A 567,222-nucleotide genomic window follows, 5' to 3' on the forward strand; every position below is an offset into this window, starting at 1 on the left:
CTGACCAGGACACCCCAAGGAGAATGGAGGAGGAGTAAAAACCCAAAGGGATATGGGGGGGGGCACTGGATTCCTCCCCACCGACCTTGAGAAGGTCAGACGCCTAGGTGGGGGGGGGGGAACATGAATCGCATCAACCCAGCTATGCCCACCCCAAAAAAATAATCATAATTTTATTATTTATATACCATCCGACTAGGTTGTCCATGACATTCTTGGGGAGGAGGCCAAATGGGAACATCCTCAACCTTGTTTTTTTTGGGGGGGGTGTTTTTCTGGCGTAGAGAGAAACACATGCATGGAGGGGGGGCTCTCTATTGTCCCGCCCTCCCTCCCCAAACTCCACACCTCCTTGCATAGATGAGGAACAGGGCCACGTCCAAAGTGCTAAACCAGAAATTTTAGGGGGTGAGAGAGGAGAGGGAAAGGGGTTTGCTTAGGCCTCTACCTGGGGGGTGGGATGGGGAGGGAAAAGAATCTAGGAAACCGTATTTTCTGATAACCATTATTGAGGTAAAAACTCGACCACTTCCCCCTACAAGCTTAGCATTCCCCAAATACCTTAGAAACCATTTTTTTCTTTTTTCTTTTTAAAAAAGCGCCCCAACTTTGGGGGTGAGGGGGCTGTCGGCGGGAGGTTACAGTGCCCCTCCCCACATTCTCTAAAATAAAGTCTGTTGCGGGAATCCTCTTTGGGGTCGGGAGCTGCGCCCCAAAAGCCCCCCGCTCGGCCCCTCACAAGCACTGTTTGTCTCCGTGGGGCAAAGGGAAGACCTCTCCCCAAAAGCCTGCAAAGCTCAGAGGTGGGCAGGGGGGGCTGCGCAGGAGACCCACAGCAAAGAGGGGGCTGCCCCCCCAAACACAGTACCATGCCTTTAAAACCCGCATCCCTTCCCCCCGTCGAGGGAGGGGCAAGGAGGTGCTCCCCCAAAGGTAAACTGCCCCCCAACAGCCCTGGAGTGTGTCTGGGAGATCTGGCCAGAAAGCGACCCCTCCCATGTCCCGAACCCCTAAAAATCCATCCGTGGAGGAAGCGAACATCACCTCACTTGGGGGGCTCTTCTGGAGGCGGTGGGGGTGTGTGGGGGCAGGCGTGTCAGGGGGGGAGAGAGGCAGCTGATGGGATGGCCGTTGTCATGGCGAAGAGAGAGGCGAGTGAGGGGCACCCAGTCCAGCCCCTGCCGCGATCCCCACAAAAGCGCCCCCTTTCTTTCTGTCGGCAGGAGTGACTTGGGGGGAGGAGGAGGAGGGCGGTCAGGACATCTGGTGGGGGGCTTCCAGCATCTCCATGAGGAAGGTGTCGATGGGGGTGTCCCCAATCAGCTTGAAGAAGAAGAGGTGCTCCAGGCACTTCAGCCCGATGGATCGCAGCGCAGGAAGACGCAGGAGAAGCTTGGCAAACCTGGAACAAGCGGGGAGAGGTGTCAAAGTTCCCGACTGGCAACGGCGGAACTCCCTGCCACAGGACGCAAGGGGAGCCTCGCTCGGCGGCCGCCCTGCCCTCCGCAAAGGCCGGTTTCCGGACCTTTCCACAGGAGGGGAGCGAGAATATCCCGGGGGGGGGGGGGGAGAAGTTATGGAACTGGGATTTAAAATTTACGGCATGTTACACGCCGAAAGAAAACTATGTGAAAATGATGTGCCGCTGGTATTTAACTCCCAGTAAATTAGCAAAAATGCATAAAACAGGGTCAAACGTACGTTGAAAATGTAGGGAAAAAAGAAGGCAACTTTTATCATGCGTGGTGGACATGTAGGGTATGTGAAAATGATGTACCGTTGGTATTTAACTCCCAGTAAATACCTGCCCACCTAGCAGTTGAAAAGCACATCAAAGTGCAAGTAGATAAATAGGTACCACTCTGGCAGGAAGGTAAACGGCATTTCCGTGCGCTGCTCTGGTTCGCCAGAAGCGGCTTAGTCATGCTGGCCACATGACCCAGAAAACTTTGGACAAACACCAGCTCCCTCGGCCTATAGAGCGAGATGAGCGCCGCAACCCCAGAGTCGTCCGCAACTGGACTTAACGGTCAGGGGTACCTTTACCGTTATTTTGCCTTTAAATTAGCAAAAATGCTTAAAACGGGGTCAAATGTATGTTGGAAATGTAAGGAAAAAGAAGGCAACTTTTATCACATGTGGTGGACATGTAAGGTAGTAAAATAATTTTGGAAAATGATATATAATGAATTGAAAAAAAATGTTTAAAATAACTTTTTCTAAAAACCCCCGAAGCTTTTCTTTTAGGAATCCTAGGTGCTGAAATGACAAAGGAGCATAAAAGACTATTTATGTATGTGACCACAGCTGCACGGATGTTATTGGCCCAGAGATGGAAAGAAGATAAAGTTGCTACCAGAGAAGAATGGCAGGTGAAGTTGATGGATTATGCCAAATTGGCAAAAAAATGACCGGAAGAATAAGAAATCAGGAAGGCCAAATTTTCAAACAAGGAATGGGAGGAAATTTATAATTTATCTCAAAAACCATTGTAATCAACACTGTTAGCAGGACTGGAATAACACGTGCGGCATAATGGTGAACTTTGGACATAATGGAGATGTAAAATATTTGCTGTTTAGTCGTGTCCGACTCTTTATGATCCCATGGACTAGAGCACGCCAGAATATTTGGATTATAATAAAAAATACAAGAGGGAATTATTAACAATAGGACCCACTAAGGGAGGAAGGAAGTCCAGGAGATTACCTGGAATTTTGTTTTTTTGTATTGGGTTAAGGTAAAGGGACCCCTGACCATTAGGTCCAGTCGTGGCCGACTCTGGGGTTGCAGTGCTCATCTCGCTTTATTGGCCGAGGGAGCCGGCGTGCAGCTTCTGGGTCATATGGCCAGCATGACTAAGCCGCTTCTGGCGAACCAGAGCAGCACACAGAAACGCCGTTTACCTTCCCGCCAGAGCAGTACCTATTTATCTACTTGCACTTTGACGTGCTTTTGAACTGACGTGCTTTTTGGCAGAAGCAGGGACCAAGCAATGAAAGCTCACCCCGTCGTGGGGATTCGAATCGCCGACCTTCTGATCGGCAAGTCCTAGGCTCTGTGGTTTAATCCACAGTGCCACCTGCATCCCTAAAATATTGGGTATGTGATTGTAAAATTTGATGTGAAAACCGAATAATAAATATCCCAGGGAAATTTGCCACAGGCGCTGTCTGCGGGGCCTTCCCAGCGCAGCCCCTCACCCCAAATCCCCCCTGCCCGTACCTGCCCTGTTGCTCAGGATACTTCTGTTTGCAGTAGGACTCGAGGGAGGCGTAGACCTTCTCCCGCAACAGCTCCACCTCTCCGGGGTTGGAGAGACCCTTCGCATCTACCGGAGAGGGAGACGGAGGCACTCAGGAAGGGAGAGGGACTCAAGACCCTTCCCAGGCACAGGCCTCTTGCAACCCCCCCCCCAAGGATGAGGGGAAGGAAGGGGGCCGCACAGCCCCCTCCCTGCTGCCCCAGGTGCCCCCAGGCCCCTCCTCTGCCGCTCACCTGGATTGAAGAGGATGATGGCCCTCAGGCAGCCCAGCTCCGTCTTGTCCATGCGCATGTCTCGCATCTTGGACACCAGCTCTGTCAGAACCCTGGCGGGACGGAGGGAGGGCAAGGGGGGTCAGCAGCAGGAGAGAAAAGCCCCACCTACCCACCCCCATCGAGGGCGGCCGCCACCCCCCTCCCGCCTGGGCGGGCACCTGTCAAAGATGGCCCCCACGCCGGCGCTGTGGGCGCTGTTGCGATGGACGTGGAGGCCGGTGGCCAGAAGGATGCCGTCTTTGACGGAAATTGAGCGGTGGGAGAAGGAGGCAATGAGAAGCTCGTTCCAGCCTGGAGAAAGGAAGGAGGGGTTTAGTAATAATAATAATGATAATAATAATTTTTATTTATACCCCGTCCTCCCCAGCCAAGACCGGGCTCAGGGCGGCTAACAACCGATAAAAACAAGATTAAAATACAGCATTAAAACATTAAAAACATTGAAATGCATTAAAACGCAACCTCATTTCAAGGGAAAATCACGCCAAAAACGTTTTTTAGGGGATGAAAATGTCAAGTCTTCACCAAGGCTAACTATCCAGACTGGTCCTACATGGGCCAGAAAAAAAGCCAGGGAATGGCAGGGGATTCGCCTAATTCAGGGGTGTCCAACCGGTTGACTGCGACCAGCAGGTCGATCCCCAGGTGACCGTGGTTGATCGTGGGATCCTGATCGCTCACATTGTTTAGAATCATGTCTCTGCCCCCTCACTCTTTCCCAGAGTGGCGTTTAGTGGGCGTTCCTTTCTTCCCTTCTGTAGCATTGTCTTCGCCTGTTAGCGGCGATTTATTGCAATTCTTCACACTTACTGTTAAAAAAAACCCTCAACAAATTTTGGGACCCCCCCCCAAAATGTCAATAACTTTGGGAAGCCACCCCCTAAGAAAAGGTCAACAACTCTGACCTGCTCCCCTGAAAAAGCTTGACAACTCTGAACTCCCCCCAAAATAATGCCTTTTTTTCTGGGAGTAGATGGCAGTCTCTTGGGAGTTGGACATCCCTGGCCTAACTCAAAGCATTCCAAGACGGTGGCCATCCCCGTCTCCAGTGGGAGGGAGTTCCATAAGGCCATAAGTTGAGACTTAATACAACAGAAAATACTATTTAGCATCTACTGGACTCCCCATCTAATGCAGCTCTTTGCTGGAGACGCAATACGGACAGTGCTTGTTGGATATAAGATGCTTTTACTGTGCCCCACACTTAGTAAGTTTGGGGAGAAAGTGCTGGAATATATCAACAAGACGGAAAAAGATTTTCAATATTATTTTGAACTATACAGTGGAACCTCGGCTTTTGAACGTAATCCATTCCAGAAGACTGTTCGACTTTCGAAACATCTGACAACCGAGGCGCAATTGCAGGTCGGCAAAATCCACTGGAAAAAGCGGAGAAACGAAGCCGTTCAACTTCGGAGGCGGCTTGGAAAACGGAAGCGTTCACTTCTGGGTTGTTGGCATTTGAAAGCCAAAAAGTTCTGACTTCCAAAGTATTTGACAACCGAGGTTCCACTGTATACCCACTGTATGGAAACTGACAATGTGGGGAAGAAAAAAGGGGTTCTCCGTGCCCTAATATGCAGCGTTTATCAACCACGAGCCATAGGGCCCCCAGTATATTCCAAAGGGGCCACAGGTGAAATTATATAATAAGAAAGATTAAAAATAAAACATGTTCTGTTTACAAAGAGAATAGCTCCCTTTTTAACAGTAGGATGGGGGGGGGGGGTAACAGGAAGGAAACACGGTCAGGAAAAGGTTGAGAAACACTGCCCTTATGGTGGCAAGAGAGACTGAAAGGGATGAAGGGGGAGAACAGGAATGTCATAGCTTGGCAGCTTACGGAGGAAGACTCTATTTGGATAAAATGCAGTGGTATTTGGCACGGTCGTCCACAGAGGGTTCCCGGCGACTCCCCCACTCACCCGCCCGCAGCAGGATGACCTGGTCGTCGAGGGGCAGCTCCGAGAAGTGGGGGATGCGCTTGGCCCACTCCACCAGCGTGAAGAGCTGCTTGTCGGCCGCCTGGCAGATGTTGGTGACGGGGTCGTTGGGCTGCAGGAGCAGAGAGAGGGAGGAGGCCGGGACGGTGGGTGGGCAGGTTTCCGTCAGGAGAAACGCCACTCCCCCCCCAAAAAGACACCCCTGCTGTGCAAGAGACCAGCACCCCCAACCCACTCCTGCTCGGCCCCTCATACACCCACTCCCCAACCCAGCTGGGCGCCCCTCAATACCCTTCCCGGAATGGGACCCAGCCCCCTAGTCCAGCACCCTATTGCTGTGGATATTCATTAGATTTAAACACGGCCCTTCACCACAAGAGCTCCAGAGGCCAGCCTGAAAGCAGCACTCGAACCCATGACCAGCGTCCTCCTGTGGCTTCCAGCAGGCGGGTTCCGGGCGCGTTTGTGCCGCCGACGGTAGAGGCTGAGCATGGCCTTTGGGGGCCCCTCCAAAGTGAACCCAAATCTGGCAGCAGGCACCCCTCTCCCGCTGCAGCAAGGAGTTCCGCAGCTGAACAATGCACTGCCAAAGTATTCCCGGGGGACCAGCTCCCCTCCACCGCCCTGGGGCACCGCAGCCGCCACCCCCCCTGCCCCCCCCACGCGCCTCATTTCCCTCTCCCCCCGGCGGGTATTTACCTCGTTGACGTCAAACGTCCGGGGCGAGCGTTCTGATCCCGCAGCACCACCACCCCAACTCACCGAGCTGCCCCCCGTGGCGCCGCTTCCCTCGACCCCCTGGTCCGACTTCTGCTCCACGGCCAGCTCCGCCTCCAGGATCTTCTCCACCGGCATGTCCTCGTTGGCCCCGCCCCCGGCCAGGTCCCCCTCCCCGTCCTTGTCCTTCCCACGCTGGCGCTCCTCCTGCACCGCTGTGGGGGACCCCGGGAGAGCGGGGGGAGAGAGAGAGAGAGAGAGAGGCGGGGGTGAGGGACGAGACGAGGGCAGGTCCCAATCCACCCACCCCCCCAGGAAAGCAGAGAGAGAAGGGAGAGGGAAAAGTCAAGGAATCAACCCAAGCAGAAACTTCATCCCTCTCTCTCTCTCTGCCTCTGGGTCAAACCCGTCGGCTGAGAGAGAGAAGGGGATTCTGGGTAGGCGGGACGGGAGGAGCCACCACCAAGGAGGCCCGGTGGGGCGAGGCAACGCGACCCCCGCCACTGCTCCCCCCGAACCCAAAGGGAGCACGGGCGGGGGCCCCTGCCGGGGAGGGGGAAGGGGTGGAGGACGAACACAGAGATCAACCGCTGCCGCCACTGGGCTGTTGGAACACTACCCCTGGGCTGCCTGGACCTCTCCCCCCCCAGTACCCCCCCCAGTACCCTGCAGGGGTTTGGTTCTACGGCTCCCGCCAACCGCTGGGTTGTGCTGGCCAGAGTTCGAGTTCAACCAAATCTGGATGACGCTGATTTGAAGGACGGAAGGCTCTCTCCCCAGCTACCTGCGCTATTCTGCTATGCCCCGGAGCCCATCGCTGCCTCAGATAGGGGGGTGCAGCTCCCTGGGGGCTCCCACACCGGCCCTCCTTCTCCTTAACCTTCTGCTGGCACGAAACAGGAGTAGGAGCAGCGAGAGAAAGGAGGGTGGGCAACCGGTTCACTGCATAAGCCCTCACTTGAGGAAGCTACCCTCTGGCTAAGAGTCGTCAGCAAGCGCTATGATCTGGCAGGCATCGATCGCAGAACAGGAAGGGACCCCGGGGGCCATCGAGCCCAACCCTCCACAATGCCAGAATCACAGCTGAAACAACACGGCAGAAGAGTCAACTCATGAGAGGGCGGTGCTGAGACAGCCAGTAATGGGCATGGCCCTTCTGGTCAGTTCGATGTCCAGTTGTGGGCACCCCAGTTAAAGAAGTGAGGAGGCAGATAAGCCGCAGAGGACAGAACTGGGATTCAAAATGACCTTAACAGATTGGAGAATTGGGCCCAAGCTAACAGAATGCATTTCAACAGGGACAAACGTCAGGCTGTGCACTTAGGAAGGGGGAAGCAGACGCACAAATATAGGATGGGGGACACCTGGCTTACTAGTAGTGCATGTGAGAAGGATCTAGGGGTCTTGGTGGACCACAAGCTGAACTTGAGTCCACAGGGTGATGCAGCAGCAAAAAAAGCTAATGCGATTCTAGGCTGCATCAAGTCTAGTGTCCAGATCAAGGGAAGTGATAGTCCCACTCTATCCTGCTTTGGTCAGAGCACACTAGGAATACTGCGTCCAATTCTGGGCACCACAATTCAAGAAGGATGTTGACAAGCTGGAAGGTGTGCAGAGGAGGGAGACCAAGAGGATCAAGGATCTAAAAACTAAGCCTTATGAGGAAGGGTTGAAGGAGCTGGGAATGTTGAGCCTGGAGAAGGGGAGACTGAGAGGAGACATGAGAGCTTTCTTCAAATATCTTAAGGGCTGCCACATAGAGGAGGGAGTGTGCTTGTTTTCTCCTGCTCTGGAGGGGAGGACTCGAACCCGTGGCTTCAAGGAGATTCTGACTAAACGTCAGGAAGAATATTCTGAGAAAAGGAGCTGTTGTACTGCGGGACGGCCTCCCTCGGGAGATGGGAGGTTCTTCAGGAGAGGCTGGGTAGCCATCTTTCAAGCTGCGATTCCGGCAAGGCAGCGGGTTGGTCTAGATGATCCCCTGGGGTCCCTTTCCCACTCCACGAATCTACGAGGAAACCGACTCCCTCCCTGCGGCCCTGACTCTCTCCCCTTGCAGCCCCCCTGCCTGCCTGCCCCTGGGAGGCCCCTCCCTCTGCTGCAGCCCCCCCTGCCGCCCCCTCCCTCCCTCCCACTACCTTCGCGCTTCATGCCGGTGGCCAGGCATTTCTGGTAGCGGCAGTACTGGCAGCGGTTGCGCTGGCGCTTGTCCACGATGCAGTCCTTGTTGTCGCGGCAGGTGTAGCTGAGGTCCTTCCGGATGGTCCGCTTGAAGAAACCTTTGCAGCCCTCGCAGCTGTAGACCCCGTAGTGCTTCCCTGGAGGGAGGGCGCCGGACGGACGGGGTGAGCGGGGGCAGCAAGGGGGCCGGGCGGGGCGGGGGGTGGAAGAGGAGGAGGAAGGGCCAGCTCCTCGCCCACCCACCCACCCACCCTCCCCACCCCCAGGACACCTCCAACGCCCTTCGCCTCCCCACCCAAGCCAGAACCCAGGCTCAGCCCATTTTGCAGGGTCACAGAACTGTATACAGGGGGGAGGCACCTAGGCCCTTGCCATAAGATGCAGGAATTTCCTTGCCCTCAAAATCTCCCCAACCTTATCCCCCCCCCCCCGTTTCCCAAAGCATCACCCCCCAAGCAGCCCTTGGCCAACCCTTCCTTCTTCCTTAAATGCGCCACGAATCCAAGACTGTATTAAAGGTAAAGGTAAAGGGACCCCTGACCATTAGGTCCAGTCGTGGCCGACTCTGGGGTTGCGGCGCTCATCTCGCTTTATTGGCCAAGGGAGTCGGCATACTGCTTCCGGGTCATGTGGCCAGCAGGACTAAGCCACTTCTGGCGAACCAGAGAAGCGCACGGAAACGCCGTTTACCTTCCCGGAGGAGCGGTACCTATTTATCCACTTGCACTTTGACGTGCTTTTGAACTGCTAGGTTGGCAGGAGCAGGGACTGAGCAACGGGAGCTCACCCCGATGCGGGGATTCGAACTGCTGACCTTCTGATCGGCAAGTCCTAGGCTCTGTGGTTTAACCCACAGCGCCACCCGTGTCCCTAAGACTGTATTGCCCCCCCTAAAAAACCAGCTTTGCCCAATTTGGAGACCGGGAATCCCATGCGAGGGAGGCAGCAGGGCCAGAATACACCCAACCCTCCTTGTCTTCCTCTGGCAGGACCTCACCCGGATCCAGTCTCTGTGCAGAGCCCAGAGTGACAAAATATCTCCCTCCATGACTGTGGAGAGAGACCAGCCCCTTGCCTGCCACCCCAACCCCTAAGGCCTCTTTGGATTATTATTGTTATCCTTTTGCTAGCCCTCAAAGCGGCTAGGATGATAATGTAACAATATTATTTAAATCCCACTAATAATAATAATAATAATAATAATAATATGGGAATGCAGGGGCTGCTCCTGCCCTCTCTCGACTTCCCAGCTGCCTCCAGCCCTGCCCCCCCCACGCCAGAACTGACTGACCGCCCTGCCCCAAGCGCCTGCCCACCCCCCCGAGACACCGACTCCGCCGACCGGGGCTCCCGCGAGGTCCGCACGCACACCTGACGACCGGTCGCCGCAGATGGCGCAGAGCCTCTTCCCGGGCATGATGGCTCCGTGAGGGTGGCCGGCCACCACCCGCATGCCCAGCGGGGGCTTCACGTCGTCAGAGCTGCTGACCGAGTGGAGTCCCGACAGGTTGACCGTGGAGTTGATCTGCGGAAGGGCCAGAGAGGGGGCTCAGTGGTGCAGCCTGAAGACTGGCCTGACAGTTCGCTCAAGGAGCAGCAATCGGGATGTAAAGCGCTGAACAACTTAGGTCTCATTACCCGCCGAATCGCCTCCCCCAATGCGCCTTAGTTCTTAGTCTATAATAATTTATAATAATAATTTGTTATTTATACCCCGCCCATCCGGCTGGGTTTCCCCAGCTACTCTGGGCGGCTTCCAACAGAACACTAAAATATTAAACATTAAAAGCTTCCCTAAAGAGGGCTGCCTTCAGATGTCTTCTAATTGTCAGGTAGTTGTTTTTCTCTTTGACATCTGGTGGGAGGGCGTTCAACAGGGCGGGCGCCACCACCGAGAAGGCCCTCTGCCTGGTTCCCTGTAACTTGTTATTCTAGTTTATTGACAGTCTGAAAGTATTGCTGTCAATTTCTCTTAGCGTCTTTCTTGTAAGTCGCTTTGAGGCTCGCTTGGGTTTTTTTCTTACAATCAAGCAGGGCATATGAACGAGAGGAAATGAAATAATTTTTCATTTTATTACTGGCATATTAAATTCCTTGCTTGCGTTTTCTGCCATGGCTACCCAAAGCAACTTACAACCCCACAGTACATGCATACTTTAGATGTTTTGTGGGGGGTGATACAATGCAAAATACAAAAATAAAAGCCAAAGGCCTGGTTGGAGAGGAATGTCCGTCCCCCCGGGAGCCTGAAAATGTGTAACGAAAGTGCCAGGTGAGCCTCCCTGGGAAGAGTGTAATGCAATGGGAAGCCACCACTGAAAAGGCCCTGTTCTCACACTACCACCCTCCTGCCTGCATTTAATTCTATTAACATTGTTTTTTATGACAGTTTTCCTTTTTCCTAGGCTGTTAGCTGTTCCTACTTTATCCGTAAGCTGCCTTGATTCCCATCAGGGGAAAAGGCACGGTTTAAATAAATATTTTAATAACAACAGCAATGCTTTGTAGGTCAAAAACAGCACTTTGACTTGGGCCCGGGAACTAAGTGGTCGCCAGGTTTATTTACTTGCTCTTCTGTTTATTTATTTTCCATTAGAATTTGTATACTGCCCTCCATCTGTAGCACTCAGGGAAGCCCACAACATACAATTGCAATATAAAACACACACAAATAATAATAAAAACAATCTCCTTTAAAAGGGCAACAGATGTCAATCAGCCAAAGGCCTGGTGAAAAAAGGAAAGTTATTGCCTGGCGCCAGAAGGTGTCTAATAAAGGCATCAGCTGAACCTCCCTGGGAAGAGCATCCCGCAAATGAGGGGCCACTGTAGAAAAGGCCTGTTCTTGTGTGGCCGCCACCTGGACCTCTCATGGAAGAGGAACACGAAGAAAGACCTCAGAGTTGGGTCCCGGGAGGTTCATAAGGCCTGATCAACCTACACAGACAGACCCACCCCATGCCCAACCATATCTGCCTAATAATAATAATAATAATAATAATAATAATAATAATTTATTATTTATACCCCGCCCATTTTGCTGGGGAAACCCAGCCACTCTGAGTGGCTTCAAATAAAGATTAAAAATACAATAAAACATCAGTCATTAAAAGCTTCCCTAAACAGGGCCGCCTTCAGATGTCTTCTAAAAGTCTGGCAGTTGTTTATGTCTTTGACATCTGATGGGAGAGCGTTCCACAGGGCGGGCGCCACTACCAAGAAGGCCCTCTGCCTGGTTCCCTGTAACTTGGCTTCTCGCAGTGAGCGAACTGCCAGAAGGCCCTTGGCGCTGGACCTCAGTGTCCGGACAGAACGATGGAGGTGGAGACACTCCCTCAGGTCTACTGGGCTGAGGCCGTTTAGGGCTTTAAAGGTCAGCACCAACACTTTGAATTGTGCTCAGAAATGTACTGGGAGCCAATCATGGCGCAGAAGGCACAGATCTTGACTCCCAGCCCCTTCGCTCCCCTTCACCCAGCTCCCGGAGGGCGGTGGTGGTGAGCAGTATTACCTGGGGGCTGCTGACAGGTCCGTAGCCGATGGAGGGTGTCGCCGGGAGTCCCGGGGACCCCATGGAGGAGCTGATGACAGGGAAGGGAGAGCCCAGGCCGCTGATGGAGGTGGTCATGGCGGAGCCGATCATGGAAGGGTGCAGGGGAGCCGAGGGCTCTGGCAGAGGGGAGGCTCCAGTGCCTCGCAGCGGTGGGGAAGAACTGAGAGAAGAGCTATCCGGACTCCGGCAGCCTGGAAGGAGGGGGGAGAGAGCGTTAAAGGTGACTCTCGCCCCTCTGTGCTCATAAAGACACACACCGGGGAGAGACCCAAGTCTGAAATGAGCCCCCGCAGCCTCCACCCCTTCCGCCGTTTCCCCAGAACTGCTCACTCCGGATATTTTGCAACCCTGCAAGAGGCGCCACGAGACTCTAGGGCTTCCTGGCCGCCCGCCTCTGGTGGGGAAGGAACCCAGGAGACCGGCGCCCAGGCGCCTTCCCTCCCTCCCTCCCTCCTGTGCGCAGTCAGAAGCTGGAGCTCAGAGAGAGCCAAGGAAGCCAAACGCTGGGAAGTTTAGAACAGATTGATTCTTTTTATGGAACCTCCAGTCCCAGAGGCAGCCTATCTTGATTCCTAGCTTCTCAACGCCCCCCTTGGCCTGATCCTGCAGCAGACTCCTCTTACATTCTTATGTTCTACTCTCTTCACCATCAAGCGAGAGGTGAGCAAATCCTGCGGGGATAAAAGCCCCCACGTTGGGCACAAGACTCCTGCATTGCAGCAGGTTGGACCAAATGACACCCCAGGGTCCCTTCTCACTCCGCAATTCTATTGTTCTCTGCTTCTTCACATGGCCTGCTCTGAGTAACCGCAGAAGCTCGGTGGGAGAGGGAGCTGGTGGATTGAGCAACTGCCACTTCCTCCTTCCTTCAAAACAAGCTGCCACTTTGGGATCGTTCCCACACAACTTGCGCACCCCCACGCAGCTTCCTCCCCGCGGCAGGGCCCGTCTGCCCCGGACTCTGCCCCCTTCTCGTTCCTAGTAGTGCGACTCACGCAACACGTTGGCGATTAATATACACAGAACAATAATTATACATACTTTATCAACCTTCTGAGAAAAATACAAAACATTACACAAAGCCACAAAGACTTGCGAACTACCCAGCCTAAAATGCACTTGTAATGTCAGGTTTCAATAGATTTTTCAAATGCTTAACTCAGACTTCTAGATACGTTCATGAAGAGACCAACAAAAGGTAAATTCGGTGATATCCACAATACCGAGAGATGCTAGTAGAGTTGTAAATAGAGACAGGCCGCTGTTCTGTACTACAGAAATTTTGATTTTATGTATAATGAATATGTATTTTTGATTTAATTGATCATTTAGAAGTGCATTAAGCTATTTCTAATAAGATTTGGTTTGAATTATTATCAGTGAATATCAATACAGTGGTACCTCGCAAGACGAATGCCTCGCAAGACGAAAGAGTTTTTCGTTTTTTGAGTTGCTTCGCAAGACGAATTTCCCTATGGGCTTGCTTCGCAAGACGAAAACGTCTTGCAAGTTTGTTTCCTTTATCTTAAAACTGCATTCCTATGGGAAACCGTGCTTCGCAAGACGAAAAAATCGCAAGACGAAAAAATCGCAAGACGAAAAAACTCGCAGAATGAATTAATTTCGTCTTGCGAAGCACCACTGTATACGTATCACGACTTTGAGATTAGACCACTGAAGAAGCCCAGAAAACTATCTTGGGAGTGGGCTACCTGCAAGCCCCAGTTAAAGGGCCCCATTGGGGGCAAACAGCAGACTTTTGATTACCTGGGCTGCCAGGGCGAAACAGCTGCAAAGCCCTTCTTGTTCCTGGCAGAAGGGCACACAAACCCCAGCCCTTCTGCCAGGAGCCACCTGCGCAGCAGACAGTCTCCAAGCGTCCTGTGGTGGTGAGTTCCAGGGGGCCCAGGATCTCCCGCCCCTCACAGGGATCGGCACAAAGTTATTCAGAGCAAGGTGTGCGTGCCTCTTTTGAAAGCCCTCCATGCTTTGGGGAGCATGGGTGGAAGGAAATGGGGCTGGGCTGCTTTGAGGCAGCCCAGGTCCTGAGACGGGGAACTGGGGTCTGGCCGGGCAGAGCAGCCATTGGGACCGTCTATGGAGGCCACACAGACCAGAAGGACATTAGCAGAGCCTCGCTGCTAGACCAGGCCAAAGGGGGCCATCTATCTTGCCCACAATGGCTGATCAAATGCCCCAGTGGGGAACCAGCAAGCACCTCTCCCCTCCTGAGGTTTCCAGCAATCAGTATTGGATCACAATGTTCACAACTCACAGATATATAATCTAATCGCCAAATGGCACCTTAAAGCTAGGTTATGGTTGCCACAATGGAATGTCCAGGCATCTTTTATTTTTCCCCAGTGAGGTTTGTTGTTTTTATTATTCATTTCATTTCTTTACATTCTAAAGAACAAATCTCAAAGGCGGCTTGAAGCACGTTCACACATCAAACAAAACCATCCAGGATAAAACTAATTCAATCTTCCAAGAGAAATGTTTCAGATCCTTCTCTAAGCGACATTTGACTTTCTTAATATTTATTTATTTACCTACTTAATTTACATAGCTGCTCCACAGCAGAAGGACTCTAGGAAGCCAGTGGGGGGGACGACGGTGAGAGTGTCAGGCGAGGGCCTGGCTTGCGGGGTGAACTTGGGCCAGTCACAACCTCTTTCCCCACCTCGCAGGGTCGTTGTAGGGAATAAGGGTGTACCATGTACTCCGTGGAGAAAAGGGCGGGATATAAATGTGGTAACTACACCCCACTGTCTTCCCAGAATACTTTAAAATATAAACTGATATAGAAATGAAATGAAAGATAATACATTTCATTGGGGGGAAACAGCGCCTAGACAATCCCTTGTGTGGCAACCAAAATATAAGTTTCAAGGTGCCATTTGGGTGATCACCTTATACACCTGAGCTTCTAACACTGGTGTTAGGAAGACTGAACTCTCCCCCCACCTTCTACGTACACATCCCTCCCCTCACAATCTCAGTTTGGGTTTTGTTGCTTCTCTGGTGGCAGAAAGGACCTTGGGCTGCAGTTAAATCTTGCCTCAGGGCCCCTGTGCGTCTATGTTGGTGCAACATCTAACTGCCTGGGAGAGCTCAAGGGGTGCAGAGGCCCACCATGGCCAGATCCTGCTCCTCCAGCATCTTCCGCAGCCCAAAAGGAGGGGCAGGGCGAGGGGGCTGCTCTGAGAGAGCTTCCCTAATCCCACTTGCAAAGGGGTTGGGCTAGATGACCCTCTGGGTCCCTTCCAAGGCTGCAATTCTAGGATTCTTCTTTTTAAGCAAGGGAAGTGAGGAGGAGGAGGGGGAAAACTGCACCATTTGGGTCTCTGCCTGCTGCTGCTGCTGCTTCTCTTACTTGCGGCTGCAGGAGTCTTAGAAGACATCTGAAGGCAGCCTTCTTTAGGGAAGCTTTTAATGCTTAATATTTTAGTATTCTGTTGGAAGCTGCCCAGAGTGGCTGGGGTATAAATAATAATATATTATTATTATTATTATTGTTGTTGTTGTTGTTGTTGTTGTTGCCAGGAGCAGCAGCAGCAGCAGCACTTCCCAAGTCATTACTATTACTGTTATTAATTAGATCTGGCGCTTCACCCGGAGATCAAAGGCAAACAACGGAAAGGCAAAATGCACAATAATACAGGGAAACAGAATCAAAGCAAAGCCTTATTCTTCTCTGCACACGCGAACACGGCGCCCAAATCACAGCATCCATCCCGACACACCACCAGGCAGATGCCCCCGGTCCCTAATCTCCTTTTGTGGTGCGAAGGGGGGGTGAGAGGCCCCTTCTGTTTGGGGGGCTAATCACGTGCCCGTGCGGGGGAGGGGCGGGCCCCCCTTTACCTGCTCCGGCCCGTCCCGGGTCTGCCATGGCTGCTCCGCGGGCGGATCCCGAGGGAGGCCGCGACCCCGACCCCGCCGCCGCCGCCGCCAGGGGCTCCGGGCCTCGTCCCGACGCCCACGACGCGGCCTCCCCCCTCCCTCCTGGGCCTACCCACAATGCCCCTGGCGCGCAGGCCCCGGCGCCCCCGCCGCCCCTGCCTCGGCCTCCGCTGGGCCTCTCCGCCGGGCGCTGCCCTCCCCGCGGCCGCCTCCTCACCCACCATGCACCGCGGGGCCGCCGCCGCCACCGCCTCTTCCTCCTCCTCCTCCTCCCGGGCGAAGGGGCCTCGGGGACAGGGCCAGACTCCCAGCAGGCACCGCGCGGGGCCAGGAGAGCGGGTCGCCGATTGGACGAGGGCGAGGGGGTTACCCGGCAGGCACCGCGCGAGGGGCCGAGAGAGAGGGGGGCCGCGCTCCGCCCGCCCGACAGGCGCAGGGCCAGCCTCCCACAATGCACCGGGGCCTCCCGGATGCGAGGCGTTTCCCGGCAGGCGCCGCGCTCACCGAAAGGGGGCGGGGGCGGGAGGGGAGAAGGGGCGGGGCCTCTCACATTATAATACAATCTCATCATATATAGAAACATTTGAGTTATGTCATATTATTTTATATGTAGGCACATGTATGCATATTATATAATGCACTTATGCATATATATACATATATCTAGATATAGATATAGATAATACGTGCAAAAGTGTAATATGATACGTATATAGCATTATAAATACAGGCACGTATATAATAATCTATTTGAAGCGACGCCTCACTCTGCCCTTAACAAACATGGCGCCGCTCGTCCGCGGAAACGGCCGTTAAACCCTAAGCGGTCGCCATCTTTGTTGAGGGCAGGGTCCGTCGCCACCGGCGGCCGCCATTTCCCCCGTTCCTACAGTTCTCGCGGGAGGGAGGAAAGAAGGTGCTCGGCCGCCATTTTTGTCGCGGGCAGTGAAGCTCCGTAGGCGCCATCACAGGGATGGGCAAAGGGGGTGATTATTACCACTTTTTTTGAATGGAGGAAAGAGGCGGGGGGAGGGGGAGTTCCCGCGATGTTTGGGGCTTGGTGGGCGGGGCTCTGCTGCCACGTCAGGCTTCAGGCAGGAGATAGCGGATCCGGAGAGAGCCGGGTGAGAATCCTGCTCGCGGGGGGAGGGATTACCGGGGGGAGGGTTCCTCGTGGCCCATAGGGGGTGGGGGGCCTGGGATGGGTGGGGGTCCCTCGGGGAAGCTCCCCCCCGTTTGGGGGTGGGTGGGGCAGCCTCCGTGTCTGCAGAGGGACCCCCCCCCTCCGTGGACCCCCGCGAGGGGGTGGACTAGATGCCCCCTGGGGTCCCTCCCCACTCTCAGCCTTTCCCTTCCTGAACGAGGCCCACCCCCCATCTCCCTGCGCTTGGGGGTCCCCTTTCTTTGCTGCCCCTCCCCCTCGTGCCCTCCGTCTCCCAACACGTCTTTCCCCCTCTCCTTCCTGAAAAGCCAGCCCTGGGGCGGAAAACGCACCCGCCCCCTCCCTGGGGGGCAGGAAAGGGGGGCTGGGCTGGGGGTCCCAAGCCAGGGCATGGCTGCAGGACAGGCATCCTTCGCAGGCTCTTCTGCGCCTGGGTCTGATCCTGCAAAGCATCTTGAAAAGGGGCCCAGGTGATAAATCTGAGTTTCTGACATGCGGGTCGACCGGCTGCTTGAGCCCCCCCCCCCCTGTGTGGGTCAGTGTCGTTCCTTAAAATAAGTTGCCCCAACAGAAAGTCTAGTTGCCCTTTGGGGGGCAAGGGGCTCTAAACTCTTGTTTTTCAAATGACGAACTGTGATTGAATCTCAGTTAAATACCTGGCTAGTTTAGACGACAACCTGAAGATCTTTGAGAACTTAAAGGAGGAAAGTCTCTCAAGCCCTAATGGTGACACGAGTCATTCACAACATAGAAATATTATTCCCAACAGTGAGTGGGGGGTGGTGGTAAGAGAAGACTAGCGACAACAATTAGCTATGACGTCCTTCGCTCCTCCTCCTGCACAGAAAAAGCCATTTGGTTCCAGAAATCCATTCAGATTGTACAGATAAAGTATAATGGATGGAATTCTACAGGTTGGGGTCTGAGTGCGAGAAAACAGACCAGATCCAAGAATCCCCAAATGCTGGATATGCTAGGTAGCATCCTGGCACCCGGGCATCTTCACTTGATTGCCGGCAGTCGAAAGCCAGGGGCAAAATGCGCCTGGCCCCTGGCTAATTTCGAAGGCTGGTGTGGTTGTGCAGCTCTTGACCTTCCTTCTCCCCACAGATCCGGCGCCATGGCTGCTAGCAGGTTGTTCGTGAGCCCCCAGCCCACGGACGTGGCCACCGCCGTGGTGCTCTGCTTGGTGCTGCTGTGGGGCACCTCCGCGCAGCACGAGGGCTTTCACGGCCACGCTCACGAGGACTTCCACCACGGCCACAGCCACGCTCACGGCCATGGCCACACACACGAGGATATCTGGCATGGCCAAGCACATGACGACGGGCACACGCACGAGCATATCTGGCACGGCCACGATGACGGCCACGGGCACACGCACGAGGGTATCCGGCACGGCCATGCTCACGAGGACCACCACGGACACAGCCACTCGCACGGGGGCCACTCGCATGAAGGCTTGCACCATGGGCACTCGCACGAGGATTTTCACCACGGACACAGCCATGGGCATGAGGGCCACCACCATGGTCATGGCCATTTCCACGACGGTCCTCACCACCACAGCAACTCGCACGAGTCTCCTGCTGGCGGCCCCAGCAAGGCCCAATCCTTCCCTGGGAACGAGAAGCCTTTGCCAAGGAGGGGGAAATTGGAGCCGCTGCAGTTGTGGACTTACGTGAGTGGTTTCCAGCAAGAGGAGACAAAGGGTCTTCCTGGATCCCTTTCCCCGGGCTCTGGGTGGGACGGGGGTCTTTTGCTCTTTCTGGGGACGGGAGACACCAGCAGCGCTTTCCCATCTGCGTTGTCTTGGAGGCAAGTTCCACATACCCAGTGGGGTTTCTTTCCTCATAAGTGCCTTTAGCAGGGCGGCCGTACAGAGAGCCACCATCTTGTTGATGGTGAATTCTGCGCCATCCCTTTTGCCCATTTTTTTATTATCCAACGTTATCTCCTGGTCTGCCCCACGGAGGACCTTAAGGTCCATAAACAGCAACACCCTAGTGGTCCCAGGCCCTAAGGAAGTCAGCTTAGCCTCAACCAGAGCCAGGGCCTTTTCAACACTGGCTCCGGCCTGGTGGAACGCTCTGTCTCATGAGACCAGGGCCCTGCAGGATATGATTTCTTTCCGCAGGACCTGTAAGACAGTTGTTCCGCCTGGCCTTTGGCTTGGAGCCAATTTGATTCCCTCCCTCTCTTTCTTTTTTCCTTTCTCCTTCTGTGATGGAACTCCTATTTGGGGACTTCCCTGGCTTTCTTCTGGCCCACGTAGGACCAGTCTGGATAGTTAGCCTTGGTGAAGACCTGATGTTTTCATCCCAAAAAAATTTCCACTGAAATGAGGTTGCATTTTAATGTTTTAGTGTTGTATTTTAATCTTGTTTTTTAAGTTGTATTTCAATCATTTGTTTTTATATTGGGTGTTAGCTGCCCTGAGCCCGGTCTTGGCTGGGGAGGGCGGGGTGTAAATAAAATTTAATATCATTATTATCTGTTTTCAGTCTGCAAAAGAGGGGCCCTCACGAGTCCCGCATTGTAGCGGCCTGGGCTGGCTGGCTCAGGAACTCTGGGGTTGGGCCAAGGGGCCCCTGCTGGCTGTGGGGGTGACCCTCTCTTTCTCTCCCCCCACCTGCAGGCCATTGGCGCCACTCTCCTCATCAGCGCTGCCCCGTACTTCATCCTCTTCCTCATCCCGGTGGAGTCCAACACCTCCCAGCACCAAGCCCTCCTCAAACTGCTGCTCAGCTTCGCCTCGGGGGGGCTTCTGGGAGACGCCTTTCTGCACCTCATCCCTCACGCGCTGGGTGAGTTGAAGGGCAGCCCCCTGGTCCTGCTCCCTCCGCCCTGCCTCTTGTTTGGGCTGGATGGCCTCTTCCCTCCCCTCCTCTCATCCGAGTGAGCTGCGATCCTGGGGGTTGGACTACATGGCCTTCAGGGGTCCCTTTTACTCACCCGTTTCTTCTCCCCTCCAGAGCCGCACTCCCACCACGGGGAAGGCGCAGGACACAGCCACGTGAAGCCGGAATCCCACGGGCATTCTCACCAGGGTAAGAACTCGGCACTGTGGGGGGAGAGGTTTTTGCACTACAATTCCCAGAATCCCTAGGGAGCCCCAAGCAGCGGCCATGGATGATGGGTGTTGTAGCCCAATGACATCTGGGGAGCTCAGGTGGAGAAAGGCTGAGTCATTGCAGGAGAGAGCAAACATTTATTCATTTATGATACGATAAAATAATCTTTATTGTCATTGTCCCATACAGAACAACAAAACTGAAAAAATCTACATCGGACATTCAAAAACTGACAAGCCTGCTATCCCACCCCTAAAAACTCTGATACCCCGTAGTTAAATACAATATACTCCCATAGAGACTACCTTACACTACCAAAATCGCATTTGGATAGAAACTGTTTCTCCGGCAGCTAGTCCTAGTCTTTATAACCCTTTACCTTCTTCCAGAAGGCAGAAGCTGAAAGAGATCATTTCCGGGGTGTGCACTATCCTGCGCTATCTCTGCAGGTAGTTTAGTAGTTTACCTGGACAATTTGCACTCCACCCTTGCTTCAAAACGTGCCACACCTGAGCTCAATTGAAACAAGACAGTCTTACAATTTAAAGGATGGATGGTGGTCAATAGATTGAGGTTGAATCCTGACAAGACAGATGTACTGTTCTTGGGGGACAGGAGGTGGGCGGGTGTGGAGGACTCCCTGGTCCTGAATGGGGCAACTGTGCCCCTGAAGGACCAGGTGCGCAGCCTGGGAGTCATTTTGGACTCACAGCTGTCCATGGAGGCGCAGGTCAATTCTGTGTCCAGGGCAGCTGTTTATCTGGTACGCAGGATGAGTCCCTACCTGCCCACGGACTGTCTTGCCAGAGTGGTGCATGCTCTGGTTATCTTCCGCTTGGACTACTGCAATGTGCTCTACGTGGGGCTACCTTTGAAGGTGACCCAGAAACTACAACTAACCCAGAATGCAGCAGCTGGACAGGTGACTGGGAGCAGCCTCCGAGACCACATAACACCGGTCTTGAAAAACCTACATTGGCTCCGAGTAGGTTTCCAAGCACAATTCAAAGTGTTGGTGCTGACCTTTCAAGCCCTAAACAGCCAGTATACCTGAAGGAGCGTCTCCACCCTCATGCTTCAGCCCTGATGCTGAGGTCCAGCGCCGAGGGCCTTCTGGCGGTTCCCTCCCTGCGAGAAGCAAGGTTACAGGGAAGCAAGCAGAGGGCCTTCTCGGTGGTGGCGCCTGCCCTGTGGAATGCCCTCCCAGTAGATATCCATGAAATCAACTTTCCTTTTCAACTGTATTTTTATTGCTGTGTATCAGTAACAACAATCATTAAATAATTATTTCTACCCCACCCATCTGGCCTGGTTTCCCCAGCCACTCTGGGCGGCTTCCAGTACATATAAGAACATAAGAAAACATAAGAAACATTAAAAACCTCCCTATCCAGGGCTGCCTTCGGATGTCTTCCAAAGGTTGTGAAGTTATTTACACCTTTCAACATAAGATGTAATAAAAACTGGAGAAGAAAGATCAGAAACAAACCAAGAGAAAAGGGAAAAAATACTTTTCAAAGATGTTTGAAGGCAGCACTATTTATGGAGGTTTTTAAGGTTTGAGCTTTCATGGTGTTTTTATAAAAATTTTGCTGTAAGCTGCCCAGAGCGGCTGGGGCAGCCCGTTCAGATGGGTGGGATATACCGTATTTTTCGCACCATAGGACGCACCGGACAATAGGACGCACCTTGTTTTAGAGGGGGGAGAACAAGGGAAAAAAATTCTTCCGCTCTCTGCCCACACCCCTTCAGGTGTGTGGGGTGCGCACCGACCCCTCTCGCTCTCCAGGCTTCAGGTTCCTTTCGACCTGCTCTTTGGGGCTGGCGGGGGGAAGCCCACCACCAGCCCCAAAGAGCAGGTCAGGGAGCAGCGGAAAGGCGCAGCGGAGAGGCTGCTGCCATAGTCACGCGTCACTTCTCCAGCTGGGAGAGGGTCCCGGGGCTATGGCTTCTTTAGCCCCGCGCACGCTCTCCCGGCTGGAGAGGTAACGCGCGCCTATGGAGGCTCCTGCCATAGGCGCGCGTCACCTGGGAGAGGGTCGCGGGGGGCTTCTTTAGCCCCACGCGCACTCTCCCGGCTGGAGAGGTGACACGCAGCTATAGAGGCTCCTGCCATAGGCGCGCGTCACCTCTCCAGCCGGGAGAGGGTCGCGGGGGGCTGCTTTAGCCCCGCGCGCGCTCTCCCGGCTGGAGAGGTGACACGCGGCTATAGAGGCTCCTGCCATAGCCCCGCGTTACCTCTCCAGCCGGGAGAGGGTCGCAGGGCTATGGCGTCTTCGCTCCATAGGACGCACACACATTTCCCCTTCATTTTTGAAGGGGAAAAAGTGCGTCCTATAGAGCGAAAAATACGGTAAGTAATACAATTATTGTCATTATTATTAAAATAGAAACCACCAGGGGCAAGGGTCTGATCCGTCTGCAGTCTCTTCTTTCTCATCATCTTCTGCTCATCTCCCCCCCCCCCCCCGGCCTCCTTCCAGGTTCTGAGCACCAGCACATGATGTCGGTGGGCCTCTGGGTGCTGGGGGGTATCGTGGCCTTCCTGGTGGTGGAGAAGTTCGTCCGGCACGTCAAAGGAGGCCACGGACACCACAGTCACAGCCACGGTGGGTGCGGCCAAAGCCCCGGGGCCAAATCTGCCCCCTGCGCAAGTTCCTCGTTTATTCGGTTCTTTGTTCGATTTATACACAGCCCTTTGGCCAAAGATCTCAGGGCGACGGGCAAGATAAACTTGCAAAAGGATGAAGGAATTTGGGGAAATGATCTACAACGAGCTAAAAAAAACCGTTTTAATTAACCTTTCCCCCAAAACCGGCAGCCTTTCTCCTGGGGATTATGGGCGTGGAGATACCGAAAGATTCAAGGAGATTATTTATGTATGGCAGCGAGAATGTTGTTAGCCCATTGTTGGAAAGGAGAGAAGATACTGACAAAATTGGAAGGGCAGACGAAACTGTTAGAATATGCCGAGATGGAACCGTGTAGATCAAAAATTCAACAGAGAATGGGATAATTATATCTAAAAGATCACTGTAAATATCTAAAAGGTCATGGTAAACATGTAAAATCGTTGGCAGGCTTTGAATGATTCCTGCAACGTGTCCTAATCCTTGGATGCATTGGATAATTGTAAAATAGATTATGTTTAATATGCAGCCAGTATAAAAACAGGTTGAGGAGGAGGGAAGTTTCAATATGGGAACAATTTACCATATTTCCAGCTTTTCTGTTCTACTTTGTTTATCTACATTATCAATGGAGAGTTGCAGCTGTGATTCATTGCATGAAATTAATAAAGATTAATTGAAGTGGGGGAAGATAAACTTGTTGCCGTGGCTTTATCTTTCTTCCTCCCCAGTTCCCAAAGCCAAGAGCAGCGACGACGAGGCAGAGAAAGAGCCTTTGCGGGGAAAGACGTCGGAGAAAACCGCAGCCCCCTCCCAGGGGAAGCAGAAGCCCCCCGACTCTGGTGAGGTGGTGCATTTGGGCGAGCCCTGGATTTTTTGGGGGGGAGCGATTGGGCTTTTCTAAAATGGGGGTTCCAGGGACACAGCCCCGCGACTCACTTTCTCTCCTCTCTCCCGCCCCCAGCCATGCGCGTGTCTGGCTACCTGAACCTGGCCGCTGACTTTGCCCACAACTTCACGGACGGGCTGGCGCTGGGGGCGTCCTTCCTGGCGGGGGGCACAGTGGGGGCCGTCACCACCCTGACGGTCCTGCTCCACGAGGTGCCCCACGAGGTGGGCGACTTCGCCATCCTCGTCCAGTCCGGCTGCAGCAAGAAGAAGGTAACGGATCTCCCTGGCGGGGATGGGTCGAAATACGTATATAACAATAATAATAATTTATTATTTATACCCCGCCCACCTGGCTGGGCTTCCCCAGCCACTCTGGGTGGCTTCCAACAAAATATTAAAATGCAAACATTAAAAGCTTCCCTAAACAGGGCTGCCTTCAGATGTCGTCTAAAAGTCTGGTAGTTGTTGTTCTCTTTGACATCTGCTGGGAGGACGTTCCACAGGGCGGGTGCCACCACCGAGAAGGCCTTCTGCCTGCTTCCTTGTAACTTGGCTTCTCGCAGTGAGGGAGAACCGCCAGAAATCCCTCAGCGCTGGGCAGATAGGGTCTCAGCCTACGTACCAGATGGAGCTGGTAGACAGCTGCCCTGGACACAGGATTGACCTCCACCTCCATGGACAGCTATGAGTCCAAAATGACTCCCAGGCTGCGCACCTGGTCCTTCAGGGGCACAGTTACCCCATTCAGGACCAGGGAGTCCCCCCCACACACCCGCCCCCTGTCCCCCAAAAACGGTACTTCTGTCTTGTCAGGATTCAACCTCAATCCGTTAGCCGCCATCCATCCTCCAAGCGCCTCCAGACACTCACACAGGGCTTTCACCACCTTCACTGGTTCTGATTTGAAAGAGAGGTAGAGAGGTTGAGCCTCCTTAGAGAGGGGCAGTCTACCTCTGAGCACGAGGCACTGGGCAAGAAGAGCCTTAGGGGGGTTTCCCATCTGGCATTTCCGGCCGCCCTGAGTGAGACTGTCCTCCTCTTTTCCCCTCTGCCAGGCGATGAAGCTTCAGCTGGTGACGGCGCTGGGCGCCCTGGCGGGCACGGTCTGCTCGCTGCTGGCGGAAGGCGTGGGCGAGGCGGCCACGGCCTGGATCCTGCCCTTTACGGCCGGCGGCTTCATCTACGTGGCCACCGTCTCGGTCATCCCCGAGCTGCTGCAGGACTCGGGGCCGGTGCAATCGCTGCTGGAGGTGCTGGGACTGGTCGGCGGAGTCGCCATGATGGTCTTCATCGCCCAGTACGAATAGAGTGGAGGGGGGGACAGGGAGGGGGCCAGGCGCCCGTTTGGGGCAGCGGAGGCGGGACCAAGGCGAAACGGACAGCCCGGCCCCCCACTCCCTCTCCAGCTCCATCTGGGGTCCAGACATTTCAGCCACTGCAGCACACCTCCCTTCCTCCAGGGGGCGCTGTGTTGGTGCTGCAGGAAGAGGAAGTGGAGAAAAAACGACCAGTCTGGGACTTCCCGGGAGGCCAGCTCTTCTGCTCTGCTTGGAGATAGCAAAATGCCCTTTTCTATAGGGCAGGGGTGGGGGGTAGGAAGAGAATTTTAGGGTTCTCATGTGTGTGTGTTTGCGTGTCTGTCCTCTTGGCCCCGAATTGTTGGGGTTGGAGGCTCGGAAGCAAGGACCAGGAACATGGGGGACCAGGGTGTGGGGTATGGGGGAGCCATGATTTGGGGAGGTTGGGGGTCAGAAGAAATCATGCTTTTTTTGCAGGAGGAGCATAGTTGCTGGCAGCCAATAATGGAATATTTGGGCGCAGCTCTGAAGGGGGGAGCTGAGGGCGTCACAGTGGGGACCCCCCTCTGCCCCCCCAAAGGGAACCAAACTGCGCCCCATAGGAGAATTTCCCAAGGGGATCTTTAGAAAAGCTTTTCTGCTACTGTAAAATTCGACTCCTGGAGGTCTGTTCTTGCTGCCGAAGCCAGGGCAGAAATCCTGATTTATACTCCGAGGAAACGGTGTGGGGGGTTTAGGAACGGACTTTCCGTGTACATATATATTTCTTTTTGTCTCTTTTTTTTGCAATTTCTTTTGTAGGGTGGAGGGATCTTACTTTGGGGCGACGGTTGTACCAGGGAGAAATGTGTAAAGGACAGGAATAGTGGCATCTGCAATTAAAACTGACTTCTGCCCTGGAAAAAAAGGGGAAAAGGTGTTGTGTGTAGTTCCTGGACTTGGTCATCAGGGGGCGGTGGAGGTGGAGGTTCCCCAAGGCCACTGGGTGAGCCTTGGCCGCCCTCCTGGGGAAGCCCAGGCGCTGTGAACTACAACTCCCATCATCCTGCTCGGGCTAATCTTGCTCAGGCCGACAGAACACGATTGCTCTCCTGCTTTGCAGCGGGTTGGGCTAGATGACCCACAGGGTCCCTCCCTTTCCTACCACCCTGTCATTCCTCACCAGCCCCTGAACATCTCGACCAGGAAGCCGTCGAGCTTGGATTTTATTTTTAAAAATCGAAATGCCCTTTTTAGGGGGGGGGAGCAGGAACACACCTTGGCAGCGGAGTAAACACAGAGGTAAAGGAATATTTTGGGGGGAGGGAAGCAAGGAATGACGCCAAGCACCTAACCACTGAGCTCTAACCACTGAGCAAGATGACCCTTTCCCAAAAGTTGGGGGCTGGCTGACCATTAAGCAGGTAGGGCGTCTTGGATGCCCAGGAAAGACACAGGAGACTGGAGCGGTCATCAATTGGCAGTCCATCACCTGCTTTGCCAGGGCCCAGGTTCGATTTCTGCAAGGCATTTCCAGGTAGGAACTGCAAGTCTGACACCTCAGGGTCCCAAGAGTCATCCAGCCTGACCCCCTTTTCCCTCTGTCCCCCCTCCAGTTTGAAACCATCCCAGTCCCTGCTTAGCTTTGCAAGCGTCTCTCATTGCCGCAGCGCTGGGGGAGCAGCCGTCTGGCGTGCAGAAGGGCCCAGGTTCAATCCCCAATGGCAGGGCTGGGCAGAGATCTCAGGCCGCTAGTCCTTGTGGTGCAGAGCCACTGCTGCAGCAATGGATGGAGCAACGGCCTGTCTCAGGTGTGCATATCGCAGGTGTTTCTGTTGTCGCTCAAACCGCCCAAAAGCTTAGATCTGAAAACCCAGCCTGATTGCATCCCTGTCTGGTGAGAGAAGAAGCCTCTGGCTTGAGATGCCCACCCAGAAGGCAGAAATTCAACAGGGGAAGGTTTGAATGCTGAATGCCTGTTAAAAGGTGGAGGAAGGGACACCTATGTTCCTGGTAAAGCTTGCAAAAGACGCTGGCTGAGTCTCCTGCAACTTGAGCACTTGAGAGGCAGTGGGGTGCAGTGGTTAGAGTGCCGGACCAGGACTTTGGAGACCAGGGTTCAAATGCCATACTGGGCTGTGAAGCTGCCTCTCTCAGCTTAGCCTCCTTCACAGGGTGGTTGTGGGGGTTCAAGGAGAAGCATGCGCCCCACATTAGCCAGTGGGATAGACAGGTAGTAAATAACTAGTACTAATAATAATAATAATTTTTACTATTTATATCCTGCCCCTCTGACTGGCTTTCCCCGGCCACTGTGGGCCTTTTACGGTACATACAAAACGTATTATTAAATATGTCTCTTAAAAAAATTAGCGCTTGGGTGGAAGTTCAACAGGTGCAGCCCTGCAAGAGCAGCACCTGTTGGATCCCCTCTCCTGCTGCTGCAAAGGATGGAGGGGGGGGGACACACATCCGCTGTCCCTCCCCAAGGACCCAGGAGTCCTGGCTCCTCCCCCACCCTGGAGGACTGCAGCCATAGAGACGGCGGCCCAGAAGGGCCTCCGCGCCTGAACTTCCGGCGCGGGGGCGGAGCTTCTTCGCTTCCGGTCCTTCCCCCACAGAGCGATGGCCGCCCACCTGCGGCTGCGAGGGACCCTGGCCCTGGTGACAGGTCCCTTCTCCTGGGGGGGGGGAGGCAGGCAGGAGTTCAACAGGGGCAGCGGGAGGGGGGTATTTGGGGGTGGGGTCTGCCAATGGGGAAAGGCAGCATATTTCAGGCATCAGTTCAACGGGTCGAGCTCACGCCTTGGCTGCCTTTCTGCTCCCCACCTTTCTCTCCACCCCCCCATCTAACCACAACAACCTGTCAGGAGTGACCTGCCAAAGGCCAAAGCCTGGACTTGAACCCAGGCCCCAGCCCCACAAGCACAGTTGATGATGGAGAGCAAAGGGGGGGCTCTACCTGTTGGATTTCCACCTCTCGGGTCCTCCTAGGAGCCCTGACCTGTCAGCCGTCAGCTCAAGCCGCTTGGGGGTGACAAGCCCTGAATGTAACTTCTTTATTTAGAAGAACTGCACCCGTTCCATTTCCGCCTGACGTGGAGCAGTTGAAGGCAGAGGGGTTGCCGGGGAAGAAGCCGGTCCGGGGAGGGTGACCCAGGCTCCTCTTCCTTCTTCCTCAGGGGGCGGCAGCGGCATCGGCCGCGCCATCTGTGCCCGCTTTGCCCGCGAAGGGGCCCAGGTGGCCATAGCGGACTGCGATGAGGCCGGTGCAGCCCAGACGCTCCGGGGGCTCCAGGCGGGCGACCACCAGGCCCTGCGCGTCGACGTGGGGTGCGCCAAGAGCGTGGCCGACCTCGTGGCCCAGATCCAGGTGGGCATCCGCGGGGGGTTGGACTAGATGAGCTCTGGGGGTCCCTGCTCTGCCAAGCCTTGCCCTGAGTCAGCATTCGGCCTCGGCACCCTGCGTTTATTAGCTGCCTTCGTATCCCGCCTTCCTTCTCCTCCGCTCCCGTTCCGTCCTCACAAGGGCTCTGCGAGGTAGGCCAGCCTAAGGACCTTCAGGGAGCTTATCATGGAATGCTAGAATTGTAGGGTCAGGAGGCACCCCGGGGGTCATCCATCCCAACCCCCTGCGTTGCGATGTTAAGGCCGAAATCCTTTTTACCTCCTGGGGTCGCGACAGAGCTTCTGGTGCTGATTTCCTCCCTCTGGCCTCCAGGCCCGCTTCTCCCGCCCGGCCAACGTCTGCGTCAACTGCGCCGGGATCACCATGGACGAGTTCCTGCTGAAGCAGACGGAGGAGGCCTTTGACACCGTCCTCAGGGTCAACCTCAAGGTACTTGGCCGGCAAGGAAGGCGTCCCCGGGAGACCCCCCTCCCTTGGTTTCCAGGCCCTCGATTGCCTTGCTTATAGGCTCATGACGGAACCCAGTGGTCATCCATCCCAACCCCGTCCCTGCTCAGTCTCTTCCTTCTCCGCAGGGGACCTTCCTGGTGACGCAGGCCGTGGCGAAGGCGCTGGTGGCAAGTGGGGCTTCGGGGGGCTCCATCATCAACCTGGGGAGCATCGTGGGCAAGGTGCAGTGACCCCCCCCTCCTAATGACCTCCTTGCCCTCTGCCCCCCACCGCCAATAATTCAACGCAAAATCCGTTGCCCAACTCCTGTACGCTGCAAGTGTCTGGCCTAATGGGGACCTGCCAAAGCTAGATGGCTTTCAGGCAAAAAATTCTACGATCTCTGCTGCAGGCACCCAACTGCGTCCCCAACTCCATACTTCTGTTAGAAGCTGGCGAATCCCCAATTTCAACTGCCCTAAAACATTGGCTCAGGATTTCGGTCTTTGGTCTAGGGAAGGGTTTGTACCTGACCAATGAGGAGTTTGTCAGCAAATGGCAGAAAACCATGGCTAGAAAAGCCACCTCTATTGGTCCGTCACCCCCCAAAAAAAGCTTTATTACCTGGGTTATTTATTATTTTTAAATAATGTTATTAAATATTTAAACAAAACACATTATCCAAAAACATGTCATCCTTAATTCCCCCCCCCCATTTTCCTCCCTCCCACACAACCCCCCCCCTTCCCTCAGTTCCAGTCTTTGGTTTCGCTCAGAATGCAGTTTTCTGCATCTTACAAAGTTGTATAGATCCTTAAATTGTTTAGCTGATTATTGTCAATAAAAAAAATTGTGAATGTTTATTCAAAACTGCCAAGGAGTCCAGTTCGCTTTGTTGCATCTTCAGATACTTTGTAAAGGGTTCCCATTCATCTTTAAAGTCACAGTTATCTTTGTCCCGTAGCTTATATGTCAGTTTTGCCAGTTCTGCATAGTCCATTAATTTTTCTTGCCATGATTCTTTAGTTGGAATTTCCTCAGTCTTCCATCCTTGTGCTGTTATGACTCTCGCGGCAGTTGTCGCATACATGAAGATGTTTTTCAATTTTTTTTCGCAGGTCTTTCCCTACAATCCCTAACAAAAATGCTTCAGGTTTTTTAACAAATGTTAAGTGGAACATTTTCTTCAATTCATTGTATATCATTTCTCAAAAATTTTTAATTACATTACAGTCCCACCACATATGATAAAACGTCCCCTCCTTTTCCTTTTATTACCTGGGTTATGAAGGCGCCCTAAAGACCTTAAAGCAAAGATTATGGGATAATGCACACAGTGACTTGCGATCTCGATCACACGCAGTCTGTAGTCCGCTGGCAGTAGGGGTACAATATGGGCATGTCTTTAAGTTAACATCTTACATTAAAAACCTGACAGTACCAAACTATCGAAGGCTTTTCACCAAAGCCAGACTAAACGTCTTTCCTTCTGCAGTGTTGGATGGCAGGTTGAGAGGAGTTCCCTACCAGGACAGACTTTGCTCGTGTGCTCAAGACATTGATTCTATAGAACATATTTTGCTACACTTTGCGAAATACGAGCAAGCCAGGGCTGAACTGATACTACCCTTGCTGGTCCCTTTCCTGGGAAAATCAGAGGCTCACTATGTCAGGTTCCTATTGGAAGACCAGACAAACGCTAGAACATTAGCAGTGGTGAAGTTTTTATGGGTGGTTGCAAGAACCAACAATCCCTATCTTTAAGTCTGAACAAAATGCTTGTGGGTTTTTTTTCCAATTCCCCCCCCCAAATTTTCCACATTTATAACAAATATATCATCGTCATTTTTCATTTGTATACCGTCTTTCTATCTTACAATACTCAAGGCGGTTTACAAGCTGAAGAAACAAAAAATGTACATCTTATAACAATCTAATGCAATACAAAAATGTGATAATAAAACATAACTTTAAAATAGGCAACCTCCATCAAAAAAGTAACATTCAACAATCATTAGAATAGTATAAAATAATAATATCAACGTATTAATGTTAAACAGAAATCCACTTAACAGTTACAATAATATCTGAACTATAACTGATAAAACAACGGCAAGCCACAGCACATAAAACAATGCAATACACATTGAGAAGCAGAATATAACATATAAAAGGCACAAAACAAAACATTACAATACTAAAAGAAAAAAACAGAATAAAAACACTTATTACTTCTAAAATCCAAAACGCTTGTTTAACCTGGAGGCAGGCTGTCTGAATTGTGCATTGCTTTGTAACGATTTGTTGGGTCTCCGGACCGTAATAAAGACTGATTGATTGATTGATAGATTATTCAGTCCCTGTGCCTCTGCCCTTCTTCTCTTCTTCCTGCCCAGGTGGGGAATCTGGGGCAGGTGAACTATTCAGCCTCCAAGGCCGGGGTAGAGGCCCTCTCCAAGACAGCAGCCAAGGAGCTGGCCAGGTAAGCCAGGCTGGGGGGCAGAGGGAGAGATAGCGGTGGGGTGGGAAGGAGCCCCCATTTGCCTGCCCTCGTTCCACCCCCACAACGACCCTGCGAGGTCGTCTGTGCCGAATAGTCTGCTGCCAGCAGGCGTTGCGGATTTGAACCCTGCCCTGTCCCCGGTCCAACCACTAAGTGACGCTTCCTCTGCAGGTACGGGATCCGCTGCAACACGGTTCTGCCAGGGTTCATCCGCTCCCCCATGACGGACAAGGTCCCCCAGAAAGTGCTGGACAAGGTGGGTGTTTTTCAGGGTGCACCATCACCCTCCCCACAATTTCTCTGGGGTGAAGAAGTCACCTGCCCCGATCCTTCCCTGACCCCTGTCCCTTCTTCTCCCCAGTTTGCCGCCATGGTGCCGCTGGGACGCCTCGGGGAGCCCGAAGGTCAGGTGACGCAGTCCAGCGATATATTTGCACTTCCTTTGAAGGGTGGGGAGGGTGCTTCTGAGGGCCTGCAGAGTGCCCTCCCTCCTCCTGCCGGGTGGGGAGTGCCCAGACGTCATAGAACGGAGGAATCGTGGCGTTGGAAGGGACGCCAACGAAAAATTCGAAAAATATCTGGGGGTTTTTAGCGATGCCTCTCAGCTGCTGCCTGTCAGGGATTTCTTACGGTGTTTTTATGTTGTGAAGCGCCCTCAGATCTGTGGATGAAGGGCAGTACAGGATGCAAATTTAATAAATAATAATAATAATAATGGGGAATAATAATAATGATAATGATAATGGGGAATAATAATAATAATAATAATAATAATAATAATAATAATAATGGGGAATAATAATGATAATGATAATTTTTTTTAAAAAAATTAACAACCATCAAAACACAAACAGTGAAACCCCCCAGGCAGCTGATACATTGGGTATACATAATCAATAACTGTTGGGATACTGCCCCCAAGCCGGCTGCCGGACGATCCATCGACCTCCCGTAGACAGGCAGTATCAGCAATTAGCAACACGAAGCCTCAGAAATAGTATTCCACATTCTTAGGCTGGTGCACACTCTATCAGCAGAATTCACACAGCGAAAGATGCACAGCAGGAGAGCATTTTTCCAAGTTTATTCAGCGTTGGTCAGAACAAAGAAAAAACATGACTGCCTGCTTCGGTCTGCTCAGGCAACAAGAAGGAAACAAAAGCAAAGACACAACAGAAACATCCTGTGAAACAGGAAATACGCAGGCTGTGACACAAACATCCTGCTCCCTTTTAAGGTGGAACGGAAATATCCTAACATCCTCCCCCTTTCCGTATAACCTGTAGTACCTGTGGTTCAACCTAATTGCAACCTTTGTACGTAAACCTTAAGTTGTTCTCTGTTAACAACCTTAGACAACAGATCAGCAGGAATTTCATTTCCTGGCATGTAGGACACCTGAATGAGTCCTTTCTGAATACACTCTCTTGCACGATGTAGCTTAATCTGCAAGTACTTGGTTCTTTGCTTGCAACTCTCTGAGTTCAGCAAAGCCAAACACGATCTATTGTCTTGATACACTTGTATAGGACATTTCACAGAAACTCTGATGTCCTTAAACAGTTGCATCAACCATTCACAATCCATGAGTGAAAATGACAGAGCATTGAGTTCTGCTTCACAGGAACTTAGGCTCACTGTCGTCTGCTTTTTGCACAACCAGTCAAACAGACAGTGGTTGTACATGTAGCATACTCCAGAAGTGCTTGTACCATCTGTGGTGTCACTTCCAAAACTAGCATCTGCAAAGATTTCAAGACCTCCAGTCTTCTGACTGGTGAACCTCAGCCTGTAGTGCAAAGTCCCTTTCAAATAGCGGGCTATGCGCTTCAGAGCTTTCCAATCCTGAACAGTAGGATTGTTAGCATGCCTGCTAAGCAGGTTAGTGCTTACAGCTATGTCAGGTCTTGAGCATCTAGCAATAAAATTCAACTTGCCTAGAATGCATCTGTACAGTGTAGTGTCAGAAAACGCTTCAGCAGCACTATCTACCTGGTAACCTGTCACCATCGGTGTGTCTGCTGGGTTTGCATCAACCAAATTCAACCTGGTTAATACATCATCAACAAAACATAAACAATACAGTTTGTTTTGCCCCTCCTCCTTGACAAACACACATGGATCAGCCTTGCCCTGGTGAAAACCTAGAGAAAGCAACGTCTCAGTGAGTTTTGTGTTCCAACACCTGGCACTCTGCTTGAGACCATATAAGGATTTCTGCAGTTTACAGACCATTCCCTTCTGTATCTGCATTCCATCAGGTGGAAGCATAAACAGCTCCTCGTCCAAAATCCCATACAAAAAAGGTGTATTAATGTCATGATGGGAAACATGCAGTTTCTCCTCCGCAGCAATCTTGAGCATCAGCCGAATGCTCTCATATTTGACGGTGGGTGAGTAGGTCTCGTGGTAATCCTGTCCTGGTACCTGTGAAAAACCTCTGGCAACCAATCTGGCTTTGTGTCTGACAACCTTGCCATTCTGGTCTGTCTTGGCCTTGAAGACCCATTTGCTGCCAACCAGTCTCATCCCTGGGACTACTGGTACCAGTTCCCAAGTTTGGTTCCTGTTCAAGGAATCAACTTCAGCCTTCATGGCATTAAGCCAAGGCTCAGCATCTTTAGAGGTTAACTCCTGAACCTCTTTGAAGCTTGAAGGTTCCCACACCTTCTCTGAGCTACTAAGAACAGCAGTTGCCGTCTTAGCAAACTCATCAGCAAATCTCTTTGGAGGTCTGCCCTTTGTGGCTCTCTCAGACCTGCGTACTAGACGCAAGTCTTCTGGACTCATCTCCTCTTTCTTAGGAGAAAAATGACCAATGGTGAACAGTGGTTCTTCCAGTTCATTGTCAGACGCATCAGATGGTCTGACTGAGGCCTTTGCGCTCTTGTAGTCTCCTGTGTCATCACTGTCACCGACATCAGCAGCAGCGCCGCCCACGGAACTGGAATCCGAACTCTGATCATCATCATCATCATCCTCAGCTTCCTCAGCATGATCTGCTTTTTTCACATCACCTTCATCTTCCTCTGGGTAACTCTGGAAAATTCCCACATTTTCCCCCCACTTAGGGTTGTACTCAACACTCCTTGTGAACTTAATGGACTTAGAGTCAGTCATCCATACCCTGTATGCACCTTTTTCGTACCCCATGAACAAACCATGTGCCCCACGCTTCCCAAGCTTGTTGCTCTGTGGGGTGTGTACCCACATGTCAGAACCAAAGATTCTCATGTGATTGACGTTAGGTTTCTTACCAAACATCTTCTCATAGGGAGTACAACCAATAGGTGATGACAATCTCCGATTAAAAGTGTAAACAAAATTCGACAGAGCCTCCCCCCAAAACTTATCAGGGAGATTGGCATTATGCAACAAGGTTTTCAGTCCTTGCAGCAACGTTTGATTTGCTCACTCCGCAAGCCCATTCATCCATGGCGATCTAGGCGTTGACAAGTCATGCTGGATTCCCTTCTCAGTCAGGAAAGCTTCAAACTGCTGAGAAGTGAACTCCCCGCCCCGATCAGTAAAGAGACAGCCAATACGTTTACCGTGAACATTCTCCAACCAAGCACAGAATGCCTTGAACCTAGGAAATGCTTGTGATTTCTGCTCGAGCATAAACACATGAATGTACCTGGAAAAAGAATCAATTAGAACCATGAAGTACCTTGCTCCTCCCAGAGAGGGCGCAAGTGGACCAACCAGGTCTGCGTGAACTAGCTGGTAGGGTTTGGAAGCCTGCCTGCTAGACTCCTTGCCTTTTGGAGCAACCTTCACCTTGTTCTCTGCACAAGATACACATTTCATGTGAAACTTACAGGGTTTGATGTTCAAAACCACCTCTGGCATCTTAGCCAGTGCCTTCCAAGAGAGGTGACAAAATCTTCGATGTGCATCGTGAATGCATCCTGCATGAAGAACTTTGTTAGTTTGTGCAACACAACAAGAACATTAGACACAGCAACAGCACTGTTGTCATAAGTTATACAGAACAAGCCATCCATAAACTTTGCATGCAAAATGTCCTCTTTGCCTTTCCTGATGACACAGACGCTCCTCTTGAAGGAAATCTCAAAGCCACGCCCAGTCAGCTGTGGGACACTGAGCAAGTTGTCTGCAGCACCTGGAACAAAAAGTACATCTCTGATGGTAGTGTGCAGACTTGCCAGTTTCACAGTCCCTTCTCCTGCGATTCGCAACGTCTTTCCGTCAGCCAGGTGGATCTCACCTTCTTGAGGTTTGAAGGAGATGAAGAGATGGCGGTCCTTTGAGACATGGCGGGTACACCCCGAATCAATAACAAACCTGGCCTTAGCCTTTGGAGCAGACTTTCCAGCAAGCAAAACCTTGTTTTCCACCGGCGTGGGCTTTTGCAGCTTGCCCCCCTGCTCCTGGCCATCAGACTTGCCTTTAGCCTTTGGTGAAGCTGTGCCAGCAAACAAAGCCTTGTTTTCCACTGGCGTGGGCTCTTCACCCTCCCTCTGCTTCAGGCCATCTGCAGGCATCTGTCTCTGTTTACTTCTGACCTTCCGGTATCTGTGAGGATGACCTTGGCTCCCATGAGAAACAGAGCTCTCAGCTGCCGACTCCTTGGCTCCCCCTGGAGGCTGGAATGCTGCCTGGGATGACATCACAGTCAACTCCCCCTGCAGCTTGCAACCGGTGCCCTCGGCATCCCTGCATTCACTCGCATTCTGGGAAACAGCCAGGACCTCCGATGCAGTCAAACTCTGGGCTGGGATGATTGGCAGATGGGTTTTTTTCAAAGCATTCCACATCTTACGTGCCGTCGTGTTGCCAGCTAGCGTGGCAATTTCCTCCAGAGAGACGGACAAGACTATTATGTCTACGGCTTTCAAGTCCTGAGCCTTCCATTTCTCTGTCAGAGGAACTGGAGGGGCTTCACACACAGTATGCCAGACTCCAAACTGACGCAGCAAACTCTCACACCATTTTGCCCAGGTCTGATAATTGTGCCGATTTAACTTTGGGCACTCAGTGGCCTCAGAAGCTTGGAAAAACTCCATTCCAGCTTTTTGCTTTAGCCGTGAGCCTTTTATGCCTTCAAAGACGTCTTATCTTGGCTCCTCATAAATCATAAAGAGACTTTGCCCGTGGCAACGGAAAGCCTCAGAAATAGTATTCCACATTCTTAGGCTGGTGCACACTCTATCAGCAGAATTCACACAGCGAAAGATGCACAGCAGGAGAGCATTTTTCCAAGTTTATTCAGCGTTGGTCAGAACAATGAAAAAACATGACTGCCTGCTTCGGTCTGCTCAGGCAACAAGAAGGAAACGAAAGCAAAGACACAACAGAAACATCCTGTGAAACAGGAAATACGCAGGCTGTGACACAAACATCCTGCTCCCTTTTAAGGTGGAACGGAAATATCCTAAAAATAACAACATATTCAAATCAACCATATGTACACTTCTATATACCTTAACACTCCTCCTTCCACAAGGTTTATTTAACTTTTAACATTTTAATTGCCCCAAATTACCCAAATAATTCAATATCTTCTCAAACCAATCCTCCTCCTCCTCCTCACTGACCTTAAACACTTTCATTATATGTATCTTCATAGTTAGATATTCTAAAATTATAATATTTTTTTCAGTTTTTTCCTCCATTGGTTCACCCCTTCCTCTTCTGCATTTTTCCAATTACTCACTATAGCCTGTCTGGCTGCAATGACCATCAATTTTACCCATTTGCATTCCTCTTTTGTTTCTAACTCGGTGCTACTTGGGATAATAAGAGCCATTAATTTAGATATTTCCTCCTTCCTACCCGCAATTCCTGATATTTCTATACCAATAATATAGCCTAAGGGCGTTTGGGGGAGGAATGTAGCTTTGCTACCTTGCAGGGGGTTGGGCTGGATGACCTCAGGGGGACCCTTTCCAGCTGTACAATGCTGTATAGATTGTACAGGAAATAATAATAATAATGCTATGAGAAGGTCCCTGGATCCGTCCTCCCCACCGGCAGCAGGGAAAAGACCCGCCGTTGCTTCTGGCCAGTGCCGACAAGACTGGCTTCACTGGCCTAAATCTCTCTGAGGCTGCAGAAGAGAAAGGGGCAGGTTTCTTTGCCTGGGAGGGGGCTGGTGGCGTCTGGGGGGCTGCAGGTGTTGGGAGGAGGGGGCTTCACAGTCTCCTCCATCTCCCGCCAGATGTTGCCGAGGTTTGTGCTTTCCTGGCCTCCGACGACAGCCGCTACATCACCGGCGCCAGCCTGGAGGTGACCGGTAAGTGGGGCGAAGGGGGGCTGATTTGGGGACCCTTTGGGGTGGGGGCTCCCATTGGATGCCGGCGCTGGTGGTGGGGAGCAGTGAGAAGGGACCCCAAAAGGTCTCCCGTATTTGTGATACCTTGGATCTTTCCACGTGGACTTCGGAACTCCCTGCCACTTGAAAGGCCAGGCGCCTTCGCTGCACTCCTTCCAGCGCCCACAGAAAACATTCCCATTTTAGACAACCCTACCCACCCAAAGGAAAAAACACAGAATGTTTGTTCTTTAACGAGTTTGCATAGCTGTTTCCCACCCTGTATAAATTTCATGAAATAGATAAATTCTCCCGTCAGACATGTAGAATAGCTGGTGCATGTTTGGATCTCCCTTTATAGCTCATGGTTTTTATCATCTGAACATTTTTGCAGAGAGTTTGATTGTTTTATCCCCTCTGGGAATGCGTGTAAAGGTTATGGAACAAAATTAAGTGAATTGTTGTTATTATTATATTTTATTTTTTAATACCCTGCTTATCTGCATGGGTTACCCTGGGCAGCTTCCAACCATCTCCTCAGGGTCAGCCGCTGACCCCTTTTCTTTCTCTTCCTCCAGGGGGTCTTTTCATCTGATGCCTTTTCCTGCCTCTGGAGAAACCCGCCCCCCACCCACAAGGAAACCACACTCCCTGATGCCCCCCCCCCACTTTCAAAGGAAGGACTTGAGGGGCAGGTTCCTCCTTCACTGTGGAGAGGACCCTGTCTAGGAGAAGCTCCCGGCTAACATCTTTGAATGCAAGATTTGGGGAGGGGGCTTAGAGGCAGGGGGGCCTCTCCCCCCCCCCAGAAGAGAGGGGGGTCTTTTGCACAAGAGCGAGGCTAAGATCTCGCCGGACAGAGACCCCAGACTTCCACTCCGAGGATTTTTGTGCCTTGTTTGGGGATATATATTGCTCAGTTAAATCAACAGCTTCTACAAATACGCAGGCGATCAAAGTGCCTCTTTGAGAAACACTTTAATGCTGTGAGCCACCTTGAAATAGGGAAAATTAAGGGAAATTTAAGGGAAATGCAGAAATTGTTGCTTGAGGACTGCGGGAAGAGACACTTTTTCAACCCGAACAAACACCGGCAGGCTTACACAGCCTCAAATATATGTGAATGGGAACAAGATATATAAGAGTCGTTTTACAATCGACTCTCTCCCATGTATTCTGCCGTGTTGTCCCTCCCCCCCAGGAAATATCCCTGGGGGTGACTCTTCCTGCATCCATGAAAACGTCTTCCATAATATGATGGTCTGATTCTATGATAATAAATATGCTCAGTTTTCTTATACATTTATTGCATTTATCAGCTCAGGAGTGGTATATCTGGTTATCCCGTCGCACATGCCCCCCAGTTTAATCCTCACCCCAACCCTGCAAGGACTGGCCCCGTCACCCAGCTTCATGGTGGCTTGCGATTGTGTAAGAAGCGCCCCAGGAAATCGCACACCCACAAACACACACACTCACCTCTCCCAGCCTGGAGTGGTCCAGTCCAGCACGATCTGTACCACGTGAGCCGTTGGGGTCTCACAACACGCCCCCCAAAATGTAAGCAGCCCTTCGTCTCAAAGCACCCAGGCTCAACTTTAAAACCGGAGGGACTAGTGCGCCTTTATCATGCGCAGAGTGCCTTTCCTACAGCAGCTGCAATGATCCTGATTTAACGTGACTCTCAAAAAATATTTTGGTCCAGGTTTGCCCATCTCATGGGCAGCAAGGGGGGGCGGTTGTGATCCCGGACGCCTGGGTCTCCTTTTGCCTGCTAATCCCGGGGGGGTTATGGGTGACTGCCCAGTTGTGAGCCTGCACTAATGAATGTTTGCCCAAGGGATTATTGGGGTGTTCTGGGAAGGCAGCCCTGATTCCTCTGGGGGAGAAAGAGGATTAGCCGCCGAGCGGGTTGGGGGCCCCTGTCTGCACCCCCTGACCCAAAGGCGGCCCTGCTGGGCCTTCCCACCCTGTCCGGAGAAGGAAGGGTCAGCGGACGATGCAGAGGAGACCCAGCAGACCCTTCTCATGCCTGGGATTTCAATGCAGGATCTGGCCCACAAACTCCCACCAGAGGTGCTCATGAAACACCCGTGCACAGAGGAACTAGGAAGTGCCGCCTTTGGGGAGGCCCAAAGGACTCCTGGTAGACTGCCTCTGGACGTGGAGGTTCTAGAAAAACCCGCAATCAGGATTCGAACACAAGCCCTCTCCGCTCCTATGGGGTCCAGCAGCTGGGATTCAGAGCCGAACCATCCTGCCTAGCAGCCACCTTCCTCCCTGAATTTGTCTCACCCTCTTCGCTGCCTCTTGTGGCAGGGAGTTCCAAAGTTTAAAAGCAAGTCCTTTCATCTGCCCCAAATCTTCATGGGATGGGCCCGAGTTCGAGTCTTACGAAAGAGGGAGGACATCTCTGTCTGCCTTCTTGCCATGCACAGTTCCACAAAATTCTATTGTGTCTCCTGTTTCCCTGCCTTTTCTCTTAAGCTAAAAAGCCGCCCCAAAAAACACATTTCTTCTTCAAAGCGGAGTCACTCCACTCCCTTGATCATTTGGGTGATTCTTTTCCAAACACTTTTTCCAGCTCTACAATATCCTTCTGTAGATGGGGCAACCAGAACTGCAGCTTGGGCTGATTAATATTCTGTTATTTTTTTATTCTGAATAAATTTCACTAGGTTTTATGGAGAACAATACAAAAGTGAATATCCAACATATTTTTCCTTTGGGGGGTTGTTTCCAAACCAATACTTTGAATATTCTACAGCTTTTGAAATCTTTGTTACTCTTTCATTTTTCTTCTTACTGTTTATTTTGTGCTTTTATCCTAAATTTCTATCTTTCAAACCTTCCTGAGATCTTTGGACAAAGGGCGGTATATCAATTTAAGAATATAACGTATATGTATCATTATGTAAAGATTTCATATATGTATTACAACATTAATAATAAAAAATGAATAAATGGAATAAAAATAAATTTAATACATAAGATGCTGTTGCACCAAACTCTCCTTCTTGGGAGGTTTTGAAGCAGAGCTTGGACGGCCCTCTGCCATGGATGCTTGCGCCGAGAGCCCTGCATCGCAGCGGGTCAGACTAGACCACCCTCAGGGGTCCCCCTCCAAACCTGCCATTCTATGATTCTGCTCTGTCAGTTTGCAGAGGTCCCTGCCAGGGGTGCTGATCTGGAGCCAGGGGTGCCAACTTGAATAAATATTGTTGGGTTGGGGAGGCGGCGGAATAAGCGACGCCCTGCTCATCCATCCCACGACGCGCGCTATTTGAATGGCAAATCCTATCTACTTTTGGGGGGGGCGGCACCTTGAAATATTTCCTTGGGGGGCGAGCAAAGGGACATCAGCCCCTCGGAATTGGCTGCTATGACTGGAGCTAATGAAACGCGTTTGTGTCGGACAGGAATGGAAGTTTTTTTTTTGGGGGGGGTCCTCAACATTGCCTGATCCTGCGCGCGAATTCCTTCTGCGGAGACGCAGAGACGCGTTTTGCAGAGGTAGAAATTGCCCACCCCCCGGGCAGCCGCAGCAGGATCAGGCCAAAGGGGGGGGTGTCCCATCATCACGCGAGTAGCAGCGGCAGCAAGAGGCCCCCCCCCCCGCGTGACACCCCCCCAACAACTGGAATTATTCAGGGGCTCCTGACTCAGCCAGAGGAGTGGGAAAGGTGGGAGGGGTATATTCACAACCTCTCCCCCCTCCTCCGTCCAAAGCGATTTGATCTTGCCGGGCAGCAAAGCCCCTCCGCTGACCCCCCCCATCGGAAAGGGGTTTGCGCGGGGTGGGGGGTCTTCCCTGACGCTTCTTTCTGCGCGCGAATCTCTCCTCTGGGGAAGATTTATAATTTAGGGGGGGGGGGAAGGACGTTACACAAGAACCTTGAATGAATAGATCTCCCTTTCCTCCTGGGCCATTTTATTTCCATCCTGGGGGGGGGGGGAAACACCTTCATCTAGTGGTCCAAGGCAGGAATCGCTGCTGTGGGGGCGATTCTTCCGCTGCCTTGCGGTGGGTTGGGATGGATGACCCGCGGCTCCCTTTCCAGCGCGACAGTTTCTGTGATTCTGCCCAAGGCGCAAAAGCCTTTTTGGTGGGAACTTTTCCCCCAAACTTTGTGTGTGTTGCGTGACGCCGGTTCCTAGCAAGCTTCGCTGAGGGAAGAGCTGTTCAGAGGCGCGGGGGGGGGGGAGATCTTGCCCCCACCCCGGTGAGAGCCTGCCCTGGTTTTTGCCCATCGCGCTGCCATGTGGTATCTGGGAGAGGTTCCGAAGGCGACTTACTGAGGCTCACCCCACCCCACCCCACGAGCTTGGCTCTTCATTCCCTTTGAGGCCGAGGTGGGGAGTGGGCTTCTTCCTCCCCCCCCCCCACTCCCCATATTTTCTCCCCCTTAGACGGGCCTGTGTGCGAGAGAGACAACCGCTTTCTTCTGTCGCCTGAATTGAATTGGGGATGGAGGAGGGGGGATTAGGGTTAAGGGGAGAGGGGGAGGCAGGAGGGAGGGGGATTAGCCGGGGGTCTCACTCTCCACCCCCCAGCCCAGCCCAGCCCCTATTCTCCGGCCTCTGTTTGAAGCCTCCGGCTCCTGCTACCTCCCATTGAAAAGCGCATCACCCCGGGCAACGGAATGGGGCGGGGGAGCGCAGGCGAGGATGGAGAGACCAGAGGCCGCCAGGGACCCCCGCCCCACACCCACCCGACCCCCCACCCCCAGCTGCAACGCGGGCTGGGTGCTCCCTGACCCGCTGGGGGGTCCTCGGCCTTCCTCGCCCTCCTGCCCCCCACCTCGGCCTTTCCTCGGCATCCTTCGGCGTCTCCGTGGCAACTTCATCCGCCCCCCATCCTGGCCACGGTGACCCCCATCGCCCTGGGTGGCTCTCCAGCCCACCCCCCTTTTTTCTACCCTGCACATGGAGGGAGGGGAGGGGGCTTTCCCCCATTGAGGCGGCCGCCCCCTATTCAACCTCCTTCTCTCTCTTCCCCCACCCCACATAACTGGGGCCTATTGTGGGTCCAGCTGCACAGACAGGGAGAGGGCGAGGCCGGGACGCTTCGCCCCCCAAAGGCCGGCCGAGGGGGCCGGGGAGCCGGGCAGGCGGCTGGGCCGGGCAGCGGGACCCCCGAGAGGAGGAACTGGGGGCGCCGAAGTGGGGCATGGGGAAGGCAGGGCTGTCAGTAGGTCTTAATCTCACCCCAAAATCTCGCTTCTGGGTTGCCTAGAATAACTCTTGCCCAGCGAGAAGGGGAAAGTTAGGGTGAGTTTAGGGGACGGTTGTGGAGCAGGATTGGGGTCCCGGGTGGGGCCCAGCGCGGGTTGGGGGGACGGGAATGGGGGGCAGATCCTCAGCAGAGGGACCCCAGAGAATCGGGGCCCACGAGGTTGGGGGAGAAGAGAGACAGAGTTGGGGGTGCGCTTTGCTTTCTCAGGAGTTCCCGAGACTTCAGAGATGGCGCCAGATGGGACCGGGCGGTGGGGAGGGAGGGGAGGGAGGGAGGCCGGACCCCGAGCGCCATCTGGGACACCGGACCAGCCCCCCCAAGTCTGTCCTGGGGGCGGGAGGGCAGGGAGACCCCCCTGGGGTGACGCAGCAGCCCCTCCGAAGCATCAGAAAGAGATGGAAGAAGAAGGCGGAGGACGAGAAATAGAAGCGCCTGGACCGAGGGAAGGAACGAAGGATGGATAGATTGGGGTGAGTGGAGCCGGGGGGGCCTCTTGCATTTCGGGTTGCAGGGGGGCAGAGAGAGAGACCACCCCGTTCCTCTGACGGGAATCTGGTTTCTAACGGGATTAAATTCCGAATGGTTGTAGCCCGCCCTGGGAGCCGCCGGCGAAGGGCGGGTGATTAGCGATTATTTTAAAACAATTAATAGCTAGTTCAGTAACTAAATAATAATAAACTAACGATTAGAGAATCAATTTAATGATTGAAAATGAATTGGAAAAGTGGCCCGGTATTTTTTTTAGAAAAATAGCCTGTTCATAATTAATTAACTATTAATCAATCAATTGATTGATTGATAATTAAATGAAAAGTGGCCTTATTAGAACTCCCGGTGTTTCAAAAAGTAAATAGCTAGCTCATAACTAATAATTAGTTGTTAATGAACGATTATTCAATCAATTAATGATTCGTTGATTGATAATTAAATGAAAAGTGACCTTATTGGAACTCCCGGGTTTTCCCACCTATCGCCGCGTCTCTAAATAAATATCCCCGCTCCCTCTTTCTGGCGCTAAGGGCGAGGAAGCAGCGATCTCGACGGTGCCTAGATGGGGGGGGGCTGGGAACGCCCTTTGCAAGATGCACCCCCCTGGATAAAGTCGGCCTCATTGCACCGGAGAGGCGGGAAGGGGGATAGAGGGGGCGTCTAAAGCCCCTCGCCAGACAAATGTCCCAAGGAGGTTTTTATGGCGGGGGGGGGAGGGTTGAGTTCCCTAAAATTGGGTGTGAAGCGGGGGACCCCTCACCGCCCTCCATGAGCTTTGAGAGGGTTTCCCCCGAGAAAGCCATAGAGTCCGAAAGGGGTCCCAGGGTCATCCAGCCCACCCCGTGCGTGGGGGGGGGCGGGGAAGGAGGACCCCCCCCAAACAGCTCCCACCAGCGAGAGGATTTCTGACCCGAGGAGAAATGGGGTTGGGATGCTTTGCATTCAAGAAAAGCCCCATTTTTAATTTTTTTTTTGCAAAGTGGTGGGGGGGCAGCCTCTGGGAGGGGCGCTTCTCCTCCCCACACTTTCCCTTTTAACCAATTCTTTGGAGAAAGGAAGTTTATTCATCGGCTGAACCGGCCTTTCATTCCCAGCAGGGTCTCCCTCCCGCTTTGATCGCTCTTCCAGGCAAAGTCGGATCCATCGGGCGCGTAACCGGTTTTTTGAGGGGGCGGTTTGCGCAGGAAGCGGGGGGTCCTATCCCCGCCGCGTGGGGGAACCCCAGGCCGCAGGGAAAGTGTGAGACCCGCCCCCCCAGCAAAAGTAGGAACTCCCTAGATCGGGGGGGGGGCGGCGAAGGCCAGCCAGATGCGCGAGGAGGGGGCGCACTCAGTCCGCGCCCACCCCTGGCGTTGCGCCTCAGTAGCTGAGACTCAGAGGTAGACTGCCCGTGGACGGGGAGGCCCCACAGGACTCGCCGGGGGGGGGCGGGATTGCACAGCCCCCCAAAACCACCGCCACAACTAGGAGTACGGAGTTCCAGAGTCTTACGACAGCTGTGGCTCTCATCCCTGGTGGCTCTCATCTTGTGGCAGAGAGTTCCAAAGTTCCACGGGAAGAAGGGAATTATTTTATCCGTCCTGAATCTTCCAGCGTTCTGGATTCCGTGATTCTAGATCCCCCAAGTGACCTTTAAGGACCAGTCGCTGCCTCCTCGCAGAGCTGCGGTGAGGAGGGAAGGAAGAGGTGGGGAGTAACAGGACTCGAACCCAGAACTTTCTGAGGGTAAGAGCTGCTTGACTAAGGAAGTGATGGACTCTCCTTCCTTGGAGGTTTTTAAGCAGAGTTTGCGTGGCCCTCTGTTCCCGATGCTTTAGCTGAGATTCCTGAACTGAAGGGGGTTAGTCTAGATGACCGCCAGGGGTCCCCGCCTACTCAATTTCTCCACAATTCTACGTGAACCTTCTTGAGCTCCTTGCGGAGAAAATGTTGGTATATGCAATAAATGCAACAAACGAATAAATATATAACCCCTTGCTCCCTTCCCAGGGGCAGATTGAATTAATGGGATTTCCCATTTGGGAGGGAGGTCAGAGGTCAGCCCTCAGAGCAGCCTCTGCGGATGGGATTTCCCGAGACCAAAAGCGGATCCATTTACTTCTCACACTCTGTCTATAGATCTCCTGCTTTTCCAGATTAAAAACTTCCTTGTTTTATCTGATTACCCAGTTTATATCCCTCCCTTCCTCCTACGGAGCCCAGGGCGGCAAAGAACAAGGGCCACATGGAATAATGGAACCGTGGAATCAACAGTCGGGTGGGACCCTGCGGGTCATCTAGTCCAACCCCCTGAATTTCAACTAAAGCGTCCAGGACAGATCTGGGCAACCTTCCCTCGGCCACAGGTTGGGGACAGACTGTCCTTTGCTGGAGGTTTTTCAGCGGGGGGGGGGGACCTGCTTTGAATTATTCAGCTGTGATTCCTGTCCTTCAGGGGGGTTGGGCTAGATGACCTTGGGGTGCCCTCCCAACTCCACAATTATTTTTATTCTGCAATGTTCCTCCATCCTCCAGCAAATGACACCTGCCTGCCCTCTGCCCTTCACCCTCCCTGGCTAGTGATGGATGGAAAGAAACGATGCCTGGGTCTCCCGCCCAGTGACAAGACTCCCACAGAGCATGTGCAAAAGTCACGAAGGCTGCACCCTCGATCTCACTACTAGGCCAGCTTGTCTCAGGGATGATGTGTATGTGGTGGGGGCTGCATTGATGAGACACTCCCCCCCACCTCCCAGGGGCTGACTGACTTACATTTCCCTTTCCCTTTTTGTTTTTATATATATATATACCTTTTCTTCCTAATGTCTCAACAAATGAAACTTATTTGTAAAAATGTTACATGGGGGGGGGAATACGAGAGAGGGACATTGCACACACACTTGTAAATCAAGAAAATCTTCTATATATATATATATATATATATATATATATATTATATACAATTATATACTATATTATATATTATATAGTATATATATACTATACTACATTATATTATATTATATGTTATATATACTATACTATATTATATACTATATACAATTATATGTGATGTACAATTATATATATCTATATCTATATTATCTATCTATATATATCATTAACATTTTTCAACGTGTAACACTGTGTCTAAAGAGAAATAATTAGAAGAGACAATAGAAGAAAAAAGGAAGAAAAAGATGTAAGAGGAAAAGGAAAGAGGGAGGGAGAGAAAAAGAAAAGGAAGGAAATAGAATAGCAGAATTCTAGGAAATAATAAATTATTATTATGTATTAGTAGTAGCAGTGATGATGATGATAAATTACAACATTATATATGGATAGCCCTCTGCTGCCATTATATCCTAATTTTAAACCCACCCACCACCTGAGAAAGGCCCCTCCGGCCGGCTGATCTCTCTCCCGGGGTCTTTCCTCTTCCCACCCAACTCTTCCTCTTCTGCGTCTTTTTATCCCAAATACAGTATAAGCCTTCAGAAAACACAACATTCCTACCTGCTGGGGTTTGTACCTTGGGGTTCCCTTCCAGCTCTACAGTTCTGGGGGTCCTATGATGCTATGACATGAATAAAACGAAGAGCGGCTTCTCAAAAATTAAAAATCCCCAAAGAACAAAATTGGGCCCCCCAAAAAGCACCTTCCTCTTCTCTGCCACATATGCATATAACAATGATTCAAAAGACTTAAATTGTCCAGAGCAGCTCTTAGCTGTCATTAATATCCAGCTCTCCCCCCCCCCATCTTGCTAAATGGCGTTTTCCCAAATTTCCCTCCCAGGGACCCAGAATTCACCTTTAAGTCCAATATAGCTCTTCTTATAGCCTTTAAAATATTCCCCCCCCCATTTCCTTGAGCTGAGTTTCTCCCCAGTGTTTCTCTCTTGGATGTGGGTCGGGGGGGGCATGTATGGACGAGACACCCCCATAATAATAATAATTTATATAATAATAATTTATTATTTATACCCCGCCCATCTGGCTGGGCTTCCCCAGCCACTCTGGGTGGCCTCTAACAAAATATTAAAATAGTAATAATAATTTATTATTTATTATTTATACCCCGCCCATCCGGCTGGGTTTCCCCAGCCACCAAACATTAAAAGCTCCCCATGTGCACGAGGCAGCCAACCAAAATGTCCCTTTTCAAATGGCATCCCTGGCATGGTCTTTGCCTTGTCTGCAGCTGCAGCACCATCTGGGCTGACGTCTTCCCAGAGTTGCTCAAGGCCGACTGCACTGTCCTCCTGTTCCTCCCGTTATCCTTGCGACAACCCTACGAGGCGGGCTATAGGCTGACTGGCCCCCAAGGTCATCCCCAGACAGCTTCATGGCCCAAGGGGATTCGAACCCTGGTCCTAGCCCAATGCTCCAACCACTATGCCGCACACCCTGGGAGCAGAAAGAGCCCCATCAGAAACATCCCCACAGAGGCAGATCTGCGAAGCGTCCTTCTGAATAGCCTTGCATCCGTCCACAGGGCACTTTTGGAGCACGCAGCTGCCCCTGGGAGAACCCTGGGAACTGTAGTTCATCGCTCGCAAAACTATAACTCCCAGCACCCGCAACAAACTGCAGTTCCCAGGGATCTTTGGGTGGGTGAGAAGGTGCCTTTAAAAGTAGGGTGCAGAAGAGGGGCAGCCAAGGCCAGCTCAGAGGCAGAACCAAAGAATCGTGGAATCATAGAATTGGGAGAGGCTCCAAGTGGCCATCTAGTCCAGCCCCCTAGAAATAATCCCTAATAGTTGGTGACCCAAAAAGAAATGGGTTGAGAAGGAAGATCTTTGCTGTCCTGCCCGCTGACAAATACCCCTGCTGCTGTCCCAAAAACCCTGCAGGAGAAGCACAGATGTGAACTGGATTATTTATTTCCTTGTATTTATTATTATTATTATTATTATACCACCGTATACCCGCAGGACTATTTATTCCAGGTATTTATGCTTTGCTGAATAGTCATCATATTCTAAGTTTAAAAAAGAGAATTGCAGAGCTGTCGATTTGCAAAAGACCCCAAGAATCATCTAGCCCAATGCAGAAATCTCCGAGCAAAAAAGTTTGCAAAGATCCCCAGAGGTCATCCATCCCAGCCCCGCCCGCGCTCAATGCAAGATGCAGCCACAGCGCCCCCAATGGCTCCTGTCTGTCCTGCAGCCCCTTCCTTTAACTGCCTCCAGAAAAAAGGGGAGCCTCCCCACCTCCTTTCCTCTCCCAGGACCTTCCCCCCTTCCCCTCCGCTGCCCCACCAGAGACTCCAGCTCCCCCCGCCCCCGCCCCCCGACGCTCCTGAGCCCCGGGCCGTGATTGTCCAAACGCAATTCTTGTCTCTCCGCCTGAGAGTTGAGTCTGGACATCGCGAGCCGGAGGTTTGATGCCGACAAGGTCATGGAAGGACAGAATCGCAGAGCTGGAGGGGGACCCCGCGAGGGCACCCATCCCAACCCACTGAATTGCGCGGGTCTCAGTGGCAGAGAATGCCGGTTTTGCAAGCGGAAGGTGGGGGGGGGGCAGCGTCCTTTTGTTGGATTAACAGTTTTAATTGGATTTTGAATAAACGTGCAAGCAATCGTTCCTTCTCTGGGTTTGGTCGTGTTGTTATTTTGCTGAGCGGAATGTGCAAAACGATGTTTCCGAAAATGTTAATAAAAATAAAAGGATTACAAAAACAAACCAACATGCAATCTCTCTCTCTCTCTCTCTTTAGGCTGGGGGGCACTAGCTATGAACCGCTCAGAGGGGCTGGAGGAACCCGGTCTGATAGGAGGAGAAGAAATAATAAAATTAAAAATGAGTATGATTATTGCGGAACCCAAGCGGCGATGGCCCCCCCAAATTTAGGGGACTCCCCTAAGTTGTCCTAACTCGTGTTTAGCCCCGCGTCAAACTTGCTTTGGGGCCCGAGAGCGTTCAAGATGGGGAAGCAACGGACGGCCTCTGAGCATGCACAGAGTTCTTTCCCCGCAGGGCTGAGGAGCCCCCACCGGCCAGACCCAAAGCGGAGAGAGGGAGCCAAGTCCTTTGCAAAAATGCCGTCCCAAATAGGGCTTTGCTTTCCCCCGGCCCAACTCTGCGCCCCCCTGAGCAGAGAGGGGGCTGGGACCTTTGGAGGGTGGTGGGATAGCGGCTGCTGGAGGAGCCGCACAAGGCAGCGGACCCCCCCTTCCCGCCCCCTATAATCCCTGCCCAGGCCCCTTTCAGTGGGGACAATGGGGCAGGCAGAGTCTGGGTGGTCTCCCCGGCCCCTTTCAAACTAGCTGTCAGTGTTGGCCAAAGACGCCCTGCCAAGCCTGTCAGACCCTCCCCTCTCGGGGGCTGCCGCTTCCTTCCCCACAGATCTTTCTCTGGGGTCGGTGGGGGGGGGCGCCTGTCTGTCTTCCTCCCCACAACCCGCCACTTGCGCTCTTTCTGGGAGCGATGATTTGCCGCAGGCGGTTTCTGTTCTTGCCGCGGAATAAGGCGCACGGAAATGGGCAAGCCTCCGGGTGCCACAGGTCTCTTCTTCAGCCAGAGAGAGAGAGGATTTCTGACCAGACAGAGGCCGGCCCATGCCTGCGCCACGCACCCACCACACAATTATGGGAACCCTGGTTCATTAAGGGCACTGAGAATGGCAGCTCCTCATGAGGAACTACAGTTCCCAAGATTCGTGGGGTGTAGCTTTCCAACAGGACGCCGCGGGGCTTGTGTTCAGATTGGCCAGGCCAAATCTCCCCAAACCCCGCCTGCCGTTTAACCAAGGCCTGCTGGACTACAACTCCCGACAACCGGAGCCAGCGATGATGGGAATTGTAGTATGGGATCATCGCCAGTCCGGCGCCCAGCATTTCACAGAGGGCAACCAGGCGCCAGGACTGGGAAGAAGGAGCAGCCACAAGCACAGCTCTTGCCTCCCCCTCCTCCAAAATGGGACCCCCCCCCAGCCCTTATCCGGTTCCATCAGAATGAGAGACGCGCACAAATCTGCGAGCTTTCGGATGCCACAAGTCTCTTCTTTAGCCGGGATATTCCGGAACTGGAATACTAATAGCTAATGTGTGAAACGTGCGGGGATAAGCAAGGAAGTAATGAAAGAATCAATTGAATAATGATTAAACTACAGCAACACAACAAGAAGATGGAAGAAATTGAAAAAAATATATTGAGATCACACACGGGTGAAGGGGAGTGGGGAATTTATAAAAATGTCTAATATAATATTTCTAATTGCGTTGCATTTAAAGGGAAGTCTATAGCAATTAGGTATATTTTAATCTAGTCAGCTATGTAATAGGCTTATGTTACAAAAGGAATGTGGATTTTGAATCTGATGTTTGTAATTCTTTTTCGGTTTTGGAATAAAGTTTTAATAATAATAATAATAATAATAATAATAATAATAATAGCTGCTCTGGGCGGCTTCCAACAAGGATTAAAAATGCATCAAAATGTCACACATCAAAAACTTCCCTGAACAGGGTTCCTTGAGAGACGGCCGTCCAAATTCAGGCAAAAATTCAGGCAAGCCTGCCCAGATATTTAAAAAGGAGGTATTATTATTATTAGTTGCAGGTGGGCAGCCGCGTTGGTCTGCCGTAGTCGAAACAAAATAAAAAATATATCTTTCCAGTAGCACCTTAGAGACCAACTAAAGTTTGTTATTGGTACCTGCAGGTATCAGGGCAGTTCAGAGGATAAAATTACCAAATAATCAAAATAAAAACAGAAACAACCCAAAAACCCGCCCCCGCCCCAAATAAGTCTTACATCTGTTTTTGGTCGACTGTTATTTCAACTTTTCAAAACTGCCAACTTGTCACAGTTGATTAACTTCGTTGATCATCTCATTAACCTTATTGATAAATTTTTTTCCTTCTTTTTTTGTGTCTGATCTGACTCTGTGCAAGATTGTAATTACGTGCTTTTTATTTTTCCAATAAAGAATACGTGTTTTAAAATTGATAATCTTATGGTCTTTTCCTGTAAGCCGCTTTGAGGTTTTCCGCAGTCTAGCGGTTTGTGGGTTTTCCTAAATAAATCGCAAGCACATCAGTAATTAAGTAAAAATAAGTCAAAGCACATCTCTTCTGCTTCTGATTATGCTCAAGGCTTCTCCATCCTTTTCGCCGGTCCTGTAAATATTTCCGGCGAGCCGCCCGGAGGCTGAGTCACAAATCGAGCGGAAAAGGAAGCAGGAGGAGGCAGGGGGAGATCGGGTCGCGGGGGGTTGGGATGGATGACCCCTAGGGGTCCCACGCAACTCCACGATTCTGCGATCCAATGAAAAGCGTCGCTTTAAATCTGCCCCAAGTGACCCGGGACGGATCCATCACCGGCGCAGGCTGCTGTCCACCCGGGGAAGCTGTCTTGGGGGTGGGGGGTCCGCCCCATTGAAGTGGGGGGCGGGCTGTGTGCCCTCCTTCCTCTCTTCTGGCCCCTTTCTGCCCCCAGCCAGCCACCCAACCGGTGCAGCTCCCGGGCTGCACCGGACGAGCAGCCGCCTGCCTGCCTGCCCCGCGCGCGGGCGGGGGAGGCGGGGGGTGGGGAGACCCCCTTCTCTCTTTCTGTGCTCTGTGACGTCACCGCGGGGGCGGGGAGAGGAAGTGACGCGGCCTCGGAGGTTCCCACCCTCTCCCGCCTCCGGAGGAGGAGAAGGAGGAGGAAGACGGAGAAGGAGACGGAGAGGCGCCTCCGGGGATCCCGGGGGTCCCAGCAGGTAGGGGGATCCCCCTCCCGGAGTGGGGGGGCAGAGGGAGCCCCGGAGCCCCTCCCTGGGGGGCGGGGGCGGAGGGGCCTGGGGGACGCCCCCGTCCTGCCCCAAAGGAGAGCCGAGCGCGCCTCCCTTCCAGCCCCGGAGCCCCTGGGCTGCAACGCTGCTCCGATCCGGGGCTGGTTTGGTTTCTCCACCCCCTTTGACTGGGGGTCTCTGAGCACGTGCAGAGTGCAGCTCCCAATCTTCCCGCGGAACAGCCTCCCCCAGTCCCGTCGAGGGGGTTACCCCTGAGCACGTGCAGAGCCCGAGTGCGCGCGCTTATCTCTTATATGCAGACCTATCACAAGAGTTCGTTGCCGCTTGATCTGCAGACAGAACGGCGGCAGCAGCAACCTCAGGATGCTTTGCGCAGAAATTAATAACATCATCCCAGAATCATGGAACGGTATAGCTGGAAGGGATCCTGAGGGTCATCTAGTCCAACCCCCTGTAACGCAGGGGTTTTTTTTTGTCCGACGTGGGGCTCGAACCCACAGCTCTGAGATCTGCCAAACAGAAGAATGAGCAGCGCTAATCTGAGACTTTCCAAAAGTGGGAGTAGCAAGAGATTAACACTCCTTTATAAACGAGGAGGAGCAGTGCCTCTGAGCATGTACGGAGGACCAAGGGGTTAGGGGTAAGCCCCTTTGTGGTCTGCGACTGGAGAATGCTGCTGTGCACACACACAAACACCCCAGGCTCAAACCCTGCTTGCATCTCCAGTTTAAAAAAGATCAATATTGTGGGAGCAACCCCCCCAAAGAAACCCAGAGGTGCTGCCAGACTGGCAATCCCCCCTGTGCCCGGCTTGGTACATTCCCATCCCTGTGCGCTGGTGCTGCTTTTGCACTCAGCTCCCTTCCACTTCTGGGCTTTTTCAAGTTTGGCCCCTGGGAGAATGGACGGGGCTGGGCTCTCGCAGTGCCGGGGTTGGATTGGATGACCCTCGGGACCCCTTCCGACCCGACGGTTCTCTGAGAATTTAAACAGCGCTTCTCTTTCCTGCCTCGAACCCGCAGCCCGCCATGGCGACGCCGGCCAACGTGCAGAGTGCCAGCAAGACCTGGGAGCTTAGCCTGTATGAACTTCACCGGACGCCGCAGGTGAGGAAGAGGAGCAGGCCTGACGCCAGGGGGGTGGGCCTGGGTTTGGGGCAGGGGCTGCAAGGGACCTTGAAAGAACACCCTTTCTCTTGATCTTCCCCGCCCCTCAAATATCCGGGTCTGGTGGGAAGATCTTCTAAGTCTCTCTCCAGGTCCCAGATTTAAGGGATCACAAATTAGGTAGCTGTGTTGGTGGGAGTTTTTGTAATTTATTTTTCTTAATTGCCTTCAGTTTGTTTCCTTTTAGTTATTTATTTGTACTTTGCTAGAGGAAAAAACACAATTGGAAGGGCATCTTGCGCTAATGTGCTTCCTGCTAAGAAGTTCCATTCCTTCTTACCTTTAAGAGTTTCTACATAAGTTGTATGCTGTCCTGGGCGTTTGTGTGTAGGAAATCAACCAAGACTTTCTGACTTGTCCAAGTCCTTTGTTTTTATTGATTTCTCTCCACACTGCTGTTTTTTTGTTTATTGTTTACTCATTCTCCCATGCATTTTTGTGCTCGTGCTGATCGTTTCCATGCTGTCCACTGCCTGGAGATTTTGGAAGCATTAAATCAAGCGGTTCACAAATGCTTTAGAATGAATAGATTCATAATAATAAAGATTCTCAAGCTTTTGCAGCAAAAAAACCAGGGTGGTTGCCGGTGGGCTTCTGGAATCACAGAATCGTAAGTTTGGAATCTCAGCTGAAGCATCGCTGACAGGCGGTCAAAGAATTGTAGAATTGTTGAGCTGGGAGGGGGACGCCAGCGGTCATCTAGCTCAACCCACTGCAAGGCCGGCCACGCTCCCATTTTGCTCCCTGGAAGCTCAGTGAGGAAGCGCTCTCTTTTTCAGGAGGCCGTAATGGACGGGACGGAGATTGCCGTCTCCCCACGAAGCCTCCACAGCGAGCTGATGTGCCCCATCTGCCTCGACATGCTGAAGCACACCATGACCACCAAGGAGTGCCTGCACCGGTTCTGCTCCGACTGCATCGTGACGGCCCTGCGGAGCGGGTGCGTGGGGCCCGGGGGCTGGCAGAGAGGCAGGTCCCAGAAAAGCCCGTCCCGAGTTCCCGCAAGTGAGCTGGTCCCAAGCTGTCCGGGGCTACTCGCGAATCTGTCCCGACTACAAATGGGTACCTGGTCCGAAATCCGTGACTGACAGTTGCATTTCTCTTGAAGCAACAGTTAAAAATATATATACAGTCATACCTTGGGTTACAGATACTTCAGGCTGTGTTTTTTCAGGTTACAGAAAAAACTTGGATGTACTGGAACGGGTTACTTCCAGGTTTCGGGGGTCGCACCTGCGCAGAAGCGCTAAATTGTGCTTTGCGCATGCACAGAACCCCCGAATTGCAACCCGTGCATGCGCAAGACGCGCCACTGCAGGTTGCGAACATGCATCCCGCACGGATTGCGTTCGCAACCCGAGCGTCCACTGCAAATTAAAACTTAGTCACTAACATATAAGATAAAATTATCATTTAAGGCCTTAATTATTATGATAGTACAGCTTGTTCCCCAAGTTTTATGGCAATCGCACAGAATTTGGCCACCCTTAACGTGACCTCAGGATCCTTGTCCCTTACCAGGGATTTTAGACATTGAAGTTCGGATTCATTTGGAGATTTTTGCATAAATACCAAGCGTATCTCCCCGTAGAAACAGCAGCGTAACAAGGCATGAGAGACAGTTTCTACCTCCATCCAGCCGCAGGGGCAGACTCGTTCCGCGTATTATGGTTTACCCTCGAATCTGCCCTGCAATAAGGCAGATGGCAGCACGTTGAATCTAGCGAGGGTAAATGACCGTCTGTATTTGGGTATTTGTAATTTTGACAAATAGTTTGCTGGGGTAAATCCTCTCCCATTATCTTTTATTGCCGGGTGTTTATTCATCTCACTCACGCGGCAATGGGAGCAGCAGCTCTTACTGCCAGAAAGTTTTTTCCTGATGTTGCATAATAATAATAATAGTAATTTTATTTATACCCCACTCTCCCCAGCCAAGACCGGGCTCAGGGCGGCTAACACCAAATATAAAAATAATTGATTAGAATACAGTTTAAAAAACAAAATTAAAATACAACATTAAAACATTAAAATGCAGCCGCATTTCAGTGGAACGCAATCAAAAACTTTTGGGGGGATAAAAAGGTGAAGTCTTCACCAAAGCTAACTATCCAGACTGGTCCTACATGGGCCAGAAAAAAGCCAGGGGAAGTCCCCAGGTAGGAGTTCCAACGCAGAAGGAGAAAGGAAAAAAAGAAAAGAAAAAAATCCCCTTTCTTGTAACTTGAAGCCACGGTTTGAGTCCTACCCTCCCTGAAGCAGGGAGTTTCAAGCGCTGCAGCCCCGCAACCCTTTCCTGCTGCTTCTTCGCGCTCGGCCCGCACCTTGATTTCCGTTTCCCGGTTTCCTCCGCCTCAGGAACAAGGAGTGCCCAACCTGCCGCAAGAAGCTGGTCTCCAAGCGCTCCCTGCGCCCCGACCCGAACTTTGACGCCCTCATCTCCAAGATCTACCCCAGCCGGGACGAGTACGAGGCGCACCAAGACCGCGTCCTGGCCAAGCTCAACCGCCTGCACAACCAGCAGGCCCTGCGCAGCAGCATGGAGGAGGGGCTCAAGATGCAGGCCATGAACAGGTACGGGGGCTCAGGCTGGGGGGGGGGGAGGTCTCCCGCCCTGACCCCGAGAGAGGTCCACGTCCTCTCGAGATTCGCAGCCAGATCCCTTTCGGATCTCCTCTGGGTCTTCCCAGCACAACCTTGTTATTTGGGACCACATGTCTGGAGGCGGATGGAGGATGGATGGCAGCCAACAGATTGAGGTTGAATCCTGACAAGACAGAAGTATTGTTTTTGGGGGACAGGGGGCGGGTGGTGTGGGGGATTCCCTGTTCCTGAATAGGGTAACTGTGCCCCTGAAGGACCAGGTGCGCAGCCTGGGAGTCATTTTGGACTCACAGCTGTCCATGGGGATGCAGGTCAATTCTGTGCCCAGGGCAGCTGTTTACCAGCTCTACCTGGTATGCAGGATGAGACCCTATCTGCCCGCAGACTGCCTCGCCAGAGTGGTGCATGCTCTGGTTATCTCCCGCTTGGACTACTGCCATGCACTCTATGTGGGGCTACCTTTGAAGGTGACCCGAAAACTGCAACTAATCCAGAATGTGGCAGCTAGACTGGTGAGTGGGAGCAGCCAAGACCACATAACAACACCAGTCTTGAAAGACCTACATTGGCTCCCAGTACATTTCCGAGCACAATTCAGTGTTGGTGCTGACCTTTAAAGCCCTAAACAGCCTCAGTCCAGTATACCTGAAGGAGCGTCTCCACCCCCATCGTTCTGCCCGGGCGCTGAGGTCCAGCTCCGAGGGCCTTCTGGCGGTTCCCTCCCTGCGAGAAGCCAAGTTACAGGGAACCAGGCAGAGGGCCTTCTCGGTGGTGGCGCCCGCCCTGTGGAACGCCCTCCCACCAGATGTCAAAGAGAATAACAACTGCCAGACTTTTAGAAGACATCTGAAGGCAGCCCTGCTTAGGGAAACTTTTAATGTTTAATAGGTTATTGTATTTTAGTGTTTTGTTCGAAGCCGCCCAGAGTGCGCAGGGTATGTATGTATGTATGTATAAATAAATAAAATAAAATAAATAAATAAACAAATAAAAATAATAATAATAATAATAATAATAATAATAATAATAATAATAATTCATTCTGCTTTTACAAAATCTACTGGCACATTTGGAAAGCTAAACAGGGTCCAGTTTGGTTTCAGATTGGATTGGGGGGTGGCTGTGTGTTGAGATCCCTGCTTTATAGGGGGTTGGCGTAGATGACCTTCTGGGTCCCTTCCAACTCTACAATTCCATGATTCTATAGGAATCCAAAAGCAGCTGGAAGCTCCCCCCTTTTTTTTACAGAAACGGATGGAATTTGCAAGCTCGTTTATTTATTTATTTCGTTTACCATTTATATCTTCCGAAAGGAGCTCCAGAGGGTGGGGCAGAGGGATCAGAACGGCAAAAACCATTCCGATTAAAACGCCATAAATAAACGTGTAGAAACAATTCAGCATTTCAGACATCCGGAATAATTTAAAAGCAACCCCACCTGATTTTGAGGTTGACACACTGCAGGCAGATGCTGAAGCCAGCTGCTGGCAGGATGGCAGAGTAGATGGGGGGGCATATATTTAATTTCATTTAGCAGGATCTATGTGCTGCTTAATGAATAAAAGTCTCTTCATGCAATAGTATTTTCACTAAAAATAAAAAACCAGTGGCAGGGAGTAAACCAGGTAAAGCTGACAATAATATTATGAAAAGAGAGACTAAAAGCAAAAGACACGCAAATTTCAGCAATTGCCATAGGGGATTATTTTTTTAAATGCCGTGCAGATTATTTCTTTGTTCACGTTCATAAATGCATAAGTATATCCTCCAGAGAAAACAATTCCCAGGGTGTCTGGAGTGAAGATTATTAGGTGTGTTTTCAAGAAACTCGACTTCTTCTCTTCTGACTGCAAATGGCTTGATTTTAATATTTTTCTGCTGAGGCCACTTTCCCTGGGATCTAGTGCTGAAAGGAGGTGCTTAGTAAATCTAATAATAGAGGATTTATTATTATTATTATTATTATTATTATTATTATTATTACCCAGACATGTAGAATCATGGGATGGTAGACTTAGAAGGCACACCAGGGTTCATCTAGTCTGACCCCCTTCGATACAGGAATGTCAGCTAGCAACAGCAGCAGCAGTAATAAGTATTCATAGATTTCTTTAAAGGCGTTGTAAGCCGGTAGATGTGGTGATGTTTTGATTGTAATTACCTGTGTTCTTAATCTCGTGTGTGTGTGTGTGTGTGTGTGCGCGTGTGCATTTCATAGCTTTTTCTCTACTGCCTTTTATATGTTTTTCAGCTGTTTCTATCTTATCTTTAAGCTGCCCTGAGTCCAGTCTGGGGAAGAAAAATACATATAATTAATAATAATGCAAGATTAATAATATGCAATAGAAAACCTTGTTGTCCTTTTGCCATACTTTCTTCTTCCAACCGGCTTTGGGGAATCCTATAAACCTGCGTCCTTTAATAGACCATATATTTATCTTGTTAATGCTTCATTGTTTTTTAATGGCTGCTCTCCCACCCCAATGTTTTTTTAGCGCTTTCTGCTTCAGGTTTGAGCTGCCATGAGTCCCCTGGAAGGGAAAGAGGCAGGATAGAAACGAACATAACCATAACTGTACAATGGAATCATGAGGCAGGGAGTTCCGCTGGAGCTTTTGCTAGTGTTATTCGGCTGGTGGGCTTGCCCTGCCGATCCAGGGGGTGGTGGTGACGCTCCCGCCTCTTTCCTCCCGCCTCCAGGGGGCAGCGTGCCCGGAAGCACCCCCAAGAGTCGGACAACACCACCTTCAGCGGGGCGGAGGACAACTGCGACAGCCGCTCCCACCTCAGCAACGCCTCGGCCCCCAGCCAGATCGAGGCCGGGCCCAGCTGCAAGCGCTCACGGGCCTCGGATGAGTCGTGCGCCGAGCCGGAGACCTCGCACGAGGGGGGCCGCCGGAGCCCCGAGCCAGGAGCCGAGCCCGGCAGCAGCGAGATTGAGCTGGTCTTCCAGCCTCACCCCGTCCTGGTGGAGAAGGGAGCCTATGCCCAGACCAGGTGAGCGGGGGGCAGTGGGGACCCTCTTGACCCGTCCAGGGGGGCTCACAAGCACACCCACCCCAGTGGGAGGCCACCTTGGGCGCTGGGGAAGGTTGCCGGGGGGTCGTTGGGCTGGAAGGGACCCCCGGGGGTTATCCCGGCGACTGGGGAACCCCCGCCAGATGGGTGGGGAAATCCGACGGCAAAAAACAAGGACACCAGCCGGGAATAGCAGAGCAAAAGATCAGCCAGGAGGCTTGGTCTTGATTGAAGACTGTCGCGACAGGACTCCCACCTGCCACCAGGTGGAACAAGATGGAAGCCCCCAACAAAAGAGAACCCAAACTTTTATTAGCTGCTGATCCCCATGTCTAGGGGGACACAGGTGGCGCTGTGGGTTAAACCACAGAGCCTAAGACTTGCCGATCAGAAGGTCGGCAGTTCGAATCCCCGCGACGGGGTGAGCTCTCATTGCTCGGTCCCTGCTCCTGCCAACCTAGCAGTTTGAAAGCACGTCAAAGTGCAAGTAGATAAATAGGTACCGTTCCGGCGGGAAGGTAAACGGCGTTTCCGTGCGCTGCTCTGGTTCGCCAGAAGCGGCTTAGTCATGCTGGCCACGTGACCCGGGAGCTGTACGCTGGCTCCCTCGGCCAATAAAGCGAGATGAGCGCCGCAACCCCAGAGTCGGCCACGACTGGACCTAACAGTCAGGGGTCCCTTTATCTTTTAATCCCCATGTTACCCCCCAAAAAAAACTACATCACTCATACGTCACGGTTACATCATGAAAGGGGAGGTCTGGTGGCAGGAATCAGAGCACCCTGGACCCTGCCCCATGGTTCCCCTTGCCCTCCACCAAACACCCATCCAGTGTAACAAAAAATATATTTACTTTTCCCTGTTCCCGGCCAAGTTCATCACACCCTTTTCTCTTCATCTGGGTTTGTTATTTCTGGAACGGCTACCTGTCTGGCACTCAGGTACCAGGAGGCCAGGGATTCTCCCTCAGGCAGAGGGGCTGCTGAGGAGCTGAGCTCATATGTCTAGATGAATTTCTGAAGTTTTCCCAGTGAGCCAGTACACAGATACATTTATCATCGAATTCTTAGATTTGGTATCATGCAGCAAAGGCCCTTTGAATAGATAGGAAGAAACTGTGGCAAAGTGTTTTGTGGGGACACGTCACAAAAGTCACAAAAGTGATGGTGCTGGTTTTGGTAGTGGGCTGCATGTGCATGAGATCTGCTGGAGGGGCAACCCCCCCCAACCTATACATGAATTCCTGCAACAGGTATAAATAATAAATTATTATTATTATTATTATTATTATTATTATTATTATTATTATCCAGTCCAACCCACAGCCCAGCCTCTTGTTCCAGCATCTCCAAGGAAGGGGAGCCCACCGCCGAGTCCTAAGACCCCCCCACTCCACCCCACAACTTCCTCCCCTAACTCTGCCTCTCCCTCCCTGCCAGGTACGTCAAGACCACGGCCAACGCCACGGTGGACCACCTCTCCAAATACCTGGCCCTGCGCATCGCCCTGGAAGAGGCTCCGGGGGCCGGGTCAGAAGCCCCCGCCCTGGAGGACGTCAGCGAGAAGCAGTACACCATCTACATCACCACGGCCGGGGGGGCCTTCACGGTAACAGCCGGGCGGGGGGGGGGGCGTGCCGGACATTGATGAGGAGGTAGAGGGGTTCTGGGTTCGAGACCCTGAGACGGAACCGGTTGCTGCCTGGCTGGGCTGGTTGAGCTTCCCTGGGGGAGGAGCTTTTTTTGGGGGGGGGTCTCAGGATCAGGGTTTTCCTTCTCCTAGACGGGCTACTTTATTTGATACGATGCAATAAGAGCATAGAAATATATTTCGCAGTTAATCCATATACTGTTCACCTACTGAAAGGGCTTCTAAGCTGTTTGCTGGGGTAAAGATCAAATGGCGCGTTGTTCAAACCCACGACGGGAGGACGGCTCCGTCCGAGCCTTAAAATAAACGGGGGCTGCAAAGGTCGTTTGCACTGTCAAGGGTCATCTAGCCCAACCTGCTGCCATTTGCCCAGCACGGCACTCGAACCCAGAACCCTGAGATTCAGAGTCTCTTGCTCTACCCACCGAGTTGTCCCAGGTCCACATAAAGTGTAAAAAGTAATGGGGTTAAAAGACAAAAAGGAAAAGGAAGCTGTAGGCTTATTTTATTTTTATCTTTATTTTTATCTTATTTCTATCTTTATTTTATTTTTATCATTTTCCTTTTTTCCTTTTTGTCTTTCTCTCCTCTTTCACTCCATTTATTATTATTATGATTATTAATTAGACTAATTCGGTTTTCATTGTTTCATATGAGATATACCGTATTTTTCGCTCTATAGGACGCACCTTGTTTTAGAGGGGGAGAACAGGGGGGGGGAAATCTCCTCCTCTCTGCCCAGCGCCCCTTCAGCGAAGCGAGAGGAGAAACTGAGCCCCTTCCATTTCTCCTCCCGCTTAGCTGAAGGGACGCTGCGCAGAGAGGGGGAGAATCCCCCCCTTGTTTTCCCCCTCTAAAACAAGGTGCCGTTCAAGGTGCGTTCAGCCGCCTTCAGGCGGCTACCTGGGAAGCCTGGAGAGCGAGTGTGTGAGTGCGCCGACCCCTCTCGCTCTCCAGGCTTCAGGTTCCTTTCGACCTGCTCTTTGGGGCTGGCGGGGAAGCCCAGGGCTATGGCTTCTATAGCCCCTCGCACCCTCTCCCGGCTGGAGAGGTGGCGCGCGGCTATGGCAATACCCCCACCTCCCACAAAAGCCCACAGGAGCCGCGCACCCTTTAAGGAGCGCGCGGCTCCTGTGGGCTTTTCTACGAGGAGGGAGAAGGGACTGACTAGCCATGGAAAAGCCCGCAAGAGCCGCGCGGAGCTTGTGTGCGGCTTTTGGGGGCTTTTCCTGCCTGCCTCCCCCCTGCATTCGCCCCATAGGACGCACACACATTTCCCCTTCATTTTTGGAGGGGGAAAAGTGCATCCTATAGAGCGAAAAATACGGTATATACAAGAAGCTCCAGGTGAGGCCGAACGTTTGCCTAAGCAGTTTTCTGTTCAGCCGCCGGCGGGTTGCCAGTGCAGATGGGGGAATCTCATATTTTGCCAATCTCTTTATTTTGGTGGTGGGAAATAATTTTTATTTGCAGAATTAGAACATTACAAAACACATATCCATATTTAGAGATTTCTCTGAATTCCCTGGGTCCTTTTGCCAACCTTTCTAACTGCATATTATCCCATAAAATCCATGCTTTATATCTCTCCATCTTGCCCATGATAATTACATTTCGCCAATCTCATTATGTTGCGAAACCCCACCCCCCCAGATCTGCAGGCACAGGGCAGCATGCAGAGTTAATAAAGAAAATAAAAAACAAATGTTTCTGCGGGGAAACAGCCTGCCCCACTGCAAGCTGATAGCCATAGCTGGCCGCTTTTCCCTTTCCTTGCGAGGAATCCTATTCAGTATAAAGGAATTTCCCTTTAAAAAAGAGAAACGTTGATAGCCCCCCTGCCAGTCTGTGGTGAAAGGGGGCAGAAGGGGGGGGGCTTCTCTTCTGCACTCCCAACGCCGCTGCTTCTCCTTTTTCCCGCAGACCCTGAACGGATCCGTCACTTTGGAGCTGGTGAACGAGAAGTACTGGAAGTTGAGCAAGCCCCTTGAGCTGTACTATGCCCCCACCAAGGAGCAGAAATGAGGGCCGAGACCCCCCCCACAAGACTGTTGGGCTAACAGCAAAAGAGGGGGGCACCGGCATGCCCCCCCCGCCACGGGGACTCAGACGAGGAAGACGAGGAGGAGGACGGAGATGAAAGCGCTTTGCAAGGGGTGGGGGGGTGCCGAAATGGCTGAAACTGCTCCCCCCCCCACTCCCATCGCTTCCGGCACACTTAGCCCCCCCCCAGAAAGGACTGATGCCCCCCCAAAGAAGGCTGGGGGTGGGGGAGCGCGATGGCATCCCAACCCTCTCTGTTTTGGCTTCCCCAAAGGACGGGTGCCCCCTCCCTGAGCAGGGATGATTGGGGGGGGCGCCTTGCAATGGTGGGGGGCAAGATGGGGTGCTGCTGCTGCTGCTGCTGCTTGGACCAGATATTTCTCTCTGGCCTTTTTACAGCTGTTATCTCCCTCCCCCCCTTTTTGTGGAATTTAATTCATCAAGGAGTTTTTTTAGCCTCTTTGAAAGACTGGAGCCTCTCTCTCTCTCTCTCTCTCTCTCTCTCTCTCTCTCTCTCACTCACTAGGAGGTGGGGCAGGGCCAGGTGGGCATGCAGACCCCACAATCCCAAAATTGTAGGTCTGCAAGTGAACCCCAGAGGTCCTCTAGTCCCACCCCGTGCAATGCAGGAGTATCAGCTAAAGCATCCATGCCAGGTGGCTCTAATAATACATGAAATGTAATTTAGTTAACCCGTTAAGAGAGGAGCCTGGCATTACTTCTGACCTCAGTTGTGGACCTGGAAGGGAACCCCAGAGGTCATCTAGCCCAACCCCGCGCAATGCAGGAATATGCAGCTGTTCCTTAAGGGGCTGGAACTTGCCACCTTGGTGTATCTCCCTTGAAAGCCTGCCTTACCTGGGCGGTTGGAGCCCCTGGCCCTTCCTCGTAATCCGGCAGGTATCTGCCGTGTGAGGTTTTGAGCAAAGGGCCCTCCTCACCCCTTCTCTCTCTAGGGCCTCTGGCAAACCCTGGGAAATCTCAAGTTGCTAGATCTCAAGGAACTGGATTTTTTTTTCCTTCCTGTGCTCACTACTCCAAAAAGACCAGGGGTGTTTTGTTGCCACAAACTAAGAGGTATAGCCAGATCAATAACAACAGAACACAGGTGACGAGTCCCTTTTTGTGTGTGTCCCCACATGGGTGGCGCTGTGGGTTAAACCACAGAGCCTAGGACTTGCCGATCAGAAGGTTGGCGGTTCGAATCCCCGCGATGGGGTGAGCGCCCTTTGTCTGGTCCCTGCTCCTGCCAACCTAGCAGTTCGAAAGCACGTCCAAGTGCAAGTAGATAAATAGGTACCGTTCCGGCGGGAAGGTAAACGCCGTTTCCGTGTCCTGCTCTGGTTCGCCAGAAGCGGCTTAGTCCTGCTGGCCACATGACCCAGAAGCTGTATGCCGGCTCCCTCGGCCAGTAAAGCGAGATGAGCGCCGCAACCCCAGAGTCGGTCACGACTGGACCTAATGTTCGACAGTGGAATTTGCTGCCAAGGAGTGTGGTGGAGTCTCCTTCTTTGGAGGTCTTTAAGCAGAGGCTTGACAACCGTATGTCAGGAGTGCTCTGATGGGGTTTCCTGCTTGGCAGGGGGTTGGACTCGATGGCCCTTGTGGTCTCTTCCAACTCTATGATTCTATGATTCTATTCTATGATTAATGGTCAGGGGTCCCTTTACCTTTACCCCAAATGCTGTGTTAAGGTGTGGAAAACTGCAGTTTAACTCTGCAATGATTTGTAAAGGCAGCTGTGTTGGACACCTGCTTGGAAGAGCGAAGGGTCCGGCAGGGACGCAGCCCTGTGGCTCAGGGACAGGACACCTGCTTGCACTGCAGAACGAAGGCCCCGGGTTCAAACTCTATCACAGACCTCAACACACACTCGGTGCTTGTGAGCTTAGCAGCCGCAAAGGAGCATTTCTCCCCCCCAAAAAAAGAATATTTTAAAAGCTGAGCTGCCCGTTTGGTTCCGGAAACGGCTCTGGGACTCCTTTTAAAAAAACCCCTTCTGCTTAGGAAAGGCAGCAGGATGCAGTTGGTTGAGGGTGGGGTGGAGGCCTCCGTAGCTCAGTGGTTAGAGCACTGGGAGGTTCTGGGTTCAAATCCTGCCGGTGGCATCTCCAAGCAGGGCTGCCGAAAGCACAAAACTCGCCTGGAATTCTGGAGTCAGAATCGGCTGCCGGTCAGAGTGGGCAGCCCTGGGCGGCAAGGAACCCGAAGGCAAAGAGAGAAACCACAAAGCGCGTCCGAAGGCATTTTGCCCTTTATTTTTGTGTCAACAAATTTCCTTTAAAAAATGAAGCCCGAACGCACGACGGCAGGCAGGTTAGGAAGAGGAGGGCGGAAGGTCCTTGGAGAAAGGAGGTCCTTGGAGAAAGGAGGAGGGAGAAAGGTTGTTTTCTGCTGCTCCAGAGAAGCGGACACGGAGCAATGGATACAAACTACAAGAAAGAAGATTCCACCTAAACATTAGGAAGAACTTCCTGACAGTAAGAGCTGTTCGACAGTGGAATTTGCTGCCAAGGAGTGTGGTGGAGTCTCCTTCTTTGGAGGTCTTTAAGCAGAGGCTTGACAACCATATGTCAGGAGTGCTCTGATGGTGTTTCCTGCTTGGCAGGGGGTTGGACTCGATGGCCCTTGTGGTCTCTTCCAACTCTATGATTCTATGATTCTATGATTCTATGAAAGGGGCTTGCTTTGCGAGGGTAGAGTTGGAAGGCACCCCCAGGGGCCATCTAGACGAACCCTCTGCAATGCAGGAAGCGCAGCTTAACAAAAGAAATGGTTTGAATGCAAAGTCCTCTTTTGTAGGAAGGTGAACCCGCCAAACCCGCACCCGGGACCTTAGCTTTCTCCTTAGTTTTTATTTTAAAGAAAAGTCTTAATAAAAGCATATATACAAATGTGCACACCTCTCTTTAAAAACCTGGAGAAAAGGAGCCCCACGGGTGGATTAAAAAGAGTTCCTCTCCCACAGAATCAAAGAATTGTACAGCTGGGACCCCCAGCGGTCATCTAGCCCAACCCCCTGCCTCAGCTTGATTGTAACCAATGACAGCCAAGGGGAATAGAGGAGGGGCATCTTTGCACAATGCGCTGCAGCGGGTTGGTCTAGAGAACCTCCCGGGGTCCCAGCCCCACAGTTCTGTGGTTCTAATCAGCTGCTGCAAAGGAGACAGCGGCGAATTAGACGGGTGAGAGAAATTAGCAGAGGAGGAGGCAGGGCGTGGGGAGGGTGCTGGGCTCAACAGGCCCCCTTGGGGCTTCGGGGTGGGGGTCTCTGGGGGGTCTTTGAAGCAGCAGCAGGGCCAGGGTTGGTGACATCGCTTTTGATGGTTTGCAGTCTCCCCAACAGATCCAGGATGAAATCGCCGCCGAAGGAGTTTGGGGAGAGGCGTCTTCAGAGTCAGGCTAGCGACCTGTGGAAAGGGGGGGTGTCGGAGTTTAGAAGTTCATGGCGGGGGGGGGGGAGTAAATGCTTTTTCCTGTTTGGCGACCCCCCCTTTGTGGTTCTCCCTCTGTGCCAAGCCAAGCCCCCCCTCCTATCACATCTGGGGAGCACCCTGGTATAACATCTGGCTGTATAGTCCTCCCTGATAGGGTTGGTGTGGGAGACAGGGGGGTGTAATAATAATAATAATAAATTTTTATTTATACCCCGCCCTTCCCAGTTCAAAAACCGGGCTCAGGGCAGCTAACAACAAATTTAAAACACTTAATTGGAAAAGCACCATAAAATACAGTGTAAAAACATGAATAACGATAAAATTCAAAGTTGAGAAAGTTAGGACCTGCGAGAGACCAGGGTTGGAATCCCCACTCAGCAGTGTAATTCACAGGGTGACCTGGGGGGGCCACAATCTCTTTCTCTCTCTCTGCCTACCCTACCTCGCAGGGTTGTTGTATGGGGCGCAATGAGGAGGGGGGAGACCCCTGCAAAAGGGAGCGGAGGGCAGGAGAGATTTCCCAGAGGCTTTTCACTTTCCTGACTCTGAAAGCGGGGACCCCGAGTGGACCCGATCCTTGGAATACTTGGAGGGCGGGGGACTTGAAGGCTGGCTGTGGGATCTTTGCTGGAAGGGAGACCCCTGCCCTCTCCCCCCTCCAAACAACTGCCCTAACCCTTAAAAAATTACCCCCGATGCTCAGCCAGAATTTGTCGTCCTAAGAACACGAGCGGAGCCTGCAGGATCAGGCCAAAGACCATTGCAAGGCTGCCCAAGTTGGCTTCTTGTGGCAGGTAGTTCCATAGTTTAACTAAGCAGGATGGAGGGAGCAAAGGTACTCTTACCATTTGGGTAGGTGCTGCCATCAATGGGGGCGTAGCCTTGAAGTGGAGAGAGAAAGAGGGAGTCAGCAAAAAGAACGGCCCCCACCCAGAGGAAAACCCCACCCAACCGCCCACCTGAGGGGTCACCCATCAACGGGGCCCAAGCGATGAGAGCTCAGAGGTTTCAGTGTATAAATCTTAAGGATTCAGCAAAAGGCAGTGTATAAATCTTAAGGAGTCAGCAAAAAGCGGTGTATAAATCTTAAGGAACTGGCAAAAATCGGTGTATAAATCTTAAGGAATTGGCAAAAAGCGGTGTATAAATCTTAAGGAATCGGCAAAAAGCAGTGTATAAATCTTAAGGAGTCGGCAAAAAGCAGTGTATAAATCTTAAGGAACTGGCAAAAAGCAAGACCTCATCCCCCCAGCTCATGTTCTCCTCTGGCCCATACCTTCGGGGAATCTCCTCTTCCAAAGGACGGTGCCCAGGGCAAGGAGAAGGATGCCGACCCCCAGCATGGCTGCCGAGACCCCCACTTTCCACCGGAGGTCCACAGCCAGGCCTGGCGCTGCGGGAGATACAGATAGGGCAGGGAACTGTTAAATGCGGGTCGCATTCCTCACCTTTGGGGTGGAGGTTTTCTGACACCCCCCCCCACCAACCCACCCTCTTAACCACTTGGATCTGTGGGGCTGGGGCTGCCACCTAACACCTGTCCTGACTTTGTAAGGAATCAGTATTTCAGTGTGGCAGCTCCCGAACCCTGTGGGACTCCCTGCTTCTTGATATTAGGTGCCTGCTAAAAAGCATTCTGCAGATGTGGGTGGGTGTTTCAATCTGTTTATCACTCATCACGAATTTAAAAGTTTTTAATTATTGTTCTATTTTTTCCTTCCTTAGGGTTTTTAAAGCAGAGGTTGGTTGGCCATCTGGCAGGGAAGCTTCAGCTGAGATTCTTGGGGTTGGACTAGATGACCCTCGGAGTCCCTTCCAATTCTATGATTCTTACTAACTGCTTGGAGTCGACCCCGTCCCCCCAAAAAGCGGCGTATAAATTTAATGAAATAAATAAACGAGGCCCCTGAAAACAGCAGGACGAAATGTTTCCCCTTTTGAGAAGAGGGGGTCTGGCCTGGGCTCAGTGTCAGGACACCTGCTTGGAGTGCAGAAGGAGAGGCAGTGCTGCCAGTCTGTGTGGACAAGGCTCGGCTAGATCATAGAATCCTAGGCTTGTGGGCTTGGAAGGGACCCCCAAAGGCCATCTAGGCCAGCCCCCTGCAAGGCAGGAATCGCAGCTGGACCTTTCCTCCAGATCTCAAGTTAGTTGGTGGCTCATTGTGGTCACTTGGAGGGGGGGCGGGCAAAGAGACATTCTGCACATGCACAGAGGCATTTGGGGAATCCAGTGGGAGGCTGCCATTCTCTTTCAAAGCCATCCACGTCGGTGGCAGGGAGTTCCATAGCTGAACTCTGTGCTGCGTGAAGCAGCCCAGCCCCCCCCCGCCATCACTCACCCCAGTCCTTGGTCAGGGTTTCATTCAGGCTCACGTGGGTCACCTGGCAGGTGTAGGTGCCTCCCTGCCGGGGGTCCACGGGGAGGGTGAGCAGAGTTTGGTAGGTCCAGTCCCCGTTGCTGGAGGGCACTGCCGGGGGGCCTGTCCCGTTCTTCAGGGGGGCCCCGTTCCACAGCCAGGTGACGGTCACGTCTTGCGGGTAGAAGCCCCACACGACACACGCCAACATGATGGACTCCGGGGTGTTCTGAGGGATGACAGGGAATACCCGGACCTTTGGGGGAGCTGTGGAGAGGAGGGGGGTACAGAATCAGAATCCACATTAGATCCTTCGAGGGTTGGCTCAGCTGCATGCCTCCAGGTGGGATAATCTTGCCATCACTTGCCACCCCACTTGCCATCACTTGCCACCCCACTTGCCTTCACTTGCCACATCACTTGCTGTCACTTGCCATCACTTGCCACCCCACTTGCCACCCCACTTGCCTTCACTTGCCACCCCATTTGCCATCACTTGCCACCCCACTTGCCTTCACTTGCCACCCCACTTGCCTTCACTTGCCACCCCACTTGCCATCACTTGCCACCCCACTTGCCTTCACTTGCCACCCCACTTGCCTTCACTTGCCACCCCACTTGCCTTCACTTGCCACCCCACTTGCCTTCACTTGCCACCCCACTTGCCTTCACTTGCCACCCCACTTGCCTTCACTTGCCACCCCACTTGCCATCACTTGCCACACCACTTGCCTTCACTTGCCACCCCACTTGCCATCACTTGCCACACCACTTGCCTTCACTTGCCACACCACTTGCCTTCACTTGCCACACCACTTGCCACACCACTTGCCACCCCATTTGCCTTCATTTGCCACCCCACTTGCCTTCACTTCCCACACCACTTGCCTTCACTTGCCACCCCACTTGCTGTCACTTGCCACCCCACTTGCCTTCACTTGCCACCCCACTTGGCTTCACTTGCCACCCCACTTGCCTTCACTTGCCACCCCACTTGCTGTCACTTGCCACCCCACTTGCCTTCACTTGCCACCCCACTTGGCTTCACTTGCCACCCCACTTGCCTTCGCTTGCCACCCCACTTGCTGTCACTTGCCACCCCACTTGCCTTCACTTGCCTTCACTTGCCACCCCACTTGCCACCCCACTTGCCTTCACTTGCCACATCACTTGCCTTCACTTGCCTTCACTTGCCACCCCACTTGCCACCCCACTTGCCTTCACTTGCCACCCCACTTGCCACCCCGCTTGCCATCACTTGCCATGCCACTTTCCCAACCTGGCGTCCTCCAGGTATAACCTGTTTGGGGCTGCTACTCTCTCTCTCCGCCCCCAGCGCCCCCCACTCACTCTTCCTGAGCGCTGAGGGTCCCCACAGCGAGTGGACCTGCCCCTGGCAGCGCTGGGCCTCCCCCTTCATCTGCGCCCCCAGGACGTCGTTCAGGTGGTCCGCGAAGTAGGCAGTCAGCTGGTCCCAGGGGCTGTAGGCGCCCAGGCCGCAGGGCACGAAGCTCCCGCTGGATCCCTCGAAGCAGATGAAGGGGATCTTGTTGAAGGCCACCGTCCAGTTGAGCCAGAGGGCGCGACCCCCGTCCGAGAGGAAGCAGTCCTCCTGCAGGTGGACGACGAAAGCCCCTGCGGAAAGGGTTCAGGGATCGAGCGATGGGTTATTTGCCCCCCACTTTTTTCTCAAGGCCGAGTCTCCCCTCCCTCTTCCAACCCCCCCCCCCAACAACGACCCTGCGAGGTCGGTCGGGCTGCAACTTCCGCACCCAACGAGCCCCGGATCTCTCGATCCTTTCCGCCCCCCCCCCCCCGCATCCTTACCTGTTGGCAGGTAACTCAGCGCCAGGCAGAGGCCGGCCAAAGCCGCCCCGAGAGGCCGCATCCTGACTCCGCTGGGCGAGGAGGAAGAAGAAGGATCCGCTTTGCAGGCTCCGGATCTCTCTCCGCGCTCCTAGGGATCCACTTGGCAAGGGATCCCGGGTTTCGTTTCTACGCTCTCTGGCCGGATCACCAACTCTGACCGGCCCCCGGATCCCAGCGAGAGATCTGCTCTCGCGGATCCCTTCGCTGTAGTTGTGGGGGATTTTTTTTTTTGCGTGGGGTGGCAGTGGGATCCTTTCCTCGGAGAGAAGGATCACCTCTGCTGCAACTGCTGCTCTGGCCGCGTCCAGGGGAGCCGACTCTGCCCCCCAACCTCAGCCCCACACTGGGGGAAGGGGGAAGCCAGAAATCCCCCGTGCCGCGGGGAGCCAATGGGGAGGCCGCCCGCCGCCGCGTCATCAGTCGCCGGGCAGAGGGGAGCCGTCGGGGTTTTTCAGGAGGAGTCTGTGAAGGGCAGAGCAAGGGTTGCATTTTATCCTGGGGCCACAGACAAGTTCCCTGGCGCCCCCCTCTGTGCCCCCCATCCCGGCTTCTCGGGGCCCAAAGAAGGACCGGCGAGGGGCGTGGTCTGGGGAGAAGGGGCGTGGCCTGAGCAGAGTCCCGAGGGCCGGGCAGCGAGGCCTGGAGGGCCGCAGTTGGGAGGTTTGCACACACGCCGTGCCCTAAAAAAACCCAAAACCCATAGAAATTCGCTCCACTATGAAGTTGGAAGGGACCCCCGAGGGTCATCCAGACCAACCCGCTGCGATGCAGGAATCTCAGGGCGCACAGCGGGCCTGAACCGGCCCCCGGCCTCCCAGTCCGCAGTTGCTTGAGCCAGAGCTCCTGTTTGGTCGTTGCTTTTTTGCATTTTGCAGAACCAACACCAGCCAGAGGGGATACGAAACCGCCCGGCGCCGCCAGATATAGAATCAGGCCCCCCTCCGCCTCCGCCTCCCGCTTCCCCTTTCCCTCCCCTCCCCCACTGCGCTTTGGCTCGGGTCCACTTTCACTTTCGCCCTCAAAGGAGCCGGGCGAAGCGTCAGGAAGCCGCTTCTCGGGTTCCGGGGGGGGGGGGGCTGGGCGGGGAGGGGAAGGTATTTGGAAAAGATGGGACGAGTCTCTCTCTTTTTTTTAAAAAAAATTATTTTTATTAAATTTTCCGCTTTTATCATAATCACATTTTGTTACATAATTCTATAACTTAATACATTACTCTATAAGAGCATCGACCTCCTTCCCTCCCTCTTTCTGACTTCCACACACCTTTCTTTATTCTTCGCATTTCTACAATCACATGTTTACCTTCTATCTTATTGTAATATTTCACCTTGTTAAATCAGTTCCTTATATTTACATTACAAAACATTTCAATTCAAGCTTGCAGACGTTTTCAGATGTTTACAATTTTCTTTCATATGAAGTATAAATTTGTTCCAGTCCTCCTGAAACAGTTCATCATGCTGATCACGGATCGTCAAACTTGGCCATCTCTGCGTCCTCCACCATCTTAACCTGCCAATCTTCCAATGTTGGGAGTTCCTGCTGTTTCCATTTTTGAGCCAGAAGTATCCTTGCAGCCCTTCTGGCATCATAGCTGTCAACTTACAGATTTAAAAATAAGGGGCCAGCAGCCTCAAAAATAAGGGACCAGCAGCCAAAATAGGGGATTTTGCTGATACAGAAATCCGGCAGTGATGGAGCCATGCTGCTTTTGCTGCGACTGACTGTGTTTTGCAGGGGGTTGGACTAGATCAGCCTAAGGGTCTACGACTCCCACCAAAGAAGAGGGGCAGACAAAACTGATGGCAAAGCTTCCAGGCAGAATCAGAAACCAGGAAGAGGATCTCTTTAATAAAGAATGGGGAAAGTTTATAATTTAGTTGAAAAGCTATTGTAAAGAGTGACGTACATTGGTAGGATTGACAGAAAACTTGTAAAAATTTGAACTATGGATGGACAAATGATTTATAAAAATAGAATAATGAAAGGGATGCAGAGGGGGAAATCACTACATTAAGATGTTGCACTGCTTGGAGGGGATGCTAAGCAGCACGTCGGGGCTGCCGTCGTCCTGGCGCGAGGAGTTCCATTGGCCCTTCCTCGCCTGAGATGGGGGGGGGAGAGAGAGACTCTGGCCCACGCCGCCTGTGAGCCCGGCATGAGGCAGTTGCGGCGCCGTGGCGGCCGCTGAAGCACCGCCCTTCTGCGTCCCTCCCCATCCCCTCCTCTTCCTCCTCCCTTGGGCCGCCTCCTCAGCCGCTGCCGCCTCCGGCTTCCCCTGGCAGCGCGGCAGAAGTCTCGCAAGAGAGGGGCTGCCTGCCCGCCCGCCACCACCCACCTCCTCAAGACGCGCCCCTGAGGGGTAAAAGGGAGAGACGGAGACACGGCAGCTCGTGCGCGCTCTCTCTCTCATGGCGGAGGACCCCGAGCCGCTGCTTCCCTCCCAAACCGGGCGAGCATGAAACCCGGGAAATTTAAGGGACATCATCAATCCGGGACAGTGGCGGGACACGGTGCTGGGATAAGGGAGTTTCCCGCCAAATAAGGGACGGTTGACAGCTATGTGTGGCATACATAAACATATTTACATCTCTCTTACGTATTTCTTCTCCAATTAAACCTGATAAAAATGCCTATGGCTTTTCATTACAGTTATATTTATATTTTAAAACCTTTTTCAATTCTTTACATATTGCATTGGAAAAGGTGGGGCGAGTCTCAACATCGCCTAAGGCAGACGTTTCCAACCCATGTGCCGTGGCCCCCAGGGGTGCCTTGAATGACGGCCAGGGGTGCCCCGGATGCCCCCTCGCGTCCCAGGTGCCCCCACCCTATATTTCTGCAGTTGATTCTTCCTGCCTAAGTCTAGAACCTGACATTTGCCCCTGTTGAATTTCAATTTATTAATTTCTCTACAATCCCACCTCGTAGGATAAAAAGTCCCTTCTTTTTCCTTACATTTCCAACATATATTTGAGCCGGTTTTATACATTCTTGCTATCTGTACTGGTGTTATGTACCATCTATAATGAGTTGAAGAAAATTTTCCAATTAACATTCGTAAAAAAGCCTGAAGCATTTCTGTTAGGGATTGTAGGGAAAGACCTGCCAAGGAAAATGAAGAACATATTTATGTACGCGACAACGGCAGCAAGAGTCTTCATAGCACAAGGATGGAAGAATGAAGAAACCCGACAAAAGAACAGTGGCAAGAGAAATTGATGGACTATGCGGAACTGGCAAAATTGATGCACAAACTCCGTGACAAGGACAACTGTGACTTTAAAGAAGAATGGGAACCTTTTACAAAGTACTTAAAGAAACAACAAAATGAGTTGGACTCCTTGGCAGGTTTTGAATAAACATACACAAATTTATTTGTTAACATAATAGATAGATAACTTAGAGAGTTTTACTTAGAAGAGGAACAATATCTGTTAATAAATCAGAAAGAGGAACTGAGGGAAGTCGTAGGGGGGAGGGAGGGGGGAAATATAATGGTTGGAATAATTTGTTATGTGAAAATAGTCCAAAAAAAGAAGAAGAAAAGAAGAAAAAATAAATTCATTTTATTGATCCTTCTTGCGAATACAGTATGAAGTCACTCATTAAAAAAAAAACAACAACTTGTAAAGCAGAACTCTTTAAATAATCTGAAATCAGGGCATTTAATTTTTTTGCAAAATAAACAGAAACCCCCACAAGTGAAGCTTTCCCAAATCTTCCAGCCTGGTCATGTTGTTGCATGAGAACAGCAGGGCCAGGAAAAACAAAGAAGAAAATAAAGCGCAGGTGTGTGTGGAGCTATTTTTTTGAGACAGGGGAGAGGCGTCTCCTCCCCCCCCCCGCCCCCATGCAAGAAGATCAAAGTGGAGGAGACAATCTTGCAGTCCCTTGCAAATTTGTCAAAACACCCCCCCCCCACGTACTGGGGAAAAAAGAGACACAATGCACGTACTTTGGAAAACCCAGAAAAACTTCAATAATAATAATAATTTTTTTTTTTTAATGCCATGGATTTTGTAACATAGTTGTCAACTTTCCCCTTTTTTTAAAGGGAAATTCTCTTATTCCTAATAGGATTCTTCGCAAGAAAAGGGAAAAGTTGACAGCTGTGTTTTGTAACTGCCTGCCCCCCCTCTAATCCCCAGGCCACGCCCCCTTAACCAAGCCCCGCCCCCAGCTCTGCTCTACGCTCTACCTGAGAAATTCTACCTGGCAGGGAATAGCGCACCTTCTTTGCCTGTACAAGTCCACACCCATGGACTCACTCCCCATCTTCCTGGCCCTGACCCCCCCCCCACGGATTCCCCCCACCCCAAAGCCACCCCCCCGCCTTCTGCCTCAATCCCTGCTTGCATCGCCAAGAAGGACGCGAAAGAATAGCTCCAAAATCTGTTTACTTGTTTTTCCCCCATTTTATTTTTTTGCACCCCTGGCAATAATTCCACCTGGCACCCGGCGTCAGGAACGCAAAGGAAAGGGACACATCGCTGAGCAGGAACAATTGCAGGTGCAGCGTCCGTAAGATCCGAAAACAATCCCCAAAAAAACAAACTTCCCCCCCATCTATTTTTTTTTTTTGGTCCTTCCATCTCTCCGCTCTCCCTCTTTTAAAAGTTGCAGTGCCTCTTTAGTCCTGCGTGGGCCTCCCAGTCTCTCCCCCCCCCCCCTTTTAAAACTAAGAAGATGCCCACTGCCTTTTTATCATGTTGCCGGGCAGAACCGCCCTGCAAGGTCCCGGGGAATATTCAAGCCTTCCCCATAGCTGCTTTATGAAAGGGCAGAAATTCAACTGGCGGAGACGCTCCCCCCCCCCAATCTCCTGTGCTTCCACATCCCCGATAGCTCAGTTGGTAGAACGACTAACTTAGCCAGCTAGCCCTGGGGATCATCTAATGTTTATTGGATGGATTTCCCCCCTAAATTGATTTCTGAATTCTTAATTTACTGTTATTCACGTTTTATACTGTATTTTATGCTGTTTTTTGTTGCATCAATTAAGTATTTTAAATTTGTTGCTAGCCGCCCTGAGCCCGGTTTTCTGAACCGGGAAGGGCGGGGTATAAATTAAAATGTATTATTGTTGTTATCAATCTCAGGGTCATGGGTTTGAAACCCACATTGGGCCAAATATTCTTGCCTTGCATGGGGTTGGGCTAGATGACCCTGGTGTCCCTTCTATGAGTCTATGATGCTAAAACGTAGAAAAGGGAGAGGGGTTCTGGGGAATACTTCTGCCCAGAAATACTGCAGCTGCCTTCTGCAAGCTGAAAAGGGACAAACTGCACTTCGTTGCTGTAATGGACAGCACTCTCAATATGCTCAGAGGCACCATCGTTTCACAAGTGCCTGGGCTCAGCCCTGCCACACACACAGAAGAAAAACTGCACTGCAGGGCCCAGCTGCCCCTAATGAAAAATCGGGGGGCGGGGGTACAGTCCTCTCCTGCCACAGCAATTAGCAGGTGATGATCTCTGTACCTCCACGAGAAGGTCCTGTTAAAGGGCCACTGGCAGACCAGAAAGGTCTCTCATTCCCCTGGGAGCGGCGGAAAATCTGGGTGCTGATGGGCCAGAAAATAGATCTGAGGCCAAGCCATGTCCCTGTCCTGGCGAGAAAGACTCATAGCTGGGAGGAGCAGGAGTGGTGGTGCTGGCGACGTGAGCAGTGGGGTGAGTGATGGTTGTGGGGCTAGCAATATTCAGTCTATGTAAGTTTATTGTTCTAGCTAAAGGCCATGACAAACCGGCAGCAACAGTGCCAGTGCTAGCAGTGGGGTTGGTGCGACAGTGGTGTCAGAAGTGGGATTGGTGGCGACAGCGGTGTCAGAAGTGGGATTGGTGGCGACAGCGGTGTCAGAAGTGGGATCTGAGCCAGCCCTGCTTCATCCAAACCTGGTTGGGCTCCTCTCCTCTGCTCCTTCCACCCCCTCATTTACCCCACTGCTTCTCTAGCAGCAATAACTTTAACGGCAACAGAAGAAGCTCACTCACATCACTGACCCGCCTCACCCAGGACTGCCCACACTGACTGGCAGCAGTTTCTCTCCGGGTTCACAGACTGGACTCTCTCCCACCCCTGCCGGGAGCCAGTGCCAACGGAGACACGTGACCAAAGCAGGGCGGACAGATGTTCGAGGCTCACTGAATGCAAATGGGCACACACACACACACACACACAGATTCTGGCACCGAGGGGCAGTTCCCACCGGGGGGGGGGGAGCGAGGGGTGACTTTAAAGGTGATGCTCCTTCTCCAAATCCCTCCTTCAGGTCGACTCTGGGGATTTCATTCTGGAAAAGAGAAAGGTCGTAGAATCACAGAACTGGAGGGAGGGACCCCTAAAGGTCATCTAGCCCAACCCGCCGCAATGCAGGAATCTTTGATGGTTGCCATCTTTCACGTCAAGCGGCGTACACGTTTTGCCAGCAAGGAAACAGACGAATGAAAAGGGAACCCCGCGGCCTTGCAGGGGGTTGGGATGGATGACCCTTGGAGGACCCTCTGACCCTACAAGCCTTTAGTTCCACCTTCTGTGTGCCAAGCCGGCGCTCTCTGCCCCAGAGCTGCAGCCTCCTCCTTCCCCAAGGGGCCCGGGGGCCTCCTCCAGCTCTACCTGTGCTGTTGCGCTTGCAGGATACTGCCACCAGGACCACCCCGGCGATGGCAAAGAGGACGCCAACCCCAAAAGCCAGGCCACACAGGATGTTCTCCAGGAGCTCCGAGGGGACGGGATTTTGGGGGACTGCAGGAGGGAGGGAGAGGGGACAGAGGGTTAGTCGGGGGGGGTGAGGTCACAAGGGTCATTCGGGGCAGGGGGCAGGGAGAGAGAGGGAGAGAGCAGGGCCTCACCCCAGAACGTCTGGATGCTGAAGGTGTCGCGGGGACTCTTGACGTTGCAGCTGTAGATGTCTCCTTCCTGGGGGGTCACCTCCAAATAGGAGAAGAGCTCAAACTCCAGGTCCTCCACAGGGATTGCCGGAGGGGTGGAGACCCCCTGGGTCACGGGCTGACCTTGGTACGTCCAGGTGACCTCGGCCGCCGGAGGGAAGAGGTTGGTCACTGAGCAGACGAGCGTGTTGGGCTGGCCCATCTGCAGCGGCTGCAGGAGGAAGACCTTCACCTGAGCAATACCTGGGGGGGGGCAGAGGGTGGCAACTTGAGAACGTGGCCTTTTCAGTGGTGGCTCCCCATCCTTTTACTTACATTATTATTTGCATTTTTTAATTTTACTCATTATTATTTTTATCGTAGTTGTTTTTTTTTATTGTAACATATATTCTACAATTCCTCACTGGAGGAAGTTTCTGGTGGCCCCCCTCCCTCCCCCCAAGGCAAATAACCCCCCCCCTCACCTTTCGCTTCCGGCATAATTGCGAAATAGTACGAAAAGTTGCTCAGCACGTCGTTGCAGAGCTGGTTCAGCACCCGGATGTGACTTTCGGGGGTCCGGGTCCGCACCCCCGGCTGGAAATCGGGGAGGCGGGGGTGCCAGGCGGACTCCGAGGAGTTGAACCAGAAGAGCTCCTCGTTGTCCAGCGTCTGGACCATCTCAGGGAGCAGGGAATCCTGCTGGCACAGGTAGACCTCAGAAAAGAGGTGGGCAGGATCCTCTGGACAAGAAAAAGAGGGAGACTGGTCAACCGCCACCATCAAGGTGGAGATAAGAAGCCGCCCCAAATCATAGCTCAGTCAGTAGAAAAGGAGGCTCATAATCTCAGGGACAGGGACGCGGGTGGCGCTGTGGGTAAAAGCCTCAGCGCCTAGGGCTTGCCAATCGAAAGGTCGGCGGTTCGAATCCCCGCGGCGGGGTGCGCTCCCGCTGCTCGGTCCCAGCGCCTGCCTACCTAGCAGTTCGAAAGCACCCCCAGGTGCTAGTAGATAAATAGGGACCGCTTACTGGCGGGAAGGTAAACGGCGTTTCCGTGTGCTGCGCTGGCTCGCCAGATGCAGCTTGTCACGCTGGCCACGTGACCCGGAAGTGTCTTCAGACAGCGCTGGCCCCCGGCCTCTTGAGTGAGATGGGCGCACAACCCCAGAGTCTGTCAAGACTGGCCCGAACGGGCAGGGGTACCTTTACCTTTTTAATCTCAGGGACACAGGTTCAAGTTCCACGTTAGGCAAAAATTGCAGGGGGTTGGACTAGATGGCCCTCGAACTCCACAATTATTTTGATTCTGCGATGTGCCTCCATGTGCCCGTCTTCCGCCCTCTGCCTTCTGCCCTTCACCCTCCCTGGCTAAGTCATATGTGCCAGGGATGGATGGCAAGAAAGCATGAACTTTTGATTTTAGTTTCTGCTGAAATGAGGCTGCATTTCAATGTTGCATTTTAATCTCGTTTTTAAGTTGTATTTTAATCCATTGTTTTTATACCTGGTGTCAGCCGCCCCTTGGCTGGGGAGGGCGGGTTATAAATAAAATTTATTATTATTATTATTATTATTATTATTATTATTATTATTAACTAACCTGGGGCCACCCAACCTCTGCTTGAGATGGCCTTCTGAGAAAGCTTCTTCTGCGGGCAAACAGCAATTACTGTCAGAAAGTGCTTGTGGGGTGAAACAGGGGCTATTGAGCTGGGGTTGGACTAGATGACCCTTCCAAATCTATCGTCCTACGAGTCTGTGGTTCCGCCAGAGTCCTGTTCTGACGGCGCTGCTACAAACGGGGAGAGGAAGGAAGGAAGGAACTTCCTCAACGCAAGAGCCGAGTGTTCAGTAGGGGATTTTAAAGCACATTTCCCCCCTCCAAACACCATTTGCCCCCTCCCCCTTCCTCAGCCCCCTCAGTTTCAGGGGTTTGGGATTGTTAGGGGATGGGAGAGAGAAGGGGAAACTGGGTGCCAAAATACTATTTACATAGTTGAGAGGTCCCGGGGCCCTAAGGAAGTCAGACTATCCTCCACCAGGGCCTTTTCAGTGATGGCTCCGACCTGGTGGAATGCTATGTCCCGGGAGACCAGGGCCCTTCAGGATTTAACCTCCTTCCGTCAGGCCTGTAAGACAGAGCTCTTCCGCCTGGCCTTTAATTTGAATTCAGCCTGATCTTTTATTTCCCTTTTGTTTCCTCCCCTTCCCCTTTTATGAAGATCACCCGCTCTGAGACCCCACAGCTAATTCTCCCCTGGTCTCCTCGCCTGCCCAAGTAGGACCAATTCAGCCAGCTAGCCCTGGGGATTATCTAATTGATTTTTTGAATTTTATTGTTATTCATGTTTTTATACTGTATTTTATGCTGCTTTTATAATTAAGTGTTTCAAATTGGTTGTTAGCTGCCCTGAGCCCGGTTTTTGAACCGGGAAGGGCGGGGTATAAATAAAAATTTATTATTATTATTATTTGGAAAAACGCTGTAAACAACTGTGCCTTCTCAGAGGGTTGGTCTAGATGACCCTCAGGGTCCCATCCAACTCGCCAATCCTGTGAGTCGAGAGTGTGCAAACGGGTGTCAGATCCGAGTTCAAGTCACACCAGCAGGCTGCTCGGAAGTCTTTCCCCCCTAGTTTAATTGCAAAGTGAAACTTGAAAGGGATTTAAAAATAAATAAAAAAGTACGGGGTGGCATTTCTCTAGCGAGCCAAGGTCGCCTGGAAGTCCCAGAGGAGCAGGCGTCTTCTGGGTGGGGGCTGCAGAACACCCAGCAAAGAGTTTGGGGCCGGGTGGAGGAGAGAGAGGGAGAAAGCTGCACCGGTTGAATTCCCGCCTGGCAAATGTTAGCAAGTACACGGACGCTGCCAAGGGAGGCTCGCTGCCCGCTCGTAAGAACTCGCCAGGGCTAGGGGAAAAGTACACAACCTGAAAGCCCCCCAAACCCCCCACCTTCATTTTCACACCCCACGCAGGCAGGAAACAGGGAGACGCATTTTTGTACCTCGCACTTCGGTCGCTGCAGCCGCCGCTGCCCCCCAGAGCCAGGCCAGGGCCGCCAGACCCCAGTTGCACCTCCCGGGACCCATCGTCCTCGCTGCCCCACAGCAAATCTCCGAGCCCCACAGCTGAGTTCCCCCAACTCGCAGCAGCTTCGGGGAGGGAGGATGCCTCCCCCAGGAGCCAATGGGGTTTCGTTGCGCTTCATCGTCATCAGTTGCCAGGGAGAGGCTGCCCGGTTTCGGCTCTGGAGCGCAGACGGGCTGCTTAGGCTGCGCGAGGAGAGAATCGCAGGGACCCCTGAGGGTCATCCAGCCCCACCCCTGCAAATGCAGGGACCCCAGCTAAGAAATCCCCGACGCATGGCCCGTCTGACCTCTGTTTAACAGCTTCCAGTGAATCGTAGATCACTCAGCCGATGCAGAATTTGGCGGCCAGTTTGCTGACCAGGGTAAAACGGTTTAAACGTATCGCACTGATCCTGACCCAACTGCACTGGATGCCAATTAGTTTCTGGGACCAATTCAAAGTGGTGGTTTTGCCTTATAAGGCCTTGAATGGCTCAGGATGATGATGATGATGATGATGATGATGATAATAATTCTTCACTGGAGAACAATTTTTTGTTGCATTGACACCTGCAGTTGTTCTAACCTAATTTCAACGTGCTGATTTCATATCTGAAGTTGGTTTTTGTTCTGTAAGCTCTAGGATTTTTTTTTGCAATTTTTCGCTTTTCACCATAATCTGTTTTTCACAATGCAAGTATTCAATATTTTATTAAACACATAGCCAAAGTAGTACAATATGAGTATAAATCTAAGTGACATATAGCATTGAACATGACATGTATAACATTGAAAATGACATTGAAAAGAACATATAAGAACAGTTGAAAAATCTCATGCAACAGAAAATGAAAAAAAAGTTCCCCAGTGAATAATAATAATAATTATTATTATATCCTGCCCCACCTCAAAGTCTGCCTCTCCCCCTATGAACCAACCCAGGCTCTGCAATGCTCATCTGGTCCCCTCTTTTTCTGTGCCCCCTAAATGGGCACAAGAGCAGGGCCTTTTCTGCAGTGGCTCCCCGTTTGTGGGATGCTCTCCCCAAGGAAGTTCGCTTGGCACCTTCATTAGACACCTTTAGGCACCAGGCGAAAGCGTTCCTCTTCTACCGAAGCATTGGGCTGACTAACATCCCATAAACTTTCACATGTGATTGTGGGAGGGGGTTATTGTTTCATTCTTCTTCTTATTGGTATATATTTTGTGGGGTTTTTTAATGTCACATTTTTATGCTGCAAACTGCCCTGAAATGTATGGACAAAGGGCGGCACACAAATTTAATGATAAATAAATAATAGATCAAAGAACCATGGGAGTTTTAAGGGTCACCTCAGGGTCATAGAGTTCAGCACCTGCAAATGAAGGTGTGGGTGTGTGATCTGGGGCATCACGCAGGAAAATGAAGAAGGATGAAGGAGCTCCAGGGACGACAGCTAAACAGGAAACCCCCCCTCCCTACCTGCCCTTGTTCCCCAACAACTGACATTCAGAGGTAGACTGCCTCTGACGCTGGAGGTTCTATCCTCCATGAATTACTGCAGACAAGCAAAAGGAGACCTTGCCTGGCTCCAGCAAGCTCTGACCCCCATCCCCTGCCCACTTCCCTATAGAAATCCACCACAGGGGGCTCAGGGCGGGGGGGGCAGAGTTTTGCTTTCACTTCCCCGTCCTCTTCTCGGAGTTTCCCTTTTGGTCAGGCCCTGTTTGTGTGCGCCTGTTATAAAAGACTCAATGAGTCACAAACAGGAAGTGTGCTTGGGGAAATTCCCAAGCCGCCTGCCCCGCGAACCTCCTAGCAACTTACTCCCGAGAAGCCCCATAAGGGACCTTGTTGAGAGGCGATGTAAACTTGCAAAGCCAAGTTACAGGGAACCAGGCAGAGGGCCTTCTCGGTGGTGGCACCCGCCCTGTGGAACGCCCTCCCACCAGATGTCAAACAGAAGAACAACTACCAGACTTTTAGAAGATATCTGAAGGCAGCCTTGTTCAGGGAAGTTTTTAATGTATAACATTTTAATGTATTTTTAAACTTTGTTGGAAGCCGCCCAGAGTGGCTGGGGAAACCCAGCCAGATGGGCGGGGTACAAATAAATAATAATAATAATAATAATAATAATTCCAAGAGGTAACCTGCAAGAAAACCCAAACCGGCTGCCCTTTCCTCTTCTTCTTATCTGCTCTTTGAAACCTATGTTCCTACAGGGAATTTTTGGGGAGATATGGAAATATTGGATCTGTTTTTAATTTTTTTGGTTTTGGTTTTGGTTTTGATGTATTGTGTGTTTTGTTCTTTTATTCTTTTTTTATATGTATTGACCAAAAAAAAAAAAAAAGAAATTGGGAAAGGAGTACGACAAGGCTGTATTTTATCTCCCTGCTTATTTAATTTATATGCAGAATACATCATGCGAAAGGCTGGGCTGGATGAATCCCAAACTGGAATTAAGATTGCCGGAAGAAATATCAACAACCTCAGATATGCAGATGACACAACCTTGATGGCAGAAAGTGAGGAGGAATTAAAGAACCTTTTAATGAGGGTGAAAGAGGAGAGCGCAAAATATGGTCTGAAGCTCAACATCAAAAAAACGAAGATCATGGCCACTGGTCCCATCACCTCCTGGCAAATAGAAGGGGAAGAAATGGAGGCAGTGAGAGATTTTACTTTCTTGGGCTCCATGATCACTGCAGATGGTGACAGCAGCCACGAAATTAAAAGACGCCTGCTTCTTGGGAGAAAAGCAATGACAGGCCTAGATAGCATCTTGAGAAGTAGAGACGTCACCTTGACAACAAAGGTCTGTATAGTTAAAGCCATGGTTTTCCCAGTAGTGATGTATGGAAGTGAGAGCTGGACCATAAAGAAGGCTGATCGCCGAAGAATTGATGCTTTTGAATTATGGTGCTGGAGAAGACTCTTGAGAGTCCCATGGACTGCAAGAAGATCAAACGCATCCATTCTTAAGGAAATCAGCTGAGTGCTCACTGGAAGGACAGATCGTGAAGCTGACGCTCCAGTACTTTGGCCACCTCATGAGAAGAGAAGACTCCCTGGAGAAGACCCTGATGTTGGGAAAGATGGAGGGCACAAGGAGAAGGGGGCGACAGAGGACGAGATGGTTGGATAGTGTTTTCGAGGTTACCAGCATGAGTTTGACCAAACTGCGGGAGGTAGTGGAGGACAGAGGTGCCTGGCGTGCTCTGGTCCATGGGGTCACGAAGAGTCGGACACGACTAAACGACTAAACAACAACAACATATGTATTGACTTGTATTGTTTAATTTCTTTTTTCTCTTTTTTTTCTCACTTTCTTCTGTATTCTTAAACTTTAAATATCATTTTTTTAAAAAGAGAATTTTTGGGGAGAAAGTACTGGGCTATATATCAATAATATGACTGTGCAGGGAAAAAGCTAAGATTTTAAGAAGAAAACATTCTTTTGAATTATATACCCGTCGTGTGGACGTTGACAGCGGAAATGGATTATTGTGGCCAAGAGACTGATATGGATGAATTGGAAGAATAAAAACAAGATCCTCCTTAATCAATGGATTGGCGATATGACGGAGGCGGACGGGGGGCACCCTGGGGCTCATCTAGACCAACCCCTCGCTGGCACAATTCTCCCAAAGCCTCTGTGCCCGGGTGCAGCAGGAGGACAGAGAGAAATTAAGGCAACTGCTAAGTGATGGGTGCAAATTGATTAAAAGCCGCCTTCGATTTCAGCGGGGCTGCCGTGCGCCCACCCACTCAGAGGGCTTTCAAGGGGGCGGGATGAGACGAATTTGTGGCCATGGTGGCTACGGCATAGATTTGTGGAGTTGGAAGGGACCCGAGGGTCATCTAGCCCAACCCCCTGCAACGCACAGATCGCAGTTAATAGGACATCAAAATTACAAATACCTAAATACAGACAATCGTTCACCCTTGCGAGATTCAACGTGCTGCCATCTGCCTTATTGCAGGGCAGATTCAAGGGTAAACCATAATACGCGGAAACTGTCTCTCATGCCTTGTTACGCTGCCATTTCTACGGGGATATACACTCGGTATTTATCACTGTTATACCAGAATCTCCAAATGGGTCCGAACTTCAATGTCTAAAACTCCTGGTAGAGGACAAGGATCTGGAGATCACGCTCAGGGTGGCCAAATTCTGTGCAACTGCCATAAAACTTAGGGACCGAGCTGTACTACCAAAATGATTAAGGTTTGAAATGACAATTTTAGGTTATATTTTAGTGATAAAGATTTAATACATATTTTTAACTGTATTGCCTCTGTTATACGCAATTGCAATTCAAGGCATTCCTGTTGTGTTTTATGATTTCCCTGATATTGTAAGTGAGCCGGAACTGGTCTGTGACCGTAATAATAAAGTTCAACTAGGACATCCATTGTAAGAGGCAGTCTACCCCGGAGGAGAGCAGCAGGTGGCTGCTGCTGCTGCGGGACTTCCCTCTCGGGACGTCTGCTTGGCCATTGCTGCTGTTGCTGGGCCCTCTTGGCTGGGCCCTCTAATTCCCTTCCAGGGTGATGGCCAGCGCCGCCTCTAGTGGCAGGGAGTTCCACAGTTCAACCCCGTATTTGGCGCACGGCGAGAGCAGGCACTCGTGCTGCAGTCGCGCACATGCATAAGTGCAGGAAAAGGAAAGGGCGCTCTTTATTCCTGGAACTGCGAGCTCGCGCAGGACTAAGCGGGATCCCGGGACTCGCCCTCTTGCAACAGCTGCACCAGGCAGAGAAAGGGCTGGCCTGCTCCCGCGCATGCGCCGTGCCCGGGGCTGCCCTCGCGCCATTGCGCCACCGCGCAGAAAGGGACTCGCGCCGCAGCGAAGCCCCAGCGCGCATGCGCCCCAGGCGGGAGGGGGAAGAGTCGGAGAAGGAGCGGGGCGCATGCGCAGTCGCCGTCCCCAGGCGTCGCGGGAGCCATGCTGACTTCACCCCCAAAGCGAGACCTCGGCGGGGGAGGGGGCGGCGCTCGATCCGGACCCCCCGCCAGGCGGCTTCGACGAGGCGGATTATTTTTCTCCCTCCACCGGTTTGGCGCTTTCTTCTCGGCGGACGGGCAAAATCGCCTCATAGATTGACCCCCCCCCGCCTTGAAGCATCATCCGGGCATTTTTCTGATGGAGCGGTCGCGTGACGGCGGGGAGCCAATCAGGAGGCGATGACGTGGGCGTCACTTCGGATTCCCGCCCGGCCATGGCAGCTGAAGCGACCGTTGAGAGGAATTTTTTTTTAAAAAAATGGGTGTTTTATTTCTTATTGTTTTGTCACGCCGCGGGGGCCTAAGTTTGGCCGGAATTTAATCAGGATGGGCCTCGTCGCACCTGGGCCGCCAAGGTCGCGCGCCTTCTTCCTTCTCCTGATGGCGACCAATCAGGTGAGTCCTTTCTGCCCACGTGACGCTTCTGGACGAGTGAAGGCTCGGTTGGCTGGGGGATGGGGAAGGAGAGGGATCTGCCAGTCAAGTCGCTGCTCCCGCCTCCGGTGGCGCAATCTGGCCAATCCGAGGCGGCGACGGGCGGTGGCTGTTTAAAGGGCCAGCTGCCTGAAATGAAGGGAGAAGTTGGCTGTCACGTGGCACCTGACAATGGGACCCCCATTTTTTTATGTGGGGGGAGGAGGTGCGTCTTCGGAAGAGGGGGGGAGAGGTGTCCCCCCCTCTGTCTTGTGGCTCATTCCAGGCTTCTTTAAAGCTACAATGATGCAGAAGCTTCTAGGAATTGGGGTAAATCTCAATATGACAGGTGGGGCTTTGTTTTGCAATGATGGGGGGCTTGGGGGGCGTCTCTTTGCCTTGCTTAAGTCGGGGGGGGTGTGCTTGCATCGGGGGGGATTGCTCGTCTTTCAACGCAAAAGGGGGGAGTTTGGGGGGCTGCCTTGCAAAGGAAAGTGGTGGGGCTATCTTTTGGGAAGGGGGGGACGTGAGCCCTCAGCCCCCCACGATATTGGGGGTGCCTGGGAGAGTGTCCTGGGCAGCAGAGGGTGGGCTTGACCTTGGCATCCGCCTTTGTTTGACCTTGAACTGTTTTCTCCCTCCAAGCCCCCAGCCCCCACGTGGAGGAGGCCAGGCAGTCTCCCTGAGCAGGCGATGCAAAAGAAGCAGAATCTGGGCTGAAAGGAGCCAAGAATATCAATGTGGGGCTGTTGTTTTTTAGGTGGGACTATGTGAGAGAAGGGCGCTTTCAATAATCTCAGAACCTGGAGGCGGCTGGAGGTGTGTGTGTGTGTGTGTGTGTGTGTGTGTGTCCCCTGAGCAAGCAGGGAGGTGAGTGGGAACAGTACTTGGAAGAGCGTTTCAGACATGGTGGGCGAGGGGCCGCTTTGCCTGGCGTGCTTTCCTGCGCCTCCAAAATGGCTGCGGTGAATGTGCTGTGTCATTCCTGCCTGGTGATGGAGGAGGAGGAGGAAGAGGCCTCCTCGCTGCAATGGGGCTGGGCGGGAGCGCAATGGGGCTGGCGGAGGAAAAGGAGGAAGGGGCAGGATCTGGCGCTGCCCTCCTTCGCTAACCCTCCAGTTTTCTCCCCAGTTTTCTCCTCTTTCTGGAGGCTGCCAGCTGGAAGGCTCTGGGTGCCCGTGCAAAATGGCCGCTGCGGAGAGAAGCAGGCGGAGGAGCAGGACAGGCCTCTTGAGCCCCGAGTGTGGGGCGGCTGGGGGTTAGGGGGTGCTCTCTCTCCCCCCTTTTGTTCACAGGCCAGCGGGAGGGAGAGACCTCCTTTCAGCCCAAAGTGGCGCTTGGCCTTTGCGCCAGGATGTGACTCATCTCAAAGGACCGTCCCCTGCTTCTCCTTCCAGAACAATCCAGGAAAAGGGGGGGCTGAGGAGTTTGATCCACCAGTTTGATCCCCCCCCCCAGTTCCATTGGACTCAGGAAGTCGGCTGGTGGATCCCTGCAGCTGCAACAGCCTCCTTATTTCTGTCCTTGGCTGTAGAGAGAGATCCCCGCCTGGAAAGAGAAGCACCCTGGGACCTGCCCCCTAGATCAACCAGCCCCCTTTCCACGCCCTCTGGACAAGGGAAGCCAGGCGCTCTCCCCATTGAGCGGGGAGGAGGCAGGCGCCGCGGCCAGAGAGGCTCCCAGCATGGCCCCTGCCCGGGGTGTGGGGCTGTGTGTAGGGCTCCTGCCAGCACCACCAGAGCCTGGGGAAGGCCCCGCACCCCACACCCAGGGGTGGAGGTCAAGGCCAGCCTGCCTCCCAGGAAAGGGCCTGCTGTCCTCCAGGCCAGGCAGTTGCTCCAAGGGGTCGGGGGTCTGAAATTGGCTCCCCCATTTTTTTCCAGCCGAAATGTTTCTGCGTTGGGGACACTCTGGCCCCACTTTGTCCGTGGACAGGATTTCGTGGGCGAAAGCGATAGGCTGCTGCGTTGTGGCCCCTGACTGGTGGCGGTCAGTGCAGAGGGGCTGCCCCTTCAAAGGCGGGTCTGGCCTGGGCTCCACTCTGGCACTTGACCTTCGCCCCTGGCAAGGCCAAACAGGGCCACTGCTGTGAAGCCTTGGGGCGTCTTGGGGAGCTTTTTTAAAGGAAGCTCTGCGGTTGGCTTGGCTCCTCCTCAAGGTCCCCTCTCTCTCGGCGCCTTGAACTCCTGCCTCGTTTCTCACGTGCAAACGGTGACGCGCAAGAGGGAGAAGCGGGGACTTTGGGCGGCCAGGGCGCCATTTCTCACGCGCAGGGCCCGGCGTGGCGGTGCCTTGACCCTGCTGTGGGGCGTGTGTGGGGACCCCTCTCCAGGCGGTGTTTTGGAGTGTGACTCGGGTGTTTCCGCCCCACTGTGAGGGGTTCGCCCCTCGATCCCTGGCGGCTGCGCTGAGGCGACGGGGCTTTTCTTGTGTCGCTGTGAGGGGCTCTTGTTTTGGCGGGAAGAGCAGCCTGAGGGATAACGTTTCTCTCTTTTTTTATTTAAACGCGCCCTGCTCTCACTTTCGCGGCCGCTCTGCCCGTGCGGGGAAGGAAGGGCGAGGACACTTTTCTGGGCTTGGGGGGCCGCTCGGTCCAGCCGCCGCCGCGGCTCATTGTTCGCCCTCTCCGCGCCCTGCTTTCTCTGGGCTGCCACAAAATGGCGCTGCTGCCTCTCTCCCCCTCCCTTCCCCCCGCGGTGAGCAGAGAACCACAACAACCAACGGCCGCTTCCCAACCGCCGCCCCGCCCCCACGTGACAGGGCGGCCAATCGGGAGGCAACGAATGGCAGAGCCGTCCAATACGCGAGCCGGCTGCCGGGGACGGCGGAGCAGGGAGGCACAGCAGGAGGCGGAAAGGGGGAGCGTGATGGATGGTGAAGTCGCCCAATGGGCGGCCGGCGTCGGCCTCTCCTCCGCCCAGAGGGCTCTCCCGAGCCGGCGAAGGGGCGTGGCTTGGCGGGATGGTGATGTCAGCTGCTGCGCGGGCCAATGGGAGCGCGGGGAGCGTCTCTATAAGGGCGGTCGGGGGCAGGCCGAGAGGCGCCATTTCGCTGGAGCGGAGGAAGGATCCTGGCCTGGGAGCGGAAGAGAGTGCCGGGCAGGGTGGGCGGACTCAATCCAGATCCATCCTCGCCGGGCGGCCCCTAATCGGCGGTCATCGCTGTAGGCGCCAGCTCGGCGGACCCTCCTCCCGGCTTCCGTAGCGCCCTCTTCTCCCCCCACAACATCCGCCCCCACCTACGCGGCGGAGAGCAAAGGTGGAGTGCGGCCAGTAATCCCAGTACAATCCAGTGCCATCCGCGCCTCGGACCGCGACGACTCGCCGGGGGAGCGGCGCCTCCGGACGCGGCGGCCTCCGCGGAGACGGGCCCGCCCTATATTGCCGGCGCCCCTGCGCGGTGGGTGCCCGGCGCGGGGCTGGCCGGAGGGACCCCCGCCCGCCCCGCCTCGGGGTCCTGCCGCTGCAAAGGCCGCCATTTTCCTAGCTTTTGCGCCTAGTTGTTGGCGGCGGCGGGGCGAGCGGCCCCCTCCCCGATGGGGGCCCTGCAGTAGCCGAGCTCGCCTGCCTCCGGTTCCGCGGGGGGAGGCGGCGCGGCGATGCGCCCCTGAGCCCGGCGCCGAGGGCGTTTTCTTCCCCCCGCCAGGCCGAGACCGCCGAGCAAAGTGGGGGGGTTCCCCGAGGCCACGGAGGCGCCGGCGGCTGGAGCGGGACCGTCCCGGGAGAGAGCCGGGCCCCCGGGAGGAGCTGCCGCCTCGGGCGCTGGAGCCGCTCCTGCAGGCATGTTGCAGAACGTGAACCCCAACGGCAAGTACGTAATCGGGAGTGCGCCGGGGGAGGGGGCGGGGGCGGCCGGGCCAGAGGGGATCGGGGGTCGCCGGGGGGGCAGCGAGCCCTGCGCGCGCGCGCCTGCCTGCCTTGATCGAGCATACCTGGCTGTGTTGTGTCACATGACGGGCGTCGCTTTTGAACTCGCGGTGCCACTTGCGGGAGGCTTCCCCGCCCGGGTGTGTGGAAAGGAGAAATGTTGGACATCGCCATTGCTTAGCAACATTTTACGTCGCCTGTCTTTCCTCTGGGGAGCCTTTGCAGTGCTGCAGCTCCAGTGCCATCTCCTTTTCCTCTTACTCCCCCCCCCCCCGTTACTCACTGGTGTGAACCCTGCAGCAATGAGTTGTGTGAATTATTTGGATGGCTTTAAAGGGATTTGAGTTGCCTGTGAAGGGAATGATGGCATTGGGAGCTGTCTTGTCATGAGACCCTGCAATGCCTTGGGGGCAAGCCAGGCTTTTGTGAAGCGCTCCTCTCTCCCGGGGTGGCAGGCCTGCTGCCCTTTGATGCCCTCACTCTGTTTACCAACACACTCATTTCCCAGGGCTGGTGGGGGAGCCGCAGGTGTCCTGGGTGATGGGTTGGCAGCCACTGTTGCACGCTGGGCTTGTGCACTAAGAGAGCAGCCTGTGAATCTGTGGCTCTGTATTCAGAATGTGCCACAGCTGGATCTGTGGGCCTGGAGACAGATCTGAATTCTGCAATGGCCCCCCCCTTGTTTTTCCAACTCAAAACCCACCTTGGCTTAACTGCTCCTTGCCAACTGGCTGGCCCCATTGTGTGGAGGCCTGGTCAGCCATTCATTTTGTTGTCTCCCTCGCTCTGATTGGGCAGCACCACGGCAACCAGCAATGCACTCTGTCCTTTTCATCTTATGAGCATGTTGACTGTGGAGGAAGCCTGGTGTCTCTGCTCTCTGGTTCAAAACACCAATCCTGGGCACATTTGGAACTGTTTTAAGATGTTGTCTCTGCTCTCGGGAGTGTGCCTAGTTTGCCTTGGTGGGAGTCCTGCAACGCCCTCCTGTTTACTGGGCTTCATGACAGTACTTTAAGGGGGAGTGAGTTTGTGGGCAGCAAGTGTAGTGTTGCAATCTGGAAATGCCAGTGTGCTGAGGTGCAAGGGGGCAGTGGGTGCAGATGGCTCAGCACTTAGGTTGGCCTGGTCTCTGGAGGTTCCCCTGGCTCGGGTTGGGAGCTGGCTTCGCTGCCTTGCTGCGCTTAGGGGTGTAATTTGGTGTCTCCCTTCCAAGAGGTGACAGAACGGGCATCTCATGCGCTTTTGCACAGATGGGGGGGGCAGTGCTACCCTCTTCCATGTTCTATTTGCTGGCTCATGTGAGGGAGGAGAGTGCGGCAGGTGGCGAAATCCACCGCAGAATTGGAGCAGACCCCGGCTCCTGCCTTAACAGCCCTTCTCTCCCTGTCTTGCAGGATCCTTGGGGAGGGCAATGCAGGTCTGGTGGGTCTGGCAGTCGAGTCTGCGCCCGGGAAGCGGATCCGCAAGCCGTCGCTTCTGTACGAGGGCTTCGAGAGCCCCACCATGGCCCCCGTCCCGGCCCTTCAGCTGGGCCCAGCCAACCCTCCCCCTCCGGAGGTCTCAAACCCCAAGAAGCCGGGCAGAGTCACCAACCAGCTGCAGTACCTCCACAAAGTGGTGATGAAGGCCCTCTGGAAGCACCAGTTCGCCTGGCCCTTCCGCCAGCCGGTGGATGCCCTCAAGCTGGGTCTTCCGGTAATGAGCTTCCTCCTTGCCTTGTGGGGGGCGGGCGGGTGGGTTCTGCTCTGTTAATAATGCCCTTGTTGCTATGGTTACTGGATCACTTCCTGCCTCGTTCCATGAACCAAGGTTCTTGTTTGTATCTGGTGTGCTGAGCTAGTCTTCTGGATTATTGAGCTGTGGTGCTAAAATTCAAGGTGTTTTGGGGAGCTCCTTGGGTTGCTCACCCCAGTTAGCAGCATACTGAGGGAAATGTGCCTCCTCTGCTGCCTCAGCTGCGTCTCTTCCCCAAACAATCTTAAGGCTGTTGGTTTGGCCAGGGATTTCACCTGGAGCAGCTCCCCTGATCCCCCCCCTCATGTCCCCTACAAAGGTATGGATGAGACAATACAGCCGCTTTTGCGCTCTCATGCTGCCCCAAATCTAATCTTGTGCCCTGAATGCGTTTTGCAGATTCCCATCCATGACTTTGTAGAAGACATCAAGTGACCCCCAAATTAAAGGCCAGCACCTGTGGCAACTAAGGAGTTAAAGCCCAGAGGTAAAAATCCTTCTAGGTTGATGCTTGCCTAGCTTCATTGTGCACAGTAGGGGTGCTGAGGTGGTGCTTTTTAGGCAGGGCAGGCCTCTCCAGCCTTGCTGTCCCCTGGGGAGCATCCCTTGACAGAAGGCACCCTCTCTGCACCCCAGGGAAAGAAACAAGAATCCCCTTTTGGCCTAGCAAGCTGAGAAGCATTTATTTCCTTCTCTTTGCAAGGCTGCGCAGGAGTCCCTGCCCTTTCCCCACCTGTAGCCGACATTTGGCCAGGGACCTTTGGATGTGGCGTTGACCAGGAGCCTGGGTAGCCCCGTGGTCGGTGCGGCCTGTGTGCCATGCTCTTTGGGGTGACCATGTGGCTTTGCTTGCTGTTCTCTGCCCGCAGGACTATCACAAGATCATCAAGCAGCCAATGGACATGGGCACCATCAAGCGGCGGCTGGAAAACAACTACTACTGGAGCTCAGCCGAGTGCATGCAGGACTTCAACACCATGTTCACCAATTGCTACATCTACAACAAGGTGAGGGTTTGCTGGAGTGTCAGGGAAGCGGTTGCATGGATTGTGAGGGAGGGGTTGGGGGGGAGAGACTCGCAAGCGTGTGGAGTGTCTCCAAGTGACGAGGACGCATACACAGACCGTGCAGAGCAGCCTGCTGCCAACTTCATGCCTTGATCACGGCTTCTCTTGGTGTAGCCCACAGATGACATTGTGCTGATGGCCCAAACGCTGGAGAAGATCTTCTTGCAGAAGGTGGCCCAGATGCCTCAGGAGGAGCAGGAGATTGTGATCACCGTGGCCAAGAACAGCCACAAGAAGGGGGCCTCTCGGGCTGCAGGTAATGGCGCGAGAGGGGATTGGGGGGGTGGGCTTTGGGGCAGAAGCGGCTAGGGAGCCTGCTGGCTTGCTTGGGTTCTACTCCAGTTGGGGGCCGTCTGGGGCAGGCTGCCTCCAGTTTCACAAAGAGCCACTTTCTTTATTATCCCTCCAGCACTCCTGGCAGCAGCCAACGCAGCTGCTCAGCAAGTGCCGGCCATCTCTTCCGTGTCCCACGCCCAGCTCTACCCCACAGACCTCCCTGCCACCGTCATCAACATCCCTCACCCTTCAGTCATCTCTACGCCTCTCCTCAAGCCGCTACACTCCACTGCTACCTCCCAGCCGGTGCTGGCGGTGCCTGCCCCAACGCAGCCGGTGGCCAAGGTGAGTCTCTGTGAGCTGGCAGCCAAGGGAGGCGGGTGGGGGCCTTGAGGATTTGTCTGGGGTTCCCCTCTCCCCTCCAATCTGGCTTGGGAGCCTAAGAGCTGTGCTCTTGCCCCCCAACAGAAGAAAGGAGTGAAGCGGAAAGCGGACACGACCACCCCGACCCCCACAGCCATCATCGCCACCAGCGGCGGAGAGTCCTCTCCCTCCGCAGCCGTGCTGGAGACCAAGGCAGCCAAGATCCCGGCCCGGCGGGAGAGTGGGCGCCCCATCAAGCCCCCCCGCAAAGACCTGCCTGACTCCCAGCAGCACCAGACCTCCAAGAGGGGCAAGCTCTCGGAGCAGCTCAAGTACTGCAACGGCATCCTCAAGGAGCTCGTCTCCAAGAAGCACGCGGCCTACGCCTGGCCCTTCTACAAGCCGGTCGATGCCTCCGCCTTGGGCCTCCACGACTACCATGAGATCATCAAGCATCCCATGGACCTCAGCACCATCAAGGTAGGCGGGGCCTTGGCAACCACAGAGAAGAAGGGGAGAGGAGCAGCGGGTGGGGACTGGTGGGCACAGGAGGGGGGGCTTCCAGAACATGGTTGTCTTTTGTGTGCTTTGGAATTTAGGTAAACTCTGCCTGCTGACTTCTTTCATGTTCACTATACAAGCTGCTGCTTCCACAATCGAGGTTAAATAGATTTGTTGGGGGTGTGAGTGGCCTTATTATTTTTTAAAGGGGCCACCTAGTGTGAAATGCGTGTTTCTGTCCCAGGGACAAAACGTGCCCTCTGCTAACCTTTCAGTGCCAGCCGTTGAACAGGCTCTTTATAACTGCGGCCATTTCCACCCCAGTGGGCTTTGCAGTCAGTGTTGAGGGGAGGAGGGAGGCCATGGGGACATGAGTGAGCATGGGTACGTGGCAGAGGGGAGTCATGTGACAATGCCAGGGCTTGAGTAGGGCAGGCAGCGGTGGGGAGACCCCACCCAAGTCCCACTGGTTTTTAGCGTGAACTTGCCACGTGTGTCTTAAGTGACTTTCTGCAGTCATAAGGGCAAACCAAAGAAACAAAACACCAGTCTTGGGGGGCTTGTTTGCTCCTTGTGTGTTGCAAAGCTCACGATCCTCCCCTTTTACTTACCTACCTTCTGTTCTTCTGTTTCCTTTTCTTTTTCTGTGGCTTCAGCGCAAGATGGAGAACCGGGAGTACCGTGACGCCCAGGAGTTTGCCTCTGACGTGCGGCTGATGTTCTCCAACTGCTACAAGTACAACCCCCCTGACCATGACGTGGTGGCCATGGCTCGGAAGTTGCAGGTGAGTTGGATGGGAAGAAGACGGGGGCCAGTAGCTCTCCCTCCCTCCCTTCCCCCATGACCCAGCCCCTCAGTGGCAGACCTCGAGTCTGTGCTGCTCTCCCGCAGGATGTCTTCGAGTTCAGCTATGCCAAGATGCCAGATGAACCCATAGACATCAACCCCCCCTCCACGTCACTCCCACAGCCGGGCCTCCTGATGAAGTCCTCCTCCGACGATTCCTCCAGCGACGATGACGACGACGACGAAGAGGAGGAAGAGGAGGGGGATGACGACGAGAGCAGCAGCGAGAGTTCGTCGGACAGCGAGGAGAGTTCCGACTCGGAGGAAGAGCGGGCCAACCGGCTGGCTGAGCTCCAGGAACAGGTGAGGCAGAGAGAGCGGGGCCAAAGCAACACCCCCACAGGGAAGCCTAGAACAAGAGCAACTCTCCCCCCCCCCCCCCGTGGCTTTGAGCCACTGCTGATCACGGCCATGGATTGAGGAAGGGGCCCCTGCGGTTGGTGTGGTTGGGAGCCCCCTAACCGTGTCCCTTTTGCCTCCCCAGCTGCGGGCAGTGCATGAACAGCTGGCGGCCCTCTCTCAAGGCCCGGTCTCCAAGCCCAAGAAGAAGCGGGACAAGAAGGACAAGAAGAAGAAGAAGAAGCTGGAGAAGCGCAAAGGGGGGAAGGCGGGAGGCGAGGAGGAGGCGGCCCGGCCCCACCAGGCCCAGCTCAAGAAGTCCAAGAAGGCAGCGGGCGGCAGCGGAGGTGGCAGCAGTGGTGGCAAGTGAGTGGGGCAAGCGAGTGTATGGGGTGGGGTGGGGAGAGCAGGGCGAGCAGCTGGCTGATGACTCTCTTTCCCCGGCGGATCGACCGTGGCGAACTCCTTGTAGAACAAGCCAAGATGGCTGACAGCTGCCACTGGCGGGGTCCCGCCCAGTGCGCAAGCGGTGGGGCCCCTGGCTCTAAGGCATGTCTCCCCTCCCCAGGAACTCGAAGAAGGCCAGCGCCAAGGCCCTCCCTCTGCCGGCCCCTGTGCTCTACGACTCGGAGGAGGAGGAGGAGAGCAAGCCCATGACGTACGACGAGAAGCGCCAGCTCAGCCTGGACATCAACAAGCTGCCAGGGGAGAAGCTGGGCCGGGTGGTGCACATCATCCAGTCGCGGGAGCCCTCCCTGCGCGACTCCAACCCCGAGGAGATTGAGATTGACTTCGAGACCCTCAAGCCGTCCACCTTGCGGGAGCTGGAGCGCTACGTCCTCTCCTGCCTGCGGAAGAAGCCTCGCAAGCCCTACAGCGAGAGTGAGTGGGGGCGACGGGGCTGCGCTCCGGGCACCCTGGACCTCCCACAAGGCCCCTCGGCCCACTCCAAGGGCCCCAGGGCAGCCACATCCCTTCTCTCAGAAACCAAGCGGGGTTCGGTGTTTGAATAAGCACAGCTTTGCCCCTTTGTGAGGAAAGGGGGGCACCTCCAGACTCCATGCGGTGAACTAGGAAATACAGTGGTACTTCGGGTTACAGACTCCACTAACCCATAAATAGTACCTCAGGCTAAGAACTTTGTTTCAGAATAAGAACAGAAATCGTGCTCCGGTGGCATGGCAGCAGCAGGAGGCCCCATTAGCTAAAGTGGTGCTTCAGGTTAAGAACAGTTTCAGGTTAAGAACGGATCTCCTGAATGAATTAAGTTCTTAACTTGAGGTATCACTGTATACAGTGGTGAACTAAAACAGATAAATGACAATACCATCAGTCATCACAAACTCAGTCTCGTCAGCAGGCAGGCCAAGATGCACCCCAAAAGGATTTTTGGTTTGGTGCTTGGCTACCAAATGGTGGTATTCAGGGCAGTCCAAAGTAAGACAAGGAGTCATAGTAAATACAGATGATCTGGGACAGCCAACACCCTCAGCAGGGAGGCTGGGTGATGGGGGGGGTCAGGGGTGCTGGAAGGGGAGGGGTCTCTGTCGAGGCTCCTCGTCTCTTCCTTTAACCCTTCCATGGACTCCCCCTCTCTGTTTCCCCAGCCAGGCGCCCCACAGCCCCAGGGATTCCTGCCAGGGGGAAACAGGGAGAATTGGGGTCCTCAGCTCAACCCCCAGCCCTGCTTGGTGGGCTTTCCCTGCCCGCCAAGTTCTTAACCAGAGGTACCACTGTGATGATTTTTTCAGCCATGTTCTGAAAAGGGATAATGGAGGTGTTTAGGGGTGTCAGCCAGAGGTCTGAGAAGCAGAAGCAGCTCCCCTTGTGTGGAGCTGGGTAGAGCTTGCCCTCCTGTTGTCCCAAATGAGAGCTGGATGAGGGCGCAAGGGGAAGAGGAGCTCCCCAGTAAATTCCTTCCTTCCTTCTTCCTTCCAGCCCTGAAGAAGCCGGTGGGCAAGACGAAGGAGGAGCTGGCCCTGGAGAAGAAGCGGGAGCTGGAGAAGCGCCTGCAGGACGTCAGCGGGCAGCTGAACTCTGCTAAGAAGCCCCCCAAGAAAAGTAAGCCCTGGCTTCTGATTCCTGGGCCTGGTTCTCTCCTGGCCTTGACCCTCTGGCATCCTTCACCACCTTTGCCCTCTCTCTCTCTCTCTCTCTCTCTGTGCAGCCAACGAGAAGCCGGAGTCCGCGCAGCAAGTGGCCGTCTCCCGCCTGAGCGCCAGCAGCTCCAGCTCCGACTCCAGCAGTTCCAGCTCCTCCTCCTCCTCTTCGGACACAAGTGACTCTGACTCCAGCTAGGCAGGCTGGTGGAGGTGGCAGCGGCAGCATCAGCCGCCGGGGGGTGGCTGGCCAGCGATGGCAGCCTGCTCGGAAGAGGTTCTGCAGGACCAGAACTGGCAAGAGAGCGGCGCAGGCGGACGAGCGGTCTCCCCTCCACCCCCCCTCCAGCTGGGCGCCCCGGGCGGAAGGGCTGTGGCCGGCTGGCTGGCGGCTTCCCTGTCGTCCCGCCCCCCTTGGGGCCCTGGGGCGAGAGCTGGCCCTGCTGTGTTTGCGCTGTGGCATGGGGCACCCCGACTCTGTACAGTTGGCTCCAGCAAGCGTGGGGGGCAGCAATTGGGGGGGCAGTGTTTTCCTGTTTTGGTTGAATCTTAGGAAACAAACTTGTGGTTTTTATAAAAGCATTTAGCAAGTTTTGGTTTTGTGACGCTCCGTTCCTGGATGGGCAGGTTGAGGGCGAGGAACTGCGCTGGGGTGTTTGTGCCCTGCCAGCTTGGACTTGGAGCCCTGAGGGGGAGAGAAGACTCTTGTGGGGAGAAGTTCCTCCTCTGACACTCCCCCTGGCACTCAAGAGGTTCCTTTTATTTATTTTTCTTTGTTTCCCGTCGGTGGCTTTCCCTGGGATCTGGAGTGAGTGCAACCGTTGACATCCCTGGGCAAAATCGACAGCATGTTCTTCGCCCCTCAAGGGAGGCTGGTTGGGGGGGGGGCAGCCCGCTTGAGGCATTTTTTTATGTTGACTGTATATTTTTTTTCTACTGTTCCTTTTATTCCCCTTGCCCGTGTCCACCTTCCAGGGCTTTGTTTCATCTTATTGTATGTTAAGCCTTCTGGTTCTTTAAACATGTAAATAAAAAAAAAATATTATACAGGCTGGTGTGGATTGAGTGAGGAAGAGGGCAGCGCTGGTCACAGGCAACAGGCAGCCTTCCTGTTGAGGGTCTCGCTGCCACCAGGGCTTGTCACCTCTGCTTTGAGCAGCCCCACTTCCGGGGGAATTGGAGGAGACTCTTAAGGGCCATCTAGTACTGCTCTTGTAATTACCCCTGGTTGTTGACCATCACCCTTCAGTGCGGCTTCCAAATATGCCAGGGTGAAGCTTCCGTTTTCCTGGGGGGAAACCAGAATATCACAAATGTGCGGTTTCAAATCTTCCATTTGCCTGCTGGCTGCACTGCTGTCACAGACCCACTTGAGCAGCTCAGCGTTCGCTGTGTAGGGGAGGGTCTTGAAGATGGTTGTTGCAGAAAAAGCACTGGCTTCAGGGTCAGAAAACTGGAGCAAAGGTAGGTACTTCCTCACCCATCAAGCCTTCAAGCTGCAAGTCCCTCCTGCAGGGGGCAGTGAAGGCGGGGTCTCTTGGCCTTCTGTCCTTCCTTGTTTCCCATAATAGGCCTCTGGTCAACCACTGAGAAGGGATGCTGGACTAGATCTGCCACTTGCCTGATTAGTTATGGCCTAGAGTACTTTGGTAAGCCCAGGAAGAGTCAAGAAGACAGGTGGTCTGAACAATTCTCCCCCTTGCCCACAAATTAATGGGCGGCACAGAGCAGAATTTTGAGTTCCCCGTCAGCTTGACACTAGCTACCCCTTTTTGCTGAAGGCCTAAGGTGGCTGCATTTGTAGAGAATCTCTGGACATAGGAGCTGAAAAGGCCAGCAGAACAGTGAAGAGCTCAGAGCCCCTTCCCTGGTGGTAAGGCTGAAAGCTGCAGTGGGGAACCTCTGTTTTCTGACCACCGCTGCTGCACTGACCCTGCTGCACACAGGAGGGCTTTGCCTGAAAGCAATTCTTGCTTGACTGGGGGAAGGGGCTGATCCAGCCAAGCCAAGTGGGGTCCCCCCCCCCCACGCCCATGTTGCCCAAAGACCCCTTTGCCCAGTTCCACCCTCACCAGGGGTGGAGAAGAGAATTGATTGGAAAACTGAAGATCTAGTGGTATAAAATACATGAAATCCTTTTCCTTGTTCCTTTTTCCTGGGTCTGAGGCAGGCAGTGAGAGTGGGAGGGCTTTCCTGAGAAAGGAGGGCACTGGGGGGGCTGGATTGCAGCCGGCTGTATGTGTGTCAGGGAAACCCAGGGCCCCACCCATTTCCCCCCCCCCTTTGCCCCTCTACCTGAAAGGGACTCTCCTGCCCCATGGAGTTTGCCACGGAAAAACAGCTGAGTGGTAGAAATGACACATGGAAACTGCTTTGTAAGAGACCCCACCCTCTGCATTGCCTCCCCACAGCAGCTTGCTAGGTGCCTCTGGGATGCCCCATTCTTGCACCCCTCTCTCCCCACTGATGGAAATCCAGAGGCAGGCTGGAGGTACTGGGCCACTGAGAGGATAAGGCTCTTGAAAGGGAGCTTCTCCACTGATACATCCTGCAGCCTGGATTGTTTGAAATCTGTAATCCTAGGACTTGGGGCTGTGGGTAGCAAGAGAGAGTGTCCTCCAATAAAATAAAAGGATGCGTATGAGGGCGAAAATGAAGCTCTTCACACAGCTTGGGGGATCATTCCCAACTGGAGCCCTTGCATGGTTTTCAAAATGGAATGCAAACGTTTGGAGGGTTCAAGAAAAATTCTGGAACTACCCCATTGTGGAGTGCAAATCCCAGGCAAAGGAGACTGGCAGTGCTGGGGGGTTGTGCTGTCCCCAAGGCCAAGTCTGGTGTTGTGATTCAGCAGGGCCCCTTGTGGTAGCTGAACAAGGTCCCAGCCCACCTTTTTCACAATACAGGAAGCCCATAAGTGGATAGATCAGTCAGTAGAGCATGAGCAAGAGTCTCAGGGACTGGGTTAGAGCCCCACAATGGGCAAAAGATTCCTGTCTTGCAGGGGATTGGACTAGATGGCCCCTGGGGCAGAGGGAGAGGGGGAGGACAACAAGGGGGTGTCAAGACTGAGGGAGGTGACATGGCAAAAGGGTGCCTTCCCACTCACCCTCGTCTAGTCCTTCCTCTCCCTCATGCGCCCACGCAACACACAGTTCCTATCCGATGCCCCTGCTTTTCCATGCAGGGTACATCCTCGTGCATGAAAGGAAAAGCAGCACAGGCTTTGCATCTTGTTTCCTTTAGTTGGGAAGGTGCCTGGCAGCAGACAGCAAAAGGAGCTTTCTGCAACCCTTTCCACACACCCTCCCTGCCTCGTTGCCTTAAGGGTTAAAGCCAGAGAGTGCCAGCTGCTAGAGAGAGAGAAGGGAATGCTGGAAACTGACTTGGGAAAGGGGGCGCGGCTTAAGCAGAACAGCTGTCCCGTTCCCTTTGCAGCCACAGGCTGCCCTTGTCTCCTGCAAGGAATCGGGTGCGTGCAAAGCGCCTTGGGGTGCAGCAGGATTTGGGCTGTTTGGGTGTGTGTTTGTGCAATGCAATAGTCAGCTTGGTGCTGAGAGATCCCTGCCTCTGCTCACAAACACGGTTTTAACAATGAGCCCATAGGTGACTGTGGAGGCCAATTCTGGATCCCCACGTCCTTCCTCAGTGGGGACATTGGTTTCCAGGCAAGAGTTGATCACAGTGAGGGTTTGCCAAGCGTGCCTTCCTCTTAGCACGTTTCTCCCTTGCGTCCTGAGTTCGAGTGTCTTCAAAGTCCATGACACCTTTGGCAAAGGCTGTTCTCCAACTGGAGCGCTCGCAGGCCAGTGCTTCCCAGTTTTCGGTGTTTATAGTACATTTTTTAAAAAATTGGCTTGAGACAGTCTTTAAACCTCTTTTTGTCAACCACCAGCATTACGCTTTCCATTTTAAAGTTGGGAATAGAGTAGTTGCTTTGGAAGACGATCATCAGGCATCCGCACAACATGACCAGTCCAACGAAGTTGATGTTGACAAATCATTGCTTCAACATTGGTGATCTTTGCTTCTTCCAGTACACTGGTATTAGTTCGCCTGTCTTCCCAAGTGATGTGCATAAAAATTTGGAGACACAGTTGATGAAATCTTTGGAGGAGTTGGAGATACCATTTATAAGTGGTCCAAGTTCAATTCCACCCACTTTGAAGACTTTGGCAGGTCCACTTGCTTTGTTGTTTTTCATTTGGTGAATAGCTTTTTTGGATTACGAGCAAAAAAAATTTGTAGGCCCCATTGACGAAAGAGCACCTTGGGTTAGGTTACAACCTGTTTTGGTTTACAAACGGCCCTCTGGAACAGATTATGGTTGTAAACCAAGGTACCACTGCACTGCAAACTCACCTCTAAATTGGTTCTGTGGAATTTGTGAGAGGACCTCAGCAGCTCCGGGGGAGTTCTTTCCAGTGCAGTGCAATAGCTTCCTTACCTTTTAGAAGTGTGGTACATATGCCATGATTTATTGACCCATAAATGGTCTTTGTGGCTTCAAATAAACTCAGTGCATCATGAGTTAGTTTGAGAACTAAGCTGTTCGAAAACTGAGCTGCCACTGTATTTATTTTCCCCAATTTGAACTGCGACGAATGGCGGATTCCCTCTGAGCTCCGGAGGGAATCGGCTCCGCGGGGACTGGGTCTGGCCGCTGCGGCGAAGCGGGGACCCGAAGAAATCACAGGCGGTGAAGCCTGTGAACTCGGAGACTCGGCGGGCTCCATTTGCCCCCCCCCGCTGCGAAAGAGCCTTTTTAAAGGCTCCGGAACGGAAAGGGGGTGTGCGGCGCGGGGCTGAGAGTCATTTACCCTCTTCGCAGAGTGAAGCCGCAAGCCATAGTCAGAGAGCGCTGATTTCTTTCTGGACAATTGGAAGTTAAAACAACTACCCGTGAGTAGGATCAAGCAAATATTTTGAGAATTTTTTTTAGTAAATTTGGCACTGAAACGGGAAAGGTACAAACAGGAAGTCTGCCTTTCCGGTCTTGTAAATAGATCAAAGCAAAGAGACTGTAAAGCTGCAACTTTGAAAGACGTTAATTAAAGGCTTAAAATCCAGCACCAAAAATGCGATCTCCCCCGTTTGCAGGGACAGAGGGGTGAAATTTGAGCAATATTTATCCTGCAAGAAAAGAGGAGTAAAGGTTTATCTGCTGCCTTTAAAACCTGGGAACGGACTGCCTATGACAGGGAAGCCGATTACCGGGATGAACTGTCAACACTTTAAGGGTAAAGAATTTTGACTTAACTCTGAAAGAAAGATACAGTGTCTCTAGTACTGCTATTGAAAGTAACTTTTAAGGACATTGAATTTGTGGCTTTTAAGGGTACTGGGGACCTATAAGGACCATATTTGTTTTAAAAGTTGCAAAGTGAAGTTGGAAGTGTGTCCCCCTAGAGGAGACTATGTTGCAATAATAACTAAGCCACTAAGTAACTAAGCTGTGGAAAATTCCTCTTCAAAACAAATTTTTCAGGCGTGAGACTGACCTTGGGCTGTGCATGAGAGTGTTATGGCAGATGGAAAAGGGAAGATAGAGCTGGCACAGGAAAAAATCACCAGGTCTGGCAGACAATTCAAGACAGATATTACACACCAGAGAAGGGCTTCAACATCCGGAGCAGCAGGCACAGCAGGAGCTGCTGCTTCGCAAGTAAAGCCAAAAGCTATGTCATCTGAAGACTTATTGGCTCAAGCACTTGGCAAGATTGATGCATCTTTGGAAAAATTAGCTAAACAGGTTGCAGAGACAAATAAACAAGTAGCTGAGGCCTCAGCAAAAATTGATTTGAACACTACAAGTATTAATGAACTGGGAAAGAAGGTAAACTCTAATACACAGTCCATCGAAAAACTATTGGAGGAATCGGCCTCGACTCGAAAGTTAGCAGAGGAAGCTAAGGAAATTGCAACCGTCGTTCAAGAAAAGATACCACCGGTATATAAGAAATTAGAAGAACATGACCTGACACTGTCTATGATAGAATTACAAAGAAAGGAGAGAAATTTAAGAATCAGAGGAGTACCTGAAAGTGAGAAAGACAATCTGGTAGACTTCCTTACAAAGGAACTAACAGATTTTTGGCAACAGGACCTGGGGAAAGAAGAATTCAAGATAGTGAGTGCATTTAGACTTGGCAAAAGACAAGGAAAGAATAAAGCAAGAGATTGTTTGATCACCTTAAGAACAAAAGAAGAAAGAGATAAAATTTTAAATTTGCACTACCAAAGAACTCTGGAAATTGAAGATACATTTGTGGAGATCTTTAAGGATATACCTAAACATATCTTGGATGTAAGGGCCTATTACAGAGATCTGGTTGTTCTACTGAGAAGAAATAGAATACTCTTCAGGTGGGAATTTCCCCAAGGTCTGTCTTTCAAATACAGAGGAAAGAAAATAAGAATAAGCACAGTAAATGATAAAGACAAGTTCTTGAAAGATCACGAGGAGGACCTGCAGAAGGAAGCGGAGTCTGGCGAGGAGCCATATGCATCAGGAAAAGGAATTCTAGACATAGCAAACTTATCATTTGGACTCCCTGGCCCAGGGAAAGACAAACCACTGACAGAAGAAGAACAACAACTTGGTGCAGTTGGAGGGAAAACTAAGTAATTTACCATGGCGCTGCAACTTTTAAGTTGGAATTGTAATGGACTTAACTCCCCTCGAAAGAGAAAAGGTGTTTTTCATATTTTAAGAAAAGAACAATTGGACTTGATATGTTTACAGGAAACACATGTAATGAGGCTTCACAGGAAAATACTTATCAACAAGAGATTGGGACAAGAGTTTATTTCGTCTGACAAGGTCAAAAAGAGAGGAGTGGTGATATACGCAAAGGAGAAACTTTTACCGAAATTAATTTTCAAAGATGAACAAGGAAGATATTTGGCAATTGAAATTCAACTTCAAGGAGAGAAATTTTTGATTGTAGGGGTGTATGCACCGAACGAGGGGAAATCTGAATTTTTTAAGAAGTTGCACGAGACCCTTTTGGACTATATGGACTATAATATAATCCTGATGGGGGATATGAATGGAGTTGTATCTACAAACATGGACAAGGCACAAAAACAGGTAGTCACCAAAGATGGTAGACTACCAAAAACTTTCTTTGAAATGACTGACAATATGGACTTGATTGACATCTGGAGAACTAAGAACCCCCTGGGGAGAGAGGGAACTTTTTTCTCTGAAGCCAAGATGACATGGACTAGAATTGACCAAGTTTGGATTACTAGAGGAATGGCACCAAAGATAAAAAAAGTGGAAATCTGCCCCAAAACTTGCTCTGACCATAATGCCGTAAAGATGGAGATGAAGCAAACAACAACCGGCACCTTTAGATGGAGGATGAATGACACCCTATTTAGAGATGAAGAAGTATATAAGAAGGCCCAAAAAACTTTGAAAGACTATTTTGAAATAAATATGTCAACAAATGTTGAAAAAAGAGTAATCTGGGATGCAAGTAAAGCTGTGATGAGAGGGTTCTTGATACAACAGAATGCAATAAAGAAGAGAAGTCGAAATGAGAAAAAAGATAAAATTTTGGAGAAAATAAAAGAAGGGGAGAAAAAATTGAGAGTAAAGCCAAAGTCGCAGGAGATTTTGAGAGAAATAAAACTTTATCAAGTACAATATATGGAATTGATGAATCAGGAAATAGAATGGAAAATTAAACAAATGAGACAGAAGACATTTGAATCAGCGAATAAATGTGGGAAATTATTGGCTTGGCAATTGAAAAAAAGACAAAAATTAAATACCATCACAAATTTGGAAGTAGAAGGAAAAGACATACATAATCCAAATGAGATTAGAAATTGCTTCCAGAAGTACTTCAAACAACTATATGCACAAGGGCCACAGAATGAAATGGACATTGATTGTTTCTTGAAAACAAATGGATTACAAAAAATCTCACAAGAAAGCAAAATAATGTTGAATTGCAAAATATCTGACCAGGAGATAGAAGGTGCCATTCAAAATATGCAACTAGGCAAGTCTCCAGGACCGGATGGGCTGACTTCCAGATATTATAGATCTTTGAAAGAGTGGTTATTACAACCTTTGAAGGAAGCCTGCAATGAAATTTTGGAAGGAAAAAGGGCACCAGAATCGTGGAAAGAGGCTTATATTACACTAATACCGAAAACGGAAACTGAAAAGACTCAACTTAAGAACTACCGTCCCATATCCTTACTAAATGTGGATTACAAAAATTCAGAAAAAGCTCAATATGGAGGCCAAATGGCCGAAATATTGGGAGATTTTGGAACAAGAAGGAGATAGATGGAAACTGCAGAGTTTTGAGAAACTAAAAAACAAAGTGCAAGACTGGCTTCATTACTTTCAGATAATGGAGGCTTATAATTTGGACAAGAAAATTGGCTTCCAGGTGGAAAAATCTAAATTAGAAACAGAACTGTTAGAACCGAAAACTAAGATTTTGTCAAAAATGTATAACTTGCTGTTGAAATGGAACGCTCAGGATGAGACAGTTAAATCTGCTATGATTAAATGGGCACAAGATGTTGGACATAACATTATGTTTGCTGACTGGGAACAGTTGTGGACCACTGGGATGAAATTTACGGCATGTAATGCCTTAAGAGAAAATATTATGAAAATGATATACAGGTGGTACATGACCCCAGTCAAGCTTGCAAAAATTTACCATTTGCTCAATAATAAATGTTGGAAATGTAATTTGGTGGACGTGCCCTAGGATTAAGGCTTTCTGGGAAATGATTTATAATGATTTGAAAAAGGTATTTAAATATACCTTTGTGAAGAAACCAGAGGCCTTTCTCTTGGGCATGGCCGGCCAATTGGTGTTAAAAAAGGATAGAACTTTCTTTATGTATGCTACAACAGCAGCAAGGATACTCATCGCAAAGTATTGGAAGACACAAGACATACCCACTCTGGAAGAATGGCAGATGAAGTTGATTGACTTTATGGGATTGGCAGAAATGACTGGCAGAATCCGCGACCAGGGAGAAGAGTCGGCAAAAGAAGAATGGAAGAAATTCAAGGACTATTTACAGAAATACTGCAATACTAATGAATGTTGAATGATGTTGGATTGAAATTAAGTGGTTTCTAGCTGTAATGGTATAAAAGAATATGAAAAAATTGTTTTTTTTTATATAAGTAAAAGTTTAAGCCACAATAATTTAAGATGTTGGATAGAAAATAAGGTGTTTTTTAGCTGTAACGCTATGAGATAAGGATTTGCTGGACAAATAATTTAAACTGGAATACAAGAAGGGGAGGTATGAAGAGGTCAGGGAAATATGTTACTGAAAAATAAGTTGTGAACTTTATGTGTTTTTATTATTTTTTCTTTTTACTTTTTTCTCTTTGTTTGTATAAAATGGAAAACTCTAATAAATATATTATAAAAAAAAATGAACTGTATTCATCCCCCCGCCCCCCCCCCCCCGTGGTGATTTTCTTGAGTCAAAATGAGAGTACCACTAAACATTTTTTTAGAAAGGGGGAAAAAAGCAGTTAAGCATAGAATCATAGAGTTGGAAGAGACCACAAGGGCCATCGAGTCCAACCCCCTGCCAAGCAGGAAACACCATCAGAGCACTCCTGACATATGGTTGTCAAGCCTCTGCTTAAAGACCTCCAAAGAAGGAGACTCCACCACACTCCTTGGCAGCAAATTCCACTGTCAAACAGCTCTTACTGTCAGGAAGTTCTTCCTAATGTTTAGGTGGAATCTTCTTTCTTGTAGTTTGGATCCATTGCTCCGTGTCCACTTCTCTGGAGCACCAGAAAACAACCTTTCTCCCTCCTCTATGTGACATCCTTTTATATATTTGAACATGGCTATCATATCACCCCTTAACCTCCTCTTCTCCAGGCTAAACATACCCAGCTCCCTTAGCCGTTCCTCATAAGGCATCGTTTCCAGGCCTTTGACCATTTTGGTTGCCCTCCTCTGGACACGTTCCAGTTTGTCAGTGTCCTTCTTGAACTGTGGTGCCCAGAACTGGACACAGTACTCCAGGTGAGGTTTGACCAGAGCAGAATACAGTGGCACTATTACTTCCCTTGATCTAGATGCTATACTCCTATTGATGCAGCCCAGAATTGCATTGGCTTTTTTAGCTGCCGCGTCACACTGTTGGCTCATGTCAAGTTTGTGGTCAACCAAGACTCCTAGATCCTTTTCACATGTACTGCTCTCAAGCCAGGTGTCACCCATCTTGTATTTGTGCCTCTCATTTTTTTTGCCCAAGTGCAATACTTTACATTTCTCCCTGTTAAAATTCATCTTGTTTGTTTTGGCCCAGTTCTCTAATCTGTCAAGGTCGTTTTGAAGTGTGATCCTGTCCTCTGGGGTGTTAGCCACCCCTCCCAGTTTGGCATCATCTGCAAATTTGATCAGGATGCCCTTGAGTCCATCATCCAAGTCATTGATAATAATAATAATAATAATAATAATAATAATAATAATAATAATAATAATTTATTATTTATACCCTGCCCATCTGGCTGAGTTTCCCCAGCCACTCTGGGCGGCTCCCAATCAGTGTTAAAAACAGTACAGCGTTACATATTAAAAACTTCCCTGAACAGGGCTGCCTTAAGATGTCTTCTGAATGTCAGGTAATTATTTATCTCTTTGACATCTGATGGGAGGGCGTTCCACAGGGCGGGCGCCACTACCGAGAAGGCCCTCTGTCTGGTTCCCTGTAGCCTCACTTCTCGCAATGAGGGAACCGCCAGAAGGCCCTCGGCGCTGGATCTCAGTGTCCGGGCTGAACGATGGGGGTGGAGACGCTCCTTCAGGTATACAGGACCGAGGCCGTTTAGGGCTTTAAAGGTCAGCACCAACACTTTGAATCGTGCTCGGAAACGTACTGGGAGCCAATGCAGATCTCTCAGAACCGGTGTTATGTGGTCCCGGTGGCCACTCCCAGTCACCAGTCTAGCTGCCGCATTCTGGATTAATTGCAGTTTCCGGGTCACCTTCAAAGGTAGCCCCACGCAGAGCGCGTTGCAGTAGTCCAAGCGTGAGATAACTAGAGCATGCACCACTCTGGCGAGACCGTTCGCGGGCAGGTAGGGTCTTAGACTGTGTACCAGGTGGAGCTGGTAGACAGCTGCCCTGGACACAGAGTTAACCTGCGCCTCCATGGACAGCTGTGAGTCCAAAATGACTCCCAGGCTGCGCACCTGGTCCTTCAGGGGCACAGTTACCCCATTCAAGACCAGGGAATCCCCCACACCAACCCGCTCCCTGTCCCCCAAAAACAGTACTTCTGTCTTGTCAGGATTCAACCTCAATCTGTTAGCCGCCATCCATCCTCCAACCGCCTCCAGGCACTCACACAGGACCTTCACCGCCTTCACTGGTTCTGATTTAAAGGAGAGGTAGAGCTGGGTGTCATCTGCATACTGATGAACACCCAGTCCAAACCCCCTGAAGATCTCTCCCAGCGGCTTCATATAGATATTAAAAAGCATGGGGGAGAGGACAGAACCCTGAGGCACCCCACAAGTGAGAGCCCAGGGGTCTGAACACTCATCCCCCACCACCACTTTCTGGACACGGCCCAGGAGGAAGGAGCGGAACCACTGTATGACAGTGCCCCCAGCTCCCAGCCCCTCTAGACGGTCCAGAAGGATGTTATGGTCGATGGTGTCAAAGGCCGCTGAGAGATCCAGCAGAACTAGGAAACAGCTCTCACCTTTGTCCCTAGCCCGCCGGAGATCATCAACCAGCGTGACCAAGGCAGTTTCAGTCCCATGGTGAGGCCTGAATCCTGATTGGAAGGGATCCAAATGGTCCGTTTCCTCCAGGCGTGCTTGGAGTTGTTCAGCAACCACCCGCTCAATCACCTTGCCCAAGAATAGCAGATTTGAGACTGGGCGATAGTTGGCCAAATTGGCCAGGTCTAAAGATGTTTTTTTAAGAAGCGGTTTAATGACCGCCTCTTTTAGCGGGTCTGGGAAGGCTCCCTCACAGAGGGAAGCATTCACCACCCCGCAGAGCCCATCACCCAGCCCTTCCCGGCTTGCTTTTATCAGCCAGGATGGGCAAGGATCAAGGAGACAGGTGGTCGGTTTCACTTGTCCAAGCAGCCTGTCCACATCCTCGGAGGTAACAGATTGGAATTGATCCCATGTAACAGGACCAGACAGAACTCTAGCACTCTCCCGCACTGGCCCTGCTCCCACGGTGGAGTCTACCTCCTTCTGAATCTGAGCGACTTTATCTGCAAAAAACTTTGCAAAAGCATTGCAGGAGATCTTGGGGTCCCTACCAGGCCCCGGTGGTACAGGTGGTTCCGATAGATTGATAAAGATGTTGAATAAGACCGGGCCCAAGACAGAACCCTGTGGCACCCCACTAGTCACTCTTCTCCAGGATGAAGAGGAACCATTGATGAGCACCCTTTGGGTTCAGTCAGTCAGCCAGTTACAAATCCACTGAGTGGTAGCATAGTCAAAATCGCATTTTACCAGCTTCTTTACAAGAATATCATGGGGCACCTTGTCAAATGCCTTGCTGAAATCAAGGTAGGCTACATCCACTGCGTTCCCTTCATCTACCAGGCTTGTAATTCTGTCAAAAAAACGAGATCAGGTTAGTCTGACATGACTTATTTTTCAGAAATCCATGCTGACTATTGGTGATCACAGCATTCCTTTCTAGGTGCTCACAGACTGTTTGCTTAATGATCTGCTCCAGAATCTTCCCTGGTATTGATGTCAGACTGACTGGGCGGTAATTATTTGGGTCCTCTCTTTTCCCCTTTTTGAAAATAGGGACAACATCTGCCCTCCTCCAGTCTGCCAGGACTTCGCCTGTTTTCCAGGAATTCTCAAAGATGACTGCCAGTGGTTCTGAGATCACATCTGCCAGATCTTTTAATACTCTTGGATGCAGTTCATCTGGCCCTGGAGACTTGAATACATCTAGACTAGCCAAGTATTCTTGTACTATCTCCTTAGTTATTCTGGGCTGTGTTTCCTCTGCTGAATCATTTGCTCCAAATTCTTCAGGTCGGGCATTGTTTTCTTTATCGGAGAAGACTGAGGCAAAGAAGGCATTGAGGAGTTCAGCCCTTTCTGTGTCCCCTGTTTGCATTTCACCATCTTCTCCTCTGAGTGACCCCACTGCTTCTTTGTTCTTCCTTTTGCTACGAACATACCCATAAAAGCCTTTTTTGTTGCTTTTAACCTCTCTAGCAAGCCTGAGTTCATTCTGTGCTTTAGCTTTTCTGACTTTGTGTCTACACGTGCTGGCTATTTGTTTGAATTCCTCTTTGGTGGTTTCCCCCCTTTTCCATTTTTTGTACACATCCTTTTTTAATCTTAACTCAGTTAAAAGTTCTTTAGATAGCCACCCTGGCTTCTTTAGGCACCTTCCATGTTTCCGTCTCAATGGTATTGCCTGAAGTTGTGCTTTTACTATCTCCCTCTTAACAAACTCCCAGCCATCATGAACTCCCTTTCCTTTTAGTATTACTGTCCATGGGATCTCACCCAGCACTTCCCTAAGTTTTATGAAGTCGGCTTTCTTAAAGTCGAGAAATTGAGTCTTAGTATGCTTGGCTGCTCCTTTCCGCTGTATAGTAAAGTTATACAGTTATACCATAAAATTGTATATCAATGGAAAGATAATTTAATGAAAAATGTAATGCGATAACTTTTATGAAGGATTATTTATTGCAATGGCAGTCATAAAGAAGAACCGTGAAACACACAGAAAAAAGGAGCTATACAGGTTAAAGGTAAAGGGACCCCTGACCATTAGGTCCAGTCGTGGCCGACTCTGGGGTTGCGGTGCTCATCTCGCTTTACTGGCCGAGGGAGCCGGCGTACAGCTTCCGGGTCATGTGGCCAGCATGACTAAGCCGCTTCTGGCGAACCAGAGCAGGACACGGAAACGGCGTTTACCTTCCCACCGGAACGGTACCTATTTATCTACTTGCACTTTAACGTGCTTTGAAACTGCTAGGTTGGCAGGAGCAGGGACAGAGCAGCGGGAGCTCACCCCGTCACGGGGATTCGAACCGCCAACCTTCTGATTGGCAAGTCCTAGTCTCTGTGGTTTGACCCACAGTGCCACCCGCCAGTCTTAAATTGGTTTTAAGGTTAAATTGCTGTAAATAAATAAGTGGGTTTTGGGTTGCAGTTTGGGCACTCAGTCTCTAAAAGGTTCGCCATCACTGTGCTATTCAATTACGGTAAGCGTAACAACATTTATACCCCGCCCATCTGGCTGGTTCCCCAGCCATTCGGGCCGCTCCCGACAGAGTATTTTTTTAAAAAACCAATGAAGCATCAAACATTAAAAGCTTCTCCATACTGTCCTCTAATTGTCAGATAGTTGTTTATCTCTTTGACATCTGGTGGGAGGGCATTCCACAGGGCGGGCGCCACCACCGAAAAGGCCTGGTTCCCTGTAACTTGGCTTCTCGCAGTGAGGGAACCGCCAGAAGGCCCTCGGTGCTGGACCTCAGTGTCCGGGCAGAACGATGGGGGTGGAGACGCTCCTTCAGGTATACAGGAAAGAGGCCGTTTAGGGCTTTAAAGGTCGGCACCAACACTTTGAATTGTGCTCAGAAACGTTCTGGGAGCCAGTGTATGTCTTTCAGGACCGGTGTTATATGGTCTTGGCAGCTGCTCCCAGTCACCAGTCTAGCTGCCGCATTCTGGATTAATTGCAGTTTCCCGGTTACCTTCAAAGGTAGCCCCACGTAGAGCGCATTGCAGTAGTCCAAGTGGGAGATAACTGGAGCATGCACCACTCTGACAATACAGTCTGCGGGCAGGGAGAGTCTCATCCTGCGCCTCCATGGACAGCTGTGAGTCCAAAATGACCCCCAGGCTGCGCACCTGGTCCTTCAGGGGCACAGTGACCCCATTCCGGATCAGGGAGTCCTCCACACCAGCCTGCCCCCTGTCCCCCAAGAACAGTACTTCTGTCTTGTCACAGTTCAACCTCAACCCATTAGCCACCATCCATTCTCCAACCGCCTTCATTGTGGTGGTTCCCTCATTGCGGATAAGTGAGGTTCATAGACTACCTGCAGTGCAGGAATTTTTTTGACAAGGTGGGGCTTGAACCCACAACCCTGAGAGTCTCATGCTCTACCAACTGAGCTATCCCAGGACTCAAATCAAATTCAGCTGGTAGAATTGCAAATGAAGAAAGGGGAGAATAATAATAATAATAATAATTCCACAGCCACTTTGGGCGGCTTCCAGCGAAATATAAAAACATAGTAAGACATCAAACATTAAAAAATTCCTGATCCTACTTCTTTGAGAGAAGCTGACAAATTTAGGATAGATGCTCTATCAACTCAATGACAGGGAACCAGGCAGAGGGCCTTCTCGGTGGTGGCGCCCTGTGGAACGCCCTCCCGTCAGATGTCAAGGAAATAAACATCCATCTGACTTTTAGAAGACATCTGAAGGCAGCCCTGTTGAGGGAAGTTTTTAATGTGTGACATTTGGATGTATTTTTAATCTTTGTTGGAAGCCGCCCAGAGTGGCTGGGGAAACCCGGCCAGATGGGCGGGGTACAAATAAATTATTGTTGTTGTTGTTGTTGTTGTTGTTGTTGTTATTAAGCAAAATTTTGTTAAGACGTTCTGCAACCCATCTTTGCCTTTGTAAAATTGGAGGGTAAAAAGAGAAGGGTGGCTTTTTTGTGGTGGACATGACTTTTCTGGTCAGCGGGCAGAAGGAGCTTGGGTGAATCCCTAGCTAGACATCTGCCATCCCCTTGTCTTGGTCCAGATTTGGGTCTCTGCCTCCTAGGAGTTTAGATGTGCACAGTCGCCACATGTTGACTGCAGCAGGCAATGGCTCCCTCGCATGTGTGAACAGCCATTGCGGGTCTCTCTCAAACACCACAGAGATTGGGCATTGCTTTGTCGGATGTCCTGCAACCAACCTCCCCCTGGGCCCTCTGGTCTCTCCCACCGCCAATAGAAATAAAATACTTGTTTACCTGACGCTGACACAAAAGCTCACACGCTATATAAATGAATGAAATGTTGAGGTCTCCCCCCTTTTCCTTTCCTCTCTTCCCATTTTCTCCGCCCCCCCCCGCCAACCCCATATTGCCCAGAGCAGTGCGGTCTCACTCTGAATAGGACTGACTTGTTTGAAGGATTCCGTGACTTGGATGCACCCAAGAATTTAATAAAAACAATTTTAAAAACCACAGTCTCTCTCGCCCATTAATGTTCTTCAGCTCAGCTTCGTTGAAAAGCCATAGAATGGGATCCTGCAAAGGGCCAGTCTAGGTGTTAGGGCTGCCACCTTGTTTTGTACCCAAGAGGCAGACAATATGTGGTAGGTAAATGTGACTTTTTGGGTTGTAGTTGAGGAAATTTCCTCTGCGCCAGCACAAAAGCCCCAAAACATACTTCACAAAGCACATAGCAAGCCTGTTGCATACATGCTATCCATCACCTTATAAAGGTAAAGGTAAAGGTACCCCTGCCCGTACGGGCCAGTCTTGACAGACTCTAGGGTTGTGCGCTCATCTCACTCTAGAGGCCGGGAGCCTGCGCCGTCCGCAGACACTTCCGGGTCACGTGGCCAGCGTGACGAAGCTGCTCTGGCGAACCGGCACCAGCGCAGCACACGGAACGCCGTTTACCTTCCCACTATAAAGCAGTACCTATTTATCTACTTGCACTTTTAAGGGTGCTTTCGAACTGCTAGGTGGGAAGGAGCTGGGACCGAACGACGGGAGCTCACCCCGCCGCGGGGATTCGAACCGCCAACCATACGATCGGCAAGTCCTAGGCACTGAGGTTTTACCCACAGCACCACCTGCATCCCTCCATCACCTTATAACAGGCACCAAATACCAGTTTCTGTGGAGCCTGGAACTATTTATATTTATTTAGAAGGTAACGGTAAAGGACCCCTGACAGTTAAGTCCAGTCGCAGAAGACTCTGGGGTTGCGGCGCTCATCTCGCTTTACTGGCTGAGGGAGCCAAAGGACAGCTTCCGGGTCATGTGGCCAGCATGACTAAGCCACTTCTGGTGAACCTGAGCAGCGCACGAAAACGCCCTTTACCTTCCCACCGGAGTGGTACCCATTTATCTACTTGCACTTTGACGTGCTTTAGAACTGCTAGGTTGGCAGGAGCTGGGACTGAGCAATGGGAGCTCACCCTGTCGCGGGGATTCGAACCACCGACCTTCTGATCAGCAAGTCCTAGGCTCTGTGGTTTAACCCACAGCGCCACCCGTGTCCCTTCCCTTATTTATTTAGGAGTCCCTATATTCTAATGAAATTCCACCCATTAGTAACTGTGCATTAGAGCTTAACCTGTGTTAAGTTGGAAAAGGCTTATTTGCGTATGGTCTGAGGTTCAGGGCTGCCAATGCACTACTGGATTCCCTGCTTATGGAATCGTCCGCATGCAGACAGAACTAAAGACATAGACAATAGCTGTTACAAATAAAGCCAAATTGGATTTATTCTGATGAGGTTTTGTAGAGAATGGGGGGGGGGGGGAGCAATGAACTAGCTGAAAAACTAATTTTACGGAAGTCAATCTATTTCAGGTTGCCTCACCCCCCCCCCCCGACATATTTCCCATGTCTCTTGACAGAGGTCATCATACAGGGTGACCAAAATAGTTTCTGTGCCAAAACCGGCCCTGAACCCCGATTGAAATGGATCCAGAAAATCAGTTTCTTCCAATAGCACCTAGAAAAACGACCTTTTTAGTTAATGAAGTCATACTCTCTTCAGTGGCATAGGAAGTGGGGTGCGGGCTTTCCTGGGTGTCATCACGGGGGGGGGGCGTGTTTGACAAAATGGCAAAAATATGTGTGTATAAAATAAAATAAAATAAATTTGGGCCCACAATATTTTGTGGGGGGGAAATTATTTAAAATGAGTTTAATAACTTCGTCTGACAACTGATTAACCTCAGCAAGTCAACATAATACGTATTAAAACTTTTTAGTTCAGTCAACAAACGCAACGAAACACAGCTTAACTTGATGCTGCGCAGTGGAGAGTAGATGGATAAGGAAGGGGGAGGGGGTTTTTCTTTCAGACGAAAGTGAAAGGAATTGGTTTTGATGATTTGATTTCAAAATCTGCAGAGAACAAAGTTAGGGGGGAAGGTTTTAAATGCTTACACTCGAAATGCTAAGTAAATAATAAAACAGAAATACAGGCTTGCAACTGTATCTTATTTTTACTTCTTTTAATAATTTCAATTGGGGGGGGTGACAAAAAAAATTGCACCGAGTGCCACCTGGCCTTAGTACACCCCTGCCTTGGGGTCCCTCCCAACTCCAGGTCTATGATTCTATGACAGAGAGAGGACATGGGAGAATGTATGAGATGTTAAAATACAAGAGTTCCAATTCCTGGAGGAGACTGCTATTGATGGCTAATAGCCAGTTGGAGGTGGCAAAGCTTCTGAATATCAGTTGCTGGAAACCCAGAGAGAGGAGAGGGTTCTGGCGCTCATGTTCAGCTGACTAGGTCTCCCATAATCTCCTGGTCTATTCACATAGCCTCTTGCTCTTGAGCTCAGATCCTGCTTTCTGAGGGCACCTGGCCAGCCAGGGAGAGAACTGGAGGCTGAACAAGGTGGGCCATAAGAACGTGAAGTTCTTATAGGGCCACAGGGTAGGACACAGCCGTTGTGGCTGCGCATCCTCTCCACGCTGCTGCTTGCCCCCTGCCCAGGAGGCAAAGGCCACAGCAGTTGCTTGTTTGCCCCTCCGGTTCCTCCGGCAAAACTCCTTCCCTGCTGAATGGCAACAAAGGGCAATGTGTGGAGAACCTGACAGCTGTTTGCTCCGATTCAGCTGTAAAGAGGGGAGAAGTGGGGGAGCCAAGTGTGGACGAGCCCCAAGTGCCTCACGCCAGCAGGACGTCCTCTGCGGAAAGATGATCTGCAAAAAGGATCCCATTTGTCTTCCACTGGGCCACCAGCAGATCCAAATTGATCTCGGCAGCTGGAAGATATAAGATTGCACAGCAGACTGGGCCTTGTCTGTTGGCCTCTGTGATGTTCCTGCTCAAGGCTTGGCGCCAGGAAGGACGCCTCTCCCAAACCCCACTCGGTGCTGTCATTTACCTTCTGGAGACTTGCAAAGGGGAGAGAAACAGCTGAACAACTCCTTCAACTCGCATTAGTTTATTTTAATGAGGCACAAAAATAAGGGCAAGATAGGGAGGGAAAACACCAGATCAAGATACCAGAAAAGAATGAATCCTTCCTTGAGGAGGTTAAGGCATGATCCAGGCAACACAGCCAACTCATGACTGGGTTGCACGCTGACCTTGCATGTCCTGAAACACACCCCTTCCCTGCAGGTTGTTCCCCCTGGCAGAAGACATGCAGTCATGCACACTGGATTTGGAAGGGTCTCTGCACATTTCCTCCCTCTTCCCCCCATCACTCACTCCAGTCTCAAGAAGAGCAGGTGCTTTGCTCTGGTGAGGCATTTTAGAAGAGGCGGGTGGCTGTAAAGTCTCTCCTCTGTTCCCCCAGAGTGGGGATCCATGGGTCCTGTGGGATAATGGTTTGGGGCATCACACAACCCACAGCAGGCCTTGGAGATCAGAAGAGTAGGGAAGGGCTCCCCCCGCCCCTTCATTCTGGGGATTAGTAGAGTGGGGGGAGGGACTGATCCAGGCAAGCCAGCTGCAAAGTGGGGTGTCCCACCCCCGCCCAAGTTTGCACTGCAAGATCATCTGTGAAGCAGAGATGGACCCAGCCTCTGGTGGTGGGAGCACACACACACACACACACACACACACACAAGCAAAGTTAGAGGGAACCAGGCAGATGACCTTCTTGGCAGTAGCACCCAACGTCAAGGAGATAAAGAATTACACAACTTTTAGGAGACATCAGAAGGTAGCCCTGTATCAGGTTTTTTATGCTTGATGTTTCCCCCCATGTTTTTAAGCTGTGTACAGTGAGGGCACTGGGAAACCTAGCCAGATGGGCAGGTTATATATACTACTACTGCTGCTGCTACTGCTGCTGCTGCTACTACTACTATTACCAGCCCTGCTTCCAAAGCAACACTCTCCCCCTCTCTATGTAACATTACATTAAGTCAGGCACCCTCAAACTTGGTCCTCCAGATGTTTTGGGACTGCAACTCCCATCATCCCTAGCTAACAGGCCCAGTGGTCAGGGATGATGGGAGCTGTACTTGCAAAACAGCTGGAGGGCCGAGGGTGGGGACGCCTGCACTAAGTCTTACATTACGCTTACCATTGGGAGATGCTTCCTTCATCTCAACACACGGAAGACTTAAACTTTGACAGAAATTCTTTCTATATTGCTGACATTTAATGATTTCTCTTGTCTGAGCTTATTGATGTCTTCTAGGTTTTACAATATCAGTGAACTTCTTTGCACAATGCATACATTGAAATGGTCTCTGCTCTTCGAGAGTCTATTGAGATTTTCAAAGTGTTTCACTTGGACGAAAATTCTTTCCACTCTCCATGTGAATCCGTTGATGAATTCTAAGTGTTCGACTTGCACTGAAGCTCTTTCCACACTCCAAGCATTTAAATTTCTCCCGTGTGAATCTGTTGATGAATTTTAAGTTTTGAACTGTCAGTGAAGCTCTTTCCACACTCCATACATTTAAATGGTTTCTCCCCGGTGTGAATTCGTTGATGTTTTTTAAGGTTGCTATTCATACTAAAGCTCTTTCCACACTCCATACATTTAAATGGTTTCTCCCCAGTGTGAATCCGTTGATGCTGTTTAAGTGTTCTACTTGCACTGAAGCTCTTTCCACACTCTATACATTTGAATGGTTTCTCCCCTGTGTGAATCAGCTGATGAATTCTAAGTGTTCGGCTCTCAGTGAAGCTGTTTCCACACTCCATGCATTTAAATGGTTTCTCCCCAGTGTGAATTCGTTGATGTTTTTTAAGGTTGCTATTCATACTAAAGCTCTTTCCACACTCCATACATTTAAATGGTTTCTCCCCAGTGTGAATCCGTTGATGAATTCTAAGTGTTCCACGGTAAATGAAGCTCTTTCCACACTCTATACATTTGAATGGTTTCTCCCCAGTGTGAATCCGTTGATGCTGTTTAAGTGTTCTACTTGCACTGAAGCTCTTTCCACACTCTATACATTTAAATGGTTTCTCCCCAGTGTGAATCCGTTGATGTTTTTTAAGTGTTCCACTTCCACTGAAGCTCTTTCCACAATCTATACATTTATATGGTTTCTCTCCTGTGTGAATTCGATGATGGGTTCTAAGTGATCCACGATCAATGAAGCTCTTACTGCACACCCTGCAATTAAATGGTTTCTCCCCTGTGTGAGTCCGTTGATGAATTCTAAGTGTTTCACTTTTATGGAAGCTCTTTCCACACTCTATACATTTAAATGGTTTCTCCCCAGTGTGAATCCGCTGATGAATTCTAAGGTTTCCACTAGTAGTAAAGCTCTTTCCACACTCTATACATTTAAATGGGTTCTCCCCTGTGTGAATCACCTGATGAATTTTAAGGTTTCCACTTGCACTGAAGCACTTTCCACACTCTATACATTTAAATGGGTTCTCCCCAGTGTGAGTCCACTTATGAATTCTAAGTGTTTCACTGTCAGTGAAACACTTTCCACACTCCATACATTTAAATGGTTTCTCCCCTGTGTGAGTCCGTTGATGAATTCTAAGTGTTCCTCTTGCACTGAAGCTCTTTCCATACTCCATGCATTTAAATGGTTTCTCCCCTGTATGAATCCGTTGATGAATTCTAAGTTTTGAACTTTCAGTGAAGCTCGCTCCACACTCTATACATTTAAATGGTTTCTTCCCTGTGTGAGTCCGTTGATGAACTCTAAGGGCTCCACTCTGACGGAAGCACTTTCCACACTCCATGCATTTATATGGTTTCTCCCCTGTGTGAATCCGTTGATGAATTCTAAGTTTTCCACTGTCAGTGAAGCTCGCTCCACACTCCATACATTCAAATGGTTTCTCCCCTGTATGAATCCGTTGATGAATTCTAAGTTTTGAACTTTCAGTTAAGCTCGCTCCACACTCTAGACATTTAAATGGTTTCTTCCCTGTGTGAGTCCGTTGATGAACTCTAAGGGCTCCACTCTGACGGAAGCACTTTCCACACTCCATGCATTTATATGGCTTCTCCCCTGTGTGAATCTGTTGATGTTTCTTAAGGTTTGATTTCAGACTGAAGCACTTTCCACACTCCATGCATTCAAATGGTTTCTCTCCTGTGTGAATCCGTTGATGTATCTTAAGGTTTGATTTCAGACTGAAGCACTTTCCACACTCCATACATTTAAATGGTTTCTCCCCTGTGTGAGTTCGTTCATGTGAACAAAGGTTTGTACTCTTACTGAAGCTCTTTCCACACTCCACACATGTAAATGGTTTCTCTCCTGTGTGAGTCTGTTGATGGTTTCTAAGTGTTCTGCTGCCAGTGAAGTTTGTTCCAGACTCCATACCCTGAAAAGTCTTCTGCACTGCTTGCTTTGGAGCGCGTGGAAAATAAAGTCTTGTTCGGGTTTCAAGGTAGAGAACAAAGGAATATGAAAGACAAAAAGTTCAATTAGCATATTCTCCTTTTTAAACATCTCATTCATTCTCCCATGTCCTCCCCGTGTCATAGAATAATAGAACTGGAGAGTTGGAAGGGACCCCGGGCGCCATTTAGTCCAACCCCCTGCAATGAAGAAATGTCCATGAACATGCCTTCTACTTGTGTCGTTCATAGTTTCTAATGATATATTTCATCCTCTGCATACTAATCCTCCACACCCAAAGCCCCAAGACAAAGAAGGATGTCCAGCGATACCTGGGCTTCAGCAACTTCTACAGAAGGTTTATCAAGAACTTTGCCCACTTGACAGCGCCCATAACTGATTGCCTCAGTGGGAAGAAATTTATGTGGACTGAGGAGGCACAGAGGGGATTGGATAAACTAAAGAAGGTTTTTGCATTGGAGGGGCAGCTATTGCACATGAACCCAGACAAGCCGTTGCGAATGGAAACTGACGCCTCTGATCGGGCGATCGGAGCGGTCCTGCTGCAGCAAGATGCTGGGGGAGATTGGAGGCCGTGCATATTTTTCTCCAGGAAACAACAAATCGGAGCAAAACTAAAGTATCTATGACAAAGAATTGCTGGCTATTTTTGCAGCCTTTAAGCAGTGGAGGCACTTCCTGATGGGGTGAAGCAGCAGATACAGGTGTGCACAGATCACAAGAACCTGGAGTACTGGTGGACTGCGCATGTGCTTTGCCAAAGAGAAATACGCTGGGTGGAGTTTTTTGCCAGCTTTAACTTTAGGATCCAGTACGTTCCAGGAGAGCAGAATGTGAGGGCAGATGCACTATCTCGCAAGCCCGAGAACTGGGAGGAAGAGGGACCTCCCGTGGCCAGGCTCATGTTCCCAGATGACAAATGGACTTGTGAAGGGGCACTAGTGGCATGTTCCCATGCAATGACAGCGGAGGAGACCAGCAAGTTGTTTGAGGAGCACATTTTTTGACTGCATGGGGTTCCTTCAAGGGTAATTTCTGATCGGGGAGGCAGTTCACCTTGCATTTTTGGCACAAGCTCATGAGTTTATTGCAGGTAGAGGTGAGCTAAACGGCCTCGGCCCAGTATACCTGAAGGAGCGTCTCCACCCCCATCGTTCTGCCCAGACGCTGAGGTCCAGCGCTGAGGGCCTTCTGGCAGTTCCCTCCCTGCAAGAAGCAAAGCTACAGGGAACCAGGCAGAGGGCCATCTCGGTGGTGGCGCCCGCCCTGTGGAACGCCCTCCCACCAGATGTCAAAGAGATAAACAACTACCTGACGTTCAGAAGATATCTTAAGGCAGCCCTATTCAGGGAAGTTTTTAATGTGTGACATCTTAGTGTATTTTTGGTCTTTGTGGAAGCTGCTCAGAGTTGCTGGGGAAACCCAGCCAGATGGTGGGGTACAAATAATAAATGATGATGATGATGATGATGATGAAGCAAAGGCTCACTCAGGCTGAGGTGAGCCACGACACCACTCCCAGGGAAACAGAAAGGGAGAGTGACGTGCTGCTTCCGTCGCATAGTTTTCGCCAGGGAAATAAACGTAAGGAAGAAAGGAGGAGAGGGACGTTTCCCGGGCTTTTGTGCTGGAGAGCAAACCAGAAGAAACCACTCCCGGAAGTGATTGAGGCAGATATAGATTTTGGACTTCTGCACTGTACATAGTTTTCCACTCAATAAAAGCTGTAAAAGGCAGGACGGAGTCCTGGCTGTTTACTTCGTGAGCAACCACACACATTCCTCACAGTAAGTATACAAACCACGTCTGAAAAATTACAGGAGGACCATCCTGAAATCATTTTAACTCTCCCAATGCCATAATAATAATAATAATTTATTATTTATCCCTGCCTATCTGGCTGAGTTTCCCCAGCCACTCTGGGGAATCAAGTGTTAAAAACAATACAGCATTAAATATTAACAACTTCCCTAAACAGGGCTGCCTTTAGATGCCTTTAAAAATAAGATAGCTGCTAAATTCCTTGACATCTGATGGGAGGGCATTCCACAGGGCAAGTGCCACTACCCAGAAGGCCCTCTGTCTGGTTCCCTGTAACCTCACTTCTCGCAATGAGGGAACCGCCAGAAGGCCCTCGGCGCTGGATTTCAGTGTCCAAGTTGAACGATGGAGGTGGAGACGCTCCTTCAGGTATACAGCACTGAGGCCGTTTAGGGCTTGAAAGGTCAGCACCAACACTTTGAATTGTGCCCGGAAACGTACTCAAATATTCCTCTGCAGTAAGGGAGGCAAATGGAAGCCTTCCCATTGTCTTTGTGCTTACAAATACTGCCTTAAGGAGGGATGAACAGGGTGAGCCTGTGACCTGGATTCAGGAACTAAAGTATTTACCATCACAAAAGAATGGCCAGGCTGCCCAGGTAATGCAGTTAGTGACCATTAACAGGTATCCTTGGGGACAGGTTTTCTGCTGTAGACTGCCTCCTGTGATCTATTCCTGCTGTAGACAGTCTCCTTCTGTATGATATTTGGGGGGGGGTGGTCTTGGGTGGGCAATTTGAAAAGACTATATAAGGCCTTGCACACCTCCCTCCTGGTTGTGGTGAGGGGGGGACACTGTTGCAATAAAGATCAGGCTTACTAGCCGCTTTGCTTCTCCATATACTCTGGGTGGCCTGTTATTTTCTCCTACCTAACGTATTTTTCGCACCTGATCATAAGGCGCACCTAGTTTCTAGAGGGGGAATTCAAGAAAAAAAATATTATTTAAAGGGAGCGCTGAGCAGAGCTCCCTGGTGCCCTGCGGAGGCTTTGCGCCACTAAGGCAGAAGCTAAAACAGCTAGAGGGAGCACTGCGCAGTGCTCTAGCTGTTCTGGCTTCTGGGGTAGCCAGCGAAGCCTCCGCAGGGCAGCAGCGAGCCTTCATCCCGGGCTTCCCCCGCCAGCCCCGACAAGCTCTGGGAGTATTCCCCACCTCCCGCAAAAGCCCACAGGAGCTGCGCACCCTTTAAGGAGCGTGCGGCTCCTGCGAGCTTTTTTACGAGGTGGGAGAAGGGACTGACGCAGCCAGTCAGTCCCTTCTCCCTCCTCAGGGAAAAGCCCCCAAGAGCGGCGGCTCTTTAAAGAGTGCGCGGCTTCTGCGGGAGGTGGGGGAATTCTGTAAGATTATTTGGGGAAGTTTTTCTAATGAGAAGATATTGTCACAGATGCTTGTTTTTGCCATTCTCAAAAGTGTGAATTTCTGTATGTGCAGAGATAACATGCCTTTTCTTCACAGGAAAAATGTTATAAAATAAACATACAGAGTTGAGGGAAAACCTTAATCCCATTGTTCCTTTGCAGATGTATATACACAGAATCAACCCCATAATTCTAAGTTCCAAGAGGTTCAATGAACAGATGGTTTGCAGTGGAAGAGATCTGCACAAGTAGCTAAGTGTGAAGCAGTAAAAACGAAAGTGCAACCTTGTGAGCAGAATACTCCACACATCTTGGGGTCTTTGTGTAATAATTGTGCAACTCAGACTTGAGGCAAGTGCTGAAGGCTCTTCAGGGCTGGCAACCTCTTCCCAATCCTACTGGGTTCCAACAACCGCACTAACACTTAACTGTACAGAATAGGGCTTGGCTACCAAATGGTGGTATTCAGGACAATCCAAAGTATGGAGATAAGTCGTAGTGAATACAGATGATCTGGTAGTGTCATTAGGGAAGGGGGGGGAGAAGGGGGTCAAGGGTGCTGGAAGGGGAGGGGTCTCTGTCGAGGCTCCTCCCCCTTCCATTAACCCTTCCATGGACTCCCTCTCTTCCCCAGCCAGGGGCCCCACGACCCCAGGGATTCCTGCCAGGGGGAAGCCGGGAGAATGGGGGGGCGTCAGCCCCACCCCCAGCCCTGCTTGGGGTCCTCATTCCCCTTCCCACCAAGGCGTCCAGGGGGGGCAGGGCAGCTGAGCATCTCTCGGGCCCCCAGGAAAGAGAAAGGGGAGTCTGGCGGTGCTGCTGCTGCCCAGGAGATCTTGCAAGGCCAGCCCTGCAGGTGTTGGGTCCCCCCTTCCCACCTGGGTCGGGGCCTGGATCAGGGCCCCTGTCGACGGGCCCCAGGGAGGGCGCTTTCCTTAGGGGGGGGTCTCTTTGTCCTCCCCTCTTATCCCCCCCTCTCTCCCTCTTTACCTCTTGGTCCTCCGCCTCCCTGGCTCCAGATTAGTCCTCTTTCTTTGTCTGCAATAGAAGGGGCTGGGGGGGGGTTCTCCACTGACGCCCCTCCTCCCCTTTGCTGGAAACTTCCGGCACATTTCGCATCAACACTTCCGGTTCCTTTTGGGATGCACTTGCCCCTAGAGCTACGGCCGCAGAGCAGCCCCTCCCTGTGTTGGGATGGGAAGCGGACGGGAGGCGCTGCCTCTGGGGGCTCCATGGGGGTCTGGCCCCCCTCCTTCCTCCTCCCCACAGCAGGTGTCGAGATGGCTGCGGGAGGGGCATTGTATCTGGGGGTGATCTGGGTTTGCCGGGAGAAAAGGACGTGGTTTTCAATCTGCAAACAGGGAGGTTGGGAGGGAAGAGGCTGAATGAGAAGTAGGGAAGGGCTGCCCCTCCCCCTGTGGGTCAGGAGAGTGGGGGAGGGGCTGAGCCAGGGAAGCCAAGGGGGGTCCCTCCCCTCTGTGAAGCCCAGAGATGGACCCAGCCCCTGGGGGTGGGAAGAGACATGGGGCTGCCTGAGAGAGAAGGGGCGCTTCCTTTCCTCTCCCCCCCCTCCCCACAGGCTCTGCTGCGCCCAGAGACCCCCTTGGCCCGGCTGCCCCCTCGCCAGGCAGGGAGAGGGTGGGGTCCCCTTCCGCCATGAGAGGAATGCAATGGGGTTGTGAGGGGGAGAGAGAGAGACCCCTTTCTGCTCCCCTCCCAAGAGGGTCGCCGTCGTGTCTCTGTGTGTCTCTGAGGGACAAGAGAGGAGGAGCCCCTCCCCCCGCTGCTTCTTCCCCTCAACGACTTTTCCCGCCTTTTCCCAACTTCCCGCCCTTCGAAATCTGAGCCTCGCCTCAGTTTCAGGCGCCGAGGAGGCAGATTCCCCGGGCTCCCTGCTTTATTAGTGGATTTATTCTCATTCGCCCTGATTTCTGCTCATATATCTTGCTTTTGGAGCTTCTCTCTGCTTCTTTAGAAAGAAGGCTGTATAAAAAGCCCCTCACCACTGCCTGCATCCCATACAGTATGTAAAAGTCTGATTTCTTCCCATTTGCTGTGTATAATTCTTCCCCCAGGACTGTTCTTCCTTCCTGCCAATGTCACTTCCAAACTAATAATTCTTCCCTCACGGTCCTTAAATAGCTGCTTGGGGTCTAGTTTGGGGCCTGCATAAAGAACCTCCTCTCTTTTTTCCTTTTAGCTGTAGGTATAAATTCACGGCCAAAAGCCTTATTAATACACAATTTTCCATCCGATGCCTGCTTACTCGGAAGTAAGTCCTACTCTGCTCCCATGTGCGGAGCCAGCAGTTCAGGCAGTTCTGCCAGCAGGAGGCCAAAGGACCTAGAGTGGTTTCCAAATGCTGCCCTTTTTGATACGTTTCCATTTATTCTTTTGCGTGGGGACTGGCCAGATTGAAAACCCCCCACCCCATTCAAAAGAAAGACTAGCAAAAGATTTCAAAGTCAGCATTTCCAAAAGATGGCACTTTGTCCTGAATTTAAGACAAGTCAGTCGAAAAATCATGGGCTTTTTTGGCGTTTATTTGGGGCCTTGTTTAAAAAAAAGCTCTACAGTTTTGGGGGTGTCCTGGTTTTTACTTTTTGAAATATGGCAACCCTAATTATTCTGGGCTCTGCTTGAACTGAAACTCCCTTTTAGAGCACAGCTGGTAGAGCATGAGACTCTGAATCTATGAGTTGGGAGTTTGAGCCCCACTTTGGGCAAAATATTCCTGCATTGCAGGGGGCTGGACTAGATGACCCTCGTGGCCCCTTCCAACTCTGCAATTCTAGGATTCTACCATTTGTAGAGGAAAGATCGCCCTCTTGTGGGCAGTGGAGGAATGATGTAATGTTGGTTGGTGGGAACTGTTCTTGAGTGTTGCCTTGTCACACACATGCAACACCACAACAGTCCTGTGAAAGGAAGGGGGTGCATTTCTGCAGGCTGATGTCCATCCATCCAGCTGCCCAGGCCCCAGCACCTCCCCCTAAGAGTGAAGGGTCCCAGTCTGGAAATCCTCCCTTCCTGCTGGAGATGAGGCAGTGAGGGATTCCAGACAGACAGAGGCGTCCTTGCTCTGGAATTCCCTTGCCAGCAGGGAGACTTCAAAAGCCCCCCTCCCCAATGCCTCTCCCTTCCCTCATTTAGTATGGAGACTTCTCATCTTGTGGTTTGGTCATTTCAAATCCAGTTTCTCTCTCTTTTAATACTGTTGTTGGTTTCCTTGTTTAAATTATTCTGTTCACTAGTGATATTTCACATAGCCTTTGTGAATGCAAAGCAATTCTGGCTCTTATGATCCCTGCCGGGTATTAAGTGTTGTTCTAACCTCCCTATTGCAGGAGGAAAGAGGAATGTGGGGCTTGCTTATAATATCTTAGGGTGGCAGGATTAAGATTTGGGACTGGGACTTTCAGATTCAGAGCCACTCTTCGCATGAGATTTCTTCCAACTATTGGAGGAAAGTATGTCTGAGGTTTATGACAGAAATATAATTATTACGGGTGAATTTAATGGAGTAGGATCACTGGACTATGACAGAACACTGCGGGAAAGTGTCTCAAAAGAAGGCAAAATACCAAATACTTTTTTGATATGGTTACAACTGTTACGGAAAGGGGGGGCATGTCTTCTTCACCTTCTTCTTCGCTACAATATATCCATTTATTCCCAATTGTCAATGTCAAAAGGGACTAAAATCTATAAAATCCATAGAAAATCAACGTGCCAATTTGCTCAATTTCTCTAGGACTCTATGACACCTCCCCTGTCCTCCATAATCCCTCAGGTGCTCTGCCAAGCCTTTCCTCCGGGCAATGCCAGGTGGCAGACTATGCATACATGGACCATTGTCTTCCCATCACCGGCACTCAGGAAGCGCTTATCTGCGCATATCTCCAGCTCTGCATATTCCCCCCTCCCTCCTCCATATGTTAATCCGGTGTAACCCAACCTCTCCTTAATGTATTCATGATGTAACTGGGATGTATTTTGCACTGTATTCTGGGACATGGGGGGAGTTTCAAAAGTTCATGTCACCCCTTTCTCGCTGTTCAATCTTGCCTTGAACCTGTTGCGCAATAAACTTGGATCTTCTGCAGTTTGCTCCTGTCCGGCTGAGCTCATTTTCTTCCGCAGGGACCCACAGACTTAGTCCGATGAGCTGGGTGGCAGAGTAGCCCCGCACCCAGATTTTAGCCGTAACACAACAATGGATCTACTAGATCAGGGGTCAGCAAACTTTTTCAGCAGGGGGCCAGTCCACTGTCCCTCAGACCTTGTTGGGGGCCGGACTATATTTTGGGGGGAATTGAGCAATTTTGTTGTTGTTTTTTCCAAAAAAATTTTTAGTTTTTACAATATCAACGACAAACAAAAACACAAAACAAACAAAACATAACAAACATAAATCATAACCTTATTGAAAAATAACAGTTATTTACTTTGTAAAACCCACAAGCGGCAGCTGCAGCCGTTGCAACAAACCGCCTGAACGCCATGGAGGAAAGGAGGAGGGAGGGGGTGACGAAGAAAGCGCGCGACGAAGCGGCGCGGAGAAGGGGTGCGGAGTAGGGGCTGAGGAGAAAAGCGCTGCCGTGTGAGGGAGAGGGAAAGAACGTGTCCTCTGTCAATCCACGCGGCGATTCCCGGACCGTCCGCAGGCCGGATCTATAAGGCAATTGGGCCTGATCCGGCCCACGGGCCTTAGTTTGCCAACCCAGAATCTTGGAGATTCAGACCCCCATTAGAACAAGAGTAAACATGTTCTTCCGATTCAAAGGATTCTGCGGGAAGAAGAAACTTGATCTGGATATTGAAGGAACTGCCTACAGGATTAAAGACTGTAGAGATCCAGCCAAGAACTATATCAGATCAAAACTCAACATGGATGATAATGAGGGGTGAAAAGAGTTCATTGCATAGATGGAGACTAAATAAGGGTTTATTTGAAAAACACTGAATGACAACATATTCCAATTACGTTAAAGTATCAAAAGATGTTAAAAAGCATTTGGAAATATGGGGAAGGACGAAACTTTCACTTTTATGAAGGATTTCAACCATAAAGAGAAATGTTTTACCTAAGATACTGTTTTTATTCTAAATGATACCAATAATAAATAATACAAGCTTCTTTAACAAATGGCAAAGAGATATTTCATGATTACTCTGGCAGGGGGGAAACACCAAGAATAAAGTATAAAATTTTGATAGATACTAAAAATAGAGGTGGCTTCGCACTGCTAGATTTTCTACTATGAAGCAGCCTCTTTGTGTTGGTTAAAAGAATGGATATCGTTAGACAACACACAATTGCTGGATACCCAGTGGAATCTCGGTTGTTGAACGTTTCGGAAGTTGGACGTTTGCGGCTTTCAAACGCCAACAACCGGGAAGTGATCCGGGAAGCAATTTGTAAATAAAATTATACACAGTGGTACCTCAGGTTAAGTACTTATTTCGTTCCGGAGGTCCGTTCTTAACCTGAAACCAGTTTAGCTAATGGGGCCTCCTGCTGCCGCCGCGCCGCCAGAGCACAATTTCTTTTCTCATCCTGAATCAAAGTTCTTAGCCTGAAGCACTATTTCTGGGTTAGTGGAGTCTTTAACCTGAAGCGTATGTAACCTGAAGCATATGTAACCCGAAGTACCACTGTATTAATAAAATTATCTATATATAAAGCAATTGAAACACTTCCCACACTCCTTCCATTCAATCCATTTATGATTTTCTGTTTGTGGATTGTAGGGTTTCAACTCTTAAAGCTTTTCCTCCTTGCGAGTCCATTGATGTTTTCTAAGAACATCAGGAATGAAGCTCTACGTACACTCCATATACGTAAGTGGTTTTCCCTTTTTCAGTTCGCTGATGTTTGCTAAGGTTTCCACTTCTATTGAAGCTCTTTCCACACTCCATACAATTATTTGCTTGTCCCCGATGAGTCTGTTGATGTCTTCTAACATTTCCAACATTGGTGAAGCCCTTTCCACACTCCTTACATTTAAATGGTTTCTCCCCTGTGTGAGTCCATTGATGTTGTCTAAGTGTTCCACTGTGATTGAAGCTCTTTCCGCACTCGGTGCATTTAAATGGTTTCTCCCCAGTGTGAATTTGGTGATGTACATTCAGGTTTCCACTCTGACTGAAGCTCTTTCCACACTCCATGCACTTAAAAGGTTTCTCCCCTGTGTGAGTCCATTGATGTTTTCTTAGTGTTTCACTGTGACTGAATCTCTTTACACAATCCATACATTTATATGGTTTTTCCCCTGTGTGAGTTCAATTATGGATTCTAAGTGTTCTACTAACAGTGAAGCTCTTATCACACAGCATACATTCAAATGGTTTTTTCCCAGTGTGAGTTTTATGATGAATATTCAGTCTTCTATTCGTACTGAAACTCTTTCCACACTTCAAACATTTAAATGGTTTCTCCCCTGTGTAAATCCGTTGATGGATTCTAAGGCTTCCCCTCCGACTGAAGCTCTTTACACATTCCATGCATTTGAATGGTTTCTCGCCCGTGTGTGTCTGTTGATGTTTTCTAAATGAAGGAAAGCAGCTGGAGCCTGACTGCTGGGAAGGCCAGATTGAGACACCCACCCCCATTATGATTTATAATAATTATATGCCGCCAGGTCTCGCACCTGCCTCCTGACACTGGCTTATCTTAGCGGAGATTCCCTGTCCAGGCCTCTCTCACTGTTCTTCCTCCTTTGCCCTGGGTGGCCAAGGGCTTCTGGATATTCTAGCTCAGCTGCAACTGGGAATTATTTATTAAATTCTTATACTTCTCTTAATTTGAAGATCACAAGATAAAAATATGTGTGACACTGAAAAAGGTGAATATTAAAGGTGAATAATACCCATTGTGAGAAAGAAAAGAAAGAAGATGAAACCAGCAGTGTGTCCACCTGAATAGAAGAAACCAATCTTCAAATCAGTTTCAGATTCCCTGGCTGTATTTCTCTGCCATGATTGTGACTCAGAATCTTAGCCACACTTTTTTCTAGAATATCAACTGGACATAGGAGCCAGACATCCCTGGGATTTCATCCAGACATTCCTTTAGTGTGGGCAGCAGCAGCAGCGGAGGAAGGAAGGAATTCACTTTGGGGGCAAACCATTTCCTTCAGAAGGTCTTCCCCAGCGGCCAGCAGGGTTGATAAACTGCTCAGTGTGGACACCTTGGATTTATAGTGTTAGGGTCTGGATACCAATCATAATCCCTGAAGAAATATCTCAAGAACCCTTAAAGATCCAGTTCCACCAACTTGCAAGTAGCACTGAGCCCTAGAGGAACCTTCTATGCTGAGTTGAGGCACCTCTGGCCCTCCAGATGTGGTTGGACTCAAAGTACCACCTGCCCAAGCAAGGATGGCCTATGGCCAGGGAGTATGGGAGTCTTATCTGGGGGGACACACTTTCTCCATCTTCCCCCTCCTCTGAAAACGCTTTCATTTCTCCTTTCTCCGTGATCTCCAACATCTTCCTGATACAGTCCCACCAACTGCACACATTCCCAAATCATCCTGCACCATTGACTTCCCAAGGCGGCTGCATTGTTTCTGGGACACTGGCAATGGGACAGCACCTTCCACTGGACGAGAGGATAGAGGGTTTATTCAGGGCTGGCCAAATGGGACTCAGCGCCCTCCCCTCCTTGCCCCTCCCTGCATCTGTTGCCTGAGGGGGCTGCCTCAGTTTCCCTCATGGTGGAGCAGGCCCCGAGAACAGCCTTCTCTCTTCCCCCAAAATACAGGAAACATGACAAAGAAGGCCCTGGAGTGTCACCGTGGAACATAACAACAACAACAACTGGTTGTAAGTCCCTTTGGGCTGCCCTTTGGGCAAGAGAAAGCAACTAATAGATTAAATAAATAAATAAAAATAACAATAATTGAAACTGCAGTACAGTGGTACCTCGGGTTAAGTACTTACTTCGTTCTCGTGGTCCATTCTTAACCTGAAAGTGTTCTTAACCTGAAGCCCCACTTTAGCTAATGGGGCCTCCTGCTGCCGCCGTGCCGCCGGAGCACAATGTCTGTTCTCATCCTGGGTGAGCGGAGTCTGTAACCTGAAGCGTATGTAACCCGAGGTACCACTGTAATAATAATAATAAGGCAGGCTCTTGAGGGGGGAACACGGGAACCCCACCCATTTCCATAGCAATCTTGAATCCCACAGAGTTAAGAGATCTGATATAGTGGGAATAATGGACACCAGGTGAGAAGGAGCTGGGCCCAGGTGTCTCTGGGTGGCAGCCCTTTAGATGCTTCTGCACAGAAACACAGGCATGTGGGAGAGACTGGAGTTGCCAGAGAGAAGCCTCAAGGGGGGGAACAATAAAGGGGGCTTCCTCCCTTTCCTCTTTCCCCCTGTTACGGCTAAAATCTGGGTGCGGGGCTACTCTGCCACCCAGCTCATCGGACTAAGTCCGTGGGTCCCTGCGGAAGAAAATGAGCTCAGCCGGACAGGAGCAAACTGCAGAAGATCCAAGTTTATTGCGCAACAGGTTCAAGGCAAGATTGAACAGCGAGAAAGGGGTGACATGAACTTTTGAAACTCCCCCCATGTCCCAGAATACAGTGCAAAACACATCCCAGTTACATCATGAATACATTAAGGAAAGGTTGGGTTACACAGATTACATCATGAATACATTAAGGAGAGGTTGGGTTACACCGGATTAACATATGGAGGAGGGAGGGGGGAATATGCAGAGCTGGAGATATGCGCAGATAAGCGCTTCCTGAGTGCAGGTGATGGGAAGACAATGGTCCATGTATGCATAGTCTGCCACCTGGCATTGCCCGGAGGAAAGGCTTGGCAGAGTGATTTGACAGGATTAGGGTCTTGACACCTTGCTTGAGGGATTATGGAGGGCAGGGGAGGTGTGATGGAGTCCTAGAGAAATTGAGCAAATTGGCACGTTGATTTTCTATGGATTTTATAGATTTTAGTCCCTTTTGACATTGACAATTGGGAATAAATGGATATATTGTAGCGAAGAAGAAGGTGAAGAAGACATGCCCCCCCCTTTCCGTAACAGTCCCCCATTCGGAGATAGATTTGCATTAAAGTTCTGTAAGAACTTGCAAATCTTTTCTCCGCACCCTAAATCTCGGTGAAGGTAGGGGTGCCCTGTGAGTGGGAATAGGCTTTAATGGAAAAGGAGGTGGGTTGAGCAGGGCAGCAAAGGAGGGAGCAACACGGACCAATACAATAATGTACGTGTATGTTATATAGATATGCACTAATAACTTGGTATCCACCGTACTAGATGTGTGGGTTTGTGCAAACCTGAAGGGGACTTGCAAGCCATGCCTCTTAAGGTCATTTGCAAGTATAGTAGTGCAGACAGCTGGATATAGGATATCACATAAAAGAACACCTGTTGTATTTTGTTCAATAGTGGTCTATGCTTTACATTTAGCAGGAAGGTCCGCTACTGACCGAAAAAAATGCAGTTTGGTTTTTTTTTTTTTTAGCTCCACCGTTTTTGTGTTCTCAGGTGCGAAGGTAGCTCTTCTGTGGTCTCACACCGGCCTGGTGTCACAGTAGTGGCAATCCCTGGTGAATCCACTTAGGGCTTTCATATTAACCATGTTGCCTGGCACTCACCCCAGCTGGCACAGGTTTGGGCACGTCATGAGGGAAATGTCCTTGCCTTGGCCATTCTATGGGATTTTATTATTATAGGCTCTGGTCTTGCAGTCATGGGAAGTTGCTCACTTGCACTTTAAGGACCAAAAGCTAATTGCAGCCTGGATACACTTGCCCAATTCAAAATGAGTCCAATTTGAATTTATCTTGCCCCATGGTTCCCAACTTCTCAAACCAATCTGTTAAAACAAAACCATTCTTAGAGGGCATTTGTCCAAATAAGTCAATTTAACTCTATAAGGGATTATTCCTGCTAAACCAAAGCATATGCACTTTCATGTATCTTATCAGCTTCTCTTTGGTTAAGCGAGTTTTTAGCACATTTTAAAATGGGTAGGGAAGTTGGCAGAGTGCCAGGTGAAACAACTAAATGTGGTTATAAATTTATCTAGTTCTAAACATTGGACTACATAATAGCCTGGTCTGTTAAAAGCATAAAATGTATGAGAATCCTCCACTGGGTTGTAAGGAATAAGACATTAAACATAAAAACAATTACACACAAAAATAGCCACAAAAATAGCCCCCCCCCCATTTGTGGAAATAACACACTGTCAGACGCATTTCAACATTCCTACATAATAACACATAATACAAAACAAACTAATTAAGTATCAGTTGCATATCTTGAGACAATTGTGATATTTTATGTATGTATCTTTTGAATCCTGGAGCACAGTCTTGAGGTTCAAAAGTGGGAAGATGTCCTTACAATTCTACTCCACCCCCCTTTGAAAGGAATTGCTGTGGCCACTTTGAAAACTTTGGTGTCTGTTGTTGTTGCTGCAGGTCTTGTGGTGGCGAAGCTTTTCATTGGATCTGTAGTAACACATTTGTAGAAGTGATATCCTGTAGGGGGCAGGGTTTTGGGAACTTAAAAAAGAGAACTGTAAAAAATACAAGGTTAAAATAATAATAACACACACACACACACACACACACACACAATGACCTATGAGGAACCAAAAATAAATAAATGCTAAGACACACAATTTTAAGAAACCTGAAGTAACAATGAAAATAAAAGAGTGTTTCTTGATGTGACAATATCGGCTAGGATGTTAATAGCAAAATACTGGGAAATGACTTACTACCAAGAAAAAATGAATGACAATTTAAAGTTCTGCAAGTACCTTGAAATAGCCAAAATGACAGAATCAATAAGAAATGCTCAGGCAAAAGGTAAACAAATACCATTCCACAAATAATGTTTGCTTGTGCTTCGATTAATTTCATAGACATCATGGAAAAACGGATTAAATAAATGAAAACAGATTATTTGTAACTTAAAAGTGTCAAAGCCACAAAGAGATGGAAGTCACTAATATAGCAGGGATTCAGACTTGTTTCACAGAACAGAAAGAAAGTTGCTGTGGGAGAAAAGAAGGGACAAACACTTTGTTATCGGGGTTCACATGTCCTGTTAAAAGGGAAAATTATTTCATGTGAGAAGCCTGTCAGGAAATGCTGTTCCTAAAATGCACACAAAGTCTGTGATTTAAATCCCATTGAGGGGGTAATGCTTTGATATTTACCTGTGAAAAGAATTTGGCATGTTAAGATTTGAAACTTGGCAACCTCTTGACTTTGATGGTCCAGTACTTAAGGGTACATTAAGCGTGATTTCCCTCAATGGTTCCAAGTTTTACATAAGGAAATTTGGATAAGTTTCTCCCTGCAGCCCAAGCTCTCCAAACCTCCTCTCCCCCCCTACAGTTCCCCCTCCTTCCTCTCTCTCTCTTTTTCTTTTCCTTTTTTTTTTTAGCTGATCTAGCCTCTGTGCATGTGCAGAGTTCATGTCTCAGCAAACCTTTTATACTATTGAAAATGTTGAATCTTTTGGCTAAATTACCATTTGAATAAAGGAAATGAAGGATAAGGAGTAGATTTTTAAAAATAGGGTTAGATTTAAAACAAAACAAGAAACTCCGCAATTCAAGCATTTACCAAAGCTAGAAATTTTCTAAGGGATCATGTTTCCTGCAGCCCAAGCAAGGGAGTGCTTCCTTTATTTACAGGAAAGGGCTATCATTTTGTGTGATCATTCGCGGAACAATGCCACGCCCTTATATATGGGAAAAATGGCCAGAGAGTCAGAATTCATAGGATTTTAACATTCTAAGTCATTTCAGCCTTACCATTTGCAGACAAAATTTTTTCCTGCCCTTTATTTACAGGATTGGTCAAGGCCCATATGTATTTGTATGTGCTTAAACTTTGAATTGACTTTGAAGTCTGATTTTTAAATAGTAGACAAAATGATAAACACCGTAATCACTCAAATGCTTGATATTACCAGTTGTGCTTCAAAACATCACAGCTTCACCTCTCACTTTTTAAAACTAAAGAGCAAAGCTAGGCTGAATTTCAACTCCATCACCACACCAGAATTTAAGAATTACCCTCCAATGCCCGCGGACACATGTCCCTCCACACAGCCACAAACCGGGAGAGCTGCAAGGGACCCCGGGGTCATCCAGTCCAACCCTCCAAAACATAGGGTTCACAGCAAGACCCCACAGCAAGACCTGCGCTACCAAAGAGACACACACACACCCATGCACACAGGCACCACTGGGGAAGAGAGCACAATCAATGCTCCCATCATGCACCAAGGAAGAGGAAAACAAAAGTACCCAGCCCCATACAGAACCCCTCTAGCAGATCCTGAAGCCAGCCTGAGTGAGAGTTTACTTCCTTAGACTAAAGAATGCAAGTTCCTAGTGAAATGATATTTAAAGGAAGATTGAAGTGAACAGTTTTTCTAAGATAGGGAGAGGATCTTTTATTAAGCATAATTAAAACAGCCATAGATTTGATTTAAAGGGAATACAAAAGTGAACAATTTTTCCTGAACTTGCAGAGGAGTAGTAAGCCTAATTTAGATTATTATTATTATTACTACTATTATTTTAATAACTACACATAGGAAAGTGAGATGCAGGGTACCTTTAGCAAAGAATGTGCCCCCCCCTTTCTGAAGGAAGCTTACTCGGGAGTAAATTCACTCGGCACGGAAGTAAGAAAGGGGGGGGGGACCTGAAAGAGACTGAAACAAGTGGGAGAGGCATTTTCCAATAAGAAGCCAGGAAACCCTGGCTGATCTTAGAGACTGATATCAGGACTGGACTCTATAGATAGACAATTGTTGTCTATCGAAGCTTCTACCTTTTATTAACAATTTTCTTAGAAAGAACACCTATTTTCATAGGCATGTGCTTAATGAAATACAGACACTGCATTTTAGCTTGAGAGAGCAGTTGTGCTCAACTACGCTTTTGCAGCAGAAACATTAGGTTAACTTCACATTCCAAAATAGACTGTAGACTCACAATCTCAAAAGTTGTGGCAAAGCAAGAGGTGGGGTAAACATTTGCACCCTTCACTCTCAATTTGTCTTATTTAGGACTGATAAGGTCCAGCATGCCTTCCTTAGATTTAAAATTTTGAAGCAAGCTTGCAGTTTAAACTATGCACACTTAAGAAAGGCAGTCTGTCAGAGACAGAAGGAACACACATAACAGACAACATGTAAACATACATATTCTCATATTCTCATATATGTATTAACACACAACACGCATAACAGACAACATGTAAACATATATATTCTCATATATGTATTAACAGACAACACACATAACAGACAACATGTAAACATATATATTCTCATCCTTTAGTTGGTTATTGCAAGGAGTTGGGCCGCTTCCTTTGGCTTCATTAAGTGAAATTAGTAGGAAGGTCCCACATGGTTTTAAGAGCCTCCTTGCCTCTTCAAACACCACCAGTTAACCAAACTGGCAGGGCTCACAATGCTTAGTTGACTGGGTACCCCTTTATATATGCATGCGTTGTTGTTGTTGCTTTTTTGTTGTTGTTTTTTTTTTCTGGGATAGAGAAGGGAGAAAGAGAGGGGTTGATTTGGATCTGGGTAACTTGTACAGGGGGCTATTTAGGGTTTTTTCTTTTCCTTGTTGCTTGGCAACTTCCTAACAATTTAACGAGCTTCACCCACTCGGTTCCTTTTTCTATTCCTTTCCTATTTCCTATTTAATAACCTGGGGTCCTTTTCCACTCTGCCGATCCCGCCCAATTCCTCATGGGCTATCCCTCCTGGCAACCTCCTACCTATCGTCACAATCTCAGGAAAAGGGGCCCTACTGAACGCCCGCGCCGTGCGGTGCCAGATTGGGTGATCCCTGGATAGAGTTTTGAACCGAAAATCCCCCTTGCTTTTGGAAGCGGGCTCACGCACGATACACGTGTTACGTGGCACCGACCAGTGCGGCTGGGATTGAGACAGAAAGCAAGACCCCTTCCTGCCCCCTCCGTAAGGGCGCTCGGGAAGTTCGGAAGAAGAACTCCAGCCCCTTGCTTTCAACTGGGATGCCCGTTGCGGGGAGTCGGCTGTCTTTCCAAGCCGGGTCTCTCCGTCTTACTCTCGGACTCTCAATTGGTGCGGCTGACTGGAGGGTTTGAGAGGAGAAAGAGATAGAGCTCAGAACCCCCCTTTTGGGTCGAGCAGCAGTCCACGGTCTCTCTCACCAATTGGACCAAGAGACAGGCGAGAAGGAGCGATAGAGAGGAGGGCAGAGAATTCAGTTGCCAGGAGATTCCACCCCCTTCCCACCAGTGCACTGGGTTTTTTTCCTTTTCCTTATACTCACGTGTCTTCTATGATGATCCCGGGATCAATGAATAAGCCGGCTGGATCCCTCTTTGCTCCCCAGCTGAACTCCTGGGGCTTTTGATTACCGCCCGGAGGATGGCCGAGGGTCCAAAGGATCTTCCCAGGCAAAATGGCCCGGTGCCGGCTGAAGATTTCGGGGCCCCCGGTCAGCAACGCGGGAGAACCGCATGCCCCACGTTGGGCGCCAACTGTTACGGCTAAAATCTGGGTGCGGGGCTACTCTGCCACCCAGATCATCGGACTAAGTCCGTGGGTCCCTGCGGAAGAAAATGAGCTCAGCCGGACAGGAGCAAACTGCAGAAGATCCAAGTTTATTGTGCAACAGGTTCAAGGCAAGATTGAACAGCGAGAAAGGGGTGACATGAACTTTTGAAACTCCCCCCATGTCCCAGAATACAGTGCAAAACACATCCCAGTTACATCATGAATACATTAAGGAAAGGTTGGGTTACACAGATTACATCATGAATACATTAAGGAGAGGTTGGGTTACACCGGATTAACATATGGAGGAGGGAGGGGGGAATATGCAGAGCTGGAGATATGCGCAGATAAGTGCTTCCTGAGTGCCGGTGATGGGAAGACAATGGTCCATGTATGCATAGTCTGCCACCTGGCATTGCCCGGAGGAAAGGCTTGGCAGAGTGATTTGACAGGATTAGGGTCTTGACACCTTGCTTGAGGGATTATGGAGGGCAGGGGAGGTGTGATGGAGTCCTAGAGAAATTGAGCAAATTGGCACGTTGATTTTCTATGGATTTTATAGATTTTAGTCCCTTTTGACATTGACAATTGGGAATAAATGGATATATTGTAGCGAAGAAGAAGGTGAAGAAGACATGCCCCCCCCTTTCCGTAACACCCCCATGCTTGGACTCGCTCTAACAGCCCCCAGCGCCCCCTGCAGCTCCTGACCTGGGACCTAAGGCAGGGCAAGGACCGAGCTTCAGTGGAGGAGAGGGGGGGGGATCGGGGCTCCTGCTGAGGGATCTCTCCCTGGTCTACGCGGAGTCATGCCAGGGGGAAGCCGGAACTGGGACCTGGGTTCAAGTCCCAGCCCTGGGGGGGGGCCTCCCTTGTCCTTCCGGGGGGGGCTGAGCATCTCCTCTCCCCCCTCCCCTGCTCGCTCTGCTATTCCCATTTCCTTCCCCGCAAGACAAAGCGCTGGGGGTCTCCAAGGAGGCGCCCCCTCGGGGGGAGGGGCTCCTTTCTCCTAAACCAGCCCCTCCCCCGCTCGCCGGATCCCCAGAAGGGAGGGGGGAGGGGGAGGGATCCCCCACTTTCCTTTCTCCCCCCCAAATCCTGCCCCCCCTTCCCAGCTGCCCTGTTTGCAGATTCAGGGGGAGGAAAAGCCCCTCCTCCCCCCATATATAGATATATTTCGCACCTCTTTTCCCTCCTCCTCTGCAGAGCTTCTCCTCTTCCGGGAAGGTGGATCAGGCCCCTCCCCTCCCCCTTGCCCCCCTCCCTGCCTCTCTAGGAAGCGGAGCTCACTGACCGGGGGGGGGAGGAATGAGTGGCCCCTCCCTCCCAGAAGACACAAATTCTCCTCCTTCCCAACCAGCTCCGTTTTCCTGTTTCTCTCCTGCGAAGGTCCCGGGTTCGATCCCCGGAGGCGGCAGGGAATGAGACCCCCCCCCCAAACTGGGAAAAAGTCCTCCGGGGCAGGAAGGGGACACCCCCCCTTCATCTCTTTTAATCCCTTGCCTGGAGAGGGGGGGTCCGGTCAGTTTCACCCCCATTTCCCTACGGGGGGAGGCAGGGACGGGGCGCAGGGGGTCCCCGTTACACCAGCCCTGCAAAGTAGACCGGAGTTGCTACGCCCTTTTGGGACTCGGAGCAGTAACCTACGACCCCCCCTAAATGCTGTTATCCCTTGCCATTATATATATATATATATATAGATCCGCTTATTTTGTGTGAGCTGCTCACAGGACAGCTTTGGTTCAAAGGCAAGATTGAAATGCAAAGGTTTTCCCCCTTCGTAGCAAAGAGCTCTTCCGCCGCCCCTCCTCTCCATGGGCTGGCCATCTCCAGATCCAGGGCTCCCCCCTTCTCGCCACTGCCCCTTTGAAGACAGAGCCAGAGCATCACCCCCTCTCCTGGGAGTCTCTTCCCCTGCCAAACAGCTCTTGCTGGCAAAGGTTTCGTCAGAATCGCCTTTCTTGCAACTTGAAGCCCTTGGTTCGAGTCCTACCCTACAGCCTAGAATAATCTTTCTTTGTTGCTGCATCACCCTGCGGACTCAGGTTAAGCTAGTGGTCCACCAAGACCCCTGGATCCTTCTCGCATGTACTGCTAGTCAGCCAGGTGTCCCCCATCCTCTATTTGTGCAGGTGGGTCTTCCTGCCTAAGTGCAGGACCTGACATTTGTCCCTGTTGAAATTCATTTTGTTACTCATTTTGTTATGCAAGGACGTGCCCCAGCGGAGCTGCTGTTCCTGTTATAGGAAATCTCAGGGGAGCATCAATAGCGCAAGTTGCACCCAAATTCTCGGTCCTGGTCCTCCCGAGTGGTGGATCTATGGCTGGGCAGGATCTGTCCCACCTCAGACTGCAGGGGAGGCAGCTGGCAGGATGGACTGCTCCCCAGTGCACTCCTCCCAAGGGAGGAGGGTCCTGGCTGGACATCTCCTCCCCCCTGACTTGGTCTGCTTCCCCAAGTGGTGGAATCAATGTGTCCCAGAAAAGAGGGTCTTCCTTGCAGGTTGAAGTGGTGCAGTCCAGATACAGGCTAAACCCCAGGGGGTGTGGAGGAGGCAGAGACTTTGGGCCTCTCCCTCCCTTCCCCACCCCTTTCAGAGCAGACCAGGCCTCACTTGTGAATGATGGGTTCAGCCGTTCCTGGAAAGAGCCCTGAAAACTGGCCACGCCAGGTCCATGTGCCCCTATGACCTTCAAAGGAAGCTTCCTCTTGGCTGCCTCAATGCTCAGAGGTGGCTCCTGCCTCCAGGCAGCTTGTGGATTTGTAGAAAGTTGACCCTTAAGTCTGGGACCTGCCAGACGCACACTATAGACATCCACAGGGTTTCTCCCCTAAGTGTGTTATCTTGGGGATAATGTGATGCGAGCTTCCAGTGAAGCATTTAACACACACTTAGGCCACCTCCCCATTGCATCGAGGTCTGTCTGGCACTGCCCACTCTCTGCTCTGCCACCTTCCCTCCTCATGCAAGATGTGCAGCTAGGAGGCCAGTCCTTCCTGGTTATGCCGCTAAACAGATCTGCCCCCCCCGAGATAATGTTTCATACGAACACTTCCCTCTTCACATAGCTAAGAACGAGGAGGTGTTGCGACACAATTTATTTGTAAAATATAAACAATAGCACTTCCAGTCTGGAGCCGCCATGGCAAACAGCAGATCCCATGATAGTGGACATGCAGATAATTAAGGAGGATTAGAGAGTTATTATCCTTGGAAGCCCCCCCCCCCCGGTCGAGGGGGTGAGTTCTCACTCGCAGATCGTCCAATACCTGTCGCTTCCCTCTAAGATGCGGGGCAGGGGACGCTGAGTGCATGGCACTGCACTTATCGGTAACTCTCCAACGTAGTCACCATGAGCGGCGGTTCCTCTGTTTTTTAAGATAGATATGAATTTGGACTTTAAAAACAGACATGCTCTGGAAGAAGGAGACAAGATAACCTGCTGATTGAATCAGCCACTGAGTACGAAGGTCTCGATCTGGAGAGGACTATCGTCGTAACCGGATTGGAAGGCGGGTGAAGGGAAGCCTTTGTTGGAAAACGCTCTGGGCTACCTGCAGCCCGCCCCCCCGGGATCTCCGAGCGTCCTCCTGTGAGCATAGCTCTGGAAAAGGCATCCCCTTCTTCTCCAGGGCGCTCCAGCGACATAAACCAACTTGATTGATGCACACTAGCCTTCTGGCTTAACTCAGCAAAAGAAAGAAGCATCGTCGTTCTAAACTACTATTTATTTACATAATATTTACATACATATGCATAATGGCATCCGTTCTCATCAGCTCCAAGAACAAAACAGAACGACATAAAAGTGACAGCAGTTTCACAGTCTCACAACGGAAGAGAGATAAGACAGTCTTCCTTTCTCACGCTCCACTCAGACAGGCGTGTGAAATATTGTGGGAGTCATAAAGCCATGGCAGAGGTTTGTAAATACTGCAGGGTACCTCCGGACCTCGTGACCAGCACTCTGAGCTTTACAAGGTATTGGAATGTAATGACCTTATATGGCATGGGTGCAATAAAACCTTGACCGGATGAGGTAACGTGAGACATTGGAATGCAGCCATGCGGCTGGGGAGAACAAAGGATAATAAAAAGTGACCGGAGAGGAGAAGAAGTCTGAATGAGCTGCCCTCCGTCCATGGAAATATTGCTGGCTCTCGGTGTCTTTATTTTATGCTAAACAAGCGCCATTGTGATGGCTGGCTTCGTCAAAATATATCAAACATAAAATCAGCACTGTGGAGCATGAAAGGAATGCTGTGATCACCAATAGTCAGCATGGATTTCTGAAAAATAAGTCATGTCAGACTAACCTGATCTCATTTTTTGACAGAATTACAAGCCTGGTAGATGAAGGGAACGCAGTGGATGTAGCCTACCTTGATTTCAGCAAGGCATTTGACAAGGTGCCCCATGATATTCTTGTAAAGAAGCTGGTAAAATGCGGTCTTGACTATGCAACCACTCAGTGGATTTGTAACTGGCTGACTGCCTGAACCCAAAGGGTGCTCATCAATGGTTCCTCTTCATCCTGGAGAAGAGTGACTAGTGGGGTGCCACAGGGTTCTGTCTTGGGCCCGGTCATATTCAACATCTTTATCAACGACTTGGATGATGGACTCAAGGGCATCCTGATCAAATTTGCAGATGATGCCAAACTGGGAGGGGTGGCTAACACCCCAGAGGACAGGATCACACTTCAAAACGACCTTGACAGATTAGAGAACTGGGCCAAAACAAACAAGATGAACTTTAACAGGGAGAAATGTAAAGTATTGCACTTGGGCAAAAAAAATGAGAGGCACAAATACAAGATGGGTGACACCTGGCTTGAGAGCAGTACATGTAAAAAGGATCTAGGAGTCTTGGTTGACCACAAACTTGACATGAGCCAACAGTGTGACGCGGCAGCTAAAAAAGCCAATGCAATTCTGGGCTGCATCAATAGGAGTATAGCATCTAGATCAAGGGAAGTAATAGTGCCACTGTATTCTGCTCTGGTCAGACCTCACCTGGAGTGCTGTGTCCAGTTCTGGGCACCACAGTTCAAGAAGGACACTGACAAACTGGAACGGGTCCAGAGGAGGGCAACCAAAATGGTCAAAGGCCTGGAAACGATGCCTTATGAGGAACGGCTAAGGGAGCTGGGTATGTTTAGCCTGGAGAAGAGGAGGTTAAGGGGTGATATGATAGCCATGTTCAAATATATAAAAGGACGTCACATAGAGGAGGGAGAAAGGTTGTTTTCTGCTGCTCCAGAGAAGCGGACACGGAGCAATGGATCCAAACGACAAGAAAGAAGATTCCACCTAAACATTAGGAAGAACTTCCTGACAGTAAGAGCTGTTCGACAGTGGAATTTGCTGCCAAGGAGTGTGGTGGAGTCTCCTTCTTTGGAGGTCTTTAAGCAGAGGCTTGACAACCATATGTCAGGAGTGCTCAGATGGTGTTTCCTGCTTGGCAGGGGGTTGGACTCGATGGCCCTTGTGGTCTCTTCCAACTCTATGATTCTATGATTCTATGAAATGGTTTCTCCCCTGTGTGACTCTGTTGATGAATTCTAAGGTTTCCACTAGTAGTGAAGCTCTTTCCACATTCCATGCACTTAAATGGTTTCTCCCCCGTGTGAGTCCGTTGATGAATTCTAAGTTTTCCACTCTCAGTGAAGCTCTTTCCACATTCCATGCATTTAAATGGTTTCTCCCCCGTGTGACTCCGTTGATGAATTATAAGGTGTCCACTTTGACGGAAGCTCTTTCCACACTCCATGCATTGAAATGGTTTCTCCCCCGTGTGAGTCCGTTCATGTAGTTTTAGTGCTCCACTGTCAGTGAAACTCTTTCCACACTCCATGCAATTAAATGGTTTCTCCCAAGTGTGAGTCCGTTGATGAATTCTAAGTTTTCCACTCTCAGTGAAGCTCTTTCCACATTCCATGCATTTAAATGGTTTCTCCCCCGTGTGACTCCGTTGATGAATTCTAAGTTTTCCACTTTGACTGAAGCTCTTTCCACACTCCATGCATTGAAATGGTTTCTCCCCCGTGTGAGTCCGTTCATGTAGTTTTAGTGCTCCACTGTCAGTGAAACTCTTTCCACACTCCATGCAATTAAATGGTTTCTCCCCCGTGTGACTCCGTTGATGAATTCTAAGGTTTCCACTTTGACTGAAGCTCTTTCCACACTCCATGCATTGAAATGGTTTCTCCCAAGTGTGAGTCCGTTGATGAATTCTAAGGTTTCCATTTTGACTGAAGCTCTTTCCACACTCCATGCATTTAAATGGTTTCTCCCCCGTGTGAGTCCGTTCATGTAGTTTTAGTCCTCCACTATGAGTGAAGCTCTTTCCACACTCCATGCATTGAAATGGTTTCTCCCAAGTGTGAGTCCGTTGATGAATTCTAAGGTGTCCACTCTGACTGAAGCTGTTTCCACACTCCATGCATTGAAATGGTTTCTCCCCCGTGTGACTCCGTTGATGAATTCTAAGGTGTCCACTTTGACTGAAGCTCTTTCCACACTCCATGCATTGAAATGGTTTCTCCCCTGTGTGAGTCCGTTGATGAATTCTAAGGTGTCCACTCTGACTGAAGCTGTTTCCACACTCCATGCATTGAAATGGTTTCTCCCCCGTGTGAGTCCGTTCATGTAGTTTTAGTCCTCCACTGTCAGTGAAACTCTTTCCACACTCCATGCAATTAAATGGTTTCTCCCCTGTGTGAGTCCGTTGATGAATTCTAAGGTGTCCACTTTGACTGAAGCTCTTTCCACACTCCATGCATTGAAATGGTTTCTCCCAAGTGTGAGTCCGTTGATGAATTCTAAGTTTTCCACTCTCAGTGAAGCTCTTTCCACACTCCATGCATTTAAATGGTTTCTCCCCCGTGTGAGTCCGTTCATGTAGTTTTAGTCCTCCACTATGAGTGAAGCTCTTTCCACACTCCATGCATTGAAATGGTTTCTCCCAAGTGTGAGTCCGTTGATGAATTCTAAGTTTTCCACTCTCAGTGAAGCTCTTTCCACATTCCATGCATTTAAATTGTTTCTCCCCCTTGTGACTCCGTTGATGAACTCTAAGGTGTCCACTCTTACTGAAGGTCTTTCCACACTCCATACATTTAAATGGTTTCTCCCCTGTGTGAGTCCGTTGATGAATTCTAAGGTGTCCACTCTGACTGAAGCTCCTTCCACACTCCATACTTTCAAATTGTTTATGTTTTCACACTCCAAGTATTTAAATGGTTTCTTCGTTATTCCCGATGGACATGGCCCACCAGAATTCTGATTGCCTTCTCCATTGTCTTCTTTCGATGGGGTGGGGTTGGGAGAAAATCCTATTTGTTTTCTAGGAAGAGAACAAAGGAATATTACACACATCAGTTAGCACCTGCTCTTATTTTAACATCTTGTACAATCTCTCCTGTCCTCCATATATTCCAAATTTTTAGGAAAAGCAAATGAAATAATGTAAAATAATGGTCATGCATCATCAGCCTTTTATAACCCTTAATTATTGTTAATGAAGCAGTATTATCTTAGAATACGGTTGAACTGTGGGTTTTACGTTTTATAAAAAGTGGTTTCTCACAGGAAAGGGAGCTGCTCTATGTTCCATGAACCTGGCCAATATTCATCAGGGTCCTAAATTCATCATGAAGTTCTTCATCCGCTGCACTATAATCCTCCACCCCTTGGGCCACATTTTGTCCCCTTCGACCTCTAGATCATTATTCATCACCTGCACAGTCCCTTTGGCCTTAGGAGGTGCATAGTGACCATTTTAGGAGACCCATATATAAGTCTAGTGACAAGGCTTGGTGCTTGTGGTCGGTTGAAGGAGTGCTCAGTTGGAGAATGTTCTTGGGGTGGGACCTCCATCTCTCAGCCTTGCATTCTTGAATGGAGAGAGCTGGAGATGCAGAAGGAAAGCAGCTGGAGCCTGACTGCTGGGTGGCCAAGGGCTTCTGGATATCCTAGCTCAGCTGCAACTGGGAATTATTTATTAAATTGTTATACTTCTCTTCATTTGAACATCACAAGATAAAAATATGTGTGACACTGAAAAAGGTGAATATTAAAGGTGAATAATACCCATTGTGAGAAAGAAAAGAAAGAAGATGAAACCAGCGGTGTGTCCACCTGAATAGAAGAAACCAATCTTCAAATCAGTTTCAGATTCCCTGGCTGTATTTCTCTGCCATGATTGTGACTCAGAATCTTAGCCACACTTTTTTCTAGAATATCAACTGGACATAGGAGCCAGACATCCCTGGGATTTCATCCAGACATTCCTTTAGTGTGGGCAGCAGCAGCAGCAGCGGAGGAAGGAAGGAATTAACTTTGGGGGCAAACCATTTCCTTCAGAAGGTCTTCCCCAGCGGCCAGCAGGGTTGATAAACTGCTCAGTGTGGACACCTTGGATTTATAGTGTTAGGGTCTGGATACCAATCATAATCCCTGAAGAAATATCTCAAGAACCCTTAAGATCCAGTTCCACCAACTTGCAAGTAACACTGAGCCCTAGAGGAACCTTCTATGCTGAGTTGAGGCACCTCTGGCCCTCCAGATGTGGTTGGACTCAAAGTACCACCTGCCCAAGCAAGGATGGCCCATGGCCTGGGAGTATGGGAGTCTTATCTGGGGGGACACAATTTCTCCATCTTCCCCCTCCTCTGAAAAGGCTTTCATTTCTCCTTTCTCCGTGATCTCCAACATCTTCCTGATACAGTCCCACCAACTGCACACATTCCCAAATCATCCTGCACCATTGACTTCCCAAGGCGGCTGCATTGCGTCTAGGACACTGGCAATGGGACAGCACCTTCCACTGGATGAGAGGATAGAGGGTTTATTCAGGGCTGGTCAAATGGGACTCAGCGCCCTCCCCTCCTTGCCCCTCCCTGCATCTGTTGCCTGAGGGGGCTTCCTCCCTTTCCTCTTTACCCCCCATGCTTGGACTCGCTCTAACAGCCCCCAGCGCCCCCTGCAGCTCCTGACCTGGGACCTAAGGCAGGGCAAGGACTGAGCTTCAGGGGAGGAGAGGGTGGGTGGATCGGGGCTCCTGCTCAGGGATCTCTCCCTGGTCTACGCAGAGTCCTGGCAGATTCCTGGGCAGGAGGCAGGCGCCCCCCCCCCGTCCCTCTCTCTTTCTCCAAGATGGCTTCCCTTCCTCCCCCAGGGATGCTTCCCTTCCTCCCTTCGCCCCCCCCAAGGGTCCCCTTGGCCCAGAGGCCCCCCTGGCCGGCTCAGCCTTCCTGCCAAATCTCTCCCCATCCCAGGAGGGAGACGGGGGGGGGGTCTCCATCCAGGCCTCTCTCGCCCCCATTAACCCTTCTCCCCCCAAAGGGGACCCACCAAGCCAGGATCGCGGCGCCCCAGGGATTCCTGCCGGGGGGAAGCCGGAACGGGGGCTTGGGTTCAAGTCCCAGCCCGGGGGGGCGCCTCCCATTTCCTTCCCGGGGGGGGCAGCTGAGCATCTCCTCTCCCCCCTCTGCTATTCCCATTTCCTTCCCCGCAAGACAAAGGGCTGGGGGTCTCCAAGGAGGCGCCCCCTCGGGGGGAGGGGCTCCTTTCTCCCCCCAGTGCCTAAACCAGCCCCTCCCCCGCTCGCAGGATCCCCAGATCTGCCCCAGATTTCACACCCCCGCCCCAAATCCTGCCCCCCCTTCCCAGCTGCCCTGTTTGCAGATTCAGGGGGAAGAAAAGCGCCTCCTTCTCCCCCCCATATATAGATATATTTCGCACCTCTTTTCCCTCCTCCTCTGCAGAGCTGCTCCTCTTCCGGGAAGGTGGATCAGGCCCCTCCCCTCCTCCTTGGCCCCCTCCCTCCCTGCCTCTCTAGGAAGCGGAGCTCACTGACCCGGGGGGAGGAATGAGTGGCCCCTCCCTCCCCGAAGACACAAATTCTCCTCCTTCCCAACCAGCTCCGCTTTCCTGTTTCTCTCCTGAGAAGGTCCCGGGTTCGATCCCCGGAGGCGGCAGGGAAGGAGCCCCCCCCCCAACTGGGAAAAAGTCCTCCGGGGCAGGAAGGTGATATTCCCCCCCTTTTAATCCCTTGCCCGTGGGGGGGTCCGGTCAGTTTCACGCCCATTTCCCGACGGGGGGAGGCAGGGCCGTGGTGCAGGGGGTCCCCGTTACAACAGCCCCGCAAAGTAGACCAGAGTTGCTACGCCCTTTTGGGACTCGGAGCAGTAAGTCGCGACCACCCTAAATGCTGTTCTCCCTTGCCATGATATATATAGATCCGCTTATTTTGTGTGAGCTGCTCACAGGACAGCTTTGGTTCAAAGGCAAGATTGAAATGCAAAGGTTTTCCCCCTTCGTAGCAAAGAGCTCTTCCGCCGCCCCTCCTCTCCATGGGCTGGCCATCTCCAGATCCAGGGCTCCCCCCTTCTCGCCACTGCCCCTTTGAAGACAGAGCCAGAGCATCACCCCCTCTCCTGGGAGTCTCTTCCCCTGCCAAACAGCTCTTGCTGGCAAAGGTTTCGTCAGAATCGCCTTTCTTGCAACTTGAAGCCCTTGGTTCGAGTCCTACCCTACAGCCTAGAATAATCTTTCTTTGTTGCTGCATCACCCTGCGGACTCAGGTTAAGCTAGTGGTCCACCAAGACCCCTGGATCCTTCTCGCATGTACTGCTAGTCAGCCAGGTGTCCCCCATCCTCTATTTGTGCAGGTGGGTCTTCCTGCCTAAGTGCAGGACCTGACATTTGTCCCTGTTGAAATTCATTTTGTTACTCATTTTGTTATGCAAGGACGTGCCCCAGCGGAGCTGCTGTTCCTGTTACAGGAAATCTCAGGGGAGTATGAATAGCGCAAGTTGCACCCAAATTCTCGGTCCTGGTCCTCCCGAGTGGTGGATCTATGGCTGGGCAGGATCTGTCCCGCCTCAGACTGCAGGGGAGGCAGCTGGCAGGATGGACTGCTCCCCAGTGCACTCCTTCTCCCAAGGGAGGAGGGTCCTGGCTGGACATCTCCTCCCCCCTGACTTGGTCTGCTTCCCCAAGTGGTGGAATCAATGTGTCCCAGAAAAGAGGGTCTTCCTTGCAGGCTGAAGTGGTGCAGTCCAGATACAGGCTAAACCCCTGGGGGTGTGGAGGAGGCAGAGACTTTGGGCCTCTCCCTCCCTTCCCCACCCCTTTCAGAGCAGACCAGGCCTCACTTGTGAATGATGGGTTCAGCCATTCCTGGAAAGAGCCCTGAAAACTGGCCACGCCAGGTCCACGTGCCCCTATGACCTTCAAAGGAAGCTTCCTCTTGGCGGCCTCAATGCTCAGAGGTGGCTCCTGCCTCCAGGCAGCTTGTGGATTTGTAGAAAGTTGACCCTTAAGTCTGGGACCTGCCAGACGCACACTATAGACATCCACAGGGTTTCTCCCCTAAGTGTGTTATCTTGGGGATAATGTGATGCGAGCTTTAATTTTTAACTTATTCAATTTAAATCCTGCAACCTGACCGAATTCTTGAATTAATTCTAAAACTCTTTTAGTACTAGATTCTGGCTCCTGTAATGTCAAAACTACATCATCTGCAAACGCTCTTAATTTAAACTGTTTGGCTCCGATAGAGAGAGAAAAGTTCCAGAATGAAACAGGCCTGACTGTGGTTAAGAAAGTGAAATATTTGGGGATTAATATGACAGCTAAAAATGGGAATTTGTTTAAAGATAATTATGAAAAATGTTGGGCTGAAGTGAAAAAAGATTTAGAAATTTGGTCGAATTTGAAGCTTTCCTTGTTGGGTCGAATTGCAGCTATAAAGATGAATGTACTGCCTAAAATGTTGTTTTTGTTTCAAACTTTGCAAATTTTGGACAAGATGGATTGTTTCAAGAAGTGGCAGAAAGACATTTCTAAATTTGTCTGGCAGGGCAAGAAGCCTAGAATAAAATTTAAGATATTAACTGATGTAAAGGAAAGAGGTGGATTTGCCCTGCCAGACTTTAAACTCTACTATGAATCAGCAGCATTTTGCTGGTTGAAAGACTGGCTGCTTCTTGAGAACACAGACATTTTGGATCTTGAAGGTTTTAACAATGTTTTTGGGTGGCATGCATATTTGTGATACGACAAGGTGAAAGCACACAAGGCTTTTAAAAATCATATTGTCAGGAGAGCACTGTTTAATGTTTGGACTAGATACAAAGATCTATTGGAAAATAAAACTCCAAGGTGGTTGTCACCAATGGAGGCTAAGGCTCAGAGAAAACTTAACATGGAGGCCAAATGGCCAAAATATTGGGAAATTTTGGAACAAGAAGGGGACAAACTGAAACTGCAGAGTTTTGAGAAACTGAAAGATAAAGTGCGAGATTGGCTTCACTATTATCAGATAATGGAGGTTTACAATTTGGACAAGAAAGTTGGTTTCCAGGTGGAAAAATCTAAATTGGAAACAGAATTGCTAGAATCCAAAACTAAGACTTTGTCAAAAATGTATAACTTGCTGCTGAAATGGAATACTCAGGATGAGACGGTTAAATCTGTAATGATTAAATGGGCACAAGACGTTGGACATAATATCATGTTTGCTGACTGGGAACAGTTGTGGACCACCAGGATTAAATTTACGGCATGTAATGCCTTTAGAGAGAATATTATGAAAATGATATACAGGTGGTACATGACCCCAGTCAAGCTTGCAAAAATCTACCATTTGCCCGACAACAAATGTTGGAAATGTAAGGAAAATGAAGGTACATTCTTTCACCTTTGGTGGACGTGTCCCAGGATTAAGGCTTTCTGGGAAATGATATATAACGAATTGAAAAAGGTATTTAAATATACCTTCTTGAAGAAACCAGAGGCCTTTCTCTTGGGCATGGCTGGCCAAGTGGTGCCAAAGAAGGACAGAACTTTTTTTATGTATGCTACAACAGCAGCAAGAATACTCATCGCAAAGTATTGGAAGACGCAAGATCTACCCACTCTGGAAGAATGGCAGATGAAGCTGATTGACTGTATGGGACTGGCAGAATTGACGAACAGAATCCGTGACCAGGGAGAAGAGTCGGCTGAAGAAGACTGGAAAAAATTTAAGGACTATTTACAGAAATACTGTAAAACTAAGGAAAGTTAAATGGTGTTGGATTGAAATTGAGGGGTTTCTAGCTGTAATGATATAAAGGAACATAGATGGGGAAAAAAAGGGTTTGAAAAATGAGGTAATGTTATAAGCTGTAATGCTTTAAATAAAGGATTTGCTGAACAAATAACCTTAATTGGGATACAAGGAGGAGAAGTATGAGGAGGTCTGAGAAATTTGTTATTTAAAAGTATGATTTATGAACTTCATGTCTTTTTTAATGTTTTTGTTTGTTCTGTTTTTGTTTGTTTGTTTAAAAAATTGGAAAATCTAATAAATATTCTTTAAAAAATAATAATAATGTGATGCGAGCTTCCAGTGAAGCATTTAACACACACTTAGGCCACCTCCCCATTGCATTGAGGTCTCTCTGGAACTGCCCACTCTCTGCTCTGCCACCTTCCCCCCTCATGCAAGATTTGCAGCTAGGAGGCCAGTCTTTCCTGGTTATGCCGCTAAACAGATCTGCCCCCCCCCGAGATAATGTTTCATACGAACACTTCCCTCTTCACATAGCTAAGAACGAGGAGGTGTTGCGACACAATTTATTTGTAAAATATAAACAATAGCACTTCCAGTCTGGAGCCGCCATGGCAAACAGCAGATCCCATGATAGTGGACATGCAGATAATTAAGGAGGATTAGAGAGTTATTATCCTTGGAAGCCCCCCCCCCCGGTCGAGGGGGTGAGTTCTCACTCGCAGATCGTCCAATACCTGTCGCTTCCCTCTAAGATGCGGGGCAGGGGACGCTGAGTGCATGGCACTGCACTTATCGGTAACTCTCCAACGTAGTCACCATGAGCGGCAGTTCTTCTGTTTTTTAAGATAGATATGAATTTGGACTTTAAAAGGAGACATGCTCTGGAAGAAGGAGACAAGATAACCTGCTGATTGAATCAGCCACTGAGTGCGAGGGTCTCGATCTGGAGAGGACTATCGTCGTAACCGGATTGGAAGGTGGGTGAAGGGAAGCCTTTGTTGGAAAACGCTCTGGGCTACCTGCAGCCCCCCCTCCCCCGGATCTCCGAGCGTCCTCCGGTGAGCATAGCTCTGGAAAAGGCATCCCCTTCTTCTCCAGGGCGCTCCAGCGACATAAACCAACTTGATTGATGCACACTAGCCTTCTGGCTTAACTCAGCAAAAGAAAGAAGCATCGTCGTTCTAAACTACTATTTATTTACATAATATTTACATACATATGCATAATGGCATCCGTTCTTATTAGCTCCAAGAACAAAACAGAACGACATAAAAGTGACAGCAGTTTCACAGTCTCACACCGGAAGGGAGATAAGACAGTCTTCCTTTCTCACGCCCCACTCAGACAGGCGTGTGAAATATATCAAACATAAAATCAGCACTGGGGAGCATGAAATCCTAACAGCCTTTGTTCTTTCTCTATACATGCACTACATTGTTTTATGATGTGGCAACCCTTCACTCAAGAAAAAAAAAAATTCCTAATGGAATATAATTATTAAAGGATGGTAATTAGTAATGGAAAGCTGGAAGTCAGTCCAGAGGAAGGCAAAATGCCAATGAAACATGGCGGAGTCGATTGTGCAGCAAGAATCAAGTTATCGGAGTGGGAGGGGGGAGACTGGAAATAATGGATAGAAAGTTACAAGATATAAACCCCTCTGGCAAATTGAAAGATATGAAATAGCTAAATACAAACCAAGTGGCTACGTCAGTGGCTGCCAAGATAAAGGAACAACATTGGAACTGAACTATTTGAATTAAAAAAAAATGGAAGCAGGAGAAGGAACAACAGCCTCTCCCCAAGACCACAACATGGGGAGTCATCCAAAAATGCTTAATTTGGAATGGAATAATTGGCTTTGTTCATTGTATTATGATTTGGTACTTTATTGATGTGGCTTATATTGGATTATTATTAATAAAAAATACATTGGGTATACAATATTCAATAGCATACATATTCAATAATAATCAATAATAACATATTCAACTCAATCATATGTACAATTCTATATACCTTAACGCTCCTCCCTCCACAAGGTTTATTTAACTTTTAACATTTTAATTGCCCCAAATTGTTCAAACCTACCCAAATAATTCAGTATCTTCTCAAACCAATCCTCCTCTTTCTCACTGACCTTAAGCCCTTTCAGTCTATGTATAAGATGCTTTTCGTCCTTTTGTGTCTTTGTTGTTCCATCAATGGGAGTTATGATGCTGTTCCTATAATACTAATCCCACCAACCCTGCTCCCAAACTACCACCACAACTCCTAACACCAACATTTCCAACTCTCTCCACCAAGGCCCAAAAATCAGCTGGCTCTCAGCCCATCATCACTCACCCCAGCACTCCAGATTCTCCCCCTCCCTAACATTATATTATATCTTCTATTATACTTGTGAGACATGACCTTCATTTCTTTAAAGACCTGTCTATACACTTTATATACAAATACCAGAACTTCACATACACTCCATGCATTCAAGACTGATTTCCCATTATCTGAGTTTATTGATGGGAAGGTAAGGGTGAACTCTGAGAGAAATGTGTCAAACACTCCATACATCTAAATGGTTTCTCCCTGTGAGAGTCTGTAGATGTGAAGGAATGGGTTTCCCAAACCCAAAAACTGACTGTGCGGGCAGTTTGCACCAAAATCCCTATTTTTCCTTAGCTAAAAACCATTAACTTGAGCTCTGAGCTCAATGTATAAACAAAAGCCCAGCTGCATAAACAAGTGCTCAGAGCTCTCTCCTTTATCAGTTGTGACGGCAACTATGGCCTTCAGTGTACCAGTAGTAGAACAGAACAGAGAGAAGACACCTCTGTGCTTTATCCTACGTCCTTAACACACACACAAACCCAAGTCCGGGAACAAACGCCAAAGCGTATTCCTGGAGATGATTACCTCTTCCTCCAAGATAAGAGTAAGAAAAGGAAGATCCTTTTATGGTCAGAAGTACAGGAAGGAATTCCCTTTTATGGTTAAGAATACCAGAGCAAGAACATATGTGATGACAACCTGGGTACATAGGCTGACGTGGTTGGGTTTACATGGGAAGGAGGGAGAGGGTGCCGGGAGGATATATATACTGCATGAAACTTGTTATTTCTTTGGACTTGCTGTGGACTTGATCACGCAAGTGCCTTCTGCTATCCGGAGAGCAGAATAAACTCTTTCTTCTTTGAACCAACCTCGGTGTCATTTGACTTCCTTCCTCCTGTCCCGGAGCAACGCAGACCCAATCAGTGAACTCCAATAAGGCTACAGATGTTTCGTAAGCATCCCATTCTAACTGATGCACTGCTCTGGGACTTCCAGGTTGTCGCATCAGAGTTCGGTCGCCTGCCATGATTTTATGAAACTCAAGATAAAGCACTCCAAACACACTATCAGAAAAACTTACAAATTGATGGTTAAATGATTACAATGCTAAAAGGGATACTCTCAAAATTGCTAAAGTAGAGAACTAGCTATAAGTTTCGGGCTGATACTCTCCAGAAGAATTCAATTTCCTCTAGTTGTGAATTCCCGGAAGGGAATTCTTTTTTTTTTTTTTTTTACTAATCTTTTTATTGATATTTTGGAAACGACATCAAACAATACAAAAAAGAAAAAAGACTGAGAAGAAGAAAAGCAAACAAACAAACAAACAACAACAACAAACAACGCCTATAAACATAAAACAAACAAACCAACATAACATCACTCAATTGACTTCCTTCCATCTCAGTTTAGGCAAAATAAACTCATCGCTTATCTGCAGATTGTATTATATCAGCTCTTTACATCGCAGGTTTTAGATTCCGCCCACTGTGATTTTGGTAATACCTAGATTGATTTCAATGTAACTTACAAATTTACTCCAGTCGTTCGTAAACTTAACGGTTTTTTGATGCCTAATTTTTTGTGACATTCTAGCTAATTCTATATACTCATATAATTTCATTTGCCATTCTCTAATGGTGGGGATATTGGAAGTTTTCCAGTTTTGCGCTAACAAAATCCTGGCGGCCACCATTGCATATTGAAAGAATGTTTGGTCTTCATTTTTGATCTCCTCTCCGATCATACCTAAAAGGAACGCTTCAGGTTTTTTGGGGAAGGTGTATTTCAGTATTCTTTTTAATTCATCGTAAATTTGTCCCCAAAATCTTTTCACTTCGTCACAGGTCCACCACATGTGAAAGAAATTACCCTCTTTAGTTTTACATTTCCAGCATGTGCTGTCTCTGGTCTTATACATCTTCCCCAGTTTTGCCGGGGTGATGTACCAACGATACATCATTTTCTCCATGTTTTCTCGGAGAGCAGCACATGCTGTGAACTTCATACCTTTCTTCCAAAGTTTTACCCATCTGTCAAACTCCAGATTATATCCAAGGTCTCTGGCCCATTTGACCATGACTCCTTTCACCTCTTCATCTTTAGTATCCCAGTCTAACAGTTGGTTATACATTTTGGATAAAAGTTTAGTATTACTTTCTAAGATTTCCACCTGGTACCTGGACTTTTTTTCACTCATTCCTATTTTTTTATGATCGTACCATAACGCATTAATTTGGTGAAATTGTATCCATCCAGTTAATTTATCCTTTAGCTCTTCGTACGGTCTAATTTTCCACCCTCTTTCTGATTTAACTAGGAGATCTTCGTATGTCCATCTTTCACATTCCAGATTTAACTTTTTTGTTGTTAAGATATCAATTGGTGAAAGCCACCAAGGGGTGTCTCTTTCAATCAGCTTTTTGTTTCTGTTCCAAACTTCTAATAACGAGCCTCTAATGATATGATTAGAGAAGCCTCTGTGGATCTTTCCTTTATCATGCCACAAATAAGCATGCCAGCCGAATCTAATGTTAAATCCCTCTAGATCCAACAAATCCGTGTTTTTTAAAATGGCCCATTCTTTTATCCAACAAAGGCAAGCTGCCTCATAATAAAGTTTTAAGTTCGGAACTGCAAAACCCCCTCTTTCTCTTAGATCCGTGAGGAGTTTGAATTTAATTCTTGCCCTTTTCCCTTGCCATATAAATTTAGCTAAAGTTCTTTGCCAATTCTTAAAACATGCCGTACCTCTAATTACCGGGATATTCTGGAATAAAAACAGTAGTCTCGGAAGAATGCTCATCTTAATCGTGGCCATCCTTCCTGTCCAGGACAATTTTAACCTATTCCAAGTATCTAAGTCTTTCTTAATTTCTCTCCAGACCTTAGTGTAGTTATCCTCCACTAAATTTATATTTTTCGGGGAGATCCATATTCCCAGGTATTTTACCCTTTTCACCACTTTAATACCTGTTTTTAGTTCTAGCTGGTTTTTTACATCTTCGGCCAAATTTTTTGTTAAGATCTTAGTTTTTATTTTATTTAACTTAAACCCAGACAATTTACCGAATTCCTCTAATAACTCCAGGGCATTACTGGCACTTTCTATTGGGTCCTCTAAAGACAATACCAAATCATCGGCGTAAGCCTTTAATTTATATTCTTTTTCTCCAATTCTTATACCTCTTATTTTTGGTGTTTTTCTTATTTTATTTGCGATTATTTCCAAAACCATAATAAATAAAAGGGGAGACAACGGGCACCCCTGTCTCGTGCCCTTTGCAATTGTAAAAGAATTAGTGAGATTATTGTTAATTATCAGTTTGGCCCTTTGGCTTGAGTATATTGCTTTAATACCTTCCAAAAATGGTCCTTCTATTCCTACTGTTTTCATACATTGTATTAAAAACCTCCAAGAAACATTATCGAAAGCCTTTTCGGCATCGATAAAAATCATCGCCGCAGGAATGTCGGTCCTAAGATCCAAGTACTCAATAATGTCCAGTATATGCCGAACGTTATCTTTTAATTGCCTGTTAGGGAGGAATCCCGCTTGATCTTTATGAATAGATTTTGTTAAGTATTTCCTGAGTCTGTTCGCCAAAATATCTGCGAAGATTTTGTAATCGCAGTTAAGTAACGATATCGGCCTGTAGTTACTTACGTCCATCTTTTCAGCATCCGCTTTTGGTATTAATGTGATGTGTGCCTCTCTCCATGAATCTGGAATCTTCCCTCCTTGTAGAACATCATTAATCACTTCACTAAGCACCGGAGCAAGATATTCCCTTAAAACCTTATAATACTTTGCTGACAGTCCATCCGGTCCGGGTGCTTTTCCGGGTTTCATCTTCTTAATAGCCTCATTAATCTCTTCCATTGTAATCTTCTTGTTTAAGAAGGGAATTCTTTTATGTACATAGGGAAGAAACAAAGATGGCAAGGGCCAATAAAAACAGAGGCATTCTAGAGGAAATATAAAAAAGAGCAGGGAGATACATCAATAGAAGAGCTGGAGGAGGAAGATAGCTGATATGGGGAAAGGGGACTTAAAACTGTTTAAAGGATTCAATGATAGATTTAAAATTGTTTTCATGGAAGGTGAATGGTTTGAACAAGAAAACCAAATGAAATAAAATTACACATATTTTCACAAGACAATTTTTTTTTTTTGCTTGAAGCAACCAGCAAAAATGATTATTGGTAAATAAAGGACTAGGACAGGAATTCAGATAAAACAAAGAAAAGAGGGGTGGTACTATATATGAATTCCAAACTGGACTCTAAAATCTTTAAAGGTGAAGAATTATTGCAGCGAAAGTGATGGTAGAAGGAGAGAAAAAATTATTGGTAGGAATTGATGCACCTAATGAGGAAAAAAGAACGATTTCTTCCAACTATTGGAGAAAAGTATGTCTGAGGTTTATGACGGAAATATAATTATTATGGGTGATTGTAATGGAGTAGTATCACGGAACTAAGATAGAACACTGAGGAAAGGTATCTCAAAAGAAGGCAAAGTACCAAATACTTTTTTTGTAATTATGTAATTAGGTAGAATTAATAAAGAGCTTGGGAAATGTATAAGGATTTGTTGGAACGGAAAACACCTTTGTGGCTTTCATCCATAGAAGCAATCTCACAGAAAAAGCTGAACAGAAGAGGGGGTAATGTTGAAGAAGTTAGAGGATATTAAAGATCAGGACACTCAATGGTTGCAATGCTATCCAGTGACTGAAGTCTTAAAACAAGATGAGAAGTGTGGGGTTATTAAGCAAAGTTCTCACTTTGACGAAGAGTTACTAGAGAACGAGGGGAAATCATTTCCAAGATTGTAAGATGCTCTTAGAATGGTGAACTAAAGACAAAATGGTTAAATCTATGATCCACTAGTCTAGAGATGGAGGCATGAGAAAAACTGAGGAAATCGAATGTAGAATTCACAGTGTGTTAGGCTTTGAGAGAAAATGTTATGAAAATGATTTATAGAAAGTATCCGACACTAAGTAAGCTGGAGTCAGGTATATATGTTGGAAATGTAAAGAAGCAGAAGGTACTTTCCCCCATATGTCCTGGACATGTAAAGCGGTTAGGTGCTTTTGGGAGATGAATTATAACGAGGGGGGAAATTACTTAAGGTGACGCTCCTATAGAAACCATGAAGCATTTCTTTTAGGGATAACTGGGTTAGATGTTCCAAGAAGACAGATGAACAACAACAGCGAGAGTACTTTATGCACAAAAATGGCAAAATCAAGAGATAGCTACACTTGATCAAGAGAGCGGCAGTTTAAAGTGATTGAGTATGCCTAATTGGCAAATTTAACTAAGAAAATAAGAGATCAAGGCAGATTTTAAGGAGGAGTAGAAACCTTTTATTGAATATTTAAAGAATTATTGTAAACACGTACAGACACAGGTAGGAGCTGAATGAAAAACAACAGTTGAATACTTGTTGGAGAAGAGTGTGGAAAAGGTAAGGTGTAAATATCGGAAATATGCAGCAATTTAAAAATTCTATGGGGAAACCATGGAGAGGAAGTCAAATGTGAAATGAATCTGGAAAGTATGTACCAATTTGTAAACAAAATTTATATAAAAATAAATGATATATAAAACTACATACATATAAAGTAATAGAAGAACTTCCCACACTCCTTCCATTCAAACCATTTCTGCTTTTTCAGTTTGTTGGTAGATGGTTGGGTTTCAACTCTTAAATCTTCTCCTCCTTGTGAGTCCATTGATGTTTTGTAAGAACATCAGGACTGAAGCGCTTTCTACACTCCATATAAGTAAGTGGTTTTCCCTTTTTTAGTTTGCTGGTGTTTGCTAAGGTTTCCACTTCTATTGAAGCTCTTTCCACACTCCATACATTTATTTGTGTCAGAATATGAGCTCATCGCAGCTGTAGGCATCCAGCTTGTTGACATCATGTGATTTGGCTGACTGTGGGAAACAGCGTTCCAGTCAGCTCACAGGGCAGTTCACCGGAATTTGCTCAGAGTGTAATTTGAGACCTCTTGTGATTGTACAGCAAACTCACTTGTTTGCCAATGTTTGAAGAGTGCAGACATGTTTTCTGTAATGCTGAACAGTCAGAAATAAACAATGTAAATAAACGTTTCTGACAATCTCTTTTCCCTGCCGGGGGAGGAGGAAAGAGTGGATGTGCTCTTCCCACGCTGGGAAGGGTCGCCTATAGAGACCTAGCCTGAGTTTGCTGGGGAATGCAGCCAGGGAGGTCATCGGAACTCAAGCCGGGTGCCTGGGAGTGTTGCCAGCTTCTCCCGATAGAGGCTTGAATTCCAACAATTTGCTTGTCCCCGAGTGAGTCTGTTGATGTCTTCTAAGGTTTCCACTCTGACTGAAGCTCTTTCCACACTCCACGCATTGAAATGGTTTCTCTCCTGTGTGAGTCCGTTGATGTCCTCTTAGTGTTCCACTTTGACTGAAGCTCTTTCCACACTCCATGCATTGAAATGGTTTCTCCCCCGTGTGAATCAGATGATGGTCTCTAAGGTGTCCACTCTCAGTGAAGCTCTTTCCACACTCCATACATTTAAATGGTTTCTTCCCCGTGTGAATCAGACGATGGTTTGTAAGGTGGCCACTCCGACTGAAGCTCTTTCCACACTCCATACATTTAAATGGTTTCTCTCCTGTGTGAATATGATGGTGGTTTGTAAGGACTGAACTCCGACTGAAGCTCTTCCCACACTCGATGCATTCAAATGGTTTCTCTCCTGTGTGACTCTGTTGATGTCTTCTTAGTGTTCCACTCCGACTGAAGCTCTTTCCACACTCCATGCATTGAAATGGTTTCTCTCCTGTGTGACTCTGTTGATGTCTTCTTAGTGTTCCACTCCGACTGAAGCTCTTTCCACACTCCATACATTTAAATGGTTTCTCACCTGTGTGAGTCCATTGATGAATTCTAATCATTCCACTGGTAGTGAAGCTCTTTCCACATTCCATGCAATTAAATGGTTTCTCTCCTGTGTGAATCCGTTGATGTAGTTTTAGGTTTCCACTGTCAGTGAAGCTCTTTCCACACTCCATGCAATTAAATGGTTTCTCCCCCGTGTGAGTTCGTTGATGTATTCTAAGGTTTCCACTTTGACTGAAGCTCTTTCCACACTCCATACATTTAAATGGTTTCTCCCCCGTGTGAGTCCGTAGATGAATTCTAAGGCTTCTGCTAGTAGTGAAGCTCTTTCCACACTCCATGCAATTAAATGGTTTCTCCCCCGTGTGAGTCCGTAGATGAATTCTAAGGCTTCTGCTAGTAGTAAAGCTCTTTCCACACTCCATGCAATTAAATGGTTTCTCCCCCGAGTGAGTCCATAGATGAATTCTAAGGCTTCTGCTAGTAGTGAAGCTCTTTCCACACTCCATGCAATTAAATGGTTTCTCCCCTGTGTGAGTCCGTAGATGAATTCTAAGGCTTCCGCTAGTAGTGAAGCTCTTTCCACACTCCATGCAATTAAATGGTTTCTCCCCTGTGTGACTACGTTGGTGTTTTCTAAGGTTTCCACTGTCAGTGAAGCTCCTTCCACACTCCATACTTTCAAATTGTTTATGTTCTCTGTTTTCACACTCCATGTATTTAAATGGTTTCTTTGTTATTCCCATTTCACATGGCCCACCAGAATTCTGATTGCCTTCTCTATTGTCTTCTTTCGATGGGGAGAGGTAGGGAGAAAATCCTTTTTGTTTTCTAGGAAGAGAACAAAGGACTATTACACACATCAATTAGCACCTGCTCTTATTTTAACATCTTGTACATTCTCTCCTGTCCTCCGTGTGTTCCCAATTTTTAGGAAAGGCAAATGAAATAATGTAAAATAATGGTCATGCATCATCAGCCGTTTATAACCCTTCATTATTGTTAATGAAGCATCGTTATCTTAGAATTGTTGGGATTTCAGTTCCCACCAGCTGCCAAGCTGCCAGCAAACAGCAAGAGCTGTTTACATCAGGTGATGTCTTTCAGCGTGAGAAAGGAAGTCAGAGTCAGTTCCCAAACGGTCCTGACTGTAACCGAGGCGGAGTTACAGGTACTCCTTCCACTCCTGGACTGGAGTAGTGATGAGTCAGAGAACTCTAAGCTGGAGAGCTCAGGACGTGCAGTCATGTGTGTATTTTTTGGATGCAGTTTAATACAGTAGCCTGAGTCTACAGAACTGCCTTTTCTTCTGATGGGGAAATTGGTGTGCTTTTCTCAGAAGAGACAAGTCGCCTAATGATCGGTCTCTCTGGACTGAAGGAGGATTCCGGGAAGGCAGCCAGAGGATCACCACCGGATTAATCGCCCCAGAGTGCTTCGGGAGGCTGGCAATGCTCCTGGGCGAGTGAGAATCCAACAAGAATACGGTTGGACTGTGGGGTTTACGTTTTATAAAAAGTGGTTTCTCACAGGAAAGGGAGCTGCTCTATGTTCCATGAACTTTGCCAAGATTCATCAGGGTCCTAAGTTCATCATGAAGTTCTTCATCCGCTGCACTATAATCCTCCACCCCTTGGGCCACATTTTGTCCCCTTCGACCTCTAAATCTTTATTCATCACCTGCACACTCTCTTTGGCCTCAGGAGGTGCATAGTGACCATTTTGGGAGACCCATATATAAGTCTAGTGACAAGGCTTGGTGCTTCTGGATATTCTAGCTCTGCTCCAACTGGGATTTATTTATTAAATTGTTATACCTCTCTTCATCTGAATATCACAAGATAAAAATATGTGTGACACTGAAAAAGGTGAATATTAAAGGTGAATAACACTGATTGTGGGAAGAAAAGAAGACGAAACCAGTGGTGTGTCCACCTAAATGCAAAATAATAATAATAATAATAATAATAACCAATCTTCAAATCAGTTTCATATTCCCTGGCTGTATTTCTCTGCCATGATTGTGACTCAGAATGTTAGCCACACTTTTTTCTAGAATATCAACTGGATCTCTTTGTAATAGGAGCCAGACATCCCTGGGATTTCATCCAGACATTCCTTTAGTGTGGGCAGCAGCAGCAGAGGAAGGAAGCAAGCAATTTGGGGGCAAACCATTGCCTTCTGAAGGTCTTCCCCAGCGGCCAGCAGGGTTGATAAACTGCTCAGTGGAGACACCTTGGCTTTATACTGTTAGGGTCTGGATACCAATCACAATCCCTGAACAATTGTCTCAAGAACCCTTAAGATCCAGTTCCACCAACTCCCAAGTAACACTGAGCCCTAGAGGAACCTTCTATGCTGAGGTGAGGCACCTCTGGCCCTCCAGATGTGGTTGGACTCAAAGTAACACCTGCCCAAGCAAGGATGGCCCATGGCCAGGGAGGATGGGTGTCTTATCTGGGGGGACACACTTTCCCCTTCTTCCCCCTCCTCTGAAAATGCAGAATGGGGGAGGTGGGGCACATTGACGCAAGGGGCACATTTACACACCAACAATATTTCAATATCAAGAAATGGTATTTGTGTAGCGACATCACCCAAATGTGCCTATACATGTGTGAGTAGAACAGTTGCGACTGCGCTGGCCGCCAGTTAGCCGTTGGCGTTTGAAGAGAGTAGGTGTGTTTTTAGCACGACCAACTAAAAGTTATGTGAAATGTAAAAGTGTTCCAACACTTTTTTACGTCATTTAGTTAAGATTCAAAAATACCAAAGGTAAGTTATTCCACTCAATAATCAGGATTACACGTGATTTTCAAATAAGTTCAGTGGTTTCATCAACAACTGTTAGTTTCTTGAAAATGTCCATTGGGGCACTTTGATACACTAAGACATGGGACGCACTGATATGTACCGTATTTTTCGCCCTATAGGACGCACTTTTCCCCCTCCAAAAATGAAGGGGAAATGTGTGTGCGTCCTATGGGGCGAATGCAGGCTTTCGCTGAAGCCTGGAGAGCGAGAGGGGTCGGTGCGCACCGACCCCTCTCACTCTCCAGGCTTCGCGGACCTCTCTGCAAGCAGCGGGAGTGCTAACGCTGCTTGCGGAGAGTTGCCTGCATGCCAAAGCCTGCGTGCGCTGAGATCAGCGCGTCCAGGCTTCGCGGACCTCTCCACAAGTAGCGGGAGCCAGCGCTGGGCTCCCACGGCTTGCAGAGAGCTGCCTGTTTGGGGGCTGGGGTCGGGGGAAGCTCGGGCCTCCCCCGCCCCAGCCCCGCACCTGGGGGGAAAATAATTTTTTCCCCTTTATTTCCCCCCAAAAAAACTGTTACGAAAAAGGAGCAATGCAGAAGCGAGCTCCAGATGGCTGGAATGGTAAACAGGAAGCTGATGTTATTGGATTGTACCGTGGGAACCAGGGACAGTCTGTTCAGTGCTCTGAGCGCCGGATGTTAGCTCAGAGTGGCACATGACCCTGTACTGGATGTACATGGGTGGAGTTATTCTCTCTCTGCAGTTGTGATGTGAGGGTACAGACGTGTTTTCTCTGTACTGCTGAAAGACAGGAATAAAGACATGTAGATATATTTCTGTCTGTCTCTCCCCCCCCCCTGGCTATGGGAGGGGGAGGAGTGGTGTGTTCTTTTCACGTTTGAGAAGAATCGCCGATTGGAGACCTCCCTTGATCTTGCCGGGAGTCGCAGACAGGAGGTCACAAGGATTCAAGCCGGGCACCTGGAGGGTGGCCAAATTCCTCTGGACTAAGCTGACTCTGCTGGCTTGAAATTCGACATCTGGTAGCAAAGCCGATGGTTAAACGATCCATGAGAATCTGCATGAGAGGTGAGAGGTCGATGAATCGTTGCCATCCTCTGCACCTAAGGAAATAAAGAAAGCGTCTGCCTGCAGCCAGAAGCTGAACAGAACAGACAGCTGGACACCGAAAGGCAACGGAGCCTCAAAGGTATGCTGCATTTTGGGCTTAGGAGAGTGAACGCAGAAAGGTTTAATTCTCTGGTTCACATAAAAGAGCTACGTTTGAGAAAAACAAGCTCTGAGAGCAAGCTTGCATACCAGGAATTCCTGTGGTGAGATAAGGATTCCCGTCTTTAGCAGGTTGCTAGGCAACGGCCGCACAGTACTTGTAAAGTTACTGAATGGCTGGGAAAGAGCCTGGGAAGTGTTTTGAATTCTGCGCAGCATGTGCAAGGTTTTTGAATACAGCCCAAAGGTTTGCCTGCCAGTGAAGCAGTAAACAGCCGAGAGACTTTTGGATTTTACTGGCTTGAAAGTGAAAGCTGGCCTGAGATTGAGAGCACAGACTTGAGTTCAGCATGGATTCCAAGAAGGCGGGAGGGTTGCCCTATCCGCCTCCCCTGACTAATGACAATTATTCATCTTGGTCTATAAAGATGAAGGCCCTGCTGCAGAATCAGAGGGTCTTTGACGTGATTGAGAACCCCATCCCAGCAGCACCAACCCGAGGTTGGGAGTCACAGAATCTGAAAGCCAGAACGGCTATGATTCTGTGTGTGTCAGATGACCAATTAGTGCATATTCAGGGTTTGGAATATGCACAGGAAATTTGGGAGACGCTGCGTAGAACACATCAGAGGGATGCTGGTTCTTCAGCGTTGCTGTATTTTGAGAAGCTGACCAATCTGAGGCTTGCGCCTGATGGAGATGTTCAAGTGCACCTGACGGAGATGAAATATCTGCGCCAGCAGATGGTGGAACGCAATTTCCGTCTGCAGGAGGAAGTGTTTTGCTTCATGATGATCAACAGCCTAAATCGGACTTACAAAACCGTTGCCAGTCAGCTTGGTTCCCTCCCGGCTCACGATTTGACCGCGGAAAGGGTGTCTGCCGTCGTGTTGAATGAACATGACAGACTTGCTGCACTGGAAGAAAAGGACAGGGGGAGGGAGGAACGGAGTTCTAATTCCCCCGCAGATGAAGCTACTGGAGAGAAAGCTCTAGCTTTGAACGCTGTCCGATATTACAATTGTGGACAGGCTGGGCATCTTCAGCGGAACTGCAAGAAGCCACGTCAGCCAAAAGGAGCGAAGGGCCGCTCAGCAAAGCCTGAGGCGTCAGGCAAAGGTCATACCAAGACTTCGGTGAGACCTGGAAAGGCTTTGATGGCGAAAGGAACCACGGCAGATGTTGGGAACTCGTTTGTTATTGACACGGGAGCGACGGTCCATATGTCCCCACACAGAGAACTCTTTTCAACGTTTAAGAAGCAAACGCACCTGGGGGGGAAAATAATTTTTCCCCCTTTATTTCCCCCCCAAAAAACTAGGTGCGCCTTATGGGATGGTGCGTCCTACAGGGCGAAAAATACGGTATTAAAGTGCCCTGCTTAGTGTACAATAATCTCTAAACAAGTGTCATATCTCAGGAAAAAACCAGGATCTTGTATGTTTGTCTTCCCTATTGCAAGCGTTGATTTGAAGGATGTTGTTTTGCGGTTTCCAAAAACAAATTTCCCAAAGGGCACATCTTGAACATCATCTCTATATACTTTATATACTTATATATTGACTTATGTGGATATAATGTGTAACAGAAGCTAAATGTTAAGTAATTATCTTATTTTTTATAAGCATTTTGTTTAAATTACTATTTTTTTACTACCTAATGTGCGTTCTTATACTTTTTAAAGTTCTTCCTAACTTCTGGCCCATGGGCCTTAGGGTGCCTATGCCTGGGATAGAGGGTTAAATCAGGGCTGGCCAAATGAGACTCAGCTCCGTCCCCTCCTTGCGCCTCCCTGCATCTTCTGCCTGAGGGGCTGCCTCAGTCTCCCTCACGGTGGAGCAGGCCCTGAGAACAGCCTTCTCGCTGCCTTTCAAAAGACAGTCATACCTCGGGTTACAGACGCTTCAAGTTGTGTTTTCGGGTTGGGCACCGCACGGAATCCGGAAGTACCAGAACAGGTTACTTCCGGGTTTCAACCCTTGCGCATATGCAGAACCACTAAATCACGCTTTGCGCATGTGCAGAAGCAACGAATTGCAACCCGCACATGCACAGACATGGCACTGCGGGTTGTGAATCTGCCTCCCGCACGGATTACGTTCGCAACCTGAACGTCCACTGCACAGGAAACATGGCACAGAAGACCTTGGAGTCTCACTGTGGAAAACAACAACGATTGGTTATACATCACTTTGGGCTGCCCTGGGCGGTGGCGTAGGGTGTCCCCATTACAACAGCCCTGCAAAATAGACCGGAGTTGCTACGCGCTTTTGGGACTTGGAAGAGTAACTTACGGCAACCCTAAAGGGCAGTCCAGTGCCGTCCTTACGGGGGCCTCTTTTAAATAGGGGCTGGTGTTTGAACTTGGGCTTTCCTAATGTTACGGAATTGGCAGGGGGGTACTTGTGTGAGAGCAGGTTTCTTTGGCCGTCTCCCCCTTCCTTGCTTGCCCCTTCTGCTTTCCCATGGCAAGTCCAGCCGAATTCGACTAGGGCGTGTGCTGCATATCTCCGCCTTCAGACGGAGGGAGCCAGGCAGCTTTCTGGGTCGTGTGCCAAACTTTTCATGAGCTGATATTAAATCCCAAAAGACCTACAGCTGCTTGTTACAAAGGGAGGGGGCCGATTCCGGTAGGTTTATGATATTAACTCTTTCCATGCTCATTTCTGATGCTCAGAAGCAGGTGCACCATTTCCTAGACCTTCCTGATGACATTCTCAGTCTGACACACAGTATTTACACAGAAACACGGATTAAACACGAAAAACCCTTTACATAACTCCCTTTCTAAAATACACTGAGACCATCTTATAACATATCCCCGCTATAACACACAAGTTCTAATTAAATACTAATATTTACTATACCTAAACATTGAGCACCACAGACTAATAATAATAATAATAATAATAAGTATTATTTATACCCTGCCCATCTGGCTGAGTTTCCCCAGCCACTCTGGGCGGCTCCCAATCGTGTGTTAAAAACAATACAGCATTAAATATTAAGAACTTCCCTAAACAGGGCTGCCTTCAGATGTCTTTTAAAAATGGGATAGCTGCTTAATTCCTTGACATCTGATGGGAGGTATATTCCACAGGGCAAGCGCCACTACCCAGAAGGCCTTCTGTCTGGTTCCCTGTAACCTCACTTTTTGCAATGAGGGAACCGCCAGAAGGCCCTCGGCGCTGGATTTCAGTGTCCAAGTTGAACGATGGAGGTGGAGACGCTCCTTCAGGTATACAGGACTGAGGCCGTTTAGGGCTTGAAAGGTCAGCACCAACACTTTGAATTGTGCTCAGAAATGTCCTCAAATATTCCTCTGCAGTAAAGGAGGCAAATGGAAGCCTTCCCATTGTCTTTGTGCTTACAAATACTGTCTTAAGGAGGGATGAACAGGGTGAGCCTGTGACCTGGATTCAGGAACTAAAGTATTTACCATCACAAAAGAATGGCCAGGCTGCCCAGGTAATGCAGTTAGTGACCATTAACAGGTATCCTTGGGGACAGGTTTTCTGCTGTAGACTGCCTCCTGTGATCTATTCCTGCTGTAGACAGTCTCCTTCTGTATGATATTTGGGGTGGTGGTCTTGGGTGGGCAATTTCAAAAGACTATATAAGGCCGTGCACACCTCCCTCCTGGTTGTGGTGAGGGGGGGGGGACACACTGTTGCAATAAAGATCAGGCTTACTAGCCGCTTTGCTTCTCCATATACTCTGGGTGGCCTGTTATTTTCTCCTACCTAACGTATTTTTCGCACCTGATCATAAGGCGCACCTAGTTTCTAGAGGGGGAATTCAAGAAAAAAAATATTATTTAAAGGGAGCGCTGAGCAGAGTTCCCTGGTGCCCTGCGGAGGCTTTGCGCCACTAAGGCAGAAGCTAAAACAGCTAGAGGGAGCACTGCGCAGTGCTCTCTCTAGCTGTTCTGGCTTCTGGGGTAGCCTGCGAAGCCTCCGCAGGGCAGCATCGAGCCTTCATCCCGGGCTTCCCCTGCCAGCCCTGACAAGCTCTGGGAGTATTCCCCACCTCCCGCAAAAGCCCAGAGGAGCTGCGCACCCTTTAAGGAGCGTGCGGCTTCTGCGGGAGGTGGGGTAATTCTGTAAGATTATTTGGGGAAGTTTTTCTAATGAGAAGATATTGTCACTGATGCTTATTTTTGCCATTCTCAAAAGTGTGAATTTCTGTATCTGCAGAGATAACATGCCTTTTCTTCACATGAAAAATGTTATAAAATAAACATACAGAGTTGACAGAAAACCTTAATCCCATTGTTCCTTTGCAGATTTATATACACAGAATCAACCCCTTAAATTCTAAGTTCCAAGAGGTTCAATAAACAGATGGTTTGCAGTGGAAGAGATCTGCACAAGTAGCTAAGTGTGAAGCAGTAAAAATGAAAGTGCAACCTTGTGAGCAGAATACTCCACACATCTTGCGAAATTTGTGTAATAATTGTGCAACTCAGACTTGAGGCAAGTGCTGAAGGCTCTTCAGGGCTGGCAACCTCTTCCCAATCCCACTGGGTTCCAACAACCGCACTAACACTTAACTGTACAGAATAGGCACCTGAATGCAGAAACCAGTCCAAAGGGGTGGCTGGTAGTGGAGGTGGTGAAATGCTTAAGTTCCGAGTGTTTCATGTGTACTAAAACTCAGTCTGCTTGGTTGTTTTTTTATTTAAAAAAATATTTTTAGCAACATACTATAATATTATTGTTTTAGTTAAATAAATTGTTTAAGTTGTTATTAAGGAAATGATTATTTTTCTCCTTCCAATAAATTATAGCAGAAATGTTGTCCAAATATAGACAATTAACTTATTAAACCTCAGAATGATTTCATAATTATCTGTCTATTTCTAATAGTGTAACCAAATCAAATATTTTTTATTTAAATAGAATCATACTGACTAGTGATTTACCGTAAATTGTGATTGAAATCAATTTGATTTATATCTAATCCACCGTGATTGCAATCTACCACAACGTCTGAAATAAGGCTGGAACTATACAGAGGCGAACAGGACAATGTCCTGGCAGCTGCTACTACTTGGGGGCTAAAACGGATAAATGACAATATTATCAATCCTCACACACTCAGTTTCATCAGCAGGCAAGCCAAGATGCATCCTAGCAGGACTTTTGGGTTTGGGCTTGGCTACCAAATGGTGGTATTCAGGACAATCCAAAGTATGGAGATGAGTCCTAGTGAATACAGATGATCTGGGACAGCCAACACCCTCAGCAGGGAGGCTGGGCGATGGGGGGGTCAGGGGTGCTGGAAGGGGAGGGGTCTGTGTCGAGGCTCCTCCCCCTTCCTTTAACCCTTCCATGGACTCCCTCTCTCCGTTTCCCCAGCCAGGCGCCCCACGACCCCAGGGATTCCTGGGGACAAACTGGTAAAATCAGCAATGATACACTGGGTCAGAAATATAGGTCATGATTAGAGCTGGGCGATATATTGGTATATTGCCCAAGACTGGCTTGAAGTTTACATCGTGATAACTGTTTCCTAATATTGAGCTGGCAATATATTACGAATCACAATGTGTGCAAGGGCTAGGCAACACCTGCTTTTCAACATTGCGATAACTTACCAGCTAAACGCTGCAATGTTAGTAGCAGCTAAACCTCACAATATCACCTGCTAAATATTGCAGGGCTATTAGCAGATAAAGATCGTAATGTTATCATTACCAAAACTCACAATACCACTTGTGGTTTATTACCAGCTAAACCTCACAATATCACCTGCTAAACGTTGCCATGTTATCAGCAGCTAAACATTTAAATCAGCCACAAGGCCTGAAATAGGGGTGGAACTGTACAGAGGAGAGCAGCACAATGTCCTTGCAATTGCTACTACTTAGGGGTCTAAAACGGATAAAGGACAATATTATCAATCAACATCTCAGTGGGACATTTGGGTTTGGGCTTGGCTAGCAAATGGTGGTATTCAGGACAATTCTGTATGGCAATGATGGTCTGGGACTGCCAGCAGGGAGACTGGGGAATAAGTGGTGATGGAAGGGGAGGGGTCTCTGTCGAGGCTCCTCCCCTTCCTTTAACCCTTCCCTGGACTCCCTCTCTCCGTTTCCCCAGCCAGGCGCCCCAGGACCCCAGGGATTCCTGCCAGGGGGAAGCCGGGAGAATGGGGGGGCGTCAGCCCCACCCCCAGCCCTGCTTGGGGTCCTCATTCCCCTTCCCGCCAAGGCCTCCAGGGGGGGCAGGGCAGCTGAGCATCTCTCGGCCCCCCAGGAAAGAGGAAGGGGAGTCTGGCGGTGCTGCTGCTGCCCAGGAGATCTTGCAAGGCCAGCCCTGCAGGTGTTGGGTCCCCCCTTCCCACCTGGGTCGGGGCCTGGATCGGGGCCCCTGTCGACGGGCCCCAGGGAGGGCGCTTTCCTTAGGGGGGGGTCTCTTTGTTCTCCCCTCTTATCCCCCCCCTCTCCCTCTTTACCTCTTGGTCCTCCGCCTCCCTGGCTCCAGATTAGTCCGCTTTCCTTGTCTGCAATAGAAAGGGCGGCGGCGACGGGGGGGCTCTTCAGCGACGCCCCCCTCCTTTCCCTGTCTGGAAACTTCCGGCGCATTTCGCGGCGACACTTCCGGCTCCTTTTCAGACGCCGCGTCCCTAGAGCTACGTCCGCAGAGCAGCCCCTCCCTGTGTCCGGAGGGGAAGGGAAGAGGACGGGGCGGCGCTGCCTCTGGCCTCCTGTTCTGGGGGCTCCATGGGGACGCGGCCCCCGCCCCCCAACTGGCGGCAGGGAGGGGGACTCCAGAGGGGAGGGGGGAGTTGGGCAAGTTTCATCCACCATCATTTTTTAAGGGAGGGGGGGATCTCCTTCTGGGCCTCCTTCTGCATGCCAAGCACTCAGCCGGGGTCCTTCTGCATGCAGAGCAACTGCTGCATTGCTGAGCTACGCCCCCGAACAGCCAAGCCCAGCTTCAAACACCAGCCCTCCTCCCCCCATTAAAAAACCACCCACTGGATTCAGAGGCAGTGAGGGACTCCAGACAGACAGAGGCGCCCTTGCTCTGGAATTCCCTCGCCAGCAGGGAGACTTCAAAAGCCCCCCCCCATGCCTCCCCCTTCCCTCAATTAGTGGGGAGACTTCTCATCTTGTGCTTGGGTCATTTCAAATCCAGTTTTTCTCTCTCTCCCTGCAATTTTAAACAATTCTGGCTCTTATGATCCCTGCAGGGTATTAAGTGTTGTTCTAACCTCCCTATTGCAGGAGGAAAGAGGAATGTGGGGCTTGCTTATAATATCTTAGGGTGGCAGGATTAAGATTTGGGACTGGGACTTTCAGATTCAGAGCCACTTTTTGCATGAGATTTCTTCCAACTATTGGAGGAAAGTATGTCTGAGGTTTATGACAGAAATATAATTATTATGGGTGAATTTAATGGAGTAGGATCACTGGACTATGACAGAACACTGCGGGAAAGTGTCTCAAAAGAAGGCAAAATACCAAATACTTTTTTGATATGGTTACAACAATGGATGTACTAGATCAGGGGTCAGCAAACTTTTTCAGCAGGAGGCCAGTCCACTGTCCCTCAGACCTTGTTGGGGGCCGGACTATATTTCGGGGGGAAATGAGCGATTTTGGCCCGCCCGCAAAGAGGCCTGAAGATGTTTGGCTTTACCTGTCCCAGTTGTCGTCCCAATAGCCCCAGTTGGGCTTCTCCAGCCAGGTGCCAGGGCAGGGCAGGAGGCTGCGTTGGCTGGTGAAGACAGAAGCAGCAGCCCCGGCGGAGCCAAGGACAGAGGCAGGGGAACCGGGGCGTTGCCAGAGCTTTTACCCACCAACTGCTGCTGCTTCCCAACCCGCAAGCGGCAGGTGCATCTCCTGCAACAAACCGCCTGAACGCCATGGGAGGAATGAAGGAGGGAGGGGGTGACGAAGAAAGCGCGTGAGGAAGCGGCACGGAGAAGGGGCACAGAAAAGGAAGAAAGGATGGACTGAGGGAGAGGGAGGAGGAGCAAGAGAATAAAGCAGCAGCAGCCGGGGTCCTTCTGCATGCAGAGCAACTGCTGCATTGCTGAGCTACGCCCCCGAACAGCCAAGCCCAGCTTCAAACACCAGCCCTCCTCCCCCCATTAAAAAACCACCCACTGGATTCAGAGGCAGTGAGGGACTCCAGACAGACAGAGGCGCCCTTGCTCCGGAATTCCCTTACCAGCAGGGAGACTTCAAAAGCCCCCCCCCATGCCTCCCCCTTCCCTCAATTAGTGGGGAGACTTCTCATCTTGTGGTTGGGTCATTTCAAATCCAGCTTTTCTCTCTTTTAATACTGTTATTGGTTTCCTTGTTTAAATTATTCTGTTCACTAGTGATATTTCACATAGCGTTGGTGAATGCAAAGCAATTCTGGCTCTTATGATCCCTGCAGGGTATTAAGTGTTGTTCTAACCTCCCTATTGCTGGTGGAAAGAGGAATGTGGGGCTTGCCCATAATATCTTAGGGTGGCAGGATTAAGATTTGGGACTGGGACTTTCAGATTCAGAGCCACTTTTTGCATGAGATTTCTTCCGCAAAGAGGCCTGAAGATGTTTGGCTTTACCTGTCCCAGTTGTCGTCCCAATAGCCCCAGTTGGGCTTCTCCAGCCAGGTGCCAGGGCAGGGCATGAGGCTGCGTTGGCTGGTGAAGACAGAAGCAGAAGCCCCGGGGGAGCCAAGGACAGAGGCAGGGGACCGGGGCGTTGCTGGAGCTTTTACCCACCAACTGCTGCTACTTCCCAACCCGCAAGCGGCAGCTGCAGCCACTGCAACAAACCGCCTGAACGCCATGGGAGGAATGAAGGAGGGAGGGGGTGACGAAGAAAGCGCGTGAGGAAGCGGCACGGAGAAGGGGCACAGAAAAGGGAGGGCGGACTGAGGGAGAGGGAGGAGGAGCAAGAGGAAAACGCAGCAGCAGCCGGCAGCCAGCGCCCCCTTCCCAGCGCCACCCTTCTGAGGCAGGCAGGCGGGTGAGCCGACTCCCCCCGTTGATGGCACCCGGTGTGGGACAAGATTGCTCGTCCCTGAGGAGAAAAGCGCCGCCGGGTGAGGGAGAGGGAAAGAACGTGCGTGCTGGCAATCCACGCGGCGATTCCTGGACCGTCTGCAGGCCGGATCTAGAAGGCAATTGGGCCTGATCCGGCCCACGGCCCTTAGTTTGCCAACCCAGATGCTTGGAGATTCAGACCCCCATTAGAACAAGAGTAAACATGTTCTTCTGATTCAAAGGATTCTGCGGGAAGAAGAAACATGATCTGGATATTGAAGGAACTGCCTACAGGATTAAAGACTGTAGAGATCCAGCCAAGAACTACCGTATTTTTCACTCTATAACACGCACCTGACCATAACACGCACATCGTTTTTAGAGGAGGAAAACAAGGGGGGGGGGGGGAATTCTGAATGAAACAGTGGATGTATCATTTTTGTGCTTCATGCTGTGGCCACATACATGTGATCTGATGGTGAATTTGGGGTGACCCAATGCAGAGATCCTGAGAATCCCTGTGGATTCATGCTTTGTAACCACGTTTTTGCACCATTGCAGCCCCAAGCCACAGTGGGTGCGTGATTTTGGGGGGGCAGGCTATAGCCATGGACATGCTATGTGATCTGATGGTGAATTTGGGGTGACCCAATGCAAAGATCCTGAGGATCCATGTGGATCCATGCTTTGTAACCACGTTTTTGCACCATTGCAGCCCCAAGCAACAGTGGGTGCATGATTTTTGGGGGGCAGGCTGTAGCCATGGACATGCTATGTGATCTGATGGTGAATTTGGGGTGACCCAATGCAGAGATCCTGAGGATCCATGTGGATCCATGCTTTGTAACTGCATTTTAAGTGGGGAGGGAAGGAAAAACACAGAAGGGACAAGGAGCATAAGAATGCATGAGAGAGATTTAACGGGAGGGAGGGAGGAAAGGCAAAAGTCCCCCCACCCCACCCCACCCAAGCCAGCCCTCTCTCTCCCTCTCTCCCACCTGCATGTTTTCTGGCTGCCTGCGAGGAGCAGGGAGAGGAATTAGAAGGAAGGACGCTCTGCTTTCCCCTCTGCTTGCCTGGAGGGGAGGGGATTTGCCTGCTCTTTGTTCCGTTTGAGCAAACACAGCAACGAAACACAAGCGGGTGGGCAGTAAGACCCTGAGGCAGAATGCTGGAAAGCAGCAACTTCCTCTTTTCAGGTTTCCCTTCTCCGACACGCGATTTGATTTTTGACTGATTTTTGTTGCTGTGCTTACCCTAGTCGGCTCCAGGGACCACACATTCGCTCAATAACACGCACAGACATTTCCCATTCCCTTTTAGGAGAAAAAATCTGTGTGTTATAGAGAGAAAAATACGGTATATCAGATCAAAACTCGAAGTGGATGATAATGAGGGGTGAAAAGAGTTCATTGTATAGATGGAGACTAAATAAGGGTTTATTTGCAAAACACTGAATTACAACATATTCCAATTACGTTAGAGTATCAAAAAATGTTAAAAACATTTGGAAATATAGGGGAGGATGAAACTATCACTTTTACGAAGGATTTCAACCATAAAGAGAAATGTTTTACCTAATATACTGTTTTTATTCTAAATGATACCAATAATAAATAATGCAAGCTTCTTTAACGAATGGCAAAGAGATATGATTACTCTGGCAGGGGGAAAACACCAAGAATAAAGTATAAAATTTTGATAGATACTAAAAATAGAGGTGGCTTCGCACTGCTAGATTTTCTACTACGAGGCAGCCTCTTTGTGTTGGTTAAAAGAATGGATATCGTTGGACAACACACTATTGCTGGATTCGCAGTGGAATCTCGGTTGTAGAACGCTTCGGAAGTTGAACGTTTGCGGCTTTCAAACGCCAAGAACCCAGAGGTGAATGCTTCCATTTTTGAACGCAATTTGTAAATAAAATTATATACAGTGGTGCCTCAGGTTAAGTACTTAATTCGTTCCGGAGGTCCGTTCTTAACCTGAAGCACCACTTTAGCTAATGGGGCCTCCTGCTGCTGCTCCGCCGCTGGAGCACGGTTTCTGTTCTCATCCTGAAGCAAAGTTCTTAACCTGAAGCACTATTTCTGGGTTAGCAGAGTCTGTAACCTGAAGCGTATGTAACCCGAGGTACCACTGTATTAATAAAATTATCTATATATAAAGCAATTGAAACACTTCCCACACTCCTTCCATTCAAACCACTTCAGATTTTTCAGTTTGTGGATTGTAGGGTTTCAACTCTTAAAGCTTTTCCTCCTTGCGAGTCCATTGATGGTTTCTAAGAACATCAGGACTGAAGCTCTATGTACGCTCCATGTACATAAGTGGTTTTCCTTTTTTGAGTTCGCTGATGTTTGCTAAGGTTTCCACTTCTATTGAAGCTCTTTCCACACTCCATACATTTATTTGCGTGTCCCCGAGTGAGTCTGTTGATGTCGTCTAAGTTTCCTGTGTATGGAATTAGGGTTCCACTCTGAAAGAAACTCTTAGAATCATAGAATCATAGAGTTGGAAGAGACCACAAGGGCCATCGAGTCCAACCCCCTGCCAAGCAGGAAACACCATCAGAGCACTCCTGACATATGGTTGTCAAGCCTCTGCTTAAAGACCTCCAAAGAAGGAGACTCCACCACACTCCTTGGCAGCAAATTCCACTGTCAAACAGCTCTTACTGTCAGGAAGTTCTTCCGAATGTTTAGGTGGAATCTTCTTTCTTGTAGTTTGGATCCATTGCTCCGTGTCCGCTTCTCTGGAGCAGCAGAAAACAACCTTTCTCCCTCCTCTATGTGACATCCTTTTATATATTTGAACATGGCTATCATATCACCCCTTAACCTCCTCTTCTCCAGGCTAAACATGCCCAGCTCCCTTAGCCGTTCCTCATAAGGCATCGTTTCCAGGCCTTTGACCATTTTGGTTGCCCTCCTCTGGACACGTTCCAGTTTGTCAGTGTCCTTCTTGAACTGTGGTGCCCAGAACTGGACACAGTACTCCAGGTGAGGTCTGACCAGAGCAGAATACAGTGGCACTATTACTTCCCTTGATCTAGATGCTATACTCCTATTGATGCAGCCCAGTTCTTTCAACTCTCCATACATTTACAGTGGTGCCTCGCAAGACGAAATTAATTCGTTCCGCAAGTTTTTTCTTCTTGCGAGTTTTTCGTCTTGCGAAGCACGGTTTCCCATAGGAATGCATTGAAAATCAATCAATGCGTTCCTATGGAAACCGCCTTCAGACCAGGTCCGGGGACAGTCTGTCCCCCGACCTCTTCTGAAGGCTGGGGGGGGGGGGGACAAGGGCTTTTCTTCCCACCGCCAGCCTTCAGAAGGCTGTTCTGAAGGCTGGCGGTGGGAAGAAAAGCCCTTCTCCCCACCTCCCTCCCCGCAAGCTCCGGGGACAGGAGGGCTTCACTGCCGACCCCCAGCATTTTAAAAGCCCCCGGGACAGCGGAGGTCTTCTGAAGGCAGGCGGTGGGCGAAAGTCTTTGCTCCCCCCACCTGCCTTCAAAAGCCGTCCGGGATAGCGGAGAAACGCGCTGCGCGTCCAGGACCTCTTCTGAAGGCCGGCGGTGGGCAAAAGTCTTTGCTCCCCACCACCAGCATTTTAAAAGCGGTCCGGGATAGCGGGAAAGCGCAGCGTGCTTCCCTGCTATCCCGGACCGCTTTTAAAATGCTGGCGGTGGGGAGCAAAGACTTTTGGCCCCCGCCGGCCTTCCTGCACCTCTTCTGAAGGCCGGAGGGGGGCGAAAGGCTTTGCTCCCCACTGCCAGCATTTAAAAGAGGTCCCCAGAGATTTCCCTATGGGCTTCCTTCTTGCGAAGCAAGCCCATAGGGAAATTCGTCTTGCGGAACGACTCAAAAACGGAAAACTCTTTCGTCTTGCGAGTTTTTCGTTTTGCGAGGTACCACTGTAAATGGTTTCTCCCGTGTGAGTCTGTTGATGTCTTCTAACATTTCCAACATTGGTGAAGCCCTTTCCACACTCCTTACATTTAAATGGTTTCTCCCCTGTGTGAGTTTGATGATGGATACTAAGTCCTGTACCATCAATAAAGCTCTTTCCACATTCCATGCATTTATATGGTTTCTCCCCTGTGTGAGTCCATTCTGTTCTCCCAGGACATTCTATACAAGATCTCAAAGTAGCTGTTTTACTAGAAAAGGAATTTCAGAAATAGACTGGAAAGAGAAGCTGCTGAATTGCAACTCATTACCAAACTTAAAACCATGGAGAGACCTGGTCTGAACAAAGACATTGGATTCTTATCTCATTATACATAACAAAGCCATTTTTCACCTTCTCACCCCTTGCTTTTTCCTGTAAGACCTATTGCAGTCGTTAAGAGTCGTCAACAGGCTCATCACAGCTATCTGCCAATCACCCATTCCCACCACCCTTCTGCGTAATACCCCTCCCCACCTTCTCACTATATAGAAGGATCTGGCAACTTCTGTTTCAGTGTATCTGAAGAAGTGTGCATGCACACGAAAGCTCATACCAAGAACTAACTTAGTTGGTCTTTAAGGTTGGAAGGAAAAAAATTTTTTATTTTGACTATGGCAGACCAACACGGCTACCTATCTGTAACTATAGTATACATTGCACCTGATGCGAACATCAATGAGGCAATGGGTCTTCTGCATGATGCCATTAGCAGACAACAAGGCAAGTATCCCGAGGCTGCATTTCTTGTATGCGGGTATTTCAACCAGGCAGATTTGAAAGTGGTCCTACCTAAATTCTATCAACACATAAAGTGTGCAACCAGGGGAGAAAAGACTCTGGACAGGCTGTATACAAATGTCAAACAGGCCTATAAGGCCGAACCATTGGCACATCTAGGCCAATCTGATCATGTGTCCCTGCTCCTGACCCCTGAATATATTCCATTGAGGAAACGGACTCCAGCTATAAAGAGGGATATTACAACATGGCCAGCTGAAGCATCCCAACAACTACAAGACTGTTTTCATGACACCGATTGGGAGGTATTCGCCCAACAGGATGTAGAGACTCATAGTAATAGGGTTGTCAAATTTGCAGATGACACAACCGTGATTGGGCTCATCCCTGAAAGGGAGGGTGAAACGGATTATAGAGATGAGGTGGAGCGGTTGACAGAGTGGTGCAGAGCTAACAACTTGCTCATAAATACAAGGAAGACAAAGGAGCTTGTGGTGGACTTCAGGAGACAGAAGAGCAATGTCCAGCCACTTTTGATTGATGGGGTCTGTGTGGAGAGGGTAACAACGTTCAGATTTTTGGGCATTGAATTACAAGAGGATCTGTCCTGGAGTGTCAACACAAGGGGGCTTGTGAAGAAGGCGCAGCAGAGACTGTACTTTTTGAGAATTCTAAGGAAAAACCATCTTCCGCAGAAACTGCTGCTTGCCTTCTATCACTGTGCCATTGAGAGCGTGCTCACTTATGGCTTATGTGTGTGGTACGGAAGCTGTACTACCCAGGACAGGATGGGGTTGTGCAGAGTTGTTAAGGCAGCAGAGAGCATTGTTGGCTGCCCACTCTCCACCTCAGAGCAGATTTATGCCACAAGGTGCCATAGGAAGGCACTGGACATAGTAAAAGATCCATCGCATCCTGGTCACTGTCTCTTCGAGCTTCTGCCGTCAGGACGGAGATACAGGACAATGAAGACAAGAACGAGCCGTCTTAAGAACAGCTTCTTCTCCAGAGCGATCTCGGCCCTGAATGGGAAGCCTGGACTTTGAAAGTCATCTAATATTCCTTGCTGTACTATACTGTATTGTTTTAATTAGTGTTTTTATGGAGCAGTCAAGTAATTTCGTTGTCCCCGAGAGGGGGCAATGACAATAAAGATATTATTATTATTATTATTATTATTATTATTATTATTATTATCATTATTATTCATCAGCTGCACATTCCCTTTGGCCTCAGGAGGTCCATACTGACCATTTTGGAGACCCATATATAAGTCTAGTGACAAGGCTTGGTGCTTGTGGTCGGTTGAAGGAGTGCTCAGTTGGAGAATGTTCTTGGGGTGGGACCTCCATCTCTCAGCCTTGCATTATGGAATGGAGAGAGCTGGAGATGCAGAAGGAAAGCAGCTGGAGCCTGACTGCTGGGAAGGCCAGACTGACACACCCACCCCAATTATGATTTATAATAATTATATGCCGCCATGTCTCGCACCCGCCTCCTGACACTGGCTTATCTTAGCGGAGATTCCCTGTCCAGGCCTCTCTCGCTGTTCTTCCTCCTTTGCCCTGGGTGGCCAAGGGCTTCTGGATATTCTAGCTCTGCTCCAACTGGGATTTATTTATTAAATTGTTACACCTCTCTTCATCTGAAGATCACAAGATAAAAATATGTGTGACACTGAAAAAGGTGAGTATTAAAGGTGAATAACACTGATTGTGGGAAAGAAAAGAAAGGAGATGAAATCAGTGGTGTGTCCACCTGAATGTAATAATAATAATAATAATAATAATAATAATAATAATAATAATAATAATAGGATTTATAATTTCCCAAAGGGCACATCTTGAACATCATCTCTTTATGCTTTTTCTATTGACTTATGTGGATATAATGTGTAAGAGGAGCTAAATGATAATTATCTTATTTTTTATAAGCATTTTGTTTCAATTACTATTTTTTGACTACCTAATGTGAGTTCCTATACAGTGGTACCTCGGGTTACATACGCTTCAGGTTACAGACTCCGCTAACCCAGAAATAGTGCTTCAGGTTAAGAACTTTGCTTCAGGATGAGAACAGAAATCGTGTGCCTTTGGCGCAGCGGCAGCAGGAGGCCCCATTACCTAAGTGGTGCTTCAGGTTAAGAACAGTTTCAGGTTAAGAACGGACTTCCAGAACAAATTAAGTACTTAACCCAAGGTATCACTGTTTCAATTACTATTTTTTGACTACCTAATGTGAGTTCTTATCCTTTTTAAAGTTTTTCTAAACTTCCGGCCCATGGGCCTTAAGGTGCCTATGCCTGGGATAGAGGGTTAAATCAGGGCTGGCCAAATGGGACTCAGCTCCGTCCCCTCCTTGCCCCTCCCTGCATCTGCTGCCTGAGGGGGCTGCCTCAGTTTCCCTCACGGTGGAGCAGGCCCTGAGAACAGCCTTCTCGCTGCCTTCCAAAATAGTCATAGCTCGGGTTACAGATGCTTCGAGTTGTGCGTTTTTGGGTTGCGGGTTATTTCCGGGTTTCAGCGCTCACACATGTGCAGAACCACTAAATCACGCTTTGTGCGTGTGCAGAATCACCAAATTGCAACCCACACATGCGCAGACGCAGCGCTGTAGGTTGTGAATGTGCCACCCGCACGGATCACGTTCACAACCTGAGCGTCCACTGCACAGGAAACATGACACAGAAGACCTTGGAGTCTCACTGTGGAACACAACAACAACAACAACATCATCATCATCAACAACAACAACGATTGGTTATACGTCACTTTGGGCTGCCCTGGGCGGTGGCGTAGGGTGTCCCTGTTACAACAGCCCTGCAAAATAGACCGGAGTTGCTACGCTTTTGGGACTTGGAAGAGTAACTTACGGCAACCGTAAAGGGCAGTCCAGTGTCGTCCTTACGGGGGCCTCTTTTAAATAGGGACTGGGGTTTGAACTTGGGCTTTGCTAATGTTACGGAATTGGCAGGGGGGGCACTTGTGTGAGAGCAGGTTTCTTTGGCCGCCTCCCCCTTCCTTGCTTGCCCCTTCTGCTTTCCCATGGCATGTCCAGCCAAATTCGACTAGGGCGTGTGCTGCATATCTCCGCCTTCAGACGGAGGGAGCCAGGCAGCTTTCTGGGTCGTGTGCCAAACTTTTCATGAGCTGATATTAAATCCCAAAAGACCTACAGCTGCTTGTTACAAAGGGAGGGGGCCGATTCCGGTACGTTTGTGATATTAACTCTTTCCATGCTCATTTCTGATGCTCAGAATCAGGTGCACCATTTCCTAGACCTTCCTGATGACATTCTCAGTCTGACACACAGTATTTACACAGAAACACGGATCAAACACAAAAAACCCTTTACATAACTCCCTTTCTAAAATACACTTGAGACCATCTTATAACATATCCCCGCTATAACACACAAGTTCTAATTAAATCCTAATATTTACTATGCCTAAACATTGAGCACCACAGACTAATAATAATAATAATAATAATAATAATAATATGTATTATTTCTACCCTGCCCATCTGGCTGAGTTTCCCCAGCCACTCTGGGCGGCTCCCAATCGAGTGTTAAAAACAATACAGCATTAAATATTAAGAACGTCCCTAAACAGGGCTGCCTTCAGATGTCTTTTAAAAATGGGATAGCTGCTTAATTCCTTGAGATCTGATGGGAGGGTGTTCCACAGGGCAAGCGCCACTACCCAGAAGGCCTTCTGTCTGGTTCCCTGTAACCTCACTTTTTGCAATGAGGGAACGGCCAGAAGGCCCTCGGCGCTGGATCTCAGTGTCCAGGTTAAATGATGGAGGTGGAGACGCTCCTTCAGGTATACAGGACTGAGGCCGTTTAGGGCTTGAAAGGTCAGCACCAACATTTTGAATTGTGCTCAGAAACGTACTCAAATATTCCTCTGCAGTAAAGGAGGCATATGGAAGCCTTCCCATTGTCTTTGTGCTTACAAATACTGCCTTAAGGAGGGATGAACAGGGTGAGCCTGTGACCTGGATTCAGGAACTAAAGTATTTACCATCACAAAAGAATGGCCAGGCTGCCCAGGTAATGCAGTTAGTGACCATTAACAGGTATCCTTGAGGACAGGTTTTCTGCTGTGATGTATTCCTGCTGTAGATAGTCTCCTTCTGTATGATATTTGGGGGGGGGGCCCTTGGGTGGGCAATTTCAAAAGACTATATAAGGCCTTGCACACCTCCCTCCGGGTTGCGGTGAGGGGGGGGGGACACTGTTGCAATAAAGATCAGGCTTACTAGCCGCTTTGCTTCTCCGTATAGTCTGGTTGGCCTCTGTTATTTTCTCCTACCTACCGTATTTTTCGCTCCATAAGGCGCACCTAGTTTCTAGAGGGGGAATTCAAGAAAAAAAATATTATTTTAAGGGAGCGCTGAGCAGAGCTCCCTGGTGCCCTGCGGAGGCTTTGCACCACTAAGGCAGAAGCTAAAACAGCTAGAGGGAGCGCTGCGCAGTGCTCTCTCTAGCTGTTCTGGCTTCTGGGGTAGCCTGCGAAGCCTCCACAGGGCAGCATCCAGCCTTCATCCCGGGTTTCCCCCGCCAGCCCCGACAAGCTCTGGGAGTATTCCCCACCTCCCGCAAAAGCCCACAGGAGCTGCGCACCCTTTAAGGAGCGTGAGGCTCCTGCGAGCTTTTTTACGAGGTGGGAGAAGGGACTGACGCAGCCAGTCAGTCCCTTCTCCCTCCTCAGGGAAAAGCCCCCAAGGGTGCTCTTCAAAGGGTGCGCGGCTTCTGCGGGAGGTGGGGGAATTCTGTAAGATTATTTGGGGAAGTTTTTCTAATGAAAAGATATTGTCACAGATGCTTGTTTTTGCCATTCTCAAAAGTGTGAATTTCTGTATCTGCAGAGATAACATGCCTTTTCTTCACAGGAAAAATGTTATAAAATAAACATACAGAGTTGAGGGAAAACCTTAATCCCATTGTTCCTTTGCAGATTTATATATACAGAATCAACCCCTTAAATTCTAAGTTCCAAGAGGTTCAATGAACAGATGGTTTGCAGTGGAAGAGATTTGCACAAGTAGCTAAGTGTGAAGCAGTAAAAATGAAAGTGCAACCTTGTGAGCAGAATACTCCACACATCTTGGGGTCTTTGTATAATAATTGTGCAAGTCAGACTTGAGGCAAGTGCTGAAGGCTCTTCAGGGCTGGCAACCTCTTCCCAATCCCACTGGGTTCCAACAACCGCACTAACACTTAACTGTACAGAATAGGCACCTGGATGCAGAAACCAGTCCAAAGGGGTGGCTGGTAGTGGAGGTGGTGAAATGCTTAAGTTCCGAGTTTTGAAGTTTTTGAAGCACAAGTCACTGGTTTTGAAGATTGAATCAGGAGTGGGCCAGGGGGAATCGGGAGCTGAGGAGGCCCTTGATATCGGAGGGTCTTTGAAACATGTAAAATATTTTTTGGATCGTACTGATGACTGTGGGGAGTGGGACTGGGGGGGAATGGGATGGTTTGATGAGGGGAGGTAGAGACAATTTTGGGTTGGAACCCCCCAGAGACCTACTCCTCAAGGAGAAAGTAAAGAAATTAAGAAAGAGACCAACAAAAGACAAGGGAAAGTGCAAACACAAACAAGAAGAAGAAGATTTGCAGAAGGAAGAGACTTAAGAGCCTCGGACGTAAGACTACCAGGTTGATGGACTAGATGGAATGGACAGTAAGGACTGACTTAACCCGAGACCAGGAAGAAGGGACGTTGGATGAAAATTGGATGAATGTTTATAAAGGGCAATTTCTATTTTGGGAATTAGTGTAAAATTAATGAACGTTAGGGAAAATGTTGGAATGAAACTATTTGGCTTTAGTAGAAATGATATAAGGAGTTATGTAAATAAGCATCAAGCTTTAAGTGTTAAGGTATCTATGGTAAGATAAGGTTAAATAAAGTAAGGCAAATTGAATGAATGTTAAATTTAAGGTGAAACTGCGTTAAGATAAATCAAGGAACTAAATTTGAGAAAGAGGGAAAGGACTTGCTGAAACAACTAATTGAACTAGAATACAAAAAGGGAGGTGTGAGGAAGTCAAGGAAATAAGTAAATGAAAGATAAGGTTATGAAAATAGGGTTTTTTCCCGTTTTTTTCCTGTTTCTGATATGTCTCTGTTTTTAAAATGTTTTTTTTCTTTTTTCTTTTTCTCTTTTTTACTGTATTTTAATTTTTTATTTTAATGTTTTTTTTCTTTTTCCTGTATTTGTTAAACTTTAATTAATATTTTTTTAAAAAGTTCTGAGTTTTTCATGTGCGCTAAAACTCAGTCTGCTTGGTTGTTGTTTTTTATATAAAAAAATATTTTTACCAACGTGCTATAATATTATTGTTTTAGTTAAATAAATTGTTTAAGTTGTTATTAAGGAAATGATTATTTTTCTCCTTCCAATAAATTACAGCAGAATTGTTGTCCAGTTAACTTATTAAACCTCAGAATGATTTCATAATTATCTGTCTATGTATTTCTAATAGTGTAGCCACATTAGAAATTTTTGATTTAAACAGAATCATACTGACTTTAAAAAGCAGAGACATCACCTTACCAACAAAGGTCCGTATAGTTAAAGCCATGGTTTTCCCAGTAGTGATGTATGGAAGTGAGAGCTGGACCATAAAGAAGGCTGATCGCCGAAGAATTGATGCTTTTGAATTATGGTGCTGGAGGAGACTCTTGAGAGTCCCATGGACTGCAAGAAGATCAAACCTATCCATTGTGAAGGAAATCAGCCCTGAGTGCTCACTGGAAGGACAGATTCTGAAGCTGAGGCTCCAATACTTTGGTCACCTCATGAAAGGGGAGGACTCCCTGGAAAAGACCCAGATGTTGGGAAAGATGGAGGGCACAAGGAGAAGGGGACGACAGAGGACGAGATGGTTGGACAGTGTTCTCGAAGCTACAAACATGAGCCTGACCAAACTGCGGGAGGCAGTGGAAGACAGGAGTGCCTGGCGTGCTCTGGTCCAGGGGGTCACGAAGAGGCGAACACGACTAAACAACAACATACTAACTAGTGATTTACTGTAAATTGTGATTGAAATCAATTTGATTTATATCAAATCCACCCTGATTGCAATCTACCACAATGTCTGAAATAAGGATGGAACTATACAGAGGCGAACAGGACAATGTCCTGGCAAAGGCTACTATTTAGGGGTCTAAAACGGCTAAATGACAATATTATCAATCATCACACACTCAGTTTCATCAGCAGGAAGTCAAAATGCATCCGTAGAGGACTTTGGGTTTGGGCTTGGCTACCAAATGGTGGTATTCAGTAAAATGGCAATGAGTGTAGTGAATACAGATAATCTGGGACTGCCAACACCCTCAGCAGGTAGGCTGGGTGATGGGGGTTCAGTGGTGCTGGAAGGGAGGGGTCTCTGTCGAGGCTCCTCCCCTTCCATTAACCCTTCCATGGACCCCCCTCTCCGGTTCCCCAGCCAGGCGCCCCACGACCCCAGGGATTCCTGCCAGGGGGAAGCCGGGAGAATGGGGGACCTCAGCCCCACCCCCAGCCCTGCTTGGGGTCCTCATTCCCCTTCCCGCCAAGGCCTCCAGGGGGGGCAGGGGGGCAGCTGAGCATCTCTCGGCCCCCCAGGAAAGAGGAAGGGGAGTCTGGCGGTGCTGCTGCTGCCCAGGAGATCTTGCAAGGCCAGCCCTGCAGGTGTTGGGTCCCCCCTTCCCACCTGGGTCGGGGCCTGGATCGGGGCCCCTGTCGACGGGCCCCAGGGAGGGCGCTTTCCTTAGGGGGGGGTCTCTTTGTTCTCCCCTCTTATCCCCCCCCTCTCCCTCTTTACCTCTTGGTCCTCCGCCTCCCTGGCTCCGGATTAGTCCGCTTTCCTTGTCTACAATAGAAAGGGCGGCGGCGACGGGGGCTCTTCAGCGACGCCCCCCTCCTTTCCCTGTCTGGAAACTTCCGGCGCATTTCCCAGCGACACTTCCGGCTCCTTTTCAGACGCGCGCGTCCCTAGAGCTACGTCCGCAGAGCAGCCCCTCCCTGTGTCAGGAGGGGAAGGAGACGGGGCGGCGCTGCCTCTGGCCTCCTGTTCTGGGGGCTCCATGGGGACGCGGCCCCCGCCCCCCAACTGGCGGCAGGGAGGGGGACTCCAGAGGGGAGGGGGGAGTTGGGCAAGTTTCGTCCACCATCATTTTTTAAGGGAGGGGGGGATCTCCTTCTGGGCCTCCTTCTGCATGCCAAGCACTCAGCCGGGGTCCTTCTGCATGCAGAGCAACTGCTGCATTGCTGAGCTACGCCCCCGAACAGCCAAGCCCAGCTTCAAACACCAGCCCTCCTCCCCCCATTAAAAAACCACCCACTGGATTCAGAGGCAGTGAGGGACTCCAGACAGACAGAGGCGCCCTTGCTCTGGAATTCCCTCGCCAGCAGGGAGACTTCAAAAGCCCCCCCCCATGCCTCCCCCTTCCCTCAATTAGTGGGGAGACTTCTCATCTTGTGGTTGGGTCATTTCAAATCCAGCTTTTCTCTCTTTTAATACTGTTGTTGGTTTCCTTGTTTAAATTATTCTGTTCACTAGTGATATTTCACATAGCGTTGGTGAATGCAAAGCAATTCTGGCTCTTATGATCCCTGCCGGGTATTAAGTGTTGTTCTAACCTCCCTATTGCAGGTGGAAAGAGGAATGTGGGGCTTGCTCATAATATCTTAGGGTGGCAGGATTAAGATTTGGGACTGGGACTTTCAGATTCAGAGCCACTTTTTGCATGAGATTTCTTCCGCAAAGAGGCCTGAAGATGTTTGGCTTTACCTGTCCCAGTTGTCGTCCCAATAGCCGCAGTTGGGCTTCTCCAGCCAGGTGCCAGGGCAGGGCAGGAGGCTGCGTGGGCCGGAGAAGACAGAAGCAGCAGCTGCGAACGGAGACGGGGAACCGGGGCGTTGCCAGAACTTTTACTCACCACCTGCTGCTGCTTCCCAACCCTCAAGCAGCAGCTGCGGCCGCTGCAAGAAACCGCCTGAACTCCATGGGAGGAATGAAGGAGGGAGGGGTTGATGAAAAAAGCGCGTGAGGAGAAGGGGCACAGAAAAGGAAGAAAGGATGGACTGAGGGAGAGGGAGGAGGAGCAAGATAACGCAGCAGCAGCCGGCAGCCAGCGCCCCCTTCCCAGCGCCACCCTTCTGAGGCAGGCAGGCGGGTGAGCCGACTCCCCCTGTTGATGGCGCCCAGTGTGGGACAAGATTGCTCGTCCCTGAGGAGAAAAGCGCTGCCGTGTGAGGGAGAGGGAAAGAACGTGCATGCTGGCAATCCACGCGCTCTTCCTGGACCGTCCGCAGGCTGGATCTAGAAGGCAATTGCGCCTGATCCTTAGTTTGCCAACCCAGATGCTTGGAGATTCAGACCCCCATTAGAACAAGAGTAAACATGTTCTTCCGATTCAAAGGATTCTGCGGGAAGAAGAAACATGATCTGGATATTGAAGGAACTGCCTACAGGATTGAAGACTGTAGAGATCCAGCCAAGAACTATATCAGATCAAACTCAACATGGATGATAAGAGGGGTGAAAAGAGTTCATTGTTTAGATGGAAATAAGGGTATATTTGAAAAACACTGAATTACAACATATTCCAATTACGTTAGAGTATCAAAAGATGTAAAAAAGCATTTGGAAATAGGAGGATGAAACTTTCACTTTTACGAAGGATTTCAACCATAAAGAGAAATGTTTTACCTAAGATACTGTTTTTATTCTAAATGATACCAATAATAAATAATACAAGCTTCTTTAACAAATGGCAAAGAGATATTTCATGATTACTCTGGCGGGGGGGGGGGGGACACCAAGAATACCGTATAAAATTTTGATAAGATACTAAAAATAGAGGTGGCTTCGCATTGCTAGATTTTCTACTATGAAGCAGCCTCTTTGTGTTGGTTAAAAGAATGGATATTGTTGGACAACACACAATTGCTGGATACCCAGTGGAATCTTGGTTGTTGAACGCTTTGTAAGTCGAATGTTTGGGGCTTTCAAACTCCAACAACCCGGAAGTGAATGCTTCCATTTTTGAATGCAATTTGTAAATAAAATTATATACAGTATTAATAAAATTATCTATATATAAAGCAATTGAAGCACTTCCCACACTCCTTCCATTCAAACTATGATTTTTTAGTTTGTGGATTGTCCTTCCGAGTCCATTGATGTTTTGTAGGAACATCAGGACTGAAGCTCTATGTACGCTCCATATACGTAAGTGGTTTTCCCTCTTTGAGTTTGCTGGTGTTTGCCAAGGTTTCCACTTCTATTGAAGCTCTTTCCACACTCCATACAATTATTTGCTTGTCCCCGACAAGCAAATAGTCTGTTGATGTCGTCTAAGTTTCCTGTGTGTGAAATTAGGGTTCCACTCTGAAAGAAACTCTTTCAACTCTCCATACATTTAAATGGTTTCTCCCGTGTGTGAGTCCGTTGATGTCTTCTAACATTTCCAACATTGGTGAAGCCCTTTCCACACTCCTTACATTTAAATGGTTTCTCCCCTGTGTGAGTCCATTGATGTGTTCTAACATTTCCAACATTGGTGAAGCCCTTTCCACACTCCTTACATTTAAATGGTTTCTCCCCTGTGTGAGTCCATTGATGTTTTCTAAGTGTTTCACTGCGATTGAAGCTCTTTCCGCACTCGGTGCATTTAAATGGTTTTTCCCCTGTGTGAGTTTGATGATGGATACTAAGTGCTGTACCATCAATAAAGCTCTTTCCACATTCCATGCATTTAAATGGTTTCTCTCCTGTGTGAGTCCGTTGATGTTTTCTTAGTGTTTCACTGTGACTGAATCTCTTTCCACAATCCACACATTTATATGGTTTCTCCCCTGTGTGAGTCCATTGATGTTTTCTAAGTGTTCCACTGCGATTGAAGCTCTTTCCGCACTCGGTGCATTTAAATGGTTTCTCCCCAGTGTGAGTTTGATAATGGGTTCTCAGGGATCTTTTCTCAATAAAACTCTTTCCACATTCCATGCATTTTAATGGTTTCTCCCCTGAGTGAGTCCATTGATGTCTTCTAAGGTCTCCATTAGAAGAGAAGCTCTTTCCACACTCCATACATTTATATGGTTTTTCCCCTGTGTGAGTCCGTTGATGGATTCTAAGTGTTCCACTACAAGTGAAGCTTTTTCCACAATCCATACATTCAAATGGTTTTTCCCCTGTGTGAGTTTGATGATGGATATTAAGTGCTGTACCATCAATAAAGCACTTTCCACATTCCATGCATTTAAATGGTTTCTCTCCTGTGTGAGTCCGTTGATGTTTTCTTAGTGTTTCACTGTAAGTGAAGCTCTTTCCACAATCCATACATTTATATGGTTTTTCCCCTGTGTGAGTTTGATGATGGATTCTAAGTGTTCTACTAACAGTGAAGCTCTTATCACACAGCATACATTTAAATGGTTTTTCCCCAGTGTGAGTTTTATGATGAATATTCAGTCCTCTATTTGTACTAAAACTCTTTCCACACTCCAAACATTTAAATGGTTTCTCCCCTGTGTGAATCCGTTGATGGATTCTAAGGCTTCTCCTCTGACTGAAGCTCTTTACACATTCCATGCATTTGAATGGTTTCTCGCCCGTGTGTGTCTGTTGATGTTTTCTAAATGTTCCACTATCGGTGAAGCTCTTTCCACACTCCATACATTTATATGGTTTTTCCCCTGTGTGGGTTCGTTGATGGTTTCTAAGGTGTCCAATCTGACTGAAGCTCTTTCCACACTCCTTACATTTATATGGTTTCTCCCCTGTGTGAGTGTGTTTATGTATACGAAGGTTTGAACTCCAACCAAAGCTTTTTCCACACTCCATGCATTTAAATGGTTTCTCTCCTGTGTGAGTCCGTTGATGTTTTCCAAGTGTTCCACTGTCAGTGAAACTCTTCCCACACTCCATACTTTCAAATTGTTTCTCCTCTCTCTTTTCACATTCCATGAATTTATATGGTTTCTTTGTTATTCCCATTGGACATGGCCCTCCAGAATTTTGACTGCCTTCTCCATTGTCTTCTTTCAACAGGGAGGAGCGGGGGGAAAGGAAACCTAGGAAGAGAACAAAGGAATATTACACACATCAATTAGCAACTGCTCTTATTTTAATGTCTTGTAAATTCTCTCCTGTCCTCCATATGTTCCAATTTTTTGGCATAGGCAAATGAAATAATGTTAAATAATGGTAATGCATCATCAGCCTTTCATAACCCTTAATTATTGTTAATGAATCAGCATTATCTTAGAATACGGCTGAACTGTGGGGTTTACGTTTTATAAAAAGTGGTTTCTCACAGGAAAGGGAGCTGCTCTATGTTCCATGAACCTGGCCAATATTCATCAGGGTCCTAAATTCATCATGAAGTTCTTCATCTGCTGCACTATAATCCTCCACCCCTTGGGCCACATTTTGTCCCCTTCGACCTCTAGATCTTTATTCATCACCTGCACAGTCCCTTTGGCCTCAGGAGGTCCATACTGACCATTTTGGGAGACCCATATATAAGTCTAGTGACAAGGCTTGGTGCTTGTGGTCGGTTGAAGGAGTGCTCAGTTGGAGAATGTTCTTGGGGCGGGACCTCCATCTCTCAGCCTTGCATTATGGAATGGAGAGAGCTGGAGATGCAGAAGGAAAGCAGCTGGAGCCTGACTGCTGGGAAGGCCAGATTGAGACACCCACCCGCATTATGATTTATAATAATTATATGCCACCGGGTCTCGCACCTGCCTCCTGACACTGGCTTATCTTAGTGGAGATTCCCTGTCCAGGCCTCTGTCACTGTTCTTCCTCCTTTGCCCTGGGTGGCCAAGGGCTTCTGGATATTCTAGCTCTGCTCCAATTGGGATTTATTTATTAAATTGTTATACCTCTTTTCATTTGAAGATCACAAGATAAAAATATGTGTTACACTGAAAAAGGTGAGTATTAAAGAGTATTAAAGGAAAAGAATAGAAAGAAGATGAAACCAGTGGTGTGTCCACCTGAATGTAATATAACAACAACAGCAGCAGCAGCAGCAGCAACAACAACAATAATAATAATAATAATAATAATTTATTATTTATACCCTGCCCATCTGGCTGAGTTTCCCCAGTCACTCTGGGCGGCTCCCAATCAGTGTTAAAAACAGTACAGCGTTACATATTAAAAACTTCCCTGAACAGGGCTGCCTTAAGATGTCTTCTGAATGGACTTCCGGGTTAGCGCCAACGGCTAATGGCGGATTCCCTCCGAGCTCCGGAGGGAATCGGCTCCACAGGATCAGGGTCGTACCGCTGCGGCGACGCGGAGACCCTTAAAAATCACAGGCGGAGAAGCCTGTGAACCTGGTGACTCGGCGGGCACCATTAGCGCCCCCCCGACCTGCGAAGGAGCCTTTTTAAAAGCTCCGGAACGGGGGACGGGGTGAGCGTCGCGGTGCTGTGAGTCGTCTGCTTCTCCTGCCATGGCCGGAGAGCGCGGACTTCTTGTGATTTGGACTTCAAAATAACAACCCGTGAGTAGTACGGAAATTGGATTTTTAAAGAATTTTTTTTGATGAATTAGGTACGATCGGGGGAGGTGTAAACAGGAAGTCAGCCTCCTCCTCCTGTAAATAATCTAAAGCAAGGACCTGCTAACTAAGGTCGAGAGAATTTTTTCTCTTATCATTTGGCAAAAGACATTAATTTCACGATTTGGCACTAGAAGAAATCTTACTGGAGGATAAGAGCTAATTTTGGGAGTTGAAGTGCCACCCCCACGGACCCGGGAGTGATCCGCGACAGAGCCTGTTGAAGGTATTGGAAGAGTTTGACAGCTGTCAAATTAGCTGTCAGACGGAAAAAGAGAACTTTGTTTCTGTTGTTTCTGCTGGCTATACTTGTTACAATTTGACTATATTTTGTTGAAAACAAGGAAGAACTGATACAAACTAATTTGATTTTTGGATTTGAACTGGAAAGAACACTAAGTAACCAAAATCCCTCTAGAGGGGGTTTTGGGACATTACAAGAATGGCTAAAGGAGGGGAAATTCAAGCTGAACTGGACAGTCTTTGTTCTCTTGGGAAAATTACAAGGCCAAATTGATGTTTTGGCTACAAATGTTACAACTCTGGACTTAACAGTAAACAAATTCATTGAATCTGACAAGGAACCGACTCAGGAAGCTCATGCAGCTGAACAAGAAGAAAAACTTGAGAGCTTTGAGAGTGGGAAGAAAGAGATATATGGTGTTCCTGAGAAAAAGGAAGGAGGAGCTGTAATTTTTGTTCAGTTTCTGTTAATTGATTCTCATGAAAACTTACAGATTCTGGCTTCACACAATTAACTCAAGGCAGTGTCAATTTACTCTTGGCAGAAAGCCAAGGTCAGCTTGACCTAGAAACTACTTACTCTGATTGGTTAACGACCAGCACTCAACTCTGTTATCTAGGAATGCTAGCACAGTTTGGGTTAGGTGTGTTAGGAGTTAGGAGTAGGAGTGCTGTGTATGGTTAAGAGAGAGAGAGAGAAAGAAAGGATTTATTTTGCTTTGTTTTGTATGCAGAAACTCTGCTGGTTTTTTTTTCTTTTTAATAAATCCTGTAAATAGTTATTCTGAGTCTAGCTGACTAGTCATTTCCACCTCAACTAGCTTCTTCGCTGTGCAGGAAAACTCTGTTACGTTTGGGCTAAAGCCATTAGAGCTATGCCTGACACTTCAAAGTTCCATGAATTTTACAGATGGTAAAGGAGAGCCAGAGGCCTGGCATGATGGCTGCAAAGGAAAATAAGAACTCGATGGTGAAAATTTGGTTTGAATTGGAGACTGAAGAATGGAGAGATCTTCTTGTGTGGAGATCTGAAGACCTAAGGATTACAAATCTGATTAAGGTGGAAGTTGGAGCTTTCGGGACATTTGGACTTAAAAAGAGTAAGAAACAAGACTTAGGCTCCACTTTTGAGTATGGAGGTCTGGTTGGAAGAAATATGGACTTTATTGGACTAGAGCTTCTCCGAGATTTGGTGTTTAATACTAAGGACTATCCAAAAAGCCGGCAGAGAGGAACTGAGAGAGAATTGAGAGCCTCGGACGTGAGATCCCCAGGCTGAGAGTAGATTGACTGATGGACGATTATTGGGATTGGAACCGGGAAAGGGGGGGTGGAGTTTGGGAATCCAAAGGGTGCATAATTATAATTTGTTTTGTTTTTATTTTGTTTTGTTATTTGTATGAGAATTGAGGAAATCGTGGAAGGGAATTTAGGTCGACTTTAGAAAAAGGCTTTAAGAATAAGAACAGATGTATAATTATTGATGTTTATAAGTAGATGGCGACGAAGGTAGTAGCCTAGTTAACTTTGTCCACTTTTAGATTAAGTTTTAAGTAGTTTTAAGTAGTTTTTTTCTTTAACCCCCTCTGGGCTTTTATTGTTTTATTGTTTTAGATTAAGCTTCAAGCAGTTTTAAGCAGTTTTTTAAACCCCTCTGGGCTTTTATTGCTTTATTGTTTTACCACCTGATTCGAGCTTCAGCCTTGCTGCCTTGCCGCACCCCCCGCTGTGCATTTGGTGCTGAGGAGCTGAGTAATCCCCTGAAACGAATGAGTGGGGAAGGGAAGAGGTCTGGCCTGACTCCCCTGCCGTGAAGGGATCCCCCGTCACTGGAAAGGAAAAAACTCAAGGTGGGTGATCGGAAACACCGAAAAAAGGGTTGAAGCAAGTCCCCTTCGAGTCCCGCCTGTGTGAGTAAGACCGTCTTCAGCAAAGCAGGCTGATAAAGAGGCTTGGCTTGGAAAATAATTACCATCCTTCACCTTATATCAATTAACCCCCAGCTTCTATCAGCTTTTATCAGCAAAAGGACACTGGGAGCTGACGGAAGAGCTCTCAAACCTTCCTCCCTTCCTCCCTTTTCCTGCTCCACCAAAGAAACATATTGAGAATCAGTGCTTGCTGATGAGCTAAGCACTGATCGGTCCTGCAAATTAGGTAGAAACACTTGGGGACAACTGGCTTTCTAATTGGAAGACAACTACCCAACATGGTCCTCACCAGAAAGATATGTAAGGAGTTGGGTATCTTGCCAGATACGCCACTTAGCCCCCCGGGACCCGGAAAGAGACAAAGTAAAATTATAAATTATTTCCCTAAGAGGGAGGAATGCATGAGCGAACAAATTGAACTAATTATTGACGAAGTCACCCCTCCCCCCCTTACTTATCTTGAATGGTCACATTACTTCAAAGAGCTTCAACAAAACTCTGGAAATACAAATTCCCCAAGAAGCTTGGCGCAAGAGCTAGTTCTAGCGGAGAAACTTGAGGAAAATATTTCTGTCACCTATAATCAGTGGTCCCTGGCAGAATTAACAACATGCCACCAAGACCAGGCGCCCACTTCTAAATATACTCAAACTGAACCGAGTGATGGCCATTTTCAGGCCCACCTCCAAGATATAAATACAGACCTTTTCAACATAAAAAATTACTTGACAATAACAAATGGGTTATTGCTGACCCTTGTGGAAAATTTTATTCCCCAACCAAAAGAGACAACAGCAACTGATGCACCCCAAGTGCATAAACCAGATGAACTTGTGCATAACCCAGATAAACCTGTGAAGATGAGACAAGCAGTAACAACCAAGAAATTGCAAAAAAAAAGACCAAAAGCCAGGGAAAAGAAAACTAAGAACATTAAAACAACAAGGAAAATAAAGATAAGCCGACATAAACAATGGCAGAAATTATTTAATCTACTCCCATCGGACTCAAATAAATCTGCTGTACGAGATAAAAAAGAGAAAGGCAGGAAGGGGAAAAAGAAGTCATCGCCACAGCTAATGGCCAAGGTGGCATCTCCGAACCATAGTTCAGAACTAAATGGGAGGATGGAAGCAACGTCCCAGAGCTCTGGTAACAGTTCACTCAGTGAGCTAGAATCTGGGGGAGAAGTGGTGCCTAATAATGAAGGCAGCAAACCGCTTAGCAAACCGGGAAATGGGGACGATGTAATGCCCAATCGCGATGACAACATTATACAAGATGGGCAAGCCTTTACTCAGGCAAGATGTTGGAACTTGATTTTAAATCCCCAAAAATTGGTATTTACAAACTTCCCAAAATCAAAGGGCTTCCTTTCAGGGAAAGATCGAAGAATGAGCTCCTTGAACATTCTGAATGATATATTGCCAGGAGCAGTAAAGCCATATGACATTACTTCTGTAGATTATTTGCATCATGATGGTTGTTCAATGAGAGCAATGATCACATTTAGAGACCAGAACCTGGCCAAGTTTATCTACAGATCAAGATATATATTCTCAAAGGCCCAGATAAAAATTCTCAGATTTTTTTAAAACAAGGCTCCACCGAATCCCCTTCTGGAAACTAAGCATGCAAACCCTAGTAAGGAGAAACAACCTCCCAGAACCTGGCCTGGTCTCCAGAAACAAGAGCCTCAAAAACTAAAAAGGAAAGATGCTCACCTGCAAGACCTGCAATTTCAAGAGAATGAAGATGAGGACCTTTTCTCCGTGGAAGAAAATACCTTAATTAGGCAATTTTGCCATTTTCCATCTCCAATACAAACTGAAATATTAGAAAGACTAGATTTGCTAAGAGTTAAGCTGGCTGGGAGAGATATAAATAAGGAAATTAATGTGGACGCCCACAATAAGGACCAGACTTCCTATAATTTGAACCCTATGCAAGAACAAAACCCAGCGGCCTGTCGGCCTCGTTACCTTCAGACAATGGCTGAGATTAACCTACCTCCAATCAAGGAAGCCCAGCACACTGAAGAGAACACTACACCACCTCCAACAAGGAGAACCATCCCTAAGGTGAACTCACCAGGCTCTTGGGACAAGCTGAGGTACCTAGACGAGGCAGAATTAGGCCATAATCAGGTACCGGAAGAATACTTACGGAAAGAGATAACACACTTCAAAGGCCCGGTGACCTCTAATGTCAGTATTCAACACTTAACAGCCGAAACTATAGAACACTTGGCTAGTCTGCCATGTATGGAGAGCAATGGGCCGGCTCATAAAAGAGTAATCCCTAAAAGCACCTTGGGAAATAATTGACAAAGATCAGAACAGAGGCAAACACCAGCCGGCTCCCTATCTCCGCGGAAATTCGACATCATTAGGTATAAACAGACTCAATCCTCACTCACAAATCAAGCAAAAGCAGTTCCTTCCTTTAAAGACGCATCCAATCCATCCCAGAGCCTTAAAATTGTCTCCTGGAATGTTAACGGCTGGGCGACAAAGCAAATGGATCTTGAGGTAATAAACTTCATCTCTTCTTTTGACATTGTGTGCCTTCAAGAGACCTGGTCCCAACAAAGTATCGCTCTCCCTAATTATTGCTCCTTTAGCTCCTGTGCTCGTAAACTAACCAACAGGGGTCGCCCCCAAGTTGGCCTCGCCTGTCTTATTTCAACCAACTTATCCCTCACTATTTGCGAGGAAATTAAATCTTCCCCTTACTTTCTCACTATAAAGATCCATCTTCCAAAGACCAAAAGCCCATGGTTGATAACTACAGTATATCTGCCCCCAGTAACCAATGATTTTGACCGCAATGAAAGGTGGTCTGAACTTTCGTCTTGGCTCCATGATCTTCAAACAACTAACCCAGGACTTCCCCAAATCCTCTTAGGCGACTTCAATGCAAGAATAGGTCCCAACGACGATGATATATTATCTCCCGCAGCACTCTTGGACAATCCCCTGCAGCCCCCCTGGGGAAACAGATGCTCTCTTGATCCTATAACAAATGCGTCGGGGAGGCTGATGGCCCAATTGGCCATGGAAAACGATCTTTGCATCGCGAATGGTAACATCACTCCCTTGTCTTCGCAGCAGTTAACGTGCATCACTTCCCGGGGAACCAGTGTTGTCGACTACATTTTATTGACGCCGGAGCTATTTTCAATTTCTACAAAAATGGAAGTGGCTGAATATTTTGGTGGTGACCACCTTCCATTGACTCTATTGTTAAACCTAATAGAGCCATTTTCAGCCCCCTCAAACTATAGTTCCACGGCACAAAGCCACCCTGTATACAAAACAAAGAAATGGACAAGCCTCAGTTCCTCTCTTGCCCTGGACATACAAAAATCATTCGATATGTCTGCTGTTCCTTCTGACCCAATTCTGCCCGCTGACCAATATCGGAAATTAATTGATGCTTTCTCAACAACTTACACAACCACCACCTCGCCTACCCACCAACGCCTCTTCTCTGAAGCACCTTGGTTTGACAAGGAATGTAAAGCCCTAAGAAGGCGAATTAGGAAAATGGTCAGAATCATCAAATTTTCCAACGACCCCCAAACCCGTGCAAAGCTCATAGATATTAAAAGGACATACAGAAACATGATTCATTGCAAGAAACAGCAGCACATCCTTGAGGCTTGGTCCACTCTTCGTTCGGCTGTAGAGAGGCATGACTCCCGCTCCTTCTGGCGCTTAGTTAGACCTTCGGCACCACTCAATTCAGCTACCCAGATTTCCGCTGATGAATGGATTGCCTATTATTCAACCAGTTTCGCTTCTCCAAATCATCTTACAGATCTCCTTCACCCCCCGTCGGACTTCTGTTCCTGTTCTCTTAGTCCCACTTCTTCAATAAACTTTACCTCAACTCGCATCTTCAACATCATAATGTCCATGCGAAGGAATAAGGCCCCCGGCCCAGACATGGTCCCGTTGGACCTTTTCCTGACTGATCCTCTTTGGTGGAGCGAACAGCTGACTCCTGTATTCACCGCTATCTCCTCCGCCCTAGACATCCCCGACTCCTGGAGAGAAGCTATAATAGTTCCGATCTTCAAAGGCGGCCAGCCAAACATCCCTAAGAACTATCGCCCCATTAGTTTATTATCTATTCCGGGGAAAATATTTGCCGCTGTATTACTGGAAGAACTTCTTTCATGGGTCCAGGAGAGGAACATTCTACCGCTAGAACAGATTGGCTTCCGAAAGTCAGCATCAACCATGGACCACTGTCTAACTCTTTATCACCTTGCCAGTAAATACACTGCACCAAGGCAAGGCCACCTATTTGCCGCTTTCATGGACCTGGAGGCCGCCTTTGATTCCATTCCTAGGCAGAGATTATGGTCCAAACTTGCCCATCTGGGAATTGATCCGCATCTCCTCTCCCTAATTATTTCCCTTTATTCAAACACCACAGCTTGCGTCCGAAGTGGTCCCAACGGCTCCCTTACCACTCCATTCCCAACGGCCAAGGGCGTCCGACAAGGTTGTCTCTTGGCCCCTTTACTGTTTAATCTCTATCTTCATGATGCAATTTCCCATTTGAAGCTAGCAACTAAGTATCCTCCTCACGCAGGTCACCCCGTTGCTTCCCTTTTCTATGCAGATGATGCCGTCATCTTATCCAGAACAGCTGCGGACCTAGCAAATGCAGTTAATGCATTTATCGCCTATTGTAAGGCGGAAGCTCTTAATATTAATTATAAAAAATCGAAAGTCCTTCACTTCACTCGTTCCCGCAAACTCAAGCTGGAGCCGCTTAAGATCACAGGTGGCTACTTAGAAAAGGTAAAAGCCTTTAAATATCTATGCTTAATATTCACTTATAATCTCTCCTGGACCACCCATCTACAATCTGCCTTTTTCGCCGCAACCACGACCTCCAATGCCATTGTCCGATTTTATCACCAGAAGGGCGGCAAACACCTTCCAGCAGCAATTCAAATATTTAATGCCAAAGTTGTTCCTAAATTATTATATGGCTGTGAAGTATGGACTACAGCAATATCAGGTAACTTGGATCGCCCACTTCATATGTTTCTGAGATCTCTTTCCGGTGTCCCGAGATGCGTCTCAGGTGCAGCCCTACGACTTGAGTTCGCCCAGCCCTCAATTGTAAAACGAGAATGGTGTCGAGCCATTTCCTATAGCTCCCACCTACTAGCATCAGATGCTAGAATTAGAGGTGGTTTTTCCAATCTGATCCTAAGAGATATTCATAATTCCCCTTGGAAAACTACAATGAACCTCAAACTCCGCTCTCTTTTCAATCTGAATTGCAAAACTGTTCTTAAATTAGAGTGTATCAGTCCGGCGGCCCTACCTTCAATTAAAAAGAAGCTACAGCAACTTGACTTCTCTAACACAGCTGCCGATGCAAGAGGGCCGTGTTCAGGCCTAGCCCTAGCTATTCCTCCCCCTGAAGGAATCCCTCTATACTGCTTCACAATTTCTTCGGAGGCTAAGCGAAGGGCCTTTACCTGTGCCCGTCTCAACTGTTTTCCTACAGCAGTTCTGTCGGGTTGTTATTTCAGAGTCCCCATCGCAAACAGAACATGCACCTGTAATGACACGGCTCTGGAGACTATGGAACTGTTAGGAGAGGCTCAGAACTTACAGGGTTAAGAGTTCTGAGTGATGACGCCTCACATTCTGAGGGCGGGTTTAGAACACTGAAGGGAGTGGTTTCCTGTGTTCTTTCACAGTGTGCGTGTTTGCTCCGAGAAGAGAGCAGCGATGTGCGAACTGTCGCCAGGCAGGAGATTTATAGCTGTTGTGTTTTGCTAAGGGAATAAAGACTTTAAAGATAAGGAGACTGCTGCGTTTCAGCCTGAATTATTGCCTTCACACGAAGAACGTTTCCTGCTTCTGTTCCGCTGTGTTTACGCTCTGCTGAGTCAAAGGTCCCAGGGGGGAAGACCAGAGCCGAGCAGGAAGTGTGCCGGACCCCCCGGACGCCATTGGCCTCCAAAGGAACATGTAATGATCTTCTGTCCCAACTGGACAGATGAAAGATCTCGGTTTTTAACTCCTCTCATGAACAAGCTTCATCTCCCAATCCAGCCCTGGATAGTGTCCCTTTTTTTGCAGGATTCTGATTGTTGGATTACCGAGATGACAGCTAACTTCCTGCTCAGTGTGATGAAGAGGAAAGCGGCACTAACTTCTTTTTTAACACCACAGCTGCAGTCGGTACGCTGCACAATCGAACGAAGTTCCAAGTAGCTTTATTGTACAAAGACAATGGAGCTAGGAGCTGAAGGACCCCTTTATGATCCTCCTCCAGCCTCAGCAGTTTTTTGTCTTTTTGTTTTTGTACTATCGGTCACTCGATGTTTTAAATCCCCTGTTGCTTCTGTTATCTTTTTTTTTTTTCCCCTTTAAGTATTTGCCCAGGACGATATCTACCTTTACCTCCCCACCCCCATTTTATGTTGTTATTTCTATGTATATCATGCTATGGCCACACGGCTAATGCAATAAAATCTTTTAAAAAAGATGTTTATAAGTTATAAGTTATAAATTTATAAGTTTAAAGTTTAAAAGTTAAAATTGGTTTTTCTAAAATGATTGAAATATAAAAAGGTTAAAAATTGGGGACAAGAACTTGTGGAACCAACAATTTGAATTGGAATACAAGAGGGGGAGGTGTGGGGAAGTCAGGAAAATAGGTTATTGAAAATAATGACTTTGAATTTTATGTGTTTGTAAATTTTTTTTTTTGTTTCGTTTTCTTTTTTGTTTTCTTTTTTGTTTTTTTGATAATGGAAAAATCTTAATAAATATCATTTTTTTAAAAAAAAAAGTCTTCTGAATGTCAGGTAATTATTTATCTCTTTGACATCTGATGGGAGGGCGTTCCACAGGGCAGGCGCCACTACCGAGAAGGCCCTCTGTCTGGTTCCCTGTAGCCTCACTTCTTGCAATGAGGGAACCGCCAGAAGGCCCTCGGCGCTGGACCTCAGTGTCCGGGCTGAACGATGGGGGTGGAGACGCTCCTTCAGGTATACAGGACTGAGGCCGTTTAGGGCTTTAAAGGTCAGCACCAACACTTTGAATCGTGCTCGGAAACGCACTCAAATATTCCTCTGCAGTAAAGGAGGCAAATGGAAGCCTTCCCATTGTCTTTGTGCTTACAAATACTGCCTTAAGGAGGGATGAACAGGGTGAGCCTGTGACCTGGATTCAGGAACTAAAGTATTTACCATCACAAAAGAATGGCCAGGCTGCCCAGGTAATGCAGTTAGTGACCATTAACAGGTATCCTTGAGGACAGGTTTTCTGCTGTGATGTATTCCTGCTGTAGACAGTCTCCTTCTGTATGATATTTGGGGGGGGGGTCTTGGGTGGGCAATTTGAAAAGACTATATAAGGCCTTGCACACCTCCCTGCTGGTTGTGGTGAGGGGGGGACACTGTTGCAACAGGGTAATAAAGATCAGGCTTACTAGCCGCTTTGCTTCCCATATACTCTGGTTGGCCTCTGTTATTTTCTCCTACCAATATGGAACCCACTTAAGGACTATATGGGCTCTTGGATACCCCATAAGGGAAAAGGAGCAGGTTTTGTCTTATAACAAAGGTCGTAAGAATATGTTTGGTTGGCACGCTTATTTATGGCAGGATAAAACTACAACACACAAGAGCTCTATGAATCAGGTTATTCAGAAAATCCTTTTTACAGTATGGGATAAATATAATAATCTGCTGGAAAGAAAAACGCCTCTTTGGCTTCCACCCACAAAAGCAACAGCTTTTTTAAAAAATGCAATACGGAAAAAGCAATGGGCAACTTACAGAGATCTTTTGGACTTTTTGGAAGAAGAAATAAAACTGAATAAACAGGATGAGGTGGGAGGTGTGGTGGCGGATTGGTTTCAATACCATCAAATCATCTTGTTTGGACAAGATGAAGGGAGAGGTTCACAGTTTGAAAGAGATATTATTGAGAGGAAAGAGAAAGCGTCTCCCAAATTTCAGGTAGAAAACTGTCCAATTTGAAGAAGTGTGCATGCACACGAAAGCTTCTCCCCAGAACAAACTTAGTTGGTCTCTTAGGTACTACTGAACAATTTTTTAAAAAACTTTCCAAAATGTATGAGATACTATTAGAATGGGAAACAAAATAAAACTAGTAAAATCTGCAATGATACACTGGGCCAGAAATTTAGGTCATAATTAGAGCTGGGCTTGATGTTAATGTACTAACCGTTTCCTAATATTTGAGCTGACGTTATATCGCAAATCCAAAGTGTATAAGGACTAGGAAATACATGATTTTCAATATCGTGATAACTCGTCAGCTAACAGTTGCAATGTTCTCACCAGCTAAACCTCGCAATATGACCTGCTAAACATTGCCATGTTATCAGCAGCTAAAGATTGCAATCAGGGTGGATACAATCAATGATTTTAAAAAATAAATAAATGGATTTTTTTATGTAAATCAGAATTTTTTTATTTTAATCAGAATTTAAAAAATAAATAAAATGCTTTTAGAGGAAAAAATCTATCTAAAGATAGTTTTCTACTTAATTACATTATAGTCCAAAGGCTATTCATCAGGAAATATGGATTTATTTTTAATTATCTAGCATGAGGCTTTATATGCAAAATTTAATTTTTTTGGTAAATGAATTCCATTAATCCATTCACAATGTCATGCTCTACTTGGGGGCTAAAACGGCTAAATGACAATATTATCAGTCATCACACACTCAGTTTCATCAGCAGGCAAGCCAAGATGCATCCTAGCAGGACTTTTGGGTTTGCGCTAGGCTATAATTGGTGGTATTCAGGACAATCCAAAGTATGGAAATGAGTCCTAGTGAATACAGATAATCTGGCAATGCCAACACCCTCAGCAGGGAGACTGGGCCATGGGGGGGGGGTCAGGGGTGCTGGAAGGGGAGGGGTCTCTGTCGAGGCTCCTCCCCTTCCATTAACCCTTCCATGGACTCCCTCTCTTCCCCAGCCAGGCGCCCCACGACCCCAGGGATTCCTGCCAGGGGGAAACCGGGAGAATGGGGGGCCTCAGCCCCACCCCCAGCCCTGCTTGGGGTCCTCATTCCCCTTCCCGCCAAGGCCTCCAGGGGGGGCAGGGCAGCTGAGCATCTCTCGGCCCCCCAGGAAAGAGGAAGGGGAGTCTGGCGGTGCTGCTGCTGCCCAGGAGATCTTGCAAGGCCAGCCCTGCAGGTGTTGGGTCCCCCCTTCCCACCTGGGTCGCCTGGATCGGGGCCCCTGTCGACGGGCCCCAGGGAGGGCGCTTTCCTTGGGGGGGTCTCTTTGTCCTCCCCTCTTATCCCCCCCCCTCTATTTCCCCCCCTCTCTCCCTCTTTACCTCTTGGTCCTCCGCCTCCCTGGCTCCAGATTAGTCCGCTTTCCTTATGCGGAAGGAAAGGGCGGCGGCGACGGGGGGGCTCTTCAGCGACGCCCCCCTCCTTTCCCTGTCTGGAAACTTCCGGCGCGTTTCGTGGCGACACTTCCGGCTCCTTTTCAGACGCCGCGTCCCTAGAGCTACGTCCGCAGAGCAGCCCCTCCCTGTGTCCGGAGGGGAAGGGAAGAGGACGGGGCGGCGCTGCCTCTGGCCTCCTGCTCTGGGGGCTCCATGGGGACGCGGCCCCCGCCCCCCAACTGGCGGCAGGGAGGGGGACTCCAGAGGGGAGGGGGGGAGTTGGCCAAGTTTCACCCACCATCATTTTTTAAGGGAGGGGCGGGATCTCCTTCTGGGCCTCCTTCTGCATGCCAAGCACTCAGCCGGGGTCCTTCTGCATGCAGAGCAACTGCTGCATTGCTGAGCTACGCCCCCGAACAGCCAAGCCCAGCTTCAAACACCAGCCCTCCTCCCCCCATTAAAAAACCACCCACTGGATTCAGAGGCAGTGAGGGACTCCAGACAGACAGAGGCGCCCTTGCTCTGGAATTCCCTCGCCAGCAGGGAGACTTCAAAAGCCCCCCCCCCATGCCTCCCCCTTCCCTCAATTAGTGGGGAGACTTCTCATCTTGTGGTTGGGTCATTTCAAATCCAGTTTTTCTCTCTCTCCCTGCAATTTTAAGCAATTCTGGCTCTTATGATCCCTGCAGGGTATTAAGTGTTGTTCTAACCTCCCTATTGCAGGAGGAAAGAGGAATGTGGGGCTTGCTTATAATATCTTAGGGTGGCAGGATTAAGATTTGGGACTGGGACTTTCAGATTCAGAGCCACTTTTCGCATGAGATTTCTTCCAACTATTGGAGGAAAGTATGTCTGAGGTTTATGACAGAAATATAATTATTACGGGTGAATTTAATGGAGTGGTATCACTGGACTATGACAGAACACTGAGGGAAAGTGTCTCAGAAGAAGGCAAAATACCAAATACTTTTTTGATATGGTTACAACTGTGGATCTTCTAGATCAGGGGTCAGCAAACTTTTTCAGCAGGGGGCCAGTCCACTGTCCCTCAGACCTTGTTGGGGGCCGGACTATATTTCGGGGGGAAATGAGCGATTTTGGCCCGCCCACAAAGAGGCCTGAAGATGTTTGGCTTTACCTGTCCCAGTTGTCGTCCCAATAGGCCCAGTTGGGCTTCTCCAGCCAGGTGCCAGGGCAGGTTGGAGGCTGCATTGGCCGGAGAAGACAGAAGCAGCAGCCCCAGCGGAGCCACGAACAGAGGCAGGGGAACCGGGGCGTTGCCAGAGCTTTTACCCACCAACTGCTGCTGCTTCCCAACCCGCAAGTGGCAGCTGCGGCCAGTGAAACAAACTGCCTGAACGCCATGGGAGGAATGAAGGAGGGAGGGGGTGACGAAGAAAGCGTGTGAGGAAGCGGCACGAAGAAGGGGCACAGAAAAGGAAGGAAGGGCGGACTGAGGGAGAGGGAGGAGCAGCAAGAGGAAAACTCAGCAGCAGCCGGCAGCCAGCGTCACACCCCCTTCACAGAGCCACCCTGCTGAGGCAGGCAGGCGGGTGAGCCGACTCCCCCCGTTGATGGCGCCCAGTGTGGGACAAGATAGCTCGTCCCTGAGGAGAAAAGCGCCGCCGGGTGAGGGAGAGGGAAAGAACGTGCGTGCTGGCAATCCACACAGCGATTCCCGGACCGTCCGCAGGCCGGATCTAGAAGGCAATTGCGCCTGATCCGGCCCACGGCCCTTAGTTTGCCAACCCAGATGCTTGGAGATTCAGACCCCCATTAGAACAAGAGTAAACATGTTCTTCTGATTCAAAGGATTCTGCGGGAAGAAGAAACATGATCTGGATATTGAAGGAACTGCCTACAGGATTAAAGACTGTAGAGATCCAGCCAAGAACTATATCAGATCAAAACTCAACATAGATGATAATGAGGGGTGAAAAGAGTTCATTGTATAGATGGAGACTAAATAAGGGTTTATTTGAAAAAAACTGAATTACAACATATTCCAATTACGTTAGAGTATCAAAAAATGTTAAAAACATTTGGAAATATAGGGGAGGATGAAACTTTCACTTTTATGAAGGATTTCAACCATAAAGAGAAATGTTTTACCTAAGATACTGTTTTTATTCTAAATGATACCAATAATAAATAATACAAGCTTCTTTAACGAATGGCAAAGAGATATTTCATGATTACTCTGGCAGGGGGAAAACACCAAGAATAAAGTTTAAAATTTTGATAGATACTAAAAATAGAGGTGGCTTCGCACTGCTAGATTTTCTACTACGAGGCAGCCTCTTTGTGTTGGTTAAAAGAATGGATATCGTTGGACAACACACTATTGCTGGATTCTCAGTGGAATCTCGGTTGTAGAACGCTTCGGAAGTTGAACGTTTGGGGCTTTCAAACGCCAAGAACCCAGAGGTGAATGCTTCCATTTTTGAACGCAATTTGTAAATAAAATTATATACAGTGGTGCCTCAGGTTAAGTACTTAATTCGTTCCAGAGGTCCGTTCTTAACCTGAAACACCACTGGGGCCTCCTGCCGCTGCTCCGCCGCTGGAGCACGGTTCCTGTTCTCATCCTGAAGCAAAGTTCTTAACCTGAAGCACTATTTCTGGGTTAGCAGAGTCTGTAACCTGAAGCGTATGTAACCCGAGGTACCACTGTCTTAATAAAATTATCTATATATAAAGCAATTGAAACACTTCCCACACTGTTGGGTTGAAATAAGCGACAGACGAATGGCAAGGTGTCATACGGGAGGCATCTCTCGAGCAAGTCTCGGAGAGTCCCTTTTATTGAATATTACAGCATTACATATGTGCTTGTTGCTGATTGGTTAACATGAATACAATGCAAGGGTTGAATATAGGTATTAATCATCAATAGATTAAAGGGTGGGAAAGGGAACACAGAATTGGACAGGCGTGAAACCTCCTTATTAAACTATTAACTAGTGATTGAGTATCAAGACTTAAACTATTACTAATGATTGATTTTGCATGACATGAAAGAACATAACAATCGCGTTCCGTAGATGTGGTCAACAATGCGTTAAGAACAGGTCAGGGTACTGAACTCAATGTGAACTGATCAGAACATTCCCAGACCCATGCGTAGAGGCAAAAACATCCCAGCATCCATCCCAGCACCACACTCCTTCCATTCAAACCATTTTAGATTTTTCTGTTTGTGGATTGTAGGGTTTCAACTCTTAAAGCTTTTCCTCCTTGCGAGTCCATTGATGGTTTCTAAGAACATCAGGACTGAAGCTCTATGTACGCTCCATATACGTAAGTGGTTTTCCCTTTTTGAGTTCGCTGATGTTTGCTAAGGTTTCCACTTCTATTGACGCTGCTTCCACACTCCATACATTTATTTGCTTGTCCCCGAGTGAGTCTGTTGATGTCATCTAAGTTTCCTGTGTGTGAAATTAGGGTTCCACTCTGAAAGAAACTCTTTCAACTCTCCATACATTTAAATGGTTTCTCCCGTGTGAGTCCGTTGATGTCTTCTAACATTTCCAACATTGGTGAAGCCCTTTCCACACTCCTTACATTTAAATGGTTTCTCCCCTGTGTGAGTCCATTGATGTTTTCTAAGTGTTCCACTGCGATTGAAGCTCTTTCCGCACTCGGTGCATTTAAATGGTTTCTCCCCAGTGTGAGTTCGATAATGGGCTCTCAGCTCTCTCCTCTGAATAAAACTCTTTCCACATTCCATGCATTTTAATGGTTTTTCCCCTGAGTGAGTCCACTGATGTCTTTTTACTGCACCCTTAGAAGTGAAGCCCTTTCCACACTCCTTACATTCAAATGGTTTTTCCCCTGTGTGAGTCCGTTGATGGATTCTAAGTGTTCCACGATCAAGGAAGTTCTTACCGCAATCCATGCAATTAAACGGTTTCTCCCCTGTGTGAGTCCGTTGATGGAGTCTAAGTGTTCCACTGCGATTGAAGCTTTTTCCACAATCCATACATTCAAATGGTTTCTCCCCTGTGTGAGTTTGATGATGGATACTAAGTGCTGTACCGTCAATAAAGCTCTTTCCACATTCCATGCATTTAAATGGTTTCTCTCCTGTGTGAGTCCGTTGATGTTTTCTTAGTGTTTCACTGTGCCTGAATCTCTTTCCACAATTCATACATTTATATGGTTTTTCCCCTGTGTGAGTTCGATGATGGATTCTAAGTTTTCTACTCTCAGTGAAGCTCTTATCACACAGCATACATTCAAATGGTTTTTCCCCAGTGTGAGTTTTATGATGAATATTCAGTCCTCTATTTGTACTGAAACTCTTTCCACACTCCAAACATTTAAATGGTTTCTCCCCTGTGTGAATCCGTTGATGGATTCTAAGGCTTCTCCTCTGACTGAAGCTCTTTCCACATTCCATGCATTTGAATGTTTTCTCGCCCATGTGTGTCTGTTGATGTTTTCTAAGTGTTCCACTATCGGTGAAGCTGTTTCCACACTCCATACATTTATATGGTTTTTCCCCTGTGTGGGTTCGTTGATGGTTTCTAAGGTGTCCAATCTGACTGAAGCTCTTTCCACACTCCTTACATTTATATGGTTTCTCCCCCGTGTGAGTGTGTTTATGTATACGAAGGTTTGAACTCCAACCAAAGCTTTTTCCACACTCCATGCATTTAAATGGTTTCTCCCCTGTGTGAGTCCGTTGATGTTTTCCAAGTGTTCCACTGTCAGTGAAACTCTTCCCACACTCCATACTTTCAAATTGTTTCTCCTCTCTCTTTTCACATTCCATGAATTTATATGGTTTCTTTGTTATTCCCACTGGACATGGCCCTCCAGAATTTTGACTGCCTTCTCCATTGTCTTCTTTCAACAGGGAGGAGCGGGGGAGAAAGGAAACCTAGGAAGAGAACAAAGGAGTATTACACACATCAATTAGCACCTGCTCTTATTTTGACGTCTCGTACATTCTTTCCTGTCCTCCATATGTTCCAATTGTTTAGGAAACACAGATGAAATAATGTTAAATAATGGTAATGCATCATCAGCCTTTCCTAACCCTTAATTAAGCATTAATGAATCAGCATTATCTTAGAATACGGTTGAAATGTGGGGTTTACGTTTTATAAAAAGTGGTTTCTCACAGGAACGGGAGCTGCTCTATGTTCCATGAACCTGGCCAATATTAATCAGGATCCTAAATTCATCATGAAGTTCTTCATCTGCTGCACTATAATCCTCCACCCCTTGGGCCACATTTTGTCCCCTTCGACCTCTAGATCTTTATTCATCACCTGCACAGTCCCTTTGGCCTCAGGAGGTCCATACTGACCATTTTGGGAGACCCATATATAAGTCTAGTGACAAGGCTTGGTGCTTGTGGTCGGTTGAAGGAACGCTCAGTTGGAGAATGTTCTTGGGGTTGGACCTCCATCTCTCAGCCTTGCATTCTTGAATGGAGAGAGCTGGAGATGCAGAAGGAAAGCAGCTGAAGCCTGACTGCTGGGAATGCCAGACTGAGACACCCACCCCCATTATGATTTATAATAATTATATGCCACCGGGTCTCGCACCTGCCTCCTGACACTGGCTTATCTTAGCGGAGATTCCCTGTCCAGGCCTCTCTCACTGTTCTTCCTCCTTTGCCCTGGGTGGCCAAGGGCTTCTGGATATTCTAGCTCTGTTCCAACTGGGATTTATTTATTAAATTGTTATACCTCTTTTCATATGAAGATCACAAGATAAAAATATGTGTTACACTGAAAAAGGTGAGTATTAAAGGTGAATAACACTGAGTGTGGAAAAGAATAGAAAGAAGATGAAACCAGTGGTGTGTCCACCTGAATGTAATATTATAATAATAATAATAATAATAATAATAATAATAATAATAATTAAAGAAGAAACCAATCTTCAAATCAGTTTCAGATTCCCTGGCTGTATTTCTCAGCCACGACTGTGACTCAGAATCTTAGCCACACTTTTTTCTAGAATATCAACTGGACATAGGAGCCAGACATCCCTGGGATTTCATCCAGACATTCCTTTAGTGTGGGCAGCAGCAGCGGAGGAAGGAAGGAAGCAACTTTGGGGGCAAACCATTTCCTTCTGAAGGTCTTCCCCAGCGGCCAGCAGGGTTGATAAACTTCTCAGTGTGGACACCTTGGATTTATAGTGTTAGGGTCTGGATACCAATCATAATCCCTGAAGAAATATCTCAAGAACCCTTAAGATCCAGTTCCACCAACTCCCAAGTAACACTGAGCCCTAGAGGAACCTTCTATGCTGAGTTGAGGCACCTCTGGCCCTCCAGATGTGATTGGACTCAAAGTACCACCTGCCCAAGCAAGGATGGCCTATGGCCTGGGAGTATGGGAGTCTTATCTGGGGGGACACACTTTCCCCTTCTTCCCCCTCCTCTGAAAATGCTGAATGGGGGAGGTGGGGCACATTGACGCAAGGGGCACATTTACACACCAACAATATTTCAATATCGAGAAATGGTATTTGTGTCGCGACATCACCCAAATGTGCCTATACATGTGTGAGTAGAACAGTTGCGACTGCGCTGGCCGCCAGTTAGCCCTTGGCGTTTGAAGAGAGTAGGTGTGTTTTTAGCACGACCAACTTAAAAAATATGTGAAATGTAAAAGTGTTCCAACACTTTTTTACGGCATTTAGTTAAGATTTAAAACTACCAAAGGTAAGTTATTCCACTCAATAATCAGGATTACATGTGATTTTCAAATAAGTTCAGTGGCTTTATTAACAATTGTTAGTTTTTTGAAAATGTCCATTGGGGCACTTTGATACACTAAGACATGGGACGCATTGATATGTATTAAAGTGCCCCGCTTAGTGTACAATAATCTCTAAACAAGTGTCATATCTCAGGAAAAAACCAGGATCTTGTATGTTTGCCTTCCCTATTGCAAGTGTTGATTTGAAGGATGTTGTTTTGCGGTTGCCAAAACCAAATTTCCCAAAGGGCACAACTTGAACATTATCTCTTTATATTTTATATACTTATATATTGACTTATGTAGATATAATGTGTAACAGAAGCTAAATGTTAAGTAATTATCTTATTTTTATAAGCATTTTGTTTAAATTACTATTTTTTGACTACCTAATGTGCGTTCTTATACTTTTTAAAGTTCTTCCTAACTTCTGGCCCATGGGCCTTAGGGTGCCTATGCTGGGATAGAGGGTTAAATCAGGGCAGGCCAAATGGGACTCAGCTCCGTCCCCTCCTTGCCCCTCCCTGCATCTCCTGCCTGAGGGGGCTGCCTCAGTTTCCCTCATGGTGGAGCAGGCTCTGAGAACAGCCTTCTCGCTGCCTTCCAAAAGACAGTCATACCTCGGGTTACAGATGCTTTGAGTTGTGTGTTTTCGGATTGGGCACCGCACGGAATCCGGAAGTACCAGAACAGGTTACTTCCGGGTTTCAGCCCTTGCACATGTGCAGAACCACTAAATCACGCTTTGCGCATGTGCAGAAGCACCAAATTGCGACCCACACATGCACAGACACGGCACTGCGGGTTGGGAATGTGCCTCCCGCACGGATCACGTTCGCAACCCAAGCATCCACTGCACAGGAAACATGACACAGAAGACCTTGTAGTCTCACCGTGGAAAACAACAACAACATCATCATCATCATCAACAACAACGATTGGTTATACGTCACTTTGGGCTGCCCTGGGCGGTGGCGTAGGGTGTCCCCATTACAACAGCCCTGCAAAATAGACCGGAGTTGCTGCGCGCTTTTGGGACTTGGAAGAGTAACTTACGGCAACCGTAAAGGGCAGTCCAGTGTCGTCCTTACGGGGGCCTCTTTTAAATAGGGGCTGGGGTTTGAACTTGGGCTTTGCTAAGGTTACGGAATTGGCAGGGGGGGCACTTGTGGGAGAGCAGGTTTCTTTGGCCGTCTCCCCCTTCCTTTCTTGCCCCTTCTGCTTTCCCATGGCATGTCCAGCCGAATTCGACTATGGCGTGTGGTGCATATCTCCGCCTTCGGACGGAGGGAGCCAGGCAGCTTTCCGGGTCGTGTGCCCAACTTTTCATGAGCTGAAATTAAATCCCAAAAGACCTACAGCTGCTTGTTACAAAGGGAGGGGGCCGATTCCGGTAGGTTTGTGATATTAACTCTTTCCATGCTCATTTCTGATGCTCAGAAGCAGGTGCACCCTTTCCTAGACCTTCCTGATGACATTCTCAGTCTGACGCACAGTATTTACACAGAAACACGGATCAAACACAAAAAACCCTTTACATAACTCCCTTTCTAAATTTCACTGAGACCATCTTATAACATATCCCCGCTATAACACACAAGTTCTAATTAAATCCTAATATTTACTATACCTAAACATTGAGCACCACAGACTAATAATAATAATAATAATAATAATATGTATTATTTATACCCTGCCCATCTGGCTGAGTTTCCCCAGCCACTCTGGGCGGCTCCCAATCGAGTCTTAAAAACAATACAGCATTAAATATTAAGAACTTCCCTAAACAGGGCTGCCTTCAGATGTCTTTTAAAAATAAGATAGCTGCTAAATTCCTTGACATCTGATGGGAGGGCATTCCACAGGGCAAGCGCCACTACCCAGAAGGCCCTCTGTCTGGTTCCCTGTAACCTCACTTCTCGCAGGGAGGGAACCGCCAGAAGGCCCTCGGCGCTGGATCTCAGTGTCCGGGCTGGAGCGTCCGGGTGGAGACGCTCCTTCAGGTATACAGGACTGAGGCCGTTTAGGGCTTGAAAGGTCAGCACCAACACTTTGAATTGTGCCCGGAAACGCACTCAAATATTCCTCTGCAGTAAGGGAGGCATATGGAAGCCTTCCCATTGTCTTTGTGCTTACAAATACTGCCTTAAGGAGGGATGAACAGGGTGAGCCTGTGACCTGGATTCAGGAACTAAAGTATTTACCATCACAAAAGAATGGCCAGGCTGCCCAAGTAATGCAGTTAGTGACCATTAACAGGTATCCTTGAGGACAGGTTTTCTGCTGTAGACTGCCTCCTGTGATGTATTCCTGCTGTAGACAGTCTCCTTCTGTATGATATTTGGGGGGGGGGGGTCTTGGGTGGGCAATTTGAAAAGACTATATAAGGCCTTGCACACCTCCCTGCTGGTTGTGGTGAGGGGGGGACACTGTTGCAACAGGGTAATAAAGATCAGGCTTACTAGCCGCTTTGCTTCCCATATACTCTGGTTGGCCTCTGTTATTTTCTCCTACCAATATGGAACCCACTTAAGGACTATATGGGCTCTTGGATACCCCATAAGGGAAAAGGAGCAGGTTTTGTCTTATAACAAAGGTCGTAAGAATATGTTTGGTTGGCACGCTTATTTATGGCAGGATAAAACTACAACACACAAGAGCTCTATGAATCAGGTTATTCAGAAAATCCTTTTTACAGTATGGGATAAATATAATAATCTGCTGGAAAGAAAAACGCCTCTTTGGCTTCCACCCACAAAAGCAACAGCTTTTTTTAAAATGCAATACGGAAGAAGCAATGGGCAACTTACAGAGATCTTTTGGACTTTTTGGAAGAAGAAATAAAACTGAATAAACAGGATGAGGTGGGAGGTGTGGTGGCGGATTGGTTTCAATACCATCAAATCATCTTGTTTGGACAAGATGAAGGGAGAGGTTCACAGTTTGAAAGAGATATTATTGAGAGGAAAGAGAAAGCGTCTCCCAAATTTCAGGTAGAAAATTGTCCAATCTGAAGAAGTGTGCATGCACACGAAAGCTTATCCCCAGAACAAACTTAGTTGGTCTCTTAGGTACCGCTGAACAATTTTTTAAAAAAACTTTCCAAAATGTATGAGATACTATTATAATGGGAAACAAAATAAAACTGGTAAAATCTTCAATGATACACTGGGCCAGAAATTTAGGTCATAATTAGAGCTGGGCTTGATGTTATTATATCGCAAATCCAAGGTGTATAAGGACTAGGAAATATCTGATTTTCAATATCGTGATAACTCGTCAGCTAACAGTTGCAATGTTCTCACCAGCTAAACCTCGCAATATGACCTGCTAAACATTGCCATGTTATCAGCAGCTAAAGATTGCAATCAGGGTGGATACAATCAATTATTTTTTAAAAAAATAAAAATTAGATTTTTTTATTTAAATCAGAATTTTTTTTATTTTAATCAGATTTTTTTTAAAAAAAATGCTTTTAGAGGAAAAAAATCTATCTAAAGATAGTTTTATATTTAATTACATTATAGTCCAAAGGCTATTCATTCAGGAAATAGGGATTTGTTTTTAATTATCTAGCATGAGGCTTTATATGCAGTATTTAATTTTTTGGGTAAATGAATTCCATTAACCCATTCACAATGTCATGCTCTTCCAGAGGTTTCTGTAAGATTATTTGGGGAAGTTTTTCTAATGAGAAGATATTGTCACAGATGCTTGTTTTTGCCATTCTCAAAAGTGTGAATTTGTGTGTCTGCAGAGATAACATGCCTTTTCTTCACAGGAAAAATGTTATAAAATAAACATACAGAGTTGACAGAAAACCTTAATCCCATTGTTCCTTTGCAGATTTATATACAAAAAATTAACCCCTTAAATTCTAAGTTCTAAGAGGTTCAATGAACAGATGGTTTGCAGTGGAAGAGATTTGCACAAGTAGCTAAGTGTGAAGCAGTAAAAATGAAAGTGCAACCTTGTGAGCAGAATACTCCACACATCTTGGGGTCTTTGTGTAATAATTGTGCAAGTCAGACTTGAGGCAAGTGCTGAAGGCTCTTCAGGGCTGGCAACCTCTTCCCAATCCCACTGGGTTCCAACAACCGCACTAACACTTAACTGTACAGAATAGGCACCTGAATGCAGAAACCAGTCCAAAGGGGGGGCTGGTAGTGGAGGTGGTGAAATGCTTAAGTTCCGAGTGTTTCATGTGCGCTAAAACTCAGTCTGCTTGGTTGTTGTTTTTTCTATAAAAAAAATATTTTTACCAACATGCTATAATATTATTGTTTTAGTTAAATAAATTGTTTAAGTTGTTACTAAGGAAATGATTTTTTTTCTCCTTCCAATAAATTACAGCAGAAATGTTGTCCAAATATACACAGTTAACTTATTAAACCTCAGAATGATTTCATAATTATCTGTCTATGTCGGACACGACTAAACGACTAAACAACAACATACTGACTAGTGATTTACCGTAAATTGCAATTGAAATCAATTTGATTTATATCTAATCCACCCTGATTGCAATCTACCACAATGTCTGAAATAAGGCTAATGTCTGAAATAGAACTATACAGAGGCGAACAGGACAATGTCCTGGCAGCTGCTACTACTTGGGGGCTAAAACGGCTAAATGACAATATTATCAATCCTCACACACTCAGTTTCATCAGCAGGCAAGCCAAGATGCATCCTAGCAGGACTTTTGGGTTTGGGCTTGGCTACCAAATGGTGGTATTCAGGATAATCCAAAGTATGGAAATGAGTCCTAGTGAATACAGATAATCTGGCAATGCCAACACCCTCAGCAGGGAGACTGGGCCATGGGGGGGTCAGGGGTGCTGGAGGGGGAGGGGTCTCTGTCGAGGCTCCTCCCCCTTCCATTAACCCTTCCATGGACTCCCTCTCTTCCCCAGCCAGGGGCCCCACGACCCCAGGGATTCCTGCCAGGGGGAAACCGGGAGAATGGGGGGCCTCAGCCCCACCCCCAGCCCTGCTTGGGGTCCTCATTCCCCTTCCCGCCAAGGCCTCCAGGGGGGGCAGGGCAGCTGAGCATCTCTCGGCCCCCCAGGAAAGAGGAAGGGGAGTCTGGCGGTGCTGCTGCTGCCCAGGAGATCTTGCAAGGCCAGCCCTGCAGGTGCTGGGTCCCCCCTTCCCACCTGGGTCGGGGCCTGGATCGGGGCCCCTGTCGACGGGCCCCAGGGAGGGCGCTTTCCTTAGGGGGGGGTCTCTTTGTTCTCCCCTCTTATCCCCCCCCTCTCCCTCTTTACCTCTTGGTCCTCCGCCTCCCTGGCTCCAGATTAGTCCGCTTTCCTTGTCTGCAATAGAAAGGGCGGCGGCGGCGGGGGGGCTCTTCAGCGACGCCCCCCTCCTTTCCCTGTCTGGAAACTTCCGGCGCATTTCGCGGCGACACTTCCGGCTCCTTTTCAGACGCCGCGTCCCTAGAGCTACGTCCGCAGAGCAGCCCCTCCCTGTGTCCGGAGGGGAAGGGAAGAGGACGGGGCGGCGCTGCCTCTGGCCTCCTGCTCTGGGGGCTCCATGGGGACGCGGCCCCCGCCCCCCAACTGGCGGCAGGGAGGGGGACTCCAGAGGGGAGGGGGGAGTTGGGCAAGTTTCATCCACCATCATTTTTTAAGGGAGGGGGGGATCTCCTTCTGGGCCTCCTTCTGCATGCCAAGCACTCAGCCGGGGTCCTTCTGCATGCAGAGCAACTGCTGCATTGCTGAGCTACGCCCCCGAACAGCCAAGCCCAGCTTCAAACACCAGCCCTCCTCCCCCCATTAAAAAACCACCCACTGGATTCAGAGGCAGTGAGGGACTCCAGACAGACAGAGGCGCCCTTGCTCTGGAATTCCCTCGCCAGCAGGGAGACTTCAAAAGCCCCCCCCATGCCTCCCCCTTCCCTCAATTAGTGGGGAGACTTCTCATCTTGTGGTTGGGTCATTTCAAATCCAGTTTTTCTCTCTCTCCCTGCAATTTTAAGCAATTCTGGCTCTTATGATCCCTGCAGGGTATTAAGTGTTGTTCTAACCTCCCTATTGCAGGAGGAAAGAGGAATGTGGGGCTTGCTTATAATATCTTAGGGTGGCAGGATTAAGATTTGGGACTGGGACTTTCAGATTCAGAGCCACTTTTCGCATGAGATTTCTTCCAACTATTGGAGGAAAGTATGTCTGAGGTTTATGACAGAAATATAATTATTACGGGTGAATTTAATGGAGTGGTATCACTGGACTATGACAGAACACTGAGGGAAAGTGTCTCAGAAGAAGGCAAAATACCAAATACTTTGTTGATATGGTTACAACAATGGATGTACTAGATCAGGGGTCAGCAAACTTTTTCAGCAGGAGGCCAGTCCACTGTCCCTCACACCTTGTTGGGGGCCGGACTATATTTCGGGGGGAAATGAGCGAATTTGGCCCGCCCGCAAAGAGGCCTGAAGATGTTTGGCTTTACCTGTCCCAGTTGTCATCCCAATAGCCCCAGTTGGGCTTCTCCAGCCAGGTGCCAGGGCAGGGCAGGAGGCTGCGTTGGCTGGTGAAGACAGAAGCAGCAGCCCCGGCGGAGCCAAGGACAGAGGCAGGGGAACCGGGGCGTTGCCAGAGCTTTTACCCACCAACTGCTGCTGCTTCCCAACCCGCAAGCGGCAGGTGCATCTCCTGCAACAAACTGCCTGAACGCCATGGGAGGAATAAAGGAGGGAGGGGGTGACGAAGAAAGCGCGTGAGGAAGCGGCACGGAGAAGGGGCACAGAAAAGGAAGAAAGGATGGACTGAGGGAGAGGGAGGAGGAGCAAGAGGATAACGCAGCAGCAGCCGGCAGCCAGCACCCCCTTCCCAGCGCCACCCTTCTGAGGCAGGCAGGCGGGTGAGCCGACTCCCCCCGTTGATGGCGCCCAGTGTGGGACAAGATAGCTCGTCCCTGAGGAGAAAAGCGCCGCCGGGTGAGGGAGAGGGAAAGAACGTGTGTGCTGGCAATCCACGCGGTAATTCCTGGACCGTCCGCAGGCCGGATCTAGAAGGCAATTGGGCCTGATCCGGCCCACGGGCCTTAGTTTGCCAACCCAGATGCTTGGAGATTCAGACCCCCATTAGAACAAGAGTAAACATGTTCTTCTGATTCAAAGGATTCTGCGGGAAGAAGAAACATGATCTGGATATTGAAGGAACTGCCTACAGGATTAAAGACTGTAGAGATCCAGCCAAGAACTATATCAGATCAAAACTCAAAATGGATGATAATGAGGGGTAAGAAGAGTTCATTGTATAGCTGGAGACTAAATAAGGGTTTATTTGAAAAACACTGAATTACAACATATTCCAATTACGTTAGAGTATCAAAAAATGTTAAAAACATTTGGAAATATAGGGGAGGATGAAACTATCACTTTTACGAAGGATTTCAACCATAAAGAGAAATGTTTTACCTAAGATACTGTTTTTATTCTAAATGATACCAATAATAAATAATACAAGCTTCTTTAACGAATGGCAAAGAGATATTTCATGATTACTCTGGCAGGGGGAAAACACCAAGAATAAAGTATAAAATTTTGATAGATACTAAAAATAGAGGTGGCTTCGCACTGCTAGATTTTCTACTACGAGGCAGCCTCTTTGTGTTGGTTAAAAGAATGGATATCGTTGGACAACACACTATTGCTGGATTCTCAGTGGAATCTCGGTTGTAGAACGCTTCGGAAGTTGAACGTTTGGGGCTTTCAAACGCCAAGAACCCAGAGGTGAATGCTTCCATTTTTGAATGCAATTTGTAAATAAAATTATATACAGTGGTGCCTCAGGTTAAGTACTTAATTCGTTCCAGAGGTCCGTTCTTAACCTGAAGCACCACTTTAGCTAATGGAGCCTCCTGCCGCTGCTCCGCCGCTGGAGCACGGTTCCTGTTCTCATCCTGAAGCAAAGTTCTTAACCTGAAGCACTATTTCTGGGTTAGCAGAGTCTGTAACCTGAAGCGTATGTAACCCGAGGTACCACTGTATTAATAAAATTATCTATATATAAAGCAATCGAAACACTTCCCACACTGTTGGGTTGAAATAAGCGACAGACGAATGACAAGGTGTCATACAGGAGGCATCTCTCGAGCAAGTCTCGGAGAGTCCCTTTTATTGAATATTACAGCATTACATATGTGCTTGTTGCTGATTGGTTAACATGAATACAATGCAAGGGTTGAATATAGGTATTAATCATCAATAGATTAAAGGGTGAGAAAGGGAACACAGAATTGGACAGGCGTGAAACCTCCTTATTAAACTATTAACTAGTGATTGAGTATCAAGACTTAAACTATTACTAATGATTGATTTTGCATGACATGAAAGAACATAACAATCGCGTTCCGTAGATGTGGTCAACAATGTGTTATGAACAGGTCAGGGTACTGAACTCAATGTGAACTGATCAGAACATTCCCAGACCCATGCGTAGAGGCAAAAACATCCCAGCATCCATCCCAGCACCACACTCCTTCCATTCAAACCATTTTAGATTTTTCTGTTTGTGGATTGTAGGGTTTCAATTCTTAAAGCTTTTCCTCCTTGCAAGTCCATTGATGGTTTCTAAGAACATCAGGACTGAAGCTCTATGTACGCTCCATATACGTAAGTGGTTTTCCCTTTTTGAGTTCGCTGATGTTTGCTAAGGTTTCCACTTCTATTGACGCTGCTTCCACACTCCATACATTTATTTGCTTGTCCCCGAGTGAGTCTGTTGATGTCGTCTAAGTTTCCTGTGTGTGAAATTAGGGTTCCACTCTGAAAGAAACTCTTTCAACTCTCCATACATTTAAATGGTTTCTCCCGTGTGAGTCCGTTGATGTCTTCTAACATTTCCAACATTGGTGAAGCCCTTTCCACACTCCTTACATTTAAATGGTTTCTCCCCTGTGTGAGTCCATTGATGTTTTCTAAGTGTTCCACTGCGATTGAAGCTCTTTCCGCACTCGGTGCATTTAAATGGTTTCTCCCCAGTGTGAGTTCGATAATGGGCTCTCAGCTCTCTCCTCTCAATAAAACTCTTTCCACATTCCATGCATTTTAATGGTTTTTCCCCTGAGTGAGTCCATTGATGTCTTCTTAGTGCACCACTCCGACTGAAGCCCTTTCCACACTCCACACATTTATATGGTTTTTCCCCTGTGTGAGTCCGTTGATGGATTCTAAGTGTTCCATGATCAAGGAAGTTCTTACCGCAATCCATGCAATTAAACGGTTTCTCCCCTGTGTGAGTCCGTTGATGGAGTCTAAGTGTTCCACTGCGATTGAAGCTTTTTCCACATACCATACATTCAAATGGTTTCTCCCCTGTGTGAGTTTGATGATGGATATTAAGTGCTGTACCATCAATAAAGCTCTTTCCACATTCCATGCATTTAAATGGTTTCTCTCCTGTGTGAGTCCATTGATGTTTTCTCAGTGTTTCACTGTGCCTGAATCTCTTTCCACAATTCATACATTTATATGGTTTTTCCCCTGTGTGAGTTCGATGATGGATTCTAAGTTTTCTACTCTCAGTGAAGCTCTTATCACACAGCATACATTCAAATGGTTTTTCCCCAGTGTGAGTTTTATGATGAATATTCAGTCCTCTATTTGTACTGAAACTCTTTCCACACTCCAAACATTTAAATGGTTTCTCCCCTGTGTGAATCCGTTGATGGATTCTAAGGCTTCTCCTCTGACTGAAGCTCTTTACACATTCCATGCATTTGAATGGTTTCTCGCCCGTGTGTGTCTGTTGATGTTTTCTAAATGATCCACTATCGGTGAAGCTGTTTCCACACTCCATACATTTATATGGTTTTTCCCCTGTGTGGGTTCGTTGATGGTTTCTAAGGTGTCCAATCTGACTGAAGCTCTTTCCACACTCCTTACATTTATATGGTTTCTCCCCCGTGTGAGTGTGTTTATGTATACGAAGGTTTGAACTCCAACCAAAGCTTTTTCCACACTCCATGCATTTAAATGGTTTCTCCCCTGTGTGAGTCCGTTGATGTTTTCCAAGTGTTCCACTGTCAGTGAAACTCTTCCCACACTCCATACTTTCAAATTGTTTCTCCTCTCTCTTTTCACATTCCATGAATTTATATGGTTTCTTTGTTATTCCCACTGGACATGGCCCTCCAGAATTTTGACTGCCTTCTCCATTGTCTTCTTTCAACAGGGAGGAGCGGGGGAGAAAGGAAACCTAGGAAGAGAACAAAGGAGTATTACACACATCAATTAGCACCTGCTCTTATTTTGACGTCTCGTACATTCTTTCCTGTCCTCCATATGTTCCAATTGTTTAGGAAACACAGATGAAATAATGTTAAATAATGGTAATGCATCATCAGCCTTTCCTAACCCTTAATTAAGCATTAATGAATCAGCATTATCTTAGAATACGGTTGAAATGTGGGGTTTACGTTTTATAAAAAGTGGTTTCTCACAGGAACGGGAGCTGCTCTATGTTCCATGAACCTGGCCAATATTAATCAGGATCCTAAATTCATCATGAAGTTCTTCATCTGCTGCACTATAATCCTCCACCCCTTGGGCCACATTTTGTCCCCTTCGACCTCTAGATCTTTATTCATCACCTGCACAGTCCCTTTGGCCTCAGGAGGTCCATACTGACCATTTTGGGAGACCCATATATAAGTCTAGTGACAAGGCTTGGTGCTTGTGGTCGGTTGAAGGAACGCTCAGTTGGAGAATGTTCTTGGGGTTGGACCTCCATCTCTCAGCCTTGCATTCTTGAATGGAGAGAGCTGGAGATGCAGAAGGAAAGCAGCTGAAGCCTGACTGCTGGGAATGCCAGACTGAGACACCCACCCCCATTATGATTTATAATAATTATATGCCACCGGGTCTCGCACCTGCCTCCTGACACTGGCTTATCTTAGCGGAGATTCCCTGTCCAGGCCTCTCTCACTGTTCTTCCTCCTTTGCCCTGGGTGGCCAAGGGCTTCTGGATATTCTAGCTCTGTTCCAACTGGGATTTATTTATTAAATTGTTATACCTCTTTTCATATGAAGATCACAAGATAAAAATATGTGTTACACTGAAAAAGGTGAGTATTAAAGGTGAATAACACTGAGTGTGGAAAAGAATAGAAAGAAGATGAAACCAGTGGTGTGTCCACCTGAATGTAATATTATAATAATAATAATAATAATAATAATAATAATAATAATAATAATAATTAAAGAAGAAACCAATCTTCAAATCAGTTTCAGATTCCCTGGCTGTATTTCTCAGCCACGACTGTGACTCAGAATCTTAGCCACACTTTTTTCTAGAATATCAACTGGACATAGGAGCCAGACATCCCTGGGATTTCATCCAGACATTCCTTTAGTGTGGGCAGCAGCAGCGGAGGAAGGAAGGAAGCAACTTTGGGGGCAAACCATTTCCTTCTGAAGGTCTTCCCCAGCGGCCAGCAGGGTTGATAAACTTCTCAGTGTGGACACCTTGGATTTATAGTGTTAGGGTCTGGATACCAATCATAATCCCTGAAGAAATATCTCAAGAACCCTTAAGATCCAGTTCCACCAACTCCCAAGTAACACTGAGCCCTAGAGGAACCTTCTATGCTGAGTTGAGGCACCTCTGGCCCTCCAGATGTGATTGGACTCAAAGTACCACCTGCCCAAGCAAGGATGGCCTATGGCCTGGGAGTATGGGAGTCTTATCTGGGGGGACACACTTTCCCCTTCTTCCCCCTCCTCTGAAAATGCTGAATGGGGGAGGTGGGGCACATTGACGCAAGGGGCACATTTACACACCAACAATATTTCAATATCGAGAAATGGTATTTGTGTCGCGACATCACCCAAATGTGCCTATACATGTGTGAGTAGAACAGTTGCGACTGCGCTGGCCGCCAGTTAGCCCTTGGCGTTTGAAGAGAGTAGGTGTGTTTTTAGCACGACCAACTTAAAAAATATGTGAAATGTAAAAGTGTTCCAACACTTTTTTACGGCATTTAGTTAAGATTTAAAACTACCAAAGGTAAGTTATTCCACTCAATAATCAGGATTACATGTGATTTTCAAATAAGTTCAGTGGCTTTATTAACAATTGTTAGTTTTTTGAAAATGTCCATTGGGGCACTTTGATACACTAAGACATGGGACGCATTGATATGTATTAAAGTGCCCCGCTTAGTGTACAATAATCTCTAAACAAGTGTCATATCTCAGGAAAAAACCAGGATCTTGTATGTTTGCCTTCCCTATTGCAAGTGTTGATTTGAAGGATGTTGTTTTGCGGTTGCCAAAACCAAATTTCCCAAAGGGCACAACTTGAACATTATCTCTTTATATTTTATATACTTATATATTGACTTATGTAGATATAATGTGTAACAGAAGCTAAATGTTAAGTAATTATCTTATTTTTATAAGCATTTTGTTTAAATTACTATTTTTTGACTACCTAATGTGCGTTCTTATACTTTTTAAAGTTCTTCCTAACTTCTGGCCCATGGGCCTTAGGGTGCCTATGCTGGGATAGAGGGTTAAATCAGGGCAGGCCAAATGGGACTCAGCTCCGTCCCCTCCTTGCCCCTCCCTGCATCTCCTGCCTGAGGGGGCTGCCTCAGTTTCCCTCATGGTGGAGCAGGCTCTGAGAACAGCCTTCTCGCTGCCTTCCAAAAGACAGTCATACCTCGGGTTACAGATGCTTTGAGTTGTGTGTTTTCGGATTGGGCACCGCACGGAATCCGGAAGTACCAGAACAGGTTACTTCCGGGTTTCAGCCCTTGCACATGTGCAGAACCACTAAATCACGCTTTGCGCATGTGCAGAAGCACCAAATTGCGACCCACACATGCACAGACACGGCACTGCGGGTTGGGAATGTGCCTCCCGCACGGATCACGTTCGCAACCCAAGCATCCACTGCACAGGAAACATGACACAGAAGACCTTGTAGTCTCACCGTGGAAAACAACAACAACATCATCATCATCATCAACAACAACGATTGGTTATACGTCACTTTGGGCTGCCCTGGGCGGTGGCGTAGGGTGTCCCCATTACAACAGCCCTGCAAAATAGACCGGAGTTGCTGCGCGCTTTTGGGACTTGGAAGAGTAACTTACGGCAACCGTAAAGGGCAGTCCAGTGTCGTCCTTACGGGGGCCTCTTTTAAATAGGGGCTGGGGTTTGAACTTGGGCTTTGCTAAGGTTACGGAATTGGCAGGGGGGGCACTTGTGGGAGAGCAGGTTTCTTTGGCCGTCTCCCCCTTCCTTTCTTGCCCCTTCTGCTTTCCCATGGCATGTCCAGCCGAATTCGACTATGGCGTGTGGTGCATATCTCCGCCTTCGGACGGAGGGAGCCAGGCAGCTTTCCGGGTCGTGTGCCCAACTTTTCATGAGCTGAAATTAAATCCCAAAAGACCTACAGCTGCTTGTTACAAAGGGAGGGGGCCGATTCCGGTAGGTTTGTGATATTAACTCTTTCCATGCTCATTTCTGATGCTCAGAAGCAGGTGCACCCTTTCCTAGACCTTCCTGATGACATTCTCAGTCTGACGCACAGTATTTACACAGAAACACGGATCAAACACAAAAAACCCTTTACATAACTCCCTTTCTAAATTTCACTGAGACCATCTTATAACATATCCCCGCTATAACACACAAGTTCTAATTAAATCCTAATATTTACTATACCTAAACATTGAGCACCACAGACTAATAATAATAATAATAATAATAATATGTATTATTTATACCCTGCCCATCTGGCTGAGTTTCCCCAGCCACTCTGGGCGGCTCCCAATCGAGTCTTAAAAACAATACAGCATTAAATATTAAGAACTTCCCTAAACAGGGCTGCCTTCAGATGTCTTTTAAAAATAAGATAGCTGCTAAATTCCTTGACATCTGATGGGAGGGCATTCCACAGGGCAAGCGCCACTACCCAGAAGGCCCTCTGTCTGGTTCCCTGTAACCTCACTTCTCGCAGGGAGGGAACCGCCAGAAGGCCCTCGGCGCTGGATCTCAGTGTCCGGGCTGGAGCGTCCGGGTGGAGACGCTCCTTCAGGTATACAGGACTGAGGCCGTTTAGGGCTTGAAAGGTCAGCACCAACACTTTGAATTGTGCCCGGAAACGCACTCAAATATTCCTCTGCAGTAAGGGAGGCATATGGAAGCCTTCCCATTGTCTTTGTGCTTACAAATACTGCCTTAAGGAGGGATGAACAGGGTGAGCCTGTGACCTGGATTCAGGAACTAAAGTATTTACCATCACAAAAGAATGGCCAGGCTGCCCAAGTAATGCAGTTAGTGACCATTAACAGGTATCCTTGAGGACAGGTTTTCTGCTGTAGACTGCCTCCTGTGATGTATTCCTGCTGTAGACAGTCTCCTTCTGTATGATATTTGGGGGGGGGGGTCTTGGGTGGGCAATTTGAAAAGACTATATAAGGCCTTGCACACCTCCCTGCTGGTTGTGGTGAGGGGGGGACACTGTTGCAACAGGGTAATAAAGATCAGGCTTACTAGCCGCTTTGCTTCCCATATACTCTGGTTGGCCTCTGTTATTTTCTCCTACCAATATGGAACCCACTTAAGGACTATATGGGCTCTTGGATACCCCATAAGGGAAAAGGAGCAGGTTTTGTCTTATAACAAAGGTCGTAAGAATATGTTTGGTTGGCACGCTTATTTATGGCAGGATAAAACTACAACACACAAGAGCTCTATGAATCAGGTTATTCAGAAAATCCTTTTTACAGTATGGGATAAATATAATAATCTGCTGGAAAGAAAAACGCCTCTTTGGCTTCCACCCACAAAAGCAACAGCTTTTTTTAAAATGCAATACGGAAGAAGCAATGGGCAACTTACAGAGATCTTTTGGACTTTTTGGAAGAAGAAATAAAACTGAATAAACAGGATGAGGTGGGAGGTGTGGTGGCGGATTGGTTTCAATACCATCAAATCATCTTGTTTGGACAAGATGAAGGGAGAGGTTCACAGTTTGAAAGAGATATTATTGAGAGGAAAGAGAAAGCGTCTCCCAAATTTCAGGTAGAAAATTGTCCAATCTGAAGAAGTGTGCATGCACACGAAAGCTTATCCCCAGAACAAACTTAGTTGGTCTCTTAGGTACCGCTGAACAATTTTTTAAAAAAACTTTCCAAAATGTATGAGATACTATTATAATGGGAAACAAAATAAAACTGGTAAAATCTTCAATGATACACTGGGCCAGAAATTTAGGTCATAATTAGAGCTGGGCTTGATGTTATTATATCGCAAATCCAAGGTGTATAAGGACTAGGAAATATCTGATTTTCAATATCGTGATAACTCGTCAGCTAACAGTTGCAATGTTCTCACCAGCTAAACCTCGCAATATGACCTGCTAAACATTGCCATGTTATCAGCAGCTAAAGATTGCAATCAGGGTGGATACAATCAATTATTTTTTAAAAAAATAAAAATTAGATTTTTTTATTTAAATCAGAATTTTTTTTATTTTAATCAGATTTTTTTTAAAAAAAATGCTTTTAGAGGAAAAAAATCTATCTAAAGATAGTTTTATATTTAATTACATTATAGTCCAAAGGCTATTCATTCAGGAAATAGGGATTTGTTTTTAATTATCTAGCATGAGGCTTTATATGCAGTATTTAATTTTTTGGGTAAATGAATTCCATTAACCCATTCACAATGTCATGCTCTTCCAGAGGTTTCTGTAAGATTATTTGGGGAAGTTTTTCTAATGAGAAGATATTGTCACAGATGCTTGTTTTTGCCATTCTCAAAAGTGTGAATTTGTGTGTCTGCAGAGATAACATGCCTTTTCTTCACAGGAAAAATGTTATAAAATAAACATACAGAGTTGACAGAAAACCTTAATCCCATTGTTCCTTTGCAGATTTATATACAAAAAATTAACCCCTTAAATTCTAAGTTCTAAGAGGTTCAATGAACAGATGGTTTGCAGTGGAAGAGATTTGCACAAGTAGCTAAGTGTGAAGCAGTAAAAATGAAAGTGCAACCTTGTGAGCAGAATACTCCACACATCTTGGGGTCTTTGTGTAATAATTGTGCAAGTCAGACTTGAGGCAAGTGCTGAAGGCTCTTCAGGGCTGGCAACCTCTTCCCAATCCCACTGGGTTCCAACAACCGCACTAACACTTAACTGTACAGAATAGGCACCTGAATGCAGAAACCAGTCCAAAGGGGGGGCTGGTAGTGGAGGTGGTGAAATGCTTAAGTTCCGAGTGTTTCATGTGCGCTAAAACTCAGTCTGCTTGGTTGTTGTTTTTTCTATAAAAAAAATATTTTTACCAACATGCTATAATATTATTGTTTTAGTTAAATAAATTGTTTAAGTTGTTACTAAGGAAATGATTTTTTTTCTCCTTCCAATAAATTACAGCAGAAATGTTGTCCAAATATACACAGTTAACTTATTAAACCTCAGAATGATTTCATAATTATCTGTCTATGTCGGACACGACTAAACGACTAAACAACAACATACTGACTAGTGATTTACCGTAAATTGCAATTGAAATCAATTTGATTTATATCTAATCCACCCTGATTGCAATCTACCACAATGTCTGAAATAAGGCTAATGTCTGAAATAGAACTATACAGAGGCGAACAGGACAATGTCCTGGCAGCTGCTACTACTTGGGGGCTAAAACGGCTAAATGACAATATTATCAATCCTCACACACTCAGTTTCATCAGCAGGCAAGCCAAGATGCATCCTAGCAGGACTTTTGGGTTTGGGCTTGGCTACCAAATGGTGGTATTCAGGATAATCCAAAGTATGGAAATGAGTCCTAGTGAATACAGATAATCTGGCAATGCCAACACCCTCAGCAGGGAGACTGGGCCATGGGGGGGTCAGGGGTGCTGGAGGGGGAGGGGTCTCTGTCGAGGCTCCTCCCCCTTCCATTAACCCTTCCATGGACTCCCTCTCTTCCCCAGCCAGGGGCCCCACGACCCCAGGGATTCCTGCCAGGGGGAAACCGGGAGAATGGGGGGCCTCAGCCCCACCCCCAGCCCTGCTTGGGGTCCTCATTCCCCTTCCCGCCAAGGCCTCCAGGGGGGGCAGGGCAGCTGAGCATCTCTCGGCCCCCCAGGAAAGAGGAAGGGGAGTCTGGCGGTGCTGCTGCTGCCCAGGAGATCTTGCAAGGCCAGCCCTGCAGGTGCTGGGTCCCCCCTTCCCACCTGGGTCGGGGCCTGGATCGGGGCCCCTGTCGACGGGCCCCAGGGAGGGCGCTTTCCTTAGGGGGGGGTCTCTTTGTTCTCCCCTCTTATCCCCCCCCTCTCCCTCTTTACCTCTTGGTCCTCCGCCTCCCTGGCTCCAGATTAGTCCGCTTTCCTTGTCTGCAATAGAAAGGGCGGCGGCGGCGGGGGGGCTCTTCAGCGACGCCCCCCTCCTTTCCCTGTCTGGAAACTTCCGGCGCATTTCGCGGCGACACTTCCGGCTCCTTTTCAGACGCCGCGTCCCTAGAGCTACGTCCGCAGAGCAGCCCCTCCCTGTGTCCGGAGGGGAAGGGAAGAGGACGGGGCGGCGCTGCCTCTGGCCTCCTGTTCTGGGGGCTCCATGGGGACGCGGCCCCCGCCCCCCAACTGGCGGCAGGGAGGGGGACTCCAGAGGGGAGGGGGGAGTTGGCCAAGTTTCATCCACCATCATTTTTTAAGGGAGGGGGGGATCTCCTTCTGGGCCTCCTTCTGCATGCCAAGCACTCAGCCGGGGTCCTTCTGCATGCAGAGCAACTGCTGCATTGCTGAGCTACGCCCCCGAACAGCCAAGCCCAGCTTCAAACACCAGCCCTCCTCCCCCCATTAAAAAACCACCCACTGGATTCAGAGGCAGTGAGGGACTCCAGACAGACAGAGGCGCCCTTGCTCTGGAATTCCCTCGCCAGCAGGGAGACTTCAAAAGCCCCCCCCATGCCTCCCCCTTCCCTCAATTAGTGGGGAGACTTCTCATCTTGTGCTTGGGTCATTTCAAATCCAGTTTTTCTCTCTCTCCCTGCAATTTTAAGCAATTCTGGCTCTTATGATCCCTGCAGGGTATTAAGTGTTGTTCTAACCTCCCTATTGCAGGAGGAAAGAGGAATGTGGGGCTTGCTTATAATATCTTAGGGTGGCAGGATTAAGATTTGGGACTGGGACTTTCAGATTCAGAGCCACTTTTCGCATGAGATTTCTTCCAACTATTGGAGGAAAGTATGTCTGAGGTTTATGACAGAAATATAATTATTACGGGTGAATTTAATGGAGTGGTATCACTGGACTATGACAGAACACTGAGGGAAAGTGTCTCAGAAGAAGGCAAAATACCAAATACTTTGTTGATATGGTTACAACAATGGATGTACTAGATCAGGGGTCAGCAAACTTTTTCAGCAGGAGGCCAGTCCACTGTCCCTCACACCTTGTTGGGGGCCGGACTATATTTCGGGGGGAAATGAGCGAATTTGGCCCGCCCGCAAAGAGGCCTGAAGATGTTTGGCTTTACCTGTCCCAGTTGTCATCCCAATAGCCCCAGTTGGGCTTCTCCAGCCAGGTGCCAGGGCAGGGCAGGAGGCTGTGTTGGCTGGTGAAGACAGAAGCAGCAGCCCCGGCGGAGCCAAGGACAGAGGCAGGGGAACCGGGGCGTTGCCAGAGCTTTTACCCACCAACTGCTGCTGCTTCCCAACCCGCAAGCGGCAGGTGCATCTCCTGCAACAAACTGCCTGAACGCCATGGGAGGAATAAAGGAGGGAGGGGGTGACGAAGAAAGCGCGTGAGGAAGCGGCACGGAGAAGGGGCACAGAAAAGGAAGAAAGGATGGACTGAGGGAGAGGGAGGAGGAGCAAGAGGATAACGCAGCAGCAGCCGGCAGCCAGCACCCCCTTCCCAGCGCCACCCTTCTGAGGCAGGCAGGCGGGTGAGCCGACTCCCCCCGTTGATGGCGCCCAGTGTGGGACAAGATAGCTCGTCCCTGAGGAGAAAAGCGCCGCCGGGTGAGGGAGAGGGAAAGAACGTGTGTGCTGGCAATCCACGCGGTAATTCCTGGACCGTCCGCAGGCCGGATCTAGAAGGCAATTGGGCCTGATCCGGCCCACGGGCCTTAGTTTGCCAACCCAGATGCTTGGAGATTCAGACCCCCATTAGAACAAGAGTAAACATGTTCTTCTGATTCAAAGGATTCTGCGGGAAGAAGAAACATGATCTGGATATTGAAGGAACTGCCTACAGGATTAAAGACTGTAGAGATCCAGCCAAGAACTATATCAGATCAAAACTCAAAATGGATGATAATGAGGGGTAAGAAGAGTTCATTGTATAGCTGGAGACTAAATAAGGGTTTATTTGAAAAACACTGAATTACAACATATTCCAATTACGTTAGAGTATCAAAAAATGTTAAAAACATTTGGAAATATAGGGGAGGATGAAACTATCACTTTTACGAAGGATTTCAACCATAAAGAGAAATGTTTTACCTAAGATACTGTTTTTATTCTAAATGATACCAATAATAAATAATACAAGCTTCTTTAACGAATGGCAAAGAGATATTTCATGATTACTCTGGCAGGGGGAAAACACCAAGAATAAAGTATAAAATTTTGATAGATACTAAAAATAGAGGTGGCTTCGCACTGCTAGATTTTCTACTACGAGGCAGCCTCTTTGTGTTGGTTAAAAGAATGGATATCGTTGGACAACACACTATTGCTGGATTCTCAGTGGAATCTCGGTTGTAGAACGCTTCGGAAGTTGAACGTTTGGGGCTTTCAAACGCCAAGAACCCAGAGGTGAATGCTTCCATTTTTGAATGCAATTTGTAAATAAAATTATATACAGTGGTGCCTCAGGTTAAGTACTTAATTCGTTCCAGAGGTCCGTTCTTAACCTGAAGCACCACTTTAGCTAATGGAGCCTCCTGCCGCTGCTCCGCCGCTGGAGCACGGTTCCTGTTCTCATCCTGAAGCAAAGTTCTTAACCTGAAGCACTATTTCTGGGTTAGCAGAGTCTGTAACCTGAAGCGTATGTAACCCGAGGTACCACTGTATTAATAAAATTATCTATATATAAAGCAATCGAAACACTTCCCACACTGTTGGGTTGAAATAAGCGACAGACGAATGACAAGGTGTCATACAGGAGGCATCTCTCGAGCAAGTCTCGGAGAGTCCCTTTTATTGAATATTACAGCATTACATATGTGCTTGTTGCTGATTGGTTAACATGAATACAATGCAAGGGTTGAATATAGGTATTAATCATCAATAGATTAAAGGGTGAGAAAGGGAACACAGAATTGGACAGGCGTGAAACCTCCTTATTAAACTATTAACTAGTGATTGAGTATCAAGACTTAAACTATTACTAATGATTGATTTTGCATGACATGAAAGAACATAACAATCGCGTTCCGTAGATGTGGTCAACAATGTGTTATGAACAGGTCAGGGTACTGAACTCAATGTGAACTGATCAGAACATTCCCAGACCCATGCGTAGAGGCAAAAACATCCCAGCATCCATCCCAGCACCACACTCCTTCCATTCAAACCATTTTAGATTTTTCTGTTTGTGGATTGTAGGGTTTCAATTCTTAAAGCTTTTCCTCCTTGCAAGTCCATTGATGGTTTCTAAGAACATCAGGACTGAAGCTCTATGTACGCTCCATATACGTAAGTGGTTTTCCCTTTTTGAGTTCGCTGATGTTTGCTAAGGTTTCCACTTCTATTGACGCTGCTTCCACACTCCATACATTTATTTGCTTGTCCCCGAGTGAGTCTGTTGATGTCGTCTAAGTTTCCTGTGTGTGAAATTAGGGTTCCACTCTGAAAGAAACTCTTTCAACTCTCCATACATTTAAATGGTTTCTCCCGTGTGAGTCCGTTGATGTCTTCTAACATTTCCAACATTGGTGAAGCCCTTTCCACACTCCTTACATTTAAATGGTTTCTCCCCTGTGTGAGTCCATTGATGTTTTCTAAGTGTTCCACTGCGATTGAAGCTCTTTCCGCACTCGGTGCATTTAAATGGTTTCTCCCCAGTGTGAGTTCGATAATGGGCTCTCAGCTCTCTCCTCTCAATAAAACTCTTTCCACATTCCATGCATTTTAATGGTTTTTCCCCTGAGTGAGTCCATTGATGTCTTCTTAGTGCACCACTCCGACTGAAGCCCTTTCCACACTCCACACATTTATATGGTTTTTCCCCTGTGTGAGTCCGTTGATGGATTCTAAGTGTTCCATGATCAAGGAAGTTCTTACCGCAATCCATGCAATTAAACGGTTTCTCCCCTGTGTGAGTCCGTTGATGGAGTCTAAGTGTTCCACTGCGATTGAAGCTTTTTCCACATACCATACATTCAAATGGTTTCTCCCCTGTGTGAGTTTGATGATGGATATTAAGTGCTGTACCATCAATAAAGCTCTTTCCACATTCCATGCATTTAAATGGTTTCTCTCCTGTGTGAGTCCATTGATGTTTTCTCAGTGTTTCACTGTGCCTGAATCTCTTTCCACAATTCATACATTTATATGGTTTTTCCCCTGTGTGAGTTCGATGATGGATTCTAAGTTTTCTACTCTCAGTGAAGCTCTTATCACACAGCATACATTCAAATGGTTTTTCCCCAGTGTGAGTTTTATGATGAATATTCAGTCCTCTATTTGTACTGAAACTCTTTCCACACTCCAAACATTTAAATGGTTTCTCCCCTGTGTGAATCCGTTGATGGATTCTAAGGCTTCTCCTCTGACTGAAGCTCTTTACACATTCCATGCATTTGAATGGTTTCTCGCCCGTGTGTGTCTGTTGATGTTTTCTAAATGATCCACTATCGGTGAAGCTGTTTCCACACTCCATACATTTATATGGTTTTTCCCCTGTGTGGGTTCGTTGATGGTTTCTAAGGTGTCCAATCTGACTGAAGCTCTTTCCACACTCCTTACATTTATATGGTTTCTCCCCCGTGTGAGTGTGTTTATGTATACGAAGGTTTGAACTCCAACCAAAGCTTTTTCCACACTCCATGCATTTAAATGGTTTCTCTCCTGTGTGAGTCTGTTGATGTTTTCCAAGTGTTCCACTGTCAGTGAAACTCTTCCCACACTCCATACTTTCAAATTGTTTCTCCTCTCTCTTTTCACATTCCATGAATTTATATGGTTTCTTTGTTATTCCCATTGGACATGGCCCTCCAGAATTTTGACTGCCTTCTCCATTGTCTTCTTTCAACAGGGAGGAGCGGGGGGGAAAGGAAACCTAGGAAGAGAACAAAGGAATATTGCACACAACAATTAGCACCTGCTCTTATTTTGACGTCTCGTACATTCTTTCCTGTCCTCCATATTTTCCAAATGTTTAGGAAAGACAGATGAAATAATGTTAAATAATGGTAATGCATCATCAGGCTTTCCTAACCCTTAATTAAGCATTAATGAAGCAGCATTATCTTAGAATACGGTTGAACTGTGGGGTTTACGTTTTATAAAAAGTGGTTTCTCACAGGAACGGGAGCTGCTCTATGTTCCATGAACCTGGCCAATATTAATCAGGGTCCTAAGTTCATCATGAAGTTCTTCATCTGCTGCACTATAATCCTCCACCCCTTGGGCCACATTTTGTCCCCTTCGACCTCTAGATCTTTATTCATCACCTGCACAGTCCCTTTGGCCTCAGGAGGTCCATACTGACCATTTTGGGAGACCCATATATAAGTCTAGTGACAAGGCTTGGTGCTTGTGTTCGGTTGAAGGAGTGCTCAGTTGGAGAATGTTCTTGGGGTTGGACCTCCATCTCTCAGCCTTGCATTATGGAATGGAGAGAGCTGGAGATGCAGAAGGAAAGCAGCTGGAGCCTGACTGCTGGGAAGGCCAGATTGAGACACCCACCCCCATTATGATTTATAATAATTATATGCCACCGGGTCTCGCACCTGCCTCCTGAGACTGGCTTATCTTAGCGGAGATTCCCTGTCCAGGCCTCTCTCACTGTTCTTCCTCCTTTGCCCTGGGTGGCCAAGGGCTTCTGGATATTCTAGCTCTGCTCTGCTCTGCTCCAACTGGGATTTACACTGAAAAAGGTGAGTATTAAAGGTGAATAACACTGAGTGTGGAAAAGAATAGAAAGAAGATGAAACCAGTGGTGTGTCCACCTGAATGTAATATAATAATAATAATAATAATAATAATAATAATAAGTAAAGAAGAAACCAATCTTCAAATCAGTTTCAGATTCCCTGGCTGTATTTCTCAGCCACGACTGTGACTCAGAATCTTAGCCACTTTTTTCTAGAATATCAACTGGACATAGGAGCCAGACATCCCTGGGATTTCATCCAGACATTCCTTTAGTGTGGGCAGCAGCAGCAGCGGAGGAAGGAAGGAAGCAACTTTGGGGGCAAACCATTTCCTTCTGAAGGTCTTCCCCAGCGGCCAGCAGGGTTGATAAACTTCTCAGTGTGGACACCTTGGATTTATAGTGTTAGGGTCTGGATACCAATCATAATCCCTGAAGAAATATCTCAAGAACCCTTAAGATCCAGTTCCACCAACTCCCAAGTAACACTGAGCCCTAGAGGAACCTTCTATGCTGAGTTGAGGCACCTCTGGCCTCCAGATGTGGTTGGACTCAAAGTACCACCTGCCCAAGCAAGGATGGCCTATGGCCAGGGAGTATGGGAGTCTTATCTGGTTGGACACACTTTCTCCTTCTTCCCCCTCCTCTGAAAATGCTGAATGGGGGAGGTGGGGCACATTGATGCAAGGGGCACATTTACACACCAACAATATTTCAATATCGAGAAATGGTATTTGTGTCGCGACATCACCCAAATGTGCCTATACATGTGTGAGTAGAACAGTTGCGACTGCGCTGGCCGCCAGTTAGCCCTTGGCGTTTGAAGGGAGTAGGTGTGTTTTTAGCACGACCAACTTAAAAAATATGTGAAATGTAAAAGTGTTCCAACACTTTTTTACGGCATTTAGTTAAGATTTAAAAATACCAAAGGTAAGTTATTCCACTCAGTAATCAGGATTACACGTGATTTTCAAATAAGTTCAGTGGCTTTATTAACAATTGTTAGTTTTTTGAAAATGTCCATTGGGGCACTTTGATACACTAAGACATGGGACGCATTGATATGTATTAAAGTGCCCCGCTTAGTGTACAATAATCTCTAAACAAGTGTCATATCTCAGGAAAAAACCAGGATCTTGTATGTTTGCCTTCCCTATTGCAAGTGTTGATTTGAAGGATGTTGTTTTGCGGTTGCCAAAACCAAATTTCCCAAAGGACACATCTTGAACATCATCTCTTTATACTTTATATACTTATATATTGACTTATGTAGATATGTGTAACAGAAGCTAAATGTTAAGTAATTATCTTATTTTTATAAGCATTTTGTTTAAATTACTATTTTTTGACTACCTAATGTGCGTTCTTATACTTTTTAAAGTTTTTCCAAACTTCTGGCTCATGGGCCTTAGGGTGCCTATGCCTGGGATAGAGGGTTAAATCAGGGCAGGCCAAATGGGACTCTGCTCTGTCCCCTCCTTGCGCCTGTGGAGAGAGGCTCAGAACTCACAGGGTTAAGAGTTCTGAGTGACGTCTCACATTTTGAGGCGGGGTTTTAGAACACGAGGGGAGTGGTTTCCTGTGTTCTGTCTGTGTGTGTTTGCTCCGTGGAGAGAGCAGCAAGATGTGCGCTCTGTCGCCGGGAAATTTATAGCTGTTGTGTTTTGCTAAGGAATAAAGACTTAAAACATAGATAAGGAGACTGCTGCGTTTCAGCCTGAATTATTGCCCTCACACGACGTTCCTGCTTCTGTTCCGCTGTGTTTACTTGCTGCTGGAGTCAAAGGTCTTTGGGGGAAGATCAGAGTCGCACAGAGAAGTGTGCCGGACGCCATTGGGATCCATAGGTTATGGGTGATCAGCAATTAAGATAAGCAACGTTCGTGCGTGTGGGGGAAGCCGGCTGAGGAGAAGACTGCAGCCAAAGGCCAGCTGATGAGACGCTGGGAAGAAAGACTGCAGTCAGAATCGGCTGAGGAGCAGCCAAAGGCCAGCTAAGGAGAAGCTGGTGCCAGCCAGGAGTTCGCTGGGAGGAGCTGAGATCTGCCGGACCGGGAGGCACTACCGCTACCTGTAAGTAGGCTGGGCCCCGGGGGAAGATGGCAGACAGCCAGAAGTCGTCAATCCCTTTTGATAAGGTGGATGGGAGCAAGCCCTGGGGAGACTGGCAGGCACTGAAGAAAGCAGTGGGAGCCGAGCCAGAGGGGGCTGAGAATTGCTCTGAGGAAGCACCAAGCCCAGAGGGGGCTGGAAGTCCAAGAGGGGCTGAGGGACGCCCAGAAGGCCCAGAGGGGGCTGGGACTGTGTTGGAGGGCTGCCGGAATGCCCCTACATATGAGCTGCGTGCTGGAGAGCGGCTGAGAGAAGAGGAGAGAATTGCAGTGGCTATCTCTTCCACTGAGAACTTTGCACCAAAGAGTGGGGGTGCAAGCCATTCTAAGGGTCTTGAGAGTGCCCAGGCTGTTTGGCAGGAGCTGGAGGGGGTTTGCAGAGAAACCACAGCAGAAGCCAAAGGCCATTTCCCCAACAGCAGAAAAGCTTCAAGCAGTGCTGCTGGAAAGGTTGGGGGGGCAGAGAAGACCAAAGGCAAGTTTGCAAAGTTTTCCACTCGGCGATGTTTTGTTTGTGCTTCTTCTGAACACCTGCGTCGGAGCTGCCCACAGAGAGCAAGGGAGACAGGGCAAGATGTGTCCAAGGTTGCTTCCCATGGGAACCAGCCGGGTTTCCATGGCAACCAGACCAGAACCGGAGGCAGGCATGGGAAACCACAGATTGTACGCGCTCCAGAGAGGGGAGGACACGCTTATCAGCTGACTGCGTCAATGGCAGTTTTGGAGAACACCTGCAGCGAAGGCCCCAAGGTCGGGGGCAGCAGGAAGTCGGTTGCTAAGGCAACAAAGAAGGACAACTCCGGAGGGGGGAGGGTCCTACGTTGGGTTGTGGACTCGGCTGCTAATGGCCATCTGGTAACAGCGCCACCTGATGGACAAATGTGGAACTGCAAGGCTGTTTCAACTGGGAAAACAGTTAAATTTGCTACTGGTTCACAGGGACATGTGACCCATTTTGCTAACGTGTTTGTCTCTTTCTTGCAGGCTGAATTGAAGGTTTATTTTGTACCTGAGATAAAACATTGCCTGTTATCTGTACCTTGCCTTTTACAGGAGGGATATTCAGTGAGTTTTGAGAAAAATGTTTGTACAATTTCCAGAGGGGGGAAACAGCTAATAAGTGTTGAGAAAAATCAGAACAATCTCTTTGTTCTGGAAACACCTCTGGAGGGTGAGGGGAATGCTGGGAAAGCCACTGATCACACTCATGTGTCGTGTGCTTGCGTGTGGCACAAGAGAATGTCACATGGGTCCTGTGAGGACATTCAGATGTTATCAGAGTGCACCAAAGGGTGCCGGGTAAAAGAATGTGGTCAACCTTTGAATTGCAGAGCTTGCAGAAAAGCCAGAAACAAGGGATTTAATCATCCCAGGGTGGAGAGAGTAACCACAAAGCCTTTTGAGCTTGTGCATGCAGACCTTTTTGATATGCCACAGCCAAGTCTGGGCAAGGCCAAGTGGCTGGTGGTGCTGACAGATGATTATACGCGGAACGCATGGGCATTCACGCTGAAAACTAAGGAGGAGGCAACACAACTTATCAAAGATTGGGTTGCAGAGGTGGAACTAAGGTTCTCCACCAAGGTGCAGGGGTTCAAGTGTGACCGAGGTTCAGAGGTTACTGGGTCTGCTCTAAAGGGTTTCTTTCGCCAGAGAGGGATACGTCACAAGGTGACTTCTCCTCAGGACAGTGGCGTGGCAGAGCTTAGGAGTAAAGCTCTGGTTCGAGCATCCGAGATTCTACTGGATGACTCTGGTTTGCCTCAAAGTTTTTGGGGGGAGGCGGTAAAGACAGCCAATTTCACGATGAACAGGTGCTACAATGCAGTGGTAGGTGACACCCCGTATTTCCTGCTTCATCGGCAGAAGCCGCTTGTGCATTTCTTTCGCACGTTTGGTAGCAGAGCCATGGTGCCTGTACCAAAGTTTCTGCAGCAGGAGGGTGGCCCAAGGTACCAGGAAATGATCTTCTGTGGATATGAGCCTGCGACAAAAGGATGGAGATTCGCATATCCAGAAGGTGATCAGACCAAGCTTCTGGTCAGTAAACAGGCTGAGTTCTTTGAGCAGGATGGTTGGGCAAGGCGCAAAGCGCGCTCTGACGTTCACTCAGATTGTCTATCTGACTCTGAGGAGGAAGGAGAGCCAGAGCCTGAACCTGCTGGTGGAGACCGGGTCCCTGAACAGAGTAGGGCGTCTCCACAGGTTGTTAAGAGAGTGTCCAAGAGTGAGCCCTCATCTCCTGTGCGCATAATGGAGAAAGCTCACAGACGTGTCAAGTCAGAGGGGGAGTCTTCTGATGAGGAAGACGCACATGCTGGCCCCAGTGGGTCAGAAGGAGCACCCCAGTTTGTGCCCAGGCGGTCATCTCGGGCTACAAAGGGAATTCCACCTGAGAGGTTTCAGGTCACAAATGCGTGGGTTGGTTTCGCACAGTGCGAACCTGAGGTTTGTGAGGTTCAACAGGTGCCTAACAACGATGCCAGGAAGGGGCGGAAGGCAATGGGGAAGGTGTTGAACACTCAGAAGTCCTCTCAAAATATGATTTGAGAGGGGGTGTGGAGAGAGGCTCAGAACTCACAGGGTTAAGAGTTCTGAGTGACGTCTCACATTTTGAGGCGGGGTTTTAGAACACGAGGGGAGTGGTTTCCTGTGTTCTGTCTGTGTGTGTTTGCTCCGTGGAGAGAGCAGCAAGATGTGCGCTCTGTCGCCGGGAAATTTATAGCTGTTGTGTTTTGCTAAGGAATAAAGACTTAAAACATAGATAAGGAGACTGCTGCGTTTCAGCCTGAATTATTGCCCTCACACGACGTTCCTGCTTCTGTTCCGCTGTGTTTACTTGCTGCTGGAGTCAAAGGTCTTTCGGGGAAGATCAGAGTCGCGCAGAGAAGTGTGCCGGACGCCATTGGGATCCATAGCGCCTCCCTGCATCTTCTGCCTGAGGGGCTGCCTCAGTCTCCCTCACGGTGGAGCAGGCCCTGAGAACAGCCTTCCCGCTGCCTTCCAAAAGACAGTCATACCTCGGGTTACAGACGCTTCGAGTTGTGTTTTCGGGTTGGGCACCGCACGGAATCCGGAAGTACCAGAACAGGTTACTTCCGGGTTTCAGCCCTTGCACATGTGCAGAACCACTAAATCACGCGTTGCGCATGTGCAGAAGCACCAAATTGCGACCCGCACATGCACAGACACGGCACTGCGGGTTGTGAATGTGCCTCCCGCACGGATCACGTTCACAACCTGAACGTCCACTGCACAGGAAAGATGACACAGAAGACCTTGTAGTCTCACCATGGAAAACAACAACAACAACAACGATTGGTTATACGTCACTTTGGGCTGCCCTGGGCGGTGGCGTAGGGTGTCCCTGTTACAACAGCCCTGCAAAATAGACCCGAGTTGCTGCGCGCTTTTGGGACTTGGAAGAGTAACTTACGGCAACCGTAAAGGGCAGTCCAGTGTCGTCCTTACGGGGGCCTCTTTTAAATAGGGGCTGGGGTTTGAACTTGGGCTTTGCTAAGGTTACGGAATTGGCAGGGGGGGCACTTGTGGGAGAGCAGGTTTCTTTGGTCGTCTCCCCCTTCCTTGCTTGCCCCTTCTGCTTTCCCATGTCAAGTCCAGCCGAATTTGACTATGGCGTCTGGTGCATATCTCCGCCTTCAGACGGAGGGAGCCAGGCAGCTTTCCGGGTCGTGTGCCCAACTTTTCATGAGCTGAAATTAAATCCCAAAAGACCTACAGCTGCTTGTTACAAAGGGAGGGGGCCGATTCCGGTAGGTTTGTGATATTAACTCTTTCCATGCTCATTTCTGATGCTCAGAAGCAGGTGCACCCTTTCCTAGACCTTCCTGATGACATTCTCAGACTGACACACAGTATTTACACAGAAACACGGATCAAACACAAAAAACCCTTTACATAACTCCCTTTCTAAAATACACTGAGACCATCTTATAACATATCCCCGCTATAACACACAAGTTCTAATTAAATCCTAATATTTACTATACCTAAACATTGAGCACCACAGACTAATAATAATAGTAATAATAATTTATTATTTATACCCTGCCCATCTGGCTGAGTTTCCCCAGCCACTCTGGGCGGCTCCCAATCGAGTCTTAAAAACAATACAGCATTAAATATTAAGAACTTCCCTAAACATGGCTGCCTTCAGATGTCTTTTAAAAATAAGATAGCTGCTAAATTCCTTGACATCTGATGGGAGGGCATTCCACAGGGCAAGCGCCACTACCCAGAAGGCCCTCTGTCTGGTTCCCTGTAACCTCACTTCTCGCAGGGAGGGAACCGCCAGAAGGCCCTCGGCGCTGGATCTCAGTGTCCGGGCTGAATGATGGGGGTGGAGACGCTCCTTCAGGTATACAGGACTGAGGCCGTTTAGGGCTTGAAAGGTCAGCACCAACACTTTGAATTGTGCCCGGAAACGTACTCAAATATTCCTCTGCAGTAAGGGAGGCAAATGGAAGCCTTCCCATTGTCTTTGTGCTTACAAATACTGCCTTAAGGAGGGATGAACAGGGTGAGCCTGTGACCTGGATTCAGGAACTAAGGTATTTACCATCACAAAAGAATGGCCAGGCTGCCCAGGTAATGCAGTTAGTGACCATTAACAGGTATCCTTGAGGACAGGTTTTCTGCTGTGATGTATTCCTGCTCTAGACAGTCTCCTTCTGTATGATATTTGGGGGGGGGGTGTTGGGTAGGCAATTTCAAAAGACTATATAAGGCCTTGCACACCTCCCTGCTGGTTGTGGGGGGGGGGGACACTGTTGCAACAGGGTAATAAAGATCAGGCTTACTAGCCGCTTTGCTTCTCCATATACTCTGGTTGGCCTCTGTTATTTTCTCCTACCTATATGGAACCCACTTAAGGACTATATGGGCTCTTGGATACCCCATAAGGGAAAAGGAGCAGGTTTTGTCTTATAACAAAGGTCGTAAGAATATGTTTGGTTGGCACGCTTATTTATGGCAGGATAAAACTACAACACACAAGAGCTCTATGAATCAGGTTATTCAGAAAATCCTTTTTACAGTATGGGATAAATATAATAATCTGCTGGAAATAAAAACGCCTCTTTGGCTTCCACCCACAAAAGCAACAGCTTTTTTTTAAAAATGCAATACGGAAGAAGCAATGGGCAACTTACAGAGATCTTTTGGACTTTTCAGAAGAAGAAATAAAACTGAATAAACAGGATGAGGTGGGAGGTGTGGTGGCGGATTGGTTTCAATACCATCAAATCATCTTCAAAACAAATTTTTTTTCCCCTTCCAGTAGCACCTTAAAGACCAACTAAGTTAGTTCTTGGTATGAGCTTTCGTGTGCATGCACACTTCTTCAGATACACTGAAACAGAAGTTGCCAGATCCTTCTATATAGTGAGAAGGTGGGGAGGGGTATTACTCAGAAGGGTGGTGGGAATGGGTGATTGGCAGATAGCTGTGATGAGCCTGTTGACGACTCTTAACGACTGCAATAGGTCTTACAGGAAAAAGCAAGGGGTGAGAAGGTGAAAAATGGCTTTGTCATGTATAATGAGATAAGAATCCAATGTCTTTGTTCAGACCAGGTCTCTCCATGGTTTTAAGTTTGGTGATGAGTTGCAATTCAGCAGCTTCTCTTTCCAGTCTATTTCTGAAATTCCTTTGTAGTAAAACAGCTACTTTGAGATCTTGTATAGAATGTCCTGGGAGACTGAAGTGTTCTCCTACTGGTTTCTCTGTCTTGTGATTCTTGATGTCCGATTTATGTCCGTTTATTCTTTGGCGTAAGGTTTGGCCTGTTTGTCCAACAATATTGTCAATCTCTCACAGCAAGCACTCAGCCCAGCTGAGGAATCAGTCCTTTCACGTGGACTGTCATTCTGCCCTGCCAAATCCCCACACGATTCAGTTCTGCGGGGACTTGGAAGCATTTTTCCGCCGTTTACGCCTGAAGGAGTATTTTCAACACACACAACAACAAGACAAAGCAGAACAAGCAACAACTTCACAACACCTCTCAACCCACTGGAGAACAACAACCACCCTCCCAACAGAACACTGACCACCAACTACCACCGAAAAAGTGTTACACAAAAAGGGACTCCACATGGACCCCTTCTGATGGACGCAATACCACACTGGACTTGTACATTGACTGCTTCCGCCACAGAATCCAAACAGATGTGACCAGAAAACACCATCGCTTACAACAAAATCTAAACCATGCTGAAAGGAGAGCCATAGATAATCTCAGAAACAACCCAGACATTATAATTAAAGAAGCAGACAAAGGTGGAGCTGTCGTCATCATGAACAAAACTGACTACATTCAGGAGGCTCACAGACAACTTTCCAATACCGCCTTTTACATAAAATTGGACTCAGACCCCACACAAGAATACAAAAAAGAACTGAACAAGATTGTTAAGGAGCTACCCCCACACATCCAAGAACAGATCCTCACCAACACACCAACAGAACCTCGACCAGGAACTTTCTATCTTCTACCTAAAATACACAAACCAGGAAATCCAGGACGCCCCATCATTTCAGGTATTGGCACTATTACAGTGGGTGTCTCCGATTATATGGACTCTGTTCTGAAACCATATGCCATCAGTGCTCCCAGCTATGTACGTGACACCACAGATTTTCTGAGGAAAATACAATCTTTAAATAATCTTCCCAACAATACTATACTAGCTACTATGGATGTGGAATTTCTGTATACCAACATCCCACACAACGATGGTTTACAAGCTATAAGGAACACCATTTCAGATAAAACCACAGCGGACTTTGCCACCAAACTCTGCCAATTTGCCCTTGCCCACAACAACTTCAAACTCGGTGATGACCTGTTCCTTCAGATCAGCGGCACAGCAATGGGCACCCGCATGGCCCCACAGTATGCCAACATCTTCATGGCAGATTTAGAACAACGTTTCCTAAACTCCTACCCACTCAAACCTCTCTTGTACCTGCGATACATTGACGATATTTTTATCATCTGGACACATGGTCAACAGACCCTGGACACCTTCCACCAGAAATTCAATGATTTTCACCCCACAATCAACCTAACAATGAATCAATCTATGCAAGAAATACATTTTTTGGACACTACTATAAAAATACAGGATGGGCGCATAGACACCACCTTATACCGTAAACCAACTGACCGACAAACATATCTACATGCCTCTAGCTACCATCCCAAACATACCAAACAGTCCACTGTATATAGCCAGGCACTACGTTACAGCCGTATCTGTTCCAATTCTACAGACAGAGACTCTCACCTAAGAGATCTACAGCAAACCTTTTTAGAACTAAAATACCCAGCACATGAAGTTAGACAACAGATCAACAGAGCCAGACAGATACCCAGAGAGAACTTGCAGCAAGACAGACCCAAAAAAGAAAATAACAGAACACCTCTAGTCATCGCATACAGCTCCCAAGTTAAAACAGTACAACACATCATCAGAGATCTACAACCTCTCCTGGACAATGATAGTTCTCTTTCTCAAGCTCTGGGAGGAAGACCTTTCATTGCCTACAGACAGCCACCCAATCTTAAACAACTCCTAACCCACAATAATACTACAACCAGACGTAACACGGACACTGGCACCAGAGCCTGCAATAAACCCAGATGCCAACTTTGCTGCCACATACACCCGGACAACACCATTACTGGCCCCAACAACATCACACATACCATCTCGGGACTATTTAATTGCTCATCGTCTAACATTCTATATGCCATCAAATGCCAACAGTGTCCTTCAGCTCTCTATATTGGACAAACAGGCCAAACCTTACGCCAAAGAATAAACGGACATAAATCGGACATCAAGAATCACAAGACAGAGAAACCAGTAGGAGAACACTTCAGTCTCCCAGGACATTCTATACAAGATCTCAAAGTAGCTGTTTTACTACAAAGGAATTTCAGAAATAGACTGGAAAGAGAAGCTGCTGAATTGCAACTCATCACCAAACTTAAAACCATGGAGAGACCTGGTCTGAACAAAGACATTGGATTCTTATCTCATTATACATGACAAAGCCATTTTTCACCTTCTCACCCCTTGCTTTTTCCTGTAAGACCTATTGCAGTCGTTAAGAGTCGTCAACAGGCTCATCACAGCTATCTGCCAATCACCCATTCCCACCACCCTTCTGAGTAATACCCCTCCCCACCTTCTCACTATATAGAAGGATCTGGCAACTTCTGTTTCAGTGTATCTGAAAAAGGGTGCATGCACACGAAAGCTCATACCAAGAACTAACTTAGTTGGTCTTTAAGGTGCTACTGGAAGGAAAAAAAAATTTTGTTTTGACTATGGCAGACCAACACGGCTACCTATCTGTAAATCAAATCATCTTGTTTGGACAAGATGAAGGGAGAGGTTTTTTTGACTGAAAGTTCAGTTTGAAAGAGATATTATTGAGAGGAAAGAGAAAGTGTTCCCCAAATTTCAGGTAGAAAACTGTTCAATCTGAAGAAGTGTGCATGCACACGAAAGCTTATCCCCAGAACAAACTTAGTTGGTCTCTTAGGTACTACTGAACAATTTTTTAAAAAAACTTTCCAAAATATATGAGATACTATTAGAATGGGAAACAAAATAAAACTAGTAAAATCTGCAATGATACACTGGGCCAGAAATTTAGGTCATAATTAGAGCTGGGCTTGATGTTAATGTGCTAACTGTTTCCTAATATTTGAGCTGACGTTATATCGCAAATCCAAAGTGTATAAGGACTAGGAAATATCTGATTTTCAATATCGTGATAACTCGTCAGTTAACCGTTGCAGTGTTCTCACCAGCTAAACCTCACAATATGACCTGCTAAACGTTGCCATGTTATCAGCAGCTAAAGATTGCAATCAGGGTGGATACAATCAATGATTTTTTTTAAAAAAAAATGGATTTTTTTATTTAAATCAGAATTTTTTTATTTTAATCAGAATTTAAAAAATAAATAAAATGCTTTTAGAGGAAAAAATTTATCTAAAGATAGTTTTATACTTAATTACATTATAGTCCAAAGGCTATTCATCAGGAAGTAAGGATTTATTTTTAATTATCTAGCATGAGGCTTTATATGCAAAATTTAATTTTTTTGGTAAATGAATTCCATTAATCCATTCACAATGTCATGCTCTTCCAGAGGTTTCTGTAAGATTATTTGGGGAAGTTTTTCTAATGAGAAGATATTGTCACAGATGCTTGTTTTTGCCATTCTCAAAAGTGTGAATTTATTCCCCAAAATATATTTGGGGAACCTTAATCCCATTGTTCCTTTGCAGATTTATATACAGTGGTACCTCGCAAGACGGAAAACCCGCAAGAAGAAAGAGTTTTCCGTTTTTCGAGGTGCTTCGCCAGACGAATTTCCCTATGGGCTTCCTTCGCAAGACGAAAGCCCATAGGGAAATCTCCGGGGACAGCGGGGAAGCGCAGCGCGTCTTCCCCACTGTCCTCCGACCTCCTCCGAAGGCTGGCGGTGGGGCGGAGAGACCTCCTCCCCCTGCCAGGCTTCCGAAGGCTCCTCCGAAGGCTGGCGGTGTGGCGGAGAGACCTCCTCCCCCCCGCCAGGCTTCGGAAGGCTCCTCCGAAGGCTGGCGGTGGGGCGGAGAGACCTCCTCCCCCCCGCCAGCCTTCGGAAGGCTGCTCCTAAGGCTGGCGGTGGGGCGGAGAGACCTCCTCCCGCTGCCAGCCTTCGGAAGGCTGCTCCGAAGACTGGTGGTGGGGCGGAGAGAACTCCTCCCACCGCCAGCCTTCAGAACAGGTCCAGGGACAGAGAAGCGCAACGCGCCTTCCCCTCTGTTCCCGGACCTGTCCTGAAGACTTGCGGTGGGAGGAGGGTTTTCCTTCCCACCGCCAACATTCAGAATGCTGTTCTTAATGTTGGCGGTGGGGAGGAAAAACCCTCCTCCCACCGCAAGCCCCGGGAACAGAGGAGAAGCGCTGCACGCCTTCCCCTCTGTTCCCGGACCTGTCCTGAAGACTTGCGGTGGGAGGAGGGTTTTCCTTCCCACCGCCAACATTCAGAATGCTGTTCTGAATGTAGGCGGTGGGGAGGAAAGCCCTTCTCCTCACCGCAAGCCCCGCAAGCTCCGGGAACAGAGGAGAAGCGCAGCGCGCCTTCCCCTCTGTTCCCGGACCTGTCCTGAAGGCTTGCGGTGGGGAGAAAAGCCCTTCTCCGCACTGCCAGCCCGGCAAGCGGTTTCCATAGGAACGCATTAATTCATTTTCAATGCATTCCTATGGGAAACCGTGCTTCGCAAGACAAAAAACTCGCAAGAAGAAAAAACTCGCGGAACGAATTAATTTCGTCTTGCGAGGTACCACTGTACAGAATCAACCCCTTAAATGCTGAGTTCTAAGAGGTTCAATATGCCTGTTGTCTTTGTCCATGGAGTTTTCTTGGCAGGGATACTGGAGTGGCTTGCCGGTTCCTCCTCCAGGTGGATCACATTTGGTCAAAACTCTCCACTATGACCTGTTCATCTTGGGTGCCCTGCTCGGCATAGTTCATAGCTTCTCTGAGTTCTTCAAGCCCCTTCGCCACGGCAAGGCAGTGATCCATTCTGAAGGAAATCAGCCCTGAGTGCTCACTGGAAGGACAGATTGCGAAGCTGAGGCTCCAGTACTTTGGCCACCTCATGAGAAGAGAAGACTCACTGGAGAAGACCCTGATGTTGGGAAAGATGGAGGGCACAAGGAGAAGGGGGCGACAGAGGACGAGATGGTTGGATAGTGTTTTCGAGGTTACCAGCATGAGTTTGACCAAACTGCGGGAGGCAGTGGAGGACAGAGGTGCCTGGTGTTCTCTGGTCCATGGGGTCACGAAAAGTCGGACACGACTAAACGACTAAACAACAACAAGAGGTTCAATGAACAGATGGTTTGCAGTGGAAGAGATTTGCACAAGTAGCTAAGTGTGAAGCAGTAAAAATGAAAGTGCAACCTTGTGAGCAGAATACTCCACACATCTTGGGGTCTTTGTGTAATAATTGTGCAACTCAGACTTGAGGCAAGTGCTGAAGGCTCTTCAGGGCTGGCAACCTCTTCCCAATCCCACTGGGTTCCAACAACCGCACTAACACTTAACTGTACAGAATAGGCAACTGGATGCAGAAACCAGTCCAAAGGGGTGGCTGGTAGTGGAGGTGGTGAAATGCTAAGTTCTGAGTTTTTCATGTGTGCTAAAACTCAGTCTGCTTGGTTGTTGTTTTTTCTATAAAAAAAATATTTTTACCAACATGCTATAATATTATTGGTTTAGTTAAGTAAATTGTTCAAGTTGTTACTAAGGAAATGAATATTTTTCTCCTTCCAATAAATTACAGCAGAAATGTTGTCCAAATATACAGAGTTAACTTATTAAACCTCAGAATGATTTCATAATTATCTGTCTATGTCGGACACGACTAAACGACTAAACAACAACATACTGACTAGTGATTTACCGTAAATTGCAATTGAAATCAATTTGATTTATATCTAATCCACCCTGATTGCAATCTACCACAATGTCTGAAATAAGGATGGAACTACACAGAGGCGAACAGGACAATGTCCTGGCAGCTGCTACTACTTGGGTGCTAAAACGGCTAAATGACAATATTATCAATCCTCACACACTCAGTTTCATCAGCAGGCAAGCCAAGATGCATCCTAGCAGGACTTTTGGGTTTGCGCTAGGCTATAATTGGTGGTATTCAGGATAATCCAAAGTATGGAAATGAGTCCTAGTGAATACAGATAATCTGGCAATGCCAACACCCTCAGCAGGGAGACTGGGCGATGGGGGGGGGTCAGGGGTGCTGGAAGGGGAGGGGTCTCTGTCGAGGCTCCTCCCCCTTCCATTAACCCTTCCATGGACTCCCTCTCTTCCCCAGCCAGGCGCCCCACGACCCCAGGGATTCCTGCCAGGGGGAAACCGGGAGAATGGGGGGCCTCAGCCCCACCCCCAGCCCTGCTTGGGGTCCTCATTCCCCTTCCCGCCAAGGCGTCCAGGGGGGGCAGGGCAGCTGAGCATCTCTCGGCCCCCCAGGAAAGAGGAAGGGGAGTCTGGCGGTGCTGCTGCTGCCCAGGAGATCTTGCAAGGCCAGCCCTGCAGGTGTTGGGTCCCCCCTTCCCACCTGGGTCGCCTGGATCGGGGCCCCTGTCGACGGGCCCCAGGGAGGCCTCCCCTCCCTCCCCTCTTATGCCCCCCCTATATTTCCCCCCCTCTCTCCCTCTTTACCTCTTGGTCCTCCGCCTCCCTGGCTCCAGATTAGTCCGCTTTCCTTATGCGGAAGGAAAGGGCGGCGGCGACGGGGGGGCTCTTCAGCGACGCCCCCCTCCTTTCCCTGTCTGGAAACTTCCGGCGCGTTTCGTGGCGACACTTCCGGCTCCTTTTCAGACGCCGCGTCCCTAGAGCTACGTCCGCAGAGCAGCCCCTCCCTGTGTCCGGAGGGGAAGGGAAGAGGACGGGGCGGCGCTGCCTCTGGCCTCCTGCTCTGGGGGCTCCATGGGGACGCGGCCCCCGCCCCCCAACTGGCGGCAGGGAGGGGGACTCCAGAGGGGAGGGGGGGAGTTGAGCAAGTTTCATCCACCATCATTTTTTAAGGGAGGGGGGGATCTCCTTCTGCATGCCAAGCACTCAGCCGGGGTCCTTCTGCATGCAGAGCAACTGCTGCATTGCTGAGCTACGCCCCCGAACAGCCAAGCCCAGCTTCAAACACCAGCCCTCCTCCCCCCATTAAAAAACCACCCACTGGATTCAGAGGCAGTGAGGGACTCCAGACAGACAGAGGCGCCCTTGCTCTGGAATTCCCTCGCCAGCAGGGAGACTTCAAAAGCCCCCCCCCATGCCTCCCCCTTCCCTCAATTAGTGGGGAGACTTCTCATCTTGTGGTTGGGTCATTTCAAATCCAGTTTTTCTCTCTCTCCCTGCAATTTTAAACAATTCTGGCTCTTATGATCCCTGCAGGGTATTAAGTGTTGTTCTAACCTCCCTATTGCAGGAGGAAAGAGGAATGTGGGGCTTGCTTATAATATCTTAGGGTGGCAGGATTAAGATTTGGGACTGGGACTTTCAGATTCAGAGCCATTTTTCGCATGAGATTTCTTCCGCAAAGAGGCCTGAAGATGTTTGGCTTTACCTGTCCCAGTTGTCGTCCCAATAGCCCCAGTTGGGCTTCTCCAGCCAGGTGCCAGGGCAGGGCATGAGGCTGCGTTGGCTGGTGAAGACAGAAGCAGCAGCCCCGGCGGAGCCAAGGACAGAGGCAGGGGAACCGGGGCGTTGCCAGAGCTTTTACCCACCAACTGCTGCTGCTTCCCAACCCGCAAGCGGCAGGTGCATCTCCTGCAACAAACCGCCTGAACGCCATGGGAGGAATGAAGGAGGGAGGGGGTGACGAAGAAAGCGCGTGAGGAAGCGGCACGGAGAAGGGGCACAGAAAAGGAAGAAAGGATGGACTGAGGGAGAGGGAGGAGGAGCAAGAGGATAACGCAGCAGCAGCCGGCAGCCAGCACCCCCTTCCCAGCGCCACCCTTCTGAGGCAGGCAGGCGGGTGAGCCGACTCCCCCCGTTGATGGCGCCCAGTGTGGGACAAGATTGCTCGTCCCTGAGGAGAAAAGCGCCGCCGGGTGAGGGAGAGGGAAAGAACGTGTGTGCTGGCAATCCACGCGGTAATTCCTGGACCGTCCGCAGGCCGGATCTAGAAGGCAATTGGGCCTGATCCGGCCCACGGGCCTTAGTTTGCCAACCCAGATGCTTGGAGATTCAGACCCCCATTAGAACAAGAGTAAACAAAGGATTCTGCGGGAAGAAGAAACATGATCTGGATATTGAAGGAACTGCCTACAGGATTAAAGACTGTAGAGATCCAGCCAAGAACTATATCAGATCAGACTCACCATGGATGATAATGAGGGGTGAAAAGAGTTCATTGTATAGATGGAGACTAAATAAGGGTTTATTTGAAAAACACTGAATTACAACATATTCCAATTATGTTAAGAGTATCAAAAGATGTAAAAAAGCATTTGGAAATAGGATGAAACTTTCACTTTTACGAAGGATTTCAACCATAAAGAGAAATGTTTTACCTAAGATACTGTTTGTATTCTAAATGATATCAATAATAAATAATACAAGCTTCTTTAACAAATGGCAGAGATATTTCATGATTACTCTGGCGGGGGGGGGGGACACCAAGAATACAGTATAAAATTTTGATAAGATACAAAAAAAATAGAGGTGGCTTCGCATTGCTAGATTATCTACTATGAAGCAGCCTCTTTGTGTTGGTTAAAAGAATGGATATCGTTGGACAACACACAATTGCTGGACACGCAGTGGAATCTTGGTTGTTGAACGCTTCGGAAGTCGAATGTTTGGGGCTTTCAAACAGCAACAACCCGGAAGTGAATGCTTCCATTTTTGAATGCAATTTGTAAATAAAATTATATACAGTATTAATAAAATTATCTATATATAAAGCAATTGAAGCACTTCCCACACTCCTTGCATTCAAACTATTTATGATTTTTCAGTTTGTGGATTGTCCTTGCAAGTCCATTGATGTTTTGTAGCAACATCAGGACTGAAGCTCTACGTACGCTCCATATACGTAAGTGGTTTTCCCTCTTTTGAGTTTGCTGGTGTTTGCCAAGGTTTCCACTTCTATTGAAGCTCTTTCCACACTCCATACAATTATTTGCTTGTCCCCGACAAGCAAATAGTCTGTTGATGTCGTCTAAGTTTCCTTTGTGTGAAATTAGGGTTCCACACTGAAATAAACTCTTTCAACTCTCCATACATTTAAATGGTTTCTCCCGTGTGAGTCCGTTGATGTCTTCTAACATTTCCAACATTGGTGAAGCCCTTTCCACACTCCTTACATTTAAATGGTTTCACCCCTGTGTGAGTCCATTTATGTTTTCCACTGCGATTGAAGCTCTTTCCGCACTCGGTGCATTTAAATGGTTTCTCCCCAGTGTGAGTTTGATAATGGGTTCTCAGCTCTCTACTCTCAATAAAACTCTTTCCACATTCCATGCATTTTAATGGTTTTCCCGAGTGAGTCCATTGATGTCTTCTTAGTGCACCACTCCGACTGAAGCTCTTTCCACACTCCACACATTTATATGGTTTTTCCCCTGTGTGAATTCGATGGTGGATTCTAAGTGTTTGACGATAAGTGAAGTTCTTACCGCACTCCATGCAATTAAATGGTTTCTCCCCTGTGTGAATCCTTTGATGTCTTCTTACTGCTCCATTAGAAGTGAAGCTCTTTCCACACTCCATACATTCAAATGCTTTCTCCCCTGTGTGAGTCCGTTGATGGATTCTAAGTGTTCCACTACAAGTGAAGCTTTTTCCACATACCATACATTCAAATGGTTTTTCCCCTGTGTGAGTTTGATGATGGATACTAAGTGCTGTACCATCAATAAAGCTCTTTCCACATTCCATGCATTTAAACGGTTTCTCCCCTGTGTGAGTTCGTTGATGTTTTCTTAGTGTTTCACTGTGACTGAATCTCTTTCCACAATCCATACATTTATATGGTTTTTCCCCTGTGTGAGTTTGATGATGGCTTCTAAGGCTTCGGTTATCAGTGAAGCTCCTCCCACACTCCATACATTCAAATGGTTTTTCTCCAGTGTGAGTTTTATGATGAATATTCAGTCCTCTATTCGTACTGAAACTCTTTCCACACTCCAAACATTTAAATGGTTTCTCCCCTGTGTGAATCCGTTGATGGATTCTAAGGCTTCTCCTCTGACTGAAGCTCTTTCCACATTCCATGCATTTGAATGGTTTCTCGCCCATGTGTGTCTGTTGATGTTTTCTAAATGTTCCACTATCGGTGAAGCTCTTTCCACACTCCATACATTCATATGGTTTTTCCCCTGTGTGGGTTCGTTGATGGTTTCTAAGGTGTCCAATCTGACTGAAGCTCTTTCCACACTCCATACATTTATATGGTTTCTCCCCTGTGTGAGTGTGTTTATGTATACGAAGGTTTGAACTCCAACCAAAGCTTTTTCCACACTCCATGCATTTAAATGGTTTCTCACCTGTGTGAGTCCGTTGATGTTTTCTAAGTGTTCCACTGTCAGTGAAGCTCTTCCCACACTCCATACTTTCAAATTGTTTCTCCTCTCTCTTTTCACATTCCATGAATTTATATGGTTTCTTTGTTATTCCCATTGGACATGGCCCTCCAGAATTTTGACTGCCTTCTCCATTGCCTTCTTTCAACAGGGAGGAGCAGGGGGGAAAGGAAACCTAGGAAGAGAACAAAGGAATATTACACACATCAATTAGCACCTGCTCTTATTTTAACATCCTGTAAATTCTCTCCTGTCCTCCATATGTTCCAATTTTTTAGCATAGGCAAATGAAATAATGTTAAATAATGGTAATGCATCATCAGCCTTTCATAACCCTTAATTATTGTTAATGAATCAGCATTATCTTAGAATACGGTTGAACTGTGGGGTTTACGTTTTATAAAAAGTGGTTTCTCACAGGAACGGGAGCTGCTCTATGTTCCATGAACCTGGCCAATATTCATCAGGGTCCTAAGTTCATCATGAAGTTCTTCATCCTCTGCACTATAATCCTCCACCCCTTGGGCCACATTTTGTCCCCTTCGTCCTCTAGATCTTTATTAATCACCTGCACAGTCCCTTTGGCCTCAGGAGGTGCATAGTGACCATTTTGGGAGACCCATATATGTCTAGTGACCAGGCTTGGTGCTTATGGTCGGTTGAAGGAGTGCTCAGTTGGAGAATGTTCTTGGGGTGGGACCTCCATCTCTCAGCCTTGCACTATGGAATGGAGAGAGCTGGAAATGCAGAAGGAAAGCAGCTGGAGAACTGACTGCTGGGAATGCCAGACTGAGACAACCACCCCCATTATGATTTATAATAATTATATGCCGCCGGGTCTCATATCTGCCTCCTGACACTGGCTTATCTTAGCGGAGATTCCCTGTCCAGGCCTCTCTCACTGGTCTTCCTCCTTTGCCCTGGGTGGCCAAGGGCTTCTGGATATTCTAGCTCAGCTGCAACTGGGAATTATTTATTAAATTGTTATACCTCTCTTCATGTGAAGATCACAAGATAAAAATATGTGTGACACTGAAAAAGGTGAGCATTAAAGGTGAATAATACCCATTGTGGGAAAGAAAAGAAAGAAGATGAAACCAGCGGTGTGTCCACCTGAATAGAAGAAACCAATCTTCAAATCAGTTTCAGATTCCCTGGCTGTATTTCTCTGCCATGATTGTGACTCGGAATCTTAGCCACAATTTTTTATAGAATATCAACTGGACATAGGAGCCAGACATCCCTGGGGTTTCATCCAGACATTCCTTTAGTGTGGGCAGCAGCAGCGGAGGGAGGAAGGAAGCAACTTTGGGGGCAAACCATTTCCTTCAGAAGGTCTTCCCCAGCGGCCAGCAGGGTTGATAAACTGCTCAGTGTGGACACCTTGGATTTATAGTGTTAGGGTCTGGATACCAATCATAATCCCTGAAGAAATATCTCAAGAACCCTTAAGATCCAGTTCCACCAACTCGCAAGTAGCACTGAGCCCTAGAGGAACCTTCTATGCTGAGTTGAGGCACCTCTGGCCCTCCAGATGTGGTTGGACTCAAAGTACCACCTGCCCAAGCAAGGATGGCCCATGGCCAGGGAGGATGGGAGTCTTATCTGGGGGGACACACTTTCTCCATCTTCCCCCTCCTCTGAAAACGCTTTCATTTCTCCTTTCTCCGTGATCTCCAACATCTTCCTGATACAGTCCCACCAACTGCACGCATTCCCAAATCATCCTGCACCATTGACTTCCCAAGGCGGCTGCATTGTGTCTGGGACACTGGCAATGGGACAGCACCTTCCACTGGATGAGAGGATAGAGGGTTTATTCAGGGTTGGCCAAATGGGACTCAGCACCCTCCCCTCCTTGTCCCCCCTGTATCTGCTGCTTGAGGGGGCTGCCTCAGTTTCCCTCACGGTGGAGCAGGCCCTGAGAACAGCCTTCTCTCTGCCCCCCAAAATACAGGAAACACGACAAAGAAGACCTTGGAGTGTCACCGTGGAACATAACAACAACAACTGGTTGTAAGTCCCTTTGGGCTGCCCTGGGCAAGAGAAAGCAACTAATAGATTAAATAAATAAATAAAAATAACAATTGTAGTAATAATTACACAGGCTGGGGGAGGAGGAACTCCACCCATTTCCATAACAATCTTAAATCCCACATAGTTAAGAGATCTGATATGGTGGGAATACTGGAAACCTGGCTGAAGGCAGAGGAGGAGCTGGGCCCAGGTGTCTCTGGGGAGGAACCCTTTAGATGCTTCTCCACAGAAACACAGGCATGTGGGAGAGACTGGAGTTGCCAAGAGCGAAGCCTCAAAGGGGGGAATAATAAAGGGGACTTCCTCCCTTTCCTCTTTCCCCCCCATGCTTGGACTCGCTCTAACAGCCCCCAGAGCCCCCTGCAGCTCCTGACCTGGGACCTAAGGCAGGGCAAGGACTGAGCTTCAGGGGAGGAGAGGGTGGGGTGATCGGGGCTCCTGCTCAGGGATCTCTCCCTGGTCTACGCGGAGTCCTGGCAGATTCCTGGGCAGGAGGGAGAAGTCAAGGCAGGCGCCCCCCCCCCGTCCCTCTCTCTTTCTCCAAGATGGCTTCCCTTCCTCCCTCCGCCCCCCCCAAGGGTCCGCTTGGCCCAGAGGACCCCCTGGCCGGCTCAGCCTTCCTGCCAAATCTCTCCCCATCCCAGGAGGGAGACGGGGGGGTCTCCATCCAGGCCTCTCTTGCCCCCATTAACCCTTCCATGGATTCCCCAGTCTCCACCCAAAGGGGACCCACCAATCCTTGCCTGCCGGAGCTGGGGCCTGGGTTCAAGTCCCAGCCCTGGGGGGGGGGCTCCCTTGTCCTTCCGGGGGGGGCTGAGCATCTCCTCTCCCCCCTCCCCTGCTCGCTCTGCTATTCCCATTTCCTTCCCCGCAAGACAAAGCGCTGGGGGTCTCCAAGGAGGCGCCCCCTCGGGGGGAGGGGCTCCTTTCTCCTAAACCAGCCCCTCCCCCGCTCGCCGGATCCCCAGGGGGGAGGGGGGAGGGGGCGGGATCCCCCACTTTCCTTTCTCCCCCCCAAATCCTGCCCCCCCTTCCCAGCTGCCCTGTTTGCAGATTCAGGGGGAGGAAAAGCGCCTCCTTCTCCCCCCCCCCCCATATATAGATATATTTCGCACCTCTTTCCCCTCCTCCTCCGCAGAGCTGCTCCTCTTCCGGGAAGGTGGATCAGGCCCCTCCCCTCCCCTCCCCTCCCCCTTGGCCCCCCCCGCCTCTCTAGGAAGCGGAGCTCACTGACCGGGGGGGGAGGAATGAGTGGCCCCTCCCTCCCCGAAGACACAAATTCTCCTCCTTCCCAACCAGCTCCGTTTTCCCGATTCTCTCCTGAGAAAATCCCGGGTTCGATCCCCGGAGGCGGCAGGGAAGGAGCCCCCCCCCCAACTGGGAAAAAGTCCTCCGGGGCAGGAAGGGGACACCCCCCCTTCATCTCTTTTAATCCCTTGCCGAGGTTACATAATTTTTTAGAATGATTGGGGGGGTTGCCCCTCCAGCAGGCAGTGTCCCCCCCTTCATTCACACACACAGTGTCTCCTCCGCATGACGCCCCGACACCACAAACTGTCCACCGTTGTTCTGTTCGGGAAGGAAATGGCGACCAAGGGGGGAGCTTGGGCCATGAGCGGGGGCAACCGTGATGCCTAAAGCGGGAGGCCAGGTATTCAGCAGCCCCTCTGCCTGAGTGATAATCTCTGGCATCCTGACACGGGTTTGGGGCCTGGAACAGTAACTTAAAGTGAAGGTCAAGGGACCCCTGACCATTAGGTCCAGTCGTGGCTGACTCTGGGGTTGCGGCGCTCATCTCGCTTTAAAGGCCGAGGGAGCCGGCGTACAGCCGCTTCTGACTAAGCCGCTTCTGGCGAACCAGAGCAGCGCACGGAAACACCGTTTACCTTCCCGCTGGGTAGTCCAGTGTCGTCATTATGGGGGCCTTTTTAAAATAGGGGCTGGTGTTTGAACTTGAGTTTTGCTAATGGGGGGAGCAACTCATTGGCAGAGCAGTTGTCAGCTGCCCGCTATGAGGGCGAGACCCCCTCCTGACTCGCACCCGGATCCTGCAATGCAGGTCAGGCAGCGGTGCCAGTTCTGCTTCCCAGGGAAAGACCAGCAGGTCTGGCTCCCCTGCAACACGTCCCCCCATTTCCCCCAGTGGGACATTGGCAGTGGGGAGACAGAGAGAGAGACGTGGCCTTTTGGAGAGTCGTCTCCATCCTGGTTTCCCTCTGTTATTCTCTCTGACCGATGGAGAACCTACAAAGGACTCTAGAAGGGCTCTTGTGTCCCCCATAAGGGAATAAGGGCAGATTTTAGTTTATTGCACTTGGCTTCTCCCTCCTGGCAAGGAATCTGCTACTCCTCCAAGTTCTTCGACAGAGGGGTCCCTGGATAGGGGGGCCCACTTCCCCCACCCCCTCCATGGTTCAGGTCAGCTGTTGCCTCAGAGATGCAGGACGCTGCATTATACCAAATGAAACCATTGGTCCACCTGGGAGAGGAGAGGCTCCCTCTCTCAGGCTTCCGGTTTTCGCTCTTATTTCCGCTGCGTGGCTGATCAAAGCTGACGATGATGTACAGCAACCCAGAAATAGGGGTGAAGGATGCTATAGAAATGCATACAGGGTTTATATACAGGTAAAAGGTACAGGACCCCTGGGCAGTTAAGTCCAGCTGAATTCGGCTATGGCGTGTGGTGCTTATCTCCGCTTTCAGGCCGAGGGAGCAAGGCAGCTTTCCGGGTCATGTGGACAACTTCTCATGAGCTGATATTGCGATATAAATTCCAGAAGAACTACACAAAATCTACAAGGAGACTCACAGGATAATAGTGGCGTGAGCTTTCCTCATCCAGAGTCCATATCCTCAGCCTGCAACCCACAAAACCTTAGGCACTAATACAGTGGTGCCTCGCAAGACAAAAAGAATCTGTTCCGCGATTCTCTTCTTCTAGCGGTTTTTTCGTCTTGCGAAGCAACCCCATTAGCGGATTAGCGCTATTAGCGGTTTAGCGGCTTAGCGGCTATTAAAGGCTTAGCGGCTGAGCTGCTAAAAAGCTATTAGCGGCTTAGCGGCTTAGAAAAAGGGAGGGGGAGCGAAAAAAAATGGCAAGACTCGCAAGACATTTTCGTCTTGTGAAGCAAGCCCATAGGGAAATTCATCTTGCGAAGCAAATCAAAAACGGAAAACCCTTTCGTCTAGCGGGTTTTCCGTCTTGCGAGGCATTCGTCTTGCGGGGCACCACTGTACATTTATTGGCCTTTAAAGGCCCACCAGATCCTTTGTTGTCTTTGCTTCAAAAGATGAATATTTTTGAAAACTTTTACAATGGCATATGGTGTAAATAAGGGACGCGGGTGGCGCTGTGGGTTAAACCACACAGCCTAGGACTTGCCGATCAGAAGGTCGGCGGTTCGAATCCACACGACGGGGTGAGCTCCTGTTGCTCGGTCCCTGCTCCTGCCAACCTAGCAGTTTGAAAGCCCGTCAAAGTGCAAGTAGATAAAGAGGTACCACTCCGGCGGGAAGGTAAACGGCGTTTCCATGCGCTGCTCTGGTTTGCCAGAAGCGGCTTAGTCATGCTGGCCACATGACCCGGAAGCTGTACGCTGGCTCCCTTGGCCAATAAAGCGAGATGAGCGCCGCAACCCCAGAGTCGGTCACGACTGGACCTAATGGTCAGGGGTCCCTTTACCTTTACTATGATGTAAATAACACTTCTGTTTTACTTGTTACACAGTTGGTTGGACTGTATCAAGACGATGTTAAAGATCATGCAGGAAAAACAAAATGAAATGCAGATATTTAGGATTTTCAGAGGAGGAGGAAAAGAGAGAATGTGCTTCCCACCAGACATAGATGTACTACAACTCTCATCATCCTTGCCCATTGGCCATGCCTGCTTGGGCGGATGTATTTGGAGTCCATGCACACCTGGAGGGCCAGAGGTCCGCACCTCAGCAGAGAAGGTTCCTCTTGGTGCTCAGGGTTACTTGGGAGCTCAAGGGGGATGGGGAAATCAAGGGTTACTCAGACAATTTTTCAGGGATTATATTTGATAATTATATTCCAACAACTATATAAATCCAGGGTGCCAACATGAATGGAATGTTTGGATGATATCCCAAAAGATGTCTGCCTTCTTTTGTATTAATATTTTATTGAGAAGTTTTCAATTATAAGGGGGGGGGGAGGAAAAATAAGAAGGCACCAAAATGTTTACAGTGGTACCTCAGGTTAAGAACTTAATTCGTTCCGGAGGTCTGTTCTTAACCTGAAACTGTTCTTAACCTGAAGCACCACTTTAGCTAATGGGGCCTCCTGCTGCTGCCGCGCCGCCGGAGCACGATTTCTGTTCTCGTCCTGAAGCAAAGTTCTTAACCCGAGGTAATATCTCTGGGTTAGCGGGCTCTGTAACCTGAAGCGTATGTAACCCGAGGTACCACTGCAGAAGGAAGCAATATACCAATATATACAATATATGAGAAACACGCATACCCATTGATTCTCAACCAGCGTGCTGTGGCATCCTGGGGTGACTTGAGGAATGTTCATGCGAGCCCCCAAACGGTCGTCCTTTCCTTAGCTTACGTGTGGGAATGTTCTGGGTGGCAGGAGAGGCTATATTGTTTATTAATATCCTTCCTAACTTGCACTAGGAAGTTCCTTTACTTAGCAGAGTTACGTTCCCATTTTACATGCACAGCAGATAGCTGGTTGCAGGCTTGTGTGAGCTTTTCACTACTATACAATTCAGCCTGTCTCAGAATAAACTACACATTCCTGGTAAGTGTTAGCATTTCACTACTCCCATTGCAAGGACCATCTGATTCTTGTTTCCTTTCTGTTCCGTGAGAAAGGAAGCCAGTCTGTGTGAATTCCATCTCTGGTACTATTGTACTTTTTCTTTCTGCTCTGTCTTGTGACAAGACAGGATGTCTGTATGAGGGGTGCTCCTCTCATATGTATTTGTTATGTTTTTAATCTGTAATTAGTAGAAATAAAGTAGGTATGCCCAGGTACCTCCTCAACTCCGTCTGCGCTGCTTTTACTCTGCTATACCGGGCGCTCACAAGACAGCAGCTGTGAGTCCCAGAACACAAGGACCCCTTCCTGGGAATGCTGCGTAGCTGTTCCAGTGCCGGAGGAGGCCGTGGGACCTGCAAGAGTGTTCCATTATCGGTCCTGGTCCCAGACGCTGTGGGCTGTTCGCTGTGGGAGCTGTTTGTCTGGGAGCCCTGCCAGAGAGTGATTGATGGAGGTATGTGATGTGGCTGCCAAGAGGCTTCTCTGCATGCCAAGGAGAGCTAATTAGGCCTAGTATACCGAAAGGTGCCGACAAAGGTCCATATAGTTAAAGCTATGTTTTCCCTGTAGCGATGTATAGAAGTAAGAGCTGGACCGTCAAGAAGGCTGATCGCCGAAGAATTGATGCTTTTGAATTCTGGTGCTGGAGAAGACTCTTGAGAGTCCCATGGACTGCAAGAAGATCAAACCTATCCATTCTGAAGGAAATCAGCCCTGAGTGCTCACTGGAAGGACAGATCGTGAAGCTGAGGCTCCAAGACTTTGGCCACCTCATGAGAAGAGAAGACTCCCTGGAAAAGACCCTGATGTTGGGAAAGATGGAGGGCACAAAGAGAATGGGGTGACAGAGGACGAGATGGTTGGACAGTGTTAAGTTGTGGGTGAACATATCAGACAACACAGCGATTCTTCAAACAGCTCTTGTTTATTCACAGGCCAGGACAGAACTGAACTGAAGGGTTCAATCAGCCTGCTTATATAGAGCTCCAGTACAACTGTAACAACTTTCTAAAACTATCCAATCACTGAACGTCACTTTCGATCCCTTATTTGCATAACTATCTACAGTATCCCCCTGCTGGCCCAGGGTGAGAACTTCAGTACATAGCAGACAGTGTTCTCAAAGCAACCAGCATGAGTTTGACCAAACTGCGGGAGGCAGTGGAAGACAGGAGTGCCTGGCGTGTTCTGGTCCAGGGGGTCACAAAGAGGCGGACACGACTAAACAACAACACATACCTAAAGGATCTTCACTGGCTCCCAGTATGTTTCTGAGCGTCCGTGCGCGCGCGCACACACACACACACACACACACACACAAATATATCTGCTTTACATTTTATAATATTCAACAACCTTAAAATATCAATGATTTCCTGTGGCGTTTGCCCTCCTAGGTGGGTCATAAGGAAAGGGTTAAATGAGTGTGAAGTGATTGGCCAGTGGGAACGCAAGAGGAAGAGTTAGAGTTGTGAGGAAGTTAGTTGGGACTTGGAGAAGGAAGAGGGAGGATAAGTCTGTGGGTTGGTCAATTTTTGATGTGAGAGAGTGAGAGAAACAGTTAGGAGCAGTCAGATAGACAGTTGGGAATAATCACTTAGAAGTTATTAGGAAGGAAAAGGTCAGTAAAGCAACAAAGATTAAGAAACTGACAAGAAAATTTATCTGAAACCATAACCTTGTTAATGCTTATAGAATAAACTTGCTTATTTGATTTAATGTTAACAACTGTCTGGACTCAGTGTGTACCTGAGAGAAACAGGTTGGTGGCAGCGGGGAAGCAATCATAGTGGTGGCACCGGGATCAATAGACCATCAAATGTGATCGCCACACTTCCCTTCCTCTCTTTCCATGGTTCACTTTGCACAATGCATATTTTACATGAACTAAACCATTCAGTAGTCCATTATTGCATCATCAAAACTTATTTACACTGTTGAAGTTATCTTAATGCTTCCGTTATCACCTTTATTATTTATATTGGTATTAGAAGACCTAGCGAGAAATATCAGGGCAGTTGAAAATATTAAAGGAATCATATAAATTGAAAGGCTATGCAGGCGATCTTGTAATTACGGTAGAAGAGCCTAAAGAGTCTCTTCCAAAAGTTATAGAAAAATCCAGGAGTTTGGGCAAGTAGCAGTATTCAAACTAAAGAAAAGTAAAACCAGATTATTAGTTAAAAATTTAGAAGAAGTAGACAAAAAATCATTTCTCAAGTTACAGAAATAGAAACCCACAAAAAAGTTAAATATTTAGGAATTTGTCTCACAAGCAGAAATATCAATATTTACAAAGACAATTATGAAAAATGTTGGAATGAGATAAAAAGGAATCTAGTGTTGTCGAAGCTACCAGCATGAGTTTGACCAAACTGCGGGAGGCAGTGGAAGACAGGAGTGCCTGGCGTGCTCTGGTCCAGGGGGTCACAAAGAGTCAGACACGACTAAACGACTAAACAACAACAAGAAATATGGGGAAGAATGAATCTCTCCTTATTAGGAAGAATTACAGCAGTCAAGATAAATGCTGCTTTAATTCCAAACAATACTGGTAATAAGCGATGCAGTTTCCTTTAAGAAGTGCCAAAAAGATATATCCAAATTTATCTGGAAAGGGAAGAAACCGAGAATAAAATACTAACAGACGTTAAGGATCGAGGAGGACTCTCTCTTCCAGATTTAAAATTGTATTGTGAGCAAGCTGCATAACTTGGATCCGGGATTGGATTAAATTAGATTAGATTAAATTAGAAAACCCTGATCTATTAGATTTGGGACATGATAACAGATTTGGTTGACTTGCGTGTTTATGGTACAAGAAATGGAAGATACATAAAGGATTTCATAATCATATAATTAGGAAAGCATTGATAAAAGTATGGGGAAAATATAAAGATTTATTAGAGCAAAAAACTCCTTGGTGGGTAGTCCCAACAGAGGCGATGTCAATCAAGATATACCAAAAGGTATACCAAAAGACAAGAAAAAATTATTTATTTATGCGACAACAGCGGCCAGAATTCTACTAGCACAAAGATGGAAAAGCGATGAAATACCAACAAAAGAACATGGCAAGAAAAGTTGATGGAATACTCTGAAATGGCAAAGTTAACTGAGAGGCTCAAATATAAAGATAATAATGACTTTTTAAAAGATTGGGAACCTTTTACAATGTACATACAGAAACAATGCATTGAAATGAACTCGCAGGATTTGAGTAATACACTTACAATGGACAAACATAAATAGAAAATATAAATATGAAGTAAAAATGTTAAGACCAGATAAATGATACAACTATAATTTTAGTATATAAGGTATATAAAAGTATAAGCAGAAGAAATAAATATGTTATAATCCAGGAAAAGAAGTTGGGGGAAGTCGCGGGGGTAGGGGTGGTAACTGAAATTATAATATGTAATTTGAATGTTTGACAATGCTAAAATTCTTTCAATAAACAAAAAAATTTTTTTAAAAAGAAGTTATCTTAATGCTGCCCACATTTTCAAATAAACACAATTTCCCTCCATATATTCAATAAACATTTCCCAAACTTCTTTAAACGTACAGTGTTACCTCGGGTTAAGTACTTAATTTGTTCCGGAGGTCCGTTCTTAACCTGAATCTGTGCTTAACCTGAAGCACCACTTTAGCTAATGGGGCCTCCTGCTGCTGCCGCACTGCCGAAGCACGATTTCTGTTCTCATCCTGAAGCAAAGTTCTTAACCTGAAGCACTATTTCTGGGTTAGCGGAGTCTGTAACCTGAAGCGTATGTAACCTGAAGCATATGTAACCCAAGGTACCACTGTATGTTCTTCTTGTTCTCTTATTCTATTTGTTAGGTCCACAAGCTGTGCATATTCCATCAGTTTAAGTTGCCATTCTTCTTTAATCGCGACTTAGCTCATTTTCAATTTTTGGGCTAACAAAACATAGTAGTAGTAGTAGTAGTAGTAGTAGTAGTGGCATACATAAATAGCTGTTATGTACTGACCTTGGATCCTAGAACAATAGGCAGGTAGGATCCCGGAATACAACAACCTGATTCGCCTGCAGGAGCAGCCCAATCATGCCCCAGGAGGAAGTGAATCAGCCAATCACGCATGACCCATTGTGTAAATAATGTATATAAAGCCTTCGTTTTTTTGGGGGGGGGGACTCATTCACTGTTTACGAGATGCAATAAAGAGCATGAAATCACTACACAACTCCAAGTATATTTCAATAGGTTTTTCCAACACCTGGGAATGTCCGTCTGAGTTATCCCTGACAAAAAGGACTCTGTTGTAGTTTTTTTGAAAAGTACATTTAAACATTTTTTTCCAATTCATTATGAATTATTTCCCAATACACTTTTACCCTCTTACAGATCCCCCACATATGACAGAACGATCCCTCAGTCTCATTACATCTCCAAATTGTTTCTGAGGACAATTCAAAGTGTTGGTGCTGATCTTTAAACCCTAAACGGCCTTGGCCCTGTGGACCAGAAGAAGTGTCTCCACCCGCAAGGCTGAGCTCCTCCGCCAAGGGTTTTTGCTGGTTCCCTCAAGGAGAACATCTATCTCAGGGATGTCCAACGGGTCGATCGCGATCTACTGGTAGATCCCAACGAGGTTTTGGTAGATCGTGGGTCGATCTCTGGCTCCTTTTCCTCAGCGTCCTTGAAACTGACTCCTGCCCCCCTCGCCCCCCCTCCATTGTTGTCTGATCAGTGGAAGGGAAGAAGGAGCTTTCTCTTTGTGGCTGTTTTCATCAAAGTGATATTATTGTGAGTGACTTTTTCCCTTTGACCCTTGCCTTTAACCCTGACCCCCCAAAACTGAACTTCCCTCCCAATAAAGTATTTGTATAAAAACGGGGCTTTCCTCCTCAACAACTTTGACCTGAACCCAAATAAGGGGGGGGAGATCATTGCCAGATTTTAATTCTGAAAGTAGATCACAGTGTCTCGGGAGTTGGCCACCCCTGATCTATATGAAGCGGCTGGGATAAATCATTGGGGGGGGGGATTGGGGCTGGGTGTTCATCAGTATGTAGATACCCAGCTCTGTCTCTCCTTTAAATCGGAACCAATGAAGGTGGTGAAGGTCCTGTGTGAGTGTCCGGAGGCGGTTGGGGATGGATGGTGGCTAATGGATTGAGGTGGAATCCTGACACGACAGAAGTACTGTTTATGGGGGACAGGGGGCAGGCTGGTGTGGAGGACTCCCTGGTCCTGAATGGGGTAACTGTGCCCCTGAAGGACCAGGTGTGCAGCCTGGGAGTCAGTCTTGACTCACAGCTGTCCATCAAGGAGTAGATGAATGGGAAAGATATTAGATAGGAAAGAAACCCAGAAACATAAGGGTCATAGGTTCAGGATAGTCTGCAGAACCAGGAAGCACTCCTCAGAAGGGTCAACTGAATCAAAAGAAACGGAAGCTCTGAGAGCGTCTGAGACAGATTGTTTGTTTTGCAATAAATCTTCTAGCTAATTATGACTTGCATGCTGTGTTATCAAGACGGCAGCCTGGGCTCCTGACACTGTCTATCAGCTCCATCTGGTACGCAGGCTGAGACCCTCCCTGCCCACTCCTTTATGTCTGTTAACCCCCCCTGGGGGTGAAGATTCCACCATAATCACACCCAGCTGTTACCAGCTCCACCTGGTACGCAGGCTGAGACCCTCCCTGCCCGCAGACTGTCTGCCCAGAGTGGTGCATGCTCTGGTCATCTCCCACTTGGACTACTGCAATGTGCTCTCCGTGGGGCTACCTTTGAAGGTGACCCAGAAGCAACAATTAATCCAGACTGGGGCAGCTAAACTGGAGACAAGGGGCAGCTGCCGGGACCATATAACACTGGTCCTAAAGGATCTTCACTGGCATTTCCAAGCACAATTCAAAGTGTTTGTGCTGACCTTCAAAGACCTAAACCTGAAGGAGTGTCTCTACTCCCATCATTCAGCCCGGACACTGAGTCGCCTCCGAGCGTCTGATGGTGGTTCCCTCACTGTGAGAAGCAAAGTTACAGGGAACCTCTAAGACAGGGGTCTGCAACCCATGGCTCCGGAGCCGCATGTGGCTCTTTTACACCTTTGCTGCGGCTCCGGGGCGGATACTAGCGAGGGGAGGAGGTGCATTGTACGCCCTGACACTCCCCACTGTGGCGGGCGCTGTACTGGCTGCGACGTCGCATGGGGGCGGTGTGTGCGTTAGTCACGCACCGTCCCGACGTCACCTTCCCGCCCGCCCGCTACATTGTAAGGGGCATGTACGCTGGTCACTGTTTTGAAGGGGAGTGAAGAACACACACACACAAAAAGGTAACTTGTTAATTTAATGTTTATTTCTATGAGGAGGAGTAATTCTGAGGGGTCAAACAAAGAAATAATAAAAAAAAGTGACAAAAAAGTTATTTTTATAATGACGAGTTTTGCGGCTCCCAGTTTTTTTTCCTTCGGAAACGGGTCCAAGTGGCTCTTTTTGTCTTAAAGGTTGCAGACCCCTGCTCTAAGATGTCAAGTGGATAAAGAATTACACAACTTTTAGAAGACGTCTGAAGGCAGCCCTGTATCAGGAGGTTTTAAATGTTTGATGTTTTTAAGTTGTCCAGCTAGATTGGTGGCATCATCATCATCATCATCATCATCATCATCATCATCATCATTTCAACTTTACACCTGCCCCCTCCCTTGCTGAGGGCGTCCCCTCAAAGTAGACTGGATTCTGCAGCTTTCGCTGGAGGGAAGCACATCAGTGGCGGCTCGGTTCCTTTGCATGCGGAAGAAGGAGCTGGTTTCAGTTGCCGGCAGGGAAAACTCCGGGGCGTGAAGCTTGCGCAATTTGCCACCCTCCGCTCTGGCCTCGCCTGCTCCCACCCCCCTTCCGGAGGGGCGGCTCTTCTTCATAGCTCTACGGGCAGACGCATTCGGAAAGGAAGCCGAAGACCGTCGGAAATTGCCGAGCCGAAGGGGAGGGGAAAGGAGCCCCTCCCCCCGAGGGGGCGCGTCCTTGGAGACCCCCCGAGAAAGGAAATCGGAATAGAATAGCGAGCGATGGAAGCGGAGGGACAGAGAGGACAAAGAGGTAAAGCTGTAGGGCGGGGAAGGGGGCGAAGGGCGGGGAGGGAAAGGGGGCAGGGACCCCCCCAACAACAACTCACGTCTTGGGCGCTATCTGCAGAGGCCCCGATCCATGCAATCCGGCTGGAGATCGGGGCCCCTCCATTCGCAGGGATTTCATTGCACGCCCCCCCCCCCCGAGATCAGCCTTCCTGCCTTTTACTATGGGAAATGCGGCGGCGGGGGGGCTTTCTGCAGAGGGAGCACCGGCAGGGTTTGCATTGCAAGATCTCCTTTGCAGCGCAAGGAGATGCTCAGCTCCCCTGCCCCCCCTTGGGCCCCTTTGAGGCAATAGAAATGGGAGCCCCCCCCCAGGGCTGGGACTTGAACCCCCTGGCAGGAATCCCTGGGGCGCCGCAATTCTGGCTTGGTGGGTCCCCTATGGGGGGAGAAGGGTTAATGGGGGCGAGAGAGGCCTGGATGGAGACCCCCCCGTCTCCCTCCTGGGATGGGGAGAGATTTGGCAGGAAGGCTGAGCCGGCCAGGGGGGCCTCTGGGCCAAGGGGACCCTTGGGGGGGGCGGAGGGAGGAAGGGAGCATCCCTGGGGAGGGATCGAAGCCATCTTGGAGAAAGAGAGAGGGACGGGGGGGGGCGCCTGCCTTGACTTCTCCCTCCTGCCCAGGAATCTGCCAGGACTCCGCGTAGACCAGGGAGAAATCCCTGAGCAGGAGCCCCGATCCCCCCACCCTCTCCTCCCCTGAAGCTCGGTCCTTGCCCTGCCTTAGGTCCCAGGTCAGGAGCTGCAGGGGGCGCTGGGGGCTGTTATAGGGAGTCCAAGCATGGGGGGAAAGAGGAAAGGGAGGAAGCCCCCTTTATTGTCCCCCCCCCTTGAGGCTTCTCTCTGGCAACTCCAGTCTCTCCCACATGCCTGTGTTTCTGTGGAGAAGCATCTAAAGGGCTCCCACACAGAGACACCTGGGCCCAGCTCCTTCTCACCTGGTGTCCATTATTCCCACTACATCAGATCTCTTAAATCTGTGGAATTTAAGAGATTGGGAAGATGCTATGTAAATAGGTGGGTTCCTGTGTCCCCCCCTTTATTTTTATTAAACCTATTAGTCTCTTTCTCTTGCCCAGGGCAGCCCAAAGGGACTTACAACCAGTTGTTGTTATGTTCCGCGGTGACACTCCAGGGCCTTCTTTGTCATGTTTCCTGTATTTGCGGTGGCAGAGAGAAGACTGTTCTCAGGGCCTGCTCCACCGTGAGGGAAACTGAGGCAGCCCCCTCAAGCAGCAGATACAGGGGGGACAAGGAGGGGAGGGCGCTGAGTCCCATTTGGCCAGCCCTGAATAAACCCTCTATCCTCTCATCCAGTGGAAGGTGCTGTCCCATTGCCAGTGTCCCAGACACAATGCAGCCGCCTTGGGAAGTCAATGGTGCAGGATGATTTGGGAATGTGTACAGTTGGTGGGACTGTATCAGAAAGATGTTGGAGATCACGGAGGAAGGAGAAATGAAAGCGTTTTCAGGGGAGGGGGAAGAAGGGAAAAGTTTGTCCCCCCAGATAAGACTCCCATACTCCCAGGCCATGGGCCATCCTTGCTTGGGCAGGTGGTACTTTTGAGTCCAACCACATCTGGAGGGCCAGAGGTGCCTCAACTCAGCATAGAAGGTTCCTTTAGGGCTCAGTGTTACTTGCGAGTTGGTGGAACTGGATCTTAAGGGTTCTTGAGATATTTCTTCAGGGATTATGATTGGTATCCAGACCCTAACACTATAAATCCAAGGTGTCCACACTGAGCAGTTTATCAACCCTGCTGGCCGCTGGGGAAGACCTGAAGGAAATGGTTTGCCCCCAAAGTTGCTTCCTTCCTCCCTCCGCTGCTGCTGCCCACACTAAAGGAATGTCTGGATGAAATCCCAGGGATGTCTGGCTCCTATGTCCAGTTGATATTCTAGAAAAAAGTGTGGCTAAGATTCTGAGTCACAATCGTGGCAGAGAAATACAGCCAGGGAATCTGAAACTGATTTGAGGATTGGTTTCTTCTTTACCCATTGTTGTTGTTGTTGTTGTTGTTGTTTAGTCGTTTAGTCGTGTCTGACTCTTTGTGACCCCCTGGACCAGAGCACGCCAGGCACCTCTGTCCTCCACTACCTCCCGCAGTTTGGTCAAACTCATGCTGGTAACCTCGAAAACACTATCCAACCATCTCATCCTCTGTCGCCCCCTTCTCCTTGTTGTTATTATTATTATTATTATATTACATTCAGGTGGACACACCACTGGTTTCATCTCCTTGCTTTTCTTTCCCACAATCAGTGTTATTCACCTTTAATACTCACCTATTTCAGTGTCACACATATTTTTATCTTGTGATATTCAGTTGAAGTCCCAGTTGGAGCAGAGCTAGAATATCCAGAAGCCCTTGGCCACCCAGGGCAAAAGAGGAAGAACAGTGAGAGAGGCCTGGACAGTGAGAGAGGCACTGGCTAAGATAAGCCAGTGTCAGGAGGCAGGTGTGAGACCCGGTGGCATATAATTATTATAAATCATAATTGGGGTGGGTGTCTCAATCTGGCCTTCTCAGCAGTCAGGCTCCAGCTGCTGTCCTTCTGCATCTCCAGCTCTCTCCATTCAAGAATGCAAGGCTGAGAGATGGAGGTCCAACCTCAAGAACATTCTCCAACTGAGCACTCCTTCAACCGACCACAAGCACCAAGCCTTGTCACTAGACTTATATATGTGTCTCCCAAAATGGTCAGTATGGACCTCCTGAGGCCAAAGGGACTGTGCAGGTGATGAATAAAGATCTAGAGGTCGAAGGGGACAAAATGTGGCCCAAGGGGTGGAGGATTATAGTGCAGCAGATGAAGAACTTCATGATGAACTTAGGACCCTGATTAATATTGGCCAGGTTCATGGAACATAGAGCAGCTCCCGTTCCTGTGAGAAACCACTTTTTATAAAACGTAAACCCCACAGTTCAACCGTATTCTAAGATAATGCTGCTTCATTAATGCTTAATTAAGGGTTAGGAAAGCCTGATGATGCATTACCATTATTTAACATTATTTCATCTGTCTTTCCTAAACATTTGGAAAATATGGAGGACAGGAAAGAATGTACGAGACGTCAAAATAAGAGCAGGTGCTAATTGTTGTGTGCAATATTCCTTTGTTCTCTTCCTAGGTTTCCTTTCCCCCCCGCTCCTCCCTGTTGAAAGAAGACAATGGAGAAGGCAGTCAAAATTCTGGAGGGCCATGTCCAATGGGAATAACAAAGAAACCATATAAATTCATGGAATGTGAAAAGAGAGAGGAGAAACAATTTGAGCCAAAGGGACTGTGCAGGTGATTAATAAAGATCTAGAGGTCGAAGGGGACAAAATGTGGCCCAAGGGGGGAGGATTATGTTCGATAGTTTTATTGCTTTATTGTTCAGTGCCCAGCCACACTTCCCCTGCGAGCCTCTGCAGGTCGTAAAGCAATTAGCAATTAGCAAAGTTGCACAGGGGTCGCGTGTTGAGAGAGCAGTAAATCAGTCCCAAACGTTTCTTCTGTCCTAATATCTCTTTATTGGAACAAAATAGCGTATTTACAATCTCCAATAGTCATCCGTGTTAAGCTGCATCTTCTCTCTCTGCTTGCAGCGTCGTAACAGAATGCTTTCGATTTCCACTCAGTACACAGCATTCCAAGCTGCTTTCTTCACGTCCTGGCTTACTTCCCTTGTTGTCTCCTCCTCTCAAGCTCGAGGCACAGAAGGTAAACCCTTCACTACACCCAACAGATTATTGTGCAGAGGATGAAGAACTTCATGGTGAACTTAGGACCCTGATGAATATTGGCCAAGTTCATGGACACAGAGCAGCTCCCTTTCCTGTGAGAAACCACTTTATGTAAAAAGTAAACCCCAAAAGTCTACCGTATTCTGAGATAATGCTGCTTCATTAACTATAATTAAGGGTTATGAAATGTTGATGATGCATTACTATTATTTGACATTATTTCATTTGCATTTCCGAAAAATTTGGAACATATTGAGGACAGGAGAGAATGTACAAGATGTTAAAATAAGTGGAGGTTGTAATTCATGTGTGTAATATTCCTTTGTTCTCTTCCTAGAAAACAAATAGGATTTTCTCCCTACCCCACCCCATCGAAAGAAGACAATGGAGAAGGCAATCAGAATTCTGGTGGGCGATGTCCAATAGGATTAACAAAGAAACCATTTAAATGTATGGAGTGTGAAAGGAGAGAGGAGAAATAATTTGAAAGTATGGAGTGTGGGAAGAGCTTCAGTAGCAGTGGAAAACCAAGAAAACATCAACGGACTCACACAGGGGAGAAACCATTTAAATGCATGGAGTGTGGAAAGAGCTTCACTGATAATCGAGTACTCAGAAGTCATCAACAGACTCACGTGGGGGGGAAACCATTTCAATGTATGGAGTGTGGAAGGAGCTACATTGACAGTGGAACACTAAGAAAACATCAACGGACTCACACGGGTGAGAAACCATTTAAATGTATGGAGTGCGGAAAGAGCTTCACTTATAGTGGAACGCTAAGAAGACATCAATGGATTCACAAGGAGGAGAAACCATTTAAATGCATGGAGTGTGGGAAGAGCTTCACTGAGAGTGGAAAACTTAGAATTCATCAATGGATTCACACTGGGGAGAAACCATTTAAATGCATGGAATGTGGAAAGAGCTTCACTGGAAGTGGAAAACTTATAATTCATCAACGCACTCACACTGGGGAGAAACCATTTAAATGTATGGAATGTGGAAAGAACTTCATTGATAGTGGAAACCTTAGAATTCATCAACGCACTCACACGGGGGAGAAACCATTTAAATGCATGGAATGTGGAAAGAGCTTCAGTGACAGTGGAAAATTTAGAAGACATCAACGGACTCACATGGGGGAGAAACCATTTAAATGCATGGAGTGTGGAAAGAACTTCATTGATAGTGGCACATTAAGAAAACATCAACGGACACACATGGGGGAGAAACCATTTAAATGCATGGAATGTGGAAAAAGTTTCAGTGACAATGGAAAACTTAGAATTCATCAGCGGACACACACAGGGGAGAAACCATTTAAATGCATGGAATGTGGAGAGAGCTTCCGTCACAATGGAACCCTTAGAATTCATCAACGGACTCACACGGGGGAGAAACCATTTAAATGCATGGACTGTGGTAAGAGCTTCATTAACAGTGGAACACTAAGAAAACATCAACGGACCCATACAGGGGAGAAACCATTTAAATGCATGGAGTGTGGGAAGAGCTTCACTGATAGTGGAACACTTAGAATTCATCAACGGACTCATACAGGTGAAAAACCATTTCAATGCATGGAGTGTGGAAAGAGCTTCACTGATAGGGGAACACTTAGAATTCATCAACGGACTCATACAGGTGAGAAACCATTTCAATGCATGGAGTGTGGAAAGAGCTTCAGTCGGAGTGGACTCCTTACAAACCATCATCATATTCACACGGGAGAGAAACCATTTAAATGCATGGAGTGTGGAAAGAGCTTCAGTCGGAGTGGCCACCTTACAAACCATCATCTTATTCACACGGGGGAGAAACCATTTAAATGTATGGAGTGTGGAAAGAGCTTCACTGAGAGTGGACACCTTAGAAACCATCATCTGATTCACACGGGGGAGAAACCATTTAAATGTATGGAGTGTGGAAAGAGCTTTAATCAGAGTGGACACCTTAGATACCATCAATGGACTCACAGAACGGAGAAACCATTTCAATGCTTGGAGTGTGGAAGGAGCTTCAGTACAAGTGGAGTTCTTACAAAACATCAACAAACTCATACAGGGGAGTAACAATATAAGTCCTAGGGAAGTGGACAGAGGTTCAGTTGTAGTGGAAGTCTTACAAACCATCAAAAGACTCTGAGGGATAAGAGCTCTAAGAGCGGTAACACCTACAGGCCATGAATTAACTCTAAAGAAGAGAAATGGTTTATAGAGTGTAGAACCTGGTTCTCTCCAAGTCGACACTTTCTTTCACATCAGTAACAAGAAATCAATCTGAATTGCATGCAGCGTATGTGAGCTTCTGTTGTTTGTAACGTGGTCTAGACGTTTATTTAAAGTAATGAAGGTAGAATTTCACAATAGTAAGCATAATATAATATTTAATGTGAATCTGTAGTGTTGCTTCTGAATGAGGGTGGACTGAGAGTGAGCTGGTGTTGGTGTTTGGTGGGGGGAGTTCGAAATGTCTGTATCTGGGAATGGAGAGTTGCTCAAAGTGGAGCTGAGACTGGTGGTGTTGCTTTGGAAGCAGAGTTAGACTAATATTATAGGAACAGCAGCATAACTCCCATTGTTATAGTTGCAATAGTGGAACCATGAAGACACAGAAAGATTGAAAGCACCTACTTATATGCCGAAGGTAATCTTGAAACCCTGATCTATTCTTTTGATTTATAGATGCATTATGTCAGATATAATATGTATAGATATATTTGGTGGCAGGAGAAATAAAAGGAGCATTCCCTGGCAGAACCAGGAAAGGCTCTGTTCCCAGCTGCACGTCTTGCATGAGGAGGGAAGGGGGCACAGGCAAGAAGGGGCCGTACCAGAGCATCTCAGAGCAATGTTGGGAGGGGGGCACATGGTGACGCAAGTGTGTGTAGAATGCTATCCCCAAAATGACGCAGGCGAGAAACAATATGGATGAGTATAATGTGGAAGGAGGTTCCGGTAGGTCCCAAACCCAGAGTGCTAAGGGTCAGCTTCCTCCAATTCCACCAGCTGCCCCAAGGCACGATCCACCTCTGGGCCCTGAGGGTGGAAAGCCTCCTTGCACTTTTGCAACTGGACATGATCCGAGGGAGTCCTCTTGCCAGCAGAGCACAATGCATACTATTGATGTAATTATCTTATTGTTGCTGTTGCCATCATGGACTGGCTGGATGCAGAGAAGGGGGGGAGACCCTTCTTTTTGCTCTCCTAAATCTTCCACCATTCCTGCTTCACTGGATTCCATGAGTTCTATTTTTATTGGGGTGGGGGCTTTTCTCTATCCTCTTTCTCCATTCTATCCGACATGTCCTTCCTTCCTCGTCTTCTCTCCAAACTGAAAGGTCCCAGATACTGAACTGTGCACAGTACTCCAAATGTGTTCACACAATAAAGGTAAAGGTACCCCTGCCCGTACGGGCCAGTCTTGACTGGTTGTGCGCTCATCTCACTCTACAGGCCGGGAGCCAGCGCTGTCCGCAGACACTTCTGGGTTACGTGGCCAGCGTGACAAGCTGCATCTGGCGAGCCAGCGCAGCACACGGAACGCCGTTTACCTTCCCGCTAGTAAGCGGTCCCTATTTATCTACTTGCACCCAGGGGTGCTTTCAAACTGCTAGGTTGGCAGGCGCTGGGACTGAGCAACGGGAGCGCACCCCGCCGCGGGGATTCGAACCGCCGACCTGACGATCGGCAAGTCCTAGGCGCTGAGGTTTTATCCACAGCGCCACCCGCGTTCACACCATAGATCTCCATAAATAATTTCCATTCCTCCTTAAGGAGCAGCCATGAGATTGGTATGTGTCTGTTTACATTCCAGCACAGTATGCTGGGAATTTCCGTTGTGTGTATAGCTTTTGCTTTTCTCTGTCTCTCTGAGAATACAAAGAGAGAGACGGAATGTTTCTTTGTCCTGATTTATGATTAATAAATCCGTAGTTGTAGTATGCTTCCACAAGCCTCACGCCTATTCTGTGTCCGCAGTTCGCTCTGCTGATATAGTCTGCCCTGGCTTCGAAGCCTGGGTCGCTGATTTACATCAGAGCAGAGGCTGATGGGTCTTCGCAGCGGGACGGCTGGAAGATGACCCACCTGGGACTAGCCAGCTGGCATTGTGACCCTCTGCATGCCAACAAGATCTGCACTACAACCATTAGGAGAGTGGCAGGTGTATTTTCAATCGGTTCCCTAAACATCCCCAGCGTGAGATTTGCAGTTTCCCGAGCCAGTGCACACAGGGTCAACAATTTCCCAGAGATACCTAACATGACCCCAAGGTCTCACTCCTGGTCCTTCACCTCCTCCTCATCAGCCCAACGTGCATCTGTTTAATCTTGTTGACCATGAACTGGAACCCTGCCAGAACCAATGGATGCTGCCAGCTTGGTTCTATGACAAAGGAACATGTAAAATGTCAAACATTAAGAACTTCCCTGAAGGCCTTCAGAGGTATTCCAAAAGTTACTTTCTCTCTTTGACATCTGATGATGATTATGATAATAATAATAAATAATATTAATTATTAATAAAATATGGGGGCGTGTGTTCCACAGGGAGGGCGCCACTACCAAGAAGGCCCTCTGCCTGGTTCCCTGTAATTATGAGGGAACTGCCAGAAGACCCTCGGAAGTTGACCTCAGTGTCCGGGCTAAATGATGGGGGGATTTTCTTTTCCTTGTGTTAGATGGATGTTGAAACAAGGTGTGATTGACTAGGCCATGTCTGGATCACAGATTTCTACCCAAGAGCCACAATTGCTTTGCATTCACAAACGCTATGTGAAATATCACTAGTAAACAGAATAATTTAAACAAGGAAACCAACAACAGTAATAAAATTGCAGGAAGAGAGAGAAAAACTGGATTTAAAATGACCAAACCACAAGATGAGAAGTCTCCATACTAAATGAGGGAAGGGCGAGGCATTGGGGAGGGGGGCTTTTGAAGTCTCCCTGCTGGCAAGGGAATTCCAGAGCAAGGACGCCTCTGTCTGTCTGGAATCCCTCACTGCCTCATCTCCAGCAGGAAGGGAGGATTTCCAGACTGGGACCCTTCACTCTTAGGGGGAGGTGCTAGGGCCTGGGCAGCTGGATGGATGGACATCAGCCTGCAGAAATGCCCCCCCTTCCTTTCACAGGACTGTTGTGGTGTTGCATGTGTGTGACAAGGCAACACTCAAGAACAGTTCCCACCAACCAACATTACCTCATTCCTCCACTGCCCACAAGAAGGTGATCTAGAATTGAAGAGTTGGAAGAGACCACGAGGGTCATGTAGCCCAACCCCCTGGAATTAAGGTATTTTGCCCAAAGTGGGGCTCAAACTCCCAACTCATAGAATCAGAGTCTCATGCTCTACCGACTGAGCTATAAAAGTAAAAACCATGACAAGCCCAAAATGGTAGAGCTTTTTTTTAGACAAGGCCCCAAATAAACGCCAAAAAAGCCCATGATTTTTATATTGACTTGTCTTAAATTCAGGACAAAGTGCCATCTTTTGGAAATTCCGCCTTTGAAATCTTTTGCTAGTCTTTCTTTTGAATGGGGTGGGGGGTTTTCAATCTGGCCAGTCCCCACGCAAAAGAATAAATGGAAACGTATCAAAAAGGGCAGCATTTGGAAACCACTCTAGGTCCTTTGGCCTCCTGCTGGCAGAACTGCCTGAACTGCTGGCTCCGCACATGGGAGCAGAGTAGGACTTACTTCCGAGTAAGCAGGCATCGGATGGAAAATTGTGTATCAATAAGGCTTTTGGCCGTGAATTTATACCTACAGCTAATAGGAAAAAAGAGAGGAGGTTCTTTATGCAGGCCCCAAACTAGACCCCAAGCAGCTATTTAAGGACAGTGAGGGAAGAATTATTAGTTTGGAAGTGACATTGGCAGGAAGGAAGAACAGTCCTGGTGGAAGAATTATACACAGCAAATGGGAAGAAAACAGACTTTTACATACTGTATGGGATGCAGGTAGTGGTGAGGGGCTTTTTATACAGCCTTCTTTCTAAAGAAGCAGAGAGAAGCTCCAAAAGCAAGATATATGAGCAGAAATCAGGGCGAATGAGAATAAATCCACTAATAAAGCAGGGAGCCCGGGGAATCTGCCTCCTCGGCGCCTGAAACTGAGGCGAGGCTCAGATTTCGAAGGGCGGGAAGTTGGGAAAAGGCGGGAAAAGTCGTTGAGGGGAAGAAGCAGCGGGGGGAGGGGCTCCTCCTCTCTTGTCCCTCAGAGACACAACGGGGACCCTCTTGTGAGGGGAGCAGAAAGGGGTCTCTCTCCCCCCCCCTCACAACCCCATTGCACTCCTCTCATGGCGGAAGGGGACCCCACCCTCACCCTGCCTGGCGAGGGGGCAGCCGGGCCAAGGGGGTCTCTGGGCGCAGGAGAGCCTGTGGGGAGGAGGGGGGAGAGGAAAGGAAGCGCCCCTTCTCTCTCAGGCAGCTCCATGTCTCTTCCCACCCCCAGGGGCTGGGTCCATCTCTGGGCTTCACAGAGGACCCCCCTGGGCTGGGGGGAGGGACCCTCCTTGGCTTCCCTGGCTCAGCCCCTCCCCCACTCTCCTGACCCACAGGGGGAGGGGCAGCCCTTCCCTACTTCTCATTCAGCCTCTTCCCTCCCAACCTCCCTATTTGTAGATTGAAAACCACGTCCTTCTCTCCCCGCAAACTCAGGTCACCCCCAGATATGATGCCCCCCCGCAGCCATCTCGCCCCCCTGCTGTGGGGAGGAGGAAGGAGGGGGGCCAGGTCCCCATGGAGCCCCCAGAGGCAGCGCCGTCTCGTCCTCTTCCCATCCCAACACAGGGAGAGGCTGCTCTATGGACGTAGCTCTAGGGGCAAGCGCATCCCAAAAGAAACCGGAAGTGTCGCTAAATGTGCCGGAAGTTTCCAGGAAAGGGGAGGAGGGGCGTCTGTGGAAAAAAAAAACCCCAGCCCCTTCTATTGCAGACAAGGAAAGCGGAATAATGTGGAGCCAGGGAGGCGGAGGACCAAGAGGTAAGGAGGGAGAGAAGGGGGGGAAATAGAGGGGAGGGGAGAACAAAGAGACCCCCCCCAAGAAAGCGCCCTCCCTGGGGCCCGTCGACAGGGGCCCCGATCCAAGCGACCCAGGTGGGAAGGGGGGACCCAACACCTGCAGGGCTGGCCTTGCAAGATCTCCTGGGCAGCAGCACCGCCAGACTCCCCATTCTCTTTCCTGGGGGGCCGAGAGATGCTCAGCTGCCCTGCCCCCCCTGGACGCCTTGGCGGGAAGGGGAATGAGGACCCCAAGCAGGGCTGGGGTGGGGCTGAGGCCCCCCATTCTCCCGGCTTCCCCCTGGCAGGAATCCCTGGGGTCGTGGGGCGCCTGGCTGGGAATACGGAGAGAGGGAGTCCAGGGAAGGGTTAAAGGAAGGGGGAGGAGCCTCGACAGAGACCCCCCCTTCCAGCACCCCTGACCCCCCCTTCTCTCCCCCTTCCCTGATGACACTACCAGGTTATCTTATTCACTAGGACTCATCTCCATACTTTGGATTGTCCTGAATACCACCATTTGGTAGCCAAGCCCAAACCCAAAAGTCCTGCTAGGATGCATCTTGGCTTGCCTGCTGATGAAACTGAGTGTGTGAGGATTGATAATATTGTCATTTATCCGTTTTAGACCCCTAAATAGTAGCCTTTGCCAGGACATTGTCCTGTTCGCCTCTGTATAGAAGAAGAAGAAGAAGAGTTTGGATTTGATATCCCGCCTGTCACTCCCTTTAAGGAGTCTCAAAGCGGCTAACATTCTCCTTTCCCTTCCTCCCCCACAACAAACACTCTGTGAGGTGAGTGGGGCTGAGAGACTTCAGAGAAGTGTGACTAGCCCAAGGTCACCCAGCAGCTGCATGTGGAGGAGCAGGGAATCAAACCCAGTTCCCCAGATTACAAGACTACCGCTCTTAACCACTACACCACGCTGGCTCTCAGTTCCAGCCTTATTTCAGACGTGGTAGATTGCAATCAGGGTGGGTTTGATATAAATCAAATTGATTTCAATCACAATTTACAATAAATCACTAGTCAGTATGATTCTATTTAAATCAAAAATTTCTGATTTGGTTACACTATTAGAAATAGACAGATAATTATGAAATCATGCTGAGGTTTAATAAGTTAACTGTCTATATTTGGACAACATTTCTGCTGTAATTTATTGGAAGGAGAAAAATAATCATTTCCTTAATAACAACTTAAGCAATTTATTTAACTAAAACAATAATAGCACGTTGGTAAAAATAGTTTTTTTTATAAAAAACAACCAAGCAGACTGAGTTTTAGCACACATGAAAAACTCAGAACTTAAGCATTTCACCACCTCCACTACCAGCCCCCCCTTTGGACTGGCTTCTGCATCCAGGTGCCTATTCTGTACAGTTAAGTGTTAGTGCGGTTGTTGGAACCCAGTGGGATTGGGAAGAGGTTGCCAGCCCTGAAGAGCCTTCAGCACTTGTCTCAAGTCTGAGTTGCACAATTATTACACAAAGACCCCAAGATGTGTGGAGTATTCTGCTCACAAGGTTGCACTTTCGTTTTTACTGCTTCACACTTAGCTACTTGTGCAGATCTCTTCCACTGCAAACTATCTGTTCATTGAACCTCTTGGAACTTAGAATTTAAGGGGTTGATTCTGTATATATAAATCTGCAAAGGAACAATGGGATTAAGGTTTTCCCTCAACTCTGTATGTTTATTTTATAACATTTTTCCTGTGAAGAAAAGGCATGTTATCTCTGCAGATACAGAAATTCACACTTTTGAGAATGGCAAAAACAAGCATCTGTGACAATATCTTTTCATTAGAAAAACTTCCCCAAATAATCTTACAGAATTCCCCCACCTCCCGCAGAACCCGCGCACCCTTTGAAGAGCACGCCGCTCTTGGGGGCTTTTCCCTGAGGAGGGAGAAGGGACTGATTGGCTGCGTCAGTCCCTTCTCCCAGCTCGTAAAAAAGCTCGCAGGAGCCGCACGCTCCTTAAAGGGTGCGCAGCTCCTGTGGGTTTTTGCGGGAGGTGGGGAATATTCCCAGAGCTTGTCGGGGCTGGCGGGGGAAACCCGGGATGAAGGCTGGATGCTGCCCTGTGGAGGCTTCGTGGGCTACCCCAGAAGCCAGAACAGCTAGAGAGAGCACTGCGCAGCGCTCCCTCTAGCTGTTTTAGCTTCTGCCTTAGTGGTGCAAAGCCTCCGCAGGGCACCAGGGAGCTCTGCTCAGCGCTCCCTTAAAATAATTTTTTTTTCTTGAATTCCCCCTCTAGAAACTAGGTGCGCCTTATGATCAGGTGCGAAAAATACGTTAGGTAGGAGAAAATAACAGAGGCCAACCAGAGTATACGGAGAAGCAAAGCGGCTAGTAAGCCTGATCTTTATTGCAACAGTGTCCCCCCCCCCTCACCGCAACCCGGAGGGAGGTGTGCAAGGCCTTATATAGTCTTTTGAAATTGCCCACCCAAGGGGCCCCCCCCAAATATCATACAGAAGGAGACTGTCTACAGCAGGAATACATCACAGCAGAAAACCTGTCCTCCAGGATACCTGTTAATGGTCACTAACTGCATTACCTGGGCAGCCTGGCCATTCTTTTGTGATGGTAAATACTTTAGTTCCTGAATCCAGGTCACAGGCTCACCCTGTTCATCCCTCCTTAAGGCAGTATTTGTAAGCACAAAGACAATGGGAAGGCTTCCATATGCCTCCTTTACTGCAGAGGAATATTTGAGTACGTTTCTGAGCACAATTCAAAATGTTGGTGCTGACCTTTCAAGCCCTAAACGGCCTCAGTCCTGTATACCTGAAGGAGCGTCTCCACCTCCATCATTTAACCTGGACACTGAGATCCAGCGCCGAGGGCCTTCTGGCAGTTCCCTCATTGCAAAAAGTGAGGTTACAGGGAACCAGACAGAAGGCCTTCTGGGTAGTGGCGCTTGCCCTGTGGAATGCCCTCCCATCAGATGTCAAGGAATTAAGCAGCTATCCCATTTTTAAAAGACATCTGAAGGCAGCCCTGTTTAGGGACGTTCTTAATATTTAATGCTGTATTGTTTTTAACACTCGATTGGGAGCCGCCCAGAGTGGCTGGGGAAACTCAGCCAGATGGGCAGGGTAGAAATAATACATCATATTATTATTATTATTATTATTAGTCTGTGGTGCTCAATGTTTAGGCATAGTAAATATTAGGATTTAATTAGAACTTGTGTGTTATAGCGGGGATATGTTATAAGATGGTCTCAAGTGTATTTTAGAAAGGGAGTTATGTAAAGGGTTTTTTGTGTTTGATCCATGTTTCTGTGTAAATACTGTGTGTCAGACTGAGAATGTCATCAGGAAGGTCTAGGAAATGGTGCACCTGCTTCTGAGCATCAGAAATGAGCATGGAAAGAGTTAATATCATAAACCTACTGGAATCGGCCCCCTCCCTTTGTAACAAGCAGCTGTAGGTCTTTTGGGATTTAATATCAGCTCATGAAAAGTTGGGCACACGACCCAGAAAGCTGCCTGGCTCCCTCCGTCTGAAGGCGGAGATATGCAGCACACGCCCTAGTCGAATTTGGCTGGACATGCCATGGGAAAGCAGAAGGGGCAAGCAAGGAAGGGGGAGACGGCCAAAAAAACCTGCTCTCACACAAGTGCCCCCCCTGCCAATTCCGTAACATTAGCAAAGCCCAAGTTCAAACACCAGTCCCTATTTAAAAGAGGCCCCCGTAAGGACGACACTGGACTGCCCTTTACGGTTGCCGTAAGTTACTCTTCCAAGTCCCAAAAGCGCGTAGCAACTCCGGTCTATTTTGCAGGGCTGTTGTAACAGGGACACCCTACGCCACCGCCCAGGGCAGCCCAAAGTGACGTATAACCAATCGTTGTTGTTGTTGTTGATGATGATGTTGTTGTTGTTGTTGTGTTCCACAGTGAGACTCCAAGGTCTTCTGTGTCATGTTTCCTGTGCAGTGGACGCTCAGGTTGTGAACGTGATCCGTGCGGGTGGCACATTCACAACCTACAGCGCTGCGTCTGCGCATGTGTGGGTTGCAATTTGGTGATTCTGCACACGCACAAAGCGTGATTTAGTGGTTCTGCACATGTGTGAGCACTGAAACCCGGAAATAACCCGCAACCCGAAAACGCACAACTCGAAGCATCTGTAACCCGAGGTATGACTATTTTGGAAGGCAGCAAGAAGGCTGTTCTCAGGGCCTGCTCCACCGTGAGGGAAACTGAGGCAGCCCCCTCAGGCAGCAGATGCAGGGAGGGGCAAGGAGGGGACGGAGCGGAGTCCCATTTGGCCAGCCCTGATTTAACCCTCTATCCCAGCATAGGCACCTTAAGGCCCATGGGCCGGAAGTTTAGAAAAACTTTAAAAAGGATAAGAACTCACATTAGGTAGTAAAAAAATAGTAATTGAAACAGTGATACCTTGGGTTAAGTACTTAATTTGTTCTGGAAGTCCGTTCTTAACCTGAAACTGTTCTTAACCTGAAGCACCACTTAGGTAATGGGGCCTCCTGCTGCCGCTGCGCCAACGGCACACGATTTCTGTTCTCATCCTGAAGCAAAGTTCTTAACCTGAAGCACTATTTCTGGGTTAGCGGAGTCTGTAACCTGAAGCGTATGTAACCCGAGGTACCACTGTATAGGAACTCACATTAGGTAGTCAAAAAATAGTAATTGAAACAAAATGCTTATAAAAAATAAGATAATTATCATTTAGCTCCTCTTACACATTATATCCACATAAGTCAATAGAAAAAGCATAAAGAGATGATGTTCAAGATGTGCCCTTTGGGAAATTATAAATCCTATTATTATTATTATTATTATTATTATTATTACATTCACATTTCCCACAATCAGTGTTATTCACCTTTAATACTCACCTTTTTCAGTGTCACACATATTTTTATCTTGTGATCTTCAGATGAAGAGAGGTGTAACAATTTAATAAATAAATCCCAGTTGGAGCAGAGCTAGAATATCCAGAAGCCCTTGGCCACCCAGGGCAAAGGAGGAAGAACAGTGAGAGAGGCCTGGACAGGGAATCTCCGCTAAGATAAGCCAGTGTCAGGAGGCAGGTGCGAGACCTGGCGGCATATAATTATTATAAATCATAATTGGGGTGGGTGTCTCAATCTGGCCTTCCCAGCAGTCAGGCTTCAGCTGCTTTCCTTCTGCATCTCCAGCTCTCTCCATTCCATAATGCAAAGCTGAGATATGGGTCTCCCAAAATGGTCACTATGCACCTCCTGAGGCCAAAGGGAATGTGCAGGTGATTAATAAAGATCTAGAGGTCGGAGGGGAGAAAATGTGGCCCAAGGGGTGGAGGATTATACTGCAGAGGATGAAGAACTTCATGATGAACTTAGGACCCTGATGAATATTGGCCAGGTTCATGGAACATAGAGCAGCTCCCTTTCCTGTGAGAAACCACTTTTTATAAAAATTAAACCCCACAGTTCAGCCGTATTCTAAGATAATGCTGATTCATTAACAATAATTAAGGGTTATGAAAGGCTGATGATGCATTACCATTATTTAAATTATTTCATTTGCCTATGCTAAAAAATTGGAACATATGGAGGACAGGAGAGAATTTACAAGACGTTAAAATAAGAGCAGGTGTTAATTGATGTGTGTAATATTCCTTTGTTCTCTTCCTAGAAAACAAATAGGATTTTCTCCCCACCCCATTGAAAGAAGACAATGGAGAAGGCAGTCAGAATTCTGGTGGGCCATGTCCAATGGGAATAACAAAGAAACCATTTAAATACATGGAGTGTGAAAACAGAGAACATAAACTATTTGAAAGTATGGAGTGTCGAAGGAGCTTCACTGACAGTGGAAACCTTAGAAAACATCAGTGGTCTCACTCAGGGGAGAAACCATTTAATTGCATGGAGTGTGCAAAGAGCTTCACTACTAGCGGAAGCCTTAGAATTCATCTACGGACTCACACGGGGGAGAAACCATTTAAATGTATGGAGTGTGGAAAGAGCTTCACTATTAGCGGAAGCCTTAGAATTCATCAACGGACTCACACAGGGGAGAAATCATTTAAATGCATGGAGTGTGGAAAGAGCTTCAGTCAAAGTGGACAACTTAGAGTTCATCAACGGACTCACACAGGGGAGAAACCATTTAAATGCATGGAATGTGGAAAGAGCTTCACTACTAGCGGAAGCCTTAGAATTCATCAACGGACTCACACAGGGGAGAAACCATTTAAATGCATGGAGTGTGGAAAGAGCTACAGTCAGAGTGGAGACCTTAGAATTCATCTACGGACTCACACAGGGGAGAAATCATTTAATTGCATGGAGTGTGGAAAGAGATTCACTACTAGCAGAAGCCTTAGAATTCATCTACGGACTCACACGGGGGAGAAACCATTTAATTGCATGGAGTGTGGAAAGAGCTTCACTACTAGCAAAAGCCTTAGAATTCATCTACGGACTCACACGGGGGAGAAACCATTTAATTGCATGGAGTGTAGAAAGAGCTTCACTACTAGCAGAAGCCTTAGAATTCATCTACGGACTCACACGGGGGAGAAACCATTTAAATGTATGGAGTGTGGAAAGAGCTTCAGTCAAAGTGGACAACTTAGAATTCATCAACAGACTCACACAGGGGAGAAATCATTTAAATGCATGGAGTGTGGAAAGAGCTTCAGTCAAAGTGGACAACTTAGAATTCATCAACGAACTCACACAGGGGAGAAACCATTTAAATGTATGGAGTGTGGAAAGAGCTTCACTATTAGCGGAAGCCTTAGAATTCATCAACGGACTCACACAGGGGAGAAATCATTTAAATGCATGGAGTGTGGAAAGAGCTTCAGTGAAAGTGGACAACTTAGAATTCATCAACGAACTCACACAGGGGAGAAACCATTTAAATGTATGGAGTGTGGAAAGAGCTTCAGTCAAAGTGGAAAACTTAGAATTCATCAACGGACTCACACAGGGGAGAAACCATTTAAATGCATGGAATGTGGAATGAGCTTCACTGAGAGTGGATCACTTAGAAACCATCAACGGACTCACACAGGGGAGAAACCGTTTCAATGCATGGAGTGCGGAAGGAGCTTCAGTAAGAGTGGACACCTTAGAAGACATCAACGGACTCACACAGGGGAGAAACCATTTAAATGTATGGAGTGTGGAAAGAGCTTCAGTCAGAGTGGAGACCTTAGAATTCATCAACGGACGCACATGGGGAGAAACCATTTAAATGCATGGGATGTGGAAAGAGCTTCACTGTGAGTGGAAAACTTAGAAGACATCAATGGACGCACACAGGGGAGAAACCATTTAAATGCATGGAATGTGGAAAGAGCTTCACTGAGAGTGGAAAACTTAGACTTCATCAACGGAGTCACATGGGGGAGAAATCATTTAAATGCATGGAGCGTGGAAAGAGTTTCAGTACAAGTGGAGTTCTTACAAAACATCAACAAACTCATACAGGGGAGCAACAATATAAGTCCTAGGGAAGTGGACAGAGGTTCAGTTGTAGTGGAAGTCTTACAAACCATCAAAAGACTTCGAGGGGTAAGAGCTGTAATAGTGGAAACACCTTCAGGCCATCAATTAACTCAAAGAAGAGAAAGGATTTAGACAGAAGGAGTGTTCATCCTGCTTTGGTTATTATGCAACACTTTTTAGAGTGTAGGACCTGTTTCTCTCCAAGTTGACACTTTTTTTTTTTTAATAGCTTTTATTTTTCTTAAACAGGTACATATAAATATAAACAGCCAAAAATTACAAAGGAAAATTCCTTAATAGTAATGGGGGGGGGGACTACAAAAAATATTGAAGTACATGACACAGAACACAAGCAACTATGGGAAAGATAAAAGAAAAGAAAAACAGAAAAAAATAGAAAAAGAAAAAGGAAGATGAGCCAAAGCAGGAAAGCTCATCTATTGTACACTGCCGTCAAACTCAACAGATCATTATTCTTATCAATTAACTCTATCTGCATTCCAAAGGAATCTTGGTATCAGGGAACATTTCTCTATGCGGTATCATTCTAAACATAGCCAGATCTTTCTTGCTGAGCCCTTGTCCCCTAAATAATTATTTAAACATTCCCATTCTTCTTTCACCAATTTTTTAGGTTTATCTCTTATTGCATCTGTCAGCTTTGCGAGCTCCAAGTACTCGCACAATTTGACTACCCATTCCTCTTTAGTGGGTATATTTTTATCTTTCCCGTGTTTTGCCACTATCCCTTGCTGCTGACGTTGCATACATAAATAGCCTAGTTTTGTTTTTGGGAATATTATCTGAAACCATTCCTAGTAAAAATTCTTCCAGTTTCTTGCTAAATGTAGTTTTTATCAATCTCTTTATCTCTTCATAAATCATGTTCCAAAATATTTGTATCTCTAGACAGGACCACCACATATGGTAGTATGTTCCTATCTGTTCCTTACATCGCCAGCACTTATTATTATTTGATTTATTTATTTTTGCAAGTTTTACAGGGGTCAGGTACCACCTGTAGTACGTTTTCATAAGATTTTCCCTTATAAGGAGACAAGCCGTGAATTTTATATTTTTAGTCCATAATTTGTTCCAAATATTGGGTTTGATCGTATGTCGCAGGTCCCTCTCCCATTTTACTGTAATTTCTTTGATATCTTCCTCCTTTCTATGCCAATTCAAAAGTAGTTTGTACATTTTAGAAAGTGTCTTTCGATTATTATATAAAATATCCTTCTTTAGATAGGATTTTTTTTGTCAAATCCTTTGGTTCTTTTATCCTCTTCAAGGGCGGCTTTTAATTGATAATACTCCAGCCAGGTTATTCCCTTCTGTTTCAATTCGCCTAGGTCCTTTATTTTCGGATCACTACTTGATTCCTCTACTAAATCCTTATATGTTAGCCAATCGCTGTTCATATTCAGCCTGTGGACCGACATAGATTCCATTGGTGACAGCCACCATGGTGTTTTGGTTACTACTGATTTTTTACTCCTCTCCCATACTTCATATAATGCCCTTCTCACAATATGATTTAAAAATCCTTTTTTTATATAATTATGTTTATTAAAATTTTCAAAAAAGCATACAAAGGAAAACAGAAAAGAGAAAAAGAAAAAAAGAAAAAAGAAGAGAAAAAGAAAAACGGCAGTTTAAAAAGTTTACCGTAATTACATTCCATACCCAATTTCCTTGACTTCCCCACACCTTTGTGAGATTTAACTTTGTTATAGCCTATGTAGCCATGCCACCCGTACACAATATCCCATCCCTCCAGATCTAGGACTTCCGTGTTTTTAATTAATATCCATTCCTTAATCCATGGCCAGCACACTGCCTCAAAGTACAGTTTAAGGTCAGGGACCGTGAAGCCTCCTTTTTCCTTCAACTCTCTTAGTAGCTTAAATTTTATGCGTGGTTTTTCCCCTTGCCAAATAAACTTGGCAAGGTCTTTCTGCCAATCCTTAAAACACGTTACGCCTCTAATTATAGGTATTGTTTGGAACATAAAAATCATCTTTGGCAATACCATCATTTTAACTGTGGATATTCTCCCCCACAGGGACAAATTGAATTTTCCCCAAGTCTCTAATTCTTTTTTTATTTCCTTCCACCACTTCTCATAAGTGTCCTTATATAAGTTTATATACTTTCGTTCACATCAATAACAGGAAATCAATCTTAAACGCATGCAGCGTATGTGAGCTTTTGTTGTTTGCATGTAATGTTGTCTAGACATGTATTTAAATAATGAAGGTAACATTTCACAATAGTAAGTAGAATATAATATTTAATGTGAATCTGTAGTGTTGCTTCTGAATGAGGAGTGAGCTGGTTTTGGTGTTTGGTGGAGGGAGCTGGAAATGTTTGTATCTGGGAATGGAGAGTTGCTCAAAGTGGAGCTGAGACTGGTGGTGTTGCTTTGGAAGCAGAGTTAGACTAATATTATAGGAACAGCAGCATAACTCCCATTGTTATAGTTGCAATAGTGGAACCATGAAGACACAGAAAGATTGAAAGCACCTACTTATATGCCAATGGGACACGGGTGGCGCTGTGGGTAAAAGCCTCAGCACCTAGGGCTTGCCGATCGAAAGGTCGGCGGTTCGAATCCCCGCGGCGGGGTGCGCTCCCGTTGTTCGGTCCCAGCGCCTGCCAACCTAGCAGTTCGAAAGCACCCCCGGGTGCAAGTAGATAAATAGGGACCGCTTACTAGCGGGAAGGTAAACGGCGTTTCCGTGTGCGGCTCTGGCTCGCCAGAGCAGCGATGTCACGCTGGCCACGTGACCAGGAAGTGTCTCCGGACAGCGCTGGCCCCCGGCCTCTTGAGTGAGATGGGCGCACAACCCTATAGTCTGTCAAGACTGGCCCGTACGGGCAGGGGTACCTTTACCTTTACCTTTACTTATATGCCGAAGGTAATCTTGAAACCCTGATCTATTCTTTTGATTTATACATGCATTATGTCAGATATAATGTGTATAGATATATTTGGTGGCAGGAGAAATAAAAGGGGCATTCCCTGGCAGAACCAGGAAAGGCTCTGTTCCCAGCTGCACGTCTTGCATGAGGAGGGAAGGGGGCACAGGCAAGAAGGGGCCGTACCAGAGCATCTCAGAGCAATGTTGGGAGGGGGGCACACGGTGACGCAAGTGTGTGTAGAATGCTATCCCCAAAATGACGCAGGCGAGAAATAATATGGATGAGTATAATGTGGAAGGAGGTTCCGGTAGGTCCCAAACCCAGAGTGCTAAGGGTCAGCTTCCTCCAATTCCACCAGCTGCCCCAAGGCACGATCCACCTCTGGGCCCTGAGGGTGGAAAGCCTCCTTGCACTTTTGCAACTGGACATGATCCGAGGGAGTCCTCCTGCCAGCAGAGTACAATGTATACTATTGATGTAATTATCTTATTGTTGCTGTTGCCATCATGGACTGGCTGGATGCAGAGAAGGGGGGGAGACCCTTCTTTTTGCTCTCCTAAATCTTCCACCATTCCTGCTTCACTGGATTCCATGAGTTCTATTTTTATTGGGGGGGGGGGCTTTTCTCTATCCTCTTTCTCCATTCTATCTGACATGTCCTTCCTTCCTCGTCTTCTCTCCAAACGGACAGGTCCCAGATACTGAACTGTGCACAGTACTCCAAATGTGTTCACACCATAGATCTCCATAAATAATTTCCATTCCTCCTTAAGGAGCAGATATGGGTTTGTTATGTGTCACATGTCGGTTTACATTCCAGCACAGTATGCTGGGAACTTCCGTTGTGTGTATAGCTTTTGCTTTTCTCTGTCTCTCTGAGAATACAAAGAGAGAGACGGAATGTTTCTTTGTCCTGATTTATGATTAATAAATCCGTAGTTGTAGTATGCTTCCACAAGCCTCACGCCTATTCTGTGTCCGCAGTTCGCTCTGGTGATATAGTGTGCCCTGGCTTCGAAGCCTGGGTCGCTGATTTACATCGGAGTAGAGGCTGATGGGTCTTTGCAGCGGGACGGCTGGAAGGAGATGACCCACCTGGGGCTAGCCAGCTGGCCTTGCGACCCTCTGCATGCCAACAAAATCTGCACTACAACCATTAGGAGAGTGGCAGGTGTGTTTTCAATCGGTTCCCTAAACATCCCCAGCGTGAGATTTGCAGTTTCCCGAGCCAGTGCACACAGGGTCAACAATTTCCCAGAGTTACCTAACATGACCCCAAGGTCTCACTCCTGGTCCCTCACCTCCTCCTCAAACAGATTCCTCACTGGCCTTGCAGACAACTTCATTGTCCAGAAAGTGGGAGAAGCAACAAGAGGAACAGCCATTTTAGATCTGGTCCTAACCAATGTTGATGACCTGGTTAGTGGGGTAGAAGTGGAAGGATCTTTAGGCGCGAGTGATCATGCTCTTCTGAAGTTTACTATACAGCGGAAAGGAGCAGCCAAGCATACTAGGACTCAATTTCTCGACTTTAAGAAAGCCGACTTCATAAAACTTAGGGAAGTGCTGGGTGAGATCCCATGGACAGTAATACTAAAAGGAAAGGGAGTTCATGATGGCTGGGAGTTTGTTAAGAGGGAGATAGTAAAAGCACAACTTCAGGCAATACCAATGAGACGGAAGCATGGAAGGTGCCTAAAGAAGCCAGGGTGGCTATCTAAAGAACTTTTAACTGAGTTAAGATTAAAAAAGGATGTGTACAAAAAATGGAAAAGGGGGGAAACCACCAAAGAGGAATTCAAACAAATAGCCAGCACGTGTAGACACAAAGTCAGAAAAGCTAAAGCACAGAATGAACTCAGGCTTGCTAGAGAGGTTAAAAGCAACAAAAAAGGCTTTTATGGGTATGTTCGTAGCAAAAGGAAGAACAAAGAAACAGTGGGGTCACTCAGAGGAGAAGATGGTGAAATGCAAACAGGGGACACAGAAAGGGCTGAACTCCTCAATGCCTTCTTTGCCTCAGTCTTCTCCGATAAAGAAAACAATGCCCGACCTGAAGAATTTGGAGCAAATGATTCAGCAGAGGAAACACAGCCCAGAATAACTAAGGAGATAGTACAAGAATACTTGGCTAGTCTAGATGTATTCAAGTCTCCAGGGCCAGATCTAATAGTATTAAAAGAACTGGCAGATGTGATTTCAGAACCACTGGCAGTCATCTTTGAGAATTCCTGGAAAACAGGCGAAGTCCCGGCAGACTGGAGGAGGGCAAATGTTGTCCCTATTTTCAAAAAGGGGAAAAGAGAGGACCCAAATAATTACCGCCCAGTCAGTCTGACATCAATACCAGGGAAGATTCTGGAGCAGATCATTAAGCAAACAGTCTGTGAGCACCTAGAAAGGAATGCTGTGATCACCAATAGTTAGCATGGATTTCTGAAAAATAAGTCATGTCAGACTAACCTGATCTCGTTTTTTGACAGAATTACAAGCCTGGTAGATGAAGGGAACGCAGTGGATGTAGCCTACCTTGATTTCAGCAAGGCATTTGACAAGGTGCCCCATGATATTCTTGTAAAGAAGCTGGTAAAATGCGATCTTGACTATGCAACCACTCAGTGGATTTGTAACTGGCTGACTGACCGAACCCAAAGGGTGCTCATCAATGGTTCCTCTTCATCCTGGAGAAGAGTGACTAGTGGGGTGCCACAGGGTTCTGTCTTGGGCCCGGACTTATTCAACATCTTTATCAATGACTTGGATGATGGACTCAAGGGCATCCTGATCAAATTTGCAGATGACACCAAACTGGGAGGGGTGGCTAACACCCCAGAGGACAGGATCACACTTCAAAACGACCTTGACAGATTAGAGAACTGGGCCAAAACAAACAAGATGAATTTTAACAGGGAGAAATGTAAAGTATTGCACTTGGGCAAAAAAAATGAGAGGCACAAATACAAGATGGGTGACACCTGGCTTGAGAGCAGTACATGTGAAAAGGATCTAGGAGTCTTGGTTGACCAAAAACTTGACATAAGCCAACAGTGTGACGCGGCAGCTAAAAAAGCCAATGCAATTCTGGGCTGCATCAATAGGAGTATAGCATCTAGATCAAGGGAAGTAATAGTGCCACTGTATTCTGCTCTGGTCAGACCTCACCTGGAGTACTGTGTCCAGTTCTGGGCATCACAGTTCAAGAAGGACACTGACAAAGTGGAACGTGTCCAGAGGAGGGCAACCAAAATGGTCAAAGGTCTGGAAACGATGCCTTATGAGGAACGGCTAAGGGAGCTGGGCATGTTTAGCCTGGAGAAGAGGAGGTTAAGGGGTGATATGATAGCCATGTTCAAATGTATAAAAGGATGTCACATAGAGGAGGGAGAAAGGTTGTTTTCTGCTGCTCCAGAGAAGCAGACACGGAGCAATGGATCCAAACTACAAGAAAGAAGATTCCACCTAAACATTAGGAAGAACTTCCTGACAGTAAGAGCTGTTCGACAGTGGAATTTGCTGCCAAGGAGTGTGGTGGAGTCTCCTTCTTTGGAGGTCTTTAAGCAGAGGCTTGACAACCATATGTCAGGAGTGCTCTGATGGTGTTTCCTGCTTGGCAGGGGGTTGGACTCGATGGCCCTTGTGGTCTCTTCCAACTCTATGATTCTATGATTCAATCTGGCCAGTCCCCACGCAAAAGAATAAATGGAAACGTATCAAAAAGGGCAACATTTGGAAACCACTCTGGGTCCTTTGGCCTCCTGCTGGCAGAACTGCCTGAACTGCTGGCTCCGCACATGGGAGCAGAGTAGGACTTACTTCCGAGTAAGCAGGCATCGGATGGAAAATTGTGTATCAATAAGGCTTTTGGCCGTGAATTTATACCTACAGCTAAAAGGAAAAAAGAGAGGAGGTTCTTTATGCAGGCCCCAAACTAGACCCCAAGCAGCTATTTAAGGACAGTGAGGGCAGTGATTATTAGTTTGGAAGTGACATTGGCAGGAAGGAAGAACAGTCCTGGTGGAAGAATTATACACAGCAAATGGGAAGAAAACAGACTTTTACATAATGTATGGGATGCAGGCAGTGGTGAGGGGCTTTTTATACAGCCTTCTTTCTAAAGAAGCAGAGAGAAGCTCCAAAAGCAAGATATATGAGCAGAAATCAGGGCGAATGAGAATAAATCCACTAATAAAGCAGGGAGCCCGGGGAATCTGCCTCCTCGGCGCCTGAAACTGAGGCGAGGCTCAGATTTCGAAGGGCGGGAAGTTGGGAAAAGGCGGGAAAAGTCGTTGAGGGGAAGAAGCAGCGGGGGGAGGGGCTCCTCCTCTCTTGTCCCTCAGAGACACAACGGGGACCCTCTTGTGAGGGGAGCAGAAAGGGGTCTCTCTCTCCCCCCCCTCACAACCCCATTGCACTCCTCTCATGGCGGAAGGGGACCCCACCCTCTCCCTGCCTGGCGAGGGGGCAGCCGGGCCAAGGGGGTCTCTGGGCGCAGGAGAGCCTGTGGGGAGGAGGGGGCAGAGGAAAGGAAGCGCCCCTTCTCTCTCAGGCAGCCCCATGTCTCTTCCCACCCCCAGGGGCTGGGTCCATCTCTGGGCTTCACAGAGGACCCCCCTGGGCTGGGGGGAGGGACCCTCCTTGGCTTCCCTGGCTCAGCCCCTCCCCCACTCTCCTGACCCACAGGGGGAGGGGCAGCCCTTCCCTACTTCTCATTCAGCCTCTTCCCTCCCAACCTCCCTATTTGTAGATTGAAAACCACGTCCTTCTCTCCCCGCAAACTCAGGTCACCCCCAGATATGATGCCCCCCCGCAGCCATCTCGCCCCCCTGCTGTGGGGAGGAGGAAGGAGGGGGGCCAGGTCCCCATGGAGCCCCCAGAGGCAGCGCCGTCTCGTCCTCTTCCCATCCCAACACAGGGAGAGGCTGCTCTATGGACGTAGCTCTAGGGGCAAGCGCATCCCAAAAGGAGCCGGATGTGTCGCTGGGAAATGCGCCGGAAGTTTCCAACCGGAAAAGGAGGAGGGGCGTCGCTCAAGAGCCCCCCCGTCGCCGCCGCCCTTTCTATTGCAGACAAGGAAAGCGGACTAATCCGGAGCCAGGGAGGCGGAGGACCCAGAGGTAAAGAGGTAAAGAGGGGGGGAAATAGAGGGGAGGACAAAGAGACCCCCCCGTAAGGAAAGCGCCCTCCCTGGGGCCCGTCGACAGGGGCCCCGATCCAGACGACCCAGGTGGGAAGGGGGGACCCAACACCTGCAGGGCTGGCCTTGCAAGATCTCCTGGGCAGCAGCAGCACCGCCAGACTCCCCATTCTCTTTCCTGGGGGGCCGAGAGATGCTCAGCTGCCCTGCCCCCCCTGGACGCCTTGGTGGGAAGGGGAATGAGGACCCCAAGCAGGACTGGGGGTGGGGCTGGGCCCCCATTCTCCCGGCTTCCCCCTGGCAGGAATCCCTGGGGTCGTGGGGCCCCTGGCTGGGTCCCCATGAGACCAGCTGAGTTTGTTCTGGGGGTAAGCTTTCGTGTGCATGCACACTACTTCAGATTGGACAGTTTTCTACCTGAAATTTGGGAAACACTTTCTCTTTCCTCTCAATAATATCTCTTTCAAGCTGTGAACCTCTCCCTTCATCTTGTCCAAACAAGATGATTTGATGGTATTGAAACCAATCCGCCATCACACCTCCCACCTCATCCTGTTTATTCAGTTTTATTTCTTCTTCCAAAAAGTCCAAAAGATCTCTGTAAGTTGCCCATTGCTTCTTCCGTATTGCATTTTTAAAAAAGCTGTTGCTTTTGTGGGTGGAAGCCAAAGAGGTGTTTTTCTTTCCAGCAGATTATTATATTTATCCCATACTGTAAAAGTGATTTTCTGAATAACCTGATTCATAGAGCTCTTGTGTGTTTTAGTTTTATCATGCTATAAATAAGCGTGCCAACCAAACATATTCTTACGACCTTTGTTATAAGACAAAACCTGCTCCTTTTCCCTTATGGGGTATCCAAGAGCCCATATAGTCCTTACGTGGGTTCCATATTGGTAGGAGAAAATAACAGAGGCCAACCAGAGAATATTGAGAAGCAAAGCGGCTAGTAAGCCTGATCTTTATTGCAACAGTGTTCCCCCCTCACCACAACCAGGAGGGAGGTGTGCAAGGCCTTATATAGTCTTTTGAAATTGCCCACCCAAGACCACCCCCCAAATATCGTACAGAAGGAGACTGTCTAGAGCAGGAATACATCACAGGAGGCAGTCTACAGCAGAAAACAGTCCTGTATACCTGAAGGAGCGTCTCCACCTCCATCGTTCAACCTGGACACTGAGATCCAGCGCCGAGGGCCTTCTGGCGGTTCCCTCATTGTGAGAAGTGAGGTTACAGGAACCAGACAGAGGGCCTTCTGGGTGGTGGCGCTTTCCCTGTGGAATGCCCTCCCATCAGAGGTCAAGGAAATAAGCAGCTATCTTATTTTTAAAAGACATCTGAAGGCAGCCTTGTTTAGGGAACTTTTAAATATTTAATGCTGTATTGTCTTTAACACTCAATTGGGAGCCGCCCAGAGTGGCTGGGGAAACTCAGCCAGATGGGCAGGGTATAAATAATAAATTATTATTACTATTACTATTATTATTATTATTAGTCTGTGGTGCTCAATGTTTAGGTATAGTAAATATTAGGATTTAATTAGAACTTGTGTGTTATAGCAGGGATATGTTATAAGATAGTCTCAGTGTATTTTAGAAGGTATAGGAAGGTATAGGAAAGGGTGCACCTGCTTCTGAGCATCAGAAATGAGCATGGAAAGAGTTAATATCATTAACCTACCGGAATCGGCCCCCTCCCTTTGTAACAAGCAGCTGTAGGTCTTTTGGGATTTAATATCAGCTCATGAAAAGTTGGGCACACGACCCAGAAAGCTGCCTGGCTCCCTCCGTCTGAAGGCGGAGATATGCACCACACGCCATAGTCGAATTTGGCTGGACTTGCCATGGGAACGCAGAAGGGGCAAGCAAGGAAGGGGGAGACGGCCAAAGAAACCTGCTCTCACGCAAGTGCCCCCCTGCCAATTCCGTTACATTAGCAAAGCCCAAGTTCAAACCCCAGCCCCTATTTAAAAGAGGCCCCCGTAAGGACGGCACTGGACTGCCCTTTACGGTTGCCGTAAGTTACTCTCTAGGGACGTGGGTGGCACTGCGGGTTAAACCACAGAGCCTAGGGCTTGCTGATTAGAAGGTTTTAATCCCCGTGACGGGGTGAGCTCCCGATGCTTGGTCCCTGCTCCTGCCAACCTAGCTGTTCGAAAGCAGGTCAAAGTGCAAGTAGATAAATAGGTACCACTCCAGCGGGAAGGTAAACGGCGTTTCCGTGCGCTGCTCTGGTTTGCCAGAAGCGGCTTAGTGCTGCTGGCCACATGACCCGGAAGCTGTACGCCGGCTCCCTCGGCCAATAAAGCGAGATGAGCGCCGCAACCCCAGAGTCGGCCATGAATGGACCTAATGGTCAGGGGTCCCATTAGCTTTAAGTTACTCTCTAAGTCCCAAAAGTGTGTAGCAATTCCAGGCTACTTTACAGGGCTGTTGTAACAGGGACACCCTACGCCCCGGCCCTGCCTCCCCCCCCCCCCCCCCGTCGGGAAATGGGTGTGAAACTGACCGGACCCCCCCTCTCCCAGCAAGGGATTAAAAGGGATGAAGGGGGAATGTCACCTTCCTGCCCCGGAGGGCTTTTTCGGAGGTGGGGGTGGGTCTCTTTCCCTGCTGTCTCCGGGGATTGAACCTGGGACCTTCTCAGGAAAGAATCAAGAAAACGGAGCTTGTTTGGAAGGAGAAGTTGTCTGTCCTGGGAGGGAGGGGCCACTCATTCCTCCCCTCCCCGGGTCAGTGAGCTCTGCTTCCTAGAGAGGCAGGGAGGTTTGGAGGGGGCCAAGGGGGGAGGGGAGGGGCCTGATCCACATTCCCAGAAGAGGAGCAGCTCTGCTGAGGAGGAGGGAAAAGAGGTGCGAAATATATCTATATATTGGGGGGGGGGAGACTGGGGAGTCCATGGAAGGGTTAATGGGGGCGAGAGAGGCCGGGATGGAGACCTCCCCCCCTCCAGTCTCCCTCCTGGGATGGGGAGAGATTTGGCAGGAAGCCTGAGCCGGCCAGGGGGGCCTCTGGGGAAAGGGGACCCTCGGGAGCGGAGGGAGGAAGGGGAAAAAGTGTGTCCCCCCCAGATAAGACTCCCATCATCCCTGGCCAGGGAATATGAAACTGATTTGAAGATTGGTTTCTTCTTTACACATTATTATTATTATTATTATTATTATTATTATACATTCAGGTAGACACACCACTGGTTTCATCTTCTTTCTTTTCTTTCCCACAATGGATGTGTGTTGTTGTTTAGTCGTTTAGTCGTGTCCGACTCTTCGTGACCGCCTGGACCAGAGCACGCCAGGCACTCCTGTCTTCCACTGCCTCCCGCACTTTGGTCAGACTCATGTTTGTAGCTTCGAGAACACTATCCAACCATCTCGTCCTCTGTCGTCCCCTTCTCCTTGTGCCCTCCATCTTTCCCAACATCAGGGTCTTTTCCAGGGAGTCTTCTCTTCTCATGAGGTGGCCAAAGTACTGGAGCCTCAGCTTCACAATCTGTCCTTCCAGTGAGCACTCAGGGCTGATTTCCTTCAGAATGGAGAGGTTTGATCTTCTTGCAGTCCATGGGACTCTCAAGAGTCTCCTCCAGCACCATAATTCAAAAGCATCCATTCTTCGGCGATCAGCCTTCTTTATGGTCCAGCTGTCACTTCCATACATCACTACTGGGAAAACCATAGCTTTAACTATACGGACCTTTGTTGGCAAGGTGATGTCTCTGCTTTTTAAGATGCTGTCTAGGTTTGCCATCGCCTTTCTCCCAAGGAGCAGGCATCTTTTAATTTCGTGGCTGCTGTCACCATCTGCAGTGATCATGGAGCCCAAGAAAGTAAAATCTCTCACTGCCTCCATTTCTTCCCCTTCTATTTGCCAGGAGGTGATGGGCCCAGTGGCCATGATCTTCGTTTTTTTGATGTTGAGCTTCAGACCATATTTTGCACTCTCCTCTTTCACCCTCAATAAAAGGTTCTTTAATTCCTCCTCACTTTCTGCCATCAAGGTTGTGTCATCTGCATATCTGAGGTTGTTGATATTTCTTCTGGAGATCTTAATTCCGGCTTGGGATTCATCCAGCCCACCTTTCGCATGATGAATTCTGCATATAAGTTAAATAAGCAGGGAGACAATTTACAGCCTTGCCGTACCCCTTTCCCAATTTTGAACCAATCAGTTCTTCCATATCCAGTTCTAACTGTAGCTTCTTGTCCCACGTAGAGATTTCTCAGGAGACAGATGAGGTGATCAGGCACTCCCATTTCTTTAAGAACTTGCCATAGTTTGCTGTGGTCGACACAGTCAAAGGCTTTTGCATAGTCAATGAAGCAGAAGTAGATGTCTTTCTGGAACTCTCTAGCTTTCTCCATAATCCAGCGCATGTTTGCAAGTTGGTCTCTGGTTCCTTTCCCTCTTCTAAATCCAGCTTGCACTTCTGGGAGTTCTCGATCCACATACCGCTTGAGCCTTCCTTGTAGAATTTTAAGCATAACCTTGCTAGCGTGTGAAATGAGTGCAATTGTGCGGTAGTTGGAGCATTCTTTGGCACTGCCCTTTGGGATTGGGATGTAGACTGATCTTCTCCAATCCTCTGGCCACTGCTGAGTTTTCCAAACTTGCTGCCATATTGAGTGTAGCACCTTAACAGCATCATCTTTAAAATGTTAAATAGTTCAGCTGGAATATCATCACTTCCACTGGCCTTGTTATTAGCAGTGCTTTCTAAGGCCCATTTGACTTCACTCTCCAGGATGTCTGGCTCAAGATCAGCAACCGCACTACCTGCGGTGTACGAGACATCCATATCTTTCTGGTATAATTCCTCTGTGTATTCTTGCTACCTCTTCTTGATGTCTTCTGCTTCTGTTAGGTCCTTACCACTTTTGTCCTTTATTATGGTAATCTTTGTACGAAATGTTCCTTTCATATCTCCAATTTTCTTGAAGAGATCTCTGGTTCTTCCCATTCTGTTGTTTTCCTCTATTTCTTTGCATTGCTCGTTTAAGAAGGCCTTCTTGTCTCTCTTTGCTATTTTTTGGAAATCTGCATTCAATTTCCTGTATCTTTCACTATCTCCCTCGCATTTTGCTTGCCTTCTCTCCCCCGCTATTTGTAAGGCCTCGTTGGACAGCCACTTTGCTTTCTTGCATTTCCTTTTCATTGGGATGGTTTTAGTTGCTGCCTCCTGTATAATGTTACGAGCCTCCATCCATAGTTCTTCAGGCACTCTGTCCACCAAATCTAAATCCTTAAACCTGTTCCTCACTTCCACTGTGTATTCATAAGGGATTTGATTTAGACTGTATCTTACTGGCAAAGTGGTTTTTCCTACTTTCTTCAGTTTAAGCTTGAATTTTGCTATAAGAAGCTGATGATCTGAGCCACAGTCAGCTCCAGGTCTTGTTTTTGCTGATTGTATAGAGCTTCTCCATCTTTGGCTGCAGAGAATATAATCAATCTGATTTCGATGCTGCCCACCTGGTGATGTCCATGTGTAGAATAGTCTCTTGTGTTGTTGGAAAAGAGTGTTTGTGATGACCAGCTTGTTCTCTTGACAGAACTCTATTAGCCTTTGCCCTGCTTTGTTTTGATCTCCAAGGCCAAACTTGCCAGTTGTTCCTTTTATCTGTTGCCTCCCTACTTTAGCATTCCAATCCCCTATAATGAGAAGAACATCCTTCTTTGGTGTCACTTCTATAAGGTGTTGTAAGTCTTCATAGAATTGGTCGATTTCAGTTTCTTCAGCACCCGTACTTGGTACATAAACCTGGATTACTGTGATGTTAAAAGTTCTGCCTTTGATTCATATCGAGATCATTCTATCATTTTTGAGATTGCATCCCAGTACAGCTTTCGCCACTCTTTTGTTGACTATGAAGGCCACTCCATGTCTTTTACGGGATTCTTGCCCACAGTAGTAGATATGGTGGTCATCCGAACTGAATTCGCCCTTTGCCGTCCATTTTAGTTCACTGATGCCCAGGATGTCAATATTTATTCTTGCCATCTCATTTTTGACCACATCCAACTTACCCAGGTCCATGATTCTTACATTCCAGGTTCCTATGCAGTATTTTTCTTTACAGCATTGGACTTTCCTTTCGCTTCCAGGCATATCCGCAACTGAGCGTCCTTTCGGCTTTGGCCCAGCCGCTTCATCAGCTCTGAATCTACTTGTACTTGCCTTCCGCTCTTCCTCAGTAGCATGTTGGACGCCTTCCGACCTGAGGGGCTCATCTTCCAGCATCATAACTTTTATATGCCTGTTGTCTTTGTCCATGGAGTTTTCTTAGCAGGGATACTGGAGTGGCTTGCCGGTTCCTGCTCCAGGTGGATCACGTTTGGTCAAAACTCTCCGCCATGACCTGTCCATCTTGGGTGGCCCTGCACGGCATAGTTCATAGCTTCTCTGAGTTATTCAAGCCCCTTCACCACGGCAAGGCAGTGATCCATTAAGGGGACAATGGGTATTATTCACCATTAATGCTCACCTTTTTCACGGCAAAGGAGGAAGAACAGTGAGAGAGGCCTGGACAGGCAACTAAGATAATCCAGTGTCAGGAGGCAGGTGCGAGACCTGGCGGCATATAATTATTATAAATCATAATTGAGGTGGGTGTCTCAATCTGGCCTTCCCAGCAGTCAGGCTCCATCTCCAGCTCTCTCCATTCCATAATGCAAGAACATTCTCCAACTGAGCACTCCTTCAACCGACCACAAGCACCAAGCCTTGTCACTAGACTTATATATGGGTCTCCCAAAATGGTCACTATACACCTCCTGAGGCCAAAGGGACTGTGCAGGTGATGAATAAAGATCTAGAGGTCGAAGGGGACAAGATGTGGCCCAAGGGGGGGAGGATTATAGTGCAGAGGATGAAGAACTTCATGATGAACTTAGGACCCTGATGAATATTGGCCAGGTTCATGGAACATAGAGCAGCTCCCTTTCCTGTGAGAAACCACTTTTTATAAAACGTAAACCCCCACAGTTCAACCGTATTCTAAGATAATGCTGCTTCATTAACAATAATTAAGGGTTATAAAAGGCTGATGATGCATGACCATTATTTTAAATTATTTCATTTGCCTTTCCTAAACATTTGGAACATATGGAGGACAGGAGAGATTGTACAAGACGTTAAAATAAGAGCAGGTGTTAATTGATGTGTGTAATATTCCTTTGTTCTCTTCCTAGAAAACAAATAGGATTTTCTCCCCACCCCATTGAAAGAAGACAATGGAGAAGGCAGTCAGAATTCTGGTGGGCCATGTCCAATGGGAATAACAAAGAAACCATTTAAATACATGGATTGTGAAAACAGAGAACATAAACTATTTGAAAGTATGGAGTGTGGAAGGAGCTTCACTGACAGTGGAAACCTTAGAAAACATCAGTGGTCTCACTCAGGGGAGAAACCATTTAATTGCATGGAGTGTGGAAAGAGCTTCACTACTAGCAGAAGCCTTAGAATTCATCTACGGACTCACACGGGGGAGAAACCATTTAAATACATGGAGTGTGGAAAGAGCTACAGTCGGAGTGGAAACCTTAGAATTCATCTACGGACTCACACAGGGGAGAAACCATTTAAATGTATGGAGTGTGGAAAGAGCTACAGTCGGAGTGGACACCTTAGAATTCATCTACGGACTCACACGGGGGAGAAACCATTTAAATGTATGGAGTGTGGAAAGAGCTACAGTCGGAGTGGAAACCTTAGAATTCATCAACGGAGTCACACAGGGGAGAAACCATTTAAATGCATGGAGTGTGGAAAGAGCTTCACTACTAGCGGAAGCCTTAGAATTCATCAACGGACTCACACAGGGGAGAAACCATTTAAATGCATAGAGTGTGGAAAGAACTTCACTGAGAGTCGACACCTTAGAATTCATCAACGGACTCACACTGGGGAGAAACCATTTAAATGCATGGAGTGTGGAAAGAACTTCACTAATAGCGGACACCTTAGAATTCATCAACGGTCTCACACTGGGGAGAAATTATTTCAATGCATGGAGTGTGGAAAGAGGTTTGGTCAGAGTGGAAACCTTAGAATTCATCAACGGACTCACACAGGGGATAAATTATTTCAATGCATGGAGTGTGGAAAGAGGTTCGGTCAGAGTGGAAACCTTAGAATTCATCAACGGAGTCACACAGGGGAGAAACCATTTAAATGTATGGAGTGTGGAAAGAGCTTCAGTCAAAGTGGACACCTTAGAAGACATGAACGGACTCACACAGGGGAGAAACCATTTAAATGCATGGAATGTGGAATGAGCTTCACTGAGAGTGGAAAACTTAGAATTCATCAACGGAGTCACACGGGGGAGAAACCATTTCAATGCATGGAGTGTGGAAAGCGCTTCAGTCGGAGTGGGCACCTTAGAATTCATCTACGGTCTCACACGGGGGAGAAACCATTTAAATGTATGGAGTGTGGTAAGAGCTTCAGTCGGAGTGGAAACCTTAGAATTCATCAACGGAGTCACACGGGGGAGAAACCATTTAATTGCATGGAGTGTGGAAAGAGCTTCACTGATAGTGGACACTTTAGAATTCATCAACGGACTAACACGGGCGAGAATTCATTTAAATGCGTGGAGTGTGGAAAGAGCTTCACTACTAGCGGAAGCCTTAAAATTCATCTCCGGACTCACACAGGGGAGAAACCATTTAAATGCATGGAGTGTGGAAAGAGCTTCACTACTAGTGGAAACCTTAGAATTCATCAACGGACTCACACAGGGGAGAAACCATTTAAATGCATGGAGTGTGGAAAGAGTTTCACTGATAGTGGACACCTTACGATTCATCAACGGACTCACACGGGGGAGAAACCATTTAAATGCATGGAGTGTGGAAAGAGCTTCGCTGTTAGTGGACACCTTAGAATTCATCAACGGACTCACACAGGGGAGAAACCATTTAAATGCATAGAATGTGGAAAGAGCTTCACTACTAGTGGAAACCTTAGAAAACATCAACGGACTCACACAGGGGAGAAACCATTTCAATGCATGGAATATGGAAGGAGCTTCAGTACAAGTGGAGTTCTTACAAAACATCAACAAACTCTTACAGGGGAGTAACAATATAAGTCCTAGGGAAGTGGACAGAGGTTCAGTTGTAGTGGAAGTCTTACAAACCATCAAAAGACTCTGAGGGATAAGAGTTGTAAGAGTGGAAACACCTACAGGCCATGAATTAACTCAAAGAAGAGAAAGGGTTTAAATAGAAGGAGTGTGGATCCTGCTTTGGTTATTATGGAACGCTTTTTAGAGAGTAGAACCTTTTTCTCTCCGAATTGACACTTTCTTTCACATGAATAGCAGGAAATCAGTCTTAATTGCATGCAGCGTATGTTAGCTTCTGTTGTTTGTAACGTGGTGTAGACATTTATTTAAAGTAATGAAGGTAACATTTCACAATAGTAAGCATAATATAATATTTAATGTGAATCTGTAGTGTTGCTGCTGAATGAGGGTGGACTGAGAGTGAGCTGGTGTTGGTGTTTGGTGGGGGGAGTTGGAAATGTCTGTATCTGGGAATGGAGAGTTGCTCAAAGTGGAGCTGAGACTGGTGGTCTTGCATGAGGAGGGAAGGGGGCACAGGGAAGAAGGGGCCGTACCAGAACATCTCAAAGCAATGTGCTGGGGGGGCGGGAGCCATGGTGACACAAGTGTGTGTAGAATGCTATTCCCATAATGACACAGGGGAGAAACCGTAAGGATGAGTATAATGTGGAAGGAGGTTCAGGCAGGTCTCCAACCCAGAGTGCTAAGGGTCAGCTTCCTCCAAATCCACCAGCTGCCCCAAGGCAGGAGCCACCTCTTGGCCTGAGGGTGGAAAGCTTCCCTCCACCTTTGCGACTGGACATGATCCGAGGGCAGTGATGGCGAACCTTTTAAAGATGGAGTACCCAAACTGCAACGCAAAACCCACTTATTATCACAAAGTGCCAACTACTGCAATGCGCTCTATTTGGGGCTACCTTTGAAGGTGACCCGGAAACTACAACTAATGCAGAATGCGGCAGCTGCACTGGTGACTGGGAGCGGCCGCCGAGACCACAGAACATCGGTCTTGAAAGGCCTAAATTGGCTCCCAGTACGTTTCTGAGCACAATTCAAAGCGTTGGTGCTGACCTTTAAAGCCCTAAATGGCCTCGGTCCAGTATACCTGAAGGAGCGTCTCCACCCTCATCGTTCTGTCCAGACACTGAGGTCCAGCGCCAAGGGCCTTCTGGCAGTTGTCTCCCTGCGAGAAGCCAAGTTATAGGGAACCAGGCAGAGGGCCTTCTTGGTGGTGGCACCTGCCCTGTGGAACGCCCTCCCACCAGATGTCAAAGAGAACAACTACCACCAGACTTTTAGAAGACATCTGAAAGCAGCCCTGTTTAGGGAAGCTTTTATTGTTTGATGCATTATTGTAATTTAATATTTTGTTGGAAGCCGCCCAGAGTGGCCCAGCCAGATGGACGGGGTATAAATAATAAATTATTATTATTACTATAACGCGGCAATTCTACCTGTATATTTAATTTTTTTCTGTTTGTTTCACATTTCTTCTTTATGACTACTGTTGTAATAAATAATTTCTTCTCAGAAGAAATCGGGGCTGCTGAGCTGGAGAGGGACAGGCTCCGTCACCCTTTCCGTTGAGGGGTTTGAGGCTGCACTCCCCTCAAGGGAGAATTTTAAAGAAGCCCCCACCTCCGCCTCAGATCCCCTGCAACCCTGTGAAGGCAGCCAGGCTGAATAGTTGCTGGGGTTGGGGAAGATGGAGGCAGCCCAGAAGCTGCATCTGAGAGCCCCTGCACCACTTGAAGGCAGCCAGCCGCTCCTCAGCGGATCTCTCAGCGCAAAGCCTCCACTTCTGAGAGATCTCCACCCTGTTTCAGATGTCTTCCAAAAGTAATGTAGTTCTTTCTCTCTTTAACATCTGATATTGGGGGGCGTGTGTTCCACAGGGAGGGTGCCACTACCGAGAAGGCCCTCTGCCTGGTACCCTGTAAATGTGCGGGAACTGCCAGAAGATCCTGACAGTAAGAGTTGTTTGACAGTGGAATTTGCTGCCAAGGAGTGTGGTGGAGTCTCCTTCTTTGGAGGTCTTTAAGCAGAGGCTTGACAACCATATGTCAGGAGTGCTCTGATGGTGTTTCCTGCTTGGCAGGGGGTTGGACTTGATGGCCCTTGTGGTCTATTCCAACTCTATGATTCTACGATTCTACCCTCGGAAGTGGACCTCCGTGATGATGGGGGGATATTTTCTTTTCCTTGTGTTAGATGGATGTTGAAACAAGGTGTGATTGACATGGGTGTGTCTGGAGCACAAATTTCTGCCCAACACCACTCCTCTTCCGGGACATACCTGTGATGTTTTGATGACCCACTGAGAAATGTGTTGTGGGAACTATTAAAAACCCGTGTAATCTTTGTTCTGGACATTTTCTTTTTTGCTCTCCTTAGAGATTGAGACCTTTGTTGCAACAAATAAATGATCAGGCCTTCTGGCCACTGATTTGCTTCCTCATTGCTTGCCTCCCATCTCGCATTTTCTGATCAATCCAGCATCCGCAGGGCTAGACTCCAGCAAAGTTGGAAAGCTCTGCCGGGGCTGCTGCTTCTGTCCTCTCTGGCCAACGCAGCCTCCTGCCCTGCCCTGGCACCTGGCTGGAGAAGCCCAACTGCAGCTATTGGGATGACAACTGGGACAGGTAAAGCCAAACATCTTCAGGCCTCTTTGCGGGCAGGCGAAAATCGCTCATTTCCCCCCGAAATATAGTCCAGCCCCCAACAAGGTCCGAGGGACAGTGGACTGGCCCCCTGCTGAAAAAGTTTGCTGACCCCTGATCTAGTAGATCCATTGTTGTAACCATATCAAAAAAATATTTGGTATTTTGCCTTCTTCTGAGACACTTTCCCTCAGTGTTCTGTCATAGTCCAGTGATCCTACTCCATTAAATTCACCCATAATAATTATATTTCTGTTATAAACCTCAGACATACTTTCCTCCAATAGTTGGAAGAAATCTCATGCGAAAAGTGGCTCTGAATCTGAAAGTCCCAGTCCCAAATCTTAATCCTGCCACCCTAAGATATTATAAACAGGCCCCACATTCCTCTTTCCTCCTGCAATAGGGAGGTTAGAACAACACTTAATACCCGGCAGGGATCATAAGAGCCAGAATTGTTTAAAATTGCAGGGAGAGAGAGAAAAACTGGATTTGAAATGACCCAACCACAAGATGAGAAGTCTCCCCACTAATTGAGGGAAGGGGGAGGCATGGGGGGGGGCTTTTGAAGTCTCCCTGCTGGCGAGGGAATTCCAGAGCAAGGGCGCCTCTGTCTGTCTGGAGTCCCTCACTGCCTCTGAATCCAGTGGGTGGTTTTTTAATGGGGGGAGGAGGGCTGGTGTTTGAAGCTGGGCTTGGCTGTTCGGGGGCGTAGCTCAGCAATGCAGCAGTTGCTCTGCATGCAGAAGGACCCCGGCTGAGTGCTTGGCATGCAGAAGGAGGCCCAGAAGGAGATCCCCCCCTCCCTTAAAAAATGATGGTGGACGAAACTTGCTCAACTCCCCCCCTCCCCTCTGGAGTCCCCCTCCCTGCCGCCAGTTGGGGGGCGGGGGCCGCGTCCCCATGGAGCCCCCAGAGCAGGAGGCCAGAGGCAGCGCCGCCCCGTCTCCTTCCCATCCGGACACAGGAAGGGGCTGCTCTGCGGCCGTAGCTCTAGGGACGCGGCGTCTGAAAAGGAGCCGGAAGTGTCGCCGCGAAATGCGCCGGAAGTTTCCAGACAGGGAAAGGAGGGGGGCGTCGCTCAAGAGCCCCCCCGTCGCCACCGCACTTTCTATTGCAGACAAGGAAAGCGGACTAATCTGGAGCCAGGGAGGCGGAGGACCAAGAGGTAAAGAGGGAGAGAGGGGGGGGAAATAGAGGGAGAGGGGGGAGGACAAAGAGACCCCCCCCCTAAGGAAAGCGCCCTCCCTGGGGCCCGTCGACAGGGGCCCCGATCCAGGCCCCGACCCAGGTGGGAAGGGGGGACCCAGCACCTGCAGGGCTGGCCTTGCAAGATCTCCTGGGCAGCAGCAGCACCGCCAGACTCCCCTTCCTCTTTCCTGGGGGGCCGAGAGATGCTCAGCTGCCCTGCCCCCCCTGGAGGCCTTGGCGGGAAGGGGAATGAGGACCCCAAGCAGGGCTGGGGGTGGGGCTGAGGCCCCTCATTCTCCCGGCTTCCCCCTGGCAGGAATCCCTGGGGTCGTGGGGCGCCTGGCTGGGGAACCGGAGAGAGGGAGTCCATGGAAGGGTTAATGGAAGGGGAGGAGCCTCGACAGAGACCCCTCCCCTTCCAGCACCCCTGACCCCCCCATCACCCAGCCTCCCTGCTGAGGGTGTTGGCAGTCCCAGATTATCTGTATTCACTACACTCATTGCCATTTTACTGAATACCACCATTTGGTAGCCAAGCCCAAACCCAAAGTCGTCTACGGATGCATTTTGACTTCCTGCTGATGACACTGAGTGTGTGATGATGGATCATATTGTCATTTATCCGTTTTAGACCCCTAAGTAGTAGCCTTTGCCAGGACATTGTCCTGTTCGCCTCTGTATAGTTCCATCCTTATTTCAGACATTGTGGTAGATTGCAATCACGGTGGATTAGATATAAATCAAATTGATTTCAATCACAATTTACATTAAATCACTAGTCAGTATGTTGTTGTTTAGTCGTGTCCGACTCTTCGTGACCCCCTGGACCAGAACACGCCAGGCACTCCTGTCTTCCACTGCCTCCCGCAGTTTGGTCAGGCTCATGTTTGTAGCTTCGAGAACACTATCCCACCATCTTGTCTTCTGTTGTCCCCTTCTCCTTGTGCCCTCCATCTTTCCCAACATCAGGGTCTTTTCCAGGGAGTCTTCTCTTCTCATGAGGTGACCAAAGTCTTGGAGCCTCAGCTTCACAATCTGTCCTTCCAGTGAGCACTCAGGGCTGATTTCCTTCAGAATGGATACATTTGATCTTCTTGCAGTCCATGGGACTCTCAAGAGTCTCCTCCAGCACCATAATTCAAAAGCATCAATTCTTCGGCGATCAGCCTTCTTTATGGTCCAGCTCTCACTTCCATACATCACTACTGGGAAAACCATGGCTTTAAGTATACGGACCTTTGTTGGCAAGGTGATGTCTCCGCTTTTTAAGATGCTGTCTAGGTTTGCCATCGCCTTTCTCCCAAAGAGCAGGCGTCTTTTAATTTCGTGACTGCTGTCACCACTTAGACCCCCAAGTAGTAGCAATTGCAAGGACATTGTGCTGCTCTCCTCTGTACAGTTCCACCCCTATTTCAGACCTTGTGGCTGATTTAAATTTTTAGCTGCTGATAACATGGCAACGTTTAGCAGGTGATATTGTGAGGTTTAGCTGCTACTAACATTGCAGCGTTTAGCTGGTAAGTTATCGCAATGTTGAAAAGCAGGTGTTGCCTAGCCCTTGCACACATTGTGATTCGTAATATATTGCCAGCTCAGTATTAGGAAACAGTTATCACGATGTAAACTTCAAGCCAGTCTTGGGCAATATAACAATATATCGCCCAGCTCTAATCATGACCTATATTTCTGACCCAGTGTATCATTGCTGATTTTACCAGTTTGTCCCCAGGAATCCCTGGGGTCGTGGGGTGCCTGGCTGGGTCCCCCTTTTTTTAAAATAAATTTTATTAATTTTCATCCAATTATACATTTTATCCCAAATACAACAAATTATGACTGTTTTGGACTTCCTTCAGCGTCTCTGACAATCATCCATATTTATACCTTTAATACACATTCCCTTCTTTTGTATTGCCAATGTTCCTCCTTACTCCCATTATTTCTAATAAACAATACTTATTTGTTTTTTACAGTGCCTCTTGAAATCCCACTAGCGTTGTGTTAACACCATATGTATTTTTCAGATAGTCCACAAATATTTCCCAGTCCTCGATGAACTTTTGATCTTTACTATATCTAATTTTCCCAGTTAATTTATCCAGTTCCGCATAGTCTGTCAATTTTAATCTCCATTCTTCTATCGTCGGTATCTCCTCTTGTTTCCACTTCTGGGCCAACAGGATTCTGGCTGCCGTTACAGCATATTGGAAAAGCTTACAGTCCTTTCTTCTTATGTCCTTTCCTACAATCCCTAAAAGAAAAGCTTCAGGTTTTTTCACAAAAGTATATCTTAACATTTTTTTCATCTCATTATATATCATTTCCCAAAAGCTTTTCACTTTCTTACATTCCCACCATTGATGAAAGAACGTCCCTTCTTTTTCTTTGCATTTCCAACATTTGTTATCAACCTTATACATCTTTGCTAATTTTACAGGTGTCATGTACCATCTATAAAACATTTTCATCACATTCTCTTTCAATAACGTACATGCCGTAAATTTTATATTCTCTTTCCACAATTTTTCCCATTCCTCAAATTGAATATTGTACCCAAAATCCTTTGCCCACTGTATCATTACCGATTTAACCTCTTCATCCTTTGTATACCATTCCAAATTTTTGACAGAGTTTTATACTCATTATTTATTATGTCTTTTTGGAAAATTGATTCTTTTTCAGCGTAACCTTTGTCCTTCAAATCTTTTTTGAATGTTTCATTTACTCGAAAATAATGCAGCCAATCATATATATACTCTTTAACTTGTTCATATGGCTTCAATTTCCATTTCCCTCCTTCATTGGTTACCAATTCACCATATGTACCCCATTTTTCTCTCATATTAATCTTCTTAACACTCATTACCTCTAGCGGGGACAACCCATGTGGCACTTTTGGTTCCAATATTTTTTATATCTTTCCCAGACCTCTATTAATGAACCCCTGAAGATGTGGTTTCCAAATCCTTTGTGAACCCTTTTTTTATCACACCATAAATACGCATGCCACCCAAATCTGTTATCAAAACCTTCAAGGTCTAATAACTCATTATTTTCTAACTTTATCCATTCTTTTAACCAGCATAGACATGCTGCTTCATAATACAATCTCATATCTGGCAGGGCGAAGCCTCCTCTATCTTTTACATCCGTCAGTAACTTAAATTTTATTCTCGGCTTCTTCCCCTGCCAGATATACCTTGAAATCAGATTTTACCAGTTTGTCCCCAGGAATCCCTGGGGTCGTGGGGCGCCTGGCTGGGTCCCTTTTGGCTGGGGAAACGGAGAGAGGGAGTCCATGGAAGGGTTAAAGGAAGGGGAGGAGTCTCGACACAGACCCCTCCCCTTCCAGAACCCCTGACCCCCCCATCGCCCAGCCTCCCTGCTGAGGTTGTTCGCTGTCCCAGATCATCTGTATTCACTACGACTCATCTCCATACTTTGGATTGTCCTGAATACCACCAATTATAGCCTAGCCTAAACCCAAAAGTCCTGCTAGGATGCATCTTGGCTTGCCTGCTGATGAAACTGAGTGTGTGAGGATTGATAATATTGTCATTTATCCATTTTAGACCCCTAAGTAGTAGCAGCTGCCAGGACATTGTCCTGTTCGGCTCTGTATAGTTCCAGCCTTATTTCAGACGTTGTGGTAGATTGCAATCAGGGTGGATTTGATATAAATCAAATTGATTTCAATCACAATTTACGATAAATCACTAGTCAGTATGATTCTATTTAAATCAAAAATTTCTGATTTGGTTACACTATTAGAAATACACAGACAGATAATTATGAAATCATTCTGAGGTTTAATAAGTTAACTGTCTATATTTGGACAACAGTTCTGCTGTAATTTATTGGAAGGAGAAAAATAATCATTTCCTTAATAACAACTTAAACTATTTAACTAAAACAATAATATTATAGCATGTTGGTAAACATATTTTTTTTAAATAAAAAACAACAACCAAGCAGGCTGAGTTTTAGCGCACATGAAAAACTCAGAACTTAGCATTTCACCACCTCCACTACCAGCCACCCCTTTGGACTGGCTTCTGCATTCAGGTGCCTATTCTGTACAATTAAGTGTTAGTGCGGTTGTTGGAACCCAGTGGGATTGGGAAGAGGTTGCCAGCCCTGAAGAGCCTTCAGCACTTGCCTCAAGTCTGACTTGCACAATTATTACACAAAGACCCCAAGATGTGTGGAGTATTCTGCTCACAAGGTTGCACTTTCGTTTTTACTGCTTCACACTTAGCGACTTGTGCAGATCTCTTCCACTGCAAACCATCTGTTCATTGAACCTCTTGGAACTTAGAATTATGGGGTTGATTCTGTGTATATAAATCTGCAAAGGAACAATGGGATTAAGGTTTTCCCTCAACTCTGTATATTTATTTTATAACATTTTTAATGTGAAGAAAAGGCATGTTATCTCTGCATATACAGAAATTCACACTTTTGAGAATGGCAAAAACAAGCATCTGTGACAATATCTTCTCATTAGAAAAACTTCCCCAAATAATCTTACAGAATTACCCCATCTCCCGCAAAAGCCCGCAGAAGCCGCACACCCTTTAAAGAGCACGCCGCTCTTGGGGGCTTTTCCCTGAGGAGGGAGAAGGGACTGACTGGCTGTGTCAGTCCCTTCTCCCACCTCGTAAAAAAGCTCGCAGGAGCCGCACGCTCCTTAAAGGGTGCGCAGCTCCTGTGGGCTTTTGCGGGAGGTGGGGAATACTCCCAGAGCTTGTCAGGGCTGGCGGGGGAAGCCCGGGATGAAGGCTCGCTGCTGCCCTGCGGAGGCTTTGCGGGCTACCCCAGAAGCTAGAACAGCTAGAGAGAGCGCGGCGCAGTGCTCCCTCTAGCTGTTTTAGCTTCTGCCTTAGTGGCGCAAAGCCTCCGCAGGGCACCAGGGAGCTCTGCTCAGCGCTCCCTTTAAATAATATTTTTTTTCTTGAATTCCCCCTCTAGAAACTAGGTGCACCTTATGATCAGGTGCGCCTTATGGAGCGAAAAATACGGTAGGTAGGAGAAAATAACAGAGGCCAACCAGAGTATATGGAGAAGCAAAGCGGCTAGTAAGCCTGATCTTTATTGCAACAGTGTCCCCCCCCCTCACCACAACCAGGAGGGAGGTGTGCAAGGCCTTATATAGTCTTTTGAAATTGCCCACCCAAGACCCCCCCCCAAATATCATAAAGAAGGAGACTGTCTACAGCAGGAATACACACAGGAGGCGGTCTACAGCAGAAAACCTGTCCCCAAGGATACCTGTTAATGGTCACTAACTGCATTACCTGGGCAGCCTGGCCATTCTTTTGTGATGGTAAATACTTTAGTTCCTGAATCCAGGTCACAGGCTCACCCTGTTCATCCCTCCTTAAGGCAGTATTTGTAAGCACAAAGACAATGGGAAGGCTTCCATTTGCCTCCTTTACTGCAGAGGAATATTTGAGTACGTTTCTGAGCACAATTCAAAGTGTTGGTGCTGACCTTTCAAGCCCTACACGGCTTCAGTCCTGTATACCTGAAGGAGCGTCTCCACCTCCATCGTTCAACCTGGACACTGAGATCCAGCGCCAAGGGCCTTCTGGCAGTTCCCTCATTGCAAGAAGTGAGGTTACAGGGAACCAGACAGAAGGCCTTCTGGGTAGTGGTGCTCGCCCTGTGGAATATACCTCCCATCAGATGTCAAGGAATTAAGCAGCTATCCTATTTTTAAAAGACATCTGAAGGCAGCCCTGTTTAGGGAAGTTCTTAATATTTAATGCTGTATTGTTTTTAACACTCGATTGGGAGCCGCCCAGTGGCTGGGGAAACTCAGCCAGATGGGCAGGGTAGAAATAATACATATTATTATTATTATTATTATTAGTAGTAGTAGTAGTAGTCTGTGGTGCTCAATGTTTAGGTATAGTAAATATTCAGATTTAATTAGAACTTGTGTGTTATAGCGGGGATATGTTATAAGATGGTCTCAGTGTATTTTAGAAAGGGAGTTATGTAAAGGGTTTTTTGTGTTTGATCCGTGTTTCTGTGTAAATACTGTGTGTCAGACTGAGAATGTCATCAGGAAGGTCTAGGAAAGGGTGCACCTGATTCTGAGCATCAGAAATGAGCATGGAAAGAGTTAATATCATAAACCTACCGGAATCGGCCCCCTCCCTTTGTAACAAGCAGCTGTAGGTCTTTTGGGATTTAATATCAGCTCATGAAAGTTGGGCACACGACCCGGAAAGCTGCCTGGCTCCCTCCGTCTGAAGGCGGAGATATGCACCACACACCATAGTCGAATTCGGCTGGACTTGCCATGGGAAAGCAGAAGGGGCAAGCAAGGAAGGGGGAGACGGCCAAAGAAACCTGCTCTCACACAAGTGCCCCCCCTGCCAATTCCGTAACATTAGCAAAGCCCAAGTTCAAACACCACCCCTATTTAAAAGAGGCCCCCGTAATGACGACACTGGACTGCCCTTTACGGTTGCCGTAAGTTACTCTTCCAAGTCCCAAAAGCGCGTAGCAACTCCGGTCTATTTTGCAGGGCTGTTGTAACGGGGACCCCCTACGCCACCGCCCAGGGCAGCCCAAAGTGATGTATTACCAATCGTTGTTGTTGTTGTGTTCCATGGTGAGACTCCAAGGTCTTCTGTGTCATCTTTCCTGTGCAGTGGATGCTCAGGTTGTGAACGTGATCCGTGCGGGAGACACATTCACAACCTACAGCGCTGCGTCTGCGCATGTGTGGGTTGCGATTTGGTGATTCTGCACACGCACAAAGCGTGATTTAGTGGTTCTGCACATGTGCGAGCGCTGAAACCCGGAAATAACCCGCAACCCGAAAACGCGCGACTCGAAGCATCTGTAACCCGAGGTATGACTATTTTGGAAGGCAGCGAGAAGGCTGTTCTCAGGGCCTGCTCCACCGTGAGGGAAACTGAGGCAGCCCCCTCAGGCAGCAGATGCAAGGAGGGGCAAGGAGGGGACGGAGCTGAGTCTCATTTGGCCAGCCCTGATTTAACCCTCTATCCCAGGCATACACAACCTAAGGCCCATGGGCCGGAAGTTTAGAAAAACTTTAAAAAGTATAAGAACTCACATTAGGTAGTCAAAAAATAGTAATTGAAACAGTGGTACCTTGGGTTAAGTACTTAATTTGTTCTGGAAGTCCATTCTTAACCTGAAACTGTTCTTAACCTGAAGCAGTGGCGTAGCGTGGGGGGTGCAGGGGGGGCCGGCCGCACCGGCCGCAACATCTGGGGGTTAGGGCAAATCCACGGGTTAGGGGGCGCACATCCATGGCTTAGGGGGCGCAAATTACTTGCCTTGCCCCGGGTGCTGACAACCCACGCTACGCCACTGCCCTGAAGCACCACTTAGGTAATGGCGCCTCCTGCTGCCGCTGCGCCGACGGCGCACGATTTCTGTTCTCATCCTGAAGCAAAGTTCTTAACCTGAAGCACTATTTCTGGGTTAGCGGAGTCTGTAACCTGAAGCGTATGTAACCCGAGGTACCACTGTATAAGAACTCACATTAGGTAGTCAAAAAATAGTAATTGAAACAAAATGCTTATAAAAAATAAGATAATTAACATTTAGCTCCTGTTACACATTATATCCACATAAGTCAATAGAAAAAGCATAAAGAGATGATGTTCAAGATGTGCCCTTTGGGAAATTATAAATCTTATTATTATTATTGTTGTTGTTGTTGTTGTTGTTGTTGTTACATTCAGGTGGACACACCACTGATTTCATCTCCTTTCTTTTCTTTCCCACAATCAGTGTTATTCACCTTTAATGCTCACCTTTTTCAGTGTCACACATATTTTTATCTTCTGATCTTCAAATGAAGAGAGGAATAACAATTTAATAAGTAATTCCCAGTTGGAGCAGAGCTAGAATATCCAGAAGCCCTTGGCCACCCAGGGCAAAGGAGGAAGAACAGTGAGAGAGGCCTGGACAGGGAATCTCCGCTAAGATAAGCCAGTGTCAGGAGGCGGGTGCGAGACCTGGCGGCATATAATTATTATAAATCATAATTGGGGTGAGTGTCTCAATCTGGCCTTCCCAGCGGTCAGGCTCCAGCTGCTTTCCTTCTGCATCTCCAGCTCTCTCCATTCAATAATGCAAGGCTGAGAGATGAAGGTCCAGCCCAAAGAACATTCTCCAACTGAGCACTCCTTCAACCGACCACAAGCACCAAGCCTTGTCACTAGACTTATATATGGGTCTCCCAAAATGGTCACTATGCACCTCCTGAGGCCAAAGGGACTGTGCAGGTGATGAATAAAGATCTAGAGGTTGAAGGGGACAAAATGTGGCCCAAGGGGTGGAGGATTATAGTGCAGAGGATGAAGAACTTCATGATGAACTTAGGACCCTGATGAATCTTGGCCAGGTTCATGGAACATAGAGCAGCTCCCTTTCCTGTGAGAAACCATTTTTTATAAAACTTAAACCCCCACAGTTCAACCGTATTCTAAGATAATGCTGCTTCATTAACAATAATTAAGGGTTATAAAAGGCTGATGATGCAGGACCATTATTTTAAATTATTTCATTTGCCTTTCCTAAACATTTGGAACACATGGAGGACAGGAGAGATTGTACAAGACGTTAAAATAAGAGCAGGTGTTAATTGATGTGTGTAATATTCCTTTGTTCTCTTCCTAGAAAACAAATAGGATTTTCTCCCCACCCCATTGAAAGAAGACAATGGAGAAGGCAGTCAGAATTCTGGTGGGCCATGTCCAATGGGAATAACAAAGAAACCATTTAAATACATGGAGTGTGAAAACAGAGAACATAAACTATTTGAAAGTATGGAGTGTGGAAGGAGCTTCACTGACAATGGAAACCTTAGAAAACATCAGTGGTCTCACTCAGGGGAGAAACCATTTAATTGCATGGAGTGTGGAAAGAGCTTCACTACTAGCGGAAGCCTTAGAATTCATCAACGGACTCACACAGGGGAGAAACCATTTAAATGTATGGAGTGTGGAAAGAGCTTCAGTCAGAGTGGAGACCTTAGAATTCATCTACGGTCTCACACGGGGGAGAAACCATTTAATTGCATGGAGTGTGGAAAGAGCTTCAGTCAAAGTGAACAACTTAGAATTCATCAACGGACTCACACGGGGGAGAAACCATTTAATTGCATGGAGTGTGGAAAGAGCTTCAGTCAAAGTGAACAACTTAGAATTCATCAACGGACTCACACAGGGGAGAAACCATTTAAATGTATGGAGTGTGGAAAGAGCTACAGTCAGAGTGGAGACCTTAGAATTCATCTACGGATTCACACGGGGGAGAAACCATTTAATTGCATGGAGTGTGGAAAGAGCTTCACTACTAGCAAAAGCCTTAGAATTCATCTACGGACTCACACGGGGGAGAAACCATTTAATTGCATGGAGTGTGGAAAGAGCTTCACTACTAGCAGAAGCCTTAGAATTCATCTACGGACTCACACGGGGGAGAAACCATTTAAATGTATGGAGTGTGGAAAGAGCTTCACTACTAGCGGAAGCCTTAGAATTCATCAACGGACTCACACAGGGGAGAAACCATTTAAATGTATGGAGTGTGGAAAGAGCTACAGTCAGAGTGGAGACCTTAGAATTCATCTACGGATTCACACGGGGGAGAAACCATTTAATTGCATGGAGTGTGGAAAGAGCTTCAGTCAAAGTGAACAACTTAGAATTCATCAATGGACTCACACAGGGGAGAAACCATTTAATTGCATGGAGTGTGGAAAGAGCTTCAGTCAAAGTGAACAACTTAGAATTCATCTACGGACTCACACGGGGGAGAAACCATTTAAATGTATGGAGTGTGGAAAGAGCTTCACTACTAGCGGAAGCCTTAGAATTCATCAACGGACTCACACAGGGGAGAAACCATTTAAATGTATGGAGTGTGGAAAGAGCTACAGTCAGAGTGGAGACCTTAGAATTCATCTACGGACTCACACGGGGGAGAAACCATTTAATTGCATGGAGTGTGGAAAGAGCTTCACTACTAGCAAAAGCCTTAGAATTCATCTACGGACTCACACGGGGGAGAAACCATTTAATTGCATGGAGTGTGGAAAGAGCTTCACTACTAGCAGAAGCCTTAGAATTCATCTACGGACTCACACAGGGGAGAAACCATTTAAATGTATGGAGTGTGGAAAGAGCTTCAGTCAGAGTGGAGACCTTAGAATTCATCTACGGTCTCACACGGGGGAGAAACCATTTAATTGCATGGAGTGTGGAAAGAGCTTCAGTCAAAGTGAACAACTTAGAATTCATCAACGGACTCACACGGGGGAGAAACCATTTAATTGCATGGAGTGTGGAAAGAGCTTCAGTCAAAGTGAACAACTTAGAATTCATCAACGGACTCACACAGGGGAGAAACCATTTAAATGTATGGAGTGTGGAAAGAGCTTCAGTCAGAGTGGAGACCTTAGAAGACATCAACTGACTCACACAGGCGAGAAACCATTTAAATGCATGGAGTGTGGAAAGAGCTTCAGTCAGAGTGGAGACCTTAGAAGACATCAACGGAGTCACATGGGGGAGAAATCATTTAAATGCATGGAGTGTGGAAAGAGTTTCAGTACAAGTGGAGTTCTTTCAAAACATCAACAAACTCATACAGGGGAGCAACAATATAAGTCCTAGGGAAGTGGACAGAGCTTCAGTTGTAGTGGAAGTCTTACAAACCATCAAAAGACTCCGAGGGGTAAGAGCTGTAATAGTGGAAACACCTTCAGGCCATCAATTAACTCAAAGAAGAGAAAGGATTTAGACAGAAGCAGTGTTCATCCTGCTTCGGTTATTATGCAACACTTTTTAGAGTGTAGGACCTGTTTCTCTCCAAGTTGACACTTTTTTTTAAATAGCTTTTATTTTGCTTAAACAAGTACATATAAATATAAACAGCCAAAAATTACAAAGGAAAATTCCTTAATAGTAATGAAAAAAAACTACAAAAATTACAAAAAAATATTGAAGTACATGACACAGAACATAAGCAACTATGGGAAAGATAAAAGAAAAGAAAAAAGAAAAAAAAGAAAAAGAAAAAGGAAGATGAGCCAAAGCAGGAAAGCTCATCTATTGTACACTTCCGTCAAACTCAACAGATCATTATTCTTATCAATTGACTCTATCTGCATTCCAAAGGAATCCCTCATCTTGGTATCAGGGAACATTTCTTTATGCGGTATCATTCTAAACATAGCCAGATCTTTCTTGCTGAGCCCTTGTCCCCTAAATTATTATTTAAACATTCCCATTCTTCTTTCACCAATTTTTTAGGTTTATCTCTTATTGCATCTGTCAGCTTTGCGAGCTCCAAGTACTCGCACAATTTGACTACCCATTCCTCTTTAGTGGGTATATTTTTATCTTTCCTGTGTTTTGCCACTATAACCCTTGCTGCTGACGTCGCATACATAAATAGCCTAGTTTTCTTTTTGGGAATATTATCTGAAACCATTCCTAGTAAAAATTCTTCCAGTTTCTTGCTAAATGTAGTTTTTATCAATCTCTTTATCTCTTCATAAATCATGTTCCAAAATATTTGTATCTCTAGACAGGACCACCACATATGGTAGTATGTTCCTATCTGTTCCTTACATCGCCAGCACTTATTATTATTTGATTTATTTATTTTTGCAAGTTTTACAGGGGTCAGGTACCACCTGTAGTACGTTTTCATAAGATTTTCCCTTATAAGGAGACAAGCCGTGAATTTTATATTTTTAGTCCATAATTTGTTCCAAATATTGGGTTTGATCGTATGTCGCAGGTCCCTCTCCCATTTTACTGTAATTTCTTTGATATCTTCCTCCTTTCTATGCCAATTCAAAAGTAGTTTGTACATTTTAGAAAGTGTCTTTCGATTATTATATAAAATATCCTTCTTTAGATAGGATTTTTTTTGTCAAATCCTTTGGTTCTTTTATCCTCTTCAAGGGCGGCTTTTAATTGATAATACTCCAGCCAGGTTATTCCCTTCTGTTTCAATTCGCCTAGGTCCTTTATTTTCGGATCACTACTTGATTCCTCTACTAAATCCTTATATGTTAGCCAATCGCTGTTCATATTCAGCCTGTGGACCGACATAGATTCCATTGGTGACAGCCACCATGGTGTTTTGGTTACTACTGATTTTTTACTCCTCTCCCATACTTCATATAATGCCCTTCTCACCATATGATTTAAAAATCCTTTGTGAAATTTAACCTTGTTATAACCTATGTAGCCATGCCACCCGTACACAATATCCCATCCCTCCAGATCTAGGACTTCCGTGTTTTTAATTAATATCCATTCCTTAATCCATGTCTAGCACGCTGCCTCAAAGTACAGTTTAAGGTCAGGGACCGCGAAGCCTCCTTTTTCCTTCAACTCTGTTAGTCGCTTAAATTTTATGCGTGGTTTTTCCCCTTGCCAAATAAACTTGGCAAGGTCTTTCTGCCAATCCTTAAGACACTTTACGCCTCTAATTATAGGTATTGTTTGGAACATAAAAATCATCTTTGGCAATACCATCATTTTAACTGTGGATATTCTCCCCCACAGGGACAAATTCAATTTCCCCCAAGTCTCCAATTCTTTTTTTATTTCCTTCCACTTCTTCTCATAAGTGTCCTTATATAAGTTTATATACTTTCGTTCACATCAATAACAGGAAATCAATCTTAAACGCATGCAGCGTATGTGAGCTTTTGTTGTTTGCATGTAATGTTGTCTAGACATGTATTTAAATAATGAAGGTAACATTTCACAATAGTAAGCATAATATAATATTAATGTGAATCTGTAGTGTTGCTTCTGAATGAGGGTGGACTGAGAGTGAGCTGGTGTTGGTGTTTGGTGGAGGGAGTTGGAAATGTTTGTATCTGGGAATAGAGAGTTGCTCAAAGTGGAGCTGAGACTGGTGGTCTTGCATGAGGAGGGAAGGGGGCACAGGGAAGAAGGGGCCGTACCAGAACATCTCAAAGCAATATGCTGGGGGGTGGGAGCCATGGTGACACAAGTGTGTGTAGAATGCTATCCCCAAAATGACGCAGGCGAGAAACAATATGGATGAGTATAATGGGGAATGAGGTTCAGGCAGGTCCCAAACCCAGAGTGCTAAGGGTCACCTTCCTCCAATTCCACCAGCTGCCCCAAGGCAGGAGCCACGTCTGGGCCCTGAGGGTGGAAAGTCTCCTTGCACTTTTGCAACTGGACATGATCCGAGGGAGTCCTCCTGCCAGCAGAGCACAATGCATACTATTGATGTAATTATCTTATTGTTGCTGTTGCCATCATGGACCGGCTGGATGCAGAGAAGGGGGGGAGACCCTTCTTTTCGCTCTCCTAAATCTTCCACCATTCCTGCTTCATGCTTCACTGGATTCCATGAGTTCTAGTTTTAAGGGGGAGTGGCTTTCCTCTATCCTCTTTCTCCATTCTATCTGACATGTCCTTCCTTCCTCGTCTTCTCTCCAAACTGAAAGGTCCCAGATACTGAACTGTGCACAGTACTCCAAATGTGTTCACACCATAGATCTCCATAAATAATGTCCATTCCTCCTTAAGGAGCAGATATGGGTTTGTTATGTGTCACATGTCGGTTTACAGTCTCATGCTCTACCGACTGAGCTATAAAAGTAAAAAACAGGACAACCCCAAAATTGTAGAGCTTTTTTTTAAACAAGGCCCCAAATAAACGCCAAAAAAGCCCATGAGTTTTCAACTGACTTGTCTTAAATTCAGGACAAAGTGCCATCATTTGGAAATTCCGCCTTTGAAATCTTTTGCAAGTCTTTCTTTTGAATGGGGGGGGGGTTTCAATTGGCCAGTCCTCACGCAAAAGAATAAATGGAAACGTATCAAAACGGGCAGCATTTGGAAACCACCCTGGTTGCAAACCACTCTGGGTCCCTTGGCCTCCTGCTAGCAGAACTGCCTGAACTGCTGGCTCCGCACATGGGAGCAGAGTAGGACTTACTTCCGAGTAAGCAGGCACGAGAAAAGAGAGGAGGTTCTTTATGCAGGCCCCAAACTAGACCCCAAGCAGCTATTTAAGGACAGTGAGGGAAGAATTATTAGTTTGGAAGTGACACTGGCAGGAAGGAAGAACAGTCCTGGAGGAAGAATTATACACAGCAAATGGGAAGAAATCGGACTTTTACATAATGTATGGGATGCAGGCAGTGATGAGGGGCTTTTTATACAGCCTTCTTTCTAAAGAAGCAGAGGGAAGCTCCAAAAGCAAGATATATGAGCAGAAATCAGGGCGAATGAGAATAAATCCACTAATAAAGCAGGGAGCCCGGGGAATCTGCCTCCTTGGCGCCTGAAACTGAGGCGAGGCTCAGATGTCGAAGGGCGGGAAGTTGGGAAAAGGCGGGAAAAGTCGTTTCCTTCAGAGTCGCTGAGGGAAAGAAGCAGCGGGGGGAGGGGCTCCTCCTCTCTTCTCCCTCAGAGACACAACGGGGACCCTCTTGGGAGGGGAGCAGAAAGGGGTCTCTCTCTCTCCCCCTCACAACCCCATTGCATTCCTCTCATGGCGGAAGGGGACCCCACCCTCTCCCTGCCTGGCGAGGGGGCAGCCGGGCCAAGGGGGTCTCTGGGCGCAGGAGAGCCTGTGGGGAGGAGGGGGCAGAGGAAAGGAAGCGCCCCTTCTCTCTCAGGCAGCCCCATGTCTCTTCCCACCCCCAGGGGCTGAGTCCATCTCTGAGCTTCACAGAGGACCTTGCGAGGCAAATCTGGGCGGGGGGGGGAGGGACCCCCTTGGCTTCCCTGGCTCAGCCCCTCCCCCACTCTCCTGACCCACAGGGGGAGGGGCAGCCCTTCCCTCCTTCTCATTCATCCTCTTCCCTCCCAGCCTCCCTGTTTGCAGATTGAAAAGCACGTCCCTCTCTCCCCGCAAACCCAGGTCACCCCCAGATATGATGCCCCCCCGCAGCCATCTCGACCCCCTGCTGTGGGGAGGAGGAAGGAGGGGGGCCATGTCCCCATGGAGCCCCCAGAGGCAGCGCCGTCCCGTCCACTTCCCATCTCAACACAGGGAGAGGCTGCTCTATTGACGTAGCTCTAGGGGCAAGCGAATCCCAAAAGGAACCGGAAGTGTCGCTGCTAAATGTGCCGGAAGTTTCCAGACAGGGAAAGGAGGAGGGGCGTCAGTGGAGAAACCCCGCCCCCCCGCCGCCCTTTCTGTTGCAGACAAGGAAAGTGGACTAATCTGGAGCCAGGGAGGCGGAGGACCAAGAGGTAAAGAGGGAGAGAAGGGGGGGAAATAGAGGGGAGGACAAAGAGACCCCCCCGTAAGGAAAGCGCCCTCCCTGGGGCCCGTCGACAGGGGCCCCGATCCAGGCCCCGACCCAGGTGGGAAGGGGGGACCCAACACCTGCAGGGCTGGCCTTGCAAGATCTCCTGGGCAGCAGCAGCACCGCCAGACTCCCCTTTCTCTTTCCTGGGGGGCCGAGAGATGCTCAGCTGCCCTGCCCCCCCTGGAGGCCTTGGCGGGAAGGGGAATGAGGACCCCAAGCAGGGCTGGGGGTGGGGCTGAGGCCCCCCATTCTCCCGGCTTCCCCCTGGCAGGAATCCCTGGGGTCGTGGGGCGCCTGGCTGGGGAAACGGAGAGAGGGAGTCCAGGGAAGGGTTAAAGGAAGGGGAGGAGCCTCGACAGAGACCCCTCCCCTTCCAGCACCCCTGACCCCCCTTCTCCCCCCCTTCCCTGATGACACTACCAGGTTATCTGTATTCACTAGGACTCATCTCCATACTTTGGATTGTCCTGAATACCACCATTTGGTAAAAGGTAAAGTTACCCCTGCCCGTACGGGCCAGTCTTGACAGACTCTAGGGTTGTGCGCCCATCTCACTTAAGAGGCCGGGGGCCAGCGCTGTCCGCAGACACTTCCGGGTCACGCGGTCAGCGTGACGAAGCTGCTCTGGCGAGCCAGCACCAGCGCAGCACACGGAAACGCCGTTTAACTTCCGGCTATAAAGCAGTACCTATTTATCTACTTGCACTTAAGGGTGCTTTCGAACTGCTAGGTGGGCAGCAGCTGGGACGGAAAGACGGAAGCTCACCCCGCCGCGGGGATTCGAACCGCCGACCATGCAATCAGCAAGTCCTAGGCACTGAGGTTTTACCCACAGCGCCATCCGCATCCCTTTTCCACCATTTGGTAGCCGAGAGCAAAACCAAAAGTCCTGGTGAGATGATTATTGATAATATTGTCATTTATCCATTTTATACCCCTAAGTAGTAGCAGCTGCCAGGACACTGTCCTATTTACCTCTGTAAAGTTCCATCGTTATTTCAGACATTGTGGTAGATTGCAATGTTTAGCCCAGGGGTCGGCAACGTATGGCCCACGAAGACCATTTTACTGGCCCACGAGCTTCCCGCGGACCGAACTGCCCGCTCGGCGAGTCCCCTGTGCGCTGCGCTGCACCGGTTTAGCACAGCGCACAGGGGACTTGCCAAGCGGCGCCGGAAATCGCGTTTGCGCATGCACAGATACTGGAAATTGCTTCTGTGCATGTCCAGATGCTGAAAATCACTTCGCGCCTGCACAATTTTGGGCGTCTGGGCATGCGCAGAAGCTATTTCCGTCGCCGCGGACATGCACAAACGCGTTTTCCAGCGTCGCGCTGCATTGGTCAGGCCCAGGGACAATCTCTGCAGGAGTGATAATGGCCCATGGCCATTATGTGGTAACATGACATTCACCAGGTGATATTGTGAGGTTTAGATGGTGATAACATTGCAATGTTTAGCTGGTGAGACCACGATGTTGGAAACCAGATATCGCCTAGTCCTTACACCCATTGTGTTTCGCAATATATTGTCGGCTCAAATATTAGGAAACAGTTACCACAATGTTAACTTCAAGGCAGTCTTGGACGATATATCGCCCAGCTCTAATTATGACTTATATTTCTGGCCTAGTGTATCACTGCTGATTTTACCAGTTTGTCTTTTGTTTCCCATTCCAATAGTATCTCTTACATTTTGGAAATCACTTTCTCTTTACTCTCAATGATATCTCTTTCAATGTGCAAACTTTGAGTCACAAAATCTCTTCTTTTATCTTGTATAAACAAGATAATTTGATGGTATTGTAACCAATCGATGGCTGTACCTCCCACCTCATCCTGTTTATTCAGTTTTCTTTTTTCTTCTGGAAAGTCCAAAAGATCTCTGTAAGTTGCCCATTGTTCTTCCATATTGCATCCTTTAGAAGCTATTGCTTCTGTGAGTGAAAACCAAAAAGGTGTCTTTCATTCCAGCAGATTCTCATATTTATCCCATACTCTAAATTTGTTTTTCCTAATAACATGATTCACAAAGCTCTTGTGTGTTTTAGTTTTATGATACCATGAAGAAACATGCCGACCAAAGGTGTTCTCATGACCTTCTAAATCCAGTAGCTTAGTGTCTTTCACTATCACACACTTCTTAAGCCAGCAGAGGCCTCATAGTACAAACATAAATCTGGCAGTCAGAATCCACCTCTCTCCTAAGTATCCATTATAATTTTATATTTAATTCTTGGTTTCTTTCCTGCCAGATAAACCTAAAATGTGTTCTGGAGCTTTCAAAAACTATCAGTTGGTTCTGGAAAGAATGAACACTCACTCACCCCAACAATGTTGACAGATGGAGGTCTAGATCCAAGAACATTTTCCTATCTGAGCACTCCTTCAGCTGACCGCATGCACCAAGCCTTAGAAAACATCAAGGAACTGACATGGGAGAATCCTTTTAAATGCACAAATAAAGAGCTTCAGGCAGAATACAGAGCTTGATATGCATCAAGGGACCCACACAGGAGAGAAACCGTTTAAATGGATGGCATGTGGAAAGAACTTCAGTAGAAGTGGAAAAACTGAGGAGACGTCAACAAGCTCAGGCATAGGAGAAGTCATGTAAATGTCAAGAATATAGATGGAGTTTCAGTCAAAGTTTAAATCTTTCATGTATAGACATGAAGGTAGGGTCTCACAATAGTAAGCATAATGTAAGATACAATCAAAACAAAATAAAAAAGAATTCCTTCCAGTAGCACCTTATAGACCAACTAAGTTTGGTATTGGTATGAGCTTTCGTGTGCATGCACCCTTCAGTCCCCAGAGGGGGCGCGTCCTTGGAGAGCCCCCAGCTCTTTGTATTGCAGGAAAGGAAATCGGAATAGAATAGCAAAGCGATGGCAGTGGAGGGCCAGAGAGGACAAAAAGGTAGAGCTGTAGGGTAGGGAAGGGGGCAATAGGTGGGGGGAGAAAGGGGGCAGAGACCCCCAACAACAACTGGGTGCTATATATTTTTTCTTTTTTTAAATTGGTTTCTCCCCCCATGTTTATTTCCATGCTTATTACATACCAAAAAACAAAACAAAAACCCAATACTGAAAAACGTTACAACTTAAGAGGGAAGGGAAAAGGAAAGAAAATAAAATTAACACAATCTGTTAATAAGATAAAAATTATGGCATAAATTAGTGATTGCAATTTCATGTTACAATAAAAATAAAAATCTCATTATCTTTTATACCCGACCTCCCATTTATTCCTTAATTCTTTTTACATGAATTTACTGCCATATCAAAATACTATTTTTTCTATTAATATTTTCACAATCTATAAATGTTTATATTTATATAAGCAATTATTAAAAACTGCTGGGATCACTCAAAAGCTGCTACAGATTTTAACATGGTATAATTTTGTTTAAGATACGTTCTGAAGGCCTCCCATTTTGATACAAATTCAAATCTCGCTTTATTTTTTTTCAGATAGGCTATCTAATTCAGCATATTCAGTCAATTTTTGTATCCACTCTTGTCTAGAAGGAATTATGTCGCTCTTCCACCTTGTAGCTATAAGAACTCTTGCTGCCACTGTTGCATACAAAAAAAGATCTTTACATTTTTTAGGAATATCTGAATCAGTGATGCCCAACAGATATGCCTCTGGTTTCCTAATAAATGAGATTCTTAACTTTTTCTCCAGTTCAAGGTGGATTTCCTCCCAAACTTTCTTTATTTTGCTACATTGCCACCGTATATGGTACAGTGAGCCTGTTTGGTCTCCACATCTCCAACAATTACTTTTGGTTCCTTTGTAAACAAAGGTAAAGGGACCCCTGACCATTAGGTCCAGTCTTGGCTGACTCTGGGGTTGCGGCGCTCACCTCGCTTTATTGGCCGAGGGAGCCGGCGTACAGCTTCTGGGTCATGTGGCCAGCATGACTAAGCCACTTCTGGCAAACCAGAGCAGCGCACGGAAACGCCGTTTACCTTCCCACTACAGCGGTACCTATTTATCTCCTTGCACTTTGAACATTTATCTACATGCTTTTGAACTGCTAGCTTGGCAGGAGCAGGGACTGAGCAACGGGAGCTCACCCCGTCATGGGGACACGAACCACCGACCTTCTGATTGGCAAGTCCTAGGCTCTGTGATTTAACCCACAGCGCCACCCGCGTCCCCTGCCTCCTTGGTACATTTTGGCTAATTTCCATGGAGTTCAATACCACCGGTGTTGCATTTTTAACAAGTTTTCCTTTATGGCATAGCATATAGTAAATTTCCAACTATTCTTCCACAGGTTTTCCCACTGGGACATTGTTATAGCATACCCAAAGTCTTGAGACCACTTTATCATATTCTGACATAACTTCCCATTCGAGGAGGAGGCGGTAAGCTTTAGAAAGGGTTTTACTTTTTGAATTCATTACGTCGGATTCTAATCTCAGGGTTTCTCGGCGAACCCTTTTTGTTTATCTACTTTAAATCTTTTGAATATTTGATAATATTGGAACCAATCTGCAATGACATCTCTTAATTCCTCAAAACTCATAAGTGTCCATTGGTTCTCTTCTTCTTTTAAAAGTTTTTTATAGGCACAGTAGGCCAATTTTCCAACATGTTTTTCTTCTTTACCACTGTGGCCTCTACTGGAGAGGCAAACTTCCTGGGTGCTATCTGCAGAGGCCCCGATCCATGCAATCCGGCTGCAAATTGGAGACCCTCCATTCACAGGATTCACATTGCAAGATCTCCTTTGCAACCCCTCATCCGCTTAAGAGTAGTGAAGAGATGCGCAGCTGCCCTACTCCCCACCCAACCCCGGTGCTTGTGCAAGAAGGAAATGGGAGGCCCCCCCCAAGGGCTGGGAGTTGAACCGAGACCCCGCACCTCTCTGGGAGTTCCGGGTTCTCCCTGGCAGGAATCCCTGGGGCGCCATAATCCTGGTTCCCGTGGGTGCCAAGGCGTGCAGGAGAATCGGAGAGAGGAAGTCCATGTAAGGGTTAAAGGAGGCAAGAGAGCCCCACCCTGTCTCCCTCCCCTCCCCTCCAATTTGGCACAAATGGGACCCTCGGGGTGGAGGGAGGAAGGGAGCATCCCTGGGGAGGGATCGAAGCCATCTTGGAGAAAGAGAGAGGGACTGCTTGGTGGGTCCCTTTTGTCTAGAGATGGGGAGTCCATGGAAGGGTTAATGGGGGCGAGAAACGCCTGGATGGAGACCCCCCTCTCCCTCCTATCCCCCCTCAGGGGCGGAGGGAGGAGGAGGTTGGGGGGCGGAGGGATCGAAGCCATCTTGGAGAAAGAGAGAGGGACTGGGGGGCCGCCTGCCTTGACTTCTCCCTCCTGCCCAGGAATCTGCCAGGACTCCGCGTAGACCAGGGAGAGATCCCTGAGCAGGAGCCCCGATCCAGCCACCCTCTCCTCCCCTGAAGCTCAGTCCTTGCCCTGCCTTAGGTCCCAGATCAGGAGCTGCAGGGGGCGCTGGGGGCTGTTCGAGCGAGTCCAACCATGGGGGGAAAGAGGAAAGGGAGGAAGCCCCCTTTCTTATCCCCCCCCCCTTTGAGGCTTCTTTCTGGGCAACTCCAGTCTCTCCCACATGCCTGTGTTTCTGTGCAGAAGCATCTAAAGGGCTCCCACCCAGAGACACCTGGGCCCAGCTCCTTCTCACCTGGTTTCCATTATTCCCACTATATCAGATCTCTTAAATCTGTGGGTTTAAGGGATGGGGAAGATTGTTGTGGAAATGGGTGGGTTCCCGTGTTCCCCCCTCAAGAGCCTGCATTATTATTATTTTTACAGTGGTACCTCAGGTTACATACGCTTCAGGTTACAGACTCCGCTAACCCAGGATGAGAACAGACATTGTGGTCCAGCGGCGCGGCAGCAGCAGGAGGCCCCATTATGTTAAGAACACTTTCTTAACCACCGGAAGGAATTGAGTACTTAACCCGAGGTACCACTGTACTGCAGTTTCAGTTATTGTTATTGTTATTTATTTATTTACTCTATTAGCTGCTTTTTCTTGCCCAGGGCAGCCCAAAGGGACTTACAACCAGTTGTTATTGTTGTGTTCCACGGTGACACTCCAAGGCCTTCTTTGTCGTGTTTCCTGTATTTTGGGGGGAAGAGAGAAGGCTGTTCTCGGGGCCTGCTCCACCTTGAGGGAAACCGAGGCAGCCCCCTCAGTCAGGAGATGCAGGGAGGGGCAAGGAGGGGACGGAGCTGAGTCCCATTTGGCCAGCCCTGATTTAACCCTCTATCCTCTCATCCAGTAGAAGGTGCTGTCCCATTGGGAAGTCAATGGTACAGGATGATTTGGGAATGTGTGCAGTTGGTGGGACTGTATCAGGAAGATGTTGGAGATCACGGAGGAAGGAGGAAACGAAATACAGATATTCAGTGTTTTCAGGGGAGGGGGAAGGAGGGGAAAGTGTGTCCCACCAGATAAGACTCCCATCCTCCCTGGCCATGGGCCATCCTTGCTTGGGCAGGTGGTACTTTGAGTCCAACCACATCTGGAGGGCCAGAGATGCCTCAACTCAGCATAGAAGGTTCCTCTAGGGCTCAGTGTTACTTGGGAGCTGGTGAAATTGGATCTTAAGGGTTCTTGAGACATTTCCAAGGGATTGTGATTGCTATCCAGACCCTAACACTATAAAGCCAAGGTGTCCCCACTGAGCAGTTTATCAACCCTGCTCGCCGCTGGGGAAGACCTTCTGAAGGAAATGGTTTGTCCCCAAATTGCTTCCTTCCTTCCTTCCTCCGCTGCTGCTGCCCACACTAAAGGAATGTCTGGATGAAATCCCAGGGATTGTCTGGCTCCTATTACAAAGAGATCCAGTTGATATTCTAGAATAAAGTGTGGCTAAGATTCTGAGTCACAATTGTGGCTGAAAAATACAGCCAGGGAAAATGAAACTGATTTGAAGATTGGTTTCTTCTTTACACATTATTATTATTATTATTATTATTATTATTATTATTATTATTATATTACATTCAGGAGGACACACCACTGGTTTCATCTTCTTTTCATTCTTTCCCACAATCAGTGTTATTCACCTTTAATACTCACCTATTTCAGTGTCACACATATTTTTATCTTCTGATCTTCAAATGAAGAGAGGTATACAAATTTAATAAATAATTCCCAGTTGGAGCAGAGCTAGAATATCCAGAAGCCCTTGGCCACCCAGGGCAAAGGAGGAAGAACAGTGAGAGAGGCCTGGACAGGGAATCTCCGCTAAGATAAGCCAGTGTCAGGAGGCGGGTGCGAGACCCGGTGGCATATAATTATTATAAATCATAATTGGGGTGGGTGTCTCAATCTGGCCTTCCCAGCAGTCAGGCTCCAGCTGCTTTCCTTCTGCATCTCCAGCTCTCTCCATTCAATAATGCAAGGCTGAGAGATGGAGGTCCAACCCCAAGAACATTCTCCAACTGAGCACTCCTTCAACCGACTACAAGCACCAAGCCTTGTCACTAGACTTATATATGGTTCTCCCAAAATGGTCACAATGCACCTCCTGAGGCCAAAGGGACTGTGCAGGTGATTAATAAAGATCTAGAGGTCGAAGGGGACAAAATGTGGCCCAAGGGGTGGAGGATTATAGTGCAGAGGATGAAGAACTTCATGATGAACTTAGGACCCTGATTAATATTGGCCAGGTTCATGGAACATAGAGCAGCTCCCGTTCCTGTGAGAAACCACTTTTTATAAAACGTAAACCCCACAGTTCAACCGTATTCTAAGATACTGCTGCTTCATTAATGCTTAATTAAGGGTTAGGAAAGGCTGATGATGCATTACCATTATTTAACATTATTTCATCTGTCTTTCCTAAAAATTTGGAACATATGGAGGCCAGGAAAGAATGTACGAGACATCAAAATAAGAGCAGGTGCTAATTGATGTGTGTAATAGTCCTTTGTTCTCTTCCTAGAAAACAAAAAGGATTTTCTCCCTACCCCTCCCCGTTGAAAGAAGACAATGGAGAAGGCAGTCAAAATTCTGGAGGGAATAACGAAGAAACCATATAAATTCATGGAATGTGAAAAGAGAGAGGAGAAACAATTTGAAAGTATGGGGTGTGGGAAGAGTTTCACTGACAGTGGAACACTTGGAAAACATCAACGGACTCACACAGGAGAGAAACCATTTAAATGCACGGAGTGTGGAAAAAGCTTTGGTTGGAGTTCAAACCTTCGTATACATAAACACACTCACACGGGGGAGAAACCATATAAATGTAAGGAGTGTGGAAAGAGCTTCAGTCAGATTGGACACCTTAGAAACCATCAACGAACCCACACAGGGGAAAAACCATATAAATGTATGGAGTGTGGAAAGAGCTTCACTGATAGTGGAACATTTAGAAAACATCAACAGACACACACGGGCGAGAAACCATTCAAATGCATGGAATGTGTAAAGAGCTTCAGTCAGAGTGGATACCTTAGAATCCATCAACGGATTCACACAGGGGAGAGACCATTTAAATGTTTGGAGTGTGGAAAGAGTTTCAGTACAAATAGAGGACTGAATATTCATCATAAAACTCACACTGGGGAAAAACCATTTAAATGTATGCTGTGTGATAAGAGCTTCACTGTTAGTAGAACTCTTAGAATCCATCATCGAATTCACACAGGGGAAAAACCATATAAATGTATGGATTGTGGAAAGAGCTTCACTTACAGTGAAACACTAAGAAAACATCAACGGACTCACACAGGAGAAAAACCATTTAAATGCATGGAATGTGGAAAGAGCTTTATTGATGGTACAGCACTTAGTATCCATCATCAAACTCACACAGGGGAAAAACCATTTGAATGTATGGATTGTGGAAAAAGCTTCACTTGTAGGGGAACACTTAGAATCCATCAACGGACTCACACAGGGGAGAAACCATTTAATTGCATGGATTGTGGTAAGAACTTCCCTGATCGTGGAACACTTACAGTCCACCATCGAATTCACACAGGGGAAAAACCATATAAATGTATGGAGTGTGGAAAGAGCTTCACTTATAGTGGAGCAGTAAGAAGACATCAATGGACTCACACAGGGGAGAAACCATTAAAATGCATGGAATGTGGAAGGAGTTTTATTGAGAGTAGAGCACTGAGAACCCATTATCAAACTCACACAGGGGAGAAACCATTTAAATGCATGGAATGTGAAAAGAGCTTTATTGATAGTAGAGCGCTGAGAACCCATTATCAAACTCACACAGGGGAGAAACCATTTAAATGCATGGAATGTGGAGCGAGTTTCAGTCAGAGTGCAAACCTGAATGCACATCATCAAACTCACACTGGGGAGAAACCATTTAAATGCATGGAGTGTGGAAAGAGCTTCAGTCAGAGTGGAACACTTAGAAAACATCAATGGACTCACACAGGGGAGAAACCATTTAAATGTAAGGAGTGTGGAAAGGGCTTCACCAGTGTTGGAAATGTTAGAAGACATCAACGGACTCACATGGGAGAAACCATTTAAATGTATGGAGAGTTGAAAGAGTTTCTTTCAGAGTGGAACCCTAATTTCACACACAGGAAACTTAGACGACATCAACTGACTCACTCGGGGACAAGCAAATAATTGTATGGAGTGTGGAAAGAGCTTCAATAGAAGTGGAAACCTTGGCAAACACCAGCAAACTCAAAGAGGGAAAACCACTTACGTATATGGAGCGTACATAGAGCTTCAGTCCTGATGTTCCTACAAAACATCAATGGACTCGCAAGGACAATCCACAAACTGAAAAATCATAAATAGTTTGAATGGAAGGAGTGTGGGAAGTGCTTCAATTGCTTTATATATAGATAATTTTATTAATACTGTATATAATTTTATTTACGTATTGCATTCAAAGATGGAAGCATTCACTTCCAGGTTGTTGGCGTTTGAAAGCCCCAAACGTTCGACTTCCGAAGCGTTCAACAACCAAGATTCCACTGAGAATCCAGCAATAGTGTGTTGTCCAACGATATCCATTCTTTTAACCAACACAAAGAGGCTGCCTCGTAGTAGAAAATCTAGCGGTGCGAAGCCACCTCTATTTTTAGTATCTATCAAAATTTTATACTTTATTCTTGGTGTTTTCCCCCTGCCAGAGTAATCATGAAATATCTCTTTGCCATTCGTTAAAGAAGCTTGTATTATTTTTTCTTGGTATCATTTAGAATAAAAACAGTATCTTAGGTAAAACATTTCTCTTTATGGTTGAAATCCTTTGTAAAAGTGATAGTTTCATCCTCCCGTATATTTCCAAATGTTTTAAACATTTTTTGATACTCTAACGTAATTGGAATATGTTGTAATTCAGTGTTTTTTCAAATAAACCCTTATTTAGTCTCCATCTATACAATGAACTCTTTTCACCCCTCATTATCATCTATGTTGAGTTTTGATCTGATATAGTTCTTGGCTGGATCTCTACAGTCTTTAATCCTGTAGGCAGTTCCTTCAATATCCAGATCATGTTTCTTCTTCCCGCAGAATCCTTTGAATCAGAAGAACATGTTTACTCTTGTTCTAATGGGGGTCTGAATCTCCAAGCATCTGGGTTGGCAAACTAAGGGCCGTGGGCCGGATCAGGCGCAATTGCCTTCTAGATCCGGCCTGCGGACGGTCCGGGAATCGCTGTGTGGATTGCCAGCACGCACGTTCTTTCCCTCTCCCTCACCCGGCGGCGCTTTTCTCCTCAGGGACGAGCTATCTTGTCCCACACTGGGCGCCATCAACGGGGGGAGTCGGCTCACCCGCCTGCCTGCCTCAGCAGGGTGGCTCTGTGAAGGGGGTGTGACGCTGGCTGCCGGCTGCTGCTGAGTTTTCCTCTTGCTGCTCCTCCCTCTCCCTCAGTCCGCCCTTCCTTCCTTTTCTGTGCCCCTTCTTCGTGCCGCTTCCTCACACGCTTTCTTCGTCACCCCCTCCCTCCTTCATTCCTCCCATGGCGTTCAGGCAGTTTGTTTCACTGGCCGCAGCTGCCACTTGCGGGTTGGGAAGCAGCAGCAGTTGGTGGGTAAAAGCTCTGGCAACGCCCCGGTTCCCCTGCCTCTGTTCGTGGCTCCGCTGGGGCTGCTGCTTCTGTCTTCTCCGGCCAATGCAGCCTCCAACCTGCCCTGGCACCTGGCTGGAGAAGCCCAACTGGGCCTATTGGGACGACAACTGGGACAGGTAAAGCCAAACATCTTCAGGCCTCTTTGTGGGCGGGCCAAAATAGCTCATTTCCCCCCGAAATATAGTCCGGCCCCCAACAAGGTCTGAGGGACAGTGGACTGGCCCCCTGCTGAAAAAGTTTGCTGACCCCTGATCTAGAAGATCCACAGTTGTAACCATATCAAAAAAGTATTTGGTATTTTGCCTTCTTCTGAGATACTTTCCCTCAGTGTTCTGTCATAGTCCAGTGATACTACTCCATTAAATTCACCCATAATAATTTATCATAAACCTCAGACATACTTTCCTCCAATAGTTGGAAGAAATCTCATGCGAAAAGTGGCTCTGAAAGTCCCAGTCCCAAATCTTAACCCTGCCACCCTAAGATATTATAAGCAAGCCCCACATTCCTCTTTCCACCTGCAATAGGGAGGTTAGAACAACACTTAATACCCTGCAGGGATCATAAGAGCCACATATGTGAAATATCACTAGTGAACAGAATAATTTAAACAAGGAAACCAACAACAGTATTAAAAGAGAGAAAAACTGGATCTGAAATGACCCAACCACAAGATGAAAAGTCTCCCTACTAAATGAGGGAAGGGGGAGGCATTTGGGGGGGGCTTTTGAAGTCTCCCTGCTGGCAAGGGAAATCCAGAGCAAGGACGCCTCTGTCTGTCTGGAATCCCTCACTGCCTCATCTCCAGCAGGAAGGGAGGATTTCCAGACTGGGACCCTTCACTCTTAGGGGGAGGTGCTGGGGCCTGGGCAGCTGGATGGATGGACATCAGCCTGCAGAAATGCTCCCCCCTTCCTTTCACAGGACTGTTGTGGTGTTGCATGTGTGTGACAAGGCAACACTCAAGAACAGTTCCCACCAACCAACATTACATCATTCCTCCACTGCCCACAAGAGGGCGATCTTTCCTCTACACATGGTAGAATCCTAGAACTGCAGAGTTGGAAGGGGCCACGAGGGTCATCTAGTCCAGCCCCCTGCAATGCAGGAATATTTTGCCCAAAGTGGGGCTCAAACCCCCGACCCATAGATTCAGAGTCTCATGCTCTACTGACTGAGCTCTAAAAGGGAGTTTCAGTTCAAGAAGAGACCAGAATAATTAGGGTTGCCATATTTCAAAAAGTAAAAACCAGGACACCCCCAAATTTGTATAACTTTTTCTTTTTCTTTTTTAGACAAGGCCCCAAGTAAATGCCAAAGAAGCCCATGAGTTTTCAATTGACTTGTCTTAAATCCAGGACAAAGTGCCTTCTTTTGGAAATTCTTCCCCGGACATCAATTCCACCTTTGAAATCTCAGGAAAATCCAGATAGAATCATAGAATCATAGAATCATAGAGTTGGAAGAGACCACAAGGGCCATCGAGTCCAACCCCCTGCCAAGCAGGAAACACCATCAGAGCACTCCTGACATATGGTTGTCAAGCCTCTGCTTAAAGACCTCCAAAGAAGGAGACTCCACCACACTCCTTGGCAGCAAATTCCACTGTCGAACAGCTCTTACTGTCAGGAAGTTCTTCCTAATGTTTAGGTGGAATCTTCTTTCTTGTAGTTTGGATCCATTGCTCCGTGTCCGCTTCTCTGGAGCAGCAGAAAACAACCTTTCTCCCTCCTCTATGTGACATCCTTTTATATATTTGAACATGGCTATCATATCACCCCTTAACCTCCTCTTCTCCAGGCTAAACATGCCCAGCTCCCTTAGCCGTTCCTCATAAGGCATCGTTTCCAGGCCTTTGACCATTTTGGTTGCCCTCCTCTGGACACGTTCCAGTTTGTCAATGTCCTTCTTGAACTGTGGTGCCCAGAACTGGACACAGTACTCCAGGTGAGGTCTGACCAGAGCAGAATACAGTGGCACTATTACTTCCCTTGATCTAGATGCTATACTCCTATTGATGCAGCCCAGAATTGCATTGGCTTTTTTAGCTGCCGCGTCACACTGTTGGCTCATGTCAAGTTTGTGGTCAACCAAGACTCCTAGATCCTTTTCACATGTAGTGCTCTCAAGCCAGGTGTCACCCATCTTGTATTTGTGCCTCTCATTTTTTTTGCCCAAGTGCAATACTTTACATTTCTCCCTGTTAAAATTCATCTTGTTTGTTTTGGCCCAGTTCTCTAATCTGTCAAGGTCGTTTTGAAGTGTGTTCCTGTCCTCTGGGGTGTTAGCCACCCCTCCCAGTTTGGTGTCATCTGCAAATTTGATCAGGATGCCCTTGAGTCCATCATCCAAGTCGTTGATAAAGATGTTGAATAAGACCGGGCCCAAGACAGAACCCTGTGGCACCCCACTAGTCACTCTTCTCCAGGATGAAGAGGAACCATTGATGAGCACCCTTTGGGTTCGGTCAGTCAGCCAGTTACAAATCCACTGAGTGGTAGCATAGTCAAGACCGCATTTTACCAGCTTCTTTACAAGAATATCATGGGGCACCTTGTCAAATGCCTTGCTGAAATCAAGGTAGGCTACATCCACTGCGTTCCCTTCATCTACCAGGCTTGTAATTCTGTCAAAAAACGAGATCAGGTTAGTCTGACATGACTTATTTTTCAGAAATCCATGCTGACTATTGGTGATCACAGCATTCCTTTCCAGATGCTCACAGACTGTTTGCTTAATGATCTGCTCCAGAATCTTCCCTGGTATTGATGTCAGACTGACTGGGCGGTAATTATTTGGGTCCTCTCTTTTCCCCTTTTTGAAAATAGGGACAACATTTGCCCTCCTCCAGTCTGCCGGGACTTCGCCTGTTCTCCAGGAATTCTCAAAGATGACTGCCAGTGGTTCTGAAATCACATCTGCCAGTTCTTTTAATACTCTTGGATGCAGTTCATCTGGCCCTGGAGACTTGAATACATCTAGACTAGCCAAGTATTCTTGTACTATCTCCTTAGTTATTCTGGGCTGTGTTTCCTCTGCTGAATCATTTGCTCCAAATTCTTCAGGTCGGGCATTGTTTTCTTTATCGGAGAAGACTGAGGCAAAGAAGGCATTGAGGAGTTCAGCCCTTTCTGTGTCCCCTGTTTGCATTTCACCATCTTCTCCTCTGAGTGACCCCACTGTTTCTTTGTTCTTCCTTTTGCTACGAACATACCCATAAAAGCCTTTTTTGTTGCTTTTAACCTCTCTAGCAAGCCTGAGTTCATTCTGTGCTTTAGCTTTTCTGACTTTGTGTCTACACGTGCTGGCTATTTGTTTGAATTCCTCTTTGGTGGTTTCCCCCCTTTTCCATTTTTTGTACACATCCTTTTTTAATCTTAACTCAGTTAAAAGTTCTTTAGATAGCCACCCTGGCTTCTTTAGGCACCTTCCATGTTTCCGTCTCATTGGTATTGCCTGAAGTTGTGCTTTTACTATCTCCCTCTTAACAAACTCCCAGCCATCATGAACTCCCTTTCCTTTTAGTATTACTGTCCATGGGATCTCACCCAGCACTTCCCTAAGTTTTATGAAGTCGGCTTTCTTAAAGTCGAGAAATTGAGTCCTAGTATGCTTGGCTGCTCCTTTCCGCTGTATAGTAAACTTCAGAAGAGCATGATCACTCGCGCCTAATGATCCTTCCACTTCTACCCCACTAACCAGGTCATCAACATTGGTTAGGACCAGATCTAAAATGGCTGTTCCTCTTGTAGCTTCTCCCACTTTCTGGACAATGAAGTTGTCTGCAAGGCCAGTGAGGAATCTGTTTGACCTTATGCTCTTGGCTGAGTTTGACATCCAACAAATATCCGGGTAATTGAAGTCCCCCATTACTACTATCTCCCTTCCTTTTGCATGCTTGGCCATCTGTTCCAGGAAGGCATCATCTATGTCCTCCGTTTGGCTTGGGGATCTATAGTAAACTCCCACAATGAGGTCACTGTTATTCTTCTCTCCCTTAATTTTGACCCAAATGCTCTCACTTTGGCTTTGAGGTTCTAAATCTTGGATCTCTTCACAGGTATACACATCCCTGACATATAACGCCACTCCTCCTCCTTTCTTGTCTGGTCTGTTTCTCTGAAATAGATTGTATCCCTCCATTATTACATTCCAATCGTGGGACTTATCCCACCAGGTTTCAGTGATGCCTATTATGTCATATTTAGTTTGCTGTACCAAGAGCTCAAGCTCATCTTGTTTATTTCCCATACTTTGCGCATTAGTGTACAGACATTGAAGTCCATTAATCATTCCCCCGTGTCTCTTATTTAAGGATTTTTTCCTCCCACCACTAGGTCTGCGTGCTGTTTGCTCCATTCGGTCTATGACATTTGGATGATCATCTTCATCAATTGATAGACTCCTACCTTCAGGAGCACTGTCTCCCTCCCCCACATTAGTCAGTTTAAAGCCCTCCTGATGAGGTTTCTGAGATTTTTTGCAAAAACATTCCTACCAACCGTTGTGAGGTGCAGCCCATCGCTTGCCAGAAGTCCATCTTCAAGAAACTGCATTCCGTGATCTAAGAATCCAAACCGTTCCTGTTTACACCATTTGCGAAGCCAGTTGTTCACTTCCACTATTTTTCCCTCTCTCCCTGGGCCACGTCGTTCAACTGGGAGGACAGATGAGATGACAATTTGTGCATTTAATTGCTTCAATTTCCTGCCCAGAGCCTCGTAATCTCTTTTGATCTTCTGGAGGCTATTGCTTGCAGTGTCATTGGTTCCCACATGAACCAAGAGGAAGGGGTATTTGTCAGTGGGTTTTATGATTCCTTGCAGTCGTTCAGTTACATCTTGGATCTTAGCCCCGGGGAGACAGCACACTTCCCGAGACATCTTGTCAGGCCCACAGATCACTGCTTCTGTTCCCCTCAGTAGGGAATCCCCTATCACCACTACACGCCTCCTCTTAGGTCTGGTCGGGGTTCTTCCGTGAGCTGTCCGTTCCAAGGTCGCCTGCACATTCCCTGAAGACTGCCTTTGCTGCTCGTCTTCATATACCTGATCGACTGTAATGAGGGAGAGATCCTCAAATGGAGTCTGCTCTTCGTCTTCCATGCTAGGGGAAAGGACCTCAAAGCGATTGCGTATTTCTAAACAATCAGAGCGAACCCTGGGCCTCCTACTTCTTTGAGTCACGTTTCTCCATATATCTGGCTCCTGTGTTGGTGAATGTATGTCAAACCCACAATAATATACCTAGGGGGGGAATGGTTCAGCAGGTTTTCAGGGAGGGCGAGACAGAAACTCAGTGGGCCCTGCAGGAAACCTCTGAGCCCAATTCTGTCCCTGTACCTATTTAAGCAACACAATCACAGGACCTTGTAATTTTAGATGGGGACATTCCCAGTTCTCCCTGGAGGTGCCAGGGGTGGAACATTGGGCATTCTGCATGCAAAGCGGATTTTCTTACCACTGAGCTTAGCCAAAAATATTTAAAATGTCACCAGCCAGCTTTTGCTAGTAAATGAAGACAAAGAAAGACTGAAGGCATCTTGTTCTAGGAAAATCCTTGGGCTCACTTGTACACAAATTTATGTTGCTGTTGTTGATGTTGTTGTTGTTTAGTCGTGTCCGACTCTTTGTGACCCCCTGGACCAGAGCACACCAGGCACTGCTGTCTTCCACTGCCTCCCGCAGTTTGGTCAAACTCAAGTTTGTAGCTTTGAGAACACTGTCCAACCATCTCGTCCTCCATCGTCCCCTTCTCCTTGTGCCCTCCATCTTTCCCAACGTCACGTTCTTTTCCAGGGAGTCTTCTCTTCTCATGAGGTGACCAAAGTACTGGAGCCTCAGCTTCCACTGAGCACTCAGGGCTGGTTTCCTCCAGAATGGAGAGGCTTGATCTTCTTGCAGTCCATGGGACTCTCAAGAGTCTCCTCCAGCACCATAATTCAAAAGCATCAATTCTTCGGCAATCAGCCTTCTTGATGGTCCAGCTTTCACTTCCATACATCACTACTGGGAAAACCATGGCTTTAACTATACGGACCTTTGTTGACAAGGTGATGTCTCCGCTTTTTAAGATGCTGTCTAGGTTTGTCATTGCTTTTCTCCCAATAAGCAGGCATCTTTTAATGTCGTGGCTGCTGCCACCATCTGCAGTGATCATGGAGCCCAAGAAAGTAAAATCTCTCACTGCCTCCATTTCTTCTCCTTCTATTTGCCAGGAGGTGATGGACCCTCACTAACTCAGGCTGCAGGTTGCTCAGGGCAACTGCATCCAGGCCCAGACGGGGGGGGGGGGGCCTCATATGGGCCACTTGGCCAGGGCCTCCGATTCCAAAGGGGGCCTCGGTCTGCATATTCACAATCGCAGGGGATGCTCTGTCTTTATATGCAGGAACGGTTCAAGCCTTGAAATAAAATTATTTGTCAGCATAACTTTTGTGAAAATTATTTATATACAGTGGTACCTCAGGCTAAGTACTTAATTCATTCCGGAGGTCTGTTCTTAACCTGAAACTGTTCTTAACCTGAAGCACCACTTTAGCTAATGGGGCCTCCTGCTGCAGCCACACAATTTCTGTTCTCATCCTGAAGCAAAGTTCTTATCCTGAAGCATTATTTCTGTGTTAGTGGATTGTGTAACCTGAAGCGTATGTAACCTGAAGCGTATGTAACCCGAGGTACCACTGTACTTACTTATTTATAAGTGTTACGGAAAAATCTGGGTGCGAGGCTGCTCAGCCACCCAGCTCGTCGGACTAAGTCCGCGGGTCCTTGCGGAGGAAAAATGAGCTCAGCCGGAGACAGGAGCAAGTAGCAGAAGATCCACGTTTATTGCGCAACAGGTTCAAGGCGAGATTGAACAGTGGGAAAGGGGTGACATAGACTTTTAAAACTTCCCTCCATGTCCCAGAATACAGTGTGAAATACATCATATTTGCGTCATGAATACATTACAGAGGGGTTGGATTACATGGATTACATCATGAATATTTAGGGGGAGGTAGGGTTACACAGATTAACATATGGAGGAAGGGAGGGGGAATTATGCAGAGTCAAAGATATGCGCGGATAAGCGCTTCCTGAGTACCGGTGACAGGAGGACAATGGTCCGAGTATGCAAGGTCTGCCACCTGGCAAATGCCCGGAGGAAAGGTTGGGCCGAGCGATTTGAACGGATTAGGGTCTTCCTGTGTACGTGACCTCTCGCTTGGGGGATTATGGAGGCAGAGGTAGAGGAAGTGTCGTGGAGTCCCAAAGGAACTGAGTCGATCGGCACCCGAACCAAGGAAATCGGTGTTACGGTTGATTTTATATGAATTTCTGAAGTTTTAGTCCATTTCAGTCCGTTCTGACATTGGTAATTGAAATCGGAAACAAAATAGATACATTGTTGCAAGGTTTGACACTTTCAGAGTTTTACGAGTTTCGGTTCCATTGTTCTCCTAGCGGGGAGCCGTCAGCAGCTTGTCAAGGGGTTAAATGAGGCGTGCAGGAGCTCGCTGAGCTAGCTCTGCAGGGCGAATGCATGGTTCTGATTGGTCAAAACGCGGCCATTATAGCGAATGGGAGACACATTTTGACACGGTCTACTCGTAGTCCTGACGGAGCGAGAGAAAGGCTTAAGAAATGGAAGGCTTATTCCGCCTGTATAGAGGAGAGAGAAGGGCACTTTTGGGTAGAGTGTGGTGCTTGTGTAACAGTGGAGGGCGTTGGCAAGATGGGTGCCTTGGAGGTCATCGCCTCGGACCCTCTGGTGGCCAGTAAGAAGGACAAGGGAAGATGCCCCCCCTCCTTCCGTATCAATAAGACTTCAGTTATCCCCAGGGTAAAAAAGGGGGGCACATTATCTCCCTGGCCCGGGTCTCTGCCTGGCTCTGCAAGGCCCTGACTGAATCCACACTGAAATGAAAAACAGAGTGTGCCTTTCTGCTCCCGGTGACTAACCAAATGCAGCAGGAGGGAGGGAGGAGAAGACGGCGGGGGGCGAAATCCACCCATTTCTGGATGAAATATCACTTTTACCACTAAACCCTGAGCTGGAAAGAGACAAGAGCAAAAGACCCCCATTCAGCCTCTGGACTCCTTCAGTCCCCTAGCAGGAGATTCTTCCTGAGCCTCCCCTCTGTGAAACTGGTTTCACAAGTATTGACAGCTATCGGTCTGTGCCGATGGATTCTGCAGTCCAGGAATTCCCCCTTTCAAAGGATATCTCAGCCGCGCGCGCCCCCCTGGTAAAAAGTCCTCTGGGGCACGAAGGGGGCAGAGTGTCATATTCCCCGCAAGACCTACATTGGCTCCCAGTACGTTTCTGAGCACAATTCAAAGTGTTGGTGCTGACCTTGAAAGCCCTAAATGGCCTCGGTCCAGTATACCTGAAGGAGCGTCTTCACCCCCATCATTCTGCCCGAACCCTGAGGTCCAGATCCAAGGACCTTCTGGCGGTTCCCTCCCTGCGAGAAGCAAAGCTACAGGGAAACAGGCAGAGGGCCTTCTCGGTAGTGGCGCCCTGTGGAACACCCTCCCAGCAGATGTCAAAGAACAACAACTTTCAGACTTTCAGAATACATCTGAAGGCAGCCCTGTTTAGGGAAGCTTTTAATGTTTAATAGGTTATTGTAGTTTAATATTCTGTTGGAAGCCACCCAGAGTGGCTGGGGAAACCCAGCCATATGGACAGGGTATAAATAATAAAATTATTATTATTATTATTATTATTATTATTATTATTATTATTATTATTATTCCCGTTGGGTTGGAAGGTCCGTCATTACTGCACTCATTTTACCACTGCGGGGGAATCCAGTGGGTAGTTTTTTCAACGGGGGGGGCTGGTGTTTGAAGCTGGGCTTGGCTGTTAGGGGACGTAGCTCAGCAATGCAGCAGCTGCTCTGCATGCAGAAGGACCCAGGTTGAGTGCTTGGCATGCAGAAGGAGATGCTCCCCCTCCCTTAAAAAATGATGGTGGGTGAAACTTGGCCAACTCCCCCCCTCCCCTCTGGAGTCCCCCTCCCTGCCGCCAGTTGGGGGGCGGGGGCCGCGTCCCCATGGAGCCCCCAGAGCAGGAGGCCAGAGGCAGCGCCGCCCCGTCTCCTTCCCCTCCGGACACAGGGAGGGGCTGCTCTGCGGACGTAGCTCTAGGGACGCGCGCGTCTGAAAAGGAGCCGGAAGTGTCGCCGCGAAATGCGCCGGAAGTTTCCAGACCGGGAAAGGAGGAGGGGCGTCGCTGAAGAGCCCCCGTCGTCGCCGCCCTTTCCTTGCGCATAAGGAAAGCGGACTAATCCGGAGCCAGGGAGGCGGAGGACCAAGAGGTAAACGGGGAGAGAGGGGGGGAAATAGAGGGGAGAACAAAGAGACCCCCCCGTAAGGAAAGCGCCCTCCCTGGGGCCCGTCGACAGGGGCCCCGATCCAGGCCCCGACCCAGGTGGGAAGGGGGGACCCAACACCTGCAGGGCTGGCCTTGCAAGATCTCCTGGGCAGCAGCAGCACCGCCAGACTCCCCTTTCTCTTTCCTGGGGGGCCGAGAGATGCTCAGCTGCCCTGCCCCCCCTGGAGGCCTTGGCGGGAAGGGGAATGAGGACCCCAAGCAGGGCTGGGGGTGGGGCTGAGGTCCCCCATTCTCCCGGCTTCCCCCTGGCAGGAATCCCTGGGGTCGTGGGGCGCCTGGCTGGGGAAACGGAGAGAGGGAGTCCAGGGAAGGGTTAAAGGAAGGGGAGGAGCCTCGACTGAGACCCCTCCCCTTCCAGCACCCCTGACCCCCCTTCTCCCCCCCTTCCCTGATGACACTACCAGGTTATCTGTATTCACTAGGACTCATCTCCATACTTTGGATTGTCCTGAATACCACCATTTGGTAGCCAAGCCCAAACCCAAAAGTCCTGCTAGGATGCATCTTGGCTTGCCTGCTGATGAAACTGAGTGTGTGAGGATTGATAATATTGTCATTTATCCGTTTTAGACCCCTAAATAGTAGCCTTTGCCAGGACATTGTCCTGTTCGCCTCTGTATAGTTCCAGCCTTATTTCAGACATTGTGGTAGATTGCAATCAGGGTGGATTTGATATAAATCAAATTGATTTCAATCACAATTTACGATAAATCACTAGTCAGTATGATTCTGTTTAAATCAAATTTCTGATTTGGTTACACTATTAGAAATACATAGACAGATAATTATGAAATCATTCTGAGGTTTAATAAGTTAACTGTCTATATTTGGACAACAGTTCTGCTGTAATTTATTGGAAGGAGAAAAATAATCATTTCCTTAATAACAACTTAAACTATTTAACTAAAACAATAATATTATAGCATGTTGGTAAACATATTTTTTTTAATAAAAAACAACAACCAAGCAGGCTGAGTTTTAGCACACATGAAAAACTCAGAACTTAGCATTTCGCCACCTCCACTACCAGCCACCCCTTTGGACTGGCTTCTGCATCCAGGTGCCTATTCTGTACAATTAAGTGTTAGTGCGGTTGTTGGAACCCAGTGGGATTGGGAAGAGGTTGCCAGCCCTGAAGAGCCTTCAGCACTTGCCTCAAGTCTGACTTGCACAATTATTACACAAAGACCCCAAGATGTGTGGAGTATTCTGCTCACAAGGTTGCACTTTCGTTTTTACTGCTTCACACTTAGCTACTTGTGCAGATCTCTTCCACTGCAAACCATCTGTTCATTGAACTTCTTGGAACTTAGAATTTATGGGGTTGATTCTGTGTATATAAATTTGCAAAGGAACAATGGGATTAAGGTTTCCTCTCAACTCTGTATGTTTATTTTATAACATTTTTCCTGTGAAGAAAAGGCATGTTATCTCTGCAGATACAGAAATTCACACTTTTGAGAATGGCAAAAACAAGCATCTGTGACAATATCTTCTCATTAGAAAAACTTCCCCAAATAATCTTACAGAATTCCCCCACCTCCCGCAGAAGCCGCACACTCTTTAAAGAGCCGCCGCTCTTGGGGGCTTTTCCCTGAGGAGGGAGAAGGGACTGACTGTCTGCGTCAGTCCCTTCTCCCACCTCGTAAAAAAGCTCGCAGGAGCCGCACGCTCCTTAAAGGATGCGCAGCTTCTGTGGGCTTTTGCAGGAGGTGGGGAATACTCCCAGAGCTTGTCGGGGCTGGCGGGGGAAGCCCGGGATGAAGGCTCGCTGCTGCCCTGCGGAGGCTTCGCGGGCTACCCCAGAAGCCAGAACAGTTAGAGAGAGCGCTGCGCAGTGCTCCCTCTAGCTGTTTTAGCTTCTGCCTTAGTGGTGCAAAGCCTCCGCAGGGCACCAGGGAACTCTGCTCAGCGCTCCCTTTAAATAATATTTTTTTTCTTGAATTCCCCCTCTAGAAACTAGGTGCGCCTTATGATCAGGTGCGCCTTATGGAGCAAAAAATACGGTAGGTAGGAGAAAATAACAGAGGCCAACCAGAGTATATGGAGAAGCAAAGCGGCTAGTAAGCCTGATCTTTATTGCAACAGTGTCACCCCCCCCTCACCACAACCAGGAGGGAGGTGTGCAAGGCCTTATATAGTCTTTTGAAATTGCCCACCCAAGACCCCCCCCCAAATATCATACAGAAGGAGACTGTCTACAGCAGGAATACATCACAGGAGGCGGACTACAGCAGAAAACCTGTCCTCAAGGATACCTGTTAATGGTTACTAACTGCATTACCTGGGCAGCCTGGCCATTCTTTTGTGATGGTAAATACCATATTTTTCGCTCTATAGGACGCACCGGACAATAGGACGCACATTGTTTTAGAGGAGGGAAAACAAGAAAAAAAAATTCTCCCCCTCTCTGCCCAGCGCCCCTTCAGTGAAGCGGCAGGAGGCGCTGCGCAGAGAGGGTGAGAATTTTCCCACTCTTGTTTTCCCCCTCTAAAACAAGGTGCCGTTTAAGGTGCGTTCAGTCGCCTTCAGGCGGCTACCTTGGAAGCCTGGAGAGTGAGAGGGGTCGGTGGGCACCAACCCCTCTCGCTCTCCAGGCTTCAGGTTCCTTTCGACCTGCTCTTTGGTGCTGGCAGGGGGAAGCCCACCACCAGTCCCAAAGAGCAGGTTGGGGAGTGGGGAAAGGCGCGCAGCGGAGAGGCTCCTGCCACAGTTGCGCGTCACCTCTCCAGCTGGGAGAGGGTTGCGGGGGGTTGTTTTAGCCGTGCGCGCGCTCTCCCGGCTGGAGAGGTGGTGCGCTGCTAAAGAGGCTCCTGCCGTAGTCGTGCCTCACCTCTCCAGCCGGGAGAGGGACACGGGGCTATGGCTTCTTCACTCCATAGGACGCACACACATTTCCCCTTCATTTTTGAAGGGGAAAAAGTGCACCCTATAGAGCAAAAAATACGGTACTTTAGTTCCTGAATCCAGGTCACAGGCTCACCCTGTTCATCCCTCCTTAAGGCAGCATTTGTAAGCACAAAGACAATGGGAAGGCTTCCATTTGCCTCCTTTACTGCAGAGGAATATTTGAGTACGTTTCCGAGCACAATTCAAAGTGTTGGTGCTGACCTTTTAAGCCCTAAACGGCCTCAGTCCTGTATACCTGAAGGTTACAGGGAACCAGACAGAGGGCCTTCTGGGTAGTGGCGCTTGCCCTGTGGAACGCCCTCCCATCAGATGTCAAGGAATTAAGCAGCTATCCCATTTTTAAAAGACATCTGAAGGCAGCCCTGTTTAGGGAAGTTGTTAATATTTAATGCTGTATTGTTTTTAACACTCAATTGGGAGCCGCCCAGAGTGGCTTGGGAAACTCAGCCAGATGGGCAGGGTAGAAATAATACATCATATTATTATTATTATTATTATTATTATTATTATTAGTCTGTGGTGCTCAATGTTTAGGTATAGTAAATATTAGGATTTAATTAGAACTTGTGTGTTATAGCGGGGATATGTTATAAGATGGTCTCAGTGTATTTTAGAAAGGGAGTTATGTAAAGGGTTTTTTGTGTTTGATCCGTGTTTCTGTGTAAATACTGTGTGTCAGACTGAGAATGTCATCAGGAAGGTCTAGGAAAGGGTGCACCTGCTTCTGAGCATCAGAAATGAGCATGGAAAGAGTTAATATCATTAACCTACCGGAATCGGCCCCCTCCCTTTGTAACAAGCAGCTGTAGGTCTTTTGGGATTTAATATCAGCTCATGAAAAGTTGGGCACATGACCCGGAAAGCTGCCTGGCTCCCTCCGTCTGAAGGCGGAGATATGCAGCACACGCCCTAGTCGAATTCGGCTGGACTTGCCATGGGAAAGCAGAAGGGGCAAGCAAGGAAGGGGGAGGCGGCCAAAGAAACCTGCTCTCACACAAGTGCCCCCCCTGCCAATTCCGTAACATTAGCAAAGCCCAAGTTCAAACACCAGCCCCTATTTAAAAGAGGCCCCCGTAATGACCACACTGGACTGCCCTTTACGGTTGCCGTAAGTTACTCTTCCAAGTCCCAAAAGCGCGTAGCAACTCCGGTCTATTTTGCAGGGCTGTTGTAACAGGGACACCCTACGCCACCGCCCAGGGCAGCCCAAAGTGACGTATAACCAATCGTTGTTGTTGTTGTTGTTTTCCACGGTGAGACTCCAAGGTCTTCTGTGTCATCTTTCCTGTGCAGTGGATGCTCAGGTTGTGAACGTGATCCGTGCGGGAGGCACATTCACAACCTACAGCGCTGCGTCTGTGCATGTGTGGGTTGCAATTTGGTGATTCTGCACACGCACAAAGCGTGATTTAGTGGTTCTGCACATGTGTGAGCGCTGAAACCCGGAAATAACCCACAACCCGAAAACGCACAACTCGAAGCATCTGTAACCCGAGGTATGACTATTTTGGAAGGCAGCAAGAAGGCTGTTCTCAGGGCCTGCTCCACCGTGAGGGAAACTGAGGCAGCCCCCTCAGGCAGCAGATGCAGGGAGGGGCAAGGAGGGGACGGAGCGGAGTCCCATTTGGCCAGCCCTGATTTAACCCTCTATCCCAGGCATAGGCACCCTAAGGCCCATGGGCCAGAAGTTTGGAAAAACTTTAAAAGAACTCACATTAGGTAGTCAAAAAATAGTAATTGAAACAAAATGCTTATAAAAAATAAGATAATTAACATTTAGCTCCTGTTACACATTATATCCACATAAGTCAATAGAAAAAGCATAAAGAGATGATGTTCAAGATGTGCCCTTTGGGAAATTATAAATCCTATTATTATTATTATTATTGTTGTTGTTGTTGTTGTTACTACTACTACTACTACATTCAGGTGGACACACCACTGATTTCGTCTTCTTTCTTTTCTTTCCCACAATCAGTGTTATTCACCTTTAATACTCACCTTTTTCAGTGTCTCACATATTTTTATCTTGTGATCTTCATATGAAGAGACGTATACAGATTTAGTAAATAATTCCCACTTATTCCCAAAATGGTCACTATGCACCTCCTGAGGCCAAAGGGACTGTGCAGGTGATGAATAAAGATCTAGAGGTCGAAGGGGACAAGATGTGGCCCAAGGGGGGGGAGGATTATAGTGCAGAGGATGAAGAACTTCATGATGAACTTAGGATCCTGATGAATATTGGCCAGGTTCATGGAACATAGAGCAGCTCCCTTTCCTGTGAGAAACCACTTTTTATAAAACGTAAAGCCCACAGTTCAACCGTATTCTAAGATAATGCTGCTTCATTAACAATAATTAAGGGTTATAAAAGGCTGATGATGCATGACCATTATTTTAAATTATTTCATTTGCCTTTCCTAAACATTTGGAACATATGGAGGACAGGAGAGATTGTACAAGACGTTAAAATAAGAGCAGGTGTTAATTGATGTGTGTAATATTCCTTTGTTCTCTTCCTAGAAAACAAATAGGATTTTCTCCCCACCCCATTGAAAGAAGACAATGGAGAAGGCAGTCAGAATTCTGGTGGGCCATGTCCAATGGGAATAACAAAGAAACCATTTAAATACATGGAGTGTGAAAACAGAGAACATAAACTATTTGAAAGTATGGAGTGTGGAAGGAGCTTCACTGACAGTGGAAACCTTAGAAAACATCAGTGGTCTCACTCAGGGGAGAAACCATTTAATTGCATGGAGTGTGGAAAGAGCTTCACTACTAGCGGAAGCCTTAGAATTCATCTACGGACTCACACGGGGGAGAAACCATTTAAATGTATGGAGTGTGGAAAGAGCTTCACTATTAGCGGAAGCCTTAGAATTCATCAACGGACTCACACAGGGGAGAAATCATTTAAATGCATGGAGTGTGGAAAGAGCTTCAGTCAAAGTGGACAACTTAGAGTTCATCAACGGACTCACACAGGGGAGAAACCATTTAAATGCATGGAATGTGGAAAGAGCTTCACTACTAGCGGAAGCCTTAGAATTCATCTACGGACTCACACGGGGGAGAAACCATTTAAATGCATGGAGTGTGGAAAGAGCTACAGTCAGAGTGGAGTCCTTAGAATTCATCTACGGACTCACACAGGGAAGAAATCATTTAATTGCATGGAGTGTGGAAAGAGCTTCAGTCAAAGTGGACAACTTAGAGTTCATCAACGGACTCACACAGGGGAGAAACCATTTAATTGCATGGAGTGTGGAAAGAGCTTCACTACTAGCAAAAGCCTTAGAATTCATCTACGGACTCACACGGGGGAGAAACCATTTAATTGCATGGAGTGTGGAAAGAGCTTCACTACTAGCAGAAGCCTTAGAATTCATCTACGGACTCACACGGGGGAGAAACCATTTAAATGTATGGAGTGTGGAAAGAGCTTCACTATTAGCGGAAGCCTTAGAATTCATCAACGGACTCACACAGGGGAGAAATCATTTAAATGCATGGAGTGTGGAAAGAGCTTCAGTCAAAGTGGACAACTTAGAGTTCATCAACGGACTCACACAGGGGAGAAACCATTTAAATGCATGGAATGTGGAAAGAGCTTCACTGAGAGTGGAACACTTAGAAACCATCAACGGAGTCACACAGGAGAGCAACCATTTAAATGTATGGAGTGTGGAAAGAGCTTCAGTCACAGTGGACACCTTAGAATTCATCAACGGAGTCACACAGGGGAGAAACCATTTAAATGCATGGAGTGTGGGAAGAGATTCACTGACAGTGGAACACTTAGAAACCATCAACGGAGTCACACAGGAGAGCAACCATTTAAATGTATGGAGTGTGGAAAGAGCTTCAGTCAAAGTGGACACCTTAGAAGACATCAACGGACTCACACAGGGGAGAAACCATTTAAATGCATGGAATGTGGAATGAGCTTCACTGAGAGTGGAACACTTAGAAACCATCAACGGACTCACACAGGGGAGAAACCGTTTCAATGCATGGAGTGCGGAAGGAGCTTCAGTAAGAGTGTACACCTTAGAAGACATCAACGGACTCACACAGGGGAGAAACCATTTAAATGTATGGAGTGTGGAAAGAGCTTCACTACTAGTGGAAGCCTCAAAATTCATCTACGGACTCACACGGGGGAGAAACCATTTAAATGCATGGAGTGTGGAAAGAGCTTCATTCAGAGTGGAGACCTTAGAAGACATCAGTGGACTCACACAGGCGAGAAACCATTTAAATGCATGGAGTGTGGAAAGATCTTCACCGACAGTGGAAGACTAACACTACATCAACCGACTCACACAGAGGAGAAATCATTTAAATGTATGGAGTGTGGAAAGAGCTTCAGTCAGAGTGGAGACCTTAGAAGACATCAACGGACTCACACGGGGGAGAAACCATTTAAATGCATGGAGTGTGGAAAGAGCTTCAGTCAGAGTGGAGGCCTTAGAAGACATCAACGGACTCACACGGGGGAGAAACCATTTAAATGCATGGAGTGTGGAAAGATCTTCAGTCAGAGTGGAGACCTTAGAATTCATCAACGGACGCACACGGGGAGAAACCATTTAAATGCATGGAATGTGGAAAGAGATTCACTGTGAGTGGAAAACTTAGAAGACATCAATGGATGCACACAGGGGAGAAACCATTTAAATGCATGGAATGTGGAAAGAGCTTCACTGAGAGTGGAAAACTTAGACTTCATCAACGGAGTCACATGGGGGAGAAATCATTTAAATGCATGGAGCGTGGAAAGAGTTTCAGTACAAGTGGAGTTCTTACAAAACATCAACAAACTCATACAGGGGAGCAACAATATAAGTCCTAGGGAAGTGGACAGAGGTTCAGTTGTAGTGGAAGTCTTACAAACCATCAAAAGACTTCGAGGGGTAAGAGCTGTAATAGTGGAAACACCTTCAGGCCATCAATTAACTCAAAGAAGAGAAAGGATTTAGACAGAAGGAGTGTTCATCCTGCTTTGGTTATTATGCAACACTTTTTAGAGTGTAGGACCTGTTTCTCTCCAAGTTGACACTTTTTTTTAAAATAGCTTTTATTTTGCTTAAACAGGTACATATAAATATAAACAGCCAAAAATTACAAAGGAAAATTCCTTAATAGTAATGAAAAAAAACTACAAAAACTACAAAAAATATTGAAGTACATGACACAGAACATAAGCAACTATGGGAAAGATAAAAGAAAAGAAAAAAGAAAAAATGAAGGGGAAATATGTGTGTGTCCTATGGGGCGAATGCAGGCTTTTTTTTGCGCACCGACCCCTCTTGCTCTCCAGGCGAGTCCAGGCTTCGCGGACCTCTCCGCAAGCAGCGGGAACGCTCACGCTGCTTGCGGAGAGTTGCCGGCATGCCGACGCCTGCGTGCGCTGAGATCAGTGCGTCCAGGCTTTGTGGACCTCCCCGCAAGCAGCGGGAGCGCTCACGCTGCTTGCAGAGAGTTGCCGGCATGCCGAAGCCTGCGCGCGCTGAGATCAGCGCATCCAGGCTTCACGGACCTCCCCGCAAGCAGCGGGAGCCAGCACTGGGCTGCCACGGCTTGCAGAGAGCTGCCTGTTTGGGGGCTGGGGTCAGGGGAAGCTCGGGCCTCCCCCGACCCAGCCCCACGCCTGGGGGGGAAATAATTCTAAACCTAGCCAGATCTTTCTTGCTGAGCCCTTGTCCCCTAAATAATTATTTAAACATTCCCATTCTTCTTTCACCAATTTTTTAGGTTTATCTCTTATTGCATCTGTCAGCTTTGCGAGCTCCAAGTACTCGCACAATTTGACTACCCATTCCTCTTTAGTGGGTATATTTTTATCTTTCCCGTGTTTTGCCACTATCCCTTGCTGCTGACGTTGCATACATAAATAGCCTAGTTTTGTTTTTGGGAATATTATCTGAAACCATTCCTAGTAAAAATTCTTCCAGTTTCTTGCTAAATGTAGTTTTTATCAATCTCTTTATCTCTTCATAAATCATGTTCCAAAATATTTGTATCTCTAGACAGGACCACCACATATGGTAGTATGTTCCTATCTGTTCCTTACATCGCCAGCACTTATTATTATTTGATTTATTTATTTTTGCAAGTTTTACAGGGGTCAGGTACCACCTATAGTACGTTTTCATAAGATTTTCCCTTATAAGGAGACAAGCCGTGAATTTTATATTTTTAGTCCATAATTCGTTCCAAATATTGGGTTTGATCGTATGTCCCAGGTCCCTCTCCCATTTTACTGTAATTTGTTTGATATCTTCCTCCTTTCTTTGCCAATTCAAAAGTAGTTTGTACATTTTAGAAAGTGTCTTTTGATTATTATATAAAATATCCTTCTCTAGATAGGATTTTTTTTGTCAAATCCTTTGGTTCTTTTATCCTTTTCAAGGGCGGCTTTTAATTGATAATACTCCAGCCAGGTTATTCCCTTCTGTTTCAATTCGCCTAGGTCCTTTATTTTCGGATCACTACTTGTTTCCTCTACTAAATCCTTATATGTTAGCCAATCGCTGTTCATATTCAGCCTGTGGACCGACATAGATTCCATTGGTGACAGCCACCATGGTGTTTTGGTTACTACTGATTTTTTACTCCTCTCCCATACTTCATATAATGCCCTTCTCACAATAGGATTTAAAAATCCTTTTTTTTTTTAATTATTGTCAGAGGCTCAGGAGCAGAAGAGCAGGGGAGAGAGCAAATAGAGAGCAGAGGAGAGGAATCAGAGGGGAGCGTAGGGGAATATGACAGTGGCCCGAGAGATTCCATGAGCTTCTCCAGCGAATCAGAAGATTCCCAGGAGGGGGCGCCTATGGTAAGGGCGAGGGGAGTCCCAGGGGGGAGGCTCCATAAACAAGGAACCAGAGGGGAGTCCCAAAGGAGTAGCGGAGGATCAGGACCAGTTCCCCCACCAGAGCACAGTGGGGGGGAAGAGTCACATGAGTCAGGACCAGCTTCTCCTCCAGCGGGGAGAGAAGATGAGTCAGGGGTAACCACGCCCCCATCGGGGAGTGGGGAAACGGAGGGAAGGCCAGGTCCAGCTAGCCTCCCCGAAAGAGGGAGCAGTGACACAAGTGTAACGGTCAGAAGGAAAGTGGGAGGCTGTGCGCGCGCGCCAAGTTCAAATGTGGAGGAGCGTGGGACAGCAGAAAACCCGGATTGGGAGCCAGGTCCTAAAGCCCGAAGGAGGGGGGAGAAGAGTCGGCGGACTCAGCGTCAGAAGAATCTAGGAGGGCTGAAACTCCGACTAGCAGGAGGACCCAGAGAAAGAAGGAACAGAGGAAGAGGTGGAGTAAGGCTAGAATCTTAAGCTGGTGTCAGGGGGGAGGAGATTCAGATGGGACTTCTACGGTCTAAGGCATAGACGTAGCGTTGTGCGCTGCGCGTGTGGAAATGAAACTGAACTTCAATAAATACTTTTTTACTTGAGGAAGAAGCAGCGTTGGTCTTGTGTGAGCTGGGACCTTGGGCAGCGCTGACAATTATGTTTATTAAAATTTTCAAAAAAGAATACAAAGGAAAACAGAAAAGAGAAAAAGAAAAAAAGGAAAAAGAAGAGAAAAAGAAAAACGGCAGTTTAAAAAGTTTACCGTAATTACATTCCATACCCAATTTCCTTGACTTCCCCACACCTTTGTGAGATTTAACTTTGTTATAGCCTATGTAGCCATGCCACCCGTACACAATATCCCATCCCTCCAGATCTAGGACTTCCGTGTTTTTAATTAATATCCATTCCTTAATCCATGGCCAGCACACTGCCTCAAAGTACAGTTTAAGGTCAGGGACCGTGAAGCCTCCTTTTTCCTTCAACTCTCTTAGTAGCTTAAATTTTATGCGTGGTTTTTCCCCTTGCCAAATAAACTTGGCAAGGTCTTTCTGCCAATCCTTAAAACACGTTACGCCTCTAATTATAGGTATTGTTTGGAACATAAAAATCATCTTTGGCAATACCATCATTTTAACTGTGGATATTCTCCCCCACAGGGACAAATTGAATTTTCCCCAAGTCTCTAATTCTTTTTTTATTTCCTTCCACTTCTTCTCATAAGTGTCCTTATATAAGTTTATATACTTTCGTTCACATCAATAACAGGAAATCAATCTTAAACGCATGCAGCGTATGTGAGCTTTTGTTGTTTGCATGTAATGTTGTCTAGACATGTATTTAAATAATGAAGGTAACATTTCACAATAGTAAGTAGAATATAATATTTAATGTGAATCTGTAGTGTTGCTTCTGAATGAGGAGTGAGCTGGTTTTGGTGTTTGGTGGAGGGAGCTGGAAATGTTTGTATCTGGGAATGGAGAGTTGCTCAAAGTGGAGCTGAGACTGGTGGTGTTGCTTTGGAAGCAGAGTTAGACTAATATTATAGGAACAGCAGCATAACTCCCATTGTTATAGTTGCAATAGTGGAACCATGAAGACACAGAAAGATTGAAAGCACCTACTTATATGCCAATGGGACACGGGTGGCGCTGTGGGTAAAAGCCTCAGCACCTAGGGCTTGCCGATCGAAAGGTCGGCGGTTCAAATCCCCGCGGCGGGGTGCGCTCCCGTTGTTCGGTCCCAGCGCCTGCCAACCTAGCTGTTCGAAAGCACCCCCGAGTGCAAGTAGATAAATAGGGACCGCTTACTAGCGGGAAGGTAAACGGCGTTTCCGTGTGCGGCTCTGACTCGCCAGAGCAGCGATATCACGCTAGCCACGTGACCCGGAAGTGTCTCCGGACAGCGCTGGCCCCCGGCCTCTTGAGTGAGATGGGCGCACAACCCTATGGTCTGTCAAGACTGGCCCGTACGGGCAGGGGTACCTTTACCTTTACTTATATGCCGAAGGTAATCTTGAAACCCTGATCTATTCTTTTGATTTATAGATGCATTATGTCAGATATAATGTGTATAGATATATTTGGTGGCAGGAGAAATAAAAGGGGCATTGCCTGGCAGAACCAGGAAAGGCTCTGTTCCCAGCTGCATGTCTTGCTTGAGGAGGGAAGGGGGCACAGGCAAGAAGGGGCCGTACCAGAGCATCTCAGAGCAATGTTGGGAGGGGGGCACACGGTGACGCAAGTGTGTGTAGAATGCTATCCCCAAAATGACGCAGGCGAGAAATAATATGGATGAGTATAATGTGGAAGGAGGTTCCGGTAGGTCCCAAACCCAGAGTGCTAAGGGTCAGCTTCCTCCAATTCCACCAGCTGCCCCAAGGCACGATCCACCTCTGGGCCCTGAGGGTGGAAAGCCTCCTTGCAATTTTGCAACTGGACATGATCCGAGGGAGTCCTCCTGCCAGCAGAGCACAATGCATACTATTGATGTAATTATCTTATTGTTGCTGTTGCCATCATGGACTGGCTGGATGCAGAGAAGGGGGGGGGAGACCCTTCTTTTTGCTCTCCTAAATCTTCCACCATTCCTGCTTCACTGGATTCCATGAGTTCTATTTTTATTGGGGGGGGGGCTTTTCTCTATCCTCTTTCTCCATTCTATCTGACATGTCCTTCCTTCCTCGTCTTCTCTCCAAACGGAAAGGTCCCAGATACTGAACTGTGCACAGTACTCCAAATGTGTTCACACCATAGATCTCCGTAAATAATTTCCATTCCTCCTTAAGGAGCAGATATGGGTTTGTTATGTGTCACATGTCGGTTTACATTCCAGCACAGTATGCTGGGAACTTCCGTTGTGTGTATAGCTTTTGCTTTTCTCTGTCTCTCTGAGAATACAAAGAGAGAGACGGAATGTTTCTTTGTCCTGATTTATGATTAATAAATCCATAGTTGTAGTATGCTTCCACAAGCCTCACGCCTATTCTGTGTCCGCAGTTCGCTCTGGTGATATAGTGTGCCCTGGCTTCGAAGCCTGGGTCGCTGATTTACATCGGAGTAGAGGCTGATGGGTCTTCGCAGCGGGACGGCTGGAAGGAGATGACCCACCTGGGGCTAGCCAGCTGGCCTTGCGACCCTCTGCATGCCAACAAAATCTGCACTACAACCATTAGGAGAGTGGCAGGTGTGTTTTCAATCGGTTCCCTAAACATCCCCAGCGTGAGATTTGCAGTTTCCCGAGCCAGTGCACACAGGGTCAACAATTTCCCAGAGTTACCTAACATGACCCCAAGGTCTCACTCCTGGTCCCTCACCTCCTCCTCAAACAGATTCCTCACTGGCCTTGCAGACAACTTCATTGTCCAGAAAGTGGGAGAAGCAACAAGAGGAACAGCCATTTTAGATCTGGTCCTAACCAATGTTGATGACCTGGTTAGTGGGGTAGAAGTGGAAGGATCTTTAGGCGCGAGTGATCATGCTCTTCTGAAGTTTACTATACAGCGGAAAGGAGCAGCCAAGCATACTAAGACTCAATTTCTCGACTTTAAGAAAGCCGACTTCATAAAACTTAGGAAAGTGCTGGGTGAGATCCCATGGACAGTAATACTAAAAGGAAAGGGAGTTCGTGATGGCTGGGAGTTTGTTAAAGAGGGAGATAGTAAAAGCACAACTTCAGGCAATACCAATGAGACGGAAACATGGAAGGTGCCTAAAGAAGCCAGGGTGGCTATCTAAAGAACTTTTAACTGAGTTAAGATTAAAAAAGGATGTGTACAAAAAATGGAAAAGGGGGGAAACCACCAAAGAGGAATTCAAACAAATAGCCAGCACGTGTAGACACAAAGTCAGAAAAGCTAAAGCACAGAATGAACTCAGGCTTGCTAGAGAGGTTAAAAGCAACAAAAAAGGCTTTTATGGGTATGTTCGTAGCAAAAGGAAGAACAAAGAAACAGTGGGGTCACTCAGAGGAGAAGATGGTGAAATGCAAACAGAGGACACAGAAAGGGCTGAACTCCTCAATGACTTCTTTGCCTCAGTCTTCTCCGATAAAGAAAACAATGCCCGACCTGAAGAATTTAGAGCAAATGATTCAGCAGAGGAAACACAGCCCAGAATAACTAAGGAGATAGTACAAGAATACTTGGCTAGTCTAGATGTATTCAAGTCTCCAGGGCCAGATCTAATAGTATTAAAAGAACTGGCAGATGTGATTTCAGAACCACTGGCAGTCATCTTTGAGAATTCCTGGAAAACAGGCGAAGTCCCGGCAGACTGGAGGAGGGCAAATGTTGTCCCTATTTTCAAAAAGGGGAAAAGAGAGGACCCAAATAATTACCGCCCAGTCAGTCTGACATCAATACCAGGGAAGATTCTGGAGCAGATCATTAAGCAAACAGTCTGTGAGCACCTAGAAAGGAATGCTGTGATCACCAATAGTTAGCATGGATTTCTGAAAAATAAGTCATGTCAGACTAACCTGATCTCGTTTTTTGACAGAATTACAAGCCTGGTAGATGAAGGGAATGCAGTGGATGTAGCCTACCTTGATTTCAGCAAGGCATTTGACAAGGTGCCCCATGATATTCTTGTAAAGAAGCTGGTAAAATGCGATCTTGACTATGCAACCACTCAGTGGATTTGTAACTGGCTGACTGACTGAACCCAAAGGGTGCTCATCAATGGTTCCTCTTCATCCTGGAGAAGAGTGACTAGTGGGGTGCCACAGGGTTCTGTCTTGGGCCCGGACTTATTCAACATCTTTATCAATGACTTGGATGATGGACTCAAGGGCATCCTGATCAAATTTGCAGATGACACCAAACTGGGAGGGGTGGCTAACACCCCAGAGGACAGGATCACACTTCAAAATGACCTTGACAGATTAGAGAACTGGGCCAAAACAAACAAGATGAATTTTAACAGGGAGAAATGTAAAGTATTGCACTTGGGCAAAAAAAATGAGAGGCACAAATACAAGATGGGGGACACCTGGCTTGAGAGTAGTACATGTGAAAAGGATCTAGGAGTCTTGGTTGACCACAAACTTGACATAAGCCAACAGTGTGACGCGGCAGCTAAAAAAGCCAATGCAATTCTGGGCTGCATCAATAGGAGTATAGCATCTAGATCAAGGGAAGTAATAGTGCCACTGTATTCTGCTCTGGTCAGACCTCACCTGGAGTACTGTGTCCAGTTCTGGGCATCACAGTTCAAGAAGGACACTGACAAACTGGAACGTGTCCAGAGGAGGGCAACCAAAATGGTCAAAGGTCTGGAAACGATGCCTTATGAGGAACGGCTAAGGGAGCTGGGCATGTTTAGCCTGGAGAAGAGGAGGTTAAGGGGTGATATGATAGCCATGTTCAAATGTATAAAAGGATGTCACATAGAGGAGGGAGAAAGGTTGTTTTCTGCTGCTCCAGAGAAGCGGACACGGAGCAATGGATCCAAACTACAAGAAAGAAGATTCCACCTAAACATTAGGAAGAACTTCCTGACAGTAAGAGCTGTTTGACAGTGGAATTTGCTGCCAAGGAGTGTGGTGGAGTCTCCTCCTTTGGAGGTTTTTAAGCAGAGGCTTGACAACCATATGTCAGGAGTGCTCTGATGGTGTTTCCTGCTTGGCAGGGGGTTGGACTCGATGGCCCTTGTGGTCTCTTCCAACTCTATGATTCTATGATTCAATCTGGCCAGTCCCCACGCAAAAGAATAAATGGAAACGTATCAAAAAGGGCAGCATTTGGAAACCACTCTGGGTCCTTTGGCCTCCTGCTGGCAGAACTGCCTGAACTGCTGGCTCCGCACATGGGAGCAGAGTAGGACTTACTTCCGAGTAAGCAGGCATCGGATGGAAAATTGTGTATCAATAAGGCTTTTGGCCGTGAATTTATACCTACAGCTAAAAGGAAAAAAGAGAGGAGGTTCTTTATGCAGGCCCCAAACTAGACCCCAAGCAGCTATTTAAGGGCAGTGAGGGAAGAATTATTAGTTTGGAAGTGACATTGGCAGGAAGAACAGTCCTGGTGGAAGAATTATACACAGCAAATGGGAAGAAAACAGACTTTTACATACTGTATGGGATGCAGGCAGTGGTGAGGGGCTTTTTATACAGCCTTCTTTCTAAAGAAGCAGAGAGAAGCTCCAAAAGCAAGATATATGAGCAGAAATCAGGGCGAATGAGAATAAATCCACTAATAAAGCAGGGAGCCCGGGGAATCTGCCTCCTCGGCGCCTGAAACTGAGGCGAGGCTCAGATTTCGAAGGGCGGGAAGTTGGGAAAAGGCGGGAAAAGTCGTTGAGGGGAAGAAGCAGCGGGGGGAGGGGCTCCTCCTCTCTTGTCCCTCAGAGACACACAGAGACACGACGGCGACCCTCTTGGGAGGGGAGCAGAAAGGGGTCTCTCTCTCTCCCCCTCACAACCCCATTGCACTCCTCTCATGGCGGAAGGGGACCCCACCCTCTCCCTGCCTGGCGAGGGGGCAGCCGGGCCAAGGGGGTCTCTGGGCGCAGGAGAGCCTGTGGGGAGGAGGGGGGAGAGGAAAGGAAGCGCCCCTTCTCTCTCAGGCAGCCCCATGTCTCTTCCCACCCCCAGGGGCTGGGTCCATCTCTGTGCTTCACAGAGGACACCCCCCCTGGGCTGGGGGGGGAGGGACCCCCCTTGGCTTCCCTGGCTCAGCCCCTCCCCCACTCTCCTGACCCACAGGGGGAGGGGCAGCCCTTCCCTACTTCTCATTTATCCTCTTCCCTCCCAACCTCCCTGTTTGCAGATTGAAAACCACGTCCTTCTCTCCCCGCAAACTCAGGTCACCCCCAGATATGATGCCCCCCCGCAGCCATCTCGCCCCCCTGCTGTGGGGAGGAGGAAGGAGGGGGGCCAGGTCCCCATGGAGCCCCCAGAGGCAGCGCCGTCTCGTCCTCTTCCCATCCCAACACAGGGAGAGGCTGCTCTATGGACGTAGCTCTAGGGGCAAGCGCATCACAAAAGGAGCCGGATGTGTCGCTGGGAAATGCGCCGGAAGTTTCCAGCCGGAAAAGGAGAGGGGCGTCGCTCAAGAGCCCCCGTCGCCGCCGCCCTTTCTATTGCAGACAAGGAAAGCGGACTAATCCGGAGCCAGGGAGGCGGAGGACCCAGAGGTAAAGAGGGGGGGGAAATAGAGGGGAGGACAAAGAGACCCCCCCGTAAGGAAAGCGCCCTCCCTGGGGCCCGTCGACAGGGGCCCCGATCCAGGCCCCGACCCAGGTGGGAAGGGGGGACCCAACACCTGCAGGGCTGGCCTTGCAAGATCTCCTGGGCAGCAGCAGCATCGCCAGACTCCCCTTTCTCTTTCCTGGGGGGCCGAGAGATGCTCAGCTGCCCTGCCCCCCCGGGACGCCTTGGCGGGAAGGGGAATGAGGACCCCAAGCAGGGCTGGGGGTGGGGCTGAGGTCCCCCATTCTCCCGGCTTCCCCCTGGCAGGAATCCCTGGGGTCGTGGGGCCCCTGGCTGGGTCCCCAAGAGACCAGCTGAGTTTGTTCTGGGGATAAGCTTTCGTGTGCATGCACACTACTTCAGATTGGACAGTTTTCTACCTGAAATTTGGGAAACACTTTCTCTTTCCTCTCAATAATATCTCTTTCAAACTGAACTTTCAGTCAAAAAACCTCTCCCTTCATCTTGTCCAAACAAGATGATTTGATGGTATTGAAACCAATCCGCCACCACACCTCACACCTCATCCTGTTTATTCAGTTTTATTTCTTCTTCCAAAAAGTCCAAAAGATCTCTGTAAGTTGCCCATTGCTTCTTCCGTATTGCATTTTTAAAAAAGCTGTTGCTTTTGTGGGTGGAAGCCAAAGAGGTGTTTTTCTTTCCAGCAGATTATTATATTTATCCCATACTGTAAAAAAGATTTTCTGAATAACCTGATTCATAGAGCTCTTGTTTTTGTAGTTTTATCATGCTATAAATAAGCGTGCCAACCAAACATATTCTTACGACCTTTGTTATAAGACAAAACCTGCTCCTTTTCCCTTGTGGGGTATCCAAGAGCCCATATAGTCCTTACGTGGGTTCCATATTGGTAGGAGAAAATAACAGAGGCCAACCAGATAATATTGAGAAGCAAAGCGGCTAGTAAGCCTGATCTTTATTGCAACAGTGTCCCCCCCTCACCACAACCAGGAGGGAGGTGTGCAAGGCCTTATATAGTCTTTTGAAATTGCCCACCCAAGACCACCCCCCAAATATCGTACAGAAGGAGACTGTCTAGAGCAGGAATACATCACAGGAGGCAGTCTACAGCAGAAAACAGTCCTGTATACCTGAAGGAGCGTCTCCACCTCCATCGTTCAACCTGGACACTGAGATCCAGCGCCGAGGGCCTTCTGGCGGTTCCCTCATTGTGAGAAGTGAGGTTACAGGAACCAGACAGAGGGCCTTCTGGGTGGTGGCGCTTTCCCTGTGGAATGCCCTCCCATCACAGGTCAAGGAAATAAGCAGCTATCTTATTTTTAAAAGACATCTGAAGGCAGCCTTGTTTAGGGAACTTTTAAATATTTAATGCTGTATTGTCTTTAACACTCAATTGGGAGCCGCCCAGAGTGGCTGGGGAAACTCTGCCAGATGGGCAGGGTATAAATAATAAATTATTATTACTATTACTATTATCATTATTATTAGTCTGTGGTGCTCAATGTTTAGGTATAGTAAATATTAGGATTTAATTAGAACTTGTGTGTTATAGCGGGGATATGTTATAAGATAGTCTCAGTGTATTTTAGAAGGTATAGGAAGGTATAGGAAAGGGTGCACCTGCTTCTGAGCATCAGAAATGAGCATGGAAAGAGTTGATATCATAAAACTACCGGAATCTGCCCCCACCCTCTGTAACAAGCAGCTGTAGTTCTTTTGGGATTTAATATCAGCTCATGAAAAGTTGGGCACACGACCCAGAAAGCTGCCTGGCTCCCTCCGTCTGAAGGCGGAGATATGCACCACACGCCATAGTCGAATTCGGCTGGACTTGCCATGGGAACGCAGAAGGGGCAAGCAAGGAAGGGGGAGACGGCCAAAGAAACCTGCTCTCCCACAAGTGCCCCCCCTGCCAATTCCGTAACATTAGCAAAGCCCAAGTTCAAACCCCAGCCCCTATTTAAAAGAGGCCCCCGTAAGGACGGCACTGGACTGCCCTTTACGGTTGCCGTAAGTTACTCTCTAGGGACGTGGGTGGCACTGCGGGTTAAACCACAGAGCCTAGGGCTTGCTGATTAGAAGGTTTTAATCCCCGTGACGGGGTGAGCTCCCGTTGCTCGGTCCCTGCTCCTGCCAACCTAGCTGTTCGAAAGCAGTTCAAAGTGCAAGTAGATAAATAGGTACCACTCCAGCGGGAAGGTAAACGGCGTTTCCGTGCGCTGCTCTGGTTCGCCAGAAGCACCTTAGTGCTGCTGGCCACATGACCCAGAAGCTGTACGACGGCTCCCTCGGCCAATAAAGCGAGATGAGCGCCGCAACCCCAGAGTCGGCCATGACTGGACCTAATGGTCAGGGGTCCCATTAGCTTTAACTTACTCTCTAAGTCCCAAAAGTGTGTAGCAACTCCAGTCTACTTTACAGGGCTGTTGTAACAGGGACACCCTACGCCGCGGCCCTGCCTCCCCCCCCCCCCCCGTCGGGAAATGGGTGTGAAACTGACCGGACCCCCCCTCTCCCAGCAAGGGATTAAAAGGGATGAAGGGGGAATGTCACCTTCCTGCCCCGGAGGGCTTTTTCGGAGGTGGGGGTGGGTCTCTTTCCCTGCTGTCTCCGGGGATTGAACCTGGGACCTTCTCAGGAAAGAATCAAGAAAACGGAGCTTGTTTGGAAGGAGAAGTTGTCTGTCCTGGGAGGGAGGGGCCACTCATTCCTCCCCTCCCCGGGTCAGTGAGCTCTGCTTCCTAGAGAGGCAGGGAGGTTTGGAGGGGGCCAAGGGGGGAGGGGAGGGGCCTGATCCACATTCCCAGAAGAGGAGCAGCTCTGCTGAGGAGGAGGGAAAAGAGGTGCGAAATATATCTATATATTGGGGGGGGGGAGACTGGGGAGTCCATGGAAGGGTTAATGGGGGCGAGAGAGGCCGGGATGGAGACCTCCCCCCCTCCAGTCTCCCTCCTGGGATGGGGAGAGATTTGGCAGGAAGCCTGAGCCGGCCAGGGGGGCCTCTGGGGAAAGGGGACCCTCGGGAGCGGAGGGAGGAAGGGGAAAAAGTGTGTCCCCCCCAGATAAGACTCCCATCATCCCTGGCCAGGGAATATGAAACTGATTTGAAGATTGGTTTCTTCTTTACACATTATTATTATTATTATTATTATTATTATTATTATTATTATTATTATTTTACATTCAGGTAGACACACCACTGGTTTCATCTTCTTTCTTTTCTTTCCCACAATGGATGTGTGTTGTTGTTTAGTCGTTTAGTCGTGTCCGACTCTTCGTGACCGCCTGGACCAGAGCACGCCAGGCACTCCTGTCTTCCACTGCCTCCCGCACTTTGGTCAGACTCATGTTTGTAGCTTCGAGAACACTATCCAACCATCTCGTCCTCTGTCGTCCCCTTCTCCTTGTGCCCTCCATCTTTCCCAACATCAGGGTCTTTTCCAGGGAGTCTTCTCTTCTCATGAGGTGCCAAAGTACTGGAGCCTCAGCTTCATAATCTGTCCTTCCAGTGAGCACTCAGGGCTGATTTCCTTCAGAATGGAGAGGTTTGATCTTCTTGCAGTCCATGGGACTCTCAAGAGTCTCCTCCAGCACCATAATTCAAAAGCATCCATTCTTCGGCGATCAGCCTTCTTTATGGTCCAGCTGTCACTTCCATACATCACTACTGGGAAAACCATAGCTTTAACTATACGGACCTTTGTTGGCAAGGTGATGTCTCTGCTTTTTAAGATGCTGTCTAGGTTTGCCATCGCCTTTCTCCCAAGGAGCAGGCATCTTTTAATTTCGTGGCTGCTGTCACCATCTGCAGTGATCATGGAGCCCAAGAAAGTAAAATCTCTCACTGCCTCCATTTCTTCCCCTTCTATTTGCCAGGAGGTGATGGGACCAGTGGCCATGATCTTCGTTTTTTTGATGTTGAGCTTCAGACCATATTTTGCACTCTCCTCTTTCACCCTCAATAAAAGGTTCTTTAATTCCTCCTCACTTTCTGCCATCAAGGTTGTGTCATCTGCATATCTGAGGTTGTTGATATTTCTTCTGGAGATCTTAATTCCGGCTTGGGATTCATCCAGCCCACCTTTCGCATGATGAATTCTGCATATAAGTTAAATAAGCAGGGAGACAATTTACAGCCTTGCCGTACTCCTTTCCCAATTTTGAACCAATCAGTTCTTCCATATCCAGTTCTAACTGTAGCTTCTTGTCCCACGTAGAGATTTCTCAGGAGACAGATGAGGTGATCAGGCACTCCCATTTCTTTAAGAACTTGCCATAGTTTGCTGTGGTCGACACAGTCAAAGGCTTTTGCATAGTCAATGAAGCAGAAGTAGATGTCTTTCTGGAACTCTCTAGCTTTCTCCATAATCCAGCGCATGTTTGCAAGTTGGTCTCTGGTTCCTTTGCCTCTTCTAAATCCAGCTTGCACTTCTGGGAGTTCTCGATCCACATACTGCTTGAGCCTTCCTTGTAGAATTTTAAGCATAACCTTGCTAGCGTGTGAAATGAGTGCAATTGTGCGGTAGTTGGAGCATTCTTTGGCACTGCCCTTCTTTGGGATTGGGATGTAGACTGATCTTCTCCAATCCTCTGGCCACTGCTGAGTTTTCCAAACTTGCTGCCATATTGAGTGTAGCACCTTAACAGCATCATCTTTAAAATGTTAAATAGTTCAGCTGGAATATCATCACTTCCACTGGCCTTGTTATTAGCAGTGCTTTCTAAGGCCCATTTGACTTCACTCTCCAGGATGTCTGGCTCAAGATCAGCAACCGCACTACCTGCGGTGTACGAGACATCCATATCTTTCTGGTATAATTCCTCTGTGTATTCTTGCTACCTCTTCTTGATGTCTTCTGCTTCTGTTAGGTCCTTACCACTTTTGTCCTTTATTATGGTAATCTTTGTACGAAATGTTCCTTTCATATCTCCAATTTTCTTGAAGAGATCTCTGGTTCTTCCCATTCTGTTGTTTTCCTCTATTTCTTTGCATTGCTCGTTTAAGAAGGCCTTCTTGTCTCTCCTTGCTATTTTTTGGAAATCTGCATTCAATTTCCTGTATCTTTCACTATCTCCCTCGCATTTTGCTTGCCTTCTCTCCCCCGCTATTTGTAAGGCCTCGTTGGACAGCCACTTTGCTTTCTTGCATTTCCTTTTCATTGGGATGGTTTTCGTTGCTGCCTCCTGTACAATGTTACGAGCCTCCATCCATAGTTCTTCAGGCACTCTGTCCACCAAATCTAAATCCTTAAACCTGTTCCTCACTTCCACTGTGTATTCATAAGGGATTTGATTTAGACTGTATCTTACTGGCAAAGTGGTTTTTCCTACTTTCTTCAGTTTAAGCTTGAATTTTGCTATAAGAAGCTGATGATCTGAGCCACAGTCAGCTCCAGGTCTTGTTTTTGCTGACTGTATAGAGCTTCTCCATCTTTGGCTGCAGAGAATATAATCAATCTGATTTCGATACTGCCCATCTGGTGATGTCCATGTGTAGAGACGTCTCTTGTGTTGTTGGAAAAGCGTGTTTGTGATGACCAGCTTGTTCTCTTGACAGAACTCTATTAGCCTTTGCCCTGCTTCGTTTTGATCTCCAAGGCCAAACTTGCCAGTTGTTCCTTTTATCTCTTGCCTCCCTACTTTAGCATTCCAATCCCCTATAATGAGAAGAACATCCTTCTTTGGTGTCACTTCTATAAGGTCTTGTAAGTCTTCATAGAATTGGTCGATTTCAGTTTCTTCAGCACCCGTACTTGGTGCATAAACCTGGATTACTGTGATGTTAAAAGTTCTGCCTTTGATTCATATCGAGATCATTCTATCATTTTTGAGATTGCATCCCAGTACAGCTTTCGCCACTCTTTTGTTGACTATGAAGGCCATTCCATGTCTTTTACGGGATTCTTGCCCACAGTAGTAGATATGGTGGTCATCCGAACTGAATTCGCCCATTGCCGTCCATTTTAGTTCACTGATGCCCAGGATGTCAATATTTATTCTTGCCATCTCATTTTTGACCACATCCAACTTACCCAGGTCCATGATTCTTACATTCCAGGTCCCTATGCAGTATTTTTCTTTACAGCATTGGACTTGCTTTTCGCTTCCAAGCATATCCGCAACTGAGCGTCCTTTCGGCTTTGGCCCAGCCGCTTCATCAGCTCTGAATCTACTTTTACTTGCCCTCCGCTCTTCCTCAGTAGCATGTTGGACGCCTTCCGACCTGAGGGGCTCATCTTCCAGCATCATAACATCATCATATATGCCTGTTGTCTTTGTCCATGGAGTTTTCTTAGCAGGGATACTGGAGTGGCTTGCCGGTTCCTGCTCCAGGTGGATCACGTTTGGTCAAAACTCTCCGCCATGACCTGTCCATCTTGGGTGGCCCTGCACGGCATAGTTCATAGCTTCTCTGAGTTATTCAAGCCCCTTCGCCACGGCAAGGCAGTGATCCATTAAGGGGACAATGGGTATTATTCACCTTTAATGCTCACCTTTTTCAGTGTAACACATATTTTTATCTTGTGATCTTCAAATGAAAAGAAGTATAACAATTTAATAAATAATTCCCAGTTTAAGCAGGGCTAGAATATCCAGAAGCCCTAGGTCACCCACGGCAAAGGAGGAAGAACAGTGAGAGAGGCCTGGACAGGCAACTAAGATAAGCCAGTGTCAGGAGGCAGGTGCGAGACCTGGCGGCATATAATTATTATAAATCATAATTGAGGTGGGTGTCTCAATCTGGCCTTCCCAGCAGTCAGGCTCCAGCTGCTTTCCTTCTGCATCTCCAGCTCTCTCCATTCCATAATGCAAAGCTGAGACATGGAGGTCCAGCCCCAAGAACATTCTTCAACTGAGCACTCCTTCAACCGACCACAAGCACCAAGCCTTGTCACTAGACTTATATATGGGTCTCCCAAAATGGTCACTATGCACCTCCTGAGGCCAAAGGGACTGTGCAGGTGATGAATAAAGATCTAGAGGTCGAAGGGGACAAGATGTGGCCCAAGGGGGGGGAGGATTATAGTGCAGAGGATGAAGAACTTCATGATGAACTTAGGATCCTGATGAATATTGGCCAGGTTCATGGAACATAGAGCAGCTCCCTTTCCTGTGAGAAACCACTTTTTATAATACGTAAAGCCCACAGTTCAACCGTATTCTAAGATAATGCTGCTTCATTAACAATAATTAAGGGTTATAAAAGGCTGATGATGCATGACCATTATTTTAAATTATTTCATTTGCCTTTCCTAAACATTTGGAACATATGGAGGACAGGAGAGATTGTACAAGACGTTAAAATAAGAGCAGGTGTTAATTGATGTGTGTAATATTCCTTTGTTCTCTTCCTAGAAAACAAATAGGATTTTCTCTCGACCCCACCCCATCGAAAGAAGACAATGGAGAAGGCAATCAGAATTCTGGTGGGCCATGTCCAATGGGAATAACGAAGAAACCATTTAAATACTTGGAGTGTGAAAACAAACAATTTGAAAGTATGGAGTGTGGAAGGAGCTTCAGTAAGAGTAGAAACCTTAGAATTCATCTACGGACCCACACAGGGGAGAAACCATTTAATTGCATGGAGTGTGGAAAGAGCTTCACTACTAGCGGAAGCCTTAGAATTCATCTACGGACTCACACAGGGGAGAAACCATTTAAATGCATGGAGTGTGGAAAGAGCTTCACTGAGAGTGGAAAACTTAGAATTCATCAACGGACTCACACAGGGGAGAAACCATTTAAATGCATGGAGTGTGGAAAGAGCTTCACTACTAGCGGAAACCTTAGAATTCATCAACGGAGTCACAAGGGGGAGAAACCATTTAAATGCATGGAGTGTGGAAAGAGCTTCACTACTAGCGGAAGCCTTAGAATTCATCTACGGACTCACATGGGGGAGAAACCATTTAAATGCATGGAGTGTGGAAAGAGCTTCAGTCAGAGTGGAAACCTTAGAATTCATCAACGGAGTCACACAGGGGAGAAACCATTTAAATGTATGGAGTGTGGAAAGAGCTTCAGTCGGAGTGGAGACCTTAGAATTCATCAACGGACTCACACAGGGGAGAAACCATTTAAATGCATAGAGTGTGGAAAGAACTTCACTGAGAGTGGACACCTTAGAATTCATCAACGGACTCACACTGGGGAGAAACCATTTAAATGCATGGAGTGTGGAAAGAACTTCACTAATAGTGGACACCTTAGAATTCATCAACGGACTCACACTGGGGAGAAATTATTTCAATGCATGGAGTGTGGAAAGAGGTTCGGTCAGAGTGGAAGCCTTAGAATTCATCAACGGACTCACACAGGGGATAAATTATTTCAATGCATGGAGTGTGGAAAGAGGTTCGGTCAGAGTGGAAACCTTAGAATTCATCAACGGAGTCACACAGGGGAGAAACCATTTAAATGTATGGAGTGTGGAAAGAGCTTCAGTCAAAGTGGACACCTTAGAAGACATGAACGGACTCACACGGGAGAAACCATTTAAATGCATGGAATGTGGAATGAGCTTCACTGAGAGTGGAAAACTTAGAATTCATCAACGGAGTCACACGGGGGAGAAACCATTTCAATGCATGGAGTGTGGAAAGCGCTTCAGTCGGAGTGGGCACCTTAGAATTCATCTACGGTCTCACACGGGGGAGAAACCATTTAAATGTATGGAGTGTGGTAAGAGCTTCAGTCGGAGTGGAAACCTTAGAATTCATCAACGGAGTCACAGGGGGGAGAAACCATTTAATTGCATGGAGTGTGGAAAGAGCTTCACTGATAGTGGACACTTTAGAATTCATCAACGGACTAACACGGGGGAGAATTCATTTAAATGCGTGGAGTGTGGAAAGAGCTTCACTACTAGCGGAAGCCTTAAAATTCATCTCCGGACTCACACAGGGGAGAAACCATTTAAATGCATGGAGTGTGGAAAGAGCTTCACTACTAGTGGAAACCTTAGAATTCATCAACGGACTCACACAGGGGAGAAACCATTTAAATGCATGGAGTGTGGAAAGAGTTTCACTGATAGTGGACACCTTACGATTCATCAACGGACTCACACAGGGGAGAAACCATTTAAATGCATGGAGTGTGGAAAGAGCTTCGCTGTTAGTGGACACCTTAGAATTCATCAACGGACTCACACAGGGGAGAAACCATTTAAATGCATAGAATGTGGAAAGAGCTTCACTACTAGTGGAAACCTTAGAAAACATCAACGGACTCACACAGGGGAGAAACGATTTCAATGCATGGAATATGGAAGGAGCTTCAGTACAAGTGGAGTTCTTACAAAACATCAACAAACTCTTACAGGGGAGTAACAATATAAGTCCTAGGGAAGTGGACAGAGGTTCAGTTGTAGTGGAAGTCTTACAAACCATCAAAAGACTCTGAGGGATAAGAGTTGTAAGAGTGGAAACACCTACAGGCCATGAATTAACTCAAAGAAGAGAAAGGGTTTAAATAGAAGGAGTGTGGATCTTGCTTTGGTTATTATGGAACGCTTTTTAGAGAGTAGAACCTTTTTCTCTCCGAATTGACACTTTCTTTCACATGAATAGCAGGAAATCAGTCTTAATTGCATGCAGCGTATGTTAGCTTCTGTTGTTTGTAACGCGGTGTAGACATTTATTTAAAGTAATGAAGGTAACATTTCACAATAGTAAGCATAATATAATATTTAATGTGAATCTGTAGTGTTGCTGCTGAATGCGGGTGGACTGAGAGTGAGCTGGTGTTGGTGTTTGGTGGGGGGAGTTGGAAATGTCTGTATCTGGGAATGGAGAGTTGCTCAAAGTGGAGCTGAGACTGGTGGTCTTGCATGAGGAGGGAAGGGGGCACAGGGAAGAAGGGGCCGTACCAGAACATCTCAAAGCAATGTGCTGGAGGGCGGGAGCCATGGTGACACAAGTGTGTGTAGAATGCTATTCCCATAATGACACAGGGGAGAAACCGTAAGGATGAGTATAATGTGGGAGGAGGTCCAGGCAGGTCCCCAACCCAGAGTGCTAAGGGTCAGCTTCCTCCAAATCCACCAGCTGCCCCAAGGCAGGAGCCACCTCTTGGCCTGAGGGTGGAAAGCCTCCCTCCACCTTTGCGACTGGACATGATCCGAGGGCAGTGATGGCAAACCTTTTAGAGACCGAGTACCCAAACTGCAACACAAAACCCACTTTTTCATCACAAAGTGCCAACTACTGCAATGCGCTCTATTTGGGGCTACCTTTGAAGGTGACCCGGAAACTATAACTAATGCAGAATGCGGCAGCTGCACTGGTGACTGGGAGCGGCCGCCGAGACCACAGAACATCGGTCTTGAAAGGCCTAAATTGGCTCCCAGTACGTTTCTGAGCACAATTCAAAGCGTTGGTGCTGACCTTTAAAGCCCTAAATGGCCTCGGTCCAGTATACCTGAAGGGGCGTCTCCACCCTCATCGTTCTGTCCAGACACTGAGGTCCAGCGCCAAGGGCCTTCTGGCGGTTCCCTCACTGCGAGAAGCCAAGTTACAGGGAACCAGGCAGAGGGCCTTCTTGGTGGTGGCACCTGCCCTGTGGAACGCCCTCCCACCAGATGTCAAAGAGAACAACTACCACCAGACTTTTAGAAGACATCTGAAAGCAGCCCTGTTTAGGGAAGCTTTTATTGTTTGATGCATTATTGTAATTTAATATTTTGTTGGAAGCCGCCCAGAGTGGCCCAGCCAGATGGACGGGGTATAAATAATAAATTATTATTATTACTATAACGTGGCAATTCTACCTGTATATTTAATTTTTTTCTGTTTGTTTCACATTTCTTCTTTATGACTACTGTTGTAATAAATAATTTCTTCTGAGCATTTCCACAAACCCACGCGGGGAGAGAGTTAAACTACTAAAACTAATTAAGCACAAAGAACAGAACTACAAAGAAGAGCATTTAGCAACCCCGAAGGTCATAAACAAGGAGGATGACCAGGAGGACAGCGGATCATTATCACCTTCATGTGAGATCTGTTTCCTGGCCCTAAGATTAGCATCCTAAGATTACCATATAGAAACCTACTTCAAAGAAGCTTGCACACTATTTTTATGGCCCAGGATGCCTGCCTGGCGAAGCAAGAAGCAACTGGGCTGTGTACGTGACAGGAGGAATGGGCAACAGAGGGAAAAGGGCATGAAAAGGGCACGAATGTAGAATCTTATGGGATTTAATCAGAAATTATCGTCAATATATCAGACCCAGTCAACACAATGTCTTCATCGTGGACACGGTGGCTTGATGTATATTTTATAATTCCTCATGGTAATCCCATCTGATCCCTACAGTACTCTCATTTTGACTCAAGAAAATCACCACCGGGGGAGGGGATAAATACAGTTGTAATTGGGAAAAATAAATACAGTGGTACCTCAGTTTTCAAACAGCTTAGTTCTCAAACTACTTGCAACCTGAACTCTTCAAACCCAGAAACGAGTGTTCCAGTTTGGAACTTTTTCCGGAAGCCGAACATGTTCTGTTCTGAGTATAACTTCCTTTTTGAGTGCCATACTTCTGTTTTCCTTGTGAGGGAAGGCAGGCCGGGCGGCAAGTAGGAATGGGATCGGGCTGCTCCGCTAGGCAGCATTGCTGCTTGCACGGGAAGAGGAGCTGGATCGGGGCTGCTGAGCTGGGGAGGGACAGGCTCCGTGACCCTTTCCATTAAGGGGTTTGAGGCTGCACTCTCCTCAAGGGAGAATTTTAAAGGAGCCCCCCCTCCGCCTCAGATCCCCTGCAACCCCGTGAAGGCAGCCAGGCTGAATAGTTGCTGGGGTTGGGGAAGGTGGAGGCAGCCCGGAAGCTGCATCTGAGAGCCCCTGCACCACTTGAAGGCAGCCAGCCGCTCCTCAGCGGATCTCTCAGCGCAAAGCCTTCACTTCTGAGAGATCTCCACCCTGTTTCAGATGTCTTCCAAAAGTTATGTAGTTCTTTCTCTCTTTAACATCTGATATTGGGGGGGGCGTGTGTTCCACAGGGAGGGTGCCACTACCGAGAAGGCCCTCTGCCTGGTACCCTGTAAATGTGCGGGAACTGCCAGAAGATCCTGACAGTAAGAGCTGTTCGACAGTGGAATTTGCTGCCAAGGAGTGTGGTGGAGTCTCCTTCTTTGGAGGTCTTTAAGCAGAGGCTTGACAACCATATGTCAGGAGTGCTCTGATGGTGTTTCCTGCTTGGCAGGGGGTTGGATTCGATGGCCCTTGTGGTCTATTCCAACTCTATGATTCTACGATTCTACCCTCAGAAGTGGACCTCCGTGATGATGGGGGGATATTTTCTTTTCCTTGTGTTAGATGGATGTTGAAACAAGGTGTGATTGACATGGGTGTGTCTGGAGCACAAATTTCTGCCCAACACCACTCCTCTTCCGGGACATACCTGTGATGTTTTGATGACCCACTGAGAAATGTGTTGTGGGAACTATTAAAAACCCGTGTAATCTTTGTTCTGGACATTTTCTTTTTTGCTCTCCTTAGAGATTGAGACCTTTGTTGCAACAAATAAATGATCAGGCCTTCTGGCCACTGATTTGCTTCCTCATTGCTTGCCTCCCATCTCGCATTTTCTGATCAATCCAGCATCCGCAGGGCTAGACTCCAGCAAAGTTGGAAAGCTCCGCCGGGGCTGCTGCTTCTGTCCTCTCTGGCCAACGCAGCCTCCTGCCCTGCCCTGGCACCTGGCTGGGGACGACAACTGGGACAGGTAAAGCCAAACATCTTCAGGCCTCTTTGCGGGCAGGCGAAAATCGCTCATTTCCCCCCGAAATATAGTCCGGCCCCCAACAAGGTCCGAGGGACAGTGGACTGGCCCCCTGCTGAAAAAGTTTGCTGACCCCTGATCTAATAGATCCATTGTTGTAAACATATCAAAAAAGTATTTGGTATTTTGCCTTCTTCTGAGACACTTTCCCTCAGTGTTCTGTCATAGTCCAGTGATACCACTCCATTAAATTCACCCATAATAATTATATTTCTGTCATAAACCTCACACATACTTTCCTCCAGTAGTTGGAAAAAATCTCATGCGAAAAGTGGCTCTGAATCTGAAAGTCCCAGTCCCAAATCTTAATCCTGCCACCCTAAGATATTATAAGCAAGCCCCACATTCCTCTTTCCACCTGCAATAGGGAGGTTAGAACAACACTTAATACCCTGTAGGGATCATAAGAGCCACATATGTGAAATATCACTAGTGAACAGAATAATTTAAACAAGGAAACCAACAACAGTATTAAAAGAGAGAAAAGCTGGATTTGAAATGACCCAAGCACAAGATGAGAAGTCTCCCCACTAATTGAGGGAAGGGGGAGGCATGGGGGGGGCTTTTGAAGTCTCCCTGCTGGCGAGGGAATTCCAGAGCAAGGGCGCCTCTGTCTGTCTGGAGTCCCTCACTGCCTCTGAATCCAGTGGGTGGTTTTTTAATGGGGGGAGGAGGGCTGGTGTTTGAAGCTGGGCTTGGCTGTTCGGGGGCGTAGCTCAGCAATGCAGCAGTTGCTCTGCATGCAGAAGGACCCCGGCTGAGTGCTTGGCATGCAGAAGGAGGCCCAGAAGGAGATCCCCCCCTCCCTTAAAAAATGATGGTGGACGAAACTTGCCCAACTCCCCCCTCCCCTCTGGAGTCCCCCTCCCTGCCGCCAGTTGGGGGGCGGGGGCCGCGTCCCCATGGAGCCCCCAGAGCAGGAGGCCAGAGGCAGCGCCGCCCCGTCTCCTTCCCCTCCGGACACAGGGAGGGGCTGCTCTTTAGATGTAGATCTAGGGACGCGCGCGTCTGAAAAGGAGCCGGAAGTGTCGCCGCGAAATGCGCCGGAAGTTTCCAGACAGGAAAAGGAGGGGGGGCGTCGCTGAAGAGCCCCCGTCGCCGCCGCCCTTTCTATTGCAGACAAGGAAAGCGGACTAATCTGGAGCCAGGGAGGCGGAGGACCAAGAGGTAAAGGGGGAGAGAAGGGGGGGAAATAGAGGGGAGGACAAAGAGACCCCCCCCGTAAGGAAAGCGCCCTCCCTGGGGCCCGTCGACAGGGGCCCCGATCCAGGCCCCGACCCAGGTGGGAAGGGGGGACCCAACACCTGCAGGGCTGGCCTTGCAAGATCTCCTGGGCAGCAGCAGCACCGCCAGACTCCCCTTTCTCTTTCCTGGGGGGCCGAGAGATGCTCAGCTGCCCCCCTGCCCCCCCTGGAGGCCTTGGCGGGAAGGGGAATGAGGACCCCAAGCAGGGCTGGGGGTGGGGCTGAGGCCCCCCATTCTCCCGGTTTCCCCCTGGCAGGAATCCCTGGGGTCGTGGGGCGCCTGGCTGGGGAAGAGAGGGAGTCCATGGAAGGGTTAATGGAAGGGGAGGAGCCTCGACAGAGACCCCTCCCCTTCCAGCACCCCTGACCCCCCCTTCTCCCCCCCTTCCCTGATGACACTACCAGGTTATCTTATTCACTAGGACTCATCTCCATACTTTGGATTGTCCTGAATACCACCAATTATAGCCTAGCGCAAACCCAAAAGTCCTGCTAGGATGCATCTTGGCTTCCCTGCTGATGAAACTGAGCGTGTGAGGATTGATTTCCATTTATCTGTTTTAGCCCCCAAGTAGTAGCAGCTGCCAGGACATTGTCCTGTTTGCCTCTGTATAGTGCCATCCTTATTTCAGACATTGTGGTAGATTGCAATCAGGGTGGGTTTGATATAAATCAAATTGATTTCAATCACAATTTACGGGAAATCACTAGTCAGTATGATTCTGTTTAAATCAAAATTTTCTGATTTGGTTACACTGTTAGAAATACATAGACAGATAATTATGAAATCATTCTGAGGTTTAATAAGATGACTGTCTATATTTGGACAACATTTCTGCTGTAATTTATTGGAAGGAGAAAAATAATCATTTCCTTAATTACAATTTGAACAATTTATTTAACTAAAACAATAATATAGCATGTTGGTAAAAATATTTTTTTCATATAAAAAACAACAACCAAGCAGGCTGAGTTTTAGCGCACATGAAACACTCGGAACTTAAGCATTTCACCACCTCCACTACCAGCCACCCCTTTGGACTGGCTTCTGCATTCAGGTGCCTATTCTGTACAGTTAAGTGTTAGTGCGGTTGTTGGAACCCAGTGGGATTGGGAAGAGGTTGCCAGCCCTGAAGAGCCTTCAGCACTTGCCTCAAGTCTGACTTGCACAATTATTACACAAAGACCCCAAGATGTGTGGAGTATTCTGCTCACAAGGTTGCACTTTCATTTTTACTGCTTCACACTTAGCTACTTGTGCAAATCTCTTCCACTGCAAACCATCTGTTCATTGAACCTCTTAGAACTTAGAATTTAAGGGGTTGATTCTGTAGAATCGTAGAGTTGGAATAGACCACAAGGGCCCTTGAGTCCAACCCCCTGCCAAGCAGGAAACACCATCAGAGCACTCCTGACATATGGTTGTCAAGCCTCTGCTTAAAGACCTCCAAAGAAGGAGACTCCACCACACTCCTTGGCAGCAAATTCCACTGTCGAACAGCTCTTACTGTCAGGAAGTTCCTCCTAATGTTTAGGTGGAATCTTCTTTCTTGTAGTTTGGATCCATTGCTCCGTGTCCGCTTCTCTGGAGCAGCAGAAGACAACCTTTCTCCCTTCTCTATATGACATCCTTTTATATATTTGAACATGGCTATCATATCACCCCTTAACCTCCTCTTCTCCAGGCTAAACATGCCCAGCTCCCTTAGCCGTTCCTCATAAGGCATCGTTTCCAGGCCTTTGACCATTTTGGTTGCCCTCCTCTGGACACGTTCCAGTTTGTCAGTGTCCTTCTTGAACTGTGGTGCCCAGAACTGGACACAGTACTCCAGGTGAGGTCTGACCAGAGCAGAATACAGTGGCACTATTACTTCCCTTGATCTAGATGCTATACTCCTATTGATGCAGCCCAGAATTGCATTGGCTTTTTTAGCTGCCGCGTCACACTGTTGGCTCATGTCAAGTTTGTGGTCAACCAAGACTCCTAGATCCTTTTCACATGTACTCCTCTTAAGCCAGGTGTCCCCCATCTTGTATTTGTGCCTCTCATTTTTTTTTGCCCAAGTTCAATACTTTACATTTCTCCCTGTTAAAGTTCATCTTGTTTGTTATGGCCCAGTTCTCTAATCTGTCAAGGTCGTTTTGAAGTGTGATCCTGTCCTCTGGGGTGTTAGCCACCCCTCCCAGCTTGGTGTCATCTGCAAATTTGATCAGGATGCCCTTGAGCCCATCATCCAAGTCGTTGATAAAGATGTTGAATAAGACCGGGCCCAAGACAGAACCCTGTGGCACCCCACTAGTCACTCTTCTCCAGGATGAAGAGGAACCATTGATGAGCACCCTTTGGGTTCGGTCAGTCAGCCAGTTACAAATCCACTGAGTGGTAGCATAGTCAAGACCGCATTTTACCAGCTTCTTTACAAGAATATCATGGGGCACCTTGTTGAATGCCTTGCTGAAATCAAGGTAGGCTACATCCACTGCGTTCCCTTCATCTACCAGGCTTGTAATTCTGTCAAAAAACGAGATCAGGTTAGTCTGACATGACTTATTTTTCAGAAATCCATGCTGACTATTGGTGATCACAGCTTTCCTTTCTAGGTGCTCACAGACTGTTTGCTTAATGATCTGCTCCAGAATCTTCCCTGGTATTGATGTCAGACTGACTGGGCGGTAATTATTTGGGTCCTCTCTTTTCCCCTTTTTGTAAATAGGGACAACATTTGCCCTCCTCCAGTCTGCCGGGACTTCGCCTGTTCTCTAGGAATTCTCAAAGAAGACTGCCAGTGGTTCTGAGATCACATCTGCCAGTTCTTTTAATACTCTTGGATGCAGTTCATCTGGCCCTGGAGACTTGAATACATCTAAACTAGCAAAGTATTCTTGTACTGTATCCTTAGTTATTCTGGGCTGTGTTTCCTCTGCTGAATCATTTGCTCCAAATTCTTCAGGTCGGGCATTGTTTTCTTTATCGGAGAAGACTGAGGCAAAGAAGGCATTGAGGAGTTCAGCCCTTTCTGTGTCCCCTGTTTGCATTTCACCATCTTCTCCTCTGAGTGACCCCACTGTTTCTTGGTTCTTCCTTTTGCTACGGACATACCCATAAAAGCCTTTTTTGTTGCTTTTAACCTCTCTAGCAAGCCTGAGTTCATTCTGTGCTTTAGCTTTCCTGACTTTGTGTCTACACGTGCTGGCTATTTGTTTGAATTCCTCTTTGGTGGTTTCCCCCCTTTTCCATTTTTTGTACACATCCTTTTTTAATCTTAACTCAGTTAAAAGTTCTTTAGATAGCCACCCTGGCTTCTTTAGGCACCTTCCATGTTTCCGTCTCATTGGTATTGCCTGAAGTTGTGCTTTTACTATCTCCCTCTTAACAAACTCCCAGCCATCATGAACTCCCTTTCCTTTTAGTATTACTGTCCATGGGATCTCACCCAGCACTTTCCTAAGTTTTATGAAGTCGGCTTTCTTAAAGTCAAGAAATTGAGTCCTAGTATGCTTGGCTGCTCCATTCCGCTGTATAGTAAAGTTCAGAAGAGCATGATCACTCGCGCCTAATGATCCTTCCACTTCTACCCCACTAACCAGGTCATCAACATTGGTTAGGACCATATCTAAAATGGCTATTCCTCTTGTTGCTTCTCCCACTTTCTGGACAATGAAGTTGTCTGCAAGGCCAGTGAGGAATCTGTTTGACCTTATGCTCTTGGCTGAGTTTGACATCCAACAAATATCCGGGTAATTGAAGTCCCCCATTACTACTATCTCCCTTCCTTTTGCATGCTTTGCCATCTGTTCCAGGAAGGCATCATCTATGTCCTCCGTTTGGCTTGGGGATCTATCGTAAACTCCCACAATGAGGTCACTGTTATTCTTCTCTCCCTTAATTTTGACCCAAATGCTCTCACTTTGGCTTTGAGGTTCTAAATCTTGGATCTCTTCACAGGTATACACATCCCTGACATATAACGCCACTCCTCCCCCTTTCTTGTCTGGTCTGTTTCTCTGAAATAGATTGTATCCCTCCATTATTACATTCCAATCGTGGGACTTATCCCACCAGGTTTCAGTGATGCCTATTATGTCATATTTAGTTTGCTGTACCAAGAGCTCAAGCTCATCTTGTTTATTTCTCATGCTTTGCGCATTAGTGTACAGACATTGAAGTCCATTAATCATTCCCCCATGTCTCTTATTTAAGGATTTTTTCCTCCCACCACTAGGTCTGCGTGCTGTTTGCTCCATTTGGTCTATGACATTTGGATGATCATCTTCATCAATTGATAGACTCCTACCTTCAGGAGCACTGTCTCCCTCCCCCACATTAGTCAATTTAAAGCCCTCCTGATGAGGTTTCTGAGATTTGTGGCAAAAACATTCCTCCCAACTGTTTTGAGGTGCAGCCCATCGCTTGCCAGAAGTCCATCTTCAAGAAACTGCAGTCCGTGATCTAAGAATCCAAACCGTTCCTGTTTACACCATTTGCGAAGCCAGCTGTTCACTTCCACTATTTTTCCCTCTCTCCCTGGGCCACGTCGTTCAACTGGGAGGACAGATGAGATGACAGTTTGTGCATTTAATTGCTTCAATTTCCTGCCCAGAGCCTCGTAGTCTCTTTTGATCTTCTGGAGGCTATTGCTTGCAGTGTCATTGGTTCCCACATGAACGAAGAGGAAGGGGTATTTGTCAGTGGGTTTTATGATTCCTTGCAGTCGTTCAGTTACATCTTGGATCTTAGCCCCGGGGAGACAGCACACTTCCCGAGACATCTTGTCAGGCCCACAGATCACTGCTTCTGTTCCCCTCAGTAGGGAATCCCCTATCATCACTACACGCCTCCTCTTAGGTTTGGTCGGGGTTCTTCCGTGAGCTGTTCGTTCCAAGGTCACCTGCACATTCCCTGAGGACTGACTTTGCTGCTCGTCTTCATATACCTGATCGACTGTAATGAGGGAGAGATCCTCAAATGGAGTCTGTTCTTCGTCTTCCATGCTAGGGGAGAGGACTTCAAAGTGATTGTGTATTTCTAAACAATCAGAGCGAACCCTGGGCCTCCTACTTCTTTGAGTGACGTTTCACCATATATCTTGCACCTGTGTTGGTGAACTAGTCTCCTTCTCAGGGGTGTCCCCTGTCTTCTCCTTGGTGGAGACGGTGTTCTCTGTTGCTTCCAAGAAGAGCTCCAGCTCTCTAATTCTTCGGAGCATAGCTACACGTTCCTCCAGTTGCTGGAGGGCAATCAACATACAATTGCTGCAGGTAAAGCGTCCTGCAACCTTTGGCAAGATGGCAAACATTGCGCAGGAACCGCAGGCGACTGCAGCTGTTCCCTCACCCTCCATCTTGAGAACGTGTCGTTGGGGGTGGCTACAGTGGTCCTCCATCTTAAAAAGCGTGAAGACAGGACAAATAACCCCCCCCCAAAAAAAAACCTAGGTCTCCCCCAACAAACGTTTGAGACTAGCTCCCCTAAATCTAAAAGATGGATCAAACTGTGCGCACCTCTGGGCGCGTGCCGCTGCCCTGCAAGCTCTGATAAGCTCCTACCACACCTAATCACCTGACTCAACAGAAACCCTGCCCCCTCTGACCTTTGCACAGGGAGAGCAGCTAATCAGCCACAAAGTAACACACACAAAAGAAAACCCTTTTGCTCCTCCTTCGGCTGCTGCCCTGCAAGCTGTGTATATAAATTTGCAAAGGAACAATGGGATTAAGGTTTCCCCTCAACTCTGTATGTTTATTTTATAACATTTTTCCTGTGAAGAAAAGGCATGTTATCTCTGCAGACACAAATTCACACTTTTGAGAATGGCAAAAACAAGCATCTGTGACAATATCTTCTCATTAGAAAAACTTCCCCAAATAATCTTACAGAATTCCCCCACCTCCCGCAGAAGCCGCGCACCCTTTGAAGAGCACACCGCTCTTGGGGGCTTTTCCCTGAGGAGGGAGAAGGGACTGACTGGCTGCGTCAGTCCCTTCTCCCACCTCGTAAAAAAGCTCGCAGGAGCCGCACGCTCCTTAAAGGGTGCGCAGCTCCTGTGGGCTTTTGCGGGAGGTGGGGAATACTCCCAGAGCTTGTCGGGGCTGGCGGGGGAAGCCCGGGATGAAGGCTCGCTGCTGCCCTGCGGAGGCTTCGCAGGCTACCCCAGAAACCAGAACAGCTAGCGAGAGCACTGCGCAGCGCTCCCTTTAGCTATTTTAGCTTCTACCTTGGTGGTGCAAAGCCTCCGCAGGGCACCGGGGAGCTCTGCTCAGCGCTCCCTTTAAATAATATTTTGTTCTTGAATTCCCCCTAGGTGCCCCTTATGATCAGGTGTGCCTTATGGAGCGAAAAATACGGTAGGTAGGAGAAAATAACAGAGGCCAACCAGAGTATATGGAGAAGCAAAGCGGCTAGTAAGCCTGATCTTTATTGCAACAGTGTCCCCCCCTCACCACAAGAGGTAGTCTACAGCAGAAAACCTGTCCTCAAGGATACCTGTTAATGGTCACTAACTGCATTACCTGGGCAGCCTGGCCATTCTTTTGTGATGGTAAATACTTTAGTTCCTGAATCCAGGTCACAGGCTCACCCTGTTCATCCCTCCTTAACACAGCATTCGTAAACACAAAGACAATGGGAAGGCTTCCATTTGCCTCCCTTGCTGCAGAGGAATATTTGAGGACATTTCTGAGCACAATTCAAAGTGTTGGTGCTGACCTTTTAATCCCTAAACGGCCTCAGTCCTGTATACCTGAAGGAGCGTCTCCACCTCCATCGTTCAACTTGGACACTGAACTCCAGCGCCGAGGGCCTTCTGGCGGTTCCCTCATTGCGAGAAGTGAGGTTACAGGGAACCAGACAGAGGGCCTTCTGGGTAGTGGCGCTTGCCCTATGGAATGCCCTCCCATCAGATGTCAAGGAAATAAGCAGCTATCTTATTTAAGAAAGTCGGCTTTCTTAAAGTCAAGAAATTGAGTCCTAGTATGCTTGGCTGCTCCTTTCCGCTGTATAGTAAACTTCAGAAGAGCATGATCACTCGCGCCTAATGATCCTTCCACTTCTACCCCACTAACCAGGTCATCAACATTGGTTAGGACCAGATCTAAAATGGCTGTTGCTCTTGTACATACGCTTCAGGTTACAGACTCCGCTCACCCAGGATGAGAACAGAAATTGTGGTCCAGCGGCACGGCAGCAGCAGGAGGCCCCATTATGTTAAGAGCACTTTCTTAACCACCGGAACGAATTGAGTACTTAACCCGAGGTACCACTGTACTGCAGTTTCAGTTATTGTTATTTATTTATTTACTCTATTACTTGGTTCTCTTGCCCAGGGCAGCCCAAAGTGACTTACAACCTGTTGTTGTTGTTGTTGTTATGTTCCACGGTGACACTCCAAGGCCTTCTTTGTCGTGTTTCCTGTATTTTGGGGGGCAGAGAGAAGGCTGTTCTCGGGGCCTGCTCCCCCACGAGGGAAACTGAGGCAGCCCCCTCAGGCAGGAGATGCAGGGAGGGGCAAGGAGGGGAGGGCGCTGAGTCCCATTTGGCCAGCCCTGAATAAACCCTCTATCCTCTCGTCCAGTGGAAGGTGCTGTCCCATTGCCAGTGTCCCAGACACAATGCAGCAGCCTTGGGAAGTCAATGGTGCAGGATGATTTGGGAATGTGTGCAGTTGGTGGGACTGCATCAGGAAGATGTTGGAGATCACGGAGGAAACGAAATACAGATATTCAGCGTTTTCAGGGGAGGGGGAAGAAGGGGAAAGTGTGTCTCCCCTGATAAGACTCCCATCCTCCCTGACCATGGGCCATCCTTGCTTGGGCAGGTGGTACTTTGAGTCCAACCACATCTGGAGGGCCAGAGGTGCCTCAACTCAGCATAGACGGTTCCTCTAGGGCTCAGTGTTACTTGAGAGTTGGTGGAACAGGATCTTAAGGGTTCTTGAGACATTTCCGAGGGATTGTGATTGGTATCCAGACCCTAACAGTATAAAGCCAAGGTGTCCCCACTGAGCAGTTTTATCAACCCTGCTGGCCGCTGGGGAAGACCTTCAGAAGGAAATGGTTTGCCCCCAAAGTTGCTTCCTTCCTTTCTCCGCTGCTGCTGCCCACACTAAAGGAATGTCTGGATGAAATCCCAGGGATGTCTGGCTCCTATGTCCAGTTGATATTCTAGAAAAAAGTGTGGCTAAGATTCTGAGTCACAATCATGGCTGAGAAATACAGCCAGGGAATATGAAACTGATTTGAAGATTGATTTCTTCTTTACACATTGTTGTTGTTATTATTATTATTTTACATTCAGGTGGACACACCACTGGTTTCATCATCTTTCTATTCTTTCCCACAATCAGTGTTATTCACCTTTAATACTCATCTTTTTCAGTGTCACACATATTTTTATCTTGTGATCTTCATATGAAGAGAGGTATAACAATTTAATAAATAAATCCCAGTTGGAGCAGAGCTACAATATCCAGAAGCCCTTGGCCACCCAGGGCAAAGGAGGAAGAACAGTGAGAGAGGCCTGGACAGGGAATCTCCGCTAAGAAAAGCCAGTGTCAGGAGGCAGGTGCGAGACCTGGCCGCATATAATTATTTTATATACATATACATACATATATATATATATATATATATATATATATATATAAAATAATATTTATTACTTTTCCAACAATTTAAACACTACAAAAACAATACAATACAAAAACACTACATAACATTGACACATTAAACTAGCAAAACAAAACAAAAACAATCAAATAAATCAAACAATTTCATTATCCCATCTTTCATTCACTTATTTCCATGACCTCCTCACACCTCCCTTTTTGTATTCCACTTCTGTTAATTGTTTCAGCAATTCCTTTCCATCTTCCTCTGTTTTCTATCCTATAATTATCTTAACACATTCTAACCTTATTTTTTCCTTTAATATTTTATTAATCTATTTATACTTAATTCCTTATAACATTTCTACTAAAGCCATATAACTTCATTCCAACATTTTTCTAACATTCATTAATTTTACAGTATTTCTGTAAATAGTCTTTAAACTTTTTCCAATCTTCTTCCACCGACTCTTCTCCCTGGTCTCGGATTCTGCCAGTCATTTCCGCCAGTTCCATATAGTCCATCAACTTCATCTGCCATTCTTCCCGGGTGGGTAAATCTTGTGTCTTCCAATATTTCGTGATAAGTATTCTTGCTGCTGTTGTTGCATACATAAAAAATGTTCTGTCCTTCTTTGGCACCAATTAGCCGACCATGCCCAGGAGAAAGGCCTCTGGTTTCTTCAGGAAGGTATATTTGAATACCTTTTTCATTTCATTATAAATTATCTCCCAGAATGTCTTAATCCTTGGGTATGTCCACCAAAGGTGAAAGAATGTACCTTCAGTCTCATTACATTTCCAACATTTATTGTTGGGCAAATGATAAATTTTTGCAAGCTTGAGTGGTGTCATGTACCACCTATAAATCATTTTCATTAAATTTTCTCTTAGGGCATTACATGCCGTGAATTTCATACCTGTGGTCCATAACTGTTCCCAGTCAGCCATCATTATGTTATGTCCAACATCTTGTGCCCATTTAATCATAGCTGATTTCACCGTTTCATCCTGAGTGTTCCATTTCAACAGCAAGTTATACATTCTTGACAACTTCTTAATTTTTGGATCTAATAATTCTGTTTCCAATTTTGATTTTTCCACCTGGAAACCAACTTTTTTGTCCAAATTGTATGCCTCCATTATTTGATAATAATGGAGCCAATCTCGCACTTTATTTTTCAATTTTTCAAAGCTCTGCAATTTTATTCTGTCTCCATCTTGTTCCAGAATTTCCCAATATTTCGGCCATTTGGCCTCCATATTGAGTTTTTGCTGTGCCTTCGCTTCCATTGGTGACAACCATCTTGGGGTTTTCTTTTCTAGCAAATCTTTTTATCTTGTCCAAACATTAAACAATGCTTTTCTAACAATACGATTTTTAAACGCTTTATGTACTTTTACCTTATCGTACCACAAATATGCATGCCAACCAAATGCATTATTGAAACCTTCTAGATCCAACACGTCAGTGTTTTCAAGAAGCAGCCATTCTCTCAGCCAGCAAAAAGCAGCTGATTCATAATAAAGTTTAAGGTCTGGCAGGGCAAATCCACCTCTTTCTTTAGCATCAGTTAATATCTTAAATTTTATTTGAGACTTCTTGCCCTGCCAAACAAATCTGGAAATATCTTCTGCCACTTCTTGAAACAGTCCATCTTATCCAAAATTTGTAATGTTTGAAACAAAAACAACATCCTTGGCAGCACATTCATTTTTATCACAGCAATTCGGCCTGACAATGATAACTTCAAATTTGTCCATATTTCTAAATCCTTTTTCACTTCAATCCAACATTTTTCATAATTATCCTTAAATAAATTCACATTTTTGGCAGTCATGTTAACCCCTAAATATTTCACTTTCTTAACCAGTGTTAGTCCTGTCTCCTCCTGAAACTTCTCTCTCTCATTCACAGTTAAGTTTTTCTCTAAAACCTTGGTTTTCGTCTTATTCAGCTTAAAACCTGCTACCTGTCCAAATTCTTGAATCAGTTCCAATACCCTTTTAGTACTAGATTCTGGCTCCTGTAAGGTCAATACTAAATCAATACTAAATCATCAGCAAATGCTTTCAGTTTGTACTGTTTAGCTCCCACTTGTATACCTTTAACCTCTTGGTCCTTTCTTATCATGTTTAACAAAACCTCAAGGACCGATATAAAGAGCAATGGAGAAATTGGGGAGCCTTGCCGTGTCCCTTTCTCAAGGGAGGCGGGTGCGAGACCTGGTGGCATATAATTATTATAAATCATAATTTGGGTGGGTGTCTCAATCTGGCCTTCCCAGCAGTCAGGCTCCAGCTGCTTTCCTTCTGCATCTCCAGCTCTCTCCATTCAAGAATGCAAGGCTGAGAGATGGAGGTCCAACCCCAAGAACATTCTCCAACTGAGCGCTCCTTCAACCGACCACAAGCACAAAGCCTTGTCACTAGACTTATAAATGGGTCTCCCAAAATGGTCACTATGCACCTCCTGAGGCCAAAGGGAATGTGCAGGTGATGAATAAAGATCTAGAGGTCAAAGGGGACAAAATGTGGCCCAAGGGGGGGAGGATTATAGTGCAGCGGATGAAGAACTTCATGATGAATTTAGGATCCTGATTAATATTGGCCAGGTTCATGGAACATAGAGCAGCTCCCTTTCCTATGAGAAACCACTTTTTATAAAACGTAAACCCCACAGTTCAACCGTATTCTAAGATACTGCTGCTTCATTAATGCTTAATTAAGGGTTAGGAAAGGCTGATGATGCATTACCATTATTTAACATGATTTCATCTGTCTTTCCTAAACATTTGGAACATATGGAGGACAGGAAAGAATGTACGAGACGTCAAAATAAGAGCAGGTGATGTGTGTAATATTCCTTTGTTCTCTTCCTAGGTTTCCTTTCCCCCCCGCTCCTCCCTGTTGAAAGAAGACAATGGAGAAGGCAGTCAAAATTCTGGAGGGCCATGTCCAATGGGAATAACAAAGAAACCATATAAATTCATGGAATGTGAAAAGAGAGAGGAGAAACAATTTGAAAGTATGGAGTGTGGGAAGAGCTTCACTGACAGTGGAACACTTGGAAAACATCAACGGACTCACACAGGAGAGAAACCATTTAAATGCATGGAGTGTGGAAAAAGCTTTGGTTGGAGTTCAAACCTTCGTATACATAAACACACTCACACGGGGGAGAAACCATATAAATGTAAGGATTGTGGAAAGAGCTTCAGTCAGATTGGACACCTTAGAAACCATCAACGAACCCACACAGGGGAAAAACCATATAAATGTATGGAGTGTGGAAAGAGCTTCACCGATAGTGGAACATTTAGAAAACATCAACGGACTCACACAGGAGAGAAACCATTTAAATGCATGGAATGTGTAAAGAGCTTCAGTCAGAGTAGAAACCTTAGAATCCATCAACGGATTCACACAGGGGAGAAACCATTTAAATGTTTGGAGTGTGGAAAGAGTTTCAGTACAAATAGAGGACTGAATATTCATCATAAAACTCACACTGGGGAAAAACCATTTGAATGTATGCTGTGTGATAAGAGCTTCACTGAGAGTAGAACACTTAGAATCCATCATCGAACTCACACAGGGGAAAAACCATATAAATGTATGGATTGTGGAAAGAGATTCAGTCACAGTGAAACACTGAGAAAACATCAATGGACTCACACAGGGGAAAAACCATTTGAATGTATGGATTGTGGAAAGAGCTTCACTTACAGTGAAACACTGAGAAAACATCAGTGGACTCACGCAGGGGAGAAACCATTTAAATGCATGGAATGTGGAAAGAGCTTTATTGATGGTACAGCACTTAGTATCCATCATCAAACTCACACAGGGGAGAAACCATTTGAATGTATGGAGTGTGGAAAGAGATTCACTTGTAATGGAACACTTAGAATCCATCAACGGACTCACACAGGGGAGAAACCATTTGAATGTATGGAGTGTGGAAAGAGCTTCACTTCTAATGGAGCAGTAAGAAGACACCAATGGACTCACTCAGGGGAAAAACCATTAAAATGCATGGAATGTGGAAAGAGTTTTATTGAGAGGAGAGACCTGAGAACCCATTATCAAACTCACACTGGGGAGAAACCATTTAAATGCACCGAGTGCGGAAAGAGCTTCAATCGCAGTGGAACACTTACAAAACATAAATGGACTCACACAGGGGAGAAGCCATTTAAATGTAAGGAGTGTGGAAAGGGCTTCACCAATGTTGGAAATGTTAGAAGACATCAACGGACTCACACAGGGGAGAAACCATTTAAATGCATGGAATGTGGAAAGAGCTTTATTGATGGTACAGCACTTAGTATCCATCATCAAACTCACACAGGGGAGAAACCATTTAAATGTAAGGAGTGTGGAAAGGGCTTCACCAATGTTGGAAATGTTAGAAGACATCAACGGACTCACACGGGAGAAACCATTTAAATGTATGGAGAGTTGAAAGAGTTTCTTTCAGAGTGGAACCCTAATTTCACACACAGGAAACTTAGACGACATCAACAGACTATTTGTTTGTCGGGGACAAGCAAATAATTGTATGGAGTGTGGAAAGAGCTTCAATAGAAGTGGAAACCTTAGCAAACATCAGCGAACTCAAAAAGGGAAAACCACTTACGTATATGGAGCGTACATAGAGCTTCAGTCCTGATGTTCTTAGAAACCATCAATGGACTCGCAAGGAGGAAAAGCTTTAAGAGTTGAAACCCTACAATCCACAAACAGAAAAATCTAAAATGGTTTGAATGGAAGGAGTGTGGTGCTGGGATGGATGCTGGGATGTTTTTGCCTCTACGCATGGGTCTGGGAATGTTCTGATCAGTTCACATTGAGTTCAGTACCCTGACCTGTTCTTAACGCATTGTTGACCACATCTACGGAACGCGATTGTTATGTTCTTTCATGTCATGCAAAATCAATCGTTGCTGTTGTTGTTTAGTCGTTTAGTCGTGTCCGACTCTTCGTGACCCCATGGACCAGAGCACGCCAGGCACCTCTGTCCTCCACTACCTCCCGCAGTTTGGTCAAACTCATGCTGGTAACCTCGAAAACACTATCCAACCATCTCGTCCTCTGTCGCCCCCTTCTCCTTGTGCCCTCCATCTTTCCCAACATCAGGGTCTTTTCCAGGGAGTCTTCTCTTCTCATGAGGTGGCCAAAGTACTGGAGCCTCAGCTTCACGATCTGTCCTTCCAGTGAGCACTCAGGGCTGATTTCCTTAAGAATGGATGCGTTTGATCTTCTTGCAGTCCATGGGACTCTCAAGAGTCTCCTCCAGCACCATAATTCAAAAGAATCAATTCTTCGGCGATCAGCCTTCTTTATGGTCCAGCTCTCACTTCCATCCATCACTACTGGGAAAACCATGGCTTTAACTATACGGACCTTTGTTGGCAAGGTGACGTCTCTACTTCTCAAGATGCTGTCTAGGCCTGTCCTTGCTTTTCTCCCAAGAAGCAGGCGTCTTTTAATTTCGTGGCTGCTGTCACCATCTGCAGTGATCATGGAGCCCAAGAAAGTAAAATCTCTCACTGCCTCCATTTCTTCCCCTTCTATTTGCCAGGAGGTGATGGGCCCAGTGGCCATGATCTTCGTTTTTTTGATGTTGAGCTTCAGACCATATTTTGCACTCTCCTCTTTCACCCTCATTAAAAGGTTCTTTAATTCCTCCTCACTTTCTGCCATCAAGGTTGTGTCATCTGCATATCTGAGGTTGTTGATATTTCTTCCGGCAATCTTAATTCCAGCTTGGGATTCATCCAGCCCAGCCTTTCGCATAATGTATTCTGCATATAAATTAAATAAGCAGGGAGACAAAATACAGCCTTGTTGTACTCCTTTCCCAATTTTGAACCAATCAGTTGTTCCATATCCAGTTCTAACTGTAGCTTCTTGTCCCACATAGAGATTTCTCAGGAGACAGATGAGGTGATCAGGCACTCCCATTTCTTTAAGAACTTGCCATAGTTTGCTGTGGTCAACACAGTCAAAGGCTTTTGCATAGTCAATGAAGCAGAAGTAGATGTATTTCTGGAACTCTCTAGCTTTCTCCATAATCCAGCGCAAATCAATCATTAGTAATAGTTTAAGTCTTGATACTCAATCACTAGTTAATAGTTTAATAAGGAGGTTTCACGCCTGTCCAATTCTGTGTTCCCTTTCCCACCCTTTAATCTATTGATGATTAATACCTATATTCAACCCTTGCATTGTATTCATGTTAACCAATCAGCAACAAGCACATATGTAATGCTGTAATATTCAATAAAAGGGACTCTCCGAGACTTGCTCGAGAGATGCCTCCCGTATGACACCTTGCCATTCGTCTCTCGCTTATTTCAACCCAACAGTGTGGGAAGTGTTTCAATTGCTTTATATATAGATAATTTTATTAAGACAGTGGTACCTCGGGTTACATATGCTTCAGGTTACAGACTCTGCTAACCCAGAAATAGTGCTTCAGGTTAAGAACTTTGCTTCAGGATGAGAACAGAAACCGTGCTCCAGCGGCGGAGCAGCAGCAGGAGGCCCCATTAGCTAAAGTGGTGCTTCAGGTTAAGAACGGACCTCCGGAACGAATTAAGTACTTAACCTGAGGCACCAATGTATATAATTTTATTTACAAATTGCGTTCAAAAATGGAAGCATTTACCTCTGGGTTCTTGGCGTTTGAAAGCCCCAAACGTTCAACTTCCGAAGCGTTTTACAATCGAGATTCCACTGAGAATCCAGCAATAGTGTGTTGTCCAACGATACCCATTCTTTTAACCAACACAAAGAGGCTGCCTCGTAGTAGAAAATCTAGCAGTGCGAAGCCACCTCTATTTTTAGTATCTATCAAAATTTTATACTTTATTCTTGGTGTTTTCCCCCTGCCAGAGTAATCATGAAATATCTCTTTGCCATTCGTTAAAGAAGCTTGCATTATTTATTATTGGTATCAGTTAGAATAAAAACAGTATCTTAGGTAAAACATTTCTCTTTATGGTTGAAATCCTTCGTAAAAGTGATAGTTTCATCCTCCCCTATATTTCCAAATGTTTTTAACATTTTTGGATACTCTAACGTAATTGGAATATGTTGTAATTCAGTGTTTTTCAAATAAACCCTTATTTAGTCTCCATCTATACAATGAACTCTTTTCACCCCTCATTATCATCCATTTTGAGTTTTGATCTGATATACCGTATTTTTCTCTCTATAACACGCAGATTTTTTCTCCTAAAAGGGAAGGGGAAATGTCTGTGCGTGTTATTGAGCGAATGTGTGGTCCCTGGAGCCGACTAGGGTAAGCACAGCAACAAAAATCAGTCAAAAATCAAATCGCGTGTCGGAGAAGGGAAACCTGAAAAGAGGAAGTTGCTGCTTTCCAGCATTCTGCCTCAGGGTCTTACTGCCCACCCGCTTGTGTTTCGTTGCTGTGTTTGCTCAAACGGAACAAAGAGCAGGCAAATCCCCTCCCCTCCAGGCAAGCAGAGGGGAAAGCAGAGCGTCCTTCCTTCTAATTCCTCTCCCTGCTCCTCGCAGGCAGCCAGAAAACATGCAGGTGGGAGAGAGGGCTGGCTTGGGTGGGGTGGGGTGGGGGGACTTTTGCCTTTCTTTCTTTCTTTCCTCCCTCCCATTAAATCTCTCTCCTGCATTCTTATGCTCCTTGTCCCTTCTGTGTTTTTCCTTCCCTCCCCACTTAAAATGCAGTTACAAAGCATGGATCCTCAGGATCTCTGCATTGGGTCACCCCAAATTCACCATCAGATCACATAGCATGTCCATGGCTACAGCCTGCCCCCCAAAAATCACGCACCCACTGTTGCTTGGGGCTGCAATGGTGCAAAAATGTGGTTACAAAGCATGGATCCACATGGATCCTCAGGATCTTTGCATTGGGTCACCCCAAATTCACCATCAGATCACATAGCATGTCCATGGCTATAGCCTGCCCCCCAAAAATCACGCACCCACTGTTGCTTGGGGCTGCAATGGTGCAAAAACGTGGTTACAAAGCCTGAATCCACAGGGATTCTCAGGATCTCTGCATTGGGTCACCCCAAATTCACCATCAGATCACATGTATGTGGCCACAGCATGAAGCACAAAAATGATACATCCACTGTTTCATTCAGAATTCCCCCCCCCCCCTTGTTTTCCTCCTCTAAAAACGATGTGCGTGTTATGGTCAGGTGCGTGGAGATACTTGGCTGGATCTCTACAGTCTTTAATCCTGTAGGCAGTTCCTTCAATATCCAGATCATGTTTCTTCTTCCCGCAGAATCCTTTGAATCAGAAGAACATGTTTACTCTTGTTCTAATGGGGGTCTGAATCTCCAAGCATCTGGGTTGGCAAACTAAGGCCCGTGGGCCGGATCAGGCCCAATTGCCTTCTAGATCCGGCCTGCGGACGGTCCGGGAATCGCCGCGTGGATTGCCAGCACACACGTTCTTTCCCTCTCCCTCACCCGGCGGCGCTTTTCTCCTCAGGGACGAGCAATCTTGTCCCACACTGGGCGCCATCAACGGGGGGAGTCGGCTCACCCGCCTGCCTGCCTCAGAAGGGTGGCGCTGGGAAGGGGGGGATGTGACTGCCGGCTGCTGCTGCGTTTTCCTCTTGCTCCTCCTCCCTCTCCCTCAGTCCGCCCTCCCTTTTCTGTGCCCCTTCTCCGTGCCGCTTCCTCACGCGCTTTCTTCGTCACCCCCTCCCTCCTTCATTCCTCCCATGGCGTTCAGGCGGTTTGTTGCAGTGGCTGCAGCTGCCGCTTGCGGGTTGGGAAGCAGCAGCAGTTGGTGGGTAAAAGCTCCAGCAACGCCCCGGTCCCCTGCCTCTGTCCTTGGCTCCCCCGGGGCTGCTGCTTCTGTCTTCACCAGCCAACGCAGCCTCATGCCCTGCCCTGGCACCTGGCTGGAGAAGCCCAACTGGGGCTATTGGGACGACAACTGGGACAGGTAAAGCCAAACATCTTCAGGCCTCTTTGTGGAAGAAATCTCATGCAAAAAGTGGCTCTGAATCTGAAAGTCCCAGTCCCAAATCTTAATCCTGCCACCCTAAGATATTATGGGCAAGCCCCACATTCCTCTTTCCACCAGCAATAGGGAGGTTAGAACAACACTTAATACCCGGCAGGGATCATAAGAGCCAGAATTGCTTTGCATTCACCAACGCTATGTGAAATATCACTAGTGAACAGAATAATTTAAACAAGGAAACCAACAACAGTATTAAAAGAGAGAAAAGCTGGATTTGAAATGACCCAACCACAAGATGAGAAGTCTCCCCACTAATTGAGGGAAGGGGGAGGCATGGGGGGGGGCTTTTGAAGTCTCCCTGCTGGCGAGGGAATTCCAGAGCAAGGGCGCCTCTGTCTGTCTGGAGTCCCTCACTGCCTCTGAATCCAGTGGGTGGTTTTTTAATGGGGGGAGGAGGGCTGGTGTTTGAAGCTGGGCTTGGCTGTTCGGGGGCGTAGCTCAGCAATGCAGCAGTTGCTCTGCATGCAGAAGGACCCCGGTTGAGTGCTTGGCATGCAGAAGGAGGCCCAGAAGGAGATCCCCCCCTCCCTTAAAAAATGATGGTGGACGAAACTTGCCCAACTCCCCCCTCCCCTCTGGAGTCCCCCTCCCTGCCGCCAGTTGGGGGGCGGGGGCCGCGTCCCCATGGAGCCCCCAGAGCAGGAGGCCAGAGGCAGCGCCGCCCCGTCTCCTTCCCCTCCGGACACAGGGAGGGGCTGCTCTTTAGATGTAGATCTAGGGACGCGCGCGTCTGAAAAGGAGCCGGAAGTGTCGCCGCGAAATGCGCCGGAAGTTTCCTGACAGGGAAAGGAGGGGGGCGTCGCTGAAGAGCCCCCGTCGCCGCCGCCCTTTCTATTGCAGACAAGGAAAGCGGACTAATCCGGAGCCAGGGAGGCGGAGGACCAAGAGGTAAAGGGGGAGAGAGGGGGGGAAATAGAGGGGGGGATAAGAGGGGAGGACAAAGAGACCCCCCCAAGGAAAGCGCCCTCCCTGGGGCCCGTCGACAGGGGCCCCGATCCAGGCCCCGACCCAGGTGGGAAGGGGGGACCCAACACCTGCAGGGCTGGCCTTGCAAGATCTCCTGGGCAGCAGCAGCACCGCCAGACTCCCCTTTCTCTTTCCTGGGGGGCCGAGAGATGCTCAGCTGCCCTGCCCCCCCGGGACGCCTTGGCGGGAAGGGGAATGAGGACCCCAAGCAGGGCTGGGGGTGGGGCTGAGGCCCCCCATTCTCCCGGCTTCCCCCTGGCAGGAATCCCTGGGGTCCTGGGGCGCCTGGCTGGGGAAACGGAGAGAGGGAGTCCAGGGAAGGGTTAAAGGAAGGGGAGGAGCCTCGACAGAGACCCCTCCCCTTCCATCACCACTTATTCCCCAGTCTCCCTGCTGGCAGTCCCAGACCATCATTGCCATACAGGATTGTCCTGAATACCACCATTTGCTAGCCAAGCCCAAACCCAAAAGTCCCGCTGAGATGTTGATTGATAATATTGTCATTTATCCGTTTTAGACCCCTAAATAGTAGCAATTGCAAGGACATTGTGCTGCTCTCCTCTGTACAGTTCCACCCCTATTTCAGACCTTGTGGCTGATTTAAATGTTTAGCTGCTGATAACATGGCAACGTTTAGCAGGTGATATTGTGAAGTTTAGCTGGTGATAAACCACAATTGATATTGTGAGTTTTGGTATTGATAACATTACGATCTTTATCTGCTAATAGCCCTGCAATATTTAGCAGGTGATATTGTGAGGTTTAGCTGCTACTAACATTGCAGCGTTTAGCTGGTAAGTTATCGCAATGTTGAAAAGCAGGTGTTGCCTAGCCCTTGCACACATTGTGATTCGTAATATATTGCCAGCTCAGTATTAGGAAACAGTTATCACGATGTAAACTTCAAGCCAGTCTTGGGCAATATACCAATATATCGCACAGCTCTAATAATGACCTATATTTCTGACCCAGTGTATCATTGCTGATTTTACCAGTTTGTCCCCAGGAATCCCTGGGGTCGTGGGGTGCCTGGCTGGGTCCCTTTTGGCTGGGGAAACGGAGAGAGGGAGTCCATGGAAGGGTTAAAGGAAGGGGGAGGAGCCTCGACAGAGACCCCTCCCCTTCCAGCACCCCTGCCCCCCCCCCGTCGCCCAGCCTCCCTGCTGAGGGTGTTGGCTGTCCCAGATCATCTGTATTCACTAGGACTCATCTCCATACTTTGGATTGTCCTGAATACCACCAATTATAGCCAAGCCCAAACCCAAAAGTCCTGCTAGGATGCATCTTGGCTTGCCTGCTGATGAAACTGAGCGTGTGAGGATTGATAATATTGTCATTTAGCCGTTTTAGCACCCAAGTAGTAGCAGCTGCCAGGACATTGTCCTGTTCGCCTCTGTATAGTTCCAGCCTTATTTCAGACATTGTGGTAGATTGCAATCAGGGTGGATTAGATATAAATCAAATTGATTTCAATCACAATTTACGGTAAATCACTAGTCAGTATGATTCTGTTTAAATCAAAAATTTCTGATTTGGTTACACTATTAGAAATACATAGACAGATAATTATGTAATCATTCTGAGGTTTAATAAGTTAACTGTCTATATTTGGACAACAGTTCTGCTGTAATTTATTGGAAGGAGATCCTTAGTAACAACTTAAACAATTTATTTAACTAAAACAATAATATAGCATGTTGGTAAAAAAAAATTTAAATAAAAAACAACAACCAATCAGCCTACAGATAGGTAGCCGTGTTGGTCTGCCATAGGCAAAACAAAAATTTTTTTTCCTTCCAGTAGCACCTTAAAGACCAACTAAGTTAGTTCTTGGTATGAGCTTTCGTGTGCATGCACACTTCTTCAACTTAGTTGGTCTTTAAGGTGCTACTGGAAGGAAAAAAAATTTTTGTTTAACCAATCAACCTGAGTTTTAGCGCACATGAAAAACTCAGAACTTAAGCATTTCACCACCTCCACTACCAGCCCCCCCTTTGGACTGGCTTCTGCATCCAGGTGCCTATTCTGTACAGTTAAGTGTTAGTGCGGTTGTTGGAACCCAGTGGGATTGGGAAGAGGTTGCCAGCCCTGAAGAGCCTTCAGCACTTGCCTCAAGTCTGAGTTGCACAATTATTACACAAAGACCCCAAGATGTGTGGAGTATTCTGCTCACAAGGTTGCACTTTCGTTTTTACTGCTTCACACTTAGCTACTTGTGCAGATCTCTTCCACTGCAAACCATCTGTTCATTGAACCTCTTGGAACTTAGAATTTAAGGGGTTGATTCTGTATATATAAATCTGCAAAGGAACAATGGGATTAAGGTTTTCTGTCAACTCTGTATGTTTATTTTATAACATTTTTCCTGTGAAGAAAAGGCATGTTATCTCTGCAGACACAAATTCACACTTTTGAGAATGGCAAAAACAAGCATCTGTGACAATATCTTCTCATTAGAAAAACTTCCCCAAATAATCTTACAGAATTCCCCCACCTCCCGCAGAAGCCCGCCGCTCTTGGGGGCTTTTCCCTGAGGAGGGAGAAGGGACTGACTGGCTGCGTCAGTCCCTTCTCCCAGCTCGTAAAAAAGCTCGCAGGAGCTGCATGCTCCTTAAAGGGTGCACAGCTCCTGTGGGCTTTTGCGGGAGGTGGGGAATACTCCCAGAGCTTGTCGGGGCTGGCGGGGGAAGCCCGGGATGAAGGCTCGCTGCTGCCCTGCGGAGGCTTCGCAGGCTACCCCAGAAGCCAGAACAGCTAGAGAGAGCACTGCGCAGCGCTCCCTCTAGCTGTTTTAGCTTCTGCCTTAGTGGTGCAAAGCCTCCGCAGGGCACCAGGGAGCTCTGCTCAGCGCTCCCTTTAAATAATATTTTTTTTCTTGAATTCCCCCTCTAGAAACTAGGTGCGCCTTATGATCAGGTGCGCCTTATGGAGCAAAAAATACGGTAGGTAGGAGAAAATAACAGAGGCCAACCAGTGTATATGGAGAAGCAAAGCGGCTAGTAAGCCTGATCTTTATTGCAACAGTGTCCCCCCCTCACCACAACCAGGAGGGAGGTGTGCAAGGCCTTATATAGTCTTTTGAAATTGCCCACCCAACACCCCCCCCCCAAATATCATACAGAAGGAGACTGTCTACAGCAGGAATAGATCACAGGAGGCGGACTACAGCAGAAAACCTGTCCCCAAGGATACCTGTTAATGGTCACTAACTGCATTACCTGGGCAGCCTGGCCATTCTTTTGTGATGGTAAATACCATATTTTTTGCTCTATAGGACGCACCGGACAATAGGACGCACCTTGTTTTAGAGGGGGGAAAACAAGAAAAAAAATTCTCCCCCTCTCTGCCCAGCGCCCCTTCAGTGAAGCAGCAGGAGGCGCTGCGCAGAGAGGGGGAGAATTTTCCCACTCTTGTTTTCCCCCTCTAAAACAAGGTGCCGTTTAAGGTGCGTTCAGTCGCCTTCAGGCGGCTACCTTGGAAGCCTGGAGAGCGAGAGGGGTCGGTGCCCACCGACCCCTCTCGCTCTCCAGGCTTCAGGTTCCTTTCGACCTGCTCTATGGGGGTGGCGGGGGGAAGCCCACCACCAGCCCCAAAGAGCAGGTCGGGGAGCAGGGAAAGGCGCGCAGCGGAGAGGCTCCTGCCATAGTCGCGTGTCACCTCTCCAGCTGGGAGAGGGTTGCGGGGGGTTGCTTTAGCCGCGCGCGCGCTCTCCCGGCTGGAGAGGTGGTGCGCGGCTAAAGAGGCTCCTGCCATAGCCGCCGCCACCTCTCCAGCCAGTAGAGGGTCACGGGGTGCTGCTTTAGCCGTGCACGTGCTCTCCCGGTTGGAGAGGTGGTGCGCGGCTAAAGAGGCTCCTGCCGTAGTCGCGCCTCACCTCTCCAGCCGGGAGAGGGTCACGGGGCTATGGCTTCTTCGCTCCATAGGACGCACACACATTTCCCCTTCATTTTTGAAGGCGAAAAACTGCACCCTATAGAGCGAAAAATACGGTACTTTAGTTCCTGAATCCAGGTCACAGGCTCACCCTGTTCATCCCTCCTTAAGGCAGTATTTGTAAGCACAAAGACAATGGGAAGGCTTCCATTTGCCTCCTTTACTGCAGAGGAATATTTGAGTACGTTTCCAAGCACAATTCAAAGTGTTGGTGCTGACCTTTCAAGCCCTAAATGGCCTCAGTCCTGTATACCTGAAGGTTACAGGGAACCAGACAGAGGGCCTTCTGGGTAGTGGCGCTTGCCCTGTGGAATGCCCTCCCATCAGATGTCAAGGAATTAAGCAGCTATCCCATTTTTAAAAGACATCTGAAGGCAGCCCTGTTTAGGGAAGTTGTTAATATTTAATGCTGTATTGTCAACTAGCAATTGTTAATAAAACGACTGAACTTATTTGAAAATCACGTGTAATCCTGATTACTAAGTGGAATAACTTACCTTTGGTATTTTTAAATCTTAACTAAATGACGTAAAAAAGTGTTGGAACACTTTTACATTTCACATAATTTTTAAGTTGGTCGTGCTAAAAACACACCTACTCTCTTCAAACGCCAAGGGCTAACTGGCGGCCAGCGCAGTCGCAACTGTTCTACTCACACATGTATAGACACATTTTGGTGATGTCGCAACACGAATACCATTTCTCGATATTGAAATATTGTTGGTGTGTCAATGTGCCCCGCCTCCCCCATTCAGCGATTTCAGGGGAGGGGGAAGAAGGGGAAAGTGTGTCCCCCCAGATAAGACTCCCATACTCCCTGGCCATGGGCCATCCTTGCTTGGGCAGGTGGTACTTTGAGTCCAACCACATCTGGAGGGCCAGAGATGCCTCAACTCAGCATAGAAGGTTCCTCTAGGGCTCAGTGTTACTTGGGAGTTGGTGGAACAGGATCTTAAGGGTTCTTGACAAATTTCCTAGGGATTATGATTGGTATCCAGACCCTAACATGCTAAAGCCAAGGTGTCCACACTGAGCAGCTTATTAACCCTGCTGGCCGCTGGGGAAGACCTTTTGAAGGAAATCGTTTCCCCCAAAGTTAATTCCTTCCTCCGCTGCTGCTGCTGCTGCTGTTGCTGCCCACACTAAAGGAATGTCTGGATGAAATCCCAGGGATGTCTGGCTCCTATTACAAAGAGATCCAGTTGATATTCTAGAATAAATTGTGGCTAAGATTTTGAGTCACAATCATGACTGAGAAATACAGCCAGGGAATATGAAACTGATTTGAAGATTGGTTTCTTCTTTACACATTATTATTATTATTATTATTATTATTATTATTATTATTATTATATTACATTCAGATGGACACACCACTGTTTTCATCATCTTTCTATTCTTTCCCACACTCAGTGTTAGTCACCTTTAATATTCACCTTTTTCAGTGTAACACATATTTTTATCTTGTGATCTTCAAATGAAGAGAGGTATAACAATTTAATAAATAATTCCCAGTTGGAGCAGAGCTAGAATATCCAGAAGCCCTTGGCCACCCACGACAAAGGAGGAAGAACAGTGAGAGAGGCCTGGACAGGGAATCTCCGCTAAGATAAGCCAGTGTCAGGAGGCAGGTGCGAGACCTGGTGGCATATAATTATTATAAATCATAATGGGGGTGGGTGTCTCAATCTGGCCTTCCCAGCAGTCAGGCTCCAGCTGCTTTCCTTCTGCATCTCCAGCTCTCTCCATTCAAGAATGCAAGGCTGAGAGATGGAGGTCCCACCCCAAGAACATTCTCCAACTGAGCACTCCTTCAACCGACCACAAGCACCAAGCCTTGTCACTAGACTTATATATGGGTCTCCTAAAATGGTCAGTATGGACCTCCTGAGGCCAAAGGGACTGTGCAGGTGATTAATAAAGATCTAGAGGTCGAAGGGGACAAAATGTGGCCCAAGGGGGGGAGGATTATAGTGCAGAGGATGAAGAACTTAATGATGAACTTAGGACCCTGATGAATAGTGGCCAGGTTCATGGAACATAGAGCAGCTCCCCTTTCTGTTAGAAACCACTTTTTATAAAACGTAAACCCCACATTTCAACCGTATTCTAAGATAATGCTGATTCATTAACAATAATTAAGGGTTATAAAAGGCTGGTGATGCATGACCATTATTTTACATTATTTGCTTTTCCTAAAAATTCGGAACATATGGAACCAGGAGAGATTGTACATGACGTTAAAATAAGAGCAGGTGCTAATTGATGTGTGTAATATTCCTTTGTTCTCTTCCTAGAAAACAAATAGGATTTTCTCCCTACCCCTCCCCATCGAAAGAAGACAATGGAGAAGGCAATCAGAATTCTGGTGGGCCATGTCCAATGGGAATAACGAAGAAACCATTTAAATACATGGAGTGTGAAAACAGAGAACATAAACAATTTGAAAGTATGGAGTGTGGAAAGAGCTTCACTGACAGTGGAAACCTTAGAAAACACCAACGGAGTCACACAGGGGAGAAACCATTTAATTGCATGGAGTGTGGAAAGAGCTTCACTGAGAGTGGAACACTTAGAATTCATCAACGGACTCACACAGGAGAGAAACCATTTAAATGTATGGAGTGTGGAAAGAGCTTCAGTCAGAGTGGACACCTTAGAATTCATCAACGGACTCACACAGGGGAGAAACCATTTAAATGTATGGAGTGTGGAAAGAGCTTCAGTCAGAGTGGAGACCTTAGAATACATCAACGGAGTCACACGGGGGAGAAACCATTTAAATGCATGGAGTGTGGAAAGAGCTTCACTACTAGCGGAAGCCTTAGAATTCATCAACGGAGTCACACAGGAGAGAAACCATTTAAATGCATGGAGTGTGGAAAGAGCTTCACTGAGAGTGGATGCCTGAATGCACATCATCAAACACACACAGGGGAGAAACCATTTCACTGCATGGAATGTGGAAAGAGCTTCACTGAGAGTGGAAAACTTAGAATTCATCAACGGAGGCACACAGGAGAGAAACCATTTAAATGTATGGAGTGTGGAAAGAGCTTCAGTCAGAGTGGATGCCTGAATGCACATCATCAAACTCACACTGGGGAGAAATCATTTAAATGCATGGAATGTGGAAAGAGCTTCACTACTAGCGGAAACCTTAGAATTCATCAACGGAGTCACACAGGAGAGAAACCATTTCAATGCATGGAGTGTGGAAAGCGCTACAGTCGGAGGGGATGCCTGAATGCACATCATCAAACTCACACTGGGGAGAAATCATTTAAATGCATGGAATGTGGAAAGAGCTTCACTACTAGCGGAAGCCTTAGAATTCATCAACGGAGTCACACTGGGGAGAAACCATTTAAATGCATGGAGTGTGGAAAGAGCTTCAGTCAGAGTGGAAACCTTAGAATGCATCAACGGACTCACACAGGGGAGAAACCATTTAAATGCATGGAGTGTGGAAAGAGCTTCAGTCAGAGTGGAAAATTTAGAATTCATCAACGGAGGCACACAGGAGAGAAACCATTTAAATGCATGGAGTGTGGAAAGAGCTTCACTGAGAGTGGATGCCTGAATGCACATCATCAAACACACACCAGGGAGAAACCATTTCAATGCATGGAATGTGGAAAGAGTTTCACTGAGAGTGGAAAACTTAGAATTCATCAACGGAGGCACACAGGAGAGAACTCCATTGCATGGAGTGTGGAAGGAGCTTCAGTCAGAGTGGACCCCTTAGAAGACACCAACAAACTCACTCGGGGAGAAGCAAATAAATGTATGGAGTGTGGAAAGAGCTTCAATAGAAGTGGAAACCTTAGCAAACACCAGCAAACTCAAAAAGGGAAAACCACTTACTTATATGGAGTGTAGAAAGCGCTTCAGTCCTGATGTTCTTACAAAACATCAATGGACTCACAAGGAGGAGAAGCTTTAAGAGTTGAAACCCAACAATCTACCAACAAACTGGAAAAGCAGAAATGATTTGAATGGAAGGAGTGTGCAGGAAGTGCTTCTATTACTTTATATGTAAATAATTTTACATGCACAGACCATCGGCTGTGGGGAGGCCTGCAGGGCCTGCTCCCTTCCAAGGCCTTTTCCAACTGGCCCAGTGGGCGTGGCCCATGCCCTCTCTCCCAGCTATACTCCTGCTGCGGTGAGGCCTCGGACCATCGGCTGTGGGGAGGACTGCAGGGACTGCTCCCTTCCAGGGCCTAGAATCATAGAATCATAGAATCATAGAGTTGGAAGAGACCACAAGGGCCATCGAGTCCAACCCCCTGCCAAGCAGGAAACACCATCAGAGCACTCCTGACATATGGTTGTCAAGCCTCTGCTTAAAGACCTCCAAAGAAGGAGGCTCCACCACACTCCTTGGCAGCAAATTCCACTGTCGACTTCCGGGGGCGGCGCGAACGGCAATCGCGGTCCCCTTTTACTTGTGAAGGGGAAGCTCCGCAGAAACGGGTCGTCCGCTACGGGGAAGCGGAGACCCTCGTCGGAAATCCACAGGCAGCGATAGCCTGTGGCTGTGGGACTCGGCGGGCACCATTAGCGCCCCCGGATGTTTGTTATGTCTATGTTTTGTAAAATCTTAATAAACATTTATTAAAAAAAAAACAAATTCCACTGTCGAACAGCTCTTACTGTCAGGAAGTTCTTCCTAATGTTTAGGTGGAATCTTCTTTCTTGTAGTTTGGATCCATTGCTCCGTGTCCGCTTCTCTGGAGCAGCAGAAAACAACCTTTCTCCCTCCTCTATGTGACATCCTTTTATATATTTGAACATGGCTATCATATCACCCCTTAACCTCCTCTTCTCCAGGCTAAACATGCCCAGCTCCCTTAGCCGTTCCTCATAAGGCATCGTCTCCAGGCCTTTGACCATTTTGGTTGCCCTCCTCTGGACACGTTCCAGTTTGTCAGTGTCCTTCTTGAACTGTGGTGCCCAGAACTGGACACAGTACTCCAGGTGAGGTCTGACCAGAGCAGAATACAGTGGCACTATTACTTCCCTTGATCTAGATGCTATACTCCTATTGATGCAGCCCAGAATTGCATTGGCTTTTTTAGCTGCCGCGTCACACTGTTGGCTCATGTCAAGTTTGTGGTCAACCAAGACTCCTAGATCCTTTTCACATGTAGTGCTCTCAAGCCAGGTGTCACCCATCTTGTATTTGTGCCTCTCATTTTTTTTGCCCAAGTGCAATACTTTACATTTCTCCCTGTTAAAATTCATCTTGTTTTATTTGGCCCAGTTCTCTAATCTGTCAAGGTCATTTTGAAGTGTGATCCTGTCCTCTGGGGTGTTAGCCACCCCTCCCAGTTTGGTGTCATCTGCAAATTTGATCAGGATGCCCTTGAGTCCATCATCCAAGTCGTTGATAAAGATGTTGAATAAGACCGGGCCCAAGACAGAACCCTGTGCCTTTTCCAACTGGCCCAGGGGGCGTGGCCCAGGCCCTCTCTCCCAGCTATAAAGGGACTCCTGCTGCGGTGAGGCCTCGGACCATCAGCTGTGGGGAGGACTACAGGGCCTGCTCCCTTCCAAGGCCATTTCCTAAAATGTATTTTATATAATTGACTTTTTATTTCTATTCTTTGTATATCGTATTGTTGTTTTATTACTACGGCCGATGGCTGATGCAAATAAAGATTAATTCATTCATTCTGAGTTGATGTCCCGCTTTTCCTTAGGATGTCCCTATTTTCATCGGAGAAATGTTGGAGGGTATGGAATTATGTGATGATCAAGTCAAGGAGATAAGGAACCTTTAGAAGAAATATGAAGGCAGCCCTGCATAGGGACGTTTTTTAATGCTTAATGTTTTATTATTTTATATATATATGTTGGAAGCCAACCAGAGTGGCTGGGGCAACTCAGTCAGATGGGCGGGGTATAAATAATAACATTATTTTTATTGTTATATAGGACATCCCTATTTCACAGGAGAAATGTTGGAGGGTATGCCTTTCCTACTACAACAACACATCTGGAAGAGAACAACACTATGCCATTATGTCATGCCATTTTAGCTGAGACATTGGAAGGAGGGAACACGACAGCAGGAGCGATTGTAATAGAAGGGGTGCAAACCTGCCCTCCTAACAATGGTGCTGCTACTTACCTGAATGGTGTGTCTCAAGGTGAGACTTTTGGCAGCAGCAGATTCTTCATTGGTGCTTGTGAGGTGGTGGGAAGCATTTCGGGGTGCCCCAAAGGCATCAGGCATGGTAAAGGGATGGTATCTGCAATATACAAAACGGTAAAGGGATGGTATCTGCACCAATTACATGCCCTCTTAAACAATCCAGTAGTAAAATCAGCAGCAACTAGGCCCCTGACAACCTTTGAAAACCTCCTCCTAACAACAAAGGGAAACGGTAAAGGGACGGTATCCGCAATATACAAAATACGACTCCAAAATCCCACGAACTCCCTAGACACAATCAAAAAACAATGGGAGGATGACATAGGCTATGAGTTTAACCCCACTCAATGGACCAGAATGTGCTCTAAACCCCAATTTAAATCCATATCAACGAAAAGAAAAGAACTCACTCTGAAGCTCACCTACATGTGGTACCTAACCAAGAAAACTAGCGCTAATACGCCCAGGAACCTCACCAAAATGCTGGAGAGGGTGTACCTCCACAGGCACATACCTCCACATGTGGTGGGAGTACCCAAAATCCAACTATTCTGGACAATAGCCATACAAGAAATAAGTAAAATAACCAAACAAGTATTAGAAACCACCCCAGAACTGGCCTTACTAAACATCTTCCAAGACAATAATGGCCACTTACACCACAAATAACTCATAACAGCATACAAATCAATATGGCTAACCTGATTCAAAAACACCCAACCACCCCACTCACACACGAAAACAAAGTTCACCACAGTTAATCACAAACAAGCAACCGCACCCTAGGCCAACCCCAATTTCTCTCACCACCCAAAGGAACACAAGTGAGTAGCAAAGAGAACCCACACAAACGACGCTGACGCAAAACCCCACACATTAAGCAAATTAGAAACATTGCTTCCCGAGCCCACCCCCCACTCACCTTCCCCCCCTCCACCTCTTCCTCCCCCCTTTTCTTCCTAACGTAACCCTAATGTCTCAACAAATGAAACTGACCAATGGAAAATGTAACTTGGAAAAAAAAGACATTGCACATACCTTTGTAAACCAAGAAAACTTTAATAATAATAGTAATAGTAAAAACAGCTCCTACCGTCAGAAAAATTTCCTGTGTGTCTAGTCAAAATCTCCTTCCCTGCAATTTGAAGCCACTGGTTCGAGTCCTGCCCTCAAGGGCAGGAGAAAACAAGCTTGCTCTACCATCTTCCATGTGACAGCCCTTCCGATACTTGAAGATGGCTATCATATCTCCTCTCAGTCTCCTCTTTTCCAGGCTAAACATACCCAGCTCCTTCAACCATTCCTCATCAGGCTTAGTTTCCACAACCTTGATCATCTTGGTTGCCCTCCTCTGCCCACCTTCCAGCTTGTCAACGTCCTCCTTAAATTGTGCCCAGAACTGGACACAGTATTCCAGGTGTGGTCTGACCAAGGCAGAAGAGAGTGGGACTATGACTTCCCTTGACCTAGATGTTGTATTTCTCTTGAAAAATAAAAGTAAGTATCTTGAGAGAGCTAGCATGATGTAGTGGTTAAGAGCGGTGGACTCATAATCTGGTGAACCGGGTTCGCTTCCCCGCTCCTCCACATGCAGCTGCTGGGTGACCTTGGGCCAGTCACACTTCTGTGAAGTCTCTCAGCCCCACTCACCTCACAGTGTTTGTTGTGGGGGAGGAAGGGAAAGGAGAATGTTAGCTGCTTTGAGACTCCTGTGGGTAGTGATAAAGCGGGGTATCAAGTCCAAACTCTTCTTCCTGGTTATGCCACTAAACAGCCCTTTTACTCCTGATGCCTCCAGAGATAATGTTTTATCTGAACACTTCACATAGCCAAGAATGAGGAGGCGCTGCAACACAATTTATAAAATATAAACAATATATGAGAGTTTGAATATTAACGTGTATGTATAAGATGCTGTGGCGTTTGCCCGTTCTTTTGAAAATGTCTGTAGAGGGGGAGAGAAAGGGTTAATAGGTAGACCAATAGAAAAGCCAGAGGTGGAGCCTACCTGTTTATAAAAGGGCTTAGCCCAGGTTGGTTTTAGTGGGTTGGTTGGTTGGTTGGTTAAGGCAGTTGGGAAAGCGGTTGGCAGGCAGTTGGAAACAGAGAGTTAGTGCAGTTGGTTCTTGTGTGAGGGGAGGTAGAAGAGATAGAGACAGAATCAAATAAGACTGAGAAGGTAAAGAGTAAGAGCGTTTTCAATGCATTTAAAGTTAATTTGCGCTTGCAATAAATTACAATTTTCATTGTTAACTACTACTTCTTCTTCTTCTTCTTCTTAGCATTTGCCTTTTTTGTTGTTGTTGCACCACACGGTTGACTCATGTTCAGCTTGTGGTCCTCCAAGACCTCTAGATCCTTTTCATATGTAGTACTGGCAAGCTTGTTGTTCCTTATCTTATATTTGTGCAGCTAGTTGTTCCTGTCTGTGTGGAGAACCTTACACACCTGACCTTTTTGAGATTGATTTATTGTATTCATAGAACAGCTTTTTCTCCAAGGATCTCAAGGTGGTGTTACATGGCCCCGTCCCCCCGCTCCTAATTTAATCCTGACAATAGCCCTCTGAGGTAGGTTAGGCTGTGAAGCATTGCCTGCAATAACAGGTATGTCTTAAGTTGGCGGTTGGAGGATGGATGGCGGCTAACAGATTGAGGTTGAATTCTGACAAGACAGAAGTACTGTTTTTGGGGGACAGGGTGCGGGCAGGTGTGGAAGACTCCCTGGCCCTGAATGGGGTAACTGTGCCCCTGAAGGACCAGGTGCGCAGCCTGGGAGTCATTCTGGACTCCCAGCTGTCCATGGAGGCACAGGTCAATTTTGTATCCAGGGCAACTGTCTACCGGCTCCATCTGGTACACAGGCTGAGACCCTCCCTGCCTGTGTACTGTCTCACAAGATTGGTGCATGCTCTGGTTATCTCCTGCTTGGACTACTGTGTAGCAGTCCCGCTGTTCCAAGTGGCGCAATTCAGCATAAAATAAAGACGCAGAGAGCTAGTATTTTTCCTTGTACTGATGGAGCAGCTCTTTCAGACATCTTCTCCTCTCCAGTCCGTCACTTTATTACCCTTTGTTCTCTCCAGCCGCATGGCTGCTTGCCAGTGTCTCATGTTACCTCATCTGGCCAAGGCTTAAACCCACCCACACCATATAGGGTCATCACTGCCCAGAGGAAACACAACTCCTTTTAAGGTCAATACAATCCCAATACATTGTAAGGCACAGACATGCTGGTCACTGGGTCAGCAAGACACCAGGTGGCACTACAAACCTTTGCCAGGGCTTCCTGGCTCCCACACTACTGCCATGCGCTCTATGTGGGGCTACCTTTGAAGGTGACCCGGAAACTACAACTAATCCAGAATGTGGCAGGTAGACTGGTGACTGGGAGTGGCCGCCGAGATCACATAACACCGGTCTTGAAAGACCTACATTGGCTCCCAGTACGTTTCCAAGCACAATTCAAAGTGTTGGTGCTGACCTTTAAAGCCCTAAACGGCCTTCGTCCAGTATATCTGAAGGAGCGTCTCCACCCCCATTGTTCTGCCCGGACACTGAGGTCCAGCACCAAGGGCCTTCTGGCGGTTCCCTCACTGCGAGAGGCCAAGTTACAGGGAACCAGGCAGAGGGCCTTCTCGGTAGTGGCGCCCGCCCTGTGGAACGCCCTCCCACCAGATGTCAAAGAGAACAACAGCTACCAGACTTTTAGAAGACATCTGAAGGCAGCCCTGTTTAGGGAAGCTTTTAATGTTTGATGTATTACAGGATTTTAATATTTTTTTGGAAGCCGCCCAGAGTGGCTGGGGAATAAATAAAAAAAAATTATTATTATTATTATTATTATTATTATTATTATTATTATTATTATTAAGTCCCATTGGGAAGGACTTCCCCTGTGTGAGTCTGCTGAGTGTTCCATTAACACAATGTGTTCAGCTGACTTTGGGGGAACCAACTGATGCATCCATTGTGTTGAGCTATTTCAATTTCTTTTGTTTGATTTGCTCATGGCAAACAGCTGAAAGTCTGTAAATCTTCTTAATAAACCTGATTTGCAATGGGGGTTGAATAATTTGAATGCAACTGTATGTGTTTTATGGTTTTTTTTATCTGATGCTGGTCTACTGTAAGAGAATGTGTGCCCCTTATTTCTACGGTTGTATGTATGGTTGTAGCGGCTTCTACCTTATGCTGGTCTATGATTTCAATCAGATCATAAATCCGTCATTGGTTATGTTGAAAAAGAGGTGTGGTGACAGGCAGAAATCTGAGTCGCAGTCAATCAAACATACCTTTCATACCTGCGTTCACTGTGACACTTGCTCCCTGAGTCAAGTCAAATGCACCCCTCTTGCCTGGGATCTCAGATCATGGCCTTAGAGGAAGATTCCTGTGGATTATGGCTGACCCCAGTAGAAGCTCTGAGCCTTCTCCTGTTACCCATTCCTCTAATAATAATAATAATAATAATAATAATAATAATAATAATAATAATAATAATTTATTATTTGTACCCCGCCCATCTGGCTGGGTTTCCCCAGCCACTCTGGGCGGCTTCCAACAAAGATGAAAGATACACTAAAATGTCACATATAAAAACTTCCCTGAACAGGGCTGCCTTTTGATCTGAATAAGCTCAAAACGATGAAAGTCAATGACAGGGGTGATTTTATGTGACTCTAGGTCCACACCTAGAGGAATAGGCGCAGAGAAAATCTAGGGATTACATTTGATGCAACTTGGTTGCAAGGTTGGAATTCACAATTTCGCTGGAACCCAGCGGGCATCCTCTGCTGTGAAACTTGGCTGAGCCCCGTTTGAAGAAGCAAGGCTTTGAGAGGCGCAGTACCTGCATAGCCCTTTCCTTTTTTAGTGGGCGCTGCTTCACAACTGTCAGGAGCCGAGCGCTTCTCATTGGCTAAACGGTCATAGCGGCTGTCAGAACGGAAGCTTTCGATTGGTCCGCGGTTTGGGTGCTGTCAAAATGGTGACTCCTGATTGGCTGGGCTTTTCTAAGGTGGTGGTGGGGGGGAGGTCTTGAATGGATGTGGTTTTATTTCACGTTATCCCCACCCATTGAAGGGAAGACAAAAGGGGAAACGGCGGGGAAACAGGATTCGTTGTTTGATCTTTGTGAATTCATGCGCAATGAAGAGTCCTCCTCGGTAACATGGCCTTCCCGATTTCCTTTCGTGCAATATAAGGGGGAGGGGGTTGCCCACTGTTGCCCTTCCGTCCCTTTGTGAAATCTCCCGTCTCTCGAGGGGCTCCTTTTGCCCCCCCCATTGCGTGGAAACTTCTGACACTTCAGGTTCCTTTTCGAACGTGCGCACCCCGGAGGTAAGGTTGCAGAGCATTGAAACTCCAATAAGCTCCACTTCCGAGAGAGGCAAGGAGTTTTGGAGAAGGCCCTGGTCCTTCTGCTGTGTGGAGCCCTATAAGCCTCCTGCCCCTTCCCCCAAGTCTGACCCTGACGACACCCCCACCCGAAAGCCATACAGTGGTACCTCTGGTTAAATACGCTTCAGGTTACAGACTCCGCTAACCCAGAAATAGTGCTTCAGGTTAAGAACTTTGCTTCAGGATGAGAACAGAAATCGTGCTCCGGCGGCGCGGCAGCAACAGGAGGCCCCATTAGCTAAAGTGGTGCTTCAGGTTAAGAACAGTTTCAGGTTAAGAACGGACCTCCGGAATGAATAAAGTATGTAACCAGAGGTACCACTGTACTTGGAATCCCACCAAACTGAAATCCAGAAGAAACGTTGCTCTTTGTTTAGTGACAGCCTGCAATCCTATTATCTGCGTTTGCGAGTGTGCGTGCCTTTCTGCGCCCCTTCCCAAAATCTGATCCTGGGCACGTGGGGTAGAATCTCGAGGAGGAAAGGAGCCAAACCAGGTCCTTTGTCAAGTTCATAGCTTTGGTTGGCCAGTTAAGGACTGCCATTCACAGGTCTAAATGGGTGGACCGTTTCCCACCTCAGGCGGCCTGTTTGTCAGTCAGTCTGTTTGTTTTTACCCCGCCTTTCCCCCTGACTCAAGGCTTCTTCATACCCTCTAACATTTATCCAGTGGAACAGTAACAATAGCAACAAACAAAGGTCCCTTGAAACTGGGATACATTTGCCTCAAGAAGTAACATTTGCAGTAAACGCTTACAATAACCTGTGGGGAATATTAATTGAACACAAGGTAACATGTAAAAGAATATGAAGTAACACACATGCGTGCAACTATGTTTCAACACCTCAAACGCTCCAAATAAAGTCCTTTATTAGTTACACTGCATTGAATAAGTGGCTATCTTTTCTTAATAGTGGAAAAGGGGCAGCTGTTGACCAGCTCCACGTGGTACGCAGGATGAGACCCTCCCTGCCCGCGGACTGTCTCGCCAGAGTGGTGCATGCCCTGGTTCTCTCCCGCTTGGACTACTGCCATGCGCTCTACGTGGGGCTCCCTTTGAAGGTGACCCGGAAACTACAACTAATTGAGAATGCGGCAGCCAGACTGGTGACTGGGAGTGGCCGCCGGGACCACATAACACCGGTTGTTGTTTTTTTAATGAAATATTTATTAAGGTTTTACCAAAACCATAAGTTTACAAAATAAAGTTTACAGAAAACATAAGTTTACAAAATAAAAAAGTTAAAGCAGAAATTAGCAAACTAAAAAGCACACATAAAAAAGAGGAATAAAAAAGATACAAAGTACAAAGAAAAAACTAATAACTAAAAAGAGATAAAGTTTAAAGATACATCCATTTTTTGAGATATTTAAACTCATTTCCTTATTTCCTTGACCTCCCCACACCTCCCCTTTTTGTATCCCCGTTTAGATAATCATTTCAGCAAATCCTTACCCACTGTCATTTATCTTTACTCAATATCTTAACCTATTATAACTATGTATTTTCATCCATTATCAATCCATATTTGCATATTCTTATTAAACTTATTACCAATACCGCTTATTTCCAATCCAACATCATTTAACATTCATTAATTTTACAGTATTTCTGCAAGTAATCTTTAAATTTCTTCCAATCTTCTTCCACCGACTCTTCTCCCTGGTCCTGGATTCTGCCAGTCATTTCTGCCAGTTCCATGTAGTCCATCACCTTCATCTGCCATTCTTCCAAGGTGGGTAGATCTTGCGTCTTCCAGTACTTTGCAATGAGTATTCTTGCTGCTGTTGTAGCATACATAAAAAAAGTTATATCCGTCTTTGGCACCAATTGGCTGACTATGCCCAGGAAGAAGGCCTCTGGTTTCTTCAGGAAGGTATACTTAAATACCTTTTTCATTTCATTAGAGATCATCTCCCAGAAAGCCTTAATCTTTGGGCACATCCACCAAAGGTAAAAGAATGTACCTTCGTTTTCTTTACATTTCCAACATTTATTATCGGGCAAATGGTAAATTTTTGCAAGCTTGACTGGTGTCATGTACCACCTGTAAATAATTTTCATAATATTCTCTCTTAAGGCATTACATGCCGTAAACTTCATACCTGTGGTCCACAACTGTTCCCAGTCAGCAAACATAATGTTATGTCCAAGATCCTGTGCCCATTTAATCATAGCTGATTTAACCGTCTCGTCCTGAGTGTTCCATTTTAACAGCAAGTTATACATTCTTGAAAGTATCTTAGTTTTGGGATCTAACAATTCTGTTTCCAACTTTGATTTTTCCACCTGGAAGCCAATTTTTTTGTCCAGATTATAAGCTTCTCTTATTTGATAATAGTGAAGCCAGTCTCGCACTTTATCTTTTAATTTCTCAAAACTCTGCAGTTTCAATTTGTCTCCTTCTTGCTCCAAAATTTCCCAATATTTCAGCCACTTGGCCTCCATATTGAGCTTTTTCTGAGCCTTTGCTTCCATCGGTGACAACCACCTTGGGGTTTTGTTCTCCAATAAGTCTTTATACCTTGACCAGACATTAAACAATGCTTTCCTGACAATATGGTTTTTAAATACTTTATGTGCTTTAACCTTGTCGTACCACAAGTATGCATGCCACCCAAAAACATTGTTAAAACCTTCTAGATCCAAAATGTCTGTGTTCTCAAGAAACAGCCATTCTTTCAACCAGCAAAATGCTGCTGATTCATAATAAAGTTTAAGGTCTGGCAGGGCAAATCCACCTCTTTCCTTTGCATCAGTTAGTATTTAAAATTTTATTCTGGGCTTCTTGCCCTGCCAGACAAATCTAGAAATGTCTCTCTGCCACTTCTTGAAACAGTCCATTTTGTCCAGAATTTGTAGTGATTGAAACAAAAATAACATTATTGGCAATACATTCATCTTTATAGCAGCAATTCGCCCCAACAAGGAAAGCTTCAAATTTGACCATATTTCTAGGTCCTTTTTCACTTCTAACCAACATTTTTCATAGTTGTCTTTAAATAAATTCCCATTTTTAGCTGTCATATTAATCCCCAGGTATTTCACTTTCTTAACCAATGTTAAACCTGTCTCATTCTGAAACCTCTCTTTCTCAATTGGTGTTAAATTTTTCTCAAGAACTTTAGTTTTTGACTTGTTCAACTTAAACCCTGCCACATGACCAAATTCTTGAATCATTTCTAGTACTCTTTTTGTACTAGATTCTGGCTCCTGTAATGTCAATACTAAATCATCTGCAAAAGCTTTCAGTTTATATTGTTTAGCTCCGACCTTTATACCTTTAATCAGACTATCCCTTCTAATCATATTTAGTAAAACCTCCAGGACCGAAGTGAAGAGTAATGGGGAAATTGGGCAGCCTTGTCGTGTCCCTTTCTCTATCTTAAATTCCTCTGTCACCACATTGTTGACTATTAATTTGGCCTTTTGTTCTGAATAAATTGCACTTATACCATTTTCAAACCCTTGACCAACCCCCATCCCCTGAAGATTTTTCTTCATGAAACTCCAAGAAATATTATCAAAGGCTTTCTCCGCATCCACAAAAATTAAAACTGCTTTAGTGTTAATATCCACTTGCAACTTCTCCAAAATGTTGATTATATTCCTCGTATTATCAGACAAGTGTCTGCCTGGGAGAAAGCCAGCCTGGTCTTTGTGAATCTCTTCCACTAATACTTTTTTTAATCTTTTGGCCAAAATGTCCGCAAATATTTTGTAATCCACATTAAACAGGGATATGGGGCAGTAGTTCTTAAGTTGTGTCTTCTCGGACTCAGTTTTCGGTATAAGTGTAATATATGCTTCTTTCCACAACTCTGGCGCTTTTTCCCCTTCCAAAATTTCATTACAAACCTCCTTTAGTGGTTTAATTGTCCATTCCTTCAGAGTTCTGTAGTATTTTGAGGTTAAACCATCTGGCCCTGGAGATTTACCCAACGGCATATTCTGGATGGCACCTTCTACCTCCTGTTCTGTAATTTTGTAGTTCAGCATTATCTTATTTTCTTGAGAGATTTTTTGTAATCCATTTGATTTCAAAAATTGGTCTATATCAAACTCTTTCTGAGGCCCTTGTGTATATAACTGTTTAAAATACCTCTGGAAACATTTTCTAATTTCCACTGGATTCTGAATGTTCTTTCCTTCCACTTCCAAATTAGTAATAGTGTTAAGCTTTTGTCTTTTTTTCATTTGCCAAGCTAACAATTTCCCACATTTATTAGCCGATTCAAAAGTCCTTTGTCTCATTTGTTTAATTTTCCATTCAATTTCCTGATTTATCATCTTCATATATTGCACTTGATATAACTTTATTTCTCTCAGAGTCTCTTGTGAATTTGGTTTCACTCTCAGTTTCTTCTCGCCCTCTTTTATTTTTTCCAAAATCTTTTCTTTTTTCTCATTTTGAGCTCTCTTCTTTATTGAATTCTGTTGAATCAGAAACCCCCTCATGACTGCTTTACTTGCGTCCCAGATTACTCTTTTTTCAACGGTAGTGTTCAAATTTATCTCAAAATAGTCTCTCAAGGTTTTTTGGGCCTTCTTAATAACCTCTTGATCTCTAAGCAAGGTGTCATTCATCCTCCATCTGAAGGAACGAGTCGGTGTTAATTTCATCTCCATTTTCACGGCATTATGGTCGGAGCACGTTTTAGGGCAGATCTCTGCTTTTCGAATCTTAGGTGCCAGTCCTCTAGTTATCCAAATTTGGTCAATTCTTGTCCATGTCATTTTGGCTTCAGAAAAGAAGGTTCCCTCTCTGCCCAAGGGATTCCTAGTTCTCCAAATGTCAATCAAGTCCATATTGTCAGTCAGTTCAAAGAAAGTTTTTGGTAGTCTGCCATCTTTAGTAACTACCTGTCTCTGCGACTTATCCATGTTTGTGGATACCACTCCATTCATATCTCCCATCAAAATAATGTTATAGTCCATGTAATCCAGCAAAGTCTCATGCAACTTCTTAAAGAATTCAGATTTCCCCTCATTCGGTGCATATACTCCTACTATCAAAAATTTTTCTCCTTGTGTTTGAATTTCAATTGCTACAAATCTTCCTTGATCATCTTTAAAAACAAATTTCGGTGATAGGTTCTCTTTTGCATAAATAACTACTCCTCGCTTTTTAACCTTGTCCGATGAAATAAACTCTTGACCCAGTCTTTTATTAATCAGAATTTTCCTGTGTAGCCTTATCACATGTGTTTCCTGTAAACAAATCAGGTCCAATTGTTCCTTTTTCAATAAATGAAAGACTTTCTTCCTTTTCTCCGGGGAGTTAAGTCCATGAATGTTCCAGCTTAATAGTTGCAGAGACATGATGTATTTAAGTTGCTTCTCCTCCAACTGCTCCCAATAAATCCTCTTGTTCTGACGGTGGTATCACTTTCTCTAACTTGTCCAGTCCCAAAGGTAGTGGTGCTTTGTCCAGTATTCCTGGTCTTAAGGCTCTTAGCTCTTCTTCACCTTCTTTTTGCAGGTCTTCTCCATAGTCTCTCAGAAATTTTTCTTTCTCCTCCACTGATCTTATTTTAGACTTTTTACCTTTAAAGGTAAAAGATAGTCCTTGGGGGAATTCCCACCTGAAGATGATTCTATTACCTTTCAGCAGGGTCACCAAATCTCCGTAGTTAGACCTCAGGTCCAAAAGATATTTTGGGATATCCTTAAATATCTCCACTCTTGATTCATTTATTTTCAAGGTGTTCTGGAAGTGCAGACTCAATATTTTGTCTCTTTCCTCTTTTGATCGTAGGGTAATCAAACAATCTCTCACCCTATTCTTTCTCCCTCCTCTTCCAAGTCTAAAAGCACTTACTATCTTAAAGTCTTGCTTATCATCCAATTTCCAAAAGTCTGCAAATTCCTGTGTTAAGAAGTCACTTAAGCTGTCTTTCTGAAGTTCAGGCACAGCCCGAATCCTCAGGTTGGTCTGCTTCTCCTTCAGTTCAATCATAGACAAAATTGACTGGTGAGCCTCAAGCTGTGTCTGATGGTCCCCAAGCTGTTTACATATCGGTGGTATCTTTTCTTCTACAGCCACTGCTTTTTCTTTTGCTTCCTGAGCTGTCTTTTGATTTGATGTGGATTCTTGCAGCAATCTTTCAATAGATTCTGTATTTGAGTTCACCTTCTGCCCCAAATTGTTAATACTTGTAGTGTTTTGGTCAATTTTATTTGTCGCTTCAGTAACTTGTTTAATTAATTTATCCAAAGATTCATAAATCTTGTTTAAAACTGAAGTAAATCCTTCTTCCGATGTCATACCTTTTGCCCCAGCTTGTACTGGGTCTTCCCCTTGTGGTACAGGAGGGCCAGATGCAGATGCTCTACGTTGCTGCAGTATTGCAGTAGTCTGTTGGTGTCTAACCTTGCCCGATCTTGTTGTCTTTTCTTCCATATCACTTTGTCTGACAGTCAAGGTCAATCCCACATCAGACTTGTTTTGCAGTGGAATTTCCCAGGCTGGTTAGAGATGGAAAATTCCCCAACCAGTTGTAACAATTTCAGAGAGCCTCTAGGGGGACACAGTAGCAGTCAGTAATAATGCAACAGAGTATCTTACCAGTTTTTCAAAAGCCCCCCCTTCAACAAAATAAATAACAGTTTCAAATCCAAAGTATCTCACTTGCAGAGTTAGCTGTCAAAAAGTTACATTGTCCACAAATAGTGCGACTCTCAATACAGCAGTTCTATTTAATCTTGGCAATTCGTTCCCAAGAATTGAGTGGTGGTCTTATATCCCTTTTTTGTCCTTCTCTTCTTTTCCTTTCAATTTTTATAAGCAGAAAATACTTTCCCTTCTTCCCTCCCTCTCCTTCAATTCAGGGAGGGAGCTCCTTTGATTTGACGTTTGGATTTTGAGTCTTTTCAACGCACCTCACCCGGTGTTGGCTTAAACAGTCTTTGCTTTCATCTTTATACAAAACGGAAGGTGGACTTCCTGTTTACACCTTCCCGCTTCAGTGCCAAATTACACCTTATTTTCCTTTAGCCTCGAATCTTAAAGCTTGACCTACTCACGGGTTGTTGTTTAGTAGCTGAATTGTCACAGGAAAAGAGGTCAGCGCTCTCCAGCAACAGCTGCGCGGCTTCACTCCACGGAAGTAGCGATCGACTCTCAGTGCCACGCCATTAACCCCCGTTCCGCTCCGGAGCCCCTCGCGGGTTTCCCTTGCAGGTTGGGGGGGCGCTTTAGGTGCCCGCCGAGTCCCACGGTCACAGGCTTCCCCCGCCTGTGATTTCCGATAGGGTCCCCGCTTCGCCGTAGCGGCAAGACCCGATTTCCGCGGAGCTTCTCCCTCCAGACTAGAGGGAATCTGCCATTGCCGATGGCGCCGCCTCCGGAAGTCACATAACACTGGTTTTGAAAGACCCGCATTGGCTCCCAGTACGTTTCCAGGCACAGTTCAAAGTGTTGGTGTTGTCCTTTAAAGCCCTAAACAGCCTCGGCCTAGTATACCTGAAGGAGCATTTCCATCCCCATTGTTGAGTCAGGGCGCTGAGGTCCAGCGCTGAGGGCCTTCTGGCAGTTCCCTCATTGCGAGAAGCAAAGCTACAGCGAACCAGGCAGAGGGCCTTCTTGGTAGTGGCACCCGCCCTGTGGAACACCCTCCCACCAGATGTCAAAGAGAAGAACAACGACCAGACTTTTAGAAGACATCTGAAGGCAGCCTTGTTTAGAGAAGCTTTTAATGTTTAACAGACCACTGTATTTTAATACTTTGTTGGAAGCCGCCCAGTGGCTGGGGAGACCCAGCCAGATGGGCGGGGTATAAATAATAAATTATTATTATTATTATAAAATTCTTATATCACCAGAAAGCAGCAAATCCTCCCCTGCTGCTTGCAGGGCATGTCCAGCTCATGATGGACGTTTGGCGAGTCTGACTGGGCCACATCCTGGCCTTGATGGACCTAAAATACGGCACACCCCGGTCCTCCCCTCTGCGTTGTATCCCCTGGCAGAAGACCTCCATTCATCTGCACTGGATTTGGAGGGGTCTCTCTGCACATGCTCTCTCTCTGCCCCCCATCACTCTACCCCCAGGAAGAGCGGGTGATTGATGCATTTCTGAAGGAGGGGGCTGCCAGCGTTGACCTTGCTCTTGTCTTTTGGGCGGGCTAAGTGGCTGGGGACTTTCCTGCCGTTGAACTTCAACCAGAGCCAATCACAGGCTCTGAGGCTGCCTGATCATCAGTTGCTGGGCAGGGAAGATCCAGCTGTTGCCAAACCCAACACTTCTTGTTCTCCTCTCTGACTTTTTTGGAGAGGCTGCTCTGCTCATCCCAAGGAAACCACCAAACCCCACTTAGAAGCCCCTGAGATAACTTTAGACTTTTGACACTTACTGCCCTTGGCAGACTCTCCTTCTTCTAACGGTCACATTTCTTGCTTCACTTACTTTCAAATGAGGCAAGCCATCCCTCTCACATTCACAGGACCTGCGGCTCTTTCTGCTGAGTGGGGCCCTGGCCTCCTGCCCCACAGCCTTCCCCTGGCAGCTCCCCTGGCCCCCCTCCCCACATGATACTTTGCAGAAGGTTCTCCTTTGCTTCTGCCTTGAGACCCAGGAGAATGTTTGCTCTTTTGCTGAAAGAGGATCTGCAAAAAATATCCCATTTCCCCTTCTAAAGAAACCGTGACAACAGCAAGGTATAATATTGCACAGCAGGCTGGGCCTTGTCTGCCAGTCCCTGCGATGTCCCTGCACAAGCCTTGGCCCCAGAAGGGACGCCTCTCCCAAACCCCCCTCTGGGGGTCATGTCCCTCCTGGAGCCTCTTGCCGGGGGAGGAAGAGCTGGACGACTCTTTTGACTGGCATTCATTTTTGGAAGGAGGCATTTCTACAAGGCGCACACAGAACAGGGGCAGAATGGGGAGAGGAGGGGAAACAGCAGATCAAGACCCCCAAAAGCAGTGACTCCTTCCCTGGGGATGTTGGGACATGTTCTGCGCCCCTGGTCTTCCACTGGTGGGTCACAGCCTGATCCCATGTGGGCTGAAACAGGAGCCCTGACACCTCGCAGATATAAAGACAAGTAGCAAGACAAGTATCCTGAAGCTGTGCACATCATTGCGGGAGACTTCAACCATGTAGAACTTAAAACAGTGCTCCCAACGCTCTATCAGCATGTGAAATGTCCCACAAGAGGGGACAAGACACTAGATAAAGTTTATTCGAATGTAAATCACGGCTATAGGGCTTTACAGCTGCCACACTTGGGCCAGTCCGACCATATGTCTTTGTTCCTGGTACCAGCATATATCCCACTCAGGAAACGGGCTCCCACAATATTAAAATCTGTTAAAATCTGGCCTGAAGGTGCTATTCACCAGCTGCAGGACTGTTTTGAGAGAACTAATTGGGATATTTTCGATCGTTCAGACCTGGAGGAGCACACGGCGGCAGTTCTGTGCTATATCAATCACTGCACAGACACTGTCACAGTAAACAAATCCATCCGGTTTTATCCCAATCAGAAACCCTGGATGAATAGAGAGGTCCAGGGCCTGTTGCGGGAAAGGAACAGGGCTTTCAGGTCAGGCGAGGTGCAGCTTTACAGTGTGGCAAGAGCAAACTTGAAGAGGGGTATTCGACAGGCAAAACGGGATTATAGGCTGAGGATTGAGGACAATTTAAGGAGCAACAACACAAGACAGATGTGGCAGGGGATTCAGCACATTACCAACTACAAACCTAACCTTGGTGCTGTCGACGGTGACCCTTTGCTGGCGGAGGAGCTTAACCTCTTCTTTGCTCGCTTCGAGAAGGAGCCACCTGAGACGCCGGTATTACAGCCACCAGCCCATAGGGGCCCCTCATTCACGGTAGAGGAGCATGAGGTGAGAAAGGTATTGAGGATGGTGAATCCGAGGAAGGCGGCTGGACCTGATGGCATCACTGGAAAGGTGTTGAAGGGCTGTGCGGATCAGCTGGCGAGGGTCTTTACTAAGATCTTCAACAAGTCCTTACACTAGTCTATTGTCCCACCCTGCCTGAAGTCGTCAACTATTGTCCCTCTGCCTAAAAAATCCACAATCAGTAGTTTGAACGACTACAGACCAGTTGCACTGACTCCAATCATCATGAAGTGTTTTGAGAAACTGATGCGCCGTCATATTATTTCCTGTCTTCCATCAACTTTTGACAACTACCAGTTTGCATACAGGGCAAATAGATCCACAGAGGACGCTATCACCACCACTCTCCATGCTGCTCTGTCCCATCTGGAGCAGCCGGGGAGTTATGTGAGGCTGCTGTTTGTGGACTTTAGCTCAGCTTTTAACACTATCCTCCCCCATAGACTGGTGTCCAAGCTAGAGGCGATTGGACTCTCCAACTCCACCTGTCTCTGGGTTTTGGATTTTTTGTCAGAACGTTCTCAGAGGGTTAGAGTAGGGTCACATATGTCCACAGCCCTTAGCCTTAACACCGGCTCACCACAGGGTTGTGTGTTGAGTCCCCTGCTCTATGCTCTCTATACGTATGACTGTACAGCCACCTATTCCAGCAACAAAATCATCAAGTTTGCTGATGACACTACGGTGGTAGGGCTCATTTCAGGAGGGGATGAGTCCGCCTATCGGGACGAGGTGGAGCGGCTCTGTGTTTGGTGTGGAGAGAACAATCTGGCTCTTAATACGGCTAAGACCAAGGAATTAGTGGTGGATTACAGGGAAAAAAAGGCGGACATTCAGCCCTTGCATATCAATGGGGAACGGGTGGAGAGGGTGGCGGAATTCAGGTTTTTGGGAGTAACTATCGATCAGGGCATGACTTGGAGCGCAAATACCACTGCTCTGGTGAAGAAGGCCCAGCAGAGAATTTATTTCCTCAGACTTTTAAAGAAGAACAATCTGAGTGAGAGACTGCTGGTGTCCTTCTACCGAGGCTCCATAGAGAGCATTCTTACATACTGTATTTGTGCTTGGTTCTCCAGTTGTACAGCTAGGGAGAGGAAGGTGCTCCAGAAGGTCATAACCACAGCACAAAGGATTATTGGTCAACCTCTCCCATCTTTGGAAGAATTGTACGGTTCCCGTTGTCTTAGGAAAGCAAACAACATCCTGCAGGATTCATCTCACCCGGGATACAGTCTGTTTGCACTACTGCCTTCTGGCAGGAGATATAGAAACATCAAGTCAAGGACAAATAGACTGAAAAACAGTTTTTACCCGAGAGCTGTGGCCCTTTTGAATGCTGTAACTCGATAGTGTGACCTGGGAGATTGATGGGTGTGGGTGTGGCTGGAATGTGGTTTGTTGGTTGTTGTTGTTGTTTTGCTTTTGTTGTTTTTAAGGGATGGCATCCAATTTCGTTGCACTTGTGCAATGTTGCACGTGTGTAATGACAATAAAGAATCTATCTATCTATCTATCTATCTAAAGATGGAGAAATGCATGTTTGGGTCGAAGGGGGGTCTGGGGTCTGGAAAGCTTGAAGAGACCTGTCTCTGCCCCACAGCCAACTCACGAAGGAGGTCTGGCCAGCCTGACTGGGCCACATCCTGGCCTTGGCTGACCTGAAACACAGTCCCACCCTCCCCTGTGGGTTGTGCCCCATAGCCTTGAGGACTTGGAGGGGTCTCTGCTTGTTCTCTCCTCTTCCTCCTCCCTCCTGCCTTAGGAAGAGATGACCCACTTTTCTCTCCTGACCCAAGAGGGAGGGGGCTGCTCTCCAAGGAAATCTCCCCCCACCTTGAGCCAAGGAGCCCCTATTCCTCTAGCAAGGGATGCTATGGGGCTTGCCCAGCCCCACTCCATTCAGCTCAGCCATTCCCATGGGGGTCCTTCCCTAAAATGGCAATTCCTCTTAAGCCATTGCTGCTGGGCTGAAGGGGGGGGCTGTGCTGTTGGGGGGGGCTGGAAGCTACTTCTCTGTGAGGAGGTTTTGCTGCGCTCCCGGTTGACCTCCGTCTCCTGGATCGTGGCCAGCTTCCCTCTTTCATTTCCCTGAATGCTGAGCTGTGCTCCAGGCCTCCCTGTGGGGGGAAGCGAAACTCCCCCCAGCGCCTTTCTGCAGCGTCTCCTCTGCTGCCAGAAACAAGGGGGCAGAAGGAGGGAGAGGTGGGGGAGGGAGACATGTGCTATGGGCCCAGAAGTCCTGCTTCTGTCACCAGGGAGCAGGCTGCCTGGATCCTGCCCCTCCTGTCCAGGGACCCCCTTGCCCCCTCCCCTTGGTCTGTTTCTTCCTCCAAGAGGCCTCCTTCCCAGCCTCAGGCAGGAGCTGCATGGACACCCAAATTACATTGGCACTGCCTGCAAGGAGAAATCTAGCACAGCAGGGAGAAAGTGTGCAGGCCAAGCCCTTGCCCCAGTTTCCTGCTTGCAGGGAGGTTATTCTGCTTCTCCTTCACATTGGGGAGAGGGCAGTAAAAACATGAAGCTGCAGCTACAGAGGAGCAGTCCTTTCTCCCTTTCTCCCATGGGAGCCATTGTGGAATATAGATCTGAAGTTTACAGCCTCAGTGCCTCTGGGGGTCCACAAAACCCTCATTTCTCACACCCAGTTTGTCCCCTGGCAGCCCATCCCTGAGCACCTTGTATTCCAAAGAGATCTTGACCCAGAGTTTCCTCCTCTCTCTCTCTCTCTCTCTTCTCTCTCTCTCTCTCTCTCTCTCCAGCCAAGACCCCTCTCTGTGGAAGTGACTCCTCCACTCTTAAACTGAGCCTTTGCCCTCAGGTGTTGCTGCTCTTTTGTGCCACCACCAGGAACTGGGCCAATGTGCGAATCAAGTTATGGGATTGGAAGCTCATGTACAGATAACCTGCAACCGTGGGCGTAGCCATGATTTTTTGGGGGGGACAGGCCTTTATTTAGGGGGCAGAACCTCAGTTTGCTTTGTGTTTTAATTGATTTTTATTGATTGGGGGCAGCTGTCCAACCCCCCCCCCCAGTGCTGTGCCCATTCTTACAACCTATTTGACTGGTCCTTTTTTGAAGCATTTTTTCCTTCAGAAAAACAAGATGCAGAGAATTCCCACTATGGGGGGGGGGCTGAGTGCTGGGATAAAATTGCCTCCTTCCTCTTTGAAGCAGAATGCAGAATGCAGAGGCTGTCACAAGCTCACAGATTGCAAACGTTGTTGTTGTTGTTGGAACATGAAGAGTCTGCCATTTGCAGTTTTGCATTTAAGCCCGGAAATAGAAATCAGAGTATTGGATTTCACATTTTACACGGATGATTATTGACAGTGGGGAGAAGACAGCCTCTTAACTCCCCCCCCCCCCCGTAATTCTTTGAAGCGGGTCTGAAAGCCAGAGATGCTCTAGTGATGACTTGTTTAAAAAGTTCCTGTTTCGAGGGAACCCAAATGTCACAATCTCCACTTCTGCCTTGAAGCACAAAACAGGGTTGGGGGAGGGGTAAAGCAGAGTTGCTGTTGCTGCTGCAGCTGCTTTGGGGGGGGGGTCTATAGTGTTGTCTTTCTGGGGACTTTCCTGGAGGGCAGGCTTGATGGGATCCAATCACAGGTCCTGACGCTGCCTGGTCATCAGTTGCTGGGCAGGAAACGCGTTGCTCTTGCCAAACCCCTTAGAGTGCAGCACTTGCTGGTCTCTGACTGTATCCTGGGCTGCTGAAGGGGAGAAGGAGCCTTTGATAGGCAAGAGGGAGGACGGAGGAGGAAGACAGCCTGCAAAGATCAGGCCAACTGCCCCACACTTTCCCCCTAACTCTTTCCCTCTGGATCAGCCCTTCTCCAGCTTCTGACTTTTGGGGATCAGCCCTCCTGCTGTGGAGGCCCCTGTTCACTTGCACCAGACCAGACTTATCCCAGATTTGAGGAATGTTGCCATACTGAAGGATCACTGCTCAGGGGCCCCTTCTTGCCCACTTGGGGTCTCTTGGCAATGCCAGACTCCGACTCTTACCCCCCTTACTGGTATCATGTAGCTGCTTCCAGATGTGGAGAGTCAGCCCTACAGCTTTGAGGGACCTCCTGCCGACTGGGGCCCTGGCATTCTGCTCCCAAGTCTTGCCCTGGCGGCGCTCCTGCCTTGCCCCTCTGCCAAACTCTGCCTTTGTCTTGCTGCATTAATTGACCCCCCCCCCCCAATTTGGATCCCACCACCTGAGATCCAGAAGAAGGTATGAGATTGCACAGCAAGCTGGGCCTTGTCTGTTGGCCTCTGAGATGTTCCTGCTCAAGGCTTGGCGCCAGGAAGGACGCCTCTCCCAAACCCCACTCGGTGCTGTCATTTACCTTCTGGAGACTCTTGCAAGGGGGGGGGGAAGAGCTCAACAACTCCTTGCATTAATTTATTTTAATAAGGCACACAAAAATAGGGGCAAGACAGGGAGGTACCATCAAAGAGTGCATCCTTCTCTGAGGGTTTTAAGGCATGTTCCAGCAACACAGTCAACTCATGATGGAGGTCTGGCCAGGCTGACTGGGACACATCCTGACCTTGCATGTCCTGAAACACACACCTCTCTAGAGTGTTGTTGCCCATGGAAGAAGACATGCATTCATGCACACTGAATTTGGAGGGGGTCTCTGCACATTTCCTCCCTCTCCCCCCCCCCCATCACACACTCCAGTCTCAGGAAGAGCAGGTGCTTTGATCTGGTGAGGCATTTTAGGACAGGGGGATGGGCTGTTCTGTTTCTCTCCTCTGTTCTCACAGAGTGGGGATCCATGGATCCTGTGGGATAATGGTTTGGGGCATCACACAACCCACAGCAGGCCCTGAGGATCGGAAGAGTTGGGTTATCAAACTGATAAGGGTCCTTTTGCTCCAGTTGGCTCACCTGGTCTTCTTTTATCTCCCAGAATGTGGCCATAAAAACACGAGGGGTCAATATAGAAGAGTGTGGAAGAAGAGTTTGGATTTGATATCCCGCCTTTCACTCCCTTTAAGGAGTCTCAAAGCGGCTAACATTCTCCTTTCCCTTCCTCCCCCACAACAAACACTCTGTGAGGTGAGTGGGGCTGAGAGACTTCAGAGAAGTGTGACTGGCCCAAGGTCACCCAGCAGCTGCAGGTGGAGGAGCGGAGATGCGAACCCGGTTCACCAGATCACGAGACTACCGCTCTTAACCACTACACCACACTGGCTCACCACTCTGATTCCAATGCTGCCCATTTCCTCAATGGTTCACCTTTTTGCTTTGAAATACTGTAATAAATATATCCAGAGCTTTTAGGCAGAGAAAACAGCACTAGAAACAAATAAACAAACAAAGATTTATTCATTGCTTTTGAAATATGGGCGCATGTATGAAAAACAGCAATTGGGCTACACAGAAGCCATTGGGAAAGAAGAAGGGATTGTGGAAGAAGGAGGGATATTTCCCTCTACATAGACAGATACAACCCTACTTTATGTGGACGAGAAAGGAGTTTGGCGACTCTAAGCAGCTAAACTTCCCCAAAAAGCTGGATGAATCCTCTTTGGGATCAATGAAACACCTGAGGGGTGCATTCCTGCAGTGAAATGCACAGAACTGAGTAAGGTGAATGGTTTTGGGTAAGTGGGGTGGAGATATGAATTAGTATGCCTGACCCTCTCTTGGCAGGGGGTCTCCTTGAGCCATGCAGATACAAGGCCAGGCAAAGCAGGAAGCCCCCACAAAAAACTATCCTGACTCAACCATGGAGTTTGGGGGAGGATCGGCAGTCAAACCACAAGCCCCTCTGTCAGAGATGATTTAGCTGAGATTCCAGCAATGCAGGGGGTTGGACTAGATGACCCTTAGGGTCCCTTCCAACTCTACAATTCTATGATTCTATAAAATGCACGATTACTAGCCAGCCGGAAGCAAAGGCACAAGGGAGTTTCAGAACCTGCATAGAGGGAGCTGTAAATGTTGCACCATGGCAAGACATTAAATGTGAGTAAAACATATACTTTACCAATTTAATTAAACACTCCTAGAGCAATTTCTTTGCTAAGAGGGAAACATAAAAGGGAGAAAAGTAATGTAAGTCTGCCTAAGCATCTTTGGCTATCATAATTGTTCTCGAAAGTTAAACATATGATCCGAGAAGCTTCTAAGGATAATCTGCACACGGAGGAAGCAACTCCTTCCGGCTGATTTGTAGCAGAAGAGACTCTTGGCAAAGGAGATGAGCTGAGAGGGTTGAAGGAAGAGGCTGTCAGGAAAGGAATCCCCCATTATCTGAAAAGGAAGGAGAAGGGGGCTGGTGAGCTGGGAGTATTGAGGCTGAGCACCTTCTGGGCAGGATGAGGCCCACCCCACCCCTTTGCTGTGTATTTTGGCTTCCCTTGCATTTGTCTCTGATCCCCTGAAGGGAAACGGGTTCGACTCACATGAAGCCCCTGCGATCGTTCATCCTCATGGCCTTGAAGAAAAGGATGGTGCCAGCGATGATGCCCAGGATGCCAAAGGCCAAGCCCAGGGCACACAGCACGTTCTCCATCGTCTCCGGGATGGGAGAGGGCGCCTTGGAAACTGGGATGGAGAGAGAGAGGATGAGGTAAGGAGGGACTCTGTTTCTCTGTGTGTGTTCAGCAGAAGAAAGAACCCAGAAATCCTGACGCACCCGCCCCACAGCCCTTAATATACATTTTTAAGTTAAACTGATAGAAACTACCTCAAGGAACACCTTTTTGTGTCCACAGCTAGCAAGAGCAGAATAAATTATTAAAAACTTACTCTGATCATCAGAACGTGTTTCTTATAAGCCATGAATCTGGGTTTCTGAGTTCAAGTCCCAGAGAAAAGCCCCAATCCTGCCTGGTGCTTACCCCAGATCTTCTCCATCTTTCCCTCTGGGATGCCCCAGTGCTCCACCTGGCAGACGTAGATGTCTCCCTGCTCAGGGACGAAGGGGAGGTAGGAGAACTTGCGGAAAGTGTTGTCCACGCTGGGGTAGAAGTCTGTCTCCTCCACGCCCTTGGAGACCACCTCGTTGTTCTTCAGCCAGGTGACGTTCAGCACTGGGGGGGAGAACCTGTCCACAAAGCAGATGAGGACGTTGGGGTCCCCCAGTTCCACGGCATTTTCCGGGTACACAGTGGTCGAAGGAGCAACTGAGGAAGGAGATGGAGAAAGAAATGGGATTAAAACCCATTTTAAGCAGTCTAGAAGTGGAAAGCATAGCAATTAGGTGCTGTGGGTATTTTTGCACTGGGTGTTCAGGTTTGGGAATGCCCCTGAGCTTGTACAGAGTGCAATGCTGCCCCTCCCACCAGGCTTCCCTTCCCTTTTAGCCTGTCTCAGTCAGCCAAGGACTGGCTCCCTGGAGCAGAGTTCCCTCTGGGGAGGCAGAAAGGGGTCCTGAAGGGTCTTCCGTGTCAGGAGCCAAGAGACCACCCCCTGCCTGCCCCCCAGCTCTCTCCCCTGCCCCCCTCGCATGTCTTACCATTCAGGGCACGGGTGCGGTTGCTTCGCTTCATGAGCACCTCCATGTTGTTCTTCATGACGGCGATGTTGGCCAGGGCGCCCTGCACCTCGAAGCTGGTGAAGCGCTGGAAGTCCGGCAGCCTCCAGACGTTCTGCTTCTTCTCCCAGTCCACGTGCAGGATCTCCTCGTTGTCAAACTCCAGCAGGAACTCCCCGGACTTCTTCTCCGAAGGGAAGCTCTCCTGGAAGAAGTCCAGCTCCACCAGGGTGTCCTCCACTGCAGGGGTGGGAAGGAGAGAGGGAGGCTTTAGGACCCCGCAGCAGGATGAGGGAGAACCTGCCGCATTGCTAGGAATGGGGCCACCACCAGGAAGGCTCTCTAAGAAGACGGGGGGGGGGTTTCATTTGCTCCCAAGCACACAAATATGTAAGTTTTAAAATCCCCTTGCACTTGAATGTGGGCGACTCTGGTAGAAATTTGGAATAATCATTCAAGAGAACAATCCATGTCTCCATGTGCCTAGATCTCCACTTTGCTCCCAAAGTGAAACCAGTAATAAATGCATTTCCTCTCTCAACCGTGGATCACCCACAGTCACCCCTTGAGTTACCTCATGCCACGAATTAAAGCTTTGGGCATGCTTTTAAAAGAAATAAATCTGTTGGACAAACAGACGGAGTCATTGGCCACGCGCCTCTTTCCTTTCCTAAAGCGACTTCCTTGTGGAGTTCACTCACTCACTCAAACTAAATCGCGTCTTCTCGGGAGTGAAGTCCCTTTGCGTCCGGCTGGGTTCCCTGCCAGGCAAGTGGCGATATGGGGGGCAGCCGAAGAGGGCAGGTTCTGGCCCCTTTTGTGCCAGGAGAGAGACCACTCTGTCTTCGGGGGCTATGGGGGGGCTGGTGCCTTTTGGGGGCGACCACTGGGGGCTTCCAGACCAGGCAGGTCTCTGTGGCAGCCGAGCCCACAGGGAGGAATAATAATTCTTCTTTTATTTCCCTTTCCCTCCTTGTAACAGGAAAGGCTAGGGGCACAGACTCCGATCTTTTAAGCAAGGTGTGTGTGTAGGGGGGAAATGCTGTTTCCACCCCGTTTTCCCCTCTCTCTTTTTTTAGACCACCTTACATGAGGGACCAAATCCTCCTTGCCCGTCACCCCCCCATTCCACGCACCTCCCAGCACTCTTTCGTGGGCGGGGGAACGTCCAATTCCCTTCCTCCCCCCATCCCTCTGCATTCCCGGGCGCAGCTTCTGCACCTGTCGGGGGGAGGGGGCTTCTCCTCCCGTAGCCCAAGAGACCCACAAGCAACGCCCGGGGGCGCAGTCTTTCTCCCCCAGCCCCCCTCCCCTGACATCTCCCCCTCCCTCTGCCCCCCTGACCTTTCAGGGCTCCGGCCCCCCTTGGCGGGGCGAGGAGGAGGGTCGCCCAGAGGCAGCAAAGGGCTCTTCCTCCTCCTCCTCTTCCTCCTCTGGGCTCCATCTCTGCAGCTCTTCCTGGGCCGAGGCGGGCGAGGGGCGACTCAAGCCCAAGTGTCCCTTGCCCCTTCCTCCTGGATGCTCGCCCTCCAAGTGGCTGTGGGGCGGGGGCGGCCAGGGGGCGGCTTTGGCGGAGCAGGAAAGTCCCTGCCAGCTCGGCCAATGAGAAAGCGCCCTGGCGATGACCAGCCTGTCTCCAGGTAAACCATCCCCAGGCAGGAGCCTCAGCCGGAGACGGAGCGAAAACAGCAGGAAAGGGGGAGCTAATGGGAGGGGGCGCTGGATCTCCCCAAGAGGGGAGGGGCCTCCTCCGGGGAAGGGGCTGCGGGGGCTCCTCTCTGTCTCCCCCCCGTGTGTTTCTTCATGGGGCTCCTCAGACACCAGCACCAGGGATGTTTCTTGCAAAGGGGAGCTGGGGGCTGGAGGGGGGGTTATTTGGGGGAGGGGTCTCCTTATTGGGGGGCTGCCAGGTCTCCTGGGGATGCAGGCTGGGGGGCGAAGAGGGGGAGCCCCCTCCCTCAGCAGACAGTTATTCCCCACCTGAAACTGAAATTTCCTTTTTTGCTGCCAGAGTAAACTTTTGGATGGAACTGACAGATTCCTCTTAAGCTTTATATCCCCCCCAAGGTTTTCTGGGGAAGATCTTGATTCACACGCGACGCAACGACAATGGAGACATCAGAAGCAGCTGAGGAGGCAAAGAGGAACTTGCAGATCGAGCGAGAGCAGAGAGAGCCCTGATAATGCTCTTTCCAGGAGTTCCCTGCCTGGCGACCGATGACGCTGCCTCTCCTCGGAGGCGGATTGGACGCTCGCGGGGCGGAGAGGTGGAGTGGGCGGGGCCTGCAGGAGTTTTCCCCGGGACTGAGCGGAGAAAGTCCCATTTGGGAGTCTTCGGGGGGCGAAGAAGAGAGAAGGATGGGGGGCTCCGGCGCTGCGCCTTTGGCCTTTGGGGGGCTCCTGCTGGGGATGCTGGTGGTCTCCGCTTCGGAGGGGCTGGGCGTGGAGGCGCCTCCAGGTGAGCCAAGAGTCTGCAATGGGGGGAGAAGGAAGGGAAACTCCGCTTAGCGGGACCCCCATCGGTGGGGCTCCTTTGACGATCCCTCCTAGATGGTCTTCCATGATCTTAGCAGTCAGTCCGTAAGTGACTGTGAGGCCAGTTCTGGATCCCCACGTCCTTCCACAGTGGGGACATTGGTTTCCTGGCAGGAGTTGATCCCTTGAGGGTTTGCCAGGCGTGCCTTCCTCTTAGCACGTTTCTCCCTTGCGTCCTGAGTTCGAGTGTCTTCAAAGTCCATGACGTCTTTGGTAAAGGCTGTTCTCCACTTGGAGCGCTTGCAGGACAGTGATTCCCAGTTGTCGGTGTTTATTCTACATTTTGTTAGATTTGCCTTGAGAGAATCTTTAAATCTCTTTTGTTGACCACCAGCATTTCGCTTTCCGTTTTTAAGTTAGGACTAGAGTAGTTACTTCGGAAGATGATAATCAGACATCTGAAGAACATGGTTTAGTTCAGGGAAGTTGATGTTGAAGAATCCTTGCTTCCCCACGGGGGATCTTTGCTTCTTCCAGGACACGGGGGGGGGGCAAAGGGGCAGGAGGGAAGAGGAAACACTCCCCCCACTGGAAAAGAGCAGCTCAGGCTTCTGGGATTGGGAAAGAGAGTGCATTTATTTCTTGCAATTAATCATATCCCGCCTTTCAGGATTAAAATCCTACCCCAGCAGCTTACAAGTAACATTCAATTGAATTTTAACAAAAGCACAATATTCACACATTAAATAGTCTTCCTGCAGGACAGCTGATGGCAGGCAGCCCTAGGGGACTTGGGGGGGGGCAGCTGAATTTGGCCCTGAGCGCTTCTTCACCTGCCTCTCAAAATCATCCTCATCATTATTAGTCCATTTACCTCCCATCAGTTCCAGGAGATCTCATAACCAATTACAGTATTAACTCTATAAAGGACTCCACATAACGCATAAATAAATGTACCTTTCTTCTGCTCCTAACCTAGGTCTGGGCATAGCCAGGATTTTTGTTGGCTGTGCAGGACTTGTTGGGGGGGACACACCTCAGTTTGCTATGTATTTTTATTGATGTTTATTGATTTGGGGGGGCAGCTGCTCCTCCCTGCCTACGCCCGTGACGCCGGCAGCAAAACTGGGGCAAATGGCTTCCTGCTCTGACAGGTCCCCCCTCCCAGTCCCCCCCGCCCCCCCCCGCCTTGGGGTCCTCTGGGTGCTGAAATGGGCTCCTGCGTAGACAGACGTCGCTTCCTGCTCTGTGGCAGGGAAAGCGAAAGTGAAACTGCGTCTCCCGCAGCGGGAGGTGGGGTCTCGTGGGAGGGGTCAGTGAACCCCCTTCAGAGCAGAGAAGCGTCTCCCCCCCCCCCTCGGCATCTCCCCCTTTTCCTGGTCTCTCTCCCACCCCAACATTTCCTCTTCCAGCCGGAGGGCAATAAAAGGGGGAGGGGGGAGATAAGCATGGGCGTAGCCATCAGGGGCAGGGAGCAGCTGCCCCCCAAATAAATTTATTAAACAAAGCAGATAGCTCGGTTCTGTCCCCCCCCAACATAAATCCTGGCTATGCCCGTGGGGTCTCGGGCCTTGGAGGCGATTCCTCCACACACCCCAAGGGCCTTTTGCTATCGCTCTCTCCCTTTCCTTTGGGAGGAGGTGAAGGGGGGGGAGTCTCTCTGCTCAGGCTCCCCCCCCCCCCGCCATGAGATCACGTGACACGAGAGAGAGAGAATGGGAGAGAGAGAGAATGGGAGAGAGGCAGACCGTGGGAGCTGCGCCCTTAAGGCAACCGGGAACCGGAAGTCTCCACCCCCAATTTCATTCTCACCCCTCCCCCCCCCAGAGCATTTCCTGTACCAGTCGAAGGGCGAGTGCCACTTCTCCAACGGGACGCAGAGGATCCGCTACCTAGATAGATACTTCTTCGACCGGCAGGAGCTCGCCTACTTCGACAGCGACCGAGGGAAGTTCGTGGCTGTGGCTGAACTGGGGGAGCCCGTCGCCAAGGCATGGAACCAGGACAAGGACGCCCTGCGGCGCGAGAAGGCCTACGTGGATGTCTTCTGCCGGCGCAACTACGGGATCTTGGATCCCTTCTCCCAGGCCCGGGGCGGTGAGTCCAGAATTGGAGAGGGGGGGCGTCATGGGAAACGGGCCCCCCGGAAGAACCCAAAATGGGGGGGCGTGGGGTGGACCCGGGACTTTCTCCCCTCCCGGCCCCCTCCCCTCCCGCTTTTCAGAGAGATAAAGGGGCCTTTCCTGACGCCCCACTCCAGAGGCAGGTGCTGGAGTTTATGTCCCTGGAAGCATCATAACCCATTTCGTCTACTGCAATGTGGAGGGTGTCTCTCTTAGTTTATTTATTTATTTATTATTAAATAAATTCGCATCTCACCCTATACCTGTAGGTCTCTGGGCAGCTTGCAACATAAAATTGCAGTATTTACAACAACAACAACAACAACAATTAATAAATAACAACAACAAATAACAACAACAACAATAATAGAAGTAATGATTTATTATTATTATTATTATTATTATTATTATTATTATTTATCTATTTATACCCCATCCATCTAGCTGGGTTTCCCCAGCCACTCTGGGTGGCTCCCAACAGAATTAAAAGCACAATAGAAGATAAAAAACTTCCCTAAACTTCCTTTACTGCCTGTGCTGTCTCTGGTTCTCCCTCTCCTCTCTCCACCCCCACAACGACCCTGTGAGGGAGGCCAGGCTGAGGGGAGGGGCTGGCCAGGGACACCCAGGAGACTCAAGGCCCAGGGGGGATTTGAACCCAGGACACAGTCCAACGCTGCACTACATTAGAGTGGGGGACTGCAAGGAGGACATAGCAGCCTTTCAGGGGGAACAGAGAGAGCACATTTCAAGCAGAAACCCAGACCATTTTTAAATTACAAAATGATGTTATTTCGGCGTTAGTTATTATGACACCTTAACATGTTGTTTCTTGCACACCTGACATGGATTCAGGTTGGGCTGCCATATGTCCAGGTTTCTGGGGAATCAGGATGTTTAATGGGGGGGGTTAGAAATTAACCCCACAAAATCTCAAAATCACATACTTTCAGGATTAAATAATAATTATTAGAAACATGGTCCATTTCCTTCCCACCCACTCATTACTATTTTCAGCTACCAGGCTCCCCTCCAGCCCTGCCCCCCCCCCCCGTTCTCCAGGGATCATCCCTAAATCAAAAGGATACTGTGCAGTGAATTCTGAAGATCATCCTGTTTGCCAGGAAAATAAGAAGGGCAAACTCCTGAGATTCCCAGGACTGGGAAATGAGACAGAAGGATGGAAAGTGTCCTAGGAAGGGGAGGGGCATCCCAGGACCCCCAGGGAGGAGAAGTTCCCAGTTTGTGGAATGCCCAGCCTGACCACTGGGGAAACTGGGCTGGCTTTGGGGAGATGGGGGGGTCAGAGATCCCACTGGTGGGAGTGGGAAGTTGGGGGCTGGGAGTGTAGGATCGACTGACTGTCCCGGGGGAGCCCAAACTAGGCTTCCTGTCACCCAGGCAAAGACCCAGTTTTGTCACACACACCCCTTGTGTATTTGCATACACGCACAAAACTTGACACTTGTTCATAAAGGGCATAAAAAGGGCTGGAGAAGTCTCCCAAATAGTAAAATTGTCTGTGTGTGTATCTGGCTTTCATTCAACCTTAAGAAGATCTCTTCAGAGAGCAGATCTTTTGAGGAATTCTAAGAAATATTATGACTGTAAATAATAATAATAATAATAATAATAATAATAATAATAATAATAATAATAATGGAAACTATGATAATGATCAGGCACATACCAGAGAGTAAGTCCTACTGAACTCAGTCGTATACCTCTGAGTAAAAATGCTGAAGATTGCAGTATAAGACTGCAGAATCTTTACACAGTTATCTCAGAGAAAGCTCCATTGAATTCAATGGGACTTCTGAGTAGTAAAGGCAGTTTAAGGCTCTAAAGAATAAAATAAAAGAATAAATACTCCACAAGTTTCCTTTAAAATATGCTGGCTGCTGAACCATTGCAATTAAAGAATTTAAAGTGGATTGGCTACATTTTCCTTCCAAATTGCAGGAAGGGATAAACACAAAGTGCTTCGTATGCCAGAATCACATTTCATTCATTGCAGGTATTTTATTGTCGGTATAAAGAGGACTCAGTTTTTGTAGCTGATTGTAGGCAGCAGTGCCCTCTCTATATGTTCACGTGGTGTAAACATGTATGTTGTCTTCCAGAGATCCAAATACACACACAAACGCACAAAATGAACACACAAGCAAGCAATACTCCAAAGGGCTTCTGTTCCCAAAAGGGCAGGAGGGGATGTTCTGATCTCTTCACCACTTCTAATTCATCTCTGAGGCTTTAAGGGGAGCAAAAGAAGAAGAAAGAAAAATAAGACTTTCCCATTTCAACTTTGCGTGGAGAGAAACCTTCTCCAGGATTTCTCTTTCACACATAGTTCCAAAAACAGAGAAGGGGAAAGGGGAAGGAGGGTCGTTTTCCAGGTTTCCTGCTTCCCTTTGCAGATTAGCACCACTCTGGTGCTCAGCAGATGCTTAACTACGGCCCTGGACTGCCCACCTCCCTGCCTAAATCTCTGACCTTCCTTCCCCATCTCCCTTGCCTCCCTCCCACAGTCCAGCCCCAGGTGAAGATCACCCCCACAGACAACAACGTTGAATCTTCACCACACAACACTCTGCTGATTTGCACCGTGAACCGCTTCTTCCCTGCGGGGATCGAGATCAAGTGGTTCAGGAACGGGAAGGAGGAGCCCAAAGTGTGGACCACGGACCTCATCCGGAACGGGGACTGGACCTTCCATATTGAGGTGATGCTGGAGACAAAGCCAGAACGTGGAGACGTCTACACCTGCCAGGTGGAGCACGCCAGCTTCGAAGGCCCCGTCACGGTGAAATGGGGTAGGACGCCTTCCCAGCCCTGACCCATCTCCTGCCCAAGGGAGTGGGGGCATTCCTGGGGGGCTGGATGGGTTGCTGCCCCCTCAGGGGGCTGATCCCAGGCCTGCCTTTCCTCACTCTGGGCTTTTTCTTTCTTCAGAGCCACAGTCGGACTCTGCCAGGAGCAAGATGTGGACGGGGATTGTGGGGATTGTGCTGGGGCTGGTCTTTGGGGCCACTGGACTCGCCCTTTACCTGAAGAACAAGAAAGGTGAAGGTGGGGTGCCAGGGGGAGAGGGAGGGTTGGGTGTGGGGCTGGATTGGGCTCCAGGCCCCCCTCCTCTTCTTAGGCAGAGGTTCTGGAGAGGGTTCTGTGCCTTCTGCACTCCTCGGAGTTCCCTCTTGGTGTCTCAGAATTTAGTCCAAACTGATCTCGGGCCAGAATCACCTGCAGGATCTCTGACTGTCTCTTATCTGAGACTCTTTCTATCTTTTTTACACCGTGGAGAAACACAGCTCTTCTTCTGGATTTAAAAGCCTTTGTACTTTCAGGGCTGTTCTTCTAAGGTCCTCATGTCTTCCCTGAAGTGCCAGTGTGGTGTAGAGGTTAAGAGCGGTGGACTCGTAATCTGGTGAACCGGGTTTGATTCCCTGCTCCTCCACATGCAGCTGCTGGGTGACCTTGGGCTAGTCACTCTTCTCAGAAGTCTCTCAGCCTCACTCACCTCACAGAACGTTTGTGTTGGTGGAGGAAGGGAAAGGAGAATTTTAGCCGCTTTGAGACTCCTGAAGGTAGTGATAAAGCGGGAATCAAATCCAATTCTTCTTCTTCTTCTCTTCCTGATCAAAACTCTGCTCAAAGCAGTAAGGGCAAGGCTCTCTCGCCACACAGAGCAAAGGGCCTTTGAGACACCCACAGCCAGGATCCCATCATCTCACTTGGACCTCTTCCTCATTTGCATGAATTACTTTGCGTGAATTAATTAATAACTGGGCAAGGCTAAGAAATGCAGCCTAAGGAATGAGGAGCGGTTTGTGGGGGGCATTGGGGGATGGGGAGAAGAGTAGATTGCAAAACATCCTTTCTCTGTTGGGAAAGAAATATTCATTTCCATTTAACGAATAATCTTTAACCCCTCATATTCTGTTTTGCAGAGGGAGTGGGGAAACAGTTCTAACAGTTCTTAGTTGTGCCTTCTCAGGGGATCTATTTCAGTTGATATTTGATGCTGACCAAGTATTGCTCTTATCTTTTTTCCCTCCCAGGGAGAGCTGTTCCCCAGCCTGCAGGTAACTTTCATCCCTCCTCCTCCTCCCCCCTCCACCTCCTCCTTCCCTCCCCCCTTCTCCTGGCTGCTTAGGGTGGCCCCCTTGCTTGCTTTTCATACAGCTGGGGATGGGGGATGGTTCTGGTTTTAAATCCCCCCCCCATATACACACGCTCTAATTTCATCTCCTGGAAGTGGGTCTGCAGGGGAATTCCCCACCTGGGAGGCTGTCAGGCAAAGCTCACTTTCAGGGGCCAAGTGAGGAGACCAGGGCTTTGTTCCCCTGCTCACTTTCCAAGACACGTAGCCCAAGGGTGGGGAACCTTTTTAACCCCAAAGTGGGTGGAGCAACACATGCAAATATCCCCTTTCCAGAATAGACTACTTTCTACCCCTCTCCGTTCTTCAGTGGTGTAGTGGTTAAGAGCGGTGGACTCGTAATCTGGGGAACCGGGTTCGCGTCTCCGCTTCTCCACCTGCAGCTGCTGGGTGACCTTGGGCCAGTCACACTTCTCTGAAGTCTCTCAGCCCCACTCACCTCACAGAGTGTTTGTTGTGGGGGAGGGAAAGGGGAATGTGAGCCGCTCTGAGACTCCTTCGGGTAGTGATAAAGCGGGGTATCAAATCCAAACTCTTCTTCTTCATCATCTTCAGAGTTCAAGGAGCATCCCAGGGAGGCGGAAACACTTGAGAAGGGTGCAAAGCAGGGTCAGGAGGAGTCTTAGGGGCCAAAGAGAGAGAGTCCTGGGGGCCACCTCCTGGGCCAGAGTCCTGGGATTCCCCACCCCTCTTCAGAACCTCCTCTTTCCCACTTCTTAAGCCAGCCAAGACTCCCTCCTCAGAGCCTCCCCTGCCAGACCCATAACCTCCAGGCCCTGCGGACTCCAACTCCCACCACCCCCAGCCAGCATGGCCAATGGTTAGAGGGCACAATGGGAACTGCAGAATCCCTGCTGAGTGGTCCCCCAAATCCTGCCAGGGATTCATCCCCCCCTTTGCTCCCCACAGTGATGGGCTTGTCTCTCTTTTCTCTCTGCCTGCAGGACTCGCTGGTTAGACTTTGCTGCTCCCTCGGGATCCTGGGGTGTGGAGAATTCCTTCCTGCCAGTTGCCCTCTGTCCATGCTCAGAGGATGGGAGCTTTTCGTTGGTTGCTTTTTATTACTTCTTTTTCTGGGTGTCGCTTGGGGTTTCCATTGCTCTTTCATTTGGCAGATTGGCAGTTATCCTAGCCTGACGTAGCTTTATTTGCACATCTATGTTGGAGACGCTGTGCTCTGAATCTCCCCAGAGAAGCCTGAGCTGAGCCTTAAAGCAACGATGGATCCAGTCAGACTGTCAGGACTGAATGTTAGTTCTTAAAGCCCTGATGGGGAGCCTCATAAAATTTGACTCACTTTTTCGGGGGTATATTTTTCAATTAATTTTTCTTTTTTACATTTTAGAATATGCCTGTAAACAATCTTAAAATATAAATGATTTCCCTTCTCTTTCCATGGTTCATTTTACATACCATAAATCCCTGCAAGTGTACACAATTTCTCCCCATATATTCAATAAACATTTTCCAACCTTCTCTGTCAGATGGCAAAGGTGTTTGCTCACGAGTAACCCGGCAGGACTCCGACCTGTCTTTTACAGGTTTTATTAGGTGCAAAAACTACAGTGCAGAACCCCAGTTCAAGTCTGCCTCAGTTGCTAGCAGAATCCGGGAGTGCCTGTTTCCTGGACCTCCCCCAGCATAAAAGTCTCGTTACGCCCAGCTTTTTCCTTCCCTCTTTGTGCTTTAGACTTCTGCGCAGGGTGGGTGACGGAAGGGGCGTGCTTCCCTCCTGGCCAGCTTTGCCAGGAGCGGTGCTGAGGCTCCCAGCAGCATCCTCTGGTCCTTTCACCTCTTCCCCACTGGAGATGGGGCTTTCCTCATCACCGGAAGAGGAACTGCTTCACAAGATTTTCGGAGCCTCCCTGTAACACAACTGCCCCTCTGTTTCCCGCCCCTGTTCTGATGGCAGTTCCCTGACATTCTCTAAACGTATGTTCTTCTTGTTCTCTTATTCTATATGTTAAATCTGAAAGCTGAGCATATTCCGTCAGCTTAAGTTGCCATTCATCTTTGGTTGGGACCTCACTCGTTTTCCATTTTTGGGCTGACAAAACACGGGCCGCAGTAGTGGCAGACATAAATAACCTTTTTTGACACCTGGGAATTTCTGTCTGAATTATCCCCAACAAAAAGGGCTCTGGTTTTGGGTTTTTTTGAAAAGAACCTTTAAACATTTTTTTCAATTCATTATAAATTATTTCCCAGTACTCTTTTACCCTTTTACAAGTCCACCATATGTGATAGAACATACCCTCAACCTCAATTTCAAAAAGGACCTTCCTTCTGGACAAGAGTCCAAGTCTCCCTCCCTCCTTGTAGCCAATGAGACCCATCCTCTTCCTCCTGATCCAAATAGGAATTAGCCAACTGTATTGATACACTCCACCCCAATCTCTGAGTAAGTTTGCAGGGGTCCAGGCACCTACCCAGAGTTTGTGCTTCCTTTGGAAATGAGGCCCAGCGGAGACTGTGGTGCCTTTAGGACATATGGTTTCTTTACACATCTCTACAGCCTGATCTTACAGTGGAGGGGCTCACAGCATTCACACCCCAATAGGTTCATCCTTCTCCCCTGACCACAGCTGCCTTGGATTCTAGCAAGGCCCCAGCCATGGCTCTGATCCTCTCCCTCCAGCTTGCCACTTACAGACTGAACCCTTTTCCACCACAGCAAACTGAAATCCCAAAAGCTCAAAACTCTTTTGTCTCTGCCCCCTAGCTCAGAGCTCAGGGTGGGGGGTCTACCCATTTGCATCTGGCACAGAGTCCCCATTTCCTTTGTGGCTTATCGCCTTCCTTTGTGAGGCTCGGGGCTCATAATTAGCAGCCAGGAACTATAACAATATATTAAAGTATATTAAAAGCACATCCCCCCATTCTTCCTGCATCTTGCCCCTCAACAGGCGGTATGAGTCCAATTTCAAGCGACAGCCCCCTCCTTCCCCTGCCCTGATGCCTTTATCTCCTCATAGTGGGCGATTGGTTAATTGCTCTGTAAAGACCCATCTATTTTGTCATAATCATGATTTCACAGCCTTGGGATGATCTCCCCTGAGTTGCACTGTGGCAAGGCTGCCTAAAGAAAGTATATAAATGTATCATTGTGCCTTAGATTATAGTGCCTAATTATAAGAAACCAAATGCTGTGTCTTTCATTGGGCCTTATTATTGCTGCGCTAGCAAAAACATATGCATTTAGCTGAATTTGCAGTTTGCAGGGAAGACATCCATCATAGTCACAAGATGGTAATAGTCACCAGCTGTCCTGTGAAACAAGATATCCAAGTTGGGTGCTTTCCACATAGGATGTCTGATAACAAGGCGGGGGTTGCTTGCTTGCCAAAAAGGGATTTTTGCTTGCTTGCTGATAACACAGTATATGAGAAAATGTCTAACGTAATGAGCTATTGCAGAAATAAAGAAGCGATCTTTATAAGGACATAAGGAAGGGCGATGTCTAAGCTTATTGGCTTAATTTTGCTCTAGTACATGAATATGTAATGCCTAAAGATAGCCGGGAAAAAAGGTCTATAAACCCATGGAACTGTTGATCGGGCTCCAGTCTTTGAGAGGAGACTCCACTGGGCCTATTGCTGTCAGCAATAAACTTACTTTCTATTTCTCCAACTGATGCATCTGTGATCTTTGAGTTCACCCAGAACAAGGTTCCCAGGTCACCACGCAACATTCTGGTGCCGTGACTCAGATAGCAGGCTAGAGGGGCCTCGGGGACCCCAGGCCCTTGCCCACTGGGTGGGGTGGAATGTCGCTGGACCACCGGCTTTCCCCCAAGCGCCATTGGACACTTTCTCCAAGGAGGGAGACATTGCTCCACTGCACTGCGTCTTGCCTGCCGTGGCAACGGGCCGTGCGGAGAAATCAAAAGTAATTAGAACGGAGGCGCGCCAGCAGGGTAAGTTGGAAGAAGGGGTTTTTAAGGTTATAGGGAACCCTCCATAAGGGTGAAGAGAGGTTTAATCAGCCTCTGCCACCAGTACTTCCAAGGAAAGGGAATAGTCCTTGTGGAGGAACCTGGGTGAGCTTAGGAAACGGTGTGGAAATTAGCTGTGTGGTGAAGTGAAGAGTGAATGAATGTGAGTGATTGAAGACCCCAAAGGAATTGATGGTACCAGGGTGCCGGGGCATTGAGTGTGGACCTCTTATGTACCACAGTTCCAAGTCGGGTGACCGCACTTGGTCAGGAACAGAGGGAAGCGTATCTTTGAGAGTTTGGTGAAGGCACTTCACAAGGGACATAATAATGGGAGGGGGCTGTTCAACAGCAAACACGCCATTAGGATGCATGATTGAAAATTTCAAGAAAGCCTTCTCCGGGGACTGTGGTGTCAAACTGACCCCAGAGACCCTGAGGACGCAATGTGAACTAAACTGGCCAAACCAGGTCCCAAAATGGCCATCAGAAGGCAGTTTTGATGTAGAATTGTGCAGGCAGGTGTGGGTCTCTGACTAGAGACCCGGGAGGCCACCCAGACCAATTCCCGTACATTGACCAGTGGTACATTGCCTGCATAAAGAACTCACCATAGATGAAGAAATGCATGGGAGAAGCCTGTCAAATACTGGCATTGAAACAGGAGGCCCAGAGAAATATAGATAAGCCTAAACCTCCAGTGCCTACTAAGATAATAAATCAAGGCCCTCCAGAGGAAGATTTTCTCTTCCCAACTCCTTATGCTCCATCACCCAGAAACCCGTCTCTACCACCAGCTCCAACGCCCAGCAACCAGCTTCCACCACTTCTACAACCTGGAACCTTACCAGCACCAGCCCTACCTTTTCCTCAGGCTGGCCCATTGCAAGGCCCATTACAAGTCCTTCAGGAAGGAGAAACCAAAGCCCCTCCAGATCTAGAGACTTTAGGTGCCGTAGGAGGGAGAGCGGCCAGAGGAATAGGTCACAACCCACCATCAAGTGGCAGAGGCACTCCAACAGGGACCCCTGAGAGTGGGAAATTAATGCCAGACAAAGTAATGGAGACCTTGGATAAGATTAGGAAGACAACAGGTGAGCTGGTGCAGGAAGTCAAACGGAGTCCTCTCCTTCCATATAAGCACAAGTTGCGCTCTGCTAAACCCAGGGAGGAAGAAGGGGATTTAGCTCCAATGATGCCCTTGTGAGCAGTTCTGGGACCCCAGGAATCGAGGCCAATGGATAATCAAGGTAAACCCATACCAGGGGCCCTGCCACCAAGCTCAGTTACCATGCAGTATGTCCCGTTTACTGCCACTGGTCTGCTAAATTGGAAGACTCACACCCGTTCCTTTTCTGAGAAGCCCCAGGCAATGCAGGATCTCCTGGCATCCATCATGGTAACCCACTTGCCTACATGGCAGGATTGCAGGCAGTTTTTAATGACCCTCTTCACCACTGAGGAACGGAGGAGGATAGATGCGGCAGCAGAGCAAAGTTTGAGGGGAGCAGTACCACTAGGAGAGCCGAACCATGATAGATGGGTCCATGAGCAATACCCCCTTGAAAATCCAAACCCGAATGAGCAGCAGGCAACACTGAGCACTTACAGGCAAAGGGTACCGAAGGGTATAAGGGGGGGCCGCCCGAAAGCCTTCTAATATGACTAGAGTGTCTGAGGTGATCCAGAAGGCAGAGGAGATGCCAGCTGAATTTCTTGAACACCTAATGGAGGCATACAGGGTCTACACTCCTTTTCACCCAGAGGACCAGGCCAACCGCCAGATGGTTAATGCAGCCTTTGTAGCTCAGAGTGCCCCTGACATTAGAAAGAAGTTGCAGAAGCAAGAGGGATTTGAAGGAATGAATCTTGGGCAACTTATGACCATAGCCCAGAAAGTTTTTGTGAACAGAGAAATTGAGGTAAAGAAGGAAAAGGAGAAGGAGATGATGAGGAAGGCAGCATTGTTGGCAGCGGCTATGGTGAAGAACATTGCCCCAATTGTAGAAGCTTTGAAACCAGGTGCAAGACCAGTGGCAATTCAACAATACCCAATTCCCAGGCAAGCAGCTGAAGGTATACAAATCCACATAAATATTGACTCTTGAAATACGGGCTACTGAAAAGATGTCAGTCATTTTGGAACACGCCTCTTTTGCCAGTTGGAAAACTGAATACTAATGATTATCATCCAGTCCAAGACCTTAGGGAAGTGAACAGGGCCATTGAAACCTTACACCCAAATGTTCCCAATCCCTATAACACCCTACAATTAATACCAGCAGAGGCAATTGTGTTCACAGTATTGGACTTAAAGAATGCCTTTTTCTGCTGCCAGCTAGCACCCCAAAGCCAACCTATCTTTGCCTTTCAATGGGAAGATCCCCACACCAGGACCAAGGGCCAGCTAACATGGACCCGCTTACCACAAGGGTTAAAAAATTCCCCAACTTTGCTTGGAACAGCATTAGCTCAGGACTTAGCTAAATTTTCATCAGTACCTGGGGAAAAGGTGCTCCTTCAGTATGTAGATGATTTGATACTGGCAGCCAGTGATTACCAGACCTCTAAAGAGGGCACCAATGAATTGTTACGCCCGCTTTGGGAGGCTGGGTACAAGGTATCCCGCAAAAAGGCTCAAATATGCCAAAGGACTGTTGAGATATTTGGGATTTGATATCTCTCATCAACAAAGGGCACTAAGACCTGAACGGAAGGAGGCCATTTGTATCATTAAAGAGCCTGCTACCCAAAGGCAGCTCCGTGGGTTCTTGGGAGCTACAGGATTCTGTCGCATTTGGATTCTGGACTTCAGCAACCTTGCCTGCCCCCTTTACGAGAACACTAAAGGAAAGGAAATAGACCCCTTTGAGTAGGGCTCCGAGCACAGAAAAGTCTTCAATGAATTGAAGTGCAAATTAATGCAGGCCCCAGCCTTAGGTCTGCCAAATCCTGAAAAGCCTTTTCAGCTCTATGTCCATCAACAAAGGGGGGTGGCAGCAGGAGGATGGGAGGTTGGAAGCGCCCCGTGGCTTACTTGTCCAAACAATTGGACTGTGGCTAAAGGATGGCCGCCATGTTTACGAGCAGTAGCAGCCACTGCCTTGTTAGTGAAGAAAGCTTACAAGTTCACTTTCGGACAAGAAATATATGTGAATGTGCCCCATGCTGTCTTGACTCTCATGGAATACAAAGGGAGCTATTGGTTGTCCAATGATTGCATGGCAAAATACCAAGGGCTTTTGTGTGAGAACCTGCGGGTGCATTTGCAAGTTGTAAACACCTTGAATCCTGCCACCCTATTGCTCATCCCTGAGGCAGAGGACTATGAGCCCCACGACTGCCTTCAAGTAATAGGTGAGGTGTACTCTAGTCGCCCTGACCTGAAAGATGAACCCTTAAAGAACCCTGACATGGAATACTTCACAGACAAGAGCAGCTATATCTACAAGGGGAAAAGGAAGGCAGGGTACACCATAGTGACCCTCGAGGAGACAGTGGAGGCCAAACCCTTACCAGTAGGAACCTCGGCCCAAAAGGCAGAAATTGTGGCACCTACCAGAGCCCTTCAGTTGTCAGCAGCTTGCCGGGCAAATATATATACTGATTCTAAGTATGCATGTCCATGGAGCTCTGTGGAAAGAGAAGGGACTCATTGGAGCAAAAGGCAAGGCCCTTAAATATGGCGCAGAGCTAGAGACCCTTCCAGAAGCTGTGTGGGCACCGGAGAATATTGCTGTAATGCACTGCCGTGGCCACAGTAGGAAAGCCACTAACACAGCTAAAGGCAACCATTGGGCAGATAAGGCAGCAAGGGCAGCAGCCCTTGAGGAACCCCCGCCTGAGACTGTACTAGCCTCACTTCTACCAACTTATTAATTTGGAAGAAATGAAACCCAATGCTGAAGGAGAGAAAGAGTGGGCCTACCCGGAAGGGGCAACCAGAGTGCATCCACAAAAGGGATGGTTCATATTACCAGATCAGCGAGTTTTTGTCCCAGAGGCCCTAGGAAGAGAAGCTGTGAAGCAGTACCACGAGTCCACTCATTATGGAACCACAGCACTGTGGGAAAGCCTATGCAGGCAGTTCTACATTGCCAGGGTATCTCAGCTGCCTGAGGCAGTGTCAGGAGCATGTCTGCTATGCGCAAGGAATAAACCTAGACAGGGCACAGGGCCCCCACCAGGAGTGCAGCAGACTGGCCTGATGCCAATGGAAAATCTGATTGTGGACTTTACGAGATGCCCAGGGCAAGAGGCTACCGCTATTTGCTGGTTTTTGTGGATACGTTAACAGGATGGGTCGAAGCGTATCCCACGAGGACTGAAACAGCTCGAGAAGTTGTTAAGCGCCTCTTAATGGAAATCATCCCACGATTTGGGCTGCCAAGAAGTATCGGCAGTGACAATGGGCCAGCTTTTATCGCCTTAGTGGTACAGGGAGTGTGCCAGGTCGTGCAGATACAATGGAAACTGCACACTGCTTACCACCCCCAGAGCTCCGGAAAGACAGAAAGGATGAACAGAACTCTTAAAACGCAGTTGGCCAAATTGTGCCAAGAAACTCCTTTGCCTAGGATTGGATATGGTCTTGGATCCCAGGATCTGGGTGATTACATGGCCTTTTAACGGCCATCGCAGTAGGAGGACTAATATTATTGGTAATTCTGTGTGTCGCTTCTTGTTACATATCCCTGATCAGGGGGATGGTGGCCCGAAGTATTAAAGAGTCTCACTGACACGCATATAATGGCCATATATCGAGCCTTATTGCCCATCCCAGAAGGAGAGGACCATACTTATGCCAGACTAATCCATGAAATCCCTTTGGAAGAGACAGTGATATATACCGGAGTTCAACATGAGAGTCAAGCTGTTTTTTTACACATTTCTTTATTTAATTGTTTGAAACATTTTAATCCCTTCATTTTGGTGGGAATAAACCCTTTAAAATGCGAGACATGAACTTGGGGCATTCCCTCTGGGTAGGAAACACCCCATGAGCACCCGTCAGAAAATGGGGTGTGTGCCCCCTTCAGGATCTACCAGAAAGATGGGTGAGGGGGCAGCAGGCAAGGTCGGTCTCGGTGCCACCCCCACCTGCTTCCTACCTGTCGCTCAGGGTGGTCTGCACTGCAGGGGACTCCTCTCTCAGATCCAGCTCTCAAACTGAATCAGCTTCCATCGCTCTGATGGGATGACTTTCATCTCAAGAAGGACGAGGGCAGTTACTTCTGCGTGCCATTATATCTGGGATGTGACCTCCATCTGAAAGAATCAGGCAGGGTCCCATGAAGACTTTAAATATTTGAATTACTTTTTTTAAAGGCACTCAGGAATAGGGTCCCTGCTCAGCCATGCATCCTCTCCCCCTTGGTGAGATCATGTCACAAAGGGGAGGGGGCTTCTTGTGCAGGTGTGTGTGGGGGGGTGCATATGAATTTAGGAGAGAATATATTAGTCTGATACTGTATTATTCTTCCTTACTCATGGAAGCTGTTGATTACCTGGTTTCAGCTTTTTGATGAAGCAAACCAGGATGCCCTTTATGCAGAATGGATTCTTCCTGGTATTTCCCCTCTTTATTTCCCTTTTAATAATAACAACACAAAACAGTCTTCCTAAAATAAGAATAAAGTTTACTCACTGTTAGTTCATATTCAGGCTTTGGTTGTAGTTACAGGATCATTTGAAGATTAAAATGAAGAGAAGTCTGAGCTAAGGCTGGATCTATACAGATTGTAAAAACACTACAAAAAACATTACATAGCTCTCAATGCAATTTTACATTGCTCTACAGCACCCTCTGGTGTCACGTGCTTATAACACATTTATGACGTTTTATACTGTCCAGTATAGATTAGTCCTAAATATCAGACTTACAACATGGGCCTATATACAGTGGTACCTCGGGTTAAGGACTTAATTCATTCCGGAGGTCCGTTCTTAACCTGAAACTGTTCTTAACCTGAGGTACCACTTTAGCTAATGGGGTCTCCCGCTGCCACCGCCACGCGATTTCTGTTCTCATCCTTAAACAAAGTTCTTAACCCGAGGTAATATTTCTGGTCTGTAACTGAAGCGTATGTAACCTGACGTGTCTGTAACCCGAGGTACCACCGTACTTTGTTATGGATGAGGCACGTGAGCAGGCGCTCAAGCAACAGGCAAGAGAGAAGGAGCCAAGAGCAAGAGAGCTGGTCGCGCACAGGAGGAAGTGGCTCCCACAGGTTTGACAGGAAGTCCTCCCTGTTTGGAGCCACATTCCTCCGTGTGCCCATTCTGGCAAACAGGAAATGTGGACTTTTTTTGGGGGGGGAGACCTAACCTATTTCAGTGACTGTCGTTTCTTTTAACTCTTTTTAATATGGAATTTTAAATGGCTGTAACCCTCCCTGGGTAATAAACATAGTAGTGGTTATAAGAATGACAACCAGAACAACAACAACAACAACAACAACAACAACAACAACAGAAAACCACAAGGCACACATCGACCTCAAGAAACCCGAAGGATCCTGTTCGAATTTGCAGAGCTCCACCCCCATTTGTGGTCTCTGCATAACGAAGCACACGCACATTACAGCACCATGATTAAAAAATAAACATGCAAACACGTACACAGCCCATCAGCCTTTGGCTCAATCTGGTTCATTTAAATTTAAACATAAATTATTCTCCTCGCTTTGAATCCCGCCCCCCCAAGTTCATTAATAAACCAACACTATATATTGTTTCAATGGTAACAGAAGAGGGGAAAATGACTCTTACACTTAATCTAACCTCAACCACAAGGGCTCCTGACTGCAATGCAGACTGTTAATCTATTAACTCTGTTCTATCCTGTTTCCTCTTTTTGTATTTTAACCGGTTCTTGAGCCAAGAACTCATGCAGTGAGCAAATTTATTCTGTTATTTTTGTGATCTACAAATCGGTCAATTTAGTTGAACCTTTTTTCTTCCTATGGTCCTTGTTTATAACAGAGAGGAGGGAGGAGGATGCTCCCTGCCTTGGGGGTCTCCCCCCCCTTGAGTATCCTCCCCCTGCAGCCCAGGGCCCTCCCCCTTCTCCCCCGGGCGCCCTAAGGGGAAAGAGAGAGGAGACTCACTGGATCCCAGGAGGGGCCACCGAGGCAGCCTTGGCAGAGGACGAAGGAGGGGCTTCCGCTCTGGAGGACCTGGGACCCCCCTCCCCACTTTCTGGCCTCTCTAGGATTCCAGCTCGCCTCCTGTTAACCCTTGGCGAGCCGAGCGCACAGAGGGCAGAGGAGAATCCGAGGAGCTGCGCATGCTCCTTGTGGGGGACCCAGGGCCTTCTCTCAAAGCAAGAAGCGGGGCGAGGAGGAGGTGGGGGGAGGGCGGGGCAAGGACCCGTGACGAAACAGACCTGGCCCCGCCCCTCCGCCGGGAAGGCGGCGGTTGCTGCTCTGAGGGAAACGGCTTTTCCCGCCTTTTCCCAACTTCCCGCCTTTCGAAACCTGACCTTCCCCTCAGTTTTAGGCGCCAAGGAGGCCGATTCCTGGCAGACCAGGCGGCAGCTTCCCTGGGCTCCCTCGTTTATCGGAGGATTTCTTTTCATCCTGCGTAATTTCTGTTTATATCTCTCGCTTTTGAAGCTTCTCTCTGCTCCTTTAGGAAGGCCTGCCCCTCCCCCCCACTCCCTCCCTCCCCAAAGACGAAGCAGCGCCTGGATGCAAAGGAAGAGCAGAGCTGCAGACCTCCTGGAAACTCGACCCCTCCCTGGCTTGGCAGAGAGGAATGGGGGGCAGGACTCCCTGACTTGGGGTTCTCCTCCCTGCATGCAGGAGCTGAACAGCCCCCACCCCCATGCATCCTTCACTTGCAGCCCTGGGACCCCCTTTCTGCCCAGTCCACACAGAGGCAGAGCTAGCTGCTGTGCACCTGGGGGGGGGGGTAAAGGGCGCTGCCCACAGGGGTGGGGTGGCAAGCATCCCAGGGGGGCACTGCCATGGTGAGCATCCCAGGGGGGTGGGGCGGCAATATCACCCCCCCTGGGGTGGCCCACACTCCCCACACTGTTAGGATTCTGTTAATAATAATAATAATTTATTATTTATACCCCGCCCATCGGGCTGGGTTTCCCCAGCCACTCTGGGGGGCTTCCAACAGAACACTAAAATACAATAACCTATTAAACATTAAAAGCTTCCCTAAACAGGGCTGCCTTCAGATGTCTTCTAAAAGTTTGGTAGATGCAGTCATGGGATTGTTTATATCACATGACGGTGTACGTTTCCATTCCACATTGTGGGAAGTGATGGAGACAGCATTCCGTGTTCTGTGATGTAGGGCGTTTGCCCTTTGTTTCTCTCTCTTTGCTGTCTGATGAGAAAGAGAAGGGAGCTGAGTCGGAATCCTCTGAGTATGTATAATGTAAATAAGTGTAGTTTAGCCAAATGCTGTGCTACTGAGTCTGAATGCTGACTGTCTAAGTACTCTGCTGATTCTGTAAGTGCTGATGCCTCTAGGTATCAGTCGCTGTGATGTTCGGGCTGGAGAAAGGTTTTAAATCTCCCAAACAATCGACCAGCAGGGAGAGAACATGCCAGTCAGGCATGTGTCTCTGGAAGACGCCTACATGCGAGTAGGACCTGCTGACACGAACCCCACTTCCTCCGCCAGTGACTGCACCCCAGTGCAAAAGAGAGAAGATTCACCAGGTCCCAACGGTCTTGAAATCCAGATCTTATACAAATAGAACAGAAGGAACATATGTGGACTAAGGGGTGAAATTTACATTTTGTTACGATCTCAAAGAGAATTTTTATAAAACGGTGTATTGCTCGAATTTAACTCCTGGAAAACTTTTCAGAATGTATAAAGATGTTTCAAATGTTTGCTGGGAATGCCAAGAACACAAAGGGACATTTTTATCATGCTGGGTGGGCATGTAAAAAGGCTAAAAAATATATTAGTTTCAAATACATACATTGATACAGCAGGTTTTTAAAGTTAACATTCATCATCATCATTTTTTATTTGTATGCCGCCTTTCCATAGTTAAAACAATGCTCAAGGTGACAAGATTTAGATAATTACTAACATAACAAAAGTCATAATAAATAAAACACCTCAAAAAGTTCACAACCAAATGGAAAACAATTTTCACATAAATCATAAAATCTAAAACTAAGAATACAGCATTAATATGAATCACAATTTAAGTAATTTCGTTGTCCCCTAGAGGGGGCAATGACAATAATGATATTATTATTATTATTATTATTATTATTATTATTATTTTAAATGACATAGATAAAAAATAAAAGCAATTTTTATATACAAACAACAACAAACAAAAAAGTTCAGTTGAAGGCAGAACTCTTTCTGGACACGCTATTAGAAAAGGATTCTGGAAGATTACTTCAATAAATGATTACAGCAGCAAGACTGCCATCACGTTTAATTGGAGGAAGTGGTTTTCAAATCTGGAGAAGAGCAAAACTTCACAAGGTTAGAACCAACAATGTGTGGGACACAAGACCTCATGTGAAACGGGTCGCAAGGCCTTGGCTGGAGACCCTGCCACCCAGAATGGTTTCAAAAGTACCTCATTTGTTGTGCTGGACTTAGTCTCTGTTATCACTGGGGAGAAAGCAGAACAGGGTCACCTACTTGGGGAATATATGCGAGACACTGACAAAAATGTGCCCCTAGTCAAGATCTGGTGCTGGGCTGCTGAATGAGAAGAGCATTGTTCCAGTTGTTGCCCCTGTAAAAATCAAAGTCTCCCTTAAAATAATACACACCCATTACTATGTTTCTATTCACTGTAAATTGATTGATGGGATGTGACACAGGTGCCTTTACTAAAGCTCTATCCACATTCCATGCACTAATATAGCTTTGCCCTGCCGTGAGTTTTTTGATTGGGTTTGAAATTTTCCCTCTGACTTAAACTCTTTCCACGTTCTTGGCAATGAAATACTTTCTCCCCAAATTACCCACTGTGGTGTTTATGGAAGTATGGATCTTTATTAGTCTTCCCTACATTTTAAGCCCTGATATGCTTTGTATGGATTGTTTGGTGGGGAGCTAGATTCCAGTTGAAGGTGAAGCTGTTTCCACATTTCTAGCATTAAAATGTTTCCTCCCCGTGTGAGTTCTTGCATGTAAATTGAGACTATCCTTCCGACTGAAGCTCTTCCCGCATTCCAAGCACTGATAGGGTTTCTGCCCTGTATGAATTCTTTGATGCAAAGTGAGACCTGCCCTCCTTGTGAAGCTCTTTCCACACTCTTGGCATTGAAATGGTATCTCCCCACTGTGAATTATTTGATGGGAAGTGAGACCTTCTTTCCAACTGAAGCTTTTTCCACATTCCAGGCACTGATATGGTTTCTCCCCTGTATGAATTCTTTGATGGGAAGTGAGTTGGGTGCTCTGAATGAAGCTTTTCCCACATTCCGAGCACTGATAGGGTTTCTCCCCTGTATGAATCATCTGATGGGAAGTGAGATGGGAGCTCTGACTGAAGCTCTTTCCACATTCGGAGCACTGATAGGGTCTCTCCCCACTGTGAATTCTCTGATGTTGACGAAGGTTTGTGATTTTATTAAAACTCTTTGCACATTCCGAGCATTGATATGGTTTCTCCCCTGTATGAATTTTCTGATGGTAAGTGAGACTTCCCTTCTGGCTGAAACTCTGTCCACATTCCAAGCACTCATATGGTTTTTCTCCTGTATGAATTATTTGATGGTAAGTGAGCTTTGCCCCCTGACGGAAGCTCTTTCCACACTCTGAGCACTGATATGGTTTCTCCCCTGTATGAATCATTTGATGAGAAGTGAGATTGGCCCTATGACTGAAGCTCTTCCCACATTCCAAGCACTGATGTGGTTTCTCCCCTGTATGAATTTTTTGATGGGAAGTGAGACCGGCTCTCTGATTGAAGCTCTTTCCACATTCCAAACACTGGTAGGGTTTCTCCCCTGTATGAACTCTCTGATGGTAAGTGAGACTGACCTTATGACTGAAGCTCTTTCCGCATTCTTCACATTTAAATGGTTTCTCTCCTGTATGAATTATTTGATGGGAAGTGAGATGGGAGTTCCGACGGAACCTCTTTCCACATTCCAAGCATTGAAATGTTTTTTGCCCTGTATGAATTCTTTGATGGAGCATAAGACCTGTCCTCTGCGTGAAGCTCTTTCCACACTCTGGGCATCGAAATGGTTTCTCTCCACTGTGAATTAGTTGATGTGAAGTGAGACTTACCTTCTGGCTGAAGCTCTGTCCACATTCCAAGCACTGATAGGGTTTCTCCCCCGTATGAATTCTCTGATGTGATGTGAGACTCCTCTTGAACTTGAAGCTCTTTCCACATTCAAAGCACTGATAAGGTTTCTCCTTGGTATGAATTTTTTGATGGGAATTGAGAGTTTCCTTCTGATGGAATTTCTTTCCGCATTCCAAGCACTGATACGGTTTCTCCCCTGTATGAATTCTTCGATGGGAAGTGAGACTCTCCTTCCGACTAAAGTTCTTTCCACATTCCAAGCATTGATAGGGCTTCTCCCCTGTGTGAATTATTTGGTGGGCTGTGAGATGGGCCCTCTGACTGAAGCTCTTTCTGCATTCTAAACACTGATATGGTTTATCCCCTGTATGAATTATTTGGTGGACGGTGAGATGGGCCCTGTGACTGAAGCTCTTTCCACATTCCAAGCACTGATAGGGTTTCTCCCCTGTATGAATTCTTTGATGGGAAGTGAGATAGGTGCTTACACTGAAACTCTTACCACATTCTAAGCAACGATAGGGTTTCTCCCCACTGTGAGTTCTTTGATGGGCCGTGAATTTAGTACTTTGACTGAAGCTCTTTCCACACTCTTGGCATTTAAATGGTTTCTCCCCACGATGAATACTTTGATGTCGATGAACGTTTGTGCTTGTATTAAAGCTCTTTCCACATTCTAAGCACTTATAGGGTTTCTCTCCTGTATGAATTCTTTGATGGGAAGAGAGAGTGGCGCTGTGACTGAAACTCTTTCCACATTCCAGACATTGATACGGTTTCTTCCCTGTATGAATAATTTGATGGCCCATGAGATGGGCACTCCGACTGAAGCTCTTTCCACACTCTTGGCATTTAAATGGTTTCTCCCCAAGATGAATACTTTGATGTCGATGAAAATTTGTGCTTGTATTAAAGCTCTTTCCACATTCCAAGCACTGATATGGTTTCTCTCCTGTATGAATTCTTTGATGGGTCTTTAGGTTGGTCCTCTGACGGAAGGTCTTCCCACATTCCAAGCACTTATAGGGTTTCTCTCCTGTATGAATTCTTTGATGAGAAGTGAGAGTGGCGCTGTGACTGAAGCTCTTCCCACATTCTGAGCACTGATAGCCTTTCTTCCCACTGTGCTTTCTTCGATGGGAACGGGAGCTCTGACTGGAGCTCTCTCCACACTCCCAATCTTGATATGGCTTCTCCACTGTGTGGATTCTGTTGTGGTCTCCATTCTTCATTTCCAATCCATCACCACCTACAATGATGAGAGAATCTAATTAGATCCTCAGGAAGAAACGGAGTCCCCAATTATTAAACAATGTTCTTCCTGTTTCACAAAAGTTCATTGTTGTTGTTTAGTCATTTAGTCGAATCGAAGAGTCAGACACTACTAAACTATTAAACAACAGCAACAATGAACTTTTGTGAAACAGGAAGAACGGAAGACGTGAGATCTTTCTACAGAGGTCATGTCCTTTAGTGAACAGCATTCTTGGACACGTATTTTTGCTTCATAAGACGCACCTGACCATAAGACGCACCTAGTTTTTAGAGGAGGAATACAAGAAAAAATAATTTCTGAACGAAACAGTGGATGTATGATTTTTGTGGTTCGTGTTTTGGCCACAGACATGTGATTTGATGGTGAGTTTGGAGTAGCCCAATGCAAAAATCCTGAGAATCCATGTGGATCCATGCTTTGTAACCACGTTTTTGTGCCATTGCAGCCCCACGCAACAGTGGGTGCGTGATTTTTTTGGTGCAGGCTGTAGCCATGGAAATGCTATGTGATCTGATGATGAATTTGGGGTGACCCAATGCAAAAATCCTGAGGATCCATGGGCTATTACCTCCCCCCTCCCGGGCAGCCTTCTTTATTGCTAGCATCCCTTATCTCGCTCCTGATTGCTTGCCGATCAGCGGCTTTGTTTCAACACCCACTTCCCTCTTTCAAAAAAAAAGAAAAAAAAAGCATGATCTGCTTTTTGCCCCTGGGCAATTCGGCTCCAGGGACCACGCATTCGCTCCATAAGACGCACAGACATTTCCCCTTACTTTTTGGGAAGGAAAAAGTGTGTCTTATGGAGCGAAAAATATGGTATTTATGGAAACCAGAGGTTCAAAAAGTCTGGCTCTTTTCTAGGACGGATTTAGTTTGCCACAATCATGAAATCCACTCCAACTCTAACATCGGTCTTCTCTTTCAAAAATGGGCAGAAGCAAAAACAAAACCTCATAAGCTGACAGAAGTTACCTCAACTTCCCATATAACTCCACAGTCTGCATTTAAGTAGACCTGGTTGGTTCAGAACCCCTGGTCACTGTTTTAAAAGCCATAACTTCCTGGCCTCATAAAAACTGCTGCTGCGGCTGCTGCTCGGCAAGGACTGGGGAATTTTGGGGGGAAATTTGTTGGGAGTTTTTGCTGTTTTATTTTTCTGTTTAAATTGTTCAGTTTCATAGTTTTTCATGTGTTTTATTTATTTCGATGATTACTTTGATATATTTGTAATTTTGTAAATCTTTTCATATTGTAAGCCGCCTTGAGCTTTGTTTTAACTGTGGAAACGTAGCATAGACATGGAATGATGATGATGATGATGATAACTGGAGGAAGAATATTAACAAACAGAGTAAATCCCTCCATTGAGGGTTCAAGGTGGGGATGTTAGAATCCCAGATGCTTGTCGAACTGCATCAAAATATTGGCAGTTCCTCACATAGAGCAATGCATGGAATTTCAAAACAGATCTTATGATCCAGCAGAAAGCCTTACGGAGAGAGTGCAGGATCCCACGATTCTCCTCCATGACGTCCTTATGCAGAGCTCTCTGGTCAGGATCCAGCAATGCCCATTCCTCGTCTGTGAAACGAACAGCGACATCTTCAAAGCTCACCGGACCCTAAAAGAATGAGGGACATGTTCTCCTCTTAGACAACATAAAGATGATCTACTCCACATTGCTTTGTTGTGATCATGTTTGAATGGGATTGTTTTGTGCACATGTTAAACATAGATGCTTATTTTAACATCTCAGTGGAATTCTTTTATTGTGTATTTTAATGATGGGTATTCATCCTTGTGGGGTGACAGTACCCTTGGTGGGGGACACATCCTGCTCCTTCTGGGGTAGTTTGTCCACCTTTGATCCTCATCCTGCACTCTGCTCTCACCTGTGGCTCCTAGAAGCTGTCCGCATGAGACAGCGGCCACAATCTGGGAACGGCTTTGACTGGATGGCTAAACCAGGTGAGAAGAGTCAACCCTCAGTAAGTTAGTAATGTGTCTTGCATGTGAAGATAGACTTCAAGAGACTGAGCGGATGAGACCAAGAGTGGGTCCCAAAGTCAAGATGGTGGTTGCTGCATGTGTTTGTAGGAGGAAGAGAGGAGCAGATGGGACGACATTTTTCCACCTTCACCGCATTAAGCAGTTGGTCCCTTACCTTTCCTGCCCCGACCTGGCCACAGTGATTCACGCGGCGGTCACCTCCAGGCTTGACTACTGTAATTCACTCTACACAGGGCTACCCTTAAACTGTCCCACAAACTCCAGCGGGTGCAGAATGCTGCAGCGAGGCTCCTCACAAGGTTCTTCCATGGGAGCATATTCACCCAGTGCTTTACCAGTTGCACTGGCTCCCGGTAGAGTATCGGGTCAGGTTTAAGGTGCTGGTCTTGACCTTTAAAGCCCTTTGTGGCTTAGGGCCGTCGTATTTACGGGACCGCCTCTCCTGGTCTGCCCTGCAGAGGACCTTAAGGTCCATGAATAATCACAGTTTAGAGTCCTGGGCCCTAAGGAAGTCAAATTATCCTTCACCAGGGCCACGGCCTCCTCAGTGATGGCTCCGACCTGGTGGAATGCTCTGTCCCAGGAGACCAGGGCCCTGCAGGATTTAACCTCCTTCCGCAGGGCCTGTAAGACAGAGCTATTCCGCCTGGCTTTCAATTTGAACTTAGCCTGATCTTTTATTCCCCTTCCTTCCCTCCCCCTCCCCTTTTTATTAAGATTACCCACTCTGGGATCCCACAACTAATTCTCACCAACTTGCTGGCCCAAATAGGACTAATTTAGCCAGCTAGCCCTGGTGACCCCTTCATGGATCACTGCCTTGCCGTGGCGAAGGGGCTTGAATAACTCAGAGAAGCTACAAGCTATGTCGTGCAGGGCCACCCAAGATGGACAGGTCATAGTGGAGAGTTTTGACCAAACGTGATCCACCTGGAGCAGGAACCGGCAAGCCACTCCAGTATCCCTGCCAAGAAAACTCCATGGACAAAGGCAACAGGCATATAAAAGTTATGATGCTGGAAGATGAGCCCCTCAGGTCAGAAGGCGTCCAACATGCTACTGAGGAAGAGCGGAGGACAAGGACAGGTAGATTCAGAGCTGATGAAGCGGCTGGGCCAAAGCCAAAAGGACGCTTAGTTGCGGATATGCCTGGAAGCGAAAGGAAAGTCCAATGCTGTAAAGAAAAATATTACATAGGAACCTGGAATGTAAGAACCATGAACCTTGGTAAGTTGGACATGGTCAAAAATGAGATGGCAAGAATAAATATTGACATCCTGGGCATCAGTGAACTAAAATGGACGGGAATGGGCGAATTCAGTTCGGATGACCACCATATCTACTACTGTGGGCAAGAATCCCGTAAAAGAAATGGAGTGGCCCTCATAGTCAACAAAAGAGTGGCAAAAGCTGTACTGGGATGCAATCTCAAAAAAGATAGAATGATCTCGATATGAATCCAAGGCAGACCTTTTAACATCACAGTAATCCAAGTTTATGCACCAACCACTGGTGCTGAAGAAACTGAAATTGACCAATTCTATGAAGACTTACAACACCTTCTAGAAATGACACCAAAGAAGGATGTTCTTCTCATTATAGGGGATTGGAATGGTAAAGTAGGGAGTCAAGAGATAAAAGGAACAACTGGCAAGTTTGGCCTTGGAGTTCAAAATGAAGCAGGTCAAAGGCTAATAGAGTTCTGTCAAGAGAACAAGCTGGTCATCACAAACACGCTTTTCCAACAACACAAGAGACAACTCTACACATGGACATCACCAGATGGGCAGCATCGAAATCAGATTGATTATATTCTCTGCAGCCAAAGATGTAGAAGCTCTATACAGTCTGCAAAAGCAAGACCTGGAGCTGACTGTGGCTCAGATCATCAGCTTCTTATAGCAAAATTCAAGCTTAAACTGAAGAAAGTAGGAAAAACCACTGGGCCGGTAAGATACAATCTAAGTCAAATCCCTTATGAATACACAGTGGAAGTGAGGAACAGGTTTAAGGATTTAGATTTGGTGGACAGAGTGCCTGAAGAACTATGGATGGAGCCTCGTAACATTGTACAGGAGGCAGCAATGAAAACCATCCCAATGAAAAGGAAATGCAAGAAAGCAAAGTGGCTGTCCAACGAGGCCTTACAAATAGCGGAGGAGAGAAGGCAAGCAAAATGCGAGGGAGATAATGAAAGATACAGGAAATTGAATGCAGATTTCCAAAGAATAGCAAGGAGAGACAAGAAGGCCTTCTTAAACGAGCAATGCAAAGAAACAGAGGAAAACCACAGAATGGGAAGAACCAGAGATCTGTTCAAGAAAATAGGAGATATGAAAGGGACATTTCGTACAAAGATTACCATAATAAAAGACAAAAGTGGAAAGGACCTAACAGAAGCAGAAGACATCAAGAAGAGGTAGCAAGAATACACAAAGCAATTATACCAGAAAGATATGGATGTCTCGTACACCCCAGGTAGTGGGGTTGCTGAGCTTGAGCCAGACATCCTGGAGAGTGAAGTCAAATGGGCCTTAGAAAGCACTGCAAATAACAAGGCCAGTGGAAGTGATGGTATTCCAGCTGAACTATTTAAAATTTTAAACGATGACGCTGTCAAGGTGCTACACTCAATATGCCAGCAAATTTGGAAAACTCAGCAGTGGCCAGAGGATTGGAGAAGATCAGTCTACATCCCAATCCCAAAGAAGGGCAGTGCCAAAGAATGCTCCAACTACTGCACAATTGCACTCATTTCACACGCTAGCAAGGTTATGCTTAAAATTCTACAAGGCAGGCTTAAGCAGTATGTGGACCGAGAACTCCCCGAAGTGCAAGCTGGATTTAGAAGAGGCAGAGGAACCAGAGACCAACTTGCAAACATGCGCTGGATTATGGAGAAAGCTAGAGAGTTCCAGAAAGTCATCTACTTCTGCTTCATTGACTATGCAAAAGCCTTTGACTGTGTTGACCACAGCAAACTATGGCAAGTTCTTAAAGAAATGGGAGTGGCTGATCACCTCATCTGTCTCCTGAAAAATCTCTATGTGGGACAAGAAGCTACAGTTAGAACTGGATATGGAACAACTGATTGGTTCAAAATTGGGAAAGGAGTACGGCAAGGCTGTATATTGTCTCCCTGGTTATTTAACTTATATGCAGAATTCATCATGCGAAAGGCTGGGCTGGATGAATCCCAAGCCGGAATTAAGATTGCCCGAAGAAATATCAACAACCTCAGATATGCAGATGACACAACCTTGATGGCAGAAAGTGAGGAGGAATTAAAGAACCTTTTAATGAGGGTGAAAGAGGAGAGCACAAAATATGGTCTGAAGCTCAACATCAAAAAAACGAAGATCATGGCCACTGGTCCCATCACCTCCTGGCAAATAGAAGGGGAAGAAATGGAGGCAGTGAGAGATTTTACTTTCTTGGGCTCCATGATCACTGCAAATGGTGACAGCAGTCATGAAATTAAAAGACGCCTGCTTCTTGGGAGAGAGGCGATGGCAAACCTCAACACCATCTTAAAAAGCAGAGACATCACCTTGCCAACAAAGGTCCGTATAGTTCAAGCTATGGTTTTCCCAGTAGTGATGTATGGAAGTGAGAGCTGGACCATCAAGAAGGCTGATCGCCGAAGAATTGATGCTTTTGAAGTATGGTGCTGGAGGAGACTCTTGAGAGTCCCATGGACTGCAAGAAGATCAAACCTATTCATTCTTAAGGAAATCAGCCCTGAGTGCTCACTGGAAGGACAGATCATGAAGCTGAGGCTCCAATACTTTGGCCACCTCATGAGAAGAGAAGACTCCCTGGAAAAGACCCTGATGTTGGGAAAGATGGAGGGCACAAGGAGAAGGGGACGACAGAGGACGAGATGGTTGGATAGTGTTCTCGAAGCTACAAACATGAGCCTGACCAAACTACAGGAGGCAGTGGAAGACAGGAGGGCCTGGCGTACTCTGGTCCATGGGGTCACGAAGAGTCGGACACGACTAAACGACTAAACAACAACAACAACAGCCCTGGTGATCATCTAATGTTTATTGGATGGGTTTCCCCCCTAAAATGATTTTTGAATTCTGAATTGATTGTTATTCCTGTTTTAGACTGTATTTTATGCTGTTTATTGTTGCATCAATTAAATGTTTTAAATTTGTTGTTAGCCACCCTGAGCCTGGTTTTCTGAACCGGGAAGTGCGGAGTATAAATAAAAAATTATTATTATTATTATTATTTGTTTTTGTTTTTGTTGTTGTTGTTATTATCCACCTGGGAAGGGAACCCAACTGAGGGAAGGAAAACTTTGATCCTAAACCTCCTCTGCCTTGTGGGATATCTTTGGGAGAAGAAAAGGCTACGGAGTGAAGCCAACACAAATCTGGAATGGAGTCCTTAAGGCGGTTGGATGGAGCCTTGTACACCTGCTTCCAGCAACTCCTACAGCTCAGCTGATGCCGAACTTCTTGCTCTGCTTTCCTTTGGACCACGTCAGAGAGCCCAAGAGGGGCTTTTGCCGTCTGGACAGCCCAGGACCTCCATCCACACTGCTCAGGCTTGCGCCCCCAGGAGGTCAAGTTACTAGTCTCTGCAGCCACAGCAGACTCTTGAGTCAGATGGAGGCCAACAACAGCAATTTACCTTTCTGCAAATGGTGAAACACCACAATGTGCAGCTGATGAGACTCGCTGGGTGAATCCTGGTCACTTTTTATGCTTGGTCAACTGCTTAGATTACAGCCTTTCTCAACCTTGGGTCCCCAGATATTTTTGGCCTACAACTCCCATCACCCTTAGCTAGCAAGGCAAGAGCTCAGGGATGATGGGAGTTGTAACCCAACAACATATGGGGACCCAATGTTGAGAAACACTGCCTTAAAAGCTTCTATTAGCGTTCAGTGTTAAATATATGAAGAAAACTGCAGCTACTGACAAATAATACTAGTTTCAACCTTTGTTGACGGCAACCATGACGGAAGCCAAAAGGAAGAGAGAGATTTGTTTAGGCCCAGAGTCACCTTACCAACAAAGGTCCGTATAGTAAAAGCCATGGTTTTCCCAGTAGTGATGTATGGAAGTCAGAGCTGGACCATCAAGAAGGCTGATCGCTGAAGAATTGATGCTTTTGAATTATGGTGCTGGAGGAGACTCTTGAGAGTCCCATGGACTGCAAGAAGATCAAAGGTATCCATTCTTCAGGAAATCAGCCCTGAGTGCTCACTGGAAGGACAGATTCTGAAGCTGAGGCTCCAATACTTTGGCCACCTCATGAGAAGAGATGGTTGGACGGTGTTCTCGAAGCTACAAACATGAGTCTGACCAAACTACGGGAGGCAGTAGAAGACAGGAGGGCCTGGCGTACTCTGGTCCATGGGGTCACGAAGAGTCAGACACGACTAAACGACTAAACAACAACAACACCTGACTGCCCCACCCCTTGGCCTCCTTCCCCACAAGTCTCCTTCCCCCCTACCTGATCTGGTTCCACAGCCGCTGCTTCCCCTTCGCCACCATGAAAAGACGGAGGAGGAGGTCTTGCTGCCATCGTTCTCTCACCTGCAAGAGACAAAGTTAACTGGGAAACCCAGAGTGTATTGTTCTCTCTGAGATTCAGCTGTGCATCTCAAACTACAGACGAGCCTCAGAAAAAAGTCTCACCTGCTAAGGGCATTTTGACATTTCTATCCATTTCATATTTTATTTGTGTTAAAACACTGTCCCTGCTCCTCTGTCCCTCCAAAACATGAACCCCCCCCCCACAAATTATGAGTTTCAAAATCCACTAAATATGACAGAGTAAAAACTCCTTCCTCCTTACCCATTGGCCTCTCTCCGGTGCCCAACGGAGTCCTTTCTGCTGCAGAGGAATCGGGACCCATTTCTGCTAACAGATCCTTTCCCTGAAAGAACAACACAGATTCAGAAGAGGCAAAAACTTTAGGATGCTTTCCATTAGTACGGCATTTTGGAATACTCTCCCTCTTGTTTGGAGCCCCTTGGGAGTTTCCAGAGGAAAGTCTCTCTCACCTGCTTTCTCTCTGCCTGCTTCCTCTCCTCTGCCTGACTCAGGAGGAAACCTTCGGCCAGGGCCACCGCCTGGGAACTGGTCTCCGCTCCACATTCCTTCACCCAGCTCTCCATCTCCGGGGGAAGGACAGCCAGGAACTGCTCCAAGATCACCAGGTCCAGCATCTCAGCTTTCGTATGTCTTTCTGGCTTCAGCCACTGATGGTCTAGTTGGCAGAACCGGCTGCAAACCTCTCGAGGTCCTTCGGCCTCCTGGTTGCATAACTGCCTGAACGGCTGGCTCCGTACATCAGAGCGGGGAATGTCCTCCTCACCCAGGAACCTTTGCATGGAGTTTTCCCATAATCCCCCGCTTCTCCCAGTTTGCATATCATGGTCTCTTCCCATTTCAGGACCAACTGAGTCTTGCTCATCCATCTCTGCTCTCAGGAAGTCTCCAAGAGATCAGAAGGAACCAGAAGGAATCTTCTGCCATGTTCTGTCTGTGCGAATCAGAGGTGCCAACAAATCCTACAACAGAAATGTGTTGTAAAATTATAAACCATCAGGAGAAGTAAAACCTTCCTTGAAAAAGCCTGCATGCTCAAAAAAACTGGCCACTTTTCAAGATCCATTTCAGTTGTGCTTTAGGCCTGGTTTTCCTCTGTCAAGAGAGAGACAGGGGAAAAATGTCCCTGTTAATTCTCCTCAACCTCTTAGCGGCTTTTGATACCATCGACCGTAGCATCTTCCTGGAGCGCCTGTCCCAGTTAGGGGTGGGTGTCCCCCCTTTTCGGTGGTTCTGGTTCTACTGGGATGAGCGTTCCCAGAGGGAATTACTTGGGAAGCCCCATGGAGCCTTCAATGTGGGGTTCCTCAGGGCTCAATCCTATCCCCTATGCTGTTCAACATCTACATGAAACCTCTGGGTGGGGTTATCTGGAGGTCTGATGACACCCAGCTCAAACTGAAACTCAATCCAGATAAGACCGAGGCAATGTTAATGAGTGGTTCCCTAGACCAGATGCCTGGGAGGTCGCCTGCTCTTGCCGGGGTTACCCTTCCTCTGAAGGAGCAGGTTCATAGCTTGGGGGTCCTCCTGGATCCTCTGCTATCCCTTGAGGCTCAGCTGGGCTCAGTGGCCTGGTGTGTCTTCCACCAGCTTCAGCTGGTGGCCCAGCTGCGCCCCTATCCGGACATCCTGACTACTGTTGTCTATGCTCTGGTAACCTCAAGGTTAGATTGCTGCAATGCATTGTACATAGGGCTGCTTCTGGGGAAGGTTTGGAAACTTCTGCCAGTGCAGAATTCAGCAGCCAGTTTGCTCAAAGTGCTGGTTTTGACGGCTCAGGGCCACAATGCCTCAAAGACCGCCTCTTTCCATATGAACGTACCTGGACCCTGAGATCACCTTGTGATGCCTGGAGGGCCTTCTCTGCAGTGGCTCCCCATCATTGAATGCTCTCCCCGGGGAGGCTGGCCTGGCATAGGAATTGGCTGCTATGCCCATACAGTCATACCTTGGGTTACAGACACTTCAGGTTGTGTGTTTTCGGGTTGCACACCACGCCGAACCCGGAAGTACCAGAATGGGTTACTTCTGGATTTCACAGAAACGCTAAATCGTGCTTTGCACATGCGCTGAAAAGCTGGATCGTGACCCACACATGCGCAGACGCGATGCTGCAGGTTGTGAACGCTGCGGGTTGCGAATGTGCCTCCCGCACGGATCACGTTCGCAACCCGAGTGTCCGCTGTATTTATTTACCTGTCTTATGGAGCTGTCCCATAGCAGAAGTACTCCAGGTGTAGTGGTTATAATAATAATAAATTTTATTTATACCCTGCCCTCCCCAGCCAAGACTGGGCTCAGGGCGGCTAACAACTGATATAAAAACAAATTGATTGAAATACAACTTAAAAACAAGATTGAAACATTAAAACATTAAAATGCAGCCTCATTTCAATGGAAATTCAAATAAAAAACTTTAGAGTGTCAGACAAGGACCGGGGAGATCAGGGTTCAAATCCCCACTCGGTCTTCAAGCTCTCTGGGTAACCCTGGAGTGTGTCCCCCCGGGAGACCCCCTGCGAATGGTGCAGAAGATGCTCAAACCCTGGGCTAGGAGTCCCTTCCAAAGACTGGGAGCCGGGTGGCCTGAAGGCTCCACTTGCCAGCACAGGACCCCCCCCTTCATCCCACTCCCGTCACCTGGCTACGCCAGAGCGGCTGATTTGGGGGACCCTTTGGGGTCTCGGCTGAAGGCAAATTCACTCTGGCGGGAGGGGAGCCCTGGGAGCCGGACGTGCCTCGTGGGGAAGCACAGGGTTGCTGTGGGTTTTTTGAAAAGAGAGATAGATAGATCCTTTATTTACATGAGCCAGTAGCAATAGCAATAAGATAAAATATTTGGGGGATAGATTATACAAGTTTGTTATACAAAATACGTCCTGGAGGTTGACATCGATACAAATGACCAAACCAATACCTGACGATTTAGGAGCGGAGAAAACATGTGAGCCAATAGGCTTCCCTGAGCAATGTTAGAAAGTAAATCCAATAAGAATAATCGCTCTTACTCTATTTGCCCTGCTAATAATGTTGCCGTTTCTGCTGTCTCCTGGATCTGCCAGAAGAAAAGGCACAGTAGCAAGGCTGGAGGGACCTGGCAAAGAGGAGGAATACCCTCCCTCCTCAACTCTTTATTGAGAATAAGGGGCTTTATCCGCAGCCTCCCCCCGCCCCCTCCCTCCCCCAGGGGGCAGAGCCCTGGCCCCCTCGCCCCCCCCGATATGGGCCCCCCTGCAGGATGTGACCAGCCCCCCCGACCCCTCCCCTGCACCCCGCCCCCCCTTCTCCCCATGGCGAGACTCACCCCGAGAGAGGGAGACCAAGCAGAAGGGGGCTGGCGAGGGAGGGGCCTGGGCCAGGGAGGACCTCCCCCCCACGACGCCACTTCCGGTCCTCTCTAGGAATCCGGCTCTGCTCCTTTTAACCCTTGGCGAGCCGAGAGGAACCTCCTCCTCCGAGGCCGGAACCACGTGCATCGCCCCCCCAGAGACGCGTCATTTGGGTCACCCCCCCAAGAAGCAGGGGACCCGTCTGGAAGGGAGCCCGAGGGTCATCCAGTCCACCCCGTGCCAGGCAGGAATCTCAGCTCAAGCATCCCTGACCGAGGGACCCCCAACCTTTGCAGAAACCCCCTCCCCCCTCCGCCTGCCGCTTTCTCCCCCCCATGGCAGTTAGAGGACTCCCTAAAAATCCCAAGTCCCCCCCAAGAGATGCTTCATTTGGGAGACCCCCTTGAGCCCCCACCCCCAAGAAGCAGGGGAGTCTGGAAGGGAGCCCGAGGGGCGTCTAATTTCTAGACCAGGCTTTCTCAAACTCCCGCTGCTGCTGCTGCTCCTGCTGGGTAGGTCGAGGCAGGACACCTGGGTCCCTCGCAGGGCGCGGGAGGAGGAGAGCTCTGGGCCGGACGCCTGGGTCCTCTCCGAGGGGGGGTCCCCCTGGTAGCATTTCCTGCCCTTGCAATGCTGGGGGGAGGCAGAAACTCAGCAGGTGAGCTTCTTCCCTTGCTGGGGGGGGGGAACATCTCAGGGATTATGGTGGGCTCACTCACCCTTCCCCTTAGGCCTCACTTCCCCGGGTCCTAAATGCCATTGGAACTGAGTAGATTGAGGAACACCCCCCCCCGAGATCCTTCATTTGGTAGACCCCCCCCAAGAATCAGGGGACCCCTCACTAGAAGCAGAGCATGGGAGCGTCTGGAAGGGAGCCCGAGGGTCATCCAGTCCACCCCTGCCAGGCAGGAATCTCAGCTCAAGCATCCCTGACCGAGGGACCCCCACCCTCGGCAGAAACCTCCCTCCCCCCTCTGCCTGCCACTTTCTCCCCCCAATGGCAGTTAGAGGACTCCCAAAAAATCCAGTCCCGCCCCCCAGCCTCAAACTAAGGCCAGGACAAGGAGCCGGACCGCTCTGCTTCACCTTTTACACAAGCACCAGGAATGCAGAGAGGCTCAATAAAGTAGCCTGTAAAATTATAGCAATAAGGAGATACCGTGCATTGTACTGTTTCCTCTGATGGGGCGATGCTTCATTTGGGAGACCCCCCCCCTGAGCAGCGTCCTCCCCAGGCCAGAAGCAGGAGGAGGAACAGCTGGGAGGGGAGAAGAAGCCAAAGGAAGGAGCTGGGGATGTTGAGCCTGGAAAGAGGAGACAAAGAGGCGATCCGATAGCAAGTGTTATAAGAATTTTAAGGTCATGAGAAGAGGACGAGATGGTGGGACAGTGTTCTCGAAGCTACCAGCATGAGTTTGACTGTGTGCAGACAGTCTCAGCTTGCAAGCACGGTCTGCCTTTTGGCCATTGAGCCAGTCCCCACATTTGCCCAGCACAGGTAATGTGAAATTACTGGATTATATTCTCCAAACAACATTAAACTCATGTAAGCGAGTTAATGATTCCCCTGTCTCCTTGAACTTCCCAGACAAACGAAATTTATGATACTTTAGCAGTGCAGATCACTGTGGATCAAATGGTGCATTCTACTGTTAACATTAAATCTTAAAAGATATGCTTTGATACAGAAGTAGCTACACCCAATCTATAAATGGAACCTCAGAAAATCAAGTTGCACCAAAGGAACATAAAACAACAACAACAAACTGTTTGACTTTATGGATCAAAAGATAATCTCTGCTGGATTTTAAATTATATTATGAAGTGTCTTGTCTCTGCTGGCTAAGGGAATGGATAACTATTAAGAAATACAGATATTTTAGACCTTGAGGGTCATGATAATAGATTTGGTTGGCATGCATATTTATATTATGAAAAGACCAAATGGCATAAAGGATTTTTGAACCATTTGGCAAGAAAAGCTATTTATGGTGTATGGGAAAAATATAAAAACCTATTAGAACAGAAGACACCATGATGACTTTCCCCAGTGGAAGCAATATCCCTTAAAAATGTTAATGCAAAAGGTGAGTGGGCAACCGATAAAGAGTCGCTCATAGAAGTAGAACAATTGAAACTGAAAATATTTGAACATATAAGACAGTTAGTTACAGATTGGTTGCAAAAACCAGAAGTGAACTGTACAAACTTGTACAAGAACTCAGTAACAGGCCTGATTTCTGAAGGGCTTTGCTGACCTTGTGAAAATGACCTAGCACACCAATTTATATCTCTAAGATTTTGCAGGCTTGGGCTGTGAACTCAGGCCCCACAAAAAAATTCAAGTTGTGCCCCAGAGTTTCAATTGGGCCACACTGTCTGGCCCTGAGTCTCAGAGTTGCTGGGCCCAAGTTGTCTTGGGTTTGCAATTTGGGGAGAGGAGAGACTGCCTGCTGGGGAGCGGGCGGGCTGGGGAGGCCCCCTAGATTTAGAGGCCCTAGGCTTCAGCCTGCTTATTCTATACAGTGGTACCTCAGATTAAGTACTTAATTCGTTCCGGAGGTCCGTTCTTAACCTGAAACTGTTCTTAACCTGAAGCACCACTTTAGCTAATGGGGCCTCCTGCTGCCGGCGCGCCGCTGGAGCACGATTTCTGTTCTCATCCTGAAGCAAAGTTCTTAACCCGAGGTACTATTTCTGGGTTAGCGGAGTCTGTAACCTGAAGCGTGTGTAACCTGAAGCGTAAGTAACCAGAGGTACCACTGTACATAAATCTGGCACTGGGTCCATTCTCATCTGTAAGTGAACTCACATTAGAAACAATGAAGAAGAAGTCAAAGTGAATTTCCTGGGACGCATTTTATTCCATCTCACCTACAACTCTGTGTGCTGAACACACACAAACACATAGCTAATAGGAAATTCCTGGGAGTTCTGGTCTCCAAACAACATTAAGCTCGTGCAAGCAGGTTAATGATTTCCTCGCCTCCTTGAATTCTCCAGACAAATGACATTTATGATACTTTAGCAGTGCCGATCACTGTGGATCAAATGGTGCATTTCTACTTTTAACATTACATCATAAAATATATTATGCTTTGATACGGAAATAGCAACACTCCATCCATAAAGAGAACCTGAAAAAGTTGCACCAAAGGAACATAACAAAGACACATAAAAGGGACATTTTAAAAAACGCAACTTTAAAATACATTCAAGTATGGGAGTGTTTTGTGGGGTGTGTGTGTGTGTTTCAAACGTAGGGTGTGTACAAAGTCTCAGTGGCATTCCAGGTCCCCCAACCTCAGATTTCTTGACCTAAAGAAGGTTAACTTTGACCACTAAGCAGGTTAACAGGTGTAATAAGATTTCTGCAATGGTTAATTCCATTTTAGAAGCCGTGTGTCCCAGTCCAGGCGCCGAGACGGTGATCTGACAGACTCCTCTTTGGAAGCAGCAAAGTCCAGCGTCGTGGCCTCTGTCTCTGGAGCAATGCTACGTCCTTTCAAGAAATTCTGAAATATTTTATTTTGATTTCATGGGGTTGTTTTGAGGACCGTTCTCTATCCTGGTCTTGCTTTCAGATGGGACTGTTGACATTGCAAAGAGATATCCTTGCAACTGTTCACTGGACTGCATACACAATCATCTGTATTTAATTCTTTTTAAAGATTATGGGTTATATTTTGTGGAGCGGGACTGGGAGGTAAGAGAGAAGCTCAACCTTGGGGGGGGTGAAGTAAAGTATTTTGGCATTACCTGTGCTATTTTTCCAGAAAAAGAGGTGCCGGAACTGAGTTCACAGGATTTTCACAGGAAAGCAAGGGAGCAATTCATAATGGACGGTTACAATCTTGATTGGTTCCCTCATATGTGGTTAGTAGAGAGGATTAAGCTGGATAAAAAAAAATTATGGTATAGAGCAGGAATGGACAGACTTTGAAACTCCAGAGTGCACAGATGATGCAAAATGTTTAAACCATTGCTGAAATTTGAGACTGAAGAACAGGTGAAAGAATGCAAGATTAAAGAAAGGGGCACAAACTCTGGTTATAATATACGGAAAGAACAGTGGAAACTTATGTGGACTAAGAAGTTAAAATTTACATTTTGTTATGGTCTCAAAGAGATTTTTCATAAAGTGATGTCGCTGGTATTTAACTCCTGGAAAACTTTTCAGAATGTATAAAGATGTTTCAAATGTTTGCTGGGAATGCCAAGAACACAAAGGGACATTTTATCATGCTGGGTGGACATGTAAAAAGGCTAAAATATATATTGGATTCAAATACATACATTGCTACAGCAGGTTTTAAAAGTTAATATTCATTTGACACCAGGACACTTTTTGGACACACAATTAGAAAAGGATTATGGAAGATTACTTCAATATAGCAGCGAGATTGCTATATACACAAAGATGCAAAGATACAGTCCGACCCAGGAATGGCTAGTGAAACTATAGGGGTTGGCTCAAATGGCAACGTTAACATGCTTAATTAGGGAAAAATCATCACTGACAGATATTAAGGATTTCCATTTCTTGTGGAGTTTCCGTGTGAAAGAGAAAAGGAACTTGTAATATCTGGATTTACTGGTTTAGAGAACACTTGGATCTGAATGAGTGAATAATGTCTTTTGCTGCAGGACAGAGTGCCAGAAATCCTTTAATCTTTCCTCCCCTTCCATTAATCTTTTTCTCTCTTTCTCTTCTTTTGTCCTAACACGAAAAAGGGTTAAAGCTCCATTAACAAGCCTAGCAAGAGGGTTGTTGTTACTCCTTGTGAACTGGATCTGCTTCCGCATATTGTTGAATATCCCTCCAAACCCTCAGTTTACACCAGTCCAGGTATTGACACTGGTACGTCCTTCAAAGAGGGAGGGGAATGATACCTGGGAAGCACGACAATACCTGAAAGCCATAACCCGGAAGTTGGCACATCACACACCCAGCTGAGTACCAGGTTGGCATGACTTCGTTCCCACAGTCACCACCACAACGCATCCAGAGTTGCTGAAACAGCAAAATGTTTCCCCAGTTGCAACCTCAATACCACTTACGCCTGGCCTGAGCTCAAGATAAGGGTCAGGAAGCAACTGCCCTGTAGACAAGGAGAAGAAATTTCTGACTTCTGCATGTCTTCTCCATGCATGCATTCGTGTGTCTCCTACAGTTGTATAAAAGCTTTATGCACTCTTTGTTTTGGGTTCTTTGGGAGATATCAAAACAAAGATTCACTCCTGCACCTTTGAATAACCACTTTTTAACTTGCCACCTGCTGTCTCTCCATTGACTGGAAGAGGGACGGCATTTTTGGCATTTTGGGGGTGAGGTTGGGGTTCTTGTCCCAAAGGCCCAATGCCGGAAGGGTGACCCAAGGTCCCGGAAAATTATCTTTTGTGGGTACGAACCTGGGACAAAGGGGTGGAGATTTGCCTATCCAGAAGGCAATCAGTCAAGGGTTCTAGTCAGCAGGAGTGCTGAGTTCTGTGAGCAGAGCGGGTGGACGCGCATCCATGGGAATCCTGATGTTCTCTCAGAGAGTCTGTTTGATTCTGCTGAGGAGGGAGAGGTTGACACTGAACCTGCTGCTGAGGATCAGGTCTCTGACCAGGAGCAGGAACAGGGAAGGGCATCTCCACAGGCTGTTAAGCTGAAGCAAAGGAGTGCACCTTCATCTCCCACCAGTCCAGTGCAGAAGTTCCAAAGATGCAGTAAGTCAGAGGAGAAGTCTTCTGGTGACTTGGACGCACTAGCTGGCCCCAGTGGGTCAGAGGGGGCACCTGAAGTAGTGCTCAGGCATTCCACACACACTGCTAAAGGGATACCTCCCAAGAGGTTTGAAGTCACTAGTGTGTGGGTTGGCTTGGCACGGTGCGAACCAGAGAGTTTTGAGGAAGTTCAACAATTGCCTGAAGCAGAAGCCAGGAAATGGCAAGAGGCAATGGGAAAGGAGTTGAGGTCAGTGAGGTCTCTAGGTGTGTTCTCCACTACGAAGCTGCCAGCAGGCAAGCAGGCCATGAGCTGTTGCTGGGTTTACAGGATTAAGCCCACAGCAACTGGAGAACCACAGTACAAGACTAGGCTAGTAGCCAGAGGATTCATGCAGCAGATGGGGCTGCATTACACCAAAGTGTATGCTCCTACTTCCCAGAGTGAAACTCTGTGCATGCTCTTAGCAGTAGCTGCACAAAGAGGGCACCAAGTGCACCACTTTGATGTGGATGTGACTTATTTGAACTCAGACCTGAAGGAGGATCTGTACATGCTACCTCCTCCAGGGTTTGAGGGCAATGAGCCAGATGTTGTGTGGAAACTGCACAAGTCCATTTATGGCTTGAAACAATCGGCCAGAAATTGGAACACGTGTCTGAATGATGCTTTGGAAAGCATGGGTTTCCAGAGAAGTCTTGCAGACAGCTGCCTGTACCTGAAGGGGTCAGGAGAGACACAGGAGCTGGTCTTGGTGTTTGTGGATGACATCATACATGTGTCACAGGCAGGGAAACAGGTGCAAGGTTTTGCCAAAGAGCTTGGGAAGCATTTTAAGCTCAAAAACCTTGATCCAGTAAAGGTTTACCTAGGAGTTCAGATAGACAGGTCTGAGAATGGAAGTTTTTTGCTTAATCAGAAAGGCAAGATTGAGCAGTTGCTTGAGAAGTTCAGGATGTCTGACTGTGCAGGGATCAAAACGCCCATGGAGATGAGCTATGTGAAGGACGGTCAGCTTGGGGATCGTTCTGAGTTCCAAAACCCTGAGGTTTTTCAAAGAGCGCTGGGAGTCTGTTGTATCTCTTCCAGTGGAGCAGACCAGACATAGCTTTTGCTGTGAATCTGCTCAGCAGGGAGGCTACAAAGCCCAGTGTGAGTGCCTGGATTGGAATCAAGAGAGTGCTGAGGTATTTGCAGGATATCAAAGATTTTTGCCTCACGTTGTCAGCTGAAGGTGACGCACGGCTCACGTGCTGGACTGACAGCGATTGGGCAAATCTTGGAGAGAGGAAATCGGGTGTCTGGGATGGTAGTGAAGATTGGGGAATCTCTAGTTGGGTGGAAGTCCCAAAAGCAAAGTCTTATTGCGCTTTCCTCTACTGAAGCTGAGTTCGGTGCGTTGTCTGATTTGTGTAGGGAATTGGAGTTCTACCGGTGTTTGGTCCAAGAGATCTGTGGGGATTGTTGCCTGCCTATTACTGTTTGGGAAGACAATCAACCCTGTCTGAAGTTGGCAGAGTCAAGTCCAGAACTAAACATTTGGACATACGTTTCCAGAATGTGTGTCAAAGTGTCCAGGCAGGCTTGGTGCGGCTGAAGTACTTTCCAAGCCAGGAGAACCTGGCAGATGGGTTCACTAAACCTTTGTTTTGGGGTAAGTGGTTGTACTTACAGTTTCCCTCAGTATGCGGGACAAGAGGAGGTGTGAGGAAAATCAGAACTTGCAGGGTTAAACAGTTCTGTGTATCGTCCCTGCCTACCGAGGTGTGGCTTGTTCACATACGGGAATGTTTCTTTGTGTGTGTTACTTTCGTTTTCCGCTGACGAACAGGAAGATGTCTGCTGTTTCTCCCGGATGATTTATTTTGCTATGCTGTACATAAATTAAAGCTTCTTAGATTAGGAAGAAGCTTGCGTACGGACTGTTATTTATTGCACCCACACAAGGCACATACCGCTGTTGTGAAACTCTGCTTGGAGCCAGGGAGAAGTCCAAAGGCTCAGAGGCACAGGGAAGAGTCCCGGATGCCAGTCTAACTCAATACACACTGCTTATTTCTTCCACACTTCAGTTGGGCAAGAAGAAAAGGTCACCTGCTTGAGGATATACGTGAGACACTGACAAAAATGCCCCCTGGTCAAGTTCTGTTGCTGGGTTGCTGAATGACAAGAACATTCTTCCAATCCTTGCCCACATACTAATCAAAGCCTCCCCAAATTAAATCCTATATATACCTATTGCGATGACATTGGCCCTCTTAACCTCTTTCCACATTTCATGTGCTGAGATGGCTTCTCACTGCTGTGAGTTTTTTGATTGGGTGTGAGATTTTCCTTCTGACTGAAACTCCCTCCATAATCTTGGCACTGAAATAGTTTCTGCCCTCGGTGACTAATATTATGTTGATTGAAGTATGTGCTTTTATTAAAGCCTTTCCTACATTTCAAGCACTGATCTGCTTTCACTCTGTATGAATTTCTTCATTGGAAGCTAGACACCTCTTGGAAGGGAAGCTGTTTCCCCATTTCTAACACGGTTCGTGCTGTGTATGAGTTTTTTGATGGACCATGAGACCTGCCCTCCTTCTAAAAGTCTTTCCACATTCTTGGCATCGAAATGGTATCTCCCCGCTGTGAATTGTTTGATGGGAATTGAGACCTTCTTTCCAACTGAAGCTCTTTCCACATTCCAAGCACTGGTAAGGTCTCTCCCCAGTATGGATTCTTTGATGGGAAGTGAGATTGTGGTTGTGACTGAAGCTCTTTCCACATTCCAAGCACTTATATGGTCTCTCCCCTGTATGAATCATCTGATGGGAAGTGAGATGGTTGGTAGTCCTGAAGCTCTTCCCACATTCCAAGCACTGATAAGGTTTCTCCCCTGTATGAATTTTTTGATGGGAAGTGAGACTCGCCTTCTGGCTGAAACTCTGTCCACATTCCAAGCACTCATACGGTTTCTCTCCTGTATGAATTATTTGGTGGGAAGTGAGCTGCACCCTCTGACCGAAGCTCTTTCCACATTCCAAGCACTCGTAGGGTTTCTCCCCTGTATGAATTCTTTGATGCGATGTGAGATTGGCTCTGTGACTGAAGCTCTTTCCGCATTCCGAGCACTGATATGGTTTCTCCCCTGTATGAATTCTCCGATGGGATGTGAGACTTACCTTATGATTAAAGGTCTTTCCACATTCTTGACATTTAAATGGTTTCTCCCCTGTATGAATTCTTTGATGGTAAGTGAGATAGGAGTTCCGACTGAAGCTCTTTCCACATTCCAAGCACTGAAATGGTTTCTGCCCTGTATGAATTCTCTGATGGAGCATGAGACCTTCCTTCCTTGTGAAGCTCTTTCCACATTCTGGACATCGAAATGGTATCTCCCCACTGTGAATTATTTGGTGGGAAGTGAGCCTTGCCTTCTGGATGAAGCTCTGCCCGCATTCTAAGCACTTATATGGTTTCTCCCCTGTATGAATCATTTGATGGGAAGTGAGATGGGAGCTGCGACTAAAGCTCTTTCCACACTCAAGGCATTGAAAAGGTTTCTCCCCTGTATGAATTATTTGGTGGGATGTGAGATTCACCCTCTGACTGAAACTCTTCCCACATTCCAAGCACTTATAGGGTTTCTCCCCACTGTGAGTTCTTTGATGGGCAACGAATTTCGTACTCTGACTGAAGCTCTTTCCACACTCTTGGCATTTAAAGGGTTTCTCCGCACGATGAATTCTTTGATGTCGATGGAAGCTTGTGCTTCTGTTAAAGTTCTTCCCACATTCCAAGCATTGATAGGGATTCTCACCTGTATGAATTATTTGATGGGAATCGAGACTACTCTTCCACCTGAACCCCTTTCCACATTCCAAGCACTGATAGGATTTCTCCTCACGGTGAATACTTTTATGTCGATGGAAGTTTGGTATTGTATTAAAGTTCTTCCCGCATTCCAAGCAGTGATAAGGTTTCTCTCCAGTATGAATTCTTTGATGGGAAGTGAGAGTGGCACTACGAGTGAAGATCTTCCCACATTCTGAGCACTGATAGCCTTTCTTCCCACTGTGCTTTCTTCGATGGGAACGGGAGCTCTGACTGAAGCTCTCTCCACACTTCCAATCTTGATATGTCGTCTCCACTGTGTGGATTCTGTTGTGGTCTCCCCCATTCTTCATTTCCAATCCATCACCAACTACAACGAAGAGAGAAACTAATTAGATCCTCAGGAAGAAACAGAGCCCCCAATTATTAAACAATGCTAATGAATGTTTGTGAAAGAGAAAGAATGGAAGATGTGAGGTCTTTCTACAGAGGTCATGGCCTTTGTTGAACAGCATTCACGGTCTGATGGCCTGGGACTTGGGCTGCACTGGATCCTTTGCCTCAGGCGGCATCTGAACCAAGTCTGAGGCCTGATTCTGAAGAGCCCGAATCTGCACAGGTTCCCCTGCAACAAACACCAGCTGGGCCAAGTCAGGGGCCTGAGTCTGCCCTGGCTCCAGATGCGGGGATTATCTCGTTGCCTTCAGCTGGGCCATCACTTACAGCTGCTCCACTACCGGTTGGGTCAGGGGAGGCTGAGGCGGCCCCTGGGTCTAGTAACCCACGACATCTCCTGAGCTGCAGAGACTGAGGTCTGAGAGAAGGAGAGACCTGAGTACTCGCAGGAGGAGTGCTCGCCTTCGGGCGAAACACGGAGGTGAGTCACCAGGGGATCAGGACTGGCCCCTACCCCAACAAAGATAAAAGGCTGTCGGACCCCGCCTCAGGTTGTGGGAGCAACATTGCTGTATGCTAGATCCTGCCTGTACCTGTCCTTGCCTGGTTTCCTGCCTCGTGTCCTGCCTTGGCCCTGTCAGACTGACTCCTAGCGGAACCTTTGGATTCTGGACTGGACCTGGACCGCGTTTCACGGGTTACCCCTGGGCCCAGCACACACGGACATATTTATGGGAACCAGAGGTTTAAAAAGTCTGGCTCTTTTCTAGGATGGATTTAGTTTGCCACAATCATGAAATCCAGTCCAACTCTAACATTGGTCTTCTCTTTGAAAAATGGGCAGAGGCTAAAACAAAAGCCTAAAACCTGACACGTTACCCCAACTTCCCTAACAACTCTATGTGTGAATGTTGCCTCTAAAATCCTGTGGAAAGGGGGGCCACTAGGGGGCACATCGGAAGATGGCTGACAATAACATCTCTCCGACCCACACGAGGTAATTTGGAGGCTATGATGGGGGTAATTAGCCTCCTTACCCCCCCCCAAGATGGTGGGGGGGACTGCCCTTGCCTGCTGTGCCCTATACCACCCCCGAATTTGTGGGGATGGGGGCACTAGGCACAAAGCCCTCCTGTGGGATTCCGGCACTCCTGGACGCTGTCCCTGATCCGCGCCACTAGCTGCAAGAACTTCAAAAGAAACAATTTGGATGAAGGAATGCACATAATTCAAGGAAGGAGGGGGAGTAAAGACTGCTAACAGAAGAGATCTCTGATAAAACAAGACAAGAATAAATCATGAGAAGATACGCCAAGATACGATATGACAAATGACTGATGGGGGTGGGGGAAAAACTTTCCTTTCTTTTCTTAGGTGATTAAACAAGAATCCCCTCCCCTCACGAGTCAGAAATGTCGTTTTAAGGACTTAAGCTGTGGATTTAAGGCTGTATGGAGATAAACTTTCGAACCAAAGCATGTTTTAAGAAGAGCGTGCAATGTATAAGAGCTTTGGAATGACGCAGTTAAAAATGCCGTCGCCATTTTGGGAAGTTCTGTCGGAGGTTTTGAGTCTGGGAGGAGAAAGAGAGAAATAGAGCTGCTTTTATATGGTGGGTGAAACTCCTCAGAGGGACTTAAGAGCGACAGTTTTGTGAGATAAATGATGGAAAGAGCGATGTTATCTATGAAGGCGATGATATATGGAAACCATCTCAATTTGAGGATTGGAAGAACGGAAAAATTCACAAAGGATTATTATTATTATTGGTGTTTATCGGCTTAAGGAGACTGTCAGAAGAGATCATAAAGAAAAAAGAGAAAATATATGAACAAGATGTGATGTGGAAACAGCAAGATAAGACTGGATATAATTATGAACTCTGTTTGGACTGATTTGGTCTGATTTGGACATTAATGCATTAGCAAGAAGATGATCAGAATCCCCCTTCAGATCTTGAAATATGGGTCCCCCCAACAAAATTTAAAATTCGGCTTTGTAATTCGGAATTTATGTGATGTGATTTAATTTGATTTGATTGGCCGGTTAATAAAAAGTATTTTTTAAAAAAAATCCTGTGGAAAGGGTGACTAGGATTCCAGGTGGCCCTTTTTTCAGTTAGGTCTGTTCTCAACTGTCGAGTGAGAGAGAGAGATTTTCTGTGAGAGCACCTGCTGCTTGTTTTATGCTGCTATGTGCCTCAGAAAAAGTCCATAAAGTCTCATATAGATAGAAGCACATGTCAGTCACTCTTAAGACTGAATGTAGCAGGATTATCTGATGTTGAATTATTTTGGGGTTTTGTGTGTAGCTTATTATGTCTTGAATAACAAATGGAATACAGTGGTACCTCAGGTTAAGTAATTCGTTCCAGAGGTCCGTACTTAACCTGAAACTGTTCTTAACCTGAAGCACCACTTTAGCTAATGGGGCCTCCCGCTGCTGCGATTTCTGTTCTCATCCTGAAGCAAAGTTCTTAACCTGAAGCCCTATTTCTGGGTTAGCGGAGTCTGTAACCTGAAGCGTATGTAACCTGAAGCGTATGTAACCCGAGGTACCACTGTAAATGTACAAATAATCAAAATCGATTTTATATATATATATATATATATATATATATATATATATATATATATACTGGTTATAAGCACATGTAAGCGTGTCTTAGTATATCAAGTAATATAATGTGTTCTGCTTAAACTCTAAACAGAAAATCTTGTGCAGTCTTTCCTAGGAGGGAAAAAGAGCTATATTTTTTTAAAGGGTAAAACAACCTGGGGAAACCTCAATGCATATAAATACCGCAGATAAAGGGTTCTCTCTCATAAACTGATGTTAATATTTTGACCACTTGGTGCCAGTGTTCTCTTAATTATTCTCTCAAAAACAATTTTTAAAAGCAGATTAAAAAGGAGAAATATTTTTTTAGGATAGAGGAAATTTTAAAGTGGAATAGGAGATGTGGGTGGCGCTGTGGGTTAAACCACAGAGCCTAGGGCTTGCCGATCAGAAGGTTGGCGGTTCGAATCCCCGCCACAGGGTGAGCTCCCGTTGCTCGGTCCCTGCTCCTGCCCACAGCAGTTCAAAAGCACGTCAAAGTGCAAGTAGATAAATAGGTACCGCTCAGGCGGGAAGGTAAACGGCGTTTCCGTGCGCTGCTCTGGTTCGCCAGAAGCGGCTTAGTCATGCTGGCCACATGACCCGGAAGCTGTACGCCGGCTCCCTCAGCCAGTAAAGCGAGATGAGCACCGCAACTCCAGAGTCGGCCACGACTGGACCTAATGGTCAGGGGTCCCTTTACCTTTAGGAGACTGAGAATAGTGTTAGACAGACTTGAAGTGATACTATGTATTGAGGCAGATGTCTCACCACCAGAGAAGTTCTTGAAAATTTAAAGAAAGTTTATGGATTTACAAGATTTCATCGCAATTTAATAAAAAACTTATTTAGTCTAAAACATGAAGAAAAGAAAGATTGTCAGAGTCATATATGTACCACATATATAAGCTGTAATATTCTGAATCAAAGAATATTTAAGAATAAACGACCTGGGGCAACTTCCACGCATATAAATACTACACTGTGAAGCCTACATTTAAGAAGGCCTGGTTAGTTCAGATCATCCTGGTCATTGTTTGAAAAGGCATAAATGGAGGAAGAATATTCACAGAGAAAACAGTTGATACCCTTCCATTGAGATGCATCAAAATATTGGCGGTTCGTCACATAGAGCTACACATGAAATTTCAAAACAGAGATTATGATCCAGCAGAAAGCCTTACGGAGAGAGTCCAGGATCCCACGATTCTCCTCCATGACTTCCTTATGCAGAGCTCTCTGGTCAGGATCCAGCAACACCCATTCCTCGTATGTGAAACGAACAGCGACATCTTCAAAGCACACCGGACCCTAAAAGAAAGAGGGAAATGTCCTCCTCTTAGACAACATAAACATGATGTACTCCACATTGTTCTGTTCTGATCATGTCTGAATGGGATTGTTTTGCGCACATGTTAAATATGGATGCTTATTTTAACATCTTAGTGGAACTCTTTTATTGTGTATTTAAATTCTGAGTATTCATCCTTGTGGGGTGTGTGGGGTGATAGTACCCTTGGTGGGGGACACATCCTGCTCCTTCTGGGGTGGTTTGTCCACCTTTGGTCCCCATCCTGCACTCGGCTCTCACCTGTGGCTCCTAGAAGTTGTCCGCATGAGACAGCGGCCACAATCCTGGGAACAGCTTTGAGTGACCGGCTAAACCAGGTGAAGGGAACCAATGGACCTTAAACCCTCAATGAGTCAGGGACTCCCCCGTCCATGCTAAGACTAGTTTCAGCACATTGAGCAGAAGATACCAAGAGCAGGTCCCACAGTCAAGTTGGTGGTTGCTCCCTGTTCTACAGAGGGAAGAGAGGAGCAGATGGGGTTCGTCCACCTGGGAAGGGAGCCCAACTAAGAGAAGGAAAACTTTGATCCTAAACCTCCTCTGCCTTGTGGCATATCTTTGGGAGAAGAAAAGGCTACGGAGTGAAGCCAACACAAATCTGGAATGGAGTCCCTAAGGCGGTTGGATGGAGCCTTGTACACCTGCTTCCAGCAACTCCTACAGCCCAGGTATGCTTTCCTTTGGACGACGTCAGAGAGGCCAAGAGTGGGCTTTTGTCATCTGGGCAGCCCAGGACCTCCATCCACACTGCCCAGGCCTTGTGCCCCAAGGAGGTCAGTTTACTGGTCTCTGCAGCCACAGCGAAGGCTGTGATTCTCCAAGAGTTTGACTTCACCCCCGGAGGCGCACTCCATTGTCTCTCGAGACAGAATGAGGCCAACAACAGCAATTCACCTTTCTGCAAATAGGTGGAGCGCCACAATGTGCAGCTGAGTTAGATGAATCCTGGCACCTTTTTATGGTATGTCAGCTGCATCCAGAAAATTCAATACATGTGCGGAAATCGTGAAGGGCCACTTTGACAGAAGCCAAGAAAAGGTGAGAGATTTGTTTGCCTCAAATGGTGCCCCACCCCTCGGCCTCTTTCCCCACAAGTCTCCTTCCCCCTACCTGATCTGGTTCCACAGCCGCTGCTTCCCCTTCGCCACCAGGAAAAGACGGAGGAGGAGGTCTTGCTGCCATCGTTCTCTCACCTGCAAGAGACAAAGTTAACTGGGAAACCCAGAGTGTATTGTTCTCTCTGAGATTCAGCTGTGCATCTCGAACTACAGACGAGCCTCAGAAAAAAGTCTCACCTGCTAAGCACATTTCAACACTTTAACCCATATTTTATTTGTGTAAAAATACTGTCTCCACTCCTCTGGGCTCTTGGTCTCATACGTCTCCCGTCAAAACATGAAAATAACCCAATTATTAGCTTCAAAATCCACTAAATATTACAGTGAAAATTCTCCTTCTTCCTTACCCAATGGCTTCTCTCTGGTGTCCATCGGAGTCCTCTCTGCCTCAAAGGAATCGGGGCCCATTTCTGCAAACAGATCCTTTCCCTGAAAGAGTAACAAGGATTCAAAAGAGAAAATGAGGGATTAGAGAATAAAAACATTAGTGGTATCAGATCTCATTCCTTGGGCGCATTCCAAAAAAGGATGGGTCATTATTAGAGAATTTTGAGATGTTCAGAGCCCCTTGGGAGTTTCCAGAGGAAAGTCTCTCTCACCTGCTTCCTCTCCTGTGCCTGACTCAGGAGGAAACCTTCGGCCAGGGCCAGCGCCTGGGAACTGGTCTCCGCTCCGCATTCCCTCACCCAGCTCTCCATCTCCGCTGGAAGGACAGCCAGGAACTGCTCCAAAATCACCAGGTCCACCATCTCAGCTTTCGTATGTCTTTCTGGCTTCAGCCACTGATGGTCTAGTTGGCAGAACCGGCTGCAAACCTCTCGGGGTCCTTCGGCCTCCTGGTAGCAGAACTGCCTGACCTGCTGGCTCTGCACATCGGAGCAGAGAGCGTCCTCCTCACCCAGGATCCTTTGCATGGTGTTTTCCCAGAATCCCCCACTTCTCCCAGTTTGCATATCACAGTCTCTTCCCACTTCAGGACCAGCTGAGTGTTGCTCATCCATCTGTGCCCTCAGGAAGCCTCCAAGAGATCAGAAGGAATCAGAAGGAATCTTCTGCCACGTTCTGTCTGTGCGAATCAGAGGTGCCAGCAAGTCCTACAAAGCAAATGTGTTGCTCTGTTATAAAATTGATATACCATCAGGAGAAGTAAAACGTTCATGGAACAAGCCTTCATGCTCAGAAAATCGAACTAACTACTGACCAGTTGCTAAACCCCTTTCCTGAGCAAGGTTCTGGAGTGGGTGGTCAAGGACCAGATGAAGACACTCTTAGAGGAAACTGATTTCCTTGAAACATACAGGCCCCCTGTATGATGACCTCTGTCAAGAGAGAGACAAGGGAAACGTCCGTGTCAATTCTCCTCAACCTCTCAGCGTCTTTTGGTACCATCGACCGTGGAGGGCCTGTCCCAGTTAGGGGTGGCCCCCCTTTGCACTGGTCCTACTGGGATGGGTGTTCCCAGAGGGTGTTGCTTGGGGAGTGCTTTTCAACCTCATGGAGCCTTCAATGTGGGGTTGCTCAACATCTATACGAAACCCCAGAAAGAGGAGGAATACCTCTGTCCTCAGCTTTTTATTGAGAGTACAGGGCTTTATCCAGACAAGACGGAGGCCCAGTTAGTGGGTAGTTCCCTAGCTTGCTATAGAGTTTTGTATAGTTTGCTATGCAAAATACGCTCTGAAGGTTGACATCCATATCAATGACCAAAGTGACAACTGACGAAGAAAACATGTGAGCCAACAGACTTCTTTTTGATTAAGGAAAGAAAAAAGCTGAGCAATGTTAGAAACTTAATCCAGTAAGAATAATCGATCTTACTCTATTTGCCCTGCTAAAAATGTTGCCGTTTCTGCGGTCTCCTGGTCTCCTGGATCTGCCAGAAGAAAAGGCACAGTAGCAAGGCTGGAGGGACCTGGCAAAGAGGAATAAGACCCTCCCTCCTCAACTCTTTATTGAGAATAAGGGGCTTTATCCGCAGCCTCCCCCCCCGACCCCTCCCTCCCCCAGGGGGCAGAGCCCTGGCCCCCTTGCCCCCCCCCGATTTGGGGCCCCCTGCAAGATCTGACCAGCCCCCCGCCCCTCCCCTGCACCCCGCCCCCCCTTCTCCCCATGGCGAGACTCACCCCGAGAGAGGGAGACCAAGCAGCCCCTCGGCGGGCAGAAGGGGGCTGGCGAGGGAGGGGCCTGGGCCAGGGAGGACCTCCCCCCCCACGACGCCACTTCCGGTCCTCTCTAGGAATCCAGCTCTGCTCCTTTTAACCCTTGGCGAGCCGAGAGGAACCTCCTCCTCCGAGGCAGGAACCACGTGCATCGCCCCCCCCCCCCCGCCAAGAGATGCTTCGTTTGGGACACCCCCCCCCCAAGAAGCAGGGGACCCCTCACTAGAAGCAGAGCATGGGAGCGTCTGAAAGGGAGCCCGAGGGGCGTCTAGTCCACCCCTGCCAGGCATGAATCTCAGCTCAAGCATCCCTGAAGGAGGGACCCCCCCTCGGCAGAAACCTCCCCCCCCCCGCCTGCCGCTCCCCCCCATGTCCTCGTTGTTGTCTTCTTGGTCACTTTGGGTCCAGAGAGGAGAGGGGAGGGAGAGGGGGCCCCTCTCCTGCGCCAGAGCCTGAGCTGCCACCATTTCCCTTTTTTAAAGGGAAATTCCCTTATTCCGAATAGGGAAAAGTTGACAGCTATGGCCCGAAGTGCCTGGGTCTCCCCTCTCACCCCCCCCCCGGGGTGCATTGGGAGAAGGGAGAATCTCAGGGCTGCATGTGGTGACCCCCAAGTCAGGGAGCAGAGGGTCCTGCCCCCTTCCTCTCGGCCAAGCCAGGGAGGGGGGCGAGGTTGCAGGAGCTCCGCTCATCATTTGCGTCTGTAACCTGAGTTACCACTGTATTCCAAGAAGAAGGGAAAGAGACAACACACACACAGCCGCCACCTGCGCTGCATCTGCAAAGCTGCATCAGGCCACTTTAAAAAGTCCTGGCTTTCTCCAAATAATTCTGGGAGCCGTAGTTTGTTCAGGATGCTGATCGTTGCTAGGAGACACCCCCAACCCCACCTCCCTTCCCAGTCACCAAGCTGCACTTCCAGGAGTGGTTTACCAATCTTGCCAGGAATTTGTAGTTTGTGCAGAGGGCGCTGGTGGGAGAGGGTCTTCTAACCACTCTCAACACTTGGGGGGGGGGAGTGTCTGCCTCTTCCCGCTCCCCAGGCTGGTTTCTTTTCCAGCCAGATGGGCAGATGATGATGATGATGATGAAGATGATGATGATTATTCCTGCAGGGTGTCTCCTGCCTTCCATGGCTGGTGAGATCTGCAGGGTTTTGCCACTGGGTTTTCTGTTCGGTCTCAGAAGATCCTCTGAACACCCGAGGGCTTGGATGTCTAAAGGAGCACGCATGTCTCAATGTGACCTTACTGCTTTTGTTTGTTATTGTAGTGAAATAAAAAAAATAAGGTCTTATATATATATAATAAATGTTCATAAATGTACCAACCAAGTGCATACATAGATGTGTGGACCACATGTCTGGAGCAGCACAGGAGGACCGCCCTGGAACCATTTTGACTCCCAAACTGACCTCAAATTTTCTCTGCAAGGTTGAAGGAAAATGGAAAAGCCTCCCCATTGTCTTTTTGTTCACAAATCCTGTCTTAAGGGTATGTCTGTCTGTGTGTGTGTGAATAGGGTGAGCCTGTGACCTGGCTCAGGAACTGAGTATTTGTCATTACAAAAGACTGGCCAGGCTTCCCCAGGTGTCCAATCAAGTGAGCATTAACAGGTAACTTGCCAGATAGGAGGTAAACAACGCACTCAGATTTCTGTTGTAGACCTCCTCTTCTGTGATGTAGGTATGATGTATCTGGGGGTGGTCTTGGAAAGCAGGAGGAAAACGGGCATGAAACGAAATGGTTCAAGACCAGTGGGGAGGAGGTAGAGGACGGGGTGAAGAGGTTCCCCAAAAGGAAGGTTGTCCTGCTGATGGCATATTCAGGGAAAGGCTATCATGGGATGCACGTAATAGGCAGAATTTGTGGTCCTGGTCTAATGATAGGTGAGAACAGTGAACAGACCCTCCGTAGTTCTACACTTGAGGGCTTCAGCAGCAAAATGGATTTCGAAAATGTGTATTTTCAGCTGTGTTGCAGGTGTTTCTAAATTGACTGTGGACATTTCCTCCCACTTCTGGTGAGCCAGGGTGGCTCAGCAACATAACTGGTGGTCTCCAGTGGAGGCGAGCCCCTCTTTCTCCTTCACGGAGGCACAAACCCTCCAGGCAATGAGAGTCTGAGTCCAACCTTGGCAGGCATGTCCGAAGTCTGTTTTGGGGGCCTAATCCGGCCCATCGGTTGGTTGAATCCAGCCCCTGTGGCAGTTTATTTTGTGGGGTTAAATCCTAAAAAAAACTCAGCTTCAACCCTGGGAAAAACTCCACAACTTCACTTGGTGGGCCCTCACGGCCCTTCACGTCATCAAATCTGGCCCTCTTTGAAAAATGTTTGGGATTCTCTGAAAGGCTCTCGTTTCCCTCCCATTCTGCATCCTGCAGCAGACAACTCTGGTGGGTTCGAGGATCTGTCTCTGAGTTCTGCTTCTTTTTCCTGTGACCAGATCTAGCCTCACCAATGCCTCTCTGGAGAAGAGCGTTAAAAGCAAGGAGATCCATTCTGTAGTCTGTGTGATGGGAAGGTAAGCTGGATTCCAGGGTAGGAAGAGGAATCTGACCTGGAAGGGATCAGGGGAAGATTGGGTCAGGGAGGACCAGGAAGGGAAGGGGTCAGGAAGGAAGGAAACCCACCCCCATGGGTCCAAGAGATTCAAAGCAGACCAGCCTCCCTCCCTCAGAAAGGAAGGCTCCCAGGGATCGTTCTGCATCCTTGTGGGCAGTGCTTTTTTCTAAAAATAGGTGGAGGGGTACTCTCCTTTCCCTACTCATATTGAAATACTGCCCCTCAATGAGGCCAAACTTAGAATCACAAAATGTTTAGGGGTATGCGTCCCCCCAGAAAAAAGCACTGCTTGTTGGACAAGGACAGTATTTGCCTTCACTTTGTCCTGGCTAATTGGACTGAACTGAGGAGACAGGCTAACTTTTCAAAGAAAAACGAGAAATTCCTTGCTAGAGAGAAAGGAGGGGGGGATGGGACTTGTTGTGCCCCTTCCTTTGCCTTCTCCCACCAACCCTGTGATCACTGTGTGTGTGTGTGCGCACACACCATTCCTCTGTGCCCAACCAGTCCATGACATCGTTCCACCCCTTGGCCTCTGTCCCCACAAGGCAGCTTCCCCCTACCTGAGCTGGTCCCACAGCCGCTGCTTCCCTTCTGCCCCCATGAAAAGATGGAGAAGGAGGTCTTGCAAGCATCGTTCTGTCACCTGCAAGAGAAAAAAAGGTAAGCAGGACGCCAGGAGTGCCTGCTTCTCTCACAGATGAAACAGGGCATCTCTAACTACAGATGGGCTTTGGAGAAAGTCTTACTTGCTGAGTGCATTTGGATGTTGGCCTCTCTCTGGCGACCAGCGGAGCCTGAGGTCTGCACTACCTATAAATCTTCAATGGTGATGTCATCTGGATGGAAGAGAATGAGAATGAGAACAGAATGAAAATGAAAATGAAAATGAGATTTTCCCACAGGCCTTTAGTCAAAGGACGCTGTCCTTTGGGCTTTAGGCGGAAGCAAGCCAGGTCCGGCCGAACTACTGTCATCTGCAGAGGAAAGAAAAATCGGGGTCAGATGGGAGCAAGAGAGCACAGAAGCAGCGCCAAGTCTGGAAAGACGGGTCTCCCTCTGTCTTGGGCCCAATCCCTTGTTCCAGAGGACCTCCTGGGCAGAGGTGGAAGGGCAGCAGCAGGAAAGGGGGCAGGAAAAGCCTCTGGCCTCATCCTGGCCCCCAGGGACACACCCCACATCATCTGCGCTAAAGATCACTTGGGGATGTGATCTTGGGGGGGGGTGGAAGTAACCAAAGAAATGACAAGAAGAAGGCAACTACCGTATTTTTCGCCCTATAGGACACACTTTTCCCCCTCCAAAAATGAAGGGGAAATGTGTGTGCGTCCTATGGGGCGAATGCAGGCTTTCGCTGAAGCGCACTGACCCCTCTCGCTCTCCAGGCTTCAGGAAGCCGTGGGAGAGCTGCACAAGCTGTGGGAGAGCTGCACCCCGAAGCTTGGGGGGGCGCTGAGCTCAGCGACCCCCAGGCTTCGGTCTTCGTGCAGCTCTCTGGAAGCCGTAGGAGGGCTACGCGAAGTCACGCAGCTCTCCCACGGCTTGCGGAGACCTGCCTGTTCTGGGGGCTGGGGTCGGGGGAAGCTTGGGCTTCCCATGCCCCAGCCCCACGCCTGGGGGGGAAAATATTTTTTTTCTTTATTTCCCCCCCCAAAAAACTAGGTGCGCCCTATGGGCCGAAAAATACGGTACTTACTCTGAGGTTGGGGTATTTCCGGGCAATGGTCAGCAGCAAAGAGATGCTGCTGGCTGCTAGTTCTTGAGCCTCCCCACTTTCCCCCAGGGCGTATCCTCTGAAGTACTGCAGGAGGAAAGAGCGTTAGGGGCCAGTCTGAGCCAAAGCAGCCCCACTGCCCTCCTCCTCCTCGGCCCCTTTCAGCACGGCCTCCAACGTCCTGTGCAGGATCGCACTGATCATATCGCAGCTGAATTTGGGCCTCATGGTGCTGCAGAGATGAAAGGGAGGGGGTTAGAGTCTCCCTTCTCCCTCCCGCCTGCTCTTTCCCCCTGGAGTTCTGCCCCCCCAACCCCGTCCACGCCAAAGACCCCACTCACCTGAGCTGGAGGAGGGCCTCCAAGGCAAGGGCCAGGGTCAGGGGGCAATCCCTGAAGTGCCCCAAGGGCCCCAAGATGTCCTGGAAGAGAAGAGAGGAGGAAAATTAGCTCCGACCCCAAACACCAGGCTTGGCTTTGGAGGGGAATGGCAACCCCATGGCCTAAGCCGGCAGGGTCCTCCTCCCCACAGATGCACAACCCCTTCCCCCCACACCCCCCATCACTCACCAGAATGGCTTGGGCCGTCTCCTGCTTGGAGCACTTCAGGGATCGGAGCCCCCTGAGCTCAGCTGCCTGGCAGCTCTCGATGACCCCCAGGAGGTAGCGCTGTTCATCCTCCAGCAGCTGAAATGCAAAAGTCAGGCTGTCAGTTCCTCATGAGGGGAGGGCTTCTCCGCATCTGAGAGTGCTGAGTTGGGGGCAAAGAGCCCGGGGGGCAGCGGGGGGCAGGTCTGAGGGATTCAGTCCCTGCTCTTGTTTTCTCCAATACTCACTCCTGGGGCTGGGATGCGGAACCGCAGCAGAACTGCAAACAGAAGGACAGGGGAAGAGGTGAGTCCTCTTTTGCATCCTTGGACTAGTTGCCCCCCATGCCCATTCCTGCCCTCCTCTGTCCAAAAAAGGAGGGCCACTGGCTTACCTGGCGCCACGGGCTGCTCTGGGTCTGGCTGGGGGGCCACCCTGTGGCAGCGCCTAAACAGGCGCATTAAGCACCTGATCCTAGAAGAGATGAGCGGAAAGAGTGTCTCAGATGCAGGCAGCCCCAATTCTTGGGGGGTGTTTGTGTGTGAGGAGGGGAGTCTGGAGAAAACAGTGAACCACTGCCGAACTGGCAGAACAGAAATATGTATGTGGAGCCTAATTGATCTTTGCCGGCCCATCATGACCAATTCCTTCCATCTCTCTGCAGTTCAGTGACCTGAAGGGGCATCATCAGAGCCTGGAAGAGGCAGCCCAGAGCATGAAGGGCTGGCAGAGAGAGAAAGGAGGTCCCAAGTGCTCCGGGTTCAAGAGCTATGGCCATGCCAGGACCCAGAGAGCCTGGCCCACTCATTCATGCAGTCAAGCAGTGTATACATTTCATGAAGCAAATGAAAGAAATAGGGAGAGGGGAGAGCTTTGGGTCATTCTTAACATTGTTACCGGATTTTTGGGAAAGGGTGGCGGGGGGGTTTCCCCCTCCAGAAGGCACCATACCCCCCTCCAACTCTACCCCAAATCAATACCTTCACTTCTGCAAATTTCCCCACAAAACACATCCTGACACAGTCCTTTCCTTTTTCTATTCCAAAGGCTCCCATAAATAAGGATAGAACATTTGCCCTAATGAAGGCTGAGCCTTTCGCTCGCAAGGTGCTCAACCAATCCGCTCAGACAATCCAAAGAACTGTCCAATAGCAACCAGTGAGCGCCACGAAACAGCGCCCTCTAGACCAAAGCACTGAGGGCCCAAGGAGAAGGGGACGACAGAGGACCAGATGGCTGGACAGTGTTCTCGGAGCTACCAGCATGAGTTTGACCAAACTGCGGGAGGCAGTGGAAGACAGGAGGGCCTGGTGTGCTCTGGTCCAGGGGGTCACAAAGATTCGGACACGACTAAATGACTAAACAACAACAACAACAGAACAAAGCACACAGGCCCTGCAGCTGCCGAGCAGCCATGGCCTCTGCTCTACAAGTAGGAATTCCCCCTGGGAAAAGGGGAAATCAGAACCAGCCATGAAAACCATTCTTGGGCCATTGAAACTAGTCTTTCAAGTTTCAGTCTAGGTTCTTGTACTACCAACCCAGCTGTACGCTTGTGAAACATGGACCACTTATAAACGCCATCTCTAACTCCTTGAAAGATTCCATCAATGGTGTCTCCGAAAAATGTGACACACCACTTGGGAAGGCAGGCGAACTAATACCAGTGTCCTGGAAGAAGCAAAGATCACCAGTGTTGAAGCAATGATTCTTCAACACCAACTTCGTTGGACTGGTCATATCCAATGACTGGGAAACACTGGCCTGCGAGCGCTCCAATAGGAGAACAGCCTTTACCAAAGGTGTCATGGGCTTTGAAGACACTTGAACTCAGGATGCAAGGGAGAAACGAGCTAATAGGAAGGCACGCTTGGCAAACCCTCAAGGGATCAACTCCCGCCCAGAAAACTATGTCCCCACTGTGGAAGGATGTGTGGATCCAGAATTGGCCTCCACAATCACTTATGGACTCACGGTTAAAACTCACTGTTCATGGAAGTCAATCTTACTCAACTACGAGTGATAGAAGAAGAAGAAGAAGAAGAAGAAGAAGAAGAAGAAGAAGAAGAAGAAGAAGAGGAAGGAGAAGAAGATATCTGGTCGTAGCACTTGCCTACTCTTGTAGTGGGAAAACCTCCAAATATTCATATAAAAGCAATCCAACACCGGATTGACACTGTTCCAATGCTGTTCTGCTCAGAAGGAAGATGGCGACCAGAGGAGGCACTTGGGACATGGCTAGGGGCAGCCATCATCCCTGAAGCATGAGACCACGTACCCAGCAACCCTTCTGCCTGGGTGATAATCACTGCCCTCCTGGTCTCTGAGTGCCAGACAGGTAGCCATCTCAAGGACAAGAGTGGATCCAACCTACATGGATTGGAGACTTGGCCAGGACAAGAGGGGGTACTCAACTTGGCTGGGAAACAGGAACACGTATATATTTTCTTTTGTTTTACTTAATGAGTGTAACGTGGAGGGAGGTCAAGGGAGGGACAGGGACAAACCTGATACTCAGGTGTCCACCAGAAAAACCTTCCAGTTTGTGACACACACACACACACACCCGGAGATGAAGAGAAAGGGATGCTACTTACAGCCTGCCCATGTTGTCAACGAAAAGATCCCACCCTCCTATCTAAAGTAACTATCTAAAATGCCCACCAAGCCTAAATCTGACCCCAACCCCAACCCCTGCCCTAAGTCTATACCTAACACCCGCCCTAACCCTACACTTAACCCTAACTACTCTATGTAAAAAATAAAAATATACAAAATATATACAGGATATGCACAGACGTGCACAAAAAACAAAAATATTAAAATAAAGAACAAAAATAAAATAAAATAAATAAAAGTGTTAAAAGAAAAGAATAAAAGAAAACAAAAATAAATAAAATAAAATAAACAAATAAAATAAAATAAAAGTAATAAATGAAAACAAAATAAGAAAACGAAAAAAGAACAAATCACTAATCCTCCGCTTACTCTCCGCTAACTGCCACCACCACCTCTCTCCTCTCTCCTCTGACCTCTCCTCCCTAACCCACATTTGCCTGCAAGTCAGTGGCTTTTAAAGGAGAAGCAAGAGATGTCACAAAGGAGGGCCGGTCCTTGTCACCGTGGCAAACCCCCCCCCCCAGGACCTGGCCCCACCTGCCCCTCCTGAGTGGTGATGCTCCTCTGTCAGAACTCGGAAGCACCTGCTGTTCCGCCTGCAAAATGCTCTAATCCCAAACTCTCTAGCCCTAAGACTGGCTCTGCCACGATAAGTCCTTTTGTTTCTAAGGTGCTTGGGGGCTCTCTGTTTCTACGTTTGCTGCGGGGGGCTTAATAATATCACTACCCGTCTGCACTCTGTGAATTAAGCAGGGGCATGGATTTGCAAGCATTTGTAACTTCTGCCACGTAATTTTCAGGTGGAACTCAAATCAGGAGAGAAAAGGGTATATGCAGCCTGCTCTTTCCATGTGGGGGCCACATTTTGTGGTGCATGCAAGTTTAATGGTGGGCCATAACATTAAAGGGACGCGGGTGGCGCTGTGGGTTAAACCGGTGCCGCTGTGGGTTAAACCACAGAGCCTAGGACTTGCTGATCAGAACGTTGGCGGTTTGAATCCCCGCGACGGGGTGAGCTCCTGTTGCTCGGTCCCAGCTCCTGCCAACCTAGCAGTTTGAAAGCACGTCAAAGTGCAAGTAGATAAATAGGTACTGCTCCGGTGGGAAGGTAAACGGCGTTTCCATGCGCTGCTCTGGTTCGCCAGAAGTAGCTCAGTCATGCTGGCCACATGACCCGGAAGCTGTACGCCGGCTCCCTCGGCCAATAAAACAAGATGAGCGCCGCAACCCCAGAGTCAGCCATGACTGGACCTAATGGTCAGGGGTCCCTTTATAACCTTAAAGGCAGACGCGTGGGGCACCTGTCTGGCCTTAGTGGGGAAAGGAACCATCAAAAACCTCTCTGGCATGGGAGCACATGAATTCCAGAGCCATGGGCACACGAATGCTTCACAGTCTGTTGTTTTTCTGCGGAATTCACATTTGGAAATATACCCAGTTGCAAAGAGCACATATCTGCTTCTTTCCACAGGCCTGTTGCAGTCCCCACCTCAGATAGTCTCGAAGGGCGAGGAAGCCAGTGCAAATTTATCAGCAATTTCAGCAGACGTTGTGTCTAAAGAGTGCAGCAGCTACCTTTGGGCTGACCAAAATCCTGGCACCTTGGCTGAGTGTCCTGGAGCATGCACAGAAATCCTTGACCTCCAAGGGGGATGTAGCATTTCAAAGACCACAGGGCAAATGTGCTCCTGAGCATATGCAGAATCCTTTTCCTCTGGTGAGGTGTGGGGAACTTTGGCCCCCCAGCTCTTGCTAGACTGCAACTCCTGCCAACTCCAGCAAGCAGAAGTTCAGCAACATCTGGAGGGCCAGAGGTTCCCCACACCTGAGCTGGAGACTGCGCAGGTATCTGTGGATTCTGGAGTCCCAGAATTCGCCTTAGGTGTATTTTTCCATGGATGTTAGTGACTTCACCTGCCTGAAGCTGCATAGGATTTTTGTGGTGCAGGATATGCCCCTGGCTATGATGTGTGATTTGACAGTGGGTATGGGGTGGCCCAATGCATAAAGCGTGAGGATCCATGCTTCAAAACCACGTTTTTGGGCCACGGAGTTGCCAGGAAGCTGTGGATCCGTGATTTTTGGGGTACAGGCTATGCCCATATTTGATCCGATGGTGACTTTGGGCTGATCTAGTGCAAAAATCATGAGGATCCATGAGGATCTGTGTTTTTAACCATGTTTTTACGCCATTGCGGTACCATGAAACAGTGGGTGTGTGATTTTTTTGGTTCTGCCTACAGACAAATATGTGGTGTAGAGTATCATGGTGTTTTTATTTTGTTTCAATATAAAAATCATATGAATTCATGAGGATCCGTGTTTTTGTGGTGCTGCAGCTCAGCAAAGTATTGGATCCACGTTTTTTATAGTCCAGTCTGTAGGCTTGCCTTCCAGGTGTGATTTGACACTGGATTTGTTGGGAGTTCTTTTTTAAAAAGTGGAGGATCCATGAGGATCCGTGTAGATCCGCCTTTAACTCAGACCCTTTTATACCTTAAACCGCCCTGTGCCCCCCAAACCCCTCCCGGGAAACAAAGCGCCCCCCCACTCCGATGCCCTGCACCAGAAAGACCGATTGAGGGACGACTCCTTTTGGGGGATGAGTCCAGGGGTCACTGCAGCCCTTGTCCCCCAGTGCCCCTCCCTCCCCGACAGGGCAAAAGATGAAGAGGGGACTCCCTAATTTGGGGGTCCCCCATACAGAAGCTGAGCAGCCCCCCTTCTCCCCCAAGAACCCCAAGAGAGGATGCCAGGAGGGAAACTGAGGCAGCAAGCAGGGGAGAAAGAAAAAAAGCCCCCAGCCCCACCCCTGGCAGGAAGGAGGGAGGGGCTTCTGCTCTGAAGGACCTCCCCCCCTTATTTCCTGGCCTTTCTAGGAATGCAGCTCAGTGCCTTTTAACCCTTGGCGTGCCGAGTGCAGCCGGCTCTGCCCTCTCTTCTCTCCGCGTTATCTCAATCTAAAGCAGGAAGACCCAGACTCAAAGATGCTGAATTTGGGGCGGGGGGGGACCCCTTGCCCTTCCGAGCTGCTCTGCGCCTCGGCTAGAAAAAACGAGGAGCAGGAAACCCCATCCTACAATTAACAGCTGTTGAAAAAAGGATCTGGTCCTCTTTCTGGCCAAATAGTTCACAGCGCCGGCGGGGGGGGGGGAGAAACCTCTCTGGGGGTCTCACCTGGTTCCCCCTGGACGGGAGGGAGAGAGAGAGAAAGCGGGTGCCCTTGGTTCGCCAAGGGTTAAAGGGAGCGGAGCTACAAGGGCGGGGTCCTCAGAGCAGAAGCCCCCCCCCCTTGTCTTCTCTGCCAAGGATGCGCAACTCGGTGAGCCTCTTCTGTTTCCTGCCATGGGGTGCTTGGGGGAGAAGGGGGGTCCCAGGTCTGCAAGGGAGGACGCTGGGGGGGCAGGTTCAACTTATGCGTGGGGGGCCCCTCCAAGTCGAGGAGCAGAGGGTCTTAAGCATAATGTTGAAATGGGAATGTTGACTTACGTTAAATTACCTTTCCTCTGGCCCAGTTGACTTTTGGGAGACTAGACAGGTAAGTATCTGGCCCTTAGAACAAGGAAGTGGGGACCCCACCCCACTCATCTGTCTGCAGCACTTTGGAGCTTCCTGGTCTGCCCCGCAGAGGACCTTAAGGTCTTTGAATAACCATAGTTTAGAGGGCCCTAAGGAAGTCAGACTATCCTCCACCAGGGCCAGGGCCTTCTCAGTGGTGGCTCCAACCTGGTGGAATGCTCTGTCCCAGGAGACCAGGGCCTTGCAGGATTTAACCTTCTGCCCTCGGGCCTGTAAGACAGAGCTATTCTGCCTGGCTTTCCATTTGAACTTAGCCTGTTCTTTTATTCCCTTTCCTTCCCTCCCCCTCCCCTTTTTATGAAGATTCCCCGCTCTGGGATCCCACAGCTAATTCTCCCCTGGCCTCCTCGCTGGCCCAAGTAGGACTAATTCTGCCAGCTAGCCCTGGTGATCATCTATTGTTTATTGGATGGATTTCCCCCCTAAACTGATTTTTGAATTCCGAATTTATTGTTATTCATGTTTTATACTGTACTTTATGCTTTTTTTGTTGTTGCATCAATTAAGTGTTTTAAATTTGTTGTTAGCCACCCTGAGCCCAGTTTTCTGAACCAGGAAGGGCGGGGTATAAATAAAAAATTATTATTATTATTATGCTGCAAAATGAAACCGAAGCAGGGAGGAAACAGGCAGTCCAGCCCTGATTCCTAGTAAGTCTTATCCACACATGCTCAGTTAACCTCTTTTGCCCCAAATTTGCCCCAACAAAAAAGGGGGTAAATCACTGCCAGTTTTTAACAGTGTGTAGATCACAGTCCCTTGGGAGTTGGCCACCCCTGTTTAGCGGTTCATCAGTTTTATCACAGAATTATGGATTTGCTTTGTAGGACTTGCTGGCACCTCTGATTCACACAGACAGAACGTGGCAGAAGATTCCTTCTGATTCCTTCTGATCTCTTGGAGGCTTCCTGAGAGCATAGATGGATGAGCAAGACTCAGCTGGTCCTGAAGTGGGAAGAGACCATGATATGCAAACTGGGAGAAGTGGGGGATTCTGGGAAAACTCCATGCAAAGGATCCTGGGAGAGGAGGACGCTCTCTGCTCAGATGTGCAGAGCCAGCTGTTCAGGCAGTTCTGCTACCAGGAGGCCGAAGGACCCCGAGAGGTTTGCAGCCGACTCTACTGCCTGGCCCATCAATGGCTGAAGCCAGAAAGGCACACGAAAGCTGAGATGGTGGACCTGGTGATCTTGGAGCAGTTCCTGGCTGTCCTTCCACCGGAGATGGAGAGCTGGGTGAGGGAATGTGGAGCAGAGACCAGTTCTCAGGCAGTGGCCCTGGCCGAAGGTTTCCTCCTGAGTCAGGCAGAGGAGAGGGAGCAGGTGAGAGAGACTTTCCTCTGGATGCTCCCAAGAGGCTCCAAACAGGAGGGAGAAGATCCCAAAATGCTCTACAAAGAGCCCCTTTTTTTGGAATGCATCCAAGGATTGAGATCTGATACCTGTCAGGTTTTTGCTTCTGTCATTCTTTTTCTGATCCTTCTCCCCATTCCCTTTTTTGAATCCTTGTTGCTCTTTCAGATAAAGAATCTGTTAGCAGAAATGGACATTGATTCCTGTGAGGCAGAGAGGACTCCGTTGGACACCAGAGAGAAGCCACCGGGTAAGGAGGAAGGAGTTATTTCTCTCTTTGGTCACATTCTGTTGATGTTCAAAATAATCCATGGGTTATTTTCATCTTTTGGGGGGCGTCACAGGGGGTCAAGAGCCCAGAGGAAATATTTTTACACAAAGAAAATATGAAATATTTACAGACATCCACATGCACCACTCACGTAAGACTTTTTTTAATGTCCATCTTTAGTTGGAGATGCAGTCCTGAACCTCAGAGAGAAGCAGGCATTCATAGCTTCCCACTTCCCTTTGTCTCTGGCAGGTGACAGGATGATGCCGGCAAGACCTCATATGTCTTTTCATGGTGCTGAAGAGGAAGCAGCGGCTATGGAAGCAGATCAGGTAGGGGGCAGGAGACTTGTGGGGAGAGAGGTTGAGGGGTGGGGCTGGTAAGAGTGACTCCTTCCACCTCCTGCTTTCTGTCAAAGGTGCCCTGAAAAAAGGTGGCAAATGACATTATGTGCTCAGTATAAGGCCTAAACCACTGAGCCTCTTGGGTTTGCCGATCAGAAGGTCGGCGGTTCGAATCCCCGCGATGGGGTGAGCTCCCGTTGCTCAGTCCCTGCTCCTGCCAACCTAGCAGTTCGAAAGCACGTCAAAGTGCAAGTAGATAAATAGGTACCACTCCAGCGGGAAGATAAACAGCGTTTCCGTGCGCTGTTCTGGATCGCCAGAAGCGGCTTATTCATGCTGGCCACATGACCCGGAAGCTGTGCGCCGGCTCCCTTGGCCAGTAAAGCGAGATGAGCGCCGCAACCCCAGAGTCGGCCATGATTGGACATAACGGTCAGGGGTCCCTTTACCTTCCCTTAGAACAGCGGTTCTCAACCTGGGGGTCCCCAGATGTTGTTGGACTACAACTCCCATCATCCCTGAGCTCTGGCCTTGCTAGCTAGGGGTGATGGGAGTTGTAGTTCAACAACATCTGGGGACCCACAGGTTGAGAAAGGCTGCTCTAACAGGAAGTAAAATAACTTGGTTTAACTGTATACAGTTGGAGGAATGGACAAAGAAATTGGTAAGGGAAAATAAGGAATGTCGAGAATATACAAAATTCAAAAAGGTGATTATAAAAAAAGGAAAGATGAAGAAAAATATAAAAGGGGAAACCAGTGAAATTTACAAAATAGTGGTAGAATCGGAAGATCATGAAGATCAACTAAAAGGGGTGTGCGAAAAGGAGTTAACAGGTCAGATAAATAGTCAGAGCTTGGGGAAAACATGGGAGAAACATCCTCTGAAAAGGATATCTGTAAGAAAATAACTATACTGTAAGGTAGTATGGAGGTGGTAGTAACAGCAGTAAGACTAAATCAAATAGACAACAAACATTTGGTGTTATGTTGGAGGGGATGTCAGGAAACTGGGACATATATTCAGATGTGGTGGGGCTGTAAATTTGTACAAAATGTTTAGCAAAGGGTGTTGAAGGAGATAAGAGAAATGGCAGGGTTAAGGCTGAATGAAAGTCCAGAAATACCATTGCTATAAATCTACGATAAGGTTAAATAAATCTACTATAAGGTTAAATGTATGCAAGCTATGAAGGACTTAATCACAAATTTGTTGCAAGAATTATCATAGCTAGGAAATGGAAAGAAACAAGGTGGATTTCAAATAGATGAATGGTATAAAGAAGTGTGGGATATAGCAATTAATGGTAAATTAATGTTTGCTGTCAAAGTAAGAAGGGGAATGTGGAAGAGAATTTATTTTGAATTCAGAACCAGTGAAGGCAGTGAAGGTCCTGTGTGAGGGTCTGGAGGCGGTTGGAGGTTGGATGGCGGCTAACAGATTGAGGTTGAATCCTGACAAGACAGAAGTACTGTTTTTGGGGGACAGGAGGCGGGCAGGTGTGGAGGATTCCCTGGTCCTGAATGGGGTAACTGTGCCCCTGAAAGACCAGGTGCGCAGCCTGGGAGTCATTCTGGACTCACAGCTGTCCATAGAGGCGCAGGCTAATTCTGTGTCCAGGGCAGCTGTCTACCAGCTCCATCTGGTACGCAGGATGAGACCCTCCCTGCCTGCAGACTGTCTGGCCAGAGTGGTGCATGCCCTGGTTCTCTCCCGCTTGGACTACTGCCATGCGTTTTCTGTGGGGCTACCTTAGAAGGTGACCCGGAAACTACAACAAATCCAGAATGCGGCAGCTAGACTGGTGACTTGGAGTGGCCACCGAGACCTACATTGGCTCCCAGTATGTTTCCGGGCACAATTCAAAGTGTTGGTGCTGACCTTTAGAGGCCTAAACGGCCTCGGTCCAGTATACCTGAAGGAGCGTCTTCACCCCCATCGTTCTGCCTGGACACTGAGGTCCAGCTCCGAGGGGCTTCTGGCAGTTCCCTCACTGTGAGAAGCCAAGTTACAGGAAACCAGGCAGAGGGCCTTCCCAGTAGTGGCGCCTGCCCTGTGGAACGCCTTCCCACCAGATGTTAAAGAGAAAAATAACTACCAAACTTTTAGGAGACATCTGAAGGCAGCCCTGTTCATGGAAGCTTTTAATGTTTAATAGGTTATTGTATTTTAGTCTTCTGCTGGAAGCTGCCCAGGGTGGCTGGGGAAACCCAACCAGATGGGCGGGGTAGAAATAATAAGTTGTTGCTATTATTGTTATTAATTATTGTTATTATTACTACTACTTTGTTAAAAAATCACTATAAATAAAAAATCACAATAAAATGCACAACAATTCCCTCTTTCTTTTAGGGTCCGGTGTGCTTTGATGATGTCACCGTTTGTTTCACGGACGAGGAGTGGGCGTTGCTGGATCCTGACCAGAGAGCTCTGCATAAGGAGGTCACAGAGGGGAATCGTGGGATCCTGGACTCCCTTGGTAAGGCTCCCTGCTGGGTCATAATATCTGTTTTGAAATTCCAAGCGTATCTCTATCTGATTAATAATAATAATAATAATAATAATAATGATTTATTATTTATACCCCGCCCATCTGGCTGAGTTTCCCCAGCCACTCTGGGCGGCTCCCAATCAAGTGTTAAAAACAATACAGCGTTACATATTAAAAACTTCCCTGAACAGGGCTGCCTTAAGATGTTTTCTGAATGACAGGTAATTATTTATCTCTTTGACATCTGATGGGAGGGCGTTCCACAGGGCGGGTGCCACTATCGAGAAGGCCCTCTGTCTGGTTCCCTGTAGCCTCACTTCTCGCAATGAGGGAACCGCCAGAAGGCCCTCAGTGCTGGACCTCAGTGTCTGGGCTGGACGATGGGGGTGGAGATGCTCCTTCAGGTATTAAACACCAAAATTTTGATGGAGCTCAACAGGACAACCTACAGCACCTTGAATTCTCACACCCCCATGGAAAGCTATTGTCTGTTTCATCTGCGACTATTGTTCCTCCAGTTACGGCTTTTTCAACCACGATCAGCCTTGTCTGAACTCACCGTGCCGTTTTAAATGTAGGATTTAGAGTGGTTGGGGAGACTGAGGTAGCTTCTGTCAGGTGTTTTGTTTTTTGTTTTTGCTTCTGTCCATTTTCAAAAGAGATGACTGACCTTGGAGATGGACTGGATTGCATGAATGGGCCAAACAAAATCCATCCCAGAAAAGGGACAGGCTTTTTGAATCTCAGATTCCCATAAGTATGTAAGTTAATACCAGTCAACAAAGGCAGTGAACTCTGCAGTAAGATCTCACATCTAACTCTCTTCAGATCATTCTCTTTCACAAGCATTCATTAGCATTGTTCTAGAATTACAGAAGGGATGCGGGTGACGCTGTGGGTTAAACCACAGAGCCTAGGACTTGCTGATCAGAAGGTTGGCGGTTCAAATCCCCGTGACGGGGTGAGCTTCCGTTGCTTGGTCCCTGCTCCTGCCCACCTAGCAGTTCGAAAGCACCTCAAAGTGCAAGTAGATAAATAGGTACCGCTCTGGCGGGAAGGTAAACGGCGTTTCCGTGCGCTGCTCTGGTTCGCCAGAAGCAGCTTAGTCATGCTGGCCACATGACCCAGAAGCTGCGCGACAGCTCTCTCGGCCAATAAAGCGAGATGAGCGCCGCAACCCCAGAGTCGGCCACAACTGGACCTAATGGTCAGGGGTCCCTTTACCTTTACCTAGAATTACAGACTCCATCTCTTCCTGAGGCTCTAATTGGCTTCTTTCCTTGTTTGTAGGTAATGATGAATTAGAAATGAAGAACGAAGGAGAAATCCACACAGAGGAGAAGCCTTATCGATATTTGGAGTGTGAAGAGAGCTCCAGTCAGAGCTCCGATTTCACTTCTCATCAAATAAATCCCATTGGGAAGAAACCGTATCAGTGCTTGGAGTGTGGAACGTGTTTCAGTCAGAGGGCCCATCTCACTTCCCATCATCGAATTCACACAGGAGAGAAACCGTATCAGTGCTTGGAATGCGGAAAGAGCTTCACTCGGAACGAAAGTCTCACTTGCCATCAGAGAAGTCATACAGGTGAGAAACCCTATAAATGTTTGGAGTGTGGAAAGAGCTTCACTCGGAAGGAAAGTCTCACTTCTCATAAGAGAATCCACAGTGGGGAAAAACCTTACCAGTGCTTGGAATGTGGAAAGAGCTTCCATGCAGGCACAAACTTCCGTCAACATCAGAGAATCCACTGTGGGGAGAAACCATTTCAGTGCCAAGTGTGTGGAAAGAGCTTCATTAGGAAAAAAGATCTCATTTCCCATCAAATAATTCATACAGGTGAGAAATCCTATCATTGCTTGGAGTGCGGAAAGAGCTTCACCTGGAAGAAAAGTTTCATTTCCCATCAAAGAATTCATACCGGGGAGAAACCACACAAGTGCTTGGATTGTGGAAAGAGCTACAGTAAAAGGGCTAATCTCATGACCCACCAGAGAATTCACAGTGGCGAGAAACTGCACCAATGCTTAGAGTGCGGAAGGAGCTTCACCTGGAAGGAAAATCTCACCTCTCATCAAAGAATTCATACAGGGGAGAAACCCTTTAAGTGCTTGGAATGTGGGAAGAGCTTCAGTAAGAGAGTCAATTTAACGGCCCATCAAAAAACTCACAGCGGGGAGAAACCTCATCGATGCTTAGAGTGCGGAAGGAGTTTTACCTGGAAGAAAAGTCTTACTTCTCATCAGAGAATTCATACAGGTGAGAAGCCCTATCAGTGCCTGGACTGTGGAAAGAGCTTCAGTCAGAGCGCCCATCTCTTGGTCCATCGGAGAATTCATTCAGGGAGGAAACCATATCAGTGCCTGGAATGCGGAAAGACCTTCAGTCAGAGTGCCCATCTCACTGCCCATCAAAGAACTCACCACAAGGTGAAGCCATAGCAACGGTTGTCTTTAGGAAACTTTAATTATCATGCAAGTGAGGCTTGCAACGGCGTTCTTGGTCTTCGGCCACCCAGCAAAGAAGTTGACCGTGCCTCTCAAGACCATTGAATGCACACTTAACATCTGATTGAGAAGCAATTCACGTACTTCCACCTCGAGAGCCACCATTTGCAAATTTGTGGTGCTCCTGACCACCAGTCACCTTCAGCATAACCAAGATGATGGTGGTGTCAGCTTCAAGCTCTTCCTGGAGTCTGCTGAACACTCACAGGACACTTCTTAGAAAAGCCACAAGTTTCACGCTTTCCTCTGCGAGAAGGTTTAGTCAAGAATTCCGTTGCTGCCGTCCTCTGTCAATAATTGAAAGAGGACGGCAGCAATGGAACAGCATGGAAAGAGGTTTAGATGGAACAACACGGCTTACTCCAGGGGTAGCATCAGACACCTTTTCCCACGCCATGTGGACAGAGCACCAGATCTTGACCAGAGGGACATTTTTGTCAGGGGCTCGCATATATTCCTCAAGTAGGTGACCCTGTTCTCCTTCTGTCCCAGTGTTAATTGGGGGAGTCTGTCACAATAGATGAGGTGTTTATGAAACTGTGCTGGACGTTTGCATGGTCTCTTGCCCAAGGCCTTGCCGCTCTCTTCACATAAGGCCTTGCTCACCACATACTGTGGGTTCTAACACTCCCAAGAAGTCTTCTCCAGATTTTGAAACGTGCAAGTTTTGTCTATATAACTTTAGCCTATGCGTATCCTGCCTACCAAACTATCACCTGCAGTCCATCCATCCCCAGCTATTACTGAATGTGAAGGTCTCTATTGTAACATTAGAACATGTTACAATATGCTTTGAAGGTTCTATTATTATTATTATTATTATTATTATTATTATTATTATTATTTCAGTGGTGCCCCGCAAGACGAATGCCTCGCAAGACGGAAAACCCGCTAGACGAAAGGGTTTTCCGTTTTGGAGGTGCTTCGCAAAACGAATTTCCTATGGGCTTGCTTCGCAAGACGAAAATGTCTTGCGAGTTCCTGCGGGGTTATTTTCCTTTTTCCCCAAGCTGCTAAGCCGCTTATCAGCTGATCCGCTAAGCCGCTAAACAGCTGATCCGCTAAGCCGCTAAACAGCTGATCCGCTAAGCCGCTTAACAGCTGATCCGCTAAGCCACTAAACAGCTGATCGCTAAGCCGCTTAACAGCTGATCGCTAAGCCGCTTATCAGCTGATCCGCTAAGCCGCTAAACAGCTGATCCGCTAAGCCGCTTATCAGCTGATCCGCTTAACAGCTGATCCGCTAAGCCGCTTATCAGCTGATCCGCTAAGCCCGCTAATCCGCTAATGGGCTTGCTTCGCAAGACGAAGAAACCGCAAGACGAAGAGACTCGCGGAACGGATTCTTTTCATCTTGCGGGGCACCACTGTATTAAAGATTTTATTGATTTACAAAAGTGTTTGCAATGTCTCTCGCGTATTCCTCCCCCCATTTAACATTTTGACAAATCGGTTTCATTTGTTGAGATATTAGGAAGAAAAGGGGGAAAGAGGTGGGGTGGGGTGGCGATGTTTCTATTTTACTTACTATATGTTGGGTTTGGTCTCAGCGTTGCTTGTGCAGGTTCTTTGCTGTTCACTTGTGTTTCTTTGGTGGTGAGAGAGGTTGGGGTTGGCCTAGGGTGGGGTTGTTCATTTGGGGTTGGCTGTGGTGGTCTTTGTTTTCATGTGTGATTGGGGTGGGTGGGTGTTTTGGATCAGGTTAGCCATATTGATTTGTATGCTGTTGGTGGATATTTGTCATTGTCTTGTTGGACTGTGTGTGATAAAGGGGAGCCATACCGGGGTAAAGGCGTCTTCTTCTGTTTGTCCTTGTGTCAGTTTCAGTTTATTGGTTAATTTTTCTAGTAGGGCTGTTTCCCATACTATTTGGTACCATTGGTCCATGCTTACTCCTGACAGGTCTCTCCAGTGTCTGGCTATGGTGTTTCTGGCTGCTGAAAGTAGGTGGGTTATGAGTTCTTTGTGGTGTAAGTAGCCATTATTGTCTTGGAAGATGTTTAGTAGGGCCATTTCTGGGTGATTTCTAATACTTGCTTGGTTATTTTACTTATTTCTCGCATGGTTGTTGTCCAGAATAGGGGCACTCCCACCACATGTGGAGGTATGTGCCTGTGGAGGTGCACCTTCTCCATGCTTTGAAGGTTCTGCTTACATATTCTGAGTTTGGAGCCCTCCCAAGACTCCTGAGGAGTGAGTTGGAGTTCTTGTCATAAGAAGATCCTTTCTTCACGGAAATTCCTCTCTGCCTCTTGACATCAAGCAGGAACCTTGCTGTTCTCTTTTTGGTGCCTCCTTAAGCTGTATTTGTTCAAGCAAAACTTTCATTTTTTTGTAATTTCTTTATTGGTTTTTTCATAATTTTATACATTTAACATAACCATTTCAAACATTGAAATACTAGGTTCTGTTGAACCTTCGGACCCATAGGTTCCATGTTTAAGATTAAATTTGCTGCATCTTTTACCATTATCCATCTGTTATATAACCATAAATATAATAAGATTTTAACTCTTTAACTGGGGTATGTGGAGATGGCGAAACTGACGAGAAAGATCCGAAACCAGGAAGATCAAGTATTTTCTAAAGAATGGAGTAAATTTGTATTTTATTTAAAGGACCACTGCAAACAAGCAAGACTTTCCAGACACAAAGATGTAGATGTATTTTAATCTCAACGCTGCTCATTTTAACATGTTGGCTGTTTTTATTTTTATTTTGCTGTGGAATTTATTTTTAATTTACAATTTTAACATTTCTAGTAAACCACTGAGATGTTTTCTTACCATCGAGCGGCGTGTCAATATTATTATTAAATCCCACCAACACCATGTCTTTTTGTGGAGCCTTTTTATGTGCGGAGATCTTGCGATAGGGACTCCTTCGCAACCCAGCCAAAATGTGGGGTGAAATAAGGAGCTCTTGCATAGAAGCATGGAACTGAGAGTTGCAAGGGACCCCAAGAGCCATCTCGTCCAATGCCCTGCAATTCAAGAACATCAACTTAAAGCATCCATGACAAATAATAATAATAATAATAATAATAATAATAATAATAATAATATGTATTATTTATACCCTGCCCATCTGGCTGAGTTTCCTCAGCCACTCTGGGCGGCTCCCAATCGAGTGTTAAAAACAATACAGCATTAAATATTAAGAACTTCCCTAAACAGGGCTGCCTTCAGATGTCTTCTAAAAATGGGATAGCTGTTTAATTCCTTGACATCTGATGGGAGGTATATTCCACAGGGCAAGCGCCACTACCCAGAAGGCCTTCTGTCTGGTCCTCTGTAACCTCACTTCTCGCAGGGAGGGAACCGCCAGAAGGCCCTCGGAGCTGGACCTCAGTGTCCGGGTAGAACGATGGGGGTGGAGACGCTCCTTCTGGTATACTGGGATGAGGCCATTTAGGGCTTTAAAGGTCAGCACCAACACTTTGAATCGTGCTCGGAAACGTACTGGGAGCCAATGCAGATCTCTCTGGACTGGTGTTATGTGGTCCCGGTGGCCGCTCCCAGTCACTAGTCTAGCTGCCGCATTCTGGATTAGTTGCAGTTTCCGGGTCACCTTCAAAGGGAGCCCCACATAGAGTGTGTTGCAGTAGTCCAAGCAGGAGATAACCAAAGCATGCACCACTCTGGTGAGACAGTCTGCAGGCAGGGAGGGTCTCATCCTTCGTACCAGGTGGAGCTTGTAGACACAGGACACAGAATTGACCTGCGCCTCCATGGACAGCTGTGAGTCCAAAATAACTCCTAGGCTTTCTATCTAATTTAAACATTTCATGGAACTGAAGGTATTGTAACCAATCCCTAACATGGCTCCTTACATTTTCTATTGGGTCTGCCACCCCCACCCCCCCACCCCTGTAAAATGCAGCAATTCCCTGTATAAAGCAAGTATTTCTGTTTTACTTAATCTCCAACATTTTTTATGTTGTGAACCACCCTGAGTTCTATGGGTAAAGGGCGGTATACAACTGTCAACAACAACAACACGTTGGTGTGCCAGGCTGTTGAGAACCTGGCTGCAGAGGTTTCCCCGGCCACTGGTGTTGCTGTGGATTTGGCCGAGTCTGAATCCTGGTGTCTCATTAACATTGTGACATCAAGTATGATGTCAGAAGCAGGATCAGCGCCAGGCCCCAGCAAAGGGAGAGGCAGAAATAATAATAAAATAATAATTTATTATTTACACCCTACCCATACAACTGGGTTTCCCCAGCCATTGTGGGTAGCTAACAACAGGTTAAAAACAGATTAAAGGGCTCTCTGGCTTAATGCTGTCAAGATGAATCCTCATGGCAGCTGAGACGAGCTAATATTTGGAACTCTATTGACATTCCCACAAAGGAAAGATTTGGGGACTATTTTCAGAGGAGCTTTCTGCCGTCTTAACTGTGTACCTTATCAAACAAATTGGGACTTTTTCTATAACTGGGTGTGCTGCCATCTGCCTTATTGCAGGGCAGATTCGAGGGTAAACCATAATACGTGGAACGAGTCTGCCCCTGCGGCTGGACGGAGGTAGAAACTGTCTCTCATGTCTTTTTACGCTGCCATTTCTACGGGGATCTACGCTCCGTTATTTGTTACCCCTGCTATGCAAAAATCTCCAAATGGATCCAAACTTCAATGTCTAAAACTCCTGGTAGAGGACAAGGACTCTGAGATCACGCTCAGGGTGGCCAAATTGTATGCGACTGCCATAAAACTTAGGGAACAAGCCATACTACCAAAAGGATTAAGGTTTTAAATGATAATTTTAGGTTATATTTTAGTGATCAAGATTTAATATATATTTTTAACTGCCGCTATATCTGTATTGTCTGTTATACTCAATTGCAATTCAATGTATTCCTGTTGTGTGTTTTATGATTTTCCTGATATTGTAAGTGAGCCGGAATTGGTCTGTGACCGTACTAATAAAACAAAATTCAACATATAACTGGGTGCCCTTCCAGTTTAAAAACTGACCCTGAGTATACAACGAAACATGAGCAGCGATTCTGGGCCCGGTTAGTACTAGTGGATTAACTGGGATCCGAGTACTTGAAAGTATGTATTTATAAGGGGCCCCTGAGGGCCAGCTAGTCCAACCCCTTCAATGCAGGAATCTCAGCTAAAGCATTCAGGACAGATGTCCATCCAAGCTCTGCTTAAAACCCTCCAAGCAAGGAGAGCCCACAGCTTCCCAAGGGAGACTGTTCCACTGTCAAACAGTTCTCAATGTGAGAAAGTTCTTCCTGAAGCCATTTCAAAGTCCCGTTTCTTGGTTGGAGTCCTCCCCTCCAGAGCAGGCGAAAACAAACCCTTGAGATATTGGAAGATGGTGTTGTAAACAAAATATGCCCTTCTTCCCTTATGGGGTACCCAAGAGCCCATATAGTCCTTAAGTGGGTTCCCTATTGGTCAGAGAAAATAACAGACGCCAACCAGAGAATATTGAAACGCCCCCCTCACACGCAGGAAAGGAGGAGGACCCAGAACAAAGGCGTGTCCGCCCTTATATAGACATTTTAAATTCCCTGCCCTGGAGTTCAAGACCACCACCCACAAACATCATACCTACATCACAGAAAAGGCGGTCTACAACAGAAATTTGAGTGCGTTGTTTATCTCCTGTCTGGCAAGTTACCTGTGAATGGTCACTTGATGGGATACCCTGGGGAGCCTGGCCAGTCTTTTGTAATGCCTGCCGTTATATAGACATTTTAAATTCCCTGCTCTGGCGCTCAAGACCACCCCTCCATGCATCATACATACATCACAGAAGGGGTGTAACCTAAGACCACCCCCCGCAGATACATCATACCTACATCACAGAAAAGGCGGTCTACAACAGAAATTTGAGTGCTGTTGTTTTTCCTGTCTGACAGGTTTTTCTGATAACACCTTATCTGATTGCCTGGTGATTACCCACTTCCTGAGACAATGGGAAAGTTCCCTCACCCCCTCCCTCCTTGCAGGGAAAACATTTGGTCAGTTTGGGAGTCAAAATGGTTTCAGGGAGTCAAAATGGTTTCAGGAAGGTGTTCCTGTGTTGCTCCAGACATTGGTACATTTGTTGTAAACAAAAATTGCCCTTTTCCCCTTATGGAGTACCCAAGAGCCCATATAGAGACCTTATGTAGGTTCCCTATTGGTAGGAGAAAATAACAGAGGCAAAGCTGAGAATATTGAGAAGCAAAGCAGCTAGTAAGCCTGATCTTTATTGCAACAGGGTCCTCACTCACCACACGCAGGAGGAAGGAGGAACCCAGAACAATGGTGCACAAGGCCTTATATAGACATTTTAAATTCCCTGCCATGGAGCTGAAGACCACCCCTCCATACATCATACATACATCACAGAAGTGGTATAACCCAAGACCACCACCAGATACATCATACCTACATCACAGAAAAAGCAGTCTACAACAGAAATTTGAATGTTTTTCCTGTTTGCCAGGTTATCTGATTGCCTTTCCTGATAGTCTGTCACCCATTAAAATGCTGATTACTCAATTCCTGAGACAATGGGGACGCTCCCTGACACCCCCTCCCTCCTTGCAGGGAAAACATTTGATCAGTTTGGGAATCAAAATGGTTTCAGGTTGGTCTTCCTGTGCTGATCTGTGTGTGTGTGTGTGTGTGTGTGTGTATAATATCACACATTTATAAACATTTATTATATATATATGGCCTTAAAATTCTTATAACACTTGCTATTGGATCGCCTTTTTGTCTTTTCTTTCCCAGGCTCAACATCCCCAGCTCCTTCTTCTGGCTTCTTCTCCCCTCCCGGCTGCTCCTCCTCCTGCTTCTGGTCTGGGGAGGGGGCAGCTCAGGGGGGGGGTCTCCCAAATGAAGCATCGCCCCATCAGAGGAAACAGTACAATGCACGGTATCTCCTTATTGCTATAATTTTACAGGCTGCTTTTCTGAGCCTCTCTGCATGCCTGGTGCTTGTGTAAAAGCTGAAGCAGAGCGGTCCGGCTCCTTGTCCTGGCCTTAGTTCGAGGCTGGCGGGGGGGGGATTTTTGGGGAGTCGTCTAGCTGCCATGGGGGGAAGAAACCGGCAGGCAGAGGGGGGAGGAGGAAGGTTTCTGCCGAGGGTGGGGGTCCCTCGGTCAGGGATGCTTGAGCTGAGATTCCTGCCTGGCACGGGGTGGACTGGATGACCCTCGGGCTCCCTTCCAGCCGCTCCCATGCTCTGCTTCTAGTGAGGGGTCCCCTGCTTCTTGGGGGGGGGTGTCCCAAATGAAGGATCTCTGGGGGGGGGGTGTTCCTCAATCTACTCAGTTCCAATGGCATTTAGGACCCGGGGAAGTGAGGCCTAAGGGGAAGGGTGAGTGAGCCCACCATAATCCCTGAGATGTTCCCCCCCCCCAGCAAGGGAAGAAGCTGCACCTGCTGAGTTTCTGCCTCCCCCCAGCATTGCAAGGACAGGAAATGCTACCAGGGGGACCCCCCCTCGGAGAGGACCCAGGCGTCCGGCCCAGAGCTCTCCTCCTCCCGCGCCCTGCGAGGGACCCAGGTGTCCTGCCTCGACCTACCCAGCAGGAGCAGCAGCAGCAGCGGGAGTTTGAGAAAGCCTGGTCTAGAAATTAGACGCCCCTCGGGCTCCCTTCCAGACTCCCCTGCTTCTTGGGGGTGGGGGCTCAAGGGGGTCTCCCAAATGAAGCATCTCTTGGGGGGGACTTGGGATTTTTGGGGAGTCCTCTAACTGCCATGGGGGGGAGAAAGCAGCAGGCGGAGGGGGGAGGGGGTTTCTGCAAAGGTTGGGGGTCCCTCGGTCAGGGATGCTTGAGCTGAGATTCCTGCCTGGCAGGGGTGGACTGGATGACCCTCGGGCTCCCTTCCAGACTCTCCCATGCTCTGCTTCTAGTGAGGGGTCCCCTGCTTCTTGGGGGGGGTCTCCCAAATGAGGCATCTCTGGGGGGGGGGCTTCTCCCGGGCTCCTGCCTCGGAGGAGGAGGTTCCACTCGGCTCGCCAAGGGTTAAAAGGAGCAGAGCCGGATTCCTAGAGAGGACCGGAAGTGGCGTCGTGGGGGGGCAGGTCCTCCCTGGCCCAGGCCCCTCCCTCGCCAGCCCCCTTCTGCTTGGTCTCCCTCTCTCGGGGTGAGTCTCGCCATGGGGAGAAGGGGGGGCGGGGTGCAGGGGAGGGGCGGGGGGGCTGGTCACATCCTGCAGGGGGGCCCATATCGGGGGGGGGCGAGGGGGCCAGGGCTCTGCCCCCTGGGGGAGGGAGGGGGCGGGGGGAGGCTGCGGATAATAATAATAAAAAATTATTTATACCCCGCCCTTCCTGGTTCAAAAACCGGGCTGGGGGGCGGCAAACAACCAATTTAAAACACTGCGTTTTAATGTTGTATTTTAATCTTCTTTTTAAGTTTATTATTGGTTGTTCGCCGCCTTGGCTGGGGAGGGCGGGGTAGAAATGAAATTTATTGTTATTATTAATTATAAAAGCAGCATGAAATGCAGTATAAAAAGCATGAAGAACGATAAAAATGGAAATTAGATGACCCCCAGAGCGAGGAGGCCGGGGGAGAATTAGCTGTGGGATCCCAGAGCCGGGGAGGGGAGGGAAATAAAAGACCAGGCTGAATTCGAATTAAAGGCCAGGCGGACTAGCTCTGTCTTGCAGGCCCGAAGGAAGGAGGTCCAACCCTGTGCGCCCCCCCCCCCCCCGCCGCCGCCATGCTGCTTCTCTTGCTCCGCTTCCGCCCCAGGTCTCGCCATGGAGGCAGGAGAGGCCTCCAGGAACTGCAAAAAAACCCCATTACGTGGCAGTTTTTCTGGCAGAGAAGAGAAATCAGGCGCGGGGGGGAGCAGCCCCTCCCCAGTGCAGAGAGTGGGGGGGGAGAGAGACCCTCCCCTCCAGACTCTCTGCCCGAGCTGCAATTCCCAGTTCCCTGGCAATAATTAAAATAATTAAAATAATTTATAATAATAATTATAATTATAATATTTTATTTATAATAATATAATAATTTATTTATACCCCACCCATGTGGGTGGGTGTGTAAAGTGTGTGTGTGCCTTAATCTAGAATGATTAACTTTGGCAAAATTCTGCATATAAGAAACTTTACTCTCTCTCTCTCTCTCTCTGTTTTTTAAATAATAATAATAATAATAATTTTTATTTATACCCCACCCTCCCCGGCCAGAGCCGGGCTCAGGACAACTAATGCCAATAAAATTACAGTGGTAGCTCAGGTTACGGACTCTGCTAACCCAGAAATAGTACCTCGGGTTAAGAACTTTGCTTCAGGATGAGAACAGAAATCGCGCGACGGCAGCAGGAGGCCCCATTAGCTAAAGTGGTACCTCAGGCTAATAACAGTTTCAGGTTAAGAATGGACCTCCACTGTGAGGAAATTAAGAAATTTTGGATAGTAGTACATGAAGAACTAAAGAAGAGGTTGAAAATATCAATAACAAAGAAACCAGAGATATATCTCCTTGGATTGATAGATGAAGAGATACCTTGGGGGGGGGGGGTTTTCTATTTGCAAGTATAGCTGCTAGAATAGTGATTGCAAAATGGGGGGGGCGAACCCAATTTAAAATAAAATGCAGCCTTGTTTTAAAAGTAGCCCATAGATCAGAACCATAAGGGGAGGGAAACATCAGGGTCAGAATGAGTCCAGACCAAAAGCCAGGCGGAACAGCTCTGTCTTGCAGGCGGAAGGATGTCAAGTCCTGCAGCTCTCTGGTCTCTTGGGACAGAGCGTTCCACCACGTTGGGGCCAGTGCTGAAAAGGCCCTGGCCCTAGTTGAGGCCAGTCGAACCACCTTGCGACCTGGGACCTCCAAAGTGTTGTCATTTGTGGACCTTTAGGTCCTCCGCAGCAGGGGTGGGGGTGGCAAGAAGGGTGGATGCGTAAAACACTCTGGGAATTGTAGACTTGAGGCTGGAAGGGGTGGGGGGGTCTCATGCCAAAACTCTCCACATTCTGAACAAACTGCAGTTCCCATTATTCTTTGCAGAAAGTCAGGACTTTTAAAAGTGGCCTGATCCTGCTTTGCAAATGCAGAGTGGGTGGCGGCTGTGTGTGTGTGTTGTATCTTTCCTTTGTTTTTGGAATATTTCAATAGAGGAGTTTTTATATGGGTTGAAACAAAAAAATGTTAAAAAATTCCTTCCAGTAGCACCTTAGAGAAACTAAGTTTGTTATTGGTATGAGCTTTCGTGTGCATGCACACTTCTTCAGATACATCATGCATGCACAATTCATGCATGTACGCAAAAGCTCATTCCAATCACAAACTTAGTGGTCTCTAAGGTGCTACTGGAAGGATTTTTTATTTTTTATTTTGTTTTGACTACGGCAGACCAACACGGCCACCTACCTGTAACTTTATACAGGTTGTTATCATTTCTCGTATTTCTACGGCTGCATCTATTTCCCCAGGACAGGTTACAACCATTTTACAATTCCATATTAAAAAGAGTTAAAACCAAGGACAGTCAGAGGAAATGGCTGGGTCATGAAAACACGTTTCTCAGGTGCCCAAGGCTTCCTTAAAGACTGGAAGGTGAGCAATTGGGGAGAGGGAATTTCCCAACCAAGGATCCGCCACCAGGTCTTGGGACACCTGAGAAAATGATGATGATGATAATAATAATAATAATTTATTTATACCCCGCCCATCTGGCTGGGTTTCCCCAGTCACTTTGGGCGGCTTCCAACCAAATATTAAGATACAATAATATCAAACATTAAAAGCTTCCCTAAACAGGGCTGCCTTCTAAAAGTCTGGTGGTGGTTCTCTTTGACATCTGGTGGGAGGCCGTTCCACAGGGCGGGTGTCACTACCAAGAAGGCCCTCTGCCTGGTTCCTTGTAACCTCACTTCTCGCAGCAAGGGAACCGCCAGAAGGCCCTCGGTGCTGGACCTCAGTGTCTGGGCAGAACGATGGGGGTGGAGACGCTCCTTCAGATATACTGGACCAAGGCCGTTTAAGGCTTTCAAGGTCAGCACCAACACTTTGAATTGTGCTCGGAAACGTACTGGGAGCCAATGTAGGTCTTTCAAGACCGGTGTTATGTGGTCTCTGTGGCCGCTCTCAGTCACCAGTCTAGCTGCCGTGTTCTGGATTAGTTGTAGTTTCCGGGTCACCTTCAAAGGTAGCCCCACGTAGAGCGCATGGCAGTAGTCCAAGCAGGAGATAACTAGAGCATGCACCAGTCTGGAAAGACAATTTGCGGGCAGGGAGAGTCTCATCCTACGTACCAGATGGAGCTGGTAAACAGCTACTCTGGACACAGAACTGACCTGCGCCTCCATGGACAGCTGTGAGTCCAGAATGACTCCCAGGCTGCGCACCTGGTCCTTCAGGGGCACAGTTACACGGATATCATCAACCAGTGCGACCAAGGCGTGAGAGGGAAGGAAGGAGGTGGCCCTTTCCTGTTTTATTTACAAGCCCACCACATATGAAAAGAAAATGTTCCTTCTGCCGTTTTACACTTCCGAAACATGCTTGCGTTAGCTTTGTACATTTTGGGCAACTTGTTTGGTGTTAAACGCCCTCTACAAATCAGCTTCAGATAGTTTTCTCTTAAAGTGTCACAAGAAGCACGTCTTCCACAACTTCTCCCATGAAGACACTTTTATATTATGTCCCACATCTCATTGCAGCTTTCACCATTTCATCCTTAGTTTCCCATTTCAGAAGTCTTTTATCCATCTTAGAAATCAATCTTCTTATAACCCCCTTTCAAAAACAGAGCTTTACTCACTTCGGGTTGTGCGATTTCAGGTTGCGCACCGCTCCAAACCCGGAAATACCGGAACTGGTTACTTCTGGGTTTCGGCACTTGTGCATGCGCAGAAGCGCTAAATCGCACTTTGTGCATGCGCAGAAGCGCCGAGTCGTGACCTGCGCGTGCGCAGATACAACGCTGTGGGCTGTGGACACTGCAGGTTGCAAACGTGCTTTCCGCACGGATCATGTTCGCAACCCGAGCGTCCACTGTAGTCTAGTGATGCTTCATAATACAGTCTTAAATTTGACTGTGCCAATCCACCTTTCTTTAATATCTGTTAATATTTTATACCTAATTCTGGGCTTCTTCCCCTGCTAGGTAAACTTTGAGAGCTCCTTTGTTTGAACCATCCTGCATAAATTCTTATCGGGTTTGCCTGGAATAAAAACAACATTTTAGGCAAAAGGTTTGTCTTAATTGCATAAATCATTGCTTGCAGTGAGAGTTTAATTCTCCCCCATCTTTCAAAATCCTTTTTTACTTCATACTACAACGTAATTACCATGAAACAAATTTGGTCGCTTTCCTTCTGGAGGGCTAGAAGCTTATTTCTCTTCCTTCCTTCCTTCTGTCCTTTTTTTTTAAAATTAAAAAAAGAGCTCAGAATCTGGGCTGTGGTCTGCTTCAGCTCTGGTTCTAGGGAATGTTTTCTCCTGCCCGTGATTTAGTTTTATAACAGAACAATGGATTTGTTTTGTCCGAATTGCTAGCACCTCCAATTTCAAGAGACGGAACGTGGCAGAAGACCAAGGGGCTTCTTCTGATCTCTTGGAGACTTCCTAAGAGCAGAGATGGATGAGCAAGACTCAGCTGGCCCTGAAGCGGGCAGAAGCCAAGCCGTCCAAACTGAGAGCAGTGGGGGATTCTCCATGCAGAAGATCCTGGGAGAGGAGGACACTCTCCGCTCTGATGTGCAGAGCCAGCAGGTCAGGAAGTTCTGCTGCCAGGAGGCTGAAGGACCCCGAGAAGTTTGCCACCAGTTCTACCAACTAGACCATCAGTGGCTGAAGCCAGAAAGGCACACGAAAGCAGAGATGGTGGACCTGGTGATTTTGGAGCAGTTCCTGGCTGTCCTCCCCCCAGAGATGGAGAGCTGGGTGAGGGAATGCGGAGCAGAGACCAGTTCCCAGGCAGTGGCCCTGGCTGAAGGTTTCCTCCTGAGTCAGGCAGAGGAGAGAAAGCAGGTGAGAGAGACTGTCCTCTGGAAACTCCCAAGGGGCTCCAAACAGGAGGGAGAGTATTCCAAAATGCTCTACCAACGGAAAGCATCCTAAAGTTTTTGCTTCTTCTGTTCTATTTCAAATCCTTCATGTTCTGTTCTGAATCTGTGTTGCTCTTTCAGGGAAAGGATCTGTTAGCAGAAATGGGCCCTGATTCCTTTGAGGCAGAGAGGACTCTGTTGGACACCAGAGAGAGGCCACTGGGTAAGGAAGAAGGAGCTTTTTCTGTGTGTGGTCACATTTTGTTGATTTTGAAACTAATCCTTGGGTTCTTTTCATCCTTTTCCCGGGGGTGGGGTGGAGACATTTAGGGCCAAGAGCCCAGAGGTTTATTTTTACTCGACAAAATGTGAAATGGGTACAAATGCCAAGATGCCCTCTGTAGGTGACACTTTTTCAGAGGCACTTAAGAGATGCACTGCTTCACCCCCCCCCCAAGAGAAGTGTGGAATCATGGCTTCTCACTTGCCTCTTTCTCTCTCTCGCAGGTGAGGGAACGATGTTGGTAAGACCTCTTCTTCCGTCTTTTCATGGTGGCGAAGGGGATGCAGCAGAATTGGAACCAGATCAGGTAATAATAATAATAATAATAATAATAATAATAATAATTTATTTATACCCCACCCTCCCCAGCCAGAGCCGGGCTCAGGGCGGCTAACACCAATAAAATCTCAATAAAAACATAATAAGGGGGGCAGGGGAAAAACCCAATTTAAAATACAGGTTAAAATGCAATTTAAAATGCAGCCTTGTTTTAAAGTAGCTGATAAATCAAAACTATAAGGGAAGGGAAGCATAACAGGGAGAAATGTAAAGTATTGCACTTGGGCAAAAAAAATGAGAGGCACAAATACAAGATGGGGGACACCTGGCTTGAGAGCAGTACATGTGAAAAGGATCTAGGAGTCTTGGTTGACCACAAACTTGACATGAGCCAACAGTGTGACGCGGCAGCTAAAAAAGCCAATGCAATTCTGGGCTGCATCAATAGGAGTATAGCATCTAGATCAAGGGAAGTAATAGTGCCACTGTATTCTGCTCTGGTCAGACCTCACCTGGAGTACTGTGTCCAGTTCTGGGCACCACAGTTCAAGAAGGACACTGACAAACTGGAACATGTCCAGAGGAGGGCAACCGAAATGGTCAAAGGCCTGGAAACGATGCCTTATGAGGAACGGCTAAGGGAGCTGGGCATGTTTAGCCTGGAGAAGAGGAGGCTAAGGGGTGATATGATAGCCATGTTCAAATATACAAAAGGATGTCACATAGAGGAGGGAGAAAGGTTGTTTTCTGCTGCTCCAGAGAAGCGGACACGGAGCAATGGATCCAAACTACAAGAAAGAAGATTACACCTAAACATTAGGAAGAACTTCCTGACAGTAAGAGCTGTTCGACAGTGGAATTTGCTGCCAAGGAGTGTGGTGGAGTCTCCTTCTTTGGAGGTCTTTAAGCAGAGGCTTGACAACCATATGTCAGGAGTGCTCTGATGGTGTTTCCTGCTTGGGAGGGGGTTGGACTCGATGGCCCTTGTGGTCTCTTCCAACACTATGATTCTATAAGGTCAGACCGAGTCCAAATCAAAGGCCAGGTGGAACATCTCTGTCTTGCAGGCCCTGCGGAAAGATGTCAAGTCCCGCAGGGCCCTAGTCTCTTGTGACAGAGCGTTCCACTAAGTTGGGGCCAGTACTGAAAAGGCCCTGGCCCTAGTTGAGGCCAACCTAACCTCCTTGGGGCTTGGGACTTCTAAAGTGTTGTTATTTGTGGACCTTAAGGTCCTCCATGGGGCAGACCAGGAGAGGCGGTCCCGTAGGTAGTAGGGAGGGGGAAGGAGACTTGTGGAGAGGCTGAGGGGTGTCAGGATTCTGTCAGTGGTTCCTGGCTGGTTGCTCAAGAAAGAATAAAGACAAGGGAAAGTTTCTTACAGTCCTTACAGAGAGAGGCTATAGAACCCAGCCTCCTGGACAATGGCATTGTCCCAAGTGTATCTCCCCCTTCCTCATTCTTCACTTCTACGGGTGCTGCTACAGGTCCTCTGTCTTTGAGCTCTTTGCGCTCCTACTTTTAAGGATCACCAGGTTCTGGGAGATGGAGGGTCTGGAATGCTTCCTAGTGACAACATGTCAGCCAGGTGTTGTTATAATATAATAATTTATTATTTATACCCCGCCCATCTGGCTGAGTTTCCCCAGCTACTCTGGGCAGCTCCCAATCGAGTGTTAAAAACAATACAGCATAAAATATAAAAAAACTTCCCTCAACAGGGCTGCCTTCAGATGTCTTTTAAAAATAAGAAAGCTGCTTATTTCCTTCACATCTGAAGGGAGGACGTTCCACAGGGCAGGTGCCACCACCGAGAAGGCCCTCTGCCTGGTTCCCTGTAACCTCACTTCTCGCAGGGAGGGAACCACCAGAAGGCCCTCGGCGCTGGACCTCAGTGTCCGGGCTGAACGATGGGGGTGGAGACTCTCCTTCTCCTGGCTCTCCCATGATTCCCCAAATTTCCCCCTCATCTGCCTCTGAGCTGCAGCCTCCCTCAAACCCCTGTGGTGAATCTACACTGTCTTCCTTTTCCTCCTCCCTGGAAGGTCAGGATGGGGAGGTGGTCTCTGCCCCCTCCCTGACAAGGGGGGTGGGATTATGAGGGAGTCCGGTGCGCTTCTGCTGCCACTCAGCTTTCCGGATTTGTAGCAGAGTAAACACAGCGTGCGCTTGTGTGCAAGCATGCAGAAAAGAGAGTCTGTACACGGCTTCTTCACTAATCTAAGAAGCTTTGTTTATGTACAGCAGCAATAATAAACCAGCATCTGCAGGAGACGCAGGAATGATGCGCTCTACATGGGGTTACCTTTGAAGGTGACCCGGAAACTGCAATTAATCCAGAATGCGGCAGCTAGACTGGTGACTGGGAGCGGCCGCCGGGACCACATAACACCGGTTCTGAGAGATCTGCATTGGCTCCCAGTATGTTTCCGAGCACGATTCAAAGTGTTGGTGCTGACCTTTAAAGCCCTAAACGGCCTCGGTCCTGTATACCTGAAGGAGCGTCTCCACCCCCATCGTTCTGCCCGGACACTGAGATCCAGCGCCGAGGGCCTTCTGGCGGTTCCCTCATTGCGAGAAGTGAGGCTACAGGGAACCAGACAGAGGGCCTTCTCGGTAGTGGCACCCGCCCTGTGGAACGCCCTCCCATCAGATGTCAAAGAGATAAATAATTACCTGACATTCAGAAGACATCTTAAGGCAGCCCTGTTCAGGGAAGTTTTTAATATGTAACGCTGTACTGTTTTTAACACTGATTGGGAACCGCCCAGAGTGGCTGGGGAAACTCAGCCAGATGGGCGGGGTATAAATAATAAATTATTATTATTATTATTATCCCGTCTAGGTCAAAACCGAAAGCAGACAACACAAAGTGGGCAGGACGCAGACTCTGAGCTGTTTAACCCTGTAAGCTCTGAATCTCATCACAGGGTGGGGTAGCCAGGGTGACTCTCTGCTTCTGTCAAAGCTGAACATAATAATAATAATTATTATTTTTTATTTATATCCCACCATCCCCAGCCGAAGCCAGGCTCAGAGTGGCTAACAACAATAAAAGTAACACAGCATTCTAAAATCAATTCATCCTAAAATCAATTCAAAATCAAATTAATGGCAACCACTGGGCCAGAGTTCTGTGAGGATTGCCAAAGGAGGCGGTCAGACTGTGCCTTGGCCAAAGGCCTGGTGGAACAGCTCCGTCTTGCAGGCCCTGCGAAAAGATGTCAAGTTCCGCAGGGCCCTAGTCTCTTGCGACAGAGTGCTCCACCAGATCGGGGCCACGGCCGAAAAGGCCCTGCCTCTGGTTGAGGCCAGCCTAACCTTCCTGTGGCCCGGGACCTCCAAGATGTTTTTGTTTGCAGACCGTAATGTCCTTCTTCGGACATACCAGGAGAGGCGGTCCCGTAGGTACGAGGGTCCTAGGCCGTATAGGGCTTTGAAGGTTAAAACCAGCACCTTGAACCTGATCCTGTACTCCACTAGGAGCCAGTGCAGCTGGTATAGCACCAGGTGAATGTGATCCTGCAGTGAGGGCCCTGTAAGGGGGGAAAGGGGGGAAATGCCAATGCCAGGCTGGCAGCAGTTGACCAGCAAGAATTATGCACAAACTCCTTCAGCCTCTGCCTCTCGCCTTCACAGTCAAGGGAGAACCAGGAAAAATAACCAACCAGCTGCCAATTGCCAACTGGCCAATCCTTACCCCAATACAGTGGTAGCTCAGGTTACATATGCTTCAGGTTACAGACGCTTCAGGTTACAAACTCCACTAACCCAGAAATAGTACCTCAGGTTAAGAACTTTGCTTCAGGATGAGAACATAAATCGTACTCCGGTGGCGTGGCGTCAGCGGGAGGCCCCATTAGCTAAAGTGGTGCTTCAGGTTAAAAACAGTTTCAGGTTAAGTATGGACCTCCACTGTGAGGAAATTTAGAAATTTTGGGTAGTAGTACACGAAGAACTAAAGATGTTGAAAATATCAATAACAAAGAAACCAGAGACGTATCTCCTTGGATTGATAGATGAAGGGATACCTCGGGGGGGGGGGAGAATTTTTCTATTTGCAAGTATAGCTGCTAGAATAGTGATTGCTGCTCAGTGGAAGTCACAAACTATACCCACAAAGGAGGAATGGATTTCTAAACTAAATGAATATTTAATTCTGGCAAAATTAACTGCTATAAGAAGAAATCAGTCGAATCAGAAATTAAAAAAAGGAGTGGATATGAATGAGTTTTGATGAATATATGGCAAAATATTGCTGAAAAAAAGATACGCTAATATGCCTAGATTAAAATGTGAAGTACTGGGTGGAAGAAAAATTAGTAAGGAAAGATAATAATAATATATAGTTGAGAATAATATATATTTGAGAAGGTTGTGGAATTCAAAGATTATTGTAAATGGTATAATATGGAGGAAATGGAGTGGGGGCAGAGGGAAGTGGGAGGAGGGAGAAAAGGATAATATGATGGATTGAGGAAATAGAAATGTAAATGTATGGGGGGATGGGGTGGAAATGGTGTTGGCTTTGGTACATCTCTATTGTAATACAATATGGGGAAACCAATAAATATTAAAAAAAAAAAAGAACGGACCTCCAGAACAAATTCAGTTCTTAACCAGAGGTACCACTGTACCACCAATTCTCTGCAAAATGCATTCCCAGTGACATTACATTAGAAATACTAACACGAGGCAGTTGACAAACCATAGAAAACAGCGGCCACGATTCACCTAACCAGCCCCATCAGTTGTACAGCGGGGCTTTCTGCACTCTCCTCCCCCTCCCTGGGCTCTCAGGTGGTGTACCGGGAGAGTAGAGAAGGGATCTTTCCGTCTCCCAAACGGGAACGCTTGAGCAGACAGAATGATTTGAAGAACACCGTGTGGAGTTCCACCCTTTGCCCAAAGATTAAGACCCATCCTTAAAAGGAAGAGGAGACGTCATCTTAAACTCCCGTAATTGAAACGTACAGCAATACAATCCCATCAAAACAAGAGAGCAGTTAACAGGCAAAAAACAATGTCTAGCAGATCATCCTTACGCTGCCTAATAGGAGACCTTTTTTATTTTTCTTTCAGGGTCCGGTGAGCTTTGAAGATGTCGCTGTCCATTTCACAGACGAGGAATGGGAGTTGCTGGACCCTGACCAGAGAGCTCTGCATACGGAGGTCATGGACGAGAATCGTGACATCCTGGACTCTCTCCGTAAGGCTTTCTGCTGGATCATAATATCTGTTTTGAAATTCCATGTGTATCTCTATGTGATAAACCGCCAATATTTTGATGCAGTTCAATAAGCATCTGGGATTCTAACATCTCCACCATGAACCCTGCATGGAGGGATTTACTCTGTTTACTCTGTGAATATTCTTCCTCCAGTTATCATCAACGTTTTATTTGTATGGTGCCTTTCCATAGTTAAAACTCAAGGCGGCTTACAATATGAAAAGATTTGCATAATTACAAATATATCAAAGTAGTCATGTTGTTGTTTAGTCGTTTAGTCGTGTCCGACTCTTCGTGACCCCCTGGACCAGAGCACGCCAGGCACTCCTGTCTTCCACTGCCTCCCACAGTTTGGTCAGACTCATGCTGGTAGCTTCCAGAACACTGTCCCACCATCTCGTCCTCTGTCGTCCCCTTCTCCTTGTGCCCTCCATCTTCCCCAGCATCAGGGTGTTTTCCAGGGAGTCTTCTCTTCTCATGAGGTGGCCAAAGTCTTGGAGCCTCAGCTTCACAATCTGTCCTTCCAGTGAGCACTCAGTGCTGATTTCCTTAAGAATGGAGAGGTTTGATCTTGCAGTCACGGGACTCTCAAGAATCTCCTCCAGCACCATAATTCAAAAGCATCAATTCTTTGGCGATCAGCCTTCTTTATGGTCCAGCTATAATAATAATAATAATAACAACAACAACAACAACAATAATAATAAATTTATACCCTTCCCATCTGGCTGGGCTTCCCCAGGCACTCTGGGCAGCTTCCAACAAAATATTAAAATACAGTAATGCATCAAACATTAAAAGCTTTCCTAAACAGGGCTGCCTTCAGATGTCTTTTTTATTTTTTAATCTTTTTTATTACATTTTCCACCATAGTAACACAAACCACAAAGCAAATTAATACAAAAAAACAGAAAAGGAAAAAGAGAAGAAGGGGAGGGGAGAAAAAAAAAGGGAGGGGGGAAAAAGGGGGAGAACAATAAACAAATGGACAATAATAACAAACTTAATTCATCACAAATCCAACTTTTTAAACATCTTGATTGACTTCCTCAAATCCCTCCCTTCTGAATTTCCTTGTATTTTAAAAGTAACAGCTTTCCAATATCATTATTAAACTAAAACAATTTCCAATTATAGTCATCTTAATTCACTTTTCTTGACATTCTGAATCCCATTTATTTAATTATAACTTTATTTGTCCTAGGCCTATTTGTTTCTTTCAAGTAATTTCTAATTGTTTATATTACAATATTTGTTCAAATAGTCCTTGAATTTCCTCCAGTCCTCTTGAAACTCCTCTTCTCTCTGGTCACGAAGAAGCCTTCAGATGTCTTCTAAAGGTCTGGAAGTTGTTGTTGCTCTTGACATTTTCTCTTCTCCAGTTATGGCTCTTTAAACAAAGATGAGGCTGGTCTGAAGTGCCCGGGCCTTTTAAAATGTAGATTTCAGTGTCATTAGGGAAGTTGAAGTAACTTCTGTCAGGTTTTTTGTTTTTGCTTCTGTTAAGTTTTGGTTGACCAGAGAGACAACTGGCAATGGACTGGATTCCATGGTTGGGCCAAACAAAACCTCTCCCAGAAGAGAGCCGGGCTTTTGGAACCTGAGATTCCAAAAGCCCGGCTCTCTTCTGGGAGAGGTCAGTTAATACCAGTTAATACCAGTTAACAAAAGGCAGTGAAAACTATAGTAAAGCCCCACATCTAGAATTGGGGGCTCAATTTCTTCCTGAGGACCTAATTAGTTTCTCTCTTTGTTTTTGTTTTAATTTTTTCTTGAGTTTTGCTTTACACCCATCCACAGAAAGATTCCATCCACAGTTCAATTTAACTCTAAAAAGAAACAAATACACAAAAATACATAATAACTAAATATCTTTCCCTCCACCAATTACGGATGATGATTATTCTGAATTATCAAATCTTGTCTTTTGAGTTGACTTCTGTCCACCACCTCAATTTGAGTCATTCTTTTATTTCCTTTCTTAACTGCCTTCTTTAGAAGTTTTTCATCTCCTGGTATTAACTTATTTAATTATAATAACTGTTTTGTCCTTTGCAAAAATCAATCAAAGCATAATAAAGGTTTTATTTGAGAACAATGTTTTTCTAGGTAATTTTTATAACACTCCCATTCCTTACTGAACTTTTGGCTTGTTCGGTAACTAATTCTTTGTCATTTTAGCAAGCTCAATATATTCAAATAACTTTATTTGCTACTCTTCCATTTTCTGGCTATGAGCATTCTTGCCGCTGTAGTGGCATATAAAAATATCCTTCTTTTATCGCTTGGGATATCTGATGATAGTAAACCCAAGAGAAATGCTTCGGGCTTTTTGACAAAAGTTTGTTTGAACATTCTTCATAAATACTACCCTAAAAGTTCCTAATTTTCTTTACATCCCCACCACATTTGTAACATTGTTCCTTCTACAGTGGTGCCTCGCAAGACGAAATTAATTCGTTCCGCGAGGCTCTTCGTATGGCGGTTTTTTCGTCTTGCGAAGCAAGCCCATTGACAGCTTAACGGATTAGCGCTATTAGCGGTTTAGCGGCTTTTAGCAATCAGCTGTTAAGCGGCTTATCAGCGGATCAGCTTGATAAGCGGCTTAGGAAAAGGGGGGGGAAAGGGAAAAAAACCCGAAGGAACTCGCAAGACTTTTTCGTCTTGCGAAGCAAGCCCATAGGGAAATTCGTTTTGCGAAGCGCCTCCAAAACGGAAAACCCTTTCATCTAGCGGGTTTTCCGTCTTGCGAGGCGTTCGTCTTGCGGGGCACCACTGTATCTGTTTACACCTCCAACATTTATTAGAATTGTTTTGTACAACTTTGCTAGTTTACTAGGTATTAAATACCATCTGTAAAACATCTTCATAATATTTTCTTTTAGTGTGTAGCACGCTGTGAATTTTAAATCCCTGATCCACAAATTTTCCCATGCGTCCATCTGTATTTTATGCCCAAAATCTTTTGCCCATTTAATCATGACTTTTTTTTAGCTCTTTGTCTTTTACTTCCCAATCAAGTAATAATCTATACATTTAAGATAATACGTTTGCTTCTATTTTGTATTAATTATTTTTCTAGCTTTGAATTTTCTGTTGTGAATCCATTTTTCTTATCTAATTTGAAAGTTTCATTCAGACACACACACACACACAGACCGAGAAGCAAAACGTATTATCCCTTCCCCCCCCCTTCCTGAAAATAACACTTGTAAAAATGAAAAAGAGAGTGGGGGGAATGGTTTATTGTATTAAAGCCCTTAAAACTAAATATTAATAATACCAAAAAATAAAAAAAAAGTTTCATTCAATTCATAATATTGCAGCCAGTCTGTCACATAATGCCTAATTTCTTCAAATTTAGTTAACTTCAATTGATTTCCCTCCTCTTCCAATAATTATTTATAGGTTGCCCAGTTCTTTTCCTTATGTTTTTCTTTACTGAAATGGCTTCTAGTGATGAAAGCCACCAGAGGGTTTTCTGTTCCAATAGGCCGTTGTATTTATCGCATACTGTGTATGCTTTCCTTATTATACAGTTCAGAAAACCCCAGTGAACCTTCACCTTTCCGTAACATAAATAGGTGTGATACCCAAATCTGTTGTCCAGTCCTTCCCAATCCAATAATTCCATAATTTGCAAAATTAACCATTCTTTTAACCAGCATAGACATGATGCCTCATAATAAATCTTCAAATCTGGCAGGGCAAAACCAACTCTTTCTTTAATATCTATAAGTAACTTGTTTTATTCTGGGCCTTATGTCCTGCCAGATGAAGGTTGATAAGTCTCTCTTCCATTCTTTGAAGCTTCCTGCCCCGCCTATCACTGGGATTGCCTAAAATAGGAAGAACATTTTGGGCAGCACATTCATTTTAATTGTGGAGATTCTCCCCGAAAAAGAGAGATTCAGTCTTTTCCATATTAATAATTTTGTTTATCTCTTTCCATGTCCTAATGTAATTATCATTGTATAAATTTATGCTTTTCACAGTGATCCAAATTCCTAAATATTTATTTTCTCCTCACAATTGATAGACCAGATGGTGCCTGCAGTTGTAATTTGTCTTGCTCTTTTGTATTTTTAGCCAACAATTTAGTTTAGTCTATATTCAATTTAAATCCTGCTACCTGGTCGAATCCATGGATTCTTTCTAGAATTTTTGGTAAACTTTCAAATGGGTCTCCTGTTGTTATTACCAAATCATCTGCATAGGCTTTTAATTTAAAGGCTTTATTTCTTACTCTTATTTCTTTTATCTCTGAATCTTCTCTAATTGTCATTGCCAGTATTTCCAGAACTATGATAAATAGCAGTGGGGATAATGGGCAACTTTGTCTGGTTCCCTTCTTTATATTGAAGCTGTCAGATATTTCATTGTTTATGATCAATTTTGCTTTTGATTTTGATAAATTACCTCTATGCTTCTCCTAATCCCATCATCTTTATGGTTTTTTTTCATAAATTTCCAAGATATATTGTCAAAAGCTTTCTCCGCATCGACAAACATCAAGATTGCCTGCTTGTCTGGTGTCATTTCTAAGTACTCCAATATATCAATGCTTCTTGCCATGATTCTGGTCCTTTTCCTTCTTTTAAGATCTTGTTCCTTACTGCTTTTAACGGTATTGCAAGTGAATCTTCTAAATTTTTTTGTATTAGCATGCCGGCAGTCCATCTGGTACGGGAGACTTCCCTGGTTTCGCCTTCCTTATCACTTGATGGATTTCCATCATTGTTATCAGAGAATTTAAACATTCAATTTTGTCACTTAAAATCCTTGGAAATTTACTTTTTAAAAAATATTTTTCTATTTTATCACTGTTTTTTTCTGTTTGATATGTTTTTTTGAAATAACTTAATTTTTTTATTTATTGCGTCTGGGTCATCAATGTTGTTGTTTAGTCGTCTAGTCATGTCTGACTCTTCGTGACCCCTTGGACCAGAGCACGCCAAGCACTCCTGTCTTCCACTGCCTCCCGCAGTTTGGTCAAACTCATGCTGGTAGCTTCAAGAACACTGTCCAACCATCTCGTCCTCTGTCGTCCCCTTCTCCTTGTGCCCTCCATCTTCCCCAACATCAGGGTCTTTTCCAGGGAGTCTTCTCTGGAAAGACTCTTCTTCTTCATCATCATCAATAACCTTCCCTTTTTCTTCCAGTTTCTCTATAATCCATTCTTTTTGTTTCTTTTGTAGTTACCATGCAAGCAGTCTTCCTGGTTTATTGGTGAATTACAAGTTTTTTCTGTTTTAATTATTTAATCTTTTGTTCAGTTTCTTGATTTATGAGTATAGAAAGTTGTGTTTGTAGCATTTTGATATTTTGTTTCACCGTCTTTTTTTCCCAACAGTTCTTTCTCATTAGTGTATAAAAAAACTCCTCATTACTGCCTTTCCTGTATCCCACACTGTATTTATATCAATTTCTTCACTTAAAATTTTCTACTAATTGAAAAATAGTTATTGGAAGTCTTTCTCATTTGGTTCTTTTTTCTCTAGTCATTTTATCTAACTCTAATGAGGGAATGCCATACAGATCTCCCCATAATACATTTTTTTAAAATTACTATAATCTAGCATTTTCTCAAATAATCTAAGCTTTGCATATATTATCACTCCTCTTTTTTTCATCCTGTCTGATGAGATAAATGCTGAACCCAGTTTTTTATTTATTAAGATTCTTATGTTTTCTGGCAGTGTGTGTTTCTTGCAAACAATGTCCCTTTCCAACCATTAATATGTTCTCTATTTTGTTTCTTTTCATCTTATTGTTCAATCCATTTACAGTCCAATAAATATATTTTACATTCATCATTTAATTGTAATTTATTTCAATACTTCTTTCAGTAAACAAATATACCCAAAAATGAATGTAAAGAGAAAATTCCAGACACATTCCTAAACAGTAAAATCTTAACCTTAGATTCTCTTCTCTAGTCCTCTTGATCACCTGTTGAGTCTACTCTTTCCTCCGCTTTGTCTTTTTGTTCTAGGTGGCGATGAATTGGAAAGGGAGATTGACGAAATCTACACAGTGGATGAGCCATATACATACATGGAATGTGAAGAGAACTTCAGCCAGAGCTCCTATTCTGCTTCCCAGGACATAAATCCCATTGGATTTCTCTATCAATACGACGAATGCATAAATAGCTTCATTTGGCAGGATGGTCTCTCGTCACATGACAGAACGCAAAAGGGGGAGAAACCATATCTGTGCTTGACATGTGGGAAGAGCTTCAGTCGGAAGGACCACCTTGTTTCCCATGAAAAAATTCATACAGGGGTGAGACCTTATCAATGCTTAGAATGTGGGAGGAGCTTCATTCGTAGTTCCGCTCTCACTTCCCATCAGAGAATTCATACTGGGGAGAAACCCTATCAGTGCTTGGAATGTGGAAAAAACTTCAGCTGGAAGGAAAGTCTCACTTCCCATCAAAGAATTCATACGGGCCACAAACCGTACCAGTGCTTGGAATGTGGAAAGAGCTTTCGCCAGAGGGGCGATCTCACTTCCCATCAGAGAATTCATACAGGGCAGAAACCATTTCACTGCCAAGAGTGCGGAAAGAGCTTCACACAGAGCACTAGTCTCATGCTCCATCAAAGAATTCATACGGGGGAGAAACCGTACCAGTGCTTAGAATGTGGAAAGAGCTTCAGTCGGAAGGACCAGCTCACTTCCCATGAGAGAATTCATACAGGGGAGAAGCCCTATCAGTGCTTGGACTGTGGAAAGAACTTCAGTCGGAGGGTGAATCTCACTTCCCATCAGAGAACTCACACAGGGCAGAAACCATTTCCCTGCTTGGAATGTGGAAAGAGCTTTAGTCAGAGGGTGAATCTTGCTTCCCATCAGAGAATTCATACAGGGCAGAAACCATTTCACTGCCAAGAGTGCGGAAAGAGCTTCACACAGAGCACTAGTCTTGTGCTCCATCAAAGAATTCATACAGGGGAGAAACCGTACCAGTGCTTGGAATGTGGAAGATGCTTCCGTCAGAGCACCTGCCTCGCTTCCCATCAGAGAATTCATACAGGGGAGAAACCATTTCCATGTCAAGAGTGCGGAAAGAGCTTCTCACAGAGCACAGGTCTCATTCTCCACCAAATAACTCATACAGGGGAGAAACCGTATGAGTGCTTGGAATGTGGGAAGAGTTTCACTCGGAACAACCAACTCACTGCCCACCAAAGAATTCATACAGGGGAGAAACCCTACCAGTGCTTGGAATGTGGGAAGACCTTCCGTGATAGGAGCAATCTGACTACCCATGAAAGAATTCACAGCGGGGAGAAACCATTTCAATGCCAAATTTGTGGGAAGAGCTTCACACAGAGTACTGGTCTCATGCTGCATCAAAGAATTCATACAGGGCAGAAACCCTATCAGTGCTTGGAATGTGGAAAGAGCTTCAGTCAAAGCACCCATCTTACTTCCCACCAGAGGATTCATACCGGGCAAAAACCGTTTCAGTGCTTGGAATGTGGAAAGAGCTTCAGTCGGAAGGAAAGTCTCAGTTTCCATGAAGCAACTCACATGGGGAGCAGCCAGTTAAATCCTAGTGATGTGGAAACAGCTTCAATATCAGGAGAAGTCTCACTCTCCTTTTAAAAAAACCATACTGGGGAAGGATACCAGTGCTTGAAACGTCTGCTAAGATGGAAAAAAAACAGCAGAAAAACATGCTTGGCCAATCTCAATAAAGGCCTCTCATGATAAGGACTTCCCTCTTCTGGAGTACAATATCAGGCCTGCTGGAGAATGCTTGCAATGTTCCAGTATGTACTATCGGACCCAACGAAGGGATCCAGTATCCTCATTCACTCTATCGTGGGCAGGATGATGAGGTCAACCAAATAACAGAATCTTTGGGAAACTTTCCATACTGGCCTCCAGTATCTATAATCGAGGTCAAGTACCTTACTTCACAGTTAAAAAATAATAAAGCACCCGGCATAGACTATTTGGCCCCAGAACTGTTGAAATCTAACGTCGGCTGGTGGGCCTCCCTGCTGGCAGTAATATTCTCATTTATCGATTCATCCGGGTTATTTCCTGAAGTCGGGGCCACAGCTGCAGTCATCCCTTTATTCAAAAAGGGCCTTCCATCCGATCCGGCTAGTTATAGACCAATTCGTTTGCTACCTGTAATTAGCAAATTATATGCAAAGCATCTTTACAAGAAGATAGTTGATTAGATAACCTGATGGAGCTGTTTTTGCCGAAGAGCAAGCAGGAATTAGATAAGGCAGATCCGCTATAGACCATTGCTTTTAGATAAGTATGTTATAGATAAGTATGTTAAGAAACCAGGTGGTGTGCTATATGCAGCTTTCATTGATCTGAAAGCTGCATTTGATTCAATCTCTCGAGTAAGACTGGGGTAAGTTGAACTCTTCAAGTATAGATAAAAGATCATTGTTATTGATTAAATGTCTGTATAAAAACGCTGTGCTGAAAGTGTGTTGCTCTACAAATGGGCAGCTAATGGCATCCGTACCAGCCACAAAGGCAGTTAAGCTTTGTTAAATTTATATATTTAATTTATATATAAATGATATTGTCCAGAGTTGAACATCTCCAGAGGATCATGCCTCTACATTGGCCACAAAAGCCATTTCTATATTATTATACAGAGATGATGCGGTACTTCTGTCTAGAACAAGAGTAGGCCTAAAAAGATGGATGAGGGCATTCTCAGGATACTGACAAAGAGAAGAGCTGGCTGTGAATTGCAAGAAAACTAAAGTTTCAAGAAATGATAGGGCCCAGAGATGGTATATTGATAATAAGTTGATCGAACAAGTTAAAGTCTTTAAATACCTCTGCCTTGTTTTTCAGTCAATAGGGTCAGGGGGAGCACATCAGAAATGTGCAAAGGAAAAAGTGTCTTGAAGCGCCAAAATTCTGTAATGCTTTTTCCATACAAAAGGTGTCGATCACACACTATCAGCCCTTGAAGTGTTTAAAGCTAAACCCCTAGCACAGTTATTATATGGGGCTCGGATTTATAGAAGCTGTTCAGTCTACGTTTCTAAGGCAGTTTTTTCCCTTGTACAATCCTGTGTTCCAAATTCTTCATTGCGCTTGGAAGTAACCCGTTCTGGTACTTCCGGTTTTTGGCGTCCGCAACCCCAAAAAAACGCAACCTGAAGCATCTGTAACCCAAGGTATGACTGTACAGCCTTCAGCTGTACTTGAGGATCTATTCACAGGGACTCATGCGCTTCTGGCTTGCATTCTTTGTAAAGATTTGAGGAGTGAGGTTATTTCCCCTCTGTTATTGTCCATGACGGGTCACTCAACCATCGCTACTGTGTCCTTTCTTCTAGCAGATCAAGATAACCAGGTGACAGCAAGAACTGCAAATTTTTTAGCAGGGGCAATTAGAGTAAGATCTATTACAGTCATGCCTCGGGATAAATATGCTTCAGGTTGAGCGTTTTCAGGTTACGCTCCGCGGTGACCCAGAAGTAACAGAACGCGTTACTTCTGGGTTTCTGCGCAGGCGCTCAAAATGACGTCACACGCATGTGCGGAAGCGGCAAATCGCGACCCGCAGGCGCTGGTTGCGTTCGCTTCAGGATGTGAACGGGGCTCCGGAACAGATCCTGTTCGCATCCAGAGGTACCACTGTATTTGATTATTGATGTAAACTTCCAGAATGTATTTTGTATAGTTAAGTTTTTACCCCCATCTCCTGTCCAATGTGTTGTATTTTAGTGCTTGAAATGTGGGAAGGGCTTTATTAAAGGCACAGTAGTCAATGTGGGGGGGAAACCGTTCCAGTGCTTGGAATGTGAAAAGGAGGGAGAAGCCTGTGGGCTTCAGTCAGAGGGTCAGTCTCACAGCCCATCAAGGAACTTACAGAGGGGAGAAAGCTTTTTTCTTTCTTTTTTTAGAAAAAGCTTTATATTCTCTCTTGAAAGTTCAGAAGTGCATAATTACAGGTGCACAAAGACACACACAAAAGAAAAACAATACCCATGTAGAAAACAAAACAGAATAACAAAAAAGTATAAATTCCAAAAAAAATAAAATGTTATTGTAGTTAAGCAGCCCTTAATGTGGTTCTAGATAGCATTGAGCCATCGGAAGTCTACATTTATACACGACTTGTTCACGTGTAGCGAGTTTGTACATATCTTCAATCCAATTGTGGAAGAGAGCCTCATTTTTATTTTTCCAGTTCATCTATACCTGTCCTTTTGCCATAGTATGAGTGCAGAGAGTTTGTTCGTATTGTCCCTTAATTAGAATCCATGTTTTGGGGATATAATTGAAAATGATGTTTTCCTCTGCAAATCTAGGGTTATTCCTTACAGTTGTGTTGATCATCTCTATTACCTTCTGCCAAAACTTTATCAATGGGCAACATTGTTCAAACCTGTGTTTCAGAGAAGCATTATCTCTGTTGTATCTCCAGCACCTAAATGTCTTAGATGGTCCTTTCACAAATATGCGCAATGGAGCCCAGTAAGTTCTAAATATTATTTTTTCTTTTATGTGCTTTACTTGAGGGCCAGAGATAACACAGTTTCCCATTATTTCGTCAAGATTGGCATATCCCACTCTGTATTTCATTTCTCCTTTATGAACTATGTATAAAACTGGTTTGCTATAATAAACATTTACACAAGGCAATAGAGGGTCTTCTTTTGTAACATAAATCAACTGATTTCATACCTCTGGGGTCTCTGAGGCTGTAAAAGCTGCTGGTCTGTAAAGAACTGTTCCCCAAGTGCCTTCTCTGAAGATATTGTCATTGAGCAGTTAAAGGTTATTCATATTGGTCTCTTAACACGGAATAGGCATAGAATTCGCCCTTCTCATCTTGTAGAGTGGTGACCAACAGCAAAATGTCTGCCCCTTTTGTACCACCCAGAGACACTAGACAAGGCTGCCCACTTTCGCCTTTACTTTTAAATATCTCGTGGGAACCCCTGACGTTTATTGCCAGGCAGCATAATGAAATCTTTGGTTTAAGTGACTCAAATACACATTGGTAACATTCACAGATGACATTGTTTTGTTTATCACAAAACCTCACATTACTCTTCAAATATTAAGGCCAAATCTAGATGTTCTTGGCAAATATCTCAGGATATACTGTAGGGACGTGGGTGGTGCTGTGGTCTAAACCACAGAGCCTAGGGCTTGCCGATCAGAAGGTCGGTGTTTCGAATCCCTGCGATGGGCTGAGCTCCTGTTGCTCGGTCCCTGCTCCTGCCAACCTAGCAGTTCAAAAGCACATCAAAGTGCAAGTAGATAAATAGGTACCACTCTGGCGGGAAGGTAAACTGCATTTCCGTGTGCTGCTCTGGTTCGCCAAAAGCAGCTTTGTCATGCTGGCCATGTGACCCAGAAAAACTGTCTGCGGACAAACGCCGGCTCCCTTGGCCTATAGAGCGAGATGAGTGCGCAACCCCAGAGTCCCTGACTGGACCTAACGGTCAGGGGTACCTTTACCTTTATTCTATAAATTGGTCTAAATCAGAGTTGATGGTAATAGGAATTTAAGGGGGGGGGATTCAACTGTTCAAACAACACCAATTTCGTTATTCTATAGGCAACATTAAATATGTAGGCACAGCAATCGGTGTTTCCTAATTTAATTTTCAGAGATCTGGAATAATCTGTGAGCAAGGATGGGCACAGTGCTCTTGTCCTTTGACAACCCAGCAGAGAAGTTGACATGGCCTCTCCCACCCACCGTAACCATGGCAACCTCCCTTGGTGGTTTCCGTGGCTTGGCTATCAGCACCACCTTAGTCAGGCCCTCTGGGCTGGTTGCCCTAAACGTAATGCAGCTGCGTTTGGTGTCTCCCCTTAATACTCTGAATATTAGCGAATATTAGCGGAATTATCCCATTTGCTAAACTGAGAATTTGGGGGGATCTGCCCTTCCCCCATTCATCACAACATAAGGTACCCCCAATAGGCAACAGAAAATAACGCCCCCCAACCACACTGCCCTGCATTTTGCCAGAAAAAGGGGCACCCCTGGCCAGAGCCAGTCTTCATTTGCACACATCAGACACAAGGAGGAAGATTAAGCTGGAACTGAGATTCAGAACAACACGCCTTCCCCCAGGGGCAGAGTCTGACACCTTTTCCCAGGCCATGGGGACAGAGGACCAGATCTTGACCAGAGGAAACTTTGCCAGTATTTCACATATATTCCTAAAGCCTTTAGAGGTCAAAAGCAGCCCTTTGACCTGGACCCACAAACTGGTTGGCAGCCAGCGTAGTCAGGCCAGGATCGGTGGAATATCTCCAATAAGCCATATTCCCCCAGGGAGCAGCCTGGCCTCTGAATTCTGCACCAGCTGAAGTTTCTGCACCGCCTTTGGAGACAAACCTCTGTGTTAGGCATAGCAGTAGTCTAACCTAGAGGTTGAGTCTAACCTAGAGGTTGCCAGAGCAGAGACTACAGAGTCCACCTCTCCTTGCCCAGATAGGGGCACGTCAGCAAAGTCTAGGCAACACAATGACCATGTACATACGCAAAAAACAATATAGAATTCCTTCAAACCATAACAAGTACAAAATGAAATCTTTAGTCTCAAAGTCTCTGAAAATCTTTAATGGAAGCAAGTTACCAGACTTTGTACAATGAAAGACAAGCTGTGAAGCTTTGTGCATTCAGCAAATATGATGTCCAACACTGAACAGAGATTCTGGATATTGACTCCCGTTTCGTAGAATTATTTGTCAGCGTGGTGGGAGGATATAGAATAGCTTCATCAACCCATCTTATTTCAAATGAATGTATGCAAATGAAAATATAAACTGCTGTGGAACAGTGCTCGTAATAATGCAATCACAGATAGGGGCACAGCTGGGCCATCAGCCGAAGCCCATGGACCGCAAAGGATCCAGGACTGGCCCCAAGCCACTGACCAGCTTCTGCAAGGCAAGGCACGAACAGCTCCAGCAAATCTTGGCCTTGTGGAGAAGGAGAGCTGTGTGGCCTCAGATGCCTTACTCAGGGCTTGCTCACACTCACATGCACACTCCCTCCCAGGCTGAAACTGCACAGGGCTCTGGGCGCAAGGAGAAAGGCTTGGGTGAGGAGCACAGGATCCTTCTGGATCCCTCTCCCTCACAAGGTCGGTCAGATGTTTCGCCTCCCCTGACTTCTCTGCATCAGAATGGGGTTTATTGGATGCTGCTTTCTCTCTGACCCCAAGACCCCTCCCCAAGGGGGCAAGCAGCATCTGGACCCAAATGATGAGCGGAGCTCCTGCAAACTCACCCCCCTCCCTGGTTGGCAGAGAGGAAGGGGGCAGGACCCTCTGCTCCCCAACTTGGGGGTCACCGCAGGCGGCCCTGAGATTCTCCCTTCTCCCAATGCACCCCATGGGGCGTGAGAGAGGAGGTTCCCAGTTAGGGGAGACCCAGGCAGCTCTGGTGCAGGAGAGGGGCAGCTGCGACTGGGGAGGGGGTGTCTCTTGCTCTGGAGGACGGGCCCCCCTCTCCCTCCCCTCTCCTCTCTGCCTCCGGACCCAAGGCGACCTGGAAGACAACAACGAGGACATGGGGGGAAGGGAGGTTTCTGCAGAGGGTGGGGGTCCCTCCGTCAGAGATGCTTGAACTGAGATTCCTGCCTGGCACGGGGTGGACTAGATGACCCTCGGGATCCCTTCCAGACTCTCCTACATGAGGGGTCCCCTGCTTCTTGGGGGGGTCTCCCAAATGAAGCATCTTGGGGGGGGTCCTCCCAGGCTCCTGCCTTGGAGGAGGAGAGAGCAGGGCTCCGGTTGCTCTCGGCTTGCCAAGGGTTAAAAAGAACAGAGCTGGATTTCAACTCCAGCAGAGATTATCTTTTGATCCATAAAGTCAAACAGCTTTGGTGTTGTTGTTGTTGTTTCATGTTTCTTTGTGCAACTTGATTTTCTGAGGTTCCATTTCTATATGGAGTGTAGCTACTTCTGTATCAAAGCATAATATATTTTAAGATGTAATGTTAACAGTAGAAATGCACCATTTAATCCACAGTGATCTTCACTGCTAAAGTATCATAAAATTTGTTTGTCTGGGGAATTCAAGGAGGCAGGGAAATCATTAACCTGCTGGCACGAGTTTAATGTTGTTTGGAGACCATAACTCCCCGGAATTTCATATTAGCTATGTGTTTGTGTGTGTTCAGCACACAGAATTGTAGGTGAGATGGAATAAAAGGCGTCCCAGGAAATTCACTTTGACTTCTTATTCATTGTTTCAAATGTGAGTTCGCTTACAGATGAGAATGGACCATGTTGATTGCTGAATAATTACACCATCATGCACACATTAATTTGAACAAGCCCTTGAGCATGAATAAAAGAGGCACAGCTCTGATCCAGTAGCCACTCATATCATGCTCTAGGATGCCATTGATATAGGGGGCTTAACGTACGCCTGGTGGAATCAGTGTTGGGAATTCCATTCCACCCTTGCTGCAGATATGTGGGACTGTTACATGTCACGTGTCTGTTTACATTCCAGCACAGATTGCTGGAGTCCTGTGAGCGGAATATCCGCTCTGTATTGCTTTTGTTTTTCTCTCTCTCCAAGAAGAACGGCAAGGAGAGAATTGTCCAGATTTATGTACAATAAACGTAGTCTAGTATCCACGCCTCGAGCCAGATCTGTTGTGTTTACTCTGCTGAGTAACGTGTCCTCATGCACGCACAGCAGCGTGAGTCGCGGACGCACGTCGGAGGAGGATGACTGATGGACCTCCGCAGAGGCAAGGCTGAGAAGGGAGACCCAAGCCAGCTGGCCTTCCATCCCACGGTTCCGACAATCGGGACAACCAGTGGGAGACAGTGGCGTAGAAAGGGAGCGGTGGGGGTGAGCCACCCCGGGTGTCATCATGAGGGGGGTGACAAAATGCTCAACGTTTCCGAGCACAATTCAAAGTGTTGGTGCTCACCTTTCAAGCCCTAAACAGCCTTGGTCCTGTATACCTGAAGGAGCGTCTCCACCCCCATCGTTCAGCCCAGACACTGAGGTCCAGCGCCGAGGGCCTTCTGGCAGTTCCCTCGGTGTGAGAAGTGAGGTTACACGGAACCAGACAGAGGGCCTTCTTGGTAGTGGCACCCGCCCTATGGAACGCCCTCCCTTCAGATGTGATGAAAATAAGCAGCTATCCTATCTTTAAAAGACATCTGAAGGCAGCCCTGTTTAGGGAAGTTTTTAATACTTAATGCTGTACTGTTTTAACACTTGATTGGGAGCCGCCCAGAGTGGCTGGGGAAGCCCAGCCAGATGGGCGGGGTATAAATAATAAATTATTATTATTATTATTATTATTATTATTATTATTATTATTATTATTATCAATGTGCCCACTCCCAGCCCCCAAAAGAAAGCAGCAGCTTTGGGCAAACCAGGCCACCACGCTCCTTCCGCCGCCACCAGTTGCTCTGGTGGGAAAGGAGAAGCAGGGCAGGGGCAGTGGAGGCTGAGGCTGGGGAGAGGTCAGCGCGAGCCCAAACCTCCAGGACACCGACCCTCGTGCCCTTCTCCGCCTCAGGGAGGCCACGTGACGGCTGGCTATGTCATGAAAACAGTGTTGAGTTCTTTTTACCTTTATCAGAGCGTTTTCAAGAAAGACAAACATGACGCAATTCTCTTCAGATTACAACCCGTTATTGATTATCAAGTAAGAAGCAATAAGGACTCAATCATTCATCACTCATACATTCCTTTCATACCTGCCAGATGGCTGGTCCCACTAAAAGATGGCCAGTCTCTTCCATGGGTCGTCGGACGGCAGGTAGGACAGCACACAAAGTTCCCAAGGCCTTCCAGGTTCTTATATAGGCCCAGGTCCCATACAGCTCCATTGTCTTGTATTGAAGGGGGTTGAACTAAGTGACAGCTGTCATCATGCTTTGTCATCATGCTTATTCCTTGAGTAGACATGAAAACAGTCTGGTTTCCGCCATGTTTGATTCCTCAAATAGATATGAATAGCATGTTTCAAACAGTCTAGTTTCCGCCATATTGTCACTGTCCTTATGAATAGTATGTTTCTTTCAACATGTCTTCTTTAAGAACAGTCATTTGTCTCAACCATATATTCAGTTCTCAGGTTATCCTTTATGTCATCCAGACATGTTGTCATAACATGTCCAAAGATTAGGAAAAGAAAGAAGAAGAAGCAGGATTGGATGAACATTCAAAGAGACTCGGCTGAGATTTGTTGGAACAGTTTTAATAAGGCTTTACAGAAACTGGACCTGGAAACTGGAGAAATACCAATTTGGATTATTAGACAATCATTATAAGAGTCATATTGAACTGTCTAAGTGGTTAAGATTTGAAGGCTGGGCTACGGAGGGAAATGTAGGAAAAGTCATCTTGCTGAAGGGGAGGAAAAAGGCTGGATACTAAATACAGCTGGGTTTTGACTTTAGGAGGACACACACAGGAAGAGGAGAGTTGGAGGTGGGAGGAAGGCTCTCTCAGGGTGGGAGACGGGGAGAAGGGGGGTCACCCAGGGGAGAGGTGGGGGAGCCTGTCTTTCTATGGGTTAATGAATGATATGATATATACGATACAAATGTGAAAAAGGGTATTTTAGTTATTTCCCCCCTTTCTCTTTTCTATACTATTGTGTTTTGTTAGAGTTAAATAATTTTTGCTTTTTTATTTTTATTTTTTTGTTTTCCCTCTGTATGAATTATTTGATGGGAAATGAGACTCCTTCTGACTGAAGCTCTTCCCACATTCCAAGCACTGATGTAGTTTCTCCCCTGAATGAATTCCTTGATGGGTCATGAGATGGGTGCTTTTGTGGGATGTGAAACACAAGAGCAATCAAGTACAGTACTACCTCGGGTTAAGAACTTAATTCGTTCTGGAGCTCCATTCTCCCCCCCCAATTTTTTTTATTCATTTTATAACACTAATAAACAACACAAACAGAAAAACAAACAATACAAATTATTGTATTGTCCTTATTTTTTCTAAACATTGTTAGGTGGGCTTCCCCAAATCCCCTCTATCTGATTTTCATTTTACCTCATCTTTAGCAGTTACATATATCATAATTTCTAACCATTTTTTAAAAATCACGCTTACTTTAACCATAAAAATCTTCACATTTTATTACTTACAGATAATACTATTTTAAAATACACTATCTTCTACTTCTAACCCTACAGCCTATATCCACTTCCAAAGCTTTTCTAAGATTTAAATATTAACATATTTTTTCAAATTTTCCTTCCAATCTTCTTCCACCATCTCTTCTCTCTGGTCTCGGAGTCTCCCAGTCAGTTTGTCAAGTTCCATATAGTCCATCATCTTCATCTGCTGGGTGTGTCCTAATGTAATTTTCAGAGATCTGGAATAATCTGCGAGGAAGGATGGGCACTGAGTTCTTGTCCTTTGGCAACCCAGCAGAGAAGTTGACATGGCCTCTCCCACCCACCGTAACCTCCAATAAAAACCATTATTTCAACCAGCAAAAGGCTGCTGTTTCAAAATAGATCCTTAAATCTGGCAGGAAGACACCCCCCCCTTTTTCACATCTGTTAATAATTTAAACTTCTGGGTTCCCCCCCCCTGCCAGATAATACATTCATCTTTAACACAGAAATTTGGCCCAACAAAGATAGTTTCAACCTTGTCCAGATGTCCAAATCTCTTTTGATATCCTTCCATAACTTTTCATAGTTGTCTTCAGCCCTGTGGTTTCCTCTAAATTAAGTTTTTAATGTATCGCTAAATTTTTTTCTAAGACTTTGGTTTTATTCTAATTAATTTAAAACCTGCAACCTGTCCAAACTCTTGAATTATCAACAGTGCTTTGATTGCACTGATCTCAGGGTCATAGAATCATAGAATCATAGAATCATAGAGTTGGAAGAGACCACAAGGGCCATCGAGTCCAAACCCCTGCCAAGCAGGAAACACCATCAGAGCACTCCTGACATATGGTTGTCAAGCCTCTGCTTAAAGACCTCCAAAGAAGGAGACTCCACCACACTCCTTGGCAGCAAATTCCACTGTCGAACAGCTCTTACTGACAGGAAGTTCTTCCTAATGTTTAGGTGGAATCTTCTTTCTTGTAGTTTGGATCCATTGCTCCGTGTCCGCTTCTCTGGAGCAGCAGAAAACAACCTTTCTCCCTCCTCTATGTGACATCCTTTTATATATTTGAACATGGCTATCATATCACCCCTTAACCTCCTCTTCTCCAGGCTAAACATGCCCAGCTCCCTTAGCCGTTCCTCATAAGGCATCGTTTCCAGGCCTTTGACCATTTTGGTTGCCCTCCTCTGGACACGTTCCAGTTTGTCAGTGTCCTTCTTGAACTGTGGTGCCCAGAACTGGACATAGTACTCCAGGTGAGGTCTGACCAGAGCAGAATACAGTGGCACTATTACTTCCCTTGATCTAGATGCTATACTCCTATTGATGCAGCCCAGAATTGCATTGGCTTTTTTAGCTGCCGCGTCACACTGTTGGCTCATGTCAAGTTTGTGGTCAACCAAGACTCCTAGATCCTTTTCACATGTAGTGCTCTCAAGCCAGGTGTCACCCATCTTGTATTTGTGCCTCTCATTTTTTTTTGCCCAAGTGCAATACTTTACATTTCTCCCTGTTAAAATTCATCTTGTTTGTTTTGGCCCAGTTCTCTAATCTGTCAAGGTCGTTTTGAAGTGTGATCCTGTCCTCTGGGGCGTTAGCCACCCCTCCCAGTTTGGTGTCATCTGCAAATTTGATCAGGATGCCCTTGAGTCCATCATCCAAGTCGTTGATAAAGATGTTGAATAAGACCGGGCCCAAGACAGAACCCTGTGGCACCCCACTAGTCACTCTTCTCCAGGATGAAGAGGAACCATTGATGAGCACCCTTTGGGTTCGGTCAGTCAGCCAGTTACAAATCCACTGAGTGGTAGCATAGTCAAGACCGCATTTTACCAGCTTCTTTACAAGAATATCATGGGACACCTTGTCAAATGCCTTGCTGAAATCAAGGTAGGCTACATCCACTGCGTTCCCTTCATCTACCAGGCTTGTAATTCTGTCAAAAAACGAGATCAGGTTAGTCTGACATGACTTATTTTTCAGAAATCCATGCTGACTATTGGTGATCACAGCATTCCTTTCTAGGTGCTCACAGACTGTTTGCTTAATGATCTGCTCCAGAATCTTCCCTGGTATTGATGTCAGACTGACTGGGCGGTAATTATTTGGGTCCTCTCTTTTCCCCTTTTTGAAAATAGGGACAACATTTGCCCTCCTCCAGTCTGCCGGGACTTCGCCTGTTCTCCAGGAATTCTCAAAGATGACTGCCAGTGGTTCTGAAATCACATCTGCCAGTTCTTTTAATACTCTTGGATGCAGTTCATCTGGCCCTGGAGACTTGAATACATCTAGACTAGCCAAGTATTCTTGTACTATCTCCTTAGTTATTCTGGGCTGTGTTTCCTCTGCTGAATCATTTGCTCCAAATTCTTCAGGTCGGGCATTGTTTTCTTTATCGGAGAAGACTGAGGCAAAGAAGGCATTGAGAAGTTCAGCCCTTTCTGTGTCCCCTGTTTGCATTTCACCATCTTCTCCTCTGAGTGACCCCACTGTTTCTTTGTTCTTCCTTTTGCTACGAACATACCCATAAAAGCCTTTTTTGTTGCTTTTAACCTCTCTAGCAAGCCTGAGTTCATTCTGTGCTTTAGCTTTTCTGACTTTGTGTCTACACGTGCTGGCTATTTGTTTGAATTCCTCTTTGGTTGTTCCCCCCTTTTCCATTTCTTGTACACATCCTTTTTTAATCTTAACTCAGTTAAAAGTTCTTTAGATAGCCACCCTGGCTTCTTTAGGCACCTTCCATGTTTCCGTCTCATTGGTATTGCCTGAAGTTGTGCTTTTACTATCTCCCTCTTAACAAACTCCCAGCCATCATGAACTCCCTTTCCTTTTAGTATTACTGTCCATGGGATCTCACCCAAAAAAGTGAGTCCTGTAAAGTCAATACCAAATCATCAGCAAAGGCTTTTAACTTACATTGTTTAGTTCCCACTACTATGCCTTTAACTTCCTCATCCTTCCTTATCCTATTCAGCAGCACCTCTAGGACAGAAATAGAAAGCGGGGCGGGGGGGAGTGGGCACCCTTGCCTGGTTCCCTTCTCAATCCTAATTTCTTCTGAGACCATGTTGTTAATGATAATTTTTGCTTCCTGCTCAAAGTAAATTGTGTTAATACCATTTAGAAAGTTTTGACCGACCCCCATATAACATAAGTTCTGTTTCATAAAACTCCAATAAACATTATCAAAGGCTTTCTCTGCATCAATAAACGTTAACATTGCTTTAGTATTCTTTTTTACCTCTAATCTTTCCAGCACATCCACTATGTTCCTAATACAGTGGTACCTCGGGTTAAGTAGTTAATTCGTTCCAGAGGTCCGTTCTTAACCTGAAACTGTTCTTAACCTGAAGCACCACTTTAGCTAATGGGGCCTCCCGCTGCAGCCACGCGATTTCTCTTCTCATCCTGAAGCAAAGTTCTTAACCCAAGGTACTATTTCTGGGTTAGCAGAGTCTGTAACCTGAAGTGTATGTAACCTGAGGTACCACTGTATTATCTTTCTTTTCTTTTTTTTAAGCAGTGCCCTGCAGCGTTGTGATTCTATTTTTTTATTAGTTTTTATTAGTTTCCAATACAAATATATAATAATTTCATATTCAAATTTTCACAAATTGTCTCTTTTTGGACTTCCTTCAGCTTCTCTGACAATCATCCATATATAAATTTAAGTTACGCATTTCCCAAGTTTGTATTGTCATTAATAAACCCTCTCACCTCTATTCCCTTTTAACAATACTTCTCCAGTTTCACAGTGCTTCTTGAAACCCCACTAGCGTTATCTGCTCATCACAAAAACTTTTCAGATAATCTGTACATTTCCCCCAGTCCTCGATAAACTTTTGGTTTCAAAGATATCTAATCTTCCCAGTCAGTTTGTCCAATTCTGCATAGTCTAACAGCTTCCTTCTCCATTCTTCCATTGTCGGTATTTCCTCATTTCCATTTCCGGGCCAGTAGAATTCTTGCTGCTGTGACTGCATATTGGAAGAGTTTGCAGTCCTTTCTTTTTATTTCATGTCCTGTAATCCCTAAAAGAAAAGCCTCTGGTTTCTTTATAAATGTATATTTTAACATCTTTTTCAATTCATTATATATCATCTCCCAGAAACTTTTCACTTTCTTACATTCCCACCACATGTGATAAAATGTTCCTTCTTTTTCTTTACATTTCCAACATTTATTACATATCTTAAACATTTTCGCTAACTTTACCGGTGTTATATACCATCTATATACCATTTTCATGACATTTTCTTTTAACGTCATACATGCTGTAAATTTTAAGTTTTCCTTCCATACTTTTTCCCAATCTTCAAATTGTATGTTATATCCAAAATCCCTGGCCCACTATATCATTACTGATTTAACTTCTTCATCTTTCGTGTACCATTCCAATAACAACCTATACATTTTTGACAAAATTTTACAATCATTATTTATTATTTCTATTTGAAATTTTGAGTCTTTTTCTTCATAACCACTTTCTTTAATATCTTTTTTAAACATTTCATTTACCTGAAAGTAATGCAACCAATCATAAACATATTCTTTAACTTGTTCATATGGTTTCAATTTCCATTTTCCTCCTTCTTTGATTATCACACGTCCATATGTAATCCATTTACCTCTCATGTTGATTTTCTTTACACGCATAACCTCTAATGGGGATAACCAGTGAGGAGTTCTTGGTTCTAAAAGGTTTTTACACCTAACCCATACTTCAATTAAGGGACCTCGGAAAATGTGGTTCTCAAAACCTTTGTGAATTTTCTTTTTCCCGCACTGTATTATCTTCCATATGCCTCTCAGGTTAAAAACTTGATTGATCTTTATGTATGTGCTTATTCAAAACCTTCAATCTTGTAGCCAAAATGTTTGCAAATATTTTATAATCGACATTCAATAAAGAAATTAGTCAGTAATTCTTTACTTGAGCTCTATCTGTATCTGGTTTGGGTATCAGAGTGATGAATGCCTCTTTCCAGGACTCAGGTGCTTTGTCCCCCTGTAAAATCTTGTTACAAACATCCATCAATGGTTGTATCAGCCAATCCTTAAATATTTTATAATATATGGATGTTAAACCATCAGGTCCTGGTGCTTTGCCTATTTTCATTTGGTCAATTGCCACTTCAACTTCTTGTCTTGTAAACAGTTCATTTAGTAGGTTATTTTTGTCCGCTGGAATTTTATGCAATCCATTTTTGTCCAAAAACTCTTCCATTTTTTCATTTTCTTCTTCTTCTTTTTTTTTTAAAGCTGCTTGTGGTACTTTTGAAAGCATTTTCTAATCTCTGCTGGGTTCTCAATATTCTTGCCATTCTCCATAATATTGATTATTGTACTCTCCTTCTGTCTCTTTTTCAATTGCCAAGCCAATAATTTTCCACATTTATTTGCCGATTCAAAAGTCTTTTGTTTCATCAATTTAACTTTCCATTCAATTTCTTAGTTTACTATATACTTAGATTTTATTGCATTAGCCATGTGGCCATAGCATGATATACATAGAAATAACAGCATAACATAAAATGGGGGTGGGGAGGTAAAGGTAGATATCGTCCTGGGCAAATACTTAAAGGGGGGGGGGGAGGAGATAACAGAAACAACAGGGGATTTAAAACATCGAGTGACCGATAGTTCAAGAATAAAAAGACAAAAAACTGCTGAGGCCGGAGGAGGATCATTAAAGGGGTCCTTCAGCTCCTCAGATTTGTCCTAGCTCCATTGTCCTTGTACTATAAAGCTACTTGGAACTTCGTTCGATTGTGCAGCGTATCAACTACAGCTGTGGTGTTGAAAAAGAAGTTAGTGCCGCTTTCCTCTTCATCACACTGAGCAGGAAGTTAGCTGTCATCTCGATAATCCAACAATCAGAATCCTGCAAAAAGAGGGACACTATCCAGGGCTGGATTGGGAGATGAAGCTTGTTCATGAGAGGAGTTAAAAACCAAGATCTTTCATCTGTCCAGTTGGGACAGAAGAGCATTACATGTTCCATAGTCTCCAAAGCCGAGTCATTACAGTTGCATGTTCTGTTTGCGATGGGGACTCTGGAATAACGACCCGACAGAACTGCTGTAGGAAAACAGTTGAGACGGGCACAGGTAAAGGCCCTTCGCTTAGCCTCCGAAGAAATTGTGAAGCAGTATAGAGGGATTCCTTCAGGGGGAGGAATAGCTAGGGCTAGGCCTGAACACGGCCCTCTTGCATCGGCAGCTGTGTTAGAGAAGTCAAGTTGCTGTAGCTTCTTTTTAATTGAAGGTAGGGCCGCCGGACTGATACACTCTAATTTAAGAACAGTTTTGCAATTCAGATTAAAAAGAGAGCGGAGTTTGAGGTTGATTGTAGTTTTCCAAGGGGAATTATGAATATCTCTTAGGATCAGATTGGAAAAACCACCTCTAATTCGAGCATCCGATGCTAGTAGGTGGGAGCTATAGGAAATGGCTCGACACCATGCTCGTTTTACAATTGAGGGCTGGGCGAACTCAAGTCGTAGGGCTGCACCTGAGACGCATCTCGGGACACCGGAAAGAGATCTCAGAAACATATGAAGTGGGCGATCCAAGTTACCTGATATTGCTGTAGTCCATACTTCACAGCCATATAATAGTTTAGGAACAACTTTGGCATTAAATATTTGAATTGCTGCTGGAAGGTGTTTGCCGCCCTTCTGGTGGTAAAATCGGACAATGGCATTGGAGGTCGTGGTTGCGGCGAAAAAGGCAGATTGTAGATGGGTAGTCCAGGAGAGATTATAAGTGAATATTAAGCCTAGATATTTAAAGGCTTTTACCTTTTCTAAGTAGCCACCTGTGATCTTAAGCGGCTCCAGCTTGAGTTTGCGAGAACGAGTGAAGTGAAGGACTTTCGATTTTTTATAATTAATATTAAGAGCTTCCGCCTTACAATAGGCGATAAATGCATTAACTGCATTTGCTAGGTCCACAGCTGTTCTGGATAAGATGACGGCATCATCTGCATAGAAAAGGGAAGCAACGGGGTGACCTGCTAAGTGAGGTGGATACTTAGTTGCTAGCTTCAAAGGGGAAATTGCATCATGAAGATAGAGATTAAACAGTAAAGGGGCCAAGAGACAACCTTAGTTTACTATTTGTGAATACTGAAATTGTAACACTTTAATTTCCTTTTCAATCTGTTGATTTTTTGGGGTTACATCTCAGTTTTTTCTCTTTCCCCTTCAATTGAGACAGATTTTTTTCCTTTTACTCATTCTGTGCTTTCTTCCTGATAGAATTCTGTTGAATCAGAAAACCTCGCATTACAGCTTTACTTGCATCCCATACGACCCTTGCTTCAATTCCGGGATTCAGGTTCAACTCAAAATAGTCCTTTAGGGTCTTCTGAGCTTTATTTACAATCAAATCATTTCTCAGTAAAGCATCATAACATACATAAAAGGGGATGTTTGGACCAGCCAGTCGGAACTTCCTGTTTCTCCTAGGCTGCCTCTGCATGTGACTAGAGGTGGGCGTGACCTCACCTGCCCAGGCAACTAAAGAGCAGGAGTGGTCAGCCATCTCTCTCTCTCTGACCACATTCGCTGAAGAAGCAACATCTGCTTAGCGTAAGATGCTCTCTCGGCTTCCAGCCAAGAGAGGACAAAAGGTCTGTCTCCTTATGGGATAGTTTCTAGGTATATTACTTCTCTAACTTAAGTCTGCCTTCTGGGATCCATTTGTGAACAGAATGTGAGTGAGTAAACTCTTTTTATACTTTTATAGAAGACTGTGCTATGTCTATCTTTTTATGAGGTACTAAAGGGGAATATTGCCAACGAAACATATTTTAGAGGCTTTAGCGAGCGTGAGCAAACGCATCCGCTGCACAAGTTTAAAAAGGGAAATGTTACTCTGCTAAATTGTAGAACTTGTTAATACAAGTTGGAAAGGATATAATCTAACAATATATCCTCTCCTGCATCCCTGAACATTCCCACAGATTTAACTGAAGCTCTTCCCACATTTGAAGCACTTATAGTTTCTTACTTGTATGAGTTCTTTGATGGGAAGTGAGACTGGAATTGTGACGAAAGCTCTTTCCACAATCATGGCAATGAAAAGGTTTCTCCCCTGTATGAATTCTGTGATGGGAAGTGAGACTGGAGCTATAAGTGAAGCACCTTCCACATTCAAAACACTGATAGGGTTTCTGCCCTGTATGAATTACTTGATGGGAGGTGAGACTGTGCTTGAGACTGAAGCTCTTTCCACATTCCAAGCACTGATAGGGTTTCTCCCCTGTATGAATTCTTTGATGGGAAGACAGCGCGATACTTTGACTGAAGCTCTTTCCACACTCATGGCAATGAAAAGGTTTCTCCCCTGTATGAATTCTTTGATGAGAAGTGAGATCACCACTCAGACGAAAGCTCTTTCCACATTCCAAGCAGTGATACGGTTTCTCCCCTGTATGAATTCTTTGATGGGAAGTGAGTTTCACCATCTGACTGAAGCTCTTTCCACATTCAAAGCACTGATACGGTTTCTATGAATTCTGTGATGGGAAGTGAGATGTGCGTTTTGATTAAAGCTCTTTCCACATTCAAAGCACTGATAGGGTCTCTCTCCTTTATGAATTCTTTGATGAGAAGTGAGACCACCACTCAGACGAAAGCTCTTTCCACACTCCAAGCACTGATAGGGTTTCTCCCCTGTATGAATTCTTTGATGAGTAGCGAGTTTCCCCCTCTCACGAAAGCTCTTTCCACATTCAAAGCACTGATAGGGTTTCTCCCCTGTATGAATTCTTTGATGAGAAGTGAGACTGTGCTTGAGACTGAAGCTCTTTCCACATTCAAAGCACTGATAGGGTTTTTCTCCTGTATTAGTTCTTTGATGGGAAGTGAGATTCTGCCTGTGACTGAAGTTGTTCCCACATTTCAAGCACTGATATGGTTTCTCCCCGGTATGAATTCTTTGATGGGAAGTGAGAGAGCTGCTTTGACTGAAGCTCTTTCCACATTCCAAGCAGTGATACGGTTTCTCCCCTGTATGCATTCTTTGATGGGAAGTGAGATGGGCGCTTTGATTAAAGCTCTTTCCACATTCCAAGCACTGATAGGGTTTCTCCCCCGTATGAATTCTTTGATGGGAAGTGAGATGATCCTTCCGACTGAAGCTCTTTCCACATTCAAAGCACTGATACAATTTCTTCCTGCTCTGTCCTCTTTTGTGTGCAGTGAGGCTATCCCTCTGAACGAAGCTCTTTCTTTGACGGGAGGTGGAACGGGAGCTCTGACGGATGTTCTCTCCTCACTCTGAATGTTTATATGACTTTTCCGCTATGTGGATTCTGTTGACTTCCCCCTTGTTCTTCCCTTCCGATTCATCACTGTCAGAGCTGCCCAAGGTCCCAGCTCACAAAGGACCAACGCTGCTTCGTGGTTAAATACAAAAGTCTTTATTGAAGTTCAGTTTCACTTCCACAGCCGCAGCGCGCAGCCCCACGTCTCAAGATTTAGACCGCTGATGACCCTTCTGAATCTCCTCCCCCTGTACACCAATTTAAGACCCTCGCCTTGCTCCACCTTTTCCGCTGCTCCTTCCTCCTCTGGGTCCGCCTGCCCGCCGGGGTCTCGCCCTTTCTAGCCTCTTCTGACGCTGATTCCCCTGAGCCTTCTCCCTCCCTCCGGCGGGCTTTAGGAGCTGGTTCCCCATCCAGGTCTCCTGCTGTCCCGCGCGCCTGTACATTTGAACTTGGCGCGCGCGCCCAGCCAGCAGCTTTCCTCCTAACCGTTTCACTGCTGCTGTCACTGCTTCCCCCTTCGGGTGGGCTAGCTGCAACTGACCTCCCCTCCATTCCCCCACTCTCCGATGGAGGCGTGGTCAGCCCTGACTCACTCTCTCTCCCCTCTGAAGGAGACGCTGGCCCTGACACATGTGACTCTTCCCCCCCACTACGCTCTGGTGGGGAAACTGGTCCCGATCCTCCACTGCTGCTTTGGGGTTCCCCTCTGGCTCCTTGTTTCTGGTGCGTCCCCCCTGGGACCCCCCTTGCCCTGACCATCGGAGCCCCCTTCTGGGAATCTTCTGATTCGCTGGAGAAGCTCATGGAATCTCTCGGGCCACTGTCATACTCCCCTACGCTGCCCTCGGATTCTTCCCCTTCGCTCTCCAATTCCTCTCTCCCCAGTGCTCCTGCTCCTGATTCCCTGACAATCACCATCTGCAATGAAGAGAGAAACTAATTAGCGCCTCAAAAACAAATGGCGCTCCAGATTATTGAACAACCCCCCCCCATCTCACTGCAAGACTTGAGAGTACTCTGTTTCAGCCTCAGGAGGACACCCTTGACGTCTAACTTAATGTTATTGTCGATGTGTGGCATCTTTGACCCTCGCAGCATTTGAGCATGCCTGTGACTCTCTTGAAACCAGTGGAACGCAACTGCCAGCATACTGTGACAGGGGCACGGACACAGAATCATGAAACCCACCACCTGACCCCTCCCCCACCAATGCACTGCCATGTTAGCGTAAGTCATGCTAACTCTGCATCGCTGCCCCGGACCCCAACCCCACACAGAGCGAAGGGGACGTGGTTCACATCCATTATTGAACCAAGTTAATGAATGCCTGTGATAGAGGAAGAACTAAAAATAGTTAGATGTGGGGCCTTTCTATAGTTTTCACTACCTTGGTTGGCTGGTATTTACTGACATATTGCTTGGCTTTTATCTGGGATAGATTTTGTTTGGCTCAATCCTGGAATCCACTACATCTCCAAGGTCAGTCATGTCTTTGGTCAATCAAATGCAAACAGAAGCAAAAACAACAAGCCTGACAGAAACTCTGAAGCCGGCATTTAAGAAGGCCTGTGTGGTTCAGAGAAGCCTGGTCACTGTTTTAAAAGGCATGAGTTTTAAAAGTTTTAAAAGGTCACTGTTTTAAAAGCAGGACATTCACAGAGGAAACAGTTGATATCCCTCCATTCTGGGTTCACGGTGGAAAGATAATATACTCCCATAGAGACTACCTTACACTGTATTTAAAACCAAAATTGCATTTGGATAGAAAATGTTTTTCAGGCAGCTAGTCCTAGTCTTTATAACCCTGTATCTTCTTCCAGAAGGCAGAAGCTGAAAGAGATCATTTCCGGGGTGCGCACTATCCTGCACTATCTCTGCAGCTTTCTTATGTAGCACCTACTGCAAATGCCTGCAGGGCCATGAGTAGTATGCATGAAAACATCAATGCTAAATTGAGCAGATACCCAGAGGCAGTGCGGATTATTGTGGGGGACTTCACTCACACAGATGCGAGGGCAGCACTCCCAAAATCCCATCAGCACATTGAGTGTGCAATAAGGGGAGAAAGTACTCTTGACAAGGTGTATACGAACATTAGACGGGAATATGAGGTCAAGCCCTTGGCGCCCCTTGGTGGTTCAGATCACGTGTCCCTGCTTTTGACACCAGTGTACACACCCCTCAGGAAACAAGGCCAGCTACAAACATGGATGGTTACGGTGTGCCCTGAGGGAGCCTCTCGGCAGTTTCAGGACTGTTTCTAGGAGACCGATTGGAATATGTTCGACCATCAAGATCTAGAAACTTCTACATCAACGGTCTTAGATTTGGCACACATGGTATCGAAAGAACGAACTTGAAGAGGGGTATCAGGAAAGCAAAAGTGGCAAGGAACCGTATCATATCTTGTCTGCCAGTGGGACTTGACCCTTACCAGTTTGCGTACAAGGCAAAGAGATCCATGGAGGATGCTGTGGCAATGGCTTTACATGCTGTCCTGACTCATTTGGAGAAGAAAGAGAACTATGCAAGATTGTTATTTGTAGACTTTAGTTCTGCATTTAATACTATTCTTCCGCATAGATCGGTGCCCAAACTATTAGACCTGGGACTTCCACCGTGTATGTGCAGGTGGATATTAAATTTTCTGCCAAACCATTCCCAACGGGTCAGGGTGGGTTCCCACGTTTCTGCGGATCTCATGAATATGGGGGTGCCACAGGGGTGCATGTTGAGCCCACTTTTATATACGCTCTATACAGCTGACTGTGCCCCCAAATACCCCAGTAATAAGTGTCAGTATATGGAAACATCGCCCCGCTGCACAGCCAGATTGTTGACATCACATGATGTGCCTATCTGTGGGAAAGAAGAATTTCCCAGGAAGTTCACAGGCTGGAAAAGTCATTAAGTTTGCATATGATACATGGCCACTGGTCCCATCACCCCCTGGCAAATAGAAGGGGAATAAATGGAGGCAGTGAGACAATTTACTTTCTTGGGCTCCATGATCACTGCAAATGGTGACAGCAGTCATGAAATTAAAAGACGCCTGCTCCTTGGGAGAAAGGGGATGGCAAACCTAGACAGCATCTTAAAAAGTAGAGACATCACCTTGCCAAAAAAGGTCTGTATAGTTCCCAGTAGTGATGTATGGAAGTGAGAGGTGGACCATATGTTGGGATACTGCCAGGGAGACAAAGTCCATCATGGCCCCACGCCGCCTCCGGACGTCCATCGATCTCCCGTAGACACGCAGTATCAGCAATTAGCGACACGAGCTCCAGAAATAGCTTGCCACATTCTGGAACTGATGCACGGTCTTATCAGCAGATAATGCACAGCGTAAGATGCACACAGGAGAGCATTTTTCATAAGTTTATTCTGCGTTAGTCAGAACAGAGAAAAACATGACTGCCTGCTTCAGTGTTGAGGCACCAAGAGAGAAAACGAAAGCAATAGAAAACATAAACATCCTGTTAACAGGAAATACGCAGACTCTGTGACTCACAAAAGCCTGCTCCCTTTTAAGGTGGAACGGAAATATCCTAACATCCTCCCCTTTCCGTGTAACCTGTAGTACCTGTGGTTCAACCCAATTGCAACCTTTGTACGTAAACTTTAAGTTGTTCTCTGTTAACAACCTTAGACAACAGATCAGCAGGAATTTCATTTCCTGCCATGTAGGACACCTGAATGAGTCCTTTCTGAATACACTCTCTTGCTTAATCTGCAAGTACTTGGTTCTTTGCTTGCAACTCTCTGTGTTCAGCAAAGCCAAACAAGATCTATTGTCTTGATATACTTGTATAGGACATTTCACAGAAACTCTGATGTCCTTAAACAGTTGCATCAACCATTCACAATCCATGAGTGAAAATGACAGAGCATTGAGTTCTGCTTCACAGGAACTTAGGCTCACTGTCGTCTGCTTTTTGCACAACCAGTCAAACAGGCAGTGGTTGTACATGTAGCATACTCCAGAAGTGCTTGTACCATCCGTGGTGTCACTTCCAAAACTAGCATCTGCAAAGATTTCAAGACCTCCTTCTGACTGGTGAACCTCAGCCTGTAGTGCAAAGTCCCTTTCAAATAGCGGGCTATGCACTTCAGAGCTTTCCAATCCTGAACAGTAGGATTGTTAGCATGTCTGCTAAGCAGGTTAGTGCTTACAGCTATGTCAGGTCTTGAGCATCTAGCAATGAAATTCAACTTGCCTAGAATGCATCTGTACAGCGTAGTGTCAGAAAACGCTTCAGCAGTACTATCTACCTGGTAACCTGTCACCATCTGTGCCAAGGACTCTGCCCCAAGGAGCCCACAGCTTATCCAGACTAACCGCAAGGGAGACGGGGGTTCCCCATTACTATTCTGCCACATTACTTTGAAGCAGTCACATCGTTGTTTCAATCTTCTCAATTCCAATGGGATTTCGGACCCAGGGAAGTGAGGCATAATGGGAGGGGTGAGTGAGCCCACCATAATCCTCGAGGTGTACAGGGCCTTCCCAAGGAGTCCTGACGGGTGAGATCCTGCCCCAAGAGTGGCAGACAGATAACCATCTCAGTCACAATGCCCACCAACCCCATAGTGGGATGAAGCCCAGACAAGACCAAGGGGTGTATTTGACTTGACTCAGGGAACCCAGAACTGTCCATGCTTTCCTTTGCACTGTGATGGAGTATGTGTGAAAGGCTATATTTGATGGACGGGGCCAAGCCTGGATCTCAGGTTCAGACCTATGATGCCTTGATGCTGCTTCTGGAAATGTATTGTGGGAAACCCTAATCCCATAATCCCAGAGGGGACCAGCAGGGAAGTTTTGGAGCCAGGGAGGGGGTGAAGGGGAGAGGCTCCATGGGGGCCCAGGCTCTGAGAGGGAGAGAGTCTTGCAGGGGAGTCAGCAAGAGAAGGGAGAGGGGGGTCAGAAGAAGGGTCATCTAGTCCCACCCCCCGCAAGGCAGGAAGGCTTGATGGAGCGGGGTCTGGTCTGCTCTCCAGAGGGCTCTTTCCTTGACGCCCTCAGGGATGGGGTCCAGTCTTTGTCCAGCAAGGGGGGTGAGCAGCCCCCAAACTAGGAAGCACCCCATGGCTCTGCTTGCCTGCGCAGCACCCACCCCCGCCTGCTCCTTGGTCCCCGGAGACAGGGCACCCCTCCAGGGGTCCGAGAGAGAAAGGTTTGCCGACCTGCCCCCCCCCCGAGCCCCCTCCCTCCTTCCCCCCCCTGCATTGCCCAGGGCAGCCAGCTCAGCCTCTCTTTCCCCGGAGGGGCCCCAGGCCTGGCCCCTGCAGCCCAGAGAGGCTTCCCGTGGGGCCCATTTCCAGGGGGCAGCAGGACCCTCTGCTCCCAGACTTGGGGGTCTCCCCCTGCAGCCCTGGGACCCCCTTCTCCCCCAGGCACCCCAAGGGGGGGGGAGAGAGACTCACCGGACTCTTCCCAGGAGGGAAACCGAGGCAGCACGGGGAGGAGACAAGAGAGGCCGGAAGGGGCGCGGAGGGAGAGGACTCTGCTCTGGAGGACCCGCCCCCTGCCGTCTCTGCTTCCTGTCCTCTCTAGGACTCCAGCTCTGTTCGATTTAACCCTTCGCAATCTGAGCGCAGAGAACTGGCTGCTCCCCCCTCTCAGTCCGCCCCCCACACCCAGGGGGTCCCCTCAGCCCTCCTTCTTGGGGGTCTCCCTCTGCTCCCCCCTCTCAGACACCCAGGGGGGTCCCCTCAGCCCTCCTTCTTGGGGTCTCCCTCCGCTCCCCCCTCTCAGCCCGCCCCCCACACCTAGGGGGTCCCCTCAGCCCTCCTTCTTGGGGGTCTCCCTCCGCTCCCCCTCTCAGTCCGCCCCCCACACCCAGGGGGTCCCCTCAGCCCTCCTTCTTGGGGGTCTCCCTCCGCTCCCCCTCTCAGTCCGCCCCCCACACCCAGGGGGTCCCCTCAGCCCTCCTTCTTGGGGGTCTCCCTCTGCTCCCCCCTCTCAGACACCCAGGGGGTCCCCTCAGCCCTCCTTCTTGGGGTCTCCCTCCGCTCCCCCCTCTCAGTCCGCCCCCCACACCTAGGGGGTCCCCTCAGCCCTCCTTCTTGGGGGTCTCCCTCCGCTCCCCCCTCTCAGTCCGCCCCCACACCCAGGGGGTCCCCTCAGCCCTCCTTCTTGGGGGTCTCCCTTCCCTCCCCCCAGCTTCTCCCCTTGAACTCCCGCCTGACTCCTCTTCCTCTCCTCCCCACCTTCCCCTCCAACTCCCCCCTCAGACCATCCCTCAGAAAAACCGCCTTGCATTTTCCCGCCAAAAGGGCTGGCTCCGCCCCCCTGTCTTAGCAGCCAATCAGAGCGAGACTCCAGGAAATTTCTGAGGGAGTTAATCCGCTGACTGGCCTGGCTCTGCTGTCCATCACAGGCCCAAACAAGGGGGGCATCCGGCAGCTGCCATATATCTATAGATCATCTACCTATCAATTATCCATCTATCTGTTTTAAATTGTTAGGGTTTGAAATTCTTTAGCATAACTGTGCCGGGTGCCAGAGCCCCGCGAGGCCTAATGAATAGTAGTAATAAATGGATGGTGGAAAAGTCTGGGAAGGGGCAAGAGCCCCTCTCTGCCCCCCTCAAGGCTCCTCTCAGGTTCATCAAGGGTCAAAGGCCTCCTCCATTTTTGGAGGGCCAGGAAGTGAGTGGCCCCTGCAGCTTCGCCTGCTGGAAAGGGGGCGACATGCAAGAGGCCAGCCTGGCAGGGTTGTTGTGGAAGGAGGAGCTCCTGGGAGGAAAGGAGGTGCGAGGGAAGTGCCATTCTGTCAGTAAAGTGCCTCCGTCTCTCACTCCTCCTCCAAAAGAGAACCAGGGGTGTGTATATATATCTAGGTAGGTAGGTAGGTAGGTGATAGATAGGTATGTATGCGTGTATAACAGACAGGCACAAAATTGCCCTAATCCAAGATGGCCCTTCCTCCCGCTCCAAACATAGAAGGACCGGTTGCCCTGACCCAGCATGGCCTCTGCTCTTTCTCGCCTCCATGGCAGCCTCAACTCCGGGACGGCCCTCCTCGCGCGGTGAATGGAGGGGCGAAGTCAACTTACACTTGGACTTGGAGGCTGTCAGGGCCTGAAGCGCAGCAGGACAGGCCCAGCTTTTCTCCAGCTCCTCTTGCCCAAAAGCAGCTGCTCCCCTTCAGGCCGATGTTCCCCTTTCTAGAAATGGGGGCCTAATGCTTCCCTCGCTTTCTGCTCCCTTCCCTGAGTACTTTCACCATTCCATGCTTTGGACGCAGCCCCGCTTCCCTGGCAGAACAGCAGGCTTAAGGGCACCAGGAATATGTACCCTTTATGAACTCCAGAGGGGAGCTTCTCGCTCCACTTGTGACAAGATTCCCAAAGGCTGAGGGTAGCTTGAGAGAACAAGCCTCTTTTGAGACAGCAACAATTTCCATTTCTTCTTGATCAAAACCCACAAACGCTCTGCTAGGATTTTTCCAGAAGGTTTTACAAGTATCTATCAGGATGGTAAGAATTTTATTACAGTGAGCCAGAAAGGATGTTATGTGTTCCATGTCCTCTGTTAGTACTACAAGCCACCCAGTGACTGATAATCCCTCATTTCTCCGAAAAGGTTGGGAGAAGGAGTCTTCTATCCTTGCTTTAGCATTTCCTGAGGATACACCTGAAATTTGCTTTGACATTAGTTCGTCTACTTGTTTAGCCTGAAAAGGGGAGAGACATGTGTTGTTGCATCTGGGACACAGGAAGTGGTCCGGTTTTGCTGCTGCAGATGCAGAAGGGCTTTTCTTCTCCCTGTGCTCCCCCCATGTGGGAATGTTCCCGTCTGGCCGCAGCCTCTGTTCGCAAAGCCTAGCGCGCCCCTCCCTCTCTGCAGTTTTCCTGCTTCTGCGCCTGCGCTTAGGGGCTGCCCCCCCCTTCCCTCTCCCCGCCTCCCTCTGCCCCAAGGAGCCCACATCCAACCAGGCGAACTGCAAGGAAGAGGAGGGGTCCATGGGGGGTTAGCTTGGCGGGGGGGGGAGGATGGAGGGGGGCTTCCCAGCCAGGAGACCCCTCCGCTCCCCAAAATAATCCCCCCCCGTCAAGCGGGTTTTTCTGCTTCTGCAGCCGCTTTTCATCCCAGGAAAAGAGAGGGAGGAGGAAGAGTCCCAGGCGAGGAAGGAAACCCAGGGGGGGCTCAAGAAGGGGGGCACATGTTGCTCAGGGGGGCGGCCCCTCCCTCTGGGACTCTTCCCAGTTCAAAGCCATAGGGACCCCTGCCATCCTTTCCCAGTGTTTCCTGCCAGAAAACCAGTTTCTCCTGGGCTCCCAGAACCACATGGAGGCAGGAGACCCATTTCCCACCCCAGAGCAGGGCTGGACCAATCAGAAGCCTCTCCATTGGACAGCTGGCCAATCCCCTTTCAGATTCCCCTGGGCCTCCTCCTCTCCTTCGCCCGGTTTCCTGAGGGAGTTTTCCCCCTGAGTTTCCCTCATGGCTGCTCCCCCTCCCAGCTTTTCCTTCATTTCTCCTTCCTTCTCTTCCCGTTTCTCTTCTCCCTCATTGTTTGGGGGCAGCTGGATTCCCCCCATGGCCAGGGAGGCCCAGGAGGAGCCCATGGAGGCAGCAGGGCCAAGAGATGGTGTTTTTCCGAAATAGGCGGGAACGCCATTTTGTTTTTTTCCAGAGGCCCCAGCCGCTCCCAGAGACGCCATGGCTCCCCTGTGGGCCTCGGGGGTCCCAGGCTCTCGGGGTCTCTCCTCCCGGATGAAGGAGGGCGGCACCTTTGGTCCTCAGCCGCCTTCCTGCCATGATGGCTTGGCCTCCGCAGGGCAGCCTCTCTCCCCGCCATGTTGGCCCCACGGAGGAGGCCTCCCCATTGGGAGACGCCAGGCAAGCGGCCTTGGGGGATCTGCCACGTTCTGCGAAGGGGGCCAGGAGGGAAAGGCCCAAGGAGGAGAAGAATAACAGTAGTAGTGTTGGGATACTGCCAGGGAGACAAAGTAGTAGTAGTAGTAGTAGTAGTAATAATAAGGGCTTTATTCCCTCTGAGGTGGAGGGTTCCCTCAGGGGACTTTGACCCCCAGACCAGCATCCTTGGTCACCCCAAGATTCAGCGCTAGGAGAAGGGCTCCACCCGCAGACCATGGGGAAAAGGGTCTTTGGAGGCAGTGGGGGGACTCTAGGGAACTGGCTGAACTGGGGTCCTCCCAGTCCAGCCCAGACAAGAAAGAGAGGGAGCTCTCAGAAGAGGAAGCCATTGCGGAGAAGAACCGGACTTGGCTGTTCTCTGCTGAGGGCCTCCTGCCTTTCTTCCAATTCTTCCTGGGGGCTGCCATGGCCAGAGAAAGACACAGCCCCCCCCCCGAATTCCCTGCAGGGCCCTGGGGAGCAAGCAGAGCCTGCCTCAGTTTCCTTCCCCAAGGCCTTGGAGGAACCTTGGGGTGCGGAAGGAGGAACCCCAAAGGGAGCTCAGACTCCTGGTAAGTGGGGAAAGGAACATGAAATGGCGCTTTCCAGATGAGTCTCAATACAATACGATAATCTTTATTGTCATTGTCCCATACGAAATTTAAAAAATGTACATCAGACATTCAAAAACCAACAAGCCTGCTATCCCAGCTATCCCAAACTGGTTAGCCCCCTAAACACTCTGATACCCCATAATTAAAGACAATATACTCCCATAGAGACTACCTTACACTGCATTTAAAACCAAAATCGCATTTGGATAGAAACTGTTTCTCAGGTGGCTAGTCCTAGTCTTTATATCCCTGTACCTTCTTCCAGAAGGCAGAAGCTGAAAGAGATCATTTCCGGGGTGCGCACTATCCTGCAGCTTTCTTATCTAGCACCTTCTGCAAATGCCTGCAGGGCCATGAGTAGTATGCATGAAAACATCAATGCTAAATTGAGCAGATACCCGGAGGCAGTGCGGATTAATGTGGGGGACTTCACTCACGCAGATGTGAGGGCAGTACTCCCTAAATCCCATCAGCACATTGAGTGTGCAATAAGGGGAGAAACTACTTTTGACAAGGTGTATACAAACATTGGACGGGAATATGAGGCGCACCTCGGTGGTTCAGATCATGTGTCCCTGCTTCTGACACCAGTGTACACACCCCTCAGGAAACAAGGCCAGCTACAAACTCGGATGGTTACGGTGTGCCCTGAGGGAGCCTCTCAGCAGTTGCAGGACTGTTTCCAGGAGATCGATTGGAATATGTTCCACCATCAAGATCTAGAAACTTCTACATCAACGGTCTTAGATTCGGCACAGGAAACGCACCAGGGAAAGGTATGTTAAGCTGTATCCGAATAGGAAGCCCTGGATGACGGGAGAGGTTAGGAGATTCTTGAAGGCCAGAAATTCTGCTTTTAGAACTGGGGACCGGGTACTGTATGGTATAGAAAGAGTGAACTTGATGAGGGGTATCAGGAAAGCAAAAGTGAAGTACAGAGGAAAAATTGAGGACCATCTGAGAAATCATGATACTAGATAAATGTGGCAGGGAGTTCAACATCTGACTGGTTATAAATCGAGAAATACATCAGTGGTAGAGAGTACTGCTTCCTTGGTGGGAGAGTTGAAGACCTTCTTTGCCCAATTTGAGGTGACACCAACAGTGGCTCCAACAGGGATGGCAGAGCTATTGGCCTCACTACCTGCAGGAAATGCTGTCAGGGTGGAAGAAGGAGGTGAATATTAAAGGAGGTAAACACGAGGAAGGCTATGGGCCCGGATGGGGTGGCTGGCAGGGTGCTAAGAGATTGTTCGGACCAACTGGCAAGCATATTTATGAAGATTTTTAACCAGTCTCTGGCCCAAGCCGCCATTCCACCCTGTCTGAAATCTCTTACCGTCATACCCCTGCCAAAAAAACCAAAGATAATCTGAATGACTTTCGCCCTGTGGCATTGACACCCATTATAATGAAATGTTTTGAAAAATTGGCAAGGACCCGTATCGTATATTGTATGCCAGTAGAACTTGACCCTTACCAGTTTGCGTACAAGGCAAAGGGATCCACGGAGGATGATGTGGCAATGGCTTTACATGCTATCCTGACTCATTTGGAGAAGAAAGGGAACTATGCGAGATTGTTATTTGTAAATTTTAGTTCTGCATTTAATACTATTCTTTCGCAGGAAGAAAACATTGTTTGTGCAGGTGGATATTAAACTTTCTGTTAAACCGTTCCCAATGGGTCAGGACGGGTTCCCACGTTTCTGCAGATCTCATGAATATGGGGGTGCCACAGGGGTGCATATTGAGCTCACTTTTATATACGCTCTATACAGCTGACTGTGCCCCCAAATACGATCATTAAGTTTGCAGATGATACAACGGTGGTTGGTTTAATCACGGCTGGAAGGGGGAGACGGCCTATAGGAAGGATGTTGAGCAGTTGGGGGAGGGGTGCAGGAAAAACAACTTACTCCTTAGCGGAAAGAAAACAAGAGAGATTATTGTGGACTTTAGGAAATGTAAATTGAATATTCAGCCACTCATTACTGAGGGGAAGTGTGTGGAACGGAGCACTTGGAATCGCCTCCACGGTCCAGGGACTGATCCGCCCTGGCTTCCTCCTCGGAGGTCCCTTCAGAAGGAGAAGGGGTCCCGGGTCTCCATGGGGGAAAGCGTTCCTGAGGCCTGCGTTCGAGGCCAATGCTTTCGCCCTTCAGGCTCCAGCCCACCTTCTCTCTGGTGTTTTTGTCAGCTGTAGAGATGGAATCACATGCAGACATTCCCAAGGTTAATAAGGATCCCTTGAAAAAGCTGAGAAACCTTCTTCTTTTGCCAATGAACTTTGCCTCTGCGTGATTTATTGGGAACCAGATGCATCTACTCCAAAGAAGCTTCTGCAGCGCCTTGGCATTGAAGACCCAGAAAAAGAGACGGAGGGGAATGTGTGGGTCACAAGGTGGGAGTCGTTGGAAAGGAGTCGGTGGGAGAGGCAGAAGGTTGTGTTGAGCAGGCGAGGGAAGAGCAGGAGGAGAGAGAAAGAGCCCCATGGAAAGAGGAGGTTGGGCTGAGCTGGTGTGGGAATGAGCGGCAGAGAATGCAAAGCAACTCCTGAAACGGTGAACAAGGCAAGCTGTGATCTCGTTTGAGGAAAGGGAATTAAGATGCCTGCTTCCCCATCCCCAGTGGATTCAAATGTCCAAAGATTAGGAAAAGAAGAAAGAAGAGGAAGCAGGATTGGATGAACATCATAAGACCAGAATTTTCCATTGTGACTTAGCTGAGATTTGTTGGAACAGTTTTTCAAAGGCTTTATAGAAACTGGACCTAGAAGCTGGAGAAACACTAATTTGGATTGTTAGACGATCCTTATAAGAGTCATATTGCACTGTCTGAGTTGGTTAAGATTTGGTTAAGAGGGAAATGAAGGGAAAGTGCCAACTTGGTGAAGAGGAGAAGAAGAAGAAGAGGAGTTTGGATTTAATATCCCGCTTTATCACTACCCAAAGGACTCTCAAAGCGGCTAACATTCTCCTTTCCCTTCCTCCCCCACAACAAACACTCTGTGAGGTGAGTGGGGCTGAGAGACTTAAGAGAAGTGTGACTGGCCCAAGGTCACCCAGCAGCTGCATGTGGAGGAACAGAGACGAGCACCCTGTTCCCCAGAATACGAGTCCACTGCTCATAACCACTACACCACACTGGCTCTCAAGGCAGCCCTGATTAGGGAAGCTTTTAATACAGTGGTGCCTCGCAAGACGAAAAGAATCCGTTCCGCGAGTCTCTTCGTCTTGCGGTTTTTTCGTCTTGCGAAGCAAGCCCATTAGCGGGTTAGCGGATCAGCTGATAAGCGGCTTAGCGGATCAGCTGTTAAGCGGCTTAGCGGATCAGCTGTTAAGCGGCTTAGCAGCTTGGGAAAAAGGGGGGGGAGGGAAAAAACCCCGCAGGAACTCGCAAGACATTTTCGTCTTGCGAAGTAAGCCCATAGGAAAATCGTTTTGCGAAGCACCTCCAAAACGGAAAACCCTTTCGTCTAGCGGGTTTTCCGTCTTGCGAGGCATTCGTCTTGCGGGGCACCACTGTATTTAATATTTGATGGATTACTGTATTTTAATATTTTGTTGGAAGCTGCACAGAGTGACTGGGGAAACCCAGCCAGATGGGAAGGGTATCAATAAATCATCATCATCATCATCATCATCATCATCATCATCATCATTTACTTTTTGTATTTTTTATATTTAACATTAAGATTCCTTTATTTTTAATTTAGGAGGACACACATAAGAAGAGGACAGTTGGAGGTGCGAGGGACCTGCAAGGAACGCAGGGAAGGAAGGATCTCTCAGGGTGGGATACGGGGAGAAGAGGGGGTCACACAGGGGAGAAGTGGGGGAGCCTGCCTTTCTATGGGTTGACGAACAATATGATATATATGATACAAATGTCATAAACAGTATTTTTAGTTTATATCCCCCCCCCCTTTCTCTTTTCTATACACTTGTATTTTGTAAGGGTTGTTTAATATTTTTTGTTTATTTCTCTTTTTTGGTTTCCCCTCTGTATGAATTCTTCGATGGCGAGTGAGATGGGCCCTCTGACTGAAGCTCTTCCCACATTCCAAGCAGTGATAGGGTTTCTCCCCTGTATGAATTCTGTGATGGAAAGTGAGATGGGAGCTCTGACTGAAGCTCTTTCCACATTCGAAGCAGTGATAGGGTTTCTCCCCTGTATGAATTCTTTGATGCAAAGTGAGAGTGTTCTTCCAACTGAAGCTCTTTCCGCATTCGAAGCAGTGATAGGGTTTCTCCCCTGTATGAATTCTTTGATGCAAAGTGAGCTTCATCCGCTCCCGGAAGTTCTTCCCGCATTCAAAGCACTGAAAGGGTTTCTCTCCTGTATGAATTCTTTGATGGAAAGTGAGATGGGAGCTCTGACTGAAGCTCTTTCCACATTCCAAGCACTGATAGGGTTTCTCCCCTGTATGAATTCTTTGATGGGAAGTGAGATGGGAGCTCCTTCTGAAGCTCTTTCCACATTCCAAGCACTGATAGGGTTTCTCCCCTGTATGAGTTCTTTGATGGAAAGTGAGATTCACCATCTGACTGAAGCTCTTTCCACATTCCAAACAGTGATAGGGTTTCTGCCGTCTATGAATTCTTTGATGGAAAGTGAGATGGGAGCTCTGACTGAAGCTCTTCCCACATTCCAAGCACTGATAGGGTTTCTCCCCTGTATGAATTCTGTGATGGGAAGTGAGACTGGAGCTATCAGTGAAGCTCCTTCCACATTCAAAGCACTGATAGGGTTTCTCCCCTGTATGACTTCTTTGATGCAAAGTGAGCTTACCCCCATCCCCAAAGCTCTTCCCGCATTCGAAGCACTGATAGGGTTTCTCCCCGGTATGAATTCTTTGATGCAAAGTGAGATTCCGGTGGTTACCGAAGCTCTTTCCACATTCTCTGCACTGATACAATTTCTCCCTACTCTGTGTTCCTACGTGTGAAGTGAGGCTATCCCTCTGAACGAAACTCTTTCTTTGATGGGAGGTGTCCTGGGAGCTCTGACCGATGTTCTCTCCACACTCTGAATATTTATATGACTTCTCCGCTATGTGGATTCTGTTGTGTTCCCCCTTGTTCTTCCCTTCTAATTCCTCACCATCTGCAATGAAGAGAGCAGCGAATTAGAGCCTCAGGAAGAAATGGAGCTCCAGATCATTGAACCAAGTTAATGAATGCCTGTGATAGAGGAAGAACTAAAAATAGTTAGATGTGGGGCCTTTCTATAGTTTTCACTACCTTGGTTGGCTGGTATTTACTGACATATTGCTTGGCTTTTATCTGGAATGGATTTTGTTCTGGCTCAATCCTGGAATCCACTCCGTCTCCAAGGTCAGTCATCTCTTTGTTCAATCAAATGCAAACAGAAGCAAAAGGAGCAAGACTGACAGAATTTACATCAACTTCCCTAAAAACTCTGAAGCCGGCATTTAAGAAGGCCTGGGTGGTTCAGACAAGCCTGGTCATTGTTTTAAAAGGCATGACTAGATGCAGAACATTCACAGAGGAAACAGTTGATATCCCTCCATTCTGGGTTCACGGCGGGGGATGTTAGAATCCCAGATGCTGTTGGTCTCCAGCCAAAGAGTTGAAGTTCATCACATACAGTTATGTATGGAACATCCACGTCTCGTCTGTGAAACAAACAGCAACACCTTCACCTGAACACTCCCCATCAGCTGTTGCCTCAATCTGGTTGGTCTAAATTTAAATTTATACGTAAAGCACTTTCTTCACTTTGAACCCCCCTCCCATGTCCATGAGGAGACTGTATTGTTTTGTTAGCAACAGAAGAGGAAAAGTGACTATAACTCAGTTCAAACCAATTCATGAACCCAGATATATATAGATATATAGCTATTCCTGCAAATTTATTTTGCTATTTCTGATATGCAAATGGCACGCGAAGACTTAGTCTACATATCTGTATCATTTATTAGTCCTATGTTCCTTGTTTTTAAAAGCAAATGAAAAGTTTTTCCAAAAAGAAAAAGACAACACACAGAGGCCCCATCTGCATTCAAACTGCAAAGCAGGATCAGTGAGTTGTCTGACATTGGCAGGGCATTCAGATCACAGAACAGGTTTTAGACCTTTTGAGCTGTGGTGGCCGGGGAGCTGTGACCTATTCCTGGCTCAAATTGCTTGCAGATGACAAAGGAGCAGGCAGGCAGGCAGGTGGGGGAGGCAGAAAAGGTCTCCCCTTCTCCATCTCCATCCGCCTGCCTGCCTCCCCCCACCCCCAAGCTGAGGAAGCCCCAATTCCTCTCTGGCTCCATCCCTCCACGTCCCCATCTCCCCTCCCCTGGGACTCACCAGATCTCTCGGAGGTCCATGGGAGGGAGTGCTCAGAGGTTGAGAAGAGGGATGCAGGAGACAGCCGGACCAGGTCAACCGTCCATCTTCCCCCTTCCATCCTTGCTAGGTTTGCAGGATCCGTCTCTTTCATCCTTCCTGAGGAGGCAAGGAACCAAAGCAAGCTGCAGGGTCCTGGGAGAGAGGAAGAAGCAAAGGGAGCCTCAGAGGCCCTGCAGGGATTTTTCTGGCTGGAGGGGAAGCCTCCCAATATGTTGGGGGCCCCATCCTCAGCAAAATCCCTGCTTTATCTCATTTCTGGCCAGAGAACTTTCCCTCTTCACCCTCCATCCATCCACGTCCCCATCTCCCCTCCCCTAGGACTCACCAGATCTCTCGGAGGTTCCTGGGAAGGAGCACTCAGAAGTTGTGGGGAGGGATGCAGGAGATAACCTGACCAGGTCAACCGTCCATCTTCCCCCTTCCATCCTCACTAGGTTTGCAGAATCCGTCCCTTTTATCTTTCCCGAGGAGTCAAGGAGCCAAAAGAAGCTACAGGGTCCTGGTAGAGAGGAAGAAGAAAAGGGAGCCTCAGAGGCCATGCAGGGATTCTTCTGCCCCTGGAGAAGCACAAATGGGGCGGCCCCTTCCCAACAGAAGCCCATTTCTAAACCTCTCCAGTGATGCCAATAAATCAGGTAGGCTACTTGCATGGCAATTGAAGAAAAAACAAAAAGAGTAATTGAGAAATGAAAAATAATTGAAGATCCTAAAGAAATATGCAAAAAAAATTTCAATTACTATGGGAAATTTTACCATGAAGAAGAAGAAGACGAAGAGGAAATGGAAAGATACATAGCACAAAATAGACTCCCGACAATAGCAGATTGGAAAATAGAACAACTAAATGTACCAACAGCGATGATGGAGGTGCAGCAATCTCAAGAGCAAAGATAGGAAAGTCCCCAGATACGGATGGATTATCGGTGGCATTTCATAAGAAGTTAGAAGATATATTATCAGAACCAATGAAACAGTACTAAACGGAATTTTAAAGGATGGAAGAATACCAAAATCATGGGAAGAAGCATTTATCACACTGATACCCAAACAAGGAGCAGATCCAACACTACTCAAAAATTATAGACCTATATCATTGTTCAATAATGATTATAAAATATATTGAATGAAATAATACACAGAGATCAGGCTGGCTTCTTACCAAGCAGACACATGCACAATAAAATGAGAAACATAATTGATATTTTCCCCTTCATGGATCACTGCCTGGCCGTGGCAAAGGGGCTTGAATAACTCAGAGACGCTATGAGCTAAGCTGTGCAGGGCCACCCAAGACAGACAGGATATAGTGGAGAATTTTGACTAAACGTGATCCACCTGGAGCAGGAACCGGCAAGCCACTCCAGTATCCCTGCCAAGAAAACTCCATGGACAAAGACAACAGGCATATAAAAGTTATGATGCTGGAAGATGAGCCCCTCAGGTCAGAAGGCGTCCAACATGCTACTGAGGAAGAGTGGAGGACAAGTACAAGTAGATCCAGAGCTGATGAAGCGGCTGGGCCAAAGCTGAAAGGACGCTCAGTTGTGGATATGCCTGGAAGTGAAAGGAAAGTCCAATGCTGTAAAGAAAAATATTGCATAGGAACCTGGAATGTAAGAACCATGAACCTGGGTAAGTTGGATGTGGTCAAAAATGAGATGGCAAGAATAAATATTGACATCCTGGGCATCAGTGAACTAAAATGGACGGGAATGGGCGAATTCAGTTGGGATGACCATCATATCTACTACTGTGGGCAAGAATCCCGTCAAAGAAATGGAGTGGTCCTCATAGTCAACAAAAGAGTGGCGAAAGCTGTACTGGGATGCAGTCTCAAAAATAATAGACTGATCTCGATACGAATCCAAGGCAGACCTTTTAACGTCACAGTAATCCAAGTTTATGCACCAACTACTGGTGCTGAAGAAACTGAAATTGACCAGTTCTATGAAGACTTACAAAACCTTATAGAAGTGACACCAAAGAAGGATGTTCTTCTCATTATAGGGGATTGGAATGCTAAAGTAGGGAATCAAGAGATAAAAGGAACAACTGGCAAGTTTGGCCTTGGAGATCAAAATGAAGCAGGGCAAAGGCTAGAGTTCTGTCAATAGAACAAGCTGGACATCATAAACACACTCTTCCAACAACACAAGAGACGACTCTACACATGGACATCACCAGATGGGCAGCATCAAAATCAATTTGATTATATTCTCTGCAGCCAAAGATGGAGAAGCTCTATACAGTCAGCAAAAACAAGACCTGGAGCTGACTGTGGCTCAGATCATCAGCTTCTTATAGCAAAATTCAAGCTTAAACTGAAGAAAGTAGGAAAAACCACTGGGCCGGTAAGATACAATCTAAGTCAAATCCCTTATGAATACACAGTGGAAGTGAGGAACAGGTTTAAGGATTTAGATTTGGTGGACAGAGTGCCTGAAGAACTATGGATGGAGGCTCGCAACATTATACAGGAGGCAGCAACGGAAACCATCCCAATGAAAAGGAAATGCAAGAAAGCAAAGTGGCTGTCCAACGAGGCCTTACAAATAGCGGGGGAGAGAAGGCAAGCAAAATGCGAGGGAGATAGTGAAAGATACAGGAAATTGAATGCAGATTTCCAAAAAATAGCAAGGAGAGACAAGAAGGCCTTCTTAAATGAGCAATGCAAAGAAATAGAGGAAAACAACAGAATGGGAAAAACCAGAGATCTGTTCAAGAAAATTGGAGATATGAAAGGAACATTTTGTACAAAGATTACCATAATAAAGGACAAAAGTGGTAAGGACCTAACAGAAGCAGAAGACATCAAGAAGTAGCAAGAATACACAGAGGAATTATACCAGAAAGGTATGGATGTCTCGTACACCCCAGGTAGTGTGGTTGCTGACCTTGAGCCAGACATCCTGGAGAGTGAAGTCAAATGGGCCTTAGAAAGCACTGCAAATAACAAGGCCAGTGGAAGTGATGGTATTCCAGCTGAACTATTTAAAATTTTAAAAGATGATGCTGTTAAGGTGCTACACTCAATATGCCAGCAAGTTTGGAAAACTCAGCAGTGGCCAGAGGATCGGAGAAGATCAGTCTACATCCCAATCCCAAAGAAGGGCAGTGCCAAAGAACGCTCCAACTACTGCACAATTGCACTCATTTCACACACTAGCAAGGTTATGCTTAAAATTTTACAAGGCAGGCTTAAGCAGTATGTGGACCGAGAACTCCCAGAAGTGCAAGCTGGATTTAGAAGAGGTAGAGGAACCAGAGACCAAATTGCAAACATGCGCTGGATTATGGAGAAAGCTAGAGAGTTCCAGAAAGACATCTACTTCTGCTTCATTGACTATGCAAAAGCCTTTGACTGTGTGCCTGATCACCTCATCTGTCTCCTGAGAAATCTCTATGTGGGACAAGAAGCAACAGTTAGAACTGGATATGGAACAACTGATTGGTTCAAAATTGGGAAAGGGGTACGGCAAGGGCTGTATATTGTCTCCCTGCTTATTTAACATATGCAGAATTCATCATGTGAAAGGCTGGGCTGGAGGAATCCCTAGCCGGAATTAAGATTGCCGGAAGAAACATCAACAACCTCAGATATGCAGATGACACAACCTTGATGGCAGAAAGTGAGGAGGAATTAAATAACCTTTTAATGAGGGTGAAAGAGGAGAGCGCAAAATATGGTCTGAAGCTCAACATCAAAAAAACGAAGATCATGGCCACTGGTCCCATCACCTCCTGGCAAATAGAAGGGGAAGAAATGGAGGCTGTAGTAAAGTTAGTGTTTGTTTAGAAGCTGTTCCTTGGTCAAGCAACGAGAGTGAGGCCTTGTGGGTAACCAACAAGCCACAAGGACTATGGGAAATAAGTTCTGTCCCTTTAACCTCAGACAAACAGGCTCCCAGGGTATGAGAGGTTTATTATAGGAAAGGAAACCCCTGATTTAATGAAAGCTTTGACACTTGGGTCTGAAGTTATGTGCATTCCCTCAGTGATGTTATCTGTCCCTGATTGCCTGGGAGTGTGCATCTGCATAAACTCCACGGAAAGGGAGGAACCCCTTTGATTTAGGCTCTGGGTTCTTAATGGGTCCAGCTGCCAGAAGTTAGATTGATTAGCCCGCAAGCCGGTCATTGGAGAATTTAAAAATAATCAAGAGTTATGATTGGTTTCGGGGGTTCCGACGACACGTGCAAATCGGGGATAAAAGATCTTGGGAATGTCTGAGAAAGCGTGCTCTGCAATCCGCAAATCGCCCCGCTGCTGATGTTCCATCTAAGTAGCCGTCCTTTCGTCCTTTGTGATGGAGAATTGCGAAAGCCTCTGAATGCGGATCATTGAAAGGACTCTAACTATTCTATCTGTGCTTTAGTTGTGAGTATGTAAGTTAGCTAGATTTTACAATGTTCTTGTTTTTCTTGCTTGTAACTTACTAAAGATGTGCCTGCTATTTTAGCATGTTTTCTTATGTTCTTTTAAAATAAATTTTAAAGAAGAAACTGTTTTGGTTTGTGTGCCTTTCCGGGGGAAAAGCTAATTCCTAGCCTTACGCTTGGTTGCACTCTACCGTAGAATTTCTGTCTGCAAGTCTGTAGATACAACTTGTGGAGTGGGGATAACCAGCAATAACGAGGCACAGCCTTCTCCCTGGGTTGTGGCTCTGGGTTCCCCGGAACAGAGGGAGTGGTGGCAGCCTTACCGGTTCTATTTTGTCCTGTTTCTGTATAACGTAAACGTGCCTGCCAGCCCTGCTCAAGAAACCTGATCTGGCCGGAGAGCAAAGACAGGTGAGGGAGGGGCGAGCGCCTGGGGGCAAGTTTACCACAGAGGCAGTGAGAGATTTTACTTTCTTGGGCTCCAGGATCACTGTAGATGGTGACAGCAGTCACGAAATTAAAAGATGCCTGCTTCTTGGGAGAAAAGCAATGACAAACCTAGACAGCATCTTAAAAAGCAGAGACATCACCTTGCCAACAAAGGTCCGTATAGTTAAAGCCATGGTTTTCCCAGTAGTGAGGTATGGAAGTGAGAGCTGGACCATAAAGAAGGCTGATTGCCGAAGAATGGATGCTTTTGAATTCTGGTGCTGGAGAAGACTCTTGAGAGTCCCATGGACTGCAAGAAGATCCAACCTATTCATTCTGAAGGAAATCAGCCCTGAGTGCTCACTGGAAGGACAGATCCTGAAGCTGAGGCTCCAATACTTTGGCCACCTCATGAGAAGAGAAGACTCCCTGGAAAAGACCCTGATGTTGGGAAAGATGGAGGGCACAAGGAGAAGGGGACGACAGAGGACGAGATGGTTGGACAGTGTTCTCGAAGCTACCAGCATGAGTTTGACCAAACTGTGGGAGGCAGTGGAAGACAGGAGTGCCTGGCGTGCTCTGGTCCGGGGGGTCACGAAGAGGCGGACACGACTGAACAACAGCTGTATGTGGAAGCAGAGGAGCTGGTGATGCCACATTTTTTAATAATCTTGAGACTGATACACCACTCCCCCATAGATATTCTCTGTGCTTAGACACCATATTCACAAACTTTACGCTCCTCTTGTGACAAGATTCCCAAAGGCTTATGGTAGCTTGAGAGAAGTAGCTTATTTTGAGACAGCACCCATTTCCAATTCTTTTTTATGAAAACCCTCTCCCTAGTTGGTTTGGTTTTGGCTTCTGACAGGACATCAGACCATTTGATAACCTTGCATATCGTTTCATATTGATATAGGGATCTGCTGTGCAGATTCTAGTACAGTTCAATCTTCTTAGTGTTCTGTCTGGACCCAGAGCAAGAGCTACTCTCAAGTAGGTTAAAAAGCTTTTTCAAGTCAACTTTTTAATATTGCACTATTTTTCAATTGTTAACATTTTGCTCTTCTTTGTACTTTTAGACCTCCTTTTGCCATGTGGACGAATCAAACCTCCCTTATTGATCTATTTTTAATGGTAGGGAAAGAGACAGTGGTACCTCGGGTTACATACGCTTCAGTTACATACGCTTCAGCTTACAGACTCCGCTAACCTAGAAATAGTACCTCGGGTTAAGAACTTTGCTTCAGGATGAGAACAGAAATCGTGCTCTGGTGGTGCGGCGGCAGCGGTTGGCCCCATTAGCTAAAGTGGCACTTCAGGTTAAGAACAGTTTCAGATTAAGAATGGACATCTGAGAACGAATTAGTGCTCTGTCTGGATCCAGAGCATGAGCTACTCTTAAGTAAGTTAAAAAGTATTTTTAAGTCAACTTTTTAATATTGCACTATTTTTAAAATTTTTAACATTTTTGCTCTTCTTTGTACTTTTAGACCTCCTTTTGCCATGTGGACGAATCAAACTTCCCTTATTGATCTATTTTTAATGGTAGGGAAAGAGATATTGTTGTATTATCTGGCGCCACAGACTCTGCTAGATTTTATTCAGAAGGTTTTACAAGTACCTATCAGGATGGTAAGAATTTTATTACAGTCAGGGGGGGAAAGGATTTTATGCGTTCCATGTCCTCTCTTAGTACTACAAGCCACCCAGTGACTGATAATCCCTCTTTGGTCCCAGAAGTTTGGGAGTAGCAGTCTTTTATACTTGCTTTAATTTTGAATTTTTCTTTCAGATTAGTTCCTCTACCTGTTTAGCCTGGATTTGGCCTTGAGTCGCTTGAGCTCCTGGTCTCAGTGCCAGAGATGACTTAGCAGTTGAGCTGCCTGGGCCCAAAACCTCTTTCTGCTCATCCTCAGAGCTGCTGAGAGATCCTATAAGGTCAGTAATAGGATCTGGCTCCTGCTGTTTCTTAGCCACCTCCTCATTTTCCTTATTCACGTAAAAATGAGTAATTTTTGCTTGTGCTTTCTTAGAGAAGCTCTCTTTGGAGGAGGGTCTGTGGCACTCGGGGAGAGAACATAAATTTTGTAACTACTCCGGGTCAACACTGTCTTTCCCCTTAATTCCTCATGAAGTTTCCTTATACCATATGCCTTATACCATTTTCTATAATTCTATTATTTTCCTTGCTATGATTTGCTGAATGGAAACTGAGACAGGTTTTCCAGGTGAAGCTTTTCCCAAACACTCTTCTGTATGACTGGAGGAGGGCAAATGTTGTCCCTATTTTCAAAAAGGGGGAAAGAGAGGACCCAAATAATTACCGCCCAGTCAGTCTGACATCAATACCAGGGAAGATTCTGGAGCAGATCATTAAGCAAACAGTCTGTGAGCACCTAGAAAGGAATGCTGTGATCACCAATAGTCAGCATGGATTTCTGAAAAATAAGTCATGTCAGACTAACCTGATCTCGTTTTTTGACAGAATTACAAGCCTGGTAGATGAAGGGAACGCAGTGGATGTAGCCTACCTTGATTTCAGCAAGGCATTTGACAAGGTGCCCCATGAGATTCTTGTAAAGAAGCTGGTAAAATGCGGTCTTGACTGTGCTGCCACTCAGTGGATTTGTAACTGGCTGACTGACCGAACCCAAAGGGTGCTCATCAATGGTTCCTCTTCATCCTGGAGAAGAGTGACTAGTGGGGTGCCACAGGGTTCTGTCTTGGGCCCGGTCTTATTCAACATCTTTATCAACGACTTGGATGATGGACTCAAGGGCATCCTGATCAAATTTGCAGATGACACCAAACTGGGAGGGGTGGCTAACACCCCAGAGGACAGGAACACACTTCAAAACGACCTTGACAGATTAGAGAACTGGGCCAAAACAAACAAGATGAATTTTAACAGGGAGAAATGTAAAGTATTGCACTTGGGCAAAAAAAATGAGAGGCACAAATACAAGATGGGTGACACCTGGCTTGAGAGCAGTACATGTGAAAAGGATCTAGGAGTCTTGGTTGACCACAAACTTGACATGAGCCAACAGTGTGATGCGGCAGCTAAAAAAGCCAATGCAATTCTGGGCTGCATCAATAGGAGTATAGCATCTAGATCAAGGGAAGTAATAGTGCCACTGTATTCTGCTCTGGTCAGACCTCACCTGGAGTACTGTGTCCAGTTCTGGGCACCACAGTTCAAGAAGGACACTGACAAACTGGAACGTGTCCAGAGGAGGGCAACCAAAATGGTCAAAGGCCTGGAAACATGGCATCTTTAGCCTGGAGAAGAGGAGGTTAAGGGGTGATATGATAGCCATGTTCAAATATATAAAAGGATGTCACATAGAGGAGGGAGAAAGGTTGTTTTCTGCTGCTCCAGAGAAGCGGACACGGAGCAATGGATCCAAACTACAAGAAAGAAGATTCCACCTAAACATTAGGAAGAACTTCCTGACAGTAAGAGCTGTTCGACAGTGGAATTTACTGCCAAGGAGTGTGGTGGAGTCTCCTTCTTTGGAGGTCTTTAAGCAGAGGCTTGACAACCATATGTCAGGAGTGCTCTGATGGTGTTTCCTGCTTGGCAGGGGGTTGGACTCGATGGCCCTTGTGGTCTCTTCCAACTCTATGATTCTATGATTCTATGATTCTAGGATGCGCAGCAATCCTTTGAAAAACTGAAGAAGGTGTTCGCCTTGGAAGAGCAGCTCCTGCACGTGGATCCGGAGAAGCCCATGAGACTGGAGACGGACACGTCCGACCGCGCGATTGGAGTGGTACCATCAAGAAGGCTGATTGCCGAAGAATTGATGCTTTTGAATTCTGGTCTGGAGGAGACTCTTGAGAGTCCCACGGACTGCAAGAAGATCCAGCCTCTCCATTCTGAAGGAAATCAGCCATGAGTGCTCACTGGAAGGACAGATAGTGAAGCTGAGGCTCCAAGACTTTGGCCACCTCATGAGAAGAGAAGACTCTCTGGAAAAGACCCTGATGTTGGGAAAGATGGAGGGCACAAGGAGAAGGGGACAAGAAAGGACGAGATGGTGGGACAGTGTTCTTGAAGCTACCAGCATGAGTCTGACCAAACTGCGGGAGGAAATAAAACACCACCTAACAGGGTGGATCCAGTATCACCAAATAAATGAGGTCTTCATAGCTGACAAGAAAAAGGGTTTTGCAATTTCAGTGTTGGATAAAGAATTATTACAAAACAAAATAAACATAATTTCTAAAATGTATGGAATCTTAGTGGAGTGGAAGGATATGGATGAACAGGTAAAGGCGGTAATGATTAAATTGGCTATGGATTTAGGGAAACCTATTCAATTAACATCATGGGAAAAATTATGGAAGGAGAGTTGCAATTTTATGGCTTGTGAGGCAATAAAAGAAAATTTGATAAAACGTTTTATAGATGGTATTTAACACCAACCAAGATATGTAAAATGTATAAAAGAAAATCAAAATTACGTTGGAGGTGTAAGCAAGTAGAGGGGACACTTCTGCATATGTGGTGGCCATGTGATAAAATCAAGGGCTTCTGGGATACGGTGTATGAAGAACTAAAAAAACATTTGAACAAAATTTTACCCCCCTAAACAGAAGCCTTTTTATTGGGAATATTGGATGTAGGTATACCAAAACAAAAAAAGGAAATATTTATTTATGCCACAGTGGCAGCGAGAACATTAATTGCCAAAAACTGGGGAAAATGAAATTATTCCGACAAAAAAAATCTCTCTTTGGAGGAGGGTCCCTGGCACTCGGGGAGAGACCATAAATTTTGTAACTACTCCGGGTCAACACTATCTTTCCCCTGAATTCCTCATGAAGTTTCCTAATACCAGTTATACCATATGCCTTATACCATTTTCTAAAATTCTCTGATTATCCCTGCTGTGTTTTATTTAATGGAAATTGAGACTGGTTTCCTAGTTGAAGCTTTTTCCACATTCTAAACAGTCCCTTGCAGGAAATATTTCATGGAAAATTAGATTCAGCACCTGAATGAAGCTCTTTCTACATTCCAAGCACTGACCTGGTTTCTGACCTGCATGAAGCTTTTCCCAAACACTCCCCTGGATGAAGTATCTCATGGGAATTGTGGGTGGAGCTGCGAAGGAAGATTTCCTCACATTTCAAGCACTTATTTCTTCCCCCCGTTAGTTCTTTCATGTGAAGTGAGGCTCTCCTTCTGAATGAAGAGCTTTCCTTGATGGGAAGGGGACTGGGAGCTCCGACTAAAGTTCTCTCCACACTCTTAATATTTATATGATTTCTCCATTGTGAAGATTTTTCTTGTTCTCTCCCTTCTTCCTTTCCAATTCACCACCTACAACCTACAATCTACTGTTATATGGCAGTATTATTATCATTAATAATAATAATAATAATAATAATAATAATAGCCTGAGGAAGAAATTGAGCCTGAAATGACTGAACAATGCAAATGACTACTTGTGAAAGAGGAAGAAGGGAAGGGAGTTACTGCCTTTTTTGGCTGGTATTATCTAACTTATTTATGGGAACCGGAGATTCAAAAAGCCTGGCTCTTTCCAGGGATGGATTTAATTTGGCTCAGTCGTGGAATCCGCTCCATCTCCAAGCTCAGTCATTTCTTTGCTCAGCCAGAAACAGACAGATGCAGAAAGGGAAAAAGAAAATTAGACAGGATGTCCTTAATATCTCTGAAGCCTACACTGAAGAAGGCCTGGGCAGCTCAGAGCAGCCTTATCCTGGTTTGAAAAGGCAGGACTGGTGGAAGAATATTCCCAGACAGAACAGGAGATACATCTCCTACGGATAGTTTTCCATTCCAGGAGAGTTGTGGGTGAGTTAACATCTCAGATGCTGCAGGTGGCGCTATTGGGCTCCCTCAAAATAGAGGAGGTTTGTCCTTCAGAGATCTGTATGGAATTTCAAAACTGATCTTATGATCCAGCAGAGAGCCTTACCAGAGAGGCCAGGATCCCAGGATTCTCCTCCTCGACTTCCTTCTGCAGAGCTCTCTGCTCAGGATCCAGCAAAGCCCAGTCCTCCTCTGTGAAAGGAACAGCTACGTCTTCAAAGCACACTGGACCCTAAGAGAAAAAGGGAGCATAAAGATGATCTTCTACACATGCTCTGTTCTTTTCTGAAACAATTTTGTTGTGTATTTAAATGATGGGTATTAATCTTTGTGTAAGTGGGGGAATTCACATAATAATAGTTTTATTATCTATATGGTACTCATCTTCAGGTAATTCTTTGCAAGCATTCCCATTTTCCAGATGGAAGGACCTCCTCTTCCTTCATCTGGTGGGGTGGACCCTCCCCCTGCCCTCAAGCCAACTTCAAGGGGCACCAGGAGGGGGAGGGGAGGGAATGTTGGTTGGTTGGCATCCATCTGTCTTAGGAGACCATGGAAGAGTGTGTCTTTGGGAGTGAGATCCAGTTGTTGGAAGGTAAGAGCGCCAGCTGTGGGTGTGGAGAGCGACAGGGGAGAGACATGTGTTGTTGCATCTGGGACACAGGAAGTGGTCCAGTTGTGCTGCTGCAGATGCAGACGGGCTTTTCTTCTCCCTGTGCTCCCCCCATGTGGGAATGTTCCTGTCTGGCTGCAGCCTCAGTTCACAAATGTGACTTTTCCCTCCCTCTGAAGGGGGTTTATTTCCTTGTCCCAAAGCCCCCTCCCCAAAAAGGAAGACAGCATCTGGATCCGAAGGAAGAACAGAGCTGCATATTTCTTGCAAACTGGCCCCTCCCTGGCTTGGCAGAGAGGACGAGGGAGGACCCTCTGCTCCTTGACTTGGGGGTCTCCCCCCAAAGCATGATATGAATAGGGACCCCCATGCCACCTCCCTGCACCCCTGGAACCCCCTTCTCCCCATTGCACCCTCAGGAGGAAGAGAGAGGAGACTCACAGGAGTCCAGGAGGGGCTTTTGCACAGGAGAGAGAAGAAAGCAGCCTCCTCTCTGCTTGCATGAAGGGATGTGGGAGGGGGGAATTTAGCCATGGAGGACCTTGCCCACTCCCCCTCCCCTTCCTGTCCTCTCTAGGAATGCAGCTCTGCTCCTTTTAACCCTTGACACCCCCTCCCTCTCCCTGCAGTTTTCCTGCTTATGTGCCTGGGCTCAGGCAGTTCTCCTCCCTCCATCTGTGCCAAGGACTCTGCCCCAAGGAGCCCACATCCGATCCAGACTAACCGCAAGGGAGACGGGGGTTCCCCATTACTATTCTGCCACATAACCTTGGATCCACACTTTGAAGCAGCTACATATTGTTAAACTTTAGAAATTCATAAGAAGTCACATCGTTGTTTCAATCTTCTCGTTTCGAACCCAGGGAAGTGAGGCATAAGGGGAGGGGTGAGTGAGCCCACCATAATCCTCGAGGTGTACAGGGCCTTCCCAAGGAGTCCTGACGGGTGAGATCCTGCCCCAAGAGTGGCAGACAGATAACCATCTCAATCATAATGCCCACCAACCCCAGAGTGGGATGAAGCCCAGACAAGACCAAGGGGTGTATTTGACTTGACTCAGGGAACCCAGAACTGTCCATGCTTTCCTTTGCACTATGATGGAGTATGTGTGAAAGGCTATATTTGATGGACGGGGCCAAGCCTGGATCTCAGGTTCTACCTGAGACCACACCTTTTCTGTGACAGATCTATGATGCCTTGAGGATGCTTCTGGAAATGTATTGTGGGAAACCCTAATCCCCTAATCCCAGAGGGGACCAGCAGGGGGGACCTCTCTTTTAAATCAGAACCAGTGAAGGCGGTGAAGGTCCTGCGTGAGTGTCTGGAGGCGGTTGGAGGATGGATGGCGGCTAACAGATTGAGGTTGAACCCTGACAAGACAGAAGTACTGTTTTTGGGGGACAGGAGGCGGGCAGGTGTGGAGGATTCCCTGGTCCTGAATGGGGTAACTGTGCCCCTGAAGGACCAGGTGCGCAGCCTGGGAGTCATTTTGGACTCACAGCTGTCCATGGAGGCACAGGTCAAATCTGTGTCCAGGGCAGCTGTTTACCAGCTCCATCTGGTACGTAGGCTGAGACCCTACCTGCCCGCGGACTGTCTCGCCAGAGTGGTGCATGCTCTGGTTATCTCCCGCTTGGACTACTGCAATGCACTCTACGTGGGGCTACCTTTGAAGGTGACTCGGAAACTACAACTAATCCAGAATGCGGCAGCTAGACTGGTGACTGGGGGCGGCCGCCGAGACCATATAACACCAGTCTTGAAAGACCTACATTGGCTCCCAGTACGTTTCCGAGCACAATTCAAAGTGTTGGTGCTGACCTTTAAAGCCCTAAACGGCCTCGGTCCAGTATACCTGAAGGAGCGTCTCCACCCCCATCATTCTGCCCGGACGCTGAGGTCCAGCGCCGAGGGCCTTCTGGCGGTTCCCTCATTGCAAGAAGCAAAGCTACAGGGAACCAGGCAGAGGGCCTTCTCGGTGGTGGCGCCTGCCCTGTGGAACGCCCTCCCAGCAGACTACCTGACATTCAGAAGACATCTTAAGGCAGCCCTGTTCAGGGAAGTTTTTAACGTGTGATATTTTACTGTATTTTTGGTTTTTATGGAAGCCGCCCAGAGTGGCTGGGGAGGCCCAGCCAGATGGGCGGGGTATAAATAATAAATTATTATTATTATTATTATTATTATTATTATTATTATTATTGGAGCCAGGGAGGGGATGAAGGGGAGAGGCTCCATGGGGGCCCAGACTCTGAGAGGGAGTCAGTCTTGCAGGGGAGTCAGCAAGAGAA

At 47.6% G+C, this 567,222-nt stretch overlaps 23 protein-coding genes, 2 long non-coding RNA genes and 1 pseudogene across 76 annotated transcripts in view; 15 read left to right on the forward strand and 11 right to left on the reverse strand.

The window, feature by feature from the left end:
- Positions 1-249: 249 nt before the first annotated feature.
- Positions 250-16,166, reverse strand: RXRB (retinoid X receptor beta). 3 transcript variants are annotated; one of them, XM_053378726.1, is made up of 10 exons: positions 16,062-16,166; positions 11,893-12,125; positions 9,753-9,906; positions 8,339-8,518; positions 6,183-6,415; positions 5,466-5,595; positions 3,699-3,831; positions 3,499-3,590; positions 3,226-3,331; positions 250-1,402 (listed from the first exon to the last, which is right to left on the reverse strand). In XM_053378726.1, the coding sequence occupies exons 2-10, from the start codon at positions 12,022-12,024 to the stop codon at positions 1,255-1,257; spliced, it is 1,308 nt and encodes a 435-aa protein (XP_053234701.1). In that variant the 5' UTR covers positions 12,025-12,125; positions 16,062-16,166; the 3' UTR covers positions 250-1,254. The 3 variants fall into 3 exon arrangements, with proteins under 3 accessions (XP_053234701.1, XP_053234700.1, XP_053234699.1); XM_053378725.1 differs by lacking the exon at positions 16,062-16,166 and adding an exon at positions 15,802-15,915 and having other exon boundaries at positions 6,246-6,415; XM_053378724.1 differs by lacking the exon at positions 16,062-16,166 and adding an exon at positions 15,802-15,915.
- Positions 16,167-16,877: 711 nt separating this feature from the next.
- On the forward strand, positions 16,878-25,646 carry SLC39A7 (solute carrier family 39 member 7). 3 transcript variants are annotated; one of them, XM_053378729.1, is made up of 8 exons: positions 16,878-16,964; positions 18,113-18,683; positions 19,641-19,809; positions 19,978-20,052; positions 22,560-22,685; positions 23,438-23,548; positions 23,671-23,867; positions 24,653-25,646. In XM_053378729.1, the coding sequence occupies exons 2-8, from the start codon at positions 18,123-18,125 to the stop codon at positions 24,902-24,904; spliced, it is 1,491 nt and encodes a 496-aa protein (XP_053234704.1). In that variant the 5' UTR covers positions 16,878-16,964; positions 18,113-18,122; the 3' UTR covers positions 24,905-25,646. The 3 variants fall into 3 exon arrangements, with proteins under 3 accessions (XP_053234704.1, XP_053234703.1, XP_053234702.1); XM_053378728.1 differs by lacking the exon at positions 16,878-16,964 and adding an exon at positions 17,378-17,472; XM_053378727.1 differs by lacking the exon at positions 16,878-16,964 and having other exon boundaries at positions 17,949-18,683.
- Positions 25,647-27,477: 1,831 nt separating this feature from the next.
- Positions 27,478-38,717, forward strand: HSD17B8 (hydroxysteroid 17-beta dehydrogenase 8). 2 transcript variants are annotated; one of them, XM_053378732.1, is made up of 9 exons: positions 27,478-27,545; positions 28,057-28,247; positions 28,596-28,712; positions 28,859-28,954; positions 31,109-31,194; positions 31,387-31,471; positions 31,577-31,624; positions 37,400-37,474; positions 38,071-38,717. In XM_053378732.1, the coding sequence occupies exons 1-8, from the start codon at positions 27,500-27,502 to the stop codon at positions 37,469-37,471; spliced, it is 741 nt and encodes a 246-aa protein (XP_053234707.1). In that variant the 5' UTR covers positions 27,478-27,499; the 3' UTR covers positions 37,472-37,474; positions 38,071-38,717. The 2 variants fall into 2 exon arrangements, with proteins under 2 accessions (XP_053234707.1, XP_053234705.1); XM_053378730.1 differs by having other exon boundaries at positions 31,577-31,619.
- A 13,073-nt stretch (positions 38,718-51,790) lies between these two features.
- RING1 (ring finger protein 1) lies at positions 51,791-62,888 on the forward strand. The gene is made up of 7 exons (XM_053378733.1): positions 51,791-51,905; positions 52,961-53,044; positions 53,884-54,044; positions 55,463-55,678; positions 58,409-58,705; positions 60,166-60,334; positions 62,300-62,888. Exons 2-7 carry the CDS (start codon positions 52,967-52,969, stop codon positions 62,399-62,401), a joined length of 1,023 nt encoding a protein of 340 aa, XP_053234708.1. The 5' UTR covers positions 51,791-51,905; positions 52,961-52,966; the 3' UTR covers positions 62,402-62,888.
- A 2,211-nt stretch (positions 62,889-65,099) lies between these two features.
- Positions 65,100-80,243, reverse strand: LOC128408877 (uncharacterized). Its single transcript, XM_053378893.1, has 11 exons — positions 79,960-80,243; positions 77,440-77,697; positions 76,937-77,218; positions 76,701-76,829; positions 72,421-72,437; positions 70,041-70,170; positions 69,564-69,848; positions 68,196-68,480; positions 67,133-67,249; positions 66,702-66,737; positions 65,100-65,829 (listed from the first exon to the last, which is right to left on the reverse strand). Exons 1-11 carry the CDS (start codon positions 80,042-80,044, stop codon positions 65,822-65,824), a joined length of 1,632 nt encoding a protein of 543 aa, XP_053234868.1. The 5' UTR covers positions 80,045-80,243; the 3' UTR covers positions 65,100-65,821.
- Positions 80,244-84,925: 4,682 nt separating this feature from the next.
- BRD2 (bromodomain containing 2) lies at positions 84,926-97,573 on the forward strand. 7 transcript variants are annotated; one of them, XM_053380073.1, is made up of 12 exons: positions 84,926-85,413; positions 90,695-90,995; positions 91,904-92,041; positions 92,216-92,357; positions 92,511-92,722; positions 92,846-93,220; positions 93,898-94,026; positions 94,134-94,391; positions 94,573-94,793; positions 94,996-95,309; positions 96,366-96,488; positions 96,595-97,573. In XM_053380073.1, the coding sequence occupies exons 2-12, from the start codon at positions 90,804-90,806 to the stop codon at positions 96,723-96,725; spliced, it is 2,235 nt and encodes a 744-aa protein (XP_053236048.1). In that variant the 5' UTR covers positions 84,926-85,413; positions 90,695-90,803; the 3' UTR covers positions 96,726-97,573. The 7 variants fall into 7 exon arrangements, with proteins under 7 accessions (XP_053236048.1, XP_053236050.1, XP_053236051.1 ...); XM_053380075.1 differs by lacking the exon at positions 84,926-85,413 and adding an exon at positions 85,618-85,780; XM_053380076.1 differs by lacking the exon at positions 84,926-85,413 and adding an exon at positions 85,618-85,761.
- An 18,123-nt stretch (positions 97,574-115,696) lies between these two features.
- On the reverse strand, positions 115,697-123,838 carry LOC128409535 (oocyte zinc finger protein XlCOF6-like; annotated as a pseudogene).
- Positions 123,839-127,962: 4,124 nt separating this feature from the next.
- On the reverse strand, positions 127,963-253,229 carry LOC128409526 (zinc finger protein 208-like). 6 transcript variants are annotated; one of them, XM_053380054.1, is made up of 4 exons: positions 213,947-214,091; positions 187,337-188,853; positions 142,371-143,991; positions 127,963-128,537 (listed from the first exon to the last, which is right to left on the reverse strand). In XM_053380054.1, the coding sequence occupies exons 1-4, from the start codon at positions 214,074-214,076 to the stop codon at positions 128,062-128,064; spliced, it is 3,744 nt and encodes a 1,247-aa protein (XP_053236029.1). In that variant the 5' UTR covers positions 214,077-214,091; the 3' UTR covers positions 127,963-128,061. The 6 variants fall into 6 exon arrangements, with proteins under 6 accessions (XP_053236029.1, XP_053236028.1, XP_053236027.1 ...); XM_053380053.1 differs by lacking the exons at positions 127,963-128,537; positions 213,947-214,091 and adding an exon at positions 200,355-200,448 and having other exon boundaries at positions 142,019-143,991; XM_053380052.1 differs by lacking the exons at positions 127,963-128,537; positions 213,947-214,091 and adding an exon at positions 253,162-253,229 and having other exon boundaries at positions 142,020-143,991.
- LOC128409554 (zinc finger protein 14-like) lies at positions 204,709-207,820 on the reverse strand. The gene has a single exon (XM_053380143.1). The coding sequence runs from the start codon at positions 206,726-206,728 to the stop codon at positions 205,436-205,438; it is 1,293 nt and encodes a 430-aa protein (XP_053236118.1). The 5' UTR covers positions 206,729-207,820; the 3' UTR covers positions 204,709-205,435.
- LOC128409567 (oocyte zinc finger protein XlCOF6-like) lies at positions 215,950-231,681 on the reverse strand. The gene is made up of 2 exons (XM_053380160.1): positions 229,575-231,681; positions 215,950-218,694 (listed from the first exon to the last, which is right to left on the reverse strand). The coding sequence occupies exons 1-2, from the start codon at positions 230,863-230,865 to the stop codon at positions 217,487-217,489; spliced, it is 2,499 nt and encodes an 832-aa protein (XP_053236135.1). The 5' UTR covers positions 230,866-231,681; the 3' UTR covers positions 215,950-217,486.
- A 10,463-nt stretch (positions 253,230-263,692) lies between the features above and the next one.
- Positions 263,693-270,449, forward strand: LOC128409546 (oocyte zinc finger protein XlCOF6-like). Its single transcript, XM_053380109.1, has 2 exons — positions 263,693-263,914; positions 268,017-270,449. Exon 2 carries the CDS (start codon positions 268,171-268,173, stop codon positions 269,752-269,754), a length of 1,584 nt encoding a protein of 527 aa, XP_053236084.1. The 5' UTR covers positions 263,693-263,914; positions 268,017-268,170; the 3' UTR covers positions 269,755-270,449.
- LOC128409547 (zinc finger protein 14-like) lies at positions 267,236-282,477 on the forward strand. 4 transcript variants are annotated; one of them, XM_053380114.1, is made up of 2 exons: positions 267,236-267,773; positions 280,343-282,477. In XM_053380114.1, the coding sequence occupies exon 2, from the start codon at positions 280,423-280,425 to the stop codon at positions 281,944-281,946; it is 1,524 nt and encodes a 507-aa protein (XP_053236089.1). In that variant the 5' UTR covers positions 267,236-267,773; positions 280,343-280,422; the 3' UTR covers positions 281,947-282,477. The 4 variants fall into 4 exon arrangements, with proteins under 4 accessions (XP_053236089.1, XP_053236085.1, XP_053236086.1 ...); XM_053380110.1 differs by lacking the exon at positions 267,236-267,773 and adding an exon at positions 274,600-274,668; XM_053380111.1 differs by lacking the exon at positions 267,236-267,773 and adding an exon at positions 277,989-278,838.
- LOC128409555 (gastrula zinc finger protein XlCGF17.1-like) lies at positions 281,970-300,737 on the forward strand. Its single transcript, XM_053380144.1, has 2 exons — positions 281,970-282,044; positions 298,117-300,737. The coding sequence occupies exon 2, from the start codon at positions 298,149-298,151 to the stop codon at positions 299,310-299,312; it is 1,164 nt and encodes a 387-aa protein (XP_053236119.1). The 5' UTR covers positions 281,970-282,044; positions 298,117-298,148; the 3' UTR covers positions 299,313-300,737.
- LOC128408878 (gastrula zinc finger protein XlCGF49.1-like) lies at positions 289,161-298,118 on the forward strand (the record flags this gene model as incomplete). Its single annotated transcript, XM_053378894.1, has 2 exons — positions 289,161-290,207; positions 297,412-298,118. A coding segment is annotated over exon 2 (627 nt), but the record flags the coding sequence as incomplete, so codon positions are not given.
- An 11,161-nt stretch (positions 300,738-311,898) lies between the features above and the next one.
- LOC128409530 (zinc finger protein 91-like) lies at positions 311,899-347,076 on the forward strand. Its single transcript, XM_053380067.1, has 2 exons — positions 311,899-313,683; positions 345,539-347,076. Exons 1-2 carry the CDS (start codon positions 311,899-311,901, stop codon positions 346,451-346,453), a joined length of 2,700 nt encoding a protein of 899 aa, XP_053236042.1. The 3' UTR covers positions 346,454-347,076.
- On the forward strand, positions 317,166-366,611 carry LOC128409551 (zinc finger protein 664-like). 7 transcript variants are annotated; one of them, XM_053380136.1, is made up of 4 exons: positions 317,166-318,408; positions 326,400-326,418; positions 363,232-363,565; positions 363,996-366,611. In XM_053380136.1, exons 3-4 carry the CDS (start codon positions 363,293-363,295, stop codon positions 365,184-365,186), a joined length of 1,464 nt encoding a protein of 487 aa, XP_053236111.1. In that variant the 5' UTR covers positions 317,166-318,408; positions 326,400-326,418; positions 363,232-363,292; the 3' UTR covers positions 365,187-366,611. The 7 variants fall into 7 exon arrangements, with proteins under 7 accessions (XP_053236111.1, XP_053236108.1, XP_053236106.1 ...); XM_053380133.1 differs by lacking the exon at positions 317,166-318,408 and adding an exon at positions 323,735-324,409; XM_053380137.1 differs by lacking the exon at positions 317,166-318,408 and adding an exon at positions 324,742-325,967.
- Positions 366,612-369,496: 2,885 nt separating this feature from the next.
- LOC128409543 (oocyte zinc finger protein XlCOF6-like) lies at positions 369,497-396,614 on the forward strand. 6 transcript variants are annotated; one of them, XM_053380106.1, is made up of 3 exons: positions 388,119-388,418; positions 394,727-395,893; positions 396,225-396,614. In XM_053380106.1, exons 1-3 carry the CDS (start codon positions 388,291-388,293, stop codon positions 396,373-396,375), a joined length of 1,446 nt encoding a protein of 481 aa, XP_053236081.1. In that variant the 5' UTR covers positions 388,119-388,290; the 3' UTR covers positions 396,376-396,614. The 6 variants fall into 6 exon arrangements, with proteins under 6 accessions (XP_053236079.1, XP_053236077.1, XP_053236080.1 ...); XM_053380104.1 differs by lacking the exon at positions 388,119-388,418 and adding an exon at positions 369,497-369,808 and having other exon boundaries at positions 394,727-396,614; XM_053380102.1 differs by lacking the exon at positions 388,119-388,418 and adding an exon at positions 373,508-373,623 and having other exon boundaries at positions 394,727-396,614.
- LOC128409550 (oocyte zinc finger protein XlCOF6-like) lies at positions 381,372-383,430 on the forward strand. The gene has a single exon (XM_053380130.1). The coding sequence runs from the start codon at positions 381,450-381,452 to the stop codon at positions 382,938-382,940; it is 1,491 nt and encodes a 496-aa protein (XP_053236105.1). The 5' UTR covers positions 381,372-381,449; the 3' UTR covers positions 382,941-383,430.
- Positions 396,615-419,179: 22,565 nt separating the features above from the next.
- Positions 419,180-422,972, reverse strand: LOC128409559 (HLA class II histocompatibility antigen, DR alpha chain-like). Its single transcript, XM_053380148.1, has 5 exons — positions 422,696-422,972; positions 421,334-421,591; positions 420,717-421,001; positions 420,279-420,420; positions 419,180-420,126 (listed from the first exon to the last, which is right to left on the reverse strand). The coding sequence occupies exons 1-5, from the start codon at positions 422,793-422,795 to the stop codon at positions 420,123-420,125; spliced, it is 789 nt and encodes a 262-aa protein (XP_053236123.1). The 5' UTR covers positions 422,796-422,972; the 3' UTR covers positions 419,180-420,122.
- A 705-nt stretch (positions 422,973-423,677) lies between these two features.
- Positions 423,678-431,496, forward strand: LOC128409558 (H-2 class II histocompatibility antigen, E-S beta chain-like). The gene is made up of 6 exons (XM_053380147.1): positions 423,678-423,809; positions 425,654-425,923; positions 428,478-428,762; positions 428,902-429,012; positions 430,008-430,031; positions 431,053-431,496. The coding sequence occupies exons 1-6, from the start codon at positions 423,710-423,712 to the stop codon at positions 431,064-431,066; spliced, it is 804 nt and encodes a 267-aa protein (XP_053236122.1). The 5' UTR covers positions 423,678-423,709; the 3' UTR covers positions 431,067-431,496.
- On the reverse strand, positions 427,648-441,350 carry LOC128409572 (uncharacterized). The gene is made up of 3 exons (XR_008329251.1): positions 441,152-441,350; positions 439,690-439,792; positions 427,648-428,200 (listed from the first exon to the last, which is right to left on the reverse strand). It is a non-coding gene; the product is annotated as an uncharacterized LOC128409572 (long non-coding RNA).
- Positions 431,676-433,738, forward strand: LOC128409570 (uncharacterized). Its single transcript, XR_008329249.1, has 2 exons — positions 431,676-433,419; positions 433,459-433,738. It is a non-coding gene; the product is annotated as an uncharacterized LOC128409570 (long non-coding RNA).
- A 1,943-nt stretch (positions 441,351-443,293) lies between the features above and the next one.
- On the reverse strand, positions 443,294-474,810 carry LOC128409524 (zinc finger protein 850-like). 10 transcript variants are annotated; one of them, XM_053380047.1, is made up of 6 exons: positions 474,622-474,810; positions 474,317-474,371; positions 472,846-472,927; positions 472,491-472,573; positions 471,214-471,340; positions 443,294-446,554 (listed from the first exon to the last, which is right to left on the reverse strand). In XM_053380047.1, the coding sequence occupies exons 1-6, from the start codon at positions 474,807-474,809 to the stop codon at positions 444,099-444,101; spliced, it is 2,991 nt and encodes a 996-aa protein (XP_053236022.1). In that variant the 5' UTR covers position 474,810; the 3' UTR covers positions 443,294-444,098. The 10 variants fall into 10 exon arrangements, with proteins under 10 accessions (XP_053236022.1, XP_053236018.1, XP_053236019.1 ...); XM_053380043.1 differs by lacking the exon at positions 474,317-474,371 and adding an exon at positions 473,098-473,592 and having other exon boundaries at positions 474,622-474,700; XM_053380044.1 differs by lacking the exons at positions 471,214-471,340; positions 472,491-472,573; positions 472,846-472,927; positions 474,317-474,371 and adding exons at positions 448,076-448,202; positions 454,070-454,152; positions 454,415-454,496; positions 454,639-455,133 and having other exon boundaries at positions 474,622-474,642.
- An 11,706-nt stretch (positions 474,811-486,516) lies between these two features.
- On the forward strand, positions 486,517-520,650 carry LOC128409533 (zinc finger protein ZFP2-like). 3 transcript variants are annotated; one of them, XM_053380081.1, is made up of 6 exons: positions 500,768-500,790; positions 505,161-505,634; positions 505,793-505,874; positions 506,159-506,241; positions 511,293-511,419; positions 517,436-520,650. In XM_053380081.1, the coding sequence occupies exons 2-6, from the start codon at positions 505,242-505,244 to the stop codon at positions 519,055-519,057; spliced, it is 2,307 nt and encodes a 768-aa protein (XP_053236056.1). In that variant the 5' UTR covers positions 500,768-500,790; positions 505,161-505,241; the 3' UTR covers positions 519,058-520,650. The 3 variants fall into 3 exon arrangements, with proteins under 3 accessions (XP_053236054.1, XP_053236056.1, XP_053236055.1); XM_053380080.1 differs by lacking the exon at positions 500,768-500,790 and adding an exon at positions 504,613-504,856; XM_053380079.1 differs by lacking the exons at positions 500,768-500,790; positions 505,161-505,634; positions 505,793-505,874 and adding exons at positions 486,517-487,042; positions 487,241-487,322.
- Positions 520,651-536,888: 16,238 nt separating this feature from the next.
- LOC128409566 (gastrula zinc finger protein XlCGF49.1-like) lies at positions 536,889-537,818 on the reverse strand (the record flags this gene model as incomplete). The annotated part of the gene is made up of 1 exon (XM_053380159.1): positions 536,889-537,818. A coding segment is annotated over one exon (816 nt), but the record flags the coding sequence as incomplete, so codon positions are not given.
- Positions 537,819-550,985: 13,167 nt separating this feature from the next.
- LOC128409548 (zinc finger protein OZF-like) overlaps positions 550,986-567,222 on the reverse strand; it is a 317,248-nt gene continuing 301,011 nt past the window's right edge. For 6 of the 11 annotated variants that reach the window (XM_053380116.1, XM_053380115.1, XM_053380118.1 and 3 more), the window contains 2 exons: positions 553,618-553,791; positions 550,986-552,403 (listed from right to left, as the gene is read on the reverse strand). In XM_053380116.1, coding sequence (XP_053236091.1) covers positions 551,202-552,403; positions 553,618-553,791 — 1,376 coding nt within the window. In that variant the 3' untranslated portion in view covers positions 550,986-551,201. Of the gene's footprint in view, positions 552,404-553,617; positions 553,792-553,984; positions 554,159-564,424; positions 564,551-565,372; positions 565,525-567,222 lie in introns of all 11 variants that reach the window. The other 5 variants (XM_053380123.1, XM_053380124.1, XM_053380121.1 and 2 more) reach the window with 3 other exon arrangements.

The sequence above is a fragment of the Podarcis raffonei genome, chromosome 2 (genome assembly GCF_027172205.1).
Source record: "Podarcis raffonei isolate rPodRaf1 chromosome 2, rPodRaf1.pri, whole genome shotgun sequence".
Lineage (NCBI taxonomy): Eukaryota > Metazoa > Chordata > Lepidosauria > Squamata > Lacertidae > Podarcis > Podarcis raffonei.

Bases quoted from the DNA above. Each gene is read 5' to 3' on its own strand.
- RXRB (XM_053378724.1), bottom strand. From the start codon at position 15,829: ATGGCAGACCCGGGACGGGCCGGAGCAG. The intron at 5,596-6,182 runs GTAAATACCCGC...CTGCTCCTGCAG, and splicing joins GGACGTTTGACGTCAACGAG to CCCAACGACCCCGTCACCAA. The intron at 3,832-5,465 runs GTGAGTGGGGGA...TCCTTTCTCCAG, and splicing joins GGTCATCCTGCTGCGGGCGG to GCTGGAACGAGCTTCTCATT.
- SLC39A7 (XM_053378727.1), top strand. From the start codon at position 17,964: ATGCTGGATATGCTAGGTAGCATCCTGGCACCCGGGCATCTTCACTTG. The intron at 18,684-19,640 runs GTGAGTGGTTTC...CCCCACCTGCAG, and splicing joins CGCTGCAGTTGTGGACTTAC to GCCATTGGCGCCACTCTCCT. The intron at 22,686-23,437 runs GTGGGTGCGGCC...CTTCCTCCCCAG, and splicing joins ACACCACAGTCACAGCCACG to TTCCCAAAGCCAAGAGCAGC.
- HSD17B8 (XM_053378730.1), top strand. From the start codon at position 27,500: ATGGCCGCCCACCTGCGGCTGCGAGGGACCCTGGCCCTGGTGACAG. The intron at 28,248-28,595 runs GTGGGCATCCGC...TCTGGCCTCCAG, and splicing joins ACCTCGTGGCCCAGATCCAG to GCCCGCTTCTCCCGCCCGGC. The intron at 31,472-31,576 runs GTGGGTGTTTTT...TCTTCTCCCCAG, and splicing joins CCCAGAAAGTGCTGGACAAG to TTTGCCGCCATGGTGCCGCT.
- RING1 (XM_053378733.1), top strand. From the start codon at position 52,967: ATGGCGACGCCGGCCAACGTGCAGAGTGCCAGCAAGACCTGGGAGCTT. The intron at 53,045-53,883 runs GTGAGGAAGAGG...TCTCTTTTTCAG, and splicing joins AACTTCACCGGACGCCGCAG to GAGGCCGTAATGGACGGGAC. The intron at 54,045-55,462 runs GTGCGTGGGGCC...CCTCCGCCTCAG, and splicing joins GTGACGGCCCTGCGGAGCGG to GAACAAGGAGTGCCCAACCT.
- LOC128408877 (XM_053378893.1), bottom strand. From the start codon at position 80,044: ATGGGTCCCGGGAGGTGCAACTGGGGTCTGGCGGCCCTGGCCTGGCTC. The intron at 69,849-70,040 runs GTAAGGATGCGG...CCCTTTCCGCAG, and splicing joins GCTGAGTTACCTGCCAACAG to GGGCTTTCGTCGTCCACCTG. The intron at 68,481-69,563 runs GTGAGTGGGGGG...TCCTCTCCACAG, and splicing joins ACCCTCAGCGCTCAGGAAGA to CTCCCCCAAAGGTCCGGGTA.
- BRD2 (XM_053380071.1), top strand. From the start codon at position 89,213: ATGTTGCAGAACGTGAACCCCAACGGCAA. The intron at 92,358-92,510 runs GTAATGGCGCGA...TTATCCCTCCAG, and splicing joins GGGGGCCTCTCGGGCTGCAG to CACTCCTGGCAGCAGCCAAC. The intron at 95,310-96,365 runs GTGAGTGGGGGC...TCTTCCTTCCAG, and splicing joins TCGCAAGCCCTACAGCGAGA to CCCTGAAGAAGCCGGTGGGC.
- LOC128409554 (XM_053380143.1), bottom strand. From the start codon at position 206,728: ATGGAATGTGAAAAGAGAGAGGAGAAACAATTTGAAAGTATGGAGTGT.
- LOC128409526 (XM_053380054.1), bottom strand. From the start codon at position 214,076: ATGCGCCGGAAGTTTCCAGACAGGGAAAGGAGGGGGGCGTCGCTGAAG. The intron at 188,854-213,946 runs GTAAAGAGGGAG...TTCTCTTCCTAG, and splicing joins GGGAGGCGGAGGACCAAGAG to GTTTCCTTTCCCCCCGCTCC. The intron at 128,538-142,370 runs AGAGTCACACAG...GAATCCATAATT, and splicing joins AAACCTTAGAATTCATCAAC to GAACTCACACAGGGGAAAAA.
- LOC128409567 (XM_053380160.1), bottom strand. From the start codon at position 230,865: ATGGGAATAACAAAGAAACCATATAAATTCATGGAATGTGAAAAGAGA. The intron at 218,695-229,574 runs ATCAACGGACTC...CACTTGGAAAAC, and splicing joins TGTTGGAAATGTTAGAAGAC to ATCAACGGACTCACACAGGG.
- LOC128409546 (XM_053380109.1), top strand. From the start codon at position 268,171: ATGGAGTGTGGGAAGAGCTTCAGTAGCAGTGGAAAACCAAGAAAACAT.
- LOC128409547 (XM_053380114.1), top strand. From the start codon at position 280,423: ATGGGAATAACAAAGAAACCATTTAAATACATGGAGTGTGAAAACAGA.
- LOC128409555 (XM_053380144.1), top strand. From the start codon at position 298,149: ATGGAGTGTGGAAAGAACTTCACTAATAGCGGACACCTTAGAATTCAT.
- LOC128409530 (XM_053380067.1), top strand. From the start codon at position 311,899: ATGGGAATAACAAAGAAACCATTTAAATACATGGAGTGTGAAAACAGA. The intron at 313,684-345,538 runs CTTAGAAGACAT...CACAGTGGACAC, and splicing joins GCTTCAGTCAGAGTGGAGAC to CTTAGAATTCATCAACGGAG.
- LOC128409551 (XM_053380136.1), top strand. From the start codon at position 363,293: ATGGGAATAACGAAGAAACCATTTAAATACTTGGAGTGTGAAAACAAA. The intron at 363,566-363,995 runs CATCAACGGACT...TTCATCAACGGA, and splicing joins AGAGTGGAAAACTTAGAATT to CTCACACTGGGGAGAAACCA.
- LOC128409550 (XM_053380130.1), top strand. From the start codon at position 381,450: ATGGGAATAACAAAGAAACCATATAAATTCATGGAATGTGAAAAGAGA.
- LOC128409543 (XM_053380101.1), top strand. From the start codon at position 388,291: ATGCGCCGGAAGTTTCCTGACAGGGAAAGGAGGGGGGCGTCGCTGAAG. The intron at 388,419-394,726 runs GTAAAGGGGGAG...TTCTCTTCCTAG, and splicing joins GGGAGGCGGAGGACCAAGAG to AAAACAAATAGGATTTTCTC.
- LOC128409559 (XM_053380148.1), bottom strand. From the start codon at position 422,795: ATGGAGCCCAGAGGAGGAAGAGGAGGAGGAGGAAGAGCCCTTTGCTGC. The intron at 421,592-422,695 runs GTCAGGGGGGCA...CCACCCCTGCAG, and splicing joins GGGGGCCGGAGCCCTGAAAG to TGGAGGACACCCTGGTGGAG. The intron at 421,002-421,333 runs GTAAGACATGCG...CTCCTTCCTCAG, and splicing joins CCGCACCCGTGCCCTGAATG to TTGCTCCTTCGACCACTGTG.
- LOC128409558 (XM_053380147.1), top strand. From the start codon at position 423,710: ATGGGGGGCTCCGGCGCTGCGCCTTTGGCCTTTGGGGGGCTCCTGCTG. The intron at 423,810-425,653 runs GTGAGCCAAGAG...TCCCCCCCCCAG, and splicing joins GGGCGTGGAGGCGCCTCCAG to AGCATTTCCTGTACCAGTCG. The intron at 429,013-430,007 runs GTGAAGGTGGGG...TTTCCCTCCCAG, and splicing joins TTACCTGAAGAACAAGAAAG to GGAGAGCTGTTCCCCAGCCT.
- LOC128409524 (XM_053380039.1), bottom strand. From the start codon at position 455,040: ATGGATGAGCAAGACTCAGTTGGTCCTGAAATGGGAAGAGACCATGAT. The intron at 454,497-454,623 runs GTGAGAGAGACT...TTGTTCTTTCAG, and splicing joins AGCAGGCAGAGAGAAAGCAG to GGAAAGGATCTGTTAGCAGA. The intron at 448,203-454,069 runs GTAGGGGGGAAG...TCATTCTTTTAG, and splicing joins CGGCTGTGGAACCAGATCAG to GGTCCGGTGAGCTTTGAAGA.
- LOC128409533 (XM_053380079.1), top strand. From the start codon at position 486,641: ATGGATGAGCAAGACTCAGCTGGTCCTGAAGTGGGAAGAGACCATGAT. The intron at 487,043-487,240 runs GTGAGAGAGACT...TTGCTCTTTCAG, and splicing joins AGGCAGAGGAGAGGGAGCAG to ATAAAGAATCTGTTAGCAGA. The intron at 487,323-506,158 runs GTAAGGAGGAAG...TCTCTCTCGCAG, and splicing joins CACCAGAGAGAAGCCACCGG to GTGAGGGAACGATGTTGGTA.